General features: G+C 40.9%; 4 protein-coding genes and 2 pseudogenes across 4 annotated transcripts; 5 read left to right on the forward strand and 1 right to left on the reverse strand.

The window, feature by feature from the left end:
* Positions 1 to 118,728: 118,728 nt before the first annotated feature.
* Positions 118,729 to 124,932, reverse strand: LOC147447583 (UDP-glycosyltransferase 85A7-like; annotated as a pseudogene).
* Positions 120,866 to 121,090, forward strand: LOC147447584 (uncharacterized). The gene has a single exon (XM_086524363.1). The coding sequence runs from the start codon at positions 120,866 to 120,868 to the stop codon at positions 121,088 to 121,090; it is 225 nt and encodes a 74-aa protein (XP_086380489.1).
* Positions 124,933 to 166,031: 41,099 nt separating the features above from the next.
* LOC147447585 (uncharacterized) lies at positions 166,032 to 168,091 on the forward strand (annotated as a pseudogene).
* Positions 167,963 to 168,471, forward strand: LOC147447586 (uncharacterized). The gene has a single exon (XM_086524364.1). It carries the CDS (start codon positions 168,101 to 168,103, stop codon positions 168,458 to 168,460), a length of 360 nt encoding a protein of 119 aa, XP_086380490.1. The 5' UTR covers positions 167,963 to 168,100; the 3' UTR covers positions 168,461 to 168,471.
* A 195,569-nt stretch (positions 168,472 to 364,040) lies between these two features.
* LOC147447587 (uncharacterized) lies at positions 364,041 to 365,461 on the forward strand. The gene has a single exon (XM_086523311.1). It carries the CDS (start codon positions 364,338 to 364,340, stop codon positions 365,196 to 365,198), a length of 861 nt encoding a protein of 286 aa, XP_086379437.1. The 5' UTR covers positions 364,041 to 364,337; the 3' UTR covers positions 365,199 to 365,461.
* An 83,169-nt stretch (positions 365,462 to 448,630) lies between these two features.
* Positions 448,631 to 449,789, forward strand: LOC147447588 (uncharacterized). Its single transcript, XM_086524365.1, has one exon. The coding sequence runs from the start codon at positions 448,804 to 448,806 to the stop codon at positions 449,602 to 449,604; it is 801 nt and encodes a 266-aa protein (XP_086380491.1). The 5' UTR covers positions 448,631 to 448,803; the 3' UTR covers positions 449,605 to 449,789.
* The last annotated feature ends 126,927 nt before the right edge of the window (positions 449,790 to 576,716 follow it).

Genomic DNA, 576,716 nt, shown 5'->3' on the forward strand with positions numbered 1-576,716 from the left:
GAAAGTATTGTTCATGCTATCTAGCTAGGTGTTATGCTTTTTGTTGCTCTCTCCACCCAAGCACTCTTGTAATTATCATTAGGAATCTATTCTAATGAAATGCCCACTATGTTCATGCTAATTTCCGCTACACACAAGTTTTTAGGCCATTAAATGTTAGAGAGTTCCTAAGCAAGATCATGTAAAACAACTTTTTTTTGCACTTTTACACTTAATAGCAAGGATAGGGAGAGATAAAAGAGTTAGCCACACTACATTTGAACATTAAAAGAAAGGCACACTCCATTCCAAATGACAATCGGCATGATCCATGGGCACAAAAAAAACCATTGCATTCCAAAGGACAACCTTGCTTTCCAAAAGAAATTGAATGAGACATGCAATTTAAATAGTGTTGTGAAACACCAGTAGATAGAGAGAGAGAGAGAGAGAGAGAGAGAGAGAGAGAGAGAGTTAAAAGTATCGTGCCAAAATCGAGCTCCAACAAAACAGGTGCACCGCATTTTTAAAAAAACCGCATCACTCATTCAAAAATAGCACTATGTCTCAAACCCTAGCACCAATATCTGCTATTTAAGAGGAAGTCCAAGTGGTTCCTCATGCCAAGTTGACACACATAGATCTGAGTGCCTCATTTGTGGTTTTCTAAAAAATTCTTGCATGAGACAAGTGAGGCCCCTTGACACATCAACGGGTCGATCACTTATGGAATTTCCTCTCAATTATGAGCAACACGGCCACCAAAAATGGAGAGGGAATTGGGAGATCAAAGATACCATTTTGGGGCAAGAAACTTTGATAATCTTTCTACCACATTTGGGTGATAGAAAGGTTGTTCAAGCCAATGCATCTCCTTCTTTATACAAGTATCCATGAAAAGTATGTTTTCTAGCGCCACTAGGAGAAACCATGAAAGGGGAAGTTTTGAAAGCCATAAGGACATGCTAAGAGACTTTCAACTTTATGCCTACTATTTAAGTGTGAATTGGGAGAACCAATTTACCATGTTCAGAGAGGGAATTGGAAGAGACACTCTACAACATTGGGGGAAGCAATTAACAAAGCCAGTCTACCACACTTGGGTGATAGGATAAAGGACATGTGTCTTTGTCTTCCTAACTCTCCAAGTAATTCCTCACATGTGTATACACATCCAAAAAGGTCGCATGGAATTATCATCGCTAATTTGCTATACAATGCAGTATATACTTGCCTTGCCATCCTTAACAAATGACCATGGTCATGGTAGGAGTCCCTTCACATTTGTGGAGGGTTGTGTCCATGGTAATGTCACTTTTTCACAAGTGTTGTAAACTATCATGTTGCAAGGACATGAACAAAGAGAACACACTCGTCATGTTTGGATGGGACAAAAAGACATCATAGAAAATGCATCCAAAGCTATTGAGAGCTAAAGTATTGTTAAAGATTTAAGAGTTTCAATGGCACGGCTGAGACCTTGTTACTTGGTAGCTCCCATATCAGCTGGATGGTAATGGTTGTCTCTCTATGGTCAGGTGCCTTAGCCATTTACCTTTGTAGTGGTGATGCCCTAGCTCAACCCGAGTAGGGATATCTAATGTAATCTTTTTTATGAAGGTTATCATATACACACACACTTATGAACATTGGCAAAAGAAAATGGTGTTGTACGATTGCCCTAATGAAATGACATGACTCTACTTATTTTGAAAAAACAATTGCCAAGCTAAAATACTTGCCTTCTCATTTGAAGAGAATTGTTTTTAGTCTACCCATCCAAAGACGTTATCACCTTTGTTCCTACTTTCCTACAACAGGAAAAATGCTTTAAGAAGGGAAGATGGCCGTCAAAACCTATCACTGGACTCCGTAAAACCCCTTGGAAGAGAGTTCCATCCTTCTAATTCTAGGATTGGATACTTCTATAGACAAAAATTAGACACATTAATCCATGATCACATAATGGTTCTCATTTTTTGAGACATAAATAGATCCCTTCAAGGAGTTCGTAAGCAAGATCATGTAAAACAACTATTTTTGCACTTTTACACTTACTAGCAAGGATAGAGAGAGATAAAAGAGTTCGCCACACTACATTTGAGCATTAAAAAAAGGCACACTCCATTCCAAAAGACAAATGGCATGATCCATGGGTACAAAAAAAACCATTGCATTACAAAGGATAACCTTGCTTTCCAAAAAAAAATGAATGAGACATGCAAATTTTTAATTTTTTATTGCAAAACTCACAATTGTGAGTGGATAGTATTAAGAACATCAACAGTCGCACGTGCGCGCGAGAGAGAGAGAGAGAGAGAGAGAGAGAGAGAGAGAGAGAGAGAGTTTTAAAAGTATTGTGCCAAACCGAGCTCCAACAAAACAGGTGCACCGCATTTAAAAAAAACCGCATCACTCATTCAAAAATAACACTATGTCTCAAACCCTAGCCCCAATAACTGCTATTTAAGAGGAAGCCCAAGTGGTTCCTCATGCCAGGTTGACACACATAGAGCTCATTGCCTCATTTGGGGTTTTCTAAAGAATTATTGCATGAGACAAGTGAGGCCCCTTGACACTTCAACGGGTCGATCACTTATGGAATTTCCTCTCAATTATGAGCAACAAGGCCACCAAAAATGGAGAGGGAATTGGGAGATCGAAGCTACCACATTGGGGCAAGAAACTTTGATGATCTGTCTACCACATTTGGGTGATAGAAAGGTTGTTCAAGCCAATGCATCTCCTTTTTTATACAAGTATCCATGAAAAGTATGTTTTCTAGTGCCACTAAGAGAAACCATGAGAGGGGAAGTTTTGAAAGCCACAAGGAAAATGCTAAGAGACTTTCAACCTTATGCCTACTATTTAAGTGTGAATTGGGAGAACCAATCTACCATGTTCAGAGAGGGAATTGGAAGAGACACTCTACAACATTGGGGGAAGCAATTAACAAAGCCAGTCTACCACACTTGGGTGATAGGACACATGACAAGGTCTATCTTATGAGATTTGAATTTGTTTGCACTCTATTTTCCCTCCTTGGGGAGCACTATAGCTGATATAGTAATTTGTACTCTACTGAGATTATTTTATGCTAGCAACATAATGTTTCAATATGGAAACTTATGCACTTATTATAAAATAGGTGTTTTCTCTATTGCTTGGCAAAATCATTTATGAGGATAAAGGACATGTGTCTTTGTCTTTGTATACACATCCAAAAAGGTCGCATGGAATTATCATCGCTAATTTGCTATACAATGCAGTATTAACAAATGACCATGGTCATGGTAGGAGTCCCTTCACATTTGTGGAGGGTTGTGTCCATGGTAATGTCACTTTCTCGCAAGTATTGTAAATTATTATGTTGCAAGGACATGAACAAAGACAACACACTCTGTCATGTTTGGATGGGACAAGAAGACATCATAGACAATGTATCCAAAGATATTGAGAGCTAAAGTATTGTTAAAGATTTAAGAGTGTCATGTGTGGATGGGACAAGAAGACATTATAGACAATGCATCCAAAGATATTGAGAGCTAAAGTATTGTTAAAGATTTAAGAGTTTCAATGGCATTGATATTGCATGCTGGGTCGACGACCCTTTTATTAATTAATTAATGAATCAGATTCTCTTTGGCACTAACATTTTGAATTCTCCCTGGTTCATACGTAGCGACGTGCTCGCCGCTCGCACTCGACAGAGGAGGCCCCTCCATCCACCGCCATGGCGACCTCGGCCCCTACCCCCATATCCAATCTCCCACTACGTACATGTGATGCCCCCACCTCCACGGCATCACACAAGACAGGACTCTCTTTGCACAAGGCCCTGAGCCTGCTGCCCGCAATCAAAGCGAGAGAGAGAGAGAGAGAGAGAGAGAGAGAGAGAGAGAGAGGCCCATGGTTTCACTGCTCAGCCTCCCGCTAAAGAGCTAGGCAGCAAGGAGGTGGGCTTAGCGCGATCACCAAAGGGCCATCAAGGGCTCTGTCGTAAAATCTGCCTCTGACCACCTCGGCCTTCATCCATGCTCTGGTTTGTGGTTCCCTCCTACTTCCAGGAGTGTGGGTCATCACTTCCCTTGCTCACTCACGCGTGTTCCTACTTCTCCTTCATCGTCCATTGCAGCTCATGGCAGCTATCCATGATCATTTGCAGCGTAGCGAAAAATAATTTTTCAAATATACAAAATTTTGATGCTAACACATGGAACCTTTCTCACTCTTCCCCTCCACGTGCCACCTTTCCTTCCTTTTTCCTCAAAGCTATAAGAGTATCTTCTGAGATTCTTATGAAAAGAAATGGAAAAATGATTATAGCCACATACTTCTTACTTCTTGCACTCTTTGGGTCCACACCAATGTATCATTCACGTACTATATTTTTTATGTTGATTGAATTCTTTATGACCTTTCCATGTTATATTACCAATGACTAAAAATGTAAAGCAATACAATAAAGGATAAAAACCCTTAACACCACTTTGAATTATTTGTAAGCTTAATTTTGTTATGAAGCATGGTTGTCATTACCTTGGATTGAATAATAGAGAATAATTGCAAAAACCTTATTACCACTGGATTATTTGTAATCTTAATTTTGTTACGAAGCATGGTTGTCATTACCTTGGATTAAATACATAGAGAATAATTGTAGATGTTGTGAACTGAGGGGAGAAAAGGTTTACTTGAACTAGATCATACTTTTTCTTGGCCGCAACAACGCGCAGATCACGTATTAGTCACTTTAACATTCTAAAACAATAGAATGCAAGAAAAGTCAAGACATATCAATGTGAAATGAAAGTTGAAATAAAAATATCCATTTACTATTTTATAACTCAAATAACATTTAAGGTAGTTTTCAATCATCATCATCGAAAACATATTGAAAGTATGGCTAACCCAACTACCCTTGAAGCTTCTTTTAGAAAGAAAGCTTCACTTTAACATTCTAAAACAATATAATGCAAGAAAAGTCAAGACATTTCAATGTGAAATGAAAGGTGAAATGCAAGATAGCTCTCAATCATTATTGAAAACATATTGAATGTATGCTAACCCAACTAACCTTCAGGCGAGCCATTAGCAAGCCAAAGGCTCATGTGCAATTACTATTTTATAACTCAAATCAATAATCACCAAAAACATATTGAAAGTATGCTAACCCATCTGCCTTTGAAGCTTCTTTCAGAAAGAAAGCTTCACTTTAACATTCTAAAACAATAGAATGCAAGAAAAGTAAAGACATGTCAATGTGAAATGAAAGGTGAAATAAAAATATACATTTACTATTTTATAACTCAAATAACATTTAAGGTAGCTATTAATCATTTTTGCTGAAAACATATTGAAAGTATGCCTAACCCAACTAAGCTTTAAGCTTCTTTTAGAAAGCCAAAAAGCTAAAGGCTCAAGTATAAAGAGTAACAAGGAAACCAAGACAAACTTATAAATGAAAGGGCCCATCTAAAAATTGGAGACACGAGAACATTTGAATGTTTTCTAAAAAAATTGGGGAATCTAATTATAAATCTAGAAAAATAACCTAGACTTTGGCATGTATCCCAATCGTTTAAGAGGGCATTTCTCATGGCGGGATTTACCACCTCTTCATGAGTTCAGCAACTCTGTTAAGGAATGGGCAACTCTATTATTTTGGTAGAGCTGGCTCTCTCCTTTATTGTCTCTCAATTGGGCAAACATGGCTCTAAATCACAGCAAGGGATGCAAGGAATTTCAAAATTGTTAAGGTTAGCTCAACGTTGTCTCTTGACTTGGGAAAATTCTCTAAGTACTTTGTCCTCACAAAAACTGGCATAGTTGCAAGAGTAACTTGTTAGAGCATTCGATGATTAAATAAAAAAGATGAAAAGTTTAAAAAGTTGCGCTAAGTAGAGGTTGTGCCAATTGTTATGTGATGATGGGCCCCCTTTGTCGGCGGTCTACTTCCTCCCAAGATCAACAACCTACAGATGCTCATAGAGCAGATATACAGTGGAGATGAATTGTTGAACTGCCCTTAACTGCACCATCGTGTGACCATAGGCAAGGAACAGTTACCCATCGGGGATAGCTATGCCTCGCATGATCACAGCCTTAGAAATAGAGGAAGTGGGTATGGGGCACACTTGACTTGATTTAAGGGCCCTCAAAGGCGTCTTTAGAGGGTCTATGGGAAAGTACTCTTAGCAGCGCTGGAAAATGCGCAAAATCTTCTTCCATCGGCACCCATACGGGGATAAAGCTTCGGTCCTTCCTGAGCCCAAGTAGCGTTTGACATGTTACCATATAGAAAAAATTATAAATTTGCTAGATGATTCACTATTTTGAATACACACAACTAGTAAAAGTGCAAACTAGCAACTGTGAGACACTTTCTAGTTGGTCAATCTAGTAAGTTAATTACTATATGGAAAATGATACTACCATATAGTAACTAAGTTGCTAGATCTAACTAGAAACTCTTCACACTTGCTAGTTTGACCTTAGTGTGTCAAACTAGTTAATCATCTAGCAAATCCAAACTAATAAGTCACCTAGTAAATCTAAACTAGTAATGACCTAGCAAATTTAAACTAGTAAGACATATAAAAAATCTAAACTAGTAGAATGTATGCTAAGTCCAATCTTTAAGTGATTCAAGAAATGATTTAATCAACTTAACAAGAGAGGTACATGTAACCAAATATGAAAGTTCAATAAGATAATGTCATTTTCAAACACATAGAAGTTTCAAAGATAAAAATCTCAATCTTCATTTGTGAACTCCACATCTTTGAGTGATAAATCTCCTACCTTATCAAAATTGATACAAACTATGCTCTTCACTAAGAGCCAAGTAGTGAAGAGCCAAGTCACTAAATCCTCACACATGGTAAAAGAATTGGTGTCACCCGCCTTCCTCTTGAAGAAGGAATGTGTTTTTTTGAGAGCTGTATAAGTAGGTTTACAAGATGATAAATGTCTTCAACCTTCTTAGTACCAAGACATTTCATTAGAATGGCTTCTTTATCACTTACACATAACTCTCATGCCTATTAAAAAAAAAACAAAGAGTATCAGTCATGATCTAGTTAAACTATATGTGTATTAGTCAAAGTATAGTGCAAGTAGTACACCTAACAAAATACACACCTTTTTTTCTAAAACAGAGCTTTCATCAATAATACTCTCTTCTCTGGATCCGCTTGATAGTTCCTTTTAATCCTAGTTACCAAAGATTTCATTTATATAGCTTAACTTAACCAATTTACCTTTTTCTTTTGTTATTGGAAACCTTTGAAGCTTTCTCCTTTTTTTTAAGAAGCTCTTGAAGCTTACTTGTAGCCTAAAAACACGACACACAACAACTTATAAAAGAAAGTAAAATCCAATATCGATCAAGCTACTCAACACAAATATATTATTAGCATACCTTTCTTTTTTGCACACTTTTTCTAGAGATCAGATCTACATTTGAATTGCAAAATTCACTTGAAGTGTTATCTTTCATTTTCTATATACCAAACAATCACAATAATCAAGCAATACAAAAAACGTATTTTATGCATCAAACAACATAACTTCAAACTCAAACCTTGTTCTCTACATGGTTATGATCAACACCAAATGAACTCTCATAATTTTTTTTTTCTTCCAAAGCAACCCCAAAGCTCCCATCTGCTATAAATCTTTGATACTCCTAAATAAAAAATAATCATAATTTAAGTGAAATATAAATAAATCAATCTATATATATATATATATATATATATATATATATATATATATATATAGAGAGAGAGAGAGAGAGAGAGAGAGAGAGAGAGCGAGAGAGAGTACTTTTGAACATACCTCATAAGCATCATTTTCTTCATCATTATTTTGCCAAGGAATTTTTGGAATATATACTTCTACATCTTCCTAAGTTTTCATAAATAAACCATAAACAAATTTAACTGTAAGAACACACATTTAGAAGCTCAAGATGAATAGTGTGTAGTAACCAATGACTCACATTAGCTGGTGCCTCCTTTTCCATCTTTTTTTCAGTTACCACAATAGTATCCACGTAAGTAAGCTTTGCCAAAGCATTGTCATCGTGAGCATTCTCTACCTATTGAAAATAAAATGTAGATGAAACAAAGCATCAAATAAGCCACTAAGTATTCATGCTAACTATCTTACCATTTTGTTAGGAGAATCATCTTTATCCAAGTCATTCGATTGTCCATGTTGCATCCCAACATCCTTATCATGTAAATCCTTATTTATGGCCTATATTTGCATTAAAAATATCGTGTAAGTATAAAACACACAAAAAACATAACTTTATTCATGCATTAAATAACCATACCGTAGATCCACTCGAGGAAGACGTTGATTGGTCGGCCTTTCGTTTGGTATATTTGCACTTAACGGCAAGAGACTTGATACACCATAAATAAATATCCTCTTCCTTCCAAGGATAAGAAGCTCCATCTATGACAATGTCTTTGAGTTTGCCTATGTTGTCTCCAATGTTGCTCATAACTTGATTCTTTTGTTCAAGATTGTTTCGAAGGTCGCCAATAGAGTCGACTTTTGCAAACCATTTTCCCACCTCCCTGGAGTTAGAGTGTAACACTCTATATTGATCCGGATGATACTTCAAAATAAAATTTCTACCACAAAGCTTCCCTGCATCTCTATGTGTGGGAGGTGGAGGCCTAAACACCTGGTCATATATCTCTGGATCATATTTAGCTGCACAAGGTGGATCCCCATATGTAGTAATGCTAGTGGGATTTCCTAATATTATTTTGTTCCGAGCATAATTGGCTCTCCATACACTCAATTCTTTGAGAGCTTCATCATGAGGTTTTGAAAGCAATGCAGCTAAAAGAGATTGCGGACAACTCATATTTACCCTAACAAAGTCAAACAAGCACACACATATAAAAATAATTAACAACAACAAATAAAAACAAGTTAAATCACTTTAAAAATAAGAGAATTAAGTCAACATAGACATATCTAAGTAGTGGGTTACAAAATTAAATATAGACTCGACACATTGTACACATGCTCAAATAGTGGGGTACAAAATTAAATGTAGACTTCACACATTTTAAACATGTTCAAATAGTGAATTACAAAATATAATCATTTATTGGAGCGCCATATAATAGGTACCCAACGATCAAGATCCCCTAAGTGATCTTCTTCTTCTTCACTACAATGCAATCTTCGAGTAGAAACAAACAACTATCCCAACTTCTCCATTCATTCTCCTCTATTTGAACTTTCCAAATATTGCTTTGATGCATAGGAGGCTTTAGTATAGCAAGCTTTGTCATTTTTTCCTCACAGTTTATTTCCCTAGCCACGGAATGCTTCAATTGTTCCACACCTCCATTTTCGATGCATACTTTTACTATATCATGCTCTTGGAGCCATAAAGGAACATTTCCACATTGTCCTTCCTCTAGCAATCTATCCCTTCTCTTTAAGTCTTTCACTTCATAATCTATGAGCTTATGTCCTCGCGATAATGGCATTGGAATAAACTTATGTAGCAAAGATGAGATTGGGCGAATACAATCCCAAGTGAAGGGCAACGGTATCTTTTCAAGGACACTCATTCCTATAACTGTATCGATAAGTAATCATTCTGAATGAGTATCACCTACAATGCATTGCTTATAGTATCTCCCTGCAAAGAAAAGCATGGACTTTTCCTAATGCTACATAGAGAAAAAAGAAGTTATAGAAGCGTTCCAATGGCCCCTTTCCTCTACTTTTGTTGATTCATATCATCAACCTTCACCACCACATCAGAGCCAACTTTGTATATTTCCCCTCTGAAGAGAACCTTGTCATATGCCTTTACTTCTGCAATAGGAATTCTTGCTTCAATGTTCCAAAAGCTCCTTAAAAAGGTAGACTCCTCACTTGTTGGATTCCGATAGACACATCGCTTCTTCGAAATTGCGATGCCTTTTAGAAGAAGGCTATATATACATGACGATCTTTGACCATGTTTCACATGGTATTCCACAAATATTTCGCTGCACCAATAGACAAAACAATTGCAAAACCATCCATATGTTGTAGTGGACACTCCTCTGAGTAGTCTTCTATAGCGGACTTATTCAATGTTCCACCCATAGAGGCATGCAAAGATCTTAAGAATATTTGTTCCGGAAGAAGCCCATCACTCTCTGATTGCACAATCTGAAAAAATCTAGTAAAGAACTTTCTCAAATAATATTGGATAAATGATGCTTCATCATGCATATTATTTGTCTTGATGGTGCTATATATCTTTACAAGACGCTCAAAGATATAACACCAGTACCAATCATGTAGACCATGACGTATCACATCATCAAGAAGCTCACCACTTCCAGCAACATGTTCCAAGGGAGAAGAATTTGCTCCGAAGTATTCTTCTGTTCGAATTCTCCAAGATTGTAGAAGTGATTTTACCACTTGAATATCACCAATGGACCAGCCATGATCTCTAGAGTAATTGTAGAAACTATGAGCTATATCAATCAATAAATAGCCCAGAACTTGCATCTGTTCATCTATCCCATTGACTGTCCTTAGAATATAAGGAAGACACCACTGAATAAATTTTTGATTCCCCTCAGCCTTAAAAGAGTAACAATAGACACTTGGAGCATTTGGCCACCGTCCATATCAAATTGAGCTAGGCATCACCTTGGTGAGTTCTCTAACAGCTGCATCTATCTCCTTCTTTTGAGAAGCATCGGCCTTCTGAATTACATGTGAAATATAATTCTTAAATATATTTAATGACATTGTGTCCATCACATCGTACACGCAGTCAAGGGATACATCAAAACCATATAAGTCAGTAAGTCTCCACAAGATGGAGACCCCTCAGAGACCTGATTTTTTCAAGGCTGCTTCCTTTTCAACTTGTGTACAGCATCGCGTGGCTTCCTCCAAAGCAGCTTTTATCTCACCAAATGTTCTATGTGGAGGTGGAAATCTACTTTGATAGCGATTTTCATTATAAACATATCGACCATCTAGTTTTGTACCATCTTTCACTAGAGTTGCTTGTGCCTTGTCACACCTGCAAAAGTCACTTCCTCCATTTTTAAACATGCCTATCTTGCACTGGGCAGGGTGGTCTCCAGTAACCGTCATCACCATGGCGCGTATCGTACACAACTTTGTATAACCTTCAGGATTCTCAAAAAAATTTTCTACTGGATACTCATATATCACATCCACTCCATGAAGATATAATTTCTCTAGCTCATCCACTAAAGGAGTTAAGCATGTTGCAAAAACATCGCCATAGATCTTTATACTCTTTTTACAACTTTGCGGGATAAACAAGACTGGTAAGACCTCTATGGAGGAGTTGGGACCTGCATTAAGCAACAAAATCTCACAGCACCACAACTTTTTTGAGTCGTTCAGGACGTCTGAAAACCATCCCAATGAAGCAACAATGCTACATTACGGGGATCACCCTGACCACACCATTGCACATCTTAGCATTAAAGATGAGTGAAATAATGTCACAAAAATTATACATGTATAACTAACCCTTTGAAATTTCTTGTTGCATTGAATATCTTCCAAGCATTTGAGACACGTGAATTGATAAGCTCCTTTATCTGCATCCCATCCACTTCATGTCGCTTAGAGCTTGGAAAAGTGGTGTAGATCTTTTTTGCACACTCAATTAGAGCAAACCACTGGTAGCTCGTATAAAACCATTGGATCCCAGAAATCTTTTACTTCTTGGAACTTCGTTCCATGCTAGAAGTCAACGATCCTTCTTTGTGCATTGTTTACAATTTCAGGAAGCCATTCTTGCTTATGGCGCCATACATTCAACATCTCATGAAAAAATGTATTGCATTTAGTCAAAATCTTTAATTGAGGTCCAATTGGTATATAGTCGAAAGATAGCATACACTTCCTTGGCTTTTCACAAACGGGGCATTTTTCACAACACTGAAGGCAATCTCGCTTTAGCTTTTTAGAGCCAGGTTCTCTAGAGCATAAACACTTTGGCATTTATCCAATAAAATTATCTTCCGAACTTGGTTGAAGGAGTTGTGGCGGAGGACTTGCCCCTTGATATCCTATGCAGACACGATAACGTTGGGCACAAATCATTCTGAGCCCTTTCAGCATTGTCTGTAGTTGGTCCCAACATGCAGGGACTTTAATACCACCAAGGTATGCTTCCCGTGTAGATGGGAGCTGAATTAGCAGTCTCGCTAAACTTTGCTTGGCGCTTGGACAACTGATACTTGATCCCCCAAAATCGCCGAGCATCAAGCGAAGCATTTTATCTTGTACACCTATTGGTAATTGATGTTCATCCCATAGAGATTGTAGTTCCATTACTCTCTCAATGAGCTCCATGTACAAAATAGAGAAATCATCTTCTAGAACATCATTGGTGTCCATGGGAGCCTCATTTTGGCTTTGATCATCCACTACTGCCTCAAATGACATGTGTTCACGGTCACTTGAGTCTTGCACATGATCGTAGGCGAAGTTCTTGCTTGATAGCCCATGTTCAGCTAAGCCAAACTTATTTTTTAAGCTATCATATTTTTTTAAGAGATCTTGATGACGATAATAGGTCGAAGCATGAACTTGTCGACCGCCTCCGCAATACAGTGAGCAACGGCAAATAGTGTGTCTTTCACCCTTACTAACCCTTTCCACTCTATTAATTGGACCAATAGAGGGAGAAACTTGGGGTTCAAGAAGAGTTGACATAGTTGGAGGTGTAGATAGAGGTGTAACCAGAGCTGACGTGGCAAGGCAATCTGACTCTAGTTGCACCCTTCTCCTTTTACTTATTGATGGGTGGACTTTTCCCAGTGCATCTTGTTGAGGGTGATGATAGAAAGTCCTCTTTGTTACAAAAGCACACCCATTTGATAAGTGTTTGCAAAGGTAATCGCACGAGAACTTCCAAGATAGACTTTGACTCATGACTAATAAAGAAAATACATTTCAGAAAGAATTCTTATGTCAATACAGATTTGAGATCATCATAAATAAAGAAAACAAAGCAAGAATAGAGGTTTTGATCCTTTTTTAATGAAAGAAGATGACACACTTTAACTAAGAACTTTCTTAATCACAAATTATAATCATAGCCTGGAGCATCTTCTACAACCAATGGAGGAAGAACACAACTCCAAATTTTCTTATTGGGTATGAGGCTGAGTAGAAGCTTTAGCCTAGAGTGAATTACATCAATAGGCATACTTTGGAATCCTAGGGTAGAGATTTTGTAACCAGATACAAGCCCAAGACATGCTTTCAATGACAGCACACCGAATTTTACATGCCACCCTATAGAATCGTCTATAAAGATGGTTAATGCACATGTGGGAGGCCCATATTTGCCAAATAAATAATAGAAGGTCTCTGGCCAATGATCTATGTTGACTCCGTTTTCCTTCAAGCCATCAACAACGTTTTTCACGAGGTTGAAGCGAACCTTATAAGCTCTTGCTTTCATAACATTCCAAGGCAATTCTTGATCTTTCTCTCTCTCTCTCTCTCTCTCTCTCTCTCTCTCTCTCTCTAGATACACATCAAGTCTACGCACCCAATAATTAGATCTCTTTTTTACCCTAAGTATTCAACAAATATAAGACATTTTAGCGTAGTTGCCGACAAAGGCTTCAAATTTAACCTACAAACAGGAGTGTTGTCCTTATTTTCTATGGTTAAGAAAAATGTTTTGGCAAGCCTACTCTCTCTCTCTCTCTCTCTCTCTCTCTCTCTCTCTCTCAATGCATATCATAAAATATATTTCAATAAATCTAGTTTTGTTTTAGCTTTGCTCAATAAACAATATCACCATGTTTAGGAAAAATGTGTCTCAACTTAATATCGTGCTCTCTCTCTCTCTCTCTCTCAATGCATATCATAAAATAGATTTTTTTTCGAGCTTTGCTCAATAAACAATATCACCATGTTTTCAATGTGTTGAATCAGTGTTTAGGATAAATGTGTCTCAACTTAATATCGTGCCATTTCTAGTTTCAAAAAATGTATGTTGAGGGCAAGAGGATAAGGAGAAATTCCACCCCAAAATAGAGAAAAATAGTGTAAAAAACCAAAAAATATCCTAATTTTTTAAAATTTCCTACTCAAGGAAAGGAGTTTTGTATGTTTCGAAAAATGATTTTTCCTCAACAGGCTACTGTACTTTAATTTAACTATTAAATAGCTGTGTTGAATTAAAGCTTTAATTTAATTATCAAAGCTTACTTGGATATTGAGTTGCCGTCTGCTATAGAATAAGATCGAGCTAGCAGTCCCGAATTTGAAAAGAATGAATATTATCCAGCACGCACTAGCCGCGACGTCTGTATAATTAGAGCTAAGAAGCTCTAATTAATAGCAACAGTGGGAATTCGAAGACGCTGAGGCTCGTGGGTATCGCCAACCCTAGCCACTAAACACTTGAGCTGAGACGCAATATTGGGGCGTCGTCTGTAGAAGAGTAGCACCCTCTATATTAGAATCTCTTTATAAGAGCAGCACCTTCTACAGTCGTGCACATCTGTAGAGAAAGAGAAGCACCGGTACCGCAAGCAAAGCTGGAAACACAGCTCCTGCGTGTATGAAGAGGAGGAGGAGTAGTGTATGCGCGCGTGAATATATCACCACGCCAGAAGCTTAATGCTAAAACTGTGTAGAGCTTGTGAGGCGGTGCGATGGCTTTCTCCTTTTGGCTCGCGCTGAGATGGGTTTCCGCCCATGCCTCATACCGCTTGGTTAATTTCTGGCGATAGGGTAGAGATAGAGGTAGGTACACCTTTAATTTTAGTGGGCCCAAATCAATCAACCTTAAAACGTCCAATTGGGTTACTCATACTGGCATTATATACTATCAACTTGGAACACTGGTAGGTTCTATATTGAATTAGGCACGAATCTCGCAAGATCCCTGCAGCAAACTTACTTCAAAGGTGTTGGTTCTATTAGTAAAAGAGCCAGTGAATGGAATTCGAACCCCTGCAGGGTGCTCAAGAGAGAAGAGTCGAAACGCATGGGCTATGCCCCAAGGCTGCTACAAACTGCAACATTATTTAAAAAAAAACATATGCACAGCTGCAGCTTACGCTCTTGCCACCCCTTTTCCTTTTCAACCACGGAAGTCCAACCATCTGCCATCCACGCTCCCCTTACACCTCCCTCACCCATCGAGTGCCATATCTTGATCTGTCTTCGCCATTGTCACGTGGTTCCCTACGCTTTATCTCCTTTTTGCCTGGGCATGCTCGCCAAAGCGGCATTTTCTCAGATTCTAAGCGTTCATGATTTTTTTTTAAATTGTAGGGCCATAGTGGTAGGTTTTCCAATTTATTGGATGGAATCTACTCAGATGCCATTGGGTGCAAGCTTCCCTTCATAATTATCCATCAAAATTGAGATGCATAGATTCGAACCCGTAGCAAACGATGCTTTAACTCTACGCGTGCTGGCCTAAGCCATGGGGATGCATGCCCACGGTGCGACTGGTGGGTTCGTTGCCTTTAAAATAAATTATTCGCCTCCTCGTGCCCTGCTACATCTTGCTCTGCCTATGCAGCTGCAGTGGCTTCCCTCGTGCCTCAAGCGCCATGCATTCTACTCCCTCCTCCTTGCTGGTGACTCCGCCGCCAATGCATCCCAAGTGCTGCCATTTTTATTGCTTCTGAGAGGGCATCGCCCCATATTCGACCTATCAACGAAGTTTTTAGAATCTTTGGCACATACTCATGGTTTTGAAGTAAAAAAATTGAACCTTTTATCGGTAATTTAATTTTTGTACATTTCCACCCCTGGGATTGGATCTTGCCTTGTTTTTCAAAGACAATTAGGGAACGCCACCAGATGGTGGTTTTGTCGTGCATGAGGAGATGCCAACAAAGAAAAGCACCCTCTAATAAGTTAAAAAGTGAAATTCTCAACATCAATTTCGAGGATTGTCCATGCCCTAAGGAAAATAAAGTTGTTTGGCGACATGAAAGCCATTGTAATCATCCATATGACAAAACACCAATAGCTACATTGACTATCATGTCAAGCTTCATTCATACAGGGAGCGCCACCCCTAGCATTGGATCTTGTAAATTTCCACCCCTAGCATTGGATCTTGCCTTGTTGTTCAAAGACAAATAGGGAGCGCCACCAGATGGTGGTTTTGTCGTAGAAGACTAATAGGAGGATAGGACGCGAGTAGCGATAGATGGCATGTCGTGCATGAGGAGATGCCAACAAATAAAAGCCTCTAATAAGTTAAAAAGTGAAATTCTCAACATCAATTTCGAGGATTGTCCATGCCCTAAGAAAAATAAAGTTGTTTGGCGACATGAAAGCCATGGTAATCATCCATATGACAAAACACCAACAACTCCATTGACTATCATGTCAAGCTTACATAAAGCATGTGTACATGTGTATTTTATAAATGAGAGTATGAGGGCATTACCTGACATACAAGACTTTGGCATGTTGATCGAGTTGTTTACCTTGCTTGTACTCAAAATTGGCAGCACCCAAATGAGCTTGGGAAGCAAGTGGAGACCGCATCAGTACTAGACAGTGCAAGACTAATGGATTTTCCAGCAACTCCCAACCAATCCATGCGTACTTTAGAGGTCAATCAGGAAAAACCAACATACGATATGTACTTGCAACACGAAGGCCATTCGTTATGGTAATCCTATTCCCAACTGTTTGGCAAACCCTGCTTTGATTCTCTGTTTTTTGGTAGATTGCACAGCCTTAGAGATTTCTGGCCCGCAGAGATTCTTGCAGTTCTACACAGACATACCCCTTACCTACAAAGATTAAAATTTGAGATACACAATTTAGAGAAATATAGTGTAAAAGAAAGATCTCCAAAAAGAGCTTGAGCACAAGGCTAAATTGAAAGAAGAGGAGCAACACATAAGCAGCAGTGACGACATAAGAAGCAGTGATGATACACATGATTGAAGAAGTGAATATCGTAGTCGAGATACAACAAAATTCAATGAATCAAGGGGAACTTGAGCTGTAGAATTTCATCATGAGTCATGGATCTTTGCACAATATAATTGCTCATGGTTACGTGATTGAACCACGCTCCTCATGAAGTTGTGTCACACTACAGGCAGACTCATTACGCCATGATAGTATTATAGACATCTCTATAATCTTTCGTGATGTTTCAATGCCATGATATCATTATCATGTAGAGCTCTCGGTACTGCGAAACTCCTCGCTTATCTTCGTGAGGATTTGATACCATGTTGAACCACCACGCACAAGAGAGAGGAGAGAGGGATGACACCACATTTGCAAACCCTAAAGGTGTGTTAAGTGGTCACACGAGATGAGTTTATATAGAGGGGAGCAAGGGGCTATATATAGAGATACGATATATAGCACAACATGCACTCCAACCCTTACTCCCTACTTGGAACATCTTCCAAAACATTAAAGGCACCCTCTTTGAGTCACTTTATCCCAATCCACTTGTGATAAGTCCTCCTATGGTACACTCTACACTATCTTATGACCAAACTCCAAAATAAACTAAATAAAAAATGCACCAAACTTTAGAGGAACCTTAGCCACTCTTTGTACTCTAACCAAGCCACCATTTCCGTACTTGAGAAATTCTAAACTACCCTCATGAGACGATTCATGTGGAAACACATTGGATATACTCGATACGTGCTCTCTCTTGACCACTTATTTGCCTACACAAACGATTTTCCATATACTCTCTTTTCTTTGAACAACTTTGAATACCCACCCTTTCCAATTATTGGCATGACTTCAATTCTTGTTTTTCTCTTACTTAACATTGAATCATCACAATATCCTATTGCCTCCTTCTACTACATAGCCCACCATCCTTGTGAGCGAAAGGTGTTTAGTATCATTGCTTCAATCTACAATATAGAGAGCAAGGGCACAAATATTTGGTTGGCATAGAAATAGGCGAAGAGATGTAGACCGAAGCAGTAGGACTTTTTAAGGGTATCTATGGCCTCTCTCTATCTCTATCTCTCTCCATATATATATCTACCCTTCTCTCTCTCTCTCTCTCTCTCTCTCTAGTTTCAAGGATTTTTTAAAGCTATTTTATCATGCATACTCTCTCTCTCTCTCTCTCTCTCTCTCTAGAGTTTCAAGGAATTTCTAAAGCTATTTTATCATTCTGTGTGTGTGTGTGTGTGTGTGTGTGTGTGTGTGTGTGTGTGTGGTTGCAAGGAACTTCTAAAGCTATTCTATCATGCATATTGTTTGATTTTTTCCCTTGAAAATGGGTATCTCCATCACTTTGCATATGCATTACTTCCATCCTTCATCTAATCTCTTTCAATGTATCTAAATTTTTGTTTTGGTGCTCTAATCATTTAGCTATGTCCTATTTTTGAAAATTTTCCACGTTTCAGCTAGTGTATTTTATTTTAGATTTCATCATGAAGTCCAAAGTGTCAATTTGTTCCCCTCATCTTAATTTCAATCTTTTTTTGTGTGTATTATATGCCACACACACACACAAAATATAAGGTATTTCTAATAGCTTTTTAAGAAAAAATTCACTACCTACATATTGCAAGTACATAGTGCAAAGACACTTTAAGGAAAAGAAATGCTAATTAAGGAAAAAGTAAAGGAGAAGAGAAACACAAATGTACCATGTAAAGTAGACCACCACTTTATATGGACAAAAAAAAGACTTTTGACTCTCCACCTTCATGTGTCTTTTGATTTCCTAAACTTACCCTTCACTTAGGCACTTAAAATGTTTTGAAAGGCTTTATATTTTTTCGAGATTGGGGAGACCTAATGCCAAAATTAACACAATATCTCAAAAATTCAACAAGCATCAAGTAGAGATGGAATTTATAAGCCTTAATATGGACATTTGACATTTGAAGTTTTTAATCTATTGCCTCTTGTATTAGGGAATACATTCTCCCGTTGAACTAGATATATATGCAATGAGTTTCAAGGAGTGTAGCACCATTTGCAGTAGTTGTATCACCTCTAAGCTACACTAATAAGTATTTTCATAATCAGACCATAAAAAAGTAAGAGATGGCTCCACAATCTCTCCTTTGAAAGTAAACACAGTAAATAGGTCTTGCACAACTTTCCTTGGGAAAATCTCACCATACAATATACCTTCTAAAAAAGACAAAAACAACTCTAAGATATGAGAAAATGATATAGACAAGTGCCCAAACTTAGGTATTGATTTTTTCAAGGTCATGGAATATGAGAGTTACAATGCAGTCTGATACTTCTTTGCAAAAATGAATTACGGGAAAAATTAAAAACATCACAAAATAACTTAATAAAACATAGTATAAGTACCATAGTACATACATATATTAAAAGAATACGTAATATGATTAATGATTAGTATAAAATAATCACTATATTGCGATGTGAAAAGGCATGCTTAGTAAGTGGGTTGGACCTAGAATTTGTTACTTGTAACTAGTGACTACATAACTACTATATAGTAATTGCATTGAATTTAGGATTTGCTACTTCTAACTAGCAAGTCAACATAGTTACTATATAGTAATTGTGTGGAATTGGGATTTACTACTTCCAACTGGCAGCAATAAAAATGGCAGCACTTGGGATGCATTGGCGGCGGAGTCACCAGCAAGGAGGAGGGAGTAGAATGCATGGCGCTTGAGGCACGAGGGAAGCCACTGCAGCTGCATAGGCAGAGCAAGATGTAGCAGAGCATGAGGAGGAAAATAATTTATTTTGAAGGCAACGAACCCACCAGTCGCACCGTGGGCATGCATCCCCATGGCTTAGGCCAGCACGCGTAGAGTAAAAGCATCGTTTGCTGAGCGTTCGAATCCATGCTTCTTAGTTTTGATGGATAATTATGAAGGGAATCTTGCACCCAATGGCATATGAGTAGATTCCATCCAATAAATTGGAGAACATACCAGTATGGCCCTATGATTTTAAAAAAATCATGAATGCTCAGAATCTGAACAGATGCCGCTTTGGCGAGCATGCCCAGGCAAAAAGGAGATAAAGCACAGGCAGCCAGCTGACGATGGCGAAGACAGATCAAGATCAGGGCACTCGATGGGTGAGGGAGGTGTAAGGGGAGCGACGATGGCAGATGGCAAGATTTCTATGGTTGAAAAGGAAAAGGGGTGGCGAGAGCGTAAGCTGCATCTGTGCATATGTTTTTTTTTAAATAATGTTGCAGTTTGTAGCAGCATTGGGGCATAGCCCATGTTTCTCGACTCTTCTCTCTTGAGCACCCTGCAGGGGTTTGAATTCCATTTACTGGCTCTTTTACTATCAGAACCAACACCTTTGAAGTAAGTTTGCTGCAGGGATCTTACGAGATTCGTGTCTAATTCAATATAGAACCTACCAGTCTTCCAAGTTGACAGTATGTAATGCCAGTATGAGTAACCCAATTGGACGTTTTAAGGTTGATAGATTTGGGCCCACTAAAATTAAAGGTGTACCTACCTCTATCTCTACCCTATCGCCAAAAATTAACCAAGCGGTATGGCGCATGGACGAGAACCCATCTCAGCGTGAGCCAAAAGGAGAAAGCCATCGCACCGCCTCGCAAGCTATGCACAGTTTTAGCAGTAAGCTTCTGGCGTGGTGATATATTCACGCGCGCATACACTACTGCTGCTCCTCTACATACACGCAGGAGCTGTGTTTCCAGCTCTGCTCGCGGTATCGGTGCTGCTTTTTATGTATAGATTCGCGCGACTGCAGAAGGTGTTGCTCTTATAAAGAGCTTCTAATATAGAAGGTGCTGCTCTTCTACAGACACCGCCCCAATATTGCGTCTCAGCTCAAGTGTTTAGTGGCTAGGGTTGGCGATACCCACGAGCCTCAGCGTCTTCGAATGCCCGCTGCTACTATTAATTAGAGCTTCTTAGCTCTAATTATACAGACGACGGCTGGTGCGTGCTGGATAATATTCCTTCTTTTCGAATTCGGGAGTGCGAGCTCGATCTTATTCTACAGCAGACGGCAACTCAATATCCAAGTAAGCTTTGATAATTAAATTAAAGCTTTAATTTAACACAGCTATTTAATAGTTAAATTAAAGTACAATAGCCTATTCAAGAAAAATCATTTTTGGAAACATACAAAACTCCTTTCCTTGAGTAGGAAATTTTAAAAAATTAGGATATTTTTTGGGTTTTTACAGTATTTTTTTCTATTTTGGGGTAGAATTTCTCCTTATCCTCTTGCCCTCAACCGACATTTTTGAAACTCGAAACGGCACGATATTAAGTTGAGACACATTTTTCCTAAACACTGATTCAACACATTGAAAACATGGTGATATTGTTTATTGAGCAAAGCTCGAAAAAACTAGATTTATTGAAATCTATTTTATGATATGCATTGAGAGAGAGAGAGAGAGAGAGAGAGAGAGAGAGAGAGAGAGAGAGGGGGGGGAGAGTAGGCTTGCCAAAACCTTTTCTTTAACCATAGAAAATAAGCACAAGACGCATTTTTCTTAAACATGGTGATATTGTTTATTGAGAAAAGCTCGAAAAAAACTAGATTTATTGAAATATATTTTATGATATGCATTGAGAGAGAGAGAGAGAGAGAGAGAGAGAGAGAGAGAGAGAGAGAGAGAGAGAGAGAGAGAGAGAGAGAGGAGAGTAGGCTTGCCAAAACCTTTTCTTTAACCATAGAAAATAAGCACAAGACACATTTTTCATAAACATGGTGATATTGTTTATTGAGCAAATCTCTCCTTGAAACTCTAGAGAGAGAGAGAGAGAGAGAGAGAGAGAGAGAGAGAGAGAGAGAGAGAGAAGGGTAGAGATATATATGGAGAGAGATATAGATAGAGAGAGGCCATAGATACCCTTGAAAAGTCCTACTGCTTCGGTCTACATCTCTTTGCCTATTTCTATGCCAACCAAATATTTGTGCCCTTGCTCTGTATATTGTAGATTGAAGCAATGATACTAAACACCTTCCGCTCACAAGGATGGTGTGCTATATAGTAGAGGGAGGCAATAGGATATTGTGATTATTCAATGTTCAGGAAGAGAAAAACAAGAATTGAAGTCATGACAATAATTGGAAAGGGTGGGTATTCAAAGTCGTTCAAAGAAAAGAGAGTATATGGAAAATCGTTTGTGTAGGCAAATAAGTGGTCAAGAGAGAGCATGTATCGAGTATATCCAATGTGTTTCCACATGAATCATCTCATGAGGGTTGTTTAGAATTTCTCAAGTACGGAAATGGTGGCTTCATTACAGTACAAAGAGTGGATAAGCTTCCTCTAAAGTTTGGTGCATTTTTTACTTAGTTTATTTTGGAGTTTGGTCATAAGACAGTGTAGAGTGTACCATAGGAGGACTTATCACAAGTGGATTGGGATAAAGTGACTCAAAGAGGGCACCTTTAATGTTTTGGAAGATGTTCCAACTAGGGAGTAAGGGTTGGAGTGCATGCTGTGCTATATATCGTATCTCTATATATAGCCCCTTGCTCCCCTCTATATAAACTCATCTCGTGTGACCACTTAACACACCTTTAGGGTTTGCAAATGTGGTGTCATCCCTCTCTCCTCTCTCTTGTGCGTGGTGGTTCAACATGGTATCAAATCCTCATGAAGATAAGCGAGGAGTTTTGCAGTACTGAGAGCTCTGCATGATAATGATATCATGGCATTGAAACATCACGAAAGATTACAGAGATGTCTATAATACTATCATGGCGTAATGAGTCTGCCTGTAGTGTGACACAACTTCATGAGGAGCATGGTTCAATCACGTAACCATGAGAGATTATATTGTGCAAAGATCCATGACTCATGATGAAATTCTAAAGCTCAAGTTCCCCTTGATTGATGTCCTTTTGAAGAGCTAGGATCTCCTTGACAAACTATATCATCGTGAGTTATTTTGCTAATCTCAACATCTTCCATTGCCACATGTCTTCAAGATGCAAGCATAGGTGGTGATTGCATGTGGAGAGATGCACTCACTTTGCACCTTTTGAAAACAACTCAAAGCTTCTTGGCCCTACCACATTTGTCATACATATCAACCAAGGTAGTGCCAAGTTTATGGTTGTTTTTGAACAGTCGAGTCGCTGACAATATCATCATGAGTTCTTTCACTACAATCTATTACTATTGTAATCATGCCTACTACAATATTATCATGAGTTCTTTCACTACAATCTATTACTATTGTAATCATGCCTACTACAATCTCAATCTCCATCATCATCGCTTCATTGACTTTTGTTGTCTCTCGACTACGGTATTCACTCCTTCAATCATGTGTATCATCACCTACTGCTTATGTCATCAGTGCTGCTTATGTGTTGCTCCTCTTCTTTCAATTTAGCCTTGTGCTCAAGCTCTTTTTGGAGATCTTGCTTTTACACTATATTTCTCTAAATTGTGTATCTCAAATTTTAATCTTTGTAGGTAAGGGGTATGTCTGTGTAGAACTGCAAGAATCTCTGCGGCGGGCCAGAAATCTCTAAGGCTCTGCAATCTACCAAGAAACAGAGAATCAAAGCAGGGTTTGCCAAACGGTTGGGAATAGGATTACCGTAACGAATGGCCTTCGTGTTGCAATTACATATCGTATGTTGGTTTTTCCTGATTAACCTCTAAAGTACGCATGGATTGGTTGGGAGCTGCTGGCAAATCCATTAGTCTTGCACTGTCTAGTACTGATGCGGTCTCCACTTGCTTCCCAAGCTCATTTGGGTGCTGCCAATTTTGAGTACAAGCAAGGTAAACAACTCGATCAACATGCCAAAGTCTTGTATGTCAGGTAATGCCCTCATACTCTCATTTATAAAATACACATGTACACATGCTTTATGTAAGCTTGACATGATAGTCAATGGAGTTGTTGGTGTTTTGTCATATGGATGATTACCATGGCTTTCATGTCGCCAAACAACTTTATTTTTCTTAGGGCATGGACAATCCTCGAAATTGATGTTGAGAATTTCACTTTTTAACTTATTAGAGGCTTTTCTTTATTGGCATCTCCTCGTGCACGACATGCCATCTATCGCTACTCGCGTCCTATCCTCCTATTAGTCTTCTACGACAAAACCACCATCTGGTGGCGCTTCCTATTTGTCTTTGAACAACAAGGCGAGATCCAATGCTAGGGGTGGAAATTTACAAGATCCAATGCTAGGGGTGGCGCTCCCTGTATGAATGAAGCTTGACATGATAGTCAATGGAGCTATTGTTGTTTTGTCATATGGATGATTACAATGGCTTTCATGTTAGCTAACAACTTTATTTTCCTTAGGGCATGGACATACCTCGAAATTGATGTTGAGAATTTCACTTTTTAACTTATTAGAGGGTGCTTTTCTTTGTTGGCATCTCCTTATGCACGACAAAACCACCATCTGGTGGCGTTCCCTAATTGTCTTCGAACAACAAGGCAAGATCCAATGCCAGGGATTAAAAATTAACAAAAATTAAATTACCGATAAAAGGTTCAATTTTTTTACTTAAAAACCATGAGTATGTGCCAAAGATTCTAAAAACATCGTTGATAGGTCGAATCTGGGGCGATGCCCTCTCAGAAGCAATAAAAATGGCAGCAATTGGGATGCATTGGCGGCGGAGTCACCAGCAAGGCGAAGGGAGTAGAATGCATGGGGCTTGAGGCACGAGGGAAGCCACTGTAGATGCATAGGCAGAGCGAGATGTAGTAGGGCACGAGGAGGCGAATAATTTATTTTAAAGGCAACGAACCCACCAGTCGCATCGTGGGCATGCATCCCCATGGCTTAGGCCAGTAGGTGTAGAGTTAAAGCATCGTTTGCTGAGGGTTCGAATCCATGCATCTCAATCTTGATGGATAATTATGAAGGGAAGCTTGCACCCAATGGCATCTGAGTAGATTCCATCCAATAAATTGGAGAACCTACCAGTATGACCCTACAATTAAAAAAAAATCATGAACGCTTAGAATCTGAGCAGATGCCGCTTTGGCGAGCATGCCCAGACAAAAAGGAGATAAAGTGCAGGCAGCCACGTGACGATGGCGAAGACAAATCAAGATGAGGGCACTCGATGGGTAAGGGAGGTGTAAGGGGAGTGACGATGGCAGATGGCAGGATTTCCGTGGTTGAAAAGGAAAAGAGGTGGCGAGAGTGTAACTTGCAGCTGTGCATATGTTTTATTTTAAATAATGTTGCAATTTGTAGCAGCCTTGGGGCATAGCCCATGCATTTTGACTCTTCTCTCTTGAGCACCCTGCAGGGGTTCGAATTCCATTCACTAGCTCTTTTACTATCAGAACCAACACCTTTGAAGTAAGTTTGCTGCAGGGATCTTACGAGATTCGTGTCTAATTCAATATAGAACCTACCAGTCTTCCAAGTTGACAGTATGTAATGCCAGTATGAGTAACCCAATTGGACGTTTTAAGGTTGATAGATTTGGGCCCACTAAAATTAAAGGTGTACCTACCTCTATCTCTACCCTATTGCCGAAAATTAACCAAGCGGTATGGCGCATGGACGAGAACCCATCTCAGCGTGAGCCAAAAGGAGAAAGCCATCGCACCGCCTCGCAAGCTCTGCACAGTTTTAGCAGTAAGCTTCTGGCGTGGTGATATATTCACGCGCGCATACACTACTGCTGCTCCTCTACATACACGTAGGAGCTATGTTTCCAGCTCTGCTCGCGGTACCGGTGCTGCTCTTTCTCTACAGATGTGTGGGACTGCAAAAGGTGCTTCTCTTATAAAGAGCTTCTAATATAGAAGGTGCTACTCTTCTACAGACGCCGCCCCAATATTGCGTCTCAGTTCAAGTGTTTAGTGGCTAGGGTTGGCGATACACACGAGCCTCAGGGTCTTCGAATTCCCGTTGCTGCTATTAATTAGAGCTTCTTAGCTCTAATTATACAGACGGCGGCTGGTGCGTGCTGAATAATATTCCTTCTTTTCGAATTCGGGACTGCTAGCTCGATCTTATTCTACAACAGATGGCAACTCAATATCCAAGTAAGCTTTGATAATTAAATTAAAGCTTTAATTTAACACAGCTATTTAATAGTTAAATTAAAGTACAGTAGCCTGTTCAAGAAAAATCATTTTTCTAAACATACAAAACTCCTTTCCTTGAGTAGGAAAGTTTAAAAAATTAGGATATTTTTCGGGTTTTTACACTATTTTTTTCTATTTTCGGGTGGAATTTCTCCTTATCCTCTTGCCCTCAACCGACATTTTTGAAACTAGAAATGGCACGATTTTAAGTTGAGACACATTTATCCTAAACACTGATTCAACACATTGAAAACATGGTGATATTGTTTATTGAGCAAAGCTCGAAAAAACTAGATTTATTGAAATCTATTTTATGATATGCATTGTGAGAGAGAGAGAGAGAGAGAGAGAGAGAGAGAGAGAGAGAGCACGATATTAAGTTGAGACACATTTTTCCTAAACATGGTGATATTCTTTATTGAGCAAAGCTCAAAAAAAACTAGATTTATTGAAATATATATTTTATGATATGCATTGAGAGAGAGAGAGAGGGAGTAGGCTTGCCAAAACATTTTTCTTAACCATAGAAAATAAGGACAACACTCAAGTTTGTAGGTTAAATTTGAAGCCTTTGTCGGCAACTACGCTAAAATGTCTTATATTTCTTGAATAATTAGGGTAAAAAAGAGATCTAATTTTTGGGTGCGTAGACTTGATGTGTATAGAGAGAGAGAGAGAGAGAGAGAGAGAGAGAGAGAGAGAGAGAGATTTTTTAATAATTACCACTTCAAACTTATTAGGTATTTGTAATCACATTGTCGTTATGGAAAAAGATCAAGAATTTCCTTGGAATGTTATGAAAGCAAGAGCTTATAAGGTTCGCTTCGACCTCATGAAAAACGTTGTTGATGGCTTGAAGGAAAACGGAGTCAACATAGATCATTGGCCAAAGACCTTCTATTATTTATTTGGCAAATATGGGCCTCCCACATGTGTAGTAACCATCTTTATAGACGATTCTATAGGGTGGCATGTAATATTGGGTGTGCTATCATTGAAAGCATGTCTTGGGCTTGTATCTGGTTACAAAATCTCTACCCTAGGATTCCAAAGTATGCCTATTGATGTAATTCACTCTAGGCTAAAGCTTTTACTTAGCCTCATACCCAACAAGAAAATTTGGAGTTGTGTTCTTCCTCCATTGGTTGTAGAAGATGCTTCAGGCTATGATTATAATTTGTGATTAAGAAAGTTCTTAGTTAAAGTGTGTCATCTTTTTTCATTAAAAAAGGATCAAAACTTCTATTCTTGCTTTGTTTTCTTTCTTAATGATGATCTCAAATCTGTATTGAGGTAAGAATTCTTTTGGAAATGTATTTTCTTTATTAGTCATGAGTCAAAGTCTATCTTGGAAGTGCTCGTGCGATTACCTTTGCAAACACTTATCAAATGGGTGTGCTTTTGTAACAAAGAGGACTTTCTATCACCGTCAACAAGATGCACTGGGAAAAGTCCACCCATCAATAAGTAAAATGGGAAGGGTGCAACTAGAGTCAGAGTGCCCTTCCACGTCAGCTTTGGTTACACCTCTATCTACACCTCCAACTATGTCAACTCTTCTTGAACCCCAAGTTTCTCCCTCTATTGGTCCAATTAATAGAGTGTAGAGTGGAAAGGGTTAGTAAGGGTGAAAGACACACTATTTGCCGTTGCTCACTGTATTGCGGAGGCTGTCTACAAGTTCATGCTTCGACCTATTATCATCATCAAGATCTCTTAAAAAAATATGATAGCTTAAAAAATAAGTTTGGCTTAGCTGAACATGGGCTATCAAGCGAGAACTTCACCTACGATCATGTGCAAGACTCAAGTGACCGTGAACACATGTCATTTGAGGCAGTAGTGGATGATCAAAGCCAAAATGAGGCTCCCATGGACACCAATGATGTTCTAGAAGATGATTTCTCTATTTTGTACATGGAGCTCACTGAGAGAGTAGTGGAACTACAATCTCTATGGCATGAACATCAATTACCAATAGGTGTACAAGATAAAATGCTTCGCTTGATGTTCGGCGATTTTGGGGGATCAAGGGTCAGTTGTCCAAGCGCTAAGCAATGTTTAGCGAGACTGCTAATCCAGCTCCCATCTACATGGGAAGCAGACCTTGGTGGTGTGAGCGGGATGGAAACACACAGAACGCCTCTATAACGACCCGACACACACTCTTGGGAAGATACACACACAAACTATGGGGCACCACTCGGCTGACTCAACACACCTAGCCGAGACAGGGAACACACCGATGGAGCGAGAGGAGAGAGACTATCCGCTTACCCACTCCACATAGACACACACACACACACCCAAAAAACTCAGCCCAAAAGAGAAGAATTTTTTATGTTTAGATACAAATGAGCTTGGGCCAACACCAATGGGGCAAATAGTTTACACAGTTTTCAAGAAATACACCAGATACAACCACAAAGTTAAGTAGAGGCTTCACTCACCAGAGAAGATTACACAGAAAAACAGCAGAAAAAGAGTGAGGAATTTGGAAAAATGGACAGATCCATCGCGTCTGGAACGGCCCAAAACCCCAGTCTACAATGTCAAAGTGCTCAAATCCGTCCTCGGATGAGCAGTTGACGGCCAAAACAGACTCCAAAAACCCCAAAAACACACCTGCGGCTGTTTCTCCTCTCTTCTCCACGTTTTTTCTAGTCTTCTCTCTGTTTTTTCAGTTCCCACACTTAGCTTTATTATTTGGGCACCCTTGGCCTTTTAGATGACCTCAAACAGACCCTGAACGGGCCAAAAACTGACCTCGCCGTTCACCCTGCTGCATCCATGCGCACACCTGGCACTCAAACTTTTCCAATAATGCATCCCACCACCACATGAAGTGGCCCCAAAATATGGTCCTCATGATGACCTTTCTGCATAATTATCACAAGGAAACACCCACGTTGTGTCCGTACTTCTCCACGTGCAAGTATTGACCCCATTCGCCCTCCTGACGCCAAAAGATGTCATTTGACGCACCTGCTTACCTCATGTCTTCGGCCCGTGGATAGCTTCCTCAAGAATTTTTATGTGCTACCAACTCCTCATTATTGTAGAAAAAACACACTAGTACTGGTAATAGTGAAAATCGAAGCACTATGTACACACTGTCCTACCTGTACACATGTGGGCCCCACGTAACCACCTGGCTATGGAAAATGGGCAATCCTTTATTTGATGCACCATGCATGTGTATGTACATATGCGCAATCCCTTGCTCCAAAAAACTCCTGACATAATTTGCCCATCCCCTAGCCTGCTAGATCATTCATGATCAGCAGCAGCAAAAAGCGATATGAGACTCGCAGCATCACAAGTCTCCTCATCCTTCACCAACACTGCTTGATCACACACAGCTCATCTTGCTCGACCATCATTAACCTAGCATGATACAATTTAAGACGCAATCCATTTACCCTTGACTTATGTAGAACCCCATCCAGGTTAGCCAACTGATATGTACCATTCGAGAAACACTCCACTACCTTGAAAGGGCCTTCCCAGTTAATTTGAAACTTATTTTGGAAGGAAGGTGTTGTCCACCTTACTGTTGTAGCGCAAAACCAAGTCATGCTTCTTGATACCCTTAATTTTAACCTTTTCATTTATCTTTGCCAAAGCCTTATCCTGCATCTGCCCATAATACTCCAATGCACTCATCCTATCCAACTGAACCTCTTGTAACTGCAAGAGCCTCTCTTTGAATGCATCACTAGGTGGCCCAAGCAACTTCTCTAGCGTCTTTATTGCAGGCAACTCTACCTCCACTGGCAATAGTGCTTCCTTTCCATACACCAAATAAAATGGAGTAAACCCTGTACCTGTCTTCACCGAAGTACGATAAGCCCATAATGCACTAGGCAATTCCAAATCCCAATTCTTTCCTTGGTGCTCTATCACTTTTGAAAGAATTTGTACCAACTCACCATTGAACCTTTCATTTAAGCCATTACACTGCGGATAATAAGGAGTGGTATGCTGGTGCCTAATCTTCATCTTTGCGCATAAAAAATCTAGCAGTTTAGCTCTAAATCCTGGCCCCTTATCTGAAAGTAGCTCCAATGGCACCCAAACTTGCAACATATTTCATCGTACACAAATTCTGCCACATCCTTTGCAATGATCTGTTTTATTGCTATAGCCTCTGCCCATCTAGAGAGATAGTCCACTGCAGCCAAAATATAGCTTTTGCCCCTGCTTGTGATAGGTAATGGGCCTATTGCATCAATCCCCCACTTTTCAAACACATAAAACGCCATAATGGTTTTTCGTAGCTCTGGCTTCAACACTCTCTTCCCAAATGCTTGACACCTATTGCAAGACCTACACCAATGGTGAATATCCTTGTGCAAACTAGGCTAGACATACCCCTCTTGCAAGATCTTATGCAAAGTGATCTTTAGAGCGAAATGGCCGCCACATGCGCCTTCATGATTCTCTTCCAACACTCTGTAAATATCCTCCCTCCAAGGTACACGTCTCAACACGAGATCAGTCCCTTTCATGTATAAGACATCACCAATCAATTTGTACCTATATGCTCTACGCACAAAACCATCCTTCTTAGACTTCTCAATCTCCTTTGGAATGATTCCTGATAGCAAAAACTCCTCTTCTTGAGCCAAACTTTCCCGGCCATGATAAAGAGGTAAAGTGGTCCTCAACACAAATAACTCCCCAATCATGCTTTGAGCTGCTTCATGTGCTTCTCCATTTAGAGAACGTTCAATGTGTCTGATGCTCCATGCTTCAAAATTTTTTAACAGCCCTTTAATTCTGAAACACATTTCCTTCAATGAGCTGTTCTTGCTCTTCCACACACCCAGCACTTGCTTCACCACTAACAAGGCATCACCTTTTATGCTCAACCTTCTAACCCCATGCTTCAAACAAATATGTAATCCGGCTTCCAAAGTAGCATATTCAGCCTCATTGTTACTATGCGCATCCAATTTGAACCCTCTCTTGCATACTAGCTTCCCATCTGGATCATAAAGTGTTATACCCCCTGAAGCTGCATCATGGCTCTTTTTGTATGAACCATCAAAGAACAACACATGTGCATTTATGATCTGTGGCACTTCTTCAACTACCTTTCTCACCACCTCTTCTTTAACAATAAGGGGATTCTCCTTGTAGGTCAACAAATCAGCTAGGGTAGCCCTTGTACTATCTTCCACTAGAAAAGAGAACTCAAACTCTTGTAGCTCAATTACCCATTTCTTCACCACATTTGACATGTTAGTACCATTAATTAACTGTGGCAAAAAGGCATAACTCGTCAAGAAAACAAAAGGTCGTGGTAGCAAGTAATGACGAAATCGTCGACAAGCAAATATTACACTGGCCGTCACTATCTCTACTTCCGAGAACTTTCTCTCTGCTACCAACTTCACTCGGCTTGCACAATACACTGGCCTCATATAATGGCTACCCTTCCCCTTTTGCAATAGCATGGCTCCAATGGCATCATCCCCTACTGATGGATTTACATAAAACACTTGCTCCGAATCAAGAGCCCGCATGGATGACAACCCCCCTAACACCTCTTGAAACACTTCTTCACACTTGTCATCCCATTGCAATGGATCATGCTTTGCCACTTGCTGTAATGGATAAAGAAGCTGTGAGGACAATGAAATAAACCGTGCCATGTACTTCACTTTGTGTATAAAGGTTTCCAATTGCTTTGTACTCGTAGGTGATGGAAGAAGAATAATAGACTTAACCTTGTCTGGATTAGCCTCAATGCCATTTTCTGACACCATGTGACCCAATAACTTCACCCTTGGCTGTGCTAGATGACATTTCTTGGGATTTAGTTTTCCTCCACATTCATCATATCGAGCCAATACCATGTGCAGCTTCTCATGATGTTCAACCCTACTGCTATAGACACAAAACTCGTCCATAAAAGCTTTAACACAATTTTCAACGAATGGTTCCAATACCCAATTTGCCCTCTCTTGATAGAAAGATGGTCCATTTGACAACCCAAATGGAAATACCGTGTAGCAATAGCAGCCCCATGGCGTAATAAAATTTATCTTTGTGCAGTCTTTAAGAGCAATCTTCAATTGAAAATAACCTAAAAAACCATCACACACATTGTACCTCTCATAACCTGCCCCACTCAATCCAAGATCTAATCGATGAATGAAAGAGGATATGGGTTCTTCTTAGTGGCTGTGTTTAAGGGTTTAAAATCTACACAAATCCTCCACTTCCCATCCTTCTTTGGACTGACTACTACTGGACTCACCCATTCGGTGGTCTCCACAGGGAAGAGTCCACATTAATAGAGAATTTATTTGGTAGACATTCAGCTTCATCCATTGATTCTATTTGCATGTCTTCCACTTGTGACATGGCACTAAGATTTTTTGTTACCTCTACCACCTCTTCTTGTGTTGGCTCACTATCGTCATAATATTGGCTTCTTTTGCTCTCGAACCTTGAACTGCGAGCTTCATCTTCATCACCTTGTGGATTCTTTGACTTGTCCTCATTGAGGTTTCTTAAACGATCTTGAATCAGCTGATTCAATTCATCTTTTTTGAAAGCCTGATTCTCTATGATAATGTCGTTGACACCCTTGACTTCAAGCAACTGTGTCTTGAGCCTATCTTTTGTGCTCTGCGACAAGATCTGCTTCTTTTTCGGGGATCTTGTTGGGGATTCTTGCTTCCGTTCCCTTGTTGTCACTGTCTGAACTTTGCTTTTGGCTTGTTGCTTCTTCTTTTCCATGTAGATCTTTGATGGGCAGTCCTTCACTAAATGACCAATGGCACATTGGTCGCAATATGTTGTTATCTCAACATGTGCACCCTTTGGATGAGGGAGCTCTCCATAATACTGCTGATAATGGTTTCGTATGGTATCTAGATACAGATATGACCTCTTCTTTGCATGCATGAATCTGTAGATTATGACTGACTTAGGTGTATCCACTGGCTTCGTCTCTTTATCCTTCATTGCCGTGTCCTTGAGAAGCTGAAAATAGCTTCCATTATTTCTTGCATACAAAATAAAATCACTATCCATGCTTTCTAGCAGTTGTAATGCTAATTCTTCCATCAGTATATGGTCTTTGACGTGGGGCTTCTGCATAGCCTTAGGGCTATGTTTCCGAGTTGATTTTGGCGAGTTCTTCACCAAGGGTGAAGATTGAACCGAATCTTTGTTTTCCGTTTCCCTTGATGGTGCTTTTGGACGGGGTCCAAGTATGTGACTTATAGGTTGCCCACAATTGCTAAACTCATCCATATTTTTCACATCGGCTATTTCATAGTGCCTATCGTATTTGTTGACCACAATGACATCTTGACCTGACCTTCTACATTGGGCATTGTGAATTTCCAGTGGTCTCTCCTCCGGCTCGGCATCTTCCAATGCTTCTTGAAATTCCACTTGGGTTCCTGAAAAGGACACTGCTTCTTGTAAAGCTGGATTTCTTAATCCCACTCTTGAAGATATAGGGTCTCTTTGTTGAGTTTGAACTCCCCCCATCCGAGAGGGTTTCATATCTGATGTTGGCATCTGTTTAATGCCTGATGATATGACTTCTTGTGCTTTGTTAAGTAGCTCTTGAGACCGAGCTAGTTCTTTTTAAAGTTGGGCTATCTTGATAGCTGGTACTTCCGGCGTATTCCCTGTTTGTGCAATTTGGTGTGTTTGAGATTTGTCTTGTGCTGGTGTGGTGCACGAGACTTGTACCGTGTCTTTCCAGGTTGTGCCTTGTTGTGTGTCATGTGGTGTGGCACTCATTTGTGTAGTGACAGCTGTAGGTGTTAATTCTTCCAGGTGCGTAGTTAGAGGTAAACCCATGACGAGATGGTATACATTACCACCTTTAGACATGTAGTCTTCTCCTCTTGAGCCAAGCGCTTCTGCTACAAAATAATGATTGTTTTCTACAGGAATTTCATGACTTGTGACAGCCCTGTAGTATCGATCATGCTCGTCTCCATAGAGGGTACCAATTTTCCGTTTTCCATCTTGTGCTTTGTACAGAAAACTAATTAGAGGATATGTGTAGATATCTGTAAGCTGATCTTTGTACAACATTTCCATCTCATTGTTGATGTATTTTCCGTGCCTCATGTAAATTGAGCTCAGACAGTCTTCCATGAAATCTGGATGTGGGTCTAGTACATTCTTCGCTGTTTCAACTTCCACATATTGAGATGTCCGAGTTTCCTCTGTATCTTTCTTTGTCTTGATGTACAAATTTTGATTGACATCCTCATAGCCTGGCAGTTCTTTGTACTGGCCAATCAAATAGATCCAAATTTGCTCTCTTGTAATTTCAGTGGATGTACTTGAAGCTTCGTCTCGGCTGGTCTGATTCCTTTGAGACGGCATTGCTTTCGTCTTGACTCCCTTGTTGTACCTATTCAGTGATAGCTCTAATTGCTTGCATCAATGCTAATAAAACTTATTAGCACCCTTGTGTCGGTCTCTTTCGCTTGAGGTCCTTCAGCTTTTGTGGATGCCTTAATCTCTGAGTTTTCTGAACTGGGCTTTTCTTGAACTTCTTGAACTTCTTAGCTCCCTTGCTTGCCAGGGCTGATATTGTCTTGTCTGGATGCTTGCTTTGCCTAGAGCTTTCTAGCAGGCCTCGATCTAGTGGAAGCACTCTGATAAGTTATGCAACTTACCACTATACTGCAACGACTGCTCCCTTCATAGCGATTCTTGAGTCGAGCTAACCTGTGTTCACTTTAGCACACAATTTGCAAAATTCTATTTAGCTGGCAAACTTTTTCACAATGAATGTAAAAATTCTTGATGTGCCTTTGACGGCCACACTTGTTCCGTGGGCTCGGAAGTGACCTTCAAGTTCGCTTTTAGCTGAACTAAACTTAAGCTAGCACAAGAGAATTATGCACAAGTCGCAGTGATTTGCTAGCAAAAATCTTGTGTTACAGTTCTCCAAAACTTGCGACTGTTGTTGCAAAGTCAAGAGTCCTTGTGTATGGTCTTAGTGCTACCAGATTTGTGTATGGACGCTCAAATTTACACTAGGCCGTAGTTAACTTTTACACCTTCCTGCGGGTGACCAATGGTTTTCCCAAAAGATAATTTCAATCTGCTAACTTAGTAGTCTTCAAAACCGTGACCGTGTTCTCACAGTTCTTTCAAACTGTCGGTTTTAGACACTCCTGACTTCCGGATGCATTTTGAGGCCTTAAACGATGTTTTTTTCAAAGTTGAACTAAATAGTTTCCGAGGGCATGCATTTAGTTCAAGTTTTGCTCTAAGATATGTAGAGTCGCTCTCAGGATACATTTTGATATAAAAACTTTTCCGATCTGATACCGTTTGTGAAAGTTATGCCCAAAATAGTGAAATGCAGTTTAGAATGGTCAAAATGAGTCTAAATTCAATTTTAAAAGAAGATTTGGGATCTCTGTGACACTGTGAACACACCTATATGGTCAAAATTACAGTTGGACCCTAAAACTGGCCTAGAGACATCCTACGCGTAGGATGTCTATATGCTCAGAATTTAACAAAATTTGGTCCAGAGACTCCCCTTAAGTCTAGCAACACAATGGTATGCTCAGAACTTTATTTGGACCTAAAAATGGCCTTGAGACATCCTACGCGTAGGATGTCTTTTTGCTCAGAATGACTTGAAATTTTCACCCCAGCTTCTCCTTGATGTGCTGATCACAGTGGTGTGCTCATAGGCTGGTTTGGAGTCCTAAATCAAGCTGGAGACATCCTACGTGTAGGATGTCTAACTGCTCAGATTTTGTCCAAACTTGATCCCAAGATTCTCCTAGTGCTCAGCAACCCAATGGTATGCTTAGATTTGAATTTGGATGCCAATAGGTCAAGATTTGGGCTGCATAAGCTTCTAGTGCACTCCAAGAGTAGGATGTCTGACAATTCTTGTCTTTGCTTGGTAAATAGGCTAAACAAGGTCCAAATTCACTTTTGAAAAAAGTTCTGGAATCCTTGAGACACTTAGAACCTCCCTATATGGCTACAATAGAATTTTGACCACTTTATGACCCTGGAGACATCCTACACGTAGGATGTCTTTTTGCTCTGTTTCAGCTCAAACTTGCACTGTAGCTTCCCCTTGATGTGCTAAACTCACAGCTACTTTTACTTTTTGATTCTGACACCTATAGGTTGGTCAAATGATCAAGAATCTGTTCCAAAAGCCTGATGTCTGTTCTGATGGATTCCCAAGTCAAATCAACTGCAAATTGGACCAAATTTTCCTAGAAGGCTTATCTAAGGCTATATGACAGCATGGTATGGTCACAGGAGAATTTCGGTCTCAGAATCATGCAGTAGACATCCTACGCGTAGGATGTCTTTTCGCTCAGAATGAACCCAAATTTGGACCAAAGATTCCCCTAGTCTTCAGCAACCCACTGGTATGCTTAGATTTGAGTTTGGATGTCAAAAGACCCCAAAACTAGCTATTCTTCCCTTCTGTCCGTCCAAAAACGCTAAAGTCTGTTCAATCTTCACTTTCACTGACCCAAATGAGATGAAATTTATCACATGCACTCAATACAACATTTAGAACATGCCTATGGATTCATTCTATGGTTTGGTCTCAAAATTAGGCCTTGGACACAATTTGGGTAGGATGTCTGGCAATTCTCGTTTTTTGGCTTTAATCTGTCAAAATTTGGTCAAATTTCCACTTTCTAGGTGAAAATAGGGTAGAACCTACCTTCTAAACACACTGGTAACCTTAGATTTTCAAAAAAATGCCCCTGTAGACATCCTACGCGTAGGATCTCTACTGCTTATTTTCTCAGACTGAAGTGTCCCTGATGCTTCCTTATGCTCTCAGCAAGTGCAAGTATGCTTCACAATTGCAAAAACATGCAAAAATCACTCAATGTAAGCCTTTTCTGAAATTTTACGTTTTCTGACTCTGCCTTTTGGCTTTTGGTCAACAAAAATAGGGAAAAACAGTCAAGTCAATATGTTACTAGGGTAAAACCTACCCTCTGAACCCACTGGTAACCTCAGTTTTCCCAAATTCCCTGCCAAAAGTGCCCTAGAGACATCCTACGCGTAGGATGTCTAGTGTCTTAAAATGCAAATTTTTCTGGCAGTAGTACTCCCTATGCTCTGTAGACCTCTCAGCAATAATCACAGAAACTTTTGGACTTCAAATCAGCTTCCAAACACAATTTACCATCTTTCCTACTTAGCATTTTCCACTTCTCTGATGAGCCTAGCAGCAAATAAGACATGCATAAAGTACTCTAGATCAACAATCAAGATATCTTACTTACCCTACTCTTACTCATCATGTGAGATGGTGATTTTGATATCTTGGCTACTTCCTAGCCTCACACGGACTCTCAAGTCAACCTACCACCACATCCACCACTCCAACTCCTACTCTCTACACCACAACCTACTACTACCTAAGATGGAAGATCCAAGCTAGAAACACGCTCCCTAAACTCCTCCTAAGACCTAGAGAGTCTACCACCCTCTGATCCTATCTAAATGTAAAATAGTACTCTGGAAAGCCAGAGGGACCTCTATCCTCAAGGACTAGTCTCGATCACCTACTTAGGGCCCTCGTCCCCGGCAGCGGCGCCACTGTTGGACGGATACGCCGCGAAGGACGTCAGCATAGCGAGAACTCACCTAACATATAATGTCAACTGAGGACGAAGCTCGACCCGCAGGCGCGTGGAAGCAAGCAAAGGGTGTCAACCTCTACTCGACCGACTAATGACTACTTCTTACAGAGATATCAAATCTACATGCCATTGGTTCTGTGAAGTTGAGAGTCTCCTATGATGCTACCACAAGCCAAAAGTCCATTAGACGTTCTCGAAACATTAGAAACTTGAGGGATATCCTATCAACACCAATAGGCCACTCTCCCTAAGGTCCGTGACCAAAAAAACCTACCCAATATCCTCTGGGCAGAAAACGCGCAGGATGTCTAGCCGGTTTTTGCAGGTCGACGTTTCCGAAAACTAAAGTGCCTAATGTGTAGCTCTACTCGCTCTGATCACGTGGATATGCTGAAATGCAAAAACGGACAAGAGTTACTCACCGAAACTCCAAAAGTAGCTCGCGGCGGATGAATCTGCCAAAACACAGACGAACGCGCATGATGTAAGCATCAACGCTGATGGGAGCAAAGCGAACCCCGAACCCCGACGGCCTCTAAAACACCGGGGACCGAATGGCGCGCCTCGAGCCTGTCATGGTAAAGCAAACAGGGGCACCACCTAGCTTCAGCGGCTAGGACGCAAACAACACACCACCATAACAAAGTTTTCATCCAAGAGAGATGGATGCTTGGGAGTAATGATGAAGAGGAAAGGGAATGAGATCAAGTGAGAGAGAGAGAGAGAGAGAGAGAGAGAGAGAGAGAGAGAGAGAGAGAGAGTGAGGGAGGGGGTATAGCGGCTTAGTACTTAGGCACCACAAAAGGATGGTGAATCCGCACACCCTTCACACATACACAAGCTCACTCCAAACACAAGACTAGGTGGCGATTCCGTACACCTCACATGGGAAAAACATTGCAAGAAAACATACTCACAAAACCTCAAGCTTTATTTAGAGAATAAGGCGATGAAATGGGGAGCATAGGGTAGGGGAATGAGAAGGGAGAGAGTGGTAGAGCACATGGCGGATAGGTGGGAGTTGATGGCGAAGACTCGCACGAGGGTTATGGCCATCATCCTTCATTTAGTTGCCCTTCATCTTCCATAGCCAAGGGTGTAGAGGTCATGCTCAAGACAAGCATGGTGATTGCGGTGATGGTGATGGTGTGTGTGTGTGTGTGTGCACTAGGCACACACAGTGCATAGTGTGTTCTTTGGTGATGTTGTGTGTGTGTCTTTAGTGTGATGGTGACCCCTCTTTATATAGGGGAGGAGGGGGGAGAAATTCTAGATTTAGAAATGAAGAAATCATTATCTGCATAGGCCATGTGACTGTGGGCCCCACTTGTCTGGCTGTGTGTATATGTGCCAGAATAGCAGTCTCATGAGAGAGAGACTAAGAGAGAGAGATGGGTTGATGAATCAGATGTGTGTGAACACAAGAAAAATCAAGTAACCACCGGGTGGGGATGGGTCTATGGGCACCTTTTTCAGTGAAACTGAGTGTGTGTGAGTGTGGGGGAGGTTATTTAGCTACAAGACAAGAGACATGGCGCCCTTTAGAGAGAGGGGGGTATTTGGGTCATGGGATATGATAGGAGAGAGAAAGGGGGGGTGGGGTATACTATTTTGGAAGATAGGGTAAGTTGCATGTGAGTTAGGGTGCATTATTGGTGAATTAGAATGCATTATTGGTGAGAGGTGGGGTAGCTTGAGGGGAGAGAGAAAGGAGAAAGGACAAGGGGAAGAGAGAGGGGGTTGACCTTTTGAGTGGAGGAGAGGAAAAGGGACACACGACGGGACAACAGTGAAGAAAAAGGAGGCAAGGTGGGGATGGGCTGCCCCGCAGGCATGAGGTGGCCTATTTTACCTTTCTCATATATTTACATAATCATACTTTATTTTTTTTCTTACGTTTTCCAATGCCTTTTATCACTCCCTCCCTAAGAGGGGTTTTCATGGGGTGGGGACGAGAGAAGAGGGGTATGGGAGCTTGGCTTGTGAAAAGCCCCCATCAACGCGTAGCTCTCCTCGTGGGCAACACACTACTGCTCTCCGTTTGCGATTTCGACCATCGTAGCTCCTGTAGCGCACACACACACACACTCTCTCACTCTCTCACAGTCTCCCAACGACGCAGAAGATTAGATTATTAGAAGTCTCCTTACAAAGCTTTAGGTTTTGGCTTATATACTAAGCCATAGAAAACCTAATGTCCGACCAAAATGACCTGATTTGTCCCTAGGCTTCTATAGAGCTTAATTACAACGCTGTGAGCTGGCTTCGCTTATCCAACAAGCATATGTGGCCAAAATACAATTGCCGACGTAAATATGAAGTTCCCGTAAACATTACAAAAGTGGCCGTAATGGCTCAAAATAATAATAACGGGATATTCGATGATGTCTATGAGCGTGTATCTTCACATTACAGCATCCATCTTTGTCTTCATCACTTTATCAGCATCTTTATTTGGAATCTTTAGAGAATCTTTGAGAAATCTTCATGGAATCTTTGTGGAGGCGTTGTCGAAAGGTTGACGTGTCAACAACTTCCATATCACCTGAGAGACTAAATGAGCTACGACTGCTTTATCGCGACCTACAACTAGCCGTTTTCAATGAAGTTTCCTTGATTGGAACCAGTGTCTTCACTCTCGCAAACTCTCGCCTGCGTGGAATAAAAAACAATCACGACCTTCCATTTGGTGGTGTTGATGTTGTCTTATGCGGCGATCTTTGTCAAGCGAGTCCTGTGCGCAACTCTTGGATTTTCTCCAGGAACATCAGTTGCTCGATGCTATCTTACCCTCTTTCTGGCATGACCACATAAAGTCTTATGAGTTAACAACCACCATGAGACAAAATAACAAGACATTCATCGACATACTCAACAGGATATGCGTTTCAAAACACACCAACGAAGACATTTTGTACCTCAATACCCATTACATGCGCACAGTATCTCATCCAGCCATCATCCCCCACCTTTATTATGCAAACAAAGATAAAGACTTACACAACCAACATATTTTCAACACTACCATAGGGACACCACTATTTATTAAATCACAAGACACAAGGGCAAAAAATTGCAGCAAAACTATTCAAATACCAATAGATCCAAAATTGACAGCAGGTCTTCACAAAAAAGTTCACTTGAAACCAGGCCTAATTGTAGAACTTTGTGCTGGAAATATTGACATTCTAGATGGCCTAGTCAATGGAGTCGACGGTATATTCAAAGCGATAACACAAAACTCCATGACACAAACCATCTGGATTCACTTTCAAACCATTAAAGTAGGCCAAAAAACTAGGTATAAAAACCAGCAACTATGCATTGCATCAATAGATAGGCAATGGACACCAATCCAAAAAATAACACGTGAGTTTCAAATAGGAAATAAATTCCTGAACACTATTACTAGAACACAATTCCCAATTCAACCTGCACGTGCTAGAACCATACACCGTGCACAAGGCTTGACACTGGACACCTTGGCTTTCGATCCAACCAGCATTCGAAGTTACGGACTTGTGTACAATGCCCTCTCCCGTGTAAGAGATCCCAACAACCTTTACCTTGTGGCAGAATTAACTTCCAACCATATTAAAGTAGACCAAACAGTTCTAACTGAGTTACACCGCCTCAAAACACATGCCACTTGGCAACCTACACAGCTTAACCTCCACTCTTTGCCCATCAATCACTTGATAATACAATCTCTTAACGTTGTGTCCCTAAAGAAATACCACAACAACCTTATTCATGATAATAGCTTAATGGCCCCCCACATTCTTTGTTTCCAAGAACAAAACTACGACATCCTAACACAGTGGCCATAAACGGTTACACACACACACTCAAACAACAGGCCCCATGGGAGTATCCCTCTTCACACCAAAGAAAAACATACATCTACAACACCAGAACATCATTTCCACGAATGAAATAGAATGCATTACAACGCTCCTCATCACACCACATAATCCACCAATAACCCTGATAACATTGTACCGCAAACCCTCAACTCCACTTCCTTTGCTCCTTCAAACATTGACCACACTACTCACACCTCACCTCCAACACACCCCTACCATTTTACTCGGTGACTTCAACATCAATGCTAATACCAAACACCTGAATACCTTGCACTTTCTAACCTTCTCTCCACACACAACATGACACAACATATAACCCAAACCACAACCATCGACGATTCAACTTTGGATCACATTTGGACTACAAATTCCTTCACTGACATAATAACAGGTACCAACTTTTTTTTATGGTCAGACCACTCCATTATTTACTTACTGCTCCCACTAAACTCCAAAAACACATTCCAATACTCCCCTCTTCCTACTTCCTAAAAACACCTCCACAAATCATTCCATTGGTAGGCCCTTGTGATCCCTCACCTTGTTTTTGTATATAGAAGTATCCCATCTTAGAATTAGAAGGATGCAACTCTCTTCCAAGGGGTTTTACGGAGTCCAATGATAGGTTTTGATGGTCATCTTCCCTTCTTAAAGCATTTTCCTGTCGTAGGAAAGTAGGAACAAAGGTGATAACGTCTTTGGATGGGTAGACTAAAAAAATTCTCTTCAAATAAGAAGGCAAGTATTTTAGCTTGTCAATTGTTTTTTCAATATAAGTAGAGTCATGTCATTTCATTAGGGCAATTGTACAACACCATTTTCTTTTCCCAACATTCATAAGTGTGAGTGTATATGATAACCTTCACAAAAAAAAATACATTAGATATCCATGCTCGGGTTGAGCTAGGGCATCACCAATACAAAGGTAAATGGCTAAGGCACCTAACCATAGAGAGACAACCATTACCATCTAGCTGATATGGGAGCTACCAAATCACAAGGTCTCAACCGACCAATTTGTTGGTCAGTTTGTGTGGGGTTGGCCCATGCGCAACGTGGTGGCAACTCTCTTCTTCCCTCTCAGATGGATGGCTCTCAGTTCAACGTCTGTGTGTGCATTATGTGAAATAAAATGTTATTAATTCATACATCCTTTTTAGATCAAAATTCAAGAGGTTTTTGCAGTGTTCGGGAAAAATGTGTCTCAGTTTAATATCGAGCCGTCTTCAATTTCAAAAATGTTGGTTGAGGGCAAGGAGAAAAGGAGAAATTCTGCCCCAAAATAGAAGAAAATACCCAAAAAGTAAACCTAATTTTCCAATACTTCCTCTTGGCAAATTCAAGAAAAGGAATTTTGTATGTTTGGAAAAATGATTTTTCTCTAACACTGGGTTTTTGGTTTCTTGTGGTAGCAACACTAAGATCATATAGAGTAGATAATTCAAGAAAATAGTGTAGGAGGAATATTTTTCATGAAGAGAAGTGCTTCATTAGAATATTCCACCTTTCCTTATGTTAGGTAGCATGATGTGTGAATATATTATTTTTTTGGCTCAAAATTGTGTTCTTCTTCTAAGAAGGGCGATTTTAGAGAATCCCTTGAAATGGCTAGTATAGTACAAATAAATTTTGAAATTTACCTCTAATTTAGATGAAAATTGAGAAAACCTACAAATCTTGTAAATTGTCTGTATTCGCCACCGGAAGGCTATTCAAGTTTTTAGAAAAAGGGTTTTTCTTTTAATGGTGGAACTTGGAGCTCTTCTTAACATTGATCATGAGTCTTGTTTTTCAAAAAGAAAATAACCACGTAACACAATGTATATTTTTGCTTCTTCTAATCAATTCGTACATATTAAAATTTACTTAGAGTCACTTAATTTAAAATCTCATTATCATCAAGGGTACAATTATAGCCTATGGAAGCCATATAAATATTCTACCAACCAGATATGGGGACATAATGTAAGTGCTCTAACTCATGAGCGCACACACGTTATGACCCATATCCTACTCCTTGCTCCGTCCTCCACCCTGCCAAGGAATAACTTGATATCTTTCCAATATTTGTTTTTGCAATGATCGCATTATGTGGGATATTTATATTAACATAAATGTTTCTAAGAATTCTCACATAACTTTTCTTCTTATTGCATTTCCTTTGACAACAAATGCATAGGTACTTGTATCACTTTGTGTAGCCATACCAACTAAAAGAAGCATCTTTAAACTTCAATGGTGGACAAAAACGTAGGTTTAGAGTAATCCCACCTACAAAGATAAAGGTGAAAAAACCAAAAGAATTTAGAAGAACTCAATGCAATTTAGTACAAAACCTTTAAATTTAGTCACTTTACCTTTACTATTTCTCATATGTAGGCTTGCCAAGTTTTTGGAGGAGTTTTTTCAAGCAATACCTTTAATATATTGCATTAGCAATGTTTTGCTAGTGTATCGCAATGAGAGAAAAAAAGGCTGAAATTCCACCAAAATTTTGAGATTTATCTCCCAATTCTAAATTTGAAGACAAAGGATTGATCGTGTATTGGCTAGTGCACAAACACATTAGGTTTAGGTTTTAGTATAAACCCACCTACCTCTAGATTCTAAATTTGAATGTGAGAAAAACTACAAATTCTAGAGAAATTTAGTCAACTTGCCTCTACTATTTCGCAAATGTAGGTTTTGCCAAGTTGTTGGAGAAAAGTATTTTTCAAGGAGTGCATTTAATATGCATTAGCAATGTTTTATCTCTATAAAGTAGCAGTACGTTTAATATGTTTTTCTTGATCGTTCCTTTAATATGCATTGGCAATGTTTAATTTCTATAAAGTAGCACTGTCTTCGTTATGTTTTTTTCGAGCATCACCTTTAATATGCATTCGCAGTGTTTATTTTTGTGTGTCACGATGTTAGAAAAAAACATAGGCTCAGTGTAATCTGACCTATAAATGTTGACCTCTAAAACCTAAACTTGAAAGGAAAGAATCGTGTACCGTCTAGTGTAAAAATCCTTGAAAATGTAATCAATTCACGTCTAAAATTTCTCATATGTAGGTTTTCCAAATTTTCAAAAAAGAGGATCATGTATTGGCCAATGCTTGAAACCCCGATCTAATGTTATCCCAACTACGAAGTTTTAGATTTAACACTAAATTGTAAGTTTAAAGGTGAGAAAACCTACAAATAGAGAAATTTTGTGTAGAAATATTCAAGCTACCTCTAAAAGAACACGGTTAACAAAGAAGGTGAACAAAGGTGTGCTGACCTTGGAAAGAGGATATCTTTGTAAATTTTCTATATTGTCTCGATTCCCCACTAATACCGTGATGCGAGCTATCCCTTCTCAGCTTTTGCCAAGAACCGTTGCTTGTCATCGAATGCAACTTTTTGCCTTTCTCTCTATTGCCTATGGGAGCAAGCTATTGGTTAGAGATTTTGCTCCCCCCCCCCCCCCCGCCCCCCCCGGTCTCTCTCTCTCTTCGTCTCTATGTCTTGGAAACACAATTAATGGAGTGCTCTCACAATTGTTCTAGAAATTCCATTTTTAGAACCATAGCCAGTTCCTTTTGGTGTCAGCCTCTATTTCTCTTTGAGTATTCCCACCTCCCTCTCTCTCTCTCTGCCCTTGCTTGTAGTATTTCTTGGTAAAAACCTTTTTCCAAAAACTTGGCAAACTTATATATAAGAAATTTTTGAGGTAGATTGACTAAAATTGGAACGTTTTCACGCTAAAGTTTTCTAACTATTGTAGATTATCTCACCTTCATCTTTAAAATGTAAATATCTATAATTGTAGGTGGGATTACACTCTCACCTTCATCTTTAAATTGTAAATATCTATAATTGCAGGTGGTACTACACTCTCACCTTCATAAATAAAAGGTAGACCTAAATATCTAAATCTATAGTTGTGATTACAATGAAGTTTTGAACCTATGTTTCTTAAGCAAAGACTAAAGTCTAAGGGTGGAATCCAAACTCCATCTGGCATACGCATCTCTCTCTCTCTCTCTCTCTCTCTCTCTCTCTCTCTCTCACACACACACACACACACACACACACACACACACACACCAAGGCCCAAGCTGTGCGCATAGCTACTGAGGCATGAGCCCATGAGTTGTGAGTTGTGACTCGTCCCTCTCTCCTCACTCGTCCATCTCTCTCTCTCTCTCTCTCTAGACTCTCACAAGTCACATTGTCACACACACACACACACACACACACACAGACAGCTAGGAGCAATTGCACACTACTACACTCGTACATCCTCTCTCTCTCTCTCTCTCTCTCTCTCTCTCTCTCTCTCTCACACACACACACACACACACACACACACACACACACACACACAAGATTACATGAGATCTTTCACTCGACTCATCTTTGAAATTTGACAAAAAAAAGCCTAGCAGTTTAGTATGTGGGGATTCCTTCATCTACATCTCAATTAAACCTCCCATTACATGATCACACAAACAACATCGCAGTAAAAACAGGTGTTCGGACGCTCAGCTTAAGGTAAGATACGAGTCGCCAAGACTAACCCATACTCCCGGGTGCGTGGAGTACTGTTAAAATATCTTCCAACTGGATGACCATAACTACGATACAAGAAAATCTTATGTGGTGTTAGGAATTGGGCTAGCAGGTATAACCGCTTAGAAAAACCTGGCTTCAGTGAATGTTCTATGTAATAATACTAGGTCCCTAGGCCTAGAGCCTCAGTTACCATCGCCAATCTGATATTGTTCCTAAAATGTTCGCGACCCCAAAGAGTCACACGAATCACTCGGGCCTGATAGGTCCACCATTTAGTTTGGGATATAGAGGTTCCCAAAAAGATGAAGTTCATAACGGAGCAAAGTTGCTCTCCAGGTAGATTCACCTAACTGATGAAGGTGAGCGATAGCTATTGCAAAAGCCAGTTCTTGACTGTAAGCATAATAAGTTAGTTACTCCTGAAGAGCAAATAATCTAAAATTTTAACTCTTGTAGTGTTACTCCATACTAATACTATTGACTTGGTTTTGTTAAAATGCCTTCTATCTTTTATAGACCCACCTTATGACTTTGAGACAAAATTGTAAATAATATATAAAATTGTCGGCTCTAAGTAATATAACTCACACCGTTAATATCGGGGCCTGGATCCCTTACCCTAGTTGGTAGCTGTATGACATAATCTCAGTGAAGTGTTCAGTTGTATGGCTAACGGGTTGTATATAATCAACTGGGGCTAGGTAGATTAAGCAGGTAATGAATTTTGAACCGGCTTTTCGGCCGTGTGAGTGGCTTTCTTATTGGTTGATAGGTTGTAATATTGGACTAGGTGACTTGACCTGGTTTTTTACTTAAATTAACTCTAAGGTACGTATACACATTTCTGTGTAACGTTTATAAACTTCACTTCATTTAATATTCATGCATACTGCTGCACGTTACTGCCGCTGTGCAAGGGTTTGGTCTGTAGGTTCATGTAGCAGCAAAGGTGTGCGACCTGGTCTGAGCAACCGGATATTTAGCTGTGGACAATCCCTAAAAATCTGACTATATACGCGACCTCAGGTGTGGGTAAACCTGTCCGAGTCTGTGACGTACCCTCGTCTGATAAGGCTTCAACCAGTATAAAGGCATGAGAAGGTGAGTACTTATACTCACTAGAATCAAGCTGTGTTATCACCTGTGTGTGCATTCTATACTGTGTGAGTAAAAAGGTTATCCACTACTAAGTGCTCAACATGCCGAAAAAGAATGGGAAGGAAATTGTCGATGAGTCTTCGTCTCCTAATCTACAGATTTACAAAGAATCCTTCTAACTCTCAAGACTGTCAAAAGATAATGAGATGCTTTGATGTTAGTGGTTTGAAATGCTGTGAAAAACCAGTAATTAGACGTTTTTATAAAAAAAACCTGTTCCAGATAGTGATCTTTCTGGTTTATTTGGTGGAATGGGAGTGGTAATATTGGTTTGCTTCAGGACTATTGGAAGATGTGATTCTCTTTGACTAAAGGTAGATGTTTCCGTAAAATAAAAAGGGTTATGGTAACAATATCCATGTTATATTATCTGGTTGTTTTGGATGTAATAAATCTGGCCCTAGAGGCTAAGAAAAGCCAGGTCTCTAGGAGATCTTTCTGTATGCTGTAATGAATATTGGAAGGCATTATGGCTAAAAAGATAGGGTGAGTTTGTCTTGTTGATGATGCTAATGGTTAGGAAGATGGTACTTTTGTAGGTAATTCTGCAAGGATTTGAATCGAGCCGGTAATTCACAAATAATCATATATATAGCTCAAAACTGAGAGCAGTATTTGTTGGATTCATGGGTAAGTCATAAAACTAGTAGGTCGGACTACTCTGGCTACACTAGCTGACCACAGACTGATTCGGTCCTTAGTACAAACACCTAATTTTTCAATAGTCTAAATAGACCTTGACTGAACTAAAAACTTTTTTCTGTTGTATTGCCAAATTGGTTGGTGTTCTCAAGGCTGTAAATGACATCACATACCCGGGTATGGTTGCTAATAGCTTTGTTTCTCAATTTGTTTTACCATATTACATGACAATGGGAAAGTTTAGTGAATAGTGTGTTTTCACTAAATTCAGCTTATCGACTGATTTAGTCTTGCTGTGGCTGGTATGACCAGTAATTTAGACTTTTTTTAATTAATAAACCTATTCCAATAACTGATATTTCTGGTTTATTTGATGGAATGGGAGTGGTATTATGTGTTTGCTTCAGGACTGTTGGAAGATGTGATTTTCTTTGACTAAAGGTATAGGTTTCCGTTAAATAAGCCGGATTATGGTAACAATATCCAGGCTATATTTTCTGGTTGTTTTGGATGCGATAAATATGGCCCTAGCGGCTAAGAAAATCCAGGTCTCTAGTAGATCTATCTGTATGGTTGTATTGAGTATTGGAAGGTATTATGACTAATAGGATAGGGTAGGTATGTCTAGTTGGTGATGCTTATCTTTAGGAAGAAGGTACTTATGAAGGTTATTGTGCAGGGATTTGAATCGAACTTCTTAATCACAAATAATAATATAGCTCAAAAACTATGAGCAGTAATTGTTGGATTCCTTGGTAAGTCATAACACTAGTAGGTCGGATTACTCTGGTTACACATGCTGACCACTGACTGATTCAGTCCTTTGTATAGATACTTAATTTTTTAATAGTCTAAAGAGACTTTGACTGAACTGAAAACTTTTTTCTGTGGTATTGCCAAATTGGTTGGGGATCTGAAGGCGGTAAATGGAATCACATACCCTATTAAGGTGGCTAATAGCTTTGTTTCTCGCTTGGTTTTACTATATTACATCACAACGTGGGAAGTTTAGTGAAAGGAGGATGTTCACTGATTCAGCTTATCGACTGATGTCTTCTTGCTGTAGCTGGTATGACATTAGGTTATGCAAAGAAGATAATCTTGACAACCTTTTTTTCTCGCTGCATATTCTTTCTCGTATGTATATAACTTTTTTGGGTACTTATGCTGACCTCAGACTGTCTCGATCCTTAGTACAGGTACTTAATCTTTTGAATAGTCTAAAGAGACTTTGACTGAATGGAAAGCTGGTTTCCGATGTGTTGCCAAATCAGCTGATGCTCTGAAGGCGGTTAATGGCATCACATACCCTATTATTGTGGCAATTAGCTTTCTTTCTCGTTTGGTTTTTACCATATTACATCACAAGATGGGAAGTTTAATGAATGGTTTGTTTACTAATCACTGATTCAGCTTATTGACTAAGTTCTGCTGGCTGTGGCTGGTTTCACCTTGGGTAATTCAAATAAGATTAACTCTACATCATTTTACTCGTTTCGTATGCTCTCTCATAGGTATTTGAACTTTACTTTGCCTACTATCGTGCAATATATACAGCGAAAAGTTTGTAGGCGGGTTAAGTTTACTTCTATTCTTTCTCGGAAGAAGTATGGGCTTGCTCTATTGACAAAGTTGTCTAGAACATTATGTTATGATATCTAGTTTATAACCAGCTTGGACAAAAATATGTCAGTCATGGCATAATGACAGATGCTGTTTTTTTTGGGCTTTGGTTTGAAAATTAGGTAACCAGTTGTTGGCATATTTCAGTTTTTTAAAAATAAAGGGGAAATATATATATCTTTTGGAATAGGAACTGGTCCGAAAGTTTGTTTTTTCTAGACTTCGAATTTCGAAGGAGGAGCTGTCCTTAACAGAAATCTGGCCCAGGATGGCTTATAGAATGTAGTTCTCATGTATCAGATTAAGGTTGTAGCTCTTTTCAGCTTTGATTACCTTCCTAAAAAACCTACTCAAAACTAAAAAAAAATTAAATAAATTTTCTCAGCTGCTCTATGGGCACTTCACTTTTGGGATTGGCAATAATCCAAGATTCTCTTTTTCATTAAAACATGATACAAGTTAAGAATTGTGTGTTTTTTTAAAAAAGTGACATGGATAACAACTGGGATGTCCAGCATCACCTGCGTACAGTCACGTGCTAACGAAGTGTTTTCTTGTGGCTATGGGTGCAGGTGAGGGCTGCCTTCTTTGATTAAAGCATTCTGTTCTTAACTTATGGCGGATCTCTTACCATGATGGAAAATTTCCGAGACTGTGGGAATGCGGGTTCCCGCACTGTATTGTGTTATCTTCATTACCTTGTACAAAGTTTATTTTCAACTGCAAATAAATTATTGTACAAATACATTGTATTATTCTAGAATTGTTGGTCTATGAACAGGTAGTGTTCGTTTGCGTATATTTATAGATTTAGAACTGCTACACACACAATAAACACAAAAGAGGGATATACTTTTTTGTTTATCTCTCTCAGACAATAACTCTAGAAATGAAAACGCCTATTACTGTATAATTTATTATACTCTAGTAGGTTGGGGTGCTATCACACAGTCTTAGTGGTTCTTTTTGACCTGACTGGTGAAAGGCTGCTATCACGACCAGTCCACTCTATATTCACGATTCTTGCTTGCACTTTACTTTAATTACTATCATTTCACTAGTTATTACGTCTATTTAACCAGGTGGTGGGAAAGCTCACTACAAGAATTAAAGTTTGCTATGACCCAGAAAAGAGAGCTATGATTTCGGAGAAGTTACGACTTGCTAAAGAAATAGAAAAGACCTTCTCTAATATCTCTCTTAGGATTAGGCCTTATCTACATAGGGCTGTAAAATTCAAAAAGATGTAACTCTTTGTATTAGATCCTCACATCTTCTCTTCTCTTCCAAAAATACGGAAATCTAACTACTGTTATTTTTGCAGATTGTTTTCCTTTCCCAAGGGCTCGCCCTTCCTATGGAACCCCTTTCCCTTGCTTCTCTTCTTGTACTGAAATGTATAGAAGACAAGGATGCCTCTTCCTTGATTTTTGATGCTTCGAAGGAGTCTAGTATGTCTCTAGTTCAGCTTATTTCTTTTGACCTCTGGGTTAAAGTGCTAGCTCTCCTCGTTAAGAATAAATATGATGGTATCAACCTTCTGATGGAATTTACTTCTAACTTGGCTGATCTATCCAAAGCCCATATTCAGGACTTAGCTTCTTTCTCCTCCAAAGGATCTGAATTATCCAATCTTCTTAGAAAATTCTGCGGGCTTAGTCCCATATTTGTTACAGCTCCCTCGACACCTATTGTCCCTCCCCCTAATAGCCTCTTTTGCAGAGATGCAGCTGCATTGCAAGCTGTAAAAGAATTTCAGAAGGACCTTTGTTCACTCAGTGAAGCTTTGATTTTGGATATGGTACCGAAAGTCTCTAGGGCCTTTCCTTTTTTATCATCACGGCAGATTGAAGTAGAATCCTTGGGGGTTGAGCACAAGCTATGGATGTTCCCAAATAAAGGATTTCTGGTTCCTATTTCTATGGAGACTTGGGTGTTCCTGGCCAACCTAGCCCCTGCAACTATTGAAGAATGCAAACTTAAAGTTCTTAAAGGGATTCAACTCTTGGATAAAGGGGATTTGATTAAAGCTCCCTTCAATATGATTTTTCTTGATGATAAAAAATGTAGTTCGAATACAGTTTTATATGCAAGAACCAAAGGAGTTATGACCTTTATTAAAAATAATGCTGAGTACTACACTGAGACAGTGTGGAATGTGTTCAGACCTTACCTTAAATGTGCTTGCAGATTTTTAGAGCCCAAAGCTGCCTGTGAGTCAAGCATCATTTGGTTTGATCATGCTATTTGGTACGCCCTCAACAATCTGCCAAGTATCTTTCCTGAAAAAGCAGAAGAATTTCACCTTTCCCTCTTTTGCTCATGGCTTGGTGGACAAGCTAAGGATCTTGTCTTAGCTCAAATCGCCTTTATTAAATACAGATCAATTATGTGCGATACACTTGAAGAGCTTGGTTCTGATGGGTGTGGTACTCTGCTAGCTACATATGGCGGCTTTAAAGGAATCAAAAGCATAGTTGGGCAAATCATGACTAATATTGAGGATGATGAATCTCAAGTTTCTAAATGACCTAACAATCTTGTCTCTCCAGGGGCCTCGTACACCTCTTTCTTAACTCCCTCCTTGAGTGAATCTGTTTTTGGGAGAGGGAGAGGTAGAAGTTATGTTAGAGGAAGAGGTAGAAATCTACCAATCAGAAAACTTTTGGATATGTGATGTGAAAGAACGAAGGAACGCATGTGGAAGACTTCACCTACCTCCAAAGGAAGAAACGAGTAATAAGATATTCTCACATTGCTTGTTTACTAGCAAGATTTTGGACTTCTTTACTCCCCAAGCTATTTTCTCAGAATATTTTGGACATAATTTTGGATCTAATCTATTACTTAATGATGTGATGTTTGGATGGAAGTACTCACCACCTATCAAGAATATTTTTTACTCTACTGATTTTCTCCATAATACAGGGATTCCTATCTGCTCCTGTCATCTATTTCAAAAATTCTGTAAAATTTTTACTAACTTTGGGTTACATGTTTGTACTTCTAACTTAGAAATCATTTCTGATCCACAAGTAAGGAGCCTCTTGAGTAAAGGCTTGAATCATATACCTCCCTTTCCACTAAATCCTCAGATTGCCTTATTGGCGTTACTTGATTGCATGGCCGACTTGGCCTTAAAACTCCAACTGGAGGAGAATGTTGACATTCAACTAACCGCAACACTCAAAGAAATTTTTTGGAAAAAGATCAGTCTTATGCCGCAAGTATCGCTAAGTACTGATACCACTTGGCTTACGCCTAAAATTAAGACCTCTATTTCTAACGCTAAGGAGAAATGGCTTATTGTTGGGCTTGATAAAGCCTCAAATACTGCGTCCTTTATATGTAAAAAATTAGCATATGAGGCCGCCTATTTAAGACTTGATAGTAAGGATTTTCTTAAACTTGAGACCTCTCCGTTGAACAAAGCTACACGGTTAAATAATAAATTATCGGGACTTGGTTATTGTCCTAACCTTCTAAAAATTCCTATTCTATTCCCAAATTATAAGAATCATAAGCATAAATTTAGATGGGTCTCTGACGCATCCAATAGCCTGTTCTCGTGTGTTACGAACGACATCACCTACTGCTTAAACTTTGTTCTACTAGAAATTGAAGCTATATGTGCCATCAAGCATTGTGATCTGAAAAGATTCAGAAATATAAATTATTACCCATTTTGGGTTATAAAAAACGCGGCTGAGGTGTCTATCAACCTCCCGGTAAACATTTTCTCTATCTTTACGGCAGACATAACTCAATGTTATGAAGATATCCCACTAAAAGGACCTTCTGGGCTTTTTGATACCTTTTCTAATTTTATAAGGATTGCCTTTGCTCACAGAAAAAAACTAGGGTTTACATGCATCTCACTTAAAAGGAATAAAGGATGGGTGAAAAAATCTAATAAGTTTATACCTTTAGTCTTTAAAGAAGATGATTTATGTAAATATATCTTTTGGCTACTTAATAATTGTTGTATCCAAGTAGGTGATACCTGCTACAAACAAACTTTAGGGATCCCAATGGGATTTGCATGCTCTCCGATTATGTGTAATCTCTATCTTTGTTACTTCGAATACCACTGGCTCTTAAAAATTATAAATAACCTTGATAGTACCTTGTTACTCACACAATTTAAACATTCGTTTAGATTTATGGATGACCCGTGTATCCTTAACAATCCCATGTTTGAGGCTACTCTTAAAGATATATATCCTCCGTGCCTTAATATTGAACCAACATTCTCCGATAGAGTTCTATGGAAAGAAAAATAGGTAATTACTAGGACTCATTTCCTGAATATTGAATTTGTGTTGTCCCCCCCTTTCTTGGGAAATTTTTGTACTCGCTTTTATTGGAAAAGGGAAAAACTCAAACTTGTTTCCTCAGAATTAACCAAAAGGAAAAGTAACAGACCCTTCAAGAATTCACTACACACCTGTCTAGGAATGTTGTTCTTTATAATGTATGCCTCGTCTGATAGTTTTAGTGCATATGAAGAAATCAATACTCTGATTACCAAGTTCATTAATAATGGGTTTTCTAAAAAAGACCTCGTTGAGTGTATCCACCATTCCCTAAAGAAACATGATTGGACTTACCTTAAGTTTAACTTACAGAATTTGATAGATCTCCTTAATTCAGAATAAAATTAACTACTGCATCGCATGTCACAACCACTTCTTGAGGTAGAAGGCCCCTATTCTTTGGGGTCTACTGCCTCATAGAATAGGTGCCTAGGTATGGGTGGGCACACACACACACACACACACACACACACACACACACACACACACAAGATTACATGAGATCTTTCACTCGACTCATCTCTGAAATTTGACAAAAAAAAGCCTGGCAGTTTAGTATGTTGGGATCCCTTCATCTACATCTCAATTAAACCTCCCATTACATGATCACACAAACAACTATCGCAGTAAAAACAGGTGTTCGGACACTCAGCTAAAGGCAAGATACGAGTCGCCAAAACTAACCAATACTCCCGGGTGCGTGGAGTACTGTTAAAATATCCTCCAAGTGGAGGACCATAACTACGATACAAGAAAATCTTATGTGGTGGTAGGAACTGGGCTAGCAGGTATAACCGCTCAGAAAAACCTTGCTTCAGTGAATGTTCTATGTAATAATACTGGGGCCCTAGGCCTAGAGCCTCAGTTACCATCGCCAATCTGATATTGTTCCTAAAATGTTCGCAACCCCAAAGAGTCACTCGGGCCTGATAGGTCCACCATTTAGTTTGGGATACACAGGTTCCCAAATAGATGAAGTTCATAATGGAGCAAAGTTGCTCTCCAGGTAGATTCACCTGACTGATCAAGGTGAGCGGTAGCTATTGCAAAAGCCAGTTCTTGACTGTGAGCATAATAACTTAGTTACTCCTGAAGAGCAAATAATCTAAAATTTTAACTCTTGTAGTGTTACTCCATACTAATACTATTGACTTGGTTCTGTTAAAATGCCTTCTGTCTTTTATAGACCCACCTTATGACTTTGAGACAAAATTGTAAATAATATATAAAATTGTCGGCTCTAAGTAATATAACTCACACCGTTAATATCGGGGCCTAGATCCCTTACCCTAGTTGGTAGCTGTATGGCATAATCTCAGTGAAGTGTTCAGTTGTATGGCTAACGGGTTGTATATAATCAACTGGGGCTAGGTAGATTAAGCAGGTAATGAATTTTGAACCGGGTTTTCGACCGTGTGAGCGGCTTTCTTATTGGTTGATAGGTTGTAATATTGGACTAGGTGACTTGACCTGGTTTTTTACTTAAATTAACTATGAGGTATACACATTTCTGTGTAGTGTTTATAAACTTCACTTCATTTAATATTCATGCATACTACTGCACGTTACCGCCGCTGTGCAAGGGTTTGGTCTGCAGGTTCATGTAGCAGCGAAGGTGTGCCACCTGGTCTGAGCAACCGGATCTTTAGCTGTGGACAATCCCTAAAAATTTGACTATATATGCGACCTCGGGTCTGGAAAAACCTGTCCGAGTCTGTAGTGTACTCTCGTCTGATAAGGCTTCAACCAATATAAAGGAATCAGAAGGTGAGTACTAATACTCACTAGCATCGAGCTGTGTTATCACCTGTGTGTGCATTCTATATTGTGTGAGTAAAAAGGCTATTCACTACTGAGTGCTCAACATGCCGAAAGAGAATGGGAAGGAAATTGTCGATGAGTCTTCGTCTCCTAATCTACAGGTTTACAAAGAATCCTTCTAACTCTCAAGACTGTCAAAAGATAATGAGATGCTTTGATGTAAGTGGTTTGAAATGCTGTGAAAAACCAGTAATTAGACGTTTTTAATAAAAAAAACATGTTCCGGATAGTGATCTTTCTTGTTTATTTGGTGGAATGGGAGTGGTAATATTGGTTTGCTTCAGGACTATTGGAAGATGTGATTCTCTTTGACTCAAGGTAGATGTTTCCGTAAAATAAAAAGGGTTATGGTAACAATATCCATGTTATATTATCTGGTTGTTTTGGATGTAATAAATCTGGCCCTAGAGGCTAAGAAAAGCCAGGTCTCTAGGAGATCTTTCTGTATGCTGTAATGAATATTGGAAGGCATTATGGCTAAAAAGATAGGGTGGGTTTGTCTTGTTGATGATGCTAATGGTTAGGAAGATGGTACTTTTGTAGGTAATTCTGCAGGGATTTCAATCGAACCAGTAATTCACAAATAATCATATATATAGCTCAAAATTGAGAGCATTATTTGTTGGATTCATGGGTAAGTCGTAAAACTAGTAGGTCAGACTACTCTGGCTACACTGGCTAACCACAGATTGATTCGGTCCTTAGTACAAACACCTAATTTTTTAATAGTCTAAATAGACCTTGGCTGAACTAAATTTTTTTTCTGTTGTATTGCCAAATTGGTTGGTGTTCTGAAGGCGGTAAATGACATCACATACCCGGGTATGGTTGCTAATAGCTGTGTTTCTCAATTTGTTTTACCATATTACATGAAAAGGGGAAAGTTTAGTGAATAGTGTGTTTTCACTACATTCAGCTTATTGCCTGATTTAGCCTTGCTGTGGCTGGTATGACCAGTAATTTAGACTTTTTTTATTAATAAACCAATTCCAATAACTGATATTTCTCGTTTATTTGATGGAATGGGAGTGGTATTATGTGTTTACTTCAGGACTGTTGGAAGATGTGATTTTCTTTGACTAAAGGTATACGTTTCTGTTAAATAAACTGGATTATGGTAACAATATCCAGGCTATATTTTCTGGTTGTTTTGGATGCGATAAATATGGCCCTAGCGGCTAAGAAAAGCCAGGTCTCTAGTAGATCTATCTGTATGGTTGTATTGAGTATTGGAAGGTATTATGACTAATAGGATAGGGTAGGTATGTCTGGTTGGTGATGCTAATCTTTAGGAAGAAGGTACTTATGAAGGTTATTGTGTAGGGATTTGAATCGAACCGCTTAATCACAAATAATAATATAGCTCAAAAACTATGAGCAGTAATTGTTGGATTCCTTGGTAAGTCATAACACTAGTAGGTCCGATTACTCTGGTTACACATGCTGACCATTGACTGATTCAGTCCTTTGTACAGATACTTAATTTTTTAATAGTCTAAAGAGACTTTGACTAAACTGAAAACTTTTTTCTGTGGTATTGTCAAATTGGTTGGGGATCTGAAGGCGGTAAATGGCATCACATACCCTATTAAGGTGGCTAATAGCTTTGTTTCTCGCTTGGTTTTACCATATTACATCACAACGTGGGAAGTTTAGTGAAAGGAGGATGTTCACTGATTCGGCTTATCGATTGATGTCTTCTTGCTATAGCTGGTATGACATTAGGTTATGCAAAGAAGATAATCTTGACAACCTTTTTTTCTCGCTGCATATTCTTTCTCGTATGTATATAACTTTCTTGGGTACTTATGCTGACCTCAAACTGTCTGGTCCTTAGTACAGGTACTTAATCTTTTGAATAGTCTAAAGAGACTTTGACTAAACTGAAAGCTGGTTTCTGATGTGTTGCCAAATCAGTTGATGCTCTGAAGGGAGTTAATGGCATCACATACCCTATTATTGTGGCAATTAGCTTTCTTTCTCGTTTGGTTTTTACCATATTACATCACAAGATGGGATGTTTAATGAATGGTTTGTTTACTAATCACTGATTTAGCTTATCGACTAAGTTCTGCTGGCTGTGGCTGGTTTGACCTTGGGTAATGCAAATAAGATTAACTCTACATCATTTTACTCGCTTCGTATGCTCTCTCATAGGTATTTGAACTTTACTTTGCCTACTATCGTGCAATATATACAGCGAAAAGTTTGTAGGCGGGTTAAGTTTACTTCTATTCTTTCTCGGAAGAAGTATGGGCTTGCTCTATTGACAAAGTTGTCTAGAACATTATGTTATGATATCTAGTTTATAACCAGCTTGGACAAAAATATGTCAGTCATGGCATAATGACAGATGTTGTTTTTTTTGGGCTTTGGTTTGAAAATTAGGTAACCAGTTGTTGGCATATTTCAGTTTTTTAAAAATAAAGGGGAAATATATATATCTTTTGGAATAGGAACTTGTCCGAAAGTTTGTTTTTTCTAGACTTCGAATTTCGAAGGAGGAGCTGTCCTTAACAGAAATCTGGCCTAGGATGGCTTATAGAATGTAGTTCTCATGTATCAGATTAAGGTTGTAGCTCTTTTCAGCTTTGATTACCTTCCTAAAAAACCTACTCAAAACTAAAAAAAAATTAAATAAATTTTCTCAGCTGCTCTATGGGGACTTCACTTTTGGGATTGGCAATAATCCAAGATTCTCTTTTTCATTAAAACATGATACAAGTTAAGAATTGTGTGTTTTTTAAAAAAGTGACATGGATAACAACTGGGATGCCCAGCATCACCTGCGTACAGTCACATGCTAACGAAGTGTTTTCTTGTGGCTATGGGTGCAGGTGAGGGCTACCTTCTTTGATTAAAGCATTATGTTCTTAACTTATGGCGGATCTCTTACCATGATGCAAAATTTACCAGACTGTGGGAATGCGGGTTCCCGCACTGTATTGTGTTATCTTCATTACCTTGTACAAAGTTTATTTTCAACTGCAAATAAATTATTGTACAAATACATTGTATTATTCTAGAATTGTTGGTCTGTGAACAGGTAGTGTTCGTTTGCATATATTTATAGATTTAGAACTGCTACACACACACACACAGTGACAGCTTACCAGGGTCCTTCATCCTGACTCACAGGAGTTGACATGCCTACTACTTAGGTTCTTATAGCAGAAAAAAATGGAGATTTCAAGGCAACGTGCAGGTGCATGCGACGCCTCAGTGTCACACCTGTGAATGATGCATTTACTAACATCACCTAGACGGCTGTGGTAGGCGAGCAGCAAAGTAGGTGCAAAAGGCTAGTCTTGCAATTCGTGCAAACTTCAAACGATTGAGGGCTCAACACGTGGAGGGTCTCTTTGGCCTCCAAAAGGCTAAGCTGCATTATATATAGTATAGAAGCTTCACCTTACATAATTCTATAAATTCTATAGATATATACACACACATATTTATATTCACACACACACACATATATATATTGATGAATTCTTTTTATTTTATATTTCATTTCACATCCTCACATGGATTGATTTTTCGTGCATTCTATAACTTAATTCTAGTCAATATTTGGGATAGTTCCTTTTCTTAAGCGGTCGCTGGTCGAGTTTCTTACTCACAAAGAAGCAAACTGAAAATACTAGGAAAAAATTAAAATTTGCATGATTGTTGAACTATTTTCTCACATATTTCACCGCATTTTCTTCGCTTTATCATGGTTTGCAAAACTAGCTAGTCTCGAATTTCAATTTGCTCAAAGCTATGTTGAGGCATTTCTTTCCCGAACACTAAATTTTCAGTTGAACTCAACCTAATGATTTTATCACTTCTATACTATATGAAACAGCTTAAAATTTTCAAGGAAGGAACAGAGACAACGATGGTCTACTTGCTGAAGAAAGTGCTCACGCAGGAAAAAAAACAGGGATGGTCTGAGCTAGGTCGAGAATGCTAAGCTTCTGATGGTCTGAGCGATGGTGGTATGAGGGTAAAGCACAGAAGGTGCCGCCTTGGTTTTATTTCCCTAGGTGGGCGGCTTGTGTGCTCTGAGGCGCTCAGGGTTCTGTGGCTTGGGCCGGCAAGGGCTTCGTGAGCTACTTATGGCTCTCTTAAGCAACACACGCCCCTCCCGCAGCACGCCTGAGCGATTATTTGCTTAGAAGCTGGCGATTATTTGCTTATGCAATTATTATCTTTAGGACATTGTGATTATTATCTTTTTTTTAGGCCTTGCGATTATTATCTATTTGGTAAAGCCCCTTGAAACCATATTGTGACTTGGTGTCGGTGGGGCTTCTCACCATGCCATGGCGAGCTCGAACCGTCCTACGCCAAAGCAGTGGCACGCAAAGAGCAGCTCGATGCTTTGAAGTCTTTTCCCCGTCCCAAAATTCATTGATATCTGAAGGATAGTCACATGTCTTCTTATCCAACCATTGTCATCTTTCCCTCCACATGGATAGAAAGTAATGGAAAAATGTCTCACTAGCACACAAGAGCCGAAGTTGATCCAAAAAAGAGATGTATAGAAAAGAAATCATTTCTTTCCTAGGCTTTTGACAGTGTTGGCATCACTCGCAACACTCTTTGGAATCACGTACCAAAGATGATGGATTGTCTTCGATACTACAACCACACTTCATAATTGTACCCTCATACGCATCCTCTGGATTAGGTGCAAAAACTTGAGGATCATGGGACATGTCCTCGGTGCCAACACAAAGCTTCCACTCCTGAGGAGTCACCATGCCCATCCCATTGTACATTTGCAATAGCTAAGAGAAGTTGCATGGAATGCTCTTACCCCCCAATTGTCCATTCCAATTTCTCGGCTTGTGAAATAGAAGGGATGCAAGAGACCTTGCTTGAGAGGTCCTATTTTCTTTCTTCCGTGCATTCACATTCAATCCATCAAATAGAATTTTCAAAAGCTCATCTTGAAATTTCAAAGATGTGCGGTGTTGGTCACATAATGATTGGACGTGTATCACACAATCTAGGATGTACCAATCCAATTGCTCGTCATCCAATGCGCTAGAACTCGGTGGGAGTGACCCAGAGAATGAAGCATATTGATCCATGTATAATTGTGCACTGGCAAATTCATCATAACTACTTTTAAGCATCGCATTTGTGACATGTTTAGCATTACAAAAACTTCATAAACCCTTTTACTAGAAAAAGGACTCGTCGCCCTTCCAGCATAACATACACACAAGAAATGATGCCAAGAAAAGAAAATTATACGTTCCTGGGCAAGGCGGTCAAAGTGATGCATCATATATCTAGCTAGTCCCAAGTCTCAACATCGTTTCAAAAAAACCATTATGGAAAACAATCTCAAAACATAAATGCATTACTTTTCGCAATATCTAATTCATGATAGAAAAAATCCAAGAGATCCACCTGATTGACATCGACTCCAAACAATATACATGGTGAACTTGTGCCACCTACATCCTCATGAAACACAATTTCAAAGAAGGGCGAGAGATTTGGAGTTTTGACCTATGCTTGCAAGTTGCAACCATAGGCTTATCAGTTTGATGAGGGGTGGGTGCACGTTACCTTGCCAGTGAACACATATTTACGAAAATAGGGAAAAATTCACACATTTGGGACGATTCTATGTGTCTCATGGACTTGAGGTAAGGTTGTATTGTACTAGGTTGTTGCACATATGAAAACTGACATACAATGTTTAGTGGATGCTTATGAGTCTACAAGATCCAATATGGTCTGTTTTCAACAACCATACTATACACTAGAGTGTTTTTGCACATGTTAGTTTACAAATACACACACACACACACACACTCATGCGCACGTGCACACACACACACACACACACACATGCTCATGCACCCAAAACAAAATTTTCTTCCCATACATCTTCATTTGATAAAAGAATTAAAATGTAAGTTGCAAGAAAAATTTGGGTGACTAAAGTGAAACAAAACACCATTCATATTGAATAATATTTCTTGAAGATTACAAAGGTGGGATGCCATTATCAATGTTGATAATGACCCTATCTATGGGTGGACTAATTGGAACCATTGCTAGAAGATTACAAAGGTGAAAGGCCAATGCTAAGTGATCATTCCTCTTCATTTGCATTGACATTTGATGGTGCCTCATGTTCATCAAGTTTCAACTGACTCTCTTTGGCCTTGAGGATTATTGCCTTTGGAATCTTGATTTTTTCAGGAATTTGTCCACCCTTGGGCTTCCATGCCCAAATGATGCAGCTAGTGTCTTCCCAGTGTTGAGGATCATTGATGTTCTCTCTCCAATACTTGTTCCAACAATCCTTTTAAACCTCCACATCACTTGCATTATTCTTCTTTGAAATTGGTGTCCAGTATTGTATCTTCACTTGAAGATAGGTTGTCGAGTCATTTTTTTGATCAATATCTATTGCTGCCACTCCTAACCAAATTGGGTAATTTTCATCACAAGGTTGCACAAGTAAAAAGTCTCCCTTTGCCACATCAAGAGTTGGGTTGAACTCCTGAGCAGATTTGTTGCGCATTGGACCACAATAGTGGCCCTCGATTATGTCAAGTGCTTCATCTAGACCATCTTCCAATGGAACTTCAAGAGGATGATCTTGTTCACGTATACTCCTTGGCCAGAAGTCATCAAATAAAGTGTTTTCACTTTGTCCAGGGTTTTGCATAGCTTGCATGAGATTCTCCCAGTACATAGGAACTGGGTTGATCCACCTAGCATACTCACTTTCATCTCCTTTCTCTTGCAAGTGATCTTTCCACCAACTAACATACTTCTTTAATCCTTCCATAACTATCTCACTATCTTTAAAATACTCAAAGGGTGGTAATACTTTTGGAACACCTTCAAGAAGCTTGGCTCCTCCTTGGTCATTTCTCTTCCATAACTCTATACCATTTTTGGGTAACCAATCCACATTTTTAGGGTGTACTTTGTACTGCATCAAAGGTATTCCATCACTCATAGAGAACCTAAATTTCAATGGCTTTGAATGACCCACTAAGCTATTTGTTCCATCATGTAAGAACCCCTTTACAAATCCTTTAAAGTCTGCCACGTTTTGTAGGAGAAAAGGTGTTGGATGCATGCTAACACACTCACTGAAGATCTTTATCAAATGTGGAAATGTAAAAATGGCTTGTTTTCTAAGCTTCTCAGAAAAGCGACTGAACAATGCATCAATGTCTTCATGAGTGTGACCAACCATAAGAAATCCAAGCTGCAAAGTGTCAAATACTCCTCGTGCAACCAACAATGATAGGTATGCAAACACATATCGATTCTTATTTTCTGAACCACAATTGTCAAGTTGCAACAATAATGTTCTTGGACACCTCTTGAACCCAAATACATTTCCATCCTCCTGTACATGTGCATTAGTAGCAAAGATTAATTGCATCCTTGGACAATCATTTCCCTGTCTAGAAGAAAAATTCTCAGTGTCCACATTCACATTTGTGATTAGATCAGTCTCTGCCTCTTCATTTTGAGCACTCTGTTCCTTGCACTACTGGTTTTTCTCCTTAACACTAGGTTGGTAACCTAACAGGACATAAAAGTGTCCTTTCAGGGTTTTGAAAAAAACTTCCAAAACCATAGTAGATCCACTCATTTTGTAAAATCCTTTCATGAGGTTATAGTTCAAGGCCTACTACACATGGAAAAAATAAGAGACTTGTAAAATTTCTCATCTTTTGGTCACACCAAGCCTCCAAAGTTGATGGACCATTACATTTTCATCAAAACAGTCATTTCTTTCGTTTTTTTGTATAAAAATAAGATTAGGGATTTTTGTAGGACTTGAGATAAATTCCCTAGTTAACTTCAATGGGTTGGTGATCAGAACATATGATTGCTTCTCACTCACTATTTTTTGTTTTGCCAAAAGAAATAGGTACAAAAAAGTTGAATTTTTACCATTCTGCAAACCTATCATCAAAGTTTCTATAGCCACACTGAATACAAATAATATATGCATGTTTTCTTAGTTCCCTATTGTCCTTTAGGTTCATAAGGAGCCATGGAGCATGTAAAAAGAATAATACATCTCTTACCAAGGGGAATCTTGGGGACAAAGATGAAGTGCTAAATACAGCAAACATGAAAAAACTGGGTTCAACATTATGAGTTGTAGAATCCCATAGAAACTATTGAATATCTAGCCAAATTTGATCCTTATGACTAGATATGGCTACTACCTACAAAATGCATATAGTTGTCGCAAGAAACTATAAGCAATATTGAAAAAGCTATACTTGATATACTAGAATGTTTCGTTCTCTTCTATAATAGAAAAAATCAACCATCGTTGTGTACTATGAAAAATAGGGTATTAGGTGCCCCAAAACTCAAGGAATATTAGCTTTATGTTACAATATGGGACATAGAAAATCAAAACTACATTTGGATATCATGAAAGCCACCAAAAAAATCATAGAAGAGCTAAAATTGGCTAAAAAACAGGATTTGACAATTTTTGTAATTTGGTCATAACTTACAACTTTAACATTTATTTCTCCCTAGAAGCATCAGGACATGTTGAGGACTACTAAAGATAGTTCTCTAGCATTATAGACCTCACAAACATGGATTCTAGAGTGGTATAGTTGCAAAAGTTGAAAAAAGCCAAAAACAGGACCCGTTTTTTCACACAGTTTAGGTTGTGAAATGTTATGCAAGGACAAGGTTAAAGATGGAATTGATATTCCAAAAAAATGTCAAGTTTTTTTCAGCTCATGAGACAACTTTCTAGATAGATAGCACCTCAAAATCCATTTTGAAACTCTTGACATAATTCAAGGAAAATGGTCACTTAAGAGGACATAAAAGTGTCCCAGGACATAAAAGTGTCCCAGGACATAAAAGTGTCCCAGGACATAAAAGTGTCCCATTACCAACCTAGTGTTAAGCACTTTCATATGGTGATAGAGAGAATCTATAGACAAAGCACAATAAAAAAGATTTTTTCGTGGTTCTACACTTGAGTTTTCTAAGATCAAGTCACCAAACATATGTTTATCTCTTCTTTCTAAGTTTCTTAGACATTTTGAGAGAGATGCAATTGTGAAGTTGGGATCACTCGCCCATAATCCCAATGCAAAGTGACCATAAGCTATTTGTCCATGTCCATGAGTGAGCATTCCTGTCAAGGATACCGAAAGCCTCTCAAGTCCATTGAGAGATTTTGGAACTGGTTTAATTTGTGGTATAGCAGTCTTACTCTGGTCCATCTTGTCATGTATAATTCACAAGAACTTGGTTAAATTCATTTCTGAAGAGCTCCTCCAAGCATAGTACAGATTTCTACAGCTCATTTGTTGCAACATGTGTGCTCTCCTCTGTGCCATGTATCTAGCACCCTCCACCTGATTTTTGGTAGACTCCAGCTTGACCTTTATTGATGTGCAAATGTTACATTTAGAGAATGTGCTTGATTTTGATAAAGTGACTGTCTTGAAGACTGTGTTCCACAACCTTGAGAATGTTGGTTGTGACAACGTTTTGTATTCCATTGTGACAAGTGTGTCGTTTACTTCCCGCAAAATGTCCACTTGTTTGTACATCATTGGTAGAACACGTTGAGTTTCCCGAGTGCCATGCATGGTTGTCCTTGACTTATGTGGAATTTGATCTGCATTATTATATATGAAGCCTTGAATGAGTGCTTTTGCCATCTCAACATGTTTCAAGCTCTTCCTTATTATTCCAGTGTTTCCATGATTGTCATTGCATGCTCAATCCAAAAAAAATTTACGCAGCCTGTAAAATGTTGACTTTCCTATTCCATGCACTACATACCATGCTTTACTACATACCTTCTTTCCATCAAAAGTAAACTCAAAGCATTCCTCTTCTTGATCTTTTCTATGCGCCATGCTCATACAATCCAATACAAATGTGCATAGGCTAGTGTAGCTTTGTTCCCAAAAGTCTACCCTCGCTTGCATGATTTTGGATCTGTTTCCAATCTGGCAGCATCGCATCTCACAACAATCAATTTTTGCATCTTTGTGAATGTTTGCATCATCACATTGTTTGTTGAAAGCATGAGCATTACCTTTTTTTTTCTAGGCCTAACTCTATGTACATAACTCCTTTTCTTACCAGTCCCACTCTTATATCATAGTCACCAGCAATGGCACCTTGCTCTCTATCATTTTGAGTATGAAGAAGAAGACCTAGTTCTATACTGGTGATACCTTCTTCAAAACTAGTTTCAGTGTTGTTATCTATGCCATCATCCTCATACTCATCACTGGAAGCATATAAGCTGTCAAGGGAATCTCCCGTTTCTTCCATGAGGAAATCTTGAAGACCCTCAATGGTAGAAGAAGAGCCAGTGTCTTTGAACAAGGGCTCACCATTCTCAAATGTGAGTTGCCTAATAGGCCAGCTTACAAAATTCAAACTTGAAATATTACTTTGATGTGGATGCATCGACCCTTCCACAATGACACCCAAGCTACTCTCACCTAGTTCAGTACAGTTTATAGCCTCGTATGGGTGGACGAGCAATACCACTCCAATACCAAGTTTTGTAGATCTATTGTCAGCCCAAAGGATGACTTTTTTCTCTTTCCAACTCGCTCTATCTATCAAGCCATCTTCTTGAACAACAAGAAAATCCTCATCTATTGTGTGAGATTTTCCTCTGTCCATAACAATATTATGCAATGGCCATTTGATGATGCTTCCAACTACTTGAGACGTGGTTCTTGCATCCATTGTGACGAATGGAATCAAGAAAGTGTCATCAAAACTTTCTAGTACATGTATCGCCACACACGTTGTGCCAATCAATTCAAAACCACAACGTTGAGATGCATCAGTGGAATGAATAACCCCACGAGCTTTCCTTGTGGAACCATCAACAAGAAACACTGAATCACCTTGTTTTGGACCTTGCAATTTTTAAGACAATAAAGAGATATCAGTAAAATTGTATGTCTGAACATATAACTCAAAATTTCATGCATTCCCAAGATACACTCACAATTTTGGCAAAAGCTTGCATCCCATTCAATTAAGAAAATCTACACGGAGTCAATCCATGGAGGATGGTAGGAGGCTCGAGCTCAAGTTTGAGCATGTATGTACATCCAAGTGCTAGAAATCTAAAGATGACAAGAGTTGCAAGATAGGGACTATGTTACATTGCAGAGGCACCCATGGAATTTGATAGGAGGATGGAGCCTTTATGCACATCCAAGTGCTAAAAATATATAGCTCACAAGAGTTACAAGATGGATCTTGAGCTATATTGAATCAACCCATTGGGGATGGTAGGAGGCTCGAGCTCAAGTTTGAGCCTAAATGTACATCTAAGTGCTAGAAATTTAAAGCTGAAAATAAGTCCAAGATGGTGCCTAAGTTACAATGCCGGAGCATAGATGGAGCCTAAATGTAGGTCTAAGTGCTAGAAATCTATAGCTTAAAATAGTTGCAAGATGGATCTCAAGCTATATTGAGTCAACCCACGCAGGACGGTAGGAGGCTCAAGCTCGAGCTTGATCCTAGATGTACATCTAAATGGTATAAATACCTATATAAAAAGAGTTTCACAATGCCAACGTTTCATAGAGTCAAGCATGGAATTTTGTAGGTGGCTCGATCTCAAGTTTGAGCCTAAATGTACATCCAAGTGTTAGAAATCTATACTTGTGACACGGGTTGCAAGATGGAGCCCAAGTTACATGGAGGTACCCATGGAATTTGGTAGAAGGCTCAAACTCAAGTTTGAGCATAGATGCACATTCAAGTGTTAGAAATCTACGAGCAACAAGAGGTGTGAGAAAAACCCCAAGCTATGTTGAAGTAGCCTTGAATTTGGAGGGAGACTCAAATTGAAGTTTGAGCTACATTATACATTTAAAGAAATGTAAGGTGGAGCCAAGGTAATGATGAGCTTTACATCAAACCTAAGTTTCCTTGAATGACCTATCATAAGAGTCGGAGCTTACAAGAAGGTGAGGCTTCAAAGTAGTTGCATGAGTGGCTCAAACTTAAGTTCAAGCCTAGTTAGTCATATAGCTTTCTTTTAGGATAGGACATTAGTTAGAGTATAGGTGGCCTTGGAGATTATGCTATGACAATTGAGCCTTGATGGACATTCAAAATACAATGAGGTTTTTTTCTCAGTTGTTTATGTGTAAATCGATTCTTGGTGATTATAGTACTGGTGTTTTACGTGTTGTAGCAGGACAATTTTACATGCAAAAAGGTGCCACGAAATCGGTTAAGCAAGAGGGTTGGTGGAGGTGGGTCGCTCACTCATTGATCCTAAGAGGTTTTAGCCAAGGGAAGCCAAAACTATGTCCAACTTGTGAGTATTATTTTCCCAAAACTCTCAAAAAACTAGTTCTAGACACCCTAACTTCGTTGAATTTTTTGATCCCTTAAACGTCGTTTTTTGAAAACAGTTCATAAAACCTGTTATGTAACAACAGGTTTTTTTTTAAACATGGTTTGTTCAAAAAAGCGTAGAGCCGCTCTCAAGCTATAGGCTCATAAAAAAAGTTTTGCAATCGGACTCCGTATGTGAAAGTTATGCTGATTTTCGTGAAAAGCTTTTTTTCCACCTCTTTTAACCATCATGAAAACCATCAGTTTTGGTCCACACATGTGAGTTTGCTAATCTAACCTTGGTAGGGTTGGTGGAAAACTCTATTAAAGACTTTTTAATGCTTTTGAAACCTTCTATATTATAATAGGTTTGGATTTTTCTACAGATGATGACGAATTCGATGACGACGCGACAGGTGAGATTCTTTACTCCCGCATCTTCTTGCCCTCTGCGCATCTGCTCGCGGCCCCACAAGGCTCTTTTTCACACTTCTATATTAATTCTCTCTCTCTCTCTCTCTCTCTCTCTCTCTCTCTCTCTCTCTCTCTCTCTCTCTCTCTCTCTCTCTCTCTCTCTCTCTCTCTCTCTCTCTCTCTCTCTCTTTCCCTCTCTCTCTCTTCTACATTAAAACAGGGTTTGTGCAGACTGTGAAAAAACCGACGACGATGTGACAGGTAAGGTTCTTTACTTTCCCATCTCCCTCGCCTCTATAATCTATTTGCATTCCAAAACGCTCTACATTAACTCTCTCTCTCTCTCTCTCTCTCTCTCTCTCTCTCTCTCTCTCTCTCTCTCTCTCTCTCTCTCTCTCTCTCTCTCTCTCTCTGTGCATGTCTTTCTCTTTTTGATTGCAGGTGAAGATCTGATATAGCAATGGATTCTAGATTTGAAATTTGAAGTTCAAATTCGAAAGGCTTATCCAGGTGCACCTCTTTGTCTCTCTCTCTCGTGTGTGTGTGTGTGTGTGTGTGTGTGTGTGTGTGTGTGTGTGTGTGTGTGTGTGTGTGTGTGATATCTTCTTCTAATCTTTTTGTCTAATTACCCTCAACTCCTCATAATCACTCCCTAATCTCTTCTAATATCTCTGGGTAATCTCCCTTTCCTCCTCTTAATCACTCCCTAATCTCTTCTAATCTCTCTAAGTAATCTCCCTTGCCTCCTCTTAATCACTCCCTCCCTTCCTCTTAGTCTCTCCTAAACCTGCATCAATCAAAATTTCATTCTACTAACCATTGTAACTTGTCTTCTGAGATTACATCCACAGGTCCTAAACTTCTACTCTCCTGTGACATATTAATATTTTCCGCTCCTCTAATCTATTGTCCTTTTTCAATTCTGAATGCATCTCAAAATTCAGTCTTCAATCTCATTCTATTAGTTTCTAATCTCTATTTGATCTACTTTTAATTACTACATATACTCACTATTGTTTGCTACCGCCTCCTTGATACACCTTTTAAACTCTATCATTAAGTTAATCAAACTACAACTACTGTTGGAATTAGGGTTGCAGAGAAACGCACATAGCTTGGAGAAGACAAAGGAAGCTCAAGACACACAATAGAGAGTGTATTACTTAGTGTGCAATGGAAAGATAGATAGCCCTAGAATGATGGGCGTATATACAATGCACGAGGGGAAAAAACCTCCTAAAGAGGGAAAAAATGCCCCGGCGGTCCTAGTGTGTTCACACACATCACTACCACATGTATATGGTAACAAATCCCCCCTGGAGTGATGTGGTGAACGAGGGTTGGCACATGAATAAAGGGAAGTGCCATGCCCTAAGGACATGATCAGTCCACAAAGAGGAGTAAGCCCAAAGATTTGCGGAAAGCTTCAAGCTTCTCACGAGAAAATGCCTTTGTGAAAAGATCTGCAAGGTTGTCCTGTGTTGGCACATAAGCCAAGCTGATCTCTCTTGCTGAGAGCCTCTCCCTGACATAGTGGTAATGCACCTCAATGTTGGCAGGATAATTTTCCTACTGTTTTACATGTTGTAGCAGGATAATTTTCCATGCAAAAACGTGCCACGAAATCGGTTAAGCAAGAGGGTTGGTGGAGGTGGATCCCTCACTCATTGATCCTAAGAGGTTTTAGCCAAGGGAAGTCAAAACTATGTCCAACTTGTGAGTATTATTTTCCCAAAACTCTCAAAAAACTAGTTGTAGACACCCCTAACTTCGCCGAATTTTTTGACCCCTTAAACATCGTTTTTTTGAAAATGGTTCTACACAACAGGTTTTCTGAACACGGTTTATTCAGAAAAGCGTAGAGCCGCTCTCAAGCTACAGGCTCATAAAAAGAGTTTTGCAATCGGACTCCATATGTGAAAGTTATGTTGATTTTCGTGAAAAGCTTTTTTTTCCACCTCTTTTAACCATCATGAAACCATTAGTTTTGGTCCACACATGTGAGTTTGCTAATCTAACCTTGGTAGCGTTGGTGGGAAAAGCTATTAAAGACTTTTTACTGCTTTTGAAACCTTCTATATTATAATAGGTTTGGATTTTTCTACACACGGTGACGAATTCGAAGACGGCACGACAGGTGAGCTTCTTTACTCTCGCATCTCCTTGCCCTCTGCGCATCTGCTCGCAGCCCCACAAGGCTCTTTTTCACACCTCTATATTAATTCTCTCTCTCTCTCTCTCTCTCTCTCTCTCTCTCTCTCTCTCTCTCTCTCTCTCTCTCTCTCTCTCTCTCTCTCTTCTACATTAAAACAGGGTTTGGATTTTTGTGCAAACTGTGAAAAAATCGACGACGACGTGTCAGGTATGGTTCTTTACTTTCCCATCTCCCTCTCCTCTATGAATCTATTTGCAGTTCCAAAACGCTCTACATTAACACTGTGTGTGTGTGTGTGTGTGTGTGTGTGTGTTTGTGTGTGTGTGTGTGTGTGTGTGTGATATCTTCTTCTAATCTATCTGTGTAATTACCCTCAGCTCCTCTTAATCACTCCCTAATCTCTTCTAATCTCTCTATGTAATCTCCCTTGCCTCCTCTTAATCATTCCCTAATCTCTTCTAATCTCTCTGTGTAATCTCCCTTGCCTCCTCTTAATCTCCTAAACCTGCATCAATCAAAATTTCATTCTACTAACCATTGTAACTTGTCTTCTGAGATTACATTCACAGGTCCTAAACTTCTACTCTCCTCTCAGATATTAATCTTTTCCTCTCCTCTAATCTATTGTCCTTTTTCAATTCTAAATGCATCTCAAAATTCAGTCTTCAATCTCATTCTCTTAGTTTCTAATCTCTATTTAATCTACTTCTAATGACTACATATACTCATTATTGTTTGCTACCGCCTCCTTGATACACCTTTTAAACTCTATCATTAAGTTAATCAAACTACAACTACGTCTAAAATCACGCTCTATAAATTGAAAGTAAGTGGCTATTCTCTAATTAGAGTACTTAATCAATAAGTAATTTAATTAACTTTTTTAAAAACTGTAATTAAGTAGTTAATCTACTTAAAGAAAAAGATAGATAACAACACTTACTTGGTTGGGTACTTAGTGTGACATTTCCACTTGACGTAGATTCTTTGCTTTTAATATTTAGCTCATTTTTGGTGCCTTTTGCCCTTGTTGAGAAACTAGAACAATGAACTGATGTAGCTTAAACCTCACCTTCTAATGCTCTCAAAGCACTAGCATATTCCAGTCTAGTGTGGCCTCATGAGCTTATTGTGAATATTTTAGCATGATAGCGTTTCATCATGCAAGTGCTTGAGACTTAACCAGGGCCAGAGCATGATAGCTCAAGGGAAAGCAGCTAAAATTTAAGTTCGAACCTCGCCTACATATGCTATTGTAGCAAGTCTGGCTTAATGGCATCCTTGTGGCTACTTAGGGAAAGAGGCTCGAGCTTAAGATAGAACCTTGCCTACATATGCTAATATGGCAAGTCTGCCTTGAAATTAAGTTTGAGCCTCACCTGTATATGTTACTTTAGCACTAGGGTGTAAGGTTAGCCTCATGACATCTATGTGGCTACCAATGCCAGTAGGCTCAAACTTAAGTTCTATCCTCACTTGCATATACTAGAGTAGCACCATCATGTAGGGCTTGTTGCTACCAAGGGCATAGAAGAACACATTTAGGCTCAATCTTAAGTTCGAGACTCAAGTGCATATTCTTTAGAACTAGGATGCAAGTCTTGCCTTCTAACATCCTTGTAGCTACCAATGGAAAGAGCCTTGCTTGCAGTGTAGCCCTACTATGCAAGGGCGCAGCCTCATGACATCCTTGTGGCTATCAAGGACATGGCAAAATATCTTTAAAATCAGGCTAAAGTTTGAGTATTTCATATTGTAGCGCTAGGGTGAAAGGTTAGCCTTGTACAATCCTTATAGCTACTAACGTCATGGAATAGCATCCTTGTGGCAAACAATGGGCATCCATATGGATACCAAAGGAAAAGAAAAACACTTTGAGGCTCGAGCGTCAACTGTAAAAGCTATTGTAGCACTAGGGAGTAAGTCTAGACTCATCCTTTAGAGATACTAATTCCAAGAGGCTCCAACTTAAGTTTGATCGTCACTTGCATAGGCTAGTGTAGCACTAGAATGCAAGCCTAATGCCATCCTTGTGGCTACCATGGGTATAGAATAGCACCTTAAGTTCAAGCCTCATTTTCATATGCTAGTGTAGCACTAGGATGCAAGGCTTTCCTCATGACATCTTTGTGTCTACTAAGGGCAAGAGGCTCGAGCTTAAGTTTGAGCCGTGCCTACATATGCTAGTATAGCACTAGCATGAAAGTCTAGCTTCATGACATCCTTGTGGATACCAAGGGAATAGAACAACACCTTTGAGTTCAAACTTAAGTTTAAGCCTCAATTTCATATGATATTGTAGCACCAGTGTGTAAGGCTAGCCGAGGGATATCCTTGTGGCTACTTAGGGAAAGAGGCTCGAACTTAAGTTCGAACCTCCCCTACATATGCTAGTATAGAAATTCTAACCTAATGACATCCTTGTGGATACTTAGGGAACACGGCTCAAATTTAAGTTCGAACCTTGCCTACATATGCTATTGTAGGCTACCTTAATGAAATCCTTGTGGCTACTTAGGGAAAGAGGCTCAAACTTAAGTTTGAACCTTGCCTACTTATGATAGTATAGCAAGTCTAACTTAATGACATCCTTGTGTCTACTTAGGGAAAGCGGCTCAAATTTAAGTTTTAACCTTGCCTACATATGCTATTGTAGGAAGTCTGGCTTAATGACATCCTTGTGGCTACTTAGGGAAAGAGGCTCGAGCTTAAGTTCGAGCCTTGCCTACGTATGCTAATATAGAAAGTCTGCCTTGAACTTAAGTTTGAGCATCAACTGTATATGTTACTTTAGCACTAGGGTGTAAGGTTAGCCTCTTGACATCTGTGTGGCTACCAATGTCAGTAGGCTCAAACTTAAGTTCGATCCTCACTTGCATATACTAGAGTAGCACCAGCATGTAGGGCTTGTTGCTACCAAGGGCATAGAAGAACATCTTTAGGCTCGATCTTAATTTCGAGCCTCAAGTGCATAATCTTTAGCACTAGGATGCAAGGCTTGCCTCATGACATCCTTGTGTCTAGCCTTATTTGCATATGCTATTGTAGCACTAGGGTGTAAGGCTAGCCAAGGGACATCCTTGTGGCTACCTAAGGCAAGAGGCTTGAGGTTAAGTTCGAGCCTCAAGTTCGAGCCTCACCTAGACTTGTTAGTATAGCACTATCATGAACATCTAGATTCACTAAGTCCTTTTAGGATTCAGGCAAGAATAGAAAAACACTTAGGATTGAACTTAAGTCTAGCCTCATGGCATCCTTCTGGTTACCAACGACAAGAGGCTCAAACTTAAGTTTGATCCCCACTTGCATATTCAAGTGTAGCACTAGCATGGAAGGCTAGCTTGATGACATATTTGTGGCTATCAAGGGCATAGAATAGCACCTTTAGGCTCGATCTTAAGTTCGAGCCTCAAGTGCATCAGGGAATAAAAAATCACTTTTAGGCTCAAACTTAAGTTTGAGCTTCCTCTCCATATGCTAATGTAGCACTAGGGTGCATGCCTAGCCTTATGATAGACTTCTGGCTAGAAAACTTCACTTTTAGGCTCAAACTTAAGTTTGAGCTTCCTCTCCATATGCTAATGTAGCACTAGGGTGCATGCCTAGCCTCATGACATCCTTCTGGCTAGAAAAACCATAGAGCTTCACTTTTAGGCTCAAATTTAATGTAGCACTAACATGCAAGACTACTCTCATGACATCCCTGTGGCTAGCAAGGGTACAAAACAACATCTTTTGGCTCAAAGTTAAGTTCGAGCCTCGCCTACACATGCTAGTGTGTTTTTTAAATGTACTATTTAACTTAAACATATACTCATTTTTTAGGTTCTAATATTGTTCTTTTTGGTTGTTTCAAGAATGGAGGCTTCCAATGTACCAGGTATACCAGAGCAGGGTGCACAAGTCTTCACATTCGATGTTCTTGGAATTTCCACTCATGCCAAAACTATTGCTCCAAGAATAAAGACAAGACCTTTGAATTAAAAAAAGAAGAAGGAGTGAAGTGGTTTGTGGATACCTACGATACAGATGTAAACTACAAAGGTGACATCCACCTATATTTGTCACAAGGTGATATGAAATATGGAGACATGGGGATTGTTGTGGGTGTCAAAGATGATGTGGATGCAACAGCAATGCCATGCTTTGCATGTAATGTGCTACCTATTGGAGAGACCACAATAGCAAACAAGTTTTTCTTATCATTGGGCACTTTTCATGTAGCAGACATGAATGGTAGCAAACTAGGAAAACAAAATTCTATTGTAAAATTAGGATTGACGATCTCCAGCTTCACTAATCAAGAAGACTTAGGTGTGGACTGTGTGGAAGATCTAGTGAATGCAGTGAAACATGCAAAGCGAGTCTTGAGCTTACCAGAGAAGATTGTACCTGCAAAGAAACCAATAGGGGCACTATCTAAGAAAGTTGTGGAGAAGACAGGGAAAGCCATAGTTAGGAGTGCACTTGCAGCATCAAGAGGTGCACGTCCAAGCGCTTCAACACATGTAGAGAAGATCATTGCCACCATTAATTTAGAGGAGCAAGAAGGTTCACAAGAGCAAGATGCACAAGGACTTAGAAGAAAAAGAAAGGCAAAGGATGATTCTACTCTTGAGGAAGATCGACAAAAACTAGCAAAGAGGAAGGTGAAAAAGAGTGCAAAAGAAAAAGAGGTTTCTGAAGAGGAGTTGATGGACATGGAAACTCCATCCGAAGATAACAAGGCACTGACCTCTTTAGAAATCAAGAAGGGATTCTATCCTTTTGGGATTGATGAAGTCTTTAGCATTGACGTGACAAGGTGTTTTCCTGCTCCATCAAACTATGTGTATAGAAGATTAAATCTAGATTGGGTCAGGGTTTTGACTTTAGACTTCATTCAAGAACCAAAGCAAGAGGAGATACTAGCAATTTTGATGCCTTGGGATCCTTCCAAGAAACATCCTCTTGAAAAACTTGCCAAAGAGGATGTTCACAATGTTGATTAGTGGATCATCTCTGGACAACACTCCATTAGTGCTGCAAAATGTTTGCAGGGTGAAAACGTTGCAAAGGTTACCCCTTAATTGCATCAACAATTCAAATATAGACGATCAAAGATTATTCTCAATTGCCCACCAAAGATCTCTCGTGAAATATCCAAAGATGCGAATCTATCTGTTGCAATGTCAATGCAAAAGGAGCCATTTCTTGAACAACTTATGCAAGCACGAGCACAATGGCATGCAAATGGTTGTCCTTCTAAGCCACCACCTGGTGTCAACCAAACCAAGAAGGACTTTAAGACTTGGAAGGTACTTGTTTGATTCTTTGAAAACATGGATGTGAGTCTTTCTAATCAATATCTATTTGTAAACTAGAGTCTATCATAGACTCAAGCAAGACCTCCATGTGCTCATTTAGAACTTAAATTGAGGTTTTAACTTAAGATTTAGTGTCACTTGCATATGAGGCTATAACACAAACAAGCGAGGCTTGAACTTAAGTTTGAGCCCCACTTACATATACCCATGTATTTTGGACTTTGCATAGATGTATGTGAGCATATAAAGAAACAATTCAATCTAGCTAGGCTTGAACTTATTAAGTATGCGTCTCAATCCCACAAGTTAGAGCCTTCTCAATATTGATGTTGGAATTTTCAATTTTGCAGACCTTTGTTGAGACAACAAAGCACACACTTCAAAAGGGATTTTTCAAGACCGACTTGCATTTGCTTCTATGTGATGAGAAGATATGGAAGAATTGGGTCAAGATCATGATACAATATGCTCGGGGCTTGCTACCAAATGCAAAGGGAGAAACAATTGACGAAAGTTCCAACAAAAATCCTAAATTTCTAACTATGAAGGGTGGTCAGATTCGACAAGCACCTGGCACATCAACACTGGCACCTACATTGTTCAGGTGCATTTTAGGCCTCGAGAATAAAGAAGTTCTTGAACTACCAAGTGCAATCCTGGACAAAACCATCTTGCTAAAGAAGAGCAAGCATACCCCTCATAGAATGGGCATGGATGAGATGGCTTGGAAGCTAAAAACAGATCGAGTGTTGAAAGGAGCAATAATATCATTCTTTTTTTATTTGACAAGGGAAAATTTATCTTGGGAGAAAGTTTGTGAGAAGTACAAGCTAGGAGAGCATGAGTACAATCAAATGAGGAGCTATAGCCAGTACTACGTCAAGGACTCCCTCAACAAAGAAAATAAGACTCCACCCTCACTTCCAAAGAGTGTAATAACTCTCCTCAATCATCTTTATAGAGCTAATATGGGAATAATATCTCAAGATGAGTATATTCCATGGAGAACCAAGGGGGTGGTCTTTGATATGGGGAAGATCAAAGACTTTTGCAATACAAAGCATGTACCATTTCAATTGGTCGTCTTGGATCTTCATGGTACTAAAGAGAAGCTCTCTATAGATTTTTTTGCAAATTTGGCACTCAATCTAAACACATTGAATGCACAATACGAATATGTGCTAGTGTGTTTCATTGATTTCATCAATATCGGAATGCTTGTTGAAGGGGTTTCACTACAAGAGGCTATTCACACATAGCGACGCTCACACAGCGATGCTCATAGCGATGCCGACTGGGCTAAAAAAATAACAGAGAGCGCCCAAAAACTCAGATCTCAGATCTGAGTTTTTTGGTGCCCTGAAGCAAGGAGCAGGTAACGCTCTCCCTCTCTCTCTCTCTCTCTCTCTCTCTCTTTCTTCTCCACACACACACACACACACACACACACACACACACACGAGGAGAGGAAGGAGAGCCAGGTATGCTCCTTCCCTCTCCTCCCTCTCATGTTCCCTTCCCCTCTTTCTCTCTCCCTCTCTCTCTCTCTCTCACACACACACACACACATAGTGTTTTTGAGAGAGAGAGAGAGAGAGAGAGAGAGAGAGAGAGAGAGAGAGTACAAACATAAACAAAAACGCACACACACATACATAAACAAAGAATGCACACACACATTGAGAGAGGAAAAGAGAGAGAGAGCATGCATAAACAAAAAACGCACACATTGAGAGAGGAAAAGAGAGAGAGAACATGCATAAACAAAAAACGCACACATTGAGAGAGGAAAAGAGAGAGAAAACATGCATAAACAAAAAAACGCACACACATTGAGAGAGAAAGAGAGAGAAACTAATTTAACGTCGTAGGAAACTAATTAAAATTAAAAGACCTAAAGATCTAGCCGACGAGGAGTTGAACTCAAGACCTATTATTCAAGAGGGAAATGGCATAACCAATCTATCATACTTGGCATGGGTGATAGAAAGGTTATACCATTTATCTCTTTTGATTGGCACACACATCCACACACGCGCACACACACAAGAAGAAGAGAGTTATAACGTTGTAGGAAACTATCCTAAAAGACGTTAAAGATTAGGTTAGATGTAGACTTACGTTAAATTAGATTCAGGTTTATTTAAGTTAAATTAGATTAGATTTAGGTTTATTTTTAATTAGATTTACGTTTATTTACGCTAGATTTAGATTTACGTTATATTAGATTAGATTTAGGTCTCCATAGACTGCGATGCCTGCATGAAGCGGGTGAAGAAAGCCCTCAATGGAATATAGGGTATTGCTGCCTTCACTCATGGTGGGCTCCGTCGATCCAAAAGTACTGGTGAATTGTCTTCAGAAGATAGGGAAGAAGGTGGATCTTCAGGGAGGCAAGAGTCACTACATCCCCGACACAATGACCATCTAGACAACCTCTAGTCATTCAACAGCAACTTCAAAGTTAGTAACAAGAGCAAGAACGGTCTAAAGGGCCAATTGCTGTCGTCAGATGTGGATGGAGATGAGGCAGCGTCACCGCCGGAAGTTAACTCTCACATCTTTAGTGATGAGATTGCCAACTCTTGCCGAGTTATGTGAAAAATTATGTGTTAAATCAGTTTTAAGGTTCTTATAATCCCTGTTAGTTTAGTACTTTGTTTTTAATATAACATAATTTACGTTAGATTTAGATTTATGTTATATTAGATTAGACTTAGGTTTATTTAGGTTTACCCACACACACACACACACACATACACACACACAAGAAGAAGAGAGTTTTAAGTCGTAGGAAACTATCCCAAAAGACGTTAAAGATTAGGTTAGATGTAGACTTACGTTAAATTAGATTTAGGTTTATTTTTAGTTAGATTTACGTTTATTTAGATTTACGCTGATTTACGTTAGATCGAGTCCACGCAAGAATTACTTACGGTTTAGGGTTTAGAGTTAGACGAACAGTGAAAAGATCTACTGTGAAAAGATGTTAAGATGCTGTGAAGTGCTACAGTTTGAGAAGAGGCAAAGGGGTTTTGTCCACTACATGCAGTATCATGTAGACGTGGGTCTGTAGATTTCTTGTACCCACAAATATAGGTATTGACCAATAAAGACGAGATTATAACCCGGTGGTTCTGATCTCCGTGCACCTCTAGACCGAGGTGTGCGGGGATTGGACATGACTAGAGAATGTGAGGTAAAGAGAGAGAGAGAGAGAGAGAGAGAGAGAGAGAGAGAGAGAGAGAGAGATAAGACGAAGAATGCAAATAGAATATTAAATTTGTTGTCCAGGTTATAAGATTTTTATCCTCATTATGAGTAGTGACGAGGATGTGGGACCGTCCAACCGAAACACCTATCTCTCAACGAGGGTCTTATGTCCTTGTAATCAATGCAAGCATGCTGTGCGACGGACAAGACGTGTTTCTTTGCAACACGTTCGCGAATTTGGCGAGTTCGATCCATCTATTATAGATCAAGTTGTTGCCAATTATAACTCGTCGGACTCTGACGCTGGCCAACAAGCAGCAATCTTGCAACCCAATAGACGTGTTCGCAGGCGCTTTGGTCAAGCAGCATATGTGAGGCCACAAGATGTAGCCTCTGACAACTCGGGGGATGATCATGCAGAGCACATTCCCAATGAGGCAATGTTTGAGCCCGAGATTGATGAAATGATTGAGACGATCATGGATTCAGAAAGGCTTATCTATGATGATATGAAAAGTGAAGCCGATACGCCATTGTATAATGGAGCACGTATGTCTAGATTGAAAGCACTCCTGGTTCTTCTCAACATGCAGGCAAAGTTTGGATGGAGTGACACTAGCGTCACAGCGTTTTTCAAGTGATCTATTACAATTAGTTTACTTTAATAAAGCTCTAAATGTATAATGATCTGATAGATTTTTACACGACTGTATCGTATTTTTATGTTGTGTAGATTGCTTAAAGAGCACATACTACCAGCTGACAATGTGATGCCAGATTCCCGAGATGAAGCAAGAAAGATTTTGCGAAACTTGGGGATGGACTACAATTCTATCCACGCTTATCCTAATGACTGCATTCTTTTCAGAGGGGAATACATAGACATGGAGAAGTGTCCGAAATGTGATTCCGAAAGATATCGAGTAGATCTCCATGGGACAAAAATTCCACAAAAGGTTTTGCAACATTTTCCTCTGCTTCCTTGCATCAAGCATTTCTTCGAATGTAAGTCCATGGCCGCCCTAGCATCATGGCATGAGGAGAATAAATCTTCGGATGGTGTGCTACGAATTCCTGCAGATTGCGCAGCCTGTAAACATATAGATGGAACATGGTCGGATTTTACCAGGGAAGCTCGAAATTTGCGCTTAGGCCTGGCTATGGATGGCGTAAATCCATTTGGTCAAAGATCAACATCTTACAGTGTATGGCCCGTTGTCATCGTCAACTACAACATTCCCCCATGGTTGACTACGAAGAAGGGGCACCTATGGCTAAGCTTGATTGTGCCAGGGCGATATAAAGTGGAGAATATGGATGTGTATCTTCGTCCACTATTGGAAGAGCTACAACAATTGTGGATTGGCATAGAGGTGGTGGATATGAGTCGAAACACAGGACGACGGAATGCGTTGATCTGAGGCATTCTAATGTGGACCATGCATGACTATCCCGGGCTAACAGAATGCTCAGGTGATTTATTGACACTCCTCACTCAGACACTGTAAATTTTGTTTTTCCCCATAGTTGATCTATTATCATGTGTATACATGCAGGGCTTCAAACAAGCGGATACAGAGCATGTGTCACATGTGAACCTAGACTGAATGCACGTAGGGCGCCCTCACTGAAGAAGCAAATCTACAAAGGTCATCAAGCGTATCTTCCAGAGAATCATGTGTTACGCAACGGATTTTTGGGAAGAGAGCCACCAAGGATGTCTGCACAAGCATGGTTAGAGCAGAAGGAGATGTGCGATGACGGATTGCCTCCAGGGATGAAGAGACTATCTCTATGGTACAAGTTACCATACTGGCCCCGACTCATGATCAATCACTTGCTCGATCCAATGAACATATTCAAGAATGTGGGTAATCTACTATGGGACCATCTGACCGGCAAGAAAGATACTTTGGGAGCCAGAGTTGACCTTAGAAATGTGGATCGTATGGAGAAATATTGGCCGCAAACAGCGTCTGATGGATCGATAAAACTCCCTAAAGCACCATGGATTTTCGTAGGAGCCCAAGAACGCAAAGTAAAAGAGACCATTCGATCTTTGCGGACCCCCACTGGCGTAATGCACTCGCTCCGAACGTGTTTTACTAAAGAAGGAAAGCTTACCGGTTTGAAGTCACACGATTGGCATAAAATGTGTCAGGTACGTTCATAGTGGACTTTAATATCATTGCATAAAATGTGGACTTTAATATCATTGCTGCACATACTTTACAGTTTATTTTACCGGTTGCCATTGAGGGATGTTTGTCTCTCGACATCCGTAACACAATCTACAAACTTGCAAAGCTGGTGCAATGGATCTCACAAAAGGAGATCAACGTAGACTCCATACCATTCGCCAAACTAAATGCTGCGGAGCTTGTGTGCATGTTTGAGAAACATTTTCCTACTACCATGCTAACCATTCAAGTGCATCTTCTTGTTCACATAGTTGATGAGGTGGAAATAGCTGGCACAGTTCATTCCAGATGGATGTTCTTCTTAGAACGTTTCATGAAAATGCTTAAGGGATATGTGCGTCAAAAGGCACGTCCAGAGGGTAGCATGGCAGAAGGTTGGTTGGTATTAGAGTCCCTAGTGTACATTGGAGAGTGGCTAGACGGATTTGATAAAGCCCGGGACACGCTATGGCGAACCATAGATGATGAGCGCATATCTGGGATTGTCATGTGCAATCTCGGTGTTGAGAAGAAGATGACGGAAGACCTAGACGCTAAAATCAACTGATTTTGCATGCTTCACAATCCAGTGATGCAAAAGTGGATTTCACAATATGAGGATGCAAAGCAAGAGCGACAAAGGGCACGAATCGAGTGGAGACGGGGAAGACGACCACCGATGCACTATCCGACGGTTCTGGAGAGCCTACCAACCTTCATGAGCTTAAGATGGTTGCACAACCAATTGAAAAGCGCACAACAATGCGGTGACGAAGTGACTGAGGAAGAGTGGGAGTACTCTCGGGGTTGCGCGACCAAGGTAAGTTTGCAATGTACGACTAGCTAATGACTTTATTTCTAAACGTTTGAACGGCCACTCATAATCTTTGTTCGTTGTAGTATAAGTCATACACAGCAGCATGGTGTAAAGGTCGACATTTTAGGGTGGAACGAATCGACAAAAAGCGTTTTACTCAAGATTGTGGAATCATGGAAAAATTTGAACAGTCTAGTCGACGATGTTCCTCTGATGCAGATCCTGTGGTGGCGGAACTCACTTACTTCGGCACGCTGCAGAGATTTTGAGGATCGATTACAGAGGATTTTTTGTCGATTTGTTTGACGTGCAATGGTTCAAGATAATCATGGAGGGTCACAACGCTACTGTGCGTAGAGGAGAGTCTGGTTTTCTTGAGGTGGATTCTACTAAGAAATGGACTGACCTAAGAGACACTTTCGTACTACCCGAGCATTGTGAACAAGTAAGTATGTAAATAGTTAACATCCCCCTTTTACAAGTTATGTGCTTGAAAGCTCTCATGTAAGTTATGTGGCTCTGGCAGGTAATATTTCATCCTACAAAGTCTACATCAAACTGGTGGTACGTCATAGAGGTAGCCCCTCGTAGTGCAAGGACGTATGAAGGCTACCATGTGCCAATCACAACGGCATCAATGGAGGAGATCAGAGAAGATGCTCAATCAGAAGCCGCTGCGGTGGTGCCAGACGAGCATCAAGATGCTACTACTCTATATGGGGTGCATGCAGAGGAGCTACAAAATGAAACAGAGGATATGTGTTTAAACGGAGAGCTCTATATAGATATAGGAAGTTATGTTGAGTTATGCGAGGATGAGAGAGAGATCTCTTAAAGCCACAAATATTGTATTTGAACAATTTTGCTTGGTGTTGTAAAAGCTCTGGCTCTCTAAGTACCTTCCATGGTGTATAACGCTCTTTTCTACTCGCGCTCACATCTTTTGATTGAAAATTCTGAGTTTTCGACTTGCCTCTTCTATCACTCAATTCATTGCGTCATTGTATTTATATGCATCATTACGTCATTGTATTTAATGGTCTTTGTGTCATTGTCTACTCTATTCATTCAATATTAAGTTTAAATATTCGTGTTTTTAATGCAGGTATGGATGATGAGGAGTTTCTTTCTTCTTTGTCACCGCAGCAGAGACAGTGATACGTGGAGCGTCATCGCTCTGGCGCATCATCGCGCGTTCCTACTCCATCCGCATCTCCCTCTCTTTCGGAGCATTCGGCGCGCTCCGAAGCTTCGGCGTCGACGAGACAAGCTTCACACTCGTCTAGACACCGGCGCTCTAGTGGTGGCGGTGGCGGTTGTTGTGGGGATTCCTCCACCGATGCCTCCACACCGCCTCGTGTTCGACAAGGCTCTTTACCCTCCCCTTCTTTGCCCACCCCCACACCAGCCACAGCATCGCCATCTATGCCAAGTTTTTCACGGCTGACTGTTCCTAGCAGCCACACACCTCTACCTACTCCGCCAGGAGCCACCCCACTTGACACTCCTCGCTTCGGGGCCTAGACGCCGGTGGAGACACGTGACGTCCATACCCCCATCGACACGCCGCTAGAGACCCCTGCCGGGACACCCAGGTTCACGCGTCACCGGCCAGAGGGCTTGCCTTACTCCGTCGACTTCAGCGGCGGCATCATCATGGATGATGACGGCAAGAAGGTGATCTCGCGCATGCGTGGTCTTTGCTCTCAGCTGTTTAGACACTACATACTAAACAAATGGAGTGAAGTACCAAGTGATTTAAAAAACAGAGTCATCAGCATACTTCATGATGAGTTTCCCGTTCCAACACGGGATCACCGCTTCAATGAAGACCTGATGAAGATTCGAATGCGCGAATACTGCAAACACAAGCGTTCCGAAGTGCAAAAAGCAATCAAGCATGGGTGGAACAGGCCAGATTGGCTGGCCAAAGAAGATTGGAAGAATGCGAAGAAAGCAGCGCGCGAGAATCTTGACAAGTGGAAGCAACAAAAGGATGCAGCCAGAGCGCGAGTAAAGGCAGGGAGCTCGCACCACTTGGGGAGCGGTGGATGGGCATCATTTGAGGCCGATTTTGTAAGTGTTTTCGCATTGCTCTTTATGTTCGATAGTTTAGGGTTTATGAGTTTTTTAATTCTAACATAATGAATTCTTTGTATGTTTTGACAGTGGTCGATGACAGGACGTGATCCCACACCGTACGAGCGCAAGTACGCAGGCAGGAAGGGCTTAAACGCCCTGATGGACATTCTCAGTTCTCGCGGCGGCATGGTTAGTATTAGGGTTTACTCTTTTCTATTTTTTGTATTGTTTTATAAATGTCGTTATATGTTTATACTTACTGAAAGCTGTCCTATTGTCTTTTTTTGCAGAATCCGATAGATACGCCGCTTGGACGCGATGAGACATCTGACTAGACGACGTCAGTTTAGCCGTAGCTAGATAGCATTAGTTTAGGGTTTCTCATAGCTTATGTATCATGAGACGGATTTTATACGTCTTTTTGAACCATGTATATTATTACATTTGTCACCGCAGTTCATTTTGCCAATCAATTCTTTATGCCTATGATGTTGTACAATTGTCATTATTACATTTGCCAATCAATTCATTTTGCCTATGATGTGTACAATTGTCAATCTTACGCTTGTCAATTTTGAAAACAATGCGTCTTATGGGTGACTATTTTGGGTCTATTATCTACCCTTTCACTTTTTTTAAAAAGTGAATCAAGTACAATATGGTTGATGGGTGGCAGGGCATTCAATGCCCTGTCACCAAAAAAAAATTCTCTCGGGCGTCGCTATAACCGTTGCTATTTATGGCTCTGTAGCGTTGCTATAGACTTCTGTGTAAACGTCGCTATGACCGTCGCTATGAGCGTCGCTATATAGCGACGGTTATAGCGTCGCAGATAGCGACGCTCTCGTAGCGACGGTTTTAGCGACACCGGGGGTTATAAAAACCCAATGTATTTCCATCGCTAACAGCGTCACAAGAGCACACAACCTCTTGTAGTGTTTCTAGCCAATCAACTAAGGTCCATATTGAATATGGAAATATCCAAGAAACAAGAGATGACTCATGGATAGATGGAATTGTGGACTCTGCAATGGTTGCTCTTTTTGTTAGCAAGGTTGATAGATTTGAGGCTATTGGCAAGGCTCATACAGAAAGAGTCTTTTTCTCAGGTTCTTGTGGCAAGGATGATTAATTTATTGATAGAAACTTCATTGATGGCCTTATCACAGGTTTTTTTCCTGAGCAAAGCTATGTTTTGAAATTTTTTTGTGGTGGAGTTGTGCTAGAGAAAGCTTGTCGAAGAAGAGAAGGGAAATTGCTCTATGTAAAGATGATTTTGAAGCAATAGAGTTAGAATCTCAATGCTCTAGTCTTTTGGAGAGCGATCCGTCCTTGCAGAAGTGGTATGGTGCAAGTCAAGCATCACTTGCGAGACAAACAGTGGAGCTGGATGATAAAGAAAAAGAAGACCTTAACAATCTTGACATCGATGAGAAGCAAAGCAGTGGAGAGGATGTTGATGGAAATGAAGACAATGATAACGTAGACAACACGGATGATAGTGAAGTTCAAGAAGCTACGAATTTTGATCATCAAGGGGGGGGGAGACAATGTTGGAGAAATGAGTCCAGCTGTGGATGTTGAGTGTGCAAAAGAAAATGATGAAGATAATGAGGATGATGATGTAGGCAATGAGGATTCACAAGAGGATGAATGCAGGCAATGAGGATTCACAAGAGGATGATAGAGCCCCTCAAGACATTGTAGTAGCTGATGAAAAAGGTGCGAATGCTTCTTAGAGTATTTTTGATGCTAGGTTTAATGATGCATGCCATTATCATGTACCAACAGACTCCTAAAGTGTAAAAGGACAGGATAGTGTATTGAATTGATCAATTGTGATACTTTAGGTCCTTCAAACACTATTTTCTTAATACTATCTTGTGTCTTTATCTTGTTGTTTTAAAAAATGATGGGAGGGATCAAACTTGAGTTTGAGCCATCACAAAGCACATGTCTTTATTTAAAGTGTCAATTCACAAATCATAGCTAACATATAGATGTGTATTAAGAGTAAGAAATTTTGGTTTTGGTGAGACAATAATGAAGCATTACCATACACTAATGAGGCTCAAACTTAAGTTCAAGCCTAACAAGGAGAGATAGTGAAGCACTTGTGTATGAACTTCAATCAGAAAAGTCCTGGTTGAGTTGTTATAAGTGAGACTGGAAATTCCATATCCTAGTGTATCACTTGCATATGTTACGTGAAATCGTTGAGACTAGACATGGCTTGAGAATTAAGACTTACACTTGAAACATAAGCTTAAGGTTAAGACTTAAGCCTTAGGCATGAACGTAAGTTTGAGCCTCACCTCCAAATGTGAACTAGGTAGCATGTTAGGTGAGCATCACGTGATCATGTGTATGAGTTTCAACGACAAAAGTTCTTGTCATAGAATCCTACCTCAGTACTTCCAAGTGAAGCTCACAATTTCATATCCTATTGTAGAGATTACATATGTTAAGAAAGAGTCGTAATCTATAACAAGTAACTGAAATTTATTTTGTAGGATCGAACTTAAGTTCGAGCCTTGCCTTTGCATGTTAGTGTAGAACTACCATATGAGTCTAGTCTCATGAGCATTGTAGCAAAAAAATGTTACAAATAACAAAATAATTTTAGATTACGAAGAAAATTGGATGATACCTTGAAAAATTCATAGATAAGGGGTTTTATAAATAAGTCTTCAGTGCACATAGTATAAAAGGTTTTCACATAGTGAATGATGAAGACTAAAAGGGACTTAGGGCTTACATTTTAAACTTCAAACATAAGCATAAATTTTGAGACTTAAGTTTTAGGATTGAAACAAAAGCCTAAACTTTGAGACTTAAGCCTTAGGTTGGAGCTTAAGATTAAGTATCACTTTCAAATGTGCTTTAGGTATCATTCTAGGTGAGCATTTTTCTGCTAATGTGCTAAATGGAGTCTTTCTAGCATAAAACGTTTGGGTTAGATGATGGAAATGAAATGGATTCTATGGTTATTGAAAATCCACTAGACTATTTTCTAAATAGGTAAAAATTTGGCTTTTTTCATCTTTCAGATGAAGACAACAAAATAGAAGACGGAGATAACATATCTCAAGCAGCACAAGTACTACCCACCATTGTTGGAGAGACCTAGTTTCATAAAGGTGATCTTGTAGAGCACAAAAGTGATCTTGTAGAACAAACCTCTCAAAAAACTTCAAATGACATGACTAAAGAGAGCGATAACATGCTACCTACAATTGGAGAGTCCTAAATTCATGAAAATGACATTAGGAATAGTGAAGAGGAGATGTTGGTGGTAAAGCATCAAAGTGATTTTGTTGTGCAAAATTCTCCAAAACCTTCACACGACACTAAAAACATGCCTCAAAGAGATGAGGATGCAGAGGGTAGTGAGAAGAAGGGTGAAGCCAATGAAGAGCTCCGAGCGACTCTTGCAACCAAGGACATACAAGAAAAAATTGACAAAGGGACAGGAAAAGCAACACCAAATACAAACAAAGTCCAAAGCATTCAAGAAAGAGAGCAAGGGATTGAAGTTGGTCAGAAAAACAAAGGTACTTATTTGTCCAATGTGATTAGTATAGATATGGCCCTTTTTGGAAGATAATACAAAATTCTATTATGTTGTCTTTGCAGGTGAAATTGACATTCAAAACCAAGGATCCAGTGTGCCACAAGTAGACATCAACGTTGAGGAGCTACGTCCTGATGCACAAAAACGTAGGCCACTTGGAAGCTTATATTCTTTTGAGAGAGATGGAGATAAACTAGTCTTTCAATCTTCCCACATCGATAGAGAAATGCAATCACTTTTAGGAGACATCATTATAGATGAATATGGGAGTATGAGACATAAATAAACATGTGCAATTTACAATTGTGTGCTGCAAATATATGGTCCATTGTTTTGAGATTTATAAGTGCAAAACCTTAAATTGTTATCATTTTTTTGTATCGTATGCTGAAAATATTGCTCATGCAATCAACCTAAAGAAACATGCACTCGTTCTTGATCTTAATGGAGTTTTACTCAGCAAAAAGAATACAAGAGGCATCCATGTACAGATTGTGTCAAAATTGACCTTGGTCACACCACAATTGTTGTTCGCTCGGGTTGTTTTGAATTTTTGGATGAGATATGTCAGTACTTTCATGTTGGTATTTGGTCCACCATGCTACAAAATAATGTTTGCACTTATGTGAACACTCTTGAAAAGCATGCACATAAAAAATATCATATCTTTATGGTATGGGGACAAGAAGATTGCTACATCCATAATCTTCGAAAAGTGTATAGACCGGATAAGACTAATGTTGAGGCTATGTTTAAGCCTTTGTTGAGGGTTTGGTATCAGTGTAGGAATTTATGCAGTACAAAGAATACATTTCTCATTGATGATAGCCCTTTCAAGGGATGTATTAACCCAAAAGATAATTGCTTATATCCTGAAAGTTTTTAAGGGAGGCCTGACTATCTTCTTTGCAATGAGCTTCTAATATACCTTTTAAATCTAGATAATACAGATGACATGCGATATGTTATTTCACTCAATCGGCTAGGACCATCTCCAATCACATAGGTTCATGACCTATTTACAAAATTTCAAGACATTATGGAAGAATGGGGCATGTTCAATGTCCAAGTTCTAAGGGAAGAACTTGACAACAAATCAGTCAAAGTGGAAAGCTCATCTTGTGCATCTTCACAGCTACCATTGTCCAATAACAAGTTAAGTTATGTTCAAGAAAGTAGGGGCAAGAAAGTAGTAAATTCCTTAAGCAAGGATCCAGCTATGTTGGCATCCAATTAGTTTGGTGTGCCACTATTATCTTCAAACCAGCTGAACTTGTTAAAATTGTCTCACAAAACAAAAAATTTGAGTGATCAACATGCTATTGCTTATGTTACTAGCTTGGGGTATGGTCGTGGTCATTTCATTAGCGGAGTTGCAGCAAAAGCATACATATCAAAACTACAAAAGGCCTACTTAAAGTTATGGGTAGGACTCACTTTAGATTTATCAAAAAATATAGAAAATAAAATCAAATTTTTATCTAGTCTAGCATATTTTTTATTGCAGGTGGAAGAAAACAATGTTGGTGCACAGTGTGTTAATTGAAAATAATATCTCTTCCATTGACCATCATGCCTTTTTTTTGGAACAGGAGACTCTGAAGCATATAAATTTGATTTCAAATGTACAAAGCATTTACTATTGAGGTGGCACATGTCATTGAGGGCTCATAGGCCTAGAAGGAAACTGATTCCACCGCCCTCAGATACTGTACAGAAACAAAGAAGATTATTGATCCTTGAACTCAATGGTGTTTTACTTAAGACCATTGAAATGCAACATGGTGATGTATGCCCAGATTGGGGAAAACATATGCATTTCGTTGAAGAGAGTACAAATGTGTGGCATTTTATTCGCAAAGATGCATTCACTTTCCTTGATTTTTGTATGCAATGGTTTGAGGTGTGGATTTGGAGTACTAATAGATTGCAAAGGACTTGTCATATTCTTGAGTTATGCTTTCCATAACACCATCAAAAATTAATGTCATAGCAGGACAGGCAGCATGCCAAAAGACAGATCTTCTAATTGGATATCAATTTGTATACCACAAGAACTTGTATGTAGCATGGAGAATTTTTCATGATTTGGATGGAAATAATACCTTAATTTTTTACGAGGCCCTTTACAGTGTAATGTGGAATATGCCCGGAACCTACTTGATTTTTCCAAAAATGTGGAATCAATCAATAGAAGAGCTTGAAAGTTTTTTGGAGAGAACAATCACTGCATGGTTACTTGGCTGGATCTATGCAAGGGACAAACGAGAGTATACTTGCAATATGTTGGTAAATGAAGCAGCTTGCGATAGAGAAGCCTTGTACGTATTGGAGCAATACATGAGAAAACGCAAAGTTTGATGATGTATTTATAGTCATTGAGCCTCTTGACATAGTATCATTTTCTCGGACGAGTTGTACAATACTTGGATCCATGTAAATATGTGAATTGAATTTTATTTTTTATCTTGGTGTTTCTAAACACCACACTATTTTGAGGTCCCTTCAATTCTAAAATTTGTTTTTGATTATTGTAGATTCTTTTTATGAGTGTTGATATAGCCAATTCTTTAACGTTAATGTCTCAAATCTGAGCTACTGATTCAAAGAATTTTTTCTACATGAATAATGTTGTATAATGCAAATTGAGTTTAGTGCCATGCTTCCCTCATTCTTTTGATGTCATTGTAGTTGATGCATATAAGTATGTATATAAATACACATATCCCTATAGATATGTGTTAAGGGGTATATGAAACATAGAGTGTAACCGTGAATAGATGATAGCTCAAACTACACAAAAATACTAAGTTTTTTAATAGCGTTATAAGAAATGGGACTTGAATAATTCCCAAAATTCCTAAATAGGTCTTAGTGGGACCTTCTCGCCAGTAGCCAGCACCGAGCGGCAAGTATCCGAGCCCTCGCACAACTGTAGCAAGATGAGGTAGGACTCAACGACAGAAAACCTGCAAAAGCTGGAATGCTCCCGGCCACTCAACGTGAAAACGTGCAAAAGAGTGCTCTCGGCCAAAAATTCATCCTCGATTTCATAATCTAGGTTTCACACTTTTAGGGCAAGCTTTAAGCTATTACATCGGACACTAGAACCTCCAGAGTCCACACTCCAATTTGTGGTCGTGTCACTTATTTTTATTGGTAATTTTTAATATTTTTCAAAAATATTTGAAGGCCTATGAAAATGCATGCCTCGCCTGGAAGAAATTACTTTGCTAGAATAATTGATAAACACGTCAGATAATTAAGAGGATAATCATGATGTTATGTCCCCAGATAAAGAAGAGGATGTGTCATCTACGCCACGTAAAGCCAAGGCGAGAGGAGCATTACAAATATGAGGGTGGGAGGCTAGAAAAGCATGCCTATTTTGCTAGAATAATTGCAGATGCATCATCCCATCCTCATATTGTAATTTTCAATATGAGTTATTGGTAATTTTCAATATTTTTCAAAAATATTTAAGGGCCTATGAAAATGCATGCCTTGCCTAGAAGAAATTACTTTGCTAGAATAATTGATAAACGCGTCAGATAATTAAGAAGATAATCATGATGTTATGCCCCTAGATAATTAAGAGGATGTGTCATCTAAGCCACGTAAAGCCAAGGCCAGATGAGCATTACAAATATGAGGGTGGGAGGCTAGGAAAGCATGCGTACTTTGCTATTTTGCTAGACGTGTCACTTTGAATCATGAATAATTGCAGACGCATCATCTCATCATTCTTGTGATAGCCAATATCTGCTCATGATTAGCCTACCTTTGCATAGCCAATCATGATGTTATGTCCCCAGATAATAAAGAGGATGTGTTGTCTAAGCCACATAAAGCCAAGTCTAGAGGAGCATTACATTTGTAGACGCCCAACATATATATTATGAGATATGAGACCGCTTCCATTGTCTATTTTTAGGGTGGCTACGTCTCCAGATTAGATTACCTCCATCTATGATAATGACCAAGGACTTTTCCACAACTAGTATCATAGCAAGAATACTAAGAAGTCGAAGAGAATATGAGGGCACTACAAGATTAGTGTAGAATATGCCTCATGCATGTATGCAGTGCAACAAGCACGTCATGGTGACAATACCTAGATAGTGCTGCTTGTGGAGGCACGGGATCTACAATATCAAGATGTGGAAAAATATGAGGGTGGGAGGCTAGAAAATCATGCGTACTTTTCTAGAATAATTGCTAGACGCATCACTTTGAATCATGAATAATTGCAGACTCAACATCTCATCATTTTTGTGATAGCCAATATCTTCTCATGATTGGCCTACCTTTGCATAGCCAATCATGATGTTATGTCCCCAGATAAATAAGAGGATGTGTCATCTAAACCACGTAAAGCCAAGGCCAGAGGAGCATAACATTTGTAGATGCCCAATGTATATATTATGAGAGTGATACTGCTTCCACTATTTGTTTCGAGGGGGGACTACGTCTCTAGATTAGATTACCTCCCTCTATGATAATGACCAAGGAATTTTCCACAACTCGTATCATAGCAAGAATACTAAGAAGGCAAAGAGATTATGAGGACACTACAAGATTAGTGTAGAATATGCCTCATGCATGTATGCAGTGCAACAAGCACGTCATGGTGATAATACCTAGATAGTATTTCTTGCAGAGGCGCGGGATCTATAATATCAAGATGTGGAAAAATATGAGGGTGGGAGGCTAGGAAAGCATGCGTACTTTGCTAGAATAATTGCTAGAAGTGTCACTTCGAATCATGAATAATTGTAGACGCATCATCTCATCATTTTTGTGATAGCCAATATCTGCTCATGATTAGCCTACCTTTGCATAGCCAATTATGATTTTATATCTCCAGATAATTAAGAGGATGTGTCATCTAAGCCACGTAAATCCCAGGCCATAGGAGCATTACATTTGTAGACGCCCAATGTATATATTATGAGATATGAGACCGCTTCCACTGTTTGTTTTGAGGGGGGCTACGTCTCCAGAAAAGATTACCTCCCTCTATGATAATGACCAACAAATTTTTCACAACTCATATCATAGCAAGAATACTAAAAGTTCAAAGAGAATATGAGGGCACTACAAGATGAGTGTAGAATATGCCTCATGCATGTATGCAGTGCAACAAGCACGTCATGGTGATAATACCTAGATAGTATTTCTTGCAGAGGTGCGGGATCTATAATATCAAGATGTGGAAAAATATGAGGTTGGGAAGCTAGGAAATCATGCATAATTTCCTAGAATAATTTCTAGATGTGTCACTTTGAATCATGAATGATTGAAGACGCATCATCTCATCGTTTTTGTGATAGCCAATATCTGCTCATGATTAGCCTACCTTTGCATTAGGAAATTTCGGAGGTCATTTGGAGGGCCTTCTAAGAAAATGTATTTTTTGCACTCTCTCTCTAGAAAAAAATGGCAAATAAAAGAGCTGGGTCTTTCATAGTAAAAGTTCAAAAAGTGTACTTTAAGTAGATTCCTTACTCTTCTGAACATTCGTTCGTAGTGATTGAGGGATAATCCTCTTTTCAGTTGCATTGAATGAACCTCGTCAATATTGGAGGGAATGAGGCTTAACATGGAGGGACGAAGGCGCAGCCGCTATTTCAATTTCCCATTAAACCTGCACATTTGGCTAATGGCGCTCACTCCTCAAATGGCACAAATGCTACCCAAAAAACGAGCCATATGCCAAATATCACCTTCATTGATTTGGACAATGAGTACCAACCATTGATTAAGCGCAGTAGAAAAACAAACACACATATTACCTCCCGCTTCCATAGACACGCTCAGAGCTCAAGGAGCTAAAACGCGTAGGGATATCTGGCACGAGAGGCTCTCTACTACCCTAAGAATCCAATGACTATAATGCGTCCCACGTTTTTCAATCCTACAAGCTTATTGACCTTGCTGTGGTGATGGAGGAGAAAAGGGCCTTCTGGGTTATTGTAAATCTCTTACAAGAGAAGGCTGAAACTCTTACAAGAGCATTCTCCAAGCTCAACAAATGTGAGATTGTTCGTGCCTTTCACATTTACATTCTACAGATCAGGGGTTACCATTTTGCAACATAAAACAGTAAGAGGTACAAGAACTGAAAGGAAAGGTGCGAAGTTGTCAAATGAAGGACACCATCTTGGGTGGTCGTATCCGAAAGAAGAAATTGTGCAATCTTGAAACATTGCAGGTTGCATCAGGAGGTCTCAAGAAAAGCATCCGAGCATTAAGGTGATGCTTCTTGGTTGGCTACATTGTCTTAGTTAAGTAATCTGTTTTGTTTTTTCTTGTTATGCATTGTTTTCATGTGCCTAAATAGTGTTAGTGAAGCAAATTTTCTGTTATTTACTTATGCATTGTCTTCATGTAGAGATTCAATCTATCCTGAAAAGGAAACATTGACCCCAAAGCCAATATAGGAAAGAGATTGAAGCCACTTATAAGTAGAAGGCCTCGGCAGCCAGATATAGTTACATGACAAGAAGTTTAAGGTCCTACAACGAAATGTAGTGGACCGCTTTATTTCAGAGAACTCAGTGCCTGCAAAAGAGATACAAGGCACACTTGATTCACTTGGTGTAAGCTCCAAAGAGGGATATTCGGCTATCCAAAGTCTGTCTCATCCATCTTTGTTAGAAGAGGTATAAAATCCAAACTTCTACCATCAGCCTCAAGTGTTTGGAAAGAGAGGCTTCAGGCTTAACGAGGCACAGCGAGACTATCTTGGACAGCCCTTTCATATTAAAGCAACTTACAGTGGCCATGGGAGCAAACATGGCATATGATGAGTTCAACAATATTTTTATGGACCTGCGGATATTACAGAAGAGAATGTGAGGTGGGAGTTTTACACATCACATTTGTAAAAGAGTCACGTGGAGGGTATGTTTGAGGTAAGCGAGATTCTCAGGTAAGCTCAAATGTTCACATCTACTTAAGTCTCATTTATTTTGTGTTGCAGGTAAAGAAAGAAGATCATGAGATTCTATATTGGGTGTTCCATCAAACTAATATTCCGGAGGTGATTGATTGACAGACTAACCAGGGAGAGGTACTACATCTAGATGGAAGGGGAGACTTTCAAGTTCAGTGGCATCTTGCAGGTGACCTCAAAACATTAAAGTGCATGTATTATTGTGGAATGGGTGCAATGGCAAAGTCACCGTGTTTGTTCTGCATGGAGCCTGCAAAGGTCATGGACCCAAAGTGGTGGAGAAAAGCTCTAACACGTCACATTGAGGATCCTGCTTTTCGACCGGTTTTGAAAATACCACTTGTGAATGTCCACATTTGTACAATGCATGCCCTTTGTAGAATTGTGGAGAAATTGGTCTACTTATACATCACGTTTTCTTGGAAGATTAAGAACTCCGCAGAACGACAAGTAGCCTTGCAGTGCTTAGAAATGGTACTTTCGGATATGGGGCTTCATGGTGGCAATGTGAAAATCCAGCGGGATGAAAAGAGATCAACTGCTGAGAAGGATGTCCCATGCAAACCATCCATCGGTGGGGTGAAAGCACGGAGGTTTTTATCTAAGCCCCAAGGTACAAGAGATCCAAAGCTAACAAAACATGGAAAAATATATAACACATCTTATGTTAGCAAGGTAGAGTATCAGAGCTGGAAAAAGCTACATATTGCAGTCAAAGACCACGAACCAACTACTCGTAACGCGAAGGCTGAGGTTTGGCGATCAATAGAAATCCTATTTTTGATGTGCGACAAAGATGACTGGTCACAAGGTGATATGAACAAGTTCAAGGAAAATCTCAACCTTCTGAAAAAATCATTCAAGACAGCATGGACAGACACCCAGATTACTCACTACATGGTATTATCAAGTATTTCTTTCTCTCTTATGTGCAAATATGTGACTGTAAAACATTCTAACTAATCTGTTTTCATATCCAGCACATCATCTTCAATCATTTACCATATTTTATACAGAAGTACAGGAACCCGGCAATATGGAATACCCAAGGGATGGAAAAGTCTCATTACATGGCGAGAAATGCTTATTTCAGGCACACACGACATGGTGGCTCTCGAATCAAGGCTAACAGTTTGAGAGAACTATTTGAATGGTTCTATCGTAGAATCATTCATCGAATGCAGGCAAAAGAAGTCTTGGCAAATTCAGCAACAGCACAAGCCATCAGACATTTACAACAACAAAAAGTTAAAAGATCAATGGCATACAACAACTCCGGAGCTCGTGAAAGTCAACGAAGGTGGAGAGAGACAATGGTGTATGTGAATCACAAGTGGAGAAAGATACTCTGAGTGGATGACATTGTACAAAATTTATGTAATACATGATCTTATACAATTGCTACTTGAAGTGTATCAAGATTTTGAAGGTTCAATTTTGTTTTTTGGCACGTCACCCTTGTAACGAATCATGAGATGTTTGCCATACTCTAAAAGTTCATCTGGGTTTTGTCTACCAAGAGCTAGTGCCATTGCTGTGTAGGTGTAGTAATACGCTGCCCGACCACCTGTATAGCCCAGGCAGTAACCAAAACAATCTCTAGCAAACACTTTGTCCACAAGAATGACTTTATCTTCACTTTTGGACTTTATCTGCACTTTTGGGCAGCACCGGTCCACCCAAGAAGCGTGATAGTGTCTTTGAATGTGTAAGTTGCTATTGAACCCTCTTGTGACATGGAATTGTGAAAAACTACTATCGGCGACTCGCAAAGCTTTGAAAGGTACTGCTCTAGGGCCGCATCCCTTCCTCGATACTCTCTTGTCCCGCGCCGAAGGAAGTCATCCTTGTCAGCAATCCAAGACTGAACATACCATGGTCAGAAGTGACACAAAGAGAGAGAGAGAGAGAGAGAGAGAGAGAGAGAGAGAGAGAGAGAGAGAGTTTACCATGAAGCTCTCATCCTGCAGAAAGAGGTTTTTTCTGCCACATGTCTACAGATGTAGTTGACCCCTGACCTGAATGGTTCAACCAATCTTCCACTTCTTTGTTACTTGTTGATGGTCTTAGGCTTTGTCTTATTGCTGGAAGGTGGCTTCATCAGGTAGTGTCTCCTTGTATTTTTCAGCTTTCTCAAAGCATCTTCGAAGGCATTCCATTGGATTGCTGGATGTTTCCATTGCCTCATCATCACTACTATCCTCTTAAACAAATCCACTCCTCTCCTCTTGGACTCTGGAAATAATAGCCAGGAGAAATCCTCCCTTAAATAAAAACACTTTGCACATCATTTAAGAAGATATAGGTCCTGTCTCCAATCCTGAAGTCAGGCACAGCAGGCAACATCATCTGAGCATGCTTCTCAGTGAAGTTACTGACATCCAATGGAAGTTTGATTTCTGTGGTTTTCACAGAGAGCATCTTACTTCTTTGTACTTCAATTGCCTCAACCTCAAGGTCGACTGTGTCTTCAACCTCCTCGACTTCTTGCATATATGAGTTGTCTCCTCGCATTCTTCATCTGGTGCTGCATCCTGCTCCTCTAACACCTCATCAGAATTCTGCATGAGGAATCCAAACAGGCTGTTCAGGTAAATCATAAAGCCAAAGCTTCCTGAATGAGTTTGCATTCTTTTTGATGCAAAGGGCAGGCTGAATGTCGGCAAGAAGGTGGTAATTCCCTATACTTCTTCAGTCCCTGTCCCTTTCCACCACAGTCATTTAAATGCACAAGAGTCATAGTAGGCAGAACAACCCTCCTACCTGCACCATCACTTCAAACTTATCTCTGTAGGACTGCAAGAATTATTTACTGTCTGAGCTAACAGGTCTTCAATGTCAAACTTTGGATTAAACATAGAATGAACTAGATCAAACTTGTCCCCAGCACCACAAGATGCTGCAAAATCAAACAGCCTCTCATCAGTTGCAGCTGGGTCTTCCAGAGAAGACACATCCTCTTTGTCTTTACATTTAGTTGCACAGGGACTTCCTTCTAGCACATCTGCATCATCTGAGAAGTCTATATTCCTCTTTCTTGTATTTTTTCAGAAGTACTGTACAGGGCACCACAGCCTTGTAGGGTGAGGGATCCTCTTGCCCTGGTGACCTCTCTGATTGATCTTCACCAATTGACTTTTCTTCAGATATGTCCTGACAAAAGTCAACAGTTCTTTTGGCAGATACATTAAGCAACTGAGCCTGCAAGGGTTGAAATCCTGGCACAGCTCTGGATCAGGTTTCAGCCTCTTCTGCCTACTGGACCTTAATCCTATTCATCAGGAAACATGACAAGTCTCTCTCTCTCTCTCTCTCTCTCTCTCCAGATAGATATAAATAATATAAATATATATATATATTATAATATATGTCTTATCTCCAAAGCACAAACAAAAACACACATAGTCTCTCTCTTCTCTCTCTCTCTCTCTTCTCTCTCTCTCTCTCTCTCTCTCCAAAGAACACTAAAAAAATACACATAGACTCTCTCTCTCTCTCTCTCTTCTCTCTCTCTCTCTCTCTCTCTCTCTCTCTCTCTCTCTCTTTGTATGTCTATTTGTACTAAAGCCGCAAGGACGAAAAAGTACTTTTGCAACTCTCTATGCGCGCCTTAAGTGCAATTGAGGGAAAGACGCGTAAAGATGTAAACGTGCCTTTTGAGAGAGTCATAACTATACTATAGGCGCGCGGAGAGAGCTGGAGCCAGTGTTTGGTTGGCTCTGCGCGCCGTTAGTAACGTGGACAGAGAGGGAGGGAGAGAGAGAATGTGTATATATCTGTGTTGTGTCTGTGTGTATGTGTGTGTGTCTCTGTCTATGGAAGTATGTGTTGAGGTGTGTGTGTTGAACAACAGTCTGGGTTTTTCTTTGTTTAGACACACACACACACACACACACACAATTTGTCCAAATGTTGGAAATACAGAGAGAAAGAGTGAGAGATCACCTTTTGTTGGTGGGGTTTGCAGGAACTCCAAGGGAGGTGTCTCCTCCATTGCTTTTTGTGTGTCAAACTGACTCTGTCTCTCCCTCCCTCTCTCTCTCTCTGAGAGTAAGGAGTCCCTCTCTCTATCTCTCTCTCAATCTGTGTCTCTCCCTCTCTCTATCTCTCTCACAATCTGTTCTCTCTCTTCTCTCTCTCTATCTCTCTATCACTCTCTCTCTCTCTCTCTCTTTATCATCTCTCTCTCTTTCTATGGCTCTCTCTCTCTCTCTCTCTCTCTCTCTCCTCTCTCTCTCTCTCTCTCTCTCTCTCTCTCTCTCTCTCTCTCTATTGTTCTCTCTCTCAAAATCACACTTTAACAGATACACACGGCGGCGCCCCACGTGTCACTATAAATTAGAGTATATTTGCATGTTGTCACACGTGCGGTCATTATTGAGACCGTATACTTTTGTACTTATATAAAGATCAAGAGAGAGAAAAACCACACCTCGTGAAAGAGAGTGAGTGAAAGAGAGAGAGAGAGAGAGAGAGAGAGAGAGAGTGCAAGAGCCGTCGTCTCCAACAGCAAGCCGACCCATCGACATAACGAAGGTCTCCCTCTCCCTCTGCCTTTGCCTCTATCTCTCTATCTCTGTTTCTGTCACAGCACAAGCACAGTCTTAACAAACAACCCACACAAACAGTCACACACACACACCACACACACACACACACTCACAAACACACAGACCACACATATAAACATACACACACACACACACACACAATCACAAATCACAAAACACACACACACACACACACACACAAATATAACTTACACACACACACAAATACAGGCACGCACACAGCACACACACACACACACACACACCATACCCTCTCTCTCTCTCTCTCTCTCTCTCTCTCTCTCTCTCCTCTATCTCTCTATATATATATATATATACAAAGGCGCGCGTAGAGAGGCGTAACCGGTGTGCATGTCTCTATGCGCGCCGTTAGTACTGTGCATTGACCAGTGTATGTCTGAGTGTTATAGAGAGAGAGAGTGTGTGTGTATTTATTTTACCTTATACTAACGGCGCGCGGAGGTATTTGTTGAGGTAAAAACGTGCTCCACGCGCGCCTTTAGTAATGGGCTCTCTCTCTCTCTCTCTCTCTCTCTATTTAAATATGCTAAGCTATAGAAAGGAGAGAGAGAGAGAGAGAGAGAGAGAGAGAAAGAGAGAGAGACTCTTCTTTTTGTGTACAGTGAAATGGCTAGAACAAAAGCCACTGCAAGGAAGGCAGGCAAGGGACCAAGATTAGCATCTAAAGCAAGTAGCAGATCTGTAACCCCAAAGAAAAGACCTGAAAAACCAAATAAAATTCTGAAAGGGCCAAGGATGAAGAAGTTGCAAACCTACATGGGACTTTTCAGAGAAATCAGAAAGGCACAGAAATGTGTAGATTTATGCGTACCAAAGCTGCCCTTCCAGAGGATGGTTAGGTCCATATGTGATGAAGCTACCTGGGGCACCAAAAGGTGGAAGGTGGTGGCATTAATGGCTCTACAGGAAGCAGCAGAGGACTTCCTACTGGAGTACTTCAGTGACATGACCATTGTTGCAGCCCATGTCCACAGGGTTACTATAATGGACAAAGATAGTGAGACACTGAAAAGAATAAGGTGGAGGTATGACAAACTACTGGTCCCCAATGTCTACAAGGATAAGAAAATGAGGGAAATTTTGTTATACTCCCCGGAGCTAGTGCCACAACTCACAGTTGTAGATGTCACACATGATGTGAATACAAGGGCAAGGGCAGAGACTATTGCTCGCCAAACAGAGGACATGAGGGAAGCAGAGCTTAAGGAGAAAGCAAAAGTAGCAGTGGAGTCCCAGAGGCAAACAGAATGCAATGTGACCCTGTCCATAGAGGCAAGCAATCAAGAAACTCTACTTTCAATGAAGGATGGTTTGCTTGCAGAGATACCATTTGTAGATGGAGCCAGAAAGCTAGCTCTCGAAAAAGTGGACATTAATTTATTGCAGAATCCAGATGCTCAGATTTCACACACAATTATCTATGCTTGTCTTAAGTAAGTGTTACTATCTTGCTAGCTTTGAAAATTCAGATAATAGGTTTGCTAACTCAGGTAGAGTCTTTGCAGCCTGATCAAAAGTCAACTCCCACTGCACACCCACACAGAGGTGTTTCTTCTTGATCCACAAATGTCAGTGATTATTAGAAAAAAGAACAGTCCATCTGGGACCTTTGAGAGTTGGTTTCTCCACTGTGCTATGCTGGAAGTTATTGTCATCATCTTTCCATATGAGAACAACCATCACTGGAGTCTCATATGCCTTGATGTTGACCAACCAGCAGTGTGGGTGTTCAATTCAATAAAAGGAACCCACCCTGAAATTAGGCTGTAAGTGTTTTGTATCAGAAAGTGTTTCTTATAGATATCCATGTAAATTTGAAGCCTCATGCTAACATCTTGACATTGCTTTGTGCAGTTGTATAAAGAGGTTGTTGCTTGCCTATGGCAAGCTATGTGGAAGGTATGAACTATACAAGGCCCCAATCAAAGATGTACCTGTCCCAAATGAAACCGATGGAAATTCTTGCGGCTGGAGATGTCTTCTCCATGCAGAATATGTCCTGCAAAGCTACTTTGCATTAAAACCTTTCATGACTAAGGTACCCATTTGGCAATGCATTCAGTTAGTTTTGGTTTAGTCTATAAAAGAATTCTCACCATGTGGTCTTTCAATTTTGCAGAGTGCTTTAAAAAACTACACATATGATTATTTGCAAAGATACCGGGTAAGTTTAATACAGCACCTGCTTACTATGTCTAGCCCCAGAGAGCTTGAAGATAGCGGCTTGGATGACCGCACTATTGATCTAACAAAACATGACGTGCCACCATGACAAACCCCTACATCCGATACAGTGGAATCACAACGGGCTGAGGGGGTCATATCAGCAAAAGATGAAAGAGCCGAGGATGAGGAAAGGTCAAATGAGCATATGGAAGGTGCTAGTGTACAACCAGAGGAGACAATGAAAGAGCCAAGTCAGCCAGTGGAGGAGCCAAAAGAGCCTATGGCTGAAACCCAAGATGAGGAAAGCAGGCCTATAGATGAGCAAAAGGATATGGATGAGGAAAGCAGGCCTAGGGATGAGCAAAATGATATGGATCAGGCAAGGATGTATGAGGCAAGCCGATCAACCGAGGGAGAGGAAAAGACCTTGGAGGAAACCTTGAATGAGGTAGAAAGAGCCATGGGGGAGACCCCTGATGAAGATGTGAATGATGACTATGAAGATAAAGCAGAGGAGAGCAACAACGACATGAACACTACAGAGACCCAGTATGGACCCTTGCTACCTGTAGATACGGTTGTTCCGGTAATGTCTATTCAAGTATGGCAAAATATGTTCAGCTTCTAACTACTTATATGTACTTGTCAACTTTTACAGAGGTTGATTATCTTGGACGTCAATGGATTGCTGCTGATGCGGGTGCCTCTCGGTGACAGAGGACCCTTTGAGGATTTGCAAACGTTTCGGATGGGAACTTGTCGAGTCGTGGTTCGTCCAGGAACCAAGGAATTTATTCAGTTTCTTCTTCCGCGCTTCAAAGTTAACCATATGGTCTTCAATGCAAAGGCAAAACTTGTCGCCACTAGTTGCAATAGTTTGCAGTGTATGCCACGCTCACACGTCAGATTTTGCCTTTTTGTATGATCAAAGAAAATGCGTTACCGTTGAGGGCCACTACCACCCTAAAAAACCACACTTACCTCTTTTGTACAAACCGTTTAGCCAAATCGGTGTACCCTTTGATGCAACTAATACACTACTAATTGATGATACTCCTGAAAAGGGAGAACTAAATCCGCCGGGAACAACTGTCTCACCACCTTCTTTCGAGGGGCATTCCTTCGATTTTTACCTTGAAGACATTCTGATTCCATACTTACAAAAATTGTATCTCAGTCCATTGTTCACAAACGAGTTTGTAGTTTCTAATGAATTAAGATGACTCTTCTATCATGTCTTTGTCTTGTCTAACATTGAGAGAGAGAGAGAGAGAGAGAGAGAGAGAGAGAGAGAGAGAGAGAGATTTGACATGGTAAAGAAATGTATTTCAAGCACACTTTTTCACAGGGCACAATTGAAAAATGAGCTCAATAAACTTCATGTCTTGAAAGTCATTTGTATACACTTGGGTTCACAAGAATATCTGTTACATTGACACTACTTCAACCCGACCATCCAACTCTTTGCACAAAATATCTTTTTCCCTTCGCCGCATCACCTTACGGCCAGCTAGGAAAAAGGAAAAATCTGATAAGTCCTTGTCCATTGACTCTTCAATTATGTCATGCCCCAAATGCTGAAGACTGTATAGCTCCCTTATTGTAACCACCAACAGTAGGCCATGCTCTTTATCAATCACTTCCACATACACAGCAGGATTATCTTCCAAACCTGCAGAAACCTGGTCCATAGGAATGTACTTACCGTTGAGCATTTGTGATCGCATATACCAAAACGAGAGTAACAGTGATTGGCTTGCAATCATGTACTTGACAACTAGAGTATCAAGCGCGACCTCGCACCGTAAACCAATCTCTTCCTTTGCATACCATCCTTTGTCAAGAAGTTTGTCACAGGATGACTGCTGAAATGACTTGCACATGAACATAGTTTTCGTAACTCGGATGTTGTAGCTATGAAACAGCTCTATGAAGAGTGCAACGGGACAGAAGTTTGCAATTCTAACCAGTTTGGTGGGAATAGAGCTACGTAGAGACCTTTGCATATCCTTGTAGATCTTACTTCGCATTGCCTCCACCATTGTTTCCTCGGGAACTGGCCAGTCCACAGTGTTCCAATCGGTTGGTAGAGGCACTTTCACCAACATGCCATTCTTATTCCCTGAGCTGAGTTGGTAAAAGTGGTCATAAAAAAAGATTCCCTCATCAGCCAGTCTTTTGTTGCTCCTCCCTGAATACTGTAGAGAACCAATGTGGGCATGAACAACATGGAAGAGGCCTATTATGCACTCCATAGGCTCCCATTGCTCATCAGAAGAGGGATAAACATCTGCAATATATATAAGAAGAGTTAAACTAAGAGTATCAATAAGTACAAATGACAAATCTAATGTAATTGAGCTGTGAAGAATGGAGACATTGCTCATAACAAGCGGGAGAAACATTGCAAAATATATAAGAAAAGTTATAATGAGAGTATTAGTAAGTTCACATGTCAAGAGTACTTACAATTGCAACGTGGTTGATGTATATCTGATACATTTCCACCGTTTGCTATCACCTCTGGATGGGTAAACACATGCTGAACAAGAACTTCCTTTACAGATCTTTTGCCGATTTCAACTTTGAAATCCAACACTCTGGCCTTCCATGCTGAGCGGTAAACGTTGATACCACTAGACCTCTTGGGTCTTCTTGGTTGCATGAGGACCCATGAACCTTTGTTTATCCTTTGTCCAACCCATTGGTTCTTTGCACTTATTGAAGCTGGTATTGTAATTGAGGATATGCTACTACTTGGCCTTCTAGGCAAAGTGCAGTTGTTGGTTGTTGGTGTGAGAGACAGTAAACACCTGGAGCCTCTTGGGCGAGAAGACGTGGACGCCATAGCTCTCAGAGAAAAGCTTTAGTGGAGGGAGATTCACTTTGAAAGCATTGTAATGGAGGGAAAGTGTTTTAGAATTCCAATATCTTGTGCGGGCTTAATGGTCACCCTCCAGTACGTTAATGACCATAAGAGAATATCAGAAGTGGGACCACATGCAAGCACCTAAAAGCTCGGTAAAAGGAAGGAAATTACGATGCTACAATCCTAGATTCGTGAAAGTTTTATGCTATTTTCCTATTTTTTGAGTCTTTCCACGTACTTTCCTACGTAACGTAGCCTTCGTGCTCATTGGACGCGCTCTATTATTCTCTCTCTTCATGTGGCCCTCCAAATGACCTCTAAAATTTCCTAATGCATAGCCAATCATGATGTTATGTCCCTAGATAATTAAGAGGATGTGTCATCTAAGCCACGTAAAGCCAAGGCCATAGGAGCATTACATTTGTAGACGCCCAACTTATATATTATGAGATATGAGACCACTTCCATTGTTTGTTTTGAGGGGGGCTACGTCTCCAGATTAGATTACCTACCACTATGATGATGACCAAGGAATTTTCCACAACTCGTATCATAGCAAGAATACTAAGAAGTCGAAGAGAATATGAGGGCACTACAAGATTAGTGTAGAATATGCCTCATGCATGTATGCAGTGCAAGAAGCACATCATGGTGATAATACCTAGATAGTATTGCTTGTAGAGGCGAGGGATCTATAATATCAAGATGTGGAAAAATATGAGGGTGGGAGGCTAGGGAGGCATGCGTACTTTGCTAGAATGATTGCTAGACGCGTCACTTCTAATCATGACTAATTGCAGATGCATCATCTCATCATTTTTGTGATAGCCAATATATGCTCATGATTAGCCTACCTTTGCATAGCCAATCATGATGTTATGTCCCTAGATAATTAAGAGGATGTGTCATCTAAGCCACGTAAAGCTAAGGCCAGAGGAGCATTACATTTGTAGACACCCAACGTATTATGAGATATGAGACCGCTTCCATTGTTTGTTTCGAGAGGGGCTACGTCTCCATATTAGATTACCTCCCTCTATGATAATGACCAAGGACTTTTCCACAACTCATCATTTTGTGATAGCCAATATGTGCTATCGTATGTTACATCAATGGATTTCATCGAATCTGGATCAAGATACATAGAGCCATCCCTAGCAGGTTACTTACATAGGAGGAGATTGATTGAAGAACGGCACATAGGGCTATGAGAGACTTTGTGTGACGTCATTGTTTGTTTAGTTGTTTGGTATTTTATTTAGTTTTTTTCATGCCAATATATGGATCATATGATCATGATGATGTACATCTCATAGGTCTTTTAGGCCCTTTGCTCACGTCACATACATTTCATCTCTCTTTCTCTCTCTCTCTCTCTCTCTCTCTCTCTCTCTCTCTCTCCTCGGCCTTATGCGACACTGTTTCTGAACCTTGTTGGATTCCAATTAATGGTGCTACCAGTGTTCGGGAAAAACCTATCTCAACTTAATATTGTGCCGTTTTCAAAACAAAATGCCGATCGAGGCCAAGGGGAAAAGGAGGATTTCTACCCCAAAACAAACAAAAATGGTGTTAAAATCCAAAATAAAAAACCTAATTCCTAGAATTTCATCTTGAAAAAATAAAGGAACAGAATTCACTATGGTTGTATTTTCCCAATGATTTTCCCCAAAAACTGGGCCATGCTACACATTTCAACTTGAAAAATTTTCAGTTTGAAAATTTAGAGGTCGCGCAAGATTAACCTTAAATTCCTATACTACACGCCTATTGTACTCCATGGCAGGCATTGTGATATGCGTCTCACTCATCGGGTTTGCTCGGCAACCAGCAAAAGAAAGTGACGCTCGAACGATGCCCATTGCTAATGCTATACTTTGACCTCCACGGGCCGCTGCAGCGCTGCTAATCTCCCTGACATGAATATTATGTACCTACGCATTGTGCATAGCCTCCTTGTTCCTGGCGTTCCTTCTCTTGGACAAAGGCCTTGGCTCAGACCCCAAAGCTCTCTCTCTCTCTCTCTCTCTCTCCAAGCACCGCGATTAATGAAGGAAAGTCGGCACCTCCCTTTACACATCACGTACCAGATGATGTTGGGACTCGCATGCAGAGATGGCTCATGAAGCAGGATCTCTCTCTCTCTCTCTCTCTCTCTCTCTCTCTCTTACCGAGAAAAGAACGAGTCACTAATTATCAGAGTTTGAGCCACTGACTTGGAAACGTATAAGTCTCGCCCCCAAAACTGATCTCTCTCTCTCTCTCTCTCTCTCTCTCTCTCTCGTGGCCTGTAGTAGCTCCCCGAGCTAGTGTGCAGATATCGTGGTCTGATGTAACTCTGGGGCAGCTCTGTTATGATTTTCATTAAGCAGGCTATTACGCCCTCCCTCTCTCTCTCAAGAGCGCACACTACTCTCTCTCTCTCTCTCTCTCTCTCTCTCTCTCTCTCTGAGCACTGCTCCTCATGTCTCGCACTACTGCCTGCATAGTTTGCTCTTGAACGCCACTACTCCCTGCCCTACACTAGCACCCTTGCTTTGGTTTTTCTTAAAGCTGAAATCAAGGATCGTACACGACGGGAAAGAGAAAAGACTTGCAAAGTAGATCAACCACATCATCCAGACCATGATGACGTTGATGGACAAGAAATGTGTAGGAGCGGAAGCAATATATATATATATATATATAAAGAGAGAGAGAGAGAGAGAGAGAGAGAGAGAGACTAAAGAGCCAGTAAACATTTATACTTTGCAAATTTTTTTAAATGTGTATTGGAACTATTGCATTGTGGGATAATAGGAGAGTAGTAGCTTTTGTCAAGGAGTTTTGTGCAACAAGGGAATACTCTCGAACGGTGTCATCAAGTGGCATGAATGGAAAAGCGCTCGTACATGCCATCGAAAGGTTGGATAGAGCTTGGGATGACAAGCTTCTCCCACTGCCACATGCTTGTAGGATGGAGCAAGCATGTCCTTAATGAACAAAATTAGAGGGTAGTTCAAGGAAGGTTTTGGGAATTTAGGGAAGGATGCATTCACACAAATTAATTTGTGAAAAGATCTATTGACCGCAAAGAATTTGATGGAATTCATCAAGGAAAACATTCATGACTTGAAAACTCTAGTGTTTTCAAAAGATATAAAGCTCGAGTGGAGAGTCAAAGACGTGTATGACAAGGTTCTAGAATGGAGACATGCACAAAGAAATCCGAAGAAGAATTCTCAATTGGCAAATATAGGGGGCAGTCCCTCTTTGCTTAGCCCACTTACTATTGATACAAGGAGACAACGGTGCTATCCCTCACACGATTGTTCCATGGAAGCACTCAAGGGCACCTCCATGCTCCAATTCATGAAGAGTGCTCTTCACTTGGAGGATCCTCCTAAGGTATACATTATGAATCTCTTTTAATTCTATGAGTTGTATGTGTGTGTGTGTTTCCAATATTTTTTAGTTTGTGAGTTGTCTTTTGGTCATGTTTCTTTCATGTTCTGTCAACAAAAGACCTTCACGAGTTCCTCAAACATTAAGCATGGTGATGCACAAGCTTGCGGTGAGAGATGTCCTTTTGAAGAATCATTCATTAATCACGTATAAATGCAATGAATATTACCATGGCCATACTATTTTCTAGTTTATTAACTTGACACACTACAACATAACCCAAAGTTATCGACGCACACGCTCGTACCTTTCCACGTGGATATTGACGTTCTTTTATCCCGTCGATATACGCATCGAAATAGCCGTCGATATGCGCGTGGAAATATGCGTGGCAAGGCATACTTTTCCACGCGTATATCGACACACATTTCGACGCTAAAAAATTGGGAGAAAAAAGGGGAACCCGCGCGCAGGGGCCATTTTCCCCTTCAATGCGCGCGCTCAGATCTTGGACGAAACCTGTTGTGCAGGTATTATGGAACTCTTCCCCCCCCCCCTTCCCCAAACCCCTCTCTCTCTCTCTCTCTCTACATCGTGTGTGTGTGTGTAGGAAAGAGAGAGAGAGAGAGAGAGAGAGAGAGAGAGAGAGAGAGAGAGAGCGGTGTGTGTGTGTAGGAAAGAGAGAGAGGGCGGTGTGTGTGTAGAAAAGAGAGAGAGAGAGAGAGAGAGAGAGAGAGAGGGCCGTGTGTGTGTGTGTGTGTGTGTAGGAAAGAGAGAGACAGAGCGGTGTGTGTGTGTGTAGGAAGGAAAGAGAGAGAGAGAGAGAGAGAGAGAGAGAGAGAGAGAGAGAGAGAGAGAAGTGTGTGTGCGTGTAGGAAATTAAAGAGAGAGAGAGAGAGAAATGTATGCGTAGGAAATTAAATCTATAGAGAGAGAGAGAATTAATGTATGCGTAGGAAATTAAAATTAAAGAAAGAGAAATTAAAGAGAGAAATGAAACGAAATGTTATATTAACGTCTTCAAAAGGCCAAAGTGACCTATGAGACCAAAAAGTTACAATGTGGTGGATCTGATACAAAGTCAGAATAACAAGATGACAAAATAAAATATTATGGAATCATAAACTGCTGGTGTGGACTAAGCAGCTAAAACAGCTAGCTGGGATAGGTAGATCATAAGAGATCCAGCATTTATCATCAATCTCCTCCATGGTCAATAGTCTGACCGGGCGTTGTGCATGTCGAGCCAAAGTGACCTGGATCCTCTGATGCAGCCTCTGTCGATGTTATGTAGTCTGGCCTCCACAGTCGTGGGCGTCTGGATCTCCCTAGCTCAGTCGCTCGTTCGATCAGTAGAGAGATAGGGAAGTAGAGAGAGAGAGAGAGAGAGAGAGAGAGAGAGAGAGAGAGAGAGAGAGAGAGAGAGAGAGAGAGATAGGAAAATAGAGAGAGAAAGAGATAGGAAATAGAGAGAGAGAGAGAGAGAGAGAGAAAGAGAGTGATATATATATATATATATATATATAGAGAGAGAGAGAGAGAGAGAGAGAGAGAGAGAGAGAGAGAGAGAGAGAGATAGGAAAGTGGAGAGCGAGACAGAGAGAGATAGGGAAATAGAGAGAGAAAGAGAGATAGCGAGAGCGAGATCGAGAGAGAAACAACGAGAGATACGGTACGTAGACACATAGAGAGAAATAAAGACATAGAGAGTGATATATATATATATATATATATATATATATATTATATATATAGAGAGAGAGAGAGAGAGAGAGAGAGAGATAGGAAAGTGGAGAGCGAGACAGAGAGAGATAGGGAAATAGAGAGAGAAAGAGAGATAGTGAGAGAGAGAGAGAGAGGGAGATAGCGAGAGCGAGAGCGAGATCGAGAGAGAAACAACGAGAGATACGGTACGTAGACACAGAGAGAGAAATAAAGACATAGAGAGTGATATATATATATATATATATATATATATATATATAGAGAGAGAGAGAGAGAGAGAGAGAGAGAGAGAGAGAGAGAGAGAGAGAGAGAGAGAGAGAATTAACTAGAGATAGCTACAGAGGTAGAGAGAGAGATAGATAGTAGATAGAGAAAGAGTTAGGTTGGCTGACCAATTGTGTGAAAAGGACAGAAACTCTCTCTATCTCTCTCTCTCTCTCCCTCTAGAAGAAACTATGGAACTAAAAGAGGCAAAGGGGTTTTGCCCACTACATGCATTGTGTGAGGAGTATATATATTAAAACAACATTCATAATCATTATAGATGGCAATGTCATCAACTAACATGGAGGAAAAGATTGCATGCTCGTGTACGCTCTACAAGTATCAAATCTTGCGCAAGCATAGGATATGTAATGAGCATGTGCACAAGTACAGAGAGTTTGCTAGAGAAACCGTACGGAATCTACGATACGACTCCTACGGAACGAACATTGATTTTCGTGACATAGCACCTGCATCTGGGAGAGAGATAAAAAGGATTATGCGTGAAGGTCCGACCAATATAGAGCCAAGGATGGAAGCAGAAAAGGGCTTACAGACAGAAGACGACGGCGTGGAGTCGGTTAGACGACATCCATACTGCTGTGACATTAGATGAGATGGACGAAGGTATGGCAGAGGAAGCTGACAGATATACGAGGGATGATACATATGAGGCAGAATTGACACTTGTAGATGAAGATGCAATGGATGAAGACAATCTGTCAGAACGAGTTGGGACAGAGTTATGTCTGCAATTAGAGATAGACGATGATACGGTGCAAGATCTTATGCAGGACTTTAGTATGGCAGACCAGTTTCCAGATCCCGCTTCTATGAGTGCAGATGCATTTATGGGCTTTGTCACATGGATGACGCCCAATCAGATGGCAGAGGCTTCTCAGTACTGGGTAGCCAGAGGCACAGGTACTATGCCTCCGGGCTTCACACCCGAGGTTCCGACGCCTATGGGGGGGACGCCTATGGGGGGAGGGACACCTATGGAGGGGGGGGAGGGAGGGGGACGCCTACGGGTACGACGGCTGCGAGGTCTCCCATCACGGCCTCTTCGACACCTAGGGGTGCGGCAGAGGCTGGTACGTCCTCATCTCCGCAGCACAGGTGCACTCGCCGATCTCGGCGATCGTCGGGTGGAGGTGGTGGTTATTGTGAAGGAGGGTCCACAGATGCTTCGACCCCTCCTCGCTCACAACCCCCAACCTACCCAGACACACCTCTCGACACACCTCTTGGCACACCTCGGACACCTTAGGGGGCACACGATCCTAGTGCCTCCAAGCTCTATATTGTATGGGCAAATGGTTCTGTTGACATGGATAGAGTTGGGACTGAGATGAGACAGCGGATTCGCCAGCTCGCGGAGCTGCAGTTTTTGACCAGCATTCTGACACCTTGGCTTGAGCAAGATGAGGACAAAGTCAGTGATATTGTGGAGACCATCATGAGAGAGTACTAGCCTGCTCCGAGTTCAAAGGCTGTTCCCAGGAGGTGGATCAAGGGTGTTGCACGGGACACCGTGAAACATCGACGAGATGCAGCTCGGCAAGCTTTCAAGACCGGCTCGCTGAAGCCTTCGGGCATCCCACACGAGACGTGGCAGTAGATCAGGGAGGATGAGTGGATAGCGGACACGCTGTTCAGACAACAGCGTCAGGCCGCGTAGATACGACAGATGATGAGGGGGACATCTCATCTTGGCAATGGAGGCTTCGACACCTTTCGCTATGAGTTTGTGAATTTCCAACCAATCCTAGCTATGGCGTTTTTTAATACGTGATGAATCATGTATTCTTATTACTTTGATTTTTGTATAAACGCAGAATCTTGTGATGCATCGAGCCCCGATACGCCAGGAGGAGACAGATGGATATCGCAGAGGTATCTATGAAGTATTGAATGATCTTGATGCTTCAGGAGAGCCTATAGACTGGGAGGCCTTAGAGTCTCGCTGATCGCTAAAGGTGAGACGTTAATATGTGTGAGTTGATTTAATTAAATAAATACATGTGAAGTAATATCAATACTAATTTTGTGACTTGTCCTATGTGCAGGTTGTGACGCCTAGTCATCAGTGGATTTCATATATATGCTTTGTGAGACACAGACACGCTTCTGTGTCTCTTTTTTGTATAGACATATATGGTTATGGTTATTGTTCAGACAATTATTGTTTTCCTTATGGTTATGGTTATTGTCATTGTCATTGTATAGACATGGTTATTTCTCCTATTCTTGTATAGACATGGTTATGGTTCTTCTTTTGTTTATGGTTATGTTTAACTTTCTGGTTATGCTTATGGTTATTGTTAATTTTGTTTATGGTTATGGTTATCTACATTATGGTTTTGATCAAAGTGATTATGGACGGTTATGGTTTTAATTTGGTTATGGTTTTTCACAAATTAAGTTTGTTATGGTTATGATTTTAAGTTAGTACGGTTATGGTTTTGCACAAAATTCATTTCATTTTTTTCATTGGACTTAAATCTCATGTGAGATCCTACATGGATAGCATGTAGGAGGCATATACATGATATGGTTTTTTTTGAAACGTTTATGTAAAAACGAAGGGAACTCTGCCAAAGCACGGTTGATTTTGGTGCTGCTCGCTTTCTTGGGCAGAGGACAGGCAGTCTGGCTGTGGTTGTGTCCATCTTTTCACTGGGCACAGGCCAGGCTGCCTGTCCTCTACCCAAGAAAAACAATTTCTGTTATGTTCGTAGCTATATGCGTCGCTAAGCCCGTCGAAATATGCGTCGATAATATTACCTTTCGACTCGTATATCGACGGTTCTGTAGGGACGCGTATATCGACGGGCTTTTTAACAGGATGCGTCAAAACCTGCGTCGAAGGTCCCCTTTTTTGTTGTAGTGACACTTGTTTAGCCAAAGGACCCCGCCTATGTCAATCCCACAAGCTTATCATCAAATGATAATCATGTAAATGAAGATGGAGAACAACCTTTTATGGAGACTTTTGTGGAGGATTACTACATTCCTGAGCCACCGAATGGGAGTGTTAATACAATGGTATGATACACATTATGTGCATTTGTAGACATGAATATCTTTTTTTGTTCACTTTTGTCTTTCACAATGTCATAGCTATCTTGTGTGTATGATCTCTCTCTCTCTCTCTCTCTCTCTCTCTCTCTCTCTCTCTCTCTCTCTCTCTCCCTCTCCTTGCTTTTCACATGAACACTTGGTACAAAGCTTGAGGATTGTAGCATCATAGCACAACAATAGACTATTTACCATGATAGTTATAACACTATAAGGATGGCTAGAGTACAAAATATGTTCATGGGATTACTTTGTTTTTTTTTATAATGGTCATATTAACACGGTGTAAAATAGAATGGAGAAATTAGAAAAAGTCTTTGCATAGACATTGATTGCGATGACATGGAAATGGAGGATGACATGGTCATGCTTGAGACACGAGGATCAAAACAAGAGGTGGGCCACATTTAAACATTGTTAGCTACATCACTCTTAGTTTAAGCATGACACTAACTTCTACATGTTGTCTTTTGTTATGATGTAGGAAAAGACTCATGGTGACTACATGTGTGAAACTTTGATGTGCACCTATGAACTCAATCCTCCCAAAAATGACATGCTCATGGGGTTGGGAGGTCTAAATCCATTAGTATGAACTTCAATGGTAATCTTAGTTTGAATGACCCATTTTCTTTGATGGTGGGTTTTTGAGTTGATCTAATTACCAATTTTTAGGACAAGGGGCTTCAAACTAGCTTCTGCAGCATCCCTTTACACAATGGAACTATCCTTGAGGTGGTAGAAGCCACATTGGATGAGGTGAAAAAAGGCCCATTAATGGCAACAAAGTACAATAGAGTTGTTGTTGGAGTGGAAGAAGTCACAAATGCAAAGGTGAAAAAGCCAAGTTATGTGATGAGTGTCAAATTCCAAATTACTTGTATTAAGTATTAAATCTAAAAGCTTTAACATACCTAATAAGCTCTTCTAATTGAAAATATTTTCTTGGCAAATGTGTAGCATGAGGCAAGATTGGATGAAACTACTTCCACCCATGTCATAATGGACTACGAGGACAAAATTGTGTTGGGGTTAGAGAATGCAAACACAAGGATATGAAGAAAAGTGTCATTGTTTCGTCATTGCTTTTGGAATTGTGATGCTTTATGGGATACATTACCACTCCATTGTTTGAAATTGTGGATCCTCCATGTGCTATAGCCTTGTGAATATTCTTATCAAAGGGAAAAGAAAATAAAGTTTTCAAGTATCAACAAGATGATGGTATGTTCTTTAATTTGAGACAAGGTATAGGTATATCTAAGAATGATTTTGAGAATTAGGATATTTTAGGTGAATCTAAGAGAAAGATATCACATCTTATGAGCTCTTAGGCTAAATGCTTTTGCATCTCTTTTTTAGGCATTTGATGGGCATGGCTCTACAAATCAAAATGCCTCTAAAAAGAGAAAGGTATATTTTATCCACTCATTTCAAAGCTTATGCAAAATGGTTTAAGTTTGTTATTATCTCTATGTATCACATTTTTACTTGCTCCTTTATTTGTTAATTTGTAGATCTTTGATGACCTAACAAACAACCATTTCACTAGTCGCAAGGTACGTGGGGTGCGGGCTTTACCTTATGCTTTACATATATTTGTTTATGAAAAAATAGACAATAATGTTGTAGGCCACTCTACTCAAAAGAGTATTGAATGTGCTAACTATTCTTACATAATTTTGAAAAGAAATTACCTACAACAAGGTTCTCTAGGCCTTTAAAGACTCCTTCTAGGTTCAAGGATATGTTAATGGAGAATGTAAGCACATTTTAAGTTCTAGTACGTGCTTATGATTGATATGGTATTTCTTCTTGTTTTATCAAACTTTCAAATGTTCTACATGAATAGGTTGATCAAAGCCACATGAGTTCACTTGCAGAAAAGACAATTAAGAAGAGTAATAACGACACTTGCACTTTGAGCAAGGTATAAATGTAGGTTCATATGATTTCTTATCCATGAGAGGTTTGCAAGATCATGAATTTTTTCTCTCTTCTAAACTTTTTGGTTATTTATAGTTATTGGCAACCACAAAGGAGATGAAAAATAAAGAATTGATCACGATTGCAATGAAGGAGATGGGTCAACATGACATGGATGAGATTTTTGGAAATTTATGAAAAGCCGTCCAAGAGGCGCGTAGATCTAACAAGTCTTTCTTCAAAGATTTCCCCGTGAACATGGATCAATCTGTTCTTTTGCAATACTACGTAGCTTGGATTCGGTATAGTGGTTCTTCTCATTGCATATGAAAGAAACGGGACAATTGTCTTGATCTTGTTAAGTTGCTTCTTTTTCTATCCATTGTAGTTTAGGTTCAAAGGTGATGTACTTTTGGTTTGTTAGACATACCCTTTGCTCAATATTTCAAGCACATTGCATTCTTATATAATATGCCCTCTAACTTAAGCATGATATCTCTTTTCCAAATATTCACAAACAAAGTGAGTATAAACTTAGTTTTAAAACGTAAAAAGTGTAAGTGTTGTTTGGTTTCCTAAGTCCGCACCAAAAATTTTCTAATCTTTTCATGCCAACTATTCATGCATAGTATCATAGACTTACATGCCATTGGCTCTTGTTTAGGACTCATGTTATGCCAGTTCAAGTAAAAAAAGGATAAACCATTTCCCTCTATGAAGATTGATAATAACATTGAAAGGATAAACCATTTCCCTCTATGAAGATTGATAATAACATTTGCATCTTGCATAAATAAATATGTTTGTCAAGTGTGACCTAATTATGTCTCATAGTAATGATTAAATTATCTTCGATCATATAGTCTTTAGGTTTCTTTTTGAAGACATAGGTCTTTTGCATACAAGCATTTTAAGAAGCATATCTAGGTCCGTGCATTTTCATGATGACAATCTTGGTCTCACTTCTACACCCTCGGTTGCAAGTATAGTTCTTGGTAATTGGTAGCTTGTGCCATGGCCTTTTTGATAATTTAACAGTGGAGGGTCCTTGGGGAGGGATAATTAAGAGAGGACTTAGAAAGGAAATCTCTCTCTCTCTCTCTCTCTCTCTCTCTCTCTCTCTCATTTGAGCCGTTGTTCATTTTAACCTTGTTGTCAATGGCCAATTGTGACTTCAAGAAATTTGGAATAAACTTTTCATCTTCACTAAGTACATAATGTTTTCCTTTCAAGCACAAACAATTGGGTCATTATATAAGTCTCTAGTTTCATCGTAGATTATGTTTGTAAGCTTGCCATCAACCTCTTTTTTTAGAAGAAAAAAATTATAGCTATAGGCAAAAACAAAAACAAACATTGATTACACAAAGGCCAAAGGAACTTTCTAGACAAGAAAATGATAAGCCTTTGGCACAAGCAATCCTTGCGTATTCTTAAGTGCTATATTTCAAATTAGTGCAAGGGTCTATAAGAACTAGAGGCACGATAAGTTTTCTACCCTCTAGTAATGAATAGGAAAATGAACCACCTTTAATGTAGGAATTAAGTGAATTCTAATATGTGAACTTCCACATGTTTGTATACTTTCTAAAAAATGCATAAATATGGGGAATTTAAACCAAATTCTTTCCTCACTCAATCTCTTGGGCTGGTGCCAGTGGGCATATGTCTCCTCCATGCACATATTTTGCTCCGTGTCACTTTTTGTGACGGTGGTAGTGGGTATGTGCCTCCTTTGTCTATGTTTTTTGTGTGCAGTGGCAGAGGCGGCAATCTTCAAGGCAAAGGCAAAGAGCCACCTTTGTGTGCCGCCTCACTAAGGCAATGTATGTATGATGTGCACTCTGTGCATGAGTCTTGGAGTGTAGTACCATAACTATTCATATATATCGTTGGAAGATAGGCTTGGTAGTAGCTGCTATGGGAAGTAGCTTGATAGCACTAAGGCTCTTGCTTTCAACCATGGACATTGTGTGGTATGTAGAGCTAGCCAATACAACTTTAGCTCGGGCACTCAACTTAAATAGGGACGGGCGCATAGGAAGTATGAAAAATCTTGGTGGCTATGAGCAAGGGAGGGAAAGTACACAATATATACCACAAGAGCACACATTCCATGAGTGCAGGAGCTATGCAGGCCAATGTTTCTTTTGTAGTCAATAGACCAAATCGTCTCTCTTTTTCTCCCACTGCTGCTATCTCTCTGTGCATCTTGTATTTATGTTGAGACTCAAGGAAGGGTCTTGCAGGGGAGAGAAGCGATCCAGAGAGGTGGGGGGGGGGGGGGGGGGGGGGATCAGGGAGTATGTTGGTAAGCTGCACAAAGGGTGGATTGGAGGCAATAAAATTCCAAGGAATCTTTGACTAAATAAAGTTTCATTTCCGATAAGGAAACTTATCCTCCACATTTCTAAGGTGGAAAAAGTGGAGCCAATTTTATCCCTTGTGGTAAAACTCATGGGTGTCCTGCACTCCTCGTTAGCACCAACTCAGATCGTCAGATACTTCTTCTTTCATAATGTATGGCAGACAAGGAACCTCCGTGTTTTTGAAGTAGGATTTGAGGTGGCAAGCTTCGCAGAAATTATACAAGAAAGCAAAGTGCTAATATAGGCACTCGGGCGCAAACATCATTTGGAGGATTAGTCTAGGACTACTTGTGCCTTTTTGTCAGCAGATGGAATGCCTAGGATGGGGACAAACCTTGGCCATCGGTAAACAAAAGATCTCAGAATGACAAGAGTATGGACCTTGTGTATCAAGGATGTAGAGGCGGGGTGGTAGGAGTGGCTACCCTGATAGCCGTTGTAATTATAATCCCTGGATGTTGTCATGGCTTAACATGAGCATGACAAAACCTTGTAATTTTTTGGGCTACTCAATATAATCCACTCACAATTGTGAGTTTTGCTCTTTTTTTTTTGAAGTGTCATTTTTCCCACTTGGACAATTTTTTCCCTCGTGGGAAAACTCATGGGTGTCCTTTTTCCCACTTGGAGAACTCAATGTTCCCTGCATTTTTCCCATTGGGAAAAGTTTGTCTCTTTTCCCTTAACAAAGTGGAACATGGGTAAAACTTTCCCATGAGTGAAAAAATTCCCTTGTTTGAGTTGCAATCTAAACCATTTTTCCCTTCATGTTTCCCGGTCAATAGTGGGATAGAAGTTGTGAAAAAGCTTCCTTTCCACAAATGGGAATACACTAAAAGTTTCTTGTGACACACGCTTTGAGGCATGACATGATGTGTGTGTGTGTGTGTGTGTGTGTGTGTGTGTGTGTGTGTGTGTGTGAGAGAGAGAGAGAGAGAGCGAGCTACGGTCGTCGTTGGCAACACTAACAATAAAAAAGTCTAAATTAAAGAATCTTTGTAAGATAATTAAAAGAAATTATCATTTTTAAACAGTTGGTACCCCGAATGGATAATATAATTTTATATTAAAACACAATAAAAATTCTATGTGATTGCCGACACATATTTAACCTTACTATCCATCATCTCCCCTTACCTTAGCAGGCCTTCGTGCCTCCTCACCTTGTTTAACAAGGAAAGGAAAATGGCCAGACAAGGGCAGTGGGTGACATGGACGTGAGCAATAGCGTGCACCTATTCCAAAGAATAGACACTATATCTTTACACTATTCCAGAGTCAAGAACACAGAAGATTATACAGAGCCTCAACAACAACTGCTTTGGCCATGTCACCCACCTTCGTTGAAGCATTCCGCAAATCCATGCCAGCTTTTTTGCCATGGAACAAGTCACCAACCACTCTAGCAATCTCTTCTTTGGCAACGCTGCCATCTGCACTGTGTTGCAACCCCATGCCAATGTTCCAATGTTCCGCCATGAGACGACGATTGAGGCGTTCTGCGACATGAGGCCAGCATATCATCGGCACACTACCCAGCGCCATGTTCTCAAGAAAGGAGTTCCAACCGCCATGCGTGAAGAAACCAACTATGGAGGGGTGTGTGAGTATTTGGAGATGACCAAGTGATGATCAAGCCCCTGTCTTTTGTCCTCTATCTAAAGCCATTTGGAAGAGCACTTTCAAGCGGGGCATCGACGACAGAGTTTAGACGGACAACCCACAGAAAGGGTTGTTCACTGGCCTCCAAGCCTAGTGCAACCTCTTGAAAATGGAGGAGAGAAAGGGAGGCAACACTACCAAAGGAGACATAGATGACACTGGAGGGAGGGTGGGAGTCCAGCCATTGCAAACAATGGTCATCCTCAACTGGCCAGTAATTAACATCCAAGCGAGATGGGCGGCCGCACGAGCTGAGCAGGACGAGAGGGCCAACCGCGAACACTGGCTTGTGGAATCTCAATGCAGCTATGGCATATGACTCGAGCTCTTCAAAGGGATTAATGATGAGAGCAAACGCATCATGGAGCTTCTCGACAATGTTTGACGCAAATATGAAGTGGAAATGTGTAGCAATGAAGGTAAAAGACATGGGGAACTCTTCTGGTAACAACTCTGGTGCGCCGGCTATGCCCTTCACGGAGTGCTGCGACAGCGGAGTATCATTGTCACCATCTGCAAAAGGGGGTTATATGAGAGAGAGAGAGAGAGCGAGAGAGAGAGAGAGAGAGAGAGAGAGAGAGAAAGAGAGAGAGAGAGAGAGAGAGAGAGAGAGAGAGAGAGAGAGAGAGAGAGAGGGTCCTAATCTCCATATCCATTGAATCTAGATACAGATGCGTGTGTATGTATGAGAGAGAGAAAGAGAGAGAGAGAGAAGCGAACTTTTGCGAAAGGGTAACACTGTGAGAACTTAGAGATTAACTTAAATGTGATTAATATCACTATTAATTAATATGCTAATGTCAAGACATAAGAGAGTGCAAGATAGAAATAGAGCAATGACAATAGATTGCACTTGAATGGAGAGTGAAGACCTTGTTGCAAATGAGGGTAGCTAGTGAGATTTATATACAAGTTGAGGGAGTGAGGATTATCCATCACATGTGAATTATAGGTTGGTGGGAATAGACACATGTTGAGACTTACATAGGTGGAAGGGGTCCATGTGGGAATTAGGTGTAAAGACTTTGGGTATAGAGGTAGGTGGAAAGAAGTCCACTCTTAATAAAGTAATAGGTTACTTTTACATCCCCCCTAAAGGGTGGACTTCTCGTTGTAACGCATTGGAATTGACGAACAAAGAGCTTTGTGAAGTAGACATATCGTAGATACACGCTATCCCCCCTCAATGAGAAGTTCATCCAGTAGGAATCAAACTAAAATTACAATATGAGGCGTGAGAGATGCAGTCAATTTCTTGCAGAAGCATGTACTCTGATGTGCCAAGAAGAGGAATGTCATCCACAAAGAGGCCTAAGATAGCCATGCCTTTAGAGGTCTTCCATATGTAGATATTGTAGTCTGCCATAAGACGTCCCCAGCCACATTTGAGCAAGTACTGTTGCATGCAGATGTACCACTCTCGTGCAAACTCTTTTAAGCCATAAATGGGCTTATGCAATTTACATACATAATCACGGTGGTGAGGGTCTTCAAAATGAGGAGGTTGTAGCATATAGATGAGCTCTTGGAGCAAGCCATGTAAGAAGGCAGTTTTTATATCAAGATGATGTAAAAGAAGATTAAACTTAGCAGCAAGTGCAATAAGAAGCCGAAATGCAGTCATACCCAGTACTAGCGAATAGGTGTCGAAGTAATCCACACCTTGTTGTTGAGTGAAGCCGCGAGCGACAAGGCGTGCCTTGTAGCGATCAACTGAGCCGTTGGGGTGGTATTTCTTCTTTAATAGCCATTTACAAGAGACAAGTTATGATTCTTAGGAGGTGGCACAAGCTCCCAAGTGTTAGCTTCTTTGAGGGCTTGGAGTTCATCCAATATGGCGGCATGCCACTCCTTGCTCTCGCTAGAAGCGAGGGCATCAAGAACAGAGAGGGGAAGGGCATCTTCAAGAGGCTCTGGTGGATGTTCAAAAATCATTTCATCACTGAGGACAGCAGAGAAATTGGTGGCTTCATAGATATCACAAAGAGAGCGGGTGCGACCATGCAAGCTAGAGGCGGCTTGGTCCAAGTGTATAGCCGAAGTGTGTTTCGATGGCAAGGTGGCAGAAGTAGATCTATGAGGCTCGACTTCGTCGACATCTGCTAGGATGGGAGTAAATGGCAAGGTTTCGTGGGAGTTGTGGAAAAAAGATGGCAATTGTGAAGGTGAGACCGGTAGCGAAGGTGATGGGAGCTCACGAGGTGGAGCACCGAGTGTCTATGGTGTGATAGAAGTAGCGGCAGTCGGGATGGACGGTGTTGGTGATGGTGTCAACTGTGAGGAGATGGGTGCAAGAGGTGGTGCAGGAGTGTTGACGATTGGCTGTGCATGAGAATGCGAGACACGAGGAGGTGGATGGGCGATGAGGAAAGGTCTTTGGATGGTGAAGGGAGACTCAAGATTGTGCATAGAAGGGTGGGAAATTTGCATGGGTGTGTGTGTGGGTGAGGCCGTCAACAAAGATTGATGAGAAGAGTGGACTAGTGATGAGAATGTAGGGTGCAATGGTGAAGAAGATTTTCCTGAGATGATGAATTCTTCATCAAAGACGACGGTGCGGGCAAAGATGAACTTGTGATGGTCTGGGATATAGAGGCGGTATGACTTGATGCCAAAGCGATCACCATAGCCGACAAAAGTTGTGTGTTGAGCACGTGGTGATAGTTTTGATAAAGGTTGCGTCACAAGTGGATATGCAATGCTTCCAAAGATGTGAAGGTGGCCAAGATGAGGTTGGTGACCGTGCCAGAGGGTGTAGAATGTAGTAGTAGGATTGCAGGTGGATGGAATGCGGTTTTGAATGTAGCATGCAGTGGCGGGTAACTTCTTCCCAATAGGTGTCTGGGAGGCTAGCTTGGAGAAGCATGGCACGAGCAGCTTCAAATAGCGTGCGATTCTTGCGCTCGGTATGACCGTTTTGTTGTGGGTGGTCAGTAATGGAGAATTCATGTCGAATACCAGCAGAACCCGAGGGATTCACCATGAAAAATTTACTGCACCATGTAAGTGCAGGGGAGGGGGTTTTTTTTACAAGTTACATAAGCGTATAAGTTAGGGGCAGGCCCCCAATAATTTCTCTCCCAAGCTTAAAGATAAGGGAGGGGGGTATCATACTAAAAGGGGGGGGGGGGGGGGACTGACCCGGGTTGATTACTTATAACGATTGGTCCCGGTGTACACTAGAACTTGGATGAATTATGGGAAAGTTTTTTATCAGGTCACACAATAAATTTTGCATCAAGCCGGTCATAGATAAGGGCTCATTTGGAGCAGGTCAAGGGTTGATTTATACCAACTTTGGATGGGTCAAAATTGGACAAGTAGCCAGAGTGTAGGTTGATCGGGCACATAATTTGAAAGTCAAACTAAGACACATTGAGGGTACATCTAGTTATCAACAAAAGTGGTTCCTTAGTATGTTGCCAGTCACTATGTTACACACTCTTTTACTAGCTTTACTCAGTTAGATCATGTGAGACCTAAATTTTATATGTAAGATAGGGGTATGATAGTTTTCTTTATTGATTCTCATATAAGCGTAGAAAGGGGGGTCATATTCCCTAATATGAGTCGTATATAGGGGTTTTATCAAAGTTGTCTGCTCGCAGGTGGCGTCCCGTTTTGTATATAGAGTGAATCCCCCGGGCAGCAGAAAGACATAGATCTTTGAATGCATGAGAAGTGTATTCCCCACCATGATCTGTGCGGAGAGTTTTAATGTGGCAACCATGTTTAGTCTCAACTAATGCCTTGAATGTGCAAAAATGAGAGAAGGTTGAGGATTTCTCAGCCATATAGTAAGTAGTTGTGTATTTTGAGAAATCATCTATAAAAGTAAGCATATACTTATTGCCAATGAGGGAGTTGACGGGCAATGGGCCACAAACATCTGAGTGGATGAGGTCGAGAGATGCAGTGGCTCGTGATGATGAAGTGGGGAATGGGACATGATGTGCTGTAGCAAGAATGCATCCCTCACAAAGTGTGATGTGAGTGAGGTGCTTGGGAAGACCTAGTGCAAGTTGGCGATGAGTGAGTTGGTGCAAAACATGTTGAGAAATATGTGCTAGCCTATAATTTCATTTGAGTGTGTTTTCTTATGTTTTTATGGATGATGTAGATGCATGTGCAGGCGATGAGTCACCCAATGGATAAAGACGCCCAGTTTTGGGGACCAAAAGTGTGACATACTGACCATCTTTGTTTAGTGCCGAAATGTGGCAGCCTTCTCGCATGAATTTGATGATGATGCCGTTGTCGGTTAGCTCGCTGACAGAGATGAGATTTTTCTTGAGACCAAGGACATAATATACGTGAGAAATAGTGGTATGTAGGCCATTAGGTAGGTTAATGACAGCATCTCCATAGGCTTTGGCGAGCTGGATGTTGTTATCACCGAGGCATACTTCTAGAGGGTGTTCTAGATAAGTGATGTTGGATAGCCAATGTAGGTGATATGTCATATGATGGGTGGCACCCGTATCAAGTAGCCAGATATTGGGATATGAAGTAGCTATAGTGGTGTCATATAGTTGCAAAGGATAAGATGGGCTATCATAAGTAGATATGTCAGCATAATGAGCTTGACCATAAATAAAAGGAGATGGTTGGCCATGGTGTGTCCCCCCTTGAGGGTAAGAAGGATATAGGTTAGGGTGAGAGATAGGACAATTACCTTTATTGCGTGGTTGCCGGCAGTCCTTTGTGAGGTGTCCAAAGCGATGACAGTTGGCGAATTGCTTTGAATTTTGGTGATTGTGGTGGCTTTGAAATTGCGACTTTCTTCCAGAATTATTGTGTTGTCGAGGAGGGCCCGAATGTTGAGGCTTCTTGCCGTTGGAAGGGCGTGAGTTTCTTGTCATAGTGACAAGTGTTGTGGACTTCTGCGAGCTGCTAGTGTGGTCGCGAAGCGTTTCCTCCTGATGGATCTTGGCTACAAGATTTTGTAGCTGCAAGTTAGCCGTGATGGCTTGTGTAGTGATAAAGGCTCTCCATGATGCAGGTAGAGAAGCCAATAAGAGCATACTTTGAAGCTCTTCAGGGATGGAAATCCCTGAGATAAGTACTTCATCTAGAAGTATTTGCCACGTCTCCAAAAACTTGGAGGATGACTGACCCTCTTGCATGGTAGTGTTTACCAATTTCTTGATCAGGGAAACTTGGTAGACGAGGTCAGTGTGCTCATAGTTCTTCTTGAAGAACTTCCAAATAGCGCTAGCAGTAGTTAGCTTTTTCACCATTTGGACTTGCCGATCTTGGCAATGGAGAATGAGCTCCATCTTGGCACTATTGTTTCTTCTATGCCAAGTATTATAGGTGTCGATGAAGTATGTTGAATCTTTGTCTTCGGGATCTTCGGGATGGTCAAGTTGCTCTTCGACTCCTGATGTGACATCCCAAAGTCGCAGCTGCGTGAGGTAGAGTTCCATCCGAATCTTCCACACTTGGTAGTTAGTGCCGTTAAGCTTGTCAATAATGTAGTGGGGCTTGTAGGTGGATGCGGAAGATGAAGAAGCTAACTCGGCCATCTTTCAAGGTTCCGGATTCCTTGAAAAGAATGGAGAGTGAGGCTTCGAGTGTGGGCTAGAGAGATGGAATACTCTTAGCGCTAATTAGAAAAATTAATCTTAAGCTCTATCGCTCTGATACCATGTGAGAACTTAGAGATTAACTTAAATGTGATTAATATCACTATTAATTAATATGCTAATGTCAAGACATAAGAGAGTGCAAGATAGAAATAGAGCAATGACAATAGATTGCACTTGAATGGAGAGTGAAGACCTTGTTGCAAATGAGGGCAGCTAGTGGGATTTATATACAAGTAGAGGGAGTGAGGATTATTTATCACATGTGAATTATAGGTTGGTGGGAATAGACACATGTTGAGAGTTACATAGGTGGAAGACTTTGGGTATAGAGGTAGGTGGAAAGAAGTCCACACTTAATAAAGTAATACGTTACTTTTACAAACACCCCTGCACGGATGAGGGATGGAACATGGTAAAAAAGGGCGCCCACGTTGGTGTTGTTGGTGAGAAAGCAGACGCAGGGGATAGAGAGAGAGTGGGCGATGGTGGGCGCCCAAGTCATGAAGGCATCATAGACGAGGGCGGACACCTGATCGTGCAGACGCCGGAGAAGGTCGACGAAGGAGGCCTCCATGTTGATCATAGAATCCACAGAGTCCCTGAAGCCGGAGCCTTGGGAGCGCTCGGGAGGCAAGTTGTCAGGCACCCCTATCACCTTCAGATTTGGAAGAGCCCCTCCCTCGACTTTACATGCCGTGTTCTCGAACACCACAAACGTTACCTCTACACCCCTGCTGGCCAGCTTCCTGCTTAGCTACATCATAGGGTTGATGTGGCCCTGCTGCGCAAACGGCAGGACCACTATCATGTGTATTCGATTCTCCCCCATGACTGGGTGAGGCTCAGGAAGGGACCGAAGCTTTATCCCCGCGTGGGTGCCGATCGAAGAATATTTTGCACATTTTCCAGCGCTGCTAAGAGTACTTTCCCATAGACCCTCTAAAGACGCCTTTCGAGGGCCCTTAAATCAAGTCAAGTGTGCCCATACCCACTTCTTCTATTTCATAAGGCTGTGATCACATGAGGCATAGCTATCCCCGATGGGTAATTGCTCCTTGCCTATGGTCACACGATGGTGCAGTTACGTGCAATTGAAAAATTCATCTCCACTGTACATCTGCTCTACGGGCATCTGCAGGTTGTTGAGCTTGGGAGGAAGTAGACCACCGACAAAGGGGACCCATCATCACATAACGATTGGCACAATGTTGACATGTCAACCTTTCAACAACGCTTCCACAAAGATTCCATGAAGATTTCTCAAATATTCTCTAAAGATTCCAAATAAAGATGTTGATGAAGTGATGAAGACGAAGATGGATGCTGTAATGTGAAGATACAAGCTCATGGACATCATCGGATATCCCGTTATTATTATTTTGAGCCATTACGGCCACTTTTGTAATGTTTGCGGGAACTTCATATTTGGAGTCGACAATTGTATTTTGGTCACAGATGCTTGTTGGATGAGCGAAGCCAGCTCATAGTGTTGTAATTAAGCTCTAAAGAAGCCTAGGGAAAAATCAGGTCATTTTGGTCGGACATTAGGTTCTCTAAGGCTTAGTATATAAGCCAAAACCTAAAGCTTTGTAAGGAGACTTCTAATAATCTGATCTTCTGTGTCGTTGGGAGACTGCGAGAGAGTGAGAGAGTGTGTGTGTGCGCTACAGGAGCTACGGTGGTCGGAATCGCAAACGGAGAGCAGCAGTGTGTTGCCCACGAGGAGAGCTACGCGTTGATGCTTACATCACGCACGTTCGTCTGTGTTTTGGCAGATTCACCCGCGAGCTACTTTTCGAGTTTTGGTGAGTAACTGTTGTCCGTTTTTTCATTTCAGCATATCCACGCGATCAAACCGAGTAGAGCTACACATTAGGCACTTTAGTTTTCGGAAACGTCGACCTGCAGAAACTAGCCAGACATCCTACGCATTTTCTGCATGGAGGGTATTGGGTAGGTCTTTTTGGTCACGGACCTTAGGGAGAGTGGCCTATTGGTTTTGATAGGATATCCCTCAAGTTTCGTAACGTTTCGAGAACGTCTAATGGGCTTTTGGCTTACGGTAGCATCATAGGAGACTCTCACATTCACAAAACCGATGGCATGTAGATTTGATATCTCTGTAGGAAGTAGTCATTAGTCGGTCGAGTAGAGGTTGACACCCTTTGCTTGCTTCCACGCGCCTGCGGGTCCAACTCCGTCCTCAGTTAACAATTATATGTTAGGTGAGTTCTCACTATGCTGACATCCGTTGTATCATATCCGTCCAACATTGGCACCGCTGTCGGGGACGAGGGCCCTAAGTAGGTGACCAAGACTAGTCCTTGAGGATAGAGGTCCCTCTGGCTTGCCAGAGTACTATTTTACATTTAGATAGGATCAGAGGGTGGTGAGCTCTCTAGGTCTTAGGAGGAGTCTAGGGAGCGTGTGTCTAGCCTGGATCTTTCGTCTTAGGTAGTAGTAGGTTGTGGTGTAGAGAGTAGGAGTTGGAGTGGTAGATGTGGTGGTAGGTTGACTTGAGAGTCCGTGTGAGGCCAAGAAGCAACCAAGACATCAAAATCACCATCTCACATGATGAGTAGGAGTAGGGTAAGTAGGATATCTTGATTGCTAATCTAGAGTACTTTATGCATGTCTTATTTGCTGTTAGGCTCATCAAAGAAGTGGAAAACTCTAAGTAGGAGAGACGGTAAAATGTGTTTGGAAGCTGATTTGAAGTCCAAACGTTTCTGTGATTATTGTTGAGAGCTCTACAGAGCATAGGGAGTACTACTACCAGAAAAAATTTTCATTTTTCCACAGTAGACATCCTACGCGTAGGATGTCTCCAAGGCACTTTTGGCAGGGAATTTGGGGAAACTAAGGTTACTAGTGGGTTTAGAGGGTAGGTTTTACCCTAGTAACATATTGACTTGAGTGTTTTTCCCTATTTTTGTTGACCAAAAGCCAAAAGACAGAGTCAGGAAAAGTAAAATTTCAGAAAATGCTTAATTGAGTGATTTTTGCATGTTTTTGCAATTGCGAAGCATACTTGCACTTGCTGAGAGTATAAGGAAGCATCAGGGACACTTCAGTTTGAAAAAATAAGCAGTAGACATCCTACGTGTAGGATGTCTACAGGGTGATGTGAGCACTTTTTTGAAAATCTGAGGTTACCAGTTTGTTTAGAAGGTAGGTTCTACCCTATTTTCACCTGGAAAGTGGAAATTTGACCAAATTTTCACAGATTAAAGCCAAAAGACGAGAATTGTCAGACATCCTACCCAAATTGTGTCCAAGGCCTAATTTTGAGACCAAACCATAGGATGACTCCATACGCATGTTCTAAATGTTGTATTGAGTGCATGTGATAAATTTCATCTCATTTGGGTTAGTGGAAGGAATTGAACAGACTTTAGCATTTTTGACTGAAAAAGGCAAGAATAGCTAGTTTTGGGGTCTTTTGATATCCAAACTCAAATCTAAGCATACCAGTGGGTTGTTGAAGACTAGGGGAATCTTTGGTCCAAGTTTGGGTTCATTCTGAGCAAAAAGACATCCTACGCGTAGGATGTCTACTGCATAATTCTGAAACCAAAATTCTATTGTGACCATACCATGCTCTCATATAGCCTTAGATAAGCCTCCTAGGCAAATTTGGTCCAATTTGGAGTTGATTTCACTTGGGAATTCATCAGAACAGACATTAGGCTTCTGGAGAAGATTCTTGATCATTTGACCAACCTATAGGTGTCAGAATCAAAAAGTAAAAATAGCTATGAGTTTAGCACATCAAGGGGAAGCTATAGTGCAAGCTTGAGCTGAAACAGAGCAAAAAGACATCCTACGCGTAGGATGTCTCCAGGGTCATAAAGTGGTCAAAATTCTATTGTAGCCATACAGGGGTGTTCCTTGTGTCTCAAGGATTCCAGAACTTTTTTCAAAAGTGAATTTGGACCTTGTTTGGCCTATTTACCAAGCAAAGAAATGAATTGTCATACATCCTACTCTTGGAGTGCACTACAAGCTTATGCAGCCCAAATCTTTACCTATTGGCATCCAAATTCAAATCTAAGCATACCATTGGGTTGCTGAGCACTAGGAGAATCTTGGGATCAAGTTTGGATAAAATCTGAGCAGTTAGACATCCTATGCGTAGGATGTCTCCAGCTTGATTTAGGACTCCAAACCAACCTATGAGCACACCATTGTGATCAGCACATCAAGGAGAAGCTGGGGTGAAAATTTCAAGTCATTCTGAGCAAAAAGAGATCCTACGCGTAGGATGTCTCAAGGCCATTTTTAGGTCCAAATAAAATTCTGAGCATACCATTGTGTTGCTAGACTTAAGGGGAGTCTCTGGACCAAATTTTGTTAAATTCTGAGCATATAGACATCCTACGCATAGGATGTCTCTAGGCCAGTTTTAGGGTCCAACTGTAATTTTGACCATACAAGAGTGTTCAAAGTGTCACAGAGATCCCAAATCTTCTTTTAAAATTGAATTTGGACTCATTTTGACTATTCTAAACAGCATTTCACTGTTTTGGCCATAACTTTCACAAACGGTATCCGATCGGAAAAGTTTTTATATCAAAATGTAGCCTGAGAGCAACTCTACAGATCCTAGAGAAAAACTTGAACTGAATGCATGCCCGCGGAAACCATTTAGTTCAACTTTGAAAAAAACATTGTTTAAGGCCTCAAAATGCATCCGGAAGTCAGGAGTGTCTAAAACCAACAGTTCGAAAGAATTGTGAGAAAACGGTCACGGTTTGTGAAGACTGCTAAGTTAGCAGATTGAAATTATCTTTTGGGAAAACCATTGGTCACCCGTGGGAAGATGTAAAAGTTAACTACGGCCTAGTGTAAAATTTGAGCGTCCATACACAAATCTGGTAGCAGTAAGACCATACACAAGGACTCTTGATTTTGCAACAACAGTCGCAAGTTTTGGAGAACTTTAATACAATATTTTTTCTAGCAAATCACTGCAACTTGTTTATAATTCTCTTGTGCTAGCTTAAGTTTAGTTCAGCTAAAAGCGAACTTGAAAGTCACTTCCGAGCCCACGGAACAAGTGTGGCCGTCAAAGGCACATCCAGAATTTTTGCATTCATTGTGAAAAAGTTTGCTAGCTAAATAGAATTTAGCAGATTGTGTGCTAAAGCGAACACAGGTTAGCTTGACTCAAGAATCGCTACGAAGGGAGCAGTCGTTGCAGTATAGTGGTAAGTTGCATAACTTATCACAGTGCTTCCACTAGATCGAGGCCTGCTAAAAAGCTCTAGGAAAAGCAAGAAACTAGACAAGACAGTATCAACCGTGGCAAGCAAGGGAGCTAAGAAGTTCAAGAAGTTCAAGCAAAGCCCAGTTCAGAAAACTGAGAGATTAAGGCATCCACAAAAGCTGAAGGACCTCAAGCGAAAAAGACCGACACAAGGGTGCTAATAATTTTTATTAGCATTGAGGCAAGCAACTAGAGCTATCACTGAACAGGTACAGCAAGGGAGTCAAGACGAAAGCAATGGCGTATCAAAGGAATCAGACCAGCCGAGACAAAGCTTCAAGAAATTACAAGAGAGTAAATTTGGATCTATCTGATTGGCCAGTACAAAGGACTGCCATGCTATGAGGATGACAATCGGAATTTGTACATCAAGACAAAGAAAGATACAAAGGAAACTCGGACATCTCAATATGTGGAAGTTGAAACAACGAAAAATGTACTACACCCACATCCAGATTTCATGGAAGACTGTCTGGGATCAATTTACATGAGGCACGGAAAATACATCGACAATGAGATAGAAATGTTGTACAAGGATCAACTTACAGAACTCTACGCATGTCCTCCAAGTATTTTTCTGTACAAAGCACAAGATGGAAACGGAAAATTGGTACCCTCTATGGAGACGAAGACGGTCGATACTACAGGGCTGTCACAATTCATGAAGTTCCTGTAGAAAACAATCATTATTTTGCAGCAGAAGCGTTTGGCCCAAGAGGAGAAGACTACATGTCTAAAGGTGGTAATGTATACCATCTTGTCATGGGTTTACCTCTAACTACACACCTGGAAGAATTGACACCTACAACTGTCACTACACAAATGAGTGACACACCACATGACACACAACAAGGCACAACATGGAAAGACACGGTACAAGTCTCGTGCACCGCACCAGCACAAGACAGAGCACAAACACACCAAATTGCACAAACAAGGAATACGCCGGAAGTACCAGCTATGAAGATAGCACAACTTCAAAAAGAGCTAGCTCTGTCTCAAGAGCTACTTAATAGAGCACAACAAGTCATATCATTAGGCATTGAGCAGATGCCAACATCATATATGGAACCCTCTCGGATGGGGGGAGTTCAAACTCAACAAAGAGACCCTATATCTTCAAGAGTGGGATTAAGAAGTCCAGCTTTACAAGAAGCAGTGTCCTTTTCAGGAATCCAAGTGGAATTTCAAGAAGCATTGGAAGATGTCGAGCCGGAGGAGAAACCACCGGAAATTCACAATGCCCAATGTAGAAGGTCAGGTCAAGATGTCATTGTGGTCGACAAATACGATAGGCACTATGAAATAGCGGATGTGAAAAATATGGATGAGTTTAGAGATTGTGGACGACCTGTAAGTCACATACTTGGACCCAGTCCAAAAGCACCATCAAGGGAAACAGAAAGCAAAGATTCGGTTCAATCTTCACTCGCCAAAATCAACTCGAAAACATAGCCCTAAGGCTATGCAGAAGCCCCACGTCAAAGACCATATACTGATGGAAGAATTAGCATTACAACTGCTAGAAAGCATGGATACTGATTTGATTTTATATGCAAGCAATAATGGAAGCTATTTTCATCTTCTCAAGGACAAGACGATGAAGGATAAAGAGACAAAGCCAGTGGTGGATACACCTAAGTCAGTCGTAATCTATAGGTTCATGCATGCAAAGAAGAGGTCATATTTGTATCTAGATACCAGAGGAAACCATTATCAGCAGTATTATGGAGAGATGCCTCGTCCAAAGGGTGCACATGTTGAGATAACAACATATTGAGACCAATGTGCCATTGGTGCCCAGCAAAGATCTACATGGCAAAGAAGAAGCAACAAGCCAAAAGCAAAGTTCAAACAGTGACAACAAGGGAACGCAAGCAAGAATCCCCAACAAGATCTCCGGAAAAGAAGCAGATCTTGTCGCAGAGCACAAAAGATAGGCTCAAGACACAGTTGCTTGAAGTCAAGGGTGTCAACGACATTATCATAGAGAATCAAGCTTTCAAAAAAGATCAATTGAATCAGTTGATTCAAGATCGTTTAAGGAACCTCAGTGAGGACAAGTCAAAGCATCCACAAGGTGATGAAGATGAAGCTCACAATTCAAGGTTCGAGAGCAAAAGAAGCCAAGATTCTAACGATAGTGAGCCAACACAAGAAGAGGTGGTAGAGGTAACAAAAAATCTTAGTGACATGTCACAAGTGGAAGACATGCAAATAGAATCAATGGATGAAGTTGAATGTCTACCAAATAAATTCTCTACTATGGCCTCTTCATTGGTGATTGAACAAATCAAAGAGTATGAGAAGCTAAAAGCCTATATGTAACTGAAGACATAGAATGCACAGAAGAACAGGAAATGACTGAGTCCAAGATTGACTACCAGGCACAAGCAATACAGGATATGAATGAATATTCTCGAGAAGAGACTCTACAAAAACCCATGGAACAATGGAAACCAAAGGCCACGGCGAGCATTGCATCAGAAGAAGAGAGTCAACCTCAACATCCTGCTACACAAGCTTCCAAACATTTCCAAGAAGAAAAGTCACCATTGAATGACCTTCAAGTGCTAGAAGAAGTAAATAGTGACAGAGAGCTTGTGAAATCAAGAATCAAGGCGTCACAGTTAGAAACTAGCAATGAACACCAACAAGCAGCTACATCAAAAGATAGTAAGCACTTGGGACATGCTACAACCAGTCAAATGACAAAGAAGTTCAACATACAAGAGGATGACAAAGCCTTCAAGGCACAAAAGTCCAAAAAAAGTACCGAAAGCAACGAGGACATCATCTACTTGGCAGCCAGCAAGAAGATTAAATTCTCGTTGGATGTGTATGAGAAACTGAAATTCAACTTAACAGCAGAGATAGATTGCACTGCAACGACTAATGTCATGTCTTATGGGCTGTGGTTACTTCTAGGTAAGCCAGAAGTGTATGAAATTCAGGTACAAGTTCCTATATCACATGGAATAGTTGTCACAAGGTTAGGGATTGCAGAATCTACCCTTAAACTATGGTCAAAGGTAATCAAAGACAAATTCCTAGTGGTGGATTCCTCCAAAATGAGTACACATTTGATTTTGTCCAAGCACTGGGCAAAAACATTGGCAGAAGCACGTGAATTTTCAACAATGGTCATCACGACTAGCTCTCAAGAAATCCAGACTACTACTGCTCCAAGATTATCGGCTTCCGACAAAGGCAAAGCCAAAATGAGCCCACAAATGTCCTACCAGCAGAAGCAGCCCCTTAAATTAGAGTCTTCAATCCAGCCCCAAAAAGTTCAAGACAGAGCTTCGACATCAACTGACCACATGCTTCCACATGAAAGACAAACTCCAAAGAAAATCTTTCAACCGAAATACCCTACACTGCGAGATCACAGCCGCCAAAGGTTTTCAAAGGTCTACATTAAATCTGAAGAAATAAAGATCAAGGACCCAATATGGGTAAATGATCCTAGCCAATTGACGAAAGATAAACACATGGGATGGATAGCCTCCCACTACATCTTAGCAGAGCAAGGCTATTATGAGGGTCAAAAGAAACTTAGGTTACCAAAACCACAGACCTCGGATTATGTGGTGGATAAAGGTTTCAAAAAGCGTCCCCAAAAGCAACAAAGCTCATATTTATATCGCCAAAGGAGACCAACCAACAAGGCTCACCAAAGGTATGCAGGAAATTTCAAAACCAGTTGGCCTTCATACCAACATAGGACTTCATCGGTAAATAGTCCCAAAAATGGCACTCTTGTACATCTCAATACGACATCAAAAACATCATGGGAAGTGCCATCTACAATTCTTCAAGCACAAGGTTACTATCAAGGAAATCGGAGAATCTGGCTACCATAGATGCAAGGTAAACATTCTTCAAGCAAACGACTTCAGCTTGAAAATAATCGTAATTTTACGGAAGGCAAAATCAAGGACAATGTCACAGTCCAGGCAAAGGATATCTGCAAAGACACGCTAATCACACGATGCAGATACAAATGGGTTCCAAAAGAACAACACATAACGAAGAAGATTGAAGTCATCTCTAGCTCTCAAGAAATGTCAAGACATGATAGACAAAGTGTTACGGGGAAGGCAGCGAGCCAATCTTCTCAACCAAGGGACCAACAACAACAAAAAGAGATTTTGACAACCAAGGTCACCCAGGTATGGCAAAAGAAACCAATATATCCAGTATGGTCCTTTACAAATCCTCTCTTCGAGGATGGGAGTTTTGAATTTCAAAACCTATTCTTGGTCGAAAGCTCCCGAGAGTGAGTCAAGTCGCCATAAAAATCATGGCATAAGAGTGAAGAGTCGGGCAGCTGAGCCACTAATGAGCAAGCGTCAGACCCAAGCTTCATGTCTTAATATTTTTTGTGGTCTATGAGTCTAGATATTTAGATTATAGCTCAAGCTGGAAGAGTTGAGCATACTGTAAAATGGGGTTGCTCATGATGGATAGGTGAGCATAAGAGTCGAAGTCTACTATTTTAAATGGTGGACTGGCAGAGTAGTCCAGAAAACACTCACGCACATGAACACAATGAGGAGAGTGAAAAAACCTCGAGCATCAACAGCCCTTCTTGTGAGTAACGACAGCTCTTGAAGTCAAATATATTTTTGCTTCTCTAGCTACATTCACTCCTGGAAGCACCCATTCAAACTCTTCTCGCACAACATATTGTTTCCCATGCATCTATTTGTGCAAGCATATATAATGTCTCATCATTGGACGTTTGCATTTGACACGATTTGTGTTCCACCCATGCACTTACACAACAAAATGACGATGACGAAGCGGTAACAAGTTTCATAAGCATTTTCTCAACAACAACGACTCTGACTTCAAGCTACTAACACTTATCCAATGTATACCAAGTGAATAATAGTAGCCATATGGCCATAAGTACTTTAACCAAGTCAATAATAGTAGCCATAAGGCCATAAGACTCACATTTCATGGTGACTAAAGGAATTTTTTTCCCACTGGGTTTTTCCCTTGAGTCTTATCCAGGTATCCAAGACCTTCATTTTGTAATATACGCCACATTTTATTTTTTCTATTTTTCTTATTAAAACACAGAAAAGCAAACCAACGACATCCCCAAACAACTACCTGCTCATCAACTATAGGATCCAAGGGGAGTGGCCCAGAAACAATTCAAAAAGGCTTCAAGATTATAGGTACACATGCAGGATGACACCCAAAGAGCAAACAATACAGAGCTGCCAAGATAAAGACTTGCTGCAACAACAAATCTCACTCAACCTATTCAAGACTCTACAACAACCAATCGGAGGGGGAGAGCTATGGCTTCAACTACACTACATGTACAAGAAAAATGTAACTCTACAACATACAAAGCATCTATTAGAAGCAATTGCAACAACAAAAGCTTCAACCAACACCAAAACATGAAGCACTCGTCAAGGCCACTGCAGACATAGGGTCTTATCGGGGACGACAAGACTTCGGAGGGGGAGAGTGTTGAAAGGTCAACCTTTCAACAATGCTTCCACAAAGATTCCATGAAGATTCCTCAAATATTCTCTAAAGATTCCAAATAAAGATGTTGATGAAGTGATGAAGACGAAGATGGATGCTGTAAGGTGAAGATACAAGCTCATGGACATCATCAAATATCCCGTTATTATCATTTTGAGCCATTACGGCCACTTTTGTAATGTTTTATACGGGAACTTCATATTTTAAGTCGGCAATTGTATTTAGGCCACAATGTTTGTTGGATGAGCAAAGCCAGCTCACGGTGTTGTAATTAAGCTCTATAGAAGCTTAGGGACAAATAAGGTCATTTTGGTCTGACATTAGGTTTTCTAAGGCTTAGTATATAAGCCAAAACCTAAAGCTTTGTAAGGAGACTTCTAATAATCTGATCTTCTGTGTCGTTGGGAGACTGCGAGAGAGTGAGAGAGTGTGTGTGTGCACTACAGGAGCTACGGTGGTCGGAATCGCAAACGGAGAGCAGCAATGTGTTGCCCACACGGAAAACTACGCGTTGATGCTTACATCACGCGCGTTCGTCTATGTTTTGGGAGATTCACCCGCGAGCTACTTTTGGAGTTTCGGTGAGTAACTGTTGTCCGTTTTTGCATTTCAGCATATCCACGCGATCAGAGCGAGTAGAGCTACACATTAGGCACTTTAGTTTTTGGAAACGTCGATCTGCAGAAACCGGCGAGACATCCTACGCGTTTTCTGCACGGAGGGTATTGGGTAGGTTTTTTTGGTCATGGACCTTAGGGAGAGTGGCCTATTGGTGTTGATAGGATATCCCTCAAGTTTCGTAACGTTTTGAGAACGTCTAATGGGCTTTTGGCTTGCGGTAGCATCATAAGAGACTCTCACATTCACAGAACCGATGGCATGTAGAGTTGATATCTCTGTAGGAAGTAGTCATTAGTTGGTCGAGTAGAGATTGACACCCTTTGCTTGCTTCCACGCGCCTGTGGGTCGATATCCGTCCTCAGTTGACAATTATATGTTAGGTGAGTTCTCGCTATGCTGACGTCCGTTGCGGCGTATCCGTCCAACATTGGCGTCGTTTTTCCGGGGACGAGGGCCCTAAGTAGGTGACCGAGGCATTTTTTCCCACTAGGTTTTTCCATTTAGTTTTATCCAGGTATCCAAGACCTTCATTTTGTAATATACGCCACATTTTATTTCTACTATTTTTCTTATTAAAACGCAGAAAAGCAGACCAACGACATCCCCAAACAACTACATGCTCATCAACTATAGGATCCAAGGGGAGCGGCCCATAAACAATTCAAAAAGGCTTCAAGATTACAGGTACACATGCAAGATGACACCCAAAGAACAAACAATACAGAGCTGCCAAGATAAAGACTTGCTGCAACAACAAACCTCACTCGACTTATTCACGCTTCAACAACCAATCGGAGGGGGAGAGCTATGGCTTCAACTACACTACATGTACAAGAAAAAGGTACCTCTACAACATACAAAGCATCTGGTAGAAGCAACTGCAACAACAAAAGCTTCAACCAACACCAAAACATGAAGCACTCGTCAAGGCCACTGCAGACATAGGGTTCGGGGACGACAAGACTTCGGAGGGGGAGAGTGTTGACATGTCACCCTTTCAACAACGCTTCCACAAAGATTCCATGAAGATTCCTCAAATATTCTCTAAATATTCCAAATAAAGATGTTGATGAAGTGATGAAGACAAAGATGGATGTTGTAATGTGAAGAGACAAGCTCATGGACATCATTGGATATCCCGTTATTATTATTTTGAGCCATTACGACCACTTTTGTAATGTTTACGGGAACTTCATATTTTAAGTCGGCAATTGTATTTTGGCCACAGATGCTTGTTGGATGAGCAAAGCCAGCTCACAGTATTGTAATTAAGCTCTATAGAAGCCTAGGGACAAATCAGGTCATTTTGGTCGGACATTAGGTTCTCTAAGGCTTAGTATATAAGCCAAAACCTAAAGCTTTGTAAGGAGACTTCTAATAATCTGATCTTCTGTGTCGTTGGGAGACTGCGAGAGAGTGAAAGTGTGTGTGTGTGTGTGCTACAGGAGCTACGATGGTAGGAATCGCAAACGGAGAGCAGCAGTGTGTTGCCCACACGGAAAACTACGCGTTGATGCTTACATCACGCGCGTTCGTCTATGTTTTGGGAGATTCACCCGCGAGCTACTTTTGGAGTTTCGGTGAGTAACTGTTGTCCGTTTTTGCATTTCAGCATATCCACGCGATCAGAGCGAGTAGAGCTACACATTAGGCACTTTAGTTTTTGGAAACGTCGATCTGCAGAAACCGGCGAGACATCCTACGCATTTTCTGCACGGAGGGTATTGGGTAGGTTTTTTTGGTCACGGACCTTAGGGAGAGTGGCCTATTGGTGTTGATAGGATATCCCTCAAGTTTCATAAAGTTTCGAGAACGTCTAATGGGCTTTTGGCTTGTGGTAGCATCATAGGAGACTCTCACATTCATAGAACGGATGGCATGTAGGTTTGATATCTCTGTAGGAAGTAGTCATTAGTTGGTCGAGTAGAGGTTGACACCCTTTGCTTGCTTCCACGCGCCTGCAGGTCGAGCTCCGTCCTTAGTTGACAATTATATGTTAGGTGAGTTCTCGCTATGCTGACGTCCGTCACGGTGTATCCCTCCAACACACAACCTCTGCTTAGCGCAACTTTTTAAACTTTTCACCTTTTTTATTTTAATCTTTGAATGCTTTAACAGGTTACTATTGCAACTATGCCAAAATCAGCATAGTTGCAAAACATAAGCCATAGTTGTACTGAGCATGTTCGATCTTCGCATGATGGGTGAATGAGCCTTAGTTATATGCCATGGTTATTGATAACTAAGCCTTGTGTGACCGCCACCAATGCTATTAAAAAAACATTTTCTTGAGCAACTTTTTGTGAGAACAAAGTACTTAGAGAATTTTCCAAGTCAAGAGACAGCGTTGAGCTAACCTCAACAATTTTGAAATTGCTTACATCCCTTGCTGTGATTTAGAGCCATGTTTGCCCAATTGACAGACGAGAGAGAGAGAGAGAGAGAGAGAGAGAGAGAGAGAGAGAGAGAGAGAGAGAGAGAGAGAGAGCCAGCTCTACCAAAATTAATAGAGTTGCCCATTCCTTAACAGAGTTGCTGAACTTGTGAAGAGGTGGTTAATCCCACCATGAGAAATGCCCTCTTAAACGATTGGGATACGTGCAAAAGTCTAGGATATATTTCTAGATTTATAATTAAATTCCCCAATTTTCTTTAGAAAACATTAAAATGTTCTCGTGTGTCAAGTTTTTAGATAGGCCCTTTCATTTATCAGTTTGTCTTGGTTTCCTTATTACTCTTTATACATATACATGAGCCTTTAGCTTTTTGGCTTTCTAAAAGAAGCCTGAAGGTTAGTTGGGTTAGGCATACTTTCAATATGTTTTCAGCAATGATTAAGAGCTACCTTAAATGTTATTTGAGTTATAAAATAGTAAATGTATATTTTTATTTCACCTTTCATTTCACATTGACATGTCTTGACTTTTCTTGCATTCTATTGTTTTAGAATGTTAAAGTGAAGCTTGCTTTCTAAAAGAAGCTTCAAGGGTAGTTGGGTTAGCATACTTTCAATATGTTTTCGGTGATTATTGATTTGAGTTATAAAATAGTAAATGGATATTTTTATTTCGACTTTCATTTGACATTGACATGCCTTGACTTTTCTTGCATTCTATTGTTTTAGAATGTTAAAGTGACTAATATGTGACCCGCGCATTGTTGCGGCCAAGAAAAAGTATGGTCTAGTTCAGGTAAACCTTTTCTCCCCTCAGTTCACAACATCTGTAATTATTCTCTATGTATTTAGTCCAAGGTAATGACAACCATGCTTCATAACAAAATTAAGATTACAAATAATCTAGTGGTAATAAGGTTTTTGCAATTATTCTCTATGTATTCAATCCAAGGTAATGACAACCATGCTTCATAACAAAATTAAGCTTACAAATAATCCATAGTGGTAATAAGGTTTTTTATCCTTTATTGTATTGCCTTACATTCTTAGTCATTGGTAATATAACATGGAAAGGTCATAAAGAATTCAATCAACATAACAAATATAGTATGTGAATGATACATTGGTGTGGACCCAAAGAGTGCAATATCAATGCCATTGAAACGCTTAAATATTTAACAATACTTTAGCTCTCAATATCTTTGGATGCATTTTCTATGATGTCTTCTTGTCCCATCCAAACATGACTGAGTGTGTTGTCTTTGTTCATGTCCTTGCAACATGATAATTTACAACAGTTGTGAAAAAGTGACATTACCATGGACACAACCCTCCACAAATGTAAAGGGACTCCTACCATGACCATGGTCATTTGTTAAGGGTGGCAAGTTGCATTGTTTTGGAATCACAAGGAGATCGACATGGCTTGCTAATGGACTAGAAGCTGGCGGAGAATACATCAATTACAAATTCTTTTCTGTAATTACCAAGATGCTGAGATATTTGACATCTCATTTAGCTGAAAGTGTTTGATAAGGTCGATTTGCTTTTGCCATTATATTTGTATGTTAGCACCCGCATCTGTTTTCTATGAGCATAGAAGTACTTATGTGTAGCACAACTTCCATAATTGAAAAATTTTGTATTGAGACTTCTCACGTTTGGCATATGCTATGAGCATATAAACTCGGGAGGATTTGACTATGCTTGCATGATCTTTCATTATGTGCTAGACGAGCATAAATGATACCTGAGGGTGTATATGATACATGCGACGACTCTATCTCGTGTAGCAAACTTGGCTAAGGAGCCAAATTTGAACAAATTTTTCTTTAGAATTTCCAGGCAATGGGTTACGAATGACCAGGTTATAAAAGTTTTAGTTTTTCTTGTTTTCTCATGTTTCCACTTTTACTTGGAATTTATTGTTTCTATGCAAAGAAAAATGCTTTGGTAGTTTTACACGAAGCGAGGCTCTTCCCTTGTGCCAAGATACTGCCCATTCACTTGGAATCAAGGGCATTGGCACACAAGTTTGAGGAGCTGGCATAATAGGGATATCACCTCATAGAATCCCTACCAATCTAGCCGGTGCAAGGCACTTATGGTTTTGGGCTCTCACCTTTGAGGCCGTCACTCTCGCCAAGGGCTTACCACTTTGCATGCAAGGCCTGCTAGCTAGGTGAAATGAAATCCATCACTTTTTGGTTTACGCTTCTGCTATAACACCAGACACTCTGTCAAGGACAATATAAGTTCTGGACTGTTTGACATGATCTTTGGTTGTTGTCAACACACAAAAACACTAAAAAGAACCTAAAACTTGGACTTGATTCACAGGCAAAGTGCCCTATTCAAGTCATCCTCGTACAGTCACAACCCCATACAAGGTACATGGGTCAAGATTTGACTTGTGTTTTTTGTTGCTTCTCTCGATGTGAGCTTCATACAGACAAATTGTTGTATGCTTATAGAATAAGCTGCAACCCAGGCATAAGATGGACACGAGCACACAGATTGGGTACGCACTATAATAGGTTAAGAAACCTTCCTCAACCCGGCATGCTATCTCTTTCTCTCTCTCTTTCTTATTTCTCTCGAAGAATAATGAAAACTTTCTAAGAAGCTTTTGATACATGTTTACTCACATGAGTCAGCCTGAGCTAAAGTGCTCTAACTCTCAGCTAGAAAGTGACCAAGATGCCACCCAAATTAGTCTTCCTCGGTTCGTTGATTGAACTAATTTGTTATTGGCATAAGGACTATGAGCCACAAAGGCTAAGATCCATTGCTAGACCTAGGGTAAGACCCAGCTGTTGGCATTCCTTGGGTGATGTTCTCAAGATCAAACAGATTTACCAAGTGGAGTACCCATCGACATTAATGGACAAGCAAGAGTCTTGTCATTATGGATGTTTTGGATCTCATTTTTGCACTACATGTTTTTAGTGCGACGCTAGAGTTGAGTTTTTGATAGTCTTAAACTCACAACATTTGATTTATCCCACAGAGTCTAGATGCAACAAACAGTTGCGACAGCATGGCTGTCCATGAGAGCTAGGCATTTCACTTGTGTGTATCTCCTACTCTCTCTATAGCATCTATGGAAGCACAGTTTTGGGGTAAGACCCTGCGGGTGATTACTAAATCACTCCATAGGCATTGAGGATCACAGTTTGATCTATCACAGTTGTACTTTCAAGGAAATAAGTCCACAATCTACCACGGGGTAGTGGAAACATTCAACTTTTCCGGTTGATTCCAATCCTTTTTGTACATGGTCGACTATGTTAGTTACCGTTAACTGCTAATTGATTAGTTTCTATCAAGGGCCTTGCCAAGGGGTTTGACTACGTAGATTCTAACCAAGTGGTTTGGATTGCCAAGGCAACACCCATAGTTACAAGTTCAATTTCTTTATCTTCACTAATCTCTAATTTTAGTGATTAGCAAGTCAAAGAAATTTTGATATGGTACGCTTACAGGTTGAGGGATGTACTTCACTTCTGGGTAAGTATCAAGTATTTTCCACCTCATTGTAAGTATATGCTTTTTGGCTTTATTTTCCTTTCCAATTAAATTTGGTTAAGTTCTATCAAAGGGATGTTTGAGCAAGAAGGCTTTCATCCAGCTTGCTCTTTAGCCACGTGACAAGGTCATGTAAGAGCATAACATTTTGAGAAAATAGTGTCATTTTCTCTTTTCCTTGTTCATCAAGATACTGTGGATTTGACTCTTGTTGAAACAATTACAGACCTACATGGTACGGTTCTGTCTAGCACATGTTGTCGCATGGGATACAACATGGTCTAGGAACTTAAGGAGTTTGCTTTAGTCAGTGTGGAGCAATGATAATGAGGGTCCCTCTCACTCACATTGCAAAGTGTTTGCAGTTACCTCCACACACAAGTACATGTCGTACTTGAAGGATGTCCTTTTTTTCGACATCCTTATTTGAGACATATTCCACATGTGGAAAGTATGAGTCTCTGGGACTGACGCTAGCACCTAATTCATAATGATGTGTCGCGACAAAGTCCCTAGGCGCTGGTCACATCTGTTTGTTAGACCATTTGGAGCACACAATATCCGGAACAATTTCAGTGGCCAGAAATTGTTTGGGTACTAAGTACAGACTTGTTGCGAACACAAGTGCTCTGAAACCACCACGTAACGGATGGTTGTTTCTACAAATATCCAAGTGTGCTATATTAATGAGAATGTCTCATGGTGGTTGGTACCTAGGTGTGACTAAGTTTTCACATTCTGTTATGGTCCAATTCTCGTTGCAAGGCTTTCACGTACGTACCGTGAAAAGTCTTGTCATGGAATTGTGGTTTGGATATGTTTGTGTTAAATGCATGCACACTAGGTGTTATGGGCCCTAGTATTTAACACAGATTTATTTGGAGTGGCATGCAAATTCCAAGACTTTATTCTTTTTTCACCCTTTTGCACTACAAGTGCAATCTCTCTTGCAGATTTACTATACTTCGATCAGATTCACATCAAGTATACGATTGGAACCTCACTTGGTGGGTCGTAACTTATCATCAGTCAGGGAAGACTGTCCGTAATTGATTGGGGAAAGTACCTCACTCTTATTCTCTGTTATTCATCCCATGTGGGATGGGCAGATTCCAAGCATTCTATTTAGTACGAAAGGATATGCTAAGCGCATATGTTAGTTAACCATGCTAAAGGATATGCTAAGTGCATACGTTAGCAAGCAGCGACACCTAGGTTATCAACCTTCATCATCAGTTTGGATGAGGTTGGTTACTGACAAGAAACAACATCAAGTCAAGGACTTGGTTGGTGTTGATAAGTATATCAGCTTATTACTTTCGTGGAAAGTTGAGTAAAGGTCTTATTGCATGTTCTAGTACCTTTAAAAAGTTTGAAACCTGGGTATGCATTTAGACACCTTTTAGTTGTGATAACTCGTTTAGCATACTCAAGTGAGTTCTAAATGGAGTTCCATGCTATGTTGGTTATGGATCGGTTAATCAAGACGGTTGCACGGGGACAACAATGTGGAAAAATCAAGGTGTTATTCTTGATAATTTCATTGAACCTCCCACTAAACTGGGTTCCGATCCAATGAACTGTTGGATCCATGAGGGATGCCACGGTGGAAAACATTAGTGTTCTTATGAAGATACCACCACTTGTGTTTTCGAGGACAAAAACGCTTCTCCAAGGGGAGAGTAATGTCATACCAAGGGTAGGACTAGGCGGGCATGGCCCTAGAAACGTATTGGACACACATGCAGTAAAGGAGTCTATATATGGAAGAGGGCCAAGGGCCTATATATAGGATGGTTGGGAGGTTCTTCGCATGTCTGTCTACCCTGCGGTCTCACACCAACACCTGCTGTCTGACACGATATCTGGTGCAAAGCTCATGAGAATCCAAAATCTTTTCGGGCTCATGAGGGATTCTTGGCGGTTTGATAGGTCAACTAACACACATGTGTCAATAACATTATCATTTTGTCCAACAGTGCCAAGTTAATGAGGAAGAGTGCCTCAAGGTAGGTGGCCTTTTACATCCTTTAGATATTCCACAACGTAAGTGGGAGAGTATCTCTATGGATTTTGTAGTAGGACTACCTACTACAAATTGTGGCCATGATGCCATATGGGTAATTGTAGACCATCTCACCAAGATAGGTCGATTCATTCCCACTAAGACTACGGTTAAGACACCGAAATTAGCATGGCTATTTGTAGAGCATATATATAAACTCTACGGTCTTCCAGCTAGTATCATTAGTGAACATAGATCGAAAGTTTGATAATCACTTCTGGAGAGCTGTGTTTCAAAAGTTGGAAACTAAACCTAATCTAAGTACAGCTAATCATCCAGAAACAGATGGTCAAACCGAAAGAGTTGATCACGTGCTAGAGGATATGCTACAAGCATACGTTAGCAAGAAGCAAACTAATTTGGAAGACTAATTACCTATATTGGAATTTGCTTATAATAGTTCAAAGCATGTGACTACAAGGTTTAGTCCATTTATGCTTTTATATGGATTTCAACCCAAATCACCCATTTTGGTGGGGTTGGCTAAGGAGAAGATACAACAAGCGAAGTATTTTCTCCAAGACCATTTTGACATGCTTCGAGTTGTCCGACAGAGTGTTAAGCAAGCTCAAGATCGATATAAGAAGTACCCAGATGAGCCTCGTCGTCTTGCTACTTTCGAAGAAGGAGACAAGGTTTCCTAAAAGTTCCGGAGCATTCAGAAATTCTAAAAATGGGAAAAGTTGCTAAACTTTCACCACGCTATTGTGGACCGTTTACCATTCTCAAACACGTATAGGTCAGTGGCCTATAAGTTAGCTCTTCCAGATCACTCACAAGTTCATCCTGTTTTTCATGTTAGCTGTTTACAAAAACAGCTAGGACAGAATGATAATGTCATTGACACAGGTGTGTTAGTTGACCTTATTGAAGTGCCAAGCATCCCTCATGAGCGCGAAAAGATTTTGGATTCTCATGAGCTTCACACCAGACATCATGTCAGACAATAGGTGTTGGTAAAATGGCTAGATAGACCTGAAGAAGGTTCTACATGGGAGAATGTCTCCGCACTTAAGAAACGTTTTCCTACGTTCATTTTCAAGGATGAAAACAATTCTCCAAGGGGGGGGTAATGTAAGGACGTGGGTCCTACGGCAAGGCCACCGGCACGGCCACCGGCACGGCCGGATAGTGTGTACGCTAGGGGGAGGCTATAAGATAGCACGGTTGGGTGGAGACTAGCACACGCATTACCACCACCCTTTCAAAGAAACTACAAAGAAGATGGTAAAATCACATGTTAAATAATAAGCGTGATAAGCATGATTATTATCTACTGATGCCAAATACCAAATTTGCAAATTCTTGTCATCACTACTTTCACCATGTCATCACAAGCCTGTGCATCCATTTTGGGAGAATTTGGACACTCCAAGAATTTGCACCAACACTTAGTCATTTTAAGAAGCCTTACAGCTAAAAAGTGATCCCAACAAGGTGTTTTTGCATCCAAATTTTCCAAAAATCAAAATCCTATATATTTTCAATGCCTACAACCCATGTGCATAGCCAAAACCCAATTTTAGGTTCAAAATCATGTCCTAGATAATAAGTGTGCTTATTATCTCAAATGCAAATTTTTTGCCAGTTTGACTATTTGATGATTGCACCTTGTTTTTATGGGTCAAAGTAGTAATAATTAAGCTTTAATCTTGAATGTGTTTTTATGAAGTTCCCAATGCAAATAGACCGTGCCTCTTATGGGCTCAACACTTTGAAGAGCACTAAAACATCAAATGGAATCAGTTACTTGGGAGCATTGGAGGTCCTCACCAAAGTTTCCTACCATGCACTGTGTATGACAATAAATTTACCACCTACTCCATATTAGAATACCTGGTTGGTAGCCAAGATGCCATGACCAGACCCATGCAGCGGTAGGCTCGACGAACACCATAGCCACAAGCTCCAAGAGCTCCACCTCCACCACTTGGATACCTGTGAGAGAACTCCAATGTGGTACTTATAACCCGTGCCCATAGGACTTCCCCTCACATATGGGATTTGATATGTGCCACGTGCTGGATCTAGGGGATCCACCTTATTTAGACCTCCAAAACAACTCCTTCTAAAGCCCCTTTTAAAATCTTGTTTTGCTTCATCTTTGACTTGCCCTCCCTTTGTGCTTACGTATTAGATGGACTCACCGTAACATTCCCACCTTGAGCATGGGTTCCCTACTTCAATTTTCACTGTTGGATCCATTTTCCAGATTTCCCGTACCCTTGAGTGACTGTCCCAAAAACAGGAAAAGTCACCCGGCTACCCCAAAATTCAATTTGCCATATTTTGGGGTGCTGTGCTGTGTTGTGCTACATAGCATGTGTTGTGCTACATAGCATGTGTTGGTCTTGCTTTGTTTCTCCTCTTTTTGGGAAATTTTCACATTTGGTGTAGGCTTTTATCATTGCTGACAACAACACAGAAGTGGTCAAGATGTTTGTTACTTAGGATAGATTGGATAGGGACATTTACCTCATGTGGGCTTGCATGATGCAACATGTCCTTGTGTCAAAGGGTGTTTGGAATATTATGCAGGGCATTGATATATGTCCTAGTTTTGAGGATGTAGGCGATGTTGAGGATGTTGCAGATTTTGGTGGCAGGGTTGTTGCTGCCAAAGCTGTTTTGCCTACGGCAGCTGAGCAAGCTCATTGGGATGTAAGATTGTGTTTTTTGTGAAAGCACACAACTACTCCTTACATACGTTCAAAGAAAATTGCAAAATAGGCTTGGGATATTCTGGCTGGTCTTCATGCAAGCTACAATGAGGCTAAAATTGCATTGCTGCATAAAGAGGTGGAGTCAAAGATTATGCATGAGAAAGATGAGATAGAAACTTTTCTTGTTGGTGTCAAGGATATAATGTGCAACTTATTTTTGTAGGCAAATTTATTTCTGACAATTCCCTTGTGCAGACTATTCTTGATGCTTTGCCAGATTCTTACCAGACTTTTGCCTAGTACTTGGAGATTTATGACCCAAGGAAATCTAGAAGTTGTTAAGTTTGAGCAATATGCACATTGCTGTTGCAAAAGTCACTTTCTATGAGAAACAGGTCTGAACAGTGTGCAGTTGAACATGCCTTTATTGCTGCTCAAAGAAAAGGTGGTAACAGCAATGTAGCCACTTCTCATGGTTCTTCTGCAAGTGGTAAATCATCTATTCCTAATGCTTCTATTGACAGCAATTCATCTGGGAATTGTAGTGAAAAGGGCAAAAAGAAGATGCGTTGACATTATTGTAAAGCTAATGATCACTTGATCAAGGAGTGTCCTAAGTTGAAGGAAAAAGAGGCTGGTCCACTACAAATGTAGCTATTGTTGAGTCTTCTATAAAAGGAGATTGTGATGTTGATGTTGATGCATAATGGGCTTTTAGTGTAGAGTACATTTATGATCTTTCTGACCATGATGCATGTATGCCAGTTGCTACAGATGCTCATGTGTGGTACTTTGACATTGGTGCTACAAAGCACATTACCTCTCATCGTGACTTGTTTATCTCTTTCAAGGATGTGCCTAATGGAAATTCACTCACTTGTGCCAACAATGGCTCTTGTCCAGTCAAGGGAGTTGGAAAGATTGTGTTGACTACTACAAATGGTAGTTCTTTCATACTTATTGATGCACTTTATGTACCTGGGATCAAGAAGAACCTTTTGTCTATATCTGCACTTGCTAGACTTGGCCTTGTTCTGAAATTTGTGGATGATAAACTTACAATTCATGATCTCAAGTTTGGTGATGAGATTGTTGCATCAAGCATGTTATGTCGTGGGCTGTATAAGCTCACTTTGTATGACATGTGTCGGAAAAATTTGGCAAATGCAGTTGTGGATTCTAAGGCTATTTCAGATGCAAAACTTTGGCACGACGCCGTTGGGCATTTGAATTATGCCAATTTGCTACATTTGCAAAAATTTGATATGGTTGCTTCTTTGCCGCCTCTTGAAGCACCTATAAAGCATGTTTGTGAAGGCTATATATTGGGTAAGATGCAACATTCAAAGTTTCCAAAGGATGGTTCAGTTATGGCTACATGCAGGTTGCAACTTGTGCATAGTGATGTTAGTGGGCCCATGCAAACTCCGTCCTTGGGAAATTACCTTTACTTCATGATTTTCAATGATGATTACTCTAGGCATGCATGTGTGTATCAACTTAAGGAGAAGTCCAAAGTGTTTATGTGCTTCAAGAAATTTATGGATATGGCTGAAAATGTCTCTAAATGTACTATGGGCACCCTCCATTCCGATCGAGGGGGGAATATATGTCTCATGAATTTAATGCATTTCTGGCTATTTTTGGGATAAAACACCAATGTACAGTGCCATATACACCTCAACAAAATGGTGTTGTTGAATGGAAGGACAAGTCGCTTACGAAGATGGCAAGATGTATGGCAAAAAGTCAAGCTTTTCCACATTCGTTTTGGCTTGAGGCCATCATGTGTGCCACTTATGTACTCAACAGGTGTCTTACAAAAGCTTTGTAATCTATGACTCCATATGAAGCATGGCATTATAAAAATCCATCCATTGATCACATGTGTGTTTTTGGGTGTTTGGCTTATGCTTTGGTGCCACAAACGCAGCACAAAAAATTGAATGATAAGGCTGTCAAATGTTTTTTTTTTGTTATAGTGGTGAAATCAAAGATTACATTTTGTACCATCCACCACAAACAAAGTGTATCTTGGTTTCACGGGATGTTGTGTTTGTGGAAGATTTTGTTCAGCCCTTGTTGTCATCTACTAGAGACAATAATGTAAGCTCACATGACATTTATGACAATTTATTGCCTTTTTTAGTGGTGGAAGCTTGAATGTAAATTCCAATGAGGCAAATGTACATCCTATGGGGGTTTTTTAAAATGTTATAGATCAGCCAATTTTTGATGTAGATGTGCATGATGTTCTTGATGAGGAAAGGGTTGAGATTGAGTAGGCTAGAGGTATACCAAAATAGCTAGTGCATACTTTGTGTGATAGTAAATTGGATACATCTTTGTCTAGTTGCACTCGTTCAAGTTCTCGCCATACATTTTATGCATCATATTGCTATGCTTTGGCTATTTCCAGTTTATGTGATGTTGAGAAACATCTGTCTTTTGATGAAGCACAAAATTTTGAAAATTGGATAGCAGCCACGCAATCAAAATATGATGCTCTTACAGAAAATGACAAATGGACTTTATGTGATTTGCCTCCTAGAAAAAAGTCCATTGGTACAAAGTGGGTTTACAAGTTGAAATACAAGCTAGATGGTGAGATTGATTGCTATAAGGATCACCTTGTTGCAAAAGGCTATGCACAATAGAAAGGCATAGATTATGAAGAGAATTTTTCTCCCACTTTTTGTATGACTATTGTGCATTTTCTATGTGCATTGGCATCTCATTTTGGTTGGGATGTACATCAATCAAACATTGTTACTGCTTTCTTGAATGGTAACATATTTAAGGAAGTTTGTGTAGCGCATCCTCCTTTTTTTCAAGAAAGGATAGGAGGATAAAGTGCATGTGCAGATGTAAGAAAGCTTTATATGGGTTGAAGCAATCTCCTCTTGCTTGGTATGAGAAAGCTGGCACTCATCTGGTCAAAGGAGGATTTTGTAACAGTCCAACAGAAATCACTTTGTATGTAAAGCGTGAGGGTGATGTACTTCTCATCGTTATTCTATATGTGGATGATTATTGATCCAAATGAGTCACATATTGATTTAAGGCTGATTTGAATGCTATTTTCAAGATGAAAGATTTGGGGTTGTTGCATCATTACTTGGGCATACAGTTTAAGTAGTGTGGTGGTGGCATTGCCTTGTGTTAGAGAAGTTACATAGAGACATTGCTATCTAAGTTTGGACTTGAGGATTGCAAACCTATTGCCACTCCCATGGAAACAGGTTTGAGATTTAGTCTTCATATGCTGGTGATCCTGTTGATGTCACTCTTTACCAAACTGCTATTGTATGCCTTATTTATGTATGCAACACAAAGTCAAATATTCAGTTTGCAATCTCACAGGTCAGCAGATTTATGCATAGCCTAGGGGCTAAGCATTGACAGGCTGTCAAGCAAATCTTTTGCTACTTGATTGGCACTTTATATCTTGGGTTGATTTATCCCAAGGGTGGATCATTGCCACCAGACTTACATGCTTTTTCATACTCAAATTGGGTTATCAGGAAGCTCATGCATATCATGGTTGAGCAAGAAGCAACCTACTTTGGCCACTTCCAGTTGTGAGTCTGAGTACAAGGTAGTCTTCATAGCTACAATCGAGTGTGTATGGCTTAGACGCCTTATGGCTGATTTGGGTGCTGGTGGAGAGGACACTGCCAACATCATCTACATTGATAGTCAGAGCGCATTGGCAGTTGCAAGGAGCCCAATTTTTCATGCTTGAACAAAACATATTCAGATGCATTACCACTATGTTAGAGAGAGACTCTCAGCAGGAAAGATCAGCTTGGCTTATGTGCCAACACAGGACAACCTCACAGATCTTTTCACAAAGGCATTGTCTCGTGAGAAGTTTGAATGTTTCCACAAAGATTTGGGCTTACTCCCTTTGTGGATTGGGGCTTACTCCCTATACTATATGTGCCAACTCTTGTTCACCACATCACTCCTAGGGGGGATTTGTTACCATATACATGTGATAATGATGTGCGTGAACGCACTTAGAACCGTCGAGGCATTTTTTCCCTCACTAGGAGGTTTTTTCCCCCGTGCATTGTATATACACCCATCACTCTAGGGCTATCTTATTTTTCCATTGCACACTAAGTAATATACTCTTTGTTGTGTGCCTTGAGCTTCCTGCATCTTCTCCAAGCTATGTGTGTTTCCCTGCAACCCTAATTCCAATAATAATATCAACACTTCCACTTTACATCCAAGAGACCACCAAGGTACACATGCCCAAACCATGCAATGGCATGAGTATTTACTACTACCTTAAAGATGAAGTTCCCAATGCAAATAGACCGTGCCTCTTATGTGCTCAACACTTTGAAGAGCACCAAAACATCAAATGGAATCAGTTACTTGGGAGCATTGGAGGTCCTCACCAAAGTTTCCTACCATGCACTTTGTATGACAATAAATTTACCACCTACTCCATATAAGAATACCTGGTTGGTAGCCAAGATGCCACGAGCAGACCCATGCAGCGGTAGGCTCGACGAACGCCATAGCCACAAGCTCCAAGAGCTCCACCTCCACCACTTGGATACCTGTGAGAGAACTCCAATGTGGTACTTATAACCCGTGCCCATAGGACTTCCCCTCACATATGGGATTTGATATGTGCCACGTGCTGGATCTAGGGGATCCACCTTATTTAGACCTCCTAAACAACTCCTTCTAAAGCCCCTTTTAAAATCTTGTTTTGCTTCATCTTTGACTTGCCCTCCCTTTGTGCTTACGTATCAGATGGACTCACCGTAACATCCCACCTTGAGCATGGGTTCCCTACTTCAATTTGCACTGTTGGATCCATTTTCCAGATTTCCCGTACCCTTGAGCGACTGTCCCAAAAACAGGAAAAGTCACCCGGCTACCGCAAAATTCAATTTGCCATATTTTGCCGATCGAGTTCTTGATTGACGAGCGGTCAACTCTTTCTAACTTCATATATTGCATGCTTCCTTCTTGTTGGCAAGCCCAAAAAACTTGTGTTGGAACACCTATTGAGGCAGCCAAACTGGCACACAACTGGCACTCCATAGCTCCGATTAAGGAGCCGCCTACGCCAGCTTTTAGACCACATTGAGGGCCACCTTTAGAACTTTCATTTTGAAATTTTCACTCCCTAACTAGCCATGCTTAAAAGGCACAATAGCAAAGAACTCTGGCCCAAAAAAACACGTAAAGCATACACATTTACCACCCTTTGCCTTACCTTGAACTTTAGATCTATCTGACCACTTTGGCATGCCCTCATGAGCACACATAGCCCAACATTGCACTCCTCATAGCATGGATCGACTCTAGATGCACCATCATTTTAGCTTGTGCTCCTTGGCTGCATGCATTCTTTGCAAGAGATCATTAGTCAATGGCATATGGTACTTTCTCAATCGACATCCACTAATCCAATTTTCCATTATTTCCCCATCTAAGGTGGCTAATTTAACCGCCCCACTTGGTGAAACACTCAATTACAAAAGGACCATGTCCCTTTTTGCTTGAATTTAGGGATGTGTTGTTTCAACGGGTAAACTAATACTAGATCTCCTTGCTTGAACAAATGTGAGTCAAATAATTGTTTTTGTTTTCTTTTTTTAGCATAGATGTGCATGTTAGTGGCTAGTCTTTGCTCGCCTAACTGTTCTAAGCTTTCAAGTCATTCCAATAGTTCATGACCTTTCCACTCTAATTTGTGTGCAGCTTTGAGGGTTGGCAGTAAAACCTCCATTGGTAATATTTCTTCAAGTCCATAGACTAAGTTGAATTGAGTGGTGTTTAGAGTTTTTTTAAGTGAAACCATGTAAGACCATAGAGCGAACTTAGGATTTTATTCGTATGCTCTACTTGGCCATTTTCTTGAGGATGATAGGGTGCAGATTTGTTATGGTCAACCATAAACTCCTTAAGAAAACTCTCTATCACCTTGTTGAGTAAGTGTGTCCCTCGATCAATCACAAGCTCAACAGGAATCCCATATCGCATAAATATACATTCATACAAGAATGTGGTGATGGTTCATGCATCCTTCTTCCTAATGGCTCTAGGTTCTGCCCACTTAGTCAAATAATTTGTGACCACACAATACTGTATTGCACCTGAGTTTTGTAAGGAGGTGGTTATATTGGACCAAAAAACTCTATACCCCACTTAGCAAATTCTCTTGCTCCCATCATTGGTCTCAATGACAGTCTGTCAATTATCATTGGCATATTTTCTCTCTAACATGAGTCACATCGTCTAGAAAATTCTTTTGTGTCAACTAACATAGTTGGCCACCATGTACCAGCCATCAGTATTACTATGGCCATGGTTTCATGAACCTTAGCTAGCCCTGCATGTGCTTGTTCTAAGATAGGAATGCATTCATCTCCATTGGCACACAGTCTAAGCTATTGTTCCTTTCCTCGCGTATAGAGTTGCTAGCCAATCATGGAATAATTGACTGCTTCGGTCTCAGTTTCTCTCTGTCTTTGTTTGCTCATGTCTTTCAAAAATTTCAATTCGTCAAGTACTCCACAAGATATCTACTCCACTTAGGTGTAACGGATACCTCCAACAAATTTTCATGTGGAATGGCTGCTCGTTTCTTGCACTAGGAACAATTGTTCACATAGGCATGAACATCTTTCTTCATAGTAGTCCATTAAATTCCTTTTCATGTTATTCACAAAGTTTGTACTTCTGCAAAATGGATTCCCAATATAGTTATATGAAATTGATCTAAGTAGTTATCTTGTTCTTTGGAGCTTATGCACAGAAGTAGAATCCCATCCTTGTTTTTCCAATATAGACTTCTAGCTAACAACTAATACAATGCCAATTTCTTGATCATTCGTGGTGTGATTGGAAATGGGGTCTTTGAATCTACTTGAGCTATGATCATCTAAGCCGGACCCTCATAGGATTTTCGAGGTTCCTTACGCTATCTCATTGGTTGCTCCACTATGATCCATTGATCCTGCAAAGTATATTTCTTCTAATGAGATGGAACACTGATAGCCCCCAGTTTGTCACTATTGGACTCCATTTTAGTGGTACATACCTCTTTTAAGGTTCTCTTTAACTCCATGTACTTAACTTTCCACTTCGTTCTCGTCATTGAAGGTCTTTTCTTTGGTTGGGTTGCCGCTTCATGTTTTTTTGTTTCTCTGTAATAAGATATCTATGAGTGATCTTATCCTTTTTGTCATTGAAGGCCTTTTCGGTTTGATTTGTGTTGGGTTGCCGCTTCATGTTTTTTTGTTTCTCTGTAATAGGGTACCTATGAGTGATCTTATCCTTGATACAATATTTTGCATCTACCATCGTCAAAAATTGAGTTTTGTCTCCTATTTTTGACACATTCTGATTTATTCCCTATTTGTTTTTCCATTTCTTACGATATCTATGTTGTCATCTCCAATGTTGATTGGAAAATTCATAATAAAAAATCCCTTGTCACAACAGTAGTTTTTCTCTCACGTGCTCTTTCTCACAGCCGGATCCATCACTTGTGAGCGTTTTCTCCTCTAGTTCATCACTGGCATCATCATAGTGATCGAAAAATATTTGAATTCATCCAAAAGTTCAATTATCACCATTTGGATGGAAATAATTTCATAGCCCTCTTTATCGCAAAATAGAGTAGGTGTAGACTCATTGACACAAACATCCATGGTGACAAGTTCTGGTATATAGTTAGTCTCGTGTACATCTTGATCCAAGGTGCAAACCTCACACCATAAACTTTCATTCTCTGAGGCTCCACACATCCAAAATTGTTCAACCACCATGATGGAAATTTAGTTTCAGCCAAAGTCAGAGAATCCAACTCTTGGAGTGGTGTTTTCAGGACATCCTTATATGATTGGTCTTTCACGTTTTCCCACTTAATTGATCCAAACTATTTCAAGTAGAGATAATCATTTCCCTTGTCTTACATCAATTGTATTTGCCTTATAAAAGGTTTCCCAAGATGATTTCATAGTTCAATTTTTTTGCAAAATCCACAATTGAAAATGTGTGCTGGTAGTCAATCCCGCAAGAGCTAACTATCAAATTTTCTAGTAACCCATGGGTTTTTCAATGTGCCCATCTGCCAATTGAAATTTTGTCTATATCTACCTGATTGCACGTCTTTCTGCCTGCTTTTGTTGCCATGGAAATACCTATCCCACTATTTAGAATAGCCATGGTCGTTACATAGTTATATTGTACCCAAAGAGTTGTGTTCCCCTTGTTTCCTTCATAAGTAATCTCCTACCTTGTTCATAGGTACAGATTTAACAATTTTTCCCTGTTATTATTTATACAATCCTTCAATGTTTTCTTGGGTTAGTCCTGTTAGGCCCATTTTTTATAAGGTGCCTTGCACATCTTTCTATAGTTGTGGTCTTATCTTCAAAAACTCACCCCCAATGTGATGGTACATTGAATATGTTTTGATGTGATAGATTGCAAGTTATCCATATCCAAATTCTATTTTGCTCGATTCAATTTTTTCGTCTTACACACTAGTGATTTTTATTCATTCTTTCCTAGATATGAGGGTAAAGTTTTGAGTGTTTGGACTTTTGGTAGGCTTGATCTCTCTCACCCCCAATCTCCATACAAAGATTATCCATCTAGCTCCTTGGGTGGTTGGTCTAGCCACACTACTTTGATTCAAGCTGATTTCAAGATTAGGCTTCCATCAATCACCTCCCGAGCTCATTCTCACAGATGATTTGATCAATCTTCCTCCACTAAGGGGATTCCTTCTAACCCATCCTCATTGTATTTGAAATTATCAATTCAGGTTTGCCAATTCTAACTAAAGAATCCCTTGGTTCTTTAGTGTCTCTAGTTTCCTTTGGTTCTGGTTTTGTTTCGTTTCTTGCTGGATTTCCAATGATTTTCAACTCTTTTTTTTTGTGTTTCCAGCATTGATTGTGTGATTTGTGCCAAAGTTTTATAAGCTTCAAGCTTTGAAGTTTCCATGTTAGGTGTTGGGTAGTTTTTTCCAATGTTTGACTCGCTTTCAATCTTGCTTGGAAGCCACGACATAACTCAATTTTTGTACCAAATCCTTATTCTCTGAGAGTTATGAAATGCTGCTGATTATAGTTAGAGACATCATTTGTAATAAGTAGCTAGTCTAGTTGTAGAAGCCGGGGTGCAATGGAACTTCCAGATTGTACATACAAAGCCATCTTACCCCTTGAAATCTATTTTAGGTTTAACTTATGGTAGACTTAGTATATAAGGTATCTAGGTCTTTTTGTAAAGAGAACTTTTATCATAATCAAGTTTCAAGCTGCCGTCAACTGTGTGTGAGAGAGGAAGAGAGAGAGAGTGAGCTTCATCTTGGCACTACTCCCTGCTCATTCATCACATTGGAGATCCGACAACAACATCGTGCTAGGATCAATAAGAGCTATGCGACAATGCCAAGCATTCCTTGCAAAATTGGAGCGAACATGCTAATGCATCTATGAGCTAGTTGTGGTCGTAAGTGTATCTAACAAAGTCTGTTTTTTGCTTGCAAGTAGTCATTAGAATCTTGGTGACATAAGCTATGAGTACCTAAGCTACGCATAGGTACTCATAGATTTCAGTTTTGGGCACTTCCAAAATCCGGTCTGTCTTCATATGCGTTTTTTTGCAGATGGGTCTAGAGTGAGGGTTTTGAGTGTAGAGGCTTTGGGACATACAGGTGTATCCTAGTGAGAGGATGGTGTTCCTTTAGTTTCATACAATTCTGGTATGATTTAGTGAGTTTCCTTCTGTTTGTGTGCATGTGGGTTGGTGGTATAGTTGAGAGTACTGAGATTCTAGATTGTGGTTTAGTTAGCCTTCCAAAGTGTTGTATGTGTGGGATGGTCTCAGCCTGACAAGCTAAAGAGATTGCCTCCGTGTGTGTATCGTGCCATCCGTGTCCTCAATTGACATTATGTTGATCTAGGTTGTGTCTCATGCACTTTATGGGTGGTGTGATTTTCTCCCGCAACATTGGCACCATTGTCGAGGACGCAAGGGAGTAAGTAATCCTACTAAGACTCGTGTGATGGTTGTTTGCTTTAGTTTAGGCTAAAGAAAGCATTTTTTTGAAGTGGATCCGAAAGAGGCATTTCAAGATCAAGTGGATAGCCAAGAAGCGTGTGTCTTGTCAAGGGTTCCACGAGGTAGATTTAGTTAGGATTTGTAGTATTAGATGTAGATCGGAGTACTTATTGGTGGTTGAGTGATTTGTGAGGTGATAAAAGCTTTTGCTAATCTGTGTGTGGCATTGAACTGTTTTTCTACTCATAGATGCAAAACCCCATATGATTTGTAGGAGTAGCTTTAGGTAAGTGATTTGATTTTGATCTAGAGCTATTCATGACAGATATATTTGTTGAAGTGCTTGTTATATTTAAAATCTCAAAAAAGTCTGCTTATGAGGAAAAAATGCAATAAACGGCTTTCTGTTGATATTTTTGTATGATTGATTGATGTTGAGCACATAAGAGGGCATGTGCAAAAGCTTTGTGAAGAAAAATTAAAATTCTGAAAACTTGGACATCACACGTTTATGATGTCTCAAGGGGCATCTGGAGACCAAATTTGAAAATTTTGACTACACAAAAGTGTTCAAAAGGGGGGTTTTACCCTGAGTATATTTTGAGACTCGTGTCCTAACTCATCCGTGACACCCAAAAGACAAAAGACGGAGTGTTGGAACTAAAAGAATAGGGAACTAGCTTGTGATTCAAAGCACATTCTTGCATGAAAATTGACAGAAGTGCTTGAAAACTAGTGTGGGAGACTTGGGAATGCTTGTGAATGAATTCTGTCCAAAAATTCATCACCAGACATCATACATGTATGATGTCTGAAGGGTGATTTTGGCAGTAAAAATGAACTTTTGACATTATACCCATCTTCTGCATGTTGTGTTGAGCACATACACCAAATTTCATTTTATTTGGGCTTATAGATTGAGAGTTAAGGGGATTTTACTCGTTCAGGGGATTTCCTTGTCAAAAACTGATGATTGAATTTGTGCATTTTTGAGTTCCAAAATTTGCTATGAGCACATATTTTTGTTGTATACAGCAAGGGGTGCCTCTAGTAGAAACATAACTGAATTCTGACCACATATGTATCATACATGTATGATGTCTTGCACTACAAGAGGTTCTTCATATTAGCGACGCTCACACGGCGACGCTCAAAAAAAAATTTCCCGGCGTCGCTATGAGCGTCGCAAATTTATTTGTAAATTTGCGACGCTCATAGCGACGCTTATAGCGACGCTCATAGCGACGCCGGCTGGGGTAAAAAAAATAACCGAGCGCGCCCAAAAACTCAGATCTCATATCTGAGTTTTTCGACGCCCTCAAGCAAAGAGCAGGTAACGCTCTCCCTCACTCTCTCTCTTTCTCTCTCTTTTTCTTCTCCACACACACACACACACACACACACACACACACACACACACACACACACACGAGGAGAGGAAGGAGAGCCAGGTATGCTCCTTCCCTCTCCTCATTCTCATGTTCCCTTCCCCTCTTTCTCTCTCCCTCTCTTTCTCTCTCACACACACACATACACACACACACACAGTGTTTTGTGAGAGCGAGAGAGAGAGAGAGAGAGTACAAACAAAAACAAAAACGCACACACACATACATAAACAAAGAATGCACACACATTGAGAGAGAAAAATAGAGAGAGAGCATGCATAAACAAAAAACGCACGCATTGAGAGAGAAAAAGAGAGAGAGAGCATGCATAAACAAAAAACGCACGCATTGAGAGAGGAAAAGAGAGAGAGAACATGCATAAACAAAAAACGCACACATTGAGACAGAAAAAGAGAGAGAAAACATGCATACGATCCAAAAAAACGCACACACATTGAAAGAGAAAGAGAGAGAAACTAATTTAACGTCGTAGGAAACTAATTAAAATTAAAAGACCTAAAGATCTAACCGACGAGGAGTTGAACTGAAGACCTATTATTCAAGAGAGAAATGGCATAATCAATCTATCATACTTGGCATGGGTGATAGAAAGGTTATACCGTTTATCTCTTTTTATTGGCACACACATCCACACACGCGTACACACACAAGAAGAAGAGAGTTATAACGTCGTAGGAAACTATCTTAAAAGACGTTAAAGATTAGGTTATATGTAGACTTACATTAAATTAGATTTAGGTTTATTTTTAACTAGATTTACGTTTATTTAAGCTAGATTTAGATTTACGTTATATTAAATTAGATTTAGGTCTCCATAGACTGCGATGCCTACATGAAGCGGGTGAAGAAAGCCCTCAATGGAATATAGGGTATTGCTGTGTTCACTCATGGTGGGCTCCGTCGATCCAAAAGTACTGGTGAAATGTCTTCAGAAGATAGGGAAGAAGGTGGATCTTCAGGGCGGCAAGAGTCACTACATCCCCGACACAATGACCATCTAGACAACCTCTAGTCATTAGACTTACGTTAAATTAGATTTAGCTTTATTTTTAGTTAGATTTACGTTTATTTAGATTTACGCTTATTTACGTTAGATCGAGTCCACGCAAGAATTACTTACGGTTTAGGGTTTAGAGTTAGACGAACAGTGAAAAGATCTACTGTGAAAAGATGTTAAGATGAAGTGAAGTGCTACAGCTAGAGAAGAGGCAAAGGGATTTTGTCCACTACATGCAGTATCATGTAGACGTGGGTGTGTAGATTTCTTGTACCCACAAATATAGGTATTGACCAATAAAGACGAGATGATAACCCGGTGGTTCTGATCTCCGTGCACCTCTAGACCGAGGTGTGCAGGGATTGGACATGACTAGAGAATGTGAGATAAAGAGAGAGAGAGAGAGAGAGAGAGAGAGAGAGAGAGAGAGAGAGAGATAAGACGAAGAATGCCAATAGAATATTAAATTTGTTGTCCAGGTTATAAGTTTTTTATCCTCATTATGAGTAGCGACGAGGATGTGGGACCATCCAATCGAAACACCTATCTCTCAACGAGGGTCTTATGTCCTTGTAATCAATGCAAGCATGCTGTGCGACGGACAAGACGTGTTTCTTTGCAGCACGTTCGCGAATTTGGCGAGTTCGATCCATCTATTATAGATCGAGTTGTTGCCAATTATAACTCGTCGGACTCTGACGCTAGCCAACAAGCAGCAATCTTGCAACCCAATAGACGTGTTCGCAGGCGCTTTGGTCAAGCAGCATATGTGAGGCCACAAGATGTAGCCTCTGACAGCTTGGGGGATGATCATGCAGAGCACATTCCCAACGAGGCAATGTCTGAGCCCGAGATTGATGAAATGATCGAGACGATCATGGATTCAGAAAGGCTTATCTATGATGATATGAAAAGTGAAGCCGATACGTCATTGTATAATGCAGCACGTATGTCTAGATTGAAAGCACTCCTGGTTCTTCTCAACATGCAAGCAAAGTTTGGATGGAGTGACACTAGCGTCACAGCGCTTTTCAAGTGATCTATTACAATTAGTTTACTTTAATAGAACTCTAAATGTATAATGATCTGATAGATTTTTACACGACTGTATCATATTTTTATGTTGTGTAGATTGCTGAAAGAGCACATACTACCAGCTGACAATGTGATGCCAGATTCCCGAGATGAAGCAAGAAAGATTTTGCGAAACTTGGGGATGGATTACAATTCTATCCACGCTTGTCCTAATGACTGCATTCTTTTCAGAGGGGAATACACAGACATGGAGAAGTGTCCGAAATGTGATTCCAAAAGATATCGAGTAGATCTCCACGGGACAAAAATTCCACAAAAGGTTTTGCGACATTTTCCTTTGCTTCCTCGCATCAAGCATTTCTTCGAATGTAAGTCCATGGCCGCCCTAGCATCATGGCATGAGGAGAATAAATCTTCGGATGGTGTGCTACGAATTCCTGCAGATTGCGCAGCCTGGAAACATATAGATGGAACATGGTCGGATTTTGCCAGGGAAGCTCGAAATTTGCGCTTAGGCCTGGCTATGGATGGCGTAAATCCATTTGGTCAAAGATCAACATCTTACAGTGTATGGCCCGTTGTCATCGTCAACTACAACATTCCCCCGTGGTTGACTACGAAGAAGGGGCACCTATGGCTAAGCTTGATTGTGCCAGGGCGATATAAAGCGTGGAATATGGATGTGTATCTTCGTCCACTATTGGAAGAGCTACAACAATTGTGGATTGGCATAGAGGTGGTGGATATGAGCCGACACACAGGACGACGGAATGCTTTGATCAGAGGTATTCTAATGTGGACCATGCATGACTATCCCGGGCTAACAGAATGCTCAGGTGATCTATTGACACTCCTCACTCAGACACTGTAAATCTTGTTTTTTCCCATAGTTGATCTATTATCATGTGTATACATGCAGGGCTTCAAACAAGCGGATACAGAGCATGTGTCACATGTGGACCTAGACTGAATGCACGTAGGGCACCCTCACTGAAGAAGCAAATCTACGAAGGTCATCAAGCGTATCTTCCAGAGAATCATGTGTTACGCGACGGCTTTTTGGGAAGAGAGCCACCAAGGATGTCTGCACAAGCATGGTTAGAGCAGAAGGAGATGTGCGATGACGGATTGCCTCCAGGGATGAAGAGACTATCTCTATGGTACGAGTTACCATACTGGCCCCGACTCGTGATCAATCACTTGCTCGATCCAATGCACATATTCAAGAATGTGGGTAATCTACTATGGGACCATTTGACCGGCAAGAAAGATACTTTGGGAGCCAGAGTTGACCTTAGAAATGTGGATCGTATGGAGCAATATTGGCCGCAAACAGCGTCTGATGGATCGATAAAACTCCCTAAAGCACCATGGATTTTCACAGGAGCCCAAGAACGCAAAGTAAAAGAGGCCATTCGATCTTTGCGGACCCCCACTGGCGTAATGCACTCGCTCCGAACGTGTTTTACTAAAGAAGGAAAGCTTACCGGTTTGAAGTCACACGATTGGCATAAAATGTGTCAGGTACGTTCATAGTGGACTTTAATATCATTGCATAAAATGTGGACTTTAATATCATTGCTACACATACTTTACAGTTTATCTTACCGGTTGCCATTGAGGGATGTTTGTCTCTTGACATCCGTAACACAATCTACAAACTTGCAAAGCTGGTGCAATGGATCTCACAAAAGGAGATCGACGTAGACTCCATACCATTCGCCAAACTAAATGCTGCGGAGCTTGTGTGCATGTTTGAGAAACATTTTCCTACTACAATGCTAACCATTCAGGTGCATCTTCTTGTTCACATAGTTGATGAGGTGGAAATAGCTGGCACATTTCATTCGAGATGGATGTTCTTCTTAGAGCGTTTCATGAAAACGCTTAAGGGATATGTGCGTCAAAAGGCACGTCCGGAGGGTAGCATGGCAGAAGGTTGGTTGGTATTAGAGTCCCTAGTGTACATTGGAGAGTGGCTAGACGGATTTGATAAATCCCGGGACACGCTATGGCGAACCATAGATGATGAGCGCATATCTGGGATTGTCATGTGCAATCTCGGTGTTGAGAAGAAGATGACGGAAGATCTAGAGGCTAAAATCAACCGATTTTGCATGCTTCACAATCCAGTGATGCAAAAGTGGATTTCACAATATGAGGATGCAAAGCAAGAGCGACAAAGGGCACGAATCGAGTGGAGACGGGGAAGACGACCACCGATGCACTATCCAGCGGTTCTGGAGAGCCTACCAACCTTCATGAGCTTAAGATGGTTGCACAACCAATTGAAAAGCGCACAACAATGCGGTGACGAAGTGACTGAAGAAGAGTGGGAGTACTCTCGGGGTTGCGCGACCAAGGTAAGTTTGCAATGTACGACTAGCAAGTGACTTTATTTATAAACGTTTGAACGGCCACTCATAATCTTTGTTCGTTGTAGTATAAGTCATACACAGCAGCATGGTGTAAAGGTCGACATGTTAGGGTGGAACGAATCGACAAAAAGCGTTTTACTCAAGATTGTGGAATCAAGGCAAAATTTGAACAGTCTAGTCGACGACGTTCCTCTGATGCAGATCCTGTGGTGGCGGAACTCACTTACTTCGGCACGCTGCAAGAGATTTTGAGGATCGATTACAGAGGATTTTTTGTCGACTTATTCGACGTGCAATGGTTCAAGATAATCATGGAGGGTCGCAATGCTACTGTGCGTAGAGGAGAGTCTGGTTTTCTTGAGGTGGATTCTACTAAGAAATGGACTGACCTAAGAGACACTTTCGTACTACCCGAGCATTGTGAACAAGTAAGTATATAAATAGTTAACATCCCCCTTTTACAAGTTATGTGCTTGAAAGCTCTCATGTAAGTTATGTGGCTCTGGCAGGTAGTATTTCATCCTACAAAGTCTACATCAAACTGGTGGTACGTCATAGAGGTAGCCCCTCGTAGTGCAAGGACGTATGAAGGCTACCATGTGCCAATCACAACGACATCAATGGAGGAGATTAGAGAAGATGCTCAATCAGAAGCCGCTGCGGTGGTGCCAGACGAGCATCAAGATGCTACTACTCTATATGGGGTGCATGCAGAGGAGCTACAAAATGAAACAGAGGATATGTGTTTAAACGGAGAGCTCTATATAGATATAGGAAGTTATGCTGAGTTATGCGAGGATGAGAGAGAGATCTCTTAAAGCCACAAATATTGTATTTGAACAATTTTGCTCTGTGCTGTAAAAGCTCTGTTTTCGACTTGCCTCTTCTATCACTCGATTCATTGCGTCATTGTATTTATATGCGTCATTACGTCATTGTATTTAATGGTCTTTGCGTCATTGTCTACTCTATTCATTCAATATTAAGTTTAAATATTCGTGTGTTTAATGCAGGTATGGATGATGAGGAGTTTCTTTCTTCTTTGTCACCGCAGCAGAGACAGTGGTACGTGGAGCGTCATCGCTCTGGCGCATCATCGCGCGTTCCTACACCATCCGCATCTCCCTCTCTTTCGGAGCATTCGGCGCGCTCCGAAGCTTCGGAGTCGACGAGACGAGCGTCACACTCGTCTAGACACCGGCGCTCTAGTGGTGGCGGTGGCGGTTGTTGTGGGGATTCCGCCACCGATGCCTCCACACCGCCTCGTGTTCGACGAGGCTCTTTACCCTCCCCTTCTTTGCCCGCCCCCACACCAGCCACAGCATCGCCGTCTACGCCAGGTTTTGCACGGCTGACCGTTCCTAGAAGCTACACACCTCTACCTACTCCGCCAGGAGCCACCCCACTCGACACTCCTCGCTTCGGGGCCCAGACGCCGATGGAGACACCTGACGTCCGTACCCCCATCGACACGCCGCTAGAGACCCCTGCCGGGACACCCAGGTTCACGCGTCACCGGCCAGAGGGCTTGCCTTACTCCGTCGACATCAGCGGCGGCATCATCATGGATGATGATGGCAAGAAGGTGATCTCGCGCATGCGTGGTCTTTGCTCTCAGCTGTTTAGACACTATATACTAAACAAATGGAGTGAAGTACCAAGTGATTTAAAAAACAGAGTCATCAGCATACTTCATGATGAGTTTCCCGTTCCAACACGGGATCAGCGCTTCAATGAAGACCTGATGAAGATTCGAATGCGCGAATACTGCAAACACAAGCGTTCCGAAGTGAAAAAAGCAATCAAGAATGGGTGGAACAGGCCAGATTGGCTGGCCAAAGAAGATTGGAAGAATGCGAAGAAAGCAGCGCGCGAGAATCCCGACAAGTGGAAGCAACAAAAGGATGCAGCCAGAGCGCGAGTAGAGGCAGGGAGCTCGCACCACTTGGGGAGCGGTGGATGGGCATCATTTGAGGCCGATTTTGTAAGTCTTTTCACATTGCTCTTTATGCATGTTCGATAGTTTGGGGTTTATGAGTTTTTTAGTTCTAACATAATGAAATCTTTGTATGTTTTGACAGTGGTCGATGACAGGACGTGATCCCACACCGTACGAGCGCGAGTACGCAAGCAGGAAGGGCTTAAACGCCCTGATGGACATTCTCAGTTCTCGCGGCGGCATGGTTAGTATTAGGGTTTACTCTTTTTTATTTTTTGTATTGTTTTATAAATGTCGTTATATGTTTATATTTACTGAAAACTGTCTTATTGTCTTTTTTTGCAGAATCCGACAGATACGCCGCTTGGACGCGATGAGACGTCTGACTAGACGACGTCAGTTTAGCCGTAGCTAGATAGCATTAGTTTAGGGTTTCTCATAGCTTATGTATCATAAGACGGATTTTATACGTCTTTTTGAACCATGTATATTATTACATTTGTCACCGCAGTTCCTTTTGCCAATAAATTCTTTATGCCTATGATGTTGTACAATTGTCATTATTACATTTGCCAATCAATTCATTTTGCTTATGATGTGTACAATTGTCAATTTTGCAAACAATGCGTCTTGTGGGTGACTATTTTGGGTCTCTTATTTACCTTTGCACTTTTTTTTAAAAAGTGAATCAAGTACAATATGGTTGATGGGTGGCAGGGCATTCAATGCCCTGACACCAAAAAAATATTCTCTCGGGCGTCGCTATAAGCGTCGCTATTTATGGCTCTGTAGCGTCGCTATGAGCGTCGCTATAGTCTTCTGTGAGACCGTCGCTATAGGCATCGCTATAGGCATCGCTATATAGCGACGCTGATAGAGACGCATATAGCGACGCCTATAGCGACGCTCTCGTAGCGACGCTCGTAGCGACGGTTTTAGCGACGCCGGGGGTTATAAAAACCCAATGTATTTCCATCGCTAACAGCGTCACAAGAGCACACAACCTCTTGTAGTGTTGGAGGCCATATCTGAGGTCAAAAGTTACAATTGAGTGCATCCTTGTGATCTAGAGCATTTAGGAAGCATATGGGCCAAATTTCATCGAATTTGAAGCATTTTTGAGTTTGCAAATACCACACAAGGATCTAGGCAAATTCATTGCTGGTAATGATCATAACTTGCACAAAAAGTGGTCAAATTCAATTTTAAAAGTTATTGTCAGTTACCAATGTTGTGAGGAACCCGTGGAGTGAATTTCACTTCAAACTCACGAGTTGGACATCATACACGTTGGTGCACTCAAGGTGTGTCGGACCATGGAAAATGTCAACAAAAGGGCAGCAGAGAGTGTGATAGCAGAAGGCTTGGACAAGTACCAGGTGCAACCAGGACTAGGTCCCACAAAGATGTGTATGCCAGATGTGGCAATTAGCAGGTCAGGCATCAGTTTTAATCTCTCATAAGTAAAATGCTCGTCAATGCAGGGAATTTACTCTATGGCGACTCTATGGTCCCATTATTTGGTCATGGGGTTCTTTTTGGAGGACTATTTCAAGGCCAGAAGATTGAAGTGAGGTTAGTTGTCGTAATTACGGCAAGTTCGGTGTGGACCGCAATCGGGATGCCCTCCACTATTGGCAAATTACAAAGCTATTGCTCGATGGACTCGGTTATCATGGCCTTGAGGTCTACCGGCTTGGCGGTGATTGAGATTCCGGTCATCCTCGGCTGGGAACCACACAAGCTATATAAGGCAAGATAGGTCCTTTTTTTTAAAAAAGATAGCCAAGCTATAAATAAAAAAAGGCTCGTCTGCAGTCGACGAGGAGCAGGTGGGCATGGAGGGGCCGCCAGGACAGGTGGAGCTTGCATGAGGAAGTGGGCGCTGTTGCAAGGCCACTTGGAGCCTGCATGCGAGGAAAGAAGTGGCCGCCAGGGGCTGAGGAGAAGGTGCATGGGGGTCGGCTTGTGAGAGGAGCCCATTGGGGGGCACAGTAGAAGGGGCTGCAGCCGGTGGAGGCGGGACCTCCGGGTCGATTGCAGAGAAGAAGACGAGGAGGGCGGGCGCCAGTGAAAGGAGTAGCGTGGTGGGCTATGCAGTGGAGGTGGCGGGCCTGAGTTGGCTGCCATGCAGCGCTGCAGGTGAACGGGGGTGGTGACACCATCAAGGCAGGCCAGTGGAGATGGCATGGTCGCGAGAGAATGGGCCGGTTGTGGCTTGAAGGAGAGCTGCAGGGCAGCGCTATTTTTAGAAGAGGGCAGCGTTTTTTTTTTTTTTGGTTGAAGACAGTCAGGGAATCGAAGGGTCTGGCCATAATGGAAATGCCGCCAGGGTCCTGAGCATTGGATGACAGAGCAAGGGTTGGCCAGCTACAGGTGCGCCATGGGCTGCATGAGAAGGGAAAGAGGAGGTGGGGCGTCATTGCAGCAAGGCCGCCGGGGCCGAGGGTAGCTTGAAGGTGCTGGGGAGCGTTATTGGGTTGGAGGAAAGGGCCATCAAGTGCAGGTAGGGGAAGGTAAAGGGGCCCCCAAGGGCTGCCGGAAGCCAGGAATGGAGAAAGAGTACCAATCGATCACAAATTGCAGTTGTGAAGAATGCCGCACGTAATAGAGAAGCCGGTGGCCATGGATCGAACGCATAGGGAAATCATTGGCTACAAAGCTATGGCCGATGACACCAGTGTACCCGAAAACTTGTTTTGTTGCTATGCATGAGTGATTGTATGGTCTGGTTGGATTAGATTTTGGGATTAGATTTGCTATCATTCTTCTCGGCTATCTCGTCTCGTGCATAGCACCCGTGGTAGCGGTGGCTCTGGGTCTTTTGTGTGTGTGTGCAGAGAGAGAGAGAGAGAGAGAGAGAGAGAGAGAGAGAGAGAGAGAGAGAGAGCAGTTTGAGACTGGATTTGTATGCGGTCGAGGCATTGCGATGTCTCTCGATGTGAGTGTGGTTACAGATATGGGTGCATTGGTGTGTGCATCGGTAAAGGTGATTGTGTGTAGCCGAAGTTGCTCGTAGGCGAGTCTATGGTGTGAAGGTTGGTGGATAGTGTACGTGTGTACGGTTTTTGTGTGGCTTGGGGTGTTGGATATCTGTTGGGCTATAGAGAGGCAGTTAGCTTGTGTATCGGGTGTGTTCCCATTTCCCCCATCCCATCAGTGGTGCCCCCACTGGGGAGCTACTGATTGCTCCTTGGTGAAGTTGAAGACGGTATTGCGGTGTTTCCAAGTTCAAAGAACAAGTGCTGCTAAGAAAGATGTGGTCGGGTTTTTCGACTTTTACAGGTGCTAAAGATGCTGAGGTCTGGCTGCAAGACTACGGCCTTTTTTTGTTGGAGAGTGGCTTGTCAAGAGAAGAGGGAGTGGTTCAAGCTTTCCCGCTCCTGGTTCGTGGCAAAGCAAAGGTATGGTATGAGAGCTTGCAGGCTGAAGAAAAGCTGGATTGGGGCACATTGGAAGTGGCATTCCAAAGCCGATATGTGGCCAACTCGCAATGGAGTGAAGTGAAGCAGATGATGGACAACCTAAAGCAAAGCCTTGACGGTGATTTCCAAGCATTTGTGTGGGATCGAGTTCGAGGCCATATGGAGCAAGTTGGTTAAGGTAACTGTTGTAGAGAATGTAGATTTTTTAAAGATGACCAAGTTTGTGGACTGCTTGCATGTCAAAGTGCATGATAAAGTCGATATGGATGGACTGTGCACGTACGAGGAGGCAGTAGCCTATGCGTAGAGCAGGACGAAGAAGCTTTTAATGAAGCAGCAGGCAAAGTAGGTTCTGGCGAGTCCATTGGTGCCAAGGTTAATTGCTAGGGAAGAGGCTCAGGTAATCCGACCCTTTGTTGATGCACATGTGGTAGCAGCAAATAGGTGTGATGACAGAATGGAGACGATACCATGTGGACCTATGAGGCCTCAGCAGCTGCAGAAAGGAGTCTACCGGGTACCGTCTGATGTGCTTGACCAGGTAGCTTCTGAAAAGCAAGCAGTGGAGAAAATAGTTGAAGTGTCAAACTCGGTGAGTTTTGTGGAGAAATCCGAGCTGTGTCCGAGCTATAGCAGTGCCTTAGATATAGACAGCACATGGGAAACAGAGTCTGCTTTCTCAAGGTATGAGACCTACGATGTTATGTATGTCGATAATTTGGTCAAAGAACGGCAGGTTACAGGTGAAGAGCCAGTTTGTGAAGACCAGGGGGTTGGGCAACCCTCTCTCCCCAACCCCCTCTCTCATGCCTTGTGATGGTCAGGCCATATTGACTGAAGAAGATTGACTAAAGAAGAATGTCTTGATGAAGATGATTGGGGATTCGACGATCCAGTGGTCGATGTTGATGACGAGTCACAGATTTTGGTTGTTAAAGCTATGGCAAGGATACAGGGTATGCAAGGCTTGCCGCCTTTTCCATTACCGCTTAAAGTGCCTACAGATGAGGTTTTGCTAGTGTTTGCTTCGGATGATCGGATGCCGCAGGTTGGTGCCATGCTGCTGATGGATTTGTTGATAAAGGTTTCTATGCAAGCAACACTATGCCGCTTGCTACATGTTGTGTTTTTTAAAGACGGTGATGCTATGGAGATCTCTATAGACGATGGCGGGGAGACACAGGATGCAGAAGATATGCAGGGCGTGTAGGTTTGTTTTGGGCGTGGAGATAGTCCATGTATACAATTTTTGAAGGGTGTTTCTATGCAGGTCTACGAGACTGGTTGGCTGACAAAGTTACAAGTGCAAAGCAAGGAATACTTGCCTATGTTTTACAGACGGATGACGATGATCAAAGCCATATTTTTTATCCAGGTAGAGTTTACGCTATGCTTGGGAGAGCCTATGGCTTTCCATTTGACCCAGGCCGGTGCTACGGCAGATAAATATCTCTCTCTATCTATTTAATGCTTATGTAAATAATATCTATCAATTTTCTTCTTATGCACTTATATATTACCAAAATAATGCTATGGTTGAGCATAAATGCTCAACAAGGGATCGGGCAATGATGGTGCACTCAAGGTGTGTCAGACCATGGAAAGTGTCAGCAAACAGGTAAAGGGCAGCAGAGAGTGTGATAGCAGAAGGCTTGGACAAGTACCAAGTGCAACCGCGGGAATAGGTCCCACAAAGATGTGTATGCCAGATGTGGCAATTAGCAAGTCAGGCATCGGTTTTTAATCTCTCATAAGTAAAATGCTCGTCGATGTAGGGAATTTACTCTATGGAAACTCTATGGTCCCATTATTTGGTCATGGGGTTCTTTTTGGAGGACTATTTCAAGGCCAGAAGATTGAAGTGAGGTTAGTTGCCGTAATTACGGCATGTTCGGTGTGGACCGCAATCGGGATGCCCTCCACTATCGGCAAATTACAAAGCTATTGAAGTGCGACTCGAAGGGGACCGCCTCGGCTAAGAAGGAAATATTTGGACTCGGTTATCACGGCCTTGAGGTCTACCGGCTTGGCGGTGATTGAGAGTGCGGCCATCCTCGGGTGGGAACCACAAGCTATATAAGGCAAGATACGTCCTTTTTAAAAAAAAGATAGCCAAGCTATAAATAAAAAAACGCTCGTCTGCAGTCGACGAGGAGCAGGTGAGCATGGAGGGGCCGCCAGATGGCCACCTAAAGGACAGGTGGAGCTTGCATGAGGAAGTGGGCGATGTTGCAAGGCCACTTGGAGCCTGCATGCGAGGAAAGAAGTGGCCGCCAGGGGCCGAGGAGAAGGTGCATGGGGGTCGGCTTGTGAGAGGAGCCCATTGGGGGGCACAGTAGAAGGGGCTGCAGCCGGTGGAGGCGGGACCTCCGGGTCAATTGCAGAGAAGAAGACGAGGGCGGGCGCCAGTGAAAGGAGTAGCGTGGTGGGCTATTCAGTGGAGGTGGCGGGCCTGAGTTGGCTGCCATGCAGCGCTGCAGGTGAACGGGGGTGGTGACACCATCAAGGCAGGCCAGTGGAGATGGCATGGTCGGGAGAGAACGGGCCGGTTGTGGCTTGAAGCAGAGCTGCAGGGCAGTGCTTTTTTTAGAAGAGGTTTTAGTTAGATATCGGAGTGCTTGCCTTCGTGGCAAGCCGCTCCTTCCCGGTTCCAGTCACATCAGGTGGGCCACAGCCGGTTGACCCAAAAAGTAGTCAACGCGCTGCATACGCGGAGTCGAACTCGCCACATGCGCCCTCAGATTATTCGTCAATACCACTGCACTACGTGCACGCATGTGCTTGTGGAAGGCGACTACCACCGTAGGTGTTCAGAGAGCGTGGTATCCCCCAAAAAAACCGCGTGACCGGCTGTGCCGGTCACCTCCACCTACACGGGGGCAAGCACCCCGAAAGTTAACCATTGCCCTTAGAAGAGGGCAACGTTTTTTTTTTTTTTGGTTGAAGTCAGCCAGGGACTCGAAGGGTCTGGCCATAGTGGAGATGCCGCCAGGGGCCTGAGCAGCCTGTGGCCAGCTACAGGTGCGCCATGGGCTGCATGAGAAGGGAAAGAGAAGGTGGGGCGTCATTGCACCAAGACCGCCAGGGCCGAGGGTAAGTTGAAGGTGTTGGGGAGCGTTATTGGGTTGGAGGAAAGGGCCATCAAGTGCAGGTAGGGGAAGGTAAAGGGGCCGCCAAGGGCTGCCAGAAGCCAGGAATGGAGAAAGAGTACCAATCGATCACGAATTGCAGTTGTGAAGAATGACGCACGTAATAGAGAAGCCGGCGGCCATGAACGCATAGGGAAACCATTGGCTACAAAGCTATGGCCTATGACAACAGTGTACCCGAAAACTTGTTTTGTTGCTATGCATAAGTGATTGTATGATCTGGTTGGATTAGAGTTTGGGATTGGATTTGCTATCATTCTTCTCGGCTATCTCGTCTCGTGCATAGCACCCGTGGTAGCGGTGGCTCTGGGTCTTTTGTGTGTGTGTGTGTGTGTGCAGAGAGAGAGAGAGAGAGAGAGAGAGAGAGAGAGAGAGAGAGAGAGAGAGAGAGACATTGATTGTGGTTGCAGTTTGAGATTGGTTTGTATGCGGTTGAGGCATTGCGATGTCTCCCGGTGTGAGTGTGGTTACAAATATGGGTGCATTGGTGTGTGTGTCGGTAAAGGTGATTGTGTGTAGCCGAAGTTGCTCGTAGGTGAGTCTATGGTGTGAAGGTTGGCGGATAGTGTGCGTGTGTACGTGTTTCTATGTGGCTTGGGGTGTTGTGGATACCTGCTGGGCTATAGAGAGGCAGTTAGCTTGTGTATCGGGTGTGTTCCCATTTCCCCCATCCCAATGTATGATGTCTAAAGGACACTTTTATGGACCAAAATTGAAATCTGAGCATACCATGATAAGCATTATAAGACAATCTTACAGACCATATGTCATCCAATTGTGAGCACATAGACATCATACGCGTATAATGTTCCAAGGCCAGATCTGATAGTCCAATTGCACTTTTGACCACATAGGGGGTTGGGAGTGATGTGTTCAGCTTGCTTGCAAGATCTCAACTCATTTGGTCACCTACTTTTGCATTTAAAGAGATTTTTGCAGATATAAAAAGGTAAAGGTGAAAAAGTGGTGATCATGAGCAATTTTGACATCAAAAAATTGATGTGATCACATATTCTTGTTGTATGCATCAAGGAGTACCTTGGGTAGAAGCATAAGTGAAATCTGAGCCAAAAGACATCATACACGTATAAAGTCTTAGGGGCCAGATTTGGGTCAAAACAGACATTTGAGTATACCCTAGTTTCCTAGAGCATAAAAGAAGACCCTAGCCAAAATTTCATTGCATTTGGAGTACATTTGGGTTTGCAAAGGCCAAAAGATAGAAAGTGGACAAGGCTCTGGTTGTATTGACCATGCATAACTTGAATAAAAAGTGTTCAAATTGAATTCTGGAAGTTGTTAAGAGCTACTTGAGTGATAAAGAGTGTCTGGAACAAAAGTCACTTCCTTTTGCCACAAAAAAAATCATACGTGTATGATGTCTCAAGTGTCAAATTAGAGGTCAAAAGTTACATCTGAGCTCACAGAAGTGTTTACATGACAAAATAAGCCTAGAGACCAAGTTTCATTCAATTTGGATCACTTTTAGCTTAGTAAACCTTCTTGGGAAGTTGTAGCCAACTAAAAGAAAAAGGACTGATATACTTGTCTAAAAGTGTTAAAATCACAACTGAAACTTGGAGTGGTTAGAGTACATCAACAAGAGTCTACAGTTGTAGCCAACTAAAAGAAAAAGGATTGATATACTTGTCTAAAAGTGTCAAAATCACAAATTGAGACTTGGAGTGGTTAGAGTACATCAACAAGAGTCTATAGTTAAAGTTTGGAGCAATTTCGAGCCAGTAGACATCATACGTGTATGAACTCTCCAGGCACAGATAGATTGTTTTGGCCATAACTTGAGCTACTGCTATCAAATTCAGATGTTTTTTAATCAAAACGAAGCTCCAAAATAGCTCTACAACATTTAGCGTCAACCTTGAGCAACAATAAAAGACCCTATGGGTCATTCATTGTTGGTCAGCGTCCAAAAAAACGTCGTTTAAGCCTCAAAATTCATCCGCAAGATATGGGTGTCTAAAACTGACAACTTAAGAGAATTGTGAGAAAACGATCACGGTTTTGGACATAGTTTTGACTTTTTCCTAACCAAAGCACTTGAACACATTGATACAATTCTGCTTACATCAAGCTAGAGCTGTTAATCCCAGAGATCATGTTCTCTTTAGAGTCAAACTCAGCTTATACAAGCTTCGGAATCCCAGCGATAGAGGAGCATCTGCCCATAATAGATCTTCCAAACTTGCAGTTGATGAAGACTAATTGTGTTGAGAGAGTTTGGATGACAGATCATGAGAGTGAAGGACTGTATAGATACATTGATGGGAGTGAAATCAACCTTTATAGGTGCTTAGAGCCATACCCAGAAGAGCTGACGGATTACAAGCTCTTATATATATACACATACGGAGTCTACTATCAATGAAATTCTATAGTTATTGACAAGTATCGACGAGAATATAGAGTTGTAGAAAGCACAAATCCATGGACTGCATTAGACATGGGTGGATATTTGGTCAATGAAGGACCACAGATATCTCCACCATACACAAGAATTCCTATGAGAATTCCAAAGAGGGAGCCATCTGGAGTCCCTCCTAGAGTGATAACGAGAGATGAAGTGATCATAGAGGTTGCAGACATGCCACCTAAAGGGAGTCTCCCTAATGGACAAATCTCCAAGAGAACAATCGATCCCTTTGAAGAAGAACCTAGCCATAGTAGAAAGCTTGAAGCGAGAGCAGAATTGGGAGGGGCTATGGTTAGACTTGTAGACAATCAACGAGTTAGACCATCCCAAGTCCAAAAATCTATAAATAAGAAATACACAAAGATAAATATTTGAGAGATCATGTAGCGGCTTTCAAAAGATTAATTAAAGCAGAGGAAGTTTTAGATTTTGCAACACAGTTTGCTAGATTTGGACTGACTCTTGAAGATGACACAACTACATGGTTTGATTTAGTGGAAAGATGTGATTTTGAGACTCTAGATGAGCTCTTTGAGGAATTCATCAAAGAATTCTTGCAGAAAGGCATAGCCCACTGTATGATCTTGCAAATTCACAGATTCAAACAAAAAGAGGATGAATCAGTATGCAAAGTGGCTTTACTGCTCAAGAGATATGTCAAGTTCTATTCAAGATTTGAACTACCTATGCAACACGATTAATGCCGATATTTATCCAGGGGATGAGACATGCAGGTACTCGAAAGGATCTGCATATGATAAGGAACAAGACGCTAAACAAATTGATCAAAGAAGCACTTTATCTGGTGGATAGCTGTGAGAAATATAAAGAAAACGATCGCAAGAGTCAAGAGGACGGCACATCCTTGGCAACACAGTGATTCACAAATGAGTGAGTCCATTGCAAAACTAGTGGCACCTATCAATCAAGAAAAGTGTATCGACAAAATGATCAAGAGGTTAGCTCCTCTTGTAAATTCTGATTTGAGGGAGCTTAAGTGGTGCAAAATTGAGAGAAAATGGACAAACCGTACGAGGAAAGAGTGTTACTATGGCATGGAATATGCTAGGGAAAGGTATGTACAACCTATTCCAGTAGCACCTACTCCACCTAAATACGCTATGGGGAATGCACTTAGACCATTAGGAGTTTTAAGGTCACAGCCTATCTTAGGATAACAACCTCCACTGCCAGGTGCTAGAATGCATGTAGACATGAGATACATGCCTATGATGGAAGCATCTAATAAACAAGCGCTAGTGCCAACTACAATGTATTATAACAACCAAAGTGGGTACTGCACTTCAAAGCGACAGAAGATGAGAGAAACACATGGAGTGGTGAGGCATGTACAATCTCCACCTCTTGTGTTTTGACATGAATAAAGAAGGTATGATATGGACCAAATGATATTGCAGTTCATTCTAAATAGAGGCTTACCTAGGTCAAAGCCTGCTTACAGCCAAGAGGAATTGCAAGAATAAGCTCCTCAACCAGAGATAGATTGTGATTGTCACAAAAGCTGTAATACCCACTTGGTCAAACAATGTCCTCAGACGGAGATCACACAAGTAAATGCCTATTGTCTTGGATGTGGCATCATTCACTTGATCCGTGATTGTCCAAAGAACCCAAACTGAGTCATAAAAATCACAACAAATGTCTTAGGAATCGTTCAATACCCAATAGCTTGGAAAATGAAAACGTCATACCAATTCAAGTAGTTACAAGAGTGCAAGCTCAAAAGAAAATTGATGAGAACCCAAAGATGGAGAAAATATAAATTGAGGTGAGTCTAGAGACGGGTGAACCAAAGACCAATGCACCTAGTTAGAAAACCAAGAGCAAACGGAATAGTTGGAAAGCTAGAAAGGCTAGGATGAAAGCACGTAGGAAATGAGAGCAAAAATTCCTAGCTGAGGAGCTTACCCAAGCTAAAGAGAAGATAAGACAACATGAGAAAATGGTTGCACCTTCTCTTAAGCAAATGTTTCAACCTCCAAAATAACTAAAGATAAGATAAGACAATGTGAGGAAATAGTTGCACCTTCTCTTACGTAGATGTCTCAACCTCCAAAAGAACCATCCACAAAACAGAAACCAAGAAGTACTAGCTCAAGAGGATCAATATTGGTCAAGAAGATTAACAAGCCATTAGACGCCCTCGTAAAAGCCTATGAAATACGGCTCAAAAACAACCAAAGCCAAGAACAGAGATGGATGACATATCCATATGTGAAACTAGAAAAGGACAGGTTTGAAATGTGCAAGAAAATGATTCAAATAGCCCAAGCTTTATTAGAACCACCAATTGGAAAATCTGAGGGTGTGATCCCTATCCCACCTACACTAGTAGTCCAACCAAGCCAGGGACAAAAAGAGTCAAATTCCAGTCACAAGCATGGACCAAATATCAAGGACCCACCATTAGAACCAAGGATAGTATTGAATACCATGGATAACTCTTCCAAGGGATTTAACATAGCTATACCTGACATTTGTAAAGAAATAGATGGTCTTGACAAACTGTGAAAACAAGTATGAGAGGCCAATGAAGCAAGTGCAATAAGCAGACGAGTAAACCAAACGAGTGATGAAAGAGGAGTGTCTCTTCCACCAATAGAGGAAATTGAGACTGGATCTCAAATGAATCCAGAAGTGGAATCATATTGGGGAGATAAAGGAACTGTAGAGTCTCTCGGGGGGTCCACCTCTATGTATGTAAGTATGCCATGAGAGTTCAACAGTAGGGATTTTTTAATTCAAAAATTTGGGTAAAATTACATAAATATATTTTAATAAGGGTTTTTTTATTGCACTTTGGAAAAAAACCCATAAGTTCATAAAGAAAGAGGGGTTGTTCTATTAGTTCAAGATTCACAGATAAGGGGTTTTTTAAATACCCTTTGAATGCACGTTGTATAGATGGTTTACATATAGTGAACCCCCTAAGTACAGTCTATGGATAGTCAACCTCATTCGCTAAGAACACTACCATCCTATAAGGGAGAGTACGAGGCCAAATCAGAGGTCGTTGCAGTCACATCACAAAGACTGCTGTCTTCCAACAAGGTCATCGATTCAAAAGGGTTGATAGACATTTTGTCGACACCAGTCAACTGTATGATAACGTTAGCGGAGTTGCTCAGAATACGACCATACATGTGGGCTAATGTAGGCTAATGTGGGTAAATTTCTAGAGAAATTTGGCCTTAAAAAACCAATGACTCAAATTGAGGAAGGGATCAAAGAGCTTGAAATTTCTTAGCTAAACACTTGGCCAGTGCCACTAAACAAGGTAGGTGAGTACTATGAGGGAGAAGATGGGAATACCACTCTTCTTGTGGAATTAAAAGGTGTTAAAACCATGGAAATCCTTGATAGAAGACCTGGCATTTCCATCGCAACAAAAGAGATCTTGAAAAAATAGGGAAAAACAGCAGTGAGGGCTACCAGGATGAAATTGAAGCTTGTAGACGGACACACGAAAAGGCCCATAGGATTGCTAGAAAAAGCAGTTTTTACTTCTTGTGTCATTGAATATGAGCAAACCTTTGCTATTATTGACTTCGATAAGAAGAACAACTATGACATCATTCTAGTAAGACCATGAAGTGCGCGTGCGAGAGCGTGTGTGTGTGTGTGTGTGTGCAACAACGGAGAAGAGAGAAGAAGAGAAGAGACATAGGTTTGGGTGGACTCCAAACACAACAATGTTAGGGTTATGAGTCTTTATTGTTTTATGTAGAATGAATGGTCAATGTTAGTTCCCGGTTAGTCTCCAGCCGCCCAACACTCAGGCATGACACATTGGGCTTTACCACCCCAACAACCTCCCACTTAAAGGACAATGTGTCTTTAAGCTGGGGTGACAATGTATATATACATACAATACAGGTAGACAATGACCATGATCATCTACCCAATGCCCATGAGTGCCCGACAATGTGAAAACCGCTCTGAAGGTAAGCCCTTTGTTAGAAGATCAGCAGGATTCTCATTGGTGTGAATCTTGGCAAGCTGCAATCGCTTGTCCTCAAGCACCTTTGAAGTGATACTTCACATCACCATGCTTTGTCTTTCGATGAAACATTGGATTCTTTGCCAATTGTATAGCACTTTGTCTATCATAATGTAACACAGACATCTCAACATTGATTCCCAAGTCTCCCACCAGCCGACCAAGCCATATATAGCTTCCTTGCAAGCTTATCAAGCTGCAACATATTCAGAATCTGTAGTAGACAAGGTAACACAATCTTTCAAATGAGATCGCCATGAAACTCACCTCCAGTGAATTCAAAAAAATAGCTTGAAGTGGACCTTCTCTTATCCACATCTCCTGCATAATCTGCATCGTGTAACCTATTACACATGCTTCCTTTCTTCCAAATCAAATGCACATGCCTTTTGTACCATTCAAATATCACATAACCCCTTTCACTGTCTCCCAATGTTTCTTGCCTGGATTTGACATATATCTGCTAGCAACTCCCACTGCAAAAGCAATATCATGACGTGTGGCAATCATAGCATACATCAAACTCCCAACTGCAGATGAATAAGGCACTTGTGCCATTTCAGCCTTTTCTTCTTCAAACTTAGGGCAATCATTTTAAGAAAGTTTCACATATGGAGTCAATGGAGTACTCAATGCCTTCCCCCTCTCCATGTTGAAACGCTTGAGCACTTTAGCAATGTACTCAAATTGAGACAAATAGACCAATTTCTTGTATCGGTCTCCCCTAATGCACATGCCAAGGATATGACTTGCTTCACCCATGTCTTTCATTTCAAAGTTTGCATGTAACTTTGACTTCAAGGCTGAATCCCCATCCCTGTATTTCTCGGCAATTAACATATCATCCACATAAAGGATCAAAATCAGCAAACTGCCATCTTTAGCTCTCTTAGTGTAGCGGCAATGGTCCATATCTCTACGTTTGTAGCCTTGAGCGAGCATGAACAAGTAGAATTTACGATACTCCCTTGATGACTATTTTAGACCATAAAGAGTATTTTCTAACTGACACACCAAGTCTTCATTGCCCTTCTCAACAAAACCTTATGGCTGCTACATATAAACTTCTTCTTGAAGATCACCATGCAAGAACGCCGTCTTGACATCCATCTGGTCAAGTTCCATGTCTTCTGTAACAACCAACACAAGTACACACCACAAAGTAGTCATCTTGACAACCGGAGAAAAGATCTCATCAAAGTCAATACCCTGATGCTGCTTAAATCCTTTAGCAACAAGTCGTGCCTTGTACTTGGGTTTATTATCATGAGGTGTAATTTTTTGCTTATACACCCATTTGCATGGCAATGCCTTTTTACCTTTAGGCAATTGAACCCAACTTCCAAGTTTGATTCTCATGCAACGAGTCCATTTCTAATTGCATAAATTTCTCCCACTTTGCCTTGTCATCCATTGACACGGCTTCCTTACTTGTTGTCTGATGATTAGGCACTTCAGCCCTATTGTGGACAATTCCATCTTCTTGGAAGATAACTCTCTTGGCCTCCACTGTATGCACAGGCTTCTTATGCATCTTTTCTTCATTGAATTATACATCATTGCTGTGAACTATCTTTTTAGCTTCAGGATTCCATAACTGAAATCCCATCTCGCTAGGATTTTCATAGCCAAGAAATATGCATCTCTTTGACTTAGGAGCAAACTTGCTTCGAAAGTCCTTTGGAACATGGCAATACGATTCATAGCCAAAGACTCTAAGATTCTTGTAAGAAGGTGGCTTCCCATACCAAAGCTCTTCAGGTACCTTCTCATCTAAAGCCTTGTTAGGAGATCTATTAATAAGATGTACACCGGTTGCTAATGCCTCCGCCCAAAATCCATTAGTCAACTCTGCATTAGACAACATGCTATGTAACTTCTCTTGTATGGTATGATTTATCCTCTCAGCAACACCATTTTGTGGAGGGTTATATGGAGAAATCAACTCTCTTTTGATGCCTTTGGAATCACAAAAATTTTGAAAGGCTTTAGTGACATACTCACCACCATTGTCTGACCTTAAGCACTTGACTTTGTTTTAGATTGATTCTCCACTAATGCCACAAAGTTCTGAAATTTTGAAAGAACTTCATCCTTCTTCTTGAGAGGATATATCCACACTTTCTTGAGAAGTCATCAATGAATGTAACAAAGTACAATGAACCTCCCATGGATACATTATCCATTAAGCTAGGTCCACATACATCACTATGCACTAACTCTAATGGCTCACTTTTCCGAGTGCTTCCCCTTTTGTGTGGTGACTGTGTTTGTTTACCATAGAGACAATGCTCACAAACTGAAAAGTTTGAGAAATTGAAGCCAAGAACATAACCAAAACGAGACAAGATTTTCATTCCCTTTTGAGACATATGTCCTAACCGATGATGCCACAAAGAAACACTTGGCTTCTCGTTTACACAAATTACATGGTTTTTAACACTGGATACATGTAGCATGTACAAAGGTCCTAGACTTTGAACCATGTGCTACCACTAAAGGACCTTTGGTAATCTTCCACGAACTAGCACCAAATGTGCAATAATATCCTTCATCAGCCAATTGTCCTGTACTAATCAAGCTTTTGGTAAGCTTTGGCACATGTCTCACATTCTTAAGCATGAATGAAGAACCATTCTGAAATTTCGGCTGCACATCGCCGCCGACACCAACTATGTCGCAAGCAAAATCATTGCCAAGACAAACATGACCTTTACAGGATGCATCATATGTACTGAACCACTCTCTGTGTGAGGAGTCACATGAAACAATGCATCATATGTACTGAACCACTCTCTGTGTGAGGAGTCACATGAAACAATGCACCTAAGCCAAGAACCCACTCCTATAAAGCATAGTCATCAGTAGCAACCAAAAATGATGAATCCATGGCAGATGTGAGATAAATGTCTCCATCAGAACCTTCAACAAAAACATTGTTGATCTCTTTAATCTTTATACTGCTTTCCCTTGTCTTGCCTTCTTCCGACTTCTTGTCTTTACCTTTCTCTTGTTTCCACTTTGACAGTCTTTCTTCATATGACCCTTTTTGTTACAATGATAGCACTCAATGTCTTTTTGGCCACAAGATTTGCTACGAGATTTTCCTCTCTAATTTTGATTGACCTTTTCTTTTGATCGACCACAAACAACAAGAGCATTGCTAGTACCACGAGAAGCATCAACATTCTTCCTGCTAACCTCTTCAGTAAGCAAAATGTCCTCAACATCACCACATGTTAAACCATCAGGAGGTGCTAAGTTACTTATGGTTGTGCAAAAAGTATCCCAATTTTCTGGTGACGTAACTAGCAAGAATATTGCTTTGAGCGAATCGTTCAAATTGACTCCTTATGCTAAAAGCTGACTAAAAATTGTGTTGAACTCATTGAGATGGTTGCACATGGGTGTGCCCTTATCCATCTTCAAATCAACTAACTTTAGGAGAGCTAGATCATGTAATGTTACACGCCCAGTAGTACAATGTGAATTAGCTAGAAAGTTGCCAAAGGTGGCTACGAATGGCCACAAAATAAATGTGATAAAAAGTTATCAAGGCTTGTCAAAGTATCCAATTAGATAGGAAGTTTCTTTCTTTGTACAATTTGCTTTGATTTTAGAATGGTTATAGTCTTGAATAGAGGGCTTTAACTATCACCGCTACAGGAGGCGGATGTCAAAGGCTACAAAGGAGTCATGATGAATAGTTGGTTGTGCCCATCGAAGGTGGGTCATTAGGCGATGGTTACCAATAGCCGCGTAGTGGCTGTGATAAAGAGTTTGCATGACCCGCCAAAGGTGGGTCGGGTCATGGAAACTCGTTTATGTAATTTGAAAGGGTTTTATTTCCTTCTCACAAAGATTTGAGATGGATTTTTCCCAACTTGAACAAGTTCTAGGCTAAAGCGAACCTCCTCTTTTCCGAAACCCTCACTGGACAATGGAGAGGTTTGAAGCAAGATCCACTATTCATCGAAGAAGACAAGATAGTGTTTTTCATCATGATGTGTCTGCACTTGAAAAGGACATTTTTGCTAGAATAAACCTGTGATGTTGCACTTTGCTTCTCATACAGGTCACATAACTTCTTCCATAGCTCATAGCTAGTCTTTTCCATGTCCACATTAAAGTACACATTCTTTGACAAAGTCAGCATGATGATGGACCTGGCAAGCTCATCCAACTCCTCTGAATCATACTTATTCATATCCTCAATCTTTATCCCCTTCATCTATATGGTCTGGATCTGCTTCTTGTCTACTAAGACATTGTAAATTTAATCCTTCCAAAATGGAAAGTTAGTGCCATCTAACTTCACAATGTTGAACAAAGAGTTCTTCGATAATGAATCCATCACTCATTGACAAGGAACAAAAGAACCGACGAAGATAGACCACTCTACTGTCTATCTCTTAAACCGTGCAAAATTTGCAGAAACTTCCTTCTACAAAGTTGTAGACCACGCAAAAATGATTTGGAATTGCGGGAAAAGAATGGACATGAAATAAGTTGTTTTTACAGGTCAAAGAAGATATGTAAAAATCTACAGCTTGTACTTCACGACCTAAAGGCAAACTGAGTGACGTATCTCAAAATTGGTGAAGATTTTGAGAAAACATTCTTCTGCAAAGTTGAAGAGGACAAAACATCGAGTAGTGAACTTGAGGAATCGACTTGAATGAAGAAATTTTGACAAGCCAAAACAGATCTACAAAAATATGATGCAGTTTTTGCTGTTTCTCCGCCTGCTTTCTTGTTGAGCTCCAATGGTGCTCCCAATCCGTGAGCTCTGATACCAGTTAAAGTGCACATGCGAGAGCGTGTGTATGTGTGCACAGGAATGGAGAAGAGAGAAGAAGAGAGGAGACATAGGTTTGGGTGGACTCCAAACACAACAATGTTAGGGTTATGAGTCCTTATTGTTTTATGTAGAATGAATGGTCAGTGTTAGTTCATGGTTAGTCTCCGATTGCCCAACACTCAGGTGCGGCACATTGGGCTTTACCACCCCAACAGACCATTCATGCAACAATTGAAAATGGTCCAAGATTGGGGTTATGACCATATCTACCTGAGACATATGGAAACCAGAATGAGAATAAATCTTAAGGACCATAGCTACAAGGATGTGACGAGAACCCATGTGGAAGAGTATAATTCCGCTATTATAGCAGGATTACAACTTCCACCATGGTTGAGTAAGCCTAAAGAGAGGTGGATGCACTGACACTAGGAATCTAAAAAATATTGATGGTTGTACTTGTTTGGACGAAGACCTCAAAGTAATGAAACATGCATAGACTCTTGCATATAAAATAGTAATTAAGAACACTTTACTGAGTTGAAGAACTGCATACGTACATAAACACACACGTATAAATAACTATATATATTGTATAAACAAGTACTTAAAAACACTTTACCGAGTTGAAGATCTCCTTACGTACATAAACACACACATATAAATAAATAAATAAAAAGATATTATATATATAATATAAATATTATATATAAAACTATATATATTCTTAGACCGACAGTGTAAAGAAATACTGACAAGCAAATGAAATTTTGACAGCATAACAACGTGAAAAATAAAAATAAAACCATTCCATACTTGCTTCTGTGAAAGCTTGCCTAACTTTTGTTAAGCTTTCCTATTCTATACTTGCTTCCGTGAAGCTTGCCTAACTTTTGTGTATACATGAAACCATGATTATGTTTCTAAACATGAACAAAAAGCATGATTATATTCACAAGCAATCAAAATTTCGACAGCATAACGGCGCAAAAATACGAACAAAAAAAATTTCCATTCCATACTTGCTTCCGTGAAGCTTGACTAACTTTTCTGTATACGTGAAATCATGATTATGTTTTCAAACATGAACAAAAAGCATGATGATATTGATAAGCAATCAAAATTTCGGTAGCATAACGGTATGAAAATTCAAACTAAAAAAATTCCCATTCCATACTTGCTTCCGTGCAGCAGCGAATGCTCACGGGAAGAAGAAATTACATAAGCAAAAAAGCATATGTTGGTATATTACTTTGGTAAATCCAAAGCTCTCAACAAACTTCTATCTAGTATAATAAATATGAAATCATGGCTGAATTGATAAGGACGATCAACACCAACAACATGTCTTCAGTAATACCAAAAAAGTGGCACCCAAACACCATGGTCACACGTCGTTCCATAAAAATCACAAACTAGAAAAAATGATAGATAATACCAATGTTGATGTCAATCAAGGGCAATGTGATACGGGCTCATATTGTTTCCAATCAGTCTCCTCATCGCTATCTGCATCAACTACTGAAATAGCACGTACACATGGATCCTTGAAGCGTGAAAGATGTTGATGGAAGACCTCTAGATCACTATCTATGCAGGGACAGTGTCTAGACAACTCAATGCAAACATTGCCCAAGCCACCACATCTAGAAAACATATCAACAATGTAGGTGTGCTCCGCAGTAAATGTCCGCACAAGCCAGCTAAAAAAAGCAAAAAATATGCGGATTTTTACTTTATGTAACATAGTCCAATAACGCATAGTAGGAATCATATATTCTTACCGAAAGAAGTCAAGGCTACGCTCGGCGGCACCTCTAAGAGCGTGTCCTCCAATGTACTCTCCGTCGACGCGCTCCACCAGTATTCCGGACTTGGCATCGAAAGAGTTGTTGTCCACGCTCTCTCCATCTCGTCGATCGTAGATAGGACGTTGACCCTTACGATAAAACAATCCTAGCAATAGTGTTTTCACCTACAAATTACAACTAGAATGTGATCTAATTGAAGAAAACTACAAGCATGCTTTTCAATCAACAAACAAATTTACTTACTCTCTCAATCTCAATGGTCTTTCGCACATAACCATCGGGGATCAAAATAAGGATGGTGTGCATCATTTTGAATCCCATCTCGATGGCATGGCTAGACACAATGCCAAAGTGATTAGTGGAGCTTAGGGTGATGTACCACCCATTGTCTGCCACATACTTTGAAGCTATTACAGCCACTTTCTTACTTAATTTTCGAGAGAATTGATTCCATGGAGGGACCTGCATAATACGCATTGTTAATTTAATTAAAGTTCCAAAACTATCATAGACTGTCCATTGGTTTGAAGGATGCATACCTCGTTCTCTGAAAAATTTTCAACTTTAAAGTTTGTTGGAAAATCCGCAAACAAAAGAGAGGCCACTTCATTGCTCTTTTCCCCATCAACATGGGCTGAATGAAGAAAATCCAAGATCCTGCATACGATCAAATAAATGTATTTCAAACATTCACAACACACACCACACATAGTTAGTCTTTCTTTTCACATGTGTTTACCATTTCTCATCATCGAGAGAAATTTTGTAAACATCTAGCATGTTCCCAATAACGTTCACATCACAATCTATGGAAGGCACTGCATAATCAGAAAATAAAATATTTCATCAAGAATTGTTGAGTAGAAAGAAAGTGACAGCTAGATATCTATACAAGCAAGTTTACCTGTGGAACCTTGAGCACCTTTTTGGTTCTTTTTGGGAGACTTCTTGGGCTTCTTGGATCCAACAAAATCCAATCGTTTCTTTATAGAGGAGATTGTACTATTGTTTACTCTTTTTGAAGAGGTGGCTTTCTTGGAAGCTGAGCCAATCTCCTCAATACTATTTTCATTTCTAAAGCAAACAAAAATATATTTCTCACAAACATAATCTAAATAGTATGAGCACTTTAACAATTTTGTAGTTTTTATAAATGCCAAAAATAACCTTTATATAAGTTCCCTTCATCACGTGGGTAGGTGCCTCGAGTGTAATCTAGCCACCAAGGGCAATACTCAATTTCCCAAGCAATCAAACCATAATCTCTCATCCATAGTGGATACATACACTCCTCACAAGAGAGGTCCCTCCAACTTTCAACAGCAATTGGCAACTTCTCCAACAAAGTTTGATCGTAAAGCTGAATTAGCCATCTACATAAAATGCAGTTAACTTTATTTGAGCTCCTTTCCTAAGTGACTTATTTATTATACAAACTCTAAGTAAAAAATAGAATAACAACCATAAAGATATCAATTGTATTACCTGAATAATACTCTCCTTGAAGATTCCATAAGCTCTGGAATTTTTTCATCCGACTCTTTTGTGTTGAGCTTACTCCAAAGCTCCACAAAAGCTTTATCAATGTGGTCCCTCAATTGGTGATGAAACCATGCTTCAAAGCCCTCCGGCATTTCTTCAATCATTTTCCCTTTGATCCTCAAGCATTGCTTCAAGATACTTCCCCAATACCACTCTTTACGCAAGTACATTCTAAATTTCATTGCACTAATATAACGCTCAGAAGTAACATCATCTACACGGCAATGCATCAAAGAGTGCAATATTTCCTTTTTCCTATAGAGCAAACAATAAACAAACCATAAATGCATTGATTCATTTGATTATTTCATGTGTATGTTTTATCCAAAAATTATTACCTCTCTGGTGATATTTTAGAAGTTGCCAAAGAGTGGACTTTGTCTCTTGTAAGGCCCACTTGATCCTTTTCTCTTATCCAATTGAAGTTAAATAATAAAGAGAAGAACCCTTGGCCATTGGCGGGGTTGGCAATGGCCAACATCTATGTTACATTAGCACGAGATCAAATCAAATCAATTTTTCAATCAAATATATCAAATTCAAATGACATGCCAACTTACAATTTTGTAGAAATTCAAACATAAACGGGGAGAAGAGAAAGTGTTTACCTTATAAGCTCTTTCTTTGAATATTTTTTCTACTCTTCCTCGAGCAACCATTTCCTTTTCTGGCAGTGAAATCGAGGGATCATTGATCTCTTGCATCTCTTTGATAAGAGACAAGTCAACGTCTTCCTTTTGTAGAGCAAATGAAAAAAAAAAGTAAGATTTTACAAAATAATGTCAAGCTTTAGAAATTACATAAAAAGTGTACTTTAAGGAAAAAAAATCTACCTTCCATATGAGCATTGCTAATAAAAGAGCAGGAGCGTTGTACCAACTCCCTTTAGATGCCTTCTTCTCACAAGCAAGCTCTACCTCTATCCATCGAATCCAATCTTGGAGAAATTATTTCATTAAAGAATCTTTGCTTGCCATAGCCAGTTTTTGGAACAAGAAGATCTCCTACCCAAAATTTGTGCTCACAGTGGTTCTACCAATCCTAAACCACAATATCTTAAATTAAATGGCAGTAGAATGACATCGATAAAGTAATAGCAATAACGTTCAAAACAACAAATGTGCTTACTCATTTTGAGAGTGCAAAGCTAGCATAAGCTCCCCCTCTGCACTTCTATCAACAAAGACAAATTGACATTTCACAGAACAATGTCTCCACTTTATCATTGAAAATTCTACAACAACAAAAAAGAAAATTAGAAAGCATAGAGTAATACAAGTCAACTTTACATCAAACAAAAAAGAAATCACTTACGTGTTTTTATTAAGCGCATCCAAGTTTTCAAATGGTGATTACCATCCCAAACGATAAATTTTTTTCCCCTTAAGTCTTCCCACTCAAGGGGAAGGGAATTATCAAAATCATCGCTTATTTCTCGCCAAATAGGCCCCCATTCATCTTTGTCTAAGTCGGAAACATAATGTTGATCATGGCCTGGCTTCTTAAATGACACAAGAAATGGAGCTCCAAGCACACTGTATCCAGACATCTCAAACCTTTTCACCAAGCCCTCAGTGCCTGGACCCACCGCTCTAATCGCTTCATTTTCCATCAATCTACAAAGAGGAATTTGAGGATGTTCCCCACTTCTCTTTACAATAAAACCCTCTACAATCTCCTCTAATATTCGACCATGAACATCCTTTCCAAATACTGTTGGATGATCGGGAGGTTTAGCAACAATTGTTGTTGCTTCAGACACGCTGTGAGCCACCAATTCACCTTGTGTAGCATGAATATCTATGAACACCTCTTCTTCATGCACATCACCCAAAATATCCTCCTTTCGATGGACATTGGAAGAAGCAATGGAAGATCGTGCATTGGCCCTATGCCGTGTAGTGCCAGACCTTAATGTGTATCCTACTCCTACAAGCAAAAAACAATAAGAACACAAATAGTTTAGTGAGTATGATGAGACAAAAGAAAAGAAAACAAATAGCTTAATGTATTTGAACTTACTTTGAGAGATACCTGTCCTGCCACGTTTAGATGGTGTACGAGCCATAATCTATTAACCACAAACAACAAAAATCTTCTTAGCAATGACAATACAAATATAAAATTCTAAATTTCGGCAGCATAACGGAGTAAAATGCAAACTAAAAAAAAAAAACCATTCTCAACTTGCTCATGGCAAGGAAAAATACAAATCCACTTTGACATTTGTATACCTCTTCTCTACAACGACCTGTTCTTACATCATTGTAATTGTTACTGTAAGTGTGTATGCAAGTGTGTTAAAGTGTGTGAATGCAAGTGTTTATATGTGTGTGTGTGTGTGTGTGGATGTATGCATGATTGTGTGTGTGAATGTAAGTGTAATATGTGTGTGTCTTTATGCATGATTGTGTATGTGTTTGTGCTATGTATGCAAGTGTGTTGATGTTGTGAATGCAAGTGTTTATATATGTGTATGTGTGTATGTATGCAAGTGTGTTGATGTTGTGAATGCAAGTGTTTATATATGTGGGTGTATGTATGTATGTATGTGTGTGTATGCAACTGGATGTGTGCATGATTATGTGTGTGTGAATGTAAGTGTGATATGTGTGTGTATGCAAGTGTGTTGATGTTGTGAATAAAAGTGTTATATATGTGTATGTGTGTATATGCTTGAAAATACAAATATAAAATTCTAAATTTCGGCAGCATAACGGCGTAAAATGCAAATTACAAAAAAAACCATTCTCAACTTGCTCATGGCAAGGAAAAATACAAATCCACTTTGACATTTGTATACCTCTTCTCTACAACGACCTGTTCTAACATCATTGTAATTGTTACTCTAAGTGTGTTTAATATGTGTGTATGCAAGTGTGTTGATGTGTCTGAATGCAAGTGTTTATATGTGTGTGTGTGTGGATGTATGCATGATTGTGTGTGTGTGTGTGAATGTAAGTGTAATATGTATGTGTCTGTATGCATGATTGTGTGTGTGTTTGTGCTATGTATGCAAGTGTGTTGATGTTGTGAATGCAAGTGTTTATATGTGTATGTGTGTATGTATGCAAGTGTGTTGATGTTGTGAATGCAAGTGTTTATATATGTGGGTGTATGTATGTATGTATGTGTGTGTATGCAAGTGTAATGTGTGTGCGTATACATGATTGTGTGTGTGTTTGTGCTATGTGTGCAAGTGTTTTGATGTGTGTGTATCACTGTGTGTGTGTGTGTGTGCTTACCTGGACACGCTCGCCCGATCCACCGGAGGAGGTCCAATGGAAGCTCCATTGGAGCTCCTCCATGCCTTGAAAGGCATGGTGAGAAAGCAGCGCGCGCGCTCCCCTCTCACCATGCCTTTCAAGGCATGGAGGAGGTCCAATGGAGCTCCTATTAGAGCTCCCCCATGCCTTGAAAGGCATGGTGAGAAGGCAGTGCGCGCTGCCTTCTCACCATGCCTTTCAAGGCATGGGGGAGCTCCATTGGACCTCCTAATGGAGCTCCCCCATGCCTTTCAAGGCATGGGGGAGCTCCAATAGGAGCTCCATTGGACCTCCTCCGGTGGATCGGGCGAGCGTGCGCAGGTAAGCACACACACACACACACACACACTCACACACGTGAGTAGAAAATCTACACACGCACACACACACACAGTACCTTGTCTTCTCTTACTCTTTCTTCACAGCAAAACTCCACTTTCTCTTCACTCCACTTTCATCTCCTTCTTCACAGAAAAACTTCACTTTCACTTCACTCCACTTCAATCTCAATTAAAACTCCATTTAAACTTCACTCCACTTTCATCTCAACTACTACTTTTTTCACACACACCATATATTACAAAAATGATATTGTGGTATAAACACTCACACACACACATTCATTTATATATATATATATATCTATATACACACAAAGATATACACAAAATGGATTCATATATATAGTTTTACTAAAAAAATACTATGTTTTTTACACACACACACACACACAACCATATATTTAAAAAAATGATTGTATGTGTTTGCGTGTATAAAAAACGTAGCATTCTTAAAGTTAAGTCATGCACACACACACACACACACACACACACACACACACACAAAATGTAAAAACTATGTGCACAGTTAAATATCTTATGTGCACATACACTCAACTTAAAAAAATGCACATACACTCAACTTAAAAATATCTTAACTTAAACTATGTGCACATACACTTAACTTAAATATCTTAATTTAATAAAATGTCACAAAATCATTTATACACACGCACAGTAATGTATATAACTTAACTAAAATAATTATATATACACACTACCAAAAACACACACACATATATATAAAATGGCAAGATGGAATCATATATATAACTTAACTAAAAAAATTGCTACGTTTTTTATACAAAGTCAGTCATATAGAATGTTAAGTTTTTTATACACACACTCACACAATCATATATATATATATATATATATATATATATATAGATACACACACACACACATACACAAAAGATGAAGACACTATTAGACTGCATTAAATGCAGTCCTTGAACCACCATTTAGAAATTAAATGGCCCCTCAAATTTGATGACATATTCCACTGCACATACATTCAGAACCGTCATATATTAAATGCACTTCTTCAATTATGATTTTCATTATTCTTTGAGCCGTCACAAGATCTTATGCAACTGTCTTTTTGTCTACCTACCAATCTTTCACTTTCATTAACCTTCACATCTTTCATTAACTTTCACCAGTTTCATTAACCTTCACTTTATCTTTAACTTTCATTAACCTTCACCACCTTCACTTAATCCACCACAGTTTTCTCGCATCTCCACCCTGTAATCTGTTGCTTGAGAGAATATTTCCAACATGAAAGTAACAATAACTTGGAAGGTTGGTGGTCAGATAGTCAACCGCGACATTCAGTTGAAGGGAAACTCATTGTTGCTTAGTGCTTACTATTTGCAGAGTTTGTTGCCTCCATCTTGCCATTTTCAGTCACTATCTGCTCTTATTGAAAGTGATTGTGGCCTAACAAAAGTCTTGCTGCAACCACAGTGGGATATAGAAGGTCATCAGCATTTCTTAATAGATGGTTCTTTTTCGAGCTTGTTTGAGATGCTTCATTCAGACACATTTATACAGGTATCTGACAATGAGAAAGGAAATGACAAAGAGATATCAGAAGATGTTTTAAGCATTGTGCATCTTGAAAGTAGTGGTGATGATATAGGACAGCTCAAAACTCAGTCAATCGTCATTTGGATTCAACAAAATCCAGGGGCAAAAAAGTTAAATGATCTGTTAACATTATGTGGAGCTCCTTTGCAAGTTGCTGAACTTCCACAACATTATGATGGAAATTTGTGTTTTGAGTTACCTGCGACTCAGGATAAAACAAAATGAATGACAGGGATGGAACAACGCTTTGATGGTCACTTGTGGACTCGCCCATCTATGACAACCATGGCAATAGCATGCACAATTCGTCTAAGCCACTGTTTGGGATTCATGCAGTGTAATTATTCAACGTGTCCTCATTATATTAAGGAACAAGAATTCAATAGTAGAGATTTTCATGGATATTTGGACAGACAGGTGAAAAAGGACTACCTTGCAATGGAAGAGAATACAACAATAACTTGTCATTATTGTCAGAAGGTTGTTACTTATGTTACTGCTTGTCCCTGCAAAATCTATTATGTTTTGCCTAGAGATGGTACAATGTCGCGACTGGCAATACATGTTGGTAAACATTGTCATAATGTTAAGGCAGGAACCTCTAGGGCTGCTATTTCAAGAGTGCGGAAACTGGTAGGTGCAGTACTAAAAATAGAAAAGGGTAGCCCAAGAAAAATTCAAATGTTGGTGGCTCAACAACTTGTTCTTCACTCCTTGATTGGTGAGGAAGCTGAAGCTACATCCGATGTACAATTCAATGATTTTTTGGAAGAAATGATGCCACTCGTTCAAACCAAAGGGTAAGAAAACTCAATTTGGTTCCTTGAATTTGTTAATTTTTTAACTATTATAAATTTAGCCTTCTTGTGATGCATCGTGTAGGTTTTCTTCAATTGTTTCAAAGGAGAGAAAGAGTCAAGGTGCTGTTATTGGGGATGGATATGATAATATTTTATTGCTTCAAAAAAAGTGCATATTTCCTTTTTTTCATGGGAGTAGATTTCCTGGACAGGGTGAAGAGGATGACAAGTGCTTCCTATTTAAAATGTCCACTAAAGGACCAGGTTCTGGGATTGATCTAGTAAATCGGATGAAAAGAACTGAAACTGGTGACTTGAGAAATGCGTGGGTACATTTTGATTTTACCCATAAAATAGATGGATGGGCAACAATGTCATGCTCAGTTTATGATCCAAGGTAATCTTTAAGTATTTAAATATCTCGTATTTTTTTATCATTAAATAAAAGAAGATGTGTGTGAAATGTTTATGTTGAATATCTTGCAGCATACGATCACTACAAATAATTGCTATATGTGAAACTAAAGAGGAGGATGCAAAGACTCAAGTTATTTTTTGGGGAGGAGTGGAGACAACATCTATCTACAGAGAGCATCACAAGAGTGAGCAGATGGTTTAAATGGTGGGAGCAACGAATTTCACACTGGGGAGGAATTGGAACAGATGTAAGTACCTTTATGACAATCTATATTTTTAGAGAAATTTCTTTTCATACATGAAATTTATAAATTTTTATTCATGTTTTTTTGCATTTCATAGGGTGGTCTAAGTCCGTGGGTTGGGCACAAATTCCCATGTTAATTTATCAGAAAGTGTACATGCCAGTTGGTTAGCAGGTGAAGGTGGAAAGGGAAAAATATCCTTGTATGATGCATGTGTACAGATGTTATAAACTCATATATTCAATGTGAAAAGCGTGGGATATACTACTGGGCGTTATATAGGAACGGGTCCCACAATGAGACCTTTCTTCTCGAGTTGAATCTCAGCAAACTCCAACCCAACCAACGTGGCCCATCTATTACACGAGGCTGTTGCAGGGACTCCCATGTATGCGCACCAATTTTGCATGGAGACAAAGAAACAGTACAACGCAAAAAGGAGCAGAACAGAACAACAAGTAGCTCCCATCGGCCGGAATATGTCATGGAATCTAAGCAACGAAACCATCGCAGTCGACCAAAAAAAATCAAGTTTGATACCCAAGGACCAGGTATTTCTAACATTCCGCTGCAAATTAGTGACAGTGATGATGAATTGGATCTCAAAAAGAAACAACCACACCTTTGTCATCTAAAACAAACAATGTATTTGAGAGTGATGTGCCACGCACTCAGTGGTTCCCCCAGGAGAATGCCCATTCAATTCAAAGAAAATGTTTTGGAACAGTAGGGAGAAAAAATTGTGACAATATCTTGCATAAGTCGCTCAATTGGTCTTGTTTGCTCCATGTATATGGTCCGAAAGAATGTTCAAGGGTAAAACAATCGAGCAATGGTTATGGTTTTGAATCATGATATTTTGCATACCCAATCAATCAAAAGACAAGTCAAAGATTTACCTCCTACTCCAAATGTTTGGCCAGTAGCAAGAGGGACAGATATCTCCACTCAGGAACTTGCCGCGCTGCATCAAGTGGATTCGGACAGAGAAGTCATGGTAATTCCACAACCTCTTTGCTGGCAACTGCAAAAGAAGGTGGTGGCAGCTCGAGGAAGAAAAAGTGGAGGCATGGAATCTCTAAAGAGGCCATGAAGAAATTGGAAGCATGTATAGTATGACAATTATATTTTGAATGAAGTAAAAAAGGTCTCAAGAGCATGTAATTTTCCGAGTTCTCCCACTGAAAATAGTTAATAGATTCATATAAAAACAGAGTCCCAACATGCACGTGTCCGGATTTTCAAAAGCGAGAGAATACCAACAAATCCTTTTGGCATGCAAACATATGTACTATGTGACACAAAAGTGCTCGGACTTGAACCTTAGGAGCACATGATTATTCATCAGCCAACCCTCTCACCAATGGACATCGCTTTTATTCTTGGACAACAAGGATGATTTCTCCCTCCATTTAATTACAACTGGTTTGGTATGCTTCTTCACTCAACTAGAATATTGATCTTTGATATGAAAGTGTTTTTTCTGTATTTATTTTGTTTATTATACTTGTGATTATTTATCTTGAAAAAACATTGTTTATGCAGCAAAGGATTTCAAATTTCAAGCAAAAGATATGAAGCATTCTTGCAAGCTTTTGGAGAAAATTACTTGCCTTTTAGAGTGACCATTACATTTATGGCGACTATCCTTTTTGTACTCTAATTTTGATCTTATCCTGTGGTATTTTGCGAATGTACTTACATCCTCAAACTTATGTTTTGTTCAAAAGCAATTGCTTGGGAAAAATAGTATTGTCTCTATCTGGCATTATTTTTTACTTCATCACATTTATATATACGTGGATTATATTTAACTCTGAAATTAGTGTTGTCTCTATTCTGCATGATTTTTTACTTTATCGCATGTTTATATGTTGTGGATTATTTGACTCTGATCACTTGTGTTGCGAGCATATTTTGTCTAATGGCATGAGTTGTGAAATGGTGATTTTATTTGTTTACATTTTTTCCGTCGTTATGCCCTCTCGGTCCCTCTCTCTCTTTTCTCTGCGTAGTGATATACAACTCTATGATTTTACTTTCTTCTCTAGAGAGAAGTCACTCTCTCTCTACTCTCAAGGATTTATGATCTCTTCTTCCAATGGTAACCTCGCATAAATACTATCTCTCTAGAATTTATACTTTCTCTCTCCGTCAACCACACATATATGGAGTCTTATGACGATTGAAAATTACATTAAATAGATACTTTATGCTATGACATATATTTGGTTAAAAAAACTCTAAAGCTTGCTAAAATTGTCAAAAAAACTTGAAATGAAAAACTCGCAAATGTTAAATCCCCCCCGGTGTGCATGCATACTGGCAAACTGCACGTAGCTTGGCCACATATCTGCCAACCAACAACACACACACTTTTCGCTCAAATCCTCAAATTCTGCATGTGTGACCTCAATCGAGCCGGCTTCTCTCTACTACACACACACACAAGCAGTAGTTGGCCAGTTCCCTCTGCAGTTTGGCTCGCTTTTTTTTTCTCTTACAACTGCACACACATACCCCCTCTCCGTTGCCTACCATGCAGCCGTCCTCAACCACTAGATGCCATATCCAATGGCGGAATTCTCATGCAGACCAAGAGCTGCCAACTTTATGTTTTTTTTTAAACGTAGACCACTCCTTTGTTTTTTCGTTTCAGTTAGCGCCAACCACCACCCACTACATCGAGTCGCAGTCTGACTTGCATGCTCCCAACCCACTCCATAGAATGCAACCTTTTGTGCCGCCATGTCTCTTTCTGGCTTTCTCTCTCTACCCCTCGTTGTTCCAGAACAGTTTCGTACACACCTGGGTTTGACTCCTTCAATCACACACCTTCATGATAACCAGTTGTGACCTATTGGCGTTGTCCTCAAGATGTAGACAAAGCTGATACACTCCTGTCTGACTACCAAAGTGTACTCGAAGAAGGGAACTGGTGCACCTCCAAGATGGTGATGGGGCCACTTCCACTCTCCTGGATCCCAGTAAAGCTGCGAGATCAGCCTGCCCTCCCAAATCCACAACCTCCAAGAGTGTGTTGCCTGAGAGGGGATGAGAGGATCCACACACAACGACACTTTCCATGAGACCTCACAACACACATGTGTATACAGAGGACATATACACATGTACTTTGATTTCTTTGGCCTCTCTCTCCCCCTCGCTTGTTGAATATGACGCCCATACGACAGTGGTCGGCTCTTGACTACTTGCAGAAGCAGACATTGATGAAGATCCTCAAGCGACGTGTGCAATAATGTCTCCTACAACACCTGCTACCGGGCATCCTCAGCACAATGATGATGATTATTATTTTTACTCTTAACAATTCTACTTTTTTAGTTTTAGTTCTTTTTTAGTGCTTCACTATACTTCATTTTAATTTTACACCTACACATTGTGTTAGATTCATAAAGGATTGTATTAGTTTCGTCCCATAGCCCTTTGGAAGATGGGTAATATAACATTTCATTTCATTTCGATCTCTCTCTTCTCTCTCCCCCTACGACTCCTTACAGCAACTGACATTGTGGACGCTCTTCGACGACCACTCCAATAATTTATCAGATGCCGGGCATCCACGGGAATTGAAGACAACAATGATTTTCATCATACATTCTTAACCTTTTAATTTCAATCCTTCACCTTTCTTTGTTTTACTTTAATACCTAGGCATTGGATTACATCATTGAGGATTGTGTCAGTCTGGTCTCATACTTGTAACTCTAATTTCTCCTTCATTGACTGTGGTTGTGTTTGGTTCTCATGCTCAACTGTGTATGCTTATGAATTGTTGCAGCATCAATGGTCACTAGTACTTGTAATTTCTAGTCCTAGCAGTGTCTTATGCTGCTATCGATGCTCTGTCCGCTTGTGTTGTTTCCTAGCAAGGCTAGATGCGATTGCTGCTCGGAACACTAAGGAATGCTTGATTTCCAAAAAATAAAATAAAAATAAACAAATAAATATAGATCTTTTAGATCTCTTGTGATAGTTTTTGTCGATCTTAATTTATTGAGTTCACCTTTATCTGCATCTTGTTATTACCCTTACGTTTTCACCCATATGTGATATGATCTTTGTAGCTTCACCATATTCAAGGCTTCGCTATTTTGGTAATCCTCCACAAACCACAAATTCTCCATGTGTCATGCAAATGTATCACGATCCATTTTCTACATAAGTAGTATTGCAAGCTAAACTCTGGTAATGGCTATCCATTTACCATGCATACGCCTAGCGATTCACTATTTCGTCAGTAATATTGAGAGTTAGAATCATATAAAATACCTCATGCACATTAGTGCATCCCTCGCACAACTAATGGGTGCATAGGACTTGTCAGTTTATTCTAGTTGAACTTTACAAATTCTCCATGTGTCATGCAAATGTATCACGATCCATTTTCTACATAAGTAGTATTGCAAGCTAAACTCTGGTAATGGCTATCCATTTACCATGCATACGCCTAGCGATTCACTATTTCGTCAGTAATATTGAGAGTTAGAATCATATAAAATACCTCATGCACATTAGTGCATCCCTCGCACAACTAATGGGTGCATAGGACTTGTCAGTTTATTCTAGTTGAACTTTCATACTAAAGAAGCATGGCAAGTGTGCCCAAACTACATTGTCCACAACCGGATAACCGAAACACACACTACCAATCCCAACTTAGGTCAAATTCTACCCCATTACATCTAGGCTCTAGGAAATTTAAGTTTCTATTCGTAGGGATTATTTTACTTATTGTAATTTTCTTTCTCTTAATTGTTGTTTAATCTTGACATAACCAATGCACATTGAATGATAACATATTGTCATTGATTCTTTTCATTGAGTAGTTGAGTGCAAAGCTTTTGTAGTAGTGTGGTGGGCAATACATAAACAAACCAACTATTTTTCTTTTAAGTGAGGTGGAACTATCTATTTGGTATCATTTATCTTGCAATACTTCAAATTTCATATCATTTTGGTGCTGTTAAAACAAAACCAATTGTTTGAAATTCGCCCTTCCACTATATTGTGTCTACATTTAAAGGACATGGGTATCCAAGGAATTCATTCATGGATGCACTAATAAGCATGACCTTGCAAGCACTTACTGTTGAGAAATATTACTTTGTGTGATGACTAACTTTCATAACTCTCATTATCATGTGTTTTTTTGTATTAACAAGATTCATATTTTCTAGTGATTTTAAACTCACCCCTACCTTCAAGGATATGTTTGCATGTGTCTATGATCCTTTCTAATGTTAAGTCACTATTTATTACCCAACATTAATCAGGATGGCACCTTCTTTTATTTCATGGCCAATTTTTAACACAAAATTAACACATTTTCAATTTTTTAACTATACTTTGGTTAAGTTTGACAATTGCAGCTTTCTCTTACCTGTGCCTATCCCCCCCACACACACAATGGTATATATATTTTCAAATATATATATATATATATACCATCCTGCTATATACATCAAATACGTCATTCCTCTTTTCTTATTTCATTTATATGTATTGTGTTCTAAGCTGAATACTCAAACACTACTAAGGTCATGGCTTCTGATTGTATTGAAAGGAAATTTTATTGAGATGGTTTGTCAATAAGCTTACAAAAAAATTTGTAAGTACTTTGCTACTCAACTAACTCCAATGTGGTGTCACACAGGTAGTCAATGTTTTGTTTTTTATGTCTTGTCTAGTCCATTGGTCACATGCACACAGATCCACCAATTTAAGCAGTGTGTAAATGCTCACCTTGGTGTAGATCCGCCAATTTAGGCAACACCAGTTATCTGTGCAGATCCGCCGATTTAGGCAGCACACCGACAAATTGCAAATTCACAATGGTAAATGCAGATCGGCCGATATAGGAAGCATTAGTGCAGATTCTCCGATCTAGGCAGCACGTATTGGTGTAGATTCGCCGGTTGAGGCAACACTGATCACAAAATGATGCTGTAGTGGCTGGACAGTGTACTTGAGGAAAGGGCTGAAAATGAGCAGGCTAGAGGTATGCCAAAATGGCTGGTGCACACTTTGCGTGATAGTAAATTGGATGCACCTTTGTCTAGCTGTACTTGTTCAGTCTCTCGTCATGCATCTTATGCATCAGATTGTTATGCTTTGGCTGTGTTTAGCTTACATGATGTTGAGGAGCCTCTGTCTTTTGATGAAGCACAAAATTCAAAAAATTGGATGGCTGCCATGCAATTAGAATATGATGCACTTATAGAAAATGACACATGGACTTTATGTGATTTGCCTCCTGGAAAAAAGGCCATTGGTACAAAGTGGGTTTACAAGTTGAAACGCAAGCCGGATGGTGAGATCGATCGCCATAAGGCTCGACTTGTTGCAAAGGGTTATGCACAGCATAAAGGCATTGATTATGAAGAGACTTTTGCTCCCACTTGTCGTATGACTACTGTGCATTTTCTATATGCATTGCCATCTCATTTTGGTTGAGATGTACATTAATCAAACATTGTTACTGCTTTCTTGAATGGTAACATATTTGAGGAGGTTTATGTAACGCAGCCTCTCGGTTTTGTCATAAAAGGACAAGAGAACAAAGTGTGCAGATGTAAGAAGGCTTTGTATGGGTTGAAAAAATCTTTGTATGGGTTGAAACAATCGCCTTGTGCTTGGTATGAGAAAGCTGACACTCATTTGGTCAAACGAGGCTTTCGTAACAGTCCAACAGAAAGCACATTGTATGTAAAGTGTGAGGGTGATGTACTTCTCACTGTGGTTCTTTATGTCAATGATTTGCTGATCACTGGACCAAATGAGAGACATATTGCTAAATTTAAGGCTGATTTGAATGCTACTTTCAAGATGAAAGATTTGGGGGTGTTGCATCATTACTTGGGTATACAGTTTAAGCAGTGTGACGGTGGTATTGTCTTGTGTCAGAAAAGTTACATAGAGACATTGCTATGTAAGTTTGGACTTGAGTATTGCAAACCTATTGCCACTCCCATGGAAACAGGTTTGAAGTTGAGTCTACATGATGCTGGCGATCCTGCTGATGTCACTCTTTACCAAACTACTGTTGGCTGCCTCATTTATGTATGCAACACAAGGCCGGATATTCAGTTTGCAGTCTCACAGGTCAGCAGATTTATGCATAGCCCAGGGTCTAAGCATTGGCAGGTTGTCAAGAGGATTTTTCGCTACCTTAGTGGCACTTTACATCTTGGCTTGTTTTATCCCAAGGGGAGATCATTGCCGCCAGACTTACATGCTTTTTCGGACTCAGATTGGGCTAGTTGTTTTGACACGCGAGTGTCCACAAGTGGTTTTTGTTTCATGCTTGGCAGTTCATGTATATCATGGTTGAGCAAGAAGCAACCTCTTGTGGCCACTTTGAGTTATGAGGCTAAGTACAGGGCAGTCTTCACAGCTATGGTTGAGTGTGTATGGCTCAGACGCCTTATGGCTGATTTGGGTATTGGACAGGACACTGCCAACACTATCTACACTGACAGTCAAAGCGCATGGCAGTTGCGAGGAACCCAGTTTTTCATGCTCGTACAAAGCACATTGAAGTGCATTACCACTATGTCAGGGAGAGGCTCTCAGCAGGAGAGATCAGCTTGGCTTATATACCAACACAGGACAACCTTGCAGATCTTTTCACAAAGGCATTGTCTCGTGAGAAGCTTGAAGCTTTCCGCAAAGCTTTGGGCTTACTCCCCTTTGTGGACTGATCATGTCCTCGGGGCATGGCACTTCCCTTTACTCATGTGCCAGCTCTCGTTCACCGCATCACTCCAGAGGGGATTTGTTACCATATACATGTGGTAGTGATGTGTGTGAACACACTAGGACCACCGGGGCATTTTTTCCTTCTTTAGGAGGTTTTTTCCCCTGAGCATTGTATATACGTCCATCACTCTACGTCCATCACTCTAGGGCTATCTATCTTTCCATTGCACACTAAGTAACACACTCTCTATTGTGTGCCTTGAGCTTCCTTCATCTTCTCCAAGCTGTGTGCATTTCTCTGCAACCCTAATTCCAACATTCGTACCAATGGCCTTTTTCCCAGGAGGGAAATCACATAAAGTCCACGTGTCATTTTCTATAAGTGCATCATATTCTGATTGTATGGCAGCCATCCAATTTTTTGAATTTTGTGCTTCATCAAAAGACACAGGCTCCTCAATGATCATGTAAGCTAGACACAGCCAAAGCATAACAATCTGATGCATAAGATGAATGGCGAGAGCCTGAACAAGTACGACTAGACAAAGGTGCATTCAATTTACTGTCATGCAATGTATGCACCAGCCACTTTGGCATACCTCTAGCCTGCTCATTTTCAGCCCTTTCCTCATCAAGTACATCATGTACATCTGCATCAGTAATAGGCTGATCTATAACATTTTTAGAAACCCCCAAAGGCTGTACATTTTCCTCATTGGAATTTACATTTTGAACTTTGGCCACTGAAAAGAGGCAACAAAGAGTCATAAATGTCCTGTGAGCTTACATTATTGTTTCTAGTACATGACAGCAAGGACTGAATAGAATCTTCCATAAACACTACATCCCGTGATACCAGAATATGCTTTGTTTGTGGATGATACGACCTATAACCTTTGCTTTTAGCACTATGACCGACAAAAATACATTTGACAGCCTTATCATCCAATTTTTTGCATTGTGTTTGTGGCACCAAAGCATATGCCACACAACCAAAAACATGCATGTGCTCAATAGAAGGCTTTCTATCATGCCATGCTTCATATGGAGTAATAGACTGCAAAGCTTTAATAGGACACCTGTTTAGTACATAAGTGGCACACATGATGTCCTTAAGCCAAAAAGAATGCGGAAAAGCTAAACTTTTGACCATATCGTGCTATTTTCGTAAGTGACCTATTTTTGCTCTCAGCAACACCATTCTGCTGAGATGTATAAGGCACTGTATATTGGTGTTTTATCCACAACTAGCTAGAAATGCATTAAATTCATGAGACATATACTCCCCCCCTCGATCGGAGCGGAGGGTGCCCATAGTACATTTTGAGACATTTTCAACCATAGCCAGAAATTGTTTGAAGCACATTAGAACTTCGGACTTTGCTTTAAGCGGAAATACCCATGCATGCCTGGAGTAATCTTCAATAAAAGTCACGAAGTAAAGGTAATTTCCCAAGGACGGAGTTTCCATGGGCCCACAAACATCACTATGCACAAGCTGCAACCTGCATGTGGCCCGAACCAAACCATCCTTTAGAAACTTCAAACGCTGCATCTTACCCAAAATATAGCCTTCACAAACATGTTTGACAAGTGCTTCAAGAGGCAGCAAAGAAGCAACCATATCAAATTTTTGCAAACGTAGCAAACTGGCAAAATTCAGATGACCAAAACATGCATGCTAAAGTTTTGCAGTTGAAATAGCCCTTGAATCTGCAACTGCATTTGTAAAATTTTATCCACACTTGTCCTACAAAGTGAGCTTACACATCCCATGGCACAAAAGCCCAGATGCAACAATTTCATCACCAAAACTGAGATCATGAATTGTACATCTGTCATCCACAAATTTGACTACAAGTCCAAGTCTAGCAAGTGTAGATATAGACAAAAGATTCTTCTTGATCCCAGGTACATAAAGTGCATCAACAAGTGTGAAAGAACTACGATTTGCAGCAGTAAGCACAATCTTTCCAACTCCCTGAATCGGATAAGAGGCATTGTTGGCACAAGTGACTGAATTCCGATGAGGGACAGACTTGAGAGAGGTGAAAAATTCACCATCTGAGGTAATGTGCTTTGTAGCACCACTATCGAAATACCATACATGTGAATCTGTAGCAACTGATATGCATGCATCATGGACAGCATGATTGTAAGTGCACTTTGCACTAAAAGCCCATTCTACATCGACATCAGCATCACTTTCTCCTTTCACAGAAGACTCTACAATGGCTGCATTTGTAGTGGAACCAGCATTTGTAGTGGGACCACCCTCTTTCTTCTTAGCCTCTTTGGCCTTCAACTTAGGACACTGCTTGATCAAGTGATCATTAGCTTTACAATAATGGCAACGCATCTTCTTTTTGCCCTTATCACCAGAATTACCAAACGAAGTGCTGCCAATAGAAGCATTGGGAACATAAGTTTCGCCACTCGCAGGAGAACCATAAGAAGTGGCTACAATGCTGTTACCACCCTTTCTTTGAGAAGCAATAAAAGCTTCTTCAACTGTCCGCTATCTAGTCCTGTTTTTTTTGGAAAGTGACTCTTGCAACAGCAATGTGGATAATGCATCAAACTTGAAAACTTCAGATTTCCTTGGGTCATAAGTCTCCAAGTACTAGCAAAAGTCTCGTAAGAATCTGTTAAGGCATCAAGAACAGTCTGCACAAGGGAACTGTCTAAAATGACTTCACTTGCAGAAATAAGTTGCTCATTGATATCCTTGACACCAACAAAGAAAGTGTCCATATCATCTTCCTCTTGCATAATCATCGACTCCAGCTCTTTATGAGCAATTTTAGCCTCATTGCGACTTGCATAAAGACCAGCCAAAATATCCCAACCCTGTTTTTAAGATTTTGCTAAACGAATGTGAGGAACAATGGTGCGCTTCACAGACAACACAATCAATGCATGAGCCTGCGCATCCTTTACATCCCAACGAGATTGTTCTGCCATAGGAAAAACAACTTTAATATCAGCAAGACCTGCCACATCCTCAACATCACCTACATCCTCAGAACTAGGACATACATCAATGCCCTGCACAATATTCCAAACGCCCTTTGACACAAGAACATGTTGCATCATGTAAGCCCACATAGGGTAATTGTCCCCATCCAATTTGTCCTCGGTAGCAAATATCTTGAACACATCTGTTGTTTTCGGCCATGGTAAATGTTGCACATGATGTGAAAACTGCTCGAAAAGAGGAGAAACAAAGCGGGAACAACATGTGTTATATAGCACAAACCGTAGAAGACTGTAAGGAACGTGTTATACAGAAAACGGCACTAACAGAAATTCTGCACAAAATGATGAAATAGCCTGTGCAGTACTGCCTGTACTAAAAACGAAGACCGAAATGAGCCCGAATTAGAAATCTGAGCAGACTATTCTCTACGAGCTTACCCAAAATTTTTGTCAACCTGGGAATGCTCGCCAAAACTCATTGAAATTGGAGAAAATGAGGAGGCGTGTGCTAGAGCAGCTAGCGACTAGGCCCGGGAGGACGCAACGTTCTCTGATACCAATTGTTAGAATTAGGGTTGCAGAGAAACGCACATAGCTTAAAGAAGACGAAGGAAGCTCAAGGCACACAATAGAGAGTGTGTTACTTAGTGTGAAATGGAAATATAGATAGCCCTAGAGTGATGGGCGTATATACAATGCACGAGGGAAAAAACCTCCTAAAGAGGGAAAAAATGCCCCGACGGTCCTAGTGTGTTCACACACATCACTACCACATGTATATGGTAACACCTACAAGGACTTAAACAAAGACCATTGAAGACTCCCACAAAGACAAGGTGGATCCCAAAGAAGTCTCTTCAAACACAAATGAAGCAGGGATAAGTATGGGTTCCCAAACAAGCAGCATCAACAAAATAGTCAGTAATCACAAAGAAGTGGCTCCCAAAGGAAACCAATAAAACCACATCTTGCACAGCATAAATCTTTTCCATCCATTGACTGTGTATGCATAATAGGGCTACATTACAAGGCCTTCATAGGCACATTTTTTAATTGCACAAGCACAACACATACCCTTGGTGATACCCTCTCATCAAGGAGGACTCCAAATAGGAGGGGGGGAGGCATTCTAAGTACGGACCTAATATATGAATATTAGAGGGAAATTTTTGTGAGTTGTATTGAATTTTTGTGTTTGATTGTGATATTTTTTGACAAAATTCACAATATATGCTCTCATAATAGCGTTACAAGAGGAGTACGGGGACAAAAGCCATACATGAGCCCACAAGGACATGTGTACATTGTACATAGCATTTTGATTTCTATTAACTTGATTTTGCTTTTTGAGTTGAGTTGATTTTTCGGTTTTATTTCGTTATTTTTGAAGCTCTATGTCACAAAACCATTCCACATTTTGCTCATTGAAGAATTACATAAACGATCTTGTGTTGGACATAAAGGTTTTGTTTGCTACTTTTCAGATTTTATGCCGTAATTTTTATTGGCATGCTATGAAAAGTGACATTAAACAATATGTTTCATCTTGTTTGATTTTCCAAAAAATTAAAGCGGCAATAGGTAAGAAATTAGGTCTTTTACATCCTCTCCTCATTTTTGAAAGACCTTGGGAATACGTTCTCATGGATTTTGTTACTAGTTTTATACTCAATGCTCACAAGCATGATATGATGTGGACTATTATTGATTGGTTTTTAAAGCAATCATACTTCATGCCATGCAAGAAAACGCTCACAGCACATTAAGTTGCACTTCTCTTTCTTAAGGTTGTCTTTCCTCATCATGGTTTGCCAAAGATAATCATTCCTAATAGAGATTCCAACTTTTGCAGTGCTTTTTGAACTACAATTTTTTAAAATCTTGGTACTATACTTGATTTCACTTCTACATTCCATCTTAAGTCTAAAGGTCAAACAAAAGTCACTAATTGCACTACAATTGATTTATTGAAAGCTTAAGTGCTCTCTCAACTAAAGAAATGGGATGATTATCTACATATTTTACAGTTTTCTTATAACAATACCACTCACTCTGCTACATGTAAATCTCCATTTGAAATTGTGTATGGTCACTCTCTTCCTGCTCCTACTTCACGTTGTTGGGAAAACAAGAGCAAGGGACACCTCTATAGAAATGTCTCCCAATAGCGCTCAAGAAACCAGATCATCACCACAAACAGTATCAAAAGAACTCTCACAACACCACAATTCAAAGGCAAGTGAAATGATAGAGCTCAAAAATTTATTTTATTCCCGTGCTCTTCTCAAGGGCAAGCCTTGTGATTTTATCACTTGTTTCTCCTTCTTTTAAGCCTTAACTTTTCTTTTTTTTTAATTTCATGCTTATCTCCCCCTTCCTTGGAATAGTCAAATTGTTGTGATTGTTCCCTTGAAGCCAAAAAAAAAAATATTCTCAATAAATCAAAAAACCTTCATCTTTTGGCCGACTACTTTATTGGCCCCTTGGGCGGCCTCTACATGTTGGGTGTCCACCCGTCCATCTCGTCCACATATCCTTTCCAGTAAACCACATTTAGCTTACATGTCGACCAAGGAATTGCTAAGCACAACATGTTTCTCCAACAGTGCCCAAAAGCCAAGTCATGTTGTCCGAAACCCGATTTCATGAGAGCACCCCACTAGGCGTACACTTTGAGTAAAGCACTACTAGACACAACTTGCTCATCTCAATCAAATCATTGCCATCACTAGATCCCAACCTATTTTTTCACTTCCATATTGGCAATATCCCACAATCAACTTTAAGTCAATCATTTTAGTGTTTTTCGAAGTGCATCACATATGGCATACATTTTGACTAAAGCAGATGCACTACTTTTGGCACACAAAAAAAAAAAAGGAATTGTCAAGCACCTAGTATCTCTCACATATGAATCAACCCAGTGTTGAATATAAATTTAATTGCACCTCCATTAATTTTTTATGCCCATGGATATCCAAAACTACATAGAAAACTGATATGGCCCTAAGTTGAGCACTAAAAGCCCAATTTGAGAACTGTAAAGCATGTGTTTAGCCCTTTAGAGCATTAGCAAGAAAACCCGTGTCAAAACTGATTCAATTTTCTTGGCGCACATCTCGAGGTGGATCACGAATAGTAGAATTGGCCCTCAAAAATACTTTTATTGCCCATATCTCCCTCGTTCAAACTCCGATTGATAAGTCGTAGAGTCAAGCATGGAGAGCATGTTTAGAACTAAAATAGGAAAGCGAGAAGGGAGGGTAATATAGGAACCAACCTGAAGGCAAGGTGGGGTTTGAGGCGAGGGGATGGGAGGCAATCGTGATGAGAGTAAGCAAGTGCTCGGGTGGTTTTCCTAGTTGGGGTACTTGTATTTGGGGTAGCTCGGATTGAAGGAGAGAAACTTGAACTTGGAAAGGATGAATTTTGGGAACTTGAACTTGGGGAAGGAGGGGTGCTTGTAGTAGGGGTCGGGCTTGACTTGTAGACAATGGGTTTGTACAAAGGTGGCTTCTGCAACAACAGGGTTTTGTACGTTGGGGGCTTCTCCATAACGCCTTTTCCACCATCGGTGGCTTCTCCATAGACGGCTTGAACATAGGGGCCTTCTCCTTGGCCATAGTGTTCGATGAAAATTAATTTCATAAAGATACAAAATTCCCTTCAGGATAGATTCAAAGATGAAATTTTACAAAATGATCGGTAATTTTTTCAATTTAACTCTATTTTCTGAAATTTTTCGAGCAGATTTCTCCCTCTCTTCAACAAACTCATTGGTTTTTGGACCCTGGCTCAAGGTTAAGCTGAGGCACACTTTTCTCAAACACGGCTTAGCCGCCTTGTACACTGACAACTTGGTCACAGCTCGATCCGCCACCGAAGTAGTTTGCCTACATGTTGCTTCGGCCATGAGAGCAGATCTTGCATGGGCTAGGAAGCCATATTTTCTATTGCAGCTCTTTTGCACTACTTTTCTCTCTCTCTCTCTCTCTCTCTAAAAGAGGTCAAAAACAATTCACGGCACCGCGGACTATTTTTAAGAAGTTTTGGAGTGCTCAAATTATAGCAAACCTAATATATTGAATCGTAGGCTCTACTATGTAGTAGACTGCATTGAATTTTCCTTGGAATCTCCTCCCATGTCTCCCCCTCTTGCCATGCCATCTACACCTCCCTCCTTCCTTCACCTCTTGATTGCGCCTATCGACCCCCAAACCCCTGGTTGGGCTGCGCGTGAGAGAGAGAGAGAGAGAGAGAGAGAGAGAGAGAGAGAGAGAGAGAGAGAGAGAGAGAGAGAGAGAGAGAGAGAGAGAGAGAGAGAGAGAGAGAGAGAGAGAGAGAGAGAGAGAGAGAGAGAGAGAGAGAGAGAGAGAGAGAGAGAGACCCTATGCCTTCAGCAATCCTTCATTTGCATCTCCACCTTGCAAGCACAACACCCTACACACACACACACACACACACACACACAGAGAGAAAGAGACTCTTTGCTTGGCTCCTACATCTCAACCAAAGCACCATGGTTTCTAGAGTCAATTTAAACTTGAATATGCACCAGTGTTCGATAAAAATTAATTTCACAAACATATAAAATTCCCTTTAGGCCCTAGGGTAGATTCAAATAGACATCACCAAGGTAGAGCAAGGTCCTCGTCGATAAAAATTAATTTCACAAACATATAAAATTCCCTTTAGGCCCTAGGGTAGATTCAAATAGACATCACCAAGGTAGAGCAAGGTCGAGGACCTGGGTAGTCCCTTGTGCACAAGGGTGCGCTATACATCGTATGTGCTTCACCAATATCTTTTAGGAGTTACATGCTGCACGGAGCAGCACAATTGAGACTCTCTCTCTCTCTCTCTCTCTCTCTCTCTCTCTCTCTCTCTCTCTCTCTCTCTCTCTCTCTCTCTCTCTCTCTCTCTCTCTCTCTCTCTCTACATGTGCACGCACCACACTACATTGCATGTCGCCATTTCTCTTGCAAGCAACATATGGATAACATTGTGCCAAGAAAAAGACATTTCTTGTCGCTTCTTCATGCGGTATGTAGAGCCTTTTGAGTCCTTGTACATATATGGGGATGGTCGCATCAGGCAAAGGAGCCTCGGAGGAGTGTCATATGGAAGATGTGCAACATTTTCCACTATTATGATCATCATGGCTACACAAAAAATCAAGAAGAGGAAGTGATGGTCAATGGTGTGCCTACACTTGGGCTAGTAGGATTTACATGCTCTATTTAGAGTGACCTATTGTCAACTCATATGGGAGAGTTTGAATAATGAGTTATCCAATTAGAACAATGACAGTTGTAAGGCATATAATGTGTTACAACCATGGATCCACACCCTCGACATGGACATAGGGGAGGATATCTTGCCTAAGACAAGAGTGTTCAGTTGCTTCAAGTGTACTCGTATGCCACTATGCAGTCTCATTCTACATGCCACAGTTCGAGGCTTAAGGTTTAATGTGAGTGATCTAAAGTTATCATTTGCAAGAGCTAGGACTTGGAACATTGGGTGGAAAACCCTTCGATCACTTGTGAATGTTCCACCTTATCAAGGATATTTATGCACATGTACATTTCTACATGTGTCATTTTTTATGTTTATCTTTTGGCATACGTTCTAGGTTTATGATCCTTGTATATTTAATAGGGACATATAGAAAATAGGAAGGTGGGTGGCCTTTCTTGGGGTAAAGCCCCATGTGGCTGGTTAGGCCAGGCGCTTGTCCACTATACTTATTCATTATGTACACAATAGAATAAGGAGGCTTTTACATGGTGATGGTGAGGTTTTTAACCCCTGTAAACACGAGTCTCCTCTCCTCCTCTCTTCTCCATTTTTTGCACACACTTACATTTTTGTTGGTTTGCATCCAGGTTTATGCTAGTATATGCCTTGCTTGTTGAGTGCGGTTGATGCACTTTATGTTTCAGATTACAGATTGTGTTCCAAATTTAAGGAGTTGAGACTTTGGGGCAGCTCATGTATGCTTGAGTGCAGATTTTATGCATGATTTGCTCATGGTTTTGAGCATGTTTATGGCATGTATGGATATTATGATTAGATAGCCACATACTACCAAAACTCTGTCGGATTTTTCTTACGAGTTTATTTGTTTATGCGCATGGTTTGCAGTCGTGTTTTGCTTGCATTTGGCACTCAGTGGTTGCTTTTCCATTGTGTTTTAACATTGCATCATGAGAGTATTTTCTCACCGGATTATGTCATTTGCCATTAATGCGGTAAGCTCTTTAGGAGAGAGATTGTTGATGATAGATTCATCAGTTACCACATAGTGCTCTTGGATTAGAGCGGGTTTTTTGGCATCATTTGAGTGGTCTTGCTCACTTGTTTCGTTATATTGATCACCATATTTTTGACAGTTCTCTTGGATAGCTTATGCTAGCTTTTGTTGTATTTTGATAGTGCTTGGCGTGTGAGTTAGCTAGGCTTTGGCTCTTGCCAACTGATCGATTTGTGCTTATTTGGCTATTGCCAACTGATCGATTTGTGCTTGATCTTGTCACAGAATATCACCATGGATTTGGCATGTACATCATTGTCAGGGTTTATGCTTTTCCATACGAAGTTTGATGGTTCAAGATTTGAGCATTAGAAATCAGGTATGCATGATGCACTGACTCATTTGGGCCGAGTTTTGCCACTGCATACCATGGATGCTAGGCCAGAGTCTATGATTGACGATGAGTGAGAGGACTTGGATGAGGTTTCAAGTTCAACGATCATGTTACACCTTGGTGAGTCTGTCTATCACATTGGTTTGGATGCATGTACAGCTAGAGATTTATGGCAAAGATTGTGCAATACTTTTGACACAAATGACTCTAGAGAGATGCCTACAGTCAAAGGATGATCTTATAGACATAGAGATGTTGTGTGTGGCATTGTGGTCATACAGTGTGTGTACATAGGCATTGTTTTTGGCGGATGAGACAACGTAGGAGACATCACAAGAGAGATGCTATCATTTTGGATGATGTGGGAGAAGATGTAGCATATGTGGATACCGCACAATGGAGATTTCTACTTTGCTTCCATGTTTACTCTTGACTTTCTTATGTCATGATCTTGTCATAGGTTTTGTACGATTTTATTTTCTCTCTCGTGGCCACATTTGGCCTTTACGTGGGAGGTTGTTGGGGTAAAGCCCCATGTGGCCAGTTAGACCAGGCACCCGCTCACTATACTTATTCATATAATAGAATAAGGGGGACTACATATTGATGGTGAGTTTTAGCCCTTGCAAGCACAAGTCTCCTCTTCTCCTCTCTTCTCCATTGCTGCACACACTCACACATGCTCCCGCTCGCACACTTCAGCCTTGGTGGATGCAACCTTGTAAAAGCAATGTGGGCAGTCAAGCATGACAATGACCACTGTGGGTAGTTTAAAAAAATGCAAGACTTGTCATCTAACATAGTATATTATTTTTTGTAGAGAGAGCACAAGCCCATACAAAACATCGTCATACAATATAGACTGTCTTACTAGTTTTGAAAAGTAGCTACTATGGGGAAGAGGTGGTCATTGTTGATACGTGATAAGCATGGGCCTAGGACCATTATTTGAGTATTTGTGGTAGAAATTAAGAAAGGTGTTGTGAGAATTACTAGAAGAATGGCTGAGAGCATGGTCCAAGACAATTGTCAACATGCCCCAAAACGGGCCTATACAATTTAGAGTCGCATGCATGAGGAGGATTATTACAAGACAACAACTACGCCAAAAAGGTCTTAAGTAAATATAGAGTCCTCACCTGCATCCATATAAACAAAACAACATATTTGTTAGCCTTGAATACATATTACAGGTGTCAACGAACCTATCACTTGTTATCCATGTCCTACTTAAAACCTTTTTAACTTATACCTACCATCCATGTCATTATCAGTAAGTATCCATTCTCAAAACAATAAGCCACATATGAAAGTGAAATGTGTGTGTGTGTGTGTGTGTGTGTGTGTGTGTGTGTGTGTGTGTGTGTGTGTGTGTGTGTGTGTGTGTGTGTTCGTCCTAACCCAGGCACCATACTCAATGAGTCAACAATAAGCACATTGAGTATGGGCCTACTGCCTCATCAAGTTGATGAGAATATAAAATCCATGAGTCTCATAGGAGCTATAAATGACAATGTTAATAGAGAGGATTATACTCCAATCTGAGATTTAAGGTTTTGTTAGCCAATAGAGAATAGTATCGATGCCATTCATAGTCATTCATAGAATTTTTCCATGCTTTAACCAGTTTCTATGCCTAGTCGTCAAACAAACCATCCATCCAAGAGTAGTTCGTTTATAGGTAAAATGTTCCTGAAATCATAAGAGTCAAAATAATTACACAAGGGTAAGTAATTTTGGATTAACCTGCAACCTTAAACCAGTAGAGTCAAAGACTAAAATAGTTGTGAGCAAGAATCTGATCTATAGACAAGGACACAGAAAGGGACCACCTAACACCTTTCAACCTAACAAGGAATTATAAATAGTGGGTCCATTAAAACTTATTGACAAAAATCTCCAAAGTCAACGTCTTGGTTTTTCAGCTTTGGAGAGAACCTTGTTTTTAAGAAATGTGCATTGCTGTTTTTAAACTTATACTTATACACAAAAGAACATAACAGTTCAAAAGTAGGTGGGTTTAAAAAAAGGACAATGATTAACACAAAAACAACTCAGTCTTTGATTCATATTGTACATGATAGTGAGAATGAGGTATCATTCTAGTGTTTTGTATATAAGATAGTCAAGGACAATTTATTCTGAAGTGAAAGAGGCCAAGTTTGATAGTGATGGACAACATTTAAGCCAAAAAATATCCTAAGTAAGGATAGAGTCCTCACTTGCATCCATATAAAGAAGACAACAGATTCAGTAGCCTTAAACACGTATTACAGGTGTCAATGGACCTATTAGTTGTTATCCATGTCCTACTTAAAGCCTTTTAAACTCATACCTAGTGTTCAATATCAACAAAAAACCATTCTCAGATGAGTAAGCCACAAATGAAAGTGACATGTGTGTGTGTGTGTGTGTGTGTGTGTGTGTGTGTGTGTGTGTGTGTGTGTGTGTGTGTGTGTGTGTGTGTGTAAACACATACATGTATATACATAAGTGCCTTTTTGGTTAATTGTCTCTTATTAGGTAAATAATAGTAATTGGAGGAATTTAGTGGAAAATTTCTTTAATTTTTTTACCAATTTACCTCTAGAATGTTTCATATATATGCTGCCAAGGTTTTGGACAAAATTTTGTAGCACTAGACACAATTTAACTAGACCTTGTTTGACATCTTCCTAGAGGTAGATAATTTAAAAAGCCTGTAAAAGAATATATTTTAGCACACACAATCATTTCAGTTTTAATGTCATTCATTTTAGCTCCTAGTTATTTTTGGCATGCTAGTGGCAAAGGACTTAGGGTTTGGTTGGTTTTTTAATCTTTGGAGATAAGGTAATGATGGTTGTATGTGAGTACCTTCAAATCATTGTTTGTTCTTATAGGTATATTATTCTTTATTTATTAAACATGAATTTTCTTTCTTTCCGAGGGAAGCATTTCTAAATTCGGGAACATTTCTTATACTTGTTTGAGATCAAGTAAATTTTCTCAAGTAGAGGATTCCATGCCCATTGATGAAATTATGTAGGTAGAGATGGTGCAGAATTTTGCCAAAAGCGATGAAGTGGCCTGGCCTATGTGAAGGTGCCACGGGAATCATGTGCGAGTGCAAGTGCGAGAGTAGAGAGAGAGAGAGAGAGAGAGAGAGAGAGAGAGAGAGAGAGAGAGAGAGAGAGAGAGAGAGAGAGAGAGAGAGAGAGAGAGAGAGAGAGAGAGAGAGAGACCTGCTTTGGGTGGAGCGCACAGAGCAACGTTATCCTGTTGCAGCTCCTTATTCTGTTGTATTAAAGAATAAGTGTATTATGGTTAAATTAGTAGATGGGTTAGTAGTAAGTGGGATGTCCGGCCAGTTGGCTTGAATCCCAACAAACTCCCACTTAAAGGCCAACGCAGCCCAAGTGACCTGCTATGTACAACCGTGAAGAAATCTAGTGGCTTCAACCTATACCCATCAACTCACTGCAATGTGTAAACCGCTCCAAAGCTAAGCCTTTCATCAAAGCATCTGCTGGGTTGTCGTCAGTGTGTACCTTAACCAAGCCAATGAGCTTTTTGGCTAAGAAATCTCTCATGAGATGATGCCTGACTTCAATGTGTTTTGATTTGGAGTGAAACACGGGATTCCTTGCCAATGCAAGAGCACTCTGACTATCACAATATATCACTGGAGTCTCATCAATGCCAAGATTTTTGACCAACCGAGATAGCCATGCAGCCTCTTTACTTGCATCCGACAATGCAACGTACTCTGCTTCCGTAGTGGAAGACGACGTACAATCTTGAAGACATGACCTCCAAGATATTGCTGCTCCAAAAAATATGAAAACATAGCCAGATGTCAATCTCCTATTGTCAACACAACCCGCATAGTCTACATCCTCATAACCCACGATGGATGCATCACTCTTCTTGAAGCGTAAACACCTGTCGACCATACCTTTGAGATACCTAAGAATGTGCTTCACTGCTTCCCAATGCTTGCTGCCAGGATTTGCCATATATAGGCTCACCACTCCCATTGCAAAAGCAATTTCTGGTCTTGTGGCCACCATAGCATACATGAGACTATCCACTGCGGAATAATATGGTACCTTAGCCATTTTAGCTCGCTCAGCATCAAATTTGGGTGCATTTTCCTTGCTGAGTTTCAAGAATGCCTGCATTGGGCTACTCAATGTTTTCCCCCCTGCATATTAAAACGCTGCAAAACTTTCTCAATGTATGTTTCCTGAGATAACTCAAGAATACGACGCATGCGATCTCTTTTGATTCGCATGCCAAGAAAGGGTGTAGCATCCCCCAAATCTTTCATTGCAAAATTTTTGCTAAGTGTTTTCTTCAAGTTGGCAATCTCCGCAATGGATTTCCCAGCTATAAGCATGTCATCAACATACAAAACTAGAATGATAATCGAGCCATCATCTAGCTTTCTTGTGTACAAGCATTGATCCTCTTCACTCCTTTTATACCCTTGAGACCTCATACATGCATCAAATTTATGATACTGCCTTGAACCCTGTTTTAAGCCATAAAGTGCCTTTTTGAGCTTACATACTAGCTCCTCACGAGATGCGTTCTCCTGAATAAACCCTTCAGGTTGCTACATGTAAACATCCTCATCAAGATCCCCGTGAAGAAATGTTGCCTTTACATCCATTTGGACAAGTTCCATGTCCGCAATTGCTACAAAACCAAGTACGATTCTAAGCATTGTCATCTTGACAACAGGCGAGAAGATTTCATCAAAATCAACTCCCTTTTGCTGTTTGAACCCTTTGGCTACAAGTCTAGCTTTGTACTTTGGATTTGGATCACCTGAGGTAAATTTCTTCTTGTAAACCCATTTGCAAGGTAAATCTTTTGCATGAGTTGGCAGTTCTACCAAGTCCCAAGTGTCATTAGCCAGAATCAAGCTATACTCAGATTCCATAGCCTGCTCCCACTTCACCACATCATCCATCAGCATGGCTTCTTGGTAGCATCCTGGCTCACCGCAATCGGTCAACATGATGTAATCAAGACCTGGCTCGAAACGTGCAAGTGGACGAGAGACTCTAGTAGACCATCTCACTCCTTGACCATTGCTATCCTCTCCCTCTGGAGCATTGCTAGTGGAAGTTACATCACTAGCCCACTGAGTTGATTTCACTGTCTCTGAGGCAACCTCTTCAAAAGTGCCTCTCCGAATCTCTATTTCCTTGATAGGTTGTTTATGCATCTTCGATTCATTGAAGATCACATTTGAACTACGGATGACTCGACGAGATTCCGGGGGCCAGAGACGATATCCCATCTCTCCATCTGCACCATATCCAAAGAAAATACATTTGTGTGACTTTGGCTCTAACTTCTGTCAAAGTTGTTTAGGCACATGAGCATAAGCTTCACAACCAAAAACACGTAGATAGTCATAATGGGGCTTACGTTTAGACCATAACTCTTCTAGAATCTCATAATTCAATGGCGTACTAGGCAAACGATTTATAATGTGCATTGCAGTCAAGACGGCTTCTGCCCAAAAGCCTTGTGTGAGATTTTCCCTAGAAATCATGGCTGTGACTCTTTCCTGAATCGTATGATTCATGCACTCAGCAACTCCATTCTGAGCTGGTGTGTATGGTGCTGTAAACTGTCTTTTAATCCCCCTTTTAGCACAGAAATTGTCAAACTCCTTGGAGACATACTCTCCACCGTTGTCAGTCCGCAACCTCTTGAGTTTCTTGCCAGACTGATTCTCAACAAGTGCTAAGAATTTCTGGAACATGGGAAGAACTTGATCCTTATGTTTCAAAGGATATGCCCACACCTTTCGAGTAGAGTCATCTATGAATGTCAAAAAATAGCTGGCCCCCCCTAGAGATTTGGTTGACATGGGACCACAAACATCATTATGTACTAAATCTAGAGGTTCAACTCGCTTTTGACCCAATGGTAAGTGCACGGACCTAGTCTGTTTGCCATAGATACGGTGCTCACAAACAGGAAACTCAACATAAGAAAAGACAGGTAAGTAGCCAAAATGAGTCAGAGTTCTCATTCCTTTTTGGCTAATATGACCTAGCCGGCAATGCCACAACTCAGTAGACGGCAGCTCGGCTATAGATATGTAATCATGACCAACATTTGACACATGCATGGAAGACCAGGTACCATGCTTCTGACCTCTAAGTACAACAAGATTACCTTTGTGTACTATCCACGAACCATTTCCAAATGTGGTGTTGTAGCCCAAATCATCAAGTTGACCAATAGAAATCAAGCTTTTAGTCAACTTGGGCACATGTCTGACATTACATAAAGTAAAGTGAGTTCCATTCCTTAGATGCGATTTGACGTTTCCGACACCATCAATGTCTAGTTCATAAGCATCACCAAGTCTCACTTTGCCACAAGAGTGAGAATAAGTAGAGAACCACTCTCTATGTGGTGTCACATGGAAACTCGCACCAGAATCTACTATCCAATTCTATGCATACTGCGCATCTTCTATAACAAGATCCTCGACAAGTAGATCTACTATGAAGACCAATACGTCACAGGTAAGTGGCATAACAACCGTTGGAAGAGTCTCTACAATAGGAGCATTTAAAGAATGTAGCACATTGATCTCCTCTAACTTTGCTTTGCCCTTGTTTGAATCATCAGAGTTAGAAGTTTCACCAGATTGTTTATCCTTCTTGCTTTGCTGCCATTTCCTGCAATCCTTCTTCACATGCCCTTTTTTATGGCAGTGATAGCACTCGACATTATGCATAGAATCCCGAGACTTACTGTGTGAGCCCCCACGTTCCTTGCTTTTGGCACGACTTTGAGTGCGACACCTCTATCTATCACTAGCAACATACGCATCACCATCCTTCTTGCCTTCGAGAGATTTCCTGTGAATCTCCTCGGTAAACAGACTCCCAAGGACTTCATTGTACACTAGACTGGTAACATGTGTTGAGTTGTTAATCGCAGTACAGAACGTATCCCAAGACGAGGGTAAACTGCATAGCAAGAAGATACATTTGATTTCCTCGTCGAAGACCAAACCCTGAGTGGTCAACTGAGTGAAAATGATATTGAACTCATTAATGTGAGTATAAATAGTGCCCTCTTCCTTCATACGAAGGTCAAACAGCTTCTTCATCAAGAAAACCTTATTAGTTGCACTTTTGTTCTCATAAAAGGAACACAACTTATCCCATACATCTCTAGTAGTCCTTTCTCCAACTATAGTAAAGTACACAGATTCAGCCAAATACAAACGGAGGGTAGATTTGGCCTTAGCATCAAGTTTCTCCCACTCAACATCTGTATACTCGCCCTCTGGTATTAGGCAAAATTTGGACTCACAAAGGGGCCCTTTAAGGAGTTTGACTTTACCTCTCTCTACCAAAATTGGCGCATGGATAAATTTTTGCAAACAAACTCCAAAGTTGGCGGAGGTTTGACAGTTAGAATGTCCTCTTCAGGCTCTATCTACTGATATATAGTACGCCATGAGATTCCTCATATTTTAGAAGATTCTTTTTTTGATTCTCTTAGATTCCGACAGAGTTGTCACATCATAGGTGAATAAAAAAAAGAATCTTCTAACATAGGAGGAATCTCATGGCGTGCTATATATCAGTAGACAGAGCTTGAAGAGGACATTCTAACTGTAAAACCTCCGCCAACTTTGGAGTTTGTTTGCAAAAATTTATCCATGCGCCCGTTTTGGTAGAGAGAGGTAAAGTCAAACTCCTTAAAGGGCCCCTTTGTGAGTCCAAATTTTGCCTAATGGCACTCCATGATAGGATCCAGCTGGCCTTTTTGTATAAGAACATCTTGAATCTACTCTTTTCAGATAGCAAAATTCGTCCCATCAAATTTACGAATATTGTAAATATCCTTTTCACCACTAGATGACATAGCTGTAAACTAACGATAATATGGAAATAAACACTGGTAATTCTGGGAAACATTCAGTAGAGTTTCCTCAGAAAAACTGACAGAATCTCAATCCAAAATTGTCACAAGAGATCAGTAACACATCAAAAGTAATGCTCTCAGAGCATAAGATAGGCGCATCAACCACTAACTGTGCATAAAAAGTCAAAAGTTGATTCAAGACTGCCAACACGGCGTCAAATACACCTAGCCCTCTCTATACATGTCCTATGGTGAGGCCACAAAAAAAGGGGTACTCAAGCAACTTGTATCACCGAAAGGATCTTAACATTTGAGAATCCCCCAGCTCAAGAAAACCTCACGCTATCGACCCTCACGAAAGGTTATGCAGACAAGAAACCAGCCCAGTCTCAGAAAGGGCCTCCGAACCGAGTCTCAGAAACGGTCGGGTTTGCCAGAAACAAGCCAAATCGGCTCCACAAAAGGTACATATGACAGTTTCCGCAACTCAATGTACATCCACTGTCAACAATAGTGCAAGGTGTAGTATACGCGCTCAAATAGGCGCCAAACAAAACGTGCAAGCAGTAAACGAAACCCTGTGGGGAGTAAAACCGCTCTCAAAAGAGCTCAAGCACTATCAAAAGTGCCAAAACAATGCATATGCGCATCAAGTACTCCCACTGAAATCTGTGCTAATACTAAACACTGCAACCTGTAAGAAACCTGGATGTCCTGTATGTATGCAAGAACCTGTGAGGAGATGGATGCCTGAAAAACCCGAAACAATGTCAATGCCAAAATGTGCTCCTAATCAGCCCATAAACACCATCTCAATAACACATAATAGCCATAAAACAGCTATATACCATCCCAAAATAGTCTCTGAACAACCTACACCTGTGTCCTGTACCTGTACATGTACCTGTTGTAGTTGTAGCAAAACTGGAGTTGAAAAATACAACTCCTGAAGCATAGCTCGGATGAAGCTTTTGATTGCACGAACGGCTTCGAAAGGGGGGTAAAACCCTAGGACAACTGATGGAAACGCTCTCGGAACGCTGAATTTGCCAATGCCAAAATCAGAAACCTGTTTGCACTTTTGAAAGTGCGAGCGCGGATGCAAAAAGGACAAGCACAAACCTTGCTCTGATAGTATTTGAAGGTGCCGCGGGAAACGTGTGCGAGTGCAAGTGCGAGAGAAGAGAGAGAGAGAGACCTGCTTTGGGTGGAGCGCACATAGCAACGTTATCCTGTTGGCAGCTCCTTATTCTGTTATATTAAAGAATAAGTGTATTATGGTTAAGTTAGTAGATGGGTTAGTAGTAAGTGGGATGTCCGGCCAGTTGGCCTGAATCCCAACACTATGGAAGAAGTCCAAGATGATGCAGTGTGGGGAGATTTTCTCTCTACTTTGGTAGAGCATGATGCAACCATAGAAGAGGTGGTTGAAGAGCGGTCAATTGAAGCTGGCAAGTAGGTAGTGATGATTGACCTTGAAGGGCAGGTGGTTGAAGAAAAAGGGCTTGATGATGTTGGGATCGAGTGCATTGTGAATGAAGAGGAGAGCATGGAGTCCAAGATGGTGGAGCTTCCAATGCAACATGCATGTCCAATGGTGAATGAAGGAGAACCCCAAACGGTGGCTTTGCTTCCCTTGAAGGTATGTGAGAATTGGTTGAAGAGTTGGATGGTAGATGCAGCTGTGTAATGGTTGGTCAAGCATGTACATGGTTTGCTTAAGGAGGATCTCGCTTTATATGGTTGGAAGGGTGGTTTAGATATGTCAGATATGTCGGGTATGTGCCATGGCCGGATAGGTATGTCCATTTTGAATGATGGTGTGTTTGAAAATGCTTGGAGTGATGAAGGCATGCCAAGGGTGTATGAGCATGATGGTCTATGTGCTGCGGTGGGGTGTAGTAATATAGAAATCTATTGTAGGCAAGTGGAAGGAATCAGTACCAGGTTTTTGACCTAGGTGGTAGCTATGATGTGATACAGGGGATGCGGCAGGTTTGGTAGTAGGCTGCAACAAGACTATACATGTTTCTTTTGGTTTTCTCATAGTGTTTACCAGGTTTTGCATTTGGTAGGTAAATAAAGCAATTTTGTGGTTGAACATAAATGTTCAATAAGGGGGTTGGGCAATGATGGTACAGCTAAAGTGTGTCGACCATAGGAGATGGAACTAGCAGGTATGAGTGAGGTGACCATGGTTTCCTTCTCCTTTGGAAACCCAATTGAATAAGAAATGGGTAGACAAGGAAGTTTTGCAACAAGCACAAGAGGCTAGAGCAAGATATGTTTATATTCTTACCAAGTGTCATTCCCAAGCTCACAAATATTGCAACACCTCAAGGATCAGATAGGACACCCATCCAACTTGCAACACCTCAAGGTCAAGATAAAAAATCAAGACCTTGATGGCCGTGTTCGCATTGAAGAGTCATCAGATTTAGCTCAAGAGCACAAAGCGCACCTGCATGCACATGGATGATCTATGAGCTTGATAGATGAATTTTGAGAAGATTATATGTGGTTTGAGTAGCAAGAGGAATACATAGGTATGGGTATGTGAGAGTGGTAGAGAGAAATTATGATAGGAAAGTAGAAGAGGGAAGCCAGCTATTGCTCTTCTCTAACTTGCATTCTCCAAAATTCCTCTTCACTAATCACGATGAGAAGAGGTCTATCATCTTGTGAGATGCATCCATGCCCAACCGGGTTATTCTCTTCACTAGATTGACATTGTAGAGTGTCTTTCAGGTGTATGTGATGTTGCTAGACTATGATTGCATAGATGGATTGTGTCCAAGTTTGAGCTGAATTATTGTTGGCATGATTGAGTGCATTCACATGGTGGGACTAGGCAACATTCACATGTTTGTGTATTCTCTGCTTTGGATCAAGATATCGGTACCTCACTGTTAAAGTTTTTCTTATTTAAAAGCTATGATAATAAGTTGACAATGTCAAGGGTAAACCTTCTTGGTAGGGAGCTTAGAAGGTCTACCAAATGTCGGACAAAGAATAAGGGTAATTGTCTGCATATCTTCATCCCATAGAGTAACCAATATCGATTTGGGAATCCATTGGAGTAACTACGTGAAGATCGGATCCAAATCCTAGGTAACGATGGGATCCCGAGCAAGGAGTACACATCGAAGCTAGGGGCTCAATGGTAAGTTCCGGTGGAGTGCAAGAGCTTACACTAGAGAACTAGCTCGTATTTCTCTCGTTTTCTCTAAGTCCCCACAAAATATATAACAGACCACGATGCATGTCATTTTCTCTTAAACCCAAGTTCCATGTGCCGAGCTAGGGTAACAAAATTGGGCTCCACAAATTAAGGCTTTGCTTTTGTATATCAAATCTGTGATTTCCAATAGAATGTATTGACAGATAATCTCTTACTTATTATGATAAATGCTTCTAAATGTATCAACTATAGCAAGATCAAAGAACGAGGGCTAAGGCATTAAGAAAATAAGCCACCCCAACAGACTACGTTTTGTATATTGAAGCTACTAACATAATATGGCAGAAGGGGGAGCCCTTTATACGTGTCACAATCTGCGACTTGAAGGTTAAAGTCCAAAACTAAAAAAAGCCCCTTTGCACGTGAAAGAGGGAGAGAGGAGGAGAGAGAGAGAGGCCGCCAAAGGTGACCGGCGTACTAGTAAATAAAAACCCTTGGTAGTTTCAAAACCTCAAGGATAGGTTTTCTCTTCCCAAAAAAGGGGGTAGTTAGATGACCGAAGGGCCTTCATAAGCTCCCTTTCCTCTCTCAAGGGATCCCAAAAATGTGATTTCGTCCCTACACTTATTTAGAATATCCCTTTCCTTTATTAAGTGACCACATGTCCTCAAACTACTAAACCACTGCATGGTTGCTGCCACTCTCCCTTATTTTCTAATTACATTGCATTATTTACAAAAGTATACCACCCAAGGCTAAAGATATACAAAAATAAAAGTGATCCACTACTTACATGGACATACATGCTATATAAAGAAAGATTATTCCTTGTAAAATCAACAACATAGTTTTGATTACCCCAAGTTTGTCGGGCATTCCCTAGCGGTTGCGTAACCATTGCCCTTGGCCTCCTAGATCAAAGGAAAGATTTTTTATTTGACACTTACCATTAGTGCTTATAGATAGAGATCGCTTGCATAAAATGGCCAATGATATGTTACCATATACATGTGGTAGTGATGTGTGTGAACACACTAGGACCGTCGGGGCATTTTTCCTCTTTAGGAGGTGTTTTCCCCCGTGCATTGTATATACGTCTCCATTGCACACTAAGTAAAACACTGTCAGTTGTATGCCTTGAGCTTCCTTCATCTTCTCCAAGCTGTGTGCGTTTCTCTGCAACCCTAATTCCAACAATTGGTATCAGAGCAGGTTACGTTCTCCCGGGCTTAGTCGCCAGCAGCTCTTAAACACGCCTGCCCACTTTCTCCGATTTTTGTGAGCTTTGGACAACGTTCCACTACAGTTAGGTCTGCGTAGGAAATTTTGTCATTTTGTACAAAATTTCTGTCAGCACCAATTACTCCATAACAGATCCCATACAGTCTGCTGCGGGTTGTGCTATATAGCACGTGCTGGTCTCGCTTAGTTTCTCCTCATTTCGAGCAGTTTTCACATCAAGTGCAGGCATTGTCCATGGCTGACGACAACACAGATGTGTTCAAGATGTTTATTGTTGAAGACAGATTGGATGGGGACAATTACCCTATGTGGGCTTACATGATGCAACATGTTATTGTGTCAAAGGGTGTCTGGAATATTGTGCAGGGCACTGATGTACGTCATGGTTCTGAGGATATAGGCAATGTTGAGGATGTTGCAGGTCTTGCTACAAGGATTGTTGCTATTAGAGTTGTTTTGCCTACGATAGAACAAGCTCGTTGGGATGTAAAGGATGCACAGGCTCATGCGTTGATTGTGTTGTCTGTGTAGCGCACCATTACTCCTCACATTCGTTCAGCGAAATCTGCAAAACAAGCTTGGGATATTCTAGCAGGTCTTTATGCAAGCCTCAATGAGGCTAAAATTGCCTTGCTGCGTAAAGAGCTGGAATCGAAGATTATGCATGAGGAAGATGATATGGACACTTTCCTTGTTGGTGTCAAGGATATCAATGAGCAACTTATTTCTGTAGGTGAAGTCATATCAAACAGTTCCCTTGTGCAGACTTTTCTTGATGCCTTACCAGATTCTTATCAGACTTTTGCTAGTACTTGGAGACTTATGACCCAAGGAAATCCTGAAGTTGTCAAGTTTGATGCATTATGCACATTGCTATTGCAAGAGTCACTTTCCAAAAAAAACAGGACTAGGTAGCGTGCAGTTGAACATGGTTTTATTGCTTCTCAAAGGGGTGGTAACAGCAATGCAGCCACTTCTTATGGTTCTGCTACAAGTGGCAAAACTTCTGTTCCTAATGCTTCTATCTACATCAATTCGTATGGAAATTCTAGTGATAAGGGAAAAAAGAAGATGCGTTGCCATTATTGTAAAGCTAATGATCACTTGATCAAGCAGTGTCCTAAGTTGAAGGCCAAAGAAGCTAAAAAGAAAGAAGGTGGTTCCATTGCAAATGCTAATTCCACTACAAATGCAACCATTGTTGAATCTTCTGTGAAAGGAGACTATGATACTCATGTTGATGCAGAATGGGCTTTTAGTGCAAAGTGCACTTACAATCGTGATGTCCATGATGCATGCATGTCACTTGCTGCAGATTCACATGTGTGGTATTTCGACAGTGGTGCTACAAAGCACATTACCTCACATCGTGAATTGTTCACTTCTCTTGAGTCTGTCCCTCATGGGAATTCAGTCACTTGTGCCAACAATGCCTCTTATCCGGTTCAGGGGGTTGGAAAGATTGTGCTTACTGCTGCAAATGGTAATTCTTTCACACTTGTTGATGCACTTTATGTACCTGGGATCAAGAAGAATCTTTTGTCTATATCTGCACTTGCTAGACTTGGACTTGTAGTCAAATTTGTGGATGACAGATGTACAGTTCATGATCGTAGTTTTGGTGATGAAATTGTTGCATCTGGCCTTTTGTGCCATGGATTGTATAAGCTCACTTTGTATGACAAGTGTGGAAAAAATTTACAAATACAGTTGTAGATTCAATTGTTTTTTCAGATGCAAAACTGTGGCATGCATGTTTTGGGCATCTGAATTTTGCCACTTTGTTGCGTTTGTAAAAATCTGATATGGTTGCTTCTTTGCCGCCTCTTGAAGCACCTATCAAACATTTTTGTGAAGGCTGTATTTTGGGTAAGATACAATGTTCGAAGTTTCCAAAGGATGGTTCAGTTAGAGCCACATGCAGGTTGCAGCTTATGCATAGTGATGTTTGTGGGCCCATGCAAACTCCGTCTTTGGGCAATTACCTTTACTTCGTGACTTTCATTGATGATTACTTCAAGCATGCATGGGTATTTTTGCTTAAAGCAAAGTCCGAAGTTTTTATATGCTTCAAACAATTCTGGCTATGGCTGAAAATGTATCGAAATGTACTATGGGCACACTCCGTTCCGATTCAGGGGGGAAGTATATGTCTCATGAATTTAATGCATTTTTTGCTAGTCGTGGGATAAAACACCAATGTATAGTACCTTATACACCTCAGCAAAATGGTGTTGCTGAGAGGAAAAACAGGTCGCTTACGAAAATGGCACGATGTATGGTCAAAAGTCGAGCTTTGCCGCGTTCTTTTTGGCTTGAGGCCATCATGTGTGTCACTTATGTACTTAACAGGTGTCCTACGAAAGCTTTACAATCTATTACTCAATATGAAGCATGGCATGATAGAAAGCCTTCTATTGAGCACATGCGTGTTTTTGGTTGTTTGGTATATGCTTTGGTGCCACAAACAAAGCACGGAAAATTGGATGATAAGACTGTCAAATGTGTTTTTGTTGATTATAGTGCGGAAAGAAAAGGTTACAAGTTGTATCATCCGCAAACAAAGCGTATTTTGGTTCCACGGGTTAGTGTTTGTGGAAGATTTTGTTCAACCCTTAATGTCATGTACTAGAGACAGTAATGTAGGCTCACAGGACATTATGACACTTTGTTGCCTCTTTTTAGTGGTGGAAGTTCGAATGTAAATTCCAATGAGGCAAATGTACAGCTTATGGGGGTTTTCCAAAATGTTATAGACCAACCTATTACTGATGCAGATGTACATGATGTACTTGATGAGGAAAGAGCTGGAAATGAGCAGGCTAGAGGTATGCCAAAATGGCTGGTGCAGACATTGCGTGACAGTAAATTGGATGCAAATTTGTCTAGTCATATTCATTCATGCTCTGGCCATGCATCTTATGCATCAGATTGTTATGCTTTGGCTGTGTCTAGCTTACATGATCTTGAGGAACCTCTGTCTTTTGATGAAGCACAAAATTCAAAAAATTGGATGGCTACCATGCAAACAGAATATGATGCACTTATAGAAAATGACATATGGAATACATGTGATTTGCCTCCTGGCAAAAAGGCCATTGGTACAAAGTGGGTTTACAAGTTGAAACGCAAGCCGGATGGTGAGATCGATCACCATAAGGCTCGACTTGTTGCAAAGGGTTATGCACAGCAAAAAGGCATAGATTATGAAGAGACTTTTTCTCCCACTTGTCGTATGACTACTGTGCGTTTTCTATGTGCATTGGCAGCTCATTTTGGTTGGGATTCACATCAATCCAACATTGTTACTGCTTTCTTGAATGGTGACATATTGAGGAAGTTTATGTAACGCAACCTCGCGTTTTTGTCAAGAAAGGACAAGAGGACAAAGTGTGCAGATGTAAGAATGCTTTGTATGGGTTGAAGCAATCTCCTTGTGCTTGGTATGAGAAAGCTGACACTCATTTGGTCAAACGAGGCTTTTGTAACAGTCCAACAGAAAGCACATTGTATGTAAAGCGTGAGGGTGATGTACTTCTCATTGTGGTTCTTTATGTGATGATTTGCTGATCACTGGACCAAATGAGAGACAAATTGCTGAATTTAAGGCTGATTTGAATACTACTTTCAAGATGAAAGATTTGGGATTGTTGCATCATTACTTGGGCATACAGTTTAAGCAGTGTGATGGTGGTATTGGCTTGTGTCAAAAAAGTTACATAGACACATTGCTATGCCAGTTTGGACTTGAGGATTGAAAACCTATTTCCACTCCCATGGAAACAGGTTTAAAATTGAGTTTTCATGATGCTGGTGATCCTGAAGACGTCACTCTTTACCAAACTGCAGTTGGATGTCTCATTTATGTATGCTACACGAGGCCAGATATTCAGTTTGCAGTCTCACAAGTCAGCATATTTATGCATAGCCGAGGGTCTAAGCATTGGCAGGCTGTCAAGAGGATTTTCCGCTACCTTAGTGGCACTTTACATCTTGGCTTGTTTTATCTTAAGGGGGGATCATTGCCGCCAAACTTGCATGCTTCTTCAGACTCAGATTGGGTTGGTTGTTTTGACACGCAAGTGTCCACAAGTGGTTTTTGTTTCATGCTTGGCAGTTCATATATATCATGGTTGAGCAAGAAGAAACCTACTGTGGCCAATTCTAGTTGTGAGGCTCAATACAAGGCAGTCTTTACAGCTACGGTTGAGTGTGTATGGCTCAGACTCCTTATGGCTGATTTGGGTGTTGGACAGGACACTGCCAATACTATCTACACTGACAGTCAGAGCGCATTGGCAGTTGTGAGGAACCCATTTTTTCATGCTCGCACAAAGCACATTGAGGTGCATTACCACTATGTCAGGGAGAGGCTCTTAGTAGGAGAGATCAGCTAGGCTTATGTGCCAACACAGAACAACCTTGCAGATCTTTTCACAAAGGCATTTTCTTGTGAGAAGCTCGAAGCTTTTCGCAAAGCTTTGGGCTTACTCCCCTTTGTGGACAGATCATGTCCTCAGGGCATGGCACTTCCCTTTACTCATGTGCCATAACTCTGCAAACTCTATACCCACTACACAAGTAGTGGGTAAAGCACTACAAATGGTTTCAAGGTATCCTCAATTGTGACTAGCAAGTACCCCCTAATTGAAACATGCAGGATCCAAATTGGATCCTATTCTTCGAATACCACTGATAAATGTACATGTGTGCATCCTTCATGCCTGTCTACAAATTCTTGACAAGTTACTGATGCTAATTACACTTGGAATATGGAGTTTGCAAAAAGAAGAGAAGAGTGTATACAAAAACTCGAATCTATTCTATCGAGCGTTGATCTACATGGGGGTGCAATTGAGCTATCAAAGGACAAGAAGGTGTCTGGAAGTACACATGATTACCCCAATAAAGTATGTATGGGTGGTCGTAAAGCTAGGAATTTTCTTTCAAACTATTCTAACTCCCAAATTCCCAATGAGTTTCAATTGTGGAAAAAGGTGTGTGACATTACCACCTACAAGTGTGCTTGTGTGTGGCAGTCTACTGATGATATTTTTCGTCTTCTTAAAAAGGCAAAGCTAATTGATGATGAGATATCCACCTTAAAGTTTGTTATTATCAATAGTTTTATGGCACAAATGGTGGATGCTTGGGGAGAGACACACATAACACATTACATGGTGTGTTGAAAACTTGATTTTTGCAATCAAAATATGCCTGTGTGCGAAACTAAAGTTTGGTTTTTTTTTACAGCACATTCTTTTTGCACATAATGCATTCTTTTGCAACATTTACAGTTCATTAGGCATCTAGAGCAACCCAAGAATGGAGCACTCACACAATCAAGCAGCAACGGTGTATTTTAAACCTACACAACATAGAGGTGGAAGGAAAAAGAGCAATGCCCTTCAAGAGATGTTCAATTAGTTCTACAGAGTTTTAGAAAGGAGAGAGAAAAAGAAGACTAGAGAACAAAGAAGTTTGAAATGTAGAATAGGGAAAGTGGTTAGCTTGAGGCAATCACAATCATATCATGCTTTGAGCACAAAAGATCGATTCTGGTGTTGGTTGGAGTCAAGGTAGCATGATGGCAGGTGTTGGGTGAATTTTAACTTTTTTTATTGTAAACATGCATTGTCATGCAAAGTGATTTGTTAAGGCCACAATTATTAGTCCCATGGGTCAAGTTTGGTCTATTTTGGAGTCTTTTTAAATTTGAGTGATTTTATTGTGTTTTTAACTTTTTAAAAAAAACTTTGAGTACTATCTAAGTCAAAAATCACAACTTAAAGTTCATTTCTTGTTTACACATTTGAGAATATCCTCTTGAGCCCAAACGTATACGCACTCATATCTTGCACAACATGGACGATACACAAGAGCACACCACTATGCACAACAATGACACCATTGCCATTGATACCACTGAAAATCTGCAACCAACACCTCAAAGAGAATCCACCGCTTCAAATCCGCTTCCTCAACCACAAGTGGATAATCCAACACAACAACCAGCTCCAAACCTTTGAATCCCCCAACCTTTGACTCCAGAGGATCATAACACCATGCAATATATTTTTGGTGATCTTCATCCACTATATCATGGAAATCGCACACCTCTGTCAAATATTGGACCAATTGTAGCTCTAGACAGACCACACAAGAAACAGGACATGGATCTCAAGCATCAGCATCACCTGCATATCAAGCAATGGCAGTACTTAGAGCTCAAGCAATGGTTGTACGTGAAGCTCGAGCAACGGCTGTACTTGAAGCTCGATCAACCGCAACTATGCCATAAAAATCCCCCCCCCCCCCCCCCCCCCCCCCCGGGTCAAACAAAGGGTGATCAAAGTAATACCAAGTGATCCTATTGCAAAAGCATGAGATGCCAAGAGGAGGAAGAATGAGAGAGATAGAAAAGAAACATGCAGATGATAGAGAAGCACAGAGATTGCATGAAGAACAAAGAATATAGAGAGAGCAAGAAGAATGGCAAAGAGCCGAGGTTGAGAGAGATCACTTGGCTAACTTACAAGCACGAGCATAGGGAGAGAGGAGAGTAAAAGAGGATAGAGCTCATGCCGCCCAACAAGCAAAGGCAGGGAGCTCCAGACCTTTAAAAATTCCTCAAAGAGAAAAACATGTGCAAAAAAGGAAAAGGACAAGCTCACACCCAAAGAGAAATAGGCCCAAGAGGAGAGGAGAAAAAAGTAACAAAATGATCCTCCTCAATGGGCTAGACAAGCGGCTCCTCCACCGCCAACAGTGCAAAAGAAACGATGATGGAAGCAAGGCATGGTTGCTTACGTGAGATCCAAAAATATCAAAAGAGCACCGAGCCAATAATACCAAAATCGGCCTTCTCTCGGGTGGTGAGAGAAATAATGGATGAATATTCAGATTTTATTACACGTATCCAGTGTGGAGCCTTATTGGCCTTACAAGATGCCGTAGAGGACGTTTTGGTGCAGTTGTTCCAAGATGGCATTTCATGTATGGTGCATGCTAAGCGAGTTACACCAAAAAATATAAATCTAGCTTTAGCAATCAATCTGAGGAATGAAGGCGCCTCCATAAGAATTAGTTTCCCCATGTAACATAGTTTATGAGATTTGTAATCTTTCCATATAATATGAATAAGTTGAATTTCTACTATTTGGTGTAACTGTAATAATTAATTGTGTACTTTCTATTCATGAAGTATTTGCATTAATCAAGTTGTTAGATTTCACACCTCCTCAACCATCCAAGCACCGACTGGACGTGGGACGCCTACCAAAACATTTTGCAAAACGGAGCCATTTTGGGTCCGCACAAAGGCCATGGGACCGCCAAATTCCAAGGCACCGCCGAGCGTCTTCATCCAACTTAGGAGTCCCACGACCTTCATGTGCACTCAAAATGGTTCCGTTTTGCAAAATGTTCACCAGTAGGCATCCCATGTCAGGTGGGTGCTTGGATGGTGGAGGAGGTGTGAACACGTTGCAAAAAACATTTCTATCGGCCAATATGTGCAATAGAAAAAAGAAAGTACAGGAAGTGACCAAAAAAAAATATAGAGGATAAAATTGTTGTATATTGCTTTGGATATTACATCATGAATGGCTGTTTTTCTTGTAAATTACATATGTGGGTATAGGGAAAATGGCAGACTTGACACCAAGGGTTTTTACAACATCCTCTAGGTTTGTCACCCCTTGACTTAGTCTTAAGTCACAATGGGAGAGGACTGACCAAGGGTGCTTTCCTATAAAGGCATACAATGCCGCCTCCTGGTCCACCAAGATACACTTATGAGCATTAAGGGCAAGGGAATCTTCAGCAAGGATGGAACTTAATGCTTTGCAGGAACTCTGTGTGAGAAACTCGAAGAATGAATGACCCCAGATGGCCAAGGTAGTGTCACAAGGATCTATCTCTACCCATAGGAAGGTTGCGTGAACCTCTAGTATGTATTGCAAACTTATCAACATGGTATATATGCGGTCTGCAAAACAGTTTAACCAACTTCAATACTTTTTGTAAGGTACAACAGACCATCGACAAGGTTAAAAAAATGCTTACCTCAGTTTCTTCATCCATCTCTTCAAGAGTTTTACTTGTAAGATTGATGCTAGAGTGATCTTCTCCACCCATAGTGATCAGCGATTTGTGTGGATGAAAAGCACTTTTTGGGATGCTTTCATAAAATGAGGCACATGATCTGATTTCTATAAGTGTATTTGCCATGGTCTATACAAAATTCTGTTCATTTTCACAGGGAGGAAAGAGAGGCTTGTTGGGAGACCTTGGTCCTCAAAGTCAATTTGAAATTTGACCTTCTCTTGCTTTCCACTGGGATCTTTCATGCCCACATGGATAGCAAGCACTGCAAGTGACTCATCTTCTCTGAATCCTAGTGTCTTTGCAATGTCATCAAGGAACAAAAAGTGATGACTATCCACCGCCACTGTATGCAAAGTGAGAATTTGGAGGTCAAGAACTTCCTCCAACACTTCATCTCCCTCTATCATCCGATCTTCCTCCCTAGTGGAACTGGGATCTTGCAAGAGGACGAGTGCCATAGATGATTCAACCTACTCATCAATCTCTTCAAATAACTTCATTTGATTCCTCCACAATGGTCATCACAGACGGTTTCTTCTTGGCCTTTTCCTTTGATTTTCCCTTCTCCACGCACTCAAGCACAAGCAAGACTAGAACCATGTCCCAAGAGATGAATTGGGTGCCTATGCACCCCATGCCCAAGTCTATGAGGTCATCTTCATCCTCTTTCCTGAAATCCCGCTCATTAAGCCCTTTAATAAACCTCAACAAGCAAGTGCAAACGTTTATGTCGACCGCATAGAGGTGTTTGAGAAAATCCACTAGCAACCGCACCATGTCGGATCCCTCAAATACTATTGCACATTCTTCCATGTGCTCCATTATGTAGTCAAGAAAGCTTTGGAATACCTCTACATGAATGTTAGTAGTGGCATGCATGTTGATCGTCCCCTCAAACAGACTGACTAGTTCATGTGCATGATTTGCAAATCCTATCGTTTGTAGTTGTGTGAGAAGTGCATCAGAAAATGTTGCCATGGTTTTGTTCGTGAAGAAGATGGGAAGAAAGCTGAAAGATAGTGTTTTGTGAATGTGAGAAATGAAGTTTAAAACCTAAAAAGTCACTCTTATACTCATTGTCACTTTTTAAAAGCACTTAAAATTAATGTCATATTAACTTAAAACTATAATTATGAACAAAATCACATGATAAGCCATTGAAAGACACTAGCATTGAAAGTATTCACACTCCAGATTAAAAAACTTGCACATTTCAATTAAAATCTTGAACAAATTAAAAATGAAAAAGAGATTCAAAACACCATACGTATTTGTCATAATAATCAATATCTAATTCTCCTAAATGATTTTCTCATATTAAACTGATCATTTAATGTGGGGAAGTGCCAAGGGAGAAAAAGCTAGAATATTGGTTAAGTTAGCAGACCGGCCACAGTAGGGATCCAAAGGAGGGAAAATAGGGATCCAAAGGGGGGGCCATCTGCAAAAGAGCCATGTGAAACAATGGGCTAAAAAGACCCTAAGGTTCAGCCCATTAAGACTTCCAAAATGCTAAGGTTCCAAAATTCAAAGGTTGTGTCCAAAGGTCAACCTTAGGGAAAATTGGATGCTTAGTGTGTGCCCAAAAAGTCTTTCTACATCCCTACATGGGAGGGGGCGAGCCCCAAAGCTAGGGGATGAGAGAGAAAGCCACACACACACACACAGGCTCCCTTTACACAAAGGGAATGAGGGACACATGTCAGCTCCCTAGGCCAGATGCCCACAAGGTGTGCCCAATTCCTATTGGAAGACCCTTGAAGTGGACCAATGAGAATTAGGCTAGAGTAAATCTAGTTTAATTAATTTAAAAACATTCAATAAAAGAAACCAATAAGAATTAAGTGTCCTAGAAGACTATTGGGCAGTCTCCCAAGGGGTCCAATGAGCATTCAGGAGCCCCATGGCTTGCCTGATTCCTATTGGCCAGGAGGCAAAGGGGTCCAATGAGAGTTTAGTTTAATTATTTAATTATCTAAAGCTCTCACAAAAGGGGAAAGGGGGACACATGTCAGAAAGCTATCACTTATGCTGCTTAATCCCTATTGGCTTGACCTGGGGAGGTCCAATGAGGCAAAAGCCAGACTAACTTAGCAGCTAGGGCTCGCCCAAGAGAGAGGGGGGGCTGATTTTTGCTTGGCATTGACACACACACTCTCACACTTGACCATGTGTGAAGGGAAAATACTCTATCTCCTCCCAAGCTTTAATGGAGAGCTCATCACCTACTCCAAGCTTGTGAGATAGAAGCCTACATCAACACTCTCTTGGCATGTGGATGCAAATCCAACCAAGAGCCAAGCTTCAATGCATGCTCATCTTCTCTACCAAGCTAATTACTAAGCTAAGCTATGCTAATATGAGTGATTATGTGAGGAGATGTACTTCTTTCTCGTAAGATACTTCTTTTTCCTCTCAATCTACTCTCATACCCTGCTAGCTCTCACCATCTTCGAAGGTGTGTGAGGTCTTGGGTCTGAGAACGGGGATAATTCAAGTTGTGTTTGATTAAGTGTTTTGCTTGGTGTATGAAGCTTCCATCTTCATTGCACTAGCTAGTCTTGAAGGAACACAAAGAATTGTATTGTACAATGTCTCTCTTGATGGGAGAAACCATAATACAAAGCCTTTTGGAGGGGGGACCGGCTCCATGCAAATCCGGTCCTCAACTGTTGTCAATAGCTTAATTGCTCTCTCTTTTGAAAGTATTGTCGATGCTATCTAACTAGGTGTTATGCTTTTTGTTGCTCTCTCCACCCAAGCACTCTTGTAATTCTTCTTAGGAATCTATTCTAATGAAATGCCCACTATGTTCATGCTAATTTCCGCTACAAATAAGATTTTAGGCCATTAAATGTTACATTGGTATCAGAGCTCAAGGTTTCTCTTTTCTTGCTCAAGAAGGGAGGTCCTCAAGCTAGCTACAAATGGTTGGTATTATTAATTGCCTGTGAGTAAGTAGAATAGGGATTTTTCAGCCTTGCAGTGCGCCTGCCTTTGTGCAGTTAACGGGGCATCACCGTCGAGAGCTATGGTCTTAATAGTGGAGTCCTACGGGGCTTGCCTACGGCTTAACCACTATTGAGCTATTAGAAGCTTGACAGGAGCCAGTGCTGTTTTGGTGTCGAAAGACCCTCTCTTCTATTCCTTGCAATTAATGGTATTCGAGCCGCGGGTACAGTAACTTGAGTGCTTTTTCTAAAGGGGTAAAGAGGAGTAGCAACTAGGGCTTGAAGTGCCAAAGTACACCTAAAAAGTTTACACCTAAAAGTTGTTAGAATGGCTGACAATATTAAAGAGAGTGAATTTAATGTTGATAACTTTGATTTTGCTCATGAGCAAGCTACTAATGATGCTTCAATGCTTGTTAATTATCTTGTTTCTAGGCTTCAACAAGCCATGGGCAATCCATCTCTCCAAAGTGAAGTGCAACGGCAGCTCCATGCTCACGGGATTCTCCAAGCTCATCACCATGACGAGAGAATACCTAGGAAGCCTCCTTGTGAGACTACCAAAAGAGGTCTCTCTCCGATTCGGGAAGAAGAAGAGAATCCATATGAAGGGCTCAAGAACTTACTTCTTGATGATGCATCTCCTTCCCAAAGGAGAACTCAAGAGCCTCCACCGAAGGAACGAGAAAGAAGCGAGTCTCCCACCACCTCGACGGAGATGGCTCCACGAAGACGGCGGGCTAAACGCTCTCCATCACCACCAAAGCGGAGAAGACCATCACACTCTTCTCCACGCCATAATTCAAAGAGGGATGATAAAAAGCAAGAGAAGAAAAAGGCGAGAAAGAGGACACCCTCTTCTCCATCTTCTTCATCCTCTTCCTCTTATGAAAGCTATGGTGAAGACGACAAAGATCAAGACAAGAAAAAGGCGAGAAAGAGGTCACCCTCTTCTCCACCTTCTTCAAATTCTTCATCTTCTGAAGAAAGTGATGGTGCAACTTTTGAACCATCAAAAAGAAGAGGCCATAGGAAATCCTATGCCTCATGGAAGAGGTCGTCCAAGCTGAAGAAATTCAAAGAGGGAGGGAAGAGCATCTCTTTCCTTACCTATGATGGCACCTTCGGTGCTACAGACAAAGTTTTGGCCTTTATCCAGCAATTCGATGCGGCGTTTGGAGATGAGGGCTTCACGGAGTCCTCTAAGCTACGCCATGTAGCTATGCACTTTCAAAAGTCCGCCAGACAATGGTGGTCTAGCCTACGAGCCAACAGTGAAGCTCCACGAACATGGAAGGCTTTAAGAGCTTCCATTATGAAGCAGTTTTTGGCCACCGATGCCAAAGACAAAGTACTCACCGAATGGCGAAGCTTAAAGCTCTCTCCCAATGAATCCATCCACAAATATGTAGACAAGTTTTGGGACCTACAACTCAAAGCCACTGTCTTCAAAAAGTTGGATTTTGGAGAGCAAAAGCAACAATTTTGTGCGGGCTTAACCGAAGAAATGGCGGAGTATGTCAACTCCCAAAGGCCACGTACCATATCGGCGGTAATACACCATACTATGGTGGCCTCGCGAATCAATTTCCAAACGGGGGGTAAAAGAAATAATAAGCCCCCGGAAAACAAGGGTTCCAATGAGCCTAAGGGGAAGGACAACGTCCAAAAGTCTCCTAAGGGCAATCCCAACAAAGCTAAAGAGAAGGGAGTTTACAAAGGAAAGAATAAACTCTCTCCTGAAGAGCTTGAGCGTTATCGTAAAGATAACCGGTGTTTCAATTGCGGCGAACAAGGGCATGCGTACCGCGCTTGTCCCCAAAAGAACAACCGCCAAGATCCTCCTAGAGCTTCTTTGGTTGAAATCCAAGAGGAGGAGATTCATCAAACTCACCACAAAGGATCTCCTCTATGCCATGCTTGGGGAAAGGTAAGAGAACATGATGTTTTTATTCTCTTTGACCCTGGTTCTACTCACAATTTCATATCTATGGAGTTAGCCACCAAGCTAGGCATACAATCCTACGAGATGGGAGATATTCTACCCGCAGACAGTGCCTTCAAGGGGCAAGAAGCTTCAGTCACTCCCTTAATCGGGAAATTGAGGCTTCATGTTCAAGGCTATGTGGACAAAGAGGACTTCTTTATCTCTCCTCTCAAGCATGAGGATGTAATCCTAGGGGCACCATGGTTTGACCGTCTGGCTGCCCATGTTAAATTTCCTGAAAGGAGAATCTCCTTTAAGTTCAGGGAAAAGGACATGTATATAGATGCTAGGGAGATGGGTAACACCATTCCCATTGTACATACACCAGCTTTCAACAAGTCAATAAAGAGCTCTATTTCCGTGTACATGATTTTTGTTAAAGATTCTCAAAATGAACCTAATGCTTTAGCAAAAGAAAATAAAAGCAACCAAAAGGAATTAGAGTTATCCAATTTTCTCAAGGGGTTTCAAGATGTCTTTATTGACGACATCCCTTGTGAGCTACCTCCTAAACGAGGTAATGACGACCATGCAATTGAACTTCTTCCAGGAAGTTCACCGCCTAACAAACCTCCTTATAGAGTTTCTCAAGCTCAACAAGAGGAGATTATGCGGCAAGTGCATGAGTTAGTTGAGAAGGGCATGGTTAGGCCTAGCTCATCTCCATTTTTCTCACCTGTGCTATTAGTGCAAAAGAAAGACGGCACATATCGTATGTGTGTCGACTATAGAGCACTAAATAGGATCACTATCAAAAATAGGTTTCCCGTTCCACGGGTAGAAGACCTATTTGATAAGCTACAAGGATCGACCTACTTCAGTAGGATTGACCTAAAAAGTGGCTATCATCAAATAAGGATAGTTGATCAAGACATTGTAAAGACCGCATTTCGTACTACATTTGGTCTTTACGAATACATTGTCATACCTTTTGGCTTGACTAATGCACCAGCCACATTTAACCGCTTGATGGAGAAGCTGTTCAGACCTCATCGAACCTTCACCGGAGTGTTCTTTGATGATATTATCATCTACTCTAATTCATTAGAGGAACACAAGCAACACCTCCATGTAATATTTCAAGTTTTAAGAGAGAATAAACTTTATGTTAATCGAAAGAAAAGTGAATTTTTCTTGCAAGAGATTCAATATTTAGGTCACATTATCTCTCAAGATGGAATCCAAATGGATCCATCCAAGTTAGAGGTAATAAAAGGATGGCCTAAACCAAGGAATCTTCATGAATTAAGAAGCTTTATAGGTATGTGTGCATACTATAGACGCTTCATAGAAAAGTTCTCACAAATTGCGGGACCATTACATGACCTAACAAAGAAAAATGTTAGGTATACGTGGTCTGCTAAGGAGAACAATGCTTTCGAAAAGCTTAAAGAAAAGCTTATCTCTCAACCTGTGCTTACACTACTGGATCTCTCAAAACCATTTGAGGTCCAATGTGATGCTTGTGGTATTGCCTTGGGGCTGTTTTGCTCCAAGAAGGGCACGCCATAGGCTATGAGAGTCGAAGGCTCGACCCTGTTGAGCAAGCTCTAGGCATATACGAAAAAGAACTCCTTGCAGTTCTACATGCCTTAGACTCATGGAAGCACTATTTATTGGGGACTCCTTTCATTCTGCGAACGGATCACCAAAGTCTTAAGTACTTCATGACGCAGACCAAGCTCTCCGACAAACAAATGAGGTGGGCAAATTTCCTTTCGCAATTTCATTTTCATATTGCTCACATTGCTGGCAAGCATAATCAAGTAGCCGATGCACTCTCAAGACGACCGAGAGTGAATGCGGTTTCCATAGCAACTCACAATGATCTATCTTCAATGATAGATGAGTATGCTATTGATCCCGATTTTAGAGATGTGATTTCAGCCCTTGCATTAGGGAAGAAATAAGAACCATTTACTTTACAAGATGGTTATCTTCTCTATGGAAATAGACTATGCGTTACTAACTCACTACGTGAGAAAGTAATGTATGAATCTCATGCTCCCCCATATGCGGGGCATAGAGGGATTCAGTCTACCCTAAAGGGAATTGAAACATATTTCTATTGGCCTACCATGAAAGTGAACATACATGAGTATGTTTCCAAATGTGTGGTATGTCAAAAGACAAAATTTGATAGAGGGAAGCAACTTGGATTGCTTCAACCCTTGCCAATCCCTAATTCACCGTGGGAGAGCATATCCATGGATTTTATCTTTGGATTGCCTAAGTCTATCCATGGGAATACGGGAATATGGACGATAGTAGACAGGTTCAGTAAACAAGCTCATTTTATACCTGTCAAAAAGACTATCAAAGCCCATCAAATGGCAACCCTCTTCATTTCACAAATTTTCAAGTACCATGGCTTGCCAATGTCCATAGTGTCGGATAGAGATCCTAGAATGACCAGTAATTTCTGGAAGGGTCTCTTTGAGAATTTAGGAACAAGGCTAAACTTCTCTTCGGCCTATCATCCACAAACTGATGGCCAAAGTGAAATAGCTAACCTAACTATTCTCGATCTACTAAAAGCCTATGTAACGGAAGTAGATCAAAGATCCCAATGGGAGAAGTACTTACCCTTAGTAGAGTATGCTTACAATAACACTGTACATACTTCTACAGGAAAAGCACCTTTCGAGGTAATTGAGGGAAGATCAAAAAGTCCCTTGCTACTTAAGGTACATGGGAAGATCTTCGCTGCAGATGAGTATAGCCGAGACCTACAAGAATCTTTCCAAAAGATTAAGGATGTTATCTCTATCTCACAGCAAAGGCAAAAGGCTGCTGCTGACAAGCACAGAAGAGCCCAAGCCTTTAAAGAAAACGATTGGGTCTTGTTAAAGTTTCCCAAGGCTCGATTAAGGCACACGACGGGCAAGAATCCTACGGGCCACCAAAAGTACTATGCTAAACTAGCAAAAAGGTACTATGGTCCCTTCCAGATTCTTAGGCCAATCAATGAGATGGCCTATCAACTTAAGTTGCCCAATCATTGGCTCATACACAATGCTTTTCATGTGAGCCTCTTGAAGCCTTACAAAGGAGAGCCACCTCAAGAACCAACTATTGAAGACCCACCGGAGATCGAGGACCACGAGGAGGTGCTGCAGCCCGAGTCCATTCTCCGACATGAAGACAAGGTATTAAGAGGCGGTAAGACTATCCGACGATATCTTATTAAGTTTAAGAATTATCCTTTTGAAGATGCTAGATGGATGCAAGGCATACAATTAAAGGATAACCTAAACCTTGTCAATGCTTACAATGTTTCCCAAGAGTAAGCAAATGTACAAAATGATAAAAATGAACAAAATTTTTTTGTCTTATAAGACTCTCTTTTTCTTTATTTGTGCACAAAAATGAAGTAGTATGCATGCTTAGATCAAGTTTGCGGAGACGACGTCTCCCGAACACCAAGTAGAGCTTGTCACTCTACTATGGAAGACTGATAGGACTAATGTGCAGACATGCTTGCGGCAGCCTCAGGCTCTCAAGCACCAAATGGACTAGTCATCCATTATGGAATGATGTCGTAGGGTAACATAGGGATCCTCTACCCGCTAAGAAAAGGACTCATGCATATGCTTTATCTTCTCTACACCATAGTCGAGGACGACTATGATTTCAAGAGAGAGGTAATGTCATAATAATCAATATCTAATTCTCCTAAATGATTTTCTCATATTAAACTGATCATTTAATGTGGGGAAGTGCCAAGGGAGAAAAAGCTAGAATATTGGTTAAGTTAGCAGACCGGCCACAGTAGGGATCCAAAGGAGGGAAAATAGGGATCCAAAGGGGGGGCCATCTGCAAAAGAGCCATGTGAAACAATGGGCTAAAAAGACCCTAAGGTTCAGCCCATTAAGACTTCCAAAATGCTAAGGTTCCAAAATTCAAAGGTTGTGTCCAAAGGTCAACCTTAGGGAAAATTGGATGCTTAGTGTGTGCCCAAAAAGTCTTTCTACATCCCTACATGGGAGGGGGCGAGCCCCAAAGCTAGGGGATGAGAGAGAAAGCCACACACACACACACAGGCTCCCTTTACACAAAGGGAATGAGGGACACATGTCAGCTCCCTAGGCCAGATGCCCACAAGGTGTGCCCAATTCCTATTGGAAGACCCTTGAAGTGGACCAATGAGAATTAGGCTAGAGTAAATCTAGTTTAATTAATTTAAAAACATTCAATAAAAGAAACCAATAAGAATTAAGTGTCCTAGAAGACTATTGGGCAGTCTCCCAAGGGGTCCAATGAGCATTCAGGAGCCCCATGGCTTGCCTGATTCCTATTGGCCAGGAGGCAAAGGGGTCCAATGAGAGTTTAGTTTAATTATTTAATTATCTAAAGCTCTCACAAAAGGGGAAAGGGGGACACATGTCAGAAAGCTATCACTTATGCTGCTTAATCCCTATTGGCTTGACCTGGGGAGGTCCAATGAGGCAAAAGCCAGACTAACTTAGCAGCTAGGGCTCGCCCAAGAGAGAGGGGGGGCTGATTTTTGCTTGGCATTGACACACACACTCTCACACTTGACCATGTGTGAAGGGAAAATACTCTATCTCCTCCCAAGCTTTAATGGAGAGCTCATCACCTACTCCAAGCTTGTGAGATAGAAGCCTACATCAACACTCTCTTGGCATGTGGATGCAAATCCAACCAAGAGCCAAGCTTCAATGCATGCTCATCTTCTCTACCAAGCTAATTACTAAGCTAAGCTATGCTAATATGAGTGATTATGTGAGGAGATGTACTTCTTTCTCGTAAGATACTTCTTTTTCCTCTCAATCTACTCTCATACCCTGCTAGCTCTCACCATCTTCGAAGGTGTGTGAGGTCTTGGGTCTGAGAACGGGGATAATTCAAGTTGTGTTTGATTAAGTGTTTTGCTTGGTGTATGAAGCTTCCATCTTCATTGCACTAGCTAGTCTTGAAGGAACACAAAGAATTGTATTGTACAATGTCTCTCTTGATGGGAGAAACCATAATACAAAGCCTTTTGGAGGGGGGACCGGCTCCATGCAAATCCGGTCCTCAACTGTTGTCAATAGCTTAATTGCTCTCTCTTTTGAAAGTATTGTCGATGCTATCTAACTAGGTGTTATGCTTTTTGTTGCTCTCTCCACCCAAGCACTCTTGTAATTCTTCTTAGGAATCTATTCTAATGAAATGCCCACTATGTTCATGCTAATTTCCGCTACAAATAAGATTTTAGGCCATTAAATGTTACATATTAATGGGAGTGAAATCACTTCAATTACAAGCTTTTACATTAATACATCAAAAAAACCAATGTTTTTGCACAAAAATCTCTTCTCTTTTCTGAAAAACCAACCTTTTCATTGATTACAAAAACATATTGATTGGGAAAGGTATATATAAGATTCATATATTTGTGAAGGTGACTAAGATTCTAGTTGTTATTCAGCGAGATGTTGTCTGCATTGTTGTAGAGACATATTTGTAGATCAATTGATTCTCTAGCAGCAACATTAGAGTCTAGTGCCTCCCATTCTCCCTTTGTCAGCTTCCATCTTATGTAGTGAAAGAAAATTGACAAGCTTTGCTTTGCAATATGGCATCTGCACAACACATTCTCAGCAACTATAGATCACTTGGTTGTATCTCCGTGGTGGCTAACCACCTTAGTCTTCCATCCAACTGCAAGGAAGTTATTGATCATACATTGTTGGTGTCCTGTGGACACTCTACATTCTCAAAAGATAAACACAAACACATGAAGTGACATAAACCAAGTTAGGAAAGCTTTGTGGAACCATAGGTGCACTTCATTGTTGAATGCACATCGGCCTCCATTCTCCTTTTGGTTCATGTGATCAAGGCACTATCTGGCTTAGGCCATTCCACCTTTGCAAGTTTGGTGGATGAACTAGAGAAAGATTACCATACACAGTTTGCCTAGGTGTTACATAAGTATGGTTATTAAAAAAAAAATTCATGTGAGACAAGCTCCACAGATGGGCAACTAGCATAGAGCAGCTTGCCAAGGTCAACGTGGATGGACTCAAAAGTTCCTGTGAAGGACTCTATTGGCTCCCACTCTACAAAATTGGATGGGAAAACATCTGCAAACATGAACAAGCAATGAAAAACTTATAGACATCAAAGCAATATATACCACAAAAATAAAAAATACACAATCTAAAAATCTGACAGAGGAGTGAAATTACAGTTTGCAAGAAACCTCAATGGAGCCATTGTTGTCTCTAGCTTTAGTTGTGAAGCAACATACACATGTTGCACCTTTGCAAGTCGCTTATCGTCATGGGTTTTCTTGAACTCCATGATCCTTCCCTTCCAATGGTGTGCTCAAGAAGCCATGTGTCTCCTTGAGACCTTGTGTGCATCTCTTGAGCTGGTTGCATTGTCACCCACATCAATCATTTGAACTCCATCGTCACCCAACATCCATTGTCGTCTTGTATATTGCTCCATGAAATAGAGTCAATGACACTCCTAGGTCGTTGAGTACATGATGATGCCATGGGGAATAGTGGTTCAACTTGCAGAAAAACACTTATGATTAGGAATTGCACATCCATGTTCTCAATTGTATACAGAGCAAGATTCTTGATGGTACACAAAGATGAAGGATGACACTTATTGCTATATTGCTCCACCTGCTTTTGCTGGCTTAATGGGGAAGATAATGTTGCAAAGCTTGAGAAATAAATAGATCCTCTGTAGAGAGCTTAATGGAGAAGCAATAGGAAACCTATTGAGGAAAGAAAGAATGATGATCTAGCAGAAGGATATGCTCCAGATCTTCAGTTTTAGGTAGAGGTGTTTAGTGAGGCTCATGGAGAAGTATTGAGAGGGTATTGTGTGATATTGGACTTTGTGGGGGGGAAATGTTGTGATTGAGTAAGACCCCAAAAGGTCATCTAGTGGAAATAATATCCCTAGGAAAGCTTCTATTGTTGGGATAAAGGCCATAACATTCTTGGGATTTCATGGAAAGCTGGGTAGGGGTTCATCTAAAGTCCATTACAACCAATGGAAGTCTCTACACAATGTTGTGAAGGACCGTGGAGTTGGAGGTAGAGCAAGAAATGAAAAGGCAGAAGTGTGGTAAGCCTTTAATGCAATATTTTCTTACTATGATAAAAGTCCTTGTCGAAAGAATGACCTCTCCAATTTTAAGAAAGAGTTGAATAGATTCAAGAAATCTATGACAAGTGCTTGGAGCTCAGAGCACTTCACACACTACATGGTAATAATTATGAATTTTGACTCTACCAATTTCCTTCAATACTTGCATAAGTTGCTACTAGAGCTCAAGCTAAGAAAACCACTAGAGAACCTGAGAATGGAAAGTTAGCGACTGAAATGGTTAGTCCAGGACCGCGGAGTCAGAAAAACACATGGAAAGCTAGAAAAGCACGCATGAAGTTGAGAAAAGAACGTGAAGACGCTATTTTAGCTGAGGAACTAAAGCGAACGAAAGATAGATTAGAAAAACTTGAGAGTCAAAACGGGAAACGAGAGATGAGCCCGGAAAGAACGAAACAAAAGAGTATCAAAGAAACAACGAGATTAAGCTCAGGGGGATCAGTGCTAGTTGACAAAGTACACGAACCATTGGATGCACTGATGAAAGCTTACGAAGCTAGGTTAAAGAACAACCAAACACAAAAACAGAGGTGGATGACATACCCAAACGCGGAATTGGAAAAGCAGAGACTTGAAATGTGCCAGAGAATGATCGAGACTGCACAAGCCTTATTAGAACCACCAAGAGAAACAATGAATGGTGGAACGGAAAACCCAATTCAGCAGGAGACTATCATTTCACGGGTAGCTGAAAAGACTCCCAGTGCACAAAAGCCTGAAAATACACACAAGGATGACCGCATAGTGTTGAACACAACCGATCAGGAGATAGAGAGTTTTCATCCAGTCATACAGAGGTCTTACGAAAGAGATGAGGATTACAATGAATTTTGGAAACAAGTGAGAGAGGCAAACTTTGCAAACGAGCTAAGTTGCCAAGCTAATTAGACAAATTGGGAAAAGGACATCAGGAACCCTCCCATAGTGGAATTTGAGGCAGGATCTCAAGTGGACTTGGATCTGCAATCTTATTGGGGAGATGGGGGCTCTGTGAGAACAATGGAGAGCAAACCTCACTCACTGAATACCTTACCTTCATACTTAGGAGAGTATGAAGCAAAATCTGAGACTAGAGCACTTCCCTCACGAAGAATCTCATCAGAAAAAGTCATGGACTCGCAAGGATTGATAGAGATCTTGTCAACACCAGTGACATGCACTATCACTCTAGTTGAGCTTTTGAGGCTAAGACCACATATGTGGACCACTGTAGGAAAATGCTTGGAGAAATTTGGGATAAAAGACCCAACATCGAGACTGCAAGAGGGTATACAAGAGCTGAGTAAACCACAAAAGAACGCTAAGCCTGTACCCTTAAACAAGGTCGGAGAGTATTGCGAAGGTGAAGAGGGGAATACAACCTTACCAGTTGAATTCCAAGGAGTGAACACGATGGCAATACTAGACAACGGAGCTGGGGTAGCCATTGCTACAAAAGAAATCTGGAAAAAATGGGGGAAACCAGCAATAAGGAAGACTAGGTTGAAACTCCAATTAGCAGATGGACACATGGAGAAACCTATGGGGTTATTAGAGAAAGTCGTAGTGACTTCTTGCGACATTGAATACGAACATACTTTTGCTATAGTCGATTTTGGCAAGGAGAATAACTATGATATCATATTGGGAAGACCATTCATGAGACAGTTGAAAATGGTCCAAGATTGGGGCTACGATCACATATACCTGAGAAATATGGAAACCACTACACGTGTGAACCTGAAAGACCATAGCTACAAAGATGTGAACTGAACACCGGTAGAGGAGTTTGATTCAGCTACTTTGGCGGGATCCGAATTTCCAGCTTGGTTAGGTAAACCCAAGGAGTTATGGATGTGTGGAGCTTCGAAATGTGGAAGTCTGAGGCGAGAAGAATGTGTTTTAGAAAGGGCTATCGAAGACGAAGCTTATATAGGAGAACCCTTTCCAGAGGACACGCTTGAACCATTAGAATGGACACACATTCTAGCAACCCTAGATGTTTGTGCAATTCCGGATGGTCCCACAACGAAATTTTGCGACAAGGACGGGTACGACGTGGTTCCGTACTTCATGTTGAGAACTATACTTGAAAAAGAAACTGATAGAATAGATGACCTGGAAAAGCTAGATGAGCTTCGCCTAAAAGCAGTAGCTTCTATCTACGCTCAAAAAAGGCGACAAAAGGAATTTTTTGATAAGCATGTGCGGACTAAAGAGTTTAAGGTTGGGGACTATGTCCTAGTTTACACTCTGAAACAACATGCTAAGAATCTTAAAAAGCGAGGGATGGGACCTCTGGTGATTAAAGATCTATCACCAAGTGGAGCCGTCAAGCTTGCTACATTAGACGGAGAAGAAATGCCCAATTGGATTAGTGGATGCAGAGTGAAAAAGTATCTTTTGCCGCTAACCCAAGACATGCTTCTCAAAATACATCAAGAAGAGCTGCGTGTCCACAAAAAGAAAAAGATTGTGGAGGAAGCACAAGCCGAGGCGAAGGAAAGAATGGAGAAAAGAAGACTACTGCATCAGAAACAGCGCAATGAAGGAGCAATACGAATAAACGCAGTCAGTATAACAGAAATGGATAATGACAAAGAAGAACCCATCATTGAATGCAAAGTAGGAACCAACCAAATCAAAGCTAGAGCACTATTGGATTCAGGAGCTCAAGCTAACCTACTTTCACTCAGTTTGTATAGACAATTGACAAATGACACTAAACTACAAACTGCCAAGCAAGAGTTAAAGAGTTACTCTGAGAATTCAATCAAAACTGTCGGATGCACAGGTTTACATATACAGATTAACCAATATGTGTATCCTCATATGTTTTACGTGGTTGAAGACCAAGCTACACAACATCCATTAATGCTAGGACAACCATGGCAGAAGCAATACAATGCAATGATTGACTGGAGTTCTAATTCAGTGCTTATCAAATACGAAGGTGAAAGTCAATCAGTTAAGTTCACCAAAGGAGAAGAGCCAACTCCAAAGGACGAATCCAAAGACAAAGATAAACAACAACTAGAGAAAAAGAAGAAGCAATGGCAACCAAAAGTTTCTATACAACCGGATTACTCTTCGACGAGGAATTCTCAACAGTGGATAAGGAAGACAAGCAATAATATAACAACTCAACCTTGGGAAAAAACGGAGTCAAAGTTGGTATGGAGACCAAAAAAGGTTGTGCGAGAGAACACAAAGGTGGAAAACAGAGTCTTCAATACCAGACAACAGAGTGATTCCAGACAATCAAGGACAGTGAAACAGATATGGATTCCAAAGAAGTTCATGATGGCACAAAGCTATAGCAAGAAAATTTGGATCCCAAAGATTTGTAAACAGGAACTCCCTTCAGTACAATCAACGGAAACTCCTAGGTATTTCAAGTCGAGGAAATCAACACAAATAACAAAGCAGGTTTGGGTCGCAAAGAGTTTGTGGCAAGCACAAGTGAAGCAGAAGCAGATTTGGATTGTAAAAAAGAACAACAAAGTAAAGAAGAATCCATCTACTGATCTACTACCGAAGTGCCAAAACCAACCCAAAACCCGACCACCAATCCTTCAATCAAACAAAGAGCAGCTTTATTGGAAAGACTGTTGTATCATCGCTCTACAATTGCATTGGGAACTTATGACCACAACAACTACAATGCTTCGCCCACAGACACTTCATAGTCGTCCGGGAGGACTCAGACTAGAAGGGGGGGAAGTATACAGGTATACAGGAGTTACAAAGCAGCTACAAGCGCCAAAAACAAAGAAAAACAAAAAATATATTACAAGGGCAGTGTCTTACATGATTTTGCAATTTTTATGTTTGATTGCGGATATTGATAATATTTATGCCCTTATATACCTTGTTTTGCAACAAGAAGAGATCAAATGATGAATTTGGGTCTCTAGACGTGTAAATATCACTAAATAATAGTGTTTTTGGAGCAAAAAAGTGAAAAAAAGTGGTAATCCAAGTCCAGAAATCACAAATAAGTGTATATTCATATACACAGGGTTACCAGCTATTTATCGTGTATGTTTGGAATTTTTTGGCTTCAATTTGCTATTTTCCTTTATTTTTTATGATTTTCTTGATAAAAGTAAAAGAAAAATAAAAAAGCAGGTGAAATGAGATCGAAAAAAAGAAAAGAATAGACGGTGATGGTCCTAATGACAAGGGCAACCCATGGTAAAAATTGGGTACAATTCTGAAAAAGTTGCGGAAAGCCCGAAATGACAGAATTTTGGCAAAGTGGACAGATTTCTCAGAAACAGGTCAAACGGAGTCCAAATTGAGAATTTTCAAATCCTAAAGTGCATTTCACGACGAGATAGGAGCACATGTCAAATTTGGTAACAAGTGATCCGGGAAGTCCGAAGTTAAGTATTTTTCACTTCACTTTCAAGCTCATTTCCACTATTACCTTCTTGGAGAGAGCAAAGAGCACACAGGAGCATCCGACCTTCTACCGCCTTCTACGACTGCTACGAGAGCTCAGAGGACACCAGACATGAGAGGTAGACTCGTTGCCATAAGCTTTTGATGCTTATCGTTAACTTTTGTCGCGAAAACTGACCAAAACCAAGAAATAAGAGCAGACGGGGAATGGGAAGGAACGCTAGGTAGGGGCACAACCGCCTAACCAAACCTTGCAAGAACTTAGAGGTGGGTTACCCTAACATAGAAGATGGGTTTCTAACACTCAAAGCTCGAGAAAGAACGACTTGAAAAACCCTAGGTCAACAGAGCCTGCAAGAGGCAAACAGAAAAAAATTGTCGAAACGACACAAAACTTCTCAGGAAGCTTAACAACATCGAGGGCAATGCAACCATGGAGTATCTCCGGGTTTGGATCACCAAAAGTAGGTCGGAACAACCGATTCGGCTGCGGACACACAAAGCATCATTTTGGCATAACGGCTAAAATTGACGACGAAATGACATGAAACTTCACAAGCAGCTTCAAATATACATGGATGACTTATGTTTGCAAGCAAAACCCAAAAGAAAGCTGATTCACTTACCGATGGTGAAAAAGACGCTTTCGGGCAACCAAATGGAGAAAGATGGAGAATGGGGAGCCAAAGTCAAGTTCAACCAAATAGGTGGCTTCACAACATATCCAATGAGCTGGAAATGCAACTCTCGAGAAGAAAAGTTGAAGAAATTCAACTCCAAGGCAAAAAGACGACTTCGGAGACTGAAATGCCTATAAGGGGGCTTTTTAGCTAAACTAATGACTTTTTAAGTTGAAAACTAGTTAGCAGGGCTTAGGGCACTAGCACAAAGCATTCTTTGCACAAAAAGACCAACATTTCAAGAAAAGACATCATACGCGTATGATGTCTCACAGCATGATTTTCACATCCATTTCAACATTTGAGTGCATAGCCTCATTCCACATGTTAATCACATCCTATGAACCAAGTATCATGAGAATTGGAGTTAGAAAACCCAAGGAAAACCAAAAAGACACAAAGTAGGCCATAAAATTGATTTTTGGTCCTAATTTTGTCAAAATAACTCCAAACTCATTGAAACTTTGTAGGATTGTTGATTAACACATCTACAAGCTATCTAGAACCAAAAAGCACCATTTTGACACAAAAGACATCATACGCGTATGATGTCTATTTGCACTTACAGAGCCAAAACTGCTCATTTGTCATCATACATCCATTATATATATCTAATACATGCTACATATGAAGTTTGGAACCATTTGGTCAAGTGGATCACCCCATTAGCCCAATTGAGGGAAAATCCTTCATCCAAAGCCTATTTTAGCCCAAATCCAACATACTCAAGTCCAAACCAAGATTTGAGTAGAGACAATCCTTCACTAGTACATGGGGAGTCCACAGAATCAATCCCATGAAAAATTGATGAAAAAGATATCATACGCGTATAATGTCTCCAGAGCCATTTTTAGCCCAAAATCTATCCAAAATTCATAAATCCACTGAATAAGCCTATCTAAAGCCATATCCAAGCTTATAGAGAAATTTGGTCCAAAAATACACTAAAAGACATCATACGCGTATGATGTCTCACTATGTGATTTTGGCACCTCAGGGCTTCAACCACCAAACAGAAGTGATCTACATGCCATTTGAAGGTGAACCACCAAGTTTTATCCAATTTGGATCATAAAATCCAATTCCCTTTCAAAATTTTGCAAAGAGCCTGATCTGGACTAAACTGGCCAAAACTTGACCAAATGGGATCCAAACTCAAATCCAAGCATATGATACTCATGTATACACTATCAGCTACAAGCACAACCAATATGAAGTCATTTTGACACAAAAGAAATCATACGCGTATGATGTCTCCAGCATGATTCTGAGCCCAGTTTGCATATTTTTTCACCTACCCTGCATCCTTAGGCCCTGAATAGCTCATGTTTCAATTTTCAAGTCATTTGAATAGTTAAAAGCTTCATTTCGGCTTTCAGTACTAAAAAGACGCTAACTTCTGAAATTGGAGTTACAGGATCCATGGATTTCACCAAGTTATCGGCAACGAAGAGAAAAAGACCGACAATCAAAGATGCTCTTGCAGAAGCGGAACCCTTTGACATTCCAGCAGAAACCCTCAAGCCAACCAAAACTTGGGTGGAGGAAGCAGTACTGGAACAAGAGGGAATAAAGATCTACCAGGGGACTTTCAGAGATCCTCAAGGGCAAGCGGTGGATATACCGATGATCCCACAAGATTTGGTGGATTATAGCAGGTCAGAGAACATCAGCAGGTACCTGGAAAGGGCAGACTTGCACAGATTCTTCACCTCGAGACCATCAGGTGTAGATACAAGAAGAGTGTATGAGTTGGCAACCTCCATTCAGAAGGATGGGAAAGCCACATTGACAGCAATAGATGGAGAGAAAGTAGAGGTACAGATCACTCCACATCTCATTGCAGATGCATTGAAGCTGAACAACAAAGGGAGCTCTGTCAGGGAAAGAAGGGAGGCTATAGAGGTTTATGGGTCCAAGAAACAGAATGCAACTTATGGAGATATGGCAGACCAAAGAGCGGCAACCCTTTGCCGACTGTACAACCAATTTCTCCATATTTGCAGTAAAAGACCGCAAAAGTATACAACACCGCCCCATGCCATTGCAACTACCATCACATGGGCATTGAAGAGCAATATGCCAAAAGAGGTGAATTACGCTCAACACATCCACGAGCAAGTAATTGACATGCACAACGAGAAGCCAAAGTATATAGGAGGAGCTGAAGTTCTGACAAGAATAGCTTATGAAGCTATTGGAGCCAGAGATCAATGGCCAAAGGTTCCCTCCCAGAATGAGTGGCTTAGAGAAGCCGATGAGGAGGAAGAACAGCCTGAAGTATCCAAGAGGGCGTCCACAAGAGCACGCAGGAAACTAGAAATAGTTTCAGAACCTGAAGAGAATGTGGATTAGCCGATTATGAAGAAAGCAAAGAAGAAGGTTGCTCCCAAGCAAACCAAAAGTCAGAAAGCGGCAAGAATGGAAAGACTGGTGGAGCAGTTTAGAGCGGAAAGAGCTCTAAAGGGGGACTTTGAAGAAAAGTGGGTTCCAGACCCCACTAAAGTCGGAACTAGCTCAGCCAGGCCACATGTTGATCAATATGATCAATATATTAGAGCTTATGAGGAGTCAGAGGCTATACTGGAGCAGCAACCTGTCGAGCCATACACTGAAGAGGAAGTACAACTTTTAAAAGCTGAGCTGAAAAAGGACGACAAGGGGAAGAAGAAAGTAGATGAGTCTACTGAACCTCAAGAGAAAGACGGGCAAGCAAACAAAGGGAAAGCCAAGATGACTGAGGACAATCAGCCCTCCTTTACTGATGTACCCAGCCCGAAGAAGACGGAAATCATTGTGGAAGAGACCACAGTAGAGATGGACACGGCTGGTATGGAAAAGCCGGAGGCTGGGACCAAGGAAAAGGAGATAGATCCAATTCAGCAAAAGAAAAACGATTATGAGGATCTGGTAGCGATAGGGTACACTGAAGAAGAGGCCCTTGAGGCAGTTTATGGGATCACCCTACAAAAACGAGATAATCGGAGAGGGACAGAGGAGAGTGATGAAAAACTGGACGAGCAGAACGTACTAGAAGAGCCGAAGCCAGTGGAGGTGGTGGCCAAAAAAGCTTTAGAGTTGACAGATGAAGATGAAAAAGACATGCACATGGTGCATGAACTGCTCAACAAGATCAAAGAAAGATCCAAGGCAAAGGAAGTGGAGATTGAGAAGGGAAGCCGAGTTGCAGAGGAAATTATAGGATGCTATGACTGAATCTGAAAGTCATAAAGCATCACTCTACGATGCGGAAAACGAGAGAGATGGCTTGATACTCCAGCTAGCCGAGGCTTCAAGAGAAGTAACAAGTGCACAGCAAGCAAGATGAGCTCATTGAGCTAAGGGAAAGAGTCGAGCTCTAAGAAAGAACAATCACTAGACTCAGGACTACCCCTAGAGCTAGCAGAGCATGAACCAAACAAGAGGGAGCTCTTGTACCAGCTCTGGAAGACCAGGTCCGAAGCTTACAAAGAGAGCTAAGATTAGAGCAAGTGCAAAGGTTGCACATTGCGGAGGGATCATTGGCAGCAGAGGAGAGGCTCACTTTAGAAAATCAAACACTAAGAATAGAGAATGAGACCCTCCGCAAACAGCTCCAAGATCTACAAGAGCAACAAAGAAGAGAGACAGAGACACCACAAGAAGGATCAGGTGGAGCAGCCATAGAGCTACCAGAAACTGGAGAGGCAACCACAATTGAAGATCCAGCCCCAGTTCAAGAGGTGGCCTCAACTTCAGGAATCTCTGAAGAAGAAGAACAAAGGCTCCATGAAGAGTGGATGCAACCCAGCTTGCCTTTCCCTTTGATGAAGTTTGAAGTGATAAAAACAAAAAAGAGAATAGAGGAGGAGCAATATGTCGCTCTTTACGAAGGCGACATCACAAAAGAGGAACAATCAAAGAAGATTGTAGATTCACAGCCTAGATGGAGGAAAGGTTGGCTGAACAAATACCCAGCCTACCTCATCTACTTGGTAGAGGCACCAAAGGAGATTCGGGAGGATGCAACCTTCTGCCCGGTGCCAAGAGTCAGAAGCTGGAAAGAGCATGGCAGGATTGCAGAAAAGAAGCCAATTTGGCTTAATTACCCAAGGATGCCAGGACCAAAGGCAGGAGAGAGAATAGGTAAAGCCTACATGGTGAAAACCCTAACGGGCACCATCAAGCTCTTTACTGGCTCTCCTGACCTTTCGTGTCAGATGCTCAAGAAAATTTGCAGGACTCTCTTAGCTTGCATTGAAGTGTTCGTGCCAGATAAAGCCACGACCTCGAGTCTACTATCGACGGCCGACACAGTTACTGATATGATGTATGACCTTTCATTGTAGCCTTCTCCAAAAGTGTTGCACCTCCTATACCAGAGGATTATGTTTTTGCCTAGCTTCCACATGCAAACATTCGAAGAAGCTTTCTACACCAGCTTTTTCACCCACGAAAGCAAAATATTCGGTCCAACCTTGACCATCGGCAACCTGCGATACGAATCACATTTGCAGATGCTCAAGACGACAGGACTTTATTGACCAAGCATAAAGGTCATGTCAGGGACGACATGAACGCGGAGGGGGGGAGTGTTGAGCGAGCCAGCAGAGGATCACACCCACATTTTTGCTCACACTCATCATTTTTGTAACCATTGATTGTAATAAATGTCTTTCCGACATTGATTTTGAATTGAGCCATTCATTAAGTAACGGGACTCAATTGAGTTTTCAGCTTGTAATCCCGAAGTAATTTCACTTGCTGATGTAATTAATTAGAGATGTTCTCACCTCCAAGGCTGAGGTATATAAGCCAAAGTTTTTGTAACCTAAGGGGATTCAGATTATTAATCAAAGTGAGTTTTTGAGCGCCGTGACTGTGTCTGAGAGAGAGTGAGTGAGAGAGAGAGTCTTATCTACTTGCTACGCGAGCTACGGAGCCGCCATTGGAGAAGCGACACCGCCACTGTGTTAGCAACGGCGAGAGCTACGCACTGATACCAAGAGTGCGCGCTATCGGCTTCTATGTGTGGTAAGTTCCTACGAGCTTCGGTGTGAGTTCTCTTCCAACTTGTGTGTCGGAATAGAGCATGCAGCATATCTATAGAACCACAACGAGTAGAGCTACGCATTAGTACCATCGGGGTCAAGTTTCGGTCACCTGTATTTTTCGGCCTGTCTTCATACGCGTTTACCGCACGGAGTGATTATAGGTTGATTTTGCAGTTCAAGTCTTTAGGGTGTTGTTCTTACCTAGTGCATAGACTTCCCCTTGAGTTTGAGATCGATTCAATGATTCTAGATCCTGTTTCGTATAGCATTCGTTCGTAGTACGGATTTCAGTCACTTGCATATTTTAGAACTTAGATTTGATTTCCTTAGTAGTGATTGTCATTAGAAGGTCGAGTAGGTGATTTGACACCCACCTAGTTGTTTCCATGCGCCTGCGGGTCAAGCTTCGTCCTCGTCTGACAAATTCTGTTGTTGGTTGAGTTCTCGCTATTTAGCTTCCGCTAGCGGCGTAACCGCCTTAACACCCAAAAAGATTGACACAATCTGAAACACCACCGGCAAACCAAGAGGGACCATCAGGTACGCAACCCTTGGTGGATACAAGTAAGCTACATCGGATGCTCTCCAGTGAGTTAACTGGTGAAGAGAGGAAAGAATATGTCTCTATGCTAGGTAACTTCACCACATTATTCATTGATGGTTATGACAAGATCACAGGCATCACAGTGGTACAACACCGCATAAGACTCAAGGAAGGAAGTAAGCCCATAGTGCAAAAGCTCAGAAGGCTTGGGGTAATTCAACAAGAAGCATTGCTCAAAGAGGTAAGAAATTTACTACAAGCAGGTTTCATTTACCCTGTCAAAGACTCGGAGTGGGTCTCTCGAGTGGTAGTCACATCAAAGAAGGATGGTAAGTGGAGAGTCTCTGTAGACTACAAACCTCTCAAGGCAGAAACAAAGGGGGATCATTTTCCCCTCCCATTCCAAGACGAAATTCTCAATGAGGTAGCAGGTCATGAGCGCTACACAGTATGTGATGGATACTCAGGCTACTTTCGGATTATCATTGTAGAAGAAGACAAAAAAAAGACAACTTTCATAACACCATGGGGATGTTTTGCTTACTAGGTGATTCCTTTTGGCCTCTCCAACGCTCTGGCCACATTCCAATGCTATGTAAGTTTTGCCTTCTAGCCATACTTTGGTAAGTCAATACGAGTTTTCATAGATGATTTTGCATCTACAGTTCTCGCTCCCTCCATTTGATCAAGGTCTATGATGGCTTGGCTAGGTTGCAAGCCTTGGGTGGGCAGTTGAACCTGGATAAGTGTCACATTGGTGAAAGCCATGTCACTCTTCTTGGCCATGTAATTTCAACAAAAGGGATTGAGTCTGACCCTAGCAAGATTCAGGCTTTAGTATCTCTGTCATCACCCACCACATCTAAGAAATTGGTCTCTTTCCTTCAGAAGGTAAGGTATTTGAGCAAGTTCATTCACTTGCTCTCCCAGGTGGTTCTCCCTTTACAACAAGTCACCCATAAAGATGTCTTCCTATGGAACAATTTATCGAGGTGAAACAAATCCTGGCTACACTTCCCACCATTGCAACCCCTAGATGGGACAATCTATTTTATGTAAACCCCAGTGTAGGAAGTGATACACTTGGAGCCGTACTAATGAAAAAGGACCCCCAAACCTCTTTCATGGGTTCTATCTACTTCTCTAGTCGTGTAATGACCCCATCAAAAAAAGGATTCACCACAGTAGAGCACATGGTGCTTGCATTGATGTTTGACACTACAAAGTTGCGCTCTTATCTATTGCCTAGACCCTTTGTAATTATGACAATGGAAGATGTTTTTCCGTATGTTGGATGTCTCATCTAGAATATCTAAGTGGCTTGTTAGATTACAAGAGTTTGATTACACCATGCAGGTAGAAAACTCCACCAAGGCTAGTCTAGCAGGTATTCTTACTCATCATCACTATGAGAAGAAGCTAAAGGTCAACACAGAAGTTAAAGAAGTGATGCCAATGGTAGAAATCCCTAATCTAAAAAGAGCTCATTCTCTTCTCTTTGATGGAGCATACAAAAGAACAATGGACTAGTCTGTATGGAATCATCATTTTCAATGAGAAAAAGGAGAAGGTATTCTCTATTGGGCCTCACTGAAGCTAAGGTTTCTGTAAATATTGCATTGAATCAAGTTTCCCTCACATGCCAAGGGGTTTTCATCACCTATGTCTCTCTCTCTCTCTCTCTCTCTCTCTCTCTTGTGTGTGTGTGTGTGTGTGTGTGTGTGTGTGTGTGTTAAGTGTTTGTGCTATTTTAAATCACCGTTGTTGGCGTCCTAGCCACTCAAAGCTAGGTGGTGCCCTTGTTCATTCACTGTAGCCAGCTCGGCATGCGTAGTCTTGGCATTGAGGCCGTGGGGTCTGTGTCGCTCTTTGTGCTCGTCAACATTTTCACGTACTTGTGATCACGTTAATGAATTCCCTGCCAATGGCCACCCTAAAACCAAGAGAGAAAGATCATGGAGTTTTCATGGCATGCATAAAATATTACCATGTCAAAGGTGCATGGTCTTGCACTTCTATCTCAAGATATTACACGCCTTACATCTTTTGCAGAACCTTCTACACCTTCGTTGTCCACGTACGTACATCAAGCTCCACACCCTCACCATCTTCACCCTCCATTGCTACACTTTTTTTCTCCAAACCCGACACACCAGATCCTTCTTGTTTTTCTTTCTCCACCTATATAGCCATGTATTTTTTCTTTCTCCACCTGTATAGCTATGTGTTGAAGTTTGTGGTCAACTTTGGTAGAGTGAAGGAGAGAGAAGGGCATTTATCCCACATGAAATGTAATGATGTATGACCAAGTATCAAAATGTCCTTTAGTTCAATCAAATAATCCAAGTTTGTGTACATGAAGTGCAATGCTTCTTATAAACTTGTGATCACTTGCACTTAACTCAACATTGTGTTTATTAATCCAAGCTAATCTATCTTGAAACCTAATTTTCTTGAGTCACATTTTGTGTGCACACACTCTCTCCCACTTATGCAATATGATTAGGCATCATCCACCATAGCTTTCCAAGATCCATGATATTAAACATGGTTAGAGCCCGGAATTGAGCTAGGGTTAGCATTGATAAAGTTTGGGGTTTTCTCAAACTAGTCTTTGATATCCTAATTGAGGTTATGTTCTTATGGGATCCACCTGCCTTATTAAAATAGTTGAATTCTAGTTAAATGCATGCTTAATTGACAGTTCCTTCTTCATCGTGTGAATAAGCGCCCGCATACCCCTCTTTTTCTTAATTAAGCTCTTGGGATAACCAATTCAGTGATTAGAAGAGGATCAAAAGCTGTCCACTTCACATTTTGTGTTGATTGCTTGATTGTGTTATGTATGTGGTTATCTCACATTAACTTGTTTATTAGACATTTATTACAAGAGCTATCATTAGAGATCAGGGATGCACTAGTTAGAGGAAAGTAACTCAATTGATAGAACCTGCTGAGTTTTTTTGTATGCAATGTGATTTATCTCTCTCTGTAATACTTGAGTATGTGTGTGTGTGTGTGTGTGTGTGTGTGTGTGTGTCTCCTTAACTGTAGATTTAGATCTTTGAAGAGGGAAAACCAACTACAAAATCCTATGACCTATGCCATAGCTTCAGCTTCCCCAAGAGGTACCTTCTACACCGGCACCAACAACTCTCTCTCTCTCTCTCTCTCTCTCTCTCTCTCTCTCTCTCTCTCTCTCTCTCTCTCTCTCTCTCTCTCTCTCTCTCTCTCTCTCTCTCTCTCTCTCTCTCTCTCTCTCTCTCTCACACACACACACACACACACACACTTGTTTTCTATCCGTTGGCACTTGTAGAGCTTCACCTGCTTGCCGCATCATCTGACCATAGTCTAATCGTCAAAAAATAAAATATTAAAAAAAAAACTTACTTTTTAAGTGGCTTTGGAGAGGGCCATTCCCACACTCAACAAAGTGACGAATAGTGGGGGCAGTTTCCACAAGACTGTGATCGGCCTTTATTGGCTAGGGTACACCAACATTGCAAACATTATCTTAAGTATTTTTTTGATCTTATCATCATAGTTATTAATTATTAAAAAAAGGATTTGTAAAAAAAAACCCTTAGAATATCCATCGAATTGTATAAAATTTGTTTCCTTTTATTAAGACTAATTGTTTATGGCATTGATCTTCTAACTCACTGCACAAAAATCTTCCTTCCTTTGGCCTTTTGAAGCACACATGCTCACTAGAGGTTAGACATTGCTTGTGTGAGTCTCTAAGTAAGACCACCTCATCATTCATGGAGCAAAAATTTTCCATCATTACCACTTTCAATGGGGATAATTTTTTCACTTGGGAGAGCAAAACAATGTATTTGATGATGTGCAAAGGGCTTTGGCACTTAATAGAGCCACATACGGATATATTTGCACCAGTCACTATGGCTGCAAATCAAAAGGCACTAGGACTTATTGCATAGTCACTTGGTGATGATGTTATTTAATATATTGCCAGCATTAAGGATGCTAAAGAAGATTGGGATGTTCTAAACAAAGAATTTGGCATTGCATCAAAAAGCTCAAAAACTAACTTGCTCATGCCATTCTCCAAATTGAAAAAAAGAGATGACAAGTCCCATGTAGCTCATTTCACTAGGTTCAAATCATGGCAAGTGTAGCGTTTAAAGGTCTAGTAGCTTGTGTGTAGTGGAAAATAGCATAGACATAGTGAGCATTTCATTAGAACGGATTCTTAATGAGCATAGCAAGAGTGTTTGGATGGAGAGAGCAACAAAAGAATAACATCTAGTTAGATAGGCATGAACAATACTTCAAAGAGAGAGAGAAACCAAGCTATTGACATCAGTTGAGGACCGGATTTACATGGAGTCGGTCCCCCCTCCAAAAGGCTTTGTATCATAGGTTTCCCCCATCAAGGGAGACATTTTACAATACAATACTTTGTGTTCCTTCAATAGATTTCTGGTACAATGAAGATGGAAGATTCAAGCACCAAGCTTACACATGAAAACACAACATCAATTCCCTCACGGTCTCAGACCCAAGACCTCACACACCTTTGAAGATGGCGAGAGCTAGCAGGGTATATATGAGAGTAGATCAAGAGGAAGAAGGAGTATTATTACGAGAAATAAGTATGTCTCATCACATAATTACTGATAATAGATTAGCATAGCTTATTAATTAGCATGGTAGAGGAGATGAGCATGCATTGAAGCTTGGCTCTTGGTTGGGTTTGAATCACAAAGCCAAGATTTGTTGGTGTAGGCCTCCCTTCTCACAAGCTTAGAGTAGATGATGAGCTTCCCATTAAAGCTTGATAAGGAGAGATAGTATTCTTTACTTCACACATGAGCTTGAGTGAGTGTGTAAGTGATAATGCCTTGCAAAAATCAGTCCCATCTCTCTCTTGGTCGAGACCCCTCTTGCATTTTACTCATGTTGGTATTTTATTGGCCCCTGCAAAAGCTTAGCCAATGACAATTAAGAAGTATAAGTGATAGCCTTATGACATGTGTCCCCCTTTCCCTTTTGTGAGAGCTTTAGGTATTCAAATAATGTAATTAAACTCTCATTGGACCCCTTAGTCTCCTGGCCAATAGGAATCAAGCAAGCCATTGGGCTGCTAAATGTCATTGGACCCCTTGGGAGACTGTCCAATAGTATTGTAGAGAGATTAATTTCTATTGGTTCTTTTATCAAGTGTTTTTAAAATAATTAAACTAGATTTACACTAGCCTAATTCTCATTAGTCCACCTCTATGGCCATCCAATAGGATTTGAATGCACCTTGGGGGCAACTGGCCTAAGGAGCTGACATGTGTCCAGTATGCCCTTTGTGTAAAGGAATCTTGCAAGAATGTATGTGTTTTTCTCTCGCATCCCATAGTAATAAGGGTTGCCCCCTCCAGGATAGGGATGTGGGAAGACTCTTCCCACAAGCATCCACTTTACCCTAAGGCTTTGGCCATTGGACATTACCTTTGGATTTTGGAGCCTTAGCATTTTGGAAGTCTTAATGGGCTGAACCTTAGGGTCTTTGAAGCCCATTGATGCACACTGATCTTTTGTAGATGGCCCCCCCTTTGGATACCTATTTTCCCTCCTTTGGATCCCTACTTTGATTGGTCTAATAGGCTAACCAATATTCTTGCTTTGTCTCACCTAGTACTTCCCCATATTAAATGATCAGTTTAACATGAGAAAATCATTTAGGAGAATTAGATGTTAGTTAATATGATAGCAAGTAACAACTACGAGGAGTCTAGAAGAATAAACCTAATGATGAAGCAATTGCAATATTGCTCAACAGTGAGGACAAGCCACCATTTGACACATTGGTATCCGCATTACAAAATCTACACAAGAAATTGTAAGAAGTTGAAGAAGAACTCCTAGAGTTTGATTCAAAGCATTGACTAGAGCCAAAAGAAGCACCAGCTAGAGAGAGAGAGAGAGAGAGAGAGAGAGAGAGAGAGAGAGAGAGAGAGAGAGAGAGAGAGAGAGAGAGAGAGAGAGAGAGAGAGAGAGAGAGAGAGAGAGAGAGAGAGAGAGATTGAGAGAGAGAGAGATACAGAGAGAGAGAATATTGTTCCACAGAGGAGGCTTCAAAGGAGTCCAAAGCAACAGAATTTGTGCACAAGGATGAGGAAAAGGTAGAGGAAGGGGTCACATCATTTGTCATCGATGTGGAAAAAGTGGACACTTTGCAAGGCATTGCTGGGAACAACAAGCAAATGTAGAAATTTTACAAGAAGAAGAAGAAAGTAATAGCCGTTTATTCTAGTTTGCTCCAATTGTATTTTGTGCATTTATTAATGCACGGGTTAGCCATTTTTGGGCTAAAGGAGTTTTGGGCACCATGTGCAAGCTATTCTACTAGGGAAGTAGGCATATAGGACATGGAAGTGCAAAGATTCTATCTTTGAGGGGGGATGTTGAAGTTTGTGGTCAAGTTTGATAGAGTGAAGGAGAGAAAAGGGCATTTATTCCACATGCAATGTAATGGTGTATGGCCAAGTAAAAAAAGGTCCTTTCAGTTCAATACAAATCATCCAAGTTTGTGTACATGAAGTGCAATGCTTCTTTAGTAAACTTGTAATCACTTGCACTTATCCCAAGATCGTGTTTATGAGTCCAAGCTAATCTATCTGGAACCTAATTTGCTTAGTCACATTTCCTATGCACACACTCTCTCCCACTTATGAAATAAGATTACACATCATCCACCATAGCTTTCCAAGACCCATGATATTTAACACTATGTCATCTTCCTCACAAGAGTACTCAAAAAGTGCAGACTAGAAAAGAAAAATAAAATATAAGAGAAAATGCAAGAAAGTGTGGACCAGGTCACACAATTCATGGAAGAGCAGGTAGAACACACACAACAAGATGGCTTTGTATCCCATACCAAGATAAAAAAGTATGCTTTCCATTTGAATGAATGCACATTATTAATAATATCACTAGAATGTGGTTCAATGTACAAATTCATTGTCACGAGGACATAAGTCTAAAGAACATCCCCACGTTTGTTGCTAAGAAGCTCTTTGGCATGCTGTTAACGAGAGTGAAGGACTCCAAAGCTGAAATTGATCTAACAACATTTCTACATAGCAGTCTCATTCAGTGAATTGCCAAGGTCAAAACTCATAACCAACATGTCTTCAAGGCCTCATATGCTTGGTAGTTCCCCTATTGGGAAACTTGTCTTCCACTGCACCCTCATGCCAATAAGTTGTGGGACAAAGCAACAAGTACTATGGTTGGCACCAATTAAGCCACTACGCAACAAGGCTCTGTTGCCCAACAAAATGACCAAGAGACTACTACTAAAGGTGTTGACTTAGTAATTGTCAAAATGGGTACAAAAAGAATAGTAGCAAGCCTAGCTGAATTGGAACACCAGGAGCCAACACTAGTGGCACCACAAAGCCACTAGAAAAAAAGCAAAAAACAGCCACCTTGATTACCACATTGAAACTCAAACGGACTATACCGGCTAAGCCAATCAAACAGATTGAAGGACAAGGAGCATCTATCAAACAAACCTACCAATTTGGTCCAGACTCCACAATACACTGACCAACAGAACATTGAAACACAACAAGCCCCACCATTGGACAAAGAAATATACATCTCATTCTTAGTTAGCTCTACCAGCATCCCCAATTCAGCAAAGGCAATTGGATCGCCTCCAACGCCCCTTTGGAAGAAGCTCCTACATGGTAGGATAGTGGTACAGCAAGAAGATAAGGCACTTATGCCTTACAAAACCCCTTTTTTGCATAGGAAACTTCACAGATAGACCCGGATGCCATAAATGATGGTTGTGTTTCCACCATGATGTCTAGGTGGGGCATAGTAGTCATGGGGCAGCTACTTGAAGCTCAATAGAAGACTCCTTGCTCAATAGTAGAAGCCCTTCAAAGAGAACTCCAAGAGACTAAGACTGAGCTGGAGAAGGCTAATTGTGAAATGGTTGAACTAAGTTCTAAGATTCTGGAGATAGCCATTGAGCACAACAACGATGTCAAAATCATGGATGCTCAGTAAAAAGATATAATAAAACTCAAGAATGAAAACCAACTGTTATTGAATGAAAAAACGTTTTTTGAAGAAGAGAAAGAGGAGTTTCAAAGTAGGCTAGAGGAGAAGAAAGCCGCTCTAAAGTCACCAGTGGCAAACCATCACAACCTTCCGCAAGTTGTAACTAAAAAAATATATCTATTAGTCTTTGGTAGATATTGTCGATCCTTAGGGAAACTTGACATTGAACATGGAAGATCTGTAAAAATTTATTGACTCCATGAAGTCTCACTTAGAGAAAACTTTTGAGGAATATATAGGAGCACTACACAATCAGGTCCTAGTTGAATACATCAAGAACTAGGATGCTATGGATGACGAAGAAGAACAAGAGGAGGACCAAGACCAAGGGGAGGATACCAGAGTTGATGATGATGATGATGGTGATGAGGATTGAGGACGGATCCTCCAAGGCTTGGAGTCTATTTTTGGGAGGACAATAATGTTACACGATTGATCTGGATTGCTCATAAACCAAGGCTGAAGGGGATCGGGGAGCACCACAAACGGAGAGTGAGCGAGAGAAGGAGACACACGACACACAGATATGGGTGGGGAGACTCAAAAGAGTGAGCAGCCCCCTATACACTTATGCTATGTATAAGGTATACAAGTCAGTGGGCGCCCAGAGTCTGGGCAGCCGGGCAAGGCACAGACGCCTATACCCCAACAACCTCCCACTTAAAGGCGACTGTGCCTTTAAGCAAGAGAACCTATTCTAAAGACTACAAAAGGCGAGAGAAAACCGCTCTCAACCGATGCCCACTGGCTGGCTGTGACCGTGTGCATCCGGCTATCCTGCTCCCTATCCTGCTCCCATGTAAGTCCATACACCACCAGACGTACCGCACACGTACTGCAAGTATGTACGCAATACCTGCATATCTCCCTCGTGCACTATGCCATCATCAGTCAACAAACGACTGACAACCCCAACTGCAAATGCTCCCATTGCAGCTGCGATATCCGGTCTCAAGATCAGCATCTCATACATGAGACCACCGAATGCCGATGCAATGCTAGCGGGACCTGCTAGCTCTACGGAGCATGCATCAACATATATATCCCTGGCAATAGGCATCTCTGACTGACAAGGCATGTCAGCCACATGCATCTCCTGACTGTCCGCAAAAGACGCATCAACCTGTCGTGCAACCTCAGAGCAAACCAGCTTCTCTAGGTGTCTGCTGGAAGACATATCCTGCACAACTATATCCCTATGCTCACTGTCGAGCATAGATAGGAATGACTGCATAATCGCTGACATCTCAGTCTCCTCTACAATCATCCACTGCAAACATGACCACTCAATCTGTTGTGACTCACTAGAGCTCTCATGCGCTAACTCCGTATGCATAGACTCTTGCACAACGTCCTCCTGTCGTGACTCACTAGAGCAAGACCGCTCTACCTGTCTATCCTGCATAGAAGTATCTCGCACAACTGACTCTTTTCTTTGCTCAGTCACTAGCAAATCATGCATGTCTGACTCTATCACCTCTCTATGTGACTGCTCAAGTCGTGCCCCAACTGTGTGCACAACGAGCTCACTACTCTGCACTCCATGCAAAGTACCCTGCAACCCATGAGCAAAAGAGACTCGCCTGCTCTCTCGCTCTCTACCTGGCTGCGGGATCACAGAGACAACACCGTCTCTCGCGTGATCCACATGAAATGGGTAACCTATACCACTCCTGGCACCTCTCACAATCACTAGCGAACCCAAATGCATCACAAAATCTCGCTCTCATAGCAAAATCTGACATCCACAATCTCTAAGCTGACCAATCGAGATCAAACTCACTGTCAAATCTGGTACATAGCGCACATGTCGTAACAAGTAAGATGCACCACTCGGTAATGACAGTCTCACATCTCTTGCACCTGCTATCGCATGCACCAATCCATCGGTCAAACGTACACTGAGAAGCATCCCGCTAGAATAGCTAAAAAACCATTCACAATGTGGTGTGACATGAAACATAGCATCTGCATCTAGCAACCACTACGAAGGGAGTGCACTATCCACATGTATAGCATCTCGTGCATAGCTCGAGGTAAAAGTGACATCCCCGTCACTAGTATACTCCGACACTACATCTGCCTCAACTGTCAAAGCAACTGAGTCCATGGCATCACTACATACATCTCTGAGACTGCCATGTCTCCTACGATGTCGCATACGACGAAAACAGCATCGTATAACGTGTCCAAAATGACCACAATACCAACATGTCACGTGTCGGCGTACTCGTGAATGTACATGTCTCACATGAGTCCGTGATGACTCATATCTATCATACATTTCATGTAATCTGCACCAAAGTGCGCTCGAAGTAGTCTCATACATAACAAGAGCATATACAGATTCCGCAAGGTGCAAAGAGAGTGTAGATAGTGCCATCTTCTCTAGCTCTTGCCATTGATCGTCAGACATGTTTGAAGGTCTACCTGCATCACCACTCAATGGTCGATGCAACCCTCGCTGTGTCAATGCGTCAAGCATACACTCTCTCCATGCCGCAAAGTCTGACCCATCAAACATGCGCATCTGTGAGAGGTCACAATCTGATCGATCACCTGTCTCTGCCATGAGCACAATGTAGCAAACTAGAAAGCAAAACCACCTCACCAACAACATCTGAAAACTGTCTACCAATATGGCCAGAAACACAATGTAAAACCTGTGAGACACACTCCAAAATAGAGCTCCCACAATGTCAATACAAGTCAGCCCTAAACTGGCTCGAATCGCATCAACAAAAGTATGCAAATATGGCTCAAAACCTGATGCAAATTTGCACCAATAACCGTGCAAAACCTTGCACAAAATCACAAGTCAATATGACTCAATCGCGCATAAATATCTGACAAAATTTTGGCAAAGTCTCCTTTGTAACTGGAGCAAAATCTCAACAGTAAACCTCAAAGAGAAAATCATATATGCCACAATGGCCAATCCGGGAATAAACTCGACCGGAATCACCTCACAAAGTCATACATATGAGCATACCCGCTCTTGCCGGAGTACCACTCAAATAATCTCAGCCATAAACAAATACACAAATCCATATATGGCATACATAAACTGCCAAGACCATGGCAACATAGCTCACTCTCACATGAGTGGCTCTCTGGACAAATGCATATCCAAAAACCTGTGTACACCTATGAATTTGCTAGTTGCTGCAGAAAATACTCCGTGTGTGTGAGATATACCAAAACCAGTGTTTTTGGGAGCCAAAAGTGCACAAATAAATCTGCTACTATACCTGCTATAATTTAACTATAAATATAAAAATAAAAGTGCACAAATAAACCTGCTGCTATACCTGCTATAATAGGTGGACATATAAATAGCTTGATAGATAGATTTAACTTTTCTCAGGTTACCAAACTCTACTTAAATCTTTTTTATTTTTATCTTCTCTTTGTTGCATTACTAAACAATTCTTGATTTTGTATTTTTAAGTTTCAACTTTTATGTTTAATTTTTAACCACATATAATATCGTTTAAAACTTTAATTTTTTTACTTTTTATTCTTTAAATTTTTGCTAGTATTTATATTTTCTTACTCATCTCTTGTTTACTTGAGAGATGCTATGTGATCACACAACATTGCTCTTATATAGAGGGTTTTCAAATCCAAAGATATTTTGATGTAAAGATCTTTAGATCATAAGCTCTTTAGATCAAAAGATCTTTAGATCAGAAGACCGTTACATCAAAAGATCTTTCGATCAGAAAAATAATACGGTTGCCCGTTTTTGCAAACATGGCACTGTATAATACGCTCATATAATATGGGGTATTGTATAATACGCCCGTATATTGTTTATATGTATCCTGTATAACATATAATGCAACTTAGGAAAGCACTATTAAGGATGCACAAAGTGAGCGGACCACACCTACCGTGCGAGCAGAAGTAGGAACATTTGTGGAAGCTCCTATCAATGCTATGGAGGACATGCTTAAGTTCATGAAAAACATGATGAACAACATGCAAAGGATGCATATGAGAGGGATGAAACAGGGACCACCATAGGGACAACCTATGAACAACATGGATTATTGAAATGGTATGCCATCGAAGGGAAATGGACAAACCATGAAATGAATGAGTGGTATTATAAGCCTAAATTTGATGGAAATGTCTAATATGTACCAATGATACAACAAGGATAACCCATGTATACATATCTATGAAACATGGAATCAGTTCAAAAACCACCTATGGCTATGGAAAGACCCACAACCCGTATTAGGCCAGCAACCACCATTACCAAGAAACAATGTTGTATTACTCAAGTACATGCTTCCTGAAGGGAAAGTGGAGGAACATGCTCTAGTACCAATCATGTGATCTCTACAATGGTGGGAAGAGAGGATGAGTGGTACACTCAGCCAACTCCTTTCACAATGGAAAAAGTTTATCAGACACCTCCGGATGCAGCACCGGTTTACATCATTGCAAACTAGGGGGATAGACCATCCATGATGAATTTAATGCGTAAACCAAAAACCAAATATTGCCATAATTGTGGATCATATGGTCACTAGAAAAATGATTGTCCTAAGCCACCTAAGAATGCTAGATTAATAGAGGAATATTTCTTGTAGTAAGGTCACAAGGACAGACATTTTCTAGACAATTTTCCATGAAATCTAGCTAACAAAGGGAAGGCAACCATAAATTTAGTTCAAGTCAAGCTGAGTAACTCATCAGATAGGAAACCAGCAATTTTGATCCAAGTAGCTATTAAGGATCAGGCTAAGGAGAATAGACAAAAAAATGCAAGCGAATCAGACACACCAAGCAAACCATCAAAAGAATCTAGGAAAGAACGGCGCAAACGATACGATCTTAGAAGATAGAAGCAACGAAGGAGATTGAAGAGAAAGTTCAAAAGACGATAGAGGAAATGATGCAGACATTTTCATCAAAATTTAAAGAATCAAAACCAAGATTGACAAGATCCTTATTGGTAAATAAAATATGTGAATCGATCAAATGACAAAACTACATAACACCTGACATGGAAACTGTCAAGCTTGAAGCTTACAAACACTTAGTGCAAATCACACAATCTATTCTTGAGAAACAAAAGACTCTGATGAAATTCATAGGAAAACCAGGAGAAGTTAAAACCATATTAATTAAGGGAAAATGCAAGATGATAAGGAGTTGAGAAAAACTCTAGAAGACGCTGATATGCCTGAACTAATAGTTCCAGATAGTGAGGAGAGGCTAGATGGAGTTCCCATAGCTGAGGAAAATTGACCAAATCACCTATGGGAACGAGTCCAGGAAGTGAAAGATGAGATCCTAGCTCTAAAATTGGCTCCAATCAAAAAAGTATGGCTAGATCGACCACCCATGGACCTAGATGAGCAATCTTTGTATGGAGATTGGGGATCAGAGCACTCAAGCTTATCAAAAGCTCAAACATTGCAGACACTACCTTCCTACCTAGGTGAAATGAAGAAAAATCATTGTTCTATAAAACAAAGAAATTGAATATACCAAAGCAAACCTTGGATGTGGTGAATTTGCAGTCAATTATGTCAACTCCTATCCAATGCACAATCACATTGGGTGAGTTGCTTAAGATAAGACTACATCTATGGAAGAATCTGCAACTTACCATGGAAAAGATGGGCTTAAAGGGGGTAACCCAAGAAAAAACCTAGAAGATTTGCAAGAAGAGAAATTGAGGGATAAAATTGTCAAGTATGTGCCCATGAATAAAGTTGTGGATTACTATGAGGGAAAATAAGGAAACAAAACCCTTTTGGTATAGTACAATGATGTAACAACCATGGCTATTTTGGATAGTGGGGTAGGCATTTTCATAGCAATGAAATATGTTTCAAAGGCCCGAGAAAAATCAACAATTAGATAAACATGCATGAAAATTCAATTGGCAAATGGGCATATTGAGAATCCAATGGGCTTACTGGAAAATGTGACAGTCAAATCATGTGGAATTGAGTACCAACACATTTTTTCCAGTTTAGATTTTGGAAAAAAAACTTAATTATGAATCATCTTGGGAAGACATTTCATGAGACAAATGCATTGATCTAGGATGGGGAAAACGATTATCTTTACTTGAAACAAGTTGGTTCAATTATTTGGGTAGTTTTGAAGGATCATTCTTACAAGGATATTTTGAGGACACCAATCCAGGAGTTGGATTCGAAAACCTCAATGGAAGCTAAACTTCTAACATGGATATGCAAAGAGACTCCAATTTGGATGTGTGGAGATTTTGAGTCTGGTACTTTACAGAGAGAAGATTGTATATTAAATCAAGAGGTAAACAATGTGGAATACGTACCTAAACCCTTTCTTGAACTTCTATTTGAACCATTTGAGTGGACTCAAATTCTGGCTAATATGGATGTTTGCATTAGTGATTCCACACTTACCCACTTTTGTGATGAGGAGGGCTATGAAATAGTTTCCATTTAGATAGTATCTATTGAATTGATCAAGGACCAACAAGTTTTCTCTGATCAGTATTATGAGGCCATGGATGATATAGAGGAGGTGACAATCATAATGGAGAAAACGGACTCTAAAAGAGAACATGTAACGACCAAACTGCTACAAAGTTTTTTGAGCTTTCAAACCAGCATCATAGATTCCCAAAAAGGTATTGCAAAAAATGAGAAAGTAAAATGAAGAGAAAACAATCAAAACCGGCGATAGAAAACAAAACTCAATTCTTGATGATGGTACATGCATCGGCTTGCATCAAGGACAAAATAAGAGGGAGATATCCAGCCATGAAAAACACCAATTGACGGACCAAAACAAAACAAAAATTGAGTAAGCATGATGAGACGAAGAGAAAACATTAGGGAAATTTTGGACTCTCAAATGGGCACCTATAAGGACTTTGACTTTCTCCCTCTTGTCCAAAACGGACGTACGGTAAAATTTTTACAAATGAAATCAAAACTTTGTCTCACTTTTTGGATTCATCAAGATCTATCCATTGATATATAGCATGCCATCAGATTCCTTATATTCTAGAAGATTCCATTTTTTGATGTGACAACTCCATCTTATAAACGGAATATCTCCCCACATTTTAGCTTCAATGAGGAGGCCATAACTTCTACAAATCAACTCTAAATTTGTCAAAGTTTGGGGATTTAAAACCTACTTTCTAAGATCTTTCCATTGATATGTTGGTTGATAGAGTTTCACAAAGTGTTTATGTACTTCACCGAGTTGCCCACTTTGGACAAGAGAGGCAAACTCAAACCTCCTTATAGAGCCTCTTTGAGAGTCCAAATTTTCTCTAATGGAACCTCCAATCATGACTAAAATTGAGTGCAAACAGCAGTACAAAGAGTTAAAAAGGACCTTAAAAGAGGACTGAACTACTGAAATGGAGTCAAAAGGTGATAAAATAGGGGCAATCAGTCTTCCTTTGCACTACAAAACATACACTTTGCACGATCGACGAATTGTAGTAGAGCAACCCTTGAGCCAGTCAAAAGAACTAGTAAAATCCTATGAGGGACCAGGAAACGCCAAAATAATTAACCTTGTAGAGTTGGGAGAAGACTCAAAGCATACATAGTCTCTAGAGGAGGAATAATTATCATTGAAGGAGTATAAAGATGCTTTTGCTTGGTCTTACAAAGATCTCAAAGGAGTGGACCCTGAAAGATGTCAGCATACTATCCCTATGAGAGATGATGCTAAACCAAGCAGACAACGACCATACACCTACAATGAGACATTTTCTAAGAAGATCAAGGGAGAGATCAAGAATCTCAAAGAAGCTAAATTCATCTATGAAATGGAACACATTGATTGGGTATCACCTATTGTGGCAGTGCCAAAAAAGAATGGCAAACTCAGAGTGTGTGTGAACATCAAGAAGGTATGCAGCTACCATATGAAATAACTATCCTCTTCCTATCATGGATCATGTTCTAGGATGAGTAGCTGGGAAAGAGACGTATAGCTTCTTGGATGGATTCTTGGGTTACAACTAGTTAGCCATAGATCCCAAAGATCTCAACACAAAACGTCTTTTATAGCAAAATGAAAAATTTGTGCTTAGAGGGTCATGACTTTTGTACTAACCAATGCACCATTAACATTCCAACGATTAATGAACCATGATTTTAAGAGATTCATTTTGAACACTTACAGTGTGTCTTTGAGAAATTTTGTCTATATAGGATTTGTATAAATATGAGAAATGCGTATTTATGGTTAGACAGGAAAAATTTCTCGGACATATTGTATCAAAAAATAGTATTGCTATAGCTATGGAAAAAGTATTAGTAATTGCTAAGATGTATATACTAACAAATGCCAAGGAAGTTCAGGCATTTATGGGACACTATGGCTATTATTGTAGATTTATCTACATGTATGCAGTCATTACAAAACCCTCTTATGGCCTTATTACTCATTTTGAATGGACAGATGAATGTGAGGAGTCATTCCAGAAGCTTAAACAAGCCTTGATATGAACACCAAGATTGAAGACTCCAAAATTTGAACAAAATTTTCCATGTGCATGTCAATGCTTTGAATTTTTCTATTGGTTTCATATTAGCTCAGCCAGGAGAGGGGACAATGGATTTTCCTATCTCATATGCCAGCAGATAGCTAAACTTAGCAGAAAAGAACTATACCACCACTGGAAAGAAAGGCCTTGGAATGGTGTATGCGGTTAAGAAATTTTGACACTACTTGTTAGCTAACAAGTTTGTATTTTTTGTAGATCATCAAGCATGCAATACTAGAAGAATAGTAAGATGGTTTATCATCCTACTCGAGTTTGACTTCACAGTGGTAGTCAAGAAGGGCACCACACACCAAAGAGTAAATCACCTGTCAAGGATCACTTCGGGAGAGGCACCAAAAGGTGTCGTCATTAGGGAAAATTTGGACTCTCAAAGGGGCCCTATAAGGATGTTAGGCTTTGTCTCTCTTGTCCAAAAAATGGACAACCCAGTGAAGTCCATGATCCCTTTCCCAAAACCCTATGAACCAACATATCATTAGAAAGATCTTAGAAAGTAGGTCCATAATACCCAAACTCTGACAAATTTGGAGTTGATTTGTGGAAGTTATGGCCTCCCCACTGAAGCTAAAATATGGGGAGAGATTCCACTTATAAGACGGAGTAGTCACATCAAAAAATGGAATCTTCTAGAGTATAAATAATTTGATGGCATGCTATATATCAATGGATAGATATCAATGAGTACATTCTAGTTCCAAAAGGTCTGACAAGTTTTGAATTTTTTTTACCATGTGCCCGTTTTGGACAAGAGAGATAAAGTCAAAGTCCTTATAGGGCCCCTTTGAGATCCAAATTTTTCCTAATGTGATGATTTTCCAAATGCTTATATGTCTCCATGGAAGTGGTTCCTAGATGGGCAAAAGACCTTGTATCTCTAATGACCATAACTCAAGTAGACTTCCAGATACCACTTCCCATCATTCCACGATTGATAGAGCAATTTTTCTTATATCAATTGCTAGCTGGAAGGGTGTATCGAAAAAACAAGGATGGGAATCTACTTTTGTGCATTGTCCTTGAGAAACATGCAAACTATTTGAGTCAAGAGCACATGATAGTTGTAGGACTCCACTTTTCGAAAGATCAAACCTTATGATAATTAACCTGCTTAGGGGTCTATTGGCCTACTATGAGGAAATACGTTCATGACTATGTGAACAAATGTTCTCGGTGTAAGGAAAAGGCCACCATACCCCATGCCATATTGTTCTAGATCTCTATGACACCACAATGGAGTAGATATCTAGAAGAATAATTGACCAATATAAAGTTCCCTAAAGATATGAGTAAAACAAAAATAGAGCGCAATCGAGAAAGAAGAAACCAGCTAGGTGATGATTGGACGTCAACTCTCTTAAAGAGGAAAGGACCAAAAGCTCAAACTATGTGCCAATAAAGATGAATACCTTCCTAACTTGGAACAAGAACACACTGGTCTTGTAGGAGGTCATTTCTCTCATGAAACTATAGCTAGAGATGTATTGATGGCTGGCATTTGGAGGTGAACTCTATTTGCTGATGCAAAATAATTTGTTTGACGATGTGACTCATGTCAATGAGCAAAGATTCCAACAAGAATTGACAGTATGCCATTGCAACCTATGATGGAGCACATGCATTTGCTAAGTGCCATAGATTTTCTGGTCCAATAAAACCACTAGCATATAATACTTAGATGCAATATATTATTGTGGCCACAGATTACTTGATCAAATGGGATGAGGCAAGAGACACAAGGAAGAACGATGCTCAAACCACTATATCATTCCTATATATGAGTGCATATTCACACGGTACATACCTCCTATTCAGCTTGTAAGTGATAGAGGAACACGTTTTTTCAATGAGGTGATGAACGATTGTTGAACAAGTTTATGGCGATCCATAACAAATTGGCACCCTATCATCATCAAGAAAATGGTCAAGCTAAACATACTATTGAGATCTTGAGCTCAATGCTTATCAAGATTGTTAACTCAAGAAGAAGTGATTGCAAGATGCACCTTCATTCAGCCTTATAGGCTTATAGAGTGTCATTTTTTCAAGTGGGGTTGTTAAACTAGCCACCTTAGATGGAGAGGTTCAAAAGAACTAGATTAGTGGATATCGTCTTCAGAAATATCATCTACCATTAACTCATAGCCTCTTGCAAAGAATGCAAGCAGCAAAAGCACGCAAGTTCAAACAACAACAGGGGATTAAAGAAGCTCAATAAGAGGCACGCATTCAAATCCTAAAGCAAAAAATGGCAATGTAACCAATTCTTGAAGTTTTTCCACTCAATACCCTTCAAATTCACCATCACTACTTTACTTAATCCCTAGTCCACGACGATGAAGTGGGATGGATGATGAATGGATGGATGGATTAGATATGAGAGTAACAATGACCCTAAAAGATAGATTTGGAGTCAAAGCACTAGCCAACATAAGTGCACAACTCAACATTGTCAACTATTCGACATACAAAAGTGACAACCCAATCGCCCAAATATTGCACAGCTAAAGTCAAGAGGTATCATAAATAATTCACACCAAAATTGATATTGATTAATCTAAGCATCTTTGCACATGTATTTATGTTCCACATACTTTTATTTGCATTCCTAATGAGCATATAAACAAAGATATGGTGCTAGGAGTCCCATGGATGCAGACATATAAAGCTGTCCAAGGTTGGGATAGAAAGGTTTTACCTTTAACACTCAAAGGTAAAGAGTTAAGAGTACTATTTTCTCATAGCCTTGAAGAGTGAAAAGATGATCTCAAAATTTTGATGCTACCAGACAACAATAAATAATGCAACTCCGATGTCCACTATTTGACACTAAATCCATCCTAATAATACGAGCATGCAAGGAACCACGCAATTTTGGGTACCCAAAACCCAACTCACCAACAATCCTCAGCAGATTTGGGTGCCTAGACAATTGTTGAACACTAAGAAGAAATCATCAATTACACCACCCTACCAACCGCAACAATAGACACCAAAGTCACAACCAGCTCAATGGGTATGGAAACCTAAGGAGGGACCTGAATCCAAGTCCCAACCAAAGACTGTTTGCCAATGGCAATTCAAAACAAAGCCACAGGTAGTTATGTGTAAATGGGTACCGAAGATTCAACCACTACTAGCAACACCATCTATCATGGTGCCCACCAGTTCCAAAACCACAGCTGTAGAATGTGCACATATCACCATCAAGGAACAAGTGCAGCTACTTCAAGATCTACTCTTTGAGAGAGTTTACCCAACAAGATACTTTACCATCAACAACCCTTGAGTATATAACTGAAGACCCACCTCTTGCACAACAAAGCGTTTTACATTGCATTGACTTCAATAGCATGGAAAATCCAACCACGGCTATGTATAAACATGACTTTGTCGCCCATGCACTGCACAAATCACACATCACTCTGTTACCAGAGGACTTAGACAAGTCCAATGGGGGAAGCATTTTTAATGTGGACCCAAAATTATGAGGCAGATTAGGAAAAGGGAAATGTTTAAAAGTTCTTGAATGTTAACGTTTAGATTTGGTATAAACTTAAAAAGAAAATTCCCTTATGAGTCAACGGAATGGGGAATATGTAATATGCTCGGGGGGTGCACTATGTAATCATGTTAATGTATAACGTGAGTTCAAAAGGAAGGGTTTTAAAATGCAAAACTTTTAGGCAATTTAATAGAGATACATCAAAATAAGGGGTTTTTATATTCAATTTTGAAAAAAATTCCTAAAATAAGAGGTCATTTTATTCATTCAGACATGTTAAAAGAGTGATTTTTTTAATAACCCATGAACACACGTTATATAGGGGAGTATTGAATGGTGAACCCCCTGAGGTAATATGTTAATCCCTAGGTGTGTGTATATAGTGTAAATATCACCAAAAAAGGCAAAAGATTGCATTTTTCACTCTTTTTTATTTGTTTTTTGGCCAATGAAGTGATCAAAAGGAAGCAATTCACAAAATATGATCAAGAATTACAATTAGGTGTGTTTTGTTATGTTTGGATTTGGAATGGAATTTTTTAGATTAAATTTGGATAATTTATTTCAATTTTGTTGATAAAAGCTAAAAGAACCTCAAAATAAATAAATAAATAGGCAAGAATTTTAGATTTGAAATTCGACTTGAAACGCCAAATCTTGAAGCCCAATGGAATAGCGAGAAAAATTTTGGGGAAATATTGATCAAATTGATCGGCGGCCACTCCGACGCACTAACCACTTTAGACAAGTTTTGGCAATAAGGTCTCCAGATGTCAGTTTTTTAAGATGGGGGTGTCTAAAAAGCCCAGATCTATATAGTCCACTAGGCCATTTCTACCCTGAATTGCATTGTAGTCGTTTGTGAGAGAGCTTTAGCTAGTGGATTTTGCAATCTTTTGCAATCTTCTACGCATGATCTGTCAGATCTTACTCACTCCATCCATGAGGAGAGTTCCTAGCTATAACATGAAGCATTTTTATTACCACTTTGTCCACCACCAAGGTCGTAGGGGGCACGATAACATAGGGCAATCTGGGAGTTTTTGAAGAGAACAGCACATGCATCAGCCACATTGTGCTTGTAAATCACACTACACTTGAACCATGGGCTCTTTTCAAGAAATGGGCTCAGAAGTGAAAATACAAGTAGATTTGTTGACCTAGTATCTTTGGTGCACCAAAGATAAAGAACTCCAAGTAGGACCATCTTTGTCCCACTTGAAATTGGCATCGTGTAGAAGGCTTGGAGAGATTTGGGGTTGTATTAGAGGTCTCCTCATTAGGTTATGCCAAAATGACCATATCTTTACCCCGCAAAATGACATTTTGCACTTTCGTGCAAAATATTGACCTGTTTGACTCCAAACTTTTGAGGGACACTCTAATAGGTATATGTGACCTACGTTAACCTCCTGGGGGTCAAAAACCACAAGATCGTAGCCTCAAATCAAACTCTACCTAGACTAGGGGCCAATCAACTTCCAGGGAATCAATACCAAGTGCAAAACACAGGACCAGGGCCACATTTAACCTTAACTAGTAGAAACTATACATGGCAAATTGGGGCAAAAAATGCTAATTTAAGCAAAATTTATCTTCAACGTGCCTAAGATAATGATTCTCATGTAACACACTTTTTGCACATTTGATTGCATAAGCATGGTCCCCATAGCCTTCACACACCTTGTATAAGCTTGGCACCCTGCATGCACTTCAACATATTGCACTTTTTTGCCAAAGCTATGCAATAATTAAAGTGCACACAAAGTAATTTTGGACCACAGTTGAAGCTCAACTTTCCACATATATAGCTTTGCTAGCACCTACTGGAGTTACCCAAAAGGCATCAAGCCAAAAAAGGTCCAATTTAGTGCAAGGTTATCTTCAGCGTGTTGAGACGGTCATCGCATATATGACACTAGAGCGACAAAGACCAAGAAAGTGAAGAAGAGGATCCTTTAGAGAGAAGAGAAAAGGGAAAGGCAAAGGCAAAGGTAGAAGAAATAGTTAGCAAGAAGTGGTCACACCCCACACTACAGATCAAGGAGCTGACACAAAGGGCGGCTAGAATTGAGAGAGAGACAACGGACTTTGATCTGGAAAGAGGGCTCAATGGAGATTTTGCAGATCCGCACAAAAACCCTATGTATCGACAACACGACGACCCATGGGATGGTTTGGAATCCCTCTATGAGGAAGAAGAAAATCAAAGAGAACAAGTCCAAGCACAAACCATTGAAGATACAGAACCAATGGAGGCAAAGTTAGAAGAAGTGCTTGATGAGAAGAAGGAAGTCACACCCACCACTGTTCCTACACATCTTGAAGAGAAGCCTCCACAAGAGGAGCCAAGAGGGAATTTTTTGAAGATCAAACAGATGTTCTAGAGGTGTCTGAAGTTTCCATACAGACTGAACAAAAACCGGCTGATCAGCCGCATGTAGAGCTATCAACAGAAGAGACGATTGGACCATCACACCACCACGAATCCAACGCTTCTCAAAATGTTGAGGACTTGGCGGAAATAGATGAATATGCTAGATATGTACACAAGGATTTCGATAGAATGAAAGATGAAGTCTATGCTCACCACCAACAGTTCCATCATCTCCATTCACAGTTAACACACTCGCAAGACTTGAGGTAGCGCAATCTTTCAACGAGGCATATACTGAGGCAATGGAGATCACCAACAAGAAATTGGAAGAATGACAACCAAGTCTGAAGAAAAGATATCATCCTTAAGGTTAACAACATAGCAACATCAAATTTCATTTGTCTCTGCTCCCATTGTTTCCTCTTTCTTACTCTCTCATATTCCCTGATTACAGAAAGAGATAGATCTTGGGAGTAGTAATTCATTGCCTGTAGTGGCTCTCTTCTGGTTTTTTGTGAGAACTGTAGACATGCATAATATGTTACTTACTTAAAATCACTTAAATGTATAGATGTCAATACTTGATGTTGTAATATACACATACTATGAACAAATACCCTCACAAAACTATAGATGTGACCAACAAAACCAAGGACTTCATTTGGAGTGGGTGGGCTACACATAAGATTTTCTTACCATCACATTACAATATGACTCCATTTTCAACATTGGAGCTAGTGGCAATAATGTTGGCTGCTGGTTCTCCATAACTGTAGGTTTGTGTCAGAATGAGAGAAAGAGCTCAGCTTTGACAACTCATCTTTGAGGAAGGATGCCCAACGTAAGGAACGAACAAACGAGAGAGAGAGAGAGAAAGAGGGGGGGGGGGGGGGGGGGGCAGAGAGAGACTCCCCACATCATCTTCAATAACTAAAAACAAAAGCACATGAGGAGGAAAAACAAATTATGGAAAATTTGAAATTCAAAGGACAGAGAGAGAGAGAGAGAGGGGGGGGGGGGGGGGGGGCAGAGAGAGACTCCCCACATCATCTTCAGTAACTAAAAACAAAAGCACATGAGGAGGAAAAACAAATTATGGAAAATTTGAAATTCAAAGGACTTGCCCATCCGTTTTCAGTATATGCTAACAAGCACAAGTAACTAGCACTGTCCGGGACAACATATTCAGTGACATGTTAACATGCTTCTACCCTTACACAAAATGGAAGAGATTTCACCTATGACTGTGTTGGTATGCTCGGATTTTCAATGCCACTCATGCAAGGTAGTCACAAATCATTGAAATAGAAGTGAGCTCATAGAATAGTACTGCAGTGTACCCTCAACTTTCATTGTCCAAAACTTAGGTCAAAAATTACAAAAATTGGCTTTTATACCTTAGCCAAGGTTTAAGAAATGAAACTCGAACTAAAGGGATCTATGATAAGGGTAGGAACTGCAAATATTTACAAATCAAGGAGCCCTTGGTCCCTTTACACTCTTTGGCAAATAAATGTGATGAAACAAGTTTGGACTTCAAATGAATATATGGGGTTTTGATACAATAAGTGGGGATAAAAAAGGATAGTGATGTTCCTATTAGTTGAGTAGTGAGCATTCCCCCTCTCCTTGCCTGTGTCATCCACGACACAACTACTTAGGGTGGTAAGTAGTGGTTGGAATTGTGAGCTTTAGTCTGCTTTAAGTGTTGCTCCAATCCTTGCTAATACTTGAGTCTTAGTTCTTTATCTCTTGTAGACATGAATTGGTCTTTATCTCCACAAATCAAGATTTTAAGTTGGTGATCGGGCCAAATATTTTTCTTTTGTAAGTGAAGAATCCCTTATAGAACACCTCCTTGAAGGTCTTCATATAGTGACCTAGGGCAAGAACACGACCCTGGCATAAAAATCGTAGAGCACCTCCTTTGACAGTTGCTCTGACAAATTTGTAGCACAAAACTTGATTACCTTTAAGAAAAGATATCCAAGCAGCATCTGGCTATTGAGCTCGATGGAATGACTGTAAACATGTAAGAATCATCTTTGAAATTTAGACTAGCATGATGCACACTAAGTCTGGTATCCTGAGGAAGAGATGTATTGTGGATGAGAGATTCTTCACCATAAAAACTTCACTTGGATTGTTGTTTGGTGGTGGTGGTAACCGCGGGTGATTGAGCTAGGTGGGTCGCTTTTGCTTGATGATGGCATGCTTTTGTCAGCTGTGAACGCTGGGGACTAGGCATTGCACTGGATCTTGCTTGATGTCTATTTGTGCATTGGTGTAGAGAATGAGATACATTGGGTGTGGGTTTAGCCAGATGTCGCGCCATTTAGGATGTACGATTTTTGCATTGGTGGAAATCTCCTTAAGTAGCCTTTATTTGATTTGAAAAACCTCAAACTTGATTAGTGGGCATGGCATCCTTCCACACTTGCTCTAATTCTTCTTCTACTTGCTTTTAATCAAGGTCTCCTCTTCAACTATCAAGAGTGGTTATAGGTGCAGAGGGACCGGCTACCTCTTGTGTAACGAGAATCTTGATGAGACTTGTTTCCATGGTCGGTGTGTCTTCAAAACTCATGATTGCAAAGTGTCTATATCACCCATTGCGGTTTCTAGTGGGTCCTCCCTTGAAGTAGATGCTTTAATTTTTATGGCCTCTTAAGCTTTCCTAAGATCTACCTTGAGATTTTCTATCTCCTTTTGATAGTTCTCTTCTCTTTGTATATATCCAATGAATAGCTCTCGTCATTCCATCTGCTCGAGCTTGATTTCCATTTCAAGTTCTTTAGTCTTTTGCTCAAGTTCTTTGTAGGCCTTATCAATATCTTGCAATGTGGCCACAATGGGATTTGTTCGCACATGATTAAGTGGTTGAATCTAACTTTGGCATCTAGATTTAGACTGTGCTAATTGAGAATTTGTTACATCAAGCTGGACTTGTACTTTCTGAGCAACACATCTTATGGTATTTTGTAGTGTCGTGGTTACCTCTTTCAAATTGAGCGACAACATCATGCCATCAATGATAAGGAGAAAAAGAAAATCTCCTCCGAGATTGTGAGAGCTTTCAAGAGTAGGACTGAAGGTTTTAGTACAGAAGCAAAGTGGGAAATATGGTATCTTGTTGCTCGACATCCGCATGTTCGGGCGATCCATGATGAGTCTTTCAACGAGGAGGTTGTTGTATAAACCACAATTGTCCCCAATGTTTGTAGCACACTGGCTACTGTCAAGCAGCCAGGTTCCAATGAGCAGTTTTTTTTGAAGAATGCAGCATTGTAGATGATGTCGAATTCAAAGGAAAACATGCCTATTGAAAAAATTGCCAGGGTCCTAAATGTCAATCGTCGCACCTTGCACAAGGCGAGATCACGACATGCGAAGCCTGATATTGATGGTCGATTGTTTTCATTGGTTGCATGTCACAAGCAACACCGTCATAGCCTTATCACAGATGAAATAAAGGAATTGGTCTACACATTTTGGAAAGTGGAGACTCGCATTTCATCGAACAAGAAGGATGTTTGTCGAAAGAGTATGGGGAGGAAAAGGTACATAGAACGCCCTATGCACCTCCTAGACGAGCCTCAAGTGATCAATCAAATACTTGTACCATACATTATGCATTTTATGCATTGCATCTTTAGTGCATAGTAACTTGTATATGCTTATCAATAGCATATTGATCTATAGACTTTTGCTAGTTAGCATATTGATTGTGCTAGTTAGCATATGAAGTATGCTAGTTAGCATGCATTGGGTTCTAAATAGCATACATAGCTAGTTGGTTAACACAATATGTATGCTAATTAACATACTTGGTATGCTAGTTAACATACCTAGTATGATAGTTACATACCTATTATGCTCAATTGCATGATAAGTACGTTGTCTAACAGAAAGTGATTATGCTAGCTAGCATATGGAGTTTGCTAGCTAGCATACGTAGTATGCTAGTTACCAGACCTTGATTTCTAAATACCATACAGAGTTAGTTTCCGAGTACAAGGTACATCATCCACCTCAAGGTTCGCATTCAATTCAACCAAAGTACATCCACCAAGCTCACAGAAGTTCTTTGATTTTCACCACTTCCCCTTGCTCCTGGTAATCCTCATTCATATCCACAGTCCACCGTGGTCTATCTTCTTCATACCTTTTGGATTGAATATTGCTAAGTAGCCTGTGATTGCAATATAGGTAAACCAATTTCTTGGCTTGGTTGCTGAGAAGCCAATTATGAATAGTCAAGTGTACATAGATGTACGTACTCTAGTTTCTCTCGGAACTTGAATTGGTAGCACATTGTACAAGAACCCTAATGGCCAATCAATGCAGGTGCCGAAGCACCATTCATGAGCCATCATCTCCATGCTGGTTGTTTTGATGCAAGGTTTTGCACAAACTACAAATTGAAAAGGCAATCCTTTACCCTGTACTTTGTCAGGTCAGTGACTGCTTGGGATTGATCATCTGGATTGCTGGAGAAATTACTTAGCACATCATAGAATTCGTTAATCACCTCCTCATCTAATTCATCATAATCCATGGTCCATTACTCTGGATCAAGCAAAAAAGAAATATTGTGTAGTGGGCTTTGTGCACTAACCCATCGAGCATGTACATGCTTATTTAAGATATCTCTTTTAGACTTATTAAAAGATGCTCTCCAGGGCTTGATCAAACAATTTTTTGGCTCTGAAGGAGATTTCAATCTCTCTTGAGAATTATAAAAACCCATGTACACCTTCCCTATATTTGGTAACTTAAGACCAAATTGATGCAAAGATATCATCACATGCCTCATCACCAAGTATGTGTCCCCAACATCATACCAAAAGTGTCTATCATCAATAAGCACTTTCACAAATCGAACGTTTGTTTTTACTCGTATTGTTTGCTCTGCTTTCCACTCATAGAAGACAGCACAAACAAATGTCTCCAAAACATCATTTTTATTTTGCAAAAGACTCTCCACAATGTAGAATTTAGTGCAAAATCTGGTTTTTCATGGAAGCTTCAATATTGTGGACATACGTTGCCGATACATGTCTAGCACACATTGTCTCTTCAAAATAAACTTCACCACCTTCCTTGCATTATCTATAATGATTTTGAACCATTCAGTGTCTTATTTATTATACCAATTCTACAACACAAGATTCAAGCTATGTTCATTGCAACCAAACGTGTACAAGCTAGGAAAGAGCTCCTCCAAGAGATGACCCACTACTCTGCAATTTTTGGCATTGTCCGTAATCACATGTACTACATTTTGGACACCAATTTGATGAATTGTTTCTATAATTATACTGGCTATATAACTCCTTGACTTTATCTCACCCGAGCTGTCAACCATTTTAATAAAACATCCCCTTGAGGTCTGAAGATCATCACATTAATTAGCGGCCTACATTGAACATTTGACCGTCCATCATTGACTATAGTGCATCCTTTTTGATCAGTTGATTTCAAGATCAATCTATCAACTTCTTTTTGGGTGTCTACAAAGCATTTACCCAAGAATGTTGTCTGCATTTGATGATATCATGGAGGGGAAAAACCAACCCCATACTCACCGATCTTCTTCCATGTATGCTTCCATGACTCTAGTGTGACCATCAACATAGGTTGGCCTGTAAGATAGATAGCTTGTGCAAGAGCAGATTGTGCCTCTTCAAGAGAAGTTGATCAACAGATTTGCTCTAGACTTACTTGCCTCAAATGCATTTCAAACTGGTACTCGGGCGATCCATATTGAGTGCTGCCTCTTTGTGTGTGTGTGTGTGTGTGTGTGTGTGTGTGTGTGTGTGTGTGTGTGTGTGTGTGTGTGTGTGTGTGTGTGTGTGTGTGTGTGTGTGTGTGTGTGTGTGTGTGTGTGTGTGTGTGTGTGTGTGTTGACTGACATGGAGGGCGCACCACTATTTTGTCTGCCTTGTGTTGAGGCAGCACTTTCTTGGTGCTCTAAAGCAAAACAGCTTGGAGTCGGTATTCTAGGTTGCCTTGCATTGTCTACACCTCCTAACAACTCTCTTAAGCGTTTTGTAGCACTCTCATGACCTACACCATTACATCTGCCTCCATTAGAGCTATTAGTTGTTCCATTCCCTGATCCAAGGAAGTGTTCCCTAATATGAGGTGCACCTCTTGATTTTTCTTTGCCACATAATTTGTAGTGCCAGTCTATAAATGATCTTACGTTCTCAAAAAATTTCCACTCAAGCCCTAACACCACCAATGGCCTTGCACTTCCCTTTATGGGAAGCTCCATTGTTTGATACTTCACCACCAGTCAATGGGCGACTAGAAGTAGCTGCATTGATGTTTTGAGAGCAAGCAGTGGCGTCCATGAAAACTTCACAAGCCACCTATACATTCATACAATCATAAAAATATTAGGTTTTTGAAAAAAAGTATTTAATTGAACAATTGTATACTAAAGTAAAAATAATATACATATAAACATAAAGCAAAAAGAAGTGAAAATTGTATTTGAGTAATAGAAATGGGCAGAAAGGATGTGGGTGTAGTGATCAAGAGCACTCCATTCCAACCATAGAAATGAGTCCCACACACTTGCACCATCTAAACCTTCACAAGGATGCTCCCTATCCAAACCTATTTCCAGACGGAAAGACACCCATGGAAGGTAACTAAACATAAAAAACAACTACGTAAGTGCAGTGATAAAAAGTGCTCCATTCCAACCATAGAATTGAGCTACAAATACTAAACCCTTCAAGAGGATGCTCACTACCCAAACCTATTTTCGGGCGGATAGACACCCAGGGGAGGTAACTAAACATGACAAACAATATATAGGTGTAGTGATAAGGAGCACTCTATTCCAGCCATAGAAATGAGTCCCAAGCACTTGTACCACCTATACCCTCCACAAGGATGCTTTCTACCCATACCTGCTTCCAAGCAGATAGAAACCCAAGGGAGGTAACTATACGTAACAAACAATATGTAGGTGTAGTGATAAGGAGTGATCCATTCCAACCATAGAAATGATCCCCAAGCATTTGCACCACCTATACCCTTCTCAAGGATTCTCCCTACCCAAACCTATTTCCAAGCGGATAGACACCCAAGGGAAAGTCAGCTGTAACTATTTGTGATGTTAAAAAATACAGGAATCAAAGCTACCTGAATGAAGACCAACACCTCGGCTAAGCCAACAAGTGTGCCAAAAATAGATGGATGCAAGGATGAGACATCATTTATATAGCCACCTCTAGAAATGGGGAGCGAGAGGAGGATATAGCCAACCCCACCGAGCTAGACAGAAAGACCACCAGGCTAGCAGGAAGGGATGGTTCTAGTAGGTGCTTGTGAATTTGATGTTATTAATATTGTCATGGAGTGTTAATAACATGAGTTGTTACCACTTTGCACTTCACGTGAAGACGTGAATGAAATCCTTGGATGTTGCTGGCTGATTGCTAAGTCTTACCATATCGATGCTAGCAAAGAAAAAAAAAAACAGATATAAAGTTTCAATCCGTGGGATGTAGCTAACCTGACTAGCACATGGAGGTTACAAGAGATATGTACTATCTCGAAAAACCCAAGTCTAGTGTGCTCTCACCCAAATTGGTCTCAGGTGTGTGTTAGACACCAAAAACTAACCTTCTTACCTCAAGTCTAATACAATGATTTTGTATAGCTACAATGCTCCATATGTGACAAAACTGGCTACCTAAAATATGCAAAGTATCCTCAACAACCTCATGTGCACAAAAGTCATTTCTGACACTTGCACAAAATCACATCAAAGGTAAACAATATATTTTGGGCACGTCGGTTTTGACCTCTAAAGAGCTTTCCTTATGACGTGATCTATTGTTCCTATGGTTAAAAACCAGTTTTGATAAATGTGTGGAGTATAAGGAGTGAAAAAAGCTCATAGACAGACACGTTAAAAAATACAACTTCATGTACGAGAGACTTACGGGTGAAATCATGTTAAAGTGTCGTGCTTTTTGTGCTAGTTAACATATGCCAACAAGCACATGTTGTAAAGCATAACACATGGATAGGACATTCATGTTTTTTCAAGTGTGTGGGCCACCATCATGAATTATACAAAGTGTATACTTGGACTTAAAAAAATTGAATCGTAATATTTTTGAAATCTCAAATAGTTAAGCTCAGTCATTATGTTGAGGTAGTGGTGTAGTCATGAAGCATGGAGGGAAGCACGACGCAGGGGCCACATGTCAAAGAGGGGGAGGAAAGTGATTGTGAGATACAAGCAGGTTTGCTGTCAGAGGCTAGCAGTCAGTCCAAGTGGAGGATAGCTCCCCATTGGAGCCAACCACCTCCGACAGCTCTCTTGACATAACTCCGTTGAGAAGGAAGTTGATGGGAAAATGTTTTGTTGCTTCTCCTCCGCCCTACAAAAGATTAAAGGCTTCTAATTCCCAAGGATTTCCGATGTCAAAGCACATGCATGCAGGGAAGGGGAAGGAGGACTCATGTACTCTCTCTCTCTTTCTGTGTGTGTGTGTGTGTGTGTGTGTGTGTGTGTGTGTGTGTGTGTGTGTGTGTGTGTGTGTGTGTGTGTGTGTCTTCAATGAGGGGGTCACATTTGGAAGGGGAAGGGGAAGAAGGACTCATGTACTCTCTCTCTCTCTTTCTGTGTGTGTGTGTGTGTGTGTGTGTCTTCAATGAGGGGGTCACATTTGGAAGTTGCAAATCAAGCAAAGCATTTCTCCAGGAGTCCCCGACTACTAATCTATTAGTGAATCCTCTCATCCATGAAAACTCTGTTGCTAAGCATATGCTGCAATCAACACAGAGGACTATGCATTCAGCTTATACGATTTTTTTTGCACTAGCCCCTAGCTACAATCTTGTTGATTATGGATTCTCTTACAGTGATCATGTGCTTGTGCATTGCCTTAGGCATTCAAGGTGCATTCTTAGATGATTGCATCTAAGGAGAGCCCGCGCAATTGCCTACGTAGAAATTACTTGACAGATCTATTCTAGTGGGGTTTTATAAGGTTTTAATCTTATAGTCCTATGTGGTGTGCAGGCCAATGGAAAGCTGCCAAGATGAACATCCCATAGCAAGAAAAGTTTTGTGTAACAACAGAAGAGTTTAATGTTGTCCATGGCCTCTCCATAGACGGTGTTGACCCCAAATTAGTGAAGTGGGAGCAGATTACAGATGTGGAGTGTTTCAACGTATTTAGAGAGGCGAAGGATCACATCAAATATCGCTTCAAATGTAGTAGCATTCGGAGCGACATGTACAAACAAGTACTTGAGTTGCACTACAGGGTGTACCAGAAGGCCCCCACCAACATGGAAATTGATTCGGCTTTTGTGAAGCGTTTTGTAAAACAATTCAGTCCAATGGCAATTGCAAGTGGCTCAATCATGCAGGACCTTCAAGAAAAAGGATATTACGATGCCCATGTTGAAAAGTGGAGGGTGCGTAATACCCACCCCTCAAGTCAAAAAAAAGAGGAGGGCTCCATGGAAACAAAGGACAATTGTGCTAGCCAAGTAGCTCCGAATGTTGTTTCTGCTACCAGGGAAACACTCCTCTCTATTAACAGCTCTCACAAAGTGACAGCAAGCCTCTCATATTTTAGGCTCTCTGTTTTGTAGCACATCGTGAGTGCAAGTGACCATCTTAGAAATTGACTGCAGGATGCTAAATGTCAGCTCAAGAATGTGGGTCAGGAGCTTGAATCTACGAGGGTTCTGAAAGCAAGCCATGATATGGTCAGCCCTATAGTACTTGCTATGAGATAGAAGCTTCATGATGCTGAGAATGGGTTGCAGTGTTTAGGCCTCACTGACAGTGTGGATGCAAGGAGAGAAATAGAGCTCAAGGTAAAGATCAAGACACTGAAAGAGACATTGGATGGTTTGGGGTCTCCTCACAATGAGGATACCCCCACTATTGTTGATATTGACATAACCTGTCTTCGTGTAAGTGCCGATGGTTTTTGTGATTGAACCTTATGTTTTGAATATGTGCACAACTATCCTATGTACTTACCATGCTTCTCTTTTGATTGGTTTGTAGATTAATGTGGAGGTGCAAGAAGCAAAAGTGCATGCCCGCGATAGTCAATTGCAACTGCTCATGTAGATAAGTAGGATGATACAAGGCTCCTTCATCCCCACTGCCCTATGCAAGATAGCTATACACACACACACACACACACGAAATTAGTGCAATGGTCAAAATTCCATGTGAGCATACCTATCACACCTAATCTGCTTTGTTGGCTGCATGCTCCCTGGGGATCGAATGTAGAGCTTCCACATGCCAACAGAGGATATCGGTTGAATGGTGTGGCAAGATCATAGGGCAAGGACCTCCAATCACACAGATTTTTGGTAAGATAATGTTAAGGAACAGTTATCTAGCCTTGATTCCTACACTAGCCATGTGTATGCTAGTTAGCATAGAAGGTATGCTAGGTAGCTTAGTGGGTATGGTGGCTAGCACATTGTGTATGGTAGTTGGAAAACCTAGTTATGCTAGTTAGCATACTATGAGATATAGCTAGCATACATTGTCATGGTGGTAAGCATTGTGTATGGTGGTTGGAAAACCTAGTTATGCTAGTTAGCATACTATGAGATATAGCTAGCATACATTGTCATGGTGGTAAGCATACTGTGTATGCTAGTTAGCACAGCTAGTTATCCTAGCTAACATATTGTGAATACTAGTTGGAATTTTTTGTATGCTAGTTAGCATATTGTGTATGCTAATAAGCATACCTTCTATGCTAGTTAACAAACTATGCATGCTAACTACAATAGAGAGTTTCCCAATTAGAAACAAAGTATGCTAATCAGCATATTAATTATGCTAATTAGTGCACAGTGTGCTAAGTAGAAAACAAGGTATGCTAATTAGCATATTTAATATGCTAATTAGCATACTTTTTATGCTAATTAGAACACTGTGTATGATGGGCCATGGCTAGCATTCAAGTATTCTAATTAGCATGCATAAGCATACCTTTTTTTCTAGTTATCATACTTGCATGCTATCCATCATACACAATGTTCTAATTAGCATATTAAATATGCTAATTAACATACCCTTTAACACACAGTGTGCTAACTAGCTAACAAGGTATGCTAATTATCATATATAATATTCTAATTGGCATAATTTTTATGCTAATTAGAACATTGTGTATGATGTCTAGCGTGCAAGTATGATAACTAGAAAATAAGATATGATAATTATCATACTCAGTATGCTAACTAGCATACCTTGTATGCTAGCTAGCATTTGGTGCATGCTAACAAGCATTCAAAGTTTAGTTAGCATACCTTCTTTGCTAGCTAGCATGATGTGTATGCTTGTTAGCATACCTCTTTGCTAGTTAGCATACATTCTGAGCTAGCTAGCATAATGTGTATGCTAGTTAGCATACCTCTTTCCTAGTTATCATAATGTGTATTTTAGTTAGCATGCATAATATGCTAACCAACAAAGATGGTATGCTAATTAGCAGAGACGTTATGTTAACTAGCATAACTTATCTTCTAGTTAGCATACCATCTATGCTAGCATACAGCTGTGTATGCTGATTAGCACACCATCAATAATAAGCATACCATTAGCATACACACAATTTTGCTAATTCACATTTTATGTATGCTAATTAGCATACATTCTCTCCTAGTTACCATACACACTATATTCACACTTCCTTGTTAGCATATTTCGTATGCTACCTAGCATATTGATCATGGTGGTTAGCACACTTTGTATACTAGTTAACATAGATAGCATAGACAATATGAATGTGTACAGGGTATAGATGCCTACCATACATGGAATGCTACTTGTCACACTATGCATACAAGAAATCATAATGCTATCGATGAAAATTTACGGGTGAATGGAATACGCAGGTATCAATGATGCAGGATGCGAACCTGACAAGACACCTGTCAATCAAAGGATGGAACAGAAGCTCTATAATGATGAATTTGATGGTTGGATAGACAACATGAAAGGATAGATGTAATGCCAGAGCATGCAACATCGTATGAGGCTGTTGCAGATGGTAAAGAAACAGATGATGATGATGAAGATTTTATCATGATTACTCATCCCAAACCCAAGCCCCCTACAGATGATCAAACAAGAGTCTCTGAGGAAACATTTAGGAGTGTGCAAGAGGAAGGTCGGAGTGCTCAAGAGGAAGGTTTCAGGACTGATAGTGGGCTGACTGTGCAAGACGCTCGTGATGACAGCCCCCTGCAGTAGGGTTTTGTAAACAAAGTGAAATTAAAGAGAAAAAGTGGCCTGGAACAAATTCTGGAAGATCTTGGGATGAGATATGTGCTGCCCCTCTGAGCACCTTGGATGACATAAACGAACGCAGTAGAGGTGAAAAGAAATCCATACGCTCACGTGCTTGCAAGAAATTATGTTGAATCTGTTCCCTGTTGTGTCCAAGTTATGTAGTGTTAGCAATCTCCACACCCTGTGTCATGTATCTCTTTGGGTATTTATAATGGAGAAACTCTTTTCAATGTTATTTTACTCTGAAACAGTTCAGTAGTTTTTGCTTGTCCTTTATGATATCTTTATTTGATACCATTTCTGTGTCACAGGGCAAGAGAAACTGCAGTTAGTTTCCTTGCATGATTTGAATTATGCCATTGTATGCAAAACCATACAAAAGCGGCCTATTGACAAGGAGAGACAACTACAAAAAGAAAAATCCGAGATTGAGAAGCGCCTCGCTAGCTATCTTAAATGCTTAACAAAAATTGTTGAGTACTTCAACTATGTTCATCCCTTGGGGGAAGTTATTTTTGCTGAGTGGTATGCACTGCCAGACCCAATATGCGTGCCAAAGCCGTTGCCAGACGAGGGGTGCACTTTGGTTCTTGATTTAAATGGACTTCTTGTTCAAGTTGTAGAGCCAATGCATGGTGACATTCCCCCTAAACATGCAAGGGAAATGATAAAGTACAATGTGCAAGATAGGAGGTATGTATTTTGTCGCAGAGACAACCACAAATTTCTGGATTGGTGCCTCCAATTTTTCCATGTGTATATATGGAGCACCCACATGGAACCTAAAGTGAATGAAATATTAGAAACAATATTTAAAGAGCTGCGGGCTAAGCTGAGAGGTGTTTTTTCATAGAATGATTGTAGTGGCCAGCCTTGGCAGATATATAATAAGTCTGTATTCTTGAAGGATTTGAGATTGTTTTGGAAGAATTGCAACTTTGGGCCCCAAAAGAGCCTAATTATTGATGATAGTATGTACAAAGTGTGCCAGAACCCTGAAGGAAGTTGTCTTGTTACTCCTAAGATACAGAACCAGACCAAAGAACAACAACAAAACTTCCTAATAGATACTTTGAGCAGCTGGCTGCTCCTATGGCTGCAATCAGAGGATCGTGCAGCGTATACAGGTGAAAATGCGTTTGATACTGCCCCAGACTTGTTTTCACAAGAAGTGATCAGGAAGCTAGAATCAGAAATGCAAAAGCGCAATGAGGCCCAGCATAAGGAAGCCTTGCGTAGGAGACAAAGGGAGGCTGATGAAGAAGCTGAAAGACATAAGAGAGAGAGGATACAGAGGGAAAAATTACAGAAGCAACAACGGCAAGAAGAAGAAAGAGAGTTGCAAGAACCAAAATCTCAGCAAGAAGAAGAAAGAGAGCAAGACCCAAAAGCTCAACAAACAAAGAAGCAAACAGACACTAGGCAAAATCAAGTGTACAAGCGTGCAAAACCAAAATCTTATCCAGAGTAGGAGGCTCTCTGCAGTTTTGTAACATTATGAGGGAAATTTGTAAATTGCCTTTCCAATGTTTGTAACTATTCTGACATTCACTTTAGATAGTAATGATCAGATCCTCTACTGTTCTTATTTTGAAGACAATACTATTGTGTACTATTGGCATTCTTTTTTGTCTTGTAGACATTGAATTTGTATACATTATCGTTGGAAATCGGCAAAGGTATGCTAATGAGCATAATGTTTATGCTAAATAGCAAAAACAGTATGCTAATTAGCATACTGCACATTTTTGTTTGTGCTAACTTCCACTCACAACATACCATAGCATGCTAATTAGCATATACAGTATACAGGAAGCTGCCATGTTTTCTCCTTGAAACAAGAAATGGTATGCTAGTTAGAATACTGTCTATGCCAACTGGCATAGAAAGTATGCTAATTAGCATACATGGTATGCTAATTAGCATTCCTTCAATTAGCATACTGTGGATTTTTGTTTTTGCTAACTTCCACTCATATCATAGTATGCTAATTAGCATACACAGTATATAGAAAGCTGCCATCCCTTCTTGAAACCAACAATCAGTATGCTAAGTAGTATACATGATATGCTTATTAACATACAAGTATACAGAGAGCTGTTATCTCTTCTCCTTAAAACCAGCAAAGGTATGCTAATTAGCATACTGTCTATGTCTATTGGCTAGACAGTATGCTAATTAACATACCTTCAATTGGCATATTGTACACTTTTGTTTGTGCTAACTTCCACTCAGTTTAGTATGCTAATTATCATACACAGTATACAAAAAGCTGCCATCCCTTCTACTTGAAACCGACAAAACTATGCTAGTTAGCATACTATTTATGCTAGTTAACTATGCTAATTAGCGTACCCATAGAACCAACTGGCATTAAAAGTATGCTAATTAGCATACACAGGATGCAAAGACCTGTCACATCTTCTCCTTGAAACCAGCAAAGATATGCTTATTAGCATACTGTTTATGCCAATTGGCATAAACAGTATGCTAATTAGCATACATAGCTAATTAGAACACATAGTATATAGAAAGCTGTCATCTCTCCTTAAGACTAGCAAAGGTATGCTAATTAGCATACTCTTTATGCCAACTAGCATAAACAATATGCTACTTAGAATACATAGTGAACTGAAAGCTGCCATCTCTTCTCCTTAAAACCAGCAAAGGTATGCTAATTAGTATACACAATATACAGAAAGCTACCATCTCTTCTCCCCTGAACCAGCAAGGGTATGTATATTAGCGTACTATTTATGCTAGTTGGCATAAACAATATGCTAATTAGCATTCCACTCACAACATAGTATACTAATCAGCATACACAATATACAGAAATTTGCCATCTCTTCTCCTTGAAAACCATCAAACTTATGCTAATTAGCATACTGTTTATGCTAACTAGCATATATAAGTTTATGCTAATCAGCATAAATAGTATGCTAATTAGCATTAGCATACACAATATACGGGAAGCTGCCATCTCTTCTCCTTGAAAACCAGCAAAAGGTATGCTAATTAGCACATTTTTTTATGTTAACTAGCATACCCACGGAACACAATTAGCATACCTTCTTATTAGCATAATGTGCAAGCTGTTGACCTTCTTTGTACATATGTTTCCAAACCTTGATGCCTTTCTTATAAGCTGGGTGTGCCTTCTTTTACAGTTTCCATTTATAATTGTGGGCTACCTGCCCAAACCATATGGAGTCCTGCTGTAAAAAGCATAAACTCTAAGACACCAAAGGAGGCGGACTTTGAGCTTGTTTGATCACCTCTCTAGAGTTCTACATTTTCTTGATGAGCTCCAATCCTCTAGGTTTAATGAGACAAGTTGTAGAAATGATCTCTCTTAAACTAAGACCCCTTTGTGATAGACACCAAATCCATGTAAACACAAAGCACACAAGAGACACAAGAGATAGAAGATACTCAAGTTTCTGATAAAACTGCATTATTTCTGAGCAAGAAGTATATTGAATATGCAGTGATTACAACTTAAAAGCTGAAGGGCATGCTATTATAGATTTCTTCATAGCTTTTTGGGCTAATTGTGTACACCTACCATCTCCTTGGGATGTGCTCCATGGGTATTTTGATACATCCTACCATATGTGAAAGTACGTGGGCAATTTGATGCTTGTGGTCTAGCTTGAAGGTGTATGCATCCAATTGCTCATAATATAGACCTTGCACAACATATGAGCCTCTATCAATTGCATTGCCCCACTCATCGAGGTACCTATTCTCCAACTTCTCCTTTGTTGCAACACACTTGACCAGGTAGAAATCCACATCCTCGACCGTTGGTCGAAGCATCTGGATTTACAGCAAATGTGTCGCCAGCACATAGAGTGCTACTCAACACATCATGATGATCTTCGTATGTGAAGTCATCGTAGGTGACTGCTTCATCTTTCATCTCAGAATCTGACATAGCCTCATCAAGTAATGACAGTAGAGTATGATTATCCCAAGGCTTCACATGAGCTTTATTGACATAATGATTCCATATTCCGTGCATGTATGCATCACAGAAGCATGCCAAGGCTCTTGTTGCAAGGGCAGTTGGATCCCAGGGTTGTGACCACAAAAAGCATGCAGAGAGCGAGTTTTTTCCACAGTGGCACAATTCTAATTCACCTCCTTGTTCACTTCCTCCTCTTTAGCCTCCTAGAACACATAGGCACACTTGCTTCCTTTTGAAGGATAGTGTGAAGGTGCTCCCTGCAATAGGTTGGCTTGGAAATAAGCAACCACATCAGCTGCACACCACAAAATAGATCCATTAAGTTTTAGTTGTTCATGGGTCAAGGTTCTTTTCACAACTACCCCTGCACCATCATGCTCTCCCTTGCCGTGCCCTAATCCAAAGAAGAACCAACTCATCCCCATCTTTGTGAGTCCACCATATCTTGCAACAAAGTAAAAAGGTATGTCTCCCTTGAACTACGAGTCCGCACCATCAGATCACACCATATGTTGCTTAGGAGTGACACCCTCTTGTTGTAACCAGTCACACTGTAGCATGAAGCAGTGTTTCATGAACAACGTGTCATGCACCTTGTCATCTGATATGAAGAAGTGGATGGTTTTGACTACCTCCCCTACCCTGTGGTAGTACGTTATATGTACAAAAATGGTTACTTGACTAGAGTGACAATGCATTGAGTGAATTTGATTTTGTTCCTTGAAGGCATAATTCTCTACAAAATCAACAAGTGACACGACGACATCGTCCAGAAACGGAAGAAGACAATCCTTGAGTTGTTGTCCTTGACATCGAGCCACATAGTTGTGAGTGATAAAGAGCTCCAACTTGGTCTTCAAGAGTTGGAAAAATATTTTTTCTTTTGTTACTATTTCCCAGCTTGTCTTGAGCTTGTACATATGAAAATACTTTCACATTAATACTATTACCTGGCTTTGTTGTCTCCAAGCAGTATATTTCCAACCTATTCACTCCACATGCCAAACACTCTCCCATCAGGCATTCCCTTCCATGGAAAACTACATCTGCGCGCTTGGACAGAGAACAGACTCCCAGATATGTGTGACACCTTTGAAACGTGTGATGTGAAGCCAAGAAACCCTTGCTAATGTTCTCACCAGGGGCACATATACTACATCTATAGTCACAACCTGCTGTATGCATCCCAAAAGCACGAGAGCGCATATGGTTCATTGTGTCCTTCAAAAAGGACATTTACACATGGTATTCGCAAGAGCATGTGTATCTATCCTTCAGCCGCCTACAAAATAATGGCTTCAACATCTCAAACATTCTCATGACAATCTTGCAATCTAGATGTTTTTCCTTGAATCTACGAAAGAACTCAACCTGCAACATCCAAATTATGATCAGTATTCAGATTGCTAACTAGGACATCCAAAATTTTCGTGAACTCATAGTGTTAAATAGCACATTCAACATCCTAATGTGCATGCAATAGTGTATGTTAACTAGCATTAAGAGTGTTAATTAGCATATATCTTGTGTTTACCAGGTAACTTTGTATGCTAGGTAGATAGCAAGGCATGCTAACTAGCACATACCATATGCTAACTAGAATACTCATTAGGACACCCATCATGCTGTTGAGCATACTAGGTGTTAACTAGCAAAAATTATGTTAATGAGCATACATCTTGTGCTAGCTAGCTAACTCTGTATGCTAGGTAGAACACAAGGCATGCTAACTAGCATACTCCATATGCTAACCAACATACTCCATATGCTAACTAGCATACCCATCCCAGCTACTAGTTCTAACTAGCATAACCTTTGTCTTGAATATCATACCCATCATGCTAGTGATCATACTAGGTGTTAACTAGCATAAGTGGTGTTAACTTGCATACTTTTTGTGTTGACCAACTAACTCTATATGCTCTTTAGAACTCAAGGCCTGGTAACTAGCATACTCCATATGCTACCTAGAAAACTCCATGTGCTAACTAGCATAATCACTTTCTGCTAGACAACGTACTTATCATGCAATTGAGCATACTAGGTATGTAACTACCATACTAGGTATGTTAACTAGCATACCAAGTATGTTAATTAGCATCCATCTTGTGTTAACCAACTAGCTATGTATGCTATTAAGAACCCAAGGAATGCTAACTAGAATAGTCCATATGCTAACTATCATACTCACTATGCTAACTAGTATACACATTAGGACACCCACAATGCTATTGAGCATACTAGGTGCTAACTAGCATAACATCTTACGCTGACTAGCTAACTCTGTATGCTAGATAAAACACAAGGCATGCTAACTAGCATAATCCATATGCTAACTAGCATACCTAGTGCATCTGCTAGTTCTAACTAGCATAACCCTTTTCTTAAATAGCATACCTATCATGCTAGTGAGCATACTAGGTGTTAATTAGCATAAGTGGTATTAACGGTGTAAACATAGATAGCATTGTAGGTTGACTCTTCATTGAGGTGCAAAATAATTGAATCTAATGCAAACCCTTTTTTTTGTTGCTTATGGCCCGTGAGCCAAGTGACATACCACAACTTTTTTTAAAGCCATTTAAAAAAAGTTGAATCTAATGCAAACCCTTTTTTTTGTTGCTTATGGCCCGTGAGCCAAGTGACATACCACAACTTTTTTTAAATCCATTTAACACGGGTATGAGTATTTTAATTTAAGAATTTAAAAGGTATCATAAATTTTGTTTGCAACATTGGAAGACTTTATACACTTTGAATTTATAACATTACTTTATGCACCAAGGAAGACTATCAAACCTTCAAGGATCAATTTACCAACATTCAAAAAGTCACAGCAAGTTTTACAAGGCTTCAATGTTCATTACAAGGGAGACATATACAAGGATCATAAGAGACTGCAATCCACCCAGGCTAAGATGTTTACGATTTACAAAGATAAATTCAAATTATCCAAAATAGACTCTCTCTTCCTTGCAGTTGCCCGCCAATAAGCGTTGATAGTTTTTCTCCATTTTGAACATGGAATACATGAGCTCGTAAAATCGAAGCTTTGCAAATGTGGAACTCTTTTTTATTTACCGTGCTTTGCATGAGACATGGCAAATGATACATGTGACCAAAAGCTATTATGTAGTGTCCACTCCAACTATGGAAAAAGTGTTTGCAAACCGGGCAAGGGTCCATTGCATCCTCAGTGTGAGCTGTAGGTGGCCGGAATGTGTTAGGATGAAGATCATTGTCATGATCAATTGTTGTTGAACATGTTTCTCCATTTCATGGCGTTCACACTTGAGCAGCTTGATATCTCTCTGTAACTCTTTGTTATTGCTTGAGTCTCATTCCCTCCTTGTCTATGTGGAGGTACAAAGCTGTGTTTGCAATTCCTCCATAGTGTCATGTGTTTGCATAGCAGAGCTAGCCAATGCATATCTTAGCTCCTCTCGTGATATTCTAACTGTCTCACTTTGGATATCCACTATGCTCTTATTGGGGGCTCTACTCTTGAAGTCCACTGTCTCATTTTGAGCAAATCGGACATATAGCATCTTTGCAAACCACAAGGACAATCTGTGTGTTTTAGTGTACTCCCTCTACCTGCAAGATATATAGCTTTGGTATACGTGCGTATGTCTGGCACAACACACTTATACAGCTTCCATCTTCCCTTGCGGATAGAGAAGTCAGACACATTTGGCCATGCTTCCTTGACCATCTCTATGGTGAGGTCTTTGTTCATGTCTTTCCATTGCTTGGCATTTTCTGGCGCCCACTCACTGGTCCTTGCAAAAACTCTCTCTTGGTCATTTGGGCTATTTGCATCTACAAGTGTACGCAAGCGATCGTATGCTTTTTTCGATTTCTCACACTCATCCATACTTGTCACAAACACATTTACACTATCTCAATGTGCGATAGAACTTAAGTTTGCATCACAGATACAATTGCAAATCTAGTGGTACACCTTGGTTTAAGTTATCACAACACACCACATTCTGTATTAATCACTTTGCACCAAGAGTCCATCATTCGAAAAAGACTTTATTTGCGAATATAGGGTCCAAATTTCAACTAAACTTATAACAACACACCACATGCTGTATTTATTGCTTTGCACCATGGCACCATTATTATAAGAAGAATTTAATTGCAAATAGATTTTCAAAAGGCAATAGAAAATATCACAATACATTCTCTATTTATCGCTTTGCTCCATCATTATAAAATGACTTTACTTTTGACTATAGATTCCAAAATTCAACAGAAAATATCACAACACACTACATTGTGTATTAATCATTTTGAACCATGACTGCATCATTATAAAATGGTACAATTTAAGTAAATGGTCCATGCATATACAAAAAGCTCCATTTACATATGTCACTAAAATCTAGAGCACTCTTGCCTCTAGAGCAAAAGATTGGCGGCTCTCTATTGCATCACCTTCAAAGTCTTTGACCACATACTGCACTTTTGGTGGAAATCAAGTGACTCTATCAATTGTGCACTCTGACACAACTCCATAGCATCCTTTCCCAAGCTTTTGACCACGTTTGATAGCTTTGGGTGTGAGGTAAACTCCAATGGTACACTGAGACATAAAACGGCTGTGTAGTAATAAATGCTCCATCCCAGCTTCTATATCTGATATTCCTACTCTTGCATCTTGTGAGGACGCTGTTGAATAAAATATGGATCTAGCTTTGTGGCTATGGATATCTTGAGCATCAATATTGCACACTCTTTTTTATTTTGAACTCTCTACACGCCATATATTAGTCCAATGTTGTAGCTTGGCTAGATCTGCATCCACTGGTATATCAACACCCAAGTCTCTTAAGCATTGTGTCATACTATCCACAATATTATCTATTAGCCTACAGATAGCCTTTGCACCTACAGCTGAGAAGTGTATCTGAACTGCTTTAGTTATTGTATCAAAGAAACGATCTCTTCGCATTTCACTCTCCAATAAAGAGGTGATCTCCTCCGTGGTCAAAGCACATATACAGAGACCTGATCTTGGTTTTCAACTCCTTCACTTCCACAGGATCCATATATGGTACAATCAACACATATTTTATGACTTTTAAAGACAACATAACTTTAAATTTTATAACAAATATATGCTTCATGCATTGAACTGATGATAACACTAGCTTAAAGAGTAGACAATCATTCAATGAGAGTGACGACACCTCCAACCCAGTAGTAGGGTTGATGCTGAGACCAACACTAGACTAGCCCAACAAGACAGGACATCATTCAATGAAACTAATGACACCTCCAACCCAATAGAAGGGTTGATGCCGATAGCAACACCGAACTAAGCCTAAAAACCAAGACATCATTTGATGAAACTAATGACACCTCCAGCCCAATGGCAGAGATGATGCCAAAAGAAACACCCAACTAGTCTAAAAGCAAGGGCATCACTCAATGCAACTAACAACACCTCCAACCCAATGATACAGTTGATGCCGATAGCAACACTAAAATTAACCTAAAAAACAAGGCATCATTCGATGAATCTAATGACACCTCCAACCCAATGGTAGAGCTGATGTCGAAAGAAACACCAAACTAGCCTAAAAAACAAGGGCATCATTCGATGAATCTAGCGACACCTCCAGTCCAGTAGTAGGACTGATGCCGAAAGAAACATCAAACTAGCCTACTATCAGCACATATATCACTCATAAATCATAGAAAGCGGTCTATTAGCTTGTACAACAACACTCCCAATCCAATAATAGAACTGATTTTGAAAACACGGTTAATAGAACTACCTATAAATTGAACATAACCAACCATGTTCAACAACGACACTTCCTGTCCAAAATAGAACCGTATCGAAGTGAACATGTGGGATGGGTGTCTAACCTCACTCCTATCTTATTGCAGACATAGCGAGAACCACTAATATAATTGTCAATCCATGGGATGAAGCTGACGTGACTAGTGCATAGAGGCTACAAGAGGTTGTCAATCTCTTGGAAAAACAACATACAACTCGCACCTAACTCAAGATACACTCAAATGACAGAAATCACCAAAAGCTAGTCGCTAATTGGCAAACAAATCATAACCGTTATAGCATCAAATGACATCCAAACGTTACAAAACTTATAGGACATGTTTATCAAACCTAAGCACACATGCTTATGGTCTCAATTCTCACTTTATGTCAAGTGCAAAAATTGCAATTATTAACAGCAACAGTGAGTTTTTGACCTAGTCGTTTTCGACCTAGAATGCATCTAAATGCTTAACAATGATGCCCCAATACCCTGCCTATACTTATTTAATGATTTTAAGGCTTAAATTCCTACTTATGATAAAATTGGGCCGCAGGTCGATGATGCCAAAAGCTACGGATTACCATGAAATGCTTCATCAACGCGTAGAGCATTTACCTACGGTTGCAACGCAACAGACAACACTGCAATATGATAACCCAGAAGTGAGTTCCGTTAGCGACGTTGTGTTCTATTATCCAAAAACTTACAAAATACTTACAAAAATTGGCTTTTATACCTTATTTAAGGTTTCTGTGGTCAAAACTAATAATCTGGGAGCTCTAACTAAAGATAGGTTGATACAATCTGAAAGCTTGTAGCCCCGGCTCATGAATAACACTGTTTATTTGGAAAGTAAAAGTTACAACATTCCCAATTTATCAAAATAGTAAGTGTTTTTACAATAAAAGCTCCGAAAAATGTTATTCGAGTTAGCTTATTGCTAACATTCCCCCCCTCCTCGACTGTGTCGTCTCTTGATACAGTTTCATTGACCATCTCTGTGGTGACATCTTTGTTGATGTCTTTCGATTGCTTGGCATTAGCCGGCGCCCATTCACTGGTCCTTGCAGAAACTCTTTGTTGGTCATTTGGGCTAGTTGCATCTGCAAGTGCATGCAAGCGATCGTATGATTTTTTAGATTTCTCATGCTCATCCATATTTGTCACAAACACATTTACACTATCTCAATGTGCGATAGAACTTAAGTTTGCATCAAAGATACAATTGCAAATCTAGTGTTACACCTCGGTTCAAGTTATCACAACACGCCACATTCTGTATTAATCACTTTGCACCATGAGTTCATCATTCCAAAAACACTTTATTTGTGAATATAGTGTCCAAATTTCAACTAAAACTATAAAAACACACCACATGCTGTATTGATCGCTTTGCACCATGATGCCATTATTATAAGAAGAATTTACTTGCGAATAGATATTCTGATTGCAATAGAAAATATCACAATACACCACATTTTGTATTAATCGCTTTGCTCCATCATTATAAAAAGACTGTGGGTATGTATTAATCGCTTTCCTCCATCATTATAAAATGACTTTACTTCTGACTATAGATTCCAAAATTCATCAGAAAATATCATGACACACTACATTGTGTATTAATCATTTTGCACCATGAATCCATCATTATAAAATGATACAATTTAGCTCAATGGTCCATGCATATACAAAAAGGTCCATTTACATATGTCACATAATCCAAGAAAGATCACTATTTACAAAAGTGACCAAAGGAAACTAAAATCTATGTATCATCTCACTAAGAGGATGCAAACACATCTCCAAGTTGAGCTCTAACATATCTTAATACTCACTCATATTCTACAATGTCTTTCTCTATTTAGGTGGTTGTTGTAAGATTTTTTTTTTTCAATCATGCCGCAATTAGTTTGCTTTTGCTTTTCCCATGGAACATGATTGTAATGCTCTAAAAATATAAGCACTAATCACATAGTTGCTCAATGCAGAAACAACTGTATAGGTGTCAATGGCTTTCAAATACAAACAAGCATCTTTTGGGTTGCAAAGCTCGCGGGCCCTCCAAGGGCATGCTCTATGGGGTCTTTGATGTTGGTTGATCGCTTCTCAATGCTCACTCGCAATGCCAACCCCCAATCAATGAGACCCACATGGGGCACACCCTCCTTAGTGAAGTCAGTCATGATGTTCCATGGATGCAAGTCATGAATCTAACGACACCTCCAATGGTAGAGCTGATATCGAAAGAAACACCAAACTAGCCTAAAAACAAGGGCATCGTTCGATGAATCTAATGACCCCTCCAGTCTAGTAGTAGGAATGATGCCTAAAGAAACACCGAACTAGGCTACTATCAACACATATATCACTCATGAATCATACAAAGCAGTCTATTAGCTTGTACAATGACACTCCCAGTCCAATAATAGAATTGATGTCGAGAACAAGGTTAATAGAACTACCTATAAATTGAACATAACCAACCATGTTCATGTTAAGTATGGAGCCTGATTTACCCCTTGTAATTTTTTGTGGTAAAAATGCACATTTGTAAGGCCCGCATTATGAGGAGAAGCCATCGTGCGTGAAGGAAAATCACTCGTTGGAAATAAAAATTTTCACGGCCAAAATTTAGGGGCAAATTTTTTTCCTTTGTCGCCAGAATATTCCTTTTCTTGAGAATATTATGGTCGGACGGCAACGGCCAAAAAGTGGTCGAAAAATGATCGGTCGGTTGGCCGATTGGCTGGTGGCCGGTAGTCAATGGCCAGTGGCCGGTGGCCGAATTCAAAAGCGGACTTGTCTTCTCAAGAGCGGCCACACATGGGCGGATTGAAGGGTCCGATTTGGACTTATCTACACAAGGACAGCCACACATGGCTGCCTCTCATGAGAGAGAGCAGCCCTTTTGGCCTATAAAAGGAGGCCATTTCTACACACATTTTATAGTGTGAAGTTGATGCAATAAGGTGGGTGTGAGGTGGTGAGAGTGAAGCAAGGCGGGAGCTCTATTAAGGGTATAATCCCTTTGTAAACTACTTCTTGTTTTGAAGTACTAAATCCATTGAGTGGTTGCTTTCCCGTGGACGTAGCCCACATTAGGTGAACCACGTATATCGTGTGTACTCTCCCTCTCTCTCTCTCTACTCTATAATCTCGTGTGTGTGAAATCTATCTCTCTTCATTAAGTAATCTACTCAAATATCTATTTAGCTACGTCATATTTCCTAACAGTTCAACAACTACAATTCCAGTCAAAAATAGAACCGATGCCGAAGTGAACATGTGGGACGGGTGTCTAACCTGACTCCTATCTTATTGTAGACATAGCGAGAACCACTATATAATTGTCAATCCATGGGACGAAGCTAATGAGACTAGTGTATTGAGGCTACAAGAAATTGTCAATCTCTTGGAAAAAAACAGACAACTCGCATCTAACTCAAGCTACACTGAAATGACAGAAAGTACCAAAAGCTAGTAGCTAATCGGCAAACAAATTATAACTATTACAGCATCAAATGACATCCAAACATTACAAAACTTCTAGGACATGCTTATAAGACCTAAGCACACATGCTTGTGGTCTCAATTCTCACTTTTGGTCAAGTGCAAAAATCACGATTATTAACAGAAGTGTGTTTTTGGCCTATTTGGTTTTGACCCAGAATGCATCTAAATGCTTAGCAATGATGCCCCAATATCCCGCCTATACTTATTTTATGATTTTTAAGCTTAAATTCCTACTTATGATGAGATTACTCCGTGGGTCAGCGACGCCAAAAGCTACGGATTACCATGAAATGCTTACGTCAACGCGTAGAGCTCTTACCTACGATTGCAACGCAAGAGACAGCACTGCAATCTGACAATCGAAAAGGAAGTAGGAAGCACAAGAAGGAGAGAAGTGAGCGCCATTAGCTCACGTTGTGTTCTATTATCTAAAAACTTACAAAAATTAGCTTTTATACCTTAGACAAGGTTTTTGTGGTCAAAACCAATAATCTGGGAGCTCTAACTAAAGATAGGTTGAACAATCTGGAATCTTGTAGCCCCGACTCATCAATTACACTGTTTATCTAGAAAGTAGAAGTTACAACATTCTCGATTTATCAAAATAATAAGTGTTTTTACTATAAAAGCTCCGAAAAATGTTATCTGAGTTAGCTTACTGCTAACATTCCCCCCCTCCTTGACTGTGTCGTCCCTTGACACAGCTTCATGGACTGAAGTAGTCTTTGGGTTGATGGCTGGTGAGGCGTTCTTTAAGGGCATGTAGGGCTTTTTCATATCGATGCGTCTTTCTTTGTCTGGGACTTGCAAAAACTGCATTGTGACTCTATTTTAAGTTCAATGGCTGAATAGCCAGCAAACCTTGATGTAAGGTTTCTTAGCATTGGCCGAAATATATTCGTTTTCCATGTGAAGAAACCTGTATAGAATGCCTCTTCAAATTCCAACATATTGCTAGATGGCAAAAACATACATCTGGCATAGAAGTCGTAGAGGATTCTTCTGAAGGTTGTCCACTTAAATCATAACATAGACCTTTGCTGCCTTCGAGGAAAGACATCCATGGTGCTCCTGTTTGCTCAGGCTCGTGAAAAGTTTGAATGCAGGTGAGTAGCATTCTGCAGATCTTATAAAGCATGGCACATGAGAGGTCTAGGAGGCTCTTGAAGAAGGTCATGGCGCTTGTTAGGGTTTTCACCATGTATTCTTCAGTTGTTGTCCCTGATCTGGAGCTGATAGTCATGGGTAATTTATCCATGTTGGCCTCTTTTTCTTCAGTGCATCGTGTGCCTACCATTTCCTTACCCTTGGTACAGGACAAAATGTTGGGTCCTTTTGTAGGGCTGCAAGTGCTCTTGTGAAGAGAATGAGGTATCTGGAGTTCTTGTTCAACTAGTTCTTTCTCCATTTTGGGAAGACATCATTTGAGACTTTCGCCTGCGCATCTTTGTAAAGTTTTTCTTTAACCTGTAGTAGCTCCACTTTTATCAATGGGTAGGGAAGTGATTGATGATGCCATTGAGCATTGATTTGGTTGGGAGTGAGCTGAGTTACATTTACTGAGTGGAGAACTCTCAACTCCCAATCCATTAATGCTTTCCATTCAGCATCTGCTTCTTGAACAATCTGCTCTTTTAGTGCATTTTCCTCAGCTTTAGAAAGCTGGACCACTGGCACTTTCTCGGATTCAGTGATTGGTACTTGAAAATCTAACTCTCCTACAAGCCCTTTTGACGGCTGTGTTCCCATATCATAAAAAGAGACTGAGGGTATATCGATGGTTGGTTGTTCAGAGGTTCCTGCGTCATCTTGAGTTTTTGTTTGTCCCTCTCTTAGTAGCTAATTGACTCTCTTCAATTCCTCTATTTCCTTGAGAAATTGCTCTTCTCTTTGGACCACATCAATGCAAGGTCTTGTCTTTGCGTTTGTTCCAGCTTCAGCTCAAGCTCAAGGTCCTTGTTTCTCTTTTATAAAGTCTTGTAGACTTCATTGAGGCTACATCTATGTTTTCTCTTATCTGTCTTAGAAATGCCGCTTGATCATTGACCCGCTTCTTGGCGTACTGCAAAGAAGCATTAGCTACATCAAGTTGCACCTCGATTTTTTGTGCTGACAGAGTAGTGGTTAAACGTTCATTGGTTACTTCTGTTCGTTGTTGATATTTGCTTTGCATCATGCTCAACTTGGGGTTGTTTGGAAGTTTGGGTTGTGTTGGTCTGTGGCTCTTTTGCTAGTGCATTGATTTTTGACTATGGCCGTGGAGATGGTTCTACTTCTTGTTCTTGAGGCTTTGTGGATGCCTCAATTGCTTCTGCTTGGGTTGTTGTATAGGAAGGTCCTACTTTAGCTATTTTTTCTTCCTTGGGTTGTTCAAAACTTGCTTCTTCCTGTTGTTTAGGCTCTTTATCCTTTGCTGCATCTTCTTCCTTGAATCTATTTGTTGGTGATAGCCTTGGGCTCGTTATGGGCTGATCTTCTTGTTCCGTGGTTGGTGATGAGGGCCGTGGAGACATCTCCTCGTGGTCATTATGTGACTCACTTTGTTTAGCAGCTTTTGCTTGTCTCTGCTGCTCAGCCGCTTCTTTCGTTGCTTTTCTTTGATCTTCTAGAGATTCCTTCAACTTTAAATCTTCAGCTTCCGCATATATCCGCTCAAGAAAATCTTTGGGATCCTCTAGTCCTTTCTTTGCAGGGTTCTTGGTTCTTGGTCCCCTTATATCTCTTGGACTCCATCTTTTGGGGTCTTTACCTGTAGCTTGGAAGCTCCTTTCATATGTTTGTTATTCTCTTTCAATTCTAGCCTTCTTTTGTTGCGGCTCCTCTTGGTGAGCTGCCACTACTTTCTTTTTCATTGCTTCTCTCCTTGCCTTGGCTTCGTTTGTCAGAGCTTTTACTGCTATGGACTTCATGGAAACTTTCTACAGATGCCTCATCTGACTTGTACACTCTCTTTGTTCCTTGAAGAAGGTTGAGCTGATGCGATCTAGTGTTCTGATCTCAAGCTAGCAACGAATTGTCGGACATTCCAATATCATGATATGCTATTCTTGTTAGAACTTCTGGAGCACCCAGTGTCCCGTGGTGGTCTCTTTGAGAGGAAGTAGAAATTTTGATGGTAGAGATGATCTGGTTCCTCCACTTGCCTTTGGGTGAGATCAAAAAACATGGCAGTAGCAGTATCTTTGGTAAATGTACCTGCTATCTTTCTATCTCTTGTCTGCATAGTCATCCCTTCTATTGGCAGCTTCAGTGCCACCACTATTTCTTTAGTGATCACCACTTCAAATTTTTTCCCTTGTTGATCAGTGATTTGGGCCGATCCATCTTCTTTAATCGTGGATAGCAGTTCAATTGCCTTTGGAAATCCACTCCGCATGGTTCTTGTTCGTAGAAATCTCTTAGCCCTAGCCTTGTGTTGGCTTCCTTGGTGTCTGGCTTTGCTTCTACATCATATACCTCCTTCGGTAGCATTTGAAATTCTACCTGGTGCTCTTCTTCACTCTTGAATCTGCCAGTGAAAACCGTTGTGTTGTTTTCTTTGAGTTGTTCTTTAGACAAGTAAGTTGCCTTTTCTGTCTTCACTGAGCTTGGATCTAATTGGTATGGTGGCAACTCTTGCGGATTTTCTTTCTGGGACACCCTTTTCTTTGCCTTCTTGGCCGCTTGCATTGCTCATGTTAAGTGAATACATTGTCAAAGTTAGAAAATTCTGTGAATTCCACTTTGAAATGCCCTGAGTCTGAATTGCCGACAAATGATGTCCATTTTGCTTCAATCAATTTTGGAGCATGCATAGATGAATAAAAACATGTAGGGATCAAAATCATGCAGTTCAAGCAAAAATTACTACAAAAGTAAATAATTGCGATTATTTACAGCTGGGGATTTTTTTCAACTTTTTGCATTTTTGACATCATAGGCTTAAAACATATGGCATTTAGGGACTCTGAGTGAAGTGTGCACTCATTTGAGTGCACTGGGTGAAAATGGTGTCAGATTTAGGCTTTTAGACTCTGAAACAGTATATATAAAGATATTTTGAGTTTTTAAAATCAAAAATTGCTCAAACTTGATTAGTGGACTTGGGACATCATGTTCTTTGGTCCCATAAGGTCAAAGTTGCAAATTGCACCCATTTTGGCAAAAAAATAAATACTCGCGATTATTAACTTTTTTATCAAATTGTACATTTTTTGTTGCAACATGGTTCTAGGCCTGATGTAGAGTCTATGTGTGAGATATGGGGCGATTTGGATCAAACAATGTGATAGGTAACTCAAAAATTGGATTGAAAAGACTTTGGTGCATTTTTTCTACAAATTCAGAGTTTTTCTTGATCATTTTGGCTCATACTTGACATGTGGCATGTAATAGATGTGTACAAGTGATAGGTCAAGTGAAGAGACCAAAATAATAGCGATTATTTACAGCAGTCACTTTTTTTGAAAGAATTTACAACTTGATGACCGAAACATATTTAATACATCTAAAACGAGTCCTAAAATGAATTCGATAAAGTTCGGTCATGTCGGATCACTTTGTGCTCTTTTGAAATCACCGATTTTTGTGACTAGATGGCCTGTAGAGTTGGTTAGTCACTTTTGAAGCTATAGACTTGTTCGCTACATAGTTCTGATGCTACCCATCCAGTCTTGGCCCATTTGGAGTCAGTTTGACTTCATATGTCAAATTTGACGCTTTATAGCCTTCAAGCTGTTTTCTACTATTTGAGAGCTTGCCTTGACTCTTTCCATGAAACCATTTAGGTACATTGGGTATAGACCCAGTCTATAGGCATACGGCAAAAACCTAGATTATTTACTTGGGACCCCCTCGACCCTAGCCAAATGGTCATCTGGTGATATGAAAGTATTCTATTATATTGGGGCATGCTACAATTCAAGTCTCATCCAATTCGGTTGAGCTGAATGGCCACTATGGTCAATTTTGTGTTGTAGGACTTCATGCATAGCTGGGTTTCTAGGGTTTTCTCCTGAGCCTACACTTGCTACCCGGCCATATAGAATTGCTCATTGATAAGTTTAGAACTTACCCCTCATGTATCGTGTGAGATGGTGCTGTAAATGGACGACTGTAGACTTCAAAAATCACGCACGAAGAAGGCAAAAAGCTCTCTCCTCCAAGAGTGACTAGTGGAAATGAGGTGATTTTGGGCTACCTTGGATATCTATACTCGGACTTCCCAAACTATTTTTCCCCAAATTTCCGTGTTAGTCCTACTAGGCCGTGAAATTTATGTTAGTCTAAAAAATTTCTTCAATCGGATTCCGTTAGCTCATTCTACAAGAATTTGCAAAAGTAGGCCTTGGTGGCCTAATTTATGCTTCCCGGTTCCATTTGTCGATTCGATTGAAATTTTTTTTGCATGTATGCCTTGTCCTTTCAATCATCAATGTATCTTTAGTTTCTCCATCTAAGCTCATTTGCTATTTATTATTAATTTTTAACCTGTTTATTAAAAAATCAAAAAAATAATAAAATGCGCTAAAAAAGCAACACAAAAAAACAATAATTAAGAAAATCTGTTGAGAAACACTGCTTTATTGTTTTTTGGTGGATTTCTTCATTTTTAAGTCCCAATATCAAGAAGAATGATAAAAATAAAAATAAAAATATCATTTTTTGATGATTTTTTGATAGTATATACACTATTTACACTCATCAAGGAGATGTTATCATTTAAATTTCCCTTGTTGATGATTTTGTAACATCCAACTTTTTCCTCCCTCTTCAACATTGCCCTTAATTTCTTAGTTCCCTTCCACCCCTCCTAGATGGCGTACTCCGGGACGACTGTGTGCATGGGTTGAACAATCGTGTCTGTGCATATCTTTGGTTGGCTCTACCATGCTTCAAAGATCAATGCAATTTAAACCATTATGATGTGCAAGAGTTGGGTCTCGAGTAATTAACTCAAGGGTTTCCGAGGTCAAGGTTTTCGGTTGAGGTTTCCGGTTGTTGTTTCCTAAAAAGTAAATCTTGTAGCTTGTGTGCTCTTTGCTTTATTGTACTGTCAGGATGCTTTGGCACGCTGATTTCAGTTGTCAGTATCAATGATGACGGTTGTTGAGCTTTAACTCGCCATTTATATCTTGGTTTTCTTTGATGAATTGTTGTGGTTGAGTGTTTTGAGTCTTAACTCTCCATTGCTTCATCGGCTGTACAATTTGCAGAGAAGATAAGTGCTCCTTTTTCCTCCAAATCCATCTTGTGTTAGGTTCCCTACTTGAAGATGCTCTTCTTTGTGTTTTTAACTTTGGAACCTTTTTTGGTCTAGTGGATGATGTTTTGGGCACCCAAATTTGAAACGGCTTGTCCTTGAGTTGTGCTTTTGGTACCAAGATATGCCAAACTCCTTGCATGCTACTTGTAGCATTTTCTTGTCTAGAGTATGAAGAAGATTGATTTGTTCATGGTTTCTTTTGCTGGTAACCTCTTTTCCATTCCTCTTTTCTTGGTGCAATTGGAATGATGAGTTGTCCACCTTTAGGTGATTGATTGAGTTGATTGGTATCCCATTCTAGTACTGCCTTATACGTCAACATCCATGAGATTTCAAGAATCGTTGTTTCATTCATGTGTTCATCTAGTAAGCATACAAACTGATGAGGGCATGAACATCCATGTACTATCACATTTAAGTTGACGACTCCCAATGCCGGTGTTGGGTTCTTGTTGCATCCTTCGATAGACGATATTTTTTCCTGATGTTAAAGACTGAATCGTTGCTTTCTTGTACGTGGAATAACTAACTGTATTTACTTGAGCTCCTGTATTGACCAATGCATTTGTGCTATGATTGTTCAGCTGTACATTGATGCGAAGCATTAGAAAATTTCAGAGGTCATTTGGAGGGCCTTGTAAGAAATTGTATTTCTCTCTCTAGAAACTTTTTTTAAAATGCACTTGCACCTTGTAAGTACGTACAAAAGGACAACCAGACACTCTAAAAAGTAGATTTATATTCCCAATCGTCCTTGAAAACGGTCACTTTTTTATTTAATGCGAGCGTCTTTTTCAGGAGGCAGGTGCGGCGCATTCAATGCAGCTTACGTCATCACTGAAAGTTGAAAAGTCACAAACTGTAAAATAGTGATAGATTTTGAGGATTTTGACACCACCAATGCATCCGGAACGCCAAAATACCTTAAAAACGAATGTCTACTTGTCTCATTCCGACATCCGGAGAGGCAAAAAATGTCAAAAAACCCCCAAAAATGGGCTTTTTACTTAAGGCGCGCGAGAAGGGATTCTAAAATTTTAGAATGCCCCTCTGCGCACCGTTAGTTCAAAGCTCCTTTTAGTGATTTTTGGACACTTATCTTTCCAAAAAGCCCCTTTTTAGAGGTTTTTGGACATTTTCCTCTCAAAAAGCTCCCTAAAAAAAAGAAAAAAGGGCCTTTTTACTAACGGCGCGCGAGGGAGCATTCCAAAATTTTGGAATGCCCCCTCGCGCGCCGTTAGTAAAAAGGCCCTTTTAGTGATTTTTGGACACTTATCTTTCCAAAAAGCCCCTTTTTAGAGGTTTTTGGACATTTTTCTCTCAAAAAGCTCCCTAAAAAGAGGGAAAAGGGGCCTTTTTACTAACAGAACGCGAGGAGGCATTCCAAAATTTTGGAATGCCCCCTTGCGCGCCGTTAGTAAAATGTTCTTTTAGGGGTGTTTGACATTTTTGGCCTCTTTGGATGTCTAAGCGAGGCAATTGGACATTGATTTCTAGGAGATATGTGCGTTCAGGACGCATTGGCAGTATCAAAAGTTTCAAAATCTTCCACCACTTGATAGTTTTGTGACTTTTTGAGTTCTAGAGATGACGTATCCCGTATCAAATGCACCGTATCTACCTTCTGAAAAAGGTGCTCGCATTAAATAAAAGAGAGTGCTCGTCTTCAAGGACCACTAGATTATTAAATGAGGAGAGGGACACCTTTTATATTTTTGTTAATATCAATCTATTTTTCTATGTAACGTAGGCTCTTCTCTCATTGGAGGAGCTTATTTTCCTCTCTCTACCAAAAGGCCCTCCAAAAGACCTCCAAAATCTCCTAATGGTCCATTCCACTTAACCATTCATCATCTGTTGACACTGCATCCTTTTGCAATTCCCATAGTCGTTCATCTAGTTCCGAAGTGTTAATGGGAATAGGTATTTGTTGATTTTTGAGAGCAGCTTTCCTTTTGAGTACTCAAAGTTGAGCTTCCTCTTGTGCTTCATCAATGACCTGCTATCATTTAATCTTTCTCTGCTTTGTTGCATGCATCTTTTCTAGAAATGCATTGGTTAGTGACAATTTGTACTTCTTTAAACGACATCCACTAATCCAATTAGCCATTGGTTCACCATCTAGAGTGGAAAACTTAACTGTTTCACTTGGGGATACATCTTCAATGATAAATGGTCCATTTTCCTTTTTCTTAAACTTGGGAATGTGTTGTTTAAGGGAGTAGACTAAAACTAAGTCCCCTTTTTGGAAGATTTTTGTTACTAAATGGGAATCAAAAACCTCTTTTTGCTTCTACTTTTGTGCATAGATGTGAGCTATAGATCTCTAAATTATGTCATGCTCACGGATTGCGGAGAACCATCTTATTACAAGGAGGCATTACAAGTGGTTGACTCAAAAAAATGGCAGTAGGCCATGCAATCAGAGATGACGGCTCTGCATAAGAATCAAACGTGGGATTTGGTTCAATTGCCAGAGGGCAAGAAAGCTCTACCTTGTAAGTGGGTTTACATGTATAAGCTTACTCCTCATGATGGACAGCCAAAATACAAAGCACGGTTGGTTGCTAAGGGTTTTAAGCAAGAACACGGTGTGAGCGGGATGAAAACACACACAGCGCCTCTATAACGACCCGACACACACTCTTGGGAAGATACACACACACACACACTATGGGGCACCACTCGGCTTACACAACTAGCCTGGCCGAGACAGGAAACACAAAGACGGAGTGAGAAGAGAGAGATTTTCTACTTGCCCACTCAACACTCACACATGCACACTCACACATACACTCTCAATTCAGCTCAAAGGAGGAAAATTGATGTTGTTTAGACTCAATGAATCTCATTCCAACACCAATGGGGCAAATAGTTTACACAGTATTGAGGAAATACACCAGATACAACCACAAAGTTAAGCAGAGGTTTCACTCACCGGAGAAGATTACACAGAAAAACAGCAGAAAAAGAGTGAGGAATTTGGAAAAATGGACAGAGCCATCGCATCCAGAACAGCCCAAAACCCCAGTCTACAATGTCAAAGTGCTCAAATCCGACCTCGGATGAGCAGTTTATGGCCAAAACAGGCTCCGAAAACCCCAAAAACACACCTGCGGCTGTTCCTCCTCTCTTCTCCATGTTTTTTCTGGTCTTCTCTCTGTTTCTTCAGTTCCCACACTTAGCTTTATTATTTGGTCACCCTTGGCCTTTTAGATGACCTCAAACAAACCCCGAACAGGCCAAAAACTGACCTCGCAATGCATAGTTCTCACCTTTTTGCATCATCCGCACACTTGGCACTCATTTCTTTTCAATAATGCGTCTCGCAACCACGTGAAGTGGCCCCAAAAAGTGGTCCTAATGATGACCTTTCTGCATAACTCTCAAGAAAACACCCACGTTGTGTCCGTCCTCATTCGCGTGCAAATATTGACCCCATTCGCCCTCCTGACGCCACTAGATGCCATCTGACACACCTGCTTACCTCATGTCGTCGGCCCGCGGATAGCTTCCTCGAGAAGTTTTACGCGCTATAAACTCCTCATTATTGTAGAAAAAACATACTGGTACTGGTAATAGTGAAAATCGATGCACTATGTACACCCTGTCCTACCTGTACACACGTGGGCCCCACGTAACCACCTGGCTATGAAAATTGGGTAATCCTTTATTCCATGCACCATGCATGTGTATGTACATATGCGCAATCCCTTGCTCCAAAAAACTCCTGACATAATTTGCCCATCCCCTAGCCTGCTAGATCATTCATGATCAGCAGCAGCAAAGAGAGATATGAGACTCGCCGCATCACAGGTCTCCTCATCCCTCACCAACACTGCTTTATCCATAGACAGCTCATCTTGCTCCACCATCATCAATCTAGCATGATACAATTTAAGACGCAATCCATTTACCCTTGACTTATGTAGAACACCATCCAGGTTAGCCAGCTGATATGTGCCATTTGAAAAACACTCCACTACCTTGAAAGGGCCTTCCCACTTAATTTGAAACTTCTTTTGGAAGGTGTTGTCCAGCTTACTGTTGTAGCGCAAAACCAAGTCATGTTTCTTGATACTCTTACTTTTGACCTTTTCATTTATCTTTGCCAAAGCCTTATCCTGCATCTGCCCATAATGCTCCAATGCGCTCATCCTATCCAACTGGACCTCTTGTAACTGCAAGAGCCTCTCTTTGAATGCATCACTAGGCGGCCCGAGCAACTTCTCTAACATCTTGACCGCAGGCAACTCTACCTCCACAGGCAATAGTGCTTCCTTTCCATACACCAAATGAAATGGAGTAAACCCTGTACCTGTCTTCACCGAAGTACGGTAAGCCCATAATGCACTAGGCAATTCCAAATCCCAATTCTTTCCTTGGTGCTTTGTCACTTTAGAAAGAATTTGTACCAACTCACCATTGAATCTTTCATTTAATCCATTACACTGCGGGTAATAAGGAGTGGTATGCTGGTGCCTAATCTTCATCTTTGTGCATAAGAAGTCTAGCAGTTTAGCTCTAAATCCTGGCCCCTTATCTGAAAGTAGCTCTAATGGCACCCCAAACTTGCAACATATTTCATCATACACAAATTTTGCCACATCCTTTGCAGTGATCTGTTTTACTGCTATAGCCTCTACCCATCTAGAGAGATAGTCCACTACCGTCAAGATATAGCTTTTGCCCCTGCTTGTGATAGGTAACGGGCCTATTGCATCAATCCCCCACTTTTCAAACACATCAAACGCCATAATGGTTTTTCGTAGCTTTGGCTTCAACACTCTCTTCCCAAATGCTTGACACCTATTGCAAGACCTACACCAATGGTGAACATCCTTGTGCAAACTAGGCCATACATACCCCTTTTGCAAAATCTTATGCAAGGTGATCTTTAGAGAAAAATGGCCACCACATGCGCCTTCATGATTCTCTTCCAACACTCTGTAAAGCTCCTCCCGCCAAGGTACACGTCTCAACACGAGATCAGCCCCTTTCATGTATAAGACATCACCAATCAATTTGTACCTGTATGCTCTACGCACAAAGCCATACTTCTTAGACTTCTGAATCTCCTTTGGAATGATTCCTGTTAGCAAAAACTCCTCTTCTTGAGCCAAACTTTCCCGGCCATGATAAAGAGGTAAAGTGGTCCTCAACACAAATAGCTCCCCAATCATGCCTTGAGCTGCTTCATGTGCCTCTCCATTTAGAGCATGTTCAATGTGTCTGATGCTCCATACTTCAAACTTTTTTAACAGGCCTTTAATTCTGAAGCGCATTTCCTTCAATGAGGTGTTCTTGCTCTTCCACACACCCAGCACTTGCTTCACCACTAATAAGGCATCCCCTTTTATGCTCAACCTCCGAACCCCATGCTTCAAACAAATGTGTAATCCGGCTTCCAGAGTAGCATATTCAGCCTCATTGTTACTATGAGCATCCAATTTGAACCCTCTCTTGCATACTAGCTTCCCCTCTGGATCATAAAGTGCTATACCCCCTGAAGCTGCATCATGGCTCTTTCTGTATGAACCATCAAAGAACAACACATGTGCATTGCTGATCTGTGGCACTTCTTCAACTACCTTTCTCACCACCTCTTCCTTAACAATAAGGGGATTCTCCTTGTAGGTCAACAAATCAGCTAGGGTAGCCCCTGTACTATCTTCCACTAGAAAAGAGAACTCAAACTCTTGCAGCTCAATTACCCATTTCTTCACCACATTTGACATGTTAGTACCATTAATTAACTGTGGCAAAAAGGCATAACTCGTCAAGAAAACAAAAGGCCGTGGTAGCAAGTAATGACGAAATCGTCGACAAGCAAATATTACACTGGCCATCACTAGCTCTACTTCCGAGAACTTTCTCTCTGCTACCAACTTCACTCGGCTTGCACAATACACTGGTCTCATATAATGGCTGCCCTTCCCCTTTTGCAATAGCATGGCTCCAATGGAATCATCCCCTACTGAGGGATTTACATAAAAAACTTTCTCCCAATCAGGAGCCTGCATGGCTGACAAACCCCCTAACACCTCTTTCACCTCTTGAAACACTTCTTCACACTTGTCATCCCATTGCAATGGATCATGCTTTGCCACTTGTTTTAATGGATAAAGAATATGAGAAGACAGTGGAATAAACCTTGCCATGTACTTCACTTTGTGTATAAAGGTTGCCAATTGCTTCGTACTCGTAGGTGATGGAAGAAGAATAATAAACTTAACCTTATCTGGATCAGCTTCAATGCCATTTTCTGACACCATATGGCCCAATAACTTCACCCTTGGCTGTGCTAGATGACATTTCTTTGGATTTAGTTGTCCTCCACATTCATCATATCGATCCAATACCATCTGCAGCTTCTCATGGTGTTCAACCCTACTGCTATAAACACAGAAGTCATCCATAAAAACTTTAACACAACTACCAATGAATGGTTCCAACACCTAATTTGCTCTCTCTTGATAGAAGGAAGGTCCATTTGACAACCCAAATGGCAATACTGTGTAGCAATAGCAGCCCCATGGCGTAATAAAAGTGGTCTTTGTGCGGTCTTTAAGAGCAATCTTCAATTGAAAATAGCCTGAAAAACCATCACACACACTGTACCTCTCATAACCTGCCACTGAATCCAAGATCTGATCGATGAATGGAAGAGGATATGGGTTCTTCTTAGTGGCTGCATTTAAGGGCTTAAAATCTACACAAATCCTCCACTTCCCATCCTTCTTTGGACTGACTACTACTGGACTCACCCATTCTGTGGTCTCCACAGGGACTATGAACCCTGCCTTCAACAACTTGTCCACCTCTTCTCGCAAGGCTTCCATTTGCTCTTGACCCATCCTTCTTAGCCTTTGCCGCACTGGCTTAGCACCTTCTTTCAACTCTATATGCATCTCTTCACCCTTGAACCCTCTGATCTCTTCATATGAAGTAATGAACAAATCAGGAAAACTAGCCAGCATATGCAAATATATATCCTTCTCCATAGCTGAGAGGTCTCCAATGATCATTTGTGTCATCAATTCCTTCTTCTTTGACAAGTCAACCTTGGTTTGCATCAGCCCTTCAATCACTTCATAAGGCCCTTCACTTTCATCTTCAACCTCATTTGCAAATGCAACTAAACCAAACTCCTGTATTTCTTTGTCCATCAAAAGAAATGCAACATCAGCATCCTCATCACTGCTGGTAGTGCTATCATTGTCCTCATCTGTCACCGTGGAAGAGTCTTCATCACTAGACTCATCCTCATCTTCATAAAGCTCCTCTAATCGTTTCCTTGTGTCCATATTATAAAGCTTCTTGGTACATGTCTTTCCATAGAGGCTAATCGTACCATGTCGCCAATCTTGAACAGCTATCACTACACGTAACCATGGTCTGCCCAGTATAATAGGATATGCTCCCAACCCTGCTGGCATCACATGAAAATCAACCACTGCCTTTGCATCATATGCCTCCACTTCTAAGCTCTTTATAACACCCAAGCATTTTACTTTTTGATGGTTTGCCAATCTGATCCGAAAACCTGACACCCCAGCCACTGTGAGACCCATCTTCTCAACGCATGAGTGTGTTATGACGCATATTTGGGCTCCGCCATCCACATAACCTTGTCCCAAATTTTTCCTTTTGTGCCACACATCTACTATTGGACAAATGTCTGGTAGCTCATCCATTGCCAACACCTTTATTGAACCTCTCTCTGGCTCTTTCTCCATTGGGTTAACCATCCTCTTCCGCTGTCGCTTTAGCTTAGGCACCATCTCTATAAGCTGCCCAAAAGTAACATCTGCCTTCCTGCTCGTCAGATCCTCCTTCAAGTCATAGCTTAATTGCCCATCCCCTAGTGGAAAATCTGAAACATGAAACTTTCGACGAGCTCTCCTTTTCCTCTAGGCCTTGACATCCTCGCCTTCATGGCTCTTTCCTTTCTTCTTACTAGGACCTGGGGCACTTCTTCCTTCCTTATCCTCTGTGGTCCTCTTCCCAATAGGCATTACTAATGTATCCTCTAGCTTTGATGCCTTCTCCAAGGTGACTACACTTAGCACTTTTGTCTTTCCCTTTTCCTCCTGGGTCAGTCTACTGGTTCCTTCGTCTCCCTTAATTTTGATGCCATAATCATTTGACCTAGTTAGCACCTGTCTTGGCAATGGATACATGTCTCCCCCCATCCTTGGTGGCTTATCACATTGTGGGCTGATGTGACCCAACTCTCCACAATTATAACATGTAGGCGTATGCCTCCAAAACCTACCATTGCTTTGTCCAACACCATTCCTAGGCCTTTCTTCACCTCCTGGCTAATTTGCAAACCTCCCTCGACCTCGATTATTTCCCACTTGACCTAGCATGTTTAGGCTGGGATTCTTCATCAAATCTACCATTTGCCTCATGTCTTGCCTTAGCCCATCATCTTGAACTGCTGTAGTGACCACTGCTGGCATAACCTGAGTAGTAACAGGAACCACTGGTTCGTGATGAACCCCTGACATGCGACCTTGTAAATACTCTATAGGCTGAAATTCATACCTCATGGGCAAAGACTCCACCCCTAACTGGCTCATTTTCCTCAACTTCCACTCTTTGTTCCTTGATACCTCTAGTGCATCTTCATATGTCCTAGGCTTCTTTAGCTCCACTCTCCAACGTATATTCTCCCAAAGACCAGCTAAGAACCTGTCCTTCTTCATCATGTCAGGCAGGGGTACCTGTGGTGCTAAGGCCTTGCACATTCGCTCCCATGCCAATGAAAACTTACATATGTACGCATCTACTAGCTCACCTTCCTTTTGCACCAAAGACTGTACTTCTTTCCACACTTTGTTAGGATCTTCTATCTTCACAAACTCCACTTCCAACCCATGTCGTAGATTGTCCCAACTCAACCTTACAGGTGGATCAGCCACATGCAACTCCTCTTCAAATGCTTTAGACCAAACTCGTGCATCACTCTTCAAACAAATTTGGAGAAGGCGTAACATCTGCGCAGGGTCATGAATCTAGTTGCTAATGCAGGCAACCTCCATCTTTTCCAAAAATTCTTCCACATCTTCATCACTTCTTCCATGAAACTCCAGATAAGAGAAAGCCATGGCTACCCAAGTTACAATGCTTTGAGAACCCCTTTGAACACACGTGCAAGAACCCAAAACTTTTGACTACCCAATCCCCAGAAACTTCAATGGAGCTCACTCAACTTTAGATAAGGACAAACACATGCACATCAAATGAGTTTTCATAGTTGATCATCGGAATTACAACAGGCAAAGGAAATTCCAAGATCTCTGGTAATCTTCTTGGCCCGAACATAAAGACTATGCGCTGTTGGAAAAAAATCTTCCTGGACACATGAACATTTAGCTGGATTCTTTGAGTTAAATGAAATGGAGTGAATTGAGGGCCATTTTGATCATCCATTAAAGCCAACCATGAAGCTCCCAAGAAGGCACACCTGACTTAACCTCTGATTTTGCCAAAATTTCAGCAGCATAACAGCATAAATGGCTCAAAAAACCAACCATCATAACTTGGAAAAATTTTGGCAGAGTTTCCCCAGAAATAGAGCAGTAGGAACCCAGAATATAGACTGTATATGTATGCATAAACTGTCAACAATAGAACCCAAGCATCAAGTAGGACTCACTAGTACATAGCCTATGGTGAGGTCACAAAAAGGGTGCTCCAGCTCAATAAAAACCTCACAGTATCGACCCTCACACGAAGGCTAATGCAAATCGCGTATAGTCAAGTCTCAGAAATGACTATCTTCCAGACCAAGTCTCAGAAATGGCTGGGACTGCCAAATACAACCAAGTATGGCTCCACAAATGCGTACAATGGAGTTTCCACAAGTAACGTACAATCCAGCAGACAATGCGCTCAAATAGGCGCCAAGTGATGCATACCCACAACATTTGTAAGTGACATCACTGCTACTATATCACTGTACTCCAGCTACCTGTACCTATGTGAATCACCTGTACCTGTACCTGTCCCTGTAACCTGTAATCTGCAACCTGTAATCCCGAATCTCGAAGATTGAAGCTCAAAGCAGAAGGTACTCGAAGAAGATCCTCAGTGGGGGCACCAAAAGAATGTGAGCGGGATGAAAACACACACAGCGCCTCTATAACAACCCGACACACACTCTTGGGAAGATACACACACACACTATGGGGCACCACTCGGCTTACACAACTAGCCTGGCCGAGACAGGAAACACACAGACGGAGTGAGAAGAGAGAGATTTCCCACTTGCCCACTCAACACTCACACATACACACTCACACACACACTCTCAATTCAGCTCAAAGGAGAAAAATTGCTGTTGTTTAGACTCAATGAAGCTCAGCCCAACACCAATGGGGCAAATAGTTTACACAGTATTAAGGAAATACACTAGATACAACCACAAAGTTAAGCAAAGGTTTCACTCATCGGAGAAGATTAAACAGAAAAACAGCAAAAAAAGAGTGAGGAATTTGGCAAAATGGACAGCGCTATCGCGTCCGGAACAGCCCAAAACCCCAGTCTACAATGTCAAAGTGCTCAAATCCGACCTCATATGAGCAGTTTACGGCCAAAACAGGCTCCGAAAACCCCAAAAACACACCTGCGGCTGTTCCTCCTCTCTTCTCTACGTTTTTTCTGGTCTTCTCTCTGTTTTTTCAGTTCCCACACTTAGCTTTATTAGTTGGGCACCCTTGGCCTTTTAGATGACCTCAAACGGACCCCGAACAGGCTAAAAACTGACCTCGCAATGCATAGTTGTCACCTTTTTGCATCATCCGCACACCTGGCACTCATTTCTTTTCAATAATGCGTCTCGCAACCACGTGAAGCGGCCCCAAAAATTGGTCCTAATGATGACCTTTTTGCATAACTCTCACAAGAAAACACCCACGTTGTGTCCGTCCTCATCCGCGTGCAAATATTGACCCCGTTCGCCCTCCTGACGCCACTAGATGCCATCTGACGCACCTGCTTACCTCATGTCGTCGGCCCGCGGATAGCTTCCTTGAGAAGTTTTACGCGCTATAAACTCCTCATTATTGTAGAAAAAACATATTGGTACTGGTGATAGTGAAAATCGATGCACTATGTACATGCTGTCCTACCTGTACACATGTGGACCCCACGTAACCACCTGGCTCTGGAAAATGGGAAATTCTTTATTTGATGCACCATGCATGTGTATGTACATATGCGCAATCCCTTGCTCCAAAAAACTCCTGACAACGGAATAGATTTTGATGAAGTCTTTTCACCAGATGTCAAGATGACAACATTGAGAAGTGTACTTGCTTTGGTTTCCAAACATGATCTACATTTACATCAGATGGATGTGAAAATGGTATTTCTTCATGGAGATTTGCATGAGGAGGTTTATATGTAGCAGCTAGAAGGGTATGTTGAAAAGGCAAAGAGAAATTGGTATGTCGATTGAGAAAGAGTCTCTATGGCTTGAAACAGGCACCAAGAGAATGGTACAAGAAGTTTCACCAATTTATGCTTTCTCAAGGATACAAGAGAAGTGAGACATATCATTACATGTATACTTGACAAGCTAAGGATGGTAGCTTGATAATCCTCATCTTGTATGTGGATGAGATGTTACTTGCTGGTAGACAAATGGCAGAAATTTCAGCTCTTAAGTCAAAAATGGCAAAGGTTTTTGACATGAAAGACATGGGTGAGGCAAGTCATATACTGGGTATGTGTATCCAGCGAGATAGGTCAAAGAAGATTCTTTACTTATCTCAGGAAGAGTATATTGACAAGGTGTTGCAACGTTTCCATATGGATAGGGCAAAGGCATTGATGACACCATTTCCGTCATCTTTGAAACTAAGCAACCAAGATTGCCCACAGTCTGAGGTGAAAAATCTTGAAATGGATACGGTGTCGTATGCGTCTGCATGTGGGAGTTTGATGTATGCAAATGATTGCTACACATCCGGATATTGCATTTGCAGTGGGAGTGGTTAGCAGATATATGTCAAATCCCGGCAAGAAACATTGGGAGGCAGTGAAAGGTATCATGAGATACTTAAAACATACAAAGAGTATGCACATATACTATGGTAGTCAGGATTTGAGTGTCAGAGGATACACTGACTCAGATTATGCAGGAGACTTGGATAAGAGGAGATCTACATCAGGCTATGTCTTTACATTGGCTGGAGGTGCCATATCATGGCGATCTCGATTACAAGATTGTATTACGCAGTATACTACAGAAGCTAAGTATGTTGCAGCAAATGAGGCATGCAAAGAAGCTATTTGGCTTGGTAGATTGGTAGCAGACTTGGGAATCAAAGTAGATATGCCAGAGTTATATTGTGATAGTCAAAGTGCTATACAATTGGCAAAGAATCCAGTGTTCCATTCGAAGACTAAGTATATTGATGTGAAATATCACTTCATTAGGGAACTACTTGAAGACAAGCAGATACAACTGCTCAAAATCCACACCAAGGACAATCCTGTTGATCTACTCACAAAGGGACTTCCAGGAGAGGGATTTGTGCATTGTCATGAGTTATTGGGCATTGGATAGATGGCAGCCATGTAAATCTTTGTACATTTATGTTCATAGATTTACAGTTACTTAAAGTGCCACATTGGACTTTAAGTGGGAGGTTGTTGGGATTAAATCCCAAGTGGCCTCTTATATGGATATGGCCGCCCGCCCACCTAACTCACTTATCATTAACTCTTTGTATATACTCACTTATACTTTTGTGGATAGTAAGGTTTTGGGAGATAACCCTTCAACGATTCTCTGCGTACTGTGTAAGCTCTCTGTGTATCTGTGTGTGTGTGAGTCGATCTACGCTCCGCTCCGTGACTTCACAATATACATGGATGGTTTCATGAAAACAGTCAAGTCAAGCTCTCAAAAAGCAGAAAACATCTCGAAGGCTACAAAGTGTCAAATTTGACATATGAAGTCAAACTGACTCCAAATGGGCCAAAAGTAGATGGGTAGCATCAAGACTATGTAACGGACAAGTCCATAGCTTCAAAAGTAACCAACCAACTCCACATGTCACCTAGTCACAAAAATCGGTGATTTCAAAATCAACAAGATCACGAAGTGATGCCGACACGACAAAACTTTACCAAATTCAATTTAGGACTTGTTTTAGATGTATTGAATATGTGTAGGTCATCAAATTGTCAAGTCTTGCAAAACAATCGACTGTTATAAATAATCACGATTATTTACTTTTTTGCTTTTTTGGCTTGAAAATGATCTCTTCACTTCACCTATCACTTGTACACATCTATTACATGCCACATTTCAAGTATGAGCCAAAATGATCAAGAAAAACTTGGAAATTGTCAAAAAAACGCACCAAAGTCTTTCAAATCCAAATTTTGAGTTATTTGTCACATTTTTTCATCCAAATCACCCCATATCTCATACACAGAGTCTACTTCATGCCTAGAACCAAGTTGCAACAAAAAATGCACATTTTGATGAGAAAGTTAACAATCACGATTATTTACTTTCTTGCCAAAATGGGTGAAATCTGCAACTTTGACCTTATGGGACCAAAGAACATCTATGTCCCAAGTCCACTAACCAAGTTCGAGCAAATTTGGATCTCAAAAACTCAAAATCTCTTTATATCTAATGTTTCAGAGACTGAAAGCCTAAATCTAGCACCATTCCCGACCAGTGCACTCAAATGAGCCCACACTTTACTCAGAGTACCTAAATGCTATATATTTCAAGCCTATGATGTCAAAAATGCAAAAAGTTGAAAAAAATCCTAGCTGTAAATAATCACGATTATTTTTTTTGTTGTAATTTTTGCTTGAACTGTATGATTTTGATCTTTACATGTTTTTATGTATCTATGCATGCTCCAAAATTGATTTGAAGCAAAATGGACATCAATTGTGAGCAATTCAGACTCAGGGCATTTCAGAGCGAAATTTGTAGAATTTTCTAACTTTGACACTGTATTCCCTTAGTAGGAGCAATGCAAGATGTTGAGAAGGCAATGAAAAGCGTGTCTCAGAAAGAAAAGTTGCAAGAGTTTCCACCCTACCAGTTATAGTGAAGATGGCCAAAGCAACTTACTTATCTAAGGAACAGCTTGAAGAAAACAACACCACCGTTTTCATTGGCAGGTTCAAGAGCGAAGAAGGACACCAAGTAGGACTACAAATGCTACCAAAGGAGATATATGATGTACCTGCAAAGTCAGACACCAAAGAAGCCGACAGAAGGCTAGGCCTAACGGACTTCTACAACCAGGAACCATGTGGTGTGGATTTCCAGAAGGCATATGAACTACTATCCATGATCAAAGAAGATGGGTCAGCCCAAATCACTGATCAACAAGGGAAAAAAGTAGAAGTGGTTATCACTAAAGAGATTGTGGCCGAGACACTAAAGCTGCCAACTGAAGGTATGCTGATGTGGGCGAGAGATAGAAAGACAGCAGGCACTTTTACCATAGAGACTGCTGCTGTCATCTTTTCAAATCTCATCCAAAGGCAAGTGGAAGAACTAGCTCGCCTCTACCATCAACACTTCCACTTCTGATCAAAGATACCGCCACGATACACCACCCCAAACCATGCGGTTGCCACCACCTTCACCCAAGTGTTGAAGTCGACAACCAGGCAGGCAATTGATCATGCACAGTATGTGCTGACAACACTGAAAGGCACAAAGAAAGAAAGCAAAATCACATATCTGGGTTCCCTTGAAGTGCTAACAAGAATAGCATATCATGCTATTGGAATGGCCGATAATTTGCCGCCAACCCCAAATCAAAACACCTGGATTGTATCCACGCAACCTTCTCCAAGAACCACACATTCATCAAAGAGAGTATATAAGTCAGACAAAGAATCTACCGAAAGCTCCTACGAAGCTCATAGTAGTGAGAGATCAGACAACGAATAAAGACGAGCAAGAATTGAAGAAATGAAGAAGAAAGCAGTAGCCACACACCAAGAAGAACCTCATCAGAAGAAGGAGAGGTTTGAAAGAGAAAAGCAGACTTATGAAAGGAGCCACCAAGTTGGAGGTGAGGACCCTAAAGATGGGTTCCAAGAGATATAAGGGGACCCAGAACCAACAAGAACCCTACAAGGAAAGGAGCAGATGATCCCAAGGATTTCCTTAAGCGCATGTATGCGGAAGCAGAAGCCTTGAAGCTGAAGGAAGCTCAAGAAGTTGAAAGAAAAGCAAACAAAGAAGTAGCCGAGAAACAAAGACAAGCAGAGGCTACTAAATAAGTTGAGTCACATCACAACCAGGCTAATGTGTCTCCAAAATCCACTTCACCCACTAGTGAGCAAGAAGACCAACCAATGCCAAGTCCAAAGCCTTCACCAACTGCTAAACCCAATGAGGGTGAGGAAGCCAAGGAAAAGGATCCTGAACAACAGGGAGAGTCCAGATTTGAACAACCAAAGGAAAAAAAATGAATGTAGCATGACCTTCTACAACAACCCGACCAAAAGCAGCTGAGGAATCTACGAAGCCTATAGCAGCTCAATCAGCTGAGGCAACCGCAACGCCTCAAGAAGGAGAAGTAGGACCCCTGCCACAACCACAAACTGAGATGGTCAAAACCTCTAGACAACCCCAAAAAGAGCCTGAAGAATGGGAAACAAATGACAAAGTCATCATGTAGGTCAATGAATATGTTAACCAGATGCAGCTGATGACAGAAAAAATGTGAACAGCAACACTTAGCCATAGTGCTAAGGCTAGGGAACTTGAGCTAGTCATTGATGCTCTGCACGGAGAGTTTGATGACCGAATGAACATCATTTCAGATCTCCAAAGGCAGATCAAAGAGCTAAAAGATGAAGCAGAACAACACCAGCTTACAAAAGATAAGGAGCAGAAAGAAATGGAAGAGCTGTGAGAGCTTCTAACTAAGTTATCCAATGCCTGCAAAAGCAAAGATCAACAGCTAATAGAAGTAACCAATGAACTTCTAACCACTACTTTGTCAGTACAAAAGATCTAAGTGCAACTTGATGTAGCAAATGCTTCTTTGCAGTACTCTGAGCAAAGGATCAATGATCAAGCATCATTTTTGAGACAGATAAGAGAAAATCCTGATGTCGCTTCAATCAAAGGTACAAATGAAGTCTATAAGACTTTGTAAAAGAGAAACAAGGATCTCGAGCTAGAGCTAAAGCTAAAACAATCACAAAGACAAGACCTTGCATTGATGCAGGTCCAAAGAGAAGACGAACTGCTCAAAGAGGTAGTTGAATTAAAGAAATTCAATCAACTACTGAGAGAGGGACAACCAAAACATCAAGAAGAAGCAGGAACATATGAACAACCAGCCATCGACATACCCTCAGTCTCATTTGTTCAGATGGAAACACAGCCATCAGAAGGACTATCAGGAGAATCAGACTTTCAGGTACCACTCACTGAAGCTGAGCAAGTGCCCACGGTCCAGCTTTCTAAAGCTAAGGAAGATGCATTAAAAGAGAATATTGCCCAAGAAACAAATGTTGAATGGAAAGTAGCAATGGATTCGGAGTTGAGAGTTCTCCACTCGGTAAATATAGCTCTACTCACTCCCAACCAAGTCAATGCTCAGTGGCATCAACAATCACTGCAGTACCCCTTTGATCAAAGTGGAGATATTATAGGTTAAAGAAAGTCTATACAAAGATATGTAGGCACAAGGCTTAGAGGATATCCACCCCAAGTAGAGAATAAGTTGGTTGAACAAGAATTCAAGATATCTAAATCTGTCCACAAGAGCACCTGCAGCCCTCTATAAAGACCCAACATTCTGTCATATACCAAGGGTAAGGACATGGCAAGCATACGAAGCACTAAAAAAGAAGAGGCCTACATGGCTAAATTACCCATGACTAGCAGCTCCAGAGCAGGGACCGTCCTATGCATGTACAAGAGTGGCGTCGCCGATGGGAGCAACATGAGGGGCAACGTGTTCCAGGAATGAAACGTTTGTCCATTCTCCATACGTTGCCGTACTGGGGTGATCTACTAATTAACCATTTGTTGGATCCAATGCATATATTCAAGAATGTGGGAGAGCTCCTCTGGAAGACAATCATGGGAATGAATGACAATCGAGCTTCACGAGATGATTTGCAGTCAGTTGGAAAGATGCCAGAGCTGTGGCCTTTCACCAATACAGATGGCCAAACAAAACCATCAAGAGCGCCATGGGTATTGCTAAAAAACGAAGAGCGACAAGTTAAAAGGGTGATTTCAGAGTTCAGGACGCCAACAGGATATATGCGATGTCTCAAGACAGCATTCACCCGTGACGATCAACTGTCAGGACTGAAATCGCACGACTAGCATAAGTTCTTGCAATTCATTCTTCCAATTGCGATCAAGGGGTGTTTAACAGAGGAAGTGCGGACCTGCATATACAAGATTTCAGAGCTAGTGCGGTGGATCTCTTCCAAGGAGATACAGGAGGAATCTATTGCAGTCGCAAGGGCTAACTCCATTGAGGCAGTTTGCATGATTGAGAAGTATCTACCCACGAGCTGCCTAACTATCCAAATGCACTTACTCGTCCATGTAGTAGATGAGATTGCAATAGCAGGTACAGTCCACAGCCGTTGGATGTTCTTTCTAGAGCGGTTCATGAAAACACTTAAGGGTTTTGTTCACCAAAAAGTGCGTCCAGAGGGGAGCATGGCAGAAGGATGGCTGGTGCAAGAGTCTCTTGTATTGACAACCGAATTTCTATCTGATTCTGACCCAGAAATGCCTCGACTGTGGAGCGATGAGGAGGATGCAAGACTGGTGGGAGAGGAGCCGCAAGGGCAAGGGGTGTCGAAGAAAATGAACCTGTCCATGGGAGAAAAGATCATGAAGTTCTGTATACTAAATTCAGCGTCGATGCAAAAATGGCTTGAAAGGTACGAAGAAGAGAAAGAGAGACGCAATCTAGAGCGACAGGATTTCATGCGAAGTCGAACGACTAGAGGCTTACCCTTGCCAAACTATCTTGCTCTTCTACCTAAATTCCCTACAATGGCATGGTTGGACAAGACAGTGAGAGCAGCTCGACAAATTGGAGAACCCATATCTCTAGAAGAGGAAGAGCTGGCTATTGGATGTGACTGGAAGTATCATACATACATGGCACTGTGGTCGCATGGAAAGCATTTCAGAACACAACAAATTGACAGCAGAAGAAACACGTTTGACAGTGGGGTAATGGTTAGTTTCATGCAAAAGAGCAGGGCTAGTGCCAAGGACACGAATGAGAGCACTAGCAACCTAGATTATTGTGGTCTGGTGTCAGATATCTTGAAAGTAAGCTTCAGGTGGTTTGAGATGTTTTTGTTGGATGTGAAGTGGTTCAAGGTGATTACTTCTGGTCGCAATGCAACGGTACGTAGAGATGGAAACAAACTTGTGCAAATAGATTCTAAAAAGGTTTGGATAGATGCGAGCGACACATTTGCTCTCCCCGAACATTGCGATCAAGTGGTCTTTGTACCGGACCCTCGAGAGCGACAGTGGTGGTTTGTGGTTTAGGTTGCTCTAAGAAATAAACAAGTATTTGAAGGGCAAGATCTTCTGGAGGAAAGTCAGTCAGACGACGTCCATACTACTATGACATTAGATGAGATGGACGAAGGTATGGCAGAGGAAGCTGACAGATATACGAGGGATGATGCAGACGAGCCAGAATTGACACTTGTAGATGAAGATGCAATGGATGAAGACAATTTGCCAGAACGAGTTGGGGCAGAGTTATGTTTGCAATTAGAGATAGACGATGAAACGGTGTAAGATCTTATCGATGATGCCTCACTCGTCGAGATCTAGGCCTATAAGTGTTTGTGTGAAGACGTTGATTTAAAATTAAGCTTAAAATTAATTTAAACAACTGTGTTCTGACGCTTTATTTTACTTTCTTTCTGCAGGACTTTAGTATGGCAGACCAGTTTCCAGATCCCACTTCTATGAGTGCAAATGCATTCATGGTCTTCATTACACGGATGATTCCTGCTCAGATGGCAGAGACTTCTCAGTACTGGGTAGCTAGAGGCACGGGTACTACGCCTCCGGGCTTCACACCCGAGGGTCCAAAGCCTAGGGGGGGGACACCTATGGGGGGGCGACGCCTGGGGGGGGGGATGCCTATGGGTACGACGCCTGATTCTCCCATCACGGCCGCTTCGACACCTAGGGGTGGGGCAGAGGCGGGTACGTCCTCATCTCCGCAGCACAGGCGCACTCGCCGATCTCGGCAATCGTTAGGTGGAGGTGGTGGTTGCTGTGGAGGAGGGTCCAAAGATGCTTCGACCCCTCCTCGCTCACGACCCCCATCCTACCCCAGGCACACCTCTTGACACACCTCTTGGCACACCTCGAACACCTTGGGGGGCACACGATCCTAGTGCCTCCAAGCTCTATACTGTACGGCCAGATGGTTCTGTTGACATGGATAGAGTCGAGACTCAGATGAGAGAGTGGATTCGCCAGCTCACAGAGCTACAGTTTTCCACCAGCATTCTGACGTCTTGGGATCAGCTGAAAAAGGACAAAGTCACTTACATAGTGGAGACCATCTTGAGAGAGTACCAGCCTACTCCGGGTTCTGACGTTGTTCCAAGGAGGTGGATCAAGGGTGTTGCATGGGACACCGTGAAACATCGACGAGATGCAGCTCGGAAGGCTTTCAAGACCGGCTCGTCAAAGCCTTCAGGCATCCCACACGAGACGTGGCTGCAGATCAGGGAGGATGAGCAGACAGCGGCCACGCGGTTCAGACAGCAGCGGAGGCCGCGTAGATACGACAGATGACCAGGGGGACATCTCATCTTGGCAGCGGAGGCTTCGACACCTTTCACTATGAGTTTGTGAGTTTCTAATCCAATCTTAACTATGGTGTTTTTTAAAACGCGATGAATCATGTATTCTTATTACTATGATTTTTGTATAAACGCAGAATCTTGCAATGCATCGAGCCCCGACACATCAGGAGGAGTCAGTTGGATATCGCAGAGGTATCTATGAAGTATTGAATGATCTTGATGCTTCAGGAGAGCCTGTAGACTGGGCGTCCTTACAGTCTCGTTGATCTCTTGAGGTGAGACGTTAATATGTGTGGGTTGATTTAATTAAGTAAGTATATGTGAAGTAATATCAGTACTAATTTTGTGAGTTGTCCTATGTGCAGGTTGTGATGCCTAGTCATCAGTGGACCGGATTTCATATATATGCTTTGTGAGACACAGACACGCTTCTGTGTCTCCTTTTGTATAGACATATATATATGGTTATGATTATTGTTCAGACAGTTATTGTTTTCCTTATGGTTATGGTTATTGTCATTGTCATTGTATAGACATGGTTATTTCTCCTATTCTTGTATAGACATAGTTATGGTTCAGGTTTTGTTTATGGTTATGTTTAACTTTTTGGTTATGCTTATGGTTATTGTTAATTTTGTTTCTGGTTATGATCAAAGTGGTTATATTGGTTGGTTATGGTTTTAAGTTATGGTTATGGTTCGTTATGGTTATGCTTTTAAGTTATGGTTCGTTATGGTCATTGGCCTTAAATCTCATGTGAGATCCTACATGGATAGCATGTAGGAGGCGTATACATGATTTATTTTTTTTGAAAAGTTTATGTAAAAACGAAGGGAACTCTGCCGAAATTTCTGCGGGAGCACGGTTGATTTTGGTGCTGCTCGCTTTCTTGTGCAGAGGGCAAGAAGTCTGGCTGTGGTGGCTGTGTCCATCTTTTCACTGGGCACAGGCCCGGCTACCTGCCCTCTGCCCAAGAAATTTTTTTTCTGTTATGGTCGTCGATATATGCGTCTATATATCCGTCCATATCTGCGTCGCTATCTGCATCTATAATTGCGTCCATATCTGCGTCGCTATCTACGTCTATAACTGCGTCCATATCTACGTCGCAAATAAAGCCTTTCCACGCAGATATCGACGCAAATAGCGACAGTTTCACAGGGCCGTAGATATCGATGCGGGGCGTCGATATCTGCGTCGATGACACCTTTTTTTGTTGTAGTGGAATTTACATTTCAAGACTACTATCTTTCAAAAGATAGACTTTGCCGTGCAAAAGAAACAATGCTGTGTGGGATTACCCAAAGAGAAGGGTGAGTATGTCAACTCTCAACGGCCTCGTTCTATCACCAAGGTAATCCACCAATTTCCAACAAGGGGCTAGAGGAATGTCAAGCCCATGGAAAATAAAACAAAAGTGATGCCAAGGGAAAATCCAATGCCCAAAATGCTTCCCAAGGCCATTCCAACAACAATAAAAACAATCGGTTCAAGGAGAAGGGAGTTTACAAAGGTAAATATAAACTCTCTCCTAAATATTTAGAAGCTTTTGTAAGGACCACAAATGTTTTAAGTGTGGGGAGCAAGGCCATGGTTATCGTCCTTGCCCCAAGAGAATTGCCCACAATGAGACTCCTAGAGCCTCTATGTTTGAAGCTCCAAAAGAGGATGCTCATTGCCAAGGGGTGCGTGTTATCTTTGCTTTTACAGAGCTAAACGTATTAGCCCTGTCAATAAGAACGATGCTGGGAAAAGAGATATAATTATAATCCATTTCTCCTGTCCTATGCTTGGGGAAAGATGCAAGAGTATGATTCTTTTATTTTGTTTGACCCTGGTTCAACTCACAACTTCATATCCACGGAGTTGACCACTAAGCTAGGCATAAAAGCTCACGAGATGGGAGATACATTGAAAGCCAATGGAGCTAGATCAAGGGACAAGACGTCTCAGTTCCTTCCTTAATTGGACAATAAAGGCTTCATGTCCAAAGCTATGTGGACAAAAATGATTTCTTCATCTTCCCTCTCAAACATGAGAATGTTATCGTTGGGGCACCATGGTTTAACCGCATGGCTTCCAACATGAAGTTCCTTGAAAGGAGAATCTACTTCACCTCAGGGAAAAGAGCATATACATAGATGCTAATGAGTTGGGGAACACCACATCCCTGCAATAAAGGGAATCAAGAGGAATTAGAGTTGTCTAATTTTCTAAATGGATTCCAAGATGTTTTCATTGATGACATCCCTTGTGAGCTATCTCTAAAATGAGGGATGATGACCATGCAATTGAGCTCCTATCAAGAAGCTCACCGCAAACACACACACAAACCCGCAACCTAACCCTACACAGCACCAATTTGAGGTGGTCCGGGGCGGACAACAAGAAGAGTGGCCTCTAAGCACTTTTCTAGGCTCCCATGCTGCTCAATTGGATTGGGGTTGGAAAAAACAACAAACACACACACAAACCCGCAACCTAACCCTACACAAATTTGGGGCACCACCTAGTTTTGGATGCGAACTAGGACATGTAGAGAGAGAGAGAGAGAGAGAGAGAGAGATAGTGTTCAGGCTTCTTTGAAATGTTCAACAGTGATCAAGAAAACACAATTATATATGTAAGAAAAAGAGGGAAGGGGGAGGGGATGCTTGTTTCATTATTACCTTCTTACAAATCTGTCACGACCAATCAAAGTGAGATTAGTATTTGTTCAACATAGCTTGAGTAAATTACACCACAACACATGACAAGAAAAGTCACCCCAATCACTGTCTTAAGGCCAGGGGAGTCCTCTCCACCCTGTTGCCTTCTTACAGTATGTGGAATTTAAAGCTGAATTGATGACAACACCCAGAGACAAGCTATCAAGAACTTAAAAAAACACCAAGACACTTACACATCATTGTTGTCCATTACTTTACGTTGGAAGAGAGACAAAGTATCCAAGCTTAGTCCAAATCCACCCTCCTTGATTCAACAAATGTTGGGCTTACACTAGTAGGAGAAATGATAGATTTCCTACTCTCAATTGAATGATCACTCTCTCTTACAATGGCATAGAGTTCCCTTGCTAGTCACCCCTAATACAACACATGCATATGCATAATACAATGAGCTTCCACTCAAGAGCTCCTTCTAGAGAGGTTGAGCTTGGCTTCTCAAGCTATAGCATAGTGCTCTTGCTTATGGCTCCCCCTTTTGCGCTAGCTACACCCTCCTTTTATAACAATTTTGGGGGCTAGGGTTACTACTCTAACCATGGTTGGATTAGCTTTTCAGCACTTATCTAATTTCTTTTGCTTGGAATTATCAAGAAGTTGGTGTGGATAGATGAAGAAGAGAGAGAGGAGAGAAGTGGAGGTGATAGGACTTCTCATAGTAGGTTAGTGTTAGTAAATTAGTAGAGTTAGTATTTTTATTAATTTACAAATGGAATGGGATATTTACAATGGAAGTATCCAAATAGGATACAAATAAGGAAGAAAAAACTCTTAATAGGTAAGAAGTTATGGATGTCTTACAATGTTGATGCTCCAAGTGTCTTGAGTAGGGTCAATTTTGACACTTGTTGACGGTCCACTAGCTTTGACGGTACGTTTTTTCTCCACTCTTGACCTTCCTTGGGAGCCAAGATAAGTGAACATGAGTAATCAATCACCATGATGCTGTCTTTCAAGAGAAGAGGCTGAATTTTTTGGTTTTTTTAATAGATATGGGTAATATGGAAGAGGAAAAATGAGACTAGGTGGTCAGCTTTGGAATGGAAGTGTGTGTAGGAGACATGAGTTCACCATGGTTTCTCTTATTCTTCAAGGTTGAGAAGAAGGTGAGTAGGGTGCAGAGAGCAGTGGTGAGAGAGGTAGGGATGATGAGTGGAGAAGTGTGTGTGAAAGAGGAAAATGATAAAGTGGAAAAGGGAGTGTGGCTGCATAGCATGGGCAAACTGGGGTCCACCAATAAAATCATAGCTCACAACTCGTAGCTCAAAAAAATATGAAAAAATTTGAGGTAAAATTTCAGCCGACGAGCTACAACTTTTTTTTGTATCACCTTTTCAAATTCGGGGAGCATGTGATCTTTAAAAATTTAGCAAAACCGACTGTTTTTTCCACTGCACAAAGTCCTTGTGAGGTCCTTCTTTGGATGATTCTTTTGAATACATCCAAGAGTGAGCTCCCCATGGTGCATGCATACATGCCACATACCCTTGATCTTATTTGGTAGGTCTATCATTGAAGATATTGTTGAGATCATGATATAAGTGAATAGTACAACTAAGAAAATAAAATATTGAGGGGTCTAAAAAAATATGTATATGTCAAATATAAATAATATAGGTGGAAAAAATATAAAGGGATCAAAATAAATCTCTCTCATTATAAGTCTACCATAAAAAGATGAATATTTTTGGTGGTCTAATTTATGAGAGTAATAGAGAATAGATGTAGGAAGGAAAAACTCACAATAGTGAAAAAATATACACATAAATAGAACTAGTTTTTTTGGATTTTTGTTGGGATGGAGTTACACCAAAAATAAGAGAAGCTTGCATGAAATTATTTTTATATGGAATAAAGAGTACGCAAAATGGTAAGAAAAAATATGGTAATGTTGAGTCAATGTACATAGCATAAATAACACACCATAGGTAGAAATATTTAAATAAATACCGAAATAATTATGAAAAATCCTTTTATTTAGGCCCTATATACAATGAAATATTTACACACAAATGGGCCATAATATACTTATATTTTTTATTTTTTTGGCTCAACTAGCCTAGTGACTAGCTAATTGAGGGTTTTTAAGAAGATATGGGAAAAGTCCCCTAACTCACACACACCTATATACAGTGAAATGGTAGGGATAACCAAAATGTTTGAGTGATTTGATAGGGTGAGGTAGCTTACTATGGCAATTATGGAAAGCCGAAAAACGGCTATCAATACCTTACAATTCCCAAACCCTAATGTTCCAATTTAACTATCTACTCAATCTAAGTGTCAAAACTGGGATACAATCTAGAAACTTTTGTAAGCCCGAATATTTACAAAGGTGAAATGTCGGGTTTTCTCAATAAATGAATAATTACAAAAAATAATAATCTGCCGAGAAGTCATTTTTCGTAGGGTGTATCCAGCTTCTAACACCATTAAAGCTTGAGAAGGAGAGAGGGTCTTCTTTGCTTCACACATGAGATTGTGTGAGTGTGTGTGTGTGTGTGTGTGTGTGTGTGATAATTCCTTGCCAAAATCAGCCCCCTCTCTCTCTCTCTTGGTCGATCCCTCATGATTTTTACTCATGCTGGCACCCCATTGGACCCTACAAAGCTTAGCCAATGATAATTAAGAAGCATAAGTGATAGCCTTGTGACATGTGTCCCCCTTTCCCCTTTTGTGAGAGGTATAGGTAATTAATTAATGCAATTAAACTCTCACTGGACCCCTTAGTCTTCTGGCCAATAGGAATCAGGCAAGCCATTGGGTTGTTGAATGTTCATTGGACCCCTTGGGAGACTGTCCTATAGTCTTCTAGAGAGATTAATTTCTATTGGTTCTTTTATCAAGTGTTTTTGAATGAATTAAACTAAATATACTCTAGCTTAATTCTCATTGGTACACCTCTATGGCCATCCAATAGGATTGAATGCATCTTGGGGGCAACTGGGCTAGGGAGATGACATGTGTCCCCTATTCCCTTTGTAAAAGGGAAGCCTTTGTGTGTGTGTGTGTGTGTGTGTGTGTGTGTGTATTCTCTCACCTCACTCTCTCACTTCCCCTACCTTTAGGGCTTGCCCCCTCCTCTTTAGGAGTCTTTGAAGACTTTGTGTACACTACCAAGCATCCAATTTTGTTAAGCAATACCATTGGACTTAACCTTTGAATTTTGGAACCTTAACATTATGGAAGTCTTAATGGACTGTTGAACCTTAGGTCTTTGAAGCCCATTGCTTGCACATTGCTCTTCTGCAGATGGTCCCCCTTTGGATCCCTATTGTGACCTGTCTGCTAGCCTTACCAATAATCTAGCCTTTTCTCCCATATCAGTTTAACATGAAAAAATCATTTAGGAGAATTAGATATTAGTTATTATGACATTACCTCTCTCTTGAAATCATAGTCATCCTCGACTATGGGGTAGGGAAGATAAAGCCTATTCATTAGCCCTTTTTCTAGCGGGTGGAGGATATGTATCTTACCCTACGACATTGTTCCAGAATGAATGAGTAATCCATTTGGTGCTTGAGAGCCTAAGCTGCAGCAAGCATGTCTCCGCATTAGTCCTATCAATCTTTCATAGAAGTGTGACAAGCTCTACTTGGTGTTTGGAAGACGTCGTCTCCGCAAACTCGATCCTAAGCATGCATACTACTTAACATTTATGCACAATAAAGAAAAAAAGAGTCTTTTAAGACAAAAACTTTGTTCATTTTAAACATTTGTACATTTGCTTACTCTAGGGAAGCATTGTAAGCATTGACAAGGTTTAGGTTATCCTTTAATTGTATGCCTTGCATCCATTTAGCATCTTCAAAAGGATAGTTTTAAACTTAATAAGATACCATCGGATAATTTTACCACCTCTCAATACCTTGTCTTCATGTCGAAAGAATGGACTCGGGCTGCAGCACCTCTTCTTGGTCCTTGATCTTCGGTGGGTCTTCAATAGTTGGTTCTTGAGGTGGCTCTCCTTTGTAAGGCTTTAGTAAGCTCACATGGAAAGCATTGTGTATGAGCCAATGATTGGGAAACTTAAATTGATAGTCTTTGGTGTCCCGTAGGATTCTTGCCCGTCGCGTGCCTTAATCGAGCCTTGGAAAATTTAAGCAAGACCCAATCATTTTCTTTAAAGGCTTGGGCTCTTCTATGATTATCAACAGCAGCCTCTTGCCTTTGCTGTGAGATAGAGATAACATCCTTAATCTTTTGGAAATATTCTAGTAGATCTCGGTTATACTCATCTATAGCAAAGATCTTCCCGTGTACCTTAAGTAGCAGGGGACTTTTGGATCTTCCCTCAATTACCTCAAAAGGTGCTTTTTCTGTGGAGGTATGTACAGTATTGTTGTAGGCATACTCGAGTAAGGGTAAGTACTTCTTCCATTGGGACCTTTGATCTATTTTCGTTATGTAGGCTTTTAGTACATCAAGAATTGTTAGGTTAGCTATTTCACTTTGGACATCCATTTGCGGGTGATAGGCCAAAGAGAAGTTTAGCCTTGTACCTAAATTCTCAAAGAGACCCTTCCAAAAATTACTGGTCATTCTAGGATCTCTATCCGACACTATGGACATCGGCAAGCCATGGTCCTTGAAGATTTGTGATATGAAGAGGGCTGGACATATCCCTTGGACATTTTGATGGGCTTTGATAGTCTTTTTGACAGGTTTAATATGAGCTTGTTTGTTGAACCTGTCTACTATCGCCCATATTCCCGTATTCCCATGGACAGACTTAGCCAATCCAAAGATGAAATCCATGGATATGCTCTCCCATGGTGAATTAGAGATTGGCAAAGGTTGAAGCAATCTAGGTTTCTTCCCTCTATCAAAGTTTGTATTTTGGCATACCACACATTTAGAAACATACTCTTGTATGTTTGCTTTCATGGCAGGCCAATAGAAATATGTTTCAATCCCTTTTAGGGTAGACTGAATCCCTCTATGCCCCGCATAAGGAGGAGCATGACATACATTACTTTCTCATGTAGTGAGTTAGTAACGCATACTCTATTGCCATAGAGAAGATAACGATCTTGTAAAGTAAATTGTTCCTCTTTCTTCCCTAATGCAAGGGTTGAAATCACATCTCTAAAATCGATATCAATAGCGTACTCATCTATCATAGAAGATAGACCATTGTGAGTTGCTATGGAAACCGCATTCACTCTTGGTCGTCTTGAGAGTGCATCGGCTACTTGATTATGCTTGCCAGCAATGTGAGCAATATGAAAATGAAATTGCAAAAGAAAATTTTCCCACCTCATTTGTTTGTTGGAGCTTGGTCTGTGTCATGAAGTACTTAAGGCTTTGGTGATCCGTCCGCAGAATGAAAGGAGTCCCTAATAAATAGTGCTTCCACGAGTCTAAGGCATGTAGAACTTCAAGGAGTTCCTTCTCATATATGCATAGATCTTGCTCAACAGGGTGAAGCCTTTGACTTTCATAGGCTATTGTGTGCCCGTCTTGGAGCAAAAGAGCTCCAAGGCAATCACCACAAGCATCACATTGGACCTCAAATGGCTTTGAGAGATCCGGCAGTGTAAGCATAGGTTGAGAGATAAGATTTTCTTTAATCTTTTCGAAAGCATTGTTCTCCTTGCCAGACCATGTATACCTAACATTTTTCTTTGTTAGGTCATGTAATGATCCCACGATTTGTGAGAACTTTTCTATGAAGCGTCTGTAGTATGCACACATACCTATAAAGCTTCTTAGGTCATGAAGATTCCTTGGATTAGGCCATCCTTTTATTACCTCTAGCTTTGATGGATCCATTTGGATGCCATCTTGAGAGATAATGTGACCTAAATACTGAATCTCTTGTAAGAAAAACTCATTTTTCTTTTGATTAATATAAAGTTGATTCTCTCATAAGACTTGAAATATTACTTGGAGGTGTTTCTTGTGTTCATCTAGTGAATTAGAGTAGATGATGATATCATCAAAGAACACTCGAGTAAAGGTTTGGTGAGGGCTGAATAGCTTCTTCATCAAGCGGTTGACTGTGGCTGGTACATTGGGCAAGCCAAAAGGCATGACAATGTATTTGTAAAGACCATACGTAGTGCAAAATGCGGTCTTTACAATGTCTTGATCAACTATCCTTATTTGATGGTAGCTACTTTTTAGGTCAATCCTACTGAAGTAGGTTGCGACCCTTGCAGCTTATCAAATAGGTTTTCTACCCGTGGAATGGAAAACCTATTTTTGATAGTGATCCTATTTAATGCTCTATAGTCAACACACATATGATATGTGTCGTCTCTCTTTTGCACTGATAGCACGGGTGAACAAAATGGAGATGAGCTAGGCCTAACCATGCCCTTCTCAACTAACTCATGCACTTGCTGCATAATCTCCTCTTGTTGAGCTTGAGAAACTCTATAAAGAGGTTTATTATTAGTAGGCGATGAACTTCCTGGACGAAGTTCAATTGCATGGTCATCATTGCCTTGTTTAGGAGGTAGTTCACAAGGGATGTCGTCAATAAAAACATCTTGAAATCCCTTGAGAAAATTGGATAACTCTAATTCCTTTAGTTTATATATAGTTTCTTTTGGTAAAGCATTAGGTTCATTTTGAGAATCTTTAAAAAAAATCATGTAGATGGAAATAGAGCTCCTTATTGACTTATTGAAAGCTTGCATATGTACAATGGGTATGGTGTTACCCAATTACTTAACATCTATGTACATATCTTTTTCCCTGAACCTAAAGTGAATTTTCCTTTCAGGGAATTTAACATTGGTAGCCATGTGATCAAACCATGGTGCCCCTTAGCTTTGGACATGGAGCCTCAATTTCCCAATTAAGGGAGTGACTGAAGCTTCTTGCCCCTTGAAAGCACCATCGGTGGGTAGAACATCTCCCATCTCATAGGCTTGGATGCCTAGCTTGGTGGCCAACTCTCTCGATCTGAAAGTGTGAGTAGAACCCGGGTCAAAGGGAATAAAAGCATCATGTTCTCTTACCTTTCCCCAAGCATGACATAGAGGAGATCCTTTGTGGTGAGCCTCGTCTTCTTGGATTTCGACCAAGGTAGCTCTAGGAGGTTCGTTTTGTGTATTATTTTGGGGGCAAGCATGATAAGCATGCCCTTTCTCCCCGCACTTGAAACAATGGTTATCTTTATGATAACGCTCAAGCTCTTCAAGAGAGAGTTTATTTTTGCCTTTATAAACTCCCTTCTCCTTAGCTTTGTTCTTGTTGGTGTTGCCTTTAGGAGACTTTTGGACATTTTCCTTCCCCTTAGGCTCATTGTTATGGTCCTTGTTCTCCACGGGCTTAAGATTTCTCTTAGTCCCTTGTTGGAAATTGATTCTTGAAGCCACCATGGTATGGTGTATGGCCGCAGATATTGTGCGTGGCCTTTGGGAGCTGACATACTCCGCCATATCTTCAATTAGACCCGCACAAAATAGTTGTTTTTTCTCTCCAAAATCCATCTTTTGAAGACAGTGGCTTTGAGATGTAAGTCCCAAAACTTGTTTACTTATTTGTGAATAGATTCGTAGGGAGAGATCTTTAAGCTTCGTCATTTGATGAATACTTTGTCTTTGGCATCGGTAGCCAAAAACTGCTTCATGATGGAAGCTCTTAAAGCTTTCCATGTTCGTGGAGCTTCACCGTTTGCCCGTAGGCTATACCACCTTTGCCTGGCAGACTTTTGAAAATGCATAGCTACATGGCATAGCTTAGAGAACTCCATGAGGCCCTCATCTCCAAACGCCGCATCAAATTGTTGGATGAAAGCCAAAACTTTGTCCATAGCACCAAAGGTTCCATCGTAAATAAGGAAAGAGATGTTCTTTCCTCCCTCTTTGAACTTCTTGAGCTTGGAAGACCTCTTCCACGCGGCATAGGATTTCTTATGGACTCTTCTTTTTGGTGGTTAAAAAGTTCCACCATCGCTAACTTCAGAAGAAGATTTGAGGAAGATGGAGAAGAGGGTGACCTCTTTCTCGCCTTTTTCTTTTCCTTGTTCCTCCTTGTCTGCACCATCACTTTCTTCATAAGAGGAAGAAGGTGAAGAATATGGAGAAGAGGGTGACCTCTTTCTTGCCTTTTTCTTCTCTTGTTTTTTGTCATCCCCTCTTTGAATTATGGTGTGGAGAAGTGTGCGATGGTCTTGTCCGTTTAGGAGGTGATGGAGAGTGTTTTGCCCGCCGTCTTTGTGGAGCCATCTCTGTCGAGGTGGCAGGAGACTCACTTCTTTCTTGTTATTTTGGTGGAGGCTCTTGAGTTCTCCTTTAGGAAGGAGATGCGTCGTCAAGTAGTAGAATTTTGAGCCCTTCGTACGGATCCTCTTCTTCTTCGCGAATTGGAGAGAGGCCTCTTTTGGAAGTCTCACAAGGAGGGTTCCTAGGTACTCTCTCTTCATGGTGAGGAGTTTGGAGAATCCCATGAGCATGTACCTGCCGTTGCACTTCACTTTGGAGGGATGGATTGACCATGGCTTGTTGAAGCCTAGAAACAAGGTAGTTAACAAGCATAGGGGCATCATTAGTAGCCTGCTCATTAGCAAAATCAAAGCTATCAACATTAATTTTACTCTCTTTATCAGCCATTCTCACAATTTTTAGGTGTACTTTCGGACTTCAAGCCCTAGTTGCTGCTCCTCTTAACCCCTTTAGAAAAGCAATCAAGCTCCTGTACCCGTGGCTCGAATATCATGAATTGAAAGGAATAGAAGAGAGGGTCTTCCAACACCAAAACAGTACCGGCTCCTATCAAGCTTCTAATAGCTCAATAGTGGTTAAGCCGTAGGCAAGCCCCGTAGGACTCCACTATTAAGACCATAGCTCTCGACGATGATATCCCATTGTCTACACGAAGCAGGCGCACTGCAAGGATAAAAAATCCCTATTCTACTTACTCAATTGCAATTAATAATACCAACCATTTATAGCTAGCTTGAGGAACCCCCTTCTTGAGCAAGAAAAGAGAAACCTTGTGCTCTGATATCAATGTAACATATAATGGCCTAGTAACTTGTGTGTAGCAGAAAATAGCATAAACATAGTGAGCATTTTATTAGAATAGATTCCAAATGAGCATAGCAAGAGTGCTTGGATGGAGAGAGCAACAAAAAGCAAAACACCTAGTTAGATAGGCATGAACAATACTTCAAAAGAGAGAGAAATTAAGCTATTGACAACAATTGAGGACCGGATTTACATGGAGCCGGCGGTCCCCCCTCCAAAAGGCTTTGTATTATTGGTTTTCCCCATCAAGGGAGACATTTTACAATACAATACTTGTGTTCCTTCAATAACTTGCTGGTTCCATGAAGATGGAAGCTTCAAGCACCAAGTTAACACTTGTAAAACACAACATCGATTCCCTCACAATCTCTCACCCAAGACCTCACACACCTTCGAAGATAGTGAGAGAAAAGAAGGAGTATTCTTACGAGAAAGAAGTATGTCTCCTCACATAATCACTCATAAAATCTTAGCATAGGTTAGTAATTAGCATGGTAGAGGAGATGAGCATGCATTGAAGCTTGGCTCTTGGTTGGATTTGCATCAAAAAGCCAAGAATTGTTGGTGTAGGCCTCCCTTATCACAAGCTTGGAGTAGATGATGAGCTTTCCATTAAAGCTTGAGAAGGAGAGAGAGTCTTATTTGCTTCACACATGAGATTGTGTGAGTGTGTGTGTGTGATAATGCCCTTCCAAAATCAGCTCCCTCTCTCTCTTGGTCGACCCCTCATGATTTTTACTCATGTTGGCACCCCATTGGACCCTGCAAAGCTTAGCCAATGATAATTAAGAATTATAAGTAATGGCTTTGTGACATATGTACCCCTTTCTTCTTTTGTGAGAGCTTTAGGTAATTATAATCTCATTGGACCCCTTAGTATTCTGGACAAAGAGAATCAAGCAAGCCATTGGGCTGCTGAATGCTCATTGGACCCCTTGGGAGACTGTCCAATATTTTTCTAGTGAGCTTAATTTCTATTGGTTCTTTTATCAAGTGTTTTTAAATGAATCTAAATATACTCTAGCTTAATTCTCATTGGCCCACCTCTATGGCCATCCAATAGAAATTGAATGCATCTGTGGGGCAACTGGGCTAGGGAGGTGACATGTGTCCCCTATTCCCTTTTTGTAAAGGGAAGCCTTTGTGTGTGTGTGTGTGTGTGTGTGTGTGTGTGTGTGTGTGTGTGTGTGTGTGTGTGTGTGTGTGTGTGTGTGTGTGTGTGTGTGTGTGTGTGTGTGTGTGTGTGTGTGTATTCTCTAACCTCACTCTCTCACTTCCCCTACCTTTAGGGCTCGCCCCCTCCTCTTTAGGAGTCTTTGAAGACTTTGTGTACACTACCAACAAGCATCCAATTTTCCTAAGAAATGACCATTGGACTTAACCTTTGAGTTTTGGAAGACTTAATGGGCTGAAACTTAGGTCTTAAAAGCCCATTGCTTTCACAATGTTTGTCTGCATCAGATGGTCTCCCTTTGGATCCCTAATGTGACCAGTCTGCTAGCCTTACCAATAATCTAGCTTTTTCTCCCATGGTATTACCCCATATTAAATGATTAGTTTAACATGACAAAATCATTTAGGATAATTAGATATTAGTTATTATGACAGGTCACTTGATCAAGCAGTGTCCTAAGTTGAAGGCCAAAGAAGCTAAGAAGAAAGAGGTTGACTCCACTAAAAATGTAGCTATTGTTGAGTCTTATGTGAAAGAAGACAGTAATGTTGGTGTTGATGCAGAATGGGATTTTAGTGCAGAGTGCACTTATGATCCTTCTATCCATGATGCATGCATGTTAGTTGTTGTAGATTCACATGTGTGGTATTTTGACAGTGGTGCTACAAAGCACATTACCTCACATCGTGAGGTAATGTGTGGTATTTCGACAGTGGTGCTACAAAGCACATTACCTCACATCATGATTTGTTTATCTCTCTTGAGTCTGTCCCTCATGGGAATTCCATCAATGCCTCTTATCCGGTTCAAGGAGTTGGAAGGATTGTGCTTACTGCTGCAAATGGATGTTCTTTCACACCTGTTGATGCATTGTATGTACCTCGGATCATGAAAAATCTTTGGTCTGTATCTGCATTTGATAAACATAGTCTTGTAGTCAAAATGTGAATGATAGATGTATAGTACATGATCTCAATTTTGATGAATGAAATTGTTGCATCTCGCATTTTATGTCGTGGGCTGTATAAGCTCACCTTTTAAGATAAGTGTAGGTAGAATTTTGCAAATGCAATGGTGGATTCTAAGGCTATTTCACATGCAAAACTTTGGCATGCACGTTTTGGGCATCTAGCTTTTGCCAGTTTGCTGCGTTTGCAAAAATTTGATATGGTTTCTTCTTTGCCGCCTCTTCAAGCACCTGTCCAACATGTTTGTGAAGGCTATATATTGGGTAAGATGCATCATTCAAAGCTTCCAAAGGATGGTTCAGTTAGGGACACATGAGGTTGCAATTTGTGCATAGTGATGTTCGTGGGACCATGCAAACTCCCTACTTGGGAAATTGCCTTCACTTCGTGACTTTCATTGATGATTACTCCAAGCATGAATGGGTTCATCTGCTTAAGGCGAATTCCAAAGTGTTCTTGTGCTTCAAGCAATTTTTGGCTATGGCTGAAAATGTCTCAAAATGTACTATGGGAACCCTCCGTTTCGATCGAGGGGGGGAAGTATATATCTCATGAATTTAATGCATTTCTGGTGATTCATGGGATAAAACACCAATGTATAGTGCCATATACACCTCAAAAAAATGGTGTTGCTAAGAAGAAAAATAGGTATCTTACGGAAATGGCATGATGTATGGTCAAAAGTCAAGCTTCACCACTTTTTTTTGGCTTGAGGCCATCATGTGTGCCACTTATGTACTTAAGAGGTTTCCTATAAAAGCTTTGGCATGATAGAAAGCCTTCTATTGAGCACATGCGTGTTTTTGGTTGTTTGGCATATGATTTGGTGCCACAAACACAACGCAAAAAAATGGATGATAAGGCTGTCAAATGTATTCTTGTTGGTTATAGTGCTGAAAAAAAGGTTACAGGTTGTATCATCCAAAAACAAAGTGTATTCTATTTTCACGAGATATTGTCTTTGTGGAAGATTCTGTTCAGCCCTTGCTATCATGTACTAGATTGTATGGGTTGTAACAATCTCCTTGTGCTTGGTATGATAAGGCTACCACTCATTTGGTCAAACAAGGCTTTCGTAATAGTCCAACAGAAATTACATTGTATGTAAAGAGTGAGGGCAATGTAGTTCTCATTGTGGTTCTCTATGTGGATGATTTGCTGATCACTAGACCAAATGAGAGACATATTTTTGGATTTAAGACTGATTTGCATGCTACTTTCAAGATGAAAGATTTGGGTCTATTGCATCATTACTTGGGTATACAGTTTAAGCGGTGTGATGGTGGAATTTCCTTGTGTCAGACAAGCTACATAGAGACATTGCTATGTAAGTCTGGACTTGAGGATTGCAAACCTATTGCCACTCCCATGGAAACAGGTTTGAAACTGAGTCTTCATTATGCTGATGATCATGTCGATGTCACTTTATACCAAGTTGTTGTTGGATGCCTCATTTATGTATGCAACATGAGGCCGGATATTCAGTTTGCAGTCTCACAGGTCAACAAATTTATGCATAGGTCTAATATCATTGGCAAGCTATCAAGAGGATTTTTTGCTACTTGAGTCACACTTTAAATCTTGGCTTGTTTTATCCCAAATGGGGATCATTGCTGCTAGATTTACATACTTTTTTGGACTCAGATTGGGCTGGTTGTTTTGACATGCGAGTGTCCACAAGTGGTTTTTGTTTCATGCTCAGCAGCTCATGTATCTCATGGTTGAGCAAGAAGCAACCTACTGTGGCCCCTTCTAGTTGTGAGGCTTAGTACAGGGTAGTCTTCATAGCTATAGGTGAGTGTGTATAGCTCAAACGCCTTATGGCTGATTTGGGTGTTGGACAGGACACTGCTAACACTATCTACACTAATAGTCAGAACGCATTGGCAGTTGCGAGGAACCCAATTTTTTCATGCTCACACAAAGAACATTGAGGTGCATTACCACTATGTCAGGAAGAGGCTCTCAGCAGGAAAGATTAGCTTGGCTTATGTGCCAACACAAGACAACTTGCATATCTTTTCACAAAGGCAATGTCTCGTGATAATTTCAAAGCTTTGAGCTTACTCCCCTTTGTGGATTTATCATGTCCTCAAAAAGCATGGAACTTCCCTATACTCTATGTGCCAGCTCGAATTCACCGCATCACTCCCAGGAAGGATTTGTTACCATATACATGTGGTAGTGATGTGTCTGAACACACTTAGGAATGCCGGGGCATTTTTTCTCTCACTAGGAGGCTTTTCCCTCTGCGCATTGTATATATGCCCATCACTCTAGGGGAATCTATCTTTCCATTTGCACACTAAGTAATACAGTCTCTGTTGTGTGCCTTGCACTTCCTTCGTTTTTGCCAAGCTATGTGTGTTTCCCTGCAACCCTTGTAACATTTAATGGCCTAAAAACTTGTGTGTAGCGGAAATTAGCATGAACATAGTGGGCATTTCATTAGAATAGATTCCTAATGAGAATTACAAGAGTGCTTGGGTGGAGAGAGCAACAAAAAGTATAACACCTAGTTAGATAGCATGAACAATACTTTCAAAAGAGAGAGAAATTAAGTTATTCACAGCAATTGAGGACCAGATTTACATGGAGCCGGTCCCCCCTCCAAAAGGCTTTGTATTATGGTTTCTCCCATCAAGAGAGATTGTACAATACAATTCTTTGTGTTCCTTCAAGGCTAGCTAGTGCAATGAATATGAAAGCTTCATGCACTAAGCAAAACACTTATCAAACACAACATCAATTATCCCCGGTCTCAGACCCAAGACCTCACACACCTTCGAAGATGGTGAGAGCTAGCAGGGTATGAGAGTAGATTGAGAGGAAGAAGGAGTAGTCTTACGAGAAATATGTACATCTCCTCACATAATCACTCATATTAGCATAGCTTAGCTTAGTAATTAGCATGGTAGATGAGATGAGCATGCATTGAAGCTTGGTTCTTGGTTGGATTTGCATCACAAAGCCAAGAGTTGTTGGTGTAGGCCTCCCTTCTCACAAGTTTGGAGTAGGTGGTAAGCTTTCCATTAAAGTTTGAGAAGGAGAGAGAGTCTTCTTTACTTCACACATGAGATTGTGTGAGTGTGTGAGTGATAATGCCTTGAAAAAATCAGCCCCCTCTCTCTCTTGGGCGACCCCTCTTGCTATTTGCTCTTGCCACCCTCTCATTGGACCTCCCTAGGGCTAGCCAATGACAATTAAGCAGCATAAGTGATAGCCTTCTGACATGTGTCCCCCTTTCCCCCTTTGTGAGAGCTTTAGGTAATTTAATAATTCAACTAAACTCTCATTGGACCCCTTTGCCTCTTCGCCAATAGGAATCAGGAAAGCCATTGGGCTACTGAATGCTCATTGGACCCCTTGGGAGACTGTCCAATAGTCTTGTAGAGGACTTAATTTTCATTGGTTCTTTTATTAAGTTTTTTTAAATTAATTAAACTAGATTTACTATAGCCTAATTCTCATTGGTCCACCTCCATGGCCATCCAATAGGAATTGGGTACAGCTTGTGGGCATCTGGGCTAGGGAGCTGACATGTGTCCCTCATTCCCTTTGTGTAAAGGGAGTTTGTGTGTGTGTGTGTGTGTGTGTGTGTGTGTGTTACTTTCTCTCTCATCCCCTACAAGCTAGGCTCGCCCTCTCCTAAGTAGGTATTTGTAAAGACTTTTTTGACACACACAAAGCATCCAATTCCCCCATGGTTGACCTTTGGACACAACCTTTGAATTTTGGAACCTTAGCATTTTGGAAGTCTTAATGGGCTTAACCTTAGGGTCTTTTTAGCCCATTTTTGCACATGGCTCTTTTACAGATGCCCCCCCCTTTGGATCCCTATTGTGGCCGGTCTGCTAGCTTAACCAATATTCTAGGTTTTTCTCCCCTGGCACTTTCTCATATTAAATGATCAATTTAACATGAGAAAATCATTTAGGAGAATTAGATATTGGTTATTATGACATTACCTCTCTGTTGAAATCATAGTCGTCCTCGACTATGGTGTAGAGAAGATAAAGCATATTCATGAGTCCTTATCTTAGCGGGTAGAGGATCCCTATGTTACCCTATGACATCATTCCACAATGGATGACTAGTCCATTTGGCGCTTGAGAGCCTGAGGCTGCCGCAAGCATGTCTGCCCATTAGTCCTATCAATCTTCCATAGTAGAGTGACAAGCTCTACTTGGTGTTTGGGAGACGTCGTCTCCGCAAACTTGATCTAAGCATGCATACTACTTCATTTTTGTGCACAATAAAGAAAAAGAGAGTCTTATAAGACAAAAACTTTGTTTATTTTTAACATTTTGTACATTTGCTTACTCTTGGGAAGCATTGTAAGCATTGACAAGGTTTAGGTTATCCTTTAATTGTATGCCTTGCATCCATCTAGCATCTTCAAAAGGATAATTATTAAACCTAATAAGATATCAGCGGATAGTCTTACCACCTCTTAGTACCTTGTCTTCATGTCGGAGAATGGACTCGGGCTGCAGTACTTCCTCTTGGTCCTCGATCTCCGGTGGGTCTTCAGTAGTTGGTTCTTGAGGTGGCTCTCCTTTGTAAGGCTTTAATAGGCTCACATGGAAAGCATTGTGTATGAGCCAATGATTGGGCAACTTGAGTTGATAGGCCATCTCATTGATTGGCCTAAGAATCTGGAAGGGACCATAGTACCTTTTTGCTAGTTTAGCATAGTACTTTTGGTGTCCCGTAGAATTCTTGCCCATCGTGTGTCTTAATCGAGCCTTGGGGAATTTTTATAAGACCCAATCATTTTTTTAAAAGGCTTGGGCTCTTCTGTGCTTGTCAGCAGCAGCCTTTTGCCTTTGCTGTGAGATAGAGATAACATCCTTAATCTTTTGAAAAGATTCTTGTAGGTCTCGGCTATACTCATCTGCAGCGAAGATCTTCCCATGTACCTTAAGTAGCAAGGGACTTTTTTATCTTCCCTCAATTACCTCAAAAGGTGCTTTTCCCGTGGAAGTATGTACAATGTTATTGTAAGCATACTCCACTAAGGGTAAGTACTTCTCCCATTGGGATCTTTGATCTACTTTTGTTACATAGGCTTTTAGTAGATCGAGAATTGTTAGGTTAGCTATTTCGCTTTGGCCATCCGTTTGTGGATGATAGGCCGAAGAGAAGTTTACCCTTGTCCCTAAATTCTCAAAGAGACCCTTCCAGAAATTACTGGTCATTCTAGGATCTCTATCCGACACTATGGACATTGGCAAGCCAGGGTACTTGAAAATTTGTGAAATGAATAGGGTTGCCATTTGATGGGCTTTGATAGTCTTTTTGACAAGCATAAAATGAGCTTGTTTACTGAACCTGTCTACTATCGTCCATATTCCTGTATTCCCATGGTAGACTTAGGAAATCCAAAGATAAAATCCATGGATATGCTCTCCCATGGTGAATTAGGGATTGGCAAGGGTTGAATAAATCCAAGTTGCTTCCCTCTATCAAATTTTGTCTTTTGGCATACCACACATTTAGAAACATACTCTTGTATGTTCACTTTCATGGTAGGCCAATAGAAATATGTTTCAATTCCCTTTAAGGGAGACTGAATCCCTCTATGCCCCGCATAAGGTGGAGCATGAGATTCATACATTACTTTCTCACGTAGTGAGTTAGTAACGTATAGTCTAATGCCATAGAGAAGATAACCATCTTGTAAAGTAAATGGTTCTTCTTTCTTCCCTAATGCAAGGGCTGAAATCACATCTCTAAAATCGGGATCAATAGCATAATCATCTATCATTGAAGATAGATCATTGTGAGTTGCTATGGAAACCGCATTCACTCTCGGCCGTCTTGAGAGTGCATCAGCTACTTGATTAATGCTTGCCAGCAATGTGAGCAATATGAAAATGAAATTGCGAAAGGAAATTTGCCCACCTCATTTGTTTGTCGGAGAGCTTGGTCTGCGTCATGAAGTACTTAAGACTTTGGTAATCCGTTCGCAGAATGAAAAGAGTCCCCAATAAATAGTGCTTCCATGAGTCTAAGGCATGTAGAACTGCAAGGAGCTCCTTTTCATATTTGCCTAGAGCTTTCTCAACAGGGTCGAGCCTTCAACTTTCATAGCCTATGGCGTGCCCTTCTTGGAGCAAAACAGCTCCAAGGCAGTCACCACAACCATCACATTGAACCTCAAATGGTTTTGAGAGATCCGATAGTGTAAGCACAGGTTGAGAGATAAGCTTTTCTTTAAGCTTTTCGAAAGCATTGTTCTCCTTATCAGACCAGTGTATACCTAACGCTTTTCTTTGTTAGTTCATGTAATGGTCCCGCAATTTGTGAGAACTTTTCTATGAAGCGTCTATAGTATGCACACATACCTATAAAGCTTCTTAGTTCATGAAGATTCTTTGGTTTAGGCCATCCTTTTATTACCTCTAACTTTGATGGATCCATTTGGATGCCATCTTGAGAGATAATGTGACCTAAATACTGAATCTCTTGCAAGAAAAATTCACTTTTCTTTCGATTCACATAAAGTTTATTCTCTCTTAAAACTTGAAATATTACCTGGAGGTGTTGCTTGTGTTCGTCTAATGAATTAGAGTAGATGATAATATCATCAAATAACACTCCAATGAAGGTTCGATGAGGCCTAAACAACTTCTCCATCAAGTGGTTGAATGTGGCTGGTGCATTGGTCAAGTCAAAAGGCATGACAATGTATTCATAAAGACCAAATGTGGTGCGAAATGCGGTCTTTACAATGTCTTGATCAACTATCCTTATTTGATGATAGCCACTTTTTAGGTCAATCCTACTGAAGTAGATCGATCCTTGTAGCTTATCAAATAGTTCTTTTACCCGTGGAACGGGAAACCTATTCTTTATAGTTATCCTATTTAGTGCTCTATAGTCGACACACATACGATATGTGCCGTCTTTCTTTTGCACTAATAGCACAGGTGAGCAAAATGGAGATGAGCTAGGCCTAACCATGCCCTTCTCAACTAACTCATGCACTTGCCGCATAATCTCCTCTTGTTGAGCTTGAGAAACTCTATAAGGAGGTTTGTTAGGTGGTGAACTTCCTGGAAGAAGTTCAATTGCATGGTCATCATTACCTCGTTTAGGAGGTAGCTCACAAGGGATGTCGTCAATAAAAACATCTTGAAACCCTTTGGGAAAATTGGATAACTCTAATTCCTTTTGGTTGCTTTAATTTTCTTTTGCTAAAGCATTAGGTTCATTTTGAGAATCTTTAACAAAAATCATGTACACGAAAATAGAGCTCTTTATTGACTTGTTGAAAGCTGGTGTATGTACAATGGGGATAGTGTTACCCATTTCGTTAGCATCTATATATATGTCTTTTTCCCTGAACTTAAAGGAGATTCTCCTTTCAGGGAATTTAACATTGGCAGCCAGGCCATCAAACCATGGTGCCCCTAGGATTACATCCTCATGCTTGAGAGGAGAGATAAAGAAGTCCTCTTTGTCCACATAGCTTTGGACATGAAGCCTCAATTTCCCAATTAAGGGAGTGACTAAATCTTCTTGCCCCTTGAAAGCACTGTCTACAGGTAGGAAATCTCCCATCTCGTAGGCTTGTATGCCTAGCTTGGTGGCCAACTCTATAGATATAAAATTGTGAGTAGAACCAGGGTCAAAGAGAATAAAAGCATCATGTTCTCTTACCTTTCCCCAAGCATGGCATAGAGGAGATCCTTTGTGGTGAGTTTGGTGAGTCTCCTCCTCTTGGATTTCAACCAAGGTAGCTCTAGGAGGATCTTGGCGGTTATTCTTTTGGGGACAAGCGCGGTACGCATGCCCTTGTTCGCCGCACTTGAAACACTGATTATCCTTGCAATAACGCTCAAGCTCTTCAAGAGAGAGTTTGTTTTTACCTTTGTAAACTCCCTTCTCTTTAGCTTTGTTGGAGTTGCCCTTAGGAGACTTCTGGACATTGTCCTTCCCCTTAGGCTCGTTGGAACCCTTGTTTTCCGTGGGCTTATTATTTCTTTTAGCCCCCATTTGGAAATTAATTCGAGAGGCCACCATAGTATGGTGCATTACCGCCGATATGGTATGTGGCCTTTGGGAGTTGACATACTCCGCCATTTCTTCGGTTAAGCCCGCACAAAATTGTTGCTTTTGCTCTCCAAAATCCAACTTTTTGAAGACAGTGGCTTTGAGTTGTAGGTCCCAAAACTTGTCTACATATATATTTGTGGATGGATTCATAGGGAGAGAGCTCTAAGCTTCGCCTTTTGGTGAGTACTTTGTCTTTGGCATCGGTGGCCAAAAACTGCTTCATAATGGAAGCTCTTAAAGCTTTCCATGTTCGTGGAGCTTCACCGTTGGCTCGTAGGCTAGACCACCATTGCCTGGCGGTCTTTTGAAAGTGCATAGCTACATGGCATAGCTTAGAGGACTCCGTGAAGCCCTCATCTCCAAACGCCGCATCAAACTGTTGGATAAAGGCCAAGACTTTGTCCGTAGCACCAAAGGTGCCAGCATAGGTAAGGAAAGAGATGCTCTTCCCTCCCTCTTTGAAATTCTTCAGCTTGGATGACCTCTTCCATGTGGCATAGGATTTCCTATGGCCTCTTCTTTTTGATGGTTCAAAGGTTGCACCATCACTTTCTTCAGAAGGTGAAGAATTTGAAGAAGGTGGAGAAGAGGGTGACCTCTTTCTCGCCTTTTTCTTGTCTTGATCTTCGTCGTCTTCACCATCAATTTCATAAGAGGAAGAGGATGAAGAATATGGAGAAGAGGGTGTCCTCTCTCGCCTTTTTCTTCTCTTGCTTTTTATCATCCCTCTTTGAATTATGGTGTGGAGAAGGGTGCGATGGTCTTCTCCGCTTTGGTGGTGATGGAGAGCGTTTAGCCCACCGTCTTCGTGGAGCCATCTCCGTCGAGGTGGTGGGAGACTCACTTCTTTCTTGTTCCTTTGGTGGAGGCTCTTGAGTTCTCCTTTGGAAAGGAGATGCATCATCAAGAAGTAAATTCTTGAGCCCTTCATATGGATTCTCTTCTTCTTCTCGAATCGGAAAGAGACCTCTTTTGGAAGTCTCACAAGGAGGCTTCCTAGGTGTTCTCTCGTCATGGTGGTGAGCTTGGAGAATCCTGTGAGCACGGAGTTGCCGTTGCACTTCACTTTGGAGAGGTGGATTGCCCATGGCTTGTTGAATCCTAGAAACAAGATAGTTAACAAGCATCAGAGCATCATTAGTAGCTTGCTCATTAGCAAAATCAAAGCTATCAACATTAATTTCACTCTCTTTACTACTGTCAACCATATGAACAACTTTTAGGTGTAAACTTTTTAGGTGTACTTTGGCACTTCAAGCCGTAGTTGCTACTCCTATTTACCCCTTTAGAAAAAGCACTCAAGCTACTGTACCCGTGGCTCGAATACCATTAATTGCAAGGAATAGAAGAGAGGGTCGTTCAACACCAAAACAACACCGGCTCCTATCAAGCTTCTAATAGCTCAATACTGGTGTCAAGCCCCATAGGACTCCACTATTAAGACCATAGCTCTTGACGGTGATTCCCCGTTAACTGCACGATGGTAGGCGCACTGCAAGGCTGAAAAATCCATATTCTACTTACTCACGGGCAATTAATAATACCAACCATTTATAGCTATCTTGAGGACCTCCCTTCTTGAGCAAGAAAAGAGAAACCTTGTGCTCTGATACCAATGTAACATTCAATGGCCTAAAAACTTGTGTGTAGCGGAAATTAGCATGAACATAATGGGCATTTCATTAGAATAGATTCCTAATGAGAATTACAAGAGTAATTGGGTGGAGAGAGCAACAAAAAGCATAACACCTAGTTAGATAGCATGAACAATACTTTTAAAAGAGAGATAAATTAAGCTATTGACAACAGTTGAGGACTGGATTTACATGGATCCGGTCCCCCCTCCAAAAGGCTTTGTATTATGGTTTCTCCCATCTAGAGAGACATTGTACAATACAATTCTTTGTGTTCCTTCAAGGCTAGCTAGTGCAATGAAGATGAAAGCTTCATGCACTAAGCAAAACACTTATCAAACACAACATCAATTATCCCCGGTCTCAGACCCAAGACCTCACACACCTTCGAAGATGGTGAGAGCTAGCAGGGTATGAGAGTAGATTGAGAGGAACAAGGAGTAGTCTTACGAGAAGATGTACATCTCCTCACATAATCACTCATATTAGCATAGTTTAGCTTAGTAATTAGCATGGTAGATGAGATGAGCATGCATTGAAGCTTGGCTCTTGGTTGGATTTGCATCACAAAGACAAGAGTTGTTGGTGTAGGCCTCCCTTCTCACAAGTTTGGAGTAGGTGGTAAGCTTTCCATTAAACCTTGACAAGGAGAGAGAGTCTTCTTTACTTCACACATGAGATTGTGTGAGTGTGTGAGTGATAATGTCTTGCAAAAATCAGCCCCCTCTCTCTCTCTTGGGCAACCCCTCTTGCTATTTGCTCTTGCCACCCTCTCATTGGACCTCCCTAGGGCTAGCCAATGACAATTAAGCAGCATAAGTGATAGCCTTCTGACATGTGTCCCCCTTTCCCCCTTTGTGAGAGCTTTAGGTAATTTAATAATTCAACTAAACTCTCATTGGACCCCTTTGCCTCCTAGCCAATAGGAATCAGGCAAGCTATTGGTCTGTTGAATGCTCATTGGACCCCTTGGGAGACTGTCCAATAGTCTTCTAGAGGACTTAATTCTCATTGGTTCTTTTATTAAGTGTTTTTAAGTTAATTCAACTAGATTTACTATAGCCTAATTCTCATTGGTCCACCTCCATGGCCATCCAATAGGAATTGGGTACACCTTGTGGGCATCTGGGCTAGGGAGTTGACATGTGTCCCTCATTCCTTTTGTGTAAAGGGAGCTTGTGTGTGTGTGTGTGTGTGACTTTCTCTCTCATCCCCTACAAGCAAGGCTCGCCCCCTCCTAAGTAGGGATTTGTAAAGACTTTTTTGACACACACAAAGCATCCAATTCCCCCATGGTTGACCTTTGGACACAACCTTTGAATTTTGGAACCTTAGCATTTTGGAAGTCTTAGTGGACTGAACCTTAGGGTCTTTTTAGCCCATTGTTGCACATGGCTCTTTTACAGATGGCCCCCCCTTTGGATCCCTATTTTCCCTCCTTTGGATCCCTACTGTGGCCGGTTTGCTAGCTTAACCAATATTCTAGCTTTTTCTCCCCTAGCACTTCCCCATATTAAATGATGAGTTTAACATGAGAAAATCATTTAGGAGAATTAGATATTGATTATTATGACAACCCTAATTAACATTCAATAGAGGTTCATACCTTTATATGTTCTATAAATTATTCCATATATATCAATGGGATCAAGGTTTCCCTAACAGACCTTTTAAGGTTAATTTTTAGGGAAAATTGCCAAAATACCCCTCTAATTTGTGGAAATTCCCAAAATACCCCTCAAATTTCAAAAATTCCCAAAATACCCTTGTATCTATTTTAGCTGGATTGGTCGATTTCCTAATCTTTATTCTTTTTTGACAATGTATATCTGTTTTTTAGTGCTTAGCATGTAATTTGTCACAAATTACCTCCCAAAAAAAGACAATTATGTCTAAAAATCATGAAGCAATTCATCTCCAAAGCCTACATAACCAACTCAAATTCTAGTTTTAGTATCTTGTATTCATAGACAATCGGTCTTCTTATGAAAAGCTACAATTTTTTTAATTTTTGGATAAATTTACTCTCACAACCAGGGGTATTTTGGGAATTTTGAAAAATTTGAAGGGCATTTTGGGAATTTTTGACAAAATATGAGGGGTATTTTGGAAATTTTTGAAATTTGAAGGGTATTTTGGGAATTTCCACAAATTAGAGGAGTATTTTGGTAATTTTCCCTAATTTTTAGTGGGCATCCGTTTTCATATAAACTCCAAATTTGTCAGGATATGGTACATTTGGATCCTCTTGAGAGATATTTCCATTGATATGTTACATGGTAGATTTATTAGAAACATAAAGGGAAATTATCCCCAATCCAAGGTATTTTTTACAAGCCCAAATTTGAGTCCAAATTTTTTCTTATGCTACCGTGTGTTTGATTCTATGAGGCCACCAGTTAGGGTTTTCTCTCATTAAATAAGCATGTCAAATTTTCTAAAGAAGATTCCAAGCTTCCATGAAATGGTCTCAATGAAGAATTCGAGTGGAAAGTTAAGGTTTTCTACGAGTTTCCATCATGAAGCAATTCCTTGCAAGCGATGGAGAAAAGGACAAAGTGCTTACCGAATGGTGGAGTTTTCTCTCCCATGAGTCTATCCACAAATATGTAAACAAGTTTTGGGATTTACATCTCAAGGCTACTCTCTTTCAAAAGATAGACTTCGTTGAGCAAACGCAACAATTTGTGCGGGATTACTTGAAGAGATGGAAAAGTATGTCAATTCTCAACAACCTGGTTCTATCCTCGGGGGGTTCACTATGTGTAAAACTACCATATCACGTGCGTTCAAGGCATGTTTGTAAAACCCCTTATCTGTGAATCTTTTAAGGAATATAATATACCCTTTTCTTTTAAAATCTGTAAGTTTTTTTCAAATTTGAAAAATTAATGCCCTTCTGTATATATATTTCTGTAAGTCTCAAGAACTTTAAATACCCTTCTGTTGAACTCACGTGATAGGTTACATTTTTATTAGGTGACCTCCCCGGGGTTCTATCCACCGAAGTAATCCACCACACCATGGTTGCTTCGTGCACCAATTTCCAACAAGGGGCTCGAAGGAATGTCAAGCCCATGGAAAGCAAAGACAAAAGTGATGCAAAGGGGAAAACCAATTGTTAAGCTTGGAGAGGAGGGCATTTTGAATCCTTGTCGGGAGCCATGCCTACTCGATTGTATGCTTGAGCTAGCTCTAAGACAAATTCGCCAAGGCATACTCTCTCTCTATATATATATCTATACACACACACACACACAAACACACACACACACATATATACACACACACAGACACATATATACATATGTATATACATTTGTACAAGTCTACATTGATGCTCAATAGATGATTCCTTTTCTTGATTTTCCAAGAGAAAATATTGAAAAATAGAGCGAATTTGTCCTGTTTTTACACTATTTGTTTGAAAATCTAAGGGTGGTTTTTCCTTTTCCTCTTCCTCTCAACAAGCATTTTTTAATTTTAAAGCGGCACGATTGTAAGATGAGACACACTTTTGCCAAACACTGGGTCACTACTGGACTCTTAGGCCGCGTTTAGACGACATAGAGGAAAACAACAAGGAAAACTTGTGCCGCTAGTTATGGATGTTCACACATTGCGGTCGAAGGAGCAGCAATACTGACGCACACATAATTACACAGACAATGCGTTTTTGCTATTGGTTGTGACTGCGCTCGAATCCCTGCTGTCAACGTTATGTCATTTTTGAGGAGGGAGGTCCCGAAGAGCTTGGAGGTGGACGGAAAATTTTGTGTCCGTTTGAGAGTAGCCATGTGGCACAAACGTCAGTCTTTGCTTGCTTGCGCCGTCCGTCTGAGTCCGCCCTTATTATGGGGGAACCCTTTACGTAGGGAAAACTGTAGATGGTAGTCTAGTAGGAGGGAAAAGGACTAGAGGAATGGCGGCAGTTGCGTTTGAATGGCAACAACTAGTCCAAGAAGTGACCTTGACTGTGGACTTTTGATGGAAACTGTAGCCTGTAGGGGCCAAGGCGAAGCCGCAAGCGGAAGCGGTCTGATGAGGTGGCGCCCACACGGCGGTCACTGGTGGCCCTTTGCCACACGAGCTGCCACATTCAGCTCCTGCTCTCGAGAGACGCGTGGTCGCTCTCCACGTGTCCTTGTGTCCGCGTAGTCCAGAAATTGCTCCTTGCCGCCATCCTTGCGTGGCGCGCTTGTCTCTTGTCAAAATCTGCGTTATTTAGAGCTGTGTCCCGCGCATGTTTTTAAGTTTGTGAAGGAAGCGTGACTGCCCTTACATATAGAAATGATACTTTGTGTCCATTCCAAAAGGCCACTGTCACACATGACCGCCGTCCATAGGTGAGCTAGCATGGTGTGTTCGTGCACCTTGTGCACATAAATTCTAACAGAGTGAAGGACATTCGTGGTGCTTGTCACAAAAGGTAGGCATTTGTATCATAGGCTGAAAGCCCACATCCAATCAGCCTATAAGAAATCCGCTTAGACAAGGACGGACGGGGTTTACATCAACTCTCCTCGCCATGTCCACAGCCTTGTCTGACAAGATCTATGCAGGGCGGAAGCAACTATTGGAACACATCAGCAAATCGTTTGTTCCTCCAAACATGTGTGACATAGGCCTGAGTTACCATGTTTTTTCAGAGCCTCCTCGCACATTAACATGCGTGCGCATTGTGCATCTCAAGGGGGGTTCCAAGTTACTCTGTATTAGTTAAGACTCCTGTTGTTCCGTGCACATGAAGAAACTTCACGGTGCCATAATCTACATGTGTGTCATTGCTGCTCTAGCATTGAGTTGGTAGACCAGTTAAGCATACACGAGGGAATTCAACTTTAAAGTCTCTTAGTTGAGCTAAAAATTCCTAGTATTATGAGCATGTCTTGAGCTAGAGAGGAGCAAGAGAAGGAAGCACTCACAATATACAAGATCTTGGAACTTTATAAGACTTAATACGTGATTAAGAGAACTTGATACAAGACTTAGATTACAAGACTAAAGTACAAGGCAAGACTTGATTACAAGAACATGGTTGGATAATAAGACAAGAACTAAAAAAGGACTTACCTCCCATGAGCCTCACAATTGGTTTGGCAAGGCCTAGGGGCTTGTAACCCAAGACCTCCTTTTATATTGGTGCTTAGGGAGGTTAAGAGGGATACATGTCAATATAAGAGTGTGCCACATAGATGACATGCATGTCAACACATGGTGCACATGCATTGTGACACATGATGTGGCACATAGATGTTGACATAAGCAATGATGCAAACAATTCTCTAGAATCTTCTAGTACAAGCTACTACAATCTTCTAGGATCTTCCTTCTAGAACCTTCCATAAATTTTTGGGAGCTCGCATCCATGACAATACCCCCTCCTCCACGAAGAGAGCACTATAGGTCTTTGTCACGCATGACAGCCGCGTCAGGATGAGAAAAAGTAGAGAGAAGAGGCGTGGGGGAAGACAGAGATTGCAAATTCTATTTTGCCGCAATTTTTTCCTCCTTGATTGTTGTGCAGATATCTGCAATCATTGCCATGCAGATAGCTTTACAATCTGTCTCGGTTATAGCCTCTTAGGTACCTCATGAATATAATATACTCCTACTGATATACCCATCCACATCTCTCCTTTATATTGTACAAAATTATAATAAAAATTACTTTCATTTTGTATGCTCTCTATATACTATAGTAGTTACTTACTGGCTCTTCTCAAAAGAAATCCATTAAATTTTAGGATTCCCTTAGAATATTCTATCCCCCCTCCTCCCCTCCTACCCTAAAATTTCACATTAGCAAAGACTGCTCGCCCTGCTGTCCTCACCAGTTATCTATCGCGCATGTCCGAATGTAGAAAATCCTATTGGTAGTACATTATATTCATAATTAGTATGGTGACCTTTGGTAGACAATAACCAATAATTGAGGGCTACATGTGTGGTTACCTGAGAGACCTCCAAGACTCGAAAAGTCATGCATAGTCCACATAAGTATGCCTCGAGTATGGGTTTGATGCTACGTTGGTGGTAGAGACACATCATGGACAGGGATACCGATCCATAGCTCCTTTCACTCGTCAATAAGAGGGGCTAGATACACATCCAAGTTTTTGACTTTGTACTTTTCAAGGATCAGTAAAGATAGCATGATGTAGCCTTTCTTGGCGCTCTTCCAAGGGGGGATGTTGTAATTGATCAAGACAACTGGTCATGTACTCCATGACGTATTGTTGGTGTCGAAAGGGTTGACACTGTCACTTGCAAGGCCCAAACAAAGATATCGTGGGTCTCCTTTTAATGCGGTCCATTTTTCCTCAATATATTTCCATGCTTGTGAATCCGTTGGGACACACATTATACCATCCACGGAGCGACTATCGGCATGACATGTAAGGAGTTTGTTGAAGGTCATGGGGAAATGTTGTAAAAATTTCCTTGGTACTAGGTGAGTCTTCTTTCATTCCCGTAGATCAATGGGAAGGTCTTTCTATCTCTCTTCACCACACTTTGGACATTTCTCCAACCGATCATACTCGTTGCAGAAGAGAATGCAATCATTAACACATGCATGTATCTTTTTTTACTCCATACCTAGCACATTAACAAATTTACGAGCACTGTCTCTATCTGGTGACATCCTTTGACACTTTGGAAATAGCTTTGATAACAGGCTGCAAAAATCGAAGTTTATTTAACTATTCGTTGCAAAGTTTATTTATCAATTAGCTTTGAAAACAGGCTGTACAAATATAAGTTTACTTAACCTTAAAAGGCGATCAATGCTTGTATTTCTCATTGCGCACATGACCTGTAGATTTAAAATATCTAACAAAGCACAGAGAATAAAGAATGAAGCTCTGGATATATATGTGTCTTGCTTGCAGCCAAAAGTCCTTTTGTGTAGTCTCTTTGCATCCACAATCGTCGTCGTCAAGCGAACTCTCCTCGTGAATGAGAAGCTCAACAACCAAATTGTCCATAATTTTATCCTCCTCCATCTGGTGTGTTAGATCTGTCATCTCCTCCTCCTCATAATCACCTACACTGGATCTCGAACTCTCGCCCATTGTTGGTGGAGAGACAAACCTATTTTCTTGCAATTGTCTCTTTGACTTTCTTGCTTGAGAGCCTCCTCCTACAACACTCCAGTGAGGAGCGGTATCCATGTGCAAAAGTTTGCGTAGATCGGTTATTCGCGTTCCTGGATCGTCCCACATTCCATAGTCCTCAACATGCTTCAAATAGACTCATTGGAGCCTAGGAATGGCCCTTTTGCAACACTCGCACAGACACAACAACTTGTCGTTCAACCATCGATCGTGTTCCACCGCATTGTCTGGTCCATCTTCGTCCCATGTTGGCGCTTGCATCTCAAAATGCGAGATGGGAGGTAGGGAAGGTGAACAAGAGCTTAAAATGAGAAGGCAAAAGAAGGGGGAAGTGATCAATTTATAATAAAAAAACGTGTACTAGGGTATAATCGCGGCAATCAGCGCGGCAAATAACACGAAAATCAACGTAGCAAATATTCATTAAAAATTTTATAAAAATGCCAGCGGATTGGCTGGGCTTTTTTACCCTAACCCACTGCAAAATGTCCACGCTAGTCTATGTTTTTTCTCTTCTTCTTCTCTTCTTAGAACTCTCTCTCTCTCTCTCTCTCTCTCTCTCTCACACACACACACACACACACACACACACACACACACACACACACACACACACACACACACACACACACACGGAGGAGGAGGCAAGCAAATGTTGGCGGAAAGTATATGTTGGTGGCAAGAGAGTGACAAAGGAGAGTTGGTGGTGGTTGCAACTCTTTTGTTGCTGGCAAGAGAGTGGCAAAGGAGCGTTGGCGGCAAGGAGACACACAAATACAACGGGTGCAACACATTTCCGATGTAAGTGCACTTATTTTCCTTTTTTGGCATGCATTTGGCGTTTGGCCCCTCTCTTAGAGGGGTTTTGGCATGTCTATTTGCATGCAATGGGCTCCCCAAACGGGCTACCCATTGCATGCAAATAAGCATGTCAAAACCTCTCTAATGCAGGGGCCAAATGGTAGCCCAAAACCCCTCTAATAGAGGGACCAAACTCATCCCAAAACCTCTAGTTTTTGGGATGAGTTTGGCCTCTCTATTAGAAGGGTTTTGACAAGTCTATTTGACCCTAGCCCAAAACCCTATGTTTATTGCCCTAATTGATTGAGGTAAAGGCTTATGTGAGCCCATGGGTTGTCCCCCATGCTCATGTTTTTTTGGCCCTATTTTGCCTCCCCCCTTCAATGTCCAAAACTCCTAGCAAACGGCACGAGTTTGGCCCCTCAAAGGGGTTTTGGCATGCCTATTTGCATGCAATGGACAGCCCGTTTGAGGAGCCCATTGCATGCAAATAAACATGCCAAAACCCCTCTAATAGAGGTGTTTGGCCCCTCTATTAGAGGGGTTTTGGCATGTTTATTTGCATGCAATGTGCTCCTCAAACGGGCTATCCATTGCATGAAAATAAGCATTCCAAAACCTCTCTAATGGAGGGGTCAAACGGTAGCCCAAAACCCCTCTAATAGAGGGGCCAAACTCATGATCCCAAAACCTTTGTTTTTGGGATGAGTTTGGACCCTCTATTAGAGGGGTTTTGGAAAGTCTATTTGACCCCAGCCCAAAACCCTACGTTTATTGCCCTAATTGGTTGAGGTAAAGGCTCATGTGAGCCCGTGGGTTGTCCCCCCTGCTCATGTTTTCTTTGAACCTATATTGGCTCCCCCTTTCAATGTCCAAAACCCCTAGAAAATGGCATGAGTTTGGCCCTCTATTATAGGGGTTTTGGCATGCCTATTTGCATGCAATGGTTAGTTCATTTGGGGATCCCATTGCATGCAAATAAACAGGTCAAAACCCCTCTAATAGAGAACCCTGAATGGCATGAGTTTAGCCCCTCTATTAGAGGGGTTTTGGCATGTCTATTTGCATGAAATGGGCTCCCCAAACGGGCAACCCATTGCATCCAAATAGGCATGTCAAAACCTCTCTAATAGAGGGGCCAAACTCATGCCAAACAACATGAGTTTATGGCATGAGTTTGGCCCCTCCATTAGAGGGGTTTTGGCATGTCTATTTGCATGTAATGGGCTCTCCAAACGGGCAGCCCATTGCATGAAAATAGGCATGCCAAACCTCTCTAATAGAGGGGCCAAATGGCATGAGTCTGAACCCTCTATTAGAGGGGTTTTGGCATGTCTATTTTCATGTAATGGGCTACCTGTTTAGTATGTTTAGGTTTTATTTGATTTCTTTTATCTCTCTTTTCTAGTTGTGACATGGCCGGGCAAGACGAAGATTTCTTGTGCTCTTTTAAGAAAACCGTGGGTTCCTCTTTTGGGAATCCTTTTGGGGGCTCCGGTCCCTATGACCACTCCCCTCCTTGTCCTCCTCCTTATTTGGTCCGTATGGATCCCGAGATAGTCTCATTCTTGCGCATGCGGCAAGAGTATGAGTGAGCTTCGCAAAGGATCTTCTTTTCATATACGCCACATTTGCTGTCCCAATGTGGGATTTCCCCCTCACCCTCGTCCATGCCCTCGCATGCCCCCACTACCTTTCCTTCACCCTTTCCCTCGGCACCTCCCACTACAATTTCTTCACCCTATCCCTCGATCCCCGCTACTAATTTCCTTCACCATTTCCCTTGGCACCCTCTTCTACATTTCCCTCGCATCAACCCTCCCCACTTCAACCATCAAGCCATCCTAGCCCTTGTGGTCATTGCTCTTCTTTAGGGCAGAGTGAGCAATGTAGTTCACGTGGCTCTAGGGATCGACGAGAGTCCGCTGACAGCTAGCGTAGACGAGGATCAGGGGGAGGCTCTTGTTTTGACGCTTGATTTGGAGGAGGTGGGGGAGGATCGTCCACTGACTTGCCAGATCCGGGGTACACTTCTGATGTGGACGTTCTAGATGCAGATGATGATGGCCTATACTATAGGTGTCATCAAGATGACGCCCCTGACCTTAGCACAAACAATGGCAAGCGCTTCCACAATCACTTGAAGAGATTGATCCACTCTACCTACACTAATTGCTTCATCGACTGGGAGCAACAAGATCCTCAGTACCTGCAGTATATTGTTGATACAATGCGGCTGCGGTTTCCTAATCCCCAGGGCCAGTCTTTTACCACACAGTGGATGGAAGGTTTTATCAAGACCTTCCTTCATAATAAACAATTCAATGTTAGTAAGGCCGCTAAACAACAACGCCAACAGCCCAATCTCCAAAAAAGGGGTGCCAATATGCATGATGCAAAGTGGGAGTTTGCCCTCCACGAGAGGGATAGTGGAGTCGACCAGCCTCAATGGAGGGAAGCAAGGGCATAACAACAAGCTCACTGTTACCATATACATGTGGTAGTGATGTGTGTGAACACACTTAGGATCGTCGGGGCATTTTTCCCTCACTAGGAGGTTTTTTCCCCCGTGCATTGTATATACGCCCTTTCATTCTAGGGCTATCTATCTTTTCATTACACAATAAGTAATACACTCTCTGTTGTGTGTCTTGAGCTTCTTTCACCTTCTCCAAGGTGTGTGTGTTTTCCTCCAACCCTAATTCCAACAATTGGTATCAGAGCAGGTTGCATCCTCCCGGGCTTAGTCGCTAGCAGCTCCAACACACACCTACTCACTTTCTCCGATTTCTGTGAGCTTTGGATCTTTGGATGATGCAAAGTCTTCACATACGGCGAGTTGAATCATCCAAGATCCTCGGATACTTTTTTTTAATAAATTTAGTGGAGGGTATAATTAGCGAGGCTATCATTGTGGGTATATACACGACAATCAACACAGCAATTACTGAACACATACTTGTGCTGATACCGCAAGCATTGCCGCGAGCTGACAGTCATGCTACCAGTTGCAGTGATACCCGTGTGCCTAATCCTTTCTTTCTCTTGAAATGCTTGTTGATAGGTGGCTATTCCAGCGGCATTCAACCCCCTTTCTTATAGTGGCGGTTTTGCCTCTTGAGGCAGTGGCAAGCTTTGATGGATGTTGTTGATAAAACTCACGAACTTTGGCCTTTGCTCTATATGGCTTAGATGCAAGCTCCCATGTTTGTTTGCTTGCATTATAACGGGATTATAACCTTTCCAATGTACAAGGTATGGAAGTCTTCCATGAAAGATTTTGGAATCAAGAATTTTATTGACTTCATACTCTTCATGACCATCAATATCTATCAATAGTGGTGGTTGTGAGCATCTCTCTAGAATCTTGGACTGATGAGAGGGCTCCAACATTGAAATATGGAAGATTGGATGAACCTTCATTGATTGCGATAGCTAGTGGAGATGATATATGACTAGATTTACTCGGCCAATCATCTTGAATGGTCTAAGTCTTTGATGATCTAGACTTTAAGAAAGGCAAGATGAACGTAGGTCATGGGGGAGAAACCAGCTAATCTTGGGCGACCTATCTAGACTGTTCTATTTCAATTTCCATGACTTGGTCCATGATGGATCGAGATTTTGGTACCTTGTCATATGCACACCATACTTTGTAGAATTGTACCCTTAGACCTAATATAGCTTTCCTTAAAGTTCCGTGATGATCCGAGTACATTTCGTCGACAAAATGGCTTGTTAACCTGGAGAGGCGAGATAGGATATAGACAGATTTTCAAATCAGAGAGTGATGGTTTTCTTGTTGGGTTGATGTGGTTGCTTGCTAGGTTGACAGCCTCAAAGAGTCTCCATGCTGCATTCGAGTCACTTCCTTGAGTATTGACATATTATGTTAGTGTCAGATAGCTATGCTACATGCACGTCATGCCACAACCATATTTTTTCATATGAGTTATGTACTAAGCTAGCTCAAAACCATATTTCTTTGGAGAAATTAGCTTTCAAAACAATCACATCTTGCTAGAGACATTATCTTGGAGTTTAGTATAAAGACATATTCTTCTTTAAAAAATGTAGTCTCTAAACCATGCTTTATTGAATACATTCAACTTTGAATTCCTTATTTAAACCATGCTTTGTTGAAGATATTCAAGTTTCAATTCCTTTTAATTGTCCAGCCATACTATCCACTACATCTATCATGTGAAACTTAGAATTTTACTTGTTGCAAATAATGAGAAATAATTTCCAAAGATATTTTATCTTCAAAATATGGTTTGCCACCTTTGATATATTTTACAAATATCAAATAAAGTGCACATATACTTTGACTCCTAGCTCATTAGCTCATGGGTTTTAGCTCGAAAAATGGCAACCCTCGTGCTAGTCATAATAATGTCGTATCAGGAACAATTTTAGTGGCCAATTTTTTTGGATACCTAGTAAGACTTGTTAAGGTTACAAGTACTATTAAACAACCTTAATGGAGGATTTTTTATGCATATAGCAAGACTATGTATTGTTAATGAAAATCTTTTGTTGTTTCTGTCTAGATGTGATTTATTTTTCACATTTTGTTATGGTTCAACGTTTTAGCAAGGCTTTTAACTGATTTCAGTGGGAAGTATCTAGTTTCTTTCATAGATCTTCTCACCATTCTATTTTATGTGTGCTATGAGCATAACGTGGTCACGAAAGTATAGGTTCGGATCCCTTTTTGCTAAATGCATGAACACTAGGTGTTGTGGGCCCTGGTGTTTAGCAAAGGTAGATTTGTGCATGCAAGTTCATGAAACTGATAGCCTATGAAGAATTTTGTACTATATATGCAGTCTCTCTATGAGATTTATTTTAGGTCTACCAATCACCATAAAGAGGTCAGGGCTCGGTTTGGGTGCTTGTAGACAAGTTCACTAAACTTTGTAAGTTTCTTTAGTTCCCTATTCCATCTCTAAAGTTAACCAAGTTTGTTGTCCATGATCGTTTGCTGACTACTTGCTGATTACTCAACAATGTTCTAAGGAATTGCGACCCTTGTTTACAAGTCATTTTTGGTGGAGTGTTTGTAAATGGTTGGGAGACACACCTAAGCACTGCTCATCCAGAGATGGATAGGCAATTCACAAGTGTTAATCTCATGCTAGAGGATATGCTAGGATCATACGTTAGCAAGAAGCAATCCAATTGGAAAGGTTATCTCTCTAGTTTGGAGTTGCTATCTAGACGCAATGCCATGTTGCACAATCCCTTCATGTTTAGGTCAAGTTCTGATCAACCTTTGATCACCAGCTATTTGCTACGTATCACCTTACATGCAAAGAAAAGTCCCGTGCTTGAATGATGAGAGGTGATCCTCGCAAATCAATGTTCAAGTGGGGAATGCTCAACCCATGAAAGGAAACCACACTTCAATTAGTATAACTTGAACTGCAAGATAGTATGTGGAAGAGAGACAACAATCATGGTGTGACCATCACTTGGGATAAGGTCATGGCCATAAACATCAGACTCATGTAAGGTAGAGAGTTAGCATTGGAAAAGTGACTCTGGGGGAAGAAAGCGAAGGAACATAGAGACAAGAGAGGTAAATGTGTGATGGGGTAACAAGGGGGGGAGATGAAAAGGTGCGTAGGAAGGGGCTCTAGGCTGGGTAAGCATGACGGCAGCAGGGAAATATCGGCACCGTCTGGGTGCCACGTCGTCCGCGGCCCGCCGCCTTGAGAATCATGCAGGGACGCGTTACAAGCGGACGGCTCCTTTTATTATTGGAGTGTTGGATCTGCGGCCTACACCTACACCCGCAGCCTCTTCTCTACGTCTAGCCGCTACCTGTTATTAGCAGCCAGGCCCAGCACTCCTCATTAAAAGCGTGTGCGAGACGCAGCCGGCCAGCCTTCGCTGCTCGCGTTCACATCGTGCCCGCCATCGCCCGCTAGGTGCTAGCTCTACATTGCTTCTTCCAACACTATCCATTAAAGCTGGCTATGGCGATCTCGTAAGAATGCGCTGATTCATCTTTCTTCTCTACCGTCATCACCACCACCATATGCATTACACACATACCCTTTGCAGCCTCACCTAAATGGCGGTCGCTGCAGCCGAATCAAGCTCTGGCTATGGCTATGGTAGCTTCTTGACAAGGTGCAAGGTAGAGGGCCCTGCTGCATTAAGCTTGCCAACAGATCAATTGGAGGCAGCTGGAGAGCCTCCACATTATCGAGGTGTGCGGCGGCGGCCGTGGGGCCGGTTTGCTGCGGAGATTCGTGATCCAACCAGAAAGGGCCGTATCTGGCTCGGCACGTTCAACACAGCGGAGGAGGCTGCACTGGCCTATGACGCAGCTGCCAGATCCATCAAAGGGGAGAAGGCGAAGACCAATTTCGACAAAAGTTTGCCTCCGTCGATCAAAGAGACGTATCTTGCAGTAGATAGAGCTTCCAAGATTGAACGGGATAACAGTACTAAGTGTGGCAGATTTGGAGGTGTAAGATCCCTCAAATTAGGCAGGGCAAGAGGCCCAAAAGCAGCCTATAGCTCACCGGCAATGGGAGATTTATGGATGTCAGGAACATTGGGGCCCCTTGACATCAAAGAGCAGCAGAATCCTGAGGACCATATGTTCAGTAATTTGTATGGAACATCTTCATCTACGTCGTCGATGGAATATCTGCCGCATGCAACAATCAAGCTGCCCCGGACACCAAAGAAAAGAATGCTTAAGGATTGCATCAACTCAAGTGACAGAGGCTGTTTGGAGGCAATGGGGATTAATGACAGTGAATTAATTGAAGATGATAATCAGACGAAAGGAGATTTCAAGAGCTCTATCCCTTTTACGCCTCTCCGGCCGCCGCCCAACTCACTACCCTCAGAATTGGCCTGCACATTTATCCCTTTCCTAGACCTCAATGTGCCTTGTTGTGCCAAAGGAGATGCATGTTGAAGAGATACAATTGGTCAATCCTGAGTACAGCAGCTTTCTCTTCCCATGCTTGTCACATGGAAAGGAAAGCAGCTGTATTTAAGTGATGGTCATCAGTATAGGGCTGTTTTATTTCTGTGTTTTTGCTAGTTGTAGTATAAGATACAGCAATGTGAGGCATGTGCAGATGATGCCCCTTGCTACTGATCTCTGCTGATATCAAGCAATCATGTATGATTGACATGAGATATCCCTTCCTATAAATACGGTGCTGATTTGCAATATTTACATTCGTTTAAATTATGGTGCCACATTCGTTTTTTTACATTCTCATGTAGGAAAAGGGAGCCTTTTTAAGTGTTCTTCATACAATGCATAACATCATGAGCTTCTGCTCGGGAGGCACCGCATACCTAGCTCAGTACGATTGGGGGCAGGGGACCACCGGCCCCGATCGGTACCCTGCCCCCAATCGTACCTAGCTAGTTATGCCGTGCCTCATCCCTCACAGAAGCTCATGATGTTGAGGTAAGGCAATGGTCACGTGAGGCATAGTTATCAAGTATTTGAACAAATAACTAAGCCTCATTCATGGTCACACTCACAAAGCGGCATTAAATGAGTTACTAAGCCTACTTTTGTAACTATGCCAATTTTGGCATAAGTTGTAAAGTTCAAGGCATAGTTGGGAGAATGGATGAATAACTAAGCCTCGCGTAACCCTTCAAGATGCTTAGTTATTCATTTTATGCTTTGTCTGGGCATAGTTGGCATAGTTATCAATAACTGATAACTAAGCCTTGCGTGACCATGTCCTAAGTCATATATTAATGTGGAAATTATTGTGAGAATCTTCCCAAAACTTCGTGAACAAGTATGTGTGTATTCACATCAAATTATTTCTTCAATCAAGTCTTACCTCTTACCCCCTCTCGTGTGGAGTCCCCCTTAGACAAAGCAAAAAGATACAGAGCTACTCCCCAAAGAGTTGTAGTAACGAGAGGCAGATGTACAACCCGAGCTAGATCTTGAATTTACAAAATGTTTTACCACCCTCTTAAGGAGACATCCACTAACTGCACTAACTAATATACTAGGCCTTTTATTTAGTTTGCTTTTCATCTCCTTTGCATTTAATTTGCTTTAGATTATAGCAAGAGCTTGCATTGTCATCATGAGCACTATCCTTGGTGACATTTGGTGCACATATTCTATTTTTCTTTTGGTAATTTTGGTCCCTAAACATAATATGGTTCACTTTCATGATATCATTTTCTTCGAAATTTTGTTCATTAATAATAGAATTTTTTTTCCTTAAGAAAAGACTCATTTTCTTGAACATGGAGTGCTTTTTTTTTCTTAACGAGCCTAATTGACACAAGGCCTCAGCTACTTGAAGTTTTGTAGTAGCCCGAACATTTTACTTCTTGCATCCCATCAATTATGGAGTCTAGAATGCGATCTTTCTAGTTACCCTCTTCATATTGTGATTGTTTCGTATAACAAGCAATTTTAGTAGCTTATTCAAGAAACTCATGTCTCCTAGGCGATGTGAATTGACTAGTTTCACTTTAAGTAGTGTGTATCGGTTGGTGTTTATTTGTAAAACATGCATAATCTTTGAAGATGCGTCAACGCGACAAGAGCTTGCGAACTTGCATTGCGAGGACGCTTGTGCGGACAAGGGTCGCTAGGTGTTGGGACTGAAGGTGATGATGGAGTGATGACAATAGCAACGCTGTCTCGTTGCTTTTTTTAAAAAAAGATTGCAAGAGAAAGCTTGTGCATCATATGAGCTTATATATTTGTTGGTCTAGTTGGGAAATGGATTTTGTACGTGAATATAAGTGGGGCAAGACTTCGAAACTGGACACAATGCCTTTTATTATGAGTTGTTGTCAAGGATTTCAAATTCACGTGATCACGTGTTTTTTTTTCATGATCACACTGTTAATTAACAAAATTCTCAATTCACAAGTCTTCACATTCATAGAAATTGGCGTGGTGACTTGAAGGGGATCGGGAGGCGTAGTGAGATTTGCCCGCCGGTATAGCTCTGTAGCTCGTCGAGACCCGATGGGATACAAAGGACACTCGAAGGGTTGCGGCCTCGATGGTCTTGCTTCGTAGCTTGACGGGCTCCTAGGGTACCTATAAATAGGACCTCTTATAGGGGTCCTGTCATAATAATCAATATCTAATTCTCCTAAATGATTTTCTCATATTAAACTGATCATTTAATGTGGGGAAGTGCCAAGGGAGAAAAAGCTAGAATATTGGTTAAGTTAGCAGACCGGCCACAGTAGGGATCCAAAGGAGGGAAAATAGGGATCCAAAGGGGGGGCCATCTGCAAAAGAGCCATGTGAAACAATGGGCCAAAAAGACCCTAAGGTTCAGCCCATTAAGACTTCCAAAATGCTAAGGTTCCAAAATTCAAAGGTTGTGTCCAAAGGTTAACCCTAGGGAAAATTGAATGCTTAGTGTGAGCTCAAAAAGTCTTTGCATATCCCTACATGGGAGGGGGCGAGCCCCAAAGCTAGGGGATGAGAGAGAAAGCTACACACACACACACACAGGCTCCCTTTACACAAAAGGAATGAGGGACACATGTCAGCTCCCTAGGCCAGATGCCCACAAGGTGTGTCCAATTCCTATTGGAAGACCCTTGAAGTGGACCAATGAGAATTAAGCTAGAGTAAATCTAGTTTAATTAATTTAAAAACATTTAATAAAAGAAACCAATAAGAATTAAGTGTCCTAGAAGACTATTGGGCAGTCTCCCAAGGGGTCCAATGAGCATTCAGGAGCCCCATGGCTTGCCTGATTCCTATTGGCCAGGAGGCAAAGGGGTCCAATGAGAGTTTAGTTTAATTATTTAATTATCTAAAGCTCTCACAAAAGGGGAAAGGGGGACACATGTCAGAAGGCTATCACTTATGCTGCTTAATCCCTATTGGCTTGACCTGGGGAGGTCCAATGAGGCAAAAGCCAGCCTAACTTAGCAGCTAGGGCTCGCCCAAGAGAGAGAGAGGGCTGATTTTTGCTTGGCATTGACACACACACTCTCACACTTGACCATGTGTGAAGGGAAAATACTCTATCTCCTCCCAAGCTTTAATGGAGAGCTCATCACCTACTCCAAGCTTGTGAGATAGAAGCCTACATCAACTCTCTCTTGGCATGTGGATGCAAATCCGACCAAGAGCCAAGCTTCAATGCATGCTCATCTTCTCTACCAAGCTAATTACTAAGCTAAGCTATGCTAATATGAGTGATTATGTGAGGAGATGTACTTCTTTCTCGTAAGATACTTCTTTTTCCTCTCAATCTACTCTCATACCCTGCTAGCTCTCACCATCTTCGAAGGTGTGTGAGGTCTTGGGTCTGAGAACGGGGATAATTCAAGTTGTGTTTGATTAAGTGTTTTGTTTGGTGTATGAAGCTTCCATCTTCATTGCACTAGCTAGTCTTGAAGGAACACAAAAAATTGTATTGTACAATGTCTATCTTGATGGGAGAAACCATAATACAAAGCCTTTTGGAGGGGGGACCGGCTCCATGCAAATCCGGTCCTCAACTGTTGTCAATAGCTTAATTGCTCTCTCTTTTGAAAGTATTGTCGATGCTATCTAACTAGGTGTTATGCTTTTTGTTGCTCTCTCCACCCAAGCACTCTTGTAATTCTCATTAGGAATCAACTCTAATGAAATGCCCACTATGTTCATGTTAAATTCCGCTACACAAAAGATTTTAGGTCATTAAATGTTATAGGTCCCATTTTCTTCACAATTCTCACTTCCGAGTCTTGACTTGCACAGGTATGCAACCAAAGAGTCATCACAAGAAACACAGAAAACTACGATATAAATTTTTAGCTTAATTTTATAAGCTCTAGTTTTACTATTTTGTTTTTAAGTTGGTTTACTTTTTTTAATAATTATTTTTTAGTTTTAAAAGTATGTTGATCTTGCTTTTCACGTCGGCATTGGTTCTAATATTGGATCGGAAGTGTCGCTGTGAAACGCTAGACCATCCAGCAATGTTTTATAACGTGTCGCTTGTGTTCTGTTAGCACCAAGCTAACTCGGATAACATTTTTCAGAGCTTTTATTGTAAAAACACTTATTATTTTAATAAATCGAGAATGTTGTAACTCCTACTTTCCAGATAAATAGTGTAATTGATGAGTCGGGGTTACAAGCTTCCAGATTGTATCAACCTATCTCTAGTTAGAGCTCCATATTATTAGTTTTGACCACAGAAACATTGGTTAAGGTATAAAAGCCATTTTTTGTAAGTTTTTGGATAATAGAATACAGCGTGAGCTAAAGGCGCTCACTTCTCTCCTTCTCGCACTTCCTACTCTCTTCTCGGTTGTCACATTGCAGTGCCGTTTGTTGCGTTGCAACCGCAGGTAAGAGCTCTATACGTTGACGTAAATATTTCATGGTAATCCATAGCTTTTGGCGTCGTCGATCGACGCTCTAATTTCATCATAAGTAATAATTTAAGCTTAAAAATCATATAATAAGTATAGGTGAGATATTGGAACATCATTGCTAAGCATTTAGATGTATTCTGGATCGAAAACGATTAGGTCACAAACTTACTACTGTTAATAATCGTGATTTTTGCACTTACTTAAAAGTGAGAATTGAAACCATAAGTATGTGTGCTTAGGTCTTATAAACATGTCCTAGAAGTTTCGTAACGTTTGGATGTCATTTGATGTTGTAACAGTTATGATTTATTTGCCGATTAGCGACTAGCTTTTGATGATTTCTGTCATTTGAGTGTAGCTTGAGTTAGATGCGAGTTGTCTGTTGTTTTTCAAGAGATTGAAAACCTCTTGTAGCCTCTATGCACTATGAGTCAGCTTTGTCCCATGGATTGACAATTATATTCGTGGTTCTCGCTATGTCTACAATAAGATAGGAGTGAGGTTAGACATCCGTCCCACATTTGGCGCCGCTGTCCGGGAATGAAGAGACTTAAACTAGGAAAAAACACGAGCGTTTTGTGTAGTTGTCCTTTAACTTTCTTTAGGATCATCTAGAGTCAAAACTTTCTTTTGAAAACCGCATAGCTTAAGATTGTCATCTTTTGCTGTGTAGAGATAGCTTGGAAGTAAGCGTCCTTGCTAGGTACCTTTTAGGATTGTAGGACTGTAAGATTAGATTACGATTTTGAGAATGATTGATGGACAAGACAAGTGTTAAGATCAAAGCTCAGAAAACCATAAAAAAACAAGAAAACGGATATTTGTGGACACTTTCCACAACCCTATTGCAATAGAATCTAGGAGTAGGGTAAGTAGAATCCGAGGTGAGATCTTAGAATATTGCTCACTCGAGAAGAATCAATTGTAAGTTGTTTATGTGAAGTTACAGAAATTCAGGTCTACGGCTTGAAACAACACCAAAAGACTGTCAACCGCTGAATCCGGGTGGAGATTATGCTTTAGAAGTTGTATGAACCAGTGGGTAAGCTTAAGGACGCATTTGAGGTAAATTTTTAAGAGTTTGTAAATATCTTTTTCTTGACATTTTAGGCCAAATTCAATTTTGACTTGAACTTAGAGGCTTAAAATAGATCATAAAAAGACTGTCCAATTGAAAAAGTTAAAAAAGTGCTCATTTTAGGCCAAAAGTAAATAATCGTGATTATTTACTTTTAGCTCAAAAGTTAGTAAGGTTGATACCAGAGATTCTATGCATGTGCACTACAACACTACATGGAGATATCGACGCGCGTATATCGACGAAATTAGCGGGCGTCGATATACGCGTCGTAATGTGCGTCGATATACACGTGGAAAGGTTTTATTTTCCACGCGTATATCGACGCGTATAGCGACGCAAAAAAATTTGGGGGAAAAAAAACGAAACCCGTGAGCAGCAGGGGCCATTTTCGCCTGCGCTCTGCTCAAATCTTGACCTCCACCTGCTGCGCAGGTATTATGCCCCCCCCCCCCCCCTCTCTCTACATCGTGTGTGTGTGTGTGTGTAGGAAAGAGAGAGAGAGAGAGAGAGAGAGAGAGAGAGAGAGAGAGAGAGAGAGAGAGAGAGAGAGAGCGGTGTGTGTGTGTAGGAGAGAGAGAGAGAGAGAGAGAGAGAGAGAGAGAGGTGTGTGTGTAGGAAAGAGAGAGAGAGAGAGAGAGAGAGAGAGAGAGAGAGAGGTGTGTGTGTGTGTGCGCAGTAGGAAATAGAGAGAGAGAGAGAGAGAGAGAGAGAGAGAGAGAGAGAGAGCGGTATGTGTGTAGGAAAGAGAGAGAGAGAGATGTGTGTGTGTGTGTAGGAAAGAGAGAGAGAGAGAGGGGGAGAGAGAGAGAGAGAAGTATGTGTGTGTGTAGGAAAGAGAGAGAGAGAGAGAGAGAGAGAGAGAGAAATGTGTGTGTGTGTGTGTGTGTAGGTAATCAAAGAGAGAGAGAGAGAGAGAGAGAGAGAGAGAGAGAGAGAGAGAGAGAGAGAGAGAATTAATGTGCTTAGGAAATTAAAATTTAAAAAAAAAAATTAAAGAGAGAAATGAAATGAAATGTTATATTAACATCTTCGAAAGGCCAAAGTGACCTATGAAACATGAGACAAGAAAGTTACAATGTGATGGATCTGATACAAAGTCAGAGTAAGAAGATGACAAAATAAAATATTATGGAATCCTAAACTGCTGGGTATGGACTAAACGGCTAAACCAGCTAGCTGGGATAGGTAGATCATAGGAGATCCAACAGCTGTCGCTAGCGGATCTCATCAATCTTCTCCATGGTCAGTAGTCTGACCGGGCGTTATGCATGTCGAGCCAAAGTGACCTAGCTAGATCCTCTGATGCAGCCTCTGTCGATGTTGTGTAGTCCTCCGCAGTCGTGGACGTCTAGATCTCCCTAGCTCAGTCGCTCGTTCGATCAATAGAGAGATAGGGAAGTAGAGAGAGAGAGAGAGAGAGAGAGAGAGAGAGAGAGAGAGAGAGAGAGAGAGAGAGAGAGAGGTAAGTAGAGAGAGAGGTAAGTAGAGAGAGAGAGAGAGATAGGAAATAGCTAGAGAGATAGAGAAAGAGATTTATATATATATATATATATATATATATATATATATATATATATATATATAGAGAGAGAGAGAGAGAGAGAGAGAGAGAGAGAGAGAGAGAGAGAGAGATAAGAAATAGAGAGATAGAGAAAGAGAGTTATATATATATATATATATATATATATAGAGAGAGAGAGAGAGAGAGAGAGAGAGAGAGAGAGAGAGAGAGAGAGAGAGAGAGAGAGAGAGAGAGAAGAGAGATAGCGAGAGTGAGATCGAGAGAGAAAGAGAGATCGAGATCGATTTTTTGAGCAAGAACCATGCAAGGCTTCTAAATCTTTCTCAAGTTGCTCATCCATCTCCACATTATCTTCTGGCTTGGACATGGAGGCCCCGTCCGGTTTACAATCAGGTAGAAAACTTTCATTGGGCTGAGAACTTCCATGGCTTGTGCATGTGGTGAAAAAAACACCAGGATGGGCATAATATCCTTGGAAAAACCTGTGCAAAAAATTGCAAACAGACGGAACATTACAAAAATGACAAAAATGGTCATGCTGTAATATATGATTCATCAAGTGCGGCATTGGAAAGCTTTCTCTGATAGGCTACCTCGGAATGGAGGCAGGTGGGTTCGTAGACAGAGAAGAAACTATGGAACTAAAAGAGGCAAAGGGGTTTTGCCTGCCACATGCATTGCCATGTACACCTGGGAGTGCACGTATGTGTCTACCCATATAGGATTTGACCAATAAAGACGAGATTTTGACCCGGTGGTCCTGATCTCCGTACACCTCTGGACCGAGGTGTACGGAGATTGGGCAAGACTAGAGAATGCGAGGTAGTTTACATTGTGAGGAGTATATATATATATATATATATATATATATATATATATATATATATATATATATATATATTAAAAAAACATTCATAATCATTGTAGATGGCAACGTCATCATCTAACATGGAGGAAAAAGATTGCATGCTCGTGCACGCTCTGCAAGTATCAAATCCTGCGCAAGCGTAGGATATGTAATGAGCATGTGTACAAGTACGAAGAGTTTGCTAGAGAAACTGTACAGAATCTGAGATATGACTCCTACGGAATGGGCATTGATTTTCGCGACATAGCACCTACATCTGAGAGAGAGAGAGAGAGAGAGAGAGAGAGAGAGAGAGAGAGAGAGAGAGAGAGAGAGAGAGAGAGAGAGAGAGAGAGAGAGAGAGAGAGAGAGAGAGAAAAGATTATGCGTGAAGGTCCGACCAATATAGAGCCACGGATGGAAGCAGAAAAGGGCTTACAGACAGAAGACGACGGCATGGAGGAGATGCTGGATGCCTTCTTCCAGACAAGCGAGGAGAGCGCGAACGAAGCAACACCAGAAGCCGTGCGCCTATCTCCAGAAGACATGTTGAGGAAGTTGGCACGTCAACCAATCTATGAAGGCGCCAAAATATCTGTGCTTCGTACCTGTCAGGGTTGAAATCGCACGACTGGCATAAGTTCTTGCAATTCATTCTTCCAATTGCGATCAAGGGGTGTTTAACGGAGGAAGTGCGGACCTGCATATACAAGATTTCAGAGCTAGTGCGGTGGATCTCTTCCAAGGAGATACGGGAGGAATCTATTGCAGTCGCAAGGGCTAACTCCATTGAGGCAGTTTGCATGATTGAGAAGTATCTACCCACGAGCTGCCTAACTATCCAAATGCACTTACTCGTCCATGTAGTAGATGAGGTTGCAGTGGCAGGTACAGTCCACAGCCGTTGGATGTTCTTTCTAGAGTGGTTCATGAAAACACTTAAGGGTTTTGTTCGCCAAAAAGCGCGTCCAGAGGGGAGCATGGCAGAAGGATGGCTGGTGCAAGAGTCTCTTGTATTGACGACCGAATTTCTATCCGTTTCTGACCCAGAAATGCCTCGACTGTGGAGCGATGAGGAGGATGCAAGACTGGTGGGAGAGGAGCTGCAAGGGCAAGGGGTGCCGAAGAAAATGAACCAGGCCATGCGAGAAAAGATCATGAAGTTCTGTATACTAAATTCAGCGCCGATGCAAAAATGGCTTGAAAGGTACGAAGAAGAGAAAGAGAGACGCAATCTAGAGCGACAGGATTTCAGGCGAAGTCGAACGACTAGAGGCTTACCCTTGCCAGACTATCTCGCTCCTCTACCTGAATTCCCTACAATGGCATGGTTGGACAAGACAGTGAGAGCAACTCGACAGATCGGAGAACCCATATCTCTAGAAGAGGAAGAGTTGGCTATTGGATGTGACTGGAAGTATCATACATACATGGCACTATGGTCGCATGGAAAGCATTTCAAAACACAACAAATTGACAGCAGAAGAAACACGTTTGAAAGTGGGGTAATGGTTAGTTTCATGCAAAAGAGCAGGGCCAGTGCTAGAGACACGAATGAGAGTACTAGCAACCTGGATTACTGTGGTCTAGTGTCAGATATCCTGAAAGTAAGCTTCAGGTGGTTTGAGATGTTTTTGTTGGATGTGAAGTGGTTCAAGGTGATTACTTCTGGTCGCAATGCAACGGTACGCAGAGATGGAAACAAACTTGTGCAAATAGACTCTACAAAGACTTGGACAGATGCGAGCGACACATTTGCTCTCCCCGAACATTGCAAGCAAGTGTTCTTTGTACCGGACCCTCGAGAGCGACAATGGTGGTTTGTGATTCAGGTTGCTCCAAGAAATAAACAAGTATTTGAAGGGCAAGATCTCCTGGAGGAAAGTCAGTCAGACGACTTCTATACTACTGTGACATTAGATGAGATGGACGAAGGTATGGCAGAGGAAGCTGACAGATATACGAGGGATGACGTAGACGAGCCAGAATTGATAGTTGTAGATGAAGATGCAATGGATGAAGACAATCTGCCAGAACGAGTTGGGGCAGAGTTATGTTTGCAATTAGAGATAGACGATGATACGGTGCAAGATCTTATCGATGATGCCTCACTCGTCGAGGACTAGGCCTGTAAGTGTTTGTGTGAAGACTTTGATTTAAAATTAAGCTTAAAGTTAATTTAAACAACTGTGTTCTGACGCTTTATTTTACTTTCTTTGTGTAGGACTTTAGTATGGCAGACGAGATTCCAGATCCCGCTTCCATGAGTGCAGATGCATTCATGGGCTTCGTTACACGGATGACGCCTGCTCAGATGGCAGAGGCTTCTCAGTACTGGGTAGCCAAAGGCACGGGTACTACGCCTCCGAGCTTCACACCCGAGGGACCGACGCCTAGGGGGGGACGCCTACGGGGTTCAGGACGCCTATGGGTACGACGCCTTCTTCTCCCATCACGACCGCTTCGACACCTAGGGGTGGGGCAGAGGCGGGTACGTTCTCATCTCCGCAGCACAGGCGCACTCGCCGATCTCGGCGATCGTCAGGTGGAGGTGGTGGTTGCTGTGGAGGAGGGTCCACAGATGCTTCGACCCCTCCTCCCTCACGAACCCCGTCTTACCCAGGCACACCTCTCGACACACCTCTTGGCACACCTCGGACACCTTGGGGGGCACACGATCCGAGTGCCTCCAAGCTCTATACTGTACGGGGAGATGGTTCTGTTGACATGGATAGAGTCGCGACTGAGATGCGACAGCGGATTCGCCAGCTCGTGGAGCTGCAGTTTTCGACCAGCATTCTGACGTCTTGGGATCAGCAAGAAAAGGAAAAAGTCACTTACATAGTGGAGACCATCCTGAGAGAGTATTAGCCTGCTCCGGGCTCTTTCGTTGTTTCGGCGCGGTGGATCAAGGGTGTTGCACGGGACACCATCAAACATCGACGAGATACATCTCGGAAGGCTTTCAGGACCGGCTCGCCGAAGCCTTTGGGCATCCCACACGAGACGTGGCTGTAGATCAGGGAGGATGAGCGGACAGCAGCCACGCGGTTTAGATAGCAGCGTGAGGCTGCGCAGGTACGACAGATGACTAGGGGGACATCTCATCTTGGCAGCGGAGGCTTCAACACCTTTCGCTATGAGTTTGTGAGTTTCTAATCCAATCTTAACTATGGCGTTTTTTAAAACGCGATGAATCATGTATTCTTATTACTTTGATTTTTGTATAAACGCAGAATCTTGCGATGCATCGAGCTCCATCACGCGAGGAGGAGTCAGATGGATATCGCAGAGGTATCTATGAAGTACTGAATGATCTTGAAGCTTCAGGAGAGCCTGTAGAGTGGGAGGCCTTACAGTCTCGCTGATCGCTCGAGGTGAGACGTTAATATGTGTGAGTTGATTTAATTAAGTCAGTATATGTGAAGTAATATCAATACTAATTTTGTGAGTTGTCCTATGTGCAGGTTGCGACGCCTAGTCATTAGTGGACCAGATTTCATCTATATGCTTTGTGAGACACAGACACGCTTCTGTGTCTCTTTTTTGTACAAACAGTTACTGTTTAGACAGTTATTGTTTCCCTTATGGTTATGATTATTGTCATTGTCATTGTATAGACAGTTATTGTTTCTCTTTCTGGTTATGCTTATGGTTATTGTTAATTTTGTTTATGGTTATGGTTATCTACATTATGGTTTTGATCAAAGTGATTATAGCCGGTTATGGTTTTAAGTTATGGTTATGCTTCGTTATGGTTATGCTTTTAAGTTATGGCTATGCTTTTCAGTTGGTACGGTTGTCTTTCATTGGCTTTAAATCTCATGTGAGATCCTACATGGATAGTATGTAGGAGGCGTATACATGATATGGTTTTTTTTTAAAATTTTATGTACAAACAAAGGGAACTCTGCCGAAATTTCTGCGCGCGGGAGCATGGTTGATATTTTGGTGCTGCTCGCTTTCTTGGGCAGAGGGCAGGAAGTCTGGCTATGGCTGTGTCCATCTTTTAACTGGGAACAGGCCAGGCTACCTGCCCTCTGTCCAAGAAATTTTTTTTCTGCTATGGTCGTCGCTATATGCATTGCTATATGCGTCGCTATGCGCATCGCTATACGCGTGGCTATCAGCGTCGCTAATAGCGACTGGTTTCACAACGACGCGTATAGCGACGCTCATAGCGACGGGCAGCGTCGATATATGCGTCGATAACACCTTCTTTTGTTGTAGTGGTGTACAAATAACTTTTGTAAAGGTCCATAGAATATAGATCACCAAACTGACCAAATTAACCTTGGTAAAAACTGAAATCTGTACTGATTGTTGAGAACTTGAGTGTGAATTGAAAAAATCTTATTCAAACTTAGTGAAACTTGACTCAGAGGATTATATTGAAGTGTTAAACAAGTGTATATACTCTGTTGACAAAAAAGATGCAAAAATTTATCAGAAGTAAATAATTGTAATTATTTACTTTTGTTTCTTTTTTGACAATCCCAACATACCACTAGTTTTAGCATATTATATTAAGCCCACAAATCAAATTTGGCAAGATTTGGATCATTGAAGTAAACATTGTGGCCAAATTTGTAAAGCCAGTCTCTGCAGACACAAAATTATTGACCGTTTGAACAGGGATTATCCAAACTTGATGAAACTGGGCTAGGGGGCTTAAGTTGAGCCGCTTAACCATTCTGTGTCAACATTGTGGTAGAAAGTTGCATAAAAATATAAGGAGTAAATAATTGCGATTATTTATATCTGTTACAGAATTGGACATTTTCGCACATTTAAGTATACCACAAGGTCAAGCATATCAAGTAGACCACATAAATCAAATTTGGTGAAATTTGGATCACAAAAGTGAGACATAAGCCAGATTCTTGAAAACTGAGTCTGCGGACATGAAACAGTTAATAACTTGGACAAATTTTGTTTAAACTCAGTGAAACCTGTCCATGGACTATAACAAGTTGATTACTTGGAAAAACAAGCCAAAAAATGCAAAAAATTGAGAATAATAAATAATTGCGATTATTTACTTATGATACACAAAGTCAAAATTTTGGACTTTTGAGCTTGTACAGTGTTAGAACAACATAAAAAAAGACCATTGGACAATTTTGGGTTCAATCGGATCCAAATTAGTACATATTCACTAAGTTTCCAGGTTGCAGATTAGTCCTTTGGCTTTTTGCAAAAGTAGGATCTGAAAGTCTGAATTGCTGACTCACTTAGCTCAAATTGAAGTGGTATACATAGACCAGTCACAATAGTTAGCAAAAAAATGGTACTGGCGTTGTGAAAGAATAGCTAACTTGATTAACAATGATACAGGAATCAAGTTGTAGACAAGGAATTGAAAGCTTGACAAGAGTTGCAATCAAGTTAAGCGGAAGAAACTGATAGTAACAAGTCAATCTGACGGTAAGTACTCTATCCAGGGCTTCACCAATCGATATGAACCTTAGATCTGGTCCTATACTAGCAAACCAAGGCATATTTAGAGAGACCGCTACTAGAGTATCCATCGAAGAGACTGTGAATCAAGATGATCACTTGGACACTATCTTTGAAGAACTCTCAGACACTTTTTCATAATCAACATATGATCTTCATATTCGAATCATCCGGAACGACAATGCGATATCAACACATACTCACCTTTTATAAGACTAATGTCCATGGGTGAAAGCATGTTAACCTGTCATGCTTTTGCATGTCCAGGACAATGCTAACTAGCACAATTTTGACATATGCTAACTAGTACAATAACTTGAGCTACATCTCCAAGATCTATGACATATGATATATCAATAGAAAGCACTTGAAACAAGGAATCCAAATGTACAACCTCCGACAAATTTTGATATTATTTGTAAAAAATTTACCGGACGCCCAACTTTTTGAAGATGTGCTAACTTGAAACTGCTAACTAGCACAAAAAGCGGGACAGGTTAACATGCTTTCACCCCCATGGAGTTCAGGTTTACCTAGATCATAATGAAGAGTATGCCATTTGCATTGATGACCATGACATAGAGTTTGAAGAGAAAATTTAAAAAAACAAACAAGGAAAAATGTATATGGATAAAAACGGAACTCAGTATTTACAAGTTGAAAACCCTAATGTGATAGACAAATGGGGGTTAGAAGTAAATACCATAATTCCAGATATGGAAACAAAAGAAGGACCACCGACTTTAGAATTCGAGGGATACGATCAAGTTGATTTGAAGCCTTTGAAACGGCTTAGCACGGATAATCCTAGAATCGGAGTCTGTTGTTGGGAGGATAGAAACGTCAAAGATCTTCTATGAACTTCTCACGCCAAATAAGGATAGTTAACACCAATGAAGATCATCTAAATTGTAATGGAAATGGTCTATGAACTTTGAGAGTAGCGGAATTAGGAAATTAGATGAAGCACTTTTGTGAGATTACTTTGTGAGCATAGCGGCGGGTGAACTTAATTGATGGTAGCAACATAAACATGGTACTTAGTTAACTTGGCATGAATAATACTTTTGCAAGAGAGAGAGTTTAGAGAACATAACAATAGTTGAGGACTGGATTCATATGGATCCGGTTCCCCCCTCCAATAGGCATTTGTATTATAGTTTCTCCCATAAAGAGAGACTTGGTACAATACAATCTTTGTGTTCCTTGTGACCGAGGTGATGCAATGAAGATGGAAAGCTTTATGCATCACAAGAATAACATAAAACTTGTTGAAAGCATTAACTATCCCAAGCCTCAGTCCCAAGGCCTCAAACACCTTCGAAGGTGGAGAGAGCTAGCAGGGAATGAGGGTAGGGAAGAGGAAGAAGAAACATTCCATAGAAGAAGAAATAGTTCCTCACTTATCATCACTCTTCTTGCTATCATACGTAATAGCATAGTAATGAAGATGGAGAAGATGGCAAGCTTAAGCATTGAAGCATGGATCTTCCTTGGATTTGCATTCCATAACCAAGAGTATTGGTGTAGGATCTTACTTCTCACAAGCTCGGAGAAGGAGGTGGAGTTCCTCAACTTTCACCAAGTGAGAATGGATCCACAAAATGAATGTGTGTGTCTGGTGTATATCCCCCTAGCACCCCCTTGCTTGCTTGGGGCGAGTTACAAATTTTCCACATGTTGCAAGCTCATTGGACCCCTCTCTCCCTAGCCAATCCCATGCAGCATGAAGTCAAGTACATGGTTAGTCTTTTGACAAGTGTCCTCTTTACCCCTTAGAGACAGAGAGAGCTTGAAAATATCTAGATATTTGTTGGATGGAACTAGAAGCTCACTGGACCCCTCTTTAACTGAACCAATAGCATTCAAGCACACCATGTGGTTAGGCTGAAGTGAGAGTCTGACATGTGTCCCATGTGCCCTTTTAGAAAAGGGGTGCCCCTTGGGTGAGTGGAAGGTTAGGTCAAAGATTCCCCTAACTTTGAGACTTTTATGCATAGGAAGCTTCTCAAGCAACTTCCTCATTAAGTGTGCAGGGTCTCTTTTTGACTCAAGCATCTTACCCCCCATGCATAGGAAGCTTCTCAAGAAACTTCCTCATTAAGTATGACAAGTACCTCAAGTACCTTAGTCATCAAGCATGACAAGAACCTTAGGTGGAGTTCCCACCTCAAGCTCAGCCCTAGCTTGCCTAAGGTCAAAGGTAAGTTTAGGTCGGGCTACCACCTCAAGCACACTCTTAGATTGCTTAAGGTCAAAGGCAAGTTTAGGTCGGGGCTCCCACCTCAAGCTCATCCCTAGCTTGCTTAAGGTCAAAGGAATTTTAACACTAACCATTGGAGGTCTCTAATGAAGCTAACCCTAAGGTCTTTTAAGCTCCATTAGATGCACATTGCTCTTTGATAGACTACCTCCTTTTGGACCCGTATTGAGATGTAACCATCTCTCGTCTTGGTCCCCTGCTGAGGTAAGTCTAGAAGCACTTATTGCACATTGCTCTTTGATACACCATCTCCTTTTGGACCCCTATTGAGATGCAATCATCTCTCCTTTTGGTCCCGTGTTGAGATAGGTCTAGAAGCACATGTCTCTATTCTAACTTTTGTTCTTGTTTATTCTCCCACATTAAATGATCAGTTCAAATATGAGAAAATCATTTGGTAAAGTTAGATATTATTTTTTTATGACATTACCTCTCTCTTGAAATCATAGTCGTCCTCGACTATGAGGTAGAGAAGATAAAGCGTAGTCATTAGTCCATGTTTCTTAGTGGGTAGAGGATCCCTTTTTACCCTACGACATCATTCCAAGATGGATGACTAGTTCATTTGGTGCTTGGGAGACGTAGCTGTCGCAAGCATGTCTGCTCTTTAGTCCATATCATACTTCGAAAGTAGAGTGACAAGTTCTACTTGGTGTTTGGGAGACTTCATCACCACAAACATAATTCTAAGCATGTATACTTTTAAATTGTGCACAATAAAAAGAGAACTAGTCTTATAAGACAAAAAATATTTTTCATTTCAAATGCATTTTCATATGCTTACTCTAGTGCAGCATTGTAAGCATTGACAAGGTTCATATTATCCTTAAGCTAGGTTCCTTGCATCCATTTAGCATCTTTAAAAGGAAAATTCTTTAACTTAATAAGATATCGTCATATAATCTTACCGTTTCTTAATACCTTGTCTTCATGCCATAGGATGGACTTAGATTGAAGTACTTCTTCTTGCTCTTTGATTTTTGGAGGGTCTGCAACTATTGCTTCTTTTGATGAGGCTCCTTTGTAAGGCTTATGTAGGTTCTCATGGAAAACATTGTGCATGAGCCAATGGTTGGGCAACTTCAATTGATAAGACATCTCATTGACTGGCTTAAGAATTTTAAGGACCATAGTATCTTTTTGCTAGTTTAGCATCATACTCTTGGTGGTCTGTAGGAATCTTGTCCGTAGTATGCCTCATATGATCCTTGAGAAACTGTAGCAAGACCCAATCATTTTTCTTAAAGGCTAAGGCTCTTTTGTGCTTATTATCGCAGCAACCCTTTTTGCCTTTCCTGTGAGATGGATATAACCCCTTTAATCTTTGGAAAAGATTCTTGGAGGTCTCAACTATATTCATCAACAACGAAGATCCTCCATGTACTTGAAGTAGTAAGGGACTTTTGAATCTTCCCTCTTTAACCTCGAAAGGTGCTTTCCCCATAAAATTATGTACAATGTCATTGTACGCATACTCTATAAGAGGTAGGTCCTTCTATAATCAAGAACGTTGATCTACTTCCATGACATAGGCTTTCAATAGATTCAAGAATCATTAGATTAGTTATTTCACTTTTGTCATCTGTTTGTGGATGATAGGCCAAAGGAGAAATTTAATCTACTTCTCAGATTCCAAAAGAGACTATTATAGACATTACTGGTCATTTTAGGATCTTTGTCCGACCCACTATGGATGTTGGAAATCCATGATGCTTGAAAATTTGAGATCTGAAGAGGGTTGCCATTTGATGTGCCTTAATAGTCTTTTGGACAGGCATAGAGTGTTTTTTCTTGTTAATCCTGTCGACTGAAACAATCCAAGTTGCTTCCCTCGATCAATTTTCAACTTTTGGTATACCACGCACTTTGAAACATACTCTTGTATGTTTACTTTCCATGGTAAACCAACAAAAATACATTTCTACTCCTCGAAGAGTAGACTATGGAATCCCTCTTTGCCCCGCATAAGGAGAAGTATGGGATTCATACATGACTATCGTATTGTATGGGTGATTAACACATAGCCTATTGCCGTTTGGAAGATAACCATCCTTCAAGGTGAATGGTTCTTGTTTCTCCCTATTGCAAAGGCTGTAATTACATACTTAAAGTCTTGGTCAGTAGCATACTCATCTATCATAAAAGATAGATCATTGTGAGTTGCTAGACACTACATTTACCCTTGGTCATTGTGAAAGTGCATCGACCACTTGATTGAGTTTTCCAACAATGTGAGCAATATGAAATTTAAATTGCAAAAGAAAATTTTCCCACCTCATTTGTTTGTCGGAGAGCTTGGTTTGCGTCATGAAGTTCTTGAGGCTTTGTGATCCATTCGTAGGATGAATGGAGTCCCCGAGAGTGTTTCCACGTGTTTAGGGCATATAGAATAGCTAGTAGCTCTTTTTCTTATTTTCCCAATACTCACTTATCGAAGTTGAGTCTTTGACTCTCATATGCTATGGTATGCCCTTCTTGAAGAAAAATAGCTCCAAGGCAATTACCACAAGCATCACATTGGACCTCAAATGGCTTTGAGAGATCTAATAATGTGAGCACATATTGAGAGATAAGATTCTCCTTAAGCTTCGCATAAGCTTCTTGCACTTTTGCAGTCCATGAATACTTAACGTTTCTTTCTGTTAAGTCATGTAATGGGCCTGCTATTAGAGAGAATTTTTTCTATGAAGCATCTATAGTATGCACACATACCTATGAAGCTTCGTACCTCATGTAGATTCCTTGGATTAGGCCATTCTTTTATTATCTCTAACTTTGTTGGATCCATACGGGTGCCATCATTAGAGATAATGTGACCTAAATATTGAATTTCTTGTAGAAAACATTCACTTTTCTTTTGATTAATGAAAAAATTATTCTCTCTCACAACTTGAAAGGTTACCTGGAAAGTGTCGCTTGTACTCTTCAAGAGAATTTGGATGGCCTGAAGATTTTTGTCCATCATGAGTTTGAATGCGAGGGGTATCATTCTCTCCAATGGTGTTTTAGTGAGTGGCTCTTCATTCATGGGACAATCTCTTAGCAAGAAAATCCAAGCTTTTGAAGCCCAAATCATCTTCACATTGGGTTTCACCTCTTCAAAGTCAACTTCTCCTCTCTTCACATATACCTTTCATCCGGGGCACCATACCTTCTTAAGTGGAAGAGGACATGAATACTTGGTGATGAACGGATGTTTCCAAACCTTCTTCATTTGGTTCTTTGGTGTATGGAGGTCGCACATTGTGATGCTTCTGGTCTTCATCATAGATGAAAAACTTTTTGATTGCTACATGTGGATAATTCATGAATCAGTACCAAAATCTATTCTCTTCCAATGTGTTGGAAGCAATAGAAACCTTCGTCTATTATCTATTTATGTGGTAAACTATTTGCAATATCTTCCAATAGCAGTTGGAAGCATGGATCAAGCTTTCCTAAATCATGAAGGTCATAGAATTTTTGACTTGATGAGCCTACCCAGGTTGAATGAATTTTATGAGCTACAGTTTAGGAATTTGCTCATACAAGCTCTTGAAGATCGTAGCAGATACATCAACTTTACATAGGAGGAAGAGCAACCAATCTTTTATATCACATTCATAGGGATAGATGCAATGATGGACAACAATAAAATCTACAAGTTTCTTCAACCGAAATCAGTAAGTGATTACATACCATACATCTCTCTTTGGGAAAGATATTTCAAGATCTTTGATCCTAGGGGGTGCTTATGGAAACTTTCTCAATGGAGGAGGTTTACTCAGTCACTTCATTACATCCTGCTATTGGCTCTGAGAACCTTTCATATCACACAAGGTTTTTTAATCATACAACAAAGGTTCTTCAAAGACGAGAGTAGACAAAGACAGACGTTACATAATCTACATGTTATATGGTCGGATAAATGGTACATGAATGTACCATTATCTAAGGGGGGGGCTAATGATAGCCGTTTTTCGGCTTTCCATAATTGCCATAGTAAGCTACCTCACCCTATCAAATCACTCAAACATTTTGGTTATCCCTACCATTTCACTGTATATAGGTGTGTGTGAGTTAGGGGACTTTTCCCATATCTTCTTAAAAACCCTCAATTAGCTAGTCACTAGGCTAGTTGAGCCAAAAAAATAAAAATAATAAAAAAATAAAAAATATAAGTATATTATGGCCCATTTGTGTGTAAATATTTCATTGTATATAAGACCTAAATAAAAGGATATTTCATAATTATTTTGGTATTTATTTAAATATTTCTACCTATGGTGTGTTATTTATGCTATGTACATTGACTCAACATTACCATATTTTTTCTTACCATTTTGCGTACTCTTTATTCCATATAAAAATAATTTCATGCAAGCTTCTCTTATTTCTGGTGTAACTCCATCCCAAAAAAAATCCAAAAAAACTAGTTCTATTTATGTGTATATTTTTTCATTATTGTGATTTTTTCCTTCCTACATCTATTCTCTATTACTCTCATAAATTAGACCACCAAAAATATTCATCTTTTTATGGTAGACTTATAATGAGAGAGATTTATTTTGACCCCTTTATATTTTTTCCACCTATATTATTTATATTTGACATATACATATTTTTTTAGACCCCTCAATATTTGATTTTCTTAGTTGTACTATTCACTTATATCATGATCTCAACAATATCTCCAATGATAGACCTACCAAATAAGGTCAAGGGTATGTGGCATGCATGCATGCACCATGGGGAGCTCACTCTTGGAGGTATTCAAAAGAATCATCCAAAGAAGGACCTCACAAGGACTTTGTGCAGTGGAAAAAACAGTCGGTTTTGCTGAATTTTTAAAGATCACATGCTCCCCGAATTTGAAAAGGTGATATAAACAAAAGTTGTAGCTCGTGAGCTGAAATTTTACCTCAAATTTTTTCATTTTTTTTTGAGCTACGAGCTGTGAGCTATGATTTTATTGGTGGACCCCAGTTTGCCCATGCTATGCAGCAACACTCGCTCTTCCACTTTATCATTTTTCTCTTTCACACACACTTCTCCACTCATCATCCCTACCTCTCTCACCACTCCTCTCTGCACCCTACTCACCTTCTTCTCAACCTTGAAGAATAAGAGAAACCATGGTGAACTCATGTCTCCTACACATACTTCCATTCCAAAATTGACCACCTAGTCTCATTTTTCCTCTTCCATATTACCCATATCTATAAAAAAAACCACAAAATTCAGCCTCTTCTCTTGAAAGACAGCATCATGGTGATTGATTACTCATGTTCACTTATCTTGGCTCCCAAGGAAGGTCAAGAGTGGAGAAAAAACGTACTGTCAAAGCTAGTGGACTGTCAACAAGCGTCAAAATTGACCCTACTCAAGACACTTGGAGCATCAACATTGTAAGAAATCCATAATTTCTTACCTATTAAGAGTTTTTTCTTCCTTATATGTATCCTATTTGGATACTTCCGTTGTAAATATCCCATTCCATTTGTAAATTAATAACAATACTAACTCTACTAATTTACTAACACTAACCTACTATGAGAAGTCCTATCACCTCCACTTCTCTCCTCTCTCTCTTCTTCATCTATCCACACCAACTTCTTGATAATTCCAAGCAAAAGAAATTAGATAAGTGCTGAAAATATAAGCCAACCATGGTTAGAGTAGTAACCCTAGCCCCCAAAATTGCTATAAAAGGAGGGTGTAGCTAGCACAAAAGGGGGAGCAATAAGTAAGAGCACTATGCTATAGCTTGAGAAACCAAGCTCAACCTCTCTAGAAGGAGATCTTGAGTGGAAGCTCATTGTCTTATGCATATGCATGTGTTGTATTAGGGGTGACTAGCAAGGGAACTCTATGCCATTGTAAGAGAGAGTGATCATTCAATTGAGAGTAGGAAATCTATCATTTCTACTACTAGTGTAAGGCCAACATTTGCTGAATCAAGGAGGGTGGATTTGGACTAAGCTTGGATACTTTATCTCTCTTCCAACGTAAAGTAATGGAAAACAATGATGTGTAAGTGTCTTGGTGTTTTTTTAAGTTCTTGATAGCTTTTGTCTCTGGGTGTTGTCATCAATTCAGCCTTAAATTCCATATACTGTAAGAAGGCAACAGGGTGGAGAGGACTCCCTTGGCCTTAAGACAGGCCTTAAGATAGTGATTGGGGTGGCTTTTCTTGTGATGTGTTGTGGTGTAATTTACTCAAGCTATGTTGAACAAATACTAATCTCACTTTGATTGGTCGTGACAGATTTATAAGAAGGTAATAATGCAACAAGCATCCCCTCCCCCTTCCCTCTTTTTCTTACATATATAATTGTGTTTTCTTGATCACTGTTGAACATTTCAAAGCAGTCCGAGCTCTCTCTCTCTCTCTCTCTCTCTCTCTCTCTCTCTCTCTCTCTCTCTCTCTCTCTCTCTCTCTCTCTCTCTTTCTTTACGCGTCCTAGTTCGCATCCAAAACTAGGTGGTGCCCCAAATTTGTGTAGGGTTAGGTTGCGGGTTTGTGTGTGTGTTTGCTGTTTTTTCCAACCCCAACCCAATTGAGCAGCACAGGAGCCTAGAAAAGTGCTTAGAGGGCACTCTTCTTGTTGCCCGCCCCGGACCGCCTCAATATTTATACCACTTTTTGACCTTAATGAAAAACCTTTTTTCATTTTAAAAATACTGAAGTCTGTGAGTGAGCGTACTGTGTACGAGAGAGAGTGAGAGCTTCATCTTGACGCTATGCGCACACCGGAGGTCGGAATCAAGTGCGGAGAAGTGCAGCGTGTTGCCGCCGACGAGAGCTACACGCCAATACCTACATTGCCTGCGTAAGGTCCTGTTTTGCGAGCTCCATCTACAAGCTTCATCTGGTGATTCGATGAGCATACGTTGTTCTATTTTTCATTGCAACATATCCATGCGTTCGCATTGAGTAGATCTACACATTAGGCACTTTAGATTTTTGAAACGACGACCCGCAAATTTCGGCCAAACATCCTACGTGATTTTGCACCAGGTGTTTTGGGTTGGGATTTTGGTTCATAGACCTTAGGAAGAGCGACCTATTGGTGTTAGTAGGGTCTCCTTCAAGTTCTATAGCGTTTCGATATTGTTTGATGGGTATTCGGCTCTAGAAAGCGTTGTAGGAAGTTTCCTCTTATGCACTCTTGAAGGCTGTAGCTTAGACATTGGGTAGAGACCTCTGTAGGAATTAGTTAGGAGTCGGTCGAGTGTAGGTTGACACCCTATGCTTGCTTCCACGCGTCTGCGGGTCGAGCTTTGTCCTTAGTTGAAAAATCTTGTTAGGTGAGTTCTCGATGTACTGACATCCGTCGCGGCGTATCCGTCCAACATTGGCACCGTTGCCGGGGACGAAAACCCTAGGTAGGTGACCGAGACTAGTCCTTGAGGATAGGGATTCTTTGGCTTGCAAAGAGTCTCGTTTTACATTTAGATAAGATCAGAGGGTGGAGGACTCTCTAGGTCTTAGAGGGCGTCTGGGGAGCGTGTGTCTGGCCTAGATCCTTCGACTTAGGTAGACTTAGGTAGTTTTGAGTTAAGTTGTGGTGTAGAGAGTAGGAGTTGGAGTGGTAGAAGCGGTGAGAGGAGAGATTGAGAGTCCGGAGAGGCCAGGAAGCAACCAAAACACCATTATCACCATTTCACATGAGGAGTAGGAGTAGAGTAAATAGGACATCATGATTCAGGATCTAGAGCACTTCATGCATGTATACTTGCTTGTTAGATTCATCACAAGGTTGTAAAAGACGCAAAAGTGTGTTTGAAAGCTGAAGTAAAGTCCAAAAGTTACTGTGAGTGTTTTTGATAGAGCTACAAAGCATCAAGAGCATTTGTGTAAGGAAAAATTTTAATTTTAAGCCAGGAGACATCCTACGCGTAGGATGTCTACAGGCTAATTTGGTGGGAATTTTGGAATTTTGAGTTGACCGGTGTGTCCAGAAGGTAGGTTTTACCCTATTTTCACTTGGAAATTGGAAATTTGACCATATCTTGACAGGATAAGGCCAGATAGATAGAAATTGCCAGACATCCTATCCAAATTGTGCCAAGGCATTATTTTAAGACCAAAACCATAGGATGGCTGCATGAGCATGATCTGCATGATATATTGAGTGACTGAGAGAGGTTTCATCTCATTTGGGTGTGAAATTTGAGTTCTAACCAGACTTTAGCACTTCACCTTCAAGTCACGCATTCCCTTCACAAGCTCATCTAGCATGGACTCATCAAACTTAGGAGCGATAAAAGTAGGCTTTACCATTTTGTCAGAAGTTGAGGTGGAAGGACTTGTAGTGTTTACTACCATCTTATCCCTTCTTCTTTGTCATTTGGCAAGCAGTGAGACAGCACCTTCAACCTCATTCCAGTCGGTCTTTAGTCCTTGCTTAGCATCTTTATCTTCAAGAAGAAGCTCCAAATTTTCTTGAAACTCTTTACTTGCAGCTTGTAAGAAAAGATCTGTCTTCTCTGCATCTAGTGTGGCCCTTTCTGTCCTAGTGAGTTGTGCATAGCGCCGCTCAAATTCCCTAAGTAGCTCTGTTATTGATAGTCCTTGCTTTGGCTTGACTACCCATTCTAAGAATGTCCTTTTGGTCACTCTCTCCGAGTCCTCCATGAAATATTCCTCCTTTAAAGCTACTTTGAGTTCTTCCCAATTTCTCCCATGCCCATCTTTAATTTCCCTAACATGCTCCCTAATTTCTGGAGCAACAACTAGCTCAAATCTTTGAATCATCTCACCTTCTGACACGCGATGTAGCTCCATCTCCTTCACATACTCGCGTAAGTACTTGGTTACATCTTTGCCATTGAACTGATCCATTCTGTTGACGACCGCTTGTATGGCCTTCGTTGCTGAAATCTCCCTTCTTTCAGTAGCATGTTGTTGTTGCATGAACACTGCAAATGCTTGAAACATTTGCATTGTTGCTGGGTCAAAATGCATACCCTGTTGCTCAACATGATCACCCATGGTTACCCACAAACTCTCACCCTAGCAGATTCGTGTCGGGTGCACCAAAAATATGTCGAGAAATTTGCGGTCTTGCCAGGAAAGCACCGGGCTTATGGCTGTGAGAGTTTGTGAGAGAACTCAACAAAAACTATATGAAGGAGTTAAACCATAGATTCCATGAAGACTAGGGTTTGGAAAGAAGTGCAATCAAAGAAGACTCACTCTTTCTCTCTTGCACTCACACACACAAAGAAAGAACGCAAAAGAGAATGTCAAAACAATACGAAGATGAAAACATCAAGGCTATGGTCATATCGTATCATGGGTAATATGAAAGGGTTAATGGATGAGTTAATGGAATTCAATCTTGGCTGACCAAATAGGCTACGAATTGTTCTTTGGAATGGTAGTTTTGTGCTTACCATAATATATATATTTTGTCTAGTGATTGGGATTAATTGTGTGTACAAATCCTCTTGGTTCATAGCAAGATAACTACGCTTACATCAAAAGAAAAATTATAGTCTATGAGAGGTAGTATGATGGGATCCGGTGATAGAAGTATTTCATTGAGCCTTTCAGGGCCGAAGAGAAACACTATACGTTGTTGAAAGTGTATTTTACAGCTAATCCATACGTTAATTCTAATAGATCGTACAGAGTGAAAGCGATAGAAATGATCATCATGTGGGTTATTCATCTAGGATAGTATGTGAGAAATGTAGATATGAGAGAAGTGAAGAGATGAGAAGTTTCCCTCCCAAACCCTATTCTTGTCCGTAGACAATAAGGATACTGCGGGGAGAGATGTACCTGTAGCAAAGAGAACCTAAAATTTGTAGAGAGGATGAATTACTAAGAGTGAGAGAGATAGGTTTGGTTAAGGAGATGAGATTAGATATATATATATATATGTTGGATTAGAGATGAAAAAGAAAACAACAAGAAATCAAGAAAACATCAATGTAGAACACATCTTACTTGACAAACCCTTTGGCACCATTATTGATGGAGAGAGAAGAAGAGGGGAGAAATCCACTTTGATTGATACGCCAAGTGCAAGACCTTCTTTGATTAGAGTTGATCTTCCAAGGATAGCATACAAGAATGGCTAGTCTTCCTCTAGGAGAAAGTGTAGGCTTGGGCTTATGTTAATGGCTAAGTACAATTAGGCATTACTACTCACTCCCTCAAGAATTCTTCTCATCAATAGCTTGAATGCTTGAGTTCTTTCCAAGGAAGAAGAGGTCCCCTTTTATAGGTGAAGGGAACCCACAAGGGTTTACACAAGAAGAGAGGAGCCAGTGTGAACAGGAATTGGAAAAGTTGGAAATGAGCTGTCCATGCATGATGTGGGCAGACTGGGTCCCAGTATTTTGATCATATCTTCTCAACCGTGGCTCCAAATAAAAAAGTAAAAATATGGGCAAAAAACTTCAGCTCATTACCTACGATTTTCATTTTAAAATCATTCTCCAATTCGGATTGGAACATTGTGTAAAAAATTCATCAAAATAGGGTCCATTTTTGGCAGCAAAAGTCTTCCCGTGGTCCCCTTAGCTTAGACTTTCATTTAATTCCAAAGGACACCTCATGCCATATGAAAGCATGACATTGCTCCTTGACAAATTTTTGTAATCATGCTTACAATAATGCATTAAAATAAGTGTATCTTTGAAATCATGCCACCTAGTGTCCCACTAGGATTTGATTCTCTCCTAGTAGCTATTTAAAAACAAATATAAGAAAAGTATAAAAAATACATAGAATATATATATATTAGAGTTTACCCTAGATATAGGATCTAGCTAGGGTGTGAGATGATAATGAAATAGTAGAAATAAATAATCAATGCTTTTTGCCCCAAGTTAAAGAGATGGAGCTATTGATGCTTTTCCCATAGTATTTTCTGATGGTAAAGTAAGGATATGTTACCCTTGAGAAAAATAATAGGATGAGATAGAATGCTTATTATTATACTTAAATATGCATATGTACACTATAGGAAATATAATTATGTATCTAAAAAAATACAAGATAGATCTTGTAGCATGCGTTCCCACTATGTACGTGTCACAGCACGACATCCACCCCCTCTAAACCTGCACATCCTCCGGTATGTGCCACATTGTCTCTTTGTAAGATAATTAGACCTCTTGTACATCTTCCTTGTCTTCTTCTTCACTGGATGATTCCAGAGTTTCATGTTCACTTTGATCTTCACCTGTGTTTTTCTCTTCTTCCTCATCAATATCGTCTAGATCATTATCTCCTCTTCTCTTAAACATTTTAATCCTTTTTCCTGCAATGGGAATCTTTACTTCTGTACCATCTAGTTTAGACAAGCTGTAAGTAGCATTTTCATGCACATGCTTTACAACATACGGTCCAAACCATCTTTTTGAGAACTTACGCATGACTGTGTGCTGGTTATCAAGGCTACTATCATATACTAAAACCCAGTCACCTTTGTCAATTGCTTTGCTCTTGAGTCGATGTCTCTTATCAAAATAGTCCTTGTTTTTCAACCTTGCATTTTTGAGTCGTTCTTTTGCAGCTTCAATGTCTCCAGGTCTTCTCTCTAGCTGCCTTATACGCAGTGCAAGGAGATCTTCCCTACTAAGCCCCTCTTGCCAAGGTAGTACATTCCATGTGGGAATTGTATCCTCAATCGGAATCACTGGCTTTTGACCATGCATTAGCTCCACAGGCATGTAGCCAGTTACTGAGCTATGTGTTGTACGATCAGCCCATAAAGTATATGGTAACAATTTTGGCCACTCACCAACTCTTCCTTCGCAAGCCTTGGCCAAAGCTTTGATGATAGGAGGATGCCCTCTTTCACTCTTTCCATTGCCTTCAGGGTTGTAAGCTGTAGTAAGAGAAAGCTTGATCCCTAATCTAGAAAAGAACTCCCTTGCTTCTTCGGCATCCAGTTCACCTCGATCTGCAGTGATTTTTCCCACGCAACCATAACGGCAAATCACCTCATCAAGAAGGAATTTGCACATAGCTTCTGTGGTCTTAGCTCTTAATGCTCTTCCTTCAACCTGGTTAGTTAGGTCCTCTCGTGCAAGAACCAAGTATCTCATCTGCCAGAGTCCTAAAGGCATCGTGACTAGATCCACAACCCATTTATAGTGCATGGCTAGTGGATATGTAGGGTGCAATCTATCACGATGTCGAACATTTGAATACATTTGACAAGTTACACATGACTCTACAAACTGAGATACATCTTTATACATACCCTTCCACCATTATTTTTCTTTCAACTTGGAGAAGGTTGCCCACACACCCCTATGTCCAGCCCATAGACTCTCATGAAACTCTTGCATGAGCTTTACTTGAGTCTCTTTTTTACATATAACCCGTTGTGGTGTAGCACCCTTTTGTTTAGGATGCTTCCACAAGTAACCATCCCTTAAAGTACCCATATGCTTTCCTGCGTATCCTCTTGAATTCTTGTTCAGACCAATCATCTTGTTTTGTTAGAGTACTCAAGTACCTTCCAATAGAAATCCAATCACCTTCATAAAGATCTTTCAAGAACAATTCAAGTGAATTAGTCATGCAGACATTGTTACCTTTGACATGAGAGATAGAATAGAATTTTGTGCCTACATCATCTCCCTCATCAATCATTTGTGACTCATCTTCATACCTTGCCCTTGATAGCATAACTGCCACTGTATTGTCTTTACCTGCAATGTGCTTAAACTCGGGATTTAAGGACTTAATGTAGGAAATCCACCGCAACATAGCAATGTCTGGTGTTGAGCAGCTTGTAATCATCCCAAGAAGTGGTAGACAATCTGTTTCTACAACCACACATGCACCAATTAGGTACTCTTTCCCACTTTTCAAGGTTGTAACCATACCCCATAACTCTCTCTTTATCTGTGGATAGTTTCTTTGGAGAGCACTTAGTACCTTTGCTCCAAATCTTACCACATACCTGTGTCCTTCTTTGTCATCTTGCCCTATTGCCCATCCAATCCCTGTAGGACTGGTATCTACTGTCACAATCACTGGCCTTTGACACTCATAGTCTACCTTTCTCAAAGTCGTTGCTGACTGGAGTAACTCCTTTAGCTTTTTCATGGATTTTACATGTGCTTCTGTCCATTTAAAATTTTGATTCTTTCTAAGCAGCTGATAAAGAGGATCAGCTACATGTGCATAATGTGGAATCCAAATAACATAGAAGACACATGCTCCCAGAAACCTTCTAACCTCAGTGATGCTAGCGCATGTTTCTTTCATTCTTTGGATGGCATCTACCTTTGATGGACAACGTTTCCTACCATATGGCCCGCACATGTGCCCCACAATGAGCGCTTCTTTGACACCAAACATAGACTTTTTCCCTGACAATGTAAGATTCACTTCTTCCAACCTAGACAAAATTTTATCACAATCATTTATGTGATTTACCACAAACCTGCGACATCCCTTGAGATCTAAAGCTTCATCTTTCTCACTTTCTTCACATCCTTTGATAGGCAAATCATCAATGAAAGGCATTGTGATTTGAGGAATAAAGTCACGTAAGACCTTATCCATCCCATTCATCATATGTGCAACCGAGTTGGTTGCTCCCTATGGCAAGGTACACATCCTTACCAAACCCAAAGGTGTCCTCATGGTTGTCAAGTCTCTGCTTTCGATTGCAAGCTGAAATTGATCATACCCTGAGTAGAGATCCCCCATTGAGTAGATTGCCCTCCCTGCAAACGCCTCTGCAAATTCATCCACAATTGGACCTATACCTACATTTCTAATTGTCACCTTGTTCACTGGTTGCATATCTTGGATGAAGCATAGAGAACCATTCTTCTTTGGAACTGTGAACCACCTGTTTGAGTATGGAGCACAAGAAGGCTCCAAGATTCCCATTTTGATTTTCTCATTCAGTAGCTCTACTAACTTTGGCAAATGAGCCTTTGGAACCGGAATAGGCCGCAGATTCCAAGGCACATGAGGTATTGTGAAAATTACCATAGGAGCTACAATATAAGGATCAACACATCCTATCTCATGTGGCTCAAATGCAAAAGCCTTACCATGCTTTGAAAGCATTTCTTTGAAGCACTTTGTCTCCTCCTGTGCTAGAAACTCCTCGCAACCAATCTGCAACTCTTGAAAAGACTCCTTTGTGAAGGTATGCCCGATCTTTTTAGGATTCCGAAAACTTGGTTGTAAAGAAGCCTGTTCAATCTTTTCCCTGTTGTTGGGTGGTAAGGGTGAAGCTACTGGTTTCACCTTCTTTGCTACACTCTTGTATTTAGTTTCAACATGGACTTCTGGGCCAAACTATTTGGCTTTCTTTAAAGGCTTCTATTACTTGATACATTTCCATAGAGCAAACTTCCACAACTTCATTTTCAAGATGCAAACTAGACCTCATTATAGCATCAAGCTCACCCATAGTATCTACAAAAGAAACTTGTTCACACAAACCCAAAACATTTTCAGTAGGCTTTAGCAACCCACTCTTTTTCATGCCTATTTGTACATTATGCACATATTGCCTCTCATATCTCTTCAAATCTTCAAGTTTTGTAAAACATACTGATCCATTCCTTGTTACCAAGGAGCTCATCGAGAAAGTTTCACCTATTTTTTGATCAAGCGAGACCCTTTTTCTTTCTGTACCACTGCAATCCCGCTTTACAATGGTACTTGGCCAAAACCCATCATTTCTCTATGATCATGAAACTCTTTGCTTACCTTTGGTAGAGGATGTTCTCTGAGGTTGTCACGATTTCTTTCATGGTTTACACAGACTGTGAGAAATTCGGCAGCTCGTTTACCATCTTTGCTATGTATTCTAGCATATGCTGAACCATCGTCCATTACCTTTGTTTCCATTCGAACTCCCACAATGTAGGGTTGTCCAAGGATGAGATGATATGAAGACGTATCCTGTACAAAGAATTTTTGGTCAATCTTTACATCACCTATTGTTACCTTCACACCTGGACATGCTGCATACAATTCACTGGATGAATTGTTTGCCACTTTTACCATCCAGCCATGATCTGTGTCCATCGGCCATTTTCACTTGTTGTAGAGACTCTTTGACATTATGTTTATTTCTGAACCATGGTCAATCAAGGCAACAAATGGCTCTTCAAGATCACCTACCTTGACCAAAGTTTCTGTAGTAGCCCTTGCCCAATGACTTCGTGAATAGTAACTCCTAGGAATATCTTCAACTTCTTCATCATCATTTGAGAAATACACTTGCTTCACTCTCCCACTAGATTGGTAGCATCCTACCACAGCTCCATCATTCTCCTTATTTTGCAGTTGCATCCCTTGTGTCTTTGAGGTTTCCCCTTCAACCTGTGGATGAGAAACTTCAGCAAGGGTTTGCCTCTTTCTCTTGATGATGTCAACCATACCCAAAGGAGTTAAGCAAAGACAAGGTCCTTTACTTATTCTCTTATGAAATTGCTATGAGGTAGGATATCGTTTTTGTTGATAGGTACGGGCGAGAATACCAACGTATTCTCCTAGAGGAGGTAGAAAATGCAACAGCTCCAGGAGCATCAACATATGCCCCCGATGAAGTGCCAAGAGCCACCTACACCCTTAGCAAGTCGAAAAATCCCTTTTCAGAGGAGTATGACGCGACCGCACATTCTACCCGACCGCAGACATTCAACAACCAAAACCAACCAGCAGCTCAGCCATCATTGCAGGCATGGCTTCGACAGACTGCAACATTAGAACAAGACCAAAACCAAGATGGTTATCAAGCCGCACGAGGGCTAAGGGATTTACAAGAACCACCACTCTATTCACGGTATCAAGGAGAGAATAAGCCAAAAACTCAAGGGTCAACAGAGCCTGGAAGACCACCCATAGAACGAGTTCGAAGAGATGAACCATCTCTTGCAAGAACTGTTAGAAATTATGGCTTAGGAGCACCACTGGGAGAGGAACCAACCCACTACCGAAGGCCAGAGGAGGTATATAGATTGGGACGAGGAGATCCAATGATGAGATTTGTAGACCATCGTAGAATTAGACCTTCCCAGGTGCAAAAAAGGGTAAACAAGAAATACACGAGAAACAGGGATCCGAGAGATCATGTAGTAGCCTTTGTGCGTGTAATTAGAGCGGAAGATTTGTTAAACTTCTCTACCCAATTTGCAGGGTTTGGACTAACCCTAGAGGATGACGCTGCTACTTGGGACCCATTATGTGGTCTCCACAGGGACTATGAACCCTGCCTTCAACAACTTGTCCACCTCGTCTCGCAAGGCTTCCATTTGCTCTTGACCCATCCTTCTTAGCCTTTGCCGCACTGGCTTTGCACCTTCTTTTAGCTCTATATGCATCTCTTCGCCCTTGAACCCTCTGATCTCTTCATATGCACTAATGAACAAATCAGGAAAACTAGCCAGCATGTGCAAATAAATATCCTTCTCCATAGCTGAGAGGTCTCCACTGATCATTTGTGTCATCAATTCTTGCTTCTTTGACAACTCAACCTTGGTTTGCATCAGCCCTTCAATCACTTCATAAGGCCCTTCACTTTCATCTTCAACCTCATTCGCAAATGCAACTAAACCAAACTCCTGGATTTCTTTGTCCATCAAAAGAAATGCAACATCAGCATCCTCATCACTGTTGGTAGTGCTATCACTGTCCTCATCTGTCACCGTGGAAGAGTCTTCATCACTAGACTCATCCTCATCTTCATAAATCTCCTCTAATCGTTTCCTTGTGTCCATATTATAAAGCTTCTTGGTACCTGTCTTTCCATAGAGGCTAATCGTACCATGTCGCCAATCTTGAACAGCTCCCACTGCACGTAACCATGGTCTGCCCAGTATAATAGGATATGCTCCCAACCCTGCTAGCATCACATGAAAATCAACCACTTCCTTTGCATAATATGCCTCCACTTCTAAGCTCTTTACAACACCCAAGAATTTTACTTTTTGATGGTTTGCCAATCTGATCCGAAAACCTGACACCCCAGCCACTGTGAGACCCATCTTCTCAACGCATGAGTGTGTTATGACGCATATTTGGGCTCCGCCATCCACATAACCTTGTCCCAAATTTTTCCTTTTATGCCACACATCTACTATTGGAAAAATGTGTGGTAGCTCATCCATTGCCAACACCTTTACTGAACCTCTCTCTGGCTCTTTCTCCATTGGGTTAACCATCCTCTTCCACTGTCGCTTTAGCTTAGGCACCATCTCTATAAGCTGCCCAAAAGTAACATCTGCCTTCGTGCTCGTCAGATCCTCCTTCAAGTCATAGATTAATTGCCCATCCCCTAGTGGAAAATCTGAAACATGAAACTTTCGACGAGCTCTCCTTTTACTCTCGGCCTTGACATCCTCACCTTCATGGCTCTTTCCTTTCTTCTTACTAGGACCTGGGGCACTTCTTCCTTCCTTATCCTCTGTGGTCCTCTTCCCAATAGGCATCACTAATGTATCCTCTAGCTTTGATGCCTTCTCCAAGGTGACTACACTTAGCACTTTTGTCTTTCCCTTTTCCTCCTGGGTCAGTCCACTGGTTCCTTCGTCTCCCTTAATTTCGATGCCATAATCATTTGACCTAGTTAGCACCTGTCTTGGCAATGGATACATGTCTCCCCCCATCCTTGGTGGCTTATCACATTGCGGGCTGATGTGACCCAACTCTCCACAATTATAACATGTGAGCGTCTGCCTCCAAAACCTACCATTGCTTTGTCCAACACCATTCCTAGGCCTTTCTTCACCTCTTGGCTGATTTGCAAACCTCCCTCGACCTCGATTATTTCCCACTTGACCTAGCATGTTTAGGCTGAGATTCTTCATCAAATCTACCATTTGCCTCATGTGTTGCCTTAGCCCATCATCTTGCACTGCTGTAGTGACCACTACTGGCATAACCTGAGTAGTAACAGGAACCAGTGGTTCGTGATGAACCCCTGACATGCGACCTTGTAAAGACTCTATAGGCTGAAATTGAGACCTCATGGGCAAAGTCTCCACCCCTAACTGGCTCATTTTCCTCAACTTCCACTCTTTGTTCCTTGATACCTCTAGTGCATCTTCATATGTCCTAGGCTTCTTTAGCTCCACTCTCCAACGTATATTCTCCGAAAGACCAGCTAAGAACCTGTCCTTCTTCATCATGTCAGGCGGGGGTACCTGTGGTGCTAAGGCCTTGCACATTCGCTCCCATGCCAATGAAAACTTACGTATGTACGCATCTACTGGCTCACCTTCCTTTTGCACCAAAGCTTGTACTTCTTGCCACACTTTGTCAGGATCTTCTAACTTCACAAACTCCACTTCCAACCGATGTCGTAGATTGTCCCAACTCAATCTTACAGGTGGATCCGCTACACGCAACTCCTCTTCAAATGCTTTGGACCAAGCTCGTGCATCACTCTTTAAACAAATTTGGAGAACACGTAACATCTGCGCAGGGTCATGAATCTGGTTGCTAATGCAGGCAACCTCCATATTTTCCAGAAAGTCTTCCACATCTTCATCACTTCTTCCATGAAACTCCGGATAAGAGAAAGCCATGGCTACCCAAGTTTCAATGTTTTGGGAACCCCTTTGAATACACGTTGTGAGCGGGATGAAAACACACACAGCGCCTCTATAACGACCCGACACACACTCTTGGGAAGATACACACACACACTATGGGGCACCACTCGGCTTACACAACACACCTGGCCGAGACAGGGAACACACCTCTGGAGTGAGAGGAGAGAGACTATCCACTTGCCCACTCCACACAGACACACACACACACACACACACCCCCAAAAAACTCAGCTCAAAAGAGGAGAATTTCTTATGTTTAGATCCAAATGAGCTTGGGCCAACACCAATGGGGCAAACAACTCACACAATATGGGTAAAAGATACCATATACAATCACAAATTGGAGAAGAAGCTTCACTCACCGGAGAAGATTACACAGAAAAACAACAGAAAAAGAGTGAGGAATTTGGCAAAATGGATAGCGCCATCGCGTCCGGAACGGCCCAAAACCCCAGTCTACAATGTCAAAGTGCTCAAATCCGACCTCGGATGAGCAGTTTACGGCCAAAACAGGCTCCAAAATGAGCAAAAACACACCTGCGGCTGTTCCTCCTCTCTTCTCCACGTTTTTTCTGGTCTTCTCTCTGTTTTTTCAGTTCCCACACTTAGATTTTTTATTTGGGCACCCTTGGCCTTTTAGATGACCTCAAACGGACCCCGAACAGGCCAAAAACTGACCTCGCAGTGCATAGTTGTCACCTTTTTGCATCATTCGCACACCTGGCACTCAGATTTTTTCCAATAATGCATCTCGCCACCACGTGAAGTGGCCCCAAAAAAAGGTCCTCATGATGACCTTTCTGCATAATTCTCACAAGCAAACACCCACGTTGTGTCCGTCCTCATCCGCGTGCAAATATTGACCTCGTTCGCCCTCCTGACGCCACTAGATGCCTTCTGACGTACCTGCTGACCTCACGTCGTCGGCCCGCGGATAGCTTCCTCGAGAAGTTTTACGCGCTACCAACTCCTCCTTATTGTAGAAAAAACACACTAATACTGATAATAGAGAAAATCGTTGCACTATGTACATGCTGTCCTACCTGTACACATGTGGGCCCCACGTAACCACCTGGCTTTTGAAAATGGGCAATCCTTTATTTGATGCACCATGCATGTATATGTACATATGCACAATCCCTTGCTCCAAAAAACTCCTGACATAATTTGCCCATCCCCTAGCCTGCTAGATCATTCATGATCAGCAGTAGCAAAGAGAGATATGAGACTCGCCGCATCACAGGTCTCCTCATCCCTCACCAACACTGCTTGATCCACAGACAGCTCATCTTGCTCTACCATCATCAATATAGCATGATACAATTTAAGACGCAACCCATTTACCCTTGACTTATGTAGAACACCATCCAGGTTAGCCAGCTGATATGTGCCATTTGGAAAACACTCCACTACCTTGAAAGGGCCTTCCCACTTAATTTGAAACTTCTTTTGGAAGGTGTTGTCTAGTTTACTGTTGTAACGCAAAACCAAGTCATGTTTCTTGATACCCTTACTTTTAACCTTTTCATTTATCTTTGCCAAAGCCTTATCCTGCATCTGCCCATAATGCTCCAATGCGCTCATCCTATCCAACTGGACCTCTTGTAACTGCAAGAGCCTCTCTTTGAATGCATCACTAGGCGACCCAAGCAACTTCTCTAACATCTTGACCGCAGGCAACTCTACCTCCACAGGCAATAGTGCTTCCTTTCCATACACCAAATGAAATGGAGTAAACCCTGTACCTGTCTTCACCGAAGTACGGTAAGCCCATAATGCACTAGGCAATTCCAAATCCCAATTCTTTCCTTGGTGCTCCGTCACTTTCGAAAGAATCTGTACCAACTCACCATTGAATCTTTCATTTAAGCCATTACACTGTGGGTAATAAGGAGTGGTATGCTGGTGCCTAATCTTCATCTTTGTGCATAAGAAGTCTAGCAGTTTAGCTCTAAATCCTGGCCCCTTATCTGAAAGTAGATCTAATGGCACCCCAAACTTGCAACATATTTCATCATACACAAATTTTGCCACATCCTTTGCAATGATTTGTTTTACTGCTATAGCCTCTGTCCATCTAGAGAGATAGTCCACTGCCGTCAAGATATAGCTTTTGCCCCTGCTTGTGATAGGTAACGGGCCTATTGCATCAATCCCCCACTTTTCAAACACATCAAACGACATAATGGTTTTTCGTAGCTATGGCTTCAACACTCTCTTCCCAAACGCTTGACACCTATTGCAAGACCTACACCAATGGTGAACATCCTTGTGCAAACTAGGCCATACATACCCCTCTTGCAAAATCTTATGCAAGGTGATCTTTAGAGCAAAATGGCCACCACATGCGCCTTCATGATTCTCTTCCAACACTCTGTAAAGCTCCTCCCGCCAAGGTACACGTCTCAACACGAGATCAGCCCCTTTCATGTATAAGACATCACCAATCAATTTGTACCTGTATGCTCTACGCACAAAACCATACTTCTTAGACTTCTGAATCTCCTTTGGAATGATTCCTGTTAGCAAAAAATCCTCTTCTTGAGCCAAAATTTCCCGGCCATGATAAAGAGGTAAATTGGTCCTCAACACGAATAGCTCCCCAATCATGCCTTGAGCTGCTTCATGTGCCTCTCCATTTAGAGCACGTTCAATGTGTCTGATGCTCCATGCTTCGAACTTTTTTAGCAGGCCTTTAATTCTGAAGCACATTTCCTTCAATGAGGTGTTCTTGCTCTTCCACACACCCAGTACTTGCTTCACCACTAACAAGGCATCACCTTTTATGCTCAACCTTCGAACCCCATGCTTCAAACAAATGTGTAATCCCGCTTCCAATGTAGCATATTCAAGCTCATTGTTACTATGCGCATCCAATTTGAACCCTCTCTTGCATACTAGCTTCCCCTCTGGATCATAAAGTGCTATACCCCCTGAAGCTGCATCGTGGCTCTTTCTGTATGAACCATCAAAGAACAACACATGTGCATTGCTGATCTGTGGAACTTCTTCAACTACCTTTCTCACCACCTCTTCCTTAACAATAAGGGGATTCTCCTTGTAGGTCAACAAATCAGCTAGGGTAGCCCTTGTACTATCTTCCACTAGAAAAGAGAACTCAAACTCTTGCAGCTCAATTACCCATTTCTTCACCACATTTGACATGTTAATACCATTAATTAACTGTGGCAAAAAGGCATAACTCGTCAAGAAAACAAAAGGCCGTGGTAGCAAGTAATGACGAAATCGTCGACAAGCAAATATTACACTGGCCATCACTAGCTCTACTTCCGATAACTTTCTCTCCGCTACCAACTTCACTCGGCTTGCACAATACACTGGCCTCATATAATGGCTGCCCTTCCCCTTTTGCAATAGCATGGCTCCAATGGCATCATCCCCTACTGATGGATTTACATAAAAAACTTTCTCCCAATCAGGAGCCTGCATGGCTGACAACCCCCCTAACACCTCTTTCACCTCTTGAAACACTTCTTCACACTTGTCATCCCATTGCAATGGATCATGCTTCGCCACTTGCTGTAATGGATAAAGAAGCTGCGAAGACAATGGAATAAACCGTGCCATGTACTTCACTTTGTGTATAAAGGTTGCCAATTGCTTCGTACTCATAGGTGATGGAAGAAGAATAATAGACTTCACCTTATCTGGATCAGCCTCAATGCCATTTGTTGACACCATATGGCCCAATAACTTCACCCTTGGCTGTGCTAGATGACATTTCTTTGGATTTAGTTGTCCTCCACATTCATCATATCGAGACAATACCATCTGCAGCTTCTCATGGTGATCAGCCCTACTGCTATAGACACAGAAGTCATCCATAAAAGCTTTAACACAACTACCAATGAATGGTTCCAACACCCAATTTGCTCTCTCTTGATAGAAGGAAGGTCCATTTGACAACCCAAATGGCAATACTGTGTAGCAATAGCAGCCCCATGGCGTAATAAAAGTTGTCTTTGTGCGGTCTTTAAGAGCAATCTTCAATTGAAAATAGCCTGAAAAACCATCACACACACTGTACCTCTCATAACCTGCCACTGAATCCAAGATCTGATCAATGAATGGAAGAGGATATGGGTTCTTCTTAGTGGCTGCATTTAAGGGTTTAAAATCTACACAAATCCTCCACTTCCCATCCTTCTTTGGACTGACTACTACTGGACTCACCCATTCTGTGGTCTCCACAGGGACTATGAACCCTGCCTTCAATAACTTGTCCACTTCTACCCGCAAGGCTTCAATTTGCTCTTGACCCATCCTTCTTAGCCTTTGCCGCACTGGCTTAGCACCTTCTTTAAGCTCTATATGCATCTCTTCACCCTTGAACCCTCTGATCTCTTCATATGAAGTAATGAACAAATCAGGAAAACTAGCCAGCATATGCAAAAATATATCCTTCTCCATAGCTGAGAGGTCTCCACTAATCATTTGCGTCATTAATTCCTGCTTCTTTGACAACTCAACCTTGGTTTGCATCAGCCCTTCAATCACTTCATAAGGCCCTTCACTTTCATCTTCAACCTCATTCGCAAATGAAACTAAGCCAATCTCTTGGATTTCTTTGTCCATCAAAAGAAATGCAACATCAACATCCTCATCACTGCTGGTAGTGCTATCACTGTCCTCATCTGTCACCGTGGAAGAGTCTTCATCACTAGACTCATCCTCATCTTCATAAAGCTCCTCTAATCGTTTCCTTGTGTCCATATTATAAAGCTTCTTGGTACCTGTCTTTCCATAGAGGCTAATCGTACCATGTCGCCAATCTTGAACAGCTCCCACTGCACGTAACCATGGTCTTCCCAGTATAATAGGATATGCTCCCAACCCTGCTGGAATCACATGAAAATCAACCACTGCCTTTGCATCATATGCCTCCACTTCTAAGCTCTTTACAACACCCAAGCATTTTACTTTTTGATGGTTTGCCAATCTGATCCGAAAACCTGACACCCCAGCCACTGTGAGACCCATCTTCTCAACACATGAGTGTGTTATGACGCATATTTGGGCTCCGCCATCCACATAACCTTGTCCCAAATTTTTCCTTTTATGCCACACATCTACTATTGGACAAATGTCTGGTAGCTCGTCCATTGCCAACACCTTCACTGAACCTCTCTCTGGCTCTTTCTCCATTGGGTTAACCATCCTCTTCCACTGTCGCTTTAGCTTAGGCACCATCTCTATAAGCTGCCCAAAAGTAACATCTGCCTTCATGCTCGTCAGATCCTCCCTCAAGTCATAGCTTAATTGCCCATCCCCTAGTGGAAAATCTGAAACATGAAACTTTCGACGAGCTCTCCTTTTCCTCTTGGCCTTGACATCCTCGCCTTCATGGCTCTTTCCTTTCTTCTTACTAGGACCTGGGGCACTTCTTCCTTCCTTATCCTCTGTGGTCCTCTTCCCAATAGGCATCACTAATGTATCCTCTAGCTTTGATGCCTTCTCCAAGGTGACTACACTTAGCACTTTTGTCTTTCCCTTTTCCTCCTGGGTCAGTCCACTGGTTCCTTCGTCTCCCTTAATTTCGATGCCATAATCATTTGACCTAGTTAGCACCTGTCTTGGCAATGGATACATGTCTCCCCCCATCCTTGGTGGCTTATCACATTGTGGGCTGATGTGACCCAACTCTCCACAATTATAACATGTGGGCGTCTGCCTCCAAAACCTACCATTGCTTTGTCCAACACCATTCCTAGGCCTTTCTTCACCTCTTGGCTGATTTGCAAACCTCCCTTGACCTCAATTATTTCCCACCTGACCTAGCATGTTTAGGCTGAGATTCTTCATCAAATCTACCATTTGCCTCATGTCTTGCCTTAGCCCATCATCTTGCACTGCTGTAGTGACCATTGTTGGCATAACCTGAGTAGTAACATGAACTACTGGTTCATGATGAACCCCTGACATACGACCTTGTAAAGAGTCCATAGGCTGAAATTCAGACCTCATTGGCAAAGACTCCACCCCTAATTGGCTCATTTTCCTCAGCTTCCACTCTTTGTTCCTTGCTACCTCTAGTGCATCCTCATATGTCCTAGGCTTCTTTAGCTCCACTCTCCAACGTATATTCTCCCAAAGACCAGCCAAGAACCTGTCCTTCTTCATCATGTCAGGCGGGGGTACCTGTGGTGCTAAAGCCTTGCACATTCGCTCCCATGCCAATGAAAACTTACGTATGTACGCATCTACTGGCTCACCTTCCTTTTGCACCAAACCTTGTACTTCTTGCCACACTTTGTCAGGATCTTCTATCTTCACAAACTCCACTTCCAATCCATGCCTTAGATTGTCCCAACTCAATCTTATAGGTGGATCTGCTGCACGCAACTCCTCTTCAACTGCCTTGGACCAAACTCATGCATCACTCTTCAAACAAATTTGGAGAAGGCGTAACATTTGTGTAGGGTCATGAATCTGGTTGTTAATGCAGGCAACCTCCATCTTTTCCAAAAATTCTTCCACATCTTCATCACTTCTTCCATGAAACTCCGGATAAGAGAAAGCCATGGCTAGAGGACCCCTTCAAACACACGTGCAAGAACCCAAAACTTTTTACTACCCAATCCCCAGAAACTTCAATGGAGCTCAGCTTTAGATGAGAACAAACACATGCACATCAAATGAGTTTTCATAGTTGATCATCGGAATTACAACAGGCAAAGGACATTCCAGGATCTCTCTCAATCTTCTTGGCCCAAACATAAAGACTATGCGCTGCTGGAAAAAGATCTTCCTGGACACATGAACATTAATCTGAATTCTTTGAGTTAAATGAAAAGGAGTGAACTGAGGGACATTTTGATCATCCATTAAAGCCAACCATGAAGCTCCCAAGAAAGCACAGCTGTCTTATCCTCTGATTTTGCCAAAATTTCAGCAGCATAACAGCGTAAATGGCTCAAAATACCAAAAAACCAGCCATCATAACTTGGGAAAATTTCGACAGAGTTTCCCCAGAAGTAGAGCAGTAGGAACCCAAAATATAGACTGTCTGTGTATGCATAAACTGTCAACAATAGAACCCGAGCATCAAATAGGACTCACTAGTACATAGCCTATGGCGAGGTCACAAAAAGGGTGCTTCAGCTACCTGTATCACCGAAAGGATCTCTACACTTGAGAATCCCCCAGCTCAATAAAAACCTCACGCTATCGACCCTCACACGAAGGCTAATGCAAATCGCATATAGTCAAGTCTCAGAAATGACTATCTTCCAGACCAAGTCTCAGAAATGGCTGGGACTGCCAAATACAACCAAGTATGGCTCCACAAATGCGTACAATGGCAGTTTCCACAAGTAACGTACAATCCAGCAGACAATGCGCTCAAATAGGCGCCAAGTGATGCATTCCCACAACAATTGCAAGTGACATCATTACTAGTATATCACTGTACTCCAGCTACCAGTACCTGTGTGAATCACCTATACCTGTACCTGTACCTGTCCTTGTCCCTGTAACCTGTAACCTGTAACCCCGAAGCTCGAAGCAGAAGGTACTCAAAGAAGATCCTCAGTGGGGGCACCAAAAGAATGTGAGCGGGATGAAAACACACACAGCGCCTCTATAACGACCCGACACACACTCTTGGGAAGATACACACACACACTATGGGGCACCACTCGGCTTACACAACACACCTGGCCGAGACAGGGAACACACCTCTGGAGTGAGAGGAGAGAGACTATCCACTTGCCCACTCCACACAGACACACACACACACACACACACACACGCAAAAAACTCAGCTCAAAAGAGGAGAATTTCTTATGTTTAGATACAAATGAGCTTGGGCCAACACCAATGGGGCAAACAACTCACACAATATGGGTAAAAGATACCATATACAATCACAAATTGGAGAAGAAGCTTCACTCACCGGAGAAGATTACACAGAAAAACAACAGAAAAAGAGTGAGGAATTTGGCAAAATGGATAGCGCCATCGCGTCCGGAACGGCCCAAAACCCAGTCTACAATGTCAAAGTGCTCAAATCCGACCTCGGATGAGCAGTTTACGGCCAAAACAGGCTCCAAAATGAGCAAAAACACACTTGCGGCTGTTCCTCCTCTCTTCTCCACGTTTTTTCTGGTCTTCTCTCTGTTTTTTCAATTCCCACACTTAGATTTTTTATTTGGGCACCCTTGGCCTTTTAGATGACCTCAAACGGACCCCGAACAGGCCAAAAACTGACCTCGCAGTGCATAGTTGTCACCTTTTTGCATCATTCGCACACCTGGCACTCATTTCTTTTCAATAATGCGTCTCGTAACCACGTGAAGTGGCCCGAAAAAGTGGTCCTAATGATGACCTTTCTGCATAACTCTCACAAGAACAAACACATGCACATCAAATGAGTTTTTATAGTTGATCATCGGAATTACAACAGGCAAAGGACATTCCAAGATCTCTCGTAATCTTCTTGGCCCGAACATAAAGACTATGCGCTGCTGGAAAAAAATCTTCCTGGACACATGAACATTTATCTGGATTCTTTGAGTTAAATGAAATGGAGTGAATTGAGGGCCATTTTGATCATCCATTAAAGCCAACCATGAAGCTCCCAAGAAGGCACACTTGACTTAACCTCTGATTTTGCCAAAATTTCAGCAGCATAACACCATAAATGGCTCAAAAGACCAAAAAACCAGCCATCATAACTTGGAAAAATTTTGGCAGAGTTTCCCTAGAAATAGAGCGGTAGGAACCCAAAATATAGACTGTATATGTATGCATAAACTGTCAACAATAGAACCCGAGCATCAAGTAGGACTCACTAGTACATAGCATATGGCGAGGTCACAAAAAGGGTGCTCCAACTACCTGTATCACCGAAAGGATCTCTACATTTGAGAATCCCCCAGCTCAATAAAAACCTCACGCTATCGACCCTCACACGAAAGCTAATGCAAATCGCGTATAGTCAAGTCTCAGAAATGACTATCTTCCAGACCAAGTCTCAGAAATGGCTGGGACTGCCAAATACAACCAAGTATGGCTCCACAAATGCGTACAATGGCAGTTTCCACAAGTAACGTACAATCCAGCAAACAATGCGCTCAAATAGGCGCCAAGTGATACATACCCACAACAACTGCAAGTGACATCACTGCTAGTATATCGTTGTATTCCAGCTACCTGTACTTGTGTGAATCACTTGTACCTGTACCTGTCCCTGTAACCTGTAACCTGTAACTTGTAACCTGTAACCTGTAATCCCGAATCTCTAAGCTTGAAGCTCGAAGCAGAAGGTACTCGAAGAAGATCCTTCGTGGGGGCACCAAAAGAATGTGAGCGGGATGGAAACACACACAACACCTCTATCATGACCCGACACACACTCTTGGAAGGATACACACACACATTATGGGGCACCACTCGGCTTACACAACCAGCTTGGCCGAGACAGAAAACACACAGACGGAGTGAGAAGAGAGAGATTTCCCACTTGCCCACTCAACACTCACACACACACACTCCCACACACACTCTCAATTCAGCTCAAAGGAGGCAAATTGCTTTTGTTCAGACTCAATGAAGCTCAGCCCAACACCAATGGGGCAAATAGTTTACACAGTATTGAGGAAATACACCAGATACAACCACAAAGTTAAGCGGAGGCTTCACTCACCGGAGAAGATTACACAAAAAAATAGCAGAAAATCTGTTAGGAATTTGGAAAAATGGACAGCGCCATTGCGTCCGGAACGCCCAAAAACCCCACCCTACAATGTCACAGTGCTCAAATCTGACCTCGGATGAGCAGTTTAGGGCCAAAAAATGCTCCAAAAACAGCAAAAACACACTTGCGGCTGTTCCTCCTCTCTTCTCCACGTTTTTTCTGGTCTTCTCTTTCTTTTTTCAGTTCCCACACTAAGCTTTATTAGTTGGGCACCCGTGGCCTTTTAGACAACCTCAAACGGACCCCGAACAGGCCAAAAACTGACCTCGCAGTGCATAGTTGTCACCTTTTTGCATCATCCGCACACCTGGCACTCAGTTTTTCCAAATAATGCATCCCGCAGCCACGTGAAGTGGCCCCAAAAAGTGGTCCTCATGATGACCTTTCTGCATAAGTATCACAAGAAAACACCCACGTCATGTCCATACTTCTCCGCGTGCAAGTATTGACCCCGTTCGACCTCCTGACGCCACTCGATGCCATCTGAGGCACCTGCTTACCTCATGTCGTCGGCCCGTGGATAGCTTCCTCGAGAAGTTTTACACGCTATTAACTCCTCCTTATTGTAGAAAAAACAGACTGGTACTAATAATAGTGAAAATGCTGCACTATGTACACCCTGTCCTACCTGTACACACGTGGGCCCACGTAACCACCTGGCTATGGAAATTGGGTAATCCTTTATTCGATGCACCATGCATGTGTATGTACATATGCGCAATCCCTTGCTCCAAAAAACTCCTGACAACGTGTAGTCGCGAACCTCAACAAAATTGACAATTCTTACACTTGACTGAAAGAGCAAAGAGAGAAGAACACAATGCAACTTTCAAAACTGAAAATGGATTACCCAATCAATAGCTGCGATGATTACAAGTTGGAGCTTCGTAGTCGCTTGAACGTACATACAACAAAGCTCTTTCTTCTCTAAAGACAAGTCTTCTTTTCACATTAAAGTTATTGACCTTTATACCTAGGGCATTATAAATGGCCAATGGCCAATTCACATGGACCTTTACAAATATCATGACAAAATTACAACTCAGAGAATTGAGTTGCTACTCTAGAATTAGGATTTACATAGAGTATCACTACACTAGCTCGGAAAAATGATAAACTACAAATGTCGTGTCCAGCTACGTGTCCGGTCAGGTGGGCACTCGTTCGATCTGTCTCTATGTCTTCAAATTCATGTAGTTTTGCCTCTTTAGAAGTACGAGGTAGTTCTACAGGGGGAGGGTCCATGCTTATGTGCTCTATACTCATTGTTTGAGGGGCTTGTATTGTTGTTTGATGATTCCTTACAACACTAATGGCTGGATCTTTCTGTTGTAGGGCCAAGGCGTGTGTTGTGCTTTGTTATGTCAACTCCTCAATTTCTTTAGCTAACTGCTCTCGCAAAAGTCTAATCACATCATCTTTTTGGCTTTGAATGGTCTTGTGCCCAGCAGTCCTGCCCTATTTGTCATATTTCTCTAGAGCTAGAGCCTCCTTGAGATCTTTGAGCTCTTGGACAACTCAGACCGGTGTTGATGTGGTAGAAGCAGGGGCTAGGGTGTATTGCATGGCTAGTAGCTGGGTAAGTGTTTTTTTACGATCCCATATGATTCCCCTAGCTTAGCACTCTTTTGTCGTTCTTTTTCAAGCTTGTCCTCTAGTTGTTGTTCCTCAAACTGTAGATTTGTATTTCCTTCATTGAAGGCTTGAGCTTTTTTTTGTAGTGAGCAGCATATTGCTTGTCCTCATTGAAATTTTGACTGGAGCTCGAGCTGTACTCTTTGTAACTCTTCAATTTTGATTTGTACTTGGCGGCTTACCTCAATTGATCTTGTGGTTTTTGCTTTACTACTCTCTAACTCTATTCCTCTTAAGTTATGGAGTGCTCTTTGACATTGGAATTGAAGTTTTCTCTACTCCAAATGCTCATCAATGTCAAAGGTGCTCACCAACCGCTTGCCTTCTTCTATAACTACTTGAGAGTGGGTACAAATTTTCTTTGTCTTGATAGCCTATGGTTGTGTAGAGGTACCATCTTCCTCTTTGCTTGTTGCAACCTCCTTTCTGTGTTTCTCTTTTTGCTCGGGAGATGCCGATGGAGCTTGATTCTTCCCTTCCTTGTTTTCACACATGCCCACCGCTTGATATGTGGGTGGTGGTGTTGACACTTGATCTATTGTTTCTTTTGTTATATTTGTAGTTAGGTCATCCTTCTCTTTGTTCGCTAGAGGGACCACTAAGTCTTGAGTAGGAGGAGGAGTGGCGGGTAGATTTGAGCTCAATGGGACATTTTCTGTGTAGAATTCCAAAGAATCAACACCACCCTCCTCTCCGATTTTCTCATCTTCCTTTGTTTCTTTTTCTTCATTTCCTTCTTGGTGCTCTTGTTGAGTTTCTTTTTGTTTAGCTACTTCTTTACCTGAGTGATTTGAATCATCAGATGATTCTAGGCCATCTATAAATTGTCTCTTAGATTCTTGTTGCTCCCTTTGAGCAGGTTTTCTTTTGAGCTCATTATGAATCCTTAGCCGCATGTCATCAAAATTTTCCAAATTCTCCTTGGCCGCTCTTCTTTTGTATTGTTTTATCTTTTCTAACACTTTCACTTTGTGTTGTTCTAGTCGCTTGTTTTCATCCTCCTCCCCTTCATCATCCGCTTCAGCTCTTCTCTTTGGCTCTCTTTACTTGGAGCTCTGCCCTTTGGGCTTGGGCCTCTTCCATAGATCTTTGAGTTTGAGAAATAGGTATTGGGTCTGTATGCGCAGTCAATCTTCTTTTCAAGCGTACCCATTGGAGTATTCTTCTTCTTCTACCTCATCTTCTTCGTCATCATCTGAGCACTGATACTCCAAATGAGTATCCCTATTTTTGGGCTTGATTTCTCCAATGAGTTGGATATTAGACTTTATTTCTTCACTGTTGGTCTTTTTTCTCCTTGAGCTTTGTCCAACAGCTTTCTTAGATTGTGACATTCTTGAAGGCCCAGCCCCACTGTTTTCACTGCATTCTTGGATATGTGGTAGCTGCAGATGGGTTTCTTTTGGGGGTAGCTTGTCGATCATACCCACTTCTTGGTAGGAAATTCTTGTAAGCAATGGTCCCCCATTCATGTAGGTCTTGTTTCTGGCACTATTCTTCAGGTTCGTTTCTACCAAAATATACGTACCAAGATCATACCTGACCAATCTCCACTATGATAGCCAAATATCCATCACCACATCAATATGAAGATTTGGCTCATTATACCTGGGTGGCTTTTGGACCTTTAGGTGTTGGGCAATCAGACGCAAGGGCAATTCTCTTTCTAAATATACAAGGTCATTGTATGTGAACTTATGCCCTTGTTGCTTGACAAAGGCCCTGTCGTTATCAACAACTTTGGTTTTTAGTAGAAGGTTGTGGTTTCTAGGTGGCAGATGAAAGGCATGGTTAATCATGTCCTTTGTAATTTTGACCTTCACTTTTTCTCCATCTTTATCCGTCAAATGTAGCTACCCCATTGTACTAAATTGATCACATCAATTTGTGGGCTCTTTGGAAGTTTGTGCCCTAGGGTTGGAGCCAAAAGAATGTGTCCATCTAGAGGCATCTTGAGCGTGCAATGGCCTCTTTTTGTTGATGCAAACTCCAAGCCCTTGTGGAAATATTGTTGTCTTTACTTTGGTGCTATCAGCGGCTGCAAACTTGCCAATGAATATATTTTCAGGTATTTGTGTGATCTCTTCATCTAATACATGTGCTTTCTTATTGGATGAAATGTATATGACTTGATAAGGATTGTGCTTCCCATTGCTTTCTCGATCATCTGTTAGGCATCCTGTGAGCAAACATCCTAGAAATGAGATCCCAAAATTGATCCACAAGTTATTGATAAAAGTAAAAAAAACACAAATTTTGATCATAAAATGAAAAATGAGTATAACTGACTCAAAACAAGCCCAAATTTGACCAAACTTCACCAGCGCATCTAGGGTACCTGCACACACTAGGTCAAACTACTACATGTGGACTAAGAATATTTTGAAGAAGTGTCAAGCAAGGAAATGTGGGCCAAGTTTGGTGGTATTAAAGGAGGTTGGTGCGGTGGAAAGAAAGGAGAAGCCGATGGAGGAGAGTCTGTCTATTGAAGGAAAGCCAAGGGTCCTTTGGCTGTAGAGGGATGGAGCTATTTCTATGCCCAACATGTCGGTTAGAGAGGTTCCAACTATGGAAGAAGTGTTGGTGGCTCCAGATTAGATAGAGGATATACGATCAAGCTTTCTTCCATAGTTTCAAGACCAGAGCATAGGAAGCTTTTTTCCTAGCTATACCTGACTCAATTTGGAGTTTTCTATCAAAAGTTAAAGCAATTTTAGTGAATTGCACTTGAAACAGCACTCAAAGTAGTTTCAAGACCAGAACACTGGAACTTTCACTTGTATCTTGGTCTCAAGAAGATATTTTAAGCTCAAACTTGAGATTTGAGATGTTCTCAAGTATTCTACAAGATCATCAAGTTAGATAACCCCACTATGGTGAGGTACATGGATCGCGATCCATGTTCCTCTAACAAATGTTTTTCTCCAAATTTGGACAGTGTATAGACAAGGTCATGTGCAAGCTCTATACCAATTTTTATGATATTCTAAGGTTGAGGTACATGGATCGTGCTCCATGTTCAACCACATCTAGACTTGATCTCTTGGCAGCTTGTTACACTCTATATCCACAAGCTAAATCTCAAATCTTTTTGGATTTGGACTTGGTTTCATAGGTCAGATAGCCAGTACAAGGTGTACACTAAGGTTTTCATTCTATCACCTATTTTGCTCCCTTTTGACCCAAATTTGCTCAATTTTTTTCACAACTAGGCTTGGGGATATGTTTCCTAGTGTATGCTCTACTGATCTCGAAACTTTTCGGTCAAGTTGTCACTATGGGTGCATGGATCATGATCAATGTTTTGGGGCCAAATTGACTTCTCTTGATACCATCAGATCAGCTTGATTAGGAGGTCCTATGGTATCAATGTTTTTGAAAACAAACCTTTAGATTGGAAGCTAGGTCAATTCTGGCACTTTGTCAGAGTATTTGACAGTTCAAGGCTTTTGGTTTGGTTTTTGGTATCCAAATTCAGTTTTGAAAAGACCAATAGACTCCTTGTGATGTTCTCTACCTATGCTGCAAGTTTAGTATCATTCCGTGACAAAGAAACATGGATTGTGATCCATGTACCTATGTGTCAGATTGTGATCCATGTACCTATGTGTCAGATTGGCACACAGCTTTCTATTGGTTTCCTGATACAAGTCAATCGCTAGGTCTATTTTAGGGTTTATACCTTGAACAAGTTTTGGCACTTTTGATGAGTTTTTTGGACTTTTTTTACAAAACTCCTTTGGGGACTTTTGTTCACAATTATCACTACTATAGGCTGGAAAAGTTCCTGTCCAAAAATTTCTCAGGGGTACATGGATCGCGATCCATGTTTGACCTCATTTTAACATGAAACTTGGTCATCTTATAGTCCATGTTATGGTAATACTCTTCCCCAAATCTTTTTGAATTTGGAAAACTTTTTCTTAGTGAAAAGTAAGTTTTCTTATTTGCTTTGCATTTTTTGACTAGTTTTTGTATTTCGTTTTTGACCGGTGGCCGAATTCAAAAGCGGACTTGTCTTCTCAAGGGCGGCCACACATGGGCGGATTGGAGGGTCCGATTTGGACTTATTCACACAAGGGAGGCTACACATGGATGTCTCTCATAAGAGAGGGCAACCCTTTTGGCCTATAAAAAGAGGCCATTTCTACACACATTTCATAGTGTGAAGTTGATGCAACAAGGTGAGTGTGAGGTGGTGAGAGTGAAGCAAGGCGGGAGCTCCATTAAGGGTATAATCCCTTTGTAAACTACTTCTTGTTTTGAAGTACTAAAGCCATTGAGTGGCTGCTTTCCCATGGACGTAGCCCACATTGGGTGAACCACGTATATCGTGTGTACTCTCTCTCTCTCTCTCTCTCTCTCTCTCTCTACTCTATAATCTCGTGTATATAAATCTGTCTCTCTCCATTAAGTAATCTACTCAATTATCTATTTAGCTACGTCTTATTTCCTAACAACTGGTATCAGAGCAAGGTTTGCTCGTAGCTAAATTATCTCAAGGAAAGGATTCCTTGAATTGAGTGGGAGTTATGGCAGAGGAAGGGAAGCTCAAGATTGAGAAGCTCCATGGCAAAAACTACCAACATTGGAAGATGCAGATTGAAGACTATCTCTTCCAGAAGGACCTCTATTTCATGCACATAGGTAGAAGCCTAAGATCAAAGTTAGATGCAAAGTCCAAAAAGTGTTTCTTCATTGGCTATGGAGAAGGAGACTTTGGGTATTGCCTATGGAATCCTGAAGATGGTAAAATCTTAAGGAGTAGGGATGTAATTTTTAACGAACAAAATATGTACAAAGATTACTTGGAAAGAAAACAAACAAAAGAAACAGGTGATGAGTACATGGAGCTTGAGGATGGTGAAGACTCAAGGACTGCAAACGGTGACAATGTGCAACAACGTCAACCAAATGAGGAGCCTCAACCTATTCCCCGAAGATCTACAAGAGCAAGTAGACCTCCAGAAAGGTTTGTTCCTTCCTTCAACCATCTCTTGATCTCAGATTCTGGAGAGCCGGAATCATATGAAGAAGCTATGCAACATGAATCCAAAGAAGAATGGATGAAGAGCATGCAAGTGGAGATGGACTCACTACATCGCAACCAAACATGGGAGTTGGTTGAGTTGCCTAAAGGTAAGCGGGCACTTCAAAACAAATGGGTGTACAAGCTAAAGGAAGAAGAAGGTGGGAAGAAAAGGTACAAGTCTAGGCTTGTGGTAAAAGGTTTTTCTCAAAAGAAAGGTATTGACTTCAATGAAATATTTTCTTCTGTTGTAAAAATGAACTCAATTAGGCTTGTCTTAAGCCTTGTGGCTGCTCATGATCTAAATCTCGAGCAAATGGGTATGGAGCCTGATTTACCCTTGTAATTTTCTGTGGTAAAAGTGCACATTTGTAAGGCCCCCATTATGAGGAGAAGCCATCGTGCGTGAAGGAAAATCATGCACCGGAAACCAAAATTTTCACGGATCTAAATCTCGAGCAATTTGGTTGTAAATACGGCATTCCCTCACGGTGACTTAGAGGAGGAAATCTACATGCTTCAACCAAATGGGTGTGAAGTAAAAGGTAAGGAGAAAATAGTTTACAGATTAAAGAAGAGCTTGTATGGTTTAAAGCAAGCATCAAGACAATGGTACTTGAAGTTTGATCGATGGATGTTGGATCATGGATTCACAAGATACAACTCGGATCACTGCGTCTACACGAAGAATTTGGGAGAGATGGGAAAATTCATCATCTAATGTTGTATGTTGATGACATGTTGGATTGCTAGTGCTAACATGACAGGACATCAAAGACCTAAAAGAGGAGCTGTCCAAATCTTTTTCAATGAAAGATTTAGGTGCTGCAAAGAGGATACTTTGGTATGAAATATCAAGGAGACAGGACGAAGAAGACAGTAAAGCAATCTCAAAGAGAATTGAATATTTAACCCAATCAAGAAGGTACTTGAAATGTTGCTCATGAAAATGCAAAAACCACTTTCTACACCTTTGGCTGGTATTTTTAAACTAACGAAGGAGATGTGTCCAAAGACACAAGAGGAGATAGAATGCTTTGTATTTTGGAGGAACTGATATTTTTTCTAGAAGGGTATGCTGATGCAGATATGACAGGTGACAAAGATACTCGAAGGAGCACTACTGGCTATGTGTTCACGGTTGGAGGCACAGCAGTAAGCTGGGCTTAAAGCTGCAGAAAGTGGTTTCACTTTCTACCACGGAAGCAGAGTATGTAGCAATGACGGAGGCAAAGAAAGAATTTATGTGGCTTCACAGATTCTTAGAAGGCTTGGATTCAAACAAGACAATTGTGTCTTGTATAGTGATAGCCAAAGCGTATCCATCTTGCGAAAAACCCAGCCTTTCATTCAAGGACAAAGCACATTGAGGTGAGATATCACTTCATACGAACTCTTTTGGAAGAGGGACAGCTAAAGCTAGGAAAGGTGCATACAAGTGAAATCTTGCAGACATGTTTACAAAGGTGGTCAACAAGGAGAAGTTGAGCTTTTGCTCATCTTCAATCAGCATTCAAGGATAAGAAGCCAAAATGGAAAGCAGTCACAGGTTTGGTTTGGAGATCAGTTCCATGTGGGAGATTGTTAAGTATGGAGCCTGATTTACCCTTGTAATTTTTGTGGTAAAAGCGCACATTTGTAAGGCCCCATTATGAGGAGAAGCCATCGTGCGTGAAGGAAAATCACTCACCGGAAACCAAAATTTTCACGGACAAGAATCAGGGGCAACTTTAAAGGTCGGGGAGGAGGCCTCAGAGGACTTTATTTGCGGAATATTATGGCCGGACGGGGCGGAAAGTGGTCGGAAACAACCGTCAGTTGGGCGGTGGCCAGTAGTTAATGGCGATGGGGTGGTGGTCGGAAGTCAATGGCCGGTGGCCGGTGGTCGGAAGTCAATGGCCGGTGGCCGGTGGCCGAATTCAAAAGCGGACTTGTCTTCTCAAGGGCGGCCACACATGGGCGGATTGGAGGGTCCGATTTGGACTTATTCGCAACAACCGGTCAGTTGGCCGGTGGCCAGTAGTTAATGGCCGATGGCCGGTGGTCGGAAGTCAATGGCCGGTGGCCGGTGGTCGGAAGTCAATGGCCGGTGGCCGGTGGCCGAATTCAAAAGCGGACTTGTCTTCTCAAGGGCGGCCACACATGGGCGGATTGGAGGGTCCGATTTGGACTTATTCGCACAAGGGCGGCTACACATGGCTGTCTCTCATAAGAGAGGGCAACCCTTTTGGCCTATAAAAGGAGGCCATTTCTACACACATTTCATAGTGTGAAGTTGATGCAACAAGGTGAGTGTGAGGTGGTGAGAGTGAAGCAAGGCGGGAGCTCCATTAAGGGTATAATCCCTTTGTAAACTACTTCTTGTTTTGAAGTACTAAAGCCATTGAGTGGTTGCTTTCCTGTGGACGTAGCCCACATTGGGTGAACCACGTATATCGTGTGTACTCTCTCTCTCTCTCTCTCTCTCTCTCTCCTCTCTCTCCTCTATAATCTCGTGTATATAAATCTGTCTCTCTCCATTAAGTAATCTACTCAATTATCTATTTAGCTACGTCTTATTTCCTAACAGTGGGAGTTTGAGGATATTTGGGGACGGTTTATCAAGTAACTGTTGCAGGAAATGCTCGGTTTTAAAAGTTGAGAAAATTTATGGATTTCCTAATGATTATGTATGAGATAATGCTGACGTAGATGGGTATATGTGATATGCAAAAGAGATGGATTTTGCAAGAGGATGGACTAAGAATATTTTAAAGAAGTGTCAAGCAAGGCAAGGTGGGCCAAGTCTGGTGCTTTTAAAGGAGGTTGGTGCAATGGAAAGAAAGGAGAAGCCGTTGCAGGAGAGTCTATCTATGCAAGGAAATCCAAGGGTCTTTTGGTTGCAGAGGGATGGAGCTATTTCTATGCCCAAGATGTCGGTTAGAGAGGTTCCAAATATGGAAGAAGTGTTGGTGGTTCCAGATCAAACAGAGGATGTATGATCAAGCTCAGAAACGTTGGTCAAATTCCATTGGTTTGTGCTAGAGATTAGATTGTGAAGTTTGCAAATGAAGTTGAGGTGGTGGAGATACAAGAGTTTCAAGATCTTGAGACATATTAAGAGATGAATGTCATGGTGCATTAGATGCAAGGTGATGCTTGGAGTAGTGTGAGGTTCTTGTGTGTCTTTTATATGCATGGATGGCTATGTGCTTGGGTGTAGAACTATGTGAATTTGCTTCAAGTGAATGGATGTGCTTAGTGCAAGGTATTTGATCCAGGTGGTAGCTATGTTGTGATGCAGGGGGTTTGGAAACCCTCTTGAAGAGGAGATTTGGGTGAATAAATGGTTGCATGTTTTGTGTGTGCTCTATTTATTTTTGTTGTTTCTAGGTCCAGGGCAAGCAAGGATATCTAGGGATGCATGCTTGAGGTGGTTTTTTAGGCCATAAAGACGCCATGATGGGATAAATAGGTTGAGGTCTTGAAGTGTTCCAAGTTCTAGAATGTGATACTTATGGCGAATATGATGCTCATGGCACACACAAAAGAGGAGTGCAAATATCTCTGTACTAAAACTAAATACTTTATATTACTGCAATGTTTGAACCATAATAGACTGTGGAACATAAGTCAATTCTAGGTACAAATAATGAAACATTTTCATTGTTAATGCATAGCCTTGCTGTAACATAAACAACCATCCATTAATGTTGTTTAGTAGCACTTGTACCATAGCAAGTTAGACTAGTTATCCGACATTTTTTGGCCACTGAAATTGTTCCCGATACCACGTGCTCAAAATGGTTTATGAAACAAATTGGACCAACACCTAGGGACTTTGTTGCAACACATAATTAAAATAGCGAGTGCCAGTGTTAGTCCCAGAGACTCATATTCTCCACATGTGGAATATGTGCGAGATAAGGATGTCCATAAGAAAAACATACGAGGTGTACTTGGGTTTGGAGGTAATTGCAAAATCTTTGTGATGAGAGTGAGAAGATCTATTGTGCTATCGGCCGAGCTATAGAGATGAAAATTGATCACCTTGGCTTTGCGCTCCCAACAAGCCCAAGATCGTACTATTTTGTTGTGGTTGACTTTTAACCTTCCCTGCTCCAAGAGCGCCTAGGCGCACACGATTGTTCTTCTTCTCAATGGTGTCCCTTGCAAGGTGTTGCATGCTTCATGCATAGATGCAAAGCAAAGCTTCTCTGCCATGAAATCCTTCACAAGAGAGAGAAAACAAACAACCATCAAGAGAGGTAATCCATGCCTCCATGATTTCATGATTCATGGAGAGGGAGAGTGAGAGAGAGATCAAGTGTCCCTTCCCCTCCTCCATAGCTACCTGCTCTCCGAACTCTGATACCAATGTGGAATTGAGCGGATTGGAGCATGCAACTCTCCACTTGACCATGCCCTATATAGGCCCCACCTTGCTAATAATAGGGTCCCCTTGACCGCATGTCTGTCTTGGCCCTTGGCCTGCCGCCCAGTCTTACCCAGGCTGGACATTTTTAGGTTCTAATTTAGGTTGTGGATTTAGGTTTATGACTTAGGTTCAGGTTGTAGGTTTGCATTTTTCAATTTAGGTTATGGTTTGCATTTTATAACAAAGTTTTGTATAGCAAAGTTTGAGATCGTTAAGTTTTGTGCCTACAAGCATTATGAGTAGCGATGACAATGTTGGACCATTCGATCAAGATGCCTATCTCATGGCTAAGATATTATGTGCTTGTAATCAATTTTATAAATGGGTTGTACATCAAACATGGCGTGTTTCATAGCAATATGTTTATGAATATGGTGATCTCAATCCATCAATCATAAATTGAGTTATTGCCAATTACAATTCATTGATATAAATGAACTATAGTAGTAGAACAATTTCATTTTAATTATTGTACTTACCTCGTACTCAAAAACCCTAAGTACTCAATTTAGCAAGACTCCAAGAGTGGATATCATGAAACAATTGTCCAACCCACAAAGCATGTTTGTAGACAATCCACTCAACGAGAAAACATGGTAGCTATGCCTAAAGCATCTTCAAGCTCAAAGGGTGATAGCATGGAGAACCACCCCAACCAAGAGATGTTTGAGCTAGAGATGGACAAAATGATTGAAACAATCATACACTCAGAGAGACCTATCTATGATAATATTAAACCTGAGGTGGTTGACACACCAATATATGAGGGAGCAAAAGCCTTTAGATTGAAGATGCTTTTGGTCCTTTCAATATGCAGGAAATTTTTAGATGGAGTAACACCAATGTCTTAGAGATTTTCATTTGATTATGTATGTTGTGTTTACTTAAATTATGCAATGACTAATTTTGGAAATCTTGTTAATGCTTTTCTATATGTAGGCTACTTAAGGAGCACATATTGCCAGCTAATAATGTGATGCCAACCTTGATAGATGATGCAAGAAAGGTCCTATGAAGTTTAGGGATGGATTATACTTCCATTCATGTTTTCTATAATGATTGCATTTCGTTTAGAGGGGAGTATGTAGAATGGAAATTTCCAGCTGAGCATTTTCAGGACCATTATCCACACTTTTGGGAGCATCATGAACAATTTGCTCCTTACCATTGGGCATACACTGTTGTCTAAAGGTACATCTTCCCAAAAAACAACTCTTCTAACTTCTTCAGTCCTTTGAGGTTGTTTTTGCATGCAATCCTCCCGAAAGATTACATTATGGCCGTGGAAAATTCTCCTCTTTTTGAGATCCCATAATCTATACCCCATTTCACCATCATCAGCATATCCTAGGAATACACACTTACAGGACTTTGGCTCCAACTTGTTGTGGTCTTCCTTTTGGATGTGCACAAAATCTTCATAACCAAACACTCTCAAATGAGCATACAATGGTGACTTGCCCGACCACGCTTCTTGGAACTCCCCCACCCAAAGACCTGTGTGGTGATTGATTAATCAAATGTACGGCTATCATAATAACCTCTGGCCAAAAACCATGGGGTAACGCAACATGAGAAATCATACATTGGACTTTTTCTTGAATATTCTAATTCACTCGCTGTGCAACACCAATCTACGGTGGATTATAAGGTGTAGTCAGCTTCCTCTTTATCGCTTTACTGTCATAGAAGTCTTGGAAAGAGTTTGACACATAATCCCTCCATTGTGAGAGCGCATACACTTTACCTTACTACTGACTTGATTTTCATCAAGTGCCACAAATTGTTTGAACTTATCCGAGGCCTCATCCCTATGCTGGATTGGATATACCCACACCTTGCGGGTAGCATCATTCACAAAGGTAACAAAATACTTCTTTCCCCCTAGAGACGAGCTAGAGATAGCCCTGCAATCTGACATATATCATAATTACCAACTCGAAGGGAGAATCTTTCGATGAAAGAGATTTCTTGTGAGGCGTTTGATCATTCTTTCCATAGATACAATGATCACAATGGTCAAAATCAGCATACCCCAAACATAATAAATACCCCAGAAAGCACCTTCATTCTTGTTTGACTCATGTGTCCCAACCTACCATGCCACAAGGAAACACTTAGCTGCTCAGTTATGGTGACTACATGGTTCTGCACACTAGATATATGAAGTGGATACAGAGTGACACTTTTAGGACCTCTAGCAACGATCATGGATCCCTTGCTGATGTTTCACTTGTTATCTCCAAAGGTAGTGTGATAGCCATCAATATCTAGCTGCCTTGTACTTGTCAGGCTCTTCTTGAGCTTGGGTACATGCCTCACATGATGCAATGTAAAATTTGATCCATTATGAAATTTCAATTTCACACTACCAATTTTGTTAATATCACATGCATGGTTGTCCCCCAAATGAACAACATCCTATCTACCAGCATTGTAGCTAGAGAACCATTCTTGATGTGGTATCACATGGAATGAAACACCTGAATCTAAGATCCAGGTGTGCATGTCATCATCAAAATTAGCAGCCAAAGATTGTGCACTAAAAGAAGAAGCAAAAATAAATTCATTGCCATTGTCCACATGACTGACTACATTAATTTTCTCAATCTTAATCGTGCTCTTCTTTTTAGGTTGACCATCGTTTTTGTCATCCCTGCTATCATCAGAATTTTTACCCTTGCATTTCTCTTTATTCCACTTAAAACAATCAAGCTTAAAGTGTCCTTTCTTGCCACAATGATGGCGCTCAACATATTTCCCACGAGACTTGCTACTACCTCTATTTTTTTATTTCCCCCTTTGTTGAGATCTATCTCTGGTATGCAATTGTACTAGAAGACTTATTAGCTGCAATATTCTATCTATTCAACTCTTCCATTAGCAAATATCTCTCCTCGTTAGAATACATCATCATGGTATTGGAGTTGCTCATGGTTGTCCTGAATGTATCCCAACTTTTAGATAAAGTGCATAGTAGGAAAGTAGCTTCAAATTCATCATCAATGCTGAATTTCAAAGCAACCAGCTGGTAAAAAACTGAGTTGAACTCATTAAGATGTATAGTCATGGATGTACCTTACTTCATCCAAAGCCCATCCAAAGGTCCATCAACTTCTTGAACAAGTAAACCTTACTAGCAGCATTTTTCTGAGCATACAACTCCTCAAGTCTAGTCCACATAGCATAGACAAAATTCAACTTCTCTATGTTGAATAGCAAAGATTTAGAAACTGAAAGCTCTATCGTAGATCGTGCAAGCTCATCCAAATTTTCCCAATCCAATAACTCTAGGTATGTTGGTTGTACCCCCTTTGTCTTGATAGGCTTCACCTGTTTCTTCTGCACCAACATTGTAGCATTGTTTATGTCATATGGAAAAATTGTGTACAACCTCAATCTTCTTGATGTGCAAAAGGTTGCTATTGTCATTGTTGCTTTCCATGACTTCATCCAGAAATAGGAAATCAAATCCTCTATTGATTGAAATATCAAACTTGTTCGGCAGCAATGATAACCAATGACAAAGAAGAACAAGATCAGCTGTATATACTATTCTGAGCTAGTCTCAAAAAATCTGTAGAATTCAAATTAACCAAAAATTTGATTTAGTTGCAGCAATCTGATTCACCTTTAAAAATTTTGATTCAACTTTAGCGACTCAAATTAAAATCTTCTACACTTTTGGAATCTAAACTTTAAAAAAAATTTGAATATTTCAGAAATCAGATCCACCCATCACTAAAAAAAGGTCCAAGCACACTTTGGGAAACCCTTGCTAACTTGTTGCTTTTATAACTCAAAACTGAGTTACCAAGCTTACAAATCTGAGAGCTCAAAGCTCCTAAGCACCTCATGCCTGTGTACACTCTTTGTAGGTTTGTTGCTCCACCTAAATCTTGCACAATGCTACAGTGACAAAGACTGTCTACACACTGATACTGAACTAGAGTGTTGATGCTGAACCAGAACTCTATTGTTGAAACAATGCTCTGATACTGATCCACGCTCACTGCATCAACTTGTGAAACCAACAGCTCTGATACCAATTCATAAGAATTGAGTGAAGTGAGGGACGTGAGAGCTCCATAGCTTCCCTCTCTCCTCTCCTTTGACACCCACATAATGGTCCTTATCTTATATATATATATACCTCACGTGACTGGGTCATGCCCTCACTTATGGGTTTATTGCCTACACTATGTGGCATTGCTAGGGTGTAAAGCCGAGGGTGGGACTGCCTAGGAATGATCCTCCCAACCTCCCTTTAAATAGCCCCTTGGACCTCATTCCCTATCCACACGTGCAGCTGGTCCCTTGGGCCTAGTTTTTGACCACCGGGCTTTGCCCTTGGCATGACATTACTCCCCCCTTGGAGAATCGTTTTCGTCCTCGAAAGCAAGAGTGAGGATACACTAATGTTTTCCACAGGAGCGTCCTTCATGGATCCAACTGTTTGCTTGATCGGAACACAGTTCACTAGGAGGTTCAATGAAACCAAGAGTAACATCTTGATTTTCCACCTTGTTGTCCATTTGCAACCATCTTGTGTTACCGTTGCCTATCCAATCATAGTGTGTAGACTCCATTTAGAACGCACATAAGCATGCTAAACGAGTTGTCACAACAAAGAAGTACCTCTTTTCACTTTCTATGAAAGTAACTTGCTGACATAACTCATCAGCCAAGTCTAAGTCCTTGACTGGTTCTCAAATTTCCATCAGTAAACAACCCCACCATAGCTAGTCTTCAAGGTTGAGAACCTGACTTATACATGAAGAGACTAAACCTAGTCACAAACATGTTGTAACTTATGGTAAACAAACTCCAACTAGAGCAATAAATTCTTACTAGTTGGATTGTCGAGTGCTAATGTATGCACTTTGCATATCCTTTAGCACAAGATTATACTTGTAATATGTCTATCCCCTTGGATAACTGACAGTACTAAGGTGTTTTTCTCCCACAGTTTACAGACAGTCATCCCAGATGACTGGTAAACGAGGATCACAAGATCATAAAACATTGCTGAGAAAACAACAATGTCCTGAATAACCATCTAGGTTAACTTGAAACACATGCACCCAAACCAAGCCATGACCTCTACTGGTGATTGGTAGACCCAAAAGTAATCTCATAGAGATACTGCACATAGAGTGCAAAATTCTTCATAGCACTAATGTGATGAATATGCATTCCACTCCAAATCAGTCTTTGTTAAACACTAGGGCCCATAGCACCTAGTGTGCATGCATTTAGCAAAAAAACGGATCCAAACCTGTATATCCATGATCCTCCTCGCCAAGGGTTATGGCGAATGTGATGCTTCTAGCACATATTAAAGAGGAATTGAAATAGTTCTGAAAAGAAACTAAATACTGTCTGTTGTAATCATTTGCAAGCCGTGCTGAAACGTTTGATCTATAATAGAAGGTGAAACATTAATCACAAACAATGAAACCTTTTCAACACTCATAGCCTTGCTATATGGATAAACAACCATCTATAATGTTGCCTAGCTGAACTTGTACCTTAACAAGGCATTCTAAGTATCCGACAATTTTTTGCCACCAAAATTGCTCCTGATACGACGTACTGAAAATGGTCTAGAAAACAGATTTGACCAGCACCTAGGGACTTTGTCGTGACACATACTTGAAATAGGGGCGCGAGTGCCAGTACCAGAGACTCATATTCTCCACATGTGGAATATGTCTCATGTAAGAATGCATGAAAAAAAAACATCCTTCAAATACAAAATGTACTTGTGTGTGGAGGTAACTGCAAACACTCTATGACGGGAGTGAGAGGGGCCCTCATTAGCCTTGCTCCACACTGGCTAAACCGAAATCCGTGAGTTCCTAGACCATGTTGCATCCCATGTGACAACATGTGCCAAATACAAGTGGGTCTATAACTGCATAATGCAGAAACCTATGTTGGAAACTACAGCCCAAATTTCTTGGCTCTTACATGACCTTGTCAGGTCTCTTAAGAGCAAAAATGGATGATAACATAGTTTGTGCATCCTATGTGGAAAAAGAAAACAAAAAGAAACAAAACCAAATGACATGCGTACCTGAAGGTTGAACATAGTGTTCACTAATCCGTAGTGAAAAAGTACCTGCCCAATTTTCTCGCTTACAAAGGCCGAGGAACACTAATTGAAAATTAGTGAAATGCAAGTAGTATGTCACATGTAACCTTGGGTGTTTCCGTTGCAATCCAGACCCCTTGGTTAAACATTGCAGGAAAACTGCTCAATTAGCAGCTAGCCCTTGGCCTATGTCTGTGACCCCTCTTGGGTTTGCCCAAGGAGTCGGTGGACTTATTTCCTTGAAAACGTAGTGTAAAGGTTTCAAGAATGGACCATCCACTCTTACTAAGTGACTTAGTAATCACAAGTTGGGTCTTATCCCAAAACTGTACTCATATAGGCACTCTTAGTGCTAAGAGGAGCTCCACTGAAGTTAGAGTCATATTTACAACTAGATCTTTGTCACACCCAAAAATCCATAATCTAGGGTTTGTGTGAACAACCATGCGGTTGGAAATGCTGGCTTCATCCATACACAGTGGTAGAGATCATTTTAAGACGTTCAAAATCTCAACTTGACGATGTAAATTGTGGAGTGCTAAAATAATGTCTAAAAAATCACTAATGACAAGACTCTTGCTTGTCCATTATAATTGATGGGTACTCAACTGAGTAGAATTGTTTGATCTTGAAAGGAATCACTTATGGGTTACTAACAAATGGCTCTTAGCCTTTCCAAAATAGGTTGCAATAGATGGCTCTTAGCCCTTCCTATTACCATATTGACCTAGAAAGAAAATCATGCCTCGTTTTTCCTTTCTCGCATAGAAGTTGGAGGGAGAGAGAGAGAGAGAGAGAGAGAGAGAGAGAGAGAGAGAGAGAGAGAGAGAGAGAGAGAATGCTGGGCAGGGGAAATACTCTTATTTGAATGTGTTTTATGCCCTTTGCAAATGCTCCAGTGCAGACCATGTCTATGTTATAACTTATCCTGAAAGCATACATCAGTGTTATTGTACCATGCCCTCGTAGAGAGAGAGGTACCAGAAGTCACATCTTGACCCTCTTACCTTGTAAGTGATCGTGAGTGTATTACGGTGCAGATGTATGGCACGCATTAGGAAATTTTGGAGTTCATTTGGAGGGCCATATGAAAGAGAGAGAAAATAGAGCGCGTCCAATGAGCGGGAGGGCTACGTTACGTAGGAAAATACGTGGAAAGACTCAAGAAATAGGAAAATGTTTTAAAATCTTTCACAAATATAGGATTGTGGCATCGTAATTTCTTTGCTTTTGCCGAGTTGTTAGGTGCATGTGTGGTCCCACTGCTGATATTCTCTTATGGTCATTAACGTACTAGAGGGTGACCATTAAGCCCGCACAAGATATTGGAATTGTAAAACACTTTCCCTCCATTAGGATGCTTTCAAAGTGAATCCGGCTCCATTCTTCACATCTCAACTACATTAGATTTGTCATTTTCACTTATTGATACTCTTAGTTTTAACTCTTGTTATATATTTTGCAAATGTTTATCCCTCTTCTTATGAGCAATGGGAGCCTGTGGAGTGCATAATAGGCCTCTTCCTTGTCGTTCATGCCCACATTGGTTCTCTACAGTATTCAGGGAGAACCAGAAAAATCTTGGCTGATGAAGGAATATTTTTCTATGACCACTTCTACCAGAGTCTACCCAGGGAATAAGAACGGCATATTGGTGAAAGTGCCTCTACCAGCCGACTGGAACACTGTGGACTGGTCAATTCCTGAGGAAACAATGGTGGAGGCAATGCGAAGTAAGCTCTACAAGGATATACAGAGGTCTCTACGTAGCTCTATTCCCACCAAACTGGTTAGAATTGCAAACTTTTGTCCTGTTGCACTGTTCATAGAGTTGTTTCATAACTACAATATACGTGTTACGAAAACTATGTTCATCTGCAAGTCATTTCAGCAGTCATCCTGTGACAAACTTCTTGACAGAGGATGGTATGTAAAGGAAGAGATTGGCATACGTTGCAAGGTCACTCTTGACACTCTAGTTGTCAAGTACATGATTACAAGCCAATCAACTGTTAGTCTCCTTTTGGTATATGCGATCACAAATGCTCAAAGGTAAGTACATTCCTAATGGACCAGGTTTCTGCAGGTTTGGAAGATAATCCTGTTGTGGATGTGGATGTGGAAGTGTTTGATAAAGAGCATGGCCTAATGTTGGTGGTTACAATAAGGGAGCTATGCAGTCTTCTGCAGTTGCGGCACGACATAATTGAAGAGTCAATGGAGAGGGACCTTTCAGATTTTTCCTTTTTCCTAGCTGGCCGTAAGCTGATGCGGCGTAGGGAAAAAGATATTTTGTGCAAAGAGTTGGATGGTCGGGTTGAAATAGTGTCAATGTAACAGAGATTTTTGTGAACCCAAGTGTATACGAATGACTTTCAATACATGAAGTTTTCTTGAGCTCATTTGTCAATTGTGGTCTGTGAATATAAGTGTCCTTGAAATACATTTCTTTAGCCATTGCCACATCTCTCTCTCTCTCTCTCTCTCTCTCTCTCTCTCTCTCTCTCTCTCTCTCTCTCTCTCTCTCAATGTTAGGCAAGACAAAGACATGATAGAAGAGTCATCTTAATTCATTAGAAAGTACAAACTCGTCCGTGAACAATGGACTGAGATACAATTTTTGTAAGTATGGAATCAAAATGTCTTCAAGGTAAAAATCAAAGGTATGCCCCTCAAAAGAGGGTGGTGAGATAGTTTTTCCTGGTGGATTTAGGTCTCCCTTGGAGTATCATCAATCAGTAGTGTATTATTTGTATCAAAGGGTACACCGATTTGGCTGAACGATTTGTACAAAAGAGGTAAGTGTGGTTTTTTAGGGTGGTAGTGGCCCTCGACGGTAATGCATTTTCTCTGATCATACAAAAAGGCAAAATCTGACGTATCAGCACCGCATACACCACAAACTATTGTAACTACTGGCGACAAGTTTTTCCTTTGCATTGAAGACCATACGGCAACTCTGAAGCATGGAAGAAGAAACTGAATAAATTCTTTGGTTCCTGGACGAATCACGACTCGACAAGTACCCATCCGAAATGTTTGCAAATCCTCGAAGGGGTCTGCTATACCTAGAGGCACGCGCATTAGCAACAATACATTGATGTCCAAGATAATCAACCTCTGTAAAAGTTGACAAGTACATATAAGTAGTTAGAAGTATAAGCTGAACATATTTTGCCATACTTGAATAGACATTACCGGAACAACCGTATCTACAGGTAGCAAGGGTCCATACTAGGTCTCTATAGTGTTGTTTTCGTTGTTGCTATCCTCTGCTTTAGCTCCATCGTCATAGTCATCGTTCTCATCTTCATCAAGGGTCTCCCCCATGGCTCTTTCTGCCTCATTCAGGGTTTCCTCCAAGGTCTTTTCCTCTCCCTCCATTGGCCGGCTTGCATCATCCATATCCTTTTGGGGCTCCTCCATTGGCTGGATTGCCTCATCGATAGGCCTCCTTTCCTCATCTATCCTTGCCTCATCCAAGGTTTCCTCCATGGGCTCTTTTGGCTCCTCCCCTGGCTCCTCCACTGGCCTACTTGCCTCTTTCATGGGCTCTTTCATTGTCTCCTCCATAAGCCCCTCTGCTTGTACACTACCACCTTGCATAGCCTCATTTGACCTTTCTTCATCCTCGGCTCTTTCATCTTCATTTGGTATGACCCCCTCGGCCCATTGTGATTCCACTGTATCTGATGGAGGGGCTTGTCGTGGTGTCTCATCATGTATTGTCATATCAATTGTGCGATCGTCCAAGCCGCTATCTTCAGCTTCTCTAGGGTTCGACATAGTGAGCAGGTGTTGTATTAGACTTGCCCAATATCTTTGCAAATAATCATATGTGTAGTTTAGCACAACACTCTGCAAAATTGAAAAACCACATGGTGAGAAGTCTTGTATAAAGAAAACCAAAACTGACTGAATGCATTGCCAAATGGTTACCTTAGTCATGAAAGGTTTTAATGCAAAGTAGCTTTGTAGGACATATTCTGTATGGAGAAGACATCTCCAGCCGCAAGAATTTGCATCGGTTTGATTTGGTACAGGCACATCTTTGATTGGGGCCTTGTATAGTTCATACCTTCCACATAGCTTGCCATAAGCAAGCAATAATCTCTTTATACAACTTCACAAAGGAGTATCAAGATGTTAGCTTGAGGCTTACATGGATATCTATAAGAAACACTTTCTGATACATAACACTTACAGCCTAATTTCAGGGTGGGTTCCTTTTATTGAATGAACACCCACACTGTTGGCTGCTCAACATCAAGGCATATGAGACTCCAGTGATGGTTTTTCTCATATGGAAAGATGATAACAGTTACTTCCAGCATAGCACAGTGGAGAAACCAACTCTCGAATGTGCCAGATGGACTGTTCTTCTATCTAATAATCACTGACATTTGTGGATCAAGAAGAAACACCTCCGTGTGGGTGTGCGGTGGAAGTTGACTTTTGATCAAACTGTAGGGAGTGTACCTGAGTTAGTACACCTATCATTTGAGTTTTCAAAGTTAGCAAAATATTAAAACTTACTTAAGACAAGCATAGATAATTGTATCTGAGATCTGAGCATCTGGATCCAGCAATATATTAATGTCCATTGTATCCAGAGCCAACTTTCTGGCTCCATCTATAAATGGTATCTCTGCAAGCAAACCATCCTTCATTGAAAGTAGAGTATCTTTGTTGCTTGCATCTATGGATAGGGTCACATTGCATTCTCTTTGCCTCTGGGACTCCACCGCTACTTTTGTTTTCTCCTTAAGCTCTGCTTCCCTTATGTCTTCTGTTTGGCAAGCAACCGTCTCTGCCTTTGCCCTTGTGTTAACATCATGTGTGACATCTACAACTGTGACTTGTGGAAATATCTCAGGGTGGTATAACAAAATTTCCCTCATTTTCTTATCCCTGCAGACATTTGGGACCATAAGTTTGTCATACCTCCACCTTACCCTTTTTAGTGTCTCACTGTCTTTGTCCATTACAGTCACCCTGTGGGCATGGGCTGCTACAATGGTCATGTCACTAAAGTACTCAAGCAGGAAGTCCTCTGTTGCTTCCTGTAGAGCCATCAATGCAACCACTTTCCACCTTTTAGTGCCCCAGGTAGCTTCTTCACAAATGGACCTCACCATCCCCTGAAAGGGCAGCTTTGGTATGCACAAATAAACACATTTCTGTACCTTCCTGATTTCTTTGAAAAGTCCCATGCAGCTCTGTAACTTCTTCACCCTTGGACCTTTCAAAATTTTATTTGGTTTTTCAGGTCCCTTCTTTGGGGTTGCAGATCTGCTACTTGCCTTAGCTGCTAACCCTGGTCCCTTGCCCACCTTCCTTGCAGTGGCCTTTGTTCTAGCCATTCCACTATATAAAAATAGAAGAGTGTCTCTCTCTCTCTCTCTCTCTCTCTCTCTCTCTCTCTCTCTCTCTCTCTCTCTCTCTCTCAAAGCAGACCAAACCACACACACGCACACACACATATACACTCCCTCTCTCTCACTCGTTGTCCTTGCCTCTCCACAGTACTAAAGGCGCGCTTACAAACATCCAAATCGTAGGTGACTGTCTCCACGCGCCTTTATTACAGAGAGAGACAGAGAGAGAGGTTCTGTGTGTGAGTGAGTGTGTGTGTGTGTGTGTTGTATTTGTGTCTGTGTGTGTGTGTGTTGTATGTGTATCTGTGTGTGTGTGTAAAAGAGAGAGAGAGAGATATGAAATTTCCTGTGAGAGAAAGAGAGAGAGAGAAAAAGAAACAGAGCAAGAGAGAGAGAGACCTTTGAGAAAGAGAGACGGTGATAGAGAGAGAGAGAGGCACAGCGCGACCTTTTGGAAAGAGAGAGAGAGAGAGAGAGAGAGAGAGAGAGAGAGAGAGAGAGAGAGAGAGAGGGCCAAACCTTCGTAGGAGAAGCGAAGCCCACTCTCTTTTTCACGTTCTTTCCGTCGAAAACGCTGACGAAGGCTTAGTTTCTCTTTCTCTCACTCTCTTTGACTCTCTCGGTGTCTCTCTTTCTCTCTCATGCCTTTTATATGTCACGTACTAAAGTATCCGAGCCCATTAAATGGCCGCACGTGTGGCATCATGCACACTAGATTCTATTTTTTAATCACCACGTGGGGCATCGCCGGGGGTAACCGTTATAAGTGTCTAGAGAGAGAGAGAGAGAGAGAGAGAGAGAGAGAGAGAGAGAGAGAGAGAGAGAGAGAGAGAGAGAGAGAGAGAGAGAGAACCATAGAAAGAGAGTGAAACCTCAGAAATTGAGCGAGAGAGAGATAGAGAGGGAAGGAGACCCATTACTGTCACACACACACACACACACACACACACACAGAGAGAGAGAGGGATAGAGAGAAAGTGAAGAGAGCGCAATGGAGCAGACGGCTCCCATGGAGTTTCTGCAAACTCCACCAACAAAAGGTCATCTCTCACTCTCTCTCTCTCTCTCTCTCTCTCTCTCTCTCTCTCTCTCTCTCTCTCTCTCCCTCTCCCTCTCCCTCTCCCTCTCTCTCTCCCTCCCTCTCTCTCTCTCTCTCTCTCTCTCTCTCTCTCCCTCCCTCTCTCTCTCTCTCTCTCTCTCTCTCTCTCTCTCTCTCTCTCACTCAAAAAACGCAGCCGTTTTTTTGACCTAGTAGATAGCAGTCCACTCTTTTGATCATAACTTCTTCATCCGAACTCCGATTTGGGTGATCTATAGCCTCAATTGAAGAGCACGAAGTCCTCTACGCATTGATGTAAAGACATAAATTTTCAGAGTTATGGAAGTTGTTTTTGTAGCAGCATTTCTGAAGTGAACAGGTTCAACAAAATTGATTCTCATCTCCTATTTTACATACAATGTCTTCCGGTACTCGCAAGGGTTCTTCTTCTTCAACAAGGTCCACAACCATTGTGAAAAATGATCCAAAATCTCCTAAGTGTGGAGATAGCAACACAATCACCCAAACAACGACATCGGAAACCATGATCATGGCGTACTTGGTATCATTGCAAGAGACCGTAAACAAACAAGGCAAAGACTTATGAGCACTTGCAATGGAGAATGGCACACTAAGGGTACTTGTGGTTGAGAATGAGAATCTCAAGAGAACACTTGAGATGCAAACAACACGTTTGATGCAACTTGAAGAGGAAGTCAAGGAATGTAAATGCTCTCTTGTGGACTTAAATGCTTTGAAGGAGCGGATGAGCAAAGTAGGGCATGACCATGTATTGAAAGAGGAGAAATTTGACACTATGAGTCGGGATGTATGTGACATGAAAAATGTATGCACAAACAAGTCTTGGGCTGATGTATGTGGTAGCAATGTGGTTTCTAATTCCTCACTCATGCAAGCTATGGTTCAAACAAAGAATGTTGAGAATGTGGATGTGGAGGAGTTGAAGGAACGGGAGCGACGTTCCAAGAACATTGTTATTCGTGGAATTCCCGAAGAGAAGTTAGAGACACCTCCTTCTCTTGCCATTGTTATTGAAGATTTCTTCAAAACCCACTTTGGCATGTCCGGAGTTATGGTCTATGGAGCACATAGAGTGGGGAAGCACGGAGCTCCTCGTTCGGGAGAACGGCCAATTGTATGCACCATGCCGGATGAGACCAAGTGGAAGATTATCCTTGATAATAGTTGGATCTATTTGAGGGATACAAAATGTTTTGTATGTGAAGATCACACTATTAAGCAACAAAATATGCGTCGCAAGGCATATGAGGAAAAGAATAATAAAAACAAGGAGATCTCTCATGAAGAAAATGTGCCCAAGGAGGAGGCAAGTCTCTCAAGCAAATAGGGATGCGTGACCTATGAGACCGAGTTACAATTGAAAATATGCTTTTGGAATTGTAATGGATACCCATGGAATGCGGGGGTTGGCATTGATGAACTAACAAGCAAAGCCGATGTTGTACTTCTTGTTGAAACTTGGGAGCATGATACACAAAGGATTAACGGCTTGGAGGATTACAATGTACATTCATTGATGTGGTCAAAGAATCTCAAGCAAAGAAGAGGACAAGGAGGGGTAGCATGTATGGTTAAGAAAGGATTGGAAGATTTTGTATCAATTGTGAAAGATGACAAGTACAAACGTTATGTATGGCTGAAAATTATGACACCAAAAAGAGAACCCATTTTTGTAGCCGGTTGCTACATTCCTCATCATGATTCTCCCTTTTATACTTGCATGGATAGAGATCAACCATTTTCTGATTTGGAAGAGGACATTGCTTATTTCAAAGGTGAAGGTGATGTTATTGTATTTGGGGATATGAATGCTCGCACAAAAACATTGCAACATGATACTCAACAATTTGATATGCCATACATTTCAAGGGAGTTGGAGGAAGTTCACTTGTATGATCATACTTCAATGGATGAGAAAGAGACGGATCACTATGGAAAGTTACTTTTACACATGTGTAATAGCACGGGTATGCTCATTGCCAATGGTGTATCTTTGTGGAGTGGAACCAATGGATTTACATGTAGGAGACATAATGGGGATAGTGTGATTGACTATATGCTACTCTCTGAAGACATCATGTATCGCATAAAGAGTTTTATGTTTGGTCAATGGACCCCGAAATCCGACCATCGCACCTTATGTATTGACCTTTCATGTGGAGAAGCAACTAAGCATGATAATCTCAGTCAAAGGAAAGAGAAGTTATCACTATGTATGGATTTCAAACGGGCACCAATGTACATTGAAATGGTCGAGAAAAAACTATGGATGACAAAGCTTCAATGTGATGCACCATTGGAAACTAAATGGGAAGCTTTCAAGAAAGCTATTTGTTCTTGTGCGGAAGAATGCTTTGCCATAAAGCATCTCCATGGTATCAACAAAGATAGATCACGCAAAAGGTGGTTTGATAAAGAATGTCAAGATGCTCGAAAGTCCTTGATAAAGCTTGATGCAACTATGGACAAAGACAACTATCAAAGTCATTTGCATACATACAAGGCATTGATTCAAAAGAAGAGAAGAAGATGGAAAGTAAAGCAACAAGAATTTCAAGTCCAAGAAAAGGCACATGCATGTGGAAGATTTAGGAGAAACTTGAGGGGCAAGCGGGTTGATAATTTTGGTAACTTGAGTCTAGTGGATATGTACACACATTGTAGGCAATTATATGAGCAAGCAAATGCTGAAAAAATGTCATTTTATGGTTCACTCCCATGTATGCCCTCTTTTTTTACTATTGAGGATGTATGCGGTGGGCTTGAAAAGTTGGCCTGTCGCAAAGCGGGAGATCTTCAAGGTATCAAGCCGGAGATGATCAAATGGACGCGAGATTTTACCCATGAGTGGATATGTGATATGTTCAACCTTGCACTTCAACATGGTATGCCTTATGATTGGAGTACTAATTGGGTTAAGCCTTTGCATAAAGGAGGGGATGTAAAGAATGTAAGAAACTACCGGACTATAATGATTGGGTCTCTTATGGCAAAGTTGTTTGGGTGCATAATGGAGATGAAATTGAGTGATTGGGCTGAAGAGAATGACAAGCGTGCAAAGGGACAAGCGAGTTTTTGTCGATGCCATAGCACCATTGATCATCTTGTCACTCTTCATGTTCTCATGGAGGAAAGTCAGTTGAAAGGCAAGCGATTGTATTGTTGTTTTGTGGACTTTAAGAAAGCCTTTGATATGATTCCACGTAACAATTTGTGGAGAAGGATGGAAGAACTCCAAGTGCCAAGTGAGTTTATGCTTGCGGTTTCTCAAATCTATGAGAAGGTGATTTGTCAATTGCGCATGGGAAGAGAAATTTCAGAAATTTTTGTAAGCACTATTGGGGTTAAACAAGGATGTCCATTGTCACCAACTCTCTTTGGTCTATGCATCAATCAATTGGAACAAATGGTACTTGATTTTATGCAAGAAGAAGGCATTGAAGAAGTCACTATTTGCAATGAGGTAATCATGCTTTTGTTGTTTGCGGATGATGTAGTGCTTCTAGCACACACTTTAGAAGATGCACAAAAGCTTATGGTTGTCCTTGAGAACTTTTGCTTGCATAGTGGGCTTATTGTAAATGAATCCAAAACAAAGGTTATGCTTGTGAAAACCAACCATAAGGAGAAGCCATGCATTGTGTACAACAATGAGACACTTGAAGTTGTTGAGAGCTTTAAGTACCTTGGCCTTGAGGTTCCATCCAATCACAAGTGGCATGAATGTGCTATGCGTCGTTTGGAAGCGGGAAAGAGAGCATATTATGCATTTGAGAACATGTGTAATGCGGGAAACATCAAGTGTTGGGTTCTCAAGAAGTATCTTTTTGATGCATTGGTGACACCGATTCTTCTTTATGGAGTTGAAGTGTGGGGCGGGAGCATCTCAAAGTCTACTTGGAAAGAGTTTGAGAATGTCCAAAAGCGTTTTCTTACAAACTTTCTCCAAGTTAAGACACAAACACCATATATGCTCCTACTTCTTGAGTCGGGATCTCTTCCAATTGAGGTTATGGGCATGGAAAGGGTTGTGGAGTACATGATAAAGATGCGTCAAAACCCCTCACATCGACTTCCTACAATTGCATGGGAAGCAAGCAAAAAAGTTCAAAAGATGCATAAAAGCAAGATCTTGAGCACGGGATGGATGCAAGACATAAAGAAGTGGTTTGGGAGATGGGATGCATTACACTTGCTACATGATGCTTCAATTGACTCTCAAGTGAATGAAGCTTTTCTACAACGCCAATGTATTACGGCTTGGGAGAATTCCGGTGGGTCACGTTTCATACATTACACCACCTATATTGCCCCCAACTACAAAACCATGTTCTTCGCTGAGAGAGGAAACCGTACTCACACTTACATGCTTGAGCCTATTCCCTTGTCCGCGATACGCACTATTGCAGCGATTCGGCTTAGCTCCCATTTCCTTCGATGCGAGATAGGGCGTTGGGACAATGGAGAAGAGTCATATCGATTGTGCACATTATGCTCACTGCAAGTTCAAGAGTCTGAGTACCACACACTACTAGAGTGCTCAGCTTTTGGTCACATCCGAACTTGCTTCTCTCACATTTTCAGCCATAACTTAGACCTACACACTTTCCTCTCCCAGCCAAAGTGTGGGCTCTCCATTGCGACTCTCATCACTACAATTTTGGAGCATCGAGAGTCACTCATCAGCCATACACATACTACATCACATGTAACTTTGGTCCCATAGGTCATATTTGACCTCCGAGGACGATAATAAAATCTCTCTCTCTCTCTCTCTCTCTCTCTCTCTGTGTGTGTGTGTGTGTGTGTGTGTGTGTGTGTGTGTGTGTGTGTGTGTGTGTGTGTGTGTGTGTGTGTGTGTGTACTAAAGGCGCGCAGAGACAACCAAGTACCCTTTGCAACTCTCTCCGCGCGCCTTTAGTTCTATTGAGAGGCAGCTCTCTCTCTCTCTCTCTCTCTCTCTCTCTCTCTATCTATCTATCTATCTATCTATCTATCTATCTGTCTCTGTGTACTAAAGGCGCGCAGAGACAACCAAGGCAACTCTCTACGCGCGCCTTTAGTACTGTTGAGAGGCACAGAGAGAGAGAGAGAGAGAGAGAGAGAGAGAGAGAGAGAGAGAGAGAGAGAGAGAGATTTTGTGTGTGTGTGTTTTGGAGACACACACACACACACACACATAGAGTGTGTGTGTCTATGCGTGTTTTTTGGTGTGCTTTGGAGAGAGAGAGAGAGAGAGAGAGAGAGAGAGAGAGAGAGAGAGATCAAAGACTTGACATGTTTCCTGATGGTGAATAGGATTAACGTCCAGTAGGCAGAAGAGACTAAAACCGGACCCAGAGCTTGTGCTAGGATTCCAACCTTCACACTAGGCTCAGTTGCTTAGCGTTTCTACGAAAAGAACTGTTGACTTTTGTCAGGACTTTGATCAAGAAGAGTCAATTTGTGAAGATGAGGCAGAGGGGTCGGCAGGCCAAGAGTATCCCTCACCCTACAAGGGTCCCTCACCCTCTACAGTACTTGTCAAGAAAAATACAAGAAAGAGGAATATAGACTTCTCAGATGATGCAGATCTCCCAGCAAGCAGTCCTTGTGCAAGTAAAGGTAAAGCCAAAGAGGATGTGCCTTCTCTGGAAGAGCCAACTGTAACTGATGAGAGGCTGTTCAATTTTGCAGCATCATGTGGTGTTGGGGACAAATATGATCTAGTTCATTCTATGTTTAACCCAAAATTTGATATTGAAGACCTTTTAGCTCAGCACAGTGAATTCTTGCAGCCCTACAGAGATCAATTTGAACTGATGGTGTAGGTAGGGAGGGTTGTTCTGCCTAGTATGACTGTCGTTCATTTAAATGACTGCGGTGGAAAAGGACAGGGACTGAAGAAGTATAGGGAATTACCACCTGCTTGCCGACATTCAACTTGCCCTTTGCACCAAAAAGAGTGCAAACTTATTCAGGAATCCTTTGGCTTTATGGTTTACCTGAACAGCCTGTTTGGATTCCTCATGCAGAATCCTGATGAGGTGATAGAGGAGCAGGATGTAGCACCAGACGAAGAATGCGAGGAGACAACACATATACAAGAAGTCGAGGAGGTTGAAGATACAGTCGACCTTGAGGTTGAGGCAATTGAAGTTCAAAGAAGTAAGATGCTGTCTATGAAAACAACAAAAATCAAAACTACCCTTGGATGTTAGTAACTTCACTAAGAAGCATGCTCAATGATGTTGCATGTTGTGCCTGAGTTCAGGATTGGAGACAGGACCTATATCTTTTTACATGATGTGCAAAGCATCTTTTATTTAAGGGAGGACTTCTCCCTAGCTATCATTTCCAGAGTCCAAGAGGAGAGGAGTGGATTTGTTTCACAGGATAGTAGTGATGATGAGGCAATGGAAACATCTAGCAATCCAATGAAATGCCTCCGAAGTTGCTTTGAGAAAGCTGAAAAATACAAGGACACACTACCGGATGAAGCCACATTCCCAGCACAATAAGACAAAGCCTAAGACCATCAACAAGTCACAAAGAAGTGGAGGATTGGCTTAACCATTCAGGTCAGGAGTCAACTACATCTGTGGACCTGTGGGCAGGAAAACCTCTTTTTGCAAGATGAGATCTTCATGGTAACTCTCTCTCTCTCTCTCTCTCTCTCTCTCTCTCTCTCTCTCTCTCTCTCTCTCTCTCTCTCTCTCTCTCTCTCTCTCTCAGTGACACTTACTCAGACATGATATGTGCAGTCTTGGATTGCTGACAAGGATGACTTCCTTCGACGGCGGACTTGAGAGTATCGTGGAAGGGATGCGGCCCTAGCCAGTACCTTTCAAAGCTTTGCGAGTTGCCGATAATAGTTTTTCACAATGGAATGTCACAAGAGGGTACAATAGCAACTTACACATTAAAGACACTATCACGCTTCTTGGGTGGACCCGTGCTGCCCAAAAGTGAAAGTGAAGATAGAGTCATTCTTGTGGACAAAGTGTTTGCCAGAGATTGTTTTGGTTACTGCCCGGGCTATACAAGTGGTCGAGCAGCGTATTACTACACTTACACAGGAATGGCAGTAACTCTTGGCAGACAAAACCCGGATGAACTTTGAGAGTATGGCAAACATCTCATGATTCGTTACAAGGGTGATATGCCAAAAAACAAAATTGAACCTTCAAAATCTTGATACAGTTCAAGTAGCAATTGTATAAGATCATGTATTACATAAATTTTGTACAATGTCATCCACTCAGAGTATCTTTCTCCACTTGTGGTTCACATACACCATTGTCTCTCTCCACCTTCGTTGACCTTCACTTGCAATTGATCTTTAAATTAATTTTTTTTGTAAATGTCTGATGGCTTGTGCTATTGCTGAAGAGGCCAAGACTTCTTTTGCCTGCATTCGATGAATGATTCTACGATAGCCATTCAAATAGTTCTCTCAAACTGTTAGCCTTGATTCCAGAGCCACCATGTCGTGTGTGCCTGAAATACGCATTTCTCGCCATGTAATGAGACTTTTCCATCCCTTGGGTATTCCATATTTCCGGGTTGCCATACTTTTGTATAAAATATGGTATATGATTGAAAATGATGTGCTGGATATGAAAACAGATTACCTAGAATGTTTTACGCTCACATAGTTACACATAAAAGAGAATCAAATACACAATAATACAATGTAGTGAGTAATCTGGGTGTCTGTCCATGCTGTCTTGAATGATTTCTTGAGAAGGTTGAGATTCTCCTTGAACTTGTTCATATCACCTTGTGACCAGTCATCTTTGTCGCACATCAAAAATAGCATGTCTATTGATCGCCAAACCTCAGCCTTCGTGTTACGAGTAGTTGGTTCTTGATCTTTGACTGCAATATGTAGCTTTTTCCAGCTCTGATACTCTACATTGCTAACATAAGATGTGTTATATATTTTTCCCTGTTCTGTTAGCTTCGGATCTCGTATTCCTTAGGGTTTAGATAAAAACCTCTGTTCCTTCACCCCACCGATGGATGGTTTGCATGGGACATCCTTCTCAGCAGTTGATCTCTTTTCATCCCGCTGGATTTTCACATTGTCACCATGAAGCCCCATATCCGACACTACCAATTCTAAGCATTGCAGGGCCACTTGTCGCTCTGTTGAGTTCTTGATTTTCCAAGAAAACCCGATATATAAGTAGACCAATTTCTCCACAATTCTACAAAGGGCATGCATTGTACAGATGTGGACATTCACAAGTGGTATTTTCAAAACCGGTCGAAAAGCAGGGTCCTCAATGTGACGTGTTGGATCTTTTCTCCACCACTTTGGGTCCATGACCTTTGCAGGCTCCATGTAGAACAAACACGGCGACTTTGCCATTGCACCCATTCCACAATTATACATGCACTTTAATGTTTTGAGGTCACCTGCAAGATGCCACTGAACTTAAAAGTCTCCCCTTCCATCTAGACATAGTACCTCTCCCTGGTTAGTCTATCGATCAATCACCTCCGGAACATTAGTTTGACGGAACACCCAATATAGAATGTCATGATCTTCTTTCTTTACCTGCAACACAAAATAAATGAGAGTTAAGTAGATGTGAACATTTGAGCTTAGCTGAGAATCTCGCTTACCTCAAAAGCACCAAGCCACCATATGTTAGATTCTGATTGAAAATACAAAGGATCATCATCGGGACACTTTGAGAGGGCTCTATTCATTAAAGTAATAGTAACACGCTCTAGCTTTTTGTCTTTAACAAGCTCACACTCATCCAGTTTCAACACAAAATGTAATACCCCTCGTGACTCTTCAAATGTGATGTTGTAAAACTCCACCATTCTCTTCTGCAACATCTGCAGGTCCATAAAAATATTATTGAACTCATTGTATGCCATGTTTGCTCCATGGCCACTGTAAGTTGCTTTAATATGAAAGGGTTGTCCAAGATATTCTCCCTGTGCATCATTAAGTTGAAGCCTCTCTTTCTAAACACTTGAAGCTGATGGTAAAAGTTTGGATTTTATTCCCTTCTTAACAAAGATGGATGAGACAGATTTCTGTATAGCCAAATTTTACTCTTTTGCTTACACCAAGTGAATCAAGTGTGCCTTGTATCTCTTTTGCAGGAACTGAGTTCTCTAAAATAAAGCGGTCCACTACATTTCGTTGTAGGACCTTAAACTTCTTGTCATGTACTATATCTGCTACAAGGCTTCTACTTATAAGTGGCTTCAATCTCTTTCCTATATTAGCTTTGGGATCAATGTTTTCCTTGTCAGGATAGATTGAATCTCTACATGAAGACAATGCATAATTTTTTAACAAAAAATTTACTTAACTAACACTATTTAGGCACATGAAAACAATGCATAACAAGAAGAAACAAAAAATTTACCAATAAGCATCACCTTAATGCTCGGATTCTTTTCTTGAGACCTTCGGATGCAACCTGCAATGTTTCAAGATTGCGCAATTTCTTCTTTCGGATACGACCACCCAAGATGGTGTCCTTCATTTGACAACTTCGTACCTTTCCTTTCAGTTCCTGTACCTCTGTTTTGTGTTGCAAAATGGTAACCTGATCTGTAGAATGCAAATGTGAAAGACGAACAATCTCACATTGTTGAGCTTGGAGAATGCCCTTAAAAGTTTCAGCTTCCCTTGTAAGAGATTTACAATAACCGAGAAGGCCCTTTCCTCCATCACCAGCAAAGGTCAATAAGCTTGTAGGATTGACAAATGATGGAGACGCATTAGTCATTCAATTCTTAGGATAGAGAGAGCCTCTCATCCAGATATCTATGTGTTTAGCTCCCTGAGCTCTGAGCGTGTCTATGGATGCAGGAGGTATATGTGTGTTTGCTTTACTACGCTTAATCAATGGTTGGTACTCATTGTCCAAATCAATGTGAAGGTGATATTTGGCTCGTTTCTGCGTAACATTTGTGCCATTTGAGGAGTGCGCCATTAGCCAAAGGTGCAGGTTTAATGAAAAGTGAATAGGCGGCTGCGGCTTCGTCCCTCCATGTTAGCCTCATTCCCTCCATGTTGACGAGGTTCATTCAATGCAACTGAAAAGAAGATTATCCCTCAATCATTAAGGACGAATGTTCATAAGAGTAAAGAATCTACTTAAAGTACACTTTTTGAACTTTTACCATGAAAGATCCACCTCTATTCTTCGCCATATTTTCTAGAGAGAGAGTGCGAAAAATACATTTTCTTAGAAGGCCCTCCAAATGACCTTCAAAATTTCCTAATGTTGCCTGTGAAGAAACATAAAAATAAAATGTTTGAAAATAGCAACAACTGAGCTTGTCCTTGACAGAGTAGCTAGTGCGATAGCAGAAACATATGCAATGATGGGTGTTGTACATCCATTAGACTAGTATGCCATGCATACATATCAAAAAATAGAATGATAAGCCCTTGGCTTCAATGACAATCTCAACCATGTGAGACGCTGGGGGGCCTTGCACGATGACACTGGCATGGATACATCACAGCGCACCGTTGCGTACTATGAGCTTATATCCACATAGTGCCAAAGATGTTTTGCCATTATTGTTGATCTAGAGTCAAGTGATAATACCTTTGCACATAAGAGAAGCCTTGCTTCGCATGAAATCTGGCAAAGCACTTTGCTTTGTACAGCGGCTTCGTATGGAGTTTGTCCAAGCACTTTCCTTTGCAGAGCAGAGAGATCTTTTGCAAAGTGAAAAGTAAAAAATAGAACGAAACTAAGTTATTAACCTTGTCCCCTACTTGTCGTCAGGTTTTTGGTAATGCACTGGAATCTGGCTCATATCCATATGTACTGCTTGAGTGAGTTAGCGTATGTATCATATACACCCTCGTGGGAAGTAAAAACCTGCAAACATCACGACAAATTTTCCCACGTTCGTATGCTAAGAGCATATTCCAAATTGTGGAAACCGTGATGCCAAATACCAAAGGGAAGCCTTGCTTCACATAAGTACTCATGGAGTTCTGGTGCGCATAGCTGCTTGGCTTGATTATGGTTGTCCTTGACCATATAGATTTGTCTCATTGACATAATTTTTGTAAAAACTCACCTAGGAGTCATGGCCTAGCAAAAAGACAAAGCCGAAATGCAACCTAGAGGAACCCCCGTCGGCTTCTCAAGCTGACGAGTGAGTCGTACCCACTAACCGTATTGTCATAAAACTCGAATGAAGTTCAATAAGAAAAGATCCTTGTAGAACCGTAGGTAATGGTTGGCCTTGCCAATGTACCTGTGTCACCTTCATCAAGGGTAGCAACAGGCTGTGCCAATCTCTATGAGATTCTCATGCAACACCATGTCGTGACCTTGTCGTACTAGCTTGGTTCGGTGTGCCAATCTTCTAAAGAACTCACATCGACTTGCCTTGTCGTACTGTCTTGGTTAAATTTGATGCATGCTTTTGTTGAATGCCCTTTGAGCATTGCTCCACTATTGACAAGTTTTCATGTTTACATCGAGTTCAAGAAAGCCTTGCTTCTCCACCACCATGCTATGCATTGGTTCTGCATAAGTTTCATACTTTGTGTTGATCGTAAGTTGAAATATTTGCTAAAATATTTTCTTGCTTCAAGTATCTCCCTCCTTGAGAGCTCGAATACACATGGTGATACTTTTTGAACACGGCTGCAAGCCATTGTTACCGCAAATGAAGCCGAAATCTAGTCCATGCCGTTCCATGGTCTCAGAGTAATGTATGAGATAGTGGTGGATGTTTGCAATTTCTGAAATTGCAACGGTTTGTTCAAATTCTGCACTACAACACATGCTGTTACTTATTGTCGCTCGGGCTCCGTAGTCGAGGATAGGAGGAAAATACTTCCATATGCACAAGGTGAGAAAGACCCCTTAGCCAAGAAATTCTTTGGGTCTAAATTTTTGGGTCTAAGCATATCGGGCTCTTCCCTGTGTAAAACCAAAAGCTCGAATGAGCTATGGCGCAGCAAACAGTGGCGCGCCACGTAGATTGCATCGAGAGAGAGAGAGAGAGAGAGAGAGAGAGAGAGAGAGAGAGAGAGAGAGAGAGAGAGAGAGAGAGAGAGAGATCGGTTGCAAATCTTGCCATGGTGCAGAACCAAAACCTCCCCAGAAGGTCTGCGCGATGCCATCAAGACTGAACTCGTTCAATTTGTTGTTGGCCAACTTCTTCTCCCCCCTCGATGCTAGGGTCATTGCACGCGGGCCTTCCCCGTCCTCCTTCTCTGTCACCTCTCAAGGACTACTACCCATGGCCCTGCTTCCTTGGTGCATGAGCATGCAAAAGTGGTTGGCTTCACGGCCCCCTTGCCCAAAATAGAACTGCTCCGATACCAATGTAAAGCCCAGGGTGGGACTGCCTAGGAATGATCCTCCCAACCTCCCTTTAAATAGCCCCTTGGGCCTCATTCCCTATCCACACTTGCAGTCGGTCCCTTGGGCCTGGTCCTTGACCACCGGGCTTTGCCCTTGGCATGACATAGGGACTCCCGCCCCTTTTGTGTGATGAAAAAATGCCTCATGAAATTCCACCAAAAAAAAATTCCCCCAACTCTAGGGCACCCTCATTCTCTACTCACTAATCCAATGCCCAAGTTGCAAAGTGCTAAAGAAAGCTAGTAAGCTAGGTTTTGCCTCCACCCCTTTTCTTTTCATTCTATCTCTTCCAGGGTCTCAAACGATGCACCCAAATTTCACAAAAAATCATATGCTACTATCTCCTCGATAACTGCTCCCAGCTTTGATTGGGTATATCTTGGTGCCCACGATCTCTATCAAAGAACCATCACTTCCTGTCAATCCCACATGATGCCTACTACCCTTGCAAACCCTAGCAGGGCTAATGAAACCTCTGATGGCATGCCTACCAAGGCGGTCAAACTTGCACACACCTAACCCTTGGCAAAACTTTGACTGGCCATATCTCGGGCATCTAGACTTTGATTTTCAATCCAAAAATATAGACGCATTCCAAAAATTTGGAGTGGCATGCACACTCATGCCATAGATGTAACAATCACCAATAGAGTTCATGGCTCGGTTTGGGTGCTTGTGGATCTTTCAAGTTAACTTATAACATTGTTGACTCCTCAGCCATGTTATAAGGCATTGTGATCCATGTTTACTAGTTATTTTGGAAGACGGTTGATAAATGGTGAGGAAACACACCTCAGTACTATCACTTATCCAAATAGGAGAGACGGGTTACAAATGTAATCTTGTGCTAAAGGATATGCAAAGTGCGTACATTAGCACCAAACGATCCAATTAGAAAGCATGTATTGCTCTAGTTGGAGTTTTCTTACCATAAGGTAAAGCATGGTTGCAACCAGGTTTAGTCTCTTCATGCTTAAGTTGGGTTCTCAACCTTGAACAGTAGTTATGGTGGGGTTGTTTACTTATGAAAATTGATAACAATTCAAGGACTTATACTTTGTTGATGTGTTATGTCAGTTAGTTACTTTCATGGAAAGTGAAAAGAGGTTACTATTTTTGGTACATCTTAGTTGTGATAATTCGTTTAGCATACTCAAGTGAGTTCTAAATGTAGTCTACACGCTATGTTGGATATGGGCCGATTACACAAGACGGTTGCAAAGGGACACTGATGTGGAAAATCAAGATGTTATTCTTGATTTCATTGAACCTCCTACTGAATCGTGTCCCGGTTAAACGAATAGTTGGATCCATGCAGGATGCCACTGTGGAAAATTTTAATGTTCTGATGAAGATACAACGACTTTTGTTTTCGAAGATGAAAACGAGGGGGGAGTAATCTCATGCCTAGGGTAAGACCAGTGGTGGCAGGCCAAGGGACAGGACAGACATGCAGTCAAGGGGGCCCTATTATTAGCAAGGCAGGTCCTATATAGGGCATGGTCGGGTGGAGAGTTGCATGCTCCAGTCCTCTCCGTCTCACAAAAAATGTAAACCTAAAAATAAAACTCTACAACCTAAACCTAAATTAGAACTTAAAAATACATAAATCTGACCGAAAATTAAATTGGAAAACACAAATCGGAAACCTAAACCTAATCTTGCACTTAAATTGAAAACGCAGATTATAGCTCTAAACTTACAACATTAAACTTAAATTTAAATCTACAAGTAAAATATGCCAACCTAAATCTAAACCTACAATTGAAATACAGCAATCTAAACCTAAACCATAAACTATGACACTAAACTTAAATTTAACTAAAACTCCAAAACGCAAACCATAAACTTAAACCTACACTTAAAATTGATGTAAATTGACACTAAAATAAACTTGAAAATTCAATCTAAACAATAAAATTTGGCCAAACTTTAATATAATAAAATAATATAAAGCGAGAGAATTTGAAATACCTTTCTAAAATGTTTAAAAACTAAATTAATTTCTCTCATTTAATTTTTAAACAAATGTTTTTCAAAAAATCTTTAGATTTGTATGTAAGCTTGCTTTTGTATATATGTGTATGTATGAAGATCTTCATAATATCGTGTATGTGTGTGTGTACATGTGCACACAATACATGAGAGAGAGAGAGAGAGAGAGAGAGAGAGAGAGAGATGAGGCTTACATATAGCACATCTTCGAGCACAAAAAGTCCTTTCTTGCCATGAATAACCCAAAATGACCTCATGGTATGCTTCAAAAAAAAATTCCATTTTGTTGTGTTGATATTTGTGTCACTATCATTGTTGACTTTCATGTCAATTTCATAGTCAATATTTTTAACACACATATCAATGCTAAGAGCGACACAAATATCCGCTCTGACTTCTGACCAAAAAGTGTCAGATGCTTAGCATCACAAGCTAGAAGAGCTCGTAGTGGTGTTAAAAATCCTTCGCAAGCACAAGGTTAAAGGTGGAATCTATAGGTCAAAAAAAATCCAAATTTTTTTTCAAGTCATAAGAAAACTCCGTATATACTAAACACTTCAAATATTTTTGAATAATTTTAGAAAGTTGCTTGGTTAAGAGGACACAAAAGTTTCCCATCATCAATCTAGTGTTAAATTAATTAAAGTGGTGGAGATTTCTCATCTATTCAATTTGAGTCCTCTTGTATGTTGGCAGCATTCGTCAAACATTCCCCCTTGGTGCCAATTTGTCCAACATTGTTAGAAAGGACAGAACACACGTGGCCACTTTGCTAGCCAGCAAGTCTTAGAACCTGCGAGTGCTAGCCACTTTTCTAATATCGTGTAAAGAATAATACATGAAATTTAGGGGGAAAAACTTTTCGAGAGGTCATGTACCTAGGTACTATCGCCGCACATGCATGCTTAGCTAAATTTTTTCCCAAATTGGGGTAGCTATTTGGACAAACTTCTTGGGAGGTCGTGTATTTGAGTACTATCATCACACATGCGTTTTTAACTGAAATATTTTTTCAAACTAGACTAACCATCTGACGATGGGGAACTCTAGCTTATTCAATTTGAGTACCTGTACATGTTGGCAATATTTAGCCATTAGATAGAATGTGATTGGTTGTAAATGGGTTTCAAAGGTTCAACACAATGCAAAGGGCTCAATGAGATGAGCATTGTCTATTTTTAGAAAGCCGAAGGGGTTTGCTAACTTTTTTGATTTCGACGGAGTTGGGAATTGGAATGCAAAGGATTGCTTACATAAGTGGGCAGAGGATATACCAAGCCCGTGTGTGAAAGTGCTCCTAGTGGAGAGCAATGTTGCCCATGTCGAAACAAGGTGGAAGCAACTCGGATGGGAAATGGAAAGCGAATGGAGGGCTAGTAGAAGTAAGGAGGGGAATGATAAAGTGATAATGGGCGATAGCAAAAAGTCCTCTTGGAGGTTGACTCGGGCACTCTGATTTTGTGAGGGGAATCGTGACGACGGGACTCCGTGTGGACTGTGCGGGGACCCGCTGCAAGGCGCCGCCCCCTTTTGCGAGCTGCGAGTCACGACAATCTTCCAGGGGCTGACGAGGACATGCTTGAAGCTCAAGCTAATGCCTCGCCCCGCTTCTCTTCTTACATAATCCCCCCCTGCTCCTCCTTTGCTCCCTTCTACACGCTTGTCGATATGGTGCTGCGCATTGCTTGCTCCTGCAACCTAGAGTAAGGGTGAGTGGGTGGGGTGAGTGTGTGTGTGTGTGTGCGCGCATTCTCTAATTATGGCAGTGGGCTCTCATCAGAGCAAGCTTCGCCTCCGACCTATAAAGCATCAGCTCCCAAGCTCAGCCTCAACCTCGTCGTCGAGAAGGAAGCCTGCCAATAAAGCTCTCTATACAGATGCAGGCGCCCACCAAGTTTCTGCAGATATTGCAGGCAATTTAGAGCAGCCACGCTATCGAGGAGTCCGCAGGCGCCCCTGGGGCAAGTTTGCAGCAGAAATCCGCGATCCCCATAAGAAACGCAGGGTGTGGCTCGGCACCTTCGACACCGCTGAGGAAGCGGCGCTCGCCTACGATGCAGCCGCTCGCGGGCTGCGCGGCCAGAAAGCCCTCACTAACTTCCCTACAAGCTGCAGCTGCTCCGTCCTGCAGAATATGCAATTATATGGGGGACAGGCACTATTAGAAAATGAGCCACAAAGTAACATAGGGTACTTACACGGCGCTGATCACTCACTCATGGGTACACAAACCCACTATCCCTCACCTCACGACATTCGCGGATCTCCTCAATTTGATTTTGAAGCAGGCGCTTTCTTCAATCCAAGCAGCTTCTCTTCCTCAACATCACCTCAGCTGCCATCGCTAGTCACTCTGCAAAACCCGGCAAAGCGCTCGCCGCTTGTGGACGAGATTGCAAATTTCACTGCTGCAACAACGCGTGAGGAGGGCAATGTCGCAGATGACTCTTTTACTGGCTTGCCTGCTCTGATAAGTGCAGAATCTTCCTTGCCCTTCACTCTTCTTTCCCGTCCCTCTCCCCAAAAGCCCACTTCATTGATACATTTCTTCACTAAATGAGATAAATTAGGTTAAGGTATGCATTTGTATGCATCTTTTGAGGCTACAACACCACTACAATTTGTAATTAATTAACGAGCTGAAGAGCTTCTTTGCCATCATCCTTCCTTTTTCCACCCAACTGTATATTACTTGTGAAGCTCATGCTTTTCGCATAAGCTGTTGTTTATAAGTTTTCTGGCTAATGTCTGACCTTAGTGTTGTTTGTTTTCATATGAGAGAGTCATTATGTTGCTAAGTTACACCTCATAATTTATTGAGATACACAAGAAGATTTAGAAATTTTCTCATGTAGGAAGTCAATGTTTTTCATACAATGCATAACATAGTGAGCTTCTGCTCGAGCTGAGGCACCGCATACCTAGCTAGGTACGATTGGGGGTAGGGGACCACCGTACCTAGCTAGGTATGCAGTGCCTCCCTCACAGAAGCTGATGATGTTGAGGTAAGTCACAATGTGGGAATTATTGTGAGAATTTGTCAAAAACTTCTTGTGGTACTTCCAGTCTAGTTCCACGTTCCAGATGCTAAGTTCATATGGTTGCAGAAATGAATAATTCTTGTATATGATATCATTTTTTTGTCTCCTTCTATGGCAGTAACTTCTTCACTTGGGTCATGATCATCAAAGCCTATTCAAGTGCAAGCCCATAGACATCATGACAAGCCCATAGATATCATAGATTGGGGTGTATAATTTGTAGCATGGAACCGCTAGCTTAGTCACATTAAGCATAAATTCATGGCCTTAGCTTGCAATGTAAACACTTCAAATAAGTATGAATATTGGTTTAAACTCATTTAGTGACTAAATCAGAAGGGTAAAAACGGTTAGAAAAGGGTTGTTTGTTAATGTAAGGATTAAAGAATAATCCAATAGTCATTTGACACATGTACAAAACTATGGCACTTTTGTCTCCTCTATCTTCGGTTTTGGTGGTCCTATTTTGATGGAGAGCGGTTAAATGTCTTGATCATAAAGCTGAAAGTGCTATTTTTAGGTGCTTTTGGCGAGTAAGCTCATTAAATTTGTGGCCCAAAGTAATGAAGTCTTATCTTTTATTCTGTTTTATATTTCACAAAATCATTGTCAAAAGATACAAAATCTATGTGAGAAGGCTCTAAAAACAAGGTCATTAATGACAAATCATCTACTTTTTTCAAACGTATACCTTTTTCACTTTCCCTCTATTTTGTGAGAGGTTTAAGTCTTTCCATCTCTATATTTTTTCTTCTTTTCTAATCTCTGAGTTTCCATGGCGTCTTCTGCACTCGCCCTTCACACTACATAACTTCTAATGAATTTCATAACGTTAGAAAGGATGATCTTTGGAAACCCATATCTTTTCGTGTAAATGATTCGGTAACAATGCTTCCTTCATGCAAAGGTGTACACAAAGTGAAGAGAACTTAACGTGATAAAGTGAAAAAACATTGGAAAGGTTGTGTTCTTGCTTTCAAAGTGACTGACAATGGCTGGCTAGCTAAGGTTAACTTCTATTTGATACAATGAATTTTTTATTTTCCCATTGTTTTTTCTCATTTTTTGATTCCATTCCAGATATATTTTCTTCAACAGTTGTGGAATGGCAGCCTGTGGAGAGTCTAAGTGGGACGTTCAAAGCAATGCATAAAGGGATTGCAAATGCTATGTATGTTGACAAGCCACCTTCTTTTTACAAAACAATGGATTTGTTTGTCTATTTTGCAGAATACAAGGTTCCATCACGTACATATGGAGAACTACATCAGTTACCCATTCCCACCGTAAGTTCACTTGACTGGAAATCGATCTCCTGATGCATGTACTATATCAAGCTTCAAATCCACGATCAAAGAAGACATCCTTAAGGCTATGTCTCCGGGCAGGATATTCAGCAGGATTAAAGTTCAATGGTTCTTGTCTATACATGTCATTGTGGCATGTTTCAAAGCAATGGACTTGCAGAGGACAAAGACGATGTGGCTTAATAGAAGACTTTCTATGACTAAACTGGATAATGTACTTGGAGACGGATGGAGTACCAAAGAAACTTTTCATATTAGCAATAATATTAGTTGTAGAGTAAGCCCAAATTCAATGTCTATCTCATATCAACTGTGTTGTCAACCATTAGTTATGGGCTATGACTATAGGAGATGGAGAAGCAAATTAGGTAGTTGGGTTCCTCTCAACTCTAAGGAAAATTGTCCACAGTTTGAACTAAAGGTCACAATCCATCCACACCCTAAGCATAGAAGCCTTATAGTAACAACAAATTGTAGACTACAAGATATTAGAGAATCTCTTGAGTTTCTTGATGAAACATCTCCTGAGTATAGATTCAAAGTGGATGGAATTCTGGTGAGCACAAGGATGGAGAATTCAACCTCTTGCATCACATGCCTTCCCCCAAAAAGAGTTGTATTTGAGCCACTTGCAAGGACTTGAAAAAAAAAGTTCAATATTGTAATCATTGCATTTTGCAAATATATTTGTCTTTTCTACCTTATTGTGATCATTATTTATGTTGTTTTAAACTGACATGACACCATGATACACATTTAAGAATCGAATAGTTGGTATTAAGTATTTGAAGTACAAATTTATGAACTACCAAAGGGTATATGTTCATATGGACAAAATGAACAAAAAGTGCACATAACTTCTGTGGAGTAATCAATCATGAAACTCCGCTTTTCTTTTTGCCTGAGAGGATTTTGCATCCTCAGAGAATGTCATAATAATCAATATCTAATTCTCCTAAATGATTTTCTCATATTAAACTGATCATTTAATGTGGGGAAGTGCCAAGGGAGAAAAAGCTAGAATATTGGTTAAGCTAGCAGACCGGCCACAGTAGGGATCCAAAGGAGGGAAAATAGGGATCCAAAGGGGGGGGGGGGGCATCTCATAAGAGCCATGTGCAACAATGGGCTAAAAAGACCCTAAGGTTCAGCCCATTAAGACTTCCAAAATGCTAAGGTTCCAAAATTCAAAGGTTGTGTCCAAAGGTCAACCCTAGGGAAAATTGGATGCTTTGTGTGTGCCCTAAAAGTCTTTGCACATCCCTACATGGGAGGGGGCGAGCCCCAAAGGTAGGGGATGAGAGAGAAAGCCACACACACACACGCAGGCTCCCTTTACACAAAGGGAATGAGGGACACATGTCAGCTCCCTAGGCCAGATGCCCACAAGGTGTGCCCAATTCCTATTGGAAGACCCTTGAAGTGGACCAATGAGAATTAAGCTAGAGTAAATGTAGTTTAATTAATTTAAAAACATTTAATAAAGGAAACCAATGAGAATTAAGTCTCCTAGAAGACTATTGGGCAGTCTCCCAAAGGGTCCAATGAGCATTCAGAAGCCCCATGGCTTGCCTGATTTCTATTGGCCAGGAGACAAAGGGGTCCAATGAGAGTTTAGTTTAATTATTTAATTACCTAAAGCTCTCACAAAAGGGGAAAGGGGGACACATGTCAGAAGGCTATCACTTATGCTGCTTAATACCTATTGGCTTGGCTTGGGGAGGTCCAATGAGGCAAAAGCCAGACCAAATTAGCAGCTAGGGCTCGCCCAAGAGAGAGAGGGGGCTGATTTTTGCTTGGCATGGACACACACACACTCACACTTGACCATGTGTGAAGGAAGAATACTCTATCTCCTCCCAAGCTTTAATGGAGAGCTCATCACCTACTCCAAGCTTATGAGATAGAAGCCTACATCAACACTCTCTTGGCATGTGGATGCAAATCCAACCAAGAGCCAAGCTTCAATGCATGCTCATCTCCTCTACCAAGCTAATTACTAAGCTAAGCTATGCTAATATGAGTGATTATGTGAGGAGATGTACCTCTTTCTCGTAAGATACTCCTTCTTCCTCTCAATCTACTCTCATACCCTGCTAGCTCTCACCATCTTCGAAGGTGTGTGAGGTCTTGGGTCTGAGAACGGGGATAATTCAAGTTGTGTTTGATTAAGTGTTTTGCTTGGTGTATGAAGCTTCCATCTTCATTGCACTAGCTAGTCTTGAAGGAACACAAAGAATTGTATTGTACAATGTCTCTCTTGATGGGAGAAACCATAATACAAAGCCTTTTGGAGGAGGGACCGGCTCCATGCAAATCCGGTCCTCAACTGTTGTCAATAGCTTAATTTCTCTCTCTTTTGAAAGTATTGTCGATGCTATCTAACTAGGTGTTATGCTTTTTGTTGCTCTCTCCACCCAAGCACTCTTGTAATTCTCATTAGGAATCTATTCTAATGAAATGCCCACTATGTTCATGCTAATTTCCGCTCCACATAAGTTATTAGGCCATTAAATGTTACATTGGTATCAGAGCTCAAGGTTTCTCTTTTCTTGCTCAAGAAGGGAGGTCCTCAAGCTAGCTACAAATGGTTGGTATTATTAATTGCCTGTGAGTAAGTAGAATAGGGATTTTTCAGCCTTGCAGTGCGCCTGCCTTTGTGCAGTTAACGGGGCATCACCGTCGAGAGCTATGGTCTTAATAGTGGAGTCCTACGTGGCTTGCCTACGGCTTAACCACTATTGAGCTATTAGAAGCTTGACAGGAGCCGGTGTTGTTTTGGTGTCGAAAGACCCTCTCTTCTATTCCTTGCAATTAATGGTATTCGAGCCGCGGGTACAGTAGCTTGAGTGCTTTTTCTAAAGGGGTAAAGAGGAGTAGCAACTAGGGCTTGAAGTGCCAAAGTATACCTAAAAAGTTTACACCTAAAAGTTGTTAGAATGGCTGACAATAGTAAAGAGAGTGAAATTAATGTTGATAACTTTGATTTTGCTCATGAGCAAGCTACTAATGATGCTTCAATGCTTGTTAACTATCTTGTTTCTAGGCTTCAACAAGCCATGGGCAATCCATCTCTCCAAAGTGAAGTGCAACGGCAGCTCCGTGCTCACGGGATTCTCCAAGCTCATCACCATGACGAGAGAACACCTAGGAAGCCTCCTTGTGAGACTACCAAAAGAGGTCTCTCTCCGATTCGGGAAGAAGAAGAGAATCCATATGAAGGGCTCAAGAATTTACTTCTTGATGATGCATCTCCTTCCCAAAGGAGAACTCAAGAGCCTCCACCGAAGGAACGAGAAAGAAGCGAGTCTCCCGCCACCTCGGCGGAGATGGCTCCACGAAGACGGCGGGCTAAACGCTCTCCATCACCACCAAAGCGGAGAAGACCATCGTATTCTTCTCCTCACCACAATTCAAAGAGGGATGATAAAAAGCAAGAGAAGAAAAAGGCGAGAAAGAGGACACCCTCTTCTCCATCTTCTTCATCCTCTTCCTCTTATGAAAGCTATGGTGAAGACGACAAAGATCAAGACAAGAAAAAGGCGAGAAAGAGGTCACCCTCTTCTCCACCTTCTTCAAATTCTTCACTTTTTGAAGAAAGTGATGGTGCAACTTTTGAACCATCAAAAAGAAGAGGCCATAGGAAATCCTATGCCGCATGGAAGAGGTCGTCCAAGCTGAAGAAATTCAAAGAGGGAGGGAAGAGCATCTCTTTCCTTACCTATGATGGCACCTTCGGTGCTACGGACAAAGTCTTGGCCTTTATCCAGCAATTAGATGCGGCGTTTGGAGATGAGGGCTTCACGGAGTCCTCTAAGCTACGCCATGTAGCTATGCACTTTCAAAAGTCCGCCAGACAATGGTGGTCTAGCCTACGAGCCAACGGTGAAGCTCCACGAACATGGAAGGCTTTAAGAGCTTCCATTATGAAGCAGTTTTTGGCCACCGATGCCAAAGACAAGGTACTCACCGAATGGCGAAGCTTAAAGCTCTCTCCCAATGAATCCATCCACAAATATGTAGACAAGTTTTGGGACCTACAACTCAAAGACACTGTCTTCAAAAAGTTGGATTTTGGAGAGCAAAAGCAACAATTTTGTGCGGGCTTAACCGAAGAAATGGCGGAGTATGTCAACTCCCAAAGGCCACGTACCATATCGGCGGTAATACACCATACTATGGTGGCCTCTCGAATCAATTTCCAAACGGGGGGTTAAAAGAAATAATAAGCCCCCAGAAAACAAGGGTTCCAATGAGCATAAGGGGAAGGACAATGTCCAAAAGTCTCCTAAGGGCAATTCCAACGAAGCTAAAGAGAAGGGAGTTTACAAAGGAAAGAATAAACTCTCTCCTGAAGAGCTTGAGCGTTATCGTAAGGATAACCGGTGTTTCAAGTGCGGTGAACAAGGGCATGCGTACCGCGCCTGTCCCCAAAAGAACAACCGCCAAGATCCTCCTAGAGCTTCTTTGGTTGAAATCCAAGAGGAGGAGGTTCACCAAACTCACCACAAAGGATCTCCTCTATGCCATGCTTGAGGAAAGGTAAGAGAACATGATGCTTTTATTCTCTTTGACCCTGGTTCGACTCACAATTTCATATCTATGGAGTTAGCCACCAAGCTAGGCATACAATCCTACGAGATGGGAGATATCCTACCCGCAGACAGTGCCTTCAAGGGGCAAGAAGCTTCAGTCACTCCCTTAATCGGGAAATTGAGGCTTCATGTCCAAGGCTATGTGGACAAAGAGGACTTCTTTATCTCTCCTCTCAAGCATGAGGATGTAATCCTAGGGGCACCATGGTTTGACCGCCTGGCTGCCGATGTTAAATTTCCTGAAAGGAGAATCTCCTTTAAGTTCAGGGAAAAAGACATGTATATAGATGCTAAGGAGATGGGTAACACCATCCCCATTGTACATACACCAGCTTTCAACAATTCAATAAAGAGCTCTATTTCCGTGTACATGATTTTTGTTAAAGATTCTCAAAATGAACCTAATGCTTTAGCAAAAGAAAATAAAAGCAACCAAAAGGAATTAGAGTTATCCAATTTTCTCAAGGGGTTTCAAGATGTTTTTATTGATGACATCCCTTGTGAGCTACCTCCTGAACGAGGTAATGATGACCATGCAATTGAACTTCTTCCAGGAAGTTCACCGCCTAACAAACCTCCTTATAGAGTTTCTCAAGCTCAACAAGAGGAGATTATGCGGCAAGTGCATGAGTTACTTGAGAAGGGCATGGTTAGGCCTAGCTCATCTCCATTTTTCTCACCTGTGCCATTAGTGCAAAAGAAAGACGGCACATATCGTATGTGTGTCGACTATAGAGCACTAAATAGGATCACTATCAAGAATAGGTTTCCCGTTCCACGGGTAGAAGACCTATTTGATAAGCTACAAGGATCGACCTACTTCAGTAGGATTGACCTAAAAATGTGCTATCATCAAATAAGGATAGTTGATCAAGACATTGTAAAGACCGCATTGCGTACTATATTTGGTCTTTACGAATACATTGTCATGCCTTTTGGCTTGACCAATGCACCAGCCACATTCAACCGCTTGATGGAGAAGCTGTTCAGGCCTCATCGAACCTTCACTGGAGTGTTCTTTGATGATATTATCATCTACTCTAATTCATTGGAGGAACACAAGCAACACCTCCAGGTAATATTTCAAGTTTTAAGAGAGAATAAACTTTATGTTAATCGAAAGAAAAGTGAATTTTTCTTGCAAGAGATTCAGTATTTAGGTCACATTATCTCTCAAGATGGCATCCAAATGGATCCATCCAAGTTAGAGGTAATAAAAGGATGGCCTAAACCAAGGAATCTTCATGAACTAAGAAGCTTTATAGGTATGTTTGCATACTATAGACGCTTCATAGAAAAGTTCTCACAAATTGCGGGACCATTACATGACCTAACAAAGAAAAGTGTTAGGTATACATGGTCTGCTAAGGAGAACAATGCTTTCGAAAAGCTTAAAGAAAAGCTTATCTCTCAACCTGTGCTTACACTACCGGATCTCTCAAAACCATTTGAGGTCCAATGTGATGCTTGTGGTGATTGCCTTGGGGCTGTTTTGCTCCAAGAAGGGCACGCCATAGGCTATGAGAGTCGAAGGCTCGACCCTGTTGAGCAAGCTCTAGGCATATACGAAAAAGAACTCCTTGCAGTTCTACATGCCTTAGACTCATGGAAGCACTATTTATTGGGGACTCCTTTCATTCTGCGAACGGATCACCAAAGTCTTAAGTACTTCATGACGCAGACCAAGCTCTCCGACAAACAAATGAGGTGGGCAAATTTCCTTTCGCAATTTCATTTCCATATTGCTCACATTGCTGGCAAGCATAATCAAGTAGCCGATGCACTCTCAAGAAGACCGAGAGTGAATGCGGTTTCCATAGCAACTCACAATGATCTATCTTCAATGATAGATGAGTATGCTATTGATCCCAATTTTAGAGATGTGATTTCAGCCCTTGCATTAGGGAAGAAAGAAGAACCATTTACTTTACAAGATGGTTATCTTCTCTATGGCAATAGACTATGTGTTACTAACTCACTACGTGAGAAAGTAATGTATGAATCTCATGTTCCCCCATATGCGGGGCATAGAGGGATTCAGTCTACCTTAAAGGGAATTGAAACATATTTCTATTGGCCTACCATGAAAGTGAACATACAAAGGTATGTTTCCAAATGTGTGGTATGTCAAAAGACAAAATTTGATACAGGGAAGCAACCTGGATTGCTTCAACCCTTGCCAATCCCTAATTCACCTTGGGAGATCATATCCATGGATTTTATCTTTGGATTGCCTAAGTCTATCCATGGGAATACGGGGATATGGACGATAGTAGACAGGTTCAGTAAACAAGCTCATTTTATACCTGTCAAAAAGACTATCAAAGCCCATCAAATGGCAACCCTCTTCATTTCACAAATTTTCAAGTACCATGGCTTGCCAATGTCCATAGTGTCGGATAGAGATCCTAGAATGACCAGTAATTTCTGGAAGGGTCTCTTTGAGAATTTAGAAACAAGGCTAAACTTCTCTTCGGCCTATCATCCACAAACTGATGGCCAAAGTGAAATAGCTAACCTAACCATTCTCGATCTACTAAAAGCCTATGTAACGGAAGTAGATCAAAGATCCCAATGGGAGAAGTACTTACCCTTAGTAGAGTATGCTTACAATAACACTGTACATACTTCCACAGGAAAAGCACCTTTCGAGGTAATTGAGGGAAGATCAAAAAGTCCCTTGCTACTTAAGGTACATGGGAAGATGTTCGCTACAGATTAGTATAGTCGAGACCTACAAGAATCTTTCCAAAAGATTAAGGATGGTATCTCTATCTCACAGCAAAGGCAAAAGGCTGCTGCTGACAAGCACAGAAGAGCCCAAGCCTTTAAAGAAAACGATGGGGTCTTGTTAAAGTTTCCCAAGGCTCGATTAAGGCACACGACGGGCAAGAATCCTACGGGCCACCAAAAGTACTATGCTAAACTAGCAAAAAGGTACTATGGTCCCTTCCAGATTCTTAGACCAATCAATGAGATGGCCTATCAACTTAAGTTGCCCAATCATTGGCTCATACACAATGCTTTTCATGTGAGCCTACTAAAGCCTTACAAAGGAGAGCCACCTCAAGAACCAACTACTGAAGACCCACCGGAGATCGAGGACCAAGAGGAGGTGTTGCAACCCGAGTCCATTCTCCGACATGAAGACAAGGTATTAAGAGGCGGTAAGACTATCCGACGATATCTTATTAAGTTTAAGAATTATCCTTTTGAAGATGCTAGATGGATGCAAGGCATACAATTAAAGGATAACCTAAACCTTGTCAATGCTTACAATGCTTCCCAAGAGTAAGCAAATGTACAAAATGTTAAAAATGAACAAAATTTTTGTCTTATAAGACTCTCTTTTTCTTTATTTGTGCACAAAAATGAACTAGTATGCATGCTTAGATCAAGTTTGCGGAGACGACGTCTCCCAAACACCAAGTAGAGCTTGTCACTCTACTATGGAAGACTGATAGGACTAATGTGCAGACATGCTTTCGGCAGCCTCAGGCTCTCAAGCGCCAAATGGACTAGTCATCCATTATGGAATGATGTCGTAGGGTAACATAGGGATCCTCTACCCGCTAAGAAAAGGACTCATGAATATGCTTTATCTTCTCTACACCATAGTCGAGGACGACTATGATTTCAAGAGCGAGGTAATGTCATAATAATCAATATCTAATTCTCCTAAATGATTTTCTCATATTAAACTGATCATTTAATGTGGGGAAGTGCCAAGGGAGAAAAAGCTAGAATATTGGTTAAGCTAGCAGACCGGCCACAGTAGGGATCCAAAGGAGGGAAAATAGGGATCCAAAGGGGGGGGGCCATATCATAAGAGCCATGTGCAACAATGGGCTAAAAAGACCCTAAGGTTTAGCCCATTAAGACTTCCAAAATGCTAAGGTTCCAAAATTCAAAGGTTGTGTCCAAAGGTCAACCCTAGGGAAAATTGGATGCTTTGTGTGTGCCCTAAAAGTCTTTGCACATCCCTACATGGGAGGGGGCGAGCCCCAAAGGTAGGGGATGAGAGAGAAAGCCACACACACACACGCAGGCTCCCTTTACACAAAGGGAATGAGGGACACATGTCAGCTCCCTAGGCCAGATGCCCACAAGGTGTGCCCAATTCCTATTGGAAGACCCTTGAAGTGGACCAATGAGAATTAAGCTAGAGTAAATGTAGTTTAATTAATTTAAAAACATTTAATAAAGGAAACCAATGAGAATTAAGTCTCCTAGAAGACTATTGGGCAGTCTCCCAAAGGGTCCAATGAGCATTCAGAAGCCCCATGGCTTGCCTGATTTCTATTGGCCAGGAGACAAAGGGGTCCAATGAGAGTTTAGTTTAATTATTTAATTACCTAAAGCTCTCACAAAAGGGGAAAGGGGGACACATGTCAGAAGGCTATCACTTATGCTGCTTAATACCTATTGGCTTGGCTTGGGGAGGTCCAATGAGGCAAAAGCCAGACCAAATTAGCAGCTAGGGCTCGCCCAAGAGAGAGAGGGGGCTGATTTTTGCTTGGCATGGACACACACACACTCACACTTGACCATGTGTGAAGGAAGAATACTCTATCTCCTCCCAAGCTTTAATGGAGAGCTCATCACCTACTCCAAGCTTATGAGATAGAAGCCTACATCAACACTCTCTTGGCATGTGGATGCAAATCCAACCAAGAGCCAAGCTTCAATGCATGCTCATCTCCTCTACCAAGCTAATTACTAAGCTAAGCTATGCTAATATGAGTGATTATGTGAGGAGATGTACCTCTTTCTCGTAAGATACTCCTTCTTCCTCTCAATCTACTCTCATACCCTGCTAGCTCTCACCATCTTCGAAGGTGTGTGAGGTCTTGGGTCTGAGAACGGGGATAATTCAAGTTGTGTTTGATTAAGTGTTTTGCTTGGTGTATGAAGCTTCCATCTTCATTGCACTAGCTAGTCTTGAAGGAACACAAAGAATTGTATTGTACAATGTCTCTCTTGATGGGAGAAACCATAATACAAAGCCTTTTGGAGGGGGGACCGGCTCCATGCAAATCTGGTCCTCAACTGTTGTCAATAGCTTAATTTCTCTCTCTTTTGAAAGTATTGTCGATGCTATCTAACTAGGTGTTATGCTTTTTGTTGCTCTCTCCACCCAAGCACTCTTGTAATTCTCATTAGGAATCTATTCTAATGAAATGCCCACTATGTTCATGCTAATTTCCGCTACGCATAAGTTATTAGGCCATTAAATGTTACAGAGAACCTTTTTCTTTTGAGTTCAGGAGGGGGTGGTGGTGACTTGGGCTCCTCAGGGCTTGGCACAGGGGGACTTGGCAGGGGTTGGTGCTTTGGGCTCCTGAGAAGTGGTTGGCTTGGGTGACTCGGCAACCTTCTTTGGCAACATGAATGGTAGCTTGAAAGGTGAGCTGGGTGCCTCCCCCTTACTATTCTTAGCTGAACAACACTTTTGAACCTTGAATTTCAATGGTGAGTGTAATGAATGGCCCTTTGTGTCTGCTAGTATTTTTGCACGGCTCTTCTTCTTGGTGAGGCTCTTCCTCTTGGCAGGACTCTTCTTGGCATGGTTCTTCTTTGTATGGCTTCTCTTTGAAGGTCTCGTACTTGTATGTCTCCTCTTTGAAGGGCTTTTCTTTGTATGGATCTTCTTTGCAGGACTCTTCTTCTTGTGATCCCTTTTCTTTGCATCCAAACCCTTGGTGACTCTACCTTTCTTTGGTGGCAAAGGAGACTCTATTTCATCTGTAATTGGTGCCATAGGAGGGTTTGGATCATTTGGGTTTATTGATCTTTCCAAAACCATAGAAATAGCCTTTTCTCTCACCCACATGACCCAAGACTCTGGATATTCATGCAACTGCAACAAATAGAAAAAGAAAATAAAGGTACATGAGTACATACATAGTTAAGAAGTCAAAACAAATCAATGGCACACATGAGATACACACTTTCACTGAGTGTAGTCATCCTGCACCTTGACTCAAGATATCTCCATGCATTGGCAAGCACCCTCCATCCATAAGATGTTGAGTCTGTTTGTAAAGGCACTTCTTGATTGTAGTATTGAAACCTTCTATATTGTAATCCTTATTTGTGGTACTCAGGTGACCAACGATAAGTTTGGCACCACTGCAAGAAGACATCAATCAAAAATCTACTAACAGAAAACAATCGGCCATCAAGCATAGATCATACTCTATACTTACAACTTACTTCTCCCATGGATACTTGACAATGAATTCATAAGTTTAATATCTTTCTCCAAAATATTGAAGATAATAAGACTCCAATGTCCTCTACAAAAAAATAACAATTAGCTAGGAATACCACAGAATATTATAAATTGTTAGGTGTTAAGATTTACCCTTCTACATAGGGGTATATTATGTAATTGCAGGTCAGCATGTCGAAATCTTCAAAAAAACTTGAAAGTCTTCCTTGCTTGTTAAATACACATTGTGTCACTAGAGGATCAAGTATGGAAATTTTCATAGCTATAGCCTCTGGAAGATCTCTCATAAATATACACCTAAAGTCAAAGAAAACACATCCCCCCTTGTAGGCTCACATGCACTAATAATTAGCAAAGGGGAAACACATACCTGAGATAGATAAAGAGCACAGTATCACCAAGCTCAATGTTGGGGTTTACAAGCATACTTGTGTCTTGAGGGAATATGTCATAGTACACCTCATCATCCCCACACATGGAGACATCCACAACCATTTGGTATGTAACTTTTTCATAAAGGAGAGAGTTGAATGCTCTTAAAGTTTTTGTTTGCTCTATAAGGATAGCATCCTTTGACATCATGTCTTGCTCCCTCTCAACCTCCTTGCCTGCTTTGATATCCTAGGCCTTTCTTGTCTCATACTGATGTGTAACATCTTCAATGACAACCCATGAATTCTTTTGTTGCCTAGAAGGGGGGATATTTAAAATTTGAAAGGCCCTAAGATCCTCACTAGGAATAAGCTCAAGAAGGCTTATCAAACTTGTACCTCAGCCTTGACACAAGCAAAAAATCTTTGCTCATCAGTGTGGCCATGTGAGCAAATGCAGTTGCAATGTAGCTATCATTCATAAAGTCTATAAGGAAATCCTTAGCAGCCCCCTGAAGGCACATCAAGGCTTGAGATTGTCACCTTACTGAAACAAAGGTTTTGATACTCATCATGCTCAAAAGTCTATCTGATCTCTCTTTGACAACTCTCATGAAGGGTAGCTTTGGAATAAGCCTGAAGACAAGTAGACTTCTATGCTTTCTTTATCTCCCTTAGAGATTTGACCTGATAATTCAATCTCTTCCTAGCAGTAGGCCTTTGGTCAGGTTGTGTAGGTGGTTTCTCTTCTTTCTTCCCAACTAATTCTTCTTGGTTGTCATCATCATCTTTCTTTGAATCTTTTGGAGCTTGGTAAACTTTTCTTGTAGTTTTCTTTGTCCTTGCCATTTGATAGTCGGAAAGTGCTTTGTCCTTTGCCACAAAATTAGCCAAAACAAGGCCCGCGGGAGGTTCAAGAGAGTCCTAAAATATCCCGAACAATGCGATAAGAGGTCCTCCACAGTCTGGAAGTGCTCGCTATCGCATCATGCGGGAAGTTGAAGAAACGCAGGACACAATCAGAGGTACTCCCAAAGTCTGGAAGTGCTCGTTATCGCGTCGTGCGGGAAGTTAAAGAAATACCGCAGGGCGCAATAAGAGGTACTCCCCAAAGTTTGGAAGTGCTTGCTATCACATCGTGCGGGAAGTTGAAAGCAATGCGGAAATTGGAGAGCAAATCCCACACAACTCGATAATTGGTAAATATATTCAAAGGTTGAAACTACCCGCTATCGCGTCGCTTAGGTAGATTAGATAAAATATCGCAAAAGGGGGTGTGCGGGTTGATGAGAAAAATGCAACATAAGATTAAAGAAGAGATGGCGGAGGATGCTGGAAGTACGAAACGACGCAAATGTGTTGTTTGGGGGAGGTGGAAAATGAACACATGACATGAGCTTTTTATACATCCAACCATCCGTACACTGTCCGTTGAAATTATGCCACGTCGCACGTGTGCATGAGTGACACGTGTCAATAATGGTCAATATAGCCACACTTATAAGGATGATATATAAGACAAGGATGGACAATCCAATGGTCTCAAAACAACCAAACAATAGTCAGGTACAAAGATGATTCTTGACTTCACCTCCTGATTTTTCCTAGCCAAAATTGGCATTTAACATACCCTATGGCTTAGAAATGCTGAGGTCTACCTAATTCAACTAATGGTTCATCAAATAGCTACCTAAATCATAGGATACAACATCAAATAGCTTGTAGGGTGTAGTAAGGCCAAGGGCCAGTCTTGTATGAAACCAAGCTCAAGGGTTGCCTATAGAAGAGGCATATGGATGGGTGGAGAGCATGGTTTCATAGCCCTAGGCCTTAGATTGGTATCAAATATATTATTAGAAAAGATAAGCATGGTCTCTCCTTGCATGCATAGGGGACTCATGCCGGAAGAGATTGATCTTGCAAAAGAAAATAAACAAAAAATAGTGGAGAAAGAGGAGAACTATTGACAAGGATAAGTGTAGCCATGAGCTCTTAATCAAAGGGGGAGAGAGGAGTCAACCACCACAAGACTATGTGCTCTCTCTCTCTCTCTCTCTCTCTCTCTCTCTCTCTCTCTCTCTCTCTCTCTCTCTCTCTCTCTCTCTCTCTCTCTCTCTCTCTCTCTCTCTCTCTCTCTCTCTCTCTCTCTCTCTCTCCCCCCCAAATGTAGCTTGCATCGATGTCATGGCTCAATTGTTTTGAGCTTTAGTTCACATGATGAGGGCACCCGAATTGTGGTTAAAGTCAATTCTTCAACCCTAAAAAACCACAAAATTTTTGTGAAGAAATTTTTGGAGTGCTTTGCAAAAAGATGGATCTCAAGCTAAAGATAGCCGGTATTGACCCTCCGTACTATAGAAAATGGCAAAGTTTATTGAAGACAAGTTTCTATATACTGGGATGATATTTGTATAAGTTATTGACAAGAAAACAAGCAAAGCCTTCTTGTCAAGATTATTGAAGGACCTTTTTGGATTGGAATTGGCATGGTAAAGTGTTACATCTTTTCAAGGTTATTCGGAAAGTTTTTTGGCAAAAAAAGGTTTTCTTGGCATTCGTCCATCGGCATCAGTAGATTACTTTGAATTTACAGCTTTGATTTAGCATGGCGCTATTTGATCTTTCTCTTGTGATTTCTCACTAGCAATTCATTTAATAGTAGGATTCCTAAGGTGGCTTTGGTCCAAGGCAATTTTTGGCTAGTACTATGTTGCACAATGTGATTTTTAGAATTTTGAACACAAATTTTGTAAGTTGGCAGTACGTATCCAATTACTATCCACTCATGTGGAGACACTTACTGAGTTATAACACTCTTTTACCTCAAGGAGGTACCAGATACTCTATTGCCTATCATCCAAGGGATCGTGTTTTCCAACGCACAATCCACTCTAGTGATGAATTAGGAAAAACAAGTAGAAACGGTCTTTGCCAATGTGGCCAAGAAGAGACTCTTGACCACCAATTTTCAAAGAGCAAAGGTGCACAAATTATGTTTTAGCTATTTGGGACAGCACTAGAAAAAAAAACTTCCCATGCCCTTGATCAATAGGGCTTTAGCAGATGTCGTTAATAAGTTGCAGCTATGATCAATAAGTCACACATTAGGCATCTAATGTTTTGGTTATTTGCATATGATGCAACAAGCTGATAGATACAACATGTAGTTAGGAATTTTTCAAATTTTCTTTGCTTTTTATTCTTTGAAGGCTTGTTTTGCTTATGAAACTCTTCATGCTACTTGAATTTCCTTTGTCAAGCACTTCTCTTGTGAAAATATTGCATGGTGTGCCTTGGACCACTCTAAACTTTCTTTTTGGAGGGCACGGCCCATTGAAAGACATACATTTTTTTCTAAAATTGCATGGCATGAATTAAAGTTGCTTAAGGAGCCACTTTCTCATCGGAGCTAGTTACTCAAGGAGGTATTTACTATGTTCATTTCTATTGGATTCAATTTATGTTAAAGGCAACCAAAATGAAAGCAACATAATCATGGACCCTTTAATTATCTATAAGCAATGGTTGCAAGTAAGACAATTTTTTTCTTTAGGATTCAATTGTATGGTAGGGCGACCAAAATGCAAGCAACATAATCATGGGCCATGTAACTATCAATAAGCAAAGGTTGCAACTAAGACAGATTTTTGATTTAGGAAAATGGTACAGTTACCCGTTGGAATGGGGAGCAAGGCTTTGTAAGAACCCTAGGTAATGCAAGTTGTTATTTTCTTCATGCATATTTCTTTCTATAGCTACACAAGGCTTAGAGGCATAGACTAATTTGAGGCAAGGCTTCCTATTATATGTCTCTAGCATCGTCGCTTCCAAAGTTTGTGCTATGTCATCAACATACAAACTTGGAGGACAAGTATATATGATAGATTATCCAAGAAGTTCTAGCATATACCATGCCAAGGGGCTTATACTAGTACATAGACCAAGCTCTAGGTATATCACATTCAATAGCTATCACCAAGGTTACAGTAAGATCTTGTGGTGAATAAGACTCACAAAGCATAGACACTTGTTGACTATTTAAACCCACCCTTTCAGATTTGGCAAGAAGTCAAAATTACATAGAGATTCTTAGCTATAGAGACAAGGATTCTCATCTACAAGCTAGTTACCTATACAAGCTATATAGTCTTGGTTTGTCTACAACGATTACAAGCTAGTTTAAGTAATCTATCAATGTTTCTCAGCCTATACTTTTTATTTAGTGTACAAGTAACCAAAAAGGGAGGATTAATAGAAGCAAGAATTGTGAGTGATGCACCTTTACCTTCTTTGTTTCCAAGAGCCCTTTCAATGCAGTAAGTATATGGGAGCTCTTCCATAGCAATAAGTCTAGGTACGTTTCGTAGGCATATCACTTAGTTTTTAATGTTGCAATTAAGTTGTCTGAGTGGGATGCATATTTGCTAATGCTTTCGTTCTCTTAGCTTGGTATGTCCATAACCAAGTCATGTTTTTCTGGTTTGCCACCAATTTTTAGTGTCATGAATTCTATCGACTCGGATACATCTGTACACCTTAGGTGTATTGACCCTAATGTTTGCCAGTGGCTTGTCTAAGGTAGCATGGTAATGCATTGGCACAGATTGTGTACAACATGGACAACATTGACCAAGGGGTTCAAGTTGCCAAGGCAATACCAAGGGTTTTGGACCCAAGAAAACCAAGGGTTTTTTCTAGTGGTGAAACATTGTTGCCCAAATGGTTTTTGATGCAAGTGATATGGTCTTACTTTGCTACATGGTAGCAATTATGGGGAAATTGAAGACGTTAGCAGATATTCCTTCTTTATGGAATATAAGGTTACACTCTAGGTGGCTCTATAAAACATATTTTTTATATTCATTTGAAGAGACTCTTTGCAATTTTTCAAATCCAACCAGTGGGTCTATTTGGAGCCAAAGCCGAGGTTTTTTGAAGCCCGTTCCCACGAAGGGGTGTGCTTGCAAAGTCGGATGTGTTGTAAAGCTACTAGAGCAGCATGGATCTAGCCCCCATGTTTTTTTTTTGAAGGAAATCTTTGGATGGTGTGGTTTTTTGAAGATCCGGGTGTAAATATTAAAAAATCATATAGGTTTATGGTTTCATGAATTAGGATAGTAAATTTTGATTATCTTTGTGGATTAGGGTAGAAAGTTAGTTAAGCCCATGAGAATATTTTTGTAATAGCAATGTAGTAATTGGTCTTTTGGCTGTTTCAGTGCTTGCTCTTACTTCTAAGATTGGCTTGGTATGGGGTGTTCTCTTGGTTGTTATGAACCTTTGTTCTTACTTCCAAGTGGCCAAGAGAAGCACAACAAACAAACCTCTTGGTTGTTAAGAAATGATACTCTTACCTCCAAACAGGCTCTATTTGTAGTTAGGACATACAATAGAGCTTTCTTAGTCGTTTTAAAGCACTTCTAAGTTAGCATAGATGGTATTTTACTTAAAAGTCAATAGTGATGTTTGAGAAAACGACTCTTACCTTCTAGGGAAGATAAAGGTATTGGTGAATTTAGGTGTAACCTGGTTGTGTTTAAGCTTTGGTTCTTACCTCCATGTGTATGTAGAATTCTGTTTTTAGGGTCTCTTGGTGCTCAAAACTTACACTCTTACTTCCAAGAGACATAGATAGTAGCTTGTCAATTGTTGTAACTTTGGTTGTTTATGAGTTAGCCCTTTTTACCTCCAGCCCTTTTTACCTCCAGGTAGGTCAATAGCATTATATGTCGATGTCCACTAGTGAGCATTATTTAGATTATGCACTTAAGTATCCCAAATTTTCATTGCAACTTTACAAAAATTACATGTACTTGGCTAGTTATAGCATTTTTATGGATCAAAAATCTTACCATACCCATGAACTCTGTAGAAATCTCAAAGAAGTAGTAAAGCTCAAAGAATATGATGTGAAGAAAGGAGGGGATATGTGCAAGAGCTTCACTGTGGAGAAATTGTATCCAAGCTCCAATGCAACACCTGTGTTCGTGTCTTCAATGGCAATGCAACTCGCATCAAGGAGCACTAGTTTGATGTTGGCATATATGTGTTGGATTGTTCAGCACTGCTTGCCGATATTTGGGTCCACTTTGTAGACTATGTATAGCAATGCAAAGAGAAAGGATGGCTTCCTAAAAGATGCAAGGTTGGTCAGATATAGTTGGACCCTCTAACCAAGCCTCAATGGAAGTATGTGAGCATGTCAAAGACGATAGCATAAGTATGTCAAGGCAAAGAGGGTAGTGTTTGAGGTTCCTTTGTCAAGTGTTTTAGGCTCAACACAAGCGATCCCAAGTGCAAGGAGTAGCCCACACCCCGTAAACATTGTAAGAATCTTTTAAATACAAGATATGTACACATTGCACCTAAATTGTATGAAAGATTTCATGGCATGTGATATTTCATTCGACATGATTGGAAATCCCCTTTTTAGGGAGTATTTGATGTCCATTACAAAAAAGGACTTGTCTTACCTGATTATAACAAAATGTGCACAAAATATATTGATAAAGTTAAGGGCACCATGGAGTAGAAAGTCAAGCAAACAATGCTTGATTTTGTGCCAATTTTTGGTTGTACCATAGGGTTGGATGGGTCACACTTCCTATTAAAAAACATTGATCAACATAATGGTGATTTAATCCAAGGGTTCAATGTTTTTGGATCGTACCTCTCTAAAACAGACGATAGTCAACCTTTTAACACAAGTGTACGAGCATGCCATCAACTACATAAGGGGCCCCCAAAATGTTATAGCACCTACAATTGACAATGTTTCCAACCACAAGGGTGCATGCTTGTCCATTCAAGAGAAGTAACCCTGGACTCTCATGGGTACCATGTGCAGACTATACATTGAACCTACTTTTGAAAGACATTGAAAAAATTCCATTTATAAATCAAGCTTTGTTAAATGCCAACCATGTGGAGAAATTTATTAGGAAGCATCAGTTCACCTATGCCCTATATTGGGCCTACTCACCTAATAACGCCCTCCAAATCTTCTATGAAACCTACTTTACAATCGTGTACTATGCTTTGGATGATCTACAAGCTATTAAAGAAATTGTGTACTATGTTTTGGATGGCCTAGGCTATTAAAGCATCATTTGATTAAATATGGGAGGGATGCCTCTAAAAGTATCCAGGTTATCAAGCTGCTACACAAAGATGTATGTCTCTTGTCCAATCGTTGGTTTTTTGGTGCAATAAAGAGAAGATATGTGGCATTAGATAGCCTTATGTGGAGCTTCCAAGGATTTTTGACACCATAAAATTTGCAATTGGCAAGGTGTATTGGTTGATGTTTGAAGTTATCAGATAAACAAAATATTTTAACCAATTTACACTACTACAGAGAAAGTACAAGTAGAGGGTGCTATAGAAAGATGTTAGGCCCAAATGCATACATTTTGCATATGGCAGCATTTGTTGTGGACCCCAAATTTTAACTTCATGTTAAGGTCTCTAACAGAGAGGTCAAGGGAGACTGCAAAAAGTTATGTGAATAGTTGCTCCTAGGCAACAAGGGTAGAGAGACTTTTTACCAACCTGTTGATTATGTCTACAAAGAAGGTAGCTTTGGATATTTATGGCACACTGAAGCAATCAAGAAGCACTCTTTGACTTGCTAAATCTGCAAATTGGTAAGTGTACACATATACAAATTCATAGAGCAATAATTAAGAGTAAAAGACTCGTTAAATTTATTTCTCCATTTACATAAATACTTGCATTTACAAAAGAGGGGATCATTGTTGATGATCATGATTCATACCATATAGTGGTTCATATGCCTCGGCATGCACACCCATTAGCAGCACATAGCTCACAAAATTTAAAGACATTGTTCTCTGCTATTACATATCTAGCCATGGTGACATTGAGAAACAATGTTTGCCTCAGTATCTACTATTTGTGCAAGTTTCTTAGCAAATTAATTTGTAGAAATGTTGCACTCTCCGCTTGACTTTTCAGTGTGGCCCCTTGGGTGGCCAATTCCATCATCTGATTAGATCCTCTAGCAAGATCGAAATAGACCTCTTTATTTGTAGGGGGTGCCTCTTCTCTTTGTTGTTGGGACCTTTGCTTTGCCCTTCCCAAGCTCACAGCTCCATTGTGTGGGCGGTCTGCCTTGTTCACCCTTCGCTCCAAGATACCTTTTACTGAAAAACCTATTGCATGAAGTAAATTTCAATATGATTCTTGTTTGGAATTGTGCACTCCTTTTGGATGAAGTGCACAAAAAATCACCTTGCGAAACCCTTGTGATGCAGGTCTAAAATCTTCTGCAGTGAGCTGCTCTTTGCTTGTCGAGACAAAAACTTTAAAGAGAGTGGCCCTGACCCACCATCTTGGGAAAATCTCCTTACACTCTTTGTATTAAAGAGGCTCACCCTGGAGCCCCTTGGGCTCTATGTCTTGCCCAAAAAAGAATGATAGTCCATCCATACCAAACTTGTTAGACTTTTGTTGTAGGATGTGCTACGTTTGATCATAGTCAATCTCGGCCAACATCCAAGATCGCCTTTATAGCTAGTTCTTGTCAAGGAACACTTTATCAAACATAAGTTCATGATTCAATGACTCCAAATTTTCAATAAAAAAACAAAATCTACACCATTAAGTACTTAACCCAAGCAACAAATATGTGTACACGAACGAGGTTGAAACGTTTAACAATGGATCACATTGCTAAGTATGCCTTAGCCATTGTTTGTAGCTATTAGTTAATAAAAACAGCTTAAACCATTCTAGAATCTTCATTAAGATTGAAAACAATAAAAAATATGCATGATAGATTTGTATTCATTAATGGTAGCGGAGGGTTACAAAAATAGATTTTGTGGTGTGATAAATCCATAATGGCTATCATATGGTCATAACCCTGCTAAAGTTGATAATCCACAGCCTATCCACTTTAGGTCATCTAAGCTTGGCAAGAGGGTGTATGTATCTTTGCAGCTTTCCCCCAATTGCAGAAGCCAATATAATCACCATGCCATCCAAAGTGGAGCATAATGTTACTTCCATGAATGTCATTGTGTGTACAATTATTTGCATGCAAACAGAAGATGGTGTGCAGCCAACAATGCACAATTGTCTAGATGTTGGCTTTGACTTGCTCAATACTACCCTCCACATATTTCAAGGAATTGTTGTATTGAAGATCCATTCCCTCCTTCTATAATATCTCTAGCCAACCATTAAGGGTGCCTCCATTCCATAGGTAAAATACCACAATATGTTGGAGGAGTGGGGGACAATCCATACTAGAAAAATGATTCTTGCATGTGTGACATGCACAATATTTTCCTCATGGCATGCCATAAGCTCAATTGCATCATTTGAGTGCCCTTTCACAAATATTTTCACATAGATTTTGTCTATTAATCTATCTTCAAGAACCTTCACTTTAACAAGGATATCAAATCTACCCTTGCTAACATTGACATCTTGACATCTAGCAAGAACTCAATGTAGGCATGGTGAAAAATGTGGAGCACACATGACCACCACATGGCATAATGCTACTTGTATTTGGTGGTGATGGGGTTAAGAGTGCCCCCACCACTGGTGCTTGGGCCTCTCCAATGGCATGACGCTCCTTATCCGTGCATGAATGTATACCCTTGCATCTAGCAACTTTATGCAATCCAAGCACAATCCATAAAGCCTGGTCAACTCTTTACTTTTGGTTCAAGAGAGTAGGCACATTAAAGCAAGAATAATCGTATATAGAACTTGAAAGCATTTAAAAACTTTATATTTTTATGGTTTAAGAAGTAATTAATTACCTATGTGTAGGTAAAGAGAGGGTGTGTGATTGCAAGCTAGAGAGAGTGTGTTATTGCAACCTAGAGAGAGTGTGTTATTGCAACCTAGAGAGAGAATGTTTCACTAACTAGAGAGAGGGAGTGTTTACAACCTAGAGAGGTTGTGTAGGTAGAGAGAGGGTGTTTTTTCAAGCTAGAGAGAGGGTGTGTAGGTAGAGAGAGTGTTTGTCAAGTAGCTAGTAGGAGAGAGAGAGAGAGAGAGAGAGAGAGAGGGGGGGGGGTGTAGGTAGAGATAGTGTTTGTCAAGTAGAGAGAGAGAGAGAGAGAGAGAGAGAGAGAGAGAGAGAGAGAGAGAGAGAGAGAGAGAGAGAGAGAGAGAGAGAGTGGTGAGAGTGAGAGAGAGAGAGAGAGAGAGAGAGAGAGAGAGAGAGAACTATTGATTGAATAACTAGTTGAATAGGCTTTTTTGGTGCTTATATACCTCCAGGTTTTTTATCAATACGCTTGTCAATTGATAAAAATTCACGATTAGAGAACCTTCAAATAAAGGTAGGAATGAAAATTGTTTTTTCATGGATGTACAAGGAGCCTATAGAATGATGGTAGAAGACGTTGGCTAAGGAATGCTACAGCCTTTTATTACTATGCATGCTAGACATTTACAATACAAGGACCACATCAAAGAATTTAGATCCATACCAATAATACCAAAACTTGGAAAAAGACTATGAGACCTCAAGAGTCGTGAAAAAAATATAGAATAAAAAAAATAGAGAGAATTCTTATTTCAATGAATATCTTTTCAATAGAAAAAATAGCCATACATAGAGAAATTTTGGATCAAAAGAGTGTTCCAGAACAACAACAACAACAATATCTTGAAAGTTTTACAAAAATGAACCAAGGGATGCTTTTAGATCATCGACCTGATCCTCCTCCCTTTGCTTGGATCTTTTAACTTTAGTCTTTCTTCTTGTAAGATCCTTCAATAGCTTTTCTTTGACTCCCAAACATTCACGCTTCATGAATGGGAATAAGACTCTATTTTCTTGGGAGTGATCATGCTGATATTTCTAGAGCCTAACACTCTATACTCCCACTCCATAGTGTCATCTGATTTCTCATCTTCTTCACAAATGATTGTGCGTTGGATTTATTTCTCTACTTCAATGCTTAGAGTAGTATCCATGACCATTGTACTAGTCTCAGCCCATGTAAGTGGCTCTACTTGTGTCTATGCTTGTGTCTCCATTGCATCTTCAAGAGTTCGAGCATTGAGCTCCAAAAAATCCAATCCAATTCTATCTACTGGTATGCTTTCTATTGGTTAATCTCTCAAGAAGGTCACTATGTGTAAAGCCTCTACATTGCGTGTTGTTGGAGCCCCATTGGTCCAACTGTTGTAATAAGCCCATTTGTAAAGCATATCAAATTCCATTTTTTATGTCAAAGACGTCTTATCAGTTTGATCCATTCGCCTGGATTATGTAAATATTAGTCAGTTAGTCAGGACTCAGATTTATTCCCACCTTGTAATCATGAGCAAGAGAACCCCATGTACATTTTTGAGCTAAGGTGACTAAAGTATAAAAGTCACCTTAGAACCATTTTTGAGAAACAACATTTGAATTAATCATGTGTCGTACGAGTCGGAGAGAGAGAGAGAGTGTGTGTCTTATCCTCTTCGCTACGCGCTTCTCCCTCACCGGATTCACGACGCGACCACACCACCGCAATAGTCTCTCCGAGATCTACGCGCCCACGCCACGCATTCGCCGTTTCGAATTGATCGCGATCGATTCTTCCACGAGCTTGTTTTGCTTGTAAGTAGCACAAACGGTGTCTGTTTTCAATAATCAAGTGCTTCATGGAATGAGAAAGAGATTAGCTACACATAGATACTGATAAACTTAAGTTTCGCCCACTTTTGGATTATGACCTGTTGGTCTATCGCGCCCGCATTCGAGATAGCTAGGGTTCAAATCTGGTGAGATTAGACTTATAGGTAAGTATGTCCTAGTGAGAGGATGATTCCTAGTAAGTTTGATGTGATTCCGAGTTCATTGGACGTGTAAACTGTGTTGTAAGCGTTAAGGGATAGAGTGGGTTGCATTTTATCAGGGTTAATGAGTGATGCATCATAAAAGTGTGTATGTGTAGATTAGTCTCAGCCTGACAAGCTAACGAGATTGCCTACGTGCACCTACGGGTTAGTCGTGTCATCGGATGATAAGTATGTTGTCTGTGTCGTACTCGTGAGTATGAACAAGGGAGTAGTTTTGCCCTAAAACATTGGCGCCGTTTCCAGGGACACAAGACCTTAAGTAGGGAGATCTATGTCACTCGTGTGATGGTTAGCTTACTTTAGTTTTGACTAGAGAGAGCTTAAACTTTTAGAACAAGATCCAGGATAGAGTATCCTCAGGTCTAGTGGATAGCCAAGAAGCTTGTGTCTTGCCGAGGGTCTGCGACTAGTTAGATTTAGTTAAATAGGATAATGAGGAGTTATGGTTTTTGGTTTTGAGTGCTTGTTATACTTGTGAAGAAATAGAGTAGAAAAACGATGTAAAACCGCAAAAAACAAACAAAAAGAAGAAACAATAAGGCTGTTTGCTTGCCTTGAAAGAAAAACCCACCTCATATACCCTTGAAAAGGGTGAAAAGAGTCGACATTGAAATTTATGATTCAACACTCGAGAAAACATAAAAACTGTGACCAAAACCAACAAAAGGAAAAAAGAAACAGATGATTGTCATAAGGAAACACTAAAGTGAACCTAAAAGAGGCCAAGATGAGATATAACCATTAGCCAAGGGTAAACTGACTGTGCCATGAGGAATGACTGAAGTGCACAAGTTTAAGATGCAGTGTCATCAAATTTGCATCACTTCAACTGCAATGGAGTTGTGAATAGTCAAAGAAAAGTGAAATTTTTGAAGTGCTTCAGTTTTGAGGTCAAAATAATTCCAAACTTCACAAAACTTGAGGGATAGACTTGTATGGGCACAGGGAACAAGACTATGCAAAAACAGACAAAAACTTAAGTCCCCACTGCTCACTGCCTGGTCTATCGCGATAGACTGGTGAAAGTGGTGTTTGTCTAGCAACAAGCAAAAAACCCTGATACCACAAGCTTAACACATCAATACAAGGGTACTCACAAAAATTGAGTGAATTTGAACACCAAATTTTGACCCCAAAACTTCAAAACTAGTGTTGGGAGTCTGAATTCAGAGACAAGGGCAAGAAATCTTTGACCCAATGTCCAAACAGTGCCAAAATTGGTCAATGCACTACACAAGGGGAGACTAAACTAACTGTGGGGAAAACTTTGGAAAAAAGCTGAAAATGAAGAAAGTGCTCAGTCTATCGCGGTAGACCAAGGAACTTTCTGCTGGGGAACTTTTCTTTCAAATTTTCCCTAAGGAGAGCTTTATCAGGGCCTAAATAGCACACACACCAAAATTCAAGGCATTTAGATCACTAAAGGTCAAGCTGAGGGTCAGATACAGAATCAAGCTCTGACTGAAATACTAAAAGGGGACCAAAACCCAACCCAAGTGTCCAAACTTCACAAAACTGGAGGGATAGGCTATAGAGGGTAACTGGAACCCAAGGGTAAAGTCACAATTTTGAATTGACTTGTGCTGAGCAAACTGTCAGTCTATCGCGATAGACTAAGGAAGTAGTGAGTTAGACATTTTTTGTAATTGGTGACTATACTGCTAGGACATACTCTCTATATAGATCCTAGCCATCATTTCAGAATTGAAATTGGACCACCAGAAGACTGACTAAGTGGTTACTGTATATACTTGAAAGATTTTTTGGTAATGCAGGGAAAACACTTGTGAACAGACTAACCATCTTTGTGTAGATCCCAGAAGGAGGTCATCACAAAGCTATACAGGAAGAAGGAGTCCAGGTGAGCTTTAAGTTTGCAACAAAACTTTCATTCATATGTATTTGAGGTCAGGAGCCTTTGTTAAGTCGGGAGCTAAAAGTGTCAAAAGTAAAATTAGCACCACGTCAACAGAAGAGAGTGTAACTCAAACGAGACTAGACCCATTGGCACCAATCATTGAAGAGGGTAGTGATACTGACACTTCGTCAGAAAAGTCCTTCTTCATGATGGGGAGTCAACAGCCAATAGGGTTCAACGGTGAAGGATCAATGCCAGGGGGGAGCACCTCCCTACATCCTTTAAACGAAACCCAATGCACTATGATCTTCTTGGAAGGAACTAACTCGAGGGGAGCCCTAGTCTATTCTGACTATCGGGGATGCCAGTGTATCTGTATTGAAGAAAGACTGGCTCAGAGACTAGAGATAATTCGAGTCTACGATGATGGAGACAGATTCAGAGACAAAAAGGGAAACCACTATCTGATAGTGAGTAACCCTGAGGATTACAACAGATATGGGGATAACGTGGCCAAAGGGAAAATGGTTTCAGAAACCCAAGAACCGCCTCCTAACATTGATCTACCTGGAGCGCTTTTTATGTATGATAAGAAAACAACCAGAGTCCCAACCTATAATGAGAATGTAGGGATTTACAAGCATGAAAGCGAAGGAATAGTCTCTTACTTTCAATGCAAAGAACCCTACCCGAATGAATTAAGCAAAGACAAGGTTCTTTACTTATTTTCATATGAAACTGCTATGGGGAAGGATATTGTTTTTGTTGACAGATACGGGCGTGAATACAAACGTATTCTCCCAGAAGAGGTTGAAAAGGCAACAGTTTCGGGAGCATCGACCTATGGCCCCGACAAGGTACCAAGAGCCACCTACTCCCCTAGCAAGTCGACTAATCCCTTTTCAGAAGAGTATGATGCTACCTCACATTCTACCCGACCACCGACGTCCAACTACCAGGACCAACCAGCTACTTAGCCATCACTGCAGGCATGGCTTTGATAGAGTGCTACCTTAGAACAAGACCGAACCCGAGAGGGTTATCAAACCGCACGAGGGTTAAGGGATTTACAAGAACCACCACTTTATGCATAGTATCAAGGAGAGAGTAAGCCAAAGACTCAGGGGTCAACTGAGCTTGGAAGAACACCCCGAGAACGAGTTCGGAGAGATGAACCATCTCTCCCGAGAGCTGTTAGAAATTATGGATTAGGAGAACCATTGGGAGAAGAACCTGGCCACTACAAAAGACCAGAGGAGGTATATCGACTAGGAAGGGGAGATCCCATGATGAGATTTGGAGACCATCGTAGAATTAGACCTTCTCAAGTGCAAAAATGGGTAAACTAGAAATATACGAGAAGCAAGGATCCAAGAGATCATGTAGCAGCCATTGTGCGTGTAATTAGAGTTGAAGAGGTGCTAGACTTTCCTACCCAATTTGCAGGATTCGGTTTAACCTTAGAGGATGATGCGGCTACATGGTTTGACTCGGTGGAGTGAAGAGACTTTGAGTCTATGGAGGAAGTGTTTGACGAGTTTATCGAGGAATTCTTACAAAGGGGGATAGCTCATAATACCGTCTCGCAAATCCATAAATTCGAACAGAAAGATGGAGAGTCCGTGCGAAAGGCCTCCCTCCGATTAAAAAGATATGTTAAGTTCTGTCCCATGGAAGAACTGTCAACTCAGTCCAGACTCATGCTTATATTTATACAAGGACTAAGGAATGCAGATCTTCAAAAGGACTTACATATGAAAAGGAGCACTACGTTGAATGATTTGACCAAAGAAGCACTATACCTTGTGGACAATTGTGCGGTCTACAAAGAGGGTGAGTTCAAGGATCTTGACGATGATTCTTCCTCACAACAAAGCGGGAGCAAGTCTACTAAGACAACACTGAAGGGGGAAGTAGCGGTAAGCCAAGAGCAGCTTGTAGAGGAAGTGCTTAAAAAGATTAACTTGTATTCCAAACCACAAGCTAAACAACCAAAATGGCGTGCGATTGAACAAAAATGGACAAACCATGGAACTGAGGAGTGTTATTATAACAAGGGATATGTGAGAAAACGACCCTATGCTCCACAAGCTCAGGCGACATCTCCTCAAGTCCAACTGATGCTTAGATATCAGACTGGCAACCTACCAGGACCTGTAGGTGCAGAAAGACCACAACCAGTGTTGGGGCAGCAACCACCCCTACCAGGATTACAACCAGTCGGCATAAGATACACACCCACAGTAACCGAGTAGAACGAGAAGGCTTTGGTACCTATGCATGCATACTACGACGAGCCCAATGGATATGCGGCGAGCTCTGTCTATTATCCACAGGACCAACCCTCTACACCAGAACCATGGAGCATGATAGGAAATACAGGACCACCAACTGCTGCACAGGCAGCGGGGGAAGGACGATATAGCCTGGATGAAAGAACACTGTTGTTCATAGCCAACGGAGGCATGAGCGGGCAAAGGAGTGCACACAAACAAAGAGGAGCTCCAGGAGCACCTCAACGGCCTAAAGGACCATGCTACAAGTGTGGAGGAGACCATTGGCTAAGGGACTACCCTCATGACGAAATCATTAGGGTCAACGCATATTGCACGGAGTGTGGAATTACTCACTTGATCCCTGATTGCACTAAAAACCCGAGTTGAAAGGAGCAAAAACTACCTTGAATATGCTGGGAGCGCTACCGTCCAGTGGAGGGTCAGAAAACGAAACTCTGATTCCGGTTAAGGTCTTGACTAGAGCCCAAGCAAGGAAAAATGACAATCATCCCAAGAGTAACGATGAAAATCAAGAAGAAATCAAGACTAACAAGTCTAGTGTCAGTCGTGATAATCCATGGAAAGAACGAAGAGCAAAAATGAAAGCTAGACGTGAGCAAAAACAAAAAGATGTAGAAGGTGAGCTAACGATAGCTCGAGAACAACTTGAACAGCAAAGAGAGTCCGACTCTCTAAAATCAACGGAAGGACCAAGAAGTGCAAGCTCAGGAGGGTCGGTATTGGTAGATAAGATCAATGAACCCTTAGATGCAATCTTGCAAGCATATGAAGCAAGATTGAAGAACAGACAGACTCTAGAGCAAAGGTGGATGACATATCCATATCCAGAGATAGAAAAACAGAGACTAGAGATGTGTAAACAGCTGATTGAAACTGCACAAGCTTTACTGGAGCCTCCACTTATGGAAGCAGGAGATAGAATAATCAAACCACCAAACAATGAAACACCTCACAAAACCAAACAAAGGATACCTGACAAGATAGAAAACATTAAGTCCTTGCCGGATATAGAGGATACAAAAGACGTACCTAATAGCACTGATGAATCACTGAAAGATTTTCCACCATATTCTCCTATTGTGGAAGAAAAGTGGCCTGAAGAGCTATGGGAAACGGTGCGAAAAGCTCAAGAAAAATATGAGACAAAAACAGTCGAGTCAGCGCCTTTCTCGGAGCTGAACTTGAATAAGACTCCATGGGATTTGGACGTTAAATCATTTCAAGGGGATAATGGTTCAGTTGCATCTGAAGATAGTAGACCCCAATCTCTCCGAACTTTGCCATCATATATGGGGGACTATGAGGCAAGGTCAGAAATTCGAAGAGTACCTTCTCAGAGAATAGGCGGTTCAAATCAATTGGACACTAAAATCCTGACAGACTTGTTGACCATTCCGGTCAAGTGTACAATCACATTGGCAGAATTGTTAAAAATTAGGCCAAGAATGTGGTCGGAAGTGGACAAATGTCTTGAAAAATTTGGCATAAGGACGCCTCTTAAGTTCTTTGAAACCGAGCTTAATGACACAGAACCGAAGAAAGTCAACACTAGACCAGTGCCACTCAACAAAGTAGGAGAGTATTGTGAGGGGAAAGACGGCAACACGACCCTACCAATTGAGTATAATGGCATAGAGACTAAGGCAATACTTGATAGTGGAGCTGGCATTGCCATTTCGACCAAATTGCTATGGGAAAAATGGGGAAAACCAGCAATACGAACAACTAGAATGAAATTGCAACTGGCGGATGGGCACATAGAAAGGCCTATAGGATTTCTTGAGGCAATCGTGGTATCTTCCTGTGGCATAGAGTACGAACATACCTTTGCCATAGTAGATTTCGGCAAGAAGAACAACTATGAAATTATCCTTGGTAGGCCGTTCATGAGGCAACTCAAAATGGTGCAGGACTGGGGGTATAATTATTTGTATCTAAGACATGCTGAAACTACTACACACGTAAACATGAAAAACCATAGCTACCATGATGTCACGAGAACCCCAGGGGAAGAATTTGACTCAGCCACCATTAGTGGATCAGAAGTCCCAGCGTGGCTTTGTAAGAAAAAGGAGATATGGATGTGTGGGGCATCTCAATGTAGTGAATTTGACCACGATGAAAGGACACTAGAGAGGGTCTTGGAAGACGACACCTATATACGAGAACCTTTTCCTGAAGAGAAGCTCGAACCCCTAGAATGGTCTCAAATTTTGGCTACCTTGGATGTATGCGTCAATGAAGTCACTCCCACCAAATTTTGTGATGAGAATGGCTACGATATCATACCATACTACATGTTGAGCAAAATTGTGGAGGAGGACGAGGACGAGGTAGATGCTGAGAATACGAGGATCCATAAAACGGAAACAAAACTTGAGATTAAAATAGTGGGCTATGTGGACATCCCCACTGAAGAAATCAAGCAGGAAGGAGAACCATTTTATGATTCTTCTGATCAAAGTGAAAACAGGCATAACGCGGATGACGAGAAGTCGGAAATACAGAAGGAGACGACAATCAAGATCAAGACAATGACGTCTTCTACAATTTCCCAAACCAAAGCCCGAGATGCCAAAAAAGATACAAGAGTAAACGACACCACATCAGTACACCAACCAGGTTGAGACCTATGCCGGAGTTTGAAGGTAAGACACATTTCCTTATGAACATTCACGCTGTTGATTGTGCTAAGGATAAAGTGTCAAGAAGATTTCTTAAGGTTGTTGAAGACTCAAGATTTAAGTCCAGACTGTTGAAACCTAAGAAAACCAGCAAACCAAAAAAAAGAGTCGCAACAAAAAAACTGAATGTCTATGGTAGTCCAATTATGACGAAAATTGAACGAAAAACGAGATACAATGAGTGGAAGCAAAAAATTAAAAATGTGTGGACAACTGAAATGGAAAGTAGTGATGGAGTGAACGCTAGTGATGGGAGTAAAAAGATAGATGTACCTCCTCACTATTGTAAGTACACCATTCAGGAAAGAAGATTGGTGGTTCAGCAACCAATGAGGGAGCCTAAATCAAACGAGTCCTACGATGGGCCAGAGAACGCCAAGAAAATAGACTTAGCAGAGCCAGGAGAAAATCCTCGACCTGCTTATATTGCCACAGATCTAGGTCGAGAAGAAGAGGACTTACTAATTAAAACACTTAAGGAATTTCGAGATGTATTTGCCTGGTCGTACAAAGATTTGAAGGGAGTGGATCCTAACATTTGTGAACACTCAATCCCTCTGAAGTCTGATGCAAAGCCAAGCAAACAACGTCCATACACGTATAATGAGACATTCGCCAAAAGGATAAAAGAGGAGATAGACAAACTTATGGAGGCTGAATTTATTTATGAGATAGAACACACGGACTGGGTGTCCTCGATAGTGGTGGTACCCAAGAAAAATGGGAAATAACGAGTGTGTGTAAATCTCAAGAAGGTAAACGCAGCAACAATAAGAGACAACTACCCTCTTCCTATCACTGAACACGTCCTAGAACGAGTGGCAGGCAGGCAAGCCTATAGCTTTATGGACGGGTTCTCTGGTTATAACCAATTGGGGGTTAAACTAGAAGATGACTACAAAACAGCATTTGCAACAAAATGGGGCATATATGCGTTTAGGGTAATGCCATTTGGCTTGACCAATGCTCCAGCCACATTTCAGAGATTAATGACACACGCGTTTAAAGAATACTTGCGAAAATTCTTGGATATTTACATGGACGACTTGTGTGTCTATTCTCTATTGAGAGAAGACCATATAGATCATCTGAGAAAGGTATTCGAAAAATGCAGAACGTATAGGATTTGCCTCAACCCAAAAAAATGCGTATTCATGGTACGGCAAGGTAAAATCTTAGGCCACATAGTGTCGGCTAATGGAATTACCACTGATAAAGACAAGGTGAAGGTGATCATAGAATTGCCAAGACCAAACACTGTACGAGAGGTACAATCATTTATGGGACATTGTGGATACTACCGACGTTTTATCTACATGTACGCTGTAATAGCAAAACCCTTGTATAGTCTAATCACGCTCTTCATTTGGACAAATGAATGTGAGGAGTCATTCCAAAAATTAAAAGATGCATTGGTATCTGCACCAATTCTAAATGCACCAGATTGGTCAAAGATCTTCCATGTACATGTAGATGCTTCGGCATTTGCAATAGGCTGTATACTAGCACAACCAGATGAGGGAAAGACAGATTTTCCAATCAGTTATGCTAGTAGACAACTCAACAGTGCAGAGAAGAATTATACTACCACTGAAAGAGAAGGATTGGGTATGATATATGCTGAAAAGAAATTTCGGCATTACTTACTCGCGAACAAATTCACATTCTTTGTGGATCATCAGGCACTCTTGTACTTGGTAAACAAACCTTGCAACACGGGATGAATTGTAAGATGGTTCATCGTGTTGCTGGAGTTTGATTTTACAGTAGTAGTTAAGAAAGGAAAAACTCATCAAAGAGCAGACCACCTTTCTCGATTACTACATGGCGAAAAAGCTACAGGAGTAGATGATGATCTCCCAAATGCATACCTAATTAATATAGAGATGGTACCGAAATGGTCAGAGCAAATTATTCCGTTGTTGACATATGGAATGAATCTTGACGACAAACACACGGTGGAAGACATTAGACAAGCACGAAATTACACAATGCTTGCGGGAAGAATGTACCATCATGCAAAAGATGGGATTCTAAGATTGTGTATAGGCCCAGAGGAGTACGAAGCGTATCTAGAGGAGGCCCACACACCAACAGGGGTATTCCATCGAGGAAATCAAATGATGTATGCACAATTAAGAAGACTTGGAGTGTATTGGCCAGGAATGGCAGGCGATGTAGCAAATTACATCAAGAAATGCGACTTTTGCACATCCAATACCACTGTGGATTATGCCACATTATACCAAGTGATAGTAGCACCCTCATGGAGTCATGCTATTGCGGATTATTTGACTAATAAGGAGCTTCCAGGAGATTGGTCTAAAGCCAGACAAAAGGCTTTACAAATCGAAGCGAATAGGTATACCATCATTAGTGACCAATTGTATAAAAGAGGAATTGATGACCATTAGTTCCACATGAAAATGACTACTTTCCATTATTGGAACAGGCTCATGCAGGCATAGCAGGTGGTCATTTTTCAGCAGAGAGAACCGTGAAAATCATTATGGTTGCAGGTATATGGTGGCCGACCATGATTCAGGACGCAGCAGAATTTGTGAAAAGGTGTGATGAATGTCAACGCACTAAGGTACCAGTTAAAAGAGACGAAATGCCCTTAAGACCAATGATGAGTGCTCGAGCATTCGCTAAATGGGGATTGGATTTTGTTGGTCCCATCACTCCACCAGCGTATCGTTCACACGCACAATATATCATAGTGGCCACGGACTACATGACCAAATGGGTGGAAGCAAAAGCCACACAGACGCGAGAACCACGGCACAATTCTTATATGAACATGTGTTTACACGTTATGGCCTTCCAATCGAGCTAGTGAGTGATAGAGGGACACACTTTGTAAATGAAGTTATCCAACATCTCTTAAATGAGTTTATGGTAATTCATCACAAGTCTGCACCCTATCATCCTCAAGCCAATGGCCAAGCGGAAGCGACCAACAAAATATTGTGCACGGTTCTTACGAAACTGGTTAGTGAAACAAGAACAGATTGGGATCAGAAGCTCTATTCGGCATTGTGGGCTTATCGAGTTGCATACAAAACAACACTCAATGCTACACCATTTAATATGGTATATGGGTTAAATGCACTATTGCCTATTGACTTTTTGATCCCCACACTAAGGGTAGCAAAACAATTGGACTGGACGGGGCATGAACGTTCAGAACGGTTAGAGGACCTTGAAAAATTAGATGAGTTACGACTCAATGCTATAGCGGCAATCTATGCAAAAAAAAGACAACAGAAAGAGTTTTTTGACAAACATGTCAAGAACAAGGACTTTAAAACGGGCGACTATGTCTTAGTGTACACCCTTAAACAGCATGCCAAAAAGCTAAAGAAAAGGGGCATGGGGCCTTACGTGATCCAAGAAATATCATCCAGTGGAGCAATAAAATTGTCGACACTAGATGGAAAAGAAATGACGAACTGGATTAATGGGTGTCGTTTAAAAAAATATCATCTACCTTTAACACCGGAAATGTTGTTTCAACTCCATTATGGAAAAACCTATAGACAGGAACAACAACGAATTCAAGACCAGGCACAACAAGAAGCAAAGGAACGGATTGCTAAACGAAAGCAGTTTCTTAGAACAATAAACATGGTCACCCCAATGATGACTGACGAATATCCTCTTTCAACAGCCCATACAATCGAAGCGGATATACAAAGCGACGAATTAGAAAAGACCATGACAAACCTTAGGGCTCAGGACAATAACATCATCAACGACTTGGAAGATACATGGTGTAGTCCTTACATAAAAGCTTATGCAGGCACAAAACAAGTTGAAATCTATGCATTGCTTGATACTGGAGCAAAAATGAGTGTCATCAGCTTTGAGCTCTTTCAGAAACTTGGACCAATGAAGACAATTCCAGAAACACACAGGTTGAAAGTAGCTTCAGGTGATGAGGTGACCACGATGTGTTCTATTATAATACCAATCACACTGCAAGCACACACGTACACTACAAAATTCCATGTACTGCCACCAAGAAAATCAGCAACTCCGTGTATCTTAGCAGTGTCATGGATGAAAGCTAACAGGGTATTCATTGATTTGGATACGAATGAGGCATTGTTCAGAAAGGAAAACTTTTCAGAACCCTTCTTATCATATAACCAATTCATGTCAAGGGGGAAACAAAATTCAATACAACCACAAAGATCTGAGAAACAACAAACAAAGTTTACAAGTCCAGCAACGTCTTATAAAAAAGCAGCAACCATGCAGGGAACCAGGCAAGTTTGGGTACGGCGTACAGATCTGACCGAGGCACAATTACATCAAAAACGGCAATACAAAGTGTGGATACGACGCGACAGCCTAATCCCTATAAAAAAGGAGTTTGAAGAACATACAAAACACCGAAAGCCAGCAGAACTTCAAAGAAACATAGTCAATCTGTCAAATACTCAACGCACTATATTGATATGGCGACCAAAAGTGCGAATTCAAAACGATCCAACAACACAAGAAGGGCAGACCAAGATGACAATCGTACAGATATCTACAACTGTGAAGGTCAAGCAACATCATACAAACAGCATGAGAAAACAAACAGAATCAACAACAAAAACTACAATGTCTAAGACCCGAGTCATCAAGGAAGAAGGAGAGAATGTTGCACCAGATACGACAATATTGACTTCAAAGGAACCACAGACGTCAATTCAAAATCAGTGGAAAACAATCAAACAACGAGCGGCGGAGTTACAACTACTACTTGCAAAGAAAATCTGCCAGCCAATTCAAGATACCACAGGAAACCTCAACGACAAATGCCAATAAGCGAATCGCTTATACCTTCCTCTTGCACTGCATAAATTGTTTCTACATGCATTGACCGTACATGCATATAGGGCTATATTACAAGGCCTTCATTAGCACGAGTTCAAACCCATGCACAACACATACCCTTGACGATACCCTGTCGTCCAGGAGGACTCCGACTAGGAGGGGGGGAGGCATTCCAAATGGGGACTCATCATGTCATATATTAGAGGGCAATGTTTGCGAGCAATTTTTCAACCATTTTTGCGTTTTATTGTGTGATTTTGGGAAAAAGAATATGCCCTCGTAATTAAGCAGAATCGGGGACCAAATCATCATTCATGAGCCCCTAGGGATGTGTATAGGCTATAAAGAGAGTCAACTCTGGCCAAAAACTGTCTAAAAACAACAAAAAATAGGCCAAGGTTGATGATAGTGAGCGAGATTGTACATAGACGAGAGAAAAGTGAGCTACAAAGTGTTTAGCTTCTCATTGGTATTTTTCTAGGTTGGAATTGCTATTTTCGGGTTATTTTGGGATTTATTTGCTTTATTTTAGCCATTTTCTAGCAAAAATTCTAGAAAAAAATCCGTAATCCATATGGAAACACAAAAGAAGAGACGCTTGATCAGAGCAAGGTAAAGAAGACACAGAAAAAATAAGGACTGCAAAGGTGACAGAGCAAAATGACCACCGCCATGAAGGGACCTCCAACAGGGGAAATCTACAAAACTGGTAAAACTGGAGCAACCGAAGTCCAAATCAGGAAATTTGCGAGCCTAAACCGCATCTCGCAAAAAGTTATGACCACAGGTAAAAGATGGGAAAATTTGGTGTCGGAGTCTCGATTACATATAGAGAGGTTAGGCTAGAAATCCCTCATTTGAGTCATTTTCCATAAGAGAGAGAGAGCTCCCTACAGCAGTTGAGACTTCCAGGAGCTCATCCATCGCGCACGGTCGCCAGATCGACATCAGATATGAGAGGTATGCTCGTCAACACTGACTCTAAGTGTTGTTTACTTCAGTTAGTCGCAAAACCTCGCCGGCATCACAATCACAACCTGTGCACACATACGGTAGAATGATTGTTAGGGAGACCTAGAGGCCACCGAATGGGACCAAAAGTGAAAGGCACAATGCCTATAGCTTAGGGATTGAGCCTATGACCTCGGTAAGCATGAAGGAAGCCGCTCAGAAAACCCTAATTTAGCAGGACCTGCAAAGAGGCGACAAAACCAAGGTGATCGGAAATGAGCCAAAATTCATAGACAGCAAGCCAATGACCTCGACAAACCGACTGAAAGATTAGATTATGAAAAAGTTCATCAAAACAAAGCCTAAAGTCCCTATCTGACAAAAACCGCACAAAGCGTCACGATACTCTAACGGGCTGACCAAGTGACAACATTACACCAAATTCAACTAGGAACATCCAAAGGAGATCAACTACGAGATGGAATGTCTCCACTCAGGAAAAAAGTTTTGCCAGTAGGGCAAATGCCGGCAACAGGCCAGAAAGACGTCCAAATGGTCGTTCTTGGTGTTTCAAACACCAAAACAACAACCGACTGCTTGGATGGAAGGTCAAAAGGAAGTAAAAGAAAGCCGGAATCATACAAAGACCAAAAGGAACCGCGACTATCACCTAAGTGGTCTACTTCGACTTCAGGACCAGCTAAGTGCTGCAAACAGAGAATACATTCTGCTAAATTGATTAAAACTTGATGTGTGTGTCTAGGAGGGCCTATTAAAACCATGATTGTCAACTAACATCAAAAAACTGGAAAAAATGACAAACTACCCAGTCTATCACGATAGACTAGGACTTACATTTAGACAAGGAAATCTTTGACTTTGGCTTCATGGAAAATACTAACAAGGGAGGTTAACCACCAATATCAAGTCAAAGTGCAGGAAAAATCTATTTTGGCCAAAAGAAAAACCAGTCTATCGCGATAGACTTGCTACAACAATTAAGGGGGAGAAGGCTTTTCAAATTTTTACAAGCTAGACTTGGGGGAGCAAATGAAGGCAGTACACCAAATTTGGTGCCAAGAGGGACTCATATGGCAAGCTGAGAAAGACATGGAGACAACTCAGAGTCAGAACAGAACATCTCATGGGCAGGCAAGTAAAATTTACATGTGAAGGGTCAAGAAACCTTGCATCAACTGGGAGAAGATAGACAGATGGTCACAAAACCAAAAAACATGACACTGGCACCAAACCTCAGTCTATCGCGATAGACCAAGCAGATGGATACTGGACCACCTTTTCAAAAATTTGAATTAGCAATTGTCTTCCAACATGAGTCAAGGTAACCACCCACTAAGTTTGAGCCCAAAACAACGCAAAATGAAGGAGATAGACCAACATCTCCTTGAAGGGAATCTAGAAAAATGAGAGTTGATCCAAACAGGGGTCACTTGACATTCATTTGAGGTAAAATTGGGGTCAGACCATGTGCAAGATATGGGAAACCCATTGGTGGAGTCACAACTACAAAAAAGGAGCCAGATCAAAAAAATGCCAGTCTATTGCGATAGACTAAGAAAAAGTAGCAAAATGACAGATTTTGAGCTTTGGCCTATAGAGTGACTTTACATGCCATGAGAGCATACACCACACAAAATTTCAAGGCATTTGGACTTATTCTCCTTCACCAACAACATCAATTTGAAGCCGCCAAAGTCGCACAATGGAAGAGCTTGTCTATCTGCTAACATTTTATATTAACTAATCTTGGGATTAAAAAGGCTCATCTAGATGCATGATTAAGTGGTAATCAATTTAGGAGAGTAGTACTATGTTTGTGCATTAACTGCTCATTGTGATGACAGGATCTATGGAGGCTTCTCCGGGAAAAAGAAAAGGCAAGAATCTGGAAACGGAAGGTGCAGTACCCTATGCACTTCTACCCAATTCTTTAAAGCCAGTAGCCACATGGATACCTGCAGATGTGCAACAGGAAGCGGCCTTTCAGATATATCAAGGGTCATATGTGGATGACAAAAGAAACTTAGTGGATACAGTGATGATTCCCAAGGAGGCAAAGAATTACTTGAAAAGATCACCGCAAAGGTCATGGCTCAAAAAAGTCGGTTTGTGGAACTTTGTGTCACTACCACCAGTAGGGATAGATTTCAAGAGGGTACAGCATCTAATAGAGACTATCCAAGAAGATGGTAATTGCAGAGTGGCAGGCATGGATAATGAAGTGATGGAGATCCAGATCACCAAAGAGATCATCAAAGAAGCATTGAAACTGTCAGATCAAGGGGCAAACATGAGAGAAAGAAGGAAAAACCTCACAGTTTACTTGCAAAAGTCCAAGCTACCTTCTTTCGAACTCATAGCAAACCCAGAAGTAAGAGAACTAACACAGATCTATAGTTAGTGTTTGTTGAGCTACAACAAAAGGCCGCCAAGATACACTACACCGCATGGGAGCATCTCAACCACATTGACATGGGCTATGGGAATGACCCGTGAATTCTACATAGATCACGTGTCATATCTGTTTGAAGAAATGACAAAGCTAAGGCATAACAGACCCAATTACATTGCAGGAGGAGAAGTCCTAACCATAGTGATAAATGCCATAGGAGCGGCAGATCAGTTTCCACCTGCCCCTCATCAGAACGACTGGCTGGTATTAAGGGAAAATAGCGAAGACAGATCACAAAGGAAAGTACCGGCATCTATTAATACCATTGGAGGACGCAAGCTGGAAAGAGTGACAAGAAGTACACAAGAAAAGATGGAAGAAGACAAAAGAACTGAAAGGGAAGATGGCCGAATAAAGAAGCGGAAAGCTGAATTGGAAAAGAACACCAGGTTGCAGAAGATAGGAAAGATGGAAAGAATGCTAGAAGGGTTTGCTCTAGAAAGATCTATACGAGGCGATGTAGGCGCCACTTGGAAACCTTCTAGTAGCACTTTCACACTGAGAACGAAGAATAGAAACAACCCAGCCTTTGAGCTGGACTGGCTCGAGAAATACATACAAGAAAGAAATGCGAGGGATGAGCCAGAACTGCTACTAGAAGAGAAGGATCTCCAAATTTTGCGAGATCAGCTGAGGCCGACTTCACGTGATCAGGAGACACCGCCGCCATCTCCAAGGCCAGATTCAAGTGAGAGGAACTCTAGCCCACCTACTGAATCTACTTCGCATTCAAAAATCTCACCTCGAGATGACAGAGTTCACACACCGCCCAGTGAACACAAAGAAGAGGAAGAAGAAGAAGAAGGAACAGATAGACGCCAAAACACTGGAGCCATATCACAAAGTGATAAAGGCAAGCAAAAGGTGGTGGATCAGTCTAAAGATAAAGCTTCCTCCTCTCAGGAAATTGAGCTGGAAGCTACTATAGATGAAGATTTGCAGTCAATGGCGATAATACTAAGCCGAACAAGACTGCACAGTCAATGGTTAGCTGATTAGAACCGATCCAACAAAATGAAGCTACAAAAAACTGATGAAGAAGTCATGAGACTGCAAGAGCAAAGGGAGGACACTTTAAAGCTGATCAGCATCAGAGATGCTAAAATATTGGGACTCAAAGGCACAGTAGATCTTCTCAGGGACAATTTACAGGAATCAGAAGACTTCAATGCCGTATGTGAAGATACAATAAACGTGTTACTTGAGGATTTCAGTGAAAGAGACGAACACATCCAACAGTTGGAAAAGGAAAAGCAAGATGCGTTGGAGGCCATCACAAGTTTGCAAGTCGTCATTGATGACTTACAAGTTGAAGTCAAAGATTTGAGAGCAGTAACAGATATCCAAGCAAGAGAAATCGAACGCGCTAAAAAGCAAAAAACGTCGCTACCAACAACATCAGTAGTCCATCCAGAAGAAGAAGTGGCTGCACTAAAGAGGGAGCTGGAGTTAGAGAGAAAACAGTGTTTAATGATTGCCGAAAGTGCGCTTAGAGCAGAACGTGAACTACAAAGACAAATTTCAGATTTGCAAAGTGAACGACAGCAAGGACCATCTCCTGACAGTGAAATGGAAAGCATTGTTTCCAAATCACTCAGGGAAGAAAATGAAAACCTACACATCAAGATAAAACAGTTAGAGGAGTCGGCCGCTAAAAAAGACATGGAATTTCAAGCTCTACAAATCAATAGTAGAACAATGGCCGCACAAATCGCAAGTCTACAAAGTACAGGGCAGCACCAGGGACAGGTACGAGTGCACATGGAGCCAGCTACAACAAATTTGGCTGGACTCGCCAAAGTATATGGGGGTCAAGATGAGTACGGGGATGATTCAGATGAACTGGAGGCACCAGATACACAGAAGGATCACCCGACTCCAAAGACCAAGAGACAAAAGAAGATTCAGTAACGAAGATGGAAGAGCAAAGGCTAGCCGAGCAGATGGAAAAGCAAACAGAAATGATATGGTACAAGGCTATGCAACTCGAGAAGGAGTTGCTACAAGGACTTTCCAGATCGGGCAAAACCGCAGCAGAGCTACGAAAGGAATGGAATGCACCCATGTTGCCCTATGCTCTGCTGAAGTACGAAACTCTAACACATCAACGGCAGCTCGAAAAAGAAGAACAAGTGTCGGTGTTTGAAGGAGAAGTACAAGATAGGGAACAACAAAACAGAATAGTGGACAGCCAGCCAAAGTGGAGGCGTCAATGGCTATTGGATCATCCTCATAACCTGATCCACTTAGTCAACGCACCGCCTGAGCTGAGGAATGATAGAACGTTTTGCCCAACTCCACGAACATACACCTACAGCCAACATAAAGCACTACAGAGCAGAAATCCGACATGGCTGAATTATCCAGTAATGCCAGGGCCAGCAGAGGGAGAGAGAATATCCGGTTCTTACATGTTGAAAACCCTGCAGGGCACCATAGCAGAATTCAGAGGCTCTCTTGACCTATCCTACAAGATGCTATGTAAAATAGCTCGCACATTTTTGGCCTGTCTCACAGCCTTCTCGAAAAGCTAGACATCAGAGTATATGAATACTGAAAGAAGCATCTCAGAATTGTCATACGATCTAAGCGGGCCATCGACAAAGCCAGTATTGTATGCTTATTTCAAACGGCTAATGTTTCTGCCAAGCTACCATCTCCAGACATTTGAAGAAGCATTTTACACGGGCTTCTTCATGTATAAGTCAAAAAAATTTGGCCCATTAATGGCAAGTGACTCCATGCGCTATGATGCGTTTCTACAGCAAATCACTCAAGAAAGGCGACAACGACAATAAAGACAAAGACGATCATGTCGTGGTAGACATGAACTAGGAGGGGGGGAGTGTTGGAGCCCCATTGGTCCAACTGTTGTAATGAGCCCATTTGTAAAACATATCAAATTCCATTTTTTATGTCAAAGACGTCTTATCAGTTTGATCCATTCGTCTGGATTATGTAAATATTAGTCAGTAAGTCAGGACTCAGATTAATTTCCACTTTGTAATCATGAGCAAGAGAACCCCATGTATATTTTTGAGCTAAGGTGACTAAAGTATAAAAGTCACCTTAGAACCATTTTTGAGAAACAACATTTGAATTAATCCTGTGTCGTACGAGTCGGAGAGAGAGAGAGTATGTGTGTCTTATCCTCTTCACTACGCCCTTCTCCCTCACCAGATTCACGACGCGACCACACCACCACGATAGTCTCTCCGAGAGCTACGCGCCCACGCCACGCATTTGCCGTTTCGAGTTGATCGCGATCGATTCTTCCACGAGCTTGTTTTGCTTGTAAGTAGCACAAACGGTGTTTGTTTTCAATAATCAAGTGCTTCATGGAATGAGAAAGAGATTAGCTACACATAGATACTGATAAACCTAAGTTTCGCCCACTTTTGGATTATGACCTGTTGGTCTATCGCGATAGCATTCGAGATAGCTAGGGTTCAAATCTGGTGAGATTAGACTTATACGTAACTATGTCCTAGTGAGAGGATGATGCCTAGTAAGTTTGATGCGATTCCGAGTTCATTGGACGTGTAAACTGTGTTGTAAGCGTTAAGGGATAGAGTGGGTTGCATTTTATCAGGGTTAATGAGTGATGCATCATAAAAGTGCGTATGTGTAGTGTTAAGGCGGTTACGCCGCTAGCGGAAGCTAAATAGTGAGAACTCAACCAACAACAGAATTTGTCAGACGAGGACGGAGCTTGACCCGCAGGCGCATGGAAACAACTAGGTGGGTGTCAAATCACCTACTCGACCTTCTAATGACAATCACTACTAAGGAAATCAAATCTAAGTTCTAAAATACGCGTGACTGAAATCCGTACTACGAACGAATGCTATACAAAACAGGATCTAGAATCATCGAATCGATCTCAAACTCAAGGGGAAGTCTATACACTAGGTAAGAGCAACACCCTAAAGACTTGAACTGCAAAATCAACCTATAACCACTCCGTGCGGTAAACGCGTATGAAGACAGGCCGAAAAATACAGGTGACCGAAACTTGACCCCGATGGTACTAATGTGTAGCTCTACTCGTTGTGGTTCTATAGATATGCTGCACGCTCTATTCCGACACACGAGTTGGAAGAAAACTCACACCGAAGCTCGTAGGAACTTACCACACGTAGAAGCCGATAGCGCGCACTCTTGGTATCTGTGCGTAGCTCTCACCGTTGCTAACACAATGGTGGTGTCGCTTCTCCAATGGCGGCCCCGTAGCTCGTGTAGCAAGAAGATAAGACTCTCTCTCTCTCTCTCTCTCTCTCTCTCTCTCTCTCTCTCTCTCTCTCTCTCTCTCTCTCTCTCTCTCTCTCTCTCTCTCTCTCTCTCTCTCTCAGACACAGTCACGGCGCTCAAAAACTCACTTTGATTAATAATTGAATCTTCCTTAGGTTACAAAACTTTGGCTTATATACCTCAGCCTTGGAGGTGAGAACATCTCTAATTATTTACATCAGCAGGTGAAATTACGTCGGGATTTCATGCTGGAAATTCAATTGAGTCCCGTTACTTAATGAATGGCTCAAATCAAAATTAATGTCGGAAAGACATTTATTACAATCAATGGTTACAAAATGATGGGTGTGAGCAAAAATGCGGGTGTGATCCTCTGCTGGCTCAACACTCCCCCCCTCCGCGTTCATGTCGTCCCTGACATGACTTTTAGGCTTGATCAATAGAGTCCTGTCGTCTTGAGCATCTGCAAATGTGATTCGTAGCGTAGGTTGCCCATGGTCAAGGTTGGGCCGAATATTTTGCTTTCGTGAGTGAAAAAGCCAGTGTAGAAAGCTTCTTCGAATGTTTGCATGTGGAAGCTAGGCAAAAACATAATTCTTTGGTATAAGAGATGTAACACCTTTGGTGATGGCTGCAATGAAAGATCATACATCATATCCATCACTGTGTCGGCCGTCGATAGTAGACTCGAGGTCGTGGCTTTATCTGGCGCGAACACTTCAATGCATGCTAAGAGAGTCCTGCAGATTTTCTTTAGTATCTGACACGAAAGGTCAGGAGAGCCAGTAAAGAGTTTGATGGTGCCCGTTAGGGTTTTCACCATGTAGGCTTTACCTATTCTCTGTCCTGCCTTTGGTCCTGGCATCCTTGGGTAATTAAGCCAATTTGGCTTCTTTTCTGCAATCCTGCCATGCTCTTTCCAGCTTCTGACTCTTGGCACCGGGCAGAAGGTTGCATCCTCCCGAATCTCCTTTGGAGCCTCTACCAAGTAGATGAGGTAGGCTGGGTATTTGTTCAGCCAACCTTTCCTCCATCTAGGTTGAGAATCTACAATCTTCTTTGATTGTTCATCCTTTGTGATGTCGCCTTCGTAAAGAGCGACATACTGCTCCTCCTCTATTCTCTTTTTCGTCTTTATCACTTCAAATTTCATCAGAGGGAAAGGCAGGCTGGGTTGCATCCACTCTTCATGGAGCACTTTTGTGTCTAAACCTTGAAGTCTAATGGAGATGAGGAGTCTCCTTTCCCATTCCATTTCCGCCTTGGCACTTTCCTCTGTTGACTTTTCTATTTGGTCCTGGAGCCTTTGTTCTTCTTCTTCAGAGATTCCTGAAGTCGAGGCCACTTCTTGAACTAGGGCTGGATCTTCAATTGTGGTTGCCTCTCCAGTTTCTGGTAGCTCTATGGCTGCTCCCCCTGCTTCTTCTTGTGGTGTCTCTGTTTCTCTTCTTTGTTGCTCTTGGAGGTCTTGGAGCTGTTTGCGGAGGGCCTCATTTTCTGTCCTTAGTGTTTGGTTTTTTGATGTGAGCCTCTCCTCTGCAGCCAATGATCCCTCCGCCATGTGCAATCTTTGCACTTGCTCTAACCTCAGCTCTCTTTGCAGACTTCTGACCTGATCTTCCAGAGCTGGTACGAGGGCTCCCTCTTGTTCTGTTCCTGCTCTGCTAGCTCTAGGGGTGGTCCTGAGTCTCATGATTGTCCTTTCTTGAAGTTCGACTCTTTCCCTTAGCTCAATGAGCTCATCCTTGGCTGCCTCCAGCTCATCTTCTATTCGCTCCTTTGCTTCCTGTGAACTTGTTACCTCTCTTGAAGCTTCGGCTAGTTGGAGTATCAAGCCGTCTCTCTCGTTTTCTGCATCGTAGAGTGATGCTTTATGACTTTCAGATTCAGTCATAGCATTCTCTAACTTCTTCTGCAACTCTGCTTCCTTTTGTTTTGCTGTCTCCAGTGCTACTTCCTTTGCTCTGGATCTTTCTTTAATCTTGCTGAGCAGTTCATGCACCATGTGCATGTCTTTGTCATCTTCATCTGTCAACTTGACAGCTCTTTCTGCCACCACCTCCAATGGCTTCGGCTCTTCTAGTATGTTCTGCTCGTCCATTTTCTCTTCACTCTCCATTGTACCCTTTGTCTTTTCCTTCGTCCCTTTCCGATCATCTTGTGTCCGTAGGGATATCCCATAAACTGCCTCCAGGGCCTCCTCTTCACTGTATCCGACCGCTACCAGATCCTCATAATCATCTTTCTTTTGCTGAACTGGATCTATCTCCTTTTCCTTGGTCCCGGCCTCCGGCTTTTCCATAACTTCTATTTCTATTTCTATTGTGGTCTCCTCCACAATAATTTCCATCTTCTTCGGGCTTGGTACAACAGTAAAAGAGGGCTGATTGTCCTCAGTCATCTTGGCTTTCCCTTTGTTTTCTTGCCCGTCTTTCTCTTGAGGTTCAGTAGACTCATCTACTTTCTTCTTCCCCTTGTCGTCCTTTTGCAGCTCAGCTTTTAAAAGGTGTATTTCCTCTTCAGTATAAGGCTCGACAGGTTGCTGCTCCAGTATGGCCTCCGACTCCTCATAAGCTCTAATATATTGATCATATTGATCAACATGTGGCCTGGCTGAGCTGGTTCCGACTTTACTGGGGTTCGGCACCCACATTTCTTCAAAGTCCCCCTTTAGAGCTCTTTCCGCTCTAAACTGCTCCACCAGCCTTTCCATTCTTGCGGCTTTTTGACTTTTGGTTTGCTTGGGATCGGCCTTCTTCTTCACTTTCTTCTTGAGCGGCTCGTCCACGGCCTCTTCAGGTTCTGAAACTATTTCTAGTTTTCGGCGTGCTCTTGTGGACGCCCTCTTGGATACTTCTTGCTGTTCTTCCTCCTCATCGGCTTCTCTAAGCCACTCATTCTGGGAGGGAATCTGTGGACCTTGATCCCTAGCTCCAATAGCTTCATAAGCTATTCTTGTTAGGATTTCTCCTCCTCCTATGTACTTTGGTTTCTGGTTGTGCATGGCGATTACTTGCTCGTGGATGTATTGAGCATAATTCACCTCTTTTGGCATGTTGCTCTTCAGTGCCCATGTGATGGTTGTCGCAATGGCATGGGGTGGTGTAGTATACTTCTACGGTCTTTTGCTGCACACATGGAAAAACTGGTTGTATAATCGGCAAAGGGTTGCCGCTCGTTGATCTGCCATATCTCCGTAGGTTGTATTTTGTTTCTTTGATCCATAGACCTCTATGGCCTCCCTTCTTTCTCTGACAGAACTCCCTTTGTTGTGCAGCTTCAGTGCATCTGCAATGAGCTGTGGAGTGATCTGTACTTCAACTGTTTCTCCATCCATGGCTGTCAACGTGGCTTTCCCATCCTTCTGAATGGATGTTGCCAACTCATACACTCTTCTTGTGTCTACACCTGATGGTCTCGAGGTGAAGAACCTGTGTAAGTCAGCCTTTTCCAGGTATCTGCTTATGTTCTCTGATCTGCTATAATCCACTAATTCTCGTGGGATCATAGGTACATCGACCGATTGCCCTTGAGGATCTCTGAAAGTCCCCTGGTAGACCTTTATTCCCTCTTTTTCTAGTACTGCTTCCTCCACCCAAGTCTTGGTTGGCTTGAGGGTTTCTGTTGGAATATCAAAAGGTTCTGCTTCTGCAAGAGCATCCTTGATGGTTGGTCTTTTTCTCTTAGTTGCCGATGACTTAGCGGAATCCATGGATCTTGTAACTCCAATTTCAGAAGTTAGCGTCTTTTTAGTACTGAAAGCCGAAATGAAGCTTTTAACTATTCAAATGACTTGAAAATTGAAACATGAGCTATTCAGGGCCTAAGGATGCAATGTAGGTGAAAAAATATGCAAACTGGGCTCAAAAACATGCTTGAGACATCATACGCGTATGATGTCTTTTGTGTCAGAATGACTTCATATTGGTTGTGCTTGTAGCTGATAGTGTATACATGAGTATCATATGCTTGGATATGAGTTTGGATACCATTTGGTCAAGTTTTGGTCAGTTCAGTCCAGTTCAAGCTCTTGGCAAAATTTTGAAAGGGAAATGGATTTTATGATCCAAATTGGGTAAAACTTGGTGGATTACTTTCAAATGGCATGTAGAACACTTCTGTTTGGTGGTTGAAGCCTTGGGGTGCCAAAATCACATAGTGAGACATCATACGCGTATGATGTCTTTTAGTGCATTTTTGGACCAATTTTCTCTATAAGCTTGGTTTTGGCTTTAGATAGGCTTATTCAGTGGATTTATCAAGTTTGGATAGAATTTGGACTTAAAATGGCTCTGGAGACATCATACGCGTATGATGTCTTTTTTCATCAATTTTTCATGGGATTGGTTCTGTGGACTCTCCATGTGCTAGTGAAGGACTGTTTATACTCAAATCTTGGTTTGGACTTGAATATGTTGGATTTGGGACAAAAATAGGCTTTGTATGAAGGATTTTCTCTTAATTGGGCTAATGGGGTGATCCACCTGACCAAATGGTTCCAAACTTCATATGTAGCATGTATTATATATATATAATGGATATATGATGACAAATGAGCATTTTTTGCTCTGTAAGTGCAAATAGACATTATACGCGTATGATGTCTTTTGTGTCAAAATGGTGCTTTTTGGTTCCAGATAGCTTGTAGTTTTGTTAATCAACAATCCTACAAAGTTTCCATGAGTTTGGAGTTATTTTGACAAAATTAGGACCAAAAATCAATTTTATAGCCTACTTTGCGTCTTTTTGGTTTTCCTTGGGTTTTCTAACTCCAATTCTCATGATACTTGGTTCATAGGATGTGATTAACATGTGGAATGAGGCTATGCACTCAAATGTTGAAATGGATGTGAAAATCATGCTGTGAGACATCATACGCGTATGATGTCTTTTCTTGAAATGTTGGTCTTTTTGTGCAAAGAATGCTTTGTGCTAGTGCCCTAAGCCCTGCTAACTAGTTTTCAACTTAAAAAGTCATCAGTTTAGCTAAAAAGCCCCCTTATAGGCATTTCAGTCTCCGAAGTCGTCGTTTTGCCTTGGAGTTGAATTTCTTCAACTTTTCTTCTTGAGAGTTGCATTTCCAGCTCATTGGATATGTTGTGAAGCCATCCAGTTGGTTGGACTTGACTTTGGCTCCCCGTTCTCCATCTTTATCCATTTGGTTGCTCGAAAGCGTCTTTTTCACCATCGGTAAGTGAATCAGCTTTCTTTTGGGTTTTGCTTGCAAACATAAGTCATCCATGTATAGTTGAAACTGCTCGTGAAGTTTCATGTCATTAGGTCGTCAATTTTAGCCGTTATGCCAAAATGACGCCTTGTGTGTCCGCAGCCGAATCGGTTGTTCCGACCTACTTTTGGTGATCCAAACCCGGAGATACTCCATGGTTGCATTGCCCTCGATGTTGTTAAGCTTCCTGAGAAGTTTTGTGTCGTTCCGACAACTTTTTTCTGTTTGCCTCTTGCAGGCTCTGTTGACCTAGGGTTTTTTCAGTCGTTCTTTCTCGAGCTTTGAGTGCTAGAAACTCATCTCCTATACTAAGGTAACCCACCTCTAAGTTCTTGTAAGGTTTGGTTAGGCGGTTGTGCCCCTACCTAGCGTTCCTCCCCATTCCCCATCTGCTCTTGTTTCTTGGTTTTGGTGAGTTTTCGCGACAAAAGTTAACGATAAGCATCAAAAGCTTATGGCAACGAGTCTACCTCTCATGTCTGGTGTCCTCTGAGCTCTCGTAGCAGTCGTAGAAGGTGGTAGAAGGTCGGATGCTCCTGTGTGCTCTTTGCTCTCTCCAAGAAGGTAATACTGGAAATGAGCTTGATAGTGAAGTGAAAAATACTTAACTTCGGGCTTCCCGGATCACTTGTTACCAAATTTGACATGTGCTCCTATCTCGTCGTGAAATGCACTTTAGGATTTGAAATTTCTCAATTTGGACTCCGTTTGACCTGTTTCTGAGAAATCTGTCCACTTTGCCAAAATTCTGTCATTTCGGGCTTTCCGCAACTTTTTCAGAATTGTACCCAATTTTTACCATGGTTTGCCCTTGTCATTAGGATCATCGCCGTCTATTCTTTTCTTTTTTCCGATCTCATTTTACCTGCTTTTTTATTTTTCTTTTACTTTTATTAAGAAAATCATAAAAAACAAAGGAAAATAGCAAATTGAAGCCAAAAAATTCCAAACATACACGATAAATAGCTGGTAACCCTGTGTATATGAATATACACTTCTTTGTGATTTCTGGACTTGGATTACCACTTTTTTCCACTTTTTAGCTCCAAAAACACTCTTATTTAGTGATATTTACACATCTAGAGACCCAAATTCGTCATTTGATCTCTTCTTGTTGCAAAACAAGGTATATAAGGGCATAAATATTATCAATATCCGCAATCAAACATAAAAAATTGCAAAATCATGTAAGACACTGCCCTTGTAATATAATTTTTTGTTTTTCTTTGTTTTTCCCGCTTGTAGCTGCTTTGTAGCTCCTGTATACCTCCCCCCCTCCTAGTCTGAGTCCTCCCGGACGACTATGAAGTGTCTGTGGGTGAAGCATTGTAGTTGTTTTGGTCATCAGTTCCCAATGCAATTGTAGAGCGATGATACAACAGTCTTTCCAATAAAGCTGCTCTTTGTTTGATTGAAGGATTGGTGGTCGGGTTTTGGGTTGGTTTTGGCACTTCGGTAGTAGAATCAGTAGATGGATTCTTCGTTATCTTGTTGTCTTTTTTTACAATCCAAATCTGCTTCCGCTTTGCTTGTGCTTGCCACAAACTCTTTGCGACCCAAACCTGCTTTGTTCTGTGTGTTGATTTCCTCGCCTTGAAATACCTACGAGTTTCCGTTGATTGTATCGAAGGGAGTTCCTGTTTACAAATCTTTGGGATCCAAATTTGCTGGCTGTAGCTTTGTGCCGTCATGAACTTCTTTGGAGTCCAGATCTGTTTCACTGTCCTTGATTGTCGGGGATCACTCTGTTGTCTGGTATTGAAGACTCTGTTTTCCACCTTTGTGTTCTCTGGCACAGCCTTTTTTGGTCTCCATACCAACTCTGACTCCGTTTTTTTCCAAGGTTGAGCTGTTATATTATTGCTTGTCTTCCTTATCCACTGTTGAGAATTCCTCGTCGAAGAGTAATCTGGTTGTATAGAAACTTTTGGTTGCCATATCTTCTTCTTTTTCTCTGGTTGTTGTTTGCCCTTGTCCGTGGATTCTTCCTTTGGAGTTGGATCTGCTCCTTTGGTGAACTTAATTGATTGACTTTCACCTTCGTATTTGATAAGCACTGATTTAGAACTCCAGTCAATCATTGCATTGTATTGCTTCTGCCATGGTTGTCCTAGCAATAATGGATGTTGTGTAGCTTGGTCTTCAACCACGTAAAACATATGAGGATACACATATTGGTTAATCTGTATATGTAAAACTGTGCATCCGACAGTTTTGATTGCATTCTCAGAGTAAATTTTTAACTCTTGCTTGGCAGTTTGTAGTTTAGTGTCATTTGTCAATTGTCTATACAAACTGAGTGAAAGTAGGTTAGCTTGAGCTCCTGAATCCAATAGTGCTCTGGCTTTGATTTGGTTGGTTCCTACTTTGCATTCAATGATGGGTTCTTCTTTGTCATTATCCATTTCTGTTATATTGACTGCGTTTATTCGTATTGCTCCTTCATTGCGCTGTTTCTGACGCATTAGTCTTCTTTTCTCCATTCTTTCCTTCGCCTCAGCTTGCGCTTCCTCCTCAATCTTTTTCTTTTTCTGGACACGCAGCTTTTCTTTATGTATTTTGAGAAGCATGTCTTGTGTTAGCGGCAACAGATACTTTTTCACTCTGCATCCACTAATCCAATTGGGCATTTCTTCTCCGTCTAATGTAGCAAGCTTGACGGCTCCACTTGGTGATAGATCTTTAATCACCAGAGGTCCCATCCCTCGCTTTTTAAGCTTCTTAGCATGCTGTTTCAGAGTGTAAACTAGGACATAGTCCCCAACTTTAAACTCTTTAGTCCGCACATGCTTATCAAAAAATTCCTTTTGTCGCCTTTTTTGAGCGTAGATGGAAGCTACCGCTTTTAGGCGAAGCTCATCTAGCTTTTCTAGGTCATCTATTCTATCAGAGAGCTCGTGCCCTGTCCATTCTAGATCCTTAGCCACCCTTAAGGTTGAAATCAAGAATTCTATTGGCAAGATAGCATTTAGCCCAAAAACCATGTTATATGGGATCGTTCCTATTGATGTTTTATATGCTACCCTATATGCCCATAATGTTGAATGCAACTTCTGGTCCCAGTCAGTTCTCGACTCAGATACAATCTTCGTGAGGACCGTACATATGGTTTTGTTTGTTGCTTCAGCTTGTCCGTTTGCTTGTGGATGATACGGGGCTGATTTCCTATGGATTACCATGAATTCATCTAGAAGGATCTTTATCACTTCATTTATGAAATGTGTGCCTCGATCACTCACAATTTCTATTGGCAATCCATATCGTACAAAGACGTATTCATACAGAAATTGTGCCGTGGTCCTGGCATCTGCTTTTTGAGTTGCCTTTGCTTCGACCCACTTTGTTAGATAGTCTGTAGCCACAATGATGTATTGTGTATGAGTCTTATATGCAGGAGGTGAAATGGGTCCGACATAATCAATCCCCCATTTTGCAAAAACCCTTGCCCCCATCATTGGTCTAAGCGGCATATCATCTCTATTAAGTGGTACTTTGGTCCGCTGACAGTCATCACACCGTTTAACGTATTCCTCAGCGTCCATATGTAATGTTGGCCACCATATTCCTGCGGCTAAGACAAGTTTTGTTGTCTTATCACCTGAGAAATGGCCTCCACCTACTCCTCCATGAGCTTGCTCCAGGATTATCACATACTCAGACTCTGATGCGCAAATCCTAAGCTGGTTGTCTTTACCTCTCTTATAGAGTTGATCTCCTATTAAAGCGTAATCTCTAGCTTCTGTCTCTACAGATTTCTGACGAGCTTTTGACGTTCCTTCTAGGAAAGTTCTATTTGTGAGATATTCAACAATATACTGACTCCATTCTGGAGCGATCATTATCTGATATAATGTTGAATACTCGGCTGGCGGTTTTGATGAACATACAATACATATAGTGACATATTCATGTACGCTTTCTTTCATTCCTGACCAATAGACTCCCAATTGTAACAAATTCCTATATGTGTTCCCTCTTGAACAATGAAATGCACATTCCTGAACATGTGCTTCGAGTAGATATATACTATATTCCTCAGGATTGATGCATAGTCGTAAAACATGATCATTTCCCAATTGATACAACCTTCCTGCAACCAATTGAAGATTCTTGGATTGCTGAATAGCAATATGTTTCAGGTTGCATTCTCTTCTATCTAACTCTCCTCCATAGGTTAATAGGTTAACGACATTTTGAGACCACTTAGGTATCATTTCTATGTTGAACAAGTACGCGTCTGGCATCTCGTCATCTACTCCTTTAGGGTCTTCTCCATTCGTCAATCGCGAAAGATGATCGGCTCTAAGATGTGTTTTTCCTTTCTTTACTACTACCGTGAAGTCGAATTCCAGTAAGATGATGAACCATCTCACTATTCTCCCGGTATTGCATGGTTTATTCACTAGGTAGAGCAAGGCTTGGTGATCCGTAAAAAACACAAACTTGTTGGCTAGAAGATAATGCCGAAATTTCTTCACAGCATAGATCATTCCTAATCCCTCTCGCTCTGTTGTGGTGTAATTCTTCTCTGCATGGTTGAGCTGTCGACTGGCGTAACAGATAGGAAAATCCATGTTTCCTTCTTCTGGCTGAGCCAGAATGCATCCTATTGCATATGCCGAAGCATCTATATGCACATGGAATATCTTCTCCCAATCTGGTGATTTCAAGACTGGAGCGGTAATGAGTGCCTCTTTCAATTTCTTGAATGATTCCTCACATTCCTCTGTCCATTCAAAGTTCACTATTAGCCTGTAAAGTGGTTGGCCTATTATAGCGTACATGTAAATGAATCGTCTATAATATCCACAATGTCCCATAAAGCTCTGTACTTGTTTCGCATTGGTTGGTCTAGGCATATCCACTATAACTTTTATCTTCTCTAAATCCGTGGATATTCCGTTTTGTGAGACAATATGTCCCAGAATTCTGCCCTGTCGGACCATAAACACACATTTCTCAGGATTGAGACAAATGCGATATGTCCTACATTTCTCAAATACTTTTCTTAGGTGTTCTAGATGCTCATCTCTCAGTAGAGAATGTACACATAAGTCATCCATGTAGATTTCTAGAAACAGCCTTAAGTATGCTTTGAAAGCATGCGTCATCAGCCTCTGGAAGGTTGCGGGAGCATTGGTTAGACCAAAAGGCATAACTCGATAAGCATAAATTCCCCACTCCGTTGCAAAAGCTGTTTTATGTTGATCTTCCAGTGCTATGGCTAGCTGGTTATATCCTGAAAAACCATCAAGAAAGGAGTATGCTGTTTTCCCTGATACACGCTCTAGAACATGATCAGTTATCGGCAGGGGATAATTGTCCCTGATTGTTGCAGCATTCACTTTCTTTAAGTTGACACACACTCGGAGTTTTCCGTTCTTCTTAGGTACTACCACAATCGGAGATACCCAATCGGTGTGTTCAATCTCGTATATGAATTCAGCTTCCATTAGCTTATCTATCTCTTCCTTGATTCGCTTAGCAAAAGTATCATTATATGTGTATGGTCTCTGTCTGCTAGGCTTTGCGTCTTGTTTCAGTGGGATTGAGTGTTGGCATATCGATGGGTCAACTCCCTTTAAGTCCTTATAAGACCATGCAAACACATCCCTATACTCTCTGAGAAGACTCAAAAGTCTCTCTTCCTCGCTTGGGGACAAATCTGTGGCTATGTACACCGGTCTAGGCGTCTCACCTGGAGCTGCTAAATCAATTTTTTTTGCATCCTCCGGTCCGTCGTAAGATTCGTTCTCCTTCCTCTCTCGAATAGGTGGGGTTAATATCACCTTCCTATCCTCTATTGTGAATTTCCTATAGTGAGAGGGAACATCCATGTTTTCCTTGATTTTGGCGTTTTTGTCCTCTCCACTCTCAATTTCTGTCGTCCAAACTTCCTTCAGAGTTTTCTTGAGCTCTTGGTACTTGTTTCTACGTTCTAACTTGGACTCCGTGTATTCTCTGTTGCGCTTGTTCTTTTCTGATTTTTCTGTTTCAGTTTTCGTTCCATTATTTTGAACTTGATTTCTTGAGCCTCTTTTGTCTTTTCGTAAGCTCTTTTGATCACTGCCTCTCATTCTTCCAGAAATCTTATCCTTAACACAATCTTCAGCCTTTACTAGCATTAGGAATTGATTTTTTCCTCTTATTCTAGGCATCGGATTGGTTCTAACCCCTTTTGTTTTTTTCTTTGCTCTATAGTGTTTCTGGCGTTGTTTAGTTTGGTTCGGAAAATCATAAAATCGGACATCCATTATAGTTTCTTCGTTTCCGCTTGAATTGTCCGTTGACTCGTTGTCTGCTTCATTTCCCCACTCTGGATGATTGGGAATGTCGTGAAACACCTCTTCTTCATCTTCTTTTCCAGTGTATCGTTCTTTTCAGTTTCTTTTTCGAGTACAGTTCTCAACATGAAATACGGAACCACGTCGTACCCGTCCTTGTCGCAAAATTTCGTTGTGGGACCATCCGGAATTGCACAAACATCTAGGGTTGCTAGAATGTGTGTCCATTCTAATGGTTCAAACGTGTCCTCTGGAAAGGGTTCTCCTATATAAGTTTCGTCTTCGATAGCCCTTTCTAAAACACATTCTTCTCGTTTCAGACTTCCACATTTCGAAGCTCCACACATCCATAACTCCTTGGGTTTACCTAACCAAGCTGGAAATTCGGATCCCGCCAAAGTAGCTGAATCAAATCCTCTACCGGTGTTCGGTTCACATCTTTGTAGCTATGGTCTTTCAGGTTCACACGTGTAGTGGTTTCCATATTTCTCAGGTATATGTGATTGTAGCCCCAATCCTGGACCATTTTCAACTGTCTCATGAATGGTCTTCCCAGTATGATATCATAGTTATTCTCCTTGCCAAAATCGACAATAGCGAAAGTATGTTCGTATTCAATGCCGCAAGAAGTCACTACAACTTTCTCTAATAACCCCATAGGTTTCTCCATGTGTCCATCTGCTAATTGGAGTTTCAACCTAGTCTTCCTTATTGCTGGTTTCCCCCATTTTTTCCAGATTTCTTTTGTAGCAATGGCTACCCCTGCTCCGCTGTCTAGTATTGCCATCGTCTTCACTCCTTGGAATTCAACTGGTAAGGTTGTATTCCCCTCTTCACCTTCGCAATACTGTCCGACCTTGTTTAAGGGTACAGGCTTAGCGTTCTTTTGTGGTTTGCTCAGCTCCTCTATGCTCTCTTGCAATCTCGATGTTGGATCTTTTATCCCGAATTTCTCCAAGCATTTTCCTACAGTGGTCCACATATTTGGTCTTAGCCTCAAAAGCTCAGCTAGAGTGATAGTGCATGTCACTGGTGTTGACAAAATCTCTATCAATCCTTGCGAGTCCATGACTTTTTCTGATGAGATTTTTTGTGAGGGAAGTGCTCTAATCTCGGATTTTGCTTCATACTCTCCTAAGTATGAAGGTAAGGTTTTCAGTGAATGAGGTTTGCTCTCCATTGTTATAACAGAGCCCCCATCTCCCCAGTAAGATTGCAGATCCAAGTCCACTTGAGATCCTGCCTCAAATTCCACTATGGGAGGATTCCTGATGTCCTTTTCCCAATTTGTCTGATTAGCTTGGCAACTTAGCTCGTTTGCAAAGTTTGCCTCTCTCACTTGTTTCCAAAATTCATTGTAATCCTCATCTTTTCCGTAAATTCTCTGTATGACTGGATGAAAACTCTCTATCTCCTGATCGGTTGTGTTCAATACTATGCGGTCATCCTCTTGTGTATTTTCAGGCTTTTGTGCACTGGGAGTCTTTTCAGCTACCCGTGAAACGATAGTCTCTTGCTGAATTGGGTTTTCCTTCTCACAATTCATTGTTTCTTTTGGTGGTTCTAATAAGGCTTGTGCAGTCTCGATCATTCTCTGGCACATTTCAAGTCTCTGCTTTTCCAATTCCGCGTTTGGGTATGTCATCCACCTCTGTTCTTGTGTTTGGTTGTTCTTTAACCTAGCTTCGTAAGCTCTCATCAGTGCGTCCAATGGTTCGTGTACTTTGTCGATTAGCACTGATCCCCCTGAGCTTAAGCTCGTTGTTTCTTTGATACTCTTTTGTTTCGTTATTTCCGGGATCATCTCTCGTTTCCCGTTTTGACTCTCAAGTTTTTCTAATCTAGCTTTAGTTTGCTTTAGTTCCTCAGCTAGAATAGCGTCTTCACGTTGTTTTCTCAACTTCATGCGTGCTTTTCTAGCTTTCCATGTGTTTTTCTGACTCCGCGGTCCTTGACTAACCCCTTCAGTCGCTAACTTTCCATTCTCAGGTTCTCTAGTGGTTTTCTTAGCTTGAGCTCTAGTAACAACTTGCGTTGGTATCAGAGTTTCATTTTCAGACCCACTGCTGGTAGGAATAGTTTCTAGCATATTCAATGTCGTCTTTTGCACTTTGTTTGGATTCTTTGAACAATCCTCAATGAAGTGAGTAACCCCACACTCAGTGCAATAAGCATTGATTCTAATGATTTCCGTATGTGGGCAAACATTCATCAGATGGTCACCTCCACACTTGTAACAGGGTCCTAGTGCTGGTCTTGGTCCCATTTGATTCGTCCTTTGTGGATAGGATGGTCTTTGTCCTGTTAACCCTCCATGATCTATGAACATCAAGGTTCTTGCGTCCAAATTGTATCTCTCTTCATCAGAAGCACTTGTAATTGTTGGTATTCCAACATTCCCCATCATGCCCCATGGTTCTGGTTGTTTTGGTTCTTCTGGTGGGTAATAAACTGTCGGAGACATGTGTGCACCCGATTCTTCGTAATAGGCTTGAACAGGCACTAAGGCTTGTTCTTCCTGATTCTCTAAGGTTGGTGCATATCTAATGCCCACTGGTCTTGCTCCTGGTAAAGGTGGTTGTTGTCCCAATACCGGTTGCGGTCCTTCTATCCCCATAGGTCCTGGTACATTTCCCGTTGGGTATCGAGGTACTGGATGTATCTGAGGTGGTTCTAATTGAGCAGGAGGTGCATACTGGCGCTCCCTTACATACCCTTTGTTGTAATAGCACTCCTCTGTTGGATGATTTGTCCATTTTTGTTCAATAGCACACCATTTCAGTGTTTTTGGCAATGGTTTTTGGTATGGTGCCATCCTTTTTAGAGCATCTTCTATCATTTGCTCTACATTTGGCATGGTTGTTGTTTGAACATTCCTTTTAGTGGTAGTCTCGCTCGCTACGGAGGAGGAGCTACTGGATGCAAAATCTGTATCCGCTGACACCTCTCCATAAACCGTACAGTTATCCACTAAGTACAATGCCTCTCTCGTTACTTGCTCGAAACTTGTACAAGCTTTCAAGTGCAAGTCCTTCTTGAGAGTGTCGTTCCTCAGTCCCTCAATAAAGAGAACAGATAGTCTGTCATCTTGTGGTCGTTCACGTACTGGACATCTCTCAATGTATTGTTTGAAGCGAAGTGAAGCTTCCTTCACTTTTTCGTGTTCTCTCTGTTTAAAAGCATATATTTGTGAGACCGTATTGTGCTTAATCCCTCGTTTTGAGAATTCCTCAGCAAACTCTCTTAGCAAATGGTCAATGTCATGGAATCCCCCTATGTTCATTGGTTGAAACCATGTCAATGCAGTACCTTCTAGAGTAAGACCAAATCCCTCGTATTGTGTATGGAAATCTGTTATCTGCTCAGCTCTTAAGACTTGCTTAAAGAGTGACACATGTGCATACGGATCTCCTGAACCACCATACTTCTTTGGCATACACTTGGCTACTTGAGATGGTCTCATACGTCTATGATCTGCTACCAATCTCATTGCTCCTGTGTCCCGGCTAAAGCTTTCTCTAGCATCATGGACTTCATGGGTTACCCTTGTCGGTTCCTCTGCCCTGAATCTACTACTGGGAGGTAAATGTGATGGTTCCGCTTCAAACCTTGGACCTGGAGTGGTATAGGTGGGGATTGGAACTGCACTACCTCGATTCGTCTCCATTGACTCTCTGGAATGTAATGATCCCATTGGTCCGAGCTTCGAGTCCCAAGGTTGACTGAAAGAGTCAGCAACCTGAGTTCTTTGTCCTCCTGTTGTCATTGAGTTTTGCACTCCAGTTGTTGGTGCTGGTCTATGTGAGCTAGAAGTAACATAATACTGATGTAGTGGTCCCCCAAAGTATGTATATCCTTCTAATTCTTTCTTGCCCATTGTTGAGTATTGCCTGCCATACTTATCGTAAGCGGCAATTTTCACTTCCGATCCCTCTGTGTAGGTAAAGACATAGAGTCTTTTTTTGTCTGTCAACTCTCCGGTGTAGGGTTCTTCACATCTATAATAGAGATCTTGCTCCCCATTATTATATTTGTATAGCCCCACATAGATGTTATCAGTGTTGATCCTTGTAGTTTCATTCTCTCTTCTTAACCTCGCATTAGGGAAGTTCATTATTGGTGCTTTCTCCTCGAGTTCTTCATCTATTTTGGCTTTGGTGCCCATCAATCCCCACTTGTCCACAATGTTAGGGTTTAGGACTACCAAGTACATGGTACCCTCGTCATCTAGATATCTATCTCCGCTATAGCTCACAGGCACTAAGTCCTTGAACTCACTAGGTCTATCTTCTATCTTTACACAATAGCGGTCCATTCCATCTTTGTAGATCTTGGCACCTTGCTCATTGTCGTACTGGTATTTTATGAACAATAGCTTCATGGTGGCGGAAGGGTTTGATGATCCTGCTGCCATATTTTCTCTGTTGTTCAGGTTCAAGTGTTCGGTGAAAATCTCGTAAGATCTCTCCGAAGAAGTATCAGAAACACTTCCTTCAAAGATCGGCTCTAATGGTTGCACCCAACTTTGGTTTACACTCCCCTCGGTTGATATGACACTTGCTGGTTCCCCTTGTTTTGGTTGATTATTCCGGAGATTCCTGCCCGATCTCAAATTCATCAATTCCCCTAAAGGACTGTAACTTTTCCGTCTCGGCAATTTGTTTTCCCCAAGTTTTTGTGGTCAGAATTGATCCAAACTGACTGATACTTGGTCAACTGTTTAATCTTGTCAGTTGGACAACTTCTGTTTCATCAAGTGAGAATTTTGTTGCAGTTATGCTGAAAAAGATATTATACGCGTATGATGTCTTTTTTCACAGATTTTGACTATTTTCGTTATGCTCACTCTCAGTGACCCCTTTATGCTCTGTTCACTCACAAAATTCAGTTTGAACTCTGTTTGAGCTAGTTATGGCTAGTTCAGGCTTTTCTTGGCAATTTTCCGCTTTTGACTTGTTTTTTGGGTCAATTGTGATCCAAATGGGATGAAACTTGAAATATAACCTCTAGACAGCTATTACAATATATGGATCTGTGTTAGCAAAGTATCAGAATATGTCCAAAATTAGGTCAAAGACATCATACGTGTATGATGTCTTTTTCATCAATTTGGGTCCAAACTTGATATTTATGCTTCCTACAGTGCCTGTAACAATCTTGTCAGGTCAGATATCAAAAATAAGCAGTGGATGTGCCAAAAGACATTATACGCGTATGATGTCTTTTGTCCCAGATTTTGACTATTTTTGGTTTTAAGCCTTCTCCAATGTTTATAATTGAGTTTCAAGTGTTTTTGTCAGGTCTGAATGTAAAAACAAGATTTGAATCCAAAATTTCCTATTCTTTGCGTTTCTTGGACTCCGACTTGTCTTTTTTGGGTTTCTTTGAGTGTTAATGTTCTTGTTTTAAGTTGATCTTAGGGTAAAACCCCCCTTCTAAACACTCTGGCAATGTCAAATTTTCAATTTTAGTCTCTGTTTAGGTCCTAAGACATCATACGCGTATGATGTCTAAAGTTGCAGATTTCCAGTTTTTTAGCACAGAACTCTTCCAATAGCTCTTTTAAGTGCTCAGCAACAATCAGTTACACAGAAAAAAAATTTGAACTTTGTTTATTGCATATTTCACTACCAAAGCGACTTTTTCAGTGATCTAACATGCAATCCAACACATCAAGCAAATAGAACACCAATTGATAGCTCTAGATCAGGATCAAATCAGGCCCTACCTAAGCTACTTCTAATCATAAAATGGATTTTTTGCAATTGAAAATATAAAGAGATTTACTACCTCACAAGGAGTAGCAAATGCTTTTTATGTCAACAACCACTTAAACACCATCAAAAACAATCTAATCTAAGCTAAACTAAAAATACTGTCAACACGGAAGACCCAGGAATACCCCACTTCCTAGTATCTCTCGAGACCTTCGGAGTCCACCACTCCTAGATCTTTTCTAACTAAAGTATACAAAGTAGTTTATACAACTCACCTCGTAGGATTAGTCTAAGGTCACCTACTTAGGGCTCTCGTCCCCGGCAACGGCGCCAAATGTTAAGGCGGTTACGCCGCTAGCGGAAGCTAAATAGCGAGAACTCAACCAACAACAGAATTTGTCAGACGAGGACGGAGCTTGACCCGCAGGCGCATGGAAACAACTAGGTGGGTGTCAAATCACCTACTCGACCTTCTAATGACAATCACTACTAAGGAAATCAAATCTAAGTTCTAAAATACGCAAGTGACTGAAATCCGTACTACGAACGAATGCTATACGAAACAGGAACTAGAATCATCGAATCGATCTCAAACTCAAGGGGAAGTCTATACACTAGGTAAGAGCAACACCCTAAAGACTTGAACTGCAAAATCAACCTATAACCACTCCGTGCGGTAAATGCGTATGAAGACAGGCCGAAAAATACAGGTGACCGAAACTTGACCCTGATGGTACTAATGTGTAGCTCTACTCGTTATGGTTCTATAGATATGCTGCACGCTCTATTCCGACACACGAGTTGGAAGAAAACTCACAGCGAAGCTCGTAGGAACTTACCACACGTAGAAGCCGATAGCGCGCACTCTTGGTATCTGTGCGTAGCTCTCACCGTTGCTAACACAATGGTGGTGTCGCTTCTCCAATGGCGGCCCCGTAGCTCGCGTAGCAAGAAGATAAGACTCTCTCTCTCTCTCTCTCTCTCTCTCTCTCTCTCTCTCTCTCTCTCTCTCTCACAGACACAGTCACGGCGCTCAAAAACTCACTTTGATTAATAATTGAATCCCCTTTAGGTTACAAAACTTTGGCTTATATACCTCATCCTTGGAGGTGAGAACATCTCTAATTATTTACATCAGCAGGTGAAATTACGTCGGGATTACAAGCTGGAAACTCAATTGAGTCCCGTTACTTAATGAATGGCTCAAATCAAAATTAATGTCGGAAAGACATTTATTACAATCAATGGTTACAAAATGATGGGTGTGAGCAAAAATGTGGGTGTGATCCTTTGCTGGCTCAACATGTAGATTGATCTCAGCCTGACAAGCTAACGAGATTGCCTACGTGCACCTACGGGTTAGTCGTGTCATCGGATGATAAATATGTTGCCTGTGTCGTACTTGTGAGTATGAACAGGGGAGTAGTTTTTCCCTAAAACACGTGCATTCAAATCCTATTTTTAAAACCTCTTACCATTAGATTTTTCATGAGTAAAACATACCCTTTCCTATTCAGTCTGTGTAGACCTCCTTTGTTTGCTATACTTTTGTATGGTAAATAAGGGTTAAAAACTATAGTTTTAAAACCCATTATGTTTGAACTAATGTTCTATATTATGGGTGTCCTCCCAAGGATCATCATTTGTGGCTAGTCCTTTTTCTTTGAGATCTTTAGTTGCTTCCTATAATGGTGCCTTAAGATCTACGTTCTCTTCCTACATTTGTTTCTTCAAATATTTTTCTGGAGGGTTAAATCCCTTATGATCCTTTCTTCAAGCTTTGGTTTTATGTTCATTACATGCATCTTGCTTTTAACCATTTTGATACTGCCACAACTTCCACTTCTTGCTCTTCTAATAAGTAATGTAGTGTAAGGTACCCACTTTCTTTTCCACCCAAGTTAGCATTATTTCATTAAATGGCTAAGGTAAACTTCAAATTGGGTGAAGTATGGTACTTTAAGAATATTAATCGGGCCATTGCTTCACACAAAATTTTTTTACTCTGAAATCGAACAAATCTAGACCTGTGAAACCAAGACTGAAACTTAAATGAAACCTTAGACTTTTGCATCTCTTTTGGGAAATGTAAGGGCTAAAAAATATGTAATCCTATTGGTTAGAATGGATAAGAAATCACATGGGATGCACATGGAGTCACATGGGAGGCAATGTGGCTCTGAGATGAAGCATGGGACCTACTTCAAGGCTTAGGAGCCCTAGAGCTTGACCAATTGGGTAGTGTAGAAGCATTGGGTCATCTATAGGACCTCACTAGGCCTAAAATAGCATACTAGGGCAAGCTACCAAGCTAGGGACTTGCTCCTACAACAAGGGATCGCTTTTAGTAGGTTCCCCTACTTGAAAAATGCTATAAACAAGCATTGAGTTCTCATATATTTACACATTGTTGCGCTAGAAATACTCTGCTTCACTTGAGATGTTTAATTCTCCCAAGAGAAGGACACATTAGGGCCAAAAACAGCTAAAAAAGGGTTGTTTGTTAATCTAAGAATTAGGAAATAGTCCAATAGTCAATTGACACATTGGTGCAACTAAAGTTGGTTGGTGCTATGAAGTGCCCCATGTGATGCTATGGGTGTCCCCCACAAGTGTAAGTTGGAGAGATAAAGCAGGTATGAAGGCCCTAGGCAAGCAAATAATGAGGGAAATGTATGCCTGATGTGGTTTTTCAGGCCAAGTGGGCTCCAAAAAGGCCCAATTGGGTTGATAGGTAATGGTGGCCAAAGAGCTAGAGTTAGTGGATAGGATTGAAGTTTTTGAATTCTGGAGAATTCCGGTCTTTCAAGATTGTTAATTGGGTCTTGGATAAGCAAGTTATGGCTAATGGAAGATTTGTCGAGGGTCAAGTGTGGGCCAGGTTGGTTGGATTGGTAGACGTGCCATCTGGCATTCTTTAGCCTACCTCTTCATTGCAATATGCGTGGAGAGAGAGGGGAGCTCCCTTCTCCTATGGTGATGACAACAAGCCCTTGAGCATTGCACACTGGCAGGGGTGGTGGCCCATCGATGGTTTTGCCCAGTTGACATTGTAGGGTGTTGTAAATGGAAGCTGATGGTGGTTGCTATCACTGTAAGATCGCCACATGGTACAGTGATCATGTGGTTGCCAATGGGCGAGTTCACACGGCCGTTGGCCCTCAAAACTTTCAAGGCAAGTGCATGAGGCACTAGCACTAGCCCTAGTGGCCCCCCCTCCTTGAGGTCAGAGAATGAGAAGGATGTCAACCAAGCTTGTCAAGAAAATGATAAATGGGATGCAAAAGAGATTCAATCGAATGCAAGATTCTAAAAAGTGATGGGGGCCTCTATTTTTAAAAAATTAGTTATTCATTTCAAGAGTCTTTTGGGTAGGCCAGTGGGTCTTTTGACAGACCAAAACAGGGTGTTTTTAGAGGCTCTTCCCACGATTGTATGTGTCTCCAAAGTTGAGCTTGTTGTGGAGCCATTGGAGCAGTGGGCGCTCACCCCCATGGGTTTTTTGTGAAGTGAAGCTTGGGATGTTTTTTTTTGCCAAGCCCGGCCATGGTTTTGGGACTCGTCCCTGTGTAAAGGTATTCTTTGATAAAATGAAGCCTACATTGCTCCATCCTGGTGCCCATTCTCCCCTTCCCCCCTTCTCTTTCTCCTGCTCTTGTCTTTGCCCACGGTGACGGTTTTGTGGAACTCTATGCCCACCCAAATCGGTGGTTCTTATTTGTTGAGAAAGTGAGTTAGAGTGTTGTTGTGTGTGTTGAGAGGGTTGAGATGGACATCTATGAAATGTGTTGGAATTAGGGTTGCGGAGAAACACATTTAGCTTGGAGAAGACGAAGGAAGCTCAAGGCACACAATAGAGAGTGTGTTACTTGGTGTGCAATGGAAAGATAGATAGCCCTAGAGTGATGGGCATATATACAATACTCGGGGGGGAAAACCTCCTAAAGAGGGAAAAAATGCCCCGGTGGTCCTAGTGTGTTCACACACATCACTACCACATGTATATGGTAACAAATCTGCATAATGCATCAAACTTGACAACTTCTGGATTTCCTTGGGTCATCAGTCTCCAAGTACTAGCAAAAGTCTGGTATGAATCTGGTAAGGCATCAAGAACAGTCTGCACAAGGGAACTGTCTGAAATGACTTTACCTGCAGAAATAAGTTGTTCATTGATATCCTTGACACCAGCAAGGGAAGTGTCCATATCATCTTCCTCATGCATAATCTTCGACTTCAACTCTTTACGCAACAAAGCAATTTTAGCCTCATTGCGACTTGCATAAAGACCAGCCAAAATATCTCAAGGCTGTTTTGCAAATTTTGTTGAACGGATGTGAGGAACAATGGTGCGCTTCACAGACAACTCAATCAATGCATGAGCCTGCGCATCCTTTACATCCCAACGAGCTTGTTCTATCGTAGGCAAACAACTCTAATAATAGCAATCCTTGCAGCAAGACCTGCAACATCCTCAACATCGCCTACATCCTCAGAACCAGGATGTACATCAATGCCCTGCACAATATTCCAGACGCCCTTTGACACAAGAACGTGTTGCATCATATAATCCCACATAGGGTAATTGTCCCCATCCAACCTGTCCTCAACAGCAAACATCTTGAACACATCTGTGTTGTTCTCAGCCATGGTAAATGCTGCACCTGATGTGAAAACTGCCTAAAAATAGGAGAAACAGAGCAGGAACAACACGCGCTATGTAGCACAAACCGCAGAAGACTGTAAGGCACCTGTTATGCAAAAAATGTCACTAACAAAAATTCTGCACAAAATGACGAAATTGCATGTGCAGACCTGCCTGTAGTGGAAACGGAGGCCGAAATTAGCCCAAATCAGAAATTTGAGCAGACTAAGCTCTACAAGCACTCCCAAAATATTTGTCAACCTGCGAACGCTCGCCAAACCTCACTGGGATCGGAGAAAGTGAGCAGGTGTGTGCTGGAGCAGCTGGCGACTAAGCCCGGGAGAACGTAACCTGCTCTAATACCAATTGTTGGAATTAGGGTTGCAGAGAAATGCACACAGCTTGGAGAAGACGAAGGAAGCTCAAGGGCCACAATAGAGAGTGTGTTACTTGGTGTGCAATGGAAAGATAGATGGCCCTAGAGTGATGGGCGCATATACAATGCTTAGGGGAAAAAACCTCCTAACGAGGGAAAAAATGCCCCGACGGTCCTAGTGTGTTCACACACATCACTACCACATGTATATGGTAACAAAATGTGAGTGCGGTGTGGTGTTTTGTCAGAGCACATGTGTGTCAATTTGTGTGCAAATTAAGGTTTGCTTGTGTGAGTGTGTCGAGTTTTGAAGGTGAAGTCTAGTGGATTGGGGTGCGGTGCATATCCTCGGCTATAGAGAGGCATTTGTTTGTGTGTCCGGTGTGTTCCCCATTCCCCCTCTCCAACGTATACAAAGTTATAGCACTCCTATCTACTCTACCTTGGGTCTTTATGGTCCTATTTTGATGAACGATGGCTAAATGTCCCGTTTGTTTGGCTAAAACCGCTATATCAGGGTGTTTTTGATGGCTAACATAAAAGTTTGGGTCCAAAGTATACTGGCCTTTTGTTACATTTTATCTTTCACAAAATCAAGCTAGAAAATATGAAATCTCACTTTTTAGGCTTTGAAAACAACTCCATGAAAGACAAATCTCCTCGGTTTTTTAAACATCTACTTTTTCACCTTCCCTCCATTTTGTGAGGTTTTTTTCTCTTTTCATTGCATTTTCAACTTGCACACTCTTCCTCTCCAATCTCTGAGCTTCCATGGCATCAACTAAACGTCATCCTTCTCATAGTATAACTTCTTGTAATTTTCATAACATCAAATAAATGATCTTTGAAAACACATGTCTTTTTCTAAGAAGGATTGGATAACAATGCTCCCTTCATGCAAAGGTGCCCATAGAGTGAAAATAACCAAGAGAAATGAAGTGTGAACCCATTGGAAAGGTTTTGTTCTTGCCTTCAAAGTGACCAACAGTGGCTATGGCCAAAGACATGGTTCTAAACTCGGATGAACATTCCATTCTCCATTCTCCATTCTCAGTGTAAGGAACACAAAAGCTTATGTATTTGATACAACCAATCTTTATCTCATTGTTCTCTCATTTTATTTGTTTATTTTCTTTAATTTCAATTATCTTTCCATCAACATCTATGCAGTAGTAGCCTATTGAGATCTTAAGTGGTGCATTCGAAGCTATTCATAAAGGGATTGTAGATGTTGTGAATTTGACAAGCCACCCTCTCTTTACAAAACAATTGCTATGTTCCTGTATTTTGCAGAATACAGGTTCCATCAAGATAAGATGCACATGAAGCCCCTGATCCAAGTACCTTCAAATCCAAAATTAAACAAAGTATCCTCAAAGCTATGTCTCTGAGTATGATTTCAAGAAGGATTAAGATTCAAAGGTTCTTGCCTATACATGTCTTTGTGGCACGTTTCAAATCAATGGATTTGTAGAGGACAAGAATGATGTGTCTTAATAGAAGACTGTATATGACTGAACTGGACACTGTACTTGGAGAAGGCTGGGGTACCAAGAGACTTTCCATATTGGCAACAATATCACTTGTAGAAGAAAACTCTATGTCTATCCCATACGAGCTATGCCGTCAGTCATTGCTTTTGGGCAATGACTAGAGGAGATGGAGAAGCAAGCTTAGGTAGTTGGGTTCCTCGACTCTAAGTAGAGGAAAGTTTAATGTCCATAGTTTGAATTTAAAATCATACTCCATCCATTCAGTGAGCTTAGAAACCTTATAGTAGCATCAAACTAGAGACTACAAGATGTCAAAGAATCTCTCAAGTTTCTAGATGAAACATCCAGAAACATCCCATGAGTATACATTCAAAGTTGACGACATTGTTGTGAGTACAAGGATGGAGAATGCAACGTCATGCATCACATGTCTCTCGGGGGGTGCACCTTTGAGAAATTATTCATATAACGTGTGACGATATTTTTGTGCGTACAAGGATGGAGAATGCAACCTCATGCATCACATATCTCTCGGGGGGTGCACCTTTGAGAAACTATTCATATACCATGTGTTCAAAGGGTATTACAAAAACCCGTTTACTTACATGATTAAAGTAATAAAATGACCCCTTAGAAATTACGGGTATTTCTCTAAAATTAATTTAAAAACCCGTTTTGTTAATATAATTTTGTCATAATTTTGAGATTTTGGAATTAAAAGAACCCATTTATGTGAACTCACGTGGTAACTTACATATCTAAGAGGTGAACCCCTGGAGACATGTCTTCCCTCCAAAAGAGTTTCATTTGAGCCACTTGCAAGGACTTGATAAGCTGAAGTGGATTTCTCTAATATTGTAATCACTACATTTTGCAATAATACATGTATTTTCTAATTTGTTGATGTGACCACTATTTTACGTACATTTAAATCTAAATGACACCATGATACACAGTTAAGAATTGAATTGTTGATATAAAATATTTAAGTAAAAAAATATCATCTCAAAAACTACAGCTCAGAATATTACAACACCCCAATCCTCTCAGTAACACCTCTAGGACAGCACAGTTTTCACTAGACACACCTGATGCTGCACACAAATAAGCGTATACACATCTCAAGAAATCAACACTTGCACAATACTCACAATACTTCACAAACAAACCACCATCACACAACAAACTTCTCTCCCTTTGTGCACTACCAAACACAGTCCAAAAACCACACACCCATACAGACCAACACAAAGCGTAAAAACGATGACGAAGAGAAAGGTGTGTGGGGAGATTGACAAGAGGAAGCACTCAGCAATTTATTTTTGAGCAAAATTATGTGTATAATGTTTCATCTCTTCTCCCTCCGAATTTATGCAGGTGTTGTCCAAAAATAGCAAAAGGGGGGACCCCTGTTAGGGGCAAAAGTTTCCTTTTTAGCACACTTCTTCTCCTCCAAACATGCATCCCATTCCTTGCCTCCTTTTGAATCTCTCCCAATCTTTGCAGCTTTTGTGCTCTTGGCTTGTATCCCTCTTTGAGTAGAATCGGATGCTCCACCCCTTTAGCTCCCCACAAGTATTTGTACTCCATGACAAACCGATTGGGAAATGATGAATGCAACTTCACGTATCTCTTCTCTTCCTACTTGGTTAGATCTTCACCCAACATGTCCTCTATTTCTACCACATTTAAACCACCAATTAGAGCTTGCATACCTTTATTAGAACTGGGAGGATCCACTGGAACAAATGTGTTTCCAACTTCAGCAGATCCTCATCACTCTCCTTATCCTCTCCAATGCTATTAGAGCCCACATCATAGGTTGATTCTATCTCGTACTCATAGTTGGTGCTCTAATAACCTTTATCATCTTCTGCCATAGGATGGAAATGACTCTCCGGTCTGGTCGTCAAATCAAGCACCACCTGCCCGCCATTCTCTCAATCCGGAAATGTGAAAACCCCCTTCTCCCAATCCTGTTTAGCTCCAATTTCAAACAACCATGGCCTCCCTTAAATGACAGGGTAAGCATGCATTCTCAATTTCTTTCATCACAAAGAAATCAATGAGGCATTCGATTACCATAAACTTTACCTTCACATCTTGAGCCACTCCCAAACAATCCCCATTTGCACATTGGACCTAGCCATAGCTTAAATACCTATCGCCTTTGTAGAAAGCTTGTTTAGGACACAAATCTCTGCAGCACCATCAATATATTCCTACATCTGCTTCTTCCTTTCAATGGTAAAAATATGTCAAGCGTGTGTAGCACTTAAATTTAAGCATAAGGTAAAGGGGTTTAGGATGGGGTTAGGTTAAGGGTTGAGAGAGGAACCAAACGCGTTTCGCTCCATGAGGAGCTGATCAGTGGTAGGAGGTGGTAGTAGGTTTTAAAAGGAGTTCAAAAGGGGAGGGGGGTTATATAGGAGGTGGGTTGGGGAAAAGAGGGAGGGGGAGTTTATATAGGAGGTGGGTTGGGGAATGACAAGAGAAGGGAAGGCGGGGGGGGGGGGGGGGGGGGGGTGGGGGGGGAGTTTGTTTGGGAAATTGTGTCTAAAGGTGTTTGTAATTTTGAAGATTTGTAGAGAGGTTTAGGGGAAGGGGATGAGGGTAGAGGCTACTATTTAGGGAGAGGTCTCCCCCCAAAAAAGGGAAAGGGGGGGGGGGGGGGGGGGGGGGGGGGGGGCGGGGGTGGTGTTCCAAGAAGGTTTATCAAGGGGTATAAAGGGGAAGGAGAGGTTAGTAAAAGGTAACCTGGTTTTAAACGGTTCAAGGGTAAAAACTTGGAGAGTAACAAAATTTTTTAGGGTAAAAAAAAAATTTACCGTTAACTTTAAGGCAGCTTGGTTTGAGTGTATTGCAACTAGAGCGAGTGAGAGAGTGTATTGCAACTAAAGCAAGTGAGAGAGGGAGATCGCTTAGTTAAAGGCAGCGTGGTTTTTAAAGGGTTCAAGTGTATTGCAACTAGAGTGAAGGAGAGAGAGGGAGAAACTGCGAGGGTGGGGGTTAGTGTGTGCAATATAGGGAGGATGGGGATGGATGGGGGTTTGCGAGAGAGAGAGAGAGAGAGAGAGAGAGAGAGAGAGAGAGAGAGAGAGAGAGAGAGAGAGAGAGAGAGAGAGAGAGAGGTGGGATAATATTACCATAACAAATGTTTGGGTAGAAGAAACTTTTAGTGGAATGTAGGTAGGGGGTAAGGATTTCAACATCAAGAGAGGGTTAGGGGTTTTCTTACATCAACAAGTTATGGCAAAAAACTTTTAATGGTAAAGGGTAAAGGGTAGTTGGTGGTATGGGGGTTTTCTTTACATCATGAGATCAATGCAAAGAAGGGAGTACAATGAACCGAGGTATGTCGAGGTACCTTGTCGGGGGAGGCTGAAAAAAAAAACTATGGAAAAAAGGAAATGGCTAGGGGTGGCCCAAGCATGTGAAGTTTTGGGCGTATTCCTGCAAAACACAAAAATGGGTGTTAGGGTAGGGTAAAATAAAAAGGGAAAGAGATGTCCTTCAATGTGGTTCTAAGGCTCTAGTTAGGATAGAGCTTAAATTAGGGCCATTAGTCCAACAAAGGGTGGGTTTGTCGAGATGTGCAAGGGTGGGGGAAAGGCTACATGCTAGCTGGAGAGGTTTTCCAATGGTTAAGGTACGATTAAGTTTCCGAATTTTTGGTGAAAAAGGAAGTTTAAAGATAATAGGGAGAACTTTTTTGGTTTTTGGAGTTTTGCTTAAAAGAGAAGGTCTCTCCTGGTAAGTGATTGAGAAAAAGACTTTTATTAAAAATCCTCTAGGATATCCCCTCAAAGGAGCCTTTGGAAGAAGAGGTTTCGTAGGCTTGAGAAGCCCTTTGAGGTGCTCTCTCTAATGATATATCATCTGAGTTTTGCTTTAGTAAAAGCCAACTTCTGGTGGAGAGGGTGCCAAGATATCCAAGGTATGTATTGGTAAGAGTTTAGTGGCTTTTGGTGGCAGTTAGAGTCTAGAATTCCACATTGGCTAAGTCAATGTCCTTTATGAAAATGGACATCCAAGATAGTGGCTTCAAAGGTGAAGATGACATGGGTGATCACTATCTGTCTTTGTAGAGGGGAGGCATAGGAGTCTAGTGTTTTGGAAAGTGTGCTAAGCGTGCCTGTCCAGATTCCAAACGCATCATCTATGAATCTTTTATAATAAGGCAGGTTGGGGTTGTGGATAAGAGGGGAGTGATTTTCTAAGTGACAGGGAACTAGGCAAGCATAAACCACTACAAAGTTTGACCCCATAGCCGTGCCTTTTATTTGTTTCCACACTTTATCTTTGAAGCAAAGATAATGGTGTGAGAGGATTAGGGTGGCAAGTGAGATGATGAACTCCGTTTTTGGATTATCAAAATGGTTAGCGATAGAAATTCTAAGGGCTAGAAGACCTTGGGATATGGGAATGCTAGGGTAGAGAGAGGTCACGTCAAATGTGAAAAGGAGACTGTGCGGAGGGAAGGGTTTTTCTTGGAGATCTATGATCAGGGATAGTGAGTCTTTGAGGTGTTGTTTTTGTATAAGGAGGATAGGGTAAAGTTGGTAGTGTAGCCATTTGGAGGCATTTTCTAATAGGTATCCTCGATAGGAGCAAAGAGGGCACAGGTATGGGGTCAAACTTTGCAGTGGTTTATGCTTGCCTATTTCTCTGTCACTTAGAAAACCACTCCCCTCTTATCCACAACCCCAACCTGCCTTATTATAAAAGATTCATAGATGATGCGTTTGGAATCTGGACAGGCACGCTTAGCACACTCTCCAAAACACTAGACTCCTATGCCACCCCTCTACAAAGACATATAGTGATCACCCATGTCATCTCCACCTTCGAAGCCACTATCCTGGATGTCCATTTTCATTAAGGACATCGATTTAGCCAATGTGGCATTCTAGACTCTAACTGCCACCAAAAGCCACTAAACTCTTACCAATACATACCTTGGATCTCTTGGCACCCTCTCCACCAGAAGTTGGCTTTTATTAAAGCAGAACCCAGATGATATATCATTAGAGAGAGCACCTCAAAGGGCTTCTCAAGCCTAAGAAACCTCTTCTTCCAAAGGCTCCTTTGAGGGGATATCCTAGAGGATTTTTAATAAAAGTCTTTTGCTCAATCTCTTACCAGGAGAGACCTTCTCTTTTAAGCAAAACTCCAAAAACCAAAAAAGTTCTCCCCATTATCTTTAAACTTCCTTTTTCACCAAAAACTCGGAAACTTAATCCTACCTTAACCATTGGAAAACCTCTCCAGCTAGCATGCAGCCTTTCCCCCACCCTTGCACATCTCACAAACCCACCCTTTGTTGGACTAATGGCCCTAATTTAAGCTCTATCCTAACTACAGCCTTAGAGCCGCATTGAAGGACATCTCTTTCCCTTTTTATTTTACCCTACCCTAACACCCATTTTTGTGTTTTGCAGGAATACACCCAAAACTTCACATGCTTGGGCCCCATCCTAAACCCCTTTACCTTATGCTTAAATTTAAGTGCTACGCACGCTTGACATATTTTTACCATTGACACCCATCAAGACCAACACAAAGCGTAAAAATGATGACGAAGAGAAAGGTGGGTGGGGAGATTGACAACAGGAAGCACTCAGCAATTGATTTTTGAGCAAAAGTATATATACAATGCTTCTTCTCTTCTCCCTCCGAATTTATGCAGTTGTTGTCCAAAAATAGCAAAAAGGGGGACCCCTTTTAGGGGCAAAACTTTCCTTTTTAGCACACTTCTTCGCCTCCAAACATGCATCCCATTCCTTGCCTCCTTTTGAATCTCTCCCAATATTTGCATCTTTTGTGCTCTTGGCTTGTATCCCTCTTTGAGTAGAATCGGATGCTCCACCCCTTTAGCTCCCCACAAGTCTTTGTACTCCATGACAAACCGATTGGGAAATTATGAATGCAACTTCACGTATCTCTTCTCTTCCTACTTGGTTAGATCTTCACCCAACATGTCCTCTATTTCTACCACATTTAAACTGCCAACTAGAGCTTGCATACCTTTGTTAGAAATGGGAGGATTCATTGTAACTCTGAACAAATGTGTTTCTTACTTCAGCAGATTCTCATCACTCTCCTCCTCCTCTCCAATGCTATTAGAGCCCGCATCATAGGTTGATTCTATCTCATACTCATAGTTGGTGCTCTAATAACCTTTATCATCTTCTGCCATACGATGGAAATGAATCTCTGGTCTGGTCCTCAAATCAAGCACCACCTGCCCGCCATTCTCTCAATCTGGAAATGTGAAAACCCCCTTCTCCCAATCTTGTTTAGCTCCAATTTCAAACAACCATGGCCTCCCTAAAATGACAGGGTAAGCATGCATTCTCAATTGCTTTCATCACAAAGAAATCAATGAGGCATTCAATTACCATAAACTTTACCTTCACATCTTGAGCCACTCCCAAACAATCCCCATTTGCACATTGGACCTAGCCATAGCTTAAATACCTATGGCCTTCGTAGAAAGCTTGTTTAGGACACAAATCTATGCAACACCATCAATATATTCCTACATATGCTTCTTCCTTTCAATCAAAACATCCACCACTAGAAGCCCATCATTTGGACTCCCTACCCTTAGAGCCAGATTCTCCACCGCATGCACATCACCTCTAGCTCGTGGAAGACTCGTGTTAACACTAGTAGACCATTTCCTCTTCAACTTGGGATTCAATGCAAGCAATTTAACAAATATAAGGTTAACTTTTTATTTTGGACATCACTCACCAAGTCGTACTCCAAATGATACCGCCCCAGCCGAATTCGATCTTCTTGACCTTTTGAGGATGCCTTCTTTTGCTTGACTCTGGCTACTCTTTTCCTTTGTTCACCTTCACTTTTTCCTTACAAACCCTAGTTTCTTGTTCATTCTGTATCTCCCTTTCACTTTGTGCTCTTTTATTTGCCAAAATATCCACGTCTTGCTTATCCACTCCAATGATATTAACTCTAGGAACTTCATCGTTATTTGGCGGAGCTGACGATACCAGATTTTCAATTGCTTGCTGCTCCCTTTGACCATTGAATTGTGTCTGACCCCTATCTCTTTGAAATAACATGTTCATATCTCCTCTTTCCCATGGATGCACGCAATCTAGAGCATAGTAGTCTTCTTCCCCGCAATTGTAGCACCTGGCAAGCAACAACCTAGCCCTGCCTCTCCCAGCCCCTTGGTTGCCCTCTATCCATAACACTTAAACAGTGAAGCTCTTGCATTTGATCAATCAAATCTTGCACAAAATGTATCCAATGTTGAGGGATGGTTGTGACTCCTTGATTTGCTTGGTTCTTCAATGGGACTTGTTCTTTTGGACTCTAGAGCAGGCTGGGAGTCATAGCTTCATATCCCAATGGACCTTTCTTGATCTTCTTTTTATTTTCTTGGTCTTCGCTCCTGCAATTGCAACCGCACCGTTGTAATTCTTTGGAATCTCAAAATCTACCTTCTCCCAAACTTTGGGACGCAGACATACCGTGAATTTCTTCACTTTGAAGTACTCGCCATTGGCCAACTATGTAGTGCCTACAAACTCTACCCAACACTCTTCAAAATGGTGAAGACAAACATTGAACTCTTCATTCATATCTTGCCTCATAGAAACCTCCTTACAAATATCCGGCAAGAAGCGACCCCGCATCGCTGTCCATATCAATGTGGGTTCTCTTTCCAGAGCATCAAACCATACCTTTTTTTTGCCCCACATTAGCAGTGGAAGTGTCTACATCTTGATATCTTCATTTGGCATATGCAACGACAACGTGTACAACTCAAAATCGGTCATCCACTCCTCCAAATACTCCTCGTCGGTGAAGATCGGCCCATAATTTTGTGTTTTCATCACTTCTGTGTAGAAGAAATTGCCTTTCTTGATCAAATCAATGAGCAATCAGATGCTCCTTAGTGGGGGCACCAGAAGATAGAGAGGGGGAATGAAATCACACCCAGAAACTCTCACATATTGCTTATTTACAACACCCCAATCCTCTCATAAATACCTCTAAAACAACACAATTTTCATCACATACACCTTATGCTACACACAAATAAGCATATACACACCTCAAGAAATCAACACCTACTGAATCCTCACAATACTTCAATTGGACTCACCACCATCGCACAACATACAAGACCATATTAGGTAAAGTGGGAAAATCCCAATTCCCAGGTTGGACAACTTTCAATATATCATGTATAAAATATAGAGATTTTGTCAAAAATTTGAGTTTTCTTAAGGTCTCATTCCACTTTATGCACATACAATACACAATGAAAACAACTAAAATATCATGGTTTCAATCAATTGGATTATTAGGAGAGGAGTATATTGCATCCATTATCGTTGTCTATGTTCTACTGTCCTACCTACAACTTATCTCAACATGGAGAGCTTGGTTTCTAGGTCCACCACTTGTTCAAGTTAATGTAAAAGTGACTCAAGTTTCACAACTTGTGAAAGCAAGGATCCATTGAGGAATACAATCCACTTGGCTATTTTTCCTTAATTTATTGCATGTGACATTTAAGCAAGGTCCACTTCTAATCTATAACTTCTTAATTTGAGGCATGGGGCATACATAAAATATGTAGCATATGCTCTATTGCCTCATAGGAAGGTTGGTTTCAAGGTGCACTTATCCATGCTAGCCTATCTTGGAGAAATGATGGAGCTTGCTTCTCTCCTTGTTTCAATGGAGAGTGGACAAGTGGTGGACCTTTGCTTCTCTCTATGTTTCAATAGAGTTATCTTGGACAAGTGGTGATCTTGGAACAAAACCCCCATGTAAAACATATCATGGGTATTCCAAGTGATTAGAAAGATTACCATTTAAGATATAACCTTATAGGTTGGACAACTAGATCTTGGCTTGGAGAAATGGTGGACCTTTGATTCTCTCCATGTTTCAATGGAGTCTATCTTGGAGAAATGGTGGAGCTTGCTTCTGTCCATGTTTCAATGGAGCCTAGCTTGAACAGTTGGTGGACCTTTGCTTCTCTCTATGTTTCAATAGAGTTAGCTTAGACACGTGGTGGATCTTCAAAATAAACCAACTACTATCAATGTTGCCTAGCTTGGACAAGTGGTGGAGTGTTTCTCTACTCCATGTTTCAATGGATCTTAGCTTGGACAAGTGTTGGACCTTAAAACAAAAACCCCATGTACAACATAGAATGGATTTTCTAGATTTCAATGGAGTCTAGCTTTAACAAATGGTGGAGCTTGTCTTCATCCATGTTTCAATGAAACTAGCTTGGACAAGTGGTGGACCTTGTAACAAACCCCCATGTACAACATATCATTGGTTTTCTAAGTGATGGGAAGGAATACCATTCAAGATATAAACTTATAGCTTGGATAAGTAGTTGACTTTAAAACCAAATTCATCATAATACAATGAAATACAGGTCAGCCAATTCCTAAATCTTGAGACCAAACCTCCCATGCTATTAGAGATAATATATTGGATAAGTGGTGGACCTTCTATTATTTTCCCATGCCTAGTTTAGACAACCGGTACACTTCGCAGCTATAAAGGTTGGACGAGTTGTGGAGCCTTGTTTCTATCCATGTTTTAATGGATCCTAGCTTGGACAAGTGGTGGACCTTGGAAAAAAGCTTCCATGTACAACATATATGAGGTTTTCCATGTTTTAATGGAACCTATCTTGGACAAATGGTGAAGCTTTCTTCTCTCCATGTTGATTTTGGAACTACCTTAGACAAGTGGTGGAGCTTTTCTTTTCTACTCTTCATAATACAATGAAGTATATGTTGGTTACATGGTGAATCTTAAGGCCAAACCTCCCATTTTACTAGAGATGATAGGTTGGACAAGTGGATCAACCTTCTATCATTTCTCCATGACTATATTGGACAATTAGTAGACATAACATCTCTCTATGTTGTCTAGAGATGAGCTTGGACAAGTGATGGACCCTGCTTCTCTTCCCTTGGTTTACTAGTTTGAAGACTCAGTATATATACTTTCTTAGATCTAGCTTGAACAAGTGGTGGACCTTGCATCCACAATCTTAATTCAGTACAAAAAAGTATATGAAAAAATAACATAGGAATCTTGGTTTGAAGGTCAAGCAATTAGGTTCCAAATGCACATAATAATATATTTTCCACCCATATTAAAAGAAAGTTAAATATGTTATTACCAAATTGACAAAGGTAACGTCCAAGAATTATATCTTTCCATCTTGTCAGATCTAAATCTTCATCAAGGCGACATGCATGTATACATCAACTTTCAAGCCATTCAAGAATACATGCACTTAGATTCCATAGTTTTGTTTTCAAAGTCTTTTAGGTTCTAAAACTCTTTCACATAAAGTATGTAATGACAAAATTCTTGAAGCAAACATTTGTGCCCAAGAAAAAGATCCCTCTCACATATTTAAAGTCCATGAATTCTCTGATCCACACTTACAAGTTTTATTTTGACATCAAACATCAATTCTTTCATAGTTCCAAATAAATGCAACCTCGATATGAATTGACAAAAAATGAATTTCTTTTACTATATGACCCAACATAGGCCCCAATCAAATAAAAAATGAGTCCCCAAAAATTTGGGTGCACTCTAGCAATACATCAGAGTCCCCTTACAATAGGATGCACTCCAATAGTACATTGAAGTCCCCTTAGAGTAGGGTGCACTCCATTCAAGTGTTCATAAAATTGACACACCTTTTAAAAAAAAAAAGACTATATCAAATTATACAAATGTTGAAAGATACACACTAGAATAAAAAAAGCATCTTATAGCCATATTTATTCAATGCTTTCGTGTTGACAAGTACACACCAAGGACATAATTTGTCTCAGAATCACTATACTGATTTACAATTGTGTTGTATGTATAGACTCTCTTATCTCTTGCATACAACCATCCTACCAACCATGGAATTATGGTTCTCTGCAAGAAGTTTTGAAGTTGCTCGGAAGTTTGCCTCCACATCTTTGGAAATATAAGATATGTCCCTGGCATGTTCCACATCACCCTATATGGAGTGTCATCAAAAATTAAGGTATTGTTTGCATCCAAATCCTCAAATATCTTCCAAATATCACTCAGATTTTTGTGATAAACCCTTGTAAATCCTAACATGATATTTGGATTTTGGCAATTTTTGTTACTCATAAACACCTTGAACTTGGTATACTGCTCAGGAAAACATTTTTGTGTGATGCGTTGCACCCTTGTTAAGTTATAGCAACTCCATATCCATAGCTCAAAGTATTCAGCACAAAAAATCCAAAAAACTTTGTGCGTCTGGTCGCACCACATGATAAACTTCATCTTTGTCCTCCACAAGTCGCATGTGTTGAGCCCAAGATGGCATAGAATCTCCATGTTTCATTTCAACTGTCTTGAGAAGTAACCCCTCTAGATCCAAGATAAGTACTCTTTTGATGTCCTTGAAAGCAAGTGGTAGGTGATAAGGAGGTGATTCATTCCTTGGACAAGGTCTTGGAGGAGGTTGGATGGGTAATTCAATAGTTTTCTTCAATTTATGCCAGCATATAGCCAATCCATTTTTCTGTAATGGTTCTGAAATTAAAGAACAAGAACACTTAATGCAAACACAACAATAGACATGAGTTTTACATTGTCTACCCTAAGGTTTTATTAGATACCAAAATCCATCTATGATCTACTCATTAATAGAAAGAAAGTCAAATTAAAATCCTGACTCTTTTTTATGCTACACTCTCTCTTAGTCTCAATACCATGGAGTTCAACTAGACTTAAGTCAACTAATAACTACTACTTGTTGTTAAAGGTATGCTTGAAGTGTATAAGGCTTAACCAATGCTCTAGTGTAGAATGGGTATTTAGGTCTCAAGGTCTACCACTTATCCAAGCAAAGATCCATTTAGATATGGAAACCCAATTTTTCTTAATATAATGATATAGAGTGGACAAGTGGTGAATCCTGAGACCAAGCCACTCATGCTACTAGGGATAATAGGTTGGACAAGTGGTGGACCTTGAATGTAAACCCCCCATGTACAAAGTATCAGGGGTTTTGGGTATTTCAATGGACTCTAGCATCTTGGAAACATGGTGGAGCTTACTTCTCTCCATGTTTCAATGGAGTCTATCTTGGATAAATGGTGGAGCATCATTCTCTCCATGTTTCAATGGAGCCTACCTTGGACAAGTGGTGCACGTTTGTTTCTCTCTATGTTTGAACAGATTTAGCTTGGACAAGTGGTGGACCTTGGAACAAAATCCCCATGTAAAACATATCATGGACATTACAAGTGGTGAGAAAAAATACCATTCAATATATAACCTTATAGGTTGGAAAAGTGGTGGACCTTAACACCCAATTATTATTAATATAATGACATAGAGTGGACAAGTGGTGAATCTTGCGACCAAACCTACTAGGAAAAGTACGTTGGACAAGTGGTGGACCTTGAATGCAAACCCCCCATGTACAAAATATTACTCATGCTACTAGGAATAATTTGGTATTAAGGTCCATGTTTCAATGGAGCCTAGCTTGGAAAAGTGGTGGACCTTTGTTTCTCTCTATGTTTCAATAGAATTTGCTTGGACAAGTGGTGAACCTTGGAACAAAACCCCCATGTAAAGCATGTCATGGGCATTACAAGTGGTGAGAAAAAATACCATTCAAGGTATAACCTTATAGGCTGGACAAGTGGTGGACCTTAGCACCCAATTCCTCTTATTATAATGACATATAGTGGAAAAGTGGTGAATTGTGAGACCAAACCTACTAGGGATAATAGGTTGGAGAAATGGTTGACCTTGAATGTAAATCACCCATGTACAAAATATCATGGGTTTTGCGTATTTCAATGGAGCCTAGCATCTTGGAGACATGGTGGAACTTACTTCTCTCCATGTTTTAATGGAGCCTATCTAGGAGAAATGGTGGAGGTTCCTTCTCTCCATGTTTCAATGGAGCCTAGCTTGGACAAGTCGTGGACCTTTGTTTCTCTCTATGTTTGAATATGGTTAGCTTGGACAAGTGGTGGATCTTGGAATGAAACTCCCATGTAAAACATATCATGGGCATTTCAAGTGGCGAGAAAGGATACCATTTAAGATATAACCTTATAGGTTGGACAAGTGGTGGACCTTAACACAATATAATGACATAGAGTGTACAAGTGGTGAATCTTGAAACCAAACCACTCATGCTACTAGGGATAATAGGTTAAAACAAGTGGTGGGCCTTGAAATAAAACCCCCTAGAGTGTGTTTCAATGGAGCCTAGCTTGGAAACATGGTAAAGCTTGCTTCTCTCCATGTTTCAATGCAGCCTATCTTGGATAAATGGTGCAGCATCATTCTCTCCATGTTTCAATGGAGCCTAGCTTGGACAAGTGGTGGACCTTTGTTTCTCTCTATGTTTGAATAGAGTTATCTTGGAAAAGTGGTGGACCTTGGAACAAAAACCCCATGTAAAACATATCATGGGCATTACAAGTGGTGAGAAAAAATACCATTCAATATATAACCTTATAGGTTGGACAAGTGGTGGACCTTAACACCCAATTATTCTTAATATAATGACATAGAGTGGATAAGTGGTGAAATTGGGACCAAACCTACTAGGGAAATAGGTTGGACAAGTGGTGGACCTTGAATGTAAACGCCCCATGTACAAAATATCACTCATGCTACTAGAAATAATTTGGTATTAAGGTCCATGTTTCAATGCAGCCTAGCTTGGAAAAGTGGTGGACCTTTGTTTCTCTCTATGTTTCAATAGATTTTATCTTGGACAAGTGGTGTACCTTGGAACAAAACCCCCATGTAAATCATGTCATGGGCATTACAAGTGGTGAGAAAAAATACCATTCAAGCTATAAACATTATAGGTTGGACAAGTGGTGGACCTTAACACCTAATTCCTCTTAATATAATGACATAGAGTGGACAAGTGGTGAATCATGAGACCAAACCTACTAGGGATAATAGGTTGGACAAGTGGTGAACCTTGAATGTAAACCCCCCATGTACAAAAAATTATGGGTATTGGGTATTTCAATGGAGCCTAGCAACTTGGAGACATGGTGGAGCTTATTTCTCTCCATGTTTCAATGGAGCCTATCTAGGAGAAACAGTGGAGGTTCCTTCTCTCCATGTTTCAATGAGCCTAGCTTGGACAAGTGGTGGACCTTTCTTTCTCTATATGTTTTAATAGAGTTAGCTTGGACAAGTGGTGGACCTTGGAATGAAACCCCCATGTAAAACATATCATGGGCATTTCAAGTGGTGAGAAAGGATACTATTTAAAATATAACCTTATAGGCTGGACAAGTGGTGGACTTTAACACATATTTCTTCTTAATATAATGACATAGAGTGTACAAGTGGTGAATCTTGAGACCAAACCACTCTTGCTACTAGGGATAATAGGTTGGACAAGTGGTGGACCTTGAATGTAAACCCCTCATGTACAAAATTATGGGTTTAGGGTATTTCAATGGAGCCTAGCTTGGAGACATGGTGGAGATTGCTTCTCTCAATGTTTCAATGGAACCTATCTTGGAGAAATGGTGGATCATCCTTCTCTCCATGTTTCAATGGAGCCTATCTTGGACAAGTGGTGGACCTTTGCTTCTCTCTATGTTTTAATGGAGTTAGCTTGGACAAGTGGTGGGTCTTGGAACAAAACCCCTTTGTAAAACATAGCATGGACATTACAAGTGATGAGGAAAAATATCATTCAAGATATAACCTTATAGGTTGGAAAAGTGGTGATGGACCTTGACAAGTGGTGAAGGATACCATTTAAGATATACCCTTATAGGTTGGACAAGTGGTGGACCTTAACACCCAGTTATTCTTAATATAATGACATAGAGTGGATAAGTGGTGAATCTTAAGACCAAATCACTCATGCTACTAGGTATAATACGTTAGAGAAGTGGTAGACCTTGAATGTAAACACCCCATGTACAAAATATCATGGTTTTAGGGTGTTTCAATGGAGCCTAGAATCTCGGAGACATGGTAGATCTTGATTCTTTCCATGTTTGAATGGCACCTATCTTGGAAAAATGATGGAGGTTACTTCTCTCCATACTTCAACGGAGCCTAGCTTTGACAAGTGGTGAACCTTTGCTTCTCTCTATGTTTGAATAGAGTTAGCTTGGACAAGTGGTGGACCTTTGCTTCTCTCTATGTTTGAATAGAGTTAGCTTGGACAAGTGGTGGACCTTGGAATGAAACCCCCGTGTAAAACATATCATGGGCATTTCAAGTGGTGAGAAAGGATACCATTTAAGATATAACCTTATAGGTTGGACAAGTGGTGGACCTTAATACATAGTTCTTCTTAATATAATGACATAGAGTGTACAAGTGGTGTATCTTGAGACCAAACCACTCGTGCTACTAGGGATCCTAGCTTGGACAAGTGGTGGACCTTGGAAAAAAGTCCCCCTGTACAACATAGATGAGTTTTTTCATGTTTTAATGGAAGAGAGATTCGACAAATGGTGGAGCTTGCTTATCTCCATGTGGATTTTAGAACTAGCTTGGACAAGTGGTGGAGCTTTGCTTTTTTACTCTTCATAATACAATGATGTATAGGTTGGTTACATGGTGAATCTTAAGGCCAAACCTCCCATCTTACTAGAGATGATAGGTTGGACAAGTGGTCAACCTTCTATCATTTCTCCATGCCTATAATTAGACAATTAGTAGAACTAGCATCTTTCTATGTTGTCTAGAGCTGAGCTTGGACAAGTAGTGGACCTTGCTACTCTCTTCCCTTGGATTATTAGTTTGAAGACTCATTATATATACTTGCTTAGATCTATATAATTACTCATTAGTTAGGTTACAAGTGGGTATGTAATTTGTTAGCCTCAAGGGACTTTGAATATTGAATAGTAAGAAAGTCAAGTGCTGGTTTGAAGATCTTTTGCTTATCTAAACTAGACTCTAACTCAATAATAAGTTTCATAAGTTCCACGAATTGTCCTATCTAGGCTCCAAAAGAGTCTTAATTGGTTTGTGCTAGATTCTAACTTCCTTGATGGGGTAGAATCCTAGAAAAATGAGGCACTATAAGTTTTACCTTAGCTCAAATGGATTTTTCACTTAAACTCGACTGCAATTTGGCTATCTAGTCTTTGTCTCGATGGAGTTTAACACTAGATACATAGTAGTGATATTTAAGCTTCATGTCTCTTCACTTGATCGAGATATGAGACCATACTTTCAAGGTCACCACTTGTCTTACCTAAAGACCAATGTGAGACATGGGAGCAAGAAAGCCATCCGATATTGTTTTAAGGACTATTACATAGGCAATCAATAACTTAAGTAAAGCAAAAAGACTTGGATCTTTCACAATTAATAACTTAAGTAAAGCCAAAAAGACTTGGATCTTTGACAGTTTTTTTCAAACTAAAAAAGCACAATCTCATGCTAACAAAACTATAAATCACAATTGAAAGGTTTGAACAAGAAAAAGATCAACAATCTTAATAAGAAGGATACTTTTCATTTCATTTGATGATTACAAACTAAAATAAAGTCTCTCAAGAAATTGATAAACAAAAAATGTAGGTGACTGCTTCATTATTTTGAGCAAAAATATCAAAATCTCTATTGATTGAGCTCCATCTAGTAGTATCCTTTGTAAGATCCTGCAAGAAGGAATAAAAAGAAAGATTTGTTAGATACCATGCACATGAGTGTTCAAGCATGTGTATCAAGAATATATGACATGTCACTAGTACCTTAGGGTTGCTTTCTATCCAGCCTTAGAAGATTGTTCTCAGCTTTCACCTTATTTATATAAGCCTTTGCTGTGGTTGCCTTCAAAACTCCTTTTGTGTTACAACCCAATTGCCTAGCTAAAGTGGTCAATTGTGACGCCTTCATGCTTTCAATGGGTGTACGCTCCTTTGCCAAGATCTCTTGTATTTGGGCTCTTCTCATTTCATTGCGGTGGCTTGTGTCACTTGCATCTTCAATGCTCACCTTTTGCAGGTGGTATTCTTCTTGTAAAGAACACCTTAGCTGACCAAACATCATTTTTCTGCTTCCAATACTCCATGATTTGTTTGTATTCACTATCATTTGTCACTATAGGTTGTCCATAACGATTAGAATCAATTAAATCACGCACATCCCTTCTCTCATCAAGCTGAATCAAGTATGGCAGTAGCTCCTCCAAGAGCATATTGTCAACCATCTTCTCAGCATCAAATTGTGGTGGAAAAATGAAATTGTTTGCTGGTGAAATACATCCCTTGTAAGGAGAGTCATCAATAAGCACTGTTCTTTGTGGATCACATTCAAACCCCATGGAAATTTTGGCTAGAGGCTTGAACATTGCCTCAACGTTTGGATTGTCGGGTCTAAACAATTTTTGAGTTTGAGCGGTGTAGCAAATATCTTGCGACCAAATTGCAAAGAAAGGCAATGTATCCTCAGCTAAGTTGTTTAGTGCTGCAAGGATTTGATACACATTATTCCTAGTAGCTGTCGACCAAATTGCAACATTAAACCTTTGTAAAATAGTCTTCAAGAATTGGATGCAACCTGGCCTGAGTATAATATATCTTTTTGAATCCATTTGCACTGAGTTGTGGTGTGAGGATGGTTGAGGGGAACGTTTCAACAATAGACCATTTAAATCCAATATAATTGTAAGCATGGATTTCTCAACATCTACGCTACATGACGTAGTACCAATTGGCAATAGCTCGTGAGTGGACTTTTCAGTCTCTTTTGATGTATGTTGCATTTTTGAAGCATCGATTTCTTGGTTCTCATTATTGGAAGCTTGCTCAAGTTGCACAACACTAGACTCTAGTATAGAAATATCATCCATCTTGGGCACTTTAGAAACCATAGAATCTATGGATTCTATAGTTGTTGACTGAACCATAGGAGCATTATCCATCCCAGTTTGTGAATCTAAGAAAACACACACACAAATGGTATCTCAAAACCACTAGAATTTTATTCACCATATTTATATGTAGAACTCCTAGTAAGAAATTTATTTAAGGTAAAGTCGTTGTTAGAATCCTTGCAACCATTTTCAGCATTCGTACACCAAACACCACTTGTCTAAAATACAATCTACTAACTCAACATTTTCCATCCTACACTTTATTAAAGATGAGTACTTAAAGTGAAAACTAAAAGCCACCCTTGTTGAGGAAACATGGATACAAGGTCCACCAAATGTCCAACCTAGACTACAAGAAAATAATTAGAGATTTGGCTTAGATTTGGATTCAAAGGCCACCACTTATTCAAGTAAGATAACTCCACTTGTTTAAGACAGTAATGTTTGAAGCCCCACCACTTGTCCAACCTAGACATTGATTAAATTTTGGTAAGATTTATCACAAATCTAGAGTAGAATCAAGATTCTATGGCCAAGGTAGTCAAATATGTTAGACAACACACAAAGCATAAGAGCACTCTAGATTCTCGTTGAGCATAAACTAAACAATAATCAAATGTTATATTCACTTGAGATTTCATCCATGAAAAATGAAAATGATGCATGTACTTGAGATTTCCATCCATGTACAATACTTTACAATGTCAAGTAAAGTTATAGTCAGCAAACAACTCTTCTCCTGCTTCAACTTGACAAATAGTCTCAATGCATACATGGCCATATTCTTCTGACTTGATGTGTGAAGAGGTGCATTTATGCCAAGGTGGCAAATTTGGATCAAATGTATAGCGTACGTTGGGACAGACATTTGTACTGTGAGAACTATTTATATAGCCCGACACGTTTCCTTCTTCTACACAACCAATAATGTATGATTGATCTTCCTCTTCTTCTATGTTTGGATCCTCTAGAAGAGAATATTTATAAGCTCTTGGAAATATTTTGCATATCTTTTTCCAGTCTTGAAATCTATACTTATGCCCTCCATAGTTTAGAATAGTCAAACCACTTTCCAGGGTAGTATGCACAAATAGCCCATAACCAGCTCCTTCAATACATGAAAGTCGCACTTCAAAATCCACACCGTTAATATGGAAAATTACATCTTTGGGAATAGGAAAAGTTGGTGTCCCAAAAGGATCTTCATGCCAATCATAGTGTGAAATACATCTAGTTTTTATATCACTTAACTCCTTTGTGTCTGCAAAAAGAAGAAAATATTATGCATAAAATAATGACAATATCAAAGAAAGATATCATTATTTTATAGTCCAATAGGTCCATTGTATGGAAGACTTAGAGTGCCTCTTACATGGTGCCTCCAAGGTTTCCAAAAAATAAAATCATTGGAAAAAAAAGGCCACTGTGTCTCCAATCTATTGCCCATTTGAAGCATAGAGAGAACCAAGGTCCACCACTTGTCCAAGCTAGACATGGAGCATTGACACAAGATCCAACACTTATCCAAGAACCCTATAGTATATGTGGTAACATGGGATGCATTGATGCAACAAAAGTAGTCTAGCCTCCTCATCCATCTCTTTTTTCTTGTAGCCTAGAGGGATTAGTTTCAAGGTCTATCACTAGTCAAAAACTACACATAGAACATTGATACAAGGTTCCACCACATGTGAAACCTATCATCTCTAGTAGCATGGATGGTTTGATATCAAGGTTCATCGCGTGTCCTACCTATACTCTATTGTAGCATATAGATTCTGGTTTGGTGGTACTACACTTGTCCAAACTTGGCTTGTTGTTGATATCTGGAGGTAATCAAGGGTCCTCCACTTGTCCAAGTTAGGCATATAAAACAATTGCAAGGTCCACCATGTGTACAACATATGATTGATTATAGCATGCATGGTCTTATTTCATGGGCAACCATCTTCTCTCCAACATGTGTCCAACCTCGGCTCCATTGAAGCATGGAGAGAAGCAAGGTCCACCACTTATCAAAGCTATTATTTTCTCCCAGTGCTTTCAAAACCCATAATACGTTGTACATGGGGGGGGGGGGATTCTTGTTTCAAGGTCCACCCCTTGGCTAAGATTGGATCCATTGAAACATAAAGAGAAGCAAGCTCTACCATTTGTCCAAGCTAGGAGCCATTGAAACATGAAAACCCCATAATATGTTGTATACGGGGGGTGTTTTTCAAGGTCTACCACTTGTCTAAGCTATGGTCCATTGGAACATGGAGAGAAGCAAAGCTCCACCACTTTTCTAAGCTAGGATCCATTGAAACATGGAGAGAAGCAAGCTCCATTGTTTGTCTAAGCTAGGCTCCATTAGAACATGGAGAAAACAAGCTCCACCACTTGCCTATTATTGCATAGAGATTCTGGTTTGAAGGTCCACCACTTGTCCAACCTTGCCTTCATGTATGGAGATAATCAAGAGTGCAATGCTTCTCTAAGCTAGGGACATAAAAGAGTTTCAAGGTCCACTACATATACGATCTATGATGGGTTGTAGCATGGGAGGTTTCATTTTAAGGTTGACCACTTCTCCAGCTCTGCTTGTCCAACCTCAGATCCATTGAAGAATGGAGAATAAAGGTGTACCAACTCTCCAAAATAGGCAAGACAATCTCTATAAAACCCATGAATTGTTAATATATCCTATGCTGTGGAGTTTTGTTTGAAGTTCCACTCCTTATCCAATCTACAATCCATTGAAGCATGGAACTAAGAAGCATGGAGAGAAACAAGGTCTACCACCTGTCCAAAATATGCTCCATTGAAACATAAAAGCAAGGTCCACCACTTGTCCAAGCTAATATAACAAATGGGTGTTGGTTACAAGGTGTACCACACTTGTCTAAACTAGTCTTCATGCAAGGTCTACCACATGTCCAAGCTATATGAGCTTGTTTTGAAGGTCTACCACACCTCTTGAAATTAGGATCCATGTAAGGTCCACCTTTTGTCAAGCTATGCATTTAATGAGTACTAAAACTAAGTAAATTGCAGTACTTAAATACCTTTCCAAGCTCATTAAGATTTTGGTCTCTAAGGCCAGCCACCACCACATGTCTAATCTATGCTCTAATTGATTACTTATGTTAGTTCTCAAAGTCCAAACATAAGCTCCCTTCTAGCAAGGTTAGTTTAAATTTAGGCTCCAGCACCTGTCTAAGCTAGGTTCAATTTATGAAGCATCACCATTTAACCATGCTACGATCTAATGTATCATATCAAGGGGGTATTGATAAAAGGTCCAAAACTTATTGAGTTCAAGCTCTTAAGTAATTAAGTCTTTGTGAGTATTAAATGTTATAGTTTTAGTCTACAGATCCACCATTCAAAAACTCAAGTAATTTACTATTTACATTCAAACCTTGAATGCTTGAGATAAAAAATACAAACTCAATCAATACTATATAAAGCAAAATCTAACATTAAGAGTATCAAATCAAGAAACACTAACATGCACAAGAAACTCAAAACATACGTGTCTCCATTTCCAAAAAGTCCTCCATTGACAGAGGATGGTGTTGTTGTTCTTCTTCTTCTCTTTGTGGAGAGCACTCCTCTATAACAGGCACAATGTCGCCTGATTGCGAAGTGGATTGTTGAAGTCCAGCCCATTTTTCTATATCTTCATGAGACTTAACAAAGTCTAGCAGCATGGTCTCCACGCTTTTTGCCTCCTCCATACTATCAATTAAGCAGATAACTTCTTTTTTCTGTTGTATTCCTTCTTGTGCAACCAAGGAGCCATCACCAAAAACATCAACAAGCTTGCGGTCTTCAAAACAATATGTACGAATGTAGTGCTTGACCAAAGCTCTTTTTTTGGCCTCCAAATATTGCAAATCTGACATATCGTTATCTGCTACTTGAAGAAGAGAACAATCAATTGGCATGGGATGTTCCTCTGATCTTCTTCTCAGGTCTTCAAATGCATTGCCTTGTCCCAAGAAGGCAATAACTGTTAGGAATTGAATTGCTCCTTTGCAAGGAGCTGATGGAAAGTGATGCAATGCACCACAACAATGGTAGCTCAGATTATCTCCCATGGCGTGAAAGGCACATTGCAATTTTGTGAAGTTAGTGAAATCCACAAATGCAAGAAAGACAAATCCAGGATCTGTTGACCCTCCAGCAATAGCCAAGATCCCATCCAAAGCATTGTTAAATGTCTCCTCACTCCACTTCAAATTGCCTCCAACGTTTTTTGTCATATCTAAAACACATAAGCCAATAGGCACTTTATTATTGAAGTGGCGCATCAAGTAGAGATTGCCTTCCATTTGTAGGCTCACCACATAGATTGACCATGGCAAATCTCTAGGCTCAGTTTTCTCCTTTTGAAGGTGAATTGCCCATTGCATGTATTTTATTGCTCCATCTGGAAAAGCCATTTTCTTTGTTCCACGCGTCAAACTAGATCTGATCCATTCCTCGCATAGCATTAAAATTGTTTTATAAACAACATCATTGATGTTATACATTTTGACCACCTCCTCCCAGTCTTTACATGGTGAAGACTCATTCAAATTGTTGAAGCCTTCAAGAAGTGCATCTTGAATCAATTTGTCTTGCTTCAACTGCTTGATTCGATCATACATGTCAGTTGCATCACCATCCTTTGCACTCTTTGACAGTAAAATCTTCTCATCTCTAATCTCTTCTTGAATAGTCTTTACCTCTGATTCCTCAAGGCCACAAAGGTATCTAAATACAGTTGTTGGGGGTTTCTTATTCTCCTCTTCTAGATTTTCAATGATTTCTATCCAGCAATCATAAACTAAATCAGAGTACGTGACCATGTGTGCCTGTTTAGCAATCCAACTTGCTGCTGCACTCATTCTTGCCAATCGAAGAAAAGCCTAAAAAGAAATAGAGAAATAATTAAACTATTGAGCAAGATTTGTTAATTAAACACTATCAAAAAGACAAAGAAAATAACTTACATCCCATCCGGCACGAGATGCATGTCCCTCTGCAATTCCACTTGCTGCCTTTGGTGGTCGTCCTGAGAAGATCCATTGACTCCGTAAATGTCTCAATATTTGGCTGTAAGGTTGCTTGACATACAATGCCTGAGCCTCCTCATTTGCAATGGCAGATATAGCAGTTGCAACAAATGGAGGAGCATTCACAACAATGCGAGCCTTTCTAAATTTATACACGCTAATCAGTCTTTCAAAGATCTCTTTGTTGTTTTGTTCATTGTGAAGCAAAACTTTTGCAGCATAGATTGAATGCTGCCCATCAAGAATCCAATAATGATAATCTTTAATTTTTTGCTCCTCTACCTCTTCTACTGCCAAAGGAGTCCCCTTCTTTGATTTTGCATTTCGAACAGGCATCAAATATGCACATGCTGCAGGCTTGGTCGTACTCCGTGAAAATCCAAATAACACACTTTCAGCGTGTTTTTTATCCATAATACGTGCATTATAGTGATCAGGAGCAAGCCAACAATTTTGAATAGGGATATCAAATTCCCTATATTGGAAAGGAAAATAATTTATGTACTTATTCATTCCACCTGTATCTTTTTCTTGTCCTTTCATGGCCTCAGCTTCTAAAACATCTGGATCCACAATTCTCATCTTTGACATTGAACCCTCTGTTGATGAGGATGCCAAAGATGCCTTGTCTACATCCAAAATGGAACTAGTTCGCTTAGCTTCTACTTTCTGCACTTTTGCTTGCTTCTTTGTGGATGGTGGTCGTGAAGCTTTCACCTTTTTTCGTTGTAGTGTGGCAATGATGGAGCTTTGAAGTTGATCTGCTGTGATATTTGGATTTGATTCTGCAAACTTCCATCCTCGAGAAAACATTGTCTCTTCTTTGTTTCTAGACATGCGCTCCAATGCATATGCTCCTGGAGATAGTTGAAATTCTAGATTCATTGGAACTAGAATGTCAATGCATTCCACCTCTGGATGACTATCAACTACAGAGACAGATGCTTCCACAACTTGTCCAACATCTTCAAACAAGCTGTCATTCTCCTTTTTGGCAATAAATAGATGCACCTTATGAAATTGTGCACCCTCTATACCATGTATGTCCAAATACCATTTCCTAAGATCATTGCAAGTATAGTCAACTGAGACAGCAACCCTTGCAACCTGTTTTTTTGGAGCCATCTTTCCTGAAACAAAAAAAACCAAATGTTATTTTAACATATACTTTTTTGTAATGGATTAAGTTTGTGTGAATACAAGTTCCACCACTTGTTCAAGCTAGATCTAAGCAAGTATACATAGTGATCATTTAAGCTAGTAAACTAAGGGAAGGGAGAAGTAAGGTCCACCACTTGTCCAAGCTCAGCTCTAGACAACATGGAGAGATTCGAGGTCTACTAATTGTCTAATATAGGCTAACTATATTGAAACATAGAGAGAAGCAAAGGTCCACCACTTGTCCAATCTAGGGTCCATTGAAACATGGAGAGAAGGATGCTCCACCATTTGTCCAAAATAGGCTCCATTGAAACATGAAGAGAAGCAAGATGCACCATGTCTTTGAGATGCTAGGCTCCATTGAAATACCTTAAACCCATGATATTTTGTATATGTGGGGTTTAAATTCAAGGTCCACCACTTGTCCAACCTATTATCCCTAGTAGCATGAGTGGTTTGGTCTCAAGATTCACCACTTTTCCACTCTATGTCATTATATTAAGAAGATCTGGGTGTTAAGGTCCACCACTTGTCCAACCTATAAGGCTATATCTTAAATGGTATTATTTACCACCACTTGGAATGCACATGATGGGTTTTACATAGGGGTATGGTTCCAAGGTCCACCACTTGTCCAAGCTAACTCTATTGAAACATAGAGAGAATCAAAGGTCCACCACTTGTCCAAGCTAGGCTCCATTGAAACATGGAGAGAAGGATGCTCCACCATTTGTCCAAGCCAGGTTTGATTGAAACATGAAGAGAAGCAAGCTGCACCATGTCTCCAAAATGCTAGGCTCCATTGAAATATCTTAAACCCATGATATTTCGTACATGGGGGGTTTACATTCAAGGTCCACCACTTGTCCAACCTATTATCACTAGTAGCATGAGTGGTTTGATGTCAAGATTCACCACTTTTCCACTCTATGTCATTATATTAAGAAGATCTGGGTGTTAAGGTCCACCACTTGTCCAACCTATAAGGCTATATCTTAAAGGGTATTCTTTCTCACCACTTGGAATGACCATGATAGGTTTTACATGGGGGTTTGGTTCCAAGTTCCACCACTTGTCCAAGCTAACTCTATTGAAACATAGAGAGAAGCAAAGGTCCACCACTTGTCTAAGCTAGGGTCCATTGAAACATGGAGAGAAGGATGCTCCACCATTTGTCCAAGATAGGCTCCATTGAAACATGAAGAGAAGCAAGCTGCACCATGTCTCCAAGATGCTAAGATCCATTGAAATACCTTAAACCCACGATATTTTGTACATGGGGAGTTTACATTCAAGGTCCACCACTTGTCCAACCTATTATCTCTAGTAGCATGAGTGGTTTGGTCTCAAGATTCACCACTTTTCCACTCTATGTCATTACGTTAAGAAGATCTGGGTGTTAAGGTCGACCACTTGTCCAACCTATAAGGGTATATCTTAAAGGGTATTCTTTCTCACCACTTGAAATGTCCATGATATGTTTTACATGGGGGTTTGGCTCCAAGGTCCACCACTTGTCCAAGCTAACTCTATTGAAACATAGAGAGAAACAAAGGTCCACCACTTGTCCAAGCTAGGCTCCATTGAAACATGGAGAGAAGGATCCTCTACCATTTGTCGAAGCTAACTCTATTGAAACATGGGGGGTTTACATTCAAGGTCCACCACTTGTCCAACCTATTAACGCTAGTAGCATGAGTGGTTTGGTCTCAAGATTCACCACTTTTTCACTCTGTCATTATATTAAGAATATTTGGGTGTTAAGGTCCACCACTTGTCCAACCTATAAGGCTATATCTTAAGGGTTATTCTTTCTCACCACTTGGAGTGACCAGCATAGGTTTTACATGGGGGTTTTGTTTCAAGGTCCACCACTTGTCCAAGCTAACTCTATTGAAACATAGAGAGAATCAAAGGTCCACCACTTGTCCAAGCTAGGGTCCATTGAAACATGGAGAGAAGGATGCTCCACCATTTGTCCAAGATACGCTCCATTGAAACATGAAGAGAAGCAAGCTACACCATGTCTCCAAGATGCTAGGCTCCATTGAAATACCTCAAACCCATGATATTTTGTACATGGGGGGTTTACATTCAAGGTCCACCACTTGTCCAACCTATTATCTCTAGTAGCATGAGTGGTTTGGTCTCAAGATTCACCATTTTTCCACTCTATGTCATTCTATTAAGAATATCTGGGTGCTAAGGTCCACCACTTGTCCAACCTATAAGGCTATATCTTAAACTTTATTCTTTCTCACCACTTGGAGTTACCAAGATAGGTTTTACATGGGAGTTTGGTTCCAAGGCCCACCACTTGTCCAAGCTAACTCTATTGAAACATAGAGAGAAGCAAAGGTCCACCACTTGTCCAAGCTAGGCTCCATTGAAACATGGAGAGAAGGATGCTCCACCATTTGTCCAAGATAGGCTCCATTGAAACATGAAGGGAAGCAATCTGCACCATGTCTCCAAGATGCTAGGCTCCATTGAAATACCTTAAACCCATGATATTTCGTTACATGGGGGGTTTACATTCAAGGTCCACCACTTGTCCAACCTATTATTCTAGTAGCATGAGTGGTTTGGTCTCAAGATTTACCACTTTTCCACTCTATGTCGTTATATTATGAAGATCTAGGTTTTAAGGTCGACCACTTGTCCAACCTATAAGGCTAGATCTTAAAGGGTATTATTTCTCACCACTTGGAATGACCATGATATGTTTTACATGGGGTTTGGTTTCAAGGTCCACCACTTGTCCAAGCTAACTCTATGGAAACATAGAGAGAAGCAAAGGTCACCACTTGTCCAAGCTAGGCTCCACTGAGACATTTAGAGAAGGATGATCCCCCATTGGTGGAAGATAGGCTTCATTGAAACATGAAAAGAAGCAAGTTGCACCATGTCTCCAAGATTCTAGGATCCATTGAAATACCTTAAACCCACGATATTGTTTACATGTGGGGTTTAACGTCAAGGTCAGTCACTTTTCCAAGCTATTATCCCTAGTAGCATGAGTGGTTTGGTCTCAAGATTCACCACTTTTCCACTCTATGTCATTATATAAAGAAGATCTAGGTGTTAAGGTCGACCACTTGTCCAACCTATAAGGTATATCTTAAAGGGTATTCTTTCTCACCACTTGAAATGTCCATGATATGTTTTACATAGGGGTTTGGTTCCAAGGTCCGCCACTTATCCAAGCTAACTTTGTTCTTCTCATAGAGAGAAGCAAAGGTCCACCACTTGTCCAAGCTAGGCTCCATTGAAACATGGAGAAAAGGATGCTCCACCATTTGTCGAAGCTAACTCTATTGAAACATGGAAGGTTTACATTCAAGGTCCACCAGTTGTCCAACCTATTAACGCTAGTAGCATGAGGGGTTTGGTCTCAAGATTCACCACTTTTTCACTTTGTGTCATTATATTAAGAATATTTGGGTATTAAGGTCCACCACTTGTCCAACCTATAATACTATATCTTAATGGTTACTCTTTCTGACCACTTGGAGTGACCATGAAAGGTTTTACATGGGGGTTTGGTTCCAAGGTCCACCACTTGTCCAAGCTAACTCTATTGAAACATAGAGAGAAGCAAAGGTCCACCACTTGTCTAACCTAGGGTCTATTGAAACATGGAGAGAAGGATGCTCCACCATTTGTCCAAGATAGACTCCATTGAAACATGAAGAGAAGAAAGCTGCACCATGTCTCCAAGATGCTAGCCTCCATCGAAATACCTTAAACCCACGTTATTTTGTACATGGGGAGTTTACATTCAAGATCAACAATTAGTCCAAGCTATTATCGCTAGTAGCCTGAGTGGTTTGGTCTAAAGATTCACCACTTTTATTAAGAATATGTGGGTGTTAAGGTCCACCACTTGTCCAACCTATAAGGCTACATCTTAAAGGTTATTCTTTCTTACTACTTGGAGTGACCATGATAGGTTTTACATGGGGGTTTGGTTCCAAGGTCCACCACTTGTCCAAGCTAACTCTATTGAAACATAGAGAGAAGCAAAGGTCCACCCCTTGTCTAATCTAGGGTCCATTGAAACATGGACAGAAGGATGCTCCACCATTTGTCCAAGGTAGGCTCCATTGAAACATGAGGAGAATCAAGGTGCACCATGTTTCCAAGATGCTAGGCTCCATCGAAAAACATTAAACCCACGATATGTCGTAGATGAGGGGTTTACATTCAAGGTCCAACACTTGTCCAAGCTATTATTGGTAGTAGCCTGAGTGGTTTGGTCTCAAGATTCACCACTTTTCCACTCTATGTCATTATATTAAGAATATGCGCGTGTTAAGGTCCACCACTTGTCCAACCTATAAGGCTACATCTTAAAGGTTATTCTTTATTACCACTTGGAGTGACCATGATAGGTTTTACATGGGGGTTTGGTTCCAAGGTCCACCACTTGTCCAAGCTAACTCTATTGAAACATAGAGAGAAACAAAGGTCCACCACTTGTCCAAGCTAGGGTCCATTGAAACATGGAGAGAAGGATGCTCCACCATTTGTCCAAGATAGGCTCCATTGAAACATGACGAGAAGCAAGCTGCACCATGTCTCCAAGATGCTAGGCTCCATCGAAATACATTAAACCCACGATATTTCGTAGATGAGGGGTTTACATTCAAGGTCCACCACTTGTCCAAGCTATTATTTCTAGTAGCCTGAGTGGTTTGGTCTCAAGATTCACCACTTTTATTAAGAATATGTGGGTGTTAAGGTCCACCACTTGTCCAACCTATAAAGCTACATCTTAAAGGTTATTCTTTCTTACTACTTGGAGTGACCATGATAGGTTTTACATGGGGGTTTGGTTCCAAGGTCCACCACTTGTCCAAGCTAACTCTATTGAAACATAGAGAGAAGCAAAGGTCCACCCCTTGTCTAAGCTAGGGTCTATTGAAACATGGAGAGAAGGACGCTCCACCATTTGTGCAAGGTAGGCTCCATTGAAACATGAGGAGAAGCAAGGTGCACCATGTCTCCAAGATGCTAGGCTCCATCGAAAAACATTAAACCCACGATATGTCGTAGATGAGGGGTTTACATTCAAGGTCCACACTTGTCCAAGCTATTATTGCTAGTAGCCTGAGTGGTTTGGTCTCAAGATTCACCACTTTTCCACTCTATGTCATTATATTAAGAATATGGCGTGTTAAGGTCCACCACTTGTCCAACCTATAAGGCTACATCTTAAAGGTTATTCTTTATTACCACTTGGAGTGACCATGATAGGTTTTACATGGGGGTTTGGTTCCAAGGTCCACCACTTGTCCAAGCTAACTCTATTGAAACATAGAGAGAAACAAAGGTCCACCACTTGTCCAAGCTAGGGTCCATTGAAACATGGAGAGAAGGATGCTCCACCATTTGTCCAAGATAGGCTCCATTGAAACATGACGAGAAGCAAGCTGCACCATGTCTCCAAGATGCTAGGCTCCATCGAAATACATTAAACCCACGATATTTCGTAGATGAGGGTTTACATTCAAGGTCCACCACTTGTCCAAGCTATTATTGCTAGTAGCCTGAGTGGTTTGGTCTCAAGATTCACCACTTTTATTAAGAATATGTGGGTGTTAAGGTCCACCACTTGTCCAACTATAAGGCTACATCTTAAAGGTTATTCTTTCTTACACTTGGAGTGACCATGATAGGTTTTACATGGGGTTTGGTTCCAAGGTCCACCACTTGTCCAAGCTAACTCTATTGAAACATAGAGAGAAGCAAAGGTCCACCCCTTGTCTAAGCTAGGGTCCATTGAAACATTGAGAGAGGAAGCTCCACCATGACCATTTGTCCAAGGTAGGCTCCATTGAAACATGAGGAGAATCAAGGTGCACCATGTCTCCAAGATGCTAGGCTCCATCGAAAAACATTAAACCCACGATATGTCGTAGATGAGGGTTTACATTCAAGGTCCACACTTGTCCAAGCTATTATTGTAGTAGCCTGAGTGGTTTGGTCTCAAGATTCACCACTTTTCCACTCTATGTCATTATATTAAGAATATGCGCGGTTTAAGGTCCACCACTTGTCCAACCTATAAGGCTACATCTTAAAGGTTATTCTTTTATTACCACTTGGAGTGACCATGATAGGTTTTTACATGGGGGTTGGTTCCAAGGTCCACCACTTGTCCAAATCTAACTCTATTGAAACATAGAGAGAAACAAAGGTCCACCACTTGTCCAAGCTAGGGTCCATTGAAACATGGAGAGAAGGATGCTCCACCATTTGTCCAAGATAGGCTCCATTGAAACATGACGAGAAGCAAGCTGCACCATGTCTCCAAGATGCTAGGCTCCATCGAAATACATTAAACCCACGATATTTTGTAGATGAGGGTTTACATTCAAGGTCCACCACTTGTCCAAGCTATTATTGCTAGTAGCCTGAGTGGTTTGGTCTCAAGATTCACCACTTTTATTAAGAATATGTGGTGTTTAAGGTCCACCACTTGTCCAACCTATAAGGTCTACATCTTAAAGGTTATTCTTTCTTACTACTTGGAGTGACCATGATAGGTTTTTGGGGGGTTTGGTTCCAAGGTCCACCACTTGTCCAAGCTAACTCTATTGAAACATAGAGAGAAGCAAAGGTCCACCCCTTGTCTAAGCTAGGGTCCATTGAAACATGGAGAGAAGGATGCTCCACCATTTGTCCAAGGTAGGCTCCATTGAAACATGAGGAGAATCAAGGTGCACCATGTCTCCAAGATGCTAGGCTCCATCGAAAAACATTAAACCCACGATATGTCGTAGATGAGGGGTTTACATTCAAGGTCCAACACTTGTCCAAGCTATTATTGGTAGTAGCCTGAGTGGTTTGGTCTCAAGATTCACCACTTTTCCACTCTATGTCATTATATTAAGAATATGCGCGTGTTAAGGTCCACCACTTGTCCAACCTATAAGGCTACATCTTAAAGGTTATTCTTTATTACCACTTGGAGTGACCATGATAGGTTTTACATGGGGGTTTGGTTCCAAGGTCCACCACTTGTCCAAGCTAACTCTATTGAAACATAAAGAGAAACAAAGGTCCACCACTTATCCAAGCTAGGCTCCATTGAAACATGGAGAGAAGGATGCTCCACCATTTGTCCAAGATAGGCTCCATTGAAACATGACGAGAAGCAAGCTGCACCATGTCTCCAAGATGCTAGGCTCCATCAAAATACATTAAACCCACGATATTTCGTAGATGAGGGGTTTACATTCAAGGTCCACCACTTGTCCAAGCTATTATTGCTAGTAGCCTGAGTGGTTTAAGCTCAAGATTCACCACTTTTATTAAGAATATGTGGGTGTTAAGATCCACCGCTTGTCCAACCTATAAGGCTACATCTTAAAGGTTATTCTTTCTTACTACTTGGAGTGACCATGATAGGTTTTACATGGGGGTTTGGTTCCAAGGTCCACCACTTGTCCAACCTAACTCTATTGAAACAAAGAGAGAAGCAAAGGTCCACCCCTTGTCTAAGCTAGGGTCCATTGAAACATGGAGAGAAGGATGCTCCACCATTTGTCCAAGGTAGGCTCCATTGAAACATAAGGAGAAGCAAGGTGCACCATGTCTCCAAGATGCTAGGCTCCATCGAAAAACATTAAACCCACGATATGTCGTAGATGAGGGGTTAACATTCAAGGTCCAACACTTGTCCAAGCTATTATTGGTAGTTGCGTGAGTGGTTTGGTCTCAAGATTCACCACTTTTCCACTCTATGTAATTATATTAAGAATATGCTCGTGTTAAGGTCCACCACTTGTCCAACCTATAAGGCTACATCTTAAAGGTTATTCTTTATTACCACTTGGAGTGACCATGATAGGTTTTACATGGGGGTTTGGTTCCAAGGTCCACCACTTGTCCAAGCTAACTCTATTGAAACATAGAGAGAAACAAAGGTCCACCACTTGTCCAAGCTAGGCTCCATTGAAACATGGAGAGAAGAATGCTCCACCATTTGTCCAAGATAGGCTCCATTGAAACATGACGAGAAGCAAGCTGCACCATGTCTCCAACATGCTAGGCTCCATCGAAATACATTAAACCCACGATATTTCGTAGATGAGGGGTTTACATTCAAGGTCCACCACTTGTCCAAGCTATTATTACTAGTAGCCTGAGTGGTTTGGTCTCAAGATTCACCACTTTTATTAAGAATATGTGGGTGTTAAGGTCCACCACTTGTCCAACCTATAAGGCTACATCTTAAAGGTTATTCTTTCTTACTACTTGGAGTGACCATGATAGGTTTTACATGGGGGTTTGGTTCCAAGTTCCACCACTTGTCCAAGCTAACTCTATTGAAACATAGAGAGAAGCAAAGGTCCACCCCTTGTTTAAGCTAGGGTCCATTGAAACATGGAGAGAAGGATGCTCCACCATTTGTCCAAGGTAGGCTCCATTGAAACATGAGGAGAATCAATGTGCACCATGTCTCCAAGATGCTAGGCTCCATCGAAAAACATTAAACCCACGATATGTCGTAGATGAGGGGTTTACATTCAGGGTCCAACACTTGTCTAAGCTATTATTGGTAGTAGCCTGAGTGGTTTGGTCTCAAGAGTCACCACTTTTCCACTCTATGTCATTATATTAAGAATATGCACGTGTTAAGGTCCACCACTTGTCCAACCTATAAGGCTACATCTTAAAGGTTATTCTTTATTACCACTTGGAGTGACCATGATAGGTTTTACATGGGGGTTTGGTTCCAAGGTCCACCACTTGTCCAAGATAACTCTATTGAAACATAGAGAGAAACAAAGGTCCACCACTTGTCCAAGCTAGGGTCCATTGAAACATGGAGAGAAGGATGCTCCACCATTTGTCCAAGATAGGCTCCATTGAAACATGACGAGAAGCAAGCTGCACCATGTCTCCTAGATGCTAGGCTCCATCGAAATACATTAAACCCATGATATTTTGTAGATGAGGGGTTTACATTCAAGGTCCACCACTTGTCCAAGCTATTATTGCTAGTAGCCTGAGTGGTTTGGTCTCAAGATTCACCACTTTTGTTAAGAATATGTGGGTGTTAAGGTCCACCACTTGTCCAACCTATAAGGCTACATCTTAAAGGTTATTCTTTCTTACTACTTGGAGTGACCATGATAGGTTTTACATGGGGGTTTGGTTCCAATGTCCACCACTTGTCCAAGCTAACTCTATTGAAACATAGAGAGAAGCAAAGGTCCACCCCTTGTCTAATCTAGGGTCCATTGAAACATGGACAGAAGGATGCTCCACCATTTGTCCAAGGTAGGCTCCATTGAAACATGAGGAGAATCAAGGTGCACCATGTCTCCAAGATGCTAGGCTCCATCGAAAAACATTAAACCCACGATATGTCGTAGATGAGGGGTTTACATTCAAGGTCCAACACTTGTCCAAGCTATTATTGGTAGTAGCCTGAGTGGTTTGGTCTCAAGATTCACCACTTTTCCACTCTATGTCATTATATTAAGAATATGCGCGTGTTAAGGTCCACCACTTGTCCAACCTATAAGGCTACATCTTAAAGGTTATTCTTTATTACCACTTGGAGTGACCATGATAGGTTTTACATGGGGGTTTGGTTCCAAGGTCCACCACTTGTCCAAGCTAACTCTATTGAAACATAAAGAGAAACAAAGGTCCACCACTTGTCCAAGCTAGGCGCCATTGAAACATGGAGAGAAGGATGCTCCACCATTTGTCCAAGATAGGCTCCATTGAAACATGACGAGTAGCAAGCTACACCATGTCTCCAAGATGCTTAGCTCCATCAAAATACATTAAACCCACGATATTTCGTAGATGAGGGGTTTACATTCAAGGTCCACCACTTGTCCCAGCTATTATTGCTAGTAGCCTGAGTGGTTTAAGCTCAAGATTCACCACTTTTATTAAGAATATGTGGGTGTTAAGGTCCACCACTTGTCCAACCTATAAGGCTACATATTAAAGGTTATTCTTTCTTACTACTTGGAGTGACCATGGTAGGTTTTACATGGGGGTTTGGTTCCAAGGTCCACCACTTGTCCAAGCTAACTCTATTGAAACATAGAGAGAAGCAAAGGTCCACCCCTTGTCTAAGCTAGGGTCCATTGAAACATGTAGAAAAGGATGCTCCACCATTTGTCCAAGGTAGGCTCCATTGAAACATGAGGAGAAGCAAGGTACACCATGTCTCCAAGATGCTAGGCTCCATCGAAAAACATTAAACCCACGATATGTCGTAGATGAGGGGCTTACATTCAAGGTCCAACACTTGTCCAAGCTATTATTGGTAGTAGCGTGAGTGGTTTGGTCTCAAGATTCACCACTTTTCCACTCTATGTCATTATATTAAGAATATGCGCGTGTTAAGGTCCACCACTTGTCCAACCTATAAGGCTACATCTTAAAGGTTATTCTTTATTACCACTTGGAGTGACCATGATAGGTTTTACATGGGGGTTTGGTTCCAAGGTCCACCACTTGTCCAAGCTAACTCAATTGAAACATAGAGAGAAACAAAGGTCCACCACTTGTCCAAGCTAGGCTCCATTGAAACATGGAGAGAAGGATGCTCCACCATTTGTCCAAGATAGGCTCCATTGAAACATGACGAGAAGCAAGCTGCACCATGTCTCCAAGATGCTAGCCTCCATCGAAATACATTAAACCCACGATATTTCGTAGATGAGGGGTTTACATTCAAGGTCCACCACTTGTCCAAGCTATTATTGCTAGTAGCCTGAGTGGTTTGGTCTCAAGATTCACCACTTTTATTAAGAATATGTGGGTGTTAAGGTCCACCACTTGTCCAACCTATAAGGCTACATCTTAAAGGTTATTCTTTCTTACTACTTGGAGTGACCATGATAGGTTTTACATGGGGGTTTGGTTCCAAGGTCCACCACTTGTCCAAGCTAACTCTATTGAAACATAGAGAGAAGCAAAGGTCCACCCCTTGTCTAAGCTAGGGTCCATTGAAACATGGAGAGGAGGATGCTCCACCATTTGTCCAAGGTAGGCTCCATTGAAACATGAGGAGAAGCAAGGCGCACCATGTCTACAAGATGCTAGGCTCCATTGAAAAACATTAAACCCACGATATGTCGTAGATGAGGGGTTTACATTCAAGGTCCACCACTTGTCCAAGCTATTATCACTAGTAGCATGAGTGGTTTTGACTCAAGATTCACCATTTTTCCACTCTATGTCATTATATTAAGAATATGCGCGTGTTAAGGTCCACCACTTGTCCAACCTATAAGGCTACATCTTAAAGGTTATTCTTTATTACCACTTGGAGTGACCATGATAGGTTTTACATGGGGCTTTGGTTCCAAGGTCTACCACTTGTCCAAGCTAACTCTATTGAATCATAGAGAGAAGCAAAGGTCCACCACTTGTTGTTGAGCCAGCAGAGGATCACACCCGCATTTTTGCTCACACCCATCATTTTGTAACCATTGATTGAAATGAATGTCTTTCCGACATTAATTTTGATTTGAGCCATTCATTAAGTAACGGGACTCAATTAAGTCTCCAGCCTGTAATCCCGACGTAATTTCACCTGCTGATGTAAATAATTAGAGATGTTCTCACCTCCAAGGCTGAGGTATATAAGCCAAAGTTTTGTAACCTAAGGAAGATTCAATTATTAATCAAAGTGAGTTTTTGAGCGCCGTGACTGTGTCTGAGAGAGAGAGAGAGAGAGTCTTATCTCCTTGCTACGCGAGCTACGGGGCCGCCATTGGAGAAGCGACACCACCATTGTGTTAGCAACGGTGAGAGCTACGCATAGATACCAAGAGTGCGCGCTATCGGCTTCTACGTGTGGTAAGTTCCTACGAGCTTCGGTGTGAGTTTTCTTCCAACTCGTGTGTCGGAATAGAGCGTGCATCATATCTATAGAACCACAACGAGTAGAGCTACACATTAGTACCATCGGGGTCAAGTTTCGGTCACCTGTATTTTTCGACCTGTCTTCATACGCGTTTATCGCACGGAGTGGTTATAGGTTGATTTTGCAGTTCAAGTCTTTAGAGTGCGCGCTATCGGCTTCTACGTGTGGTAAGTTCCTACGAGCTTCGGTGTGAGTTTTCTTCCAACTCGTGTGTCGGAATAGAGCGTGCAGCATATCTATAGAACCACAACGAGTAGAGCTACACATTAGTACCATCGGGGTCAAGTTTCGGTCACCTGTATTTTTCGGCCTATCTTTATACGCGTTTACTGCACGGAGTGGTTATAGGTTGATTTTGCAGTTCAAGTCTTTAGGGTGTTGTTCTTACCTAGTGTATAGACTTCCCCTTGAGTTTGAGATCGATTGGATGATTCTAGATCCTGTTTCGTATAGCATTCGTTCGTAGTACGGATTTCAGTCACTTGCGTATTTTAGAACTTAGATTTGATTTCCTTAGTAGTGATTGTCATTAGAAGGGCGAGTTGGTGATTTGACACCCACCTAGTTGTTTCCATGCGCCTGCGGGTCAAGCTCCGTCCTCGTCTGACAAATTCTGTTGCTGGTTGAGTTCTCGCTATTTAGCTTCCGCTAGCGGCGTAACCGCCTTAACATTTGGCGCCGCTGCCGGGGACGAGAGCCCTAAGTAGGTGACCTTAGACTAATCCTACGAAGTGAGTCGTATAAACTACTTTGTATACTTTAGTTAGAAAAGATCTAGGAGTGGTGGACTCCGAAGGTCTCGAGAGATACTAGGAAGTGGGGTATTCCTGGGTCTTCCGTGTTGACAGTATTTTTAGTTTAGCTTAGATTAGATTGTTTTTTATGGTGTTTAAGTGGTTGTTGACATAAAAAGCATTTGCTACTCCTTGTGTGGTAGTAAATCTCTTTATATTTTCAATTGCAAAAAATCCATTTTATGATTAGAAGTAGCTTAGGTAGGGCCTGATTTGATCCTGATCTAGAGCTATCAATTGGTGTTCTATTTGCTTGATGTGTTGGATTGCATGTTAGATCACTGAAAAAGTTGCTTTGGTAGTGAAATATGCAATACACAAAGTTCAAAAAAAATTTCTGTGTAACTGATTATTGCTGAGCACTTAAAAGAGCTATTGGAAGAGTTCTGTGCTAAAAAATTGGAAATCTGCAACTTTAGACATCATACGCGTATGATGTCATAGGACCTAAACAGAGACTAAAATTAAAAATTTGACATTGCCAGAGTGATTAGAAGGGGGGTTTTACCCTAAGATCAACTTAAAACAAGAACACTAACACTCAAAGAAACCCAAAAAGACAAGTCGGAGTCCAAGAAACGCAAAGAATAGGAAATTTTGGATTCAAATCTTGGTTTTACATTCAAACCTGACAAAAACACTTGAAACTCAATTATAAACATTGGAGAAGGCTTAAAACCAAAAATAGTCAAAATCTGGGACAAAAGACATCATACGCGTATAATGTCTTTTGGCACTTCCACTGCTTATTTTTTATATCTGACCTGACAAGATTGTTACAGGCACTGTAGGAGGCATAAATATCAAGTTTGGACCCAAATTGATGAAAAAGACATCATACGCGTATGATGTCTTTGACCTAATTTTGGACATATTCTGATACTTTGCTAACACAGATCCATTGTAATAGCTGTCTAGAGGTTATATTTCAAGTTTCATCCCATTTGGATCACAATTGACCCAAAAAACAAGTCAAAAGCGGAAAATTGCCAAGAAAAGCCTAAATTAGCCATAACTTGCTCAAACAGAGTTCAAACTGAATTTTGTGAGTGAACAGAGCATAAAGGGGTCACAGAGAGTGAGCATAACCAAAATAGTCAAAATCTGTGAAAAAAGACATCATACGCGTATAATGTCTTTTTCAGCATAACAGTAACAAAATTCTCACCTGATGAAACAGAAGTTGTCCCATTGACAAGATTAAACAATTGACAAAGAATCAATCAGTTTGGATCAATTCTTACCACAAAAACCTGGGAAAACAAATTGCCGAGACGGAAAAGTTAAAGTCCTTCAGGGGAATTGATGAATTTGAGATCGGGCAGGAATCTCCGGAATAATCAACCAAAACAAGGGGAACCAGCAAGTGTCATATCAACCGAGGGAAGTGTAAACCAAAGTTGGGTGCAACCATTAGAGCCGATCTTTGAAGGAAGTGTCTCTGATACTTCTTCGGAGAGATCTTACGAGATTTTCACCGAAAACTTGGAACACTTGAACCTGAACAACAGAGAAAATATGGCAACAGGATCATCAAACCCTTCCGCCACCATGAAGCTATTGTTCATAAAATACCAGTACGACAATGAGCAAGGTGCCAAGATCTACAAAGATGGAATGGACCGCTATTGTGTAAAGATAGAAGATAGACCTAGTGAGTTCAAGGACTTAGTGCCTGTGAGCTATAGCGGAGATAGATATCTAGATAACGAGGGTACCATGTACTTGGTAGTCCTAAACCCTAACATTGTGGACAAGTGGGGATTGATGGGCACCAAAGCCAAAATAGATGAAGAACTTGAGGAGAAAGCACCAATAATGAACTTCCCTAATGCGAGGTTAAGAAGAGAGAATGAAACTACAAGGATCAACACTGATAACATCTATGTGGGGCTGTACAAATATAATAATGGGGAGCAAGATCTCTATTATAGATGTGAAGAACCCTACACCGGAGAGTTGACAGACCAAAAAAGACTTTATGTCTTTACCTACACAGAGGGATCGGAAGTGAAAATTGCCGCTTATGATAAGTATGGCAGGCAATACTCAACAATGGGCAAGAAAGAATTAGAAGGATATACATACTTTGGGGGACCACTACATCAGTATTATGTTACTTCTAGCTCACATAGACCAGCACCAACAAATGGAGTGCAAAACTCAATGACAACAGGAGGACAAAGAACTCAGGTTGCTGACTCTTTCAGTCAACCTTGGGACTCGAAGCTCGGACCAATGGGATCATTACATTCCAGAGAGTCAATGGAGACGAATCGAGGTAGTGCAGTTCCAATCCCCACCTATACCACGCCAGGTCCAAGGTTTGAAGCGAAACCATCACATTTACCTCCCAGTAGTAGATTCAGGGCAGGGGAACCGACAAGGGTAACCCATGAAGTCCATGATGCTAGAGAAAGCTTTAGCCGAGACACAGGAGCAATGAGATTGGTAGCAGATCATAGACGTATGAGACCATCTCAAGTAGCCAAGTGTATGCCAAAGAAGTATGGTGGTTCAGGAGATCCGTATGCACATGTGTCACTCTTTAAGCAAGTCTTAAGATCTGAGCAGATAACAGATTTCCATACACAATACGAGGGATTTGGTCTTACTCTAGAAGGTACTGCATTGACATGGTTTCAACCAATGAACATAGGGGGATTCCATGACATTGACCATTTGCTAAGAGAGTTTGCTGAGGAATTCTCAAAACGAGGGATTAAGCACAATACGGTCTCACAAATATATGCTTTTAAACAGAGAGAACACGAAAAGGTGAAGGAAGCTTAACTTCGCTTCAAACAATACATTGAGAGATGTCCAGTACGTGAACGACCACAAGATGACAGACTATCTGTTCTCTTTATTGAGGGACTGAGGAACGACACTCTCAAGAAGGACTTGCACTTGAAAGCTTGTACAAGTTTCGAGCAAGTAACGAGAGAGGCATTGTACTTAGTGGATAATTGTACGGTTTATGGAGAGGTGTCAGCGGATACAGATTTTGCATCCAGTAGCTCCTCCTCTGTAGCGAGCGAGACTACCACTAAAAAGAATGTTCAAACAACAACCATGCCAAATGTAGAGCAAATGATAGAAGATGCTCTAAAAAGGATGGCACCATACCAAAAACCATTGCCAAAAACACTGAAATGGTGTGCTATTGAACAAAAATGGACAAATCATCCAACAGAGGAGTGTTATTACAACAAAGGGTATGTAAGGGAGCGCCAGTACGCACCTACTGTTCAATTAGCACCACCTCAAGTACATCCAGTACCTCGATACCCAACGGGAAATGTACCTGGACCTATGGGGATAGAAAGACCGCAACCGGTATTGGGACAACAACCACCTTTACCAGGAGCAAGACCAGTGGGCATTAGATATGCACCAACCTTAGAGAATCAGGAAGAACAAGCCTTAGTGCCTGTTCAAGCCTATTACGAAGAATCGGGTGCACACATGTCTCCGACAGTTTATTACCCACCAGAAGAACCAAAACAACCAGAACCATGGGGCATGATGGGGAATGTTGGAATACCAACAATTACAAGTGCTTCTGATGAAGAGAGATACAATTTGGACGCAAGAACCTTGATGTTCATAGCTCATGGAGGGTTAACAGGACAAAGACCATCCTACCCACAAAGGACGAATCAAGCGGGACCAAGACCAGCACTAGGACCCTGTTACAAGTGTGGAGGTGACCATCTGATGAATGTTTTCCCACATACGGAAATCATTAGAATTAACGCTTATTGCACTGAGTGTGGGGTTACTCACTTCATTGAGGATTGTTCAAAGAATCCAAACAAAGTGCAAAAGACGACATTGAATATGCTAGAAACTATTCCTACCAGCAGTGGGTCTGAAAATGAAACTCTGATACCAACGCAAGTTGTTACTAGAGCTCAAGCTAAGAAAACCACTAGAGAACCTGAGAATGGAAAGTTAGCGACTGACGTAGTTAGCCAAGGACCGCGGAGTCAGAAAAACACATGGAAAGCTAGAAAAGCACGCATGAAGTTGAGAAAAGAACGTGAAGACGCTATTCTAGCTGAGGAACTAAAGCAAACTAAAGCTAGATTAGAAAAACTTGAGAGTCAAAACGGGAAACGAGAGATGAGCCCGGAAAGAACGAAACAAACAGAGTCTTCAATACCAGACAACAGAGTGATCCCCGACAATCAAGGACAGTGAAACAGATCTGGATTCCAAAGAAGTTCATGACGGCACAAAGCTACAGCCAGCAAATTTGGATCCCAAAGATTTGTAAAAAGGAACTCACTTCAATACAATCAACGGAAACTCCTAGGTATTTCAAGGCGAGGGAATCAACACACAGAACAAAGCAGGTTTGGGTCGCAAAGAGTTTGTGGCAAGCACAAGCAAAGCGGAAGCAGATTTGGATTGTAAAAAAAGACAACAAGGTAACGAAGAATCCATCTACTGATTCTACTACCGAAGTGCCAAAACCAACCCAAAACCCGACCACCAATCCTTCAATCAAACAAAGAGCAGCTTTATTGGAAAGACTGTTGTATCATCGCTCTACAATTGCATTGGGAACTTATGACCAAAACAACTACAATTCTTCACCCACAGACACTTCATAGTCGTTCGGGAGGACTCAAACTAGGAGGGGGGGAGGTATACAGGAGCTACAAAGCAGCTACAAGCGGAAAAAACAAAGAAAAACAAAAATTATATTACAAGGGCAGTGTCTTACATGATTTTGCAATTTTTTATGTTTGATTGCGGATATTGATAATATTTATGCCCTTATATACCTTGTTTTGCAACAAGAAGAGATCAAATGATTAATTTGGGTCTCTAGATGTGTAAATATCACTAAATAAGAGTGTTTTTGGAGCTAAAAAGTGAAAAAAAGTGGTAATCCAAGTCCAAAAATCACAAAGAAGTGTATATTCATATACACAGGGTTACCAGCTATTTATCATGTATGTTTGTAATTTTTTGGCTTCAATTTGCTATTTTCCTTTATTTTTTATGATTTTCTTAATAAAAATATAAAATAAAATAAAAAGCAGGTGAAATGAGATCGGAAAAAAGAAAAGAATAGACGGTGATGGTCCTAATGACAAGGGCAACCCATGGTAAAAATGGGGTACAATTCTGAAAAAGTTGCGGAAAGCCCGAAATGACAGAATTTTGGCAAAGTGGACAGATTTCTCAGAAACAGGTCAAACGGAGTCCAAATTGAGAAATTTCAAATCCTAAAGTGCATTTCACGACGAGATAGGAGCACATGTCAAATTTGGTAACAAGTGATCCGGGAAGCCCGAAGTTAAGTATTTTTCACTTCACTATCAAGCTCATTTCCACTATTACCTTCTTGGAGAGAGCAAAGAGCACACAGGAGCATCCGACCTTCTACCGCCTTCTACGACTGCTACGAGAGCTCAGAGGACACCAGACATGAGAGGTAGACTCGTTGCCATAAGCTTTTGATGCTTATCGTTAACTTTTGTCGCGAAAACTCACCAAAACCAAGAAACAAGAGCAGACGGGGAATGGGGAAGAACGCTAGGTAGGGGCACAACCGCCTAACCAAACCTTGCAAGAACTTAGAGGTAGGTTACCCTAACATAGAAGATGAGTTTCTAGCACTCAAAGCTCGAGAAAGAACGACTGGAAAAACCCTAGGTCAACAGAGCCTGCAAGAGGCAAACAGAAAAAAGTTGTCGGAACGACACAAAACTTCTCAGGAAGCTTAACAACATCGAGGGCAATGCAACCATGGAGTATCTCCAGGTTTGGACCACCAAAAGTAGGTCGGAACAACCGATTCGGCTGTGGACACACAAAGCGTCATTTTGGCATAACGGCTAAAATTGACGACCAAATGACATGAAACATCACAAGCAGCTTAAAATATACATGGATGACTTATGTTTGCAAGCAAAACCCAAAAGAAAGCTGATTCACTTACCGATGGTGAAAAAGACGCTTTCGGGCAACCAAATGGAGAAAGATGGAGAACGGGGAGCCAAAGTCAAGTTCAACCGAATAGGTGGCTTCACAACATATCCAATGAGCTGGAAATGCAACTCTCAAGAAGAAAAGTTGAAGAAATTCAACTCCAAGGCAAAAAGACGACTTCGGAGACTGAAATGCCTATAAGGGGGCTTTTTAGCTAAACTGATGACTTTTTAAGTTAAAAACTAGTTAGCAGGGCTTAGGGCACTAGCACAAAGCATTCTTTGCACAAAAAGACCAACATTTCAAGAAAAGACATCATACGCGTATGATGTCTCACAGCATGATTTTCACATCCATTTCAACTTTTGAGTGCATAGCCTCATTCCACATGTTAATCACATCCTATGAACCAAGTATCATGAGAATTGGAGTTAGAAAACTCAAGGAAAACCAAAAAGACGCAAAGTAGGCCATAAAATTGATTTTTGGTCCTAATTTTGTCAAAATAACTCCAAACTCATTGAAACTTTGTAGGATTGTTGATTAACACATCTACAAGCTATCTGGAACCAAAAGCACCATTTTGACACAAAAGACATCATACGCGTATGATGTCTATTTGCACTTACAGAGCCAAAAATGCTCATTTGTCATCATACATCCATTATATATATCTAATACATGCTACATATGAAGTTTGGAACCATTTGGTCAAGTGGATCACCCCATTAGCCCAATTAAGAGAAAATCCTTCATACAAAGCCTATTTTTGTCCCAAATCCAACATATTCAAGTCCAAACCAAGATTTGAGTATAAACAGTCCTTCACTAGCACATGGAGAGTCCACAGAACCAATCCCATGAAAAATTGATGAAAAAGACATCATACGCGTATGATGTCTCCAGAGCCATTTTTAGTTCAAATTCTATCCAAACTTGATAAATCCACTGAATAAGCCTATCTAAAGCCAAAACCAAGCTTATAGAGAAAATTGGTCCAAAAATGCACTAAAAGACATCATACGCGTATGATGTCTCACTATGTGATTTTGGCATCTAAGGGCTTCAACCACCAAACAGAAGTGTTCTACATGCCATTTGAAGGTAATCCACCAAGTTTTACCCAATTTGGATCATAAAATCCATTTCCCTTTCAAAATTTTGCCAAGAGCCTGAACTGGACTGAACTGGCCAAAACTTGACCAAATGGGATCCAAACTCAAATCCAAGCATATGATACTCATATATACACTATCAGCTACAAGCACAACCAATATGAAGTCATTCTGACACAAAAGATATCATACGCGTATGATGTCTCAAGCATGTTTTTGAGCCCAGTTTGCATATTTTTTCACCTACATTGCATCCTTAGGCCCTGAATAGCTCATGTTTCAATTTTCAAGTCATTTGAATAGTTAAAAGCTTCATTTCGGCTTTCAGTACTAAAAAGACGCTAACTTCTGAAATTTGAGTTACAGGATCCATGGATTCCGCTAAGTCATCGGCAACTAAGAGAAAAAGACCAACCATCAAGGATGCTCTTGTAGAGGCAGAACCTTTTGATATTCCAACAGAAACCCTCAAGCCAACCAAGACTTGGGTGGAGGAAGCAGTACTAGAAAAAGAGGGAATAAAGATCTACCAGGGGACTTTCAGAGATCCTCAAGGGCAATCGGTCGATGTACCTATGATCCCACGAGAATTAGTCGATTATAGCAGATCAGAGAACATAAGCAGATACCTGGAAAAGGCTGACTTACACAGGTTCTTCACCTCGAGACCATCAGGTGTAGACACAAGAAGAGTGTATGAGTTGGCAACATCCATTCAGAAGGATGGGAAAGCCACGTTGACAGCCATGGATGGAGAAACAGTTGAAGTACAGATCACTCCACAGCTCATTGCAGATGCATTGAAGCTGCACAACAAAGGGAGTTCTGTCAGAGAAAGAAGGGAGGCCATAGAGGTCTATGGATCAAAGAAACAAAATACAACCTACGGAGATATGGCAGATCAACGAGCGGCAACCCTTTGCCGGTTATACAACCAGTTTTTCCATGTGTGCAGTAAAAGACCGCAGAAGTATACTACACCACCCCATGCCATTGCGACAACCATCACATGGGCACTGAAGAGCAACGTGCCAAAAGAGGTGAATTATGCTCAATACATCCACGAGCAAGTAATCGCCATGCACAACCAGAAACCAAAGTACATAGGAGGAGGAGAAATCCTAACAAGAATAGCTTATGAAGCTATTGGAGCTAGAGATCAAGGGCCACGGATTCCCTCCCAGAATGAGTGGCTTAGAGAAGCCGATGAGGAGGAAGAACAGCAAGAAGTATCCAAAAGGGCGTCCACAAGAGCACGCCGAAAACTAGAAATAGTTTCAGAACCTGAAGAGGCCGTGGACGAGCCGCTCAAGAAGAAAGTGAAGAAGAAGGCCGATCCCAAGCAAACCAAAAGTCAAAAAGCCGCAAGAATGGAAAGGCTGGTGGAGCAGTTTAGAGCGGAAAGAGCTCTAAAGGGGGACTTTGAAGAAATGTGGGTGCCGGACCCCAGTAAAGTCGGAACCAGCTCAGCCAGGCCACATGTTGATCAATATGATCAATATATTAGAGCTTATGAGGAGTCGGAGGCCATACTGGAGCAGCAACCTGTCGAGCCTTATACTGAAGAGGAAGTACAGCTTTTAAAAGCTGAGCTGCAAAAGGACGACAAGGGGAAGAAGAAAGTAGATGAGTCTACTGAACCTCAAGAGAAAGACGGGCAAGCAAACAAAGGGAAATCCAAGATGACTGAGGACAATCAGCCCTCTTTTATTGTTGTACCAAGCCCGAAGAAGATGGAAATTATTGTGGAGGAAACCACAATAGAAATGGAAACAGAAATTATGGAAAAGCCGGAGGCCGGGACCAAGGAAAAGGAGATAGATCCAGTTCAGCAAAAGAAAGATGATTATGAGGATCTGGTAGCGATCGGATACAGTGAAGAAGAGGCCCTGGAGGCAGTTTATGGGATATCCCTACGGAAACAAGATGATCGGAAAGGGACGAAGGAAAAGACAAAGGGTACAATGGAGAGTGAAGGGAAAATGGACGGGCCGAAGCCATTGGAGGTGGTGGCAGAAAGAGCTGTCAAGTTGACAGATGAAGATGAAAAAGACATGCACATGGTGCATGAACTGCTCAGCAAGATTAAAGAAAGATCCAGAGCAAAGGAAGTAGCACTTGAGACAGCAAAACAAAAGGAAGCAGAGTTGCAGAAGAAGTTAGAGAATGCTATGACTGAATCTGAAAGTCATAAAGCATCACTCTACGACGCAAAAAACGAGAGGGACGGCTTGATACTCCAACTAGCCGAAGCTTCAAGAGAGGTAACAAGTTCACAGGAAGCAAAGGAGCGAATAGAAGATGAGCTGGAGGCAGCCAAGGATGAGCTCATTGAGCTAAGGGAAAGAGTCGAACTTCAAGAAAGGACAATCATGAGACTCAGGACCACCCCTAGAGCTAGCAGAGCAGGAACAGAACAAGAGGGAGCCCTCGTACCAGCTCTAGAAGAGCAGGTCAGAAGTTTGCAAAGAGAGCTGAGGTTAGAGCAAGTACAAAGATTGCACATGGCGGAGGGATCATTGGCTGCAGAGGAGAGGCTCACATCAGAAAACCAAACACTAAGGACAGAAAATGAGACCCTCTGCAAACAGCTCCAAGACCTCCAAGAGCAACAAAGAAGAGAAACAGAGACACCACAAGAAGAAGCAGGGGGAGCAGCCATAGAGCTACCAGAAACTGGAGAGGCAACCACAATCGAAGATCCAGCCCCAGTTCAAGAAGTGGCCTCGACTTCAGGAATTTCTGAAGGAGAAGAACAAAGGCTCCAGGACCAAATAGAAAAGTCAACAGAGGAAAGTGCCAAGGCGGAAATGGAATGGGAAAGGAGACTCCTCATCTCCATTAGACTTCAAGGTTTAGACACAAAAGTGCTCCACGAAGAGTGGATGCAACCCAGCCTGCCTTTCCCTCTGATGAAATTTGAAGTGATAAAGACGAAAAAGAGAATAGAGGAGGAGCAGTATGTCACTCTTTATGAAGGCGACATCACAAAGGATGAACAATCAAAGAAGATTGTAGATTCTCAACCTAGATGGAGGAAAGGTTGGCTGAACAAATACCCAGCCTACCTCATCTACTTGGTAGAGGCTCCAAAGGAGATTCGGGAGGATGCAACCTTCTGCCCAGTGCCAAGAGTCAGAAACTGGAAAGAGCATGGCAGGATTGCAGAAAAGCAGCCAAATTGGCTTAATTATCCCAGGATGCCAGGACCAAAGGAAGGAGAGAGAATAGGTAAAGCCTACATGGTGAAAACCCTAACGGGCACCATCAAACTCTTTACTGGCTCTCCTGACCTTTCGTGTCAGATGCTAAAGAAAATCTGCAGGACTCTCTTAGCATGCATTGAAGTGTTCGCGCCAGATAAATCCACGACCTCGAGTCTACTATCGACGGCCGACACAGTGACGGATATGATGTATGATCTTTCATTGCAACCATCACCAAAGGTGTTACATCTCTTGTACCAAAGAATTATGTTTTTACCTAGCTTCCACATGCAAACATTCGAAGAAGCTTTCTACACCGGCTTTTTCACTCACGAAAGCAAAATATTCGGCCCAACCTTGACCATCGGCAACCTACGCTACGAATCACATTTGCAGATGCTCAAGACGACAGGACTCTATTGATCAAGCCTAAAAGTCATGTCAGGGACGACATGAACGCGGAGGGGGGGAGTGTTGAGCCAGCAGAGGATCACACCCGCATTTTTGCTCACACCCATCATTTTGTAACCATTGATTGTAATAAATGTCTTTCCGACATTAATTTTGATTTGAGCCATTCATTAAGTAACGGGACTCAATTGAGTTTCCAACCTGTAATCCCGACGTAATTTCACCTGCTGATGTAAATAATTAGAGATGTTCTCACCTCCAAGGCTGAGGTATATAAGCCAAAGTTTTGTAACCTAAGGAAGATTCAATTATTAATCAAAGTGAGTTTTTGAGCGCCGTGACTGTGTCTGAGAGAGAGAGAGAGAGAGAGAGAGAGAGTCTTATCTCCTTGCTACGCGAGCTACGGGGCCGCCATTGGAGAAGCGACACCACCATTGTGTTAGCAACGGTGAGAGCTACGCACAGATACCAAGAGTGCGCGCTATCGGCTTCTACGTGTGGTAAGTTCCTACGAGCTTCGGTGTGAGTTTTCTTCCAACTCGTGTCTCGGAATAGAGCGTGCAGCATATCTATAGAACCACAACGAGTAGAGCTACACATTAGTACCATCGGGGTCAAGTTTTGGTCACCTGTATTTTTCGGCCTGTCTTCATACGCGTTTACTGCACGGAGTGGTTATAGGTTGATTTTGCAGTTCAAGTCTTTAGGGTGTTGTTCTTACCTAGTGTATAGACTTCCCCTTGAGTTTGAGATCGATTCGATGATTCTAGATTCTGTTTCGTATAGCATTCGTTCGTAGTACGGATTTCAGTCACTTGCGTATTTTAGAACTTAGATTTGATTTCCTTAGTAGTGATTGTCATTAGAAGGTCGAGTAGGTGATTTGACACCCACCTAGTTGTTTCCATGCGCCTGCGGGTCAAGCTCCGTCCTCGTCTGACAAATTCTGTTGTTGGTTGAGTTTTCGCTATTTAGCTTCCGCTAGCGGCGTAACCGCCTTAACACTTGTTTAAACTAGGCTCCATTGAAACATGGAGAGAAGGGTGCTCCACCATTTGTCGAAGCTAACTCTATTGAAACATGGGGGGTTTACGTTCAAGGTCCACCACTTGTCCAAGCTATTAGTGCTAGTAGCATGAGTGGTTTTGTCTCAAGATTCACCACTTTTTCACTCTATGTCATTATATTAAGAATATTAGGGTGTTAAGGTCCACCACTTGTCCAACCTATAAGGCTATATCTTAAAGATTATTCTTTCTCACCACTTGGAGTGACCATGATAGGTTTTACATGGGGGTTTGGTTCCAAGGTCCACCACTTGTCCAAGCTAACTCTATTGAATAATAGAGAGAAGCAAAGGTCCACCACTTGTCCAAGCTAGGGTCCATTGAAACATGGAGAGAAGGATGCTCCACCATTTGTCCAAGATAGGCGCCATTGAAACATGAAGAGAAGCAAGATGCACGATGTCTCCAAGATGCTAGGCTCCATCGAAATACCTTAAACCCACGATATTTTGTAGATGGGGGGTTTACTTTCAAGGTCCACCACTTGTCCAAGCTATTATCGCTAGTAGCATGGTTTGGTCTCAAGATTCACCAGTTTTTCACTCTATGTCATTATATGAAGAATATCTGGGTGTTAAGGTCCACCACTTGTCCAACCTATAAGGCTATATCTTAAATGATATTTTTTTTGACCACTTGGAATGTGCATGATATGTTTTACATGGGGTTTTGTTCGAAGGTCCACCACTTGTCCAAGCTAGATCTATTACATATATATTATACATACAATATTCAACTAGATTCCCTACCTATCATGTCCAGTAGCATGGATGCTCTAGCTTGAAGGTCCACCACTTGTCCAACCTATACTCTCTTATGTAAGGGAGATCTCGCTTTAAATTCAAAACCTTCCCGCCTAAATTTAAAATATCCCTCCCAAATCTTAAATATCCCGCCTAAATTTTAAAATATCCCGCCCAAATTTTAAAATTCAAACTTTTTTATAAAAATTTAAATTTTACTACTTAAATTTAAAATATTCCACGGGAAATTGATTTTAAATTCAAGTTTACCACAAAAAGATATCATTATACCACCTAAATTCAAATATGCAAACCTCAAATCATTATATTGTACATAAATTCAAACAAATTCAAATTAACAAGCCTAAACTGATATTAGTTTGCATAGATATGAATTTATCACACCTAAATTATGTCACCGTGCTAGAGAGAGTGGTTAGAGAATTTGAACAAGGTACACCACTTGTCCAACCTAGATACCAAGAAGGATTGAGTGTACAAGGTATTGTTTGGAGGTCCTTATAGTCCACTGGTCTCAAGGTCCACCACTTGTGGTAAGGGTCACCAAAAAGTGTATATATTCATCCAAAGAAATACACGTATTTTTGGTCTACATGTCCTAGTTTAAACCATTTATGTCCATTAGGTGTATCACTAAACAACACTACTATTTTTGAGAAACAGAAGTTACAATCATATCTACAAATGGATTAGAGGAAAATCAGCTCAGCATACATCCAGAACTCGCTACAAGAATCGACTTTAACAGATCACGCAAGTAAGTCTTCCATTCAATTTTACTAGTATTACAATGTGTTAGTTATTTGTGATATTTATGTATGTATATATACTATGTGTGCATATCGTAATTAAGTGTAATTGTGTATCTGCATTATGTATGAGTATTACAATGAAATAACACAAATATACATACATACACATAGATAACACAGACGCACACATACATGAGCATGTATTTTCAAGAGAGAGATAGCAAGAAACAGAGATAGATAGATAGAGAGAGAGAGAGAGATAAATACCTGTTTTTTAGAGAGAGGAGAGAGAAAGATAACAGATTTTACTGTGTTTATGTATGTGGAAGAGAGGAAGACGATGTATGGGAATATGTGCACGTATTTTCAAGAGAGAGACAACAAGATAACAGATTTCATTGTGGTTATGTATGTGGAAGTGAGGAAGACGATGTGTGGGAATATGTGCATGTATTTTCAAGAGAGAGATAGCAAGATAACAGATTTCACTGTGGTTATGTATGTGGAAGAGAGGAAGAAGATGTGTGGGAATATGTGTATGTGTGCAGGGATACTTTTAAACTATGTATCTCTGTCTTTTGACGAGAGAGTGTGTGTGCAAGAAGAGTTACAGAGAACCATCTTCTCTATATGGAGAAAAACAGAGAGTGAGAGAGAGAGAAATACCTGTTTTTTCTCTATTCGTGAGGTGTGCAATGGCTCCTGAGAAGACTGTCCGATCCTGCCCTTCTGGAAAGCGTTGTGTACGCTGCTGTTTCTTTATCTTGTGCGCGAACTTTCAATCCTGTGCACTCCACCTGTGTGTTGTGTACAATGTCGAGCTTGCTCCTCTACGCGCACGTATACTCCAATTGTGTGCGATCCGTGTGCGCTTTCTGTGTGTTTGCTGCTCGCCTGCTTTCTCTGTGTGCGTTGCTCGTGCGCTCTCTGTGTGCCTAATCTTGATAGGGTTTATTAGAATGCCACGTATGCTACAAGTCCATGTTTTATCATAGGATTAAAAAAAACAAAAGAAATATAAAAAATTAACCAATTCACACGGCCAAAATTAAAGAAATCATGGTTGAAAATATGAAAAACATGCGTAACTCTATACTAGGAATTCACTTTTTTTTAAAAAAAATCTTTGGGCGCTGCCCCTAGCCCCGCCGGGGCGCTGCCCCTCGACCCCGCCCGGGGCGCTGCCCCAGGACCCCGCCCAGAACAATATCCCAAAATCAACCTCCCAAGCCCCGCCATCTAGAGCGCTATATTCCACATCCCCATCAAGAGCGCTACCCCCAAACCTCACGTGGAAGCACTGCCTTGTCACCCCATTGTGGCATTGCCCTAAGACCCCGCATCTGGAGTGCTAAATGGGAACATTCTTCATTAGTGAAATTTTGAACATAAATTATATTAGCATATACTTAAATATAATACAAATATTAACATATTAGCTATACTACTAATTTACTATAGCAGTTCTAGATTATGTCCCATACTATATTTAAGGTGCCAAAGGTTTGGCCTTATGGTCCTAGATTTAGCCAAGTGGTCAACACATATAGGACCAAGTGCACACTGTGCCACAAAACTTGGCCACCACTTCACTTGCCAAAGTTTAGGCCACATGGTCAATCCTAAGTTTCCAATGTTCTTATTATGTCACCTTTTGCCTCGTGGAAAACCTAGGCTTGTTTTCACATACTCAGGCACTTCAAGCCACAATAAATTGTCATTACTCTTCGGCAACCCTTTTGTTCAAGTCTTTGAAAAAACATTGTTTAAGGCCACCCTAAACCATTTTCATTTAGGGGTGTCTAAAACTAGCTTTTTGGCAATTCGAGAAGAAAATGGTCAAAGTTTTATACTTAGTTTTAACCACTTGACCAATTCAAATATTGGAAAGCAAGGTCTTGTAATACTTTTCTTTGGACATCACACATTAAAACTAGGTCCCTCACTTGTCCAAGCTATGCTCTAATACAATAAAGGGCTTTTGGTTTCAAGATGCACCACTTTCCCAACCTTGATTCCATTAAAGAAGCTAGCTCTACTTAGACATTTAATAGCAAGGTCCTGCAGCAGTTCAGATTGAACATTTTCCATGGCAGCTAGGTCCACCACTTATCTAAGCTATGCTCTAATAGAGTAAGGGGGTTTTGGTTTCAAGATCCACCACTTGTCCAAACTTGATTTGGGAAGCAAGGTCCTATAATAGTTTGCTTTGGACATTCACCATTACAACTAAGTCCACCACTTCTCCAAGCTATGTTCTAATACACTAAGGAGGTTTTGGTTTCAAGGAGAACCACTTGTACGACTTTGTTTTTGGAAGTAAGGTCTTTACATAGTTCACCTTGGACCTTGGACATTGGATACTACAACTAAGCCCACCACTTGTCCAAGATATCCTCTATATATAGCCAAAGGGTTTGGGTTTCAAGATTCACCACTTTTCCAACCTTTCTTCCATTAAAGAAAGGAGGGGCATTATAACTAGGTCCACCACTTGTCCAAGCTATGCTCTGATATAGAAAGGGGATTTTGGTTTCAAGGTCCACCACGTGTTCAACCTTGCAAGACTCAAGGGATACTCGGACATTGGAAAGCATAGTCCTATAGTAGTTGATAGGTGGCAGTGGGTATTACAACTAGGTCCAACCTATGCTTTCATATAGCAAAGAGGCTTTGCTTTCAAGGTCCACCACTTGTCCAACCTTGCTTCCATTAAAGAAATGAGGGGCTACGTAAACATTGGCAAGCAAGGTAGCAAGGTCCTAAGGTGTTTCACCTTGGATATTGGGCATTATAACTAGGTCCACCACTTGTCCAAGCTATGCTCTAATAAAGAAAGGGGATTTTCGTTTCAAGGTCCACCATGTGTTCAACCTTTCTAATATAGAAAGGGGATTTTCGTTTCAAGGTCCACCACGTGTTCAACCTTGAAAGACTCAAGGGATACTTGGACATTGGAAAGCATAGTCCTATAGTAGTTGATAGGTGGCAGTGGGTATTAAAACTAGGTCCAACCTATGCTCTAATATAGCAAAGAGGCTTTGGTTTCAAGGTCCACCACTTGTCCAACCTTACTTCCATTAAAGAAATGAGGGGCTATGTAAACATTGGCAAGCAAGGTAGCAAAGTCCTAAGGTATTTCACCTTGGATATTGGGCATTATAACTAGGTCCACCACTTGTCCAAGCTATGCTCTGATATAGAAAGGGGATTTTTGTTTCAAGGTCCACCACGTGTTCAACCTTGAAAGACTCAAGGGATACTTGGACATTGGAAAGCATAGTCCTATAGTAGTTGATAGGTGGCAGTGGGTATTACAACTAGGTCCACCACTTGTCCAACCTATGCTCTCATATAGCAAAGAGGCTTTGGTTTCAAGGTCCACCACTTGTCCAACCTTGCTTCCATTAATATAGCAAGGAGGATTTGGTCTCAAGGTTCACCACTTGTCCAACCTATGCAAACCTTTTTCATGTTGTAGCATGATTTTTTGTTTGAAGAGTATTTTTCTATAACTATGGATTTAACAATGTAATCTTTTTACTTACAGGATGGACTTCGAATCTGGGGAGAAAGTACATATGATACTTGACAATGAAATCGTTGGTATTGGTTGTGTGTGTAGAACAGATCCACATTCCACTTGTGGTGGTACAAAGATAGGGTTGGGAAATGTCTCCATACTAGTGGAGGAATGCTTGAAGGATGTGGTCCTACCTTTTCCTACAATGGATACTTCATCTCTCCAAGGCTCATTATGGAGTGCTGTTCGATGGTCAAAGCTTCTTTTGCAATCTTTTGTATTAAATGGGAACTTAATTGATCCACACGAAAGCTACAATGGTGATGAAGAACATGATCATTCTGATCCTCTAGTTACAGATGCAATACCTATGACAAGCCCAGAATTTGAAGCAATGATTCGAGAGTCTTGGAGAAATCAGAGGGTCCTTTTAAAAGATGACACAATGATGCAAACCATGAATGAAGGGACCATCTTATATGTATTTCCACATGATTATGTCAACTTTCAGGAACTTGGTCCTGATTGTGTGGGTGTGGGTATTGAAAGAGAAAATGCAAGCATTGATGATGTGGTTGAAGTGGGTAGCATCACTTTGCTAAAGTGGCCCATCAAGCAGACAACAATGTTGAATGGGATCCCATTACAACGCTTTGTTCCTGTTGATGGCATGCATGCTACATATGAGGATGTATCCAACGATGGCAATGTTGGAAAAAAACTTGATGGGAGTAATGTTGTCCAGTTGTCAAGGAAGAGACGATACACTTTCATGAACAGGACTCAAAAATCAAAAGCAGCACCAGCTTTGACTTTTTACCTTTCAAACAAATCAATTCAAAGGGTATCATGCATTGATTGTTGTGCACAAAAATGCTGCCAATTTGCAGATCGTGATATGGTGACAAGGTTACGACAACAATTTTGGGGAGAGTCTCAAAAATCACGCACTAATTATGTTTATGATGTTCTTTCTATATGTTATCAGAAAGATGAGAAGTCACGATACCAATTCAGGCTAAATGGCTCTATTGTTTGTTGTAGAGCATGGTATGAGCTACATGGAATACCAAAGACATCATTTTATCGATACAAGGAGAACTTTGAAAATGGTGTGTGCCAATATGTACATGGGAACACATGTACATTGAGAAGGGGACTTCAACATACTAGTTTAGCAAGAGCACTACTAAATGAGTTTGTGGAAAACAACTCTGAGAAGATGCCACATAGAAGTAGAACACTGCTAGATGGCTCAAGAGAGACTCAATTGGTGATTCCATCAACATACAAACAAGTGGATATTTTATGTGAAATCAACACGACACTTGACCAAATGGGCTATGAGAAGAAGCTATCCCAATCTTCTTTTGGTAGAATTTGGAACAAAGAGTACCCACATGTCACTTTAACAAAGACGAGTGAGTTCTCTAAGTGCAATATTTGTAGCTCAATCAAGGCAAGGTTAGAAGCTAAACCTTCTCTTGAAGAGAGAGCTCTTCTCTTGAGGGAGAGAGAAGTTCACATGGCACAACAAAAGAGTTGCAGAAGCCTATATTATGCATGGCGCACGTATTCAGAAACTCAACCACAAAAATATGTATGCATAATCCATGATAAGATGGATCAAAAGAAGACTGCCATTCCTAGATTACGCATTGTTCCCAAGGGTGTGGATTCAGGATATAATCTGCAGGTGGCATTGATTGGCATGATCACTCATGGACATGGAGAAGGTCATTACGGACACTTTGTCTTGAATGGTTTGTGGCCAGCTGATCCAAATCTTACAATTGGCTCAATTGCTAATTGTTTACATAACCTCGAGAGGATAGATAAGCATCCTCTTGGTGATCTAGTAACAAATGGACTTTCAAGGAGCAATATTTCACTACTACATGCTTTGAACTCAAGGGATGCTTTGGACTACCATAACTTGAGTGATGGAAAAGAGCCCATTGTGCAGTCGTCAGAAATTGCAGAAGAGGAATTGGGGTCAACATTTCGCAGATTGCCAGAGAACTTGTTGCTACAATTGGATAATTGTGCAGGGGAAAACAAAAATCGATACTTATTTGCCTATTTGTCAATGCTTGTTGCAAGGGGTGTTTTCAAAACCATCCAGCTGGGATTTTTAATGGTTGGGCATACACATGAGGACATAGACGCCATGTTTAGTAGGTTTTCAGAGAAGTTGAGAGTTACACAAACCTATACTTTGCCACATTTGATGGATACATTACGAAACAGCTCATCTTCATCTCCAGCTCCATTTTTTCTCACAAAGATCCCCGATTTCAAGCAATATTGTGATGGCTATCTTTGTGATGGACAAGACATACTTGTTGGACATTCCAAACCGCTTCAGTTCAGGTTCTTTATGCAGGATGAGACACCAATGATGCAATATAAGGCACATGTAGGTGTATCAAGTTGGAGTGGAAGTATTCGCCTTTGGAAAACAGACACAGAAGGCAAGCCAATGTTACCACATGGAGATCCACCTCTAGTACAAATGGCGGAGTATGTCAAGGCCCACGAAGAAGTCATTTTGGGGCTAAAGAACTATATAAAATTTTGGAAAAATTTAGGGAATGGTTCAAGTATTCCGCGATATTATAGACCCGTGATAGATTATTGGAGTAAGGTAATTGAAGAGATTGGAAAAGCAATCATATCAGAGGGAGTCTTGTATGAAATGTTTTGGCCAAAAACTCAAGAATATTCTCACCTACAAAGCACTACAATGAATTTGCAACAAGGAGCAGAAAGATTCGTAGGCCTTGAAGAGTTGAACGATCATTTTTGTGGGCCTCAACGAGATAGGCCAAGGGAAGAGTTTGACCCTATTTCTGATGTGCACCAAGGTGACTTTCTTATGCTTGTTCCGAGTGACACAGAAATCTATCTAGTGTGGCTTGCAATGGCTTTATCTGACATTGATAATGAGCCTACATCACCAAACTACAGAAAACTCTTGATTCAATATTGGGCACCTTGCGAGAGAAAAAGTGGGATGACAGATACTCAAGCTTACAGTAATTGTTGGAAGGGTTATTGGGTTGTCAACTATAAGGACCCACAAGTGTGGGAAACTATAGATGCAATTGTTTGGTCCTGGAGACCCAACAAAGAAGGACCATTTTCTAGAATAAAGATTCCAGAAAGACATGCTCTAAAAGCCAAAGAAGGCCTCACTCGTGCACATCAGCCACACTTGGATCAAAGTTCAGATATGGTATCAAATGTGGAGTAGAATTATGTGGAGCTTCTATTGTGACTATACTAGTCAATTTGTAAACAAAATCTTTTTTGTATCTTCCTTTGTTTTATGTAATTTATAGTTATTATTCAAATCCATGTGTTGTACATCCTCTTGACTTTTGGTGTTTATCAACACCACAATCCTATGAGATTTTCACTTTATTTACTAGCCACACACCTCAATTTTTCCCACTTTAAGTGGAAAATTCCCAAATTACATGAATTCGGTCGATTTGGAGATTCCCAGAATGTGAGATTTTTACCAAAATACCTAATATGGTCTTATACTTCTCTCCCTCTCTGCACCACCAAGCACGGTCTAGAAACCACACACCCATTCGTACAAACACAAAGCACAGAAACAATCAAGGAGAGAAAGGGGGGGTGGGGAGATTGATAATAGGGAGAAATCGGCAATTGATTTATGAACAAAAGGATGTATACAATGCTTCTTCTCCTCTCCCTCTAACCTTACACAGCTACTGTTTTTAGCCCCTTATAGGGGCAAAAATTTCCTTTTTTAGCACACTTCTTCTCCTTCGAACACGCATCCCATTCCCTACATGCTTGCACATGAATCATTGCTTTTAGATCCCTTCTTTACTTATTTTCGCATGTAGGTAAGGCCCCCTATTTATGGAGGGTGTCTTATGGTGACTTGGGGCCCAAGTAAGTGCCCGATCACCTCTAATAAAAAGGGGAGGGGCCCGTGGCAACCCCATATGAGCTAGCTTCAAGGCCACATCATCAGCACCATTGCGCAACATCACACGGCATTAAGGCACCACGGTTCACCAACAATAGCGCACGCCCACCACCGCTCACGAACAACCTCTTAGCACCTCATGTACCCGCACGAGGGAGATGGCATCGCCATAGCCATATGCTCTGAAAGCTCTCTCTCTCTCTCTCTCTCTCTCTCTCTCTCTCTCTCTCTCTCTCTCTCTCTCTCTCTCTCTCTCTCTCTCTCTCTCTCATTTGATGCACCACATTATGGGACCTCTTTGGCCCATATATCCTTCACCCGCAGGCCCTCCCTTTGCATTTAGGAGGATTGTGCAACCACATGGCAGTCCCAGATACCCTCACCCCTTTGAAGTTTTTTTTTTTGAAAAAACACAATTATATATTAAAAACTCCTTTTCTAGCCATCTCCCATCCACTACTCACTGATCCAATTGACTTTCTGTAAAAACACATTTCAAGCTTGGGTTCTTGACTCTCACTTGCATCACTAGATTCACATTTTGAGCTCATTCACACCTCTGCCCAAATGTGGTAAAAAGTCATACGCCCCTATCTCCCCAGAAACTCCTCTCAACTTCAACTAGGTGCATCTTGGCCGCAATTCTAATTGATGTGCCATCACTTCGAGTGGGCTTTGCATGTTGTACTCTACCTCCGTAAACCCTCGCAAGCTCAAAAAAACTCATGACGGTACACTTACTGAGGTGACCATACTGGCTCAAACCTAGCCCCATGTAAAGCTTTAACTACCCATAACTTGATCGTTTGAACTTAGATTGTCGATCCGAAAAGATCGACATGTACCATAAGTCAAGCACTTCATAACCATGCACTCAAACCACGTCTGACCCATCCATCTGTAGTTGTCAAGTCCAGCAGAAATCTGCAAATCACATTCAAACTACCATAACATGAACCTTGTAGCTCCGATTGATTAGCCCTCTAGACCAGCTTGGAGAACACTTCCTTTTGGACTTCCATTTTTGCACTTTGAAAAACTAACTAGCCACATTTGATGGGCACCTTGGTAAGATATATTGTAAAAAGCATACACATCTGCTACCCTTTGTCTGCCCTTGATTTCCATATTTGCTTTGCCACTTTAGCATGTACCTATAATAACACATAGCCTCGCCTTGCACACTTGATAGCATCAACCAACTTTAGCCGTGCCAATGATATGCCAGAGTGAGGTTCAGGCATAGCTAGTTACAGAGATTGGTGATCATCGTATGTGATGCTGATGTGTTATGTATGCCAGATGGGTAGCATATTGAAAGCTTTTTAATCTCTAAATTAAGTAGATGCTTTTCCATTCGTCAATCAGACCTTAGAGTAAGGAGTTATGGCTTCAAGTTGATGGCAATCATGGCAATCATAATTTCCCCGACAAAGACCTTGTCATCCGAGGAGCGCCTCATGAAGCAGATTGTAGCCATTGGTGTTCATACAGCCTTCGTACACACAGAAGTGGGTTTTTTTTGTGATGTTATGGCTTATATGCATAGTTGGGTGTGGGCAACCGGCTATATAGACTCCCCGGCCGCTCGTTCAATTCGAAAAGGTCGGGGGAGGCAAT

This window comes from Adiantum capillus-veneris, chromosome 11, assembly GCF_014529385.1.
Source record: "Adiantum capillus-veneris isolate H3 chromosome 11, ASM1452938v2, whole genome shotgun sequence".
NCBI classification, from domain to species: domain Eukaryota; kingdom Viridiplantae; phylum Streptophyta; class Polypodiopsida; order Polypodiales; family Pteridaceae; genus Adiantum; species Adiantum capillus-veneris.

What these genes read in the sequence shown, in the direction of transcription:
- LOC147447584 (XM_086524363.1), top strand. Translation starts at nt 120,866, where the DNA reads ATGGGAGTAAATGGCAAGGTTTCGTGGGAGTTGTGGAAAAAAGATGGC.
- LOC147447588 (XM_086524365.1), top strand. Translation starts at nt 448,804, where the DNA reads ATGGCAGTGGGCTCTCATCAGAGCAAGCTTCGCCTCCGACCTATAAAG.
- LOC147447587 (XM_086523311.1), top strand. Translation starts at nt 364,338, where the DNA reads ATGGCGGTCGCTGCAGCCGAATCAAGCTCTGGCTATGGCTATGGTAGC.
- LOC147447586 (XM_086524364.1), top strand. Translation starts at nt 168,101, where the DNA reads ATGGAGACGATACCATGTGGACCTATGAGGCCTCAGCAGCTGCAGAAA.